Genomic DNA, 576,716 nt, shown 5'->3' with positions numbered 1-576,716 from the left:
AAATCGGCTCTAAAAGAACAAAGCCACACAGTCAGGTGTCTAGCAGCAATGCCACTCTCAGAACCAACTTTACTGTTACAGTCAGGTTTACATTGCTAGCAGAAATCACCTGACCAGCAACAGCTTTGGGGAAAAAACAGGGTCTATTTTGGCTTACAGACTCAAGGGGAAGCTCCATAATGGCAGTGGAAAACAATGGCATGAGTAGAGGGTGGACATCACCCTCTGGCCAAAAGAAGGTAGACAACAGCAGCAGGAGAGTATGCCAAACACTGGTAAAGGGACATTGGCTATAATACCATAAGCCTGCCCCCAACAATACATTGCCTCTAGGAGGCATTAGTTCCCAACTGCCATTAGCTCAGGAGACTGGCATTCAGAATTTCTAAGTTTATTGGGGATACCTAAATCAAACCACCACACCTCACAATCAAGCTGAGTGAAGAAAAGTGATTAACATGCATTAGGAAATGAGAGAAGATGATGAGACAGATGTAATTCAAAGTCACAAGTTAGAGGCTATGCAGATATAAACTCCATAAGGGATGTGGTACAGACCTGGATATTAAAATGGCTCAAAATTACAAATATTAATGGGTATATTGCACAGTATTTTCTCTGAGCTGTTCATCACAAAATTTTATTAGGATATATTCAATCCATCCTAAGATGTTGGGGGGTTGATAGGCCAAGCATTTATGTAACCATTCTTATTTAGAAGAATTAATTATTCTCTCCCCAAGCAAGAGTTGAATTACAAAGCTTCAGACTCAAATTGCACAATTTTTAACTGGAACCCAAACTCACTCTATTTCATGGAATAAATAAGACATGAATCAGCCCTTAGAAAGCAGAAGAAAAAAGGAAAAGAAAAACAGCTTTCTACATGGGATAAGTGTCCAGGGAAGGCAGGTAGATGGGAATGCTATATCAGCAGATGGATAGAGGTAGAAATAAGGAGGAAACTCTGGGAAGTATTGTATTTGAGTCAGGTAAAGGTGTTGCTATTTCCTGTGGGGTTTAATAAAGAAGTCAATGGGGGTGAGGTGGAGATATGGTTTGACAGTTAAAGATACTTATTTACAAAGCCTGTCATCCTGGGTTCAGTCTCCCAGGCCTCATGTAAAGCCAGATGCACAACATAGCACATGTGTCTGGAGTTTGTTTGCAGGGGCAAAAGGCCTTAGCATACCCATTCTCTCTCTCTTTCTCACACACATAAATAAATAAGTAAATAATAAGTCAGTGAGGGTTTGAACTAGATCCAGATAGTGGCTCCAAGAAAGATCAGTGTGATAGGGTTATGCAGGGAGGACTAGAAAGTGGGCCCAGAGACCAGCCGGTGTGGCTTTAAGGAAGACTAGAATAAGGTGGCAGAAGTTTGTATAAATTAGAAATAAACAGGTTTTCAGAAACACAACTAAAAGCAAGAAATAGTGTGTTAGCAGAGGGGATGAAGAAAGTAAAAAAAAAAAAATGACAGAATTCCAATTTCTTAAAATATTTTTTATTTGTTTATTTGCAAGGGGAGAAAGAATGAATGAATGAACAAATGGATGAATGAATACGGGTGCATCAGAGTCTTGCCATTGCCAATGAGCTCTGGATACATGCACTACTTTCTGCATCTGGCTTTATGTGGGTACTGGGGAGTTGAACCCAGCCTGTCAGGCTTTGCAAACAAGGGCCTTTAGCCACTGAACCATCTCTCTCCAGTCAGTGGGAATACCAATTTTTGAGTAGGTAATTATGGGTGTTCAGACAAATCATGGAGAATGTAAGGAAAGGAGAGAGAGGGCAACTCTATTACAGAAGCGAAACCTAGTGGGCATGTCGATTGGGTTAATTTATTGCACTAAATAATAAAGAAAGAATTTAAAAGTGACAAGAAAAAAAATTTCAATACATTATTTAAAATAGCAAAATAGGAAATATCTAAGTGCTGTACAACTAGGAATTAAATTATGAGTACTCTGTTGTATTTAGAATCACATTTGTAGAATGTGAACTCGTAAATTCTCATAACATAATGTTTGATGGGAAAGCACAAATGCATTGCCATTCAAATATTAGCAGTAGGTATGTGAACAGGGTAAAGGACTGATTAGAACTGGTTATCTCTGTCCTATGGTTACGTAACTAGTTTGTATCATCATTTTTGTATGTTTCTAGAACTTCCAAATTTTGTATCTTGAACCTTTATTTTGCCTCTATAATGAGAAAAAGTATGTAGGAAAAATGAAAAAATACTGAATCAGCTATTAGTGCTCAAAATCTTTAAATGTGTCGCATCTCTGATAACTACCTCAAAGTAAGCTTCCAATAATGCGTACAGAGGAACGGCCTCAGAGACACAGCAAAGGGGAAGAGACGGCCTTCATGGAAGAAATTCAGAACTGAGACTTTTAGCTAGAAAAGAATTGTCGTCCATTTTCAGAGTGCCCTTTGGGAGCTGCTTAGAGCTCAGATAAATATCAAGTCCTCTCTGGAAGGGGATAAGAACTCAGTTATGTCACAGTCACACACAGTGCCCGGCACTGTGCAAAACCCTCCGTGAGGTTTGCGCACCCCGCCTGGGGGAGGGCTTTGTCAGGGCCCCTCTTGGTTTCTCATTAGCAAAATGCTATCACTTGAAGCCCATTCTGCCAGCCATGAAACTCTCCTTGTCTCTGTTGAGAAGTTTTCATTTGTATTAACTAAACGTAATACGTCTAGGAAATAATATCCCACATATGCCCTTGAGGAAAGAAAGTAATAATTAAATGCCAAAAAATAACAACGTCACAGTACTGATGTTGAGTGATTAGGTTTCCTGCTTTTGTTCTTGGAGGACAGGAGACGGCACTAAAGTGCCATTGACGCAAGCTTTCTGCTGGGTGTTACGTCACATGACCTCGTCAATCTCAACTCAGAGTGCAGACTAGGGTCACTGTCTTTAACACCGAAGGTTCTGACACATGCTGCCTTTGTTCTGAGGCGGCTGTGACTTCATTCTGTGGTCACTTGCTACTCACTATTGCTTTTCTACCAAATATACACTACTCATGCTTAGGAAATGCTCTTCAAATATTTGTTTTTAAATAATTGGAAGACTTCCATTTATTTGTTTGCTAGTGTGTCTGTTTAGTTCACACGTGTGTGTGTGTGTGTGCGCGCGCGCATGCACATGCTATGGCACCTCTGTGTCTGAGGACAACTTTTGGGTAAGGGTAAGTCCTCCTCTCCCGCCTCAGTTTGACCCAGGGTCTTTTGTTGTGGTTCACTGCTCTCATTGTGAGCTTCTGGGAAATTCTACTGTCTCTGCCTTCCCACTTGCCGTAGGTGCATGGGATTACGGAGGTCTGCCGCGGTCTTTGGCTTTTACACAGGGTCTGGGGACCCGGACTCAGGTTCCCAAGGATTGCACGGCCAGGGCTTCATGCACTGAGGCCTCTCCCCAGCGCTCAGGTGCTTCTCTCCTCTCCACGGTTCTTCTAGCTTGACCCTTCACTCGTGGAGCTGCTCCGTGAGGCGCGTCTTCAGGAAATCTCACAATACCAAAGCTGAGAAGAGCCAAGGCGCACCGCTTTGTCTGATTTTCTTTAGGGTCTGCCTGTTGTCAGATTTTAGGCACACCTACCCGGATGGATTTCCTTGGCTATGTTCACTTTTTTTAAAAATAACATGAAGGAAAATAAATGAGTGTAGTGATTAGTGGAAGGAAGAACCTAGATTTCTCATTACCTGGTGTCTAGAAATCTTATCTGTTAGGTCTCAGGTGGACAGAACTGAGAGATGAAAAAATAAAGAAATTTTCTCAATTATGATCTTTTTTTTTTTTTTTTCATTGAATATTGTCAAAACAAACGAGGTAAGATTACCTGCTTTCCCTGCCTTTGTTTTGTGGCCAGCAGAAGTGTCCCTCACTGCACTTGTATTACCATAGAGGAGGCCAAAATTATTTGGAAATCCTGCATTCATACATTGACAGTATTGTCTTAAAAGATCCTCCCTGTTAGAGGATGTTTACATCTTTAAACTATCTAGGAGGAGGAGGAAAGAAAAGAGTGCTAGGAAGGAAGGGCAGAAAGTAATGTCAGAAAGAGAACAAGTTTGTATTGATCTATAGAAATAAAGCAATTAAGCTTAAAATGGAATTTTCTTCTTTCATGTAGTCCTTTAACTTGAATGACTGTCAAAATAAATCACCAGTTATCACACCCATCTGTAATCGGTGTGACATCTGGGCTTCCATGAGAGGCCACTGTGTCTCTGACTTTAGCTAACCAGTGCGCTTCTTGTAACATGCTTTGGGTAACTGTCAGAGCCAAGGGACCTGATTACCTCCAGCTGCTTTTAGAATCTCTCTCTAGCCAGGACAAGTGTCCTTTACCATAGTTACATCACTGCACTGGAAAAAGAAAAAAAAAAAAAAAAGTCCTCTCTTGCCAAGTCCACACAAGCGGAGGGCTAATAGGGTTAGCAGCATCTGTTTGAAGAAATTTCTAAATCATCTTGCAATTGATAATTTCTAACTTGCTCGTTACATGCACATGTCATAGCATTTTCTTGACACTTGGGCCAGGACCGTGTGCATTTCATCCATGACGTGGTGTGCAGGAAATGATGATGATGAAGACACTAATTTGAAGATTTTTGAGGAGGGGAGGGACTGCATTTTCAGCCTCATGTGGAACCTGCTGGAATAAGAAATCACTCACACCAGGCTACTTAACTGAATGCACATTACATTTTAAGTTTCAGACAAACCTGAAACCCCAAGAGGAATGAGTCGTCTCCCCAAGGAGCCGGCAGAAGCCCGGTAAGTCATTGCTTTGGGTTTAAACTCCTGCAGCAAGTCACTAGCAAGGACGTATTTTAGGAAGGATATGTTTGGGTCCTGAAAATTCTATCTTTTCACCATGTAGGATTGTGCAAAAAATAAAAATTCCCATGTGGTGGGAGAGGTGGCTCGTGACATTTGAGAAGCTGTTTGGGTGTAGGTTTTCCTTGTTCTTAACTTTACCAATCTCAACATACCCTAACATAAAAGCAAATTGCTGGGGGTAAAGCATTTCAGGGTTTATGAAGGTGACTGACCCAGAAATTATGCTTTTCTTTCAACATATTCTCAAATACTGACTGTAGGTGCATAAAGTTTTCAGGAGCATATGCTGATGGGGAATAGTTTTTATTAGAAATCACAAGTCTATCTTGATTTAGGAGCTCTAGTTATCCTAAAAAGATATAAAAGAAATTTTGCATTTTTGTCCTTTATCTAATAATACTAGTATTAAAGAGATGAAATTATAAGACAAGCATTAGGTTGATGACAAACAAATTAGTGTTTTTTTCAAAGAAAACTCGTAACTGATAAGTATGCTAGAATAGAATACTTATCATATATTTCAAAGCTGGTATTTAAATTTTAAGACACAGACTTAAAGAAAAAAATGTCTTTGTCTTTGTGCTTACTCATAATTCCCTTTAGTTTTATAACGAGACCCACTAAGTTATTTAATATCTCTCCAGCCTCTTCCTATGAATGCAGAATCATCTAAATATGAAACCATTGTAGTTTGTTAAGTGCCAAAGATAAATTTGTTAACCAGACACATCTAATACCCAGTCACCACACTTCGAAGTTGCTAGCCACAGGAAATGTCACTGTTCCCTTGGGAGAACCATGGGCAACCACACAAAATGTGGAAGTTTTTGAAGAATTAAGAAAAGTCACTCAAAAACCTACAACCTCTTGTTATGCCCATTTGTTCCTAAGGAGAGTAAATATTCCAATTCATGTGATGAATAATAATGACTCAACTGAAGTGTTTTGGAAACTGGAATGTAGACACAATGTCAGCGCAATTCCAAATCACAATGAGATCAACGGGCAGAGGCTAGTAGAGGGATTAACAAAACAAATGTGGGCCGACAGTGCTGGGGAGGGGAGATGGGAGGTTTGCGGTGAGGGGACCGCAGGGTCGTCAGGAGCTGTCCAATTCACTTAACGTGACATATTTAGTTCCTCGGGAAGAATTCTTCCAGTTCCGAGGTAGATATTTTTGCTGCTCTGCCCTGGAAATTTCATTTCCTTGAGATGGGGGAAGGGAGGAAGTGTTGCCAGCCTCTCCTGAGTGGTCTTTCTCTATGAAAAAAAAAAAAAAAAAAAAAAAAAAAAGGATTTAAAATTCCCAGGACAGGATCCCTGCTGACTCAAAGGAGCCCAAGAAGCCTCCAAGATTCTAGAGGCACGACCCTTGGGCTGGGCCAAGACAGCCTGGGAAGAGCAGTTTTGTGTAGAACTGATAGTTGAGGATGTCTGTGGCCGGGCGGGAGGGATTCTCCCGGTGGGGGAGAGACCAGAGTTTGAACTAAAACCAGGGGGTTGTTTACCCTCGTGTTTCAGGGTGTTCCTCAGCAGGGCAGCCCGACTCCAGACCTCTCTGCCTGGGCTATGTAATGGAGGGAGAGAGGACAAGGACTCCCTGCCCTTTGTAAACAGATACGTCAGCCAGGGAGATTTGAGAATGCTGTACTTGGATTAGTCTTGGCCATGTGGTGATTGAGCACCAGGGCCTTAAGGGAAACTGTGAGTTGTTGCGTGGGGGGGGGGGGGTGTTTGAATTGGTCAGATGAAAATGCAGGTGGAAAATCAGAATCTGGGCGCAACAAGATCATAGTAGGAAATCGTGGTGTGTCCGGATACCTAAGGGTGATAACAAGGAGGAAGGTTGGCTCCAGAAGAGAAATCAGTACTGAGAACATGAAAAGCAGGTAGAAAGTGGAGTCACCATGATTCTGAACTACTTCTGCCAACAGTACGTGCCAACATGCTGGCTGAGCAGGGCACAGCACACTGGCCAAAAGGTGCAGCATTAGATCAGTCAAAGCATTTTGCTGGTGTCACAGTTATTCAAGGCCTGGCTAAGATGTTATGTCATAGGCTACAAGTTACCCAAGAAATCTTCTATTACAACCCTCTCATTTCATATGTGTAAACAGTGAAGCCCAAATGTTGGCTCAAGATTCCACCCGCCGGGCACGGTAGCCCCCCAAGTCAGGACGCTTTAGCCCTGCTCTAGTCCACTGAGTGTCGCCACAGCGCCTTGAGATCTTCATGTCCGATGTGACTGTGCCCTTGACCCTTGTTTCTATCTGTGACCACAAGACGTCCAGTCCCTGGCTCACCATTGTCTTCTAGGGATATTCACCGTGCACTTCTGCGTATCTTTTGGCTCTCACCTTTCATGCCGCCCAGCTTCATGACTCCTCCTTCCATGTGCCGCTGACCTCCTGAGCCAGCAACCACTCATTTCCTCACATCCTCAAACTTTTCTTCGAAGTATTCTTTTCAGCATTTGACTAATACCTGGATCTCCTCTGGGGCCCCAGTTCTGTGGATCTCACGGAGTGGGGACACACACATTCTTTTCCTCCTCAGCACTCCGTTTCTGCCTCAGTCTACCATTTCCCAGATTTCATTCTCATACCATCACCTGAGCAATGAGGTCACCCACTTCCTCTCATATGGAAATCATCAACTTGGGCCGAGTACGTCCTAAGATTTGAAATTTAAAGTGCTGCTCCAACATCTGTAAGCCTTGTGGGACCTAAAAGGACTAAACACGAGTTCCCGGACTTGTTAGGCACGCCCTCTCTCCATCAGGAAAATTCCCAGCCAAATAGTTATCGTATCAGTCAGATCAGCTACCTGGTCCTCAACTGTTTGGGCTCCCCTTTCCTGCTGACCTGTGAAATCATTCAACAAGGCTGGTCACACCCTCCTGTGAGAACCAGGGACCCCTTCACCCTCTTGGTACTCAAAAGTCTGCCTCCCACTGACTGCCGAGTCACAGTATTCATGAGTGCAATACCCACAGGACACAGGCCAGAGCATGTGTGAGTTTGTCATTTTCTTTCTTTCTTTCTTTCTTTCTTTCTTTCTTTCTTTCTTTCTTTCTTTCTTTCTTCCTTTCTTTCTTTCTTTCTTTTCTTTTCTTTTTTTTTTTTTTTTTTTGCATGAACTGGGTGTTACTAATCGTGCTTCCCAATTGCATTGACGGAAGAAGATCTTCCAAAAGTTGTGTTGTACGTTTACCCATTTATAAGAAACACTCTTTTACATCGTTCCAGAGAATTTCTGAAAGTAATCCTCTTCATCACTTATAGCCTTTAATCCTACCAGCTCTTCTTTTCATCTAATTAAATTTGAGCTGCAAAGGTATGTATCCTTTTGGTCACCCAGGAAGCACATGTAATCTATAAATGGAAGGACTCTTTCTCAGGATCGCTCAGCCTTCTGAGTGCAGCTCTGGGTCCATTTGACTAAGTTCATAGCTTCTATATGTTTAGGTTCGAGTGCGTGGTAGCAGGAAGTGCAGGAAGGAAGGCTCTTGCAGAGGAATATGACGTTGTTTTCTGTTTCTGCAAGAGAGACTCCTCAGGAAAGGGGGCAAAAATCTGTTTTCTGTTGAAGAGCTTCCTAGAAAGTGAGAGGAGCACCAGTGATTCTGGGTGAGAGTCACAGGCCCACAGCCCAGTTCTCCTGCAAGGCAAGTCAGAGCAAGAGGCTTGCTTAGGAAGGGTTTGAAGCTGAAATGAAATGTTGCTACACTGTTAAAAATGTATGTCTACTGCATAGCCTGCCCTACCTTACTGTACCCCAGACTTGTCTATGTGGCCATCCCATTCCTTAAGTAAGTGCGACTTCAGAGCTGGGATGTGGAACTTGCTTTGCTTGCTCACCCGGTCCTTGGCCCAGGACTGGGACCTACGGGCAACCCAGGGAGGACCTGATGGGCAATAGCAATCAAATAAATTGGCCAACATTAGGAAAGCATTATCCATTATCAGTGAAGTGTGTCCTTCTGCCAGGAAGATGGAGGGGCGTTTTTGGATGGATTGCTATGTTATTTCTGTAACATAGCTTGTAGGGTGCTTCTGAACTTATGAGCGCTCACCGCATGGTGCCTAAGTTTACTTTATTTAATTTTTACTGATTTTTTTTTTAAAAAAAATACTTATTTTCAAACAGAGAGGTAGAGAAAGTATGGGCATGCCAGGGCCTTCATCCACGGCAAGCAAACCCAGACTCATGAGCCATTTTGTGCATCCGGCTTTATCTGGACACTGGAGAATCAAACCCAGGTTGTTAGGCTTAATACGCAACTTATTTAACCACTGAGAAATTTCTCCAGCCCTCTTTACTGATATTTTGACACCTCCTTGGCAAGTAAGGAAACTTGGACCCAGAGGTCTGCTGAGGGTCGCTTAATTAATGTGTGTTGGAGCCAGGCTTCTTCTCGAAGGTTCTGCAATCCCCCTCCCCACACACACGTCTGTGGGTCCACTGTGATGTCCAGACAAGACCACGAGGAACACATAGCATGCATCATGCATAAATGTAGGTGATACTCACTAGATCTGTGGTCATGAGTTACAAAACTTGTCTTTTGTGCCTTCTAGCTAGTTTTTATAACCTACTTACTGGCACCTTCGCCCTATCGTGAGTGCCCATGTAGTGTCCCATGGCTTTAAGTGTCCTGACCCTCGGCAGCTCTCCCATTATTCTATTTCCCTGAGCTTTTCATCTGCAAAATAGAAATGCCATATCCCTCCCTCGTGCATTGTTGCTGAGGATTAAGTAAGTAACAATTAAGTAAAGAACATATGTGGATTGCTTGTTATATTCTAACGTAGAGAATCGTCACAGGATTAATGTCTTTAATCTTCACAACTCCATGAGCAGGTATAAATACTGTAATTATGGTCACATAGAGAGTGAGGAAATGACTGTCAGATTAAGTGCCCTGTCCAAGGCTATCAGCTGGCTGAGCAATGACTCTAACATGGGATTCCTGGCTCCATGGGTCATTATTCCATTTAATTTATCTATAAAAACTACTTGTAATCTTAAACACAGCTTCTAAAATCATCATAATAAAGCTAACATTTGTTAAATGCCAACTTGTATAAGAAAATGTTCTTGTCACCAGTCTCATTGTAGGAGCCTGGTACCTTTTAAAGTAATTTACAGGTTAAATGACATGAAAAAGTACACACATATAACAGAAGATGAAAGAATTTTAAATCTGGTTTCTACCCAGAAGAGCCAGTATGAATATGTTTACTCAGAAACTTCTAGACATTTTTCTGTACCTATTTAAAATAAGGAAAAATAGGCTATTATTATTATATTCTTTTACATTCCAAAATATCATGAACACCTTTTCAGGACAATAGTCATCTATAGGAGAGAGAAGACTTTTTTTTCCACACAACTGAGGCCAATAAGTCCACTATTACTGTCAGTCTGTACTTTAAAAAGTCACTGCAAATGGCCATTTCTCAAGCTGTCTTATCTGGAATGTTCTAGAACAGATTTTCATTTGAAACATTGCATTGTCAGTGAGAAGAGCTTCCTTCCTCAAGTAAGATGATGACAATATACTATTGCATGCTTATTGTGTTAAGGGAACATTAAAAAAAGCTGAACTCAACTAATTCAAGCAGATAGCAACTTGGTTTTCTACTCATTCACTGTCTCTTCTCAAAACCTCACACGTTCTTGGGCGGCCCCTATCATGTTACCAGATGGTCTTACTCTTAGAAGACAGAAGTCTGTGATTAGTCTCATCAAGTCTCATTACTTTGACTAAATGTCCAATCTAGTAAATAAATCCACTCTCAGGTGTCACTTAGGGAGGCTTCTCCCTGGCCCAGGCCTATTTCATGCTGGGGTGGTGGGACTCTTCCTTTTGCAGGACACCCAAGATTTTGTATTAATCAGACATGTCAAGACATGCCAACGCAGATGACGGAGTGCGTTTCCAGTCACACTTCCCTAGAAGCAGGATACGGGGTGTGCCACACAGGTCCACAAGGGGAGGCGCCAAGGTGGGCTAGCAGGCACCCGGGGCAGAAAGGAAGGGTAAAAAAGTGCCTTCATTATGGTTGCCATGGGAATGGGGAAGGCAGATAATGTTTAGGTTCCACTTCTCTGGATAATTTGAACATGGTTCTACATTATAAAGGCTCTCTCTAATTTTTATGGTACCTGGCCCTGGAAGGCTTAGGAGAGAACAGCTTTCCCAGGAAACCTTCTGGAGCCTCAGTACATTTTGCTGGATTTCATGGGTGTTTCCTCTTTTCTCTTTAGCGGCTTTTATTCCAAATGGGCTATGAGGGTGTGGCTTGCTTTGTTTCAACTTTGCCTCAAAAGCAAAAGATTCCAGATCCTGTCAAACTCTAAAGACTACCTAGACAAGGGACTGAAGATAGAGGAGATGGCGATGTATTTTATAAAGCTGAGCTCATCAGCCAGGAAAGCTTAACCACTAAATAGTGAGTCAAACATTATTTTTGTGATTAAATAATAACTGTGCTTATATACTATTGTCTCAGGAGTTTAATACTATATGTGTGTGTGCATATATATATGTGTGTGTGTGTGTGTGTGTGTGTGTGTGTGTGTGTGTGTATGAACCTACTATTTTCTTTCCTGGTTACCACTTCAATCAAGGGGAGTGTTTGATGCTATTTTTTAAAATACATTTTACTTATTCATTTATTTATTTGAGAGAAAGAGGGGGAGAGCAAGAGAGAGAGACAGACAGAAAATAGGCACCACAGGGCCTCCAGCAACTGAAAAGGAACTCCAGATGCATGCACCACTTTGTACATCTGGTTTACATGGTCCTGGGGAGTTGAACGGGGATTCAGCTTTGCAGGCAAGCACCTTAACCGCTAAGCCATCTGTCCAGCCTGTTTCGTATGACATAACATAGTTGCTGGAGATTCTCTCCAGTGGCCCTGCTTTGGCCATTGTATGTACCAAGTAATAGAAATCAGGGTTTCCAAAACTTCCATGATCCATTTCTTTTCATATACATTTTATTGTCCTGTTAAGCCTGAAGGAAATTTCATAGAAAATGTTAAAAGAAATAATGCTTAAATAAATGGATTGTAATTAGTTAGTATCAATCCTTTTCATAAGTAGTTAGTAAATGTATGTTTATGTCTTTATTTAAATTAAAATTATTTAAATTAAAATATTTTGTAGAATGGAAATATAAGTTTAAAAAGGGGATTTCATATTCATTCATAGAATGATTTACACCCAGTGGCTTCTTTGAATTTTCCATTCAGAGCCAAGTCTTAAAACAACTGAAGATCTGAACAGCAGATCCAGTCTGATTCCTAGAGTGCGTTTGATGTGGAGGACTTTCTTGGTCCCCTCCCTCCTTCCTTCCTTCCTTCTTTCCCTCCCTCCTTCCCTCCTTCTTTCCTTCCCTCTCTCCCTCCCTTCTTCCCTTCTTCCTTCTCTCCCTCCCTCCCTCTCTCCCTTCCTTCTTTCTTTGCTTCTGTTCTTCCTCCTCTCTGTGCTTCTCTTCCTTCCTTCTTTTTTTTTTTTTATTTTGAGTTTTGTTTTTGTTTTTAAGATAGGGTCTCACTTTGGCCCAGGCTGACCTGGGATTGACTCTGTAGTCTCAAGGCGGCCTCGAACTCACTGCCATCCTCCTACCTCTGCCTCCCTAGTGCTGGAATTCAAGGCGTGTGTCACCACGCAGGGCTACTTTGAGTTTTTGAAACCGGGTCTCACTGTGAGGTCCTGATGACAATGGAAATCACAGCACTCCTTCCACCCCAGCCTTCCAAGTGCTGGAAATAGATATGATCCACTCTGCGGCTTTTCCTCAATCTTTCTGTTGTTATAACTAAATGCTTGAGAGTGGATAATTTTTAAGTAAAGTGAATTTACTTTTTGTACTTTGGGAGGCTGGGAAGTCCAAGAACATGGTGCTGACATCCGGTGAGAGCCTTCTTAGTGCCTTCCTGTGGCAGCAGAACATGAAAACATTGAGAAAATGTGCCAGAGAACACTGACTTTCATACCCAGCCATCACCATAACAAGTCATGAATCCATTAATCCACATCTGGACCTCCCAAAGGGCCCCCATCCCAATGTGGATATACTGGAAGCCTGGTTTCTTCATCACTTGAACCTTTGGAGCGACACATTAAAAATCATCACGATGATATTATATTCTTATTAAATGATTTTAGCAGTACTGTCTAGATTACTTTTATGGGAAAACCACCTCTAATTCATAAGTGTGCAATTCTTAACACTTAGTAAATATTAGCTAGTAAACTCGAACTTTATGTCTCAGTGTATCAGAGTACAAGGTAACCAGATTAAATTTAAAGTACAGGTAACGGGCATTAAATTAGCCAATAGTTCACTAGTTGTCAGAGTAAGGAGGTAACTTGCCAGGTAAAACAGTCAGCTTTCTGGACAAGCCAGATATTTCTGTATATGTATATGTAACATATACATCTTAGATCATTTCTGTTATTAAGGACTATGTCAAGGAGTGTTAGACTCACAAATACTAAATCTGAGTTCTTGTTAATTCAGAAAAACAAAAAGCATCGCTGAGGGCTTGAGTGTCATTGCCAAGTCTTTATCACATTCAGTTGGTGCAAGAGTTCAATACTTCTCCACTTTTAATGTAGTTTTAGAGTGATAGGCCGATTGCGTCTAGTGGCCCCACATTCAGAACCCCTTGACCTGGTGGCCACTTCTCCACTGCAATCCAGCCAATATTTTAGACACCTGTGAGTTCAAACTTTCTGTGAAGGCAAACATTTCAAACTTACTGTTTTGTGAAGGATCTTTGCCCTTGTCAAAGCAGTGTTGGCATGGTAAACTTATTTTCTCATTTCTAGTAAAACTCAAGCTTCTGGTGCCGATTGGGTTCTGCGCTGTATCGAGAGCAATTAGAGAGCAGGGTGTGTTACCCAGAATTTTCCCGACCTTCTTCATTTCCTAGCCTGCTGTGGTTGTCCCCTTGGCCTGGCAGACACGGGGGAGGGGTACCCATGCGGCATTTGAGGCGGCACTCGGCCAAGTGAGCAGGGCAGGGACATTGGGGGGGAGGTTACAATGGAGCTCTTCACCAGCTCTGGCGGAGATTCTAAAAACTGAAGGAAGTCATTGCCTGCCCTTGGGCTCCTGTAATCTTTGTCCTCCAAGAAAACCATTGAGATCATCACAGACTGTCTTCAGATCAATGGTCATGATCAGCTGTGATGTCTATTTCAGGCAAGAACGGGCCACTAAGTGTCACTTTCACCTGAATATCAACTTTTCATTAAGTTTTTTTAAAAAAAAAAATTATTTGAGAGTGACAGAGAGATAAAGGGGCAGATAGAGAGGGAGAATGAGCATGCCAGGGCCTCCAGCCACTACAAATGACCTCCAGATGCATGCACCCTCTTGCATATCTGGCTAATGTGGGTCCTGCGGAATTGAGCCTTGAACCGGGCTCCTTAGGCTTGACAGGCAAGCGCTTAACCACTAAGCCATCTCTCCACCCCTCACTTTTCATTTTAAAGTGCCATTTGACTCGAAGTAAAGCGATTAGAGGAAAAAGTTAATTGTTTCTCTCCCAAGCTTTGGTTCCTATGCTCTCATCATAAGCCCAGGTGATTCCCATTTTCCATCTCCAGGAGCCACATGTGCCCTCGGCAGGCAGGGTGGCCTCCAAGGGTACGCAGAGAGAAGCTGCTGTGATTTGAATGTGGAATTTCGCCATGGGCTCATGTGCTTGGTGGCGTTATTCTGGAAGGTGTAGAAACATCAGGAAACTGGAGGAAGTGAGTCACTGGGGAGGGACCCTGAGGTTTTAGACCTCAGCCTTATTTCCCCTCTGCTCTCTGCTTGCTGACCATGGAGGCAATGTGGTAAGTGGCCTCCGGGCCGCCACCGCGCAGACTGCATCCACCTGCTGCCTCCTCACTCCCTGCTGAGCGAACCCACTGGGATGACCGCGAAGATGAACCCTCCCCCTTACGTTGCTGCTTGTTGGGTATTGGGTCCCTAGTACAGGAGCCATGCGTTATCTTTACGCCTCAATTTCCCCTCTTGCATTTCAAAGCTATCATACATTTATCATTCTTTCTTCCTTCTGTCTCAAAGTAAAAGGAAGCCTTTCTTTTTTCTTAAAACTAATCTCTTCTTTCCCATCTTCTCTGAGATTTATTTCTTAAATGTTTCAACTCTGTTCCTCTCATTTATGTATCCTTTCCTCCCTGTCTATAATTATATATGCGTTATCCTGGCAAAAGAAGGAAGTGATTTTAAGTGACAACAGCATGTGTTCTATTAATGTGGGTCAGAACCCCAGAGGGCTTTTTATGAGGTCACGTAAAATCTTGGAGAAATTCTTGTTCTGGGCCCTTCCGATGAGCTCAGAATGAAGGCTGTGTTATAAGGTGTCTGGGTTCCCATGGGCCCAGGTCCTCTTTGGAGGACAGAGTTCCACACAGAGAGGAGTCATTGAGGGAGATGGTTTAAGGTACAAATACTGCATCTTTTATTTATTAAGTTGTGATACATATGACAAGGTATACAATAACTTCTATTTTTCCATAGCCCTAAGAAATGCCCAGTCAGTCACCCTGAGGAAGGCCCCTGGGCTATCTGGGTACGTTTCCACTGACTTCTCCCCAGTGAGATGACTCATTCATCCTGCGGTCTATGTGGAGACTTCAGTTTCTTGCCTAATTCTCACATCAGCAAACTAGTTCTTTTTCATCTTTTTGCTCATCACTTTTTTTTTCTGCTTCCTTCTTGTCCATGGGACTATTTGCCTAGAAACCATCAATAACCCCTAAAAATTGCACTTCTACTTCCTTCCAAAGAGGAAGGACAGATATGCGAATGCTTAACTGAAAGAGAGAAACTTCTTAAAGAAAAAAAAAAAAAATAAAACCTGAAATAAAATCTAAGCCCTTGCCCATCTCAGGAGCCTGAGGCAGAGGAGCAGAGCGCCATCAGGGACTCGCTGGAGAAATGTTGCGCTTCACGGGGCATAGCTTGCAGACCTTACTTCAGCGCTCATTAAAAGCTAAATGTACTCATTAATGTACTGTTTCTAGAGGACAGGAACATACTGACTAGAGAAGCTGTAATGGGCTTCTGGATTTTTTTTTCTTCACAGATTTGATTTTCAGAGGAATGGGAGCGTTCGATAATTTTCCAATGAGCATTTGTTTCCTGTATTTAGGGTGTAGGGAAGCTGTCTGAAGATTCTTCCCTTACTTTATTTTATTCCTTTGCATTTCTGGATAGTTTCAAGGGCATGTACACTCTGGATAAACCATGGCTCTAATTTAAAATGGAAGTGGTTTGAGTGGGAAGCAGTGGATCATGAGAGTGATATTATATTGTTTATTCTTTCCTTCGGTCTCCCAAACATTTGCATCCTTTTTATATATACAACCATTGTTTATTTCTCTGGGTTTAGTTTTGTTTCACATCTATTTTTCAAGTCAAGGCACTCAATAATTACTGTGGGAGTTTACATTACCTAGACCAGTCAGATGTCATGTGACATCTGAACGTACACAACACTTATCCTTAGGAATAATCTAGAATGTTAACAATGTTGACACAGCCCCTTTTGCCCCCCTCAGGATCTAACGTTACCTCAGACATTGAATTCTAAACAGTAGAGAATCTAGGCTTTCAGAGTTCTATTTTCAAATGGTCTAACCCCAAGATTTATGTTTTAGATGTTGGACGTGGCACTTTCAAAGTACTACTTCTTGCCGGGTGTGGTGGCACATGCCTTTAATCCCAGCTCTCTGGAGGCCTAGGTAGCAGGATCACTGTGAGTTCGAAGACAGCCTTAGACTACATAGTGAATTCCAAGTCAGCCTGGGCTAGAGCGAGACCCTACCTCAAAAACTTCCCCTCCCCCCCAAATCATATTCCATATTGCTGAAGAGCAGACCAAAAGAAGAAAAAAAATAAAGCAAGAATAATGACATATGGTGGTTGCATTTTCCTTATCCAGGTATAATCTTGCTGCAATTAGTAGTAAGTAATGAGTGTTTTGCTTGAACTTCACATTCTGTTGGAATTGCCTGGAAGGCTGGTTGAGGCGCAGGCTTCTGGGCTTTACCTCAGGAGTTTCCGATTCTATATACTGCATTCTGCTTCTGATACTGTAGGGAAGCCCAGTAATTTGCATTTTACAATCTTCCAGGTGCTACTGTTGCTGAGAGGAAGAGATTAAACGTTGAGGACCACTGTTCTAATTACAGCACATTATACTGCAATGATTACAAAGCTGATTTAAATCAGTTTCTATTTTCACTCCAGACTGCGCAAGTGAAACTAAAAGATTACTGTGAGAATTTACAATTTTGATGAAGAATGCATATTGAGAAAAATGTCATTTTATAGAATCTAATATCCTTCATTGTTGCAGTGAGGTTCACATTTTCTCAGAAAACACCCAATCAAGAGCAGCTTGTGGGGATTTAAAAAAAGGGGTTATTTTGGCTTTCAGACTTGAGGAGAAGCTCTGTGATGGCAGGGGAAGATGATGGCATGAGCAGATGGTGGACATCACCTCCTCGTCAACATCAGGTGGACAACAGCAACAGGAGAGTGTGTCAAACACTGGCAAGGAAGGGAAAGCCAGCTATAACGCCCATAAGCCAATTGCCAAAAATAAACCACCTCCAGGAGGCGCTAATTCCCAAATTGCCATCAGCTGGGGACATGGCATTCAGAACACCTAAGTTTATGGGGGACACCTGCATCAAACTACCACACTTGGCTTCAAAAATATAAATAGCACGTGTAAAAGAGCTGAGCCTAACAAGCCAAATTAACCATTGTTCAGAAACAGCTTGGCAGGAAACATATCTCTGGTTTTGCGTTGGCAAAAAAAGTCATGAAGTGTAGTGTTGGTATTAGGGGAAGGCAGTGCCTCTGGGCATGATGTCCCAACCTGTGGCTCTTACAGTCTTTCTCCTCCCCCTTGTGCAAAATTCCCTGAGCTGTGGTGGGTGTATTTTAAGTCAACTTCAGTGATGAGCTCTTAGGAGCCTCTGTATCTCTGCTTTGGGAGGTGTTGAGAAACCTCGGGGTCTGTCTCATTCACCCTAGCACTAATTATTGGGTTCACTATCGAAGCAGCACTCTTGCTCATCTCCCCAAGTCCTCTGTGCTTTCAGCTGTGGCTTGGCTGAAGTGCGAGGGGTAATTTATCTTCTTGGGTCTCACTCCCTTCTGAAAAAGAAAACCAGATTCTCCAATAGAGAGTGACGTCAGCATAGGTTAAGTGGGATAAGCAGTATCAATCAGGGAGAGTTTGATGGCTGTAGTCCTTCTTTTAGGCAAAGACTAGTAGGAGCTGAGACATTGGAGAGTATAATCTTTGTCTCAATAAGATCCCAGTATAGTTCCTATATCCAGACATGGGTTCCTTTCCACTGAGTGGATCTCTTAGCCAATCAGAAAGCTATTGGTTACCCACCAAGGCTGAGTGCCACTATTGCAGTTACATGTACATCTTCTCAGGGTGTTTGCTTCTGAGTAGCTCAGACCCCTGGTCGCTCACACAGTTGTGGGTCACTTTTCCCCAGTAGCTCACGTAGCACTTTCCAGCTAGAAGGGCTGACTGTCTGGGGTCTGGCTCTCTTCCAGATTCCAGCCAGGTCTCTCTGTGCTCTGTGCTGACAGTATGCGGTGTCCTCAGTGATAGGCTCTTACCTTTTACCTCAGGTGGCTAATCAGGCTTTGACAGAAGCCTGTCAGGTTTGGGGGACCTCGTAGGTCTCTCTGATCAACAGCTCATTGAGAATAGCAGCTGTTTATTGGCAGGTAGTAGGAGTTACAGGCAAGACCCAAGTGTGCATTTGTCTTGTTTTGTTTTATTTTATTTTAGGTTTTTTTTTTTGAGGTAGGGTCTCAATCTAGCCCAGGCTGACCTAGAATTTACTACATAATCTCAGAGTGGCCTCGAACTCATAGAGATCCTCCTACCTATCCCTCCCAAGTGCTGGGATTAAAGGTGTGCGCCACCATGCTCTGCTTATAGTTTTGTTTTTTTTTTTAATGGAGAAAGGGATTTATTGAAGCTTACACATCTGGGGGAAGGTCCAAGCAGAGAGAGAGAGAAGCATAAGCCAAAAACCAAAAAGTCAAAAACAAAAGCCACACCACACAGCACATTTCGGGAACTCCAGCGAGACACAGTGTGCATATCTTTAGACTGGAATCTCAAACCCGTCACCACATCTTAGGGCTGCGCCCTAAGATCCACTCAGTGACACCGCCCCCAGCCAGGTGGCTGCAGATCCAAACTACAAGCTAATGAAACACTGAATATATTGGGGGCCATCTATTCAAACTATCACATTCTGCCCCTGGCCCCCAATAGATTTAAAACCATCGTGTACACTGTAAGTTGTATTTAGTCCAATTTCAAAGATCCCCACATTCTTGACTAACAAGATAGTGAGTCCTATAAAATCCAACAAGTTAAAATCTTTCAAAATAGGTTTTGAAGTATCCTTTGTTGTCAGCCTTTTCTTTCTGTTTTCCCACATGTTTAAGCTATCTACAAAGCATCCAAAGATATGTGAGATGAAAGAGTGGGGACAAACAACTCAAACCTATGAAAAGAACATCATAATTGGGCCAGTGGGCATGGCTGTAGATGCCTGTCCATCAGCAACTGGGCCTGCGCACTGAGTAACAGAAAGATGAGTCACACGGGGCACACAAATGAAGAACCATCAGGAACTGTGACCTGTGTGTGTGTGTGTGTGTGTGTGTGTGTGTGTGTCTGCTGTGTGTATTGTGTGTTGTATGTGTGTGCTGTGTGTATTGTGTATGTTGTGTGTGTGTTGTGTGTGGTGTGTGTTCTGTGTGTGTGGTGTATGTGTGTGTATGTGTATTGTATGTGTTGTGTGTGCTATGTGTGTTCTGTGTGTGGTGTGTGTGTGTGTATGTGTGTTGTGTGTGTGCTTTGCTTTGCAGGGCTGTTGAAGAACATTGCAATTGGCTTGAATATTAAATACTCACAGCATGTAAAGTGCCTAAATATTTTTCTTCCTAAATTCTTGATGCCGCACAGCATCAAGTACACTCCCAAAGGGACTGTGGATTACAACTACCCAGACCAGAGTTTAGGGTAGCGTAGGACCCCAGTATTCAAGCTAGGAAAGGAAAATAAAATAAAGTGCTATTTCGTTCAGGTGGTCAGTCATTTTCTTTCTCTGCAGCCTCATTTGGTTTGCCCCTCTTGGATGTTCAAGGGGACGTTGGGCACAAAGATGACACTTGCCACTAGGGAAGAAGCAGGAAGCACCAGTGAGTCTTCTTAGCAATGGTTATTGGCAATTTCCAGAAGCATTAACAGTACGCCATGGTCACATTCACCTCCCACCAGCCTCCCTTTCCCCTCCCACATCCTCCTGCCTCTGAATCCTTCTTTGGAATATCAACTTTTTCTGTCTGCCTCTTTTTTGGCTTGTGTGTGGGTTTTCATGCATGAATATATGCGTGCTCATACGTTTGTGGGTGGACATGTATGTACAGGTACATGTGCACACATGAGCATACATGCTGGGGACCTGAACTCAGGTCAGCGTGTTTACATGGCAGGCTCTCTACCCGCTGTGCCGTCTGCCAGGCCCTCGTTAGCTCCTCTCCTGCCTTCCTTTCTTTACGGTTTGTTTTTGCCCTCTAACTCTCTTTTCATCATCACTTCCTTCTGACTATGAAATCACAGCCTTTTCAACCCTTATGTGAGGAACAACCCCATCACTTTATAGTATGGTTAGAATAGACCCATTCTTACTCACTCTCATTCCTTTTTTCTTTTTTCTTCTTCTTTTTTGAAATAAAAGTATTTCATTTATTTATTTGAGAGAGAAAGAGAAAATGGCTGCATCAGGACCTCTAGACACTGCAAACGAACTTCAGACACAATGGCAGCCTTTTGCATCTGGCTTATGTGGATACTGGGTAATTGAACTCAAGTCCTTAGGTCTTACAGGCAAATGCCTTAATAGCTAAGCCATCTCTCTGGCCCTTTCTTCCCTTTCTTCTTCTTCTTCTTCTTCTTCTTCTTCTTCTTCTTCTTCTTCTTCTTCTTCTTCTTCTTCTTCTTCTTCTCCTTCTTCTTCTCCTCCTCCTCCTCCTTTTTTTTTTTTTTTTTCTATCTCAAACGGGAGTCCCTATATTTCCAACAAACTCTCTGGTTTTTATCTTTTTTGCCCAACAATGTATGCTCAAATAATATAACTCTTACTCTAAAATACAGCAAATGACAAATGATCTATAGATATCACATACAAAAGTCAATAAATAATTGTGATTTTTCATATTGTTTTGGGTTATGTGGGACTATTTTTCATGATAGTAGTAAATATAGTGAGTGTGTCACCTCATATTTTTAGTAGGCAGTAAATTATTAACTATCCCTCTCTCCTGACAGGGTACTAACAGCGTATTTTCACACTTGTTCTCAACCCAGTGGTTTATATAACAAACCACATTATAATAAAATGTCTTGTGCTTGACAAAAGGGTAAATTATTTTTCCTTGCAAGCCCTTCAGGCTACAGTTTTACAGTTATTTAAAAATAACATCTTTTGGTGCTGCTGAGACTAAAGACTAGGCAGAAAGTCATGCTGAAAATAGAATGAACTCATCTAAGCTTTCCACAACCTATCAATGAATAGGCAATAGCCATAGCTCATGGGCTTGAAGTAGGAAAGACAGGGGAAAGAATTCTCTTTCTTTCTTAAGCAACTATATTTCAAACCAAATAGACATCTCCTAACACATTCAGATTTCCCCCACAATTTACAACTTTGTCCTGCCTTGTCATCACGTCTAAACAGTGACCCTGGAGAAGTAACTTCTCAGCAGAGAGAGTGGGCGGGCAGTTCCACCGTGCTCCGGAAATGAACCCGGCAAATACTGTAAGGTGAGAGGTTTCGCGAGAGACTTCATGCTAGGTGGCTGTGTGGTGACAATCTGACGCAGTTCACATGCAAGTCATGTGGTAAGGACATCTCTCATAGTTTTATTAGAAATGGGCTCTGACTTAGGCACAAAATTGCAGATTAGCATCTTCCAGAAAGATCCTACTAACCTTGGAGGCTCTGGAAGACGAGGGAAGGCCTAGTAGCACTTGGCTGTGATTTTATAGAAGATATATTGTGGAGAAGTAGTGTCAGGTGAGGATCCAGGTGCTGGGGTCCTGGGGGCTAGACTCCTCCAACCCTCCTGGCCCGACTTGGAAGAAACCTGCTTCATGTCGCCCTTTCCTCTGATGTGGTTGTGAACATCATGACTAATGCGTCAGCCATGTTTTCTATTAGAAAAAGGAGAGGAGCCTGAAATCATGAAAATTGTCTTTTTCTGTTTGGGAATAACACATAGAATCACTGAACAAGTCCACCTTGATTGACTCAAATGTGCATTATTATTTTTTTAATTTTTTTGTTTATTTTTATTTATTTATTTGAGAGTAACAGAAAAAGGCAGAGAGAGAGAGAGAGAGAGAGAGAGGGAGGAAGAGGAGAGTGGGCATGCCAGGGCTTCTAGCCACTGCAAGCAAACTCCAGACTCGTGTGCCCCCTTGCTAACATGGGTCCTGGGGAATCGAGCCTTGAACCAGGGTCCTTAGGCTTCACAGGCAAGCGCTTAACCACTAAGCCATCTCTCCAGCCCTAGTTTTTAAATTACTAAATATTTTATTTTTATTTATTTGAAAGAGAGAGGGGGGCAGATAGAGAGAATGGGCATGCCAGGGCTTCTGGCCACTGCAAATGAACTCCAAATGCATGTGCCCCTTTGTACGTTTGGCTTTACGTGTGCACAGGGGAATCAAACCTGGGTCCTTTGGCTTTGCAGGCAAGCACCTTAATTGCTAAGTCATCTCTCCAGCCCTCAAATGTACTTTCCAGTCCAGAAAATCATCTGTGCTCATGGGTTTGATGACACCTTCAGAAGGTAGACTTAGGAAACCCCTCATTTTTTTCCCTTTAGACATCAGAGCAGGCAGGGAGTGAGGGGCAGCCTGACCGGGTTGCATGGTAGCATCCAGACGAGAGAAGATCGCTCAATCCTTCCAAAAATTCCCCGGTTACTCTTGTGATAATGACTATGATATTGAGAAATCCCGAGGCTCAGAGGGAAAGAGCTAGTTGAATACACTCATAATCAGCGAGGGCCACGGACAGAGTTGCTTGGTATTCACCACAAGGTCACCGAACAAATGAAGCAGGGCCCGCCTGGTGACTACTGATAGCTCAGTTGGTGGGAGCACATTCTTCTGAACATTTTGTCTAATAGCTTTCTCTTAGGTTTCTGTGTGAACAATAATGTGCATGTGTGTGATTTATGGATTTTACTGAGCACTCTTCTTCAGTGAAATTGTTTCTGTGTGTATGTTATAAGCCTAGATGGGGAAAGTTCCCACAGATTGGTTTGGAATCTTCTCTTGCCAACTATGTGGTGGATTTCACGGGTCTGGGAACCATTTTTATGATTATTTCGCTATGCTTCCATAAACGCAGGGCTCTGCAGTGCAGAAGTAGAGTTGTATTTCTGATTGTGGGTGTTTCTTGTTTATTTGACTTTTACGTTGAAATCAGAACCATATCCAGAGACATGCCAGTTATAGTGTTTTTGTAGTCCTCCTTTCTAAGACCTTAGCTGTTCTCCACTTTATAAAACTTCTGTTTTGCAGGCAACTAAGACTATGCAAAAGATTGAGAACTTCTTGGAGCATTAAAATCTCTTTAAGCTACGTTGAGATTCAATGTCCCCCAGGGCCACCGGAGCCTGCAGGCTTTCTACTCTTCCCGAGACCTGTCTCACCACTGCTGCCACCTAGAGATGGTCTATTGCTTATTGTGATTGTTGCTAGGTGCTTGCTCGGTTATTTTATATGCTTGTGGGAGTGTTGGAGTCTGTTGAGTTCAAGCGTCATGTTGCTGAAAGCGGAGCTCTGACATTCAAGACAAAGAGCGACATCTAGTTAGGTGCTGTGAAGAGACCCAACGCAGAGGGTTTCCTAAAGACTCGGAATCTTTTCCACAAGATTTCCTGCACTGCACTCCCGGAACCAGCCAGACCAAGAGCCGTGTTCCAGGAATGCACCTCGTCATGCCCTGGCAGAATTGCTTTTCCTGGGTAGCAATTTGGTATGATATGCCCAGATGATAGAGGCAGATCTTCTAAGCAGTAACCCCACGACTCCTCCCTCTGGAAGGATTTTGGTGGAGTTTACGTTATCCTGTCCCTAAGCCACTGGATTGTCCTTAAGTTATGGAAACTCTGACTGAATAAGTCATGGTTTCATCTTTGCAGGGACTGCTGTAAAGCTTGGAGCTTTATTGGCACCAACTTTTAATATGAGTGGAGGGTCCTTGGCATGCATTACTGGATTATAACCCCACTCTTGACTCTCTTTGGGGACAGAAAATTAGCCATCCAACTAACTGCACAAGAAAATTAGAAATGCTGAAGAATAATGGGCACTATTAAATACCATGTATTTGGAGAATTTTTAAGGAAAATGATATGCGCACAACAAGACCAACCTATTTATGCAATGCTCATCTACAAGGTGATATACTCTAAGAGGTTGGTAATAGTTATTTCCTTTGGTAGGCTTCTGTTTTTCATTTCCATTTTTAAAAAATATTTTATTATTTACTTATTTTTGAGAGAGAGAGAGAAAGAGAAAGGGAGAGAGGCAGATAGATACAGAGGTATAACAGGGCCTCTAGCTGCTGAAAATGAACTCCAGACACTTATACCAACTTTTGCATCTGGCTTATGTGAGTCATGGAGAATTGAACCTGGGTCATTTGGTTTCACAGCAAGCTCCTTAACTGCTAAGTCATCTCTCCAGCTCCTATTTCCTTTATATGTGTTGTTTATTTACTAAAGTTTCCATAATAAATATATACAGTTGAACTTTCCTATTATAATAATCTCAAATATAATATTCAAAGAAACCTCAGACCTTTTGACAGCCTATATGATGTTATAAGTGAAAATTCCACATCTGACCTCAAGTGATGATTGGTCATAGTCAAAATTCACTTGCATTAGAAATTAGAAATTACCTTTGGGCTATGTGTACATATTAAACATAAACATTATTTATTTATTAGATACAGAGGAAGAAGGAGAGAGAGAATGGGCATTCCAGGGCCTCTAGCCACTGCAAACGAACTCCAAATGCATGGCCACAAAGTGCATCTGGCTAATGTGGGACCTGGAGAGTTGAAGCTGGGTCCTTAGGCTTTACAGGCAATCACCTTAACCACTAAGCTATCTCTCCAACCCCAAATACTCCTTTTTAAAAAATATTTATTTGTGAGCTGGGCGTGGTGGCGCATGTCTTTAATCCCAGCACTCGGGAGGCAGAGGTAGGAGGATTGCCATGAGTTTGAGTTCAAGGTCACCCTGAGATGACAGAGTTAATTCCAGGTCAGCCTGGACCAAAGTGAGGCCCTACCTCAAAAAAACAAAAAAAGAAAAAGAAAAAGAAATATTTATTTGTGAGAGAAAAATGAGAAAGAGAAATAATGAGAATGGGTTTACCAGGGCCTTTTGCCACCACAAAAGAGCTCCAGACATATGCACCATTGTGTGCATCTGGCTTTTATATGGGTGCTGGCGAATTTAACCTGGGCTGTAAGCTTTGCAAGCAAGTGCCTTTTAATCTAAAATTTGATATTTCTAGCTCCAAGCATTTCAAATAAGGGATCTTCATCCTGCATTTCTACTGTAATTAGAAATTAGAAGGAACAATGGATGATATGTAATTCAGAGTTCCCATACACACAACCTAGAAATTTCAAAGGAAGGCACTTGAATGATGGGACCCGCTAAGAGTATGCTGGGTTACAGGAACTGGTGCAGGTTCTTCACACTCCTAGAGAATAAGAACAAAGGAACCATCTAAGGGCAGCTAGAAGGTCAGGAAGGGAATAAATACAGTCGGAACCTGGACTTGAGGCTTCCCACTCTAAGAGATACTGTGCCGAAACAGAGAAGCCACGTGTTGTAGACACCTTCACATTCCTGGAGTGGACATCCAAACAGACACGTTTATGGGAAGAAGGGATTTATCTCAGGATAGTAGATCCAGGAGGGGTTCCATCTATGGTGGAAGAAGCTGCCTCCCATTCATAAATCCAAGCAGAGAGAGAAACCACCACAGCCAGAAACACTGAAAAGCAGCAAACACAAAACTGGAAGCAAGTAGCAGGGACGCCTCTCTAGAGCTCAAACCTCTTTGCACACCTTTGGACTGGAATTTTGTTCCAACCCCCAAACATACCTTTGGGCTGGATCCTAGGATCCACCCCCAAGTGACACCTCCTCCAGCCAGGACATAAGCTTTGCTTAAACACATGAGTGTATGGGGGATGCACATGCACACTACCACACCATGGAACAGAAGTTCTTTGGCCTGTCTCTCCTTTACCCTCTCTAGTAATGAATTTTGTGACCCTTGACAAGACTGTAAGGCTCCCAGATATTTGTGGAGGTGTTTTGGGGTGTAGTTAACACTTACATTGGTCACTGAGAAAAGCTGAATAAAACTCTTCCTGTATCAGTGGGCTTCGTCCAATCAGTTGGCTGTCTGAAAACAAAGACTGACCTTCCCTCCAAGTAAAAGAATGCTCTTACGTGACGGCTTTCAAACTGGGACTGAGTGTTTTTCTTTCTCACTTCTTACTTGGATGGAAGCATTACATGTTCCCAGCTTCTAACTTGAATCACTGCATTGGTCTCCATAATTATCTGAACCAATTCCATCCAAGTTGTGAGTTTCTTTGTGTTGGTGGGTGTTCTGAAGAATGACGACTCCATGCCCTCTGACCTCCTACTGGGACTTCCCACCCAGACACACCGCAGATGGCTGACAATTCTGACCAAGCAACAGAAAGGATGTAGGTTCACAGTCTCTAATAGTGCTGGAAACCTTTAAAGGAAAAGCAGACGGACTCTGCTGTAGGACTCAGGAGCAGTGCTTGGGACATCTGGGATTCTGACCAGGCTGACTGACTTCCAGATGGGATTGAGAAGAGTTTGGCCAATGGTAGACACAATGAGGCTCACTTATCTCTTACCATAGCAGGCATCACTAATGAACCATGACATTAGTCTCGTCCAAACCCTTTTCAACTCAGAGCTCTAGGCAGACACTGCTAATAAGTGCGTGTGGGCTTGCTAGATGAAAGTTGTCATTCCTCCTCTCATGTCTTTCTATTCAACTTGACATTCTTCATTATGTAGTATTAAGACTTAATTGGATTTCATAGGAAATTGAGCTCTTACTTGCAATGGCTGTATTTTAATTAGGGCTTCAAGTAATTGGACTCTTCGGGCAGTGGTCTTTGTGTTACTCCATGAATGAAGGTGTTTGCTCTCTGGTGAACTGGGCGAACAAACATTCACTCACCACAGAGCCTTCTCATCCAGAGAAGCAACAGTCGGCGTGTGGCTGAGCTTTTCTTTACCCCTTGGAAGAAACACAGAACTGTTACTCATGCCACTCGGTGAAAATATTGTTTTCTCAGCTCTGAGCAGTGGTATGACTTGCGTCTCCTTTGGGAGATTTCTGCAGCCTAATGGAGTTTCACAACAGTTGGCCCTAATTATCTTTTAGTTAATTTAATTCATTTGGTTTAATTTAGATTGTTTTCCAACAGGCTAAATTATTCACCTCTTTCCTTGAAAATGCATGTAGTGCTTACAGAAAGGCAGTTATAACATCCCTTCCCAAAGGGGACTAAAATGCTTCTGAGATTGTCACAACCAGTTTAAAATTATTTTTTCTGGGTTGATAGTACATCACCTCCTCTGATTATTTTTTATATTCATCCCAGAGTCATTTCCACACTATCTACATGGTGATAAATATGCTAGGCTAACCATGATGACATCATGAACTGTCATTGTTAATGGACAAAATTTGAACTGCTTCTTTTAAAAAATTTTTTTTTAGCTGGGCGTGGTGGCTCATGCCTTTAATCCCAGCACTTGGAAGGAGGATCACCAGGAATTCAAGGCAACCCTGAGACTACATAGTGAGTTCCAAGTCAGCCTAGGCTAGAGTGAGACCTTACCTTGAAAAAACAAAAATATGTATATATATATATATATATATATATATATATATATATATATATATTTAATTTAGTTAGTTGAGAGAGAGAATGGGTGTTCCAGGGCCTCTAGCCATTGCAGACAAACTCCAGACTCATGTGTCACCTTATCACCTTATGTATCTGGCTTAAGTGGGTCCTGGGGAATCAAACCTGGGTCCTTTGGCTTTGCAGGCAAGCAGCTTAACTGCTAAGCCGTTTCTCCATCCCCGAATTGGTTCTTGATTCTCAGTATTTGAAACTTGGAATTTGTCCTAATCATATCTGACGTTTCATGCTCGTCACCCACTCAGAGATGATTTATAATGTGAGGATGGGAGAAGAAGAGGAGCAGGGAGCTATTTAAGTACTTTTCTCGTTGCAGTGACCAAACATGTGACAGAAATAAGTTAAGGAAGGGGAGGCTTGTGGATTTAGGGCAGGAAGGTGTGGGGACCTTCGTAGCTCCCCCTGTGTTGGCGGGACCTTGCCGGATTGTTTTGTAACACATTAGCAGACCAGAGAGCAGAGGGCTACACTGCAAAGCAGACACCTGGTTATCACCTTTAAGGACCATGCCTTGCCACTCAGGCTTGCTAACAAAGCCACGGTCTCAGTCTCAAAGATTCCACAGCCTTTCAAAAGGGTTCTGTCATTTGGGGACCAAGGACATAAGTGCATGAGCCTGGAGGAACATTTACCATTCAAACCATGCCAGAGCATGACTGAGACAGACTTACCTATGAGAATGACTGGGAAAAAAACTAATCTCTAGATTAATGTGGGAAGACTGCCTGGGAGAAGGGGAGCCATGGAAAGGCCTGGCAACAGGCTTTCTTTCCTCTGATCAACATGCTTGAATGAGGGAGCAGTGAAAGATACCCACATACGGAGGCCAGAGGGTCTGGTAGAGCTTGCCTGGACCGGGACGGGAACTGAGGGACGTGGGCCATGGCCTGAAATGCTCGCTCGGGTTGACACGGGAGGAGCTCATAAAACGTGTACTTCAGAGCCCTTCATGCTCATAGTGCTCTTCCAAGACCCTGGGAATAGCCAGAGCAGTGAGTTTACATGGTCAGATGTCCTCATAAAATATGTTAAAATATTTATGAAATTTTAAGTACTTCTGGTCAAGGCCTCTGTCCCTATTCCCACTCCCCCATCCTTTTTGCCATACTAAGTGTGTCCAGGCTGTTTATGGGAATGTTAAGGGTCCACATTAAGGACATGTGGCTGGTCTAGTGGGTTATGGATGAGGTGCAGCCACTTGTATGTAGGGTTAAGATAATGGTAGCTATTCTGGTCCCAGTAGATTCCAGACATCCTCCCCGTCCATTACATTCCTGGTCCTCCCATGTTAGGATGAGACGGTGTCCAGCCAGAGGTCAATGCTGCCATGAGGATGTGTCCTCCAGACCAGTATTGTGGAGCTGGATGTTATAGGAGGAACTAGGATTTCACAATAGAAGCAAGAAACTTGTCTATGGAAAATTCTTGCTATTATGCAACATGTGAAATGATAAAGAATTCTGTCTTAAGTCACCTGGTCAGAATAGCCATATTGGCCTAGGGATATAACTCAGCAGTAGAGTGTTTGCCTAGAATGCAGAAGGCCTTAGGTTCAATCTCCAATTCTGAAAAAAAAGTCAATACATGGAAATGATTTTTTTTTTTTATCAATAACAGACTAAGTAAACCAGTGGATACAAATTAAAAAACAGAAAGAAAACACTGCACCATATCTTTGTGGCTGGTGACAGGAGGGGTGGATTGATCAGACTTCTTGTGTATGTTGGACACAGACCCGTCCCAGCACTGTAAACAGGGAATATGCCTGTGTGTGTAACCATATCCTTGATACACTTTCATGACTAGCACTGTGTCTCAGAATATCTTAAGATGTCAGATTGCAACAAAGTCTTGTAATTCTAGAGGAAACAACCTGGAGAATAGTCACTGACAGAAAGAGTCCAATCGTGAAATCGTCGAGGTCATGCACTAGAACGTCGTCAGCGTGTGCGGTGGTAGCAGGACTCGATCCCACGCTCAGTCTGTGCAGCACAATAACGTGGCGCCGCGATTACTGAAGAATCCACTTGAATTACTCTGGCGGAGAGCTGAACTTGAAATTAGTTTGATGTATGTCTTCGGTATTGTCCGTATGAAAATACCAATGCAGAAAGAAAGAAGTAATTCAATCTATATGCTGAAGGAAAGACCAGTAGAGCTTAAAGTATCCAAACTTTTCTTACATGTCACTGTAGAAAATTTAAAATATGCACTTGTATAAAATTAAAATGGAAAAGAAGAAATTAAAATGAATTATGGAGGTCATGACATTAAACAGGAAGGGAAAAATATTAATGTCAGAACAGTGGGACACATTTTACATGCACAAAACGCAAAGCCAACAGCAGCTGTGTTATGGACTCGCTCATAAATATTACGGGCTCTGTAGATTTTTCTGTAGATTTCTACATCTTTATACACTTCTAACTTGGAAGCAAAATATATTCATCAGGTGGTGATTATTGCTTATTACTGTCTTAAAAGAAAACCCCATGTGTGATTTTTAGTGCTTTTGCCAATTTGAAATCCAGCTAACTGTGACTTCACTTAATAAACTGAAGCCAGGGCTCAGTCATCGGACAACACGGTGATTTCGCAGGGAATAAAGGGCCACAGTGCTCTTCCAAAGCATGAATCATTGCCTCCCCGGTCTCTTCCAGGGAAAAGCTGGCTCCACAGACCTCAGCCATGGGACTCTGTGTGTTTCCTCCTCAGCTAGCACGTGTGTTTCTCAGGCTTATCTGGCACAACAGTCAAACCACACTAGTATTTTCTGATGCATGTGTGGGGTCAACACCTATGTGCAGGGCTATGACTCTTCCGTGTACTTGCAGGCGAAGGCCCGAGGACAGCAGTGAATATCGTTTCGGAGGCATCGTTTGCTGTGTTATTGTAGGACGTATCTCGCTGTCTTGGTTCTTACCAAACAGAGCTGGGCTGGTGGCCACCCAGCTCCAAGGAGCTGCCTTTCTGTGTCTCCCCAGAACTGGTGTTATAGAGACATGCCAACATGCTTGTCTCTTTCTCATCACGTGGCTTCTGGGGACCACCTCAGGTCCTCATGATCGCAGGGCAGAGCTTGTGCTGACTCAGCTACCTTCCCAGCCCCGCATTTTGTAAGCCGCTATATTCAAAGAAGGGGGAAAAAAGCAGTGGAAATTAATCTTAATTATATGCTTGGGTGATTAATAAAATATATTTGGAAAATATATTTGGATATGTAAATACTTAAATGTACAACATTTTAAATGAGAACTTTGAAATCCAGTGTGCACTTTCGTCCACAGCACGTCCATTCCCAGTAGCTACATTTGAAGTTCACAAAAGATGCCCTGGGAGGGGGTGGTGACCGCGCTGCACAGTGCAAGACCAGCAGAGTGTCCTAAACATGTACGCCCCCTCCCCCAAGCCGGGGTTTCTCTTTAATAGATGTGTATGCACTGAAAGAACTTCTCCGCTTTAATATTCTTTAAGCCTTGAGCCTGGAGTGTGTGAAGGAGTAGTTAACCTCCCTCTAAGGGCAGGTTACGTAAGGCCAAGTTCTGGGCCCAAACCTCTCCCAAGTTGTTTGAGGAGCCATAAGTGATGGAAATAAAAGAAAATTCTCACATCTCTAGAGCCTCACAGGAGTGGCAGGGCAAGACCAGCAATGGCAGAGGTTCCACGGGTAGCAGGATGGGGATGCCGGGCCCCAGGGTCTCAAAGGAAACATCCTACAGGAAGCTTGGAAACCTTTCAGGCAAACACCAGGGGCTCATAGGGCAAAGCACGAGAAGCAGGGGAGCGAGGAAGCCCAGCTTAGGTGTCCCTGTCACTCCTTGATAGATGATGCCAGGGAAGAGCAGCTAGGTGAGGAGTTGGTCTAACATCACACAGTCAGGCAGGAGCGGAAGCAGAATTTGAACACAGGTCTGCATTGCATCAGAGCCTCTACATTCCACACTGCTCCATAGCACCCCTTCCAGGGAAAATGGAACCCTAAAGACGGCACTTGGGACCTCAAGAATTTTTTAAATTTTTTTTTATATTTGTTTTTATTTGAGAGAGAGAGAGAGAAGCAGAGAGAGGGAGAATGAGCATGCCAGGGCCTACAGCCACTGCAAACAAACTCCAGATGTATGTGCCACCTTCTGCATCTGGTTTATGTGAGTCCTGGGGAATTGAACCCGAGGTCCTTTGGCTCTGCAGGCAAGTGCCTTAACCGCTAAGCCATCCCTCCAGCCCAAGAATTTTTTTGAGGCAAGTTCTCGCTCTATCCCAGGCTGACCTGGAATTCACTATGTAGTCCCAGGCTAGCCTTGAACTCAAGGCAATCCTCCTACCAGAGCCTTCCCAAGGAATGCACCACCACACCAGGCCCGGATCTGAGGGATTTGACACAAGAGCTACTCTCACACCAGAGTCACCATATCCCCAATTCTGGCACTGCCTAAAAATCTGAAGTTTTCTGACTTTGATTAGGAGTGGCCTGTGAAAATGAGAATTATCCACCAACCAGGTTCAAACAGTTGTGATAGCAGCTCTTTGCAAAGATTCTTCTTATTCTCTGGCTTCTAGAATGTGCTATCTTACACGTAAGCAGGGACCACCCAGATGGCTCAGCATTTCCAAATTTCATTTGAACTAGCACAGTTCTTGTTTCTGTTTCCCTCAGGCTTTAAATGGATGGAATTTTCTCTTTGTGTTCCCTTTATTCTTTCTCTGGTAGATAAGCTTTGGAAGGAATATTCTTAAATATTCTTCTACAAGAGGGGAGACTAAAATCATAGAGAATGAATCTCCATGAGAATGAACAGCTTCTACGTAACTCATAGATGATCATCTTCCATTTCTGAATATATTACATCAATATTGGCTTTCCTTATATTAGTCAATTTATATTAAAGCTGCCTAATCTATTTCCTACACAGCCTTCATCATTCTAATACATAATTTATCTTCCATAGGAGGCTACAATGGTTGTGTAAGTTTTGTATTGGTTTATTTATGTTTGTCTCTCAGTGTGTTGTGTGCATGCTTGTGTGTGTGTTTGTGTGTGCGTGGGCTTACGTGTGAGTGTGGGTACACGGATGTTCATGTAGAGGCCAGAGGACAACCTTAGGTCCCATCCTTAAAAATGCCGTCCAACTGTTCTTAAGATAAGGTCTCATGCCTGCCCCGAGATCACCAGCTAAGCTATGCTGGCTGGCCAGTGAGCTCCAGGAATCCTGCTGTCTCCACCTCCCTAGTGCTGCTGGGATTACAAGGGTTACAAGTGTGGGCACCAACCTTCCCACTTTAGTGGGTACTGGGGACCAATTTACGTTTTCATGCTTGCAGGGCAAGCATTTTACCAACTTAACTATCATCCCAACCTTTTATTTATCATTTGATTCTCAAATTGTGCATGACCAAACAACTTGCATCATTCTTTATTTTCCATTTATCTGATTTAGAAATTGAGTCAGCTTTAGTGAGGCCATTACGTGAGTGCTGGCTGGGACACTATTATCTGCACTGCCTGCAGAAGGACACAGGCCCAGAGGCCAGCTGCTTGCTCAAGGTCTCTCACTAACGGAGAGCATAGGCAAGAAGTGGCTTGGGTCTCTACTCAAGGCCCTTCCCTCCAGGGAGCCCTGCGGGTCCCAGAGCGCCAAGGGGCTGTGGGGTTGCAGGCAGCGTGAAGGCTACGGCGGATACCGATGGCGAGCGCTCTCCTGACACGCTGACCTGTCCTGAGCGCGCTCCGCGGTCACCAAGCACCAGTGATGCAGGGTCCCTGCTCGTGGCTTATGTCATCCCCTGAGGTAGGTGTCGTGTACCCCAAAATTTCCTCGCGAGACACTGTGGGAGAGTGAGGTTAAACACAGACTAAGGGGCACAAAACCAAATGAGACCTGGTTCTGTGGATGCCAGAGTTTTTAGTGCCAGGCCAGCAAGAGCTGGAGGCTGAAAATGCCACCTCCTGTCACCACATTGGCCATCTTAAACAAGAAGAAAGTTATTGATTTGAGGGAGGTCTCATCTTTAATGTCACTTTTATTTATTTATTTTTTGAGTGCACACGTGTGTGCACAGATGCGTGTGCTCCAGGCGGCTCCTTCGGTCTTCCGCTGGCTTCCGTGAGGTAGTCTCTCCCTGAACCTGTCTCCACTCCCTCAGGACTAGGGCTGAAGACCTCCGTGGTCACCTACATGTCCGTGTGTGGTGCTGGTGTTGAGCTCACACCTTCTCTGGCCCTTTCAGGCCCTCGCCCAGCAAACCCGGTGCTCTTACCCACTCAGTCATTTCCCCACCCCAATCCCACCTTTTCTCTTAAATTTTATTTTTGTTTACTTTTATTTATTTATTTAAGAGAGAAAGACAGAGAACGAGGGAAATAGAGAATGGGCGCACCAGGGCCTCCAGCCACTGCAAACGAACTCCAGACGCATGTGCCCCCTTGTGCACCTGGCCCACGTGGGTCCTGGGGAATCGAGCCTCAAACCAGGGTCCTTAGGCTTCACAGGCAATCTCTTAACCACTAAACCATCTCTCCAGCCCCAATCTCACCTTTTTTAAAGACCTGACCCTCAGTCAGACTTTTTCCCAGCAGGGGACATTCATGTTGGAGTGTCGTCATTTGGTATAAGAATGATCATGTGTTTCCTTTTTGTTATTGGTGTTTTGTGAGTATGTGTGTATACATGTTCATATGTACGTGGGTGCACACATGTATGTAGGCGTGTGTGTATGTATGTGCATGCGGCATGGAGGCGAGAGGTGTCTTCCTCTGTCTCACTTTACCTTAATTCTTCTGAGACATGGTCTTTCACTGAACCTAGAGCTCACCAAGTGGGCTAGACTAGCTAACTAGCGAACCCCAGGGGTCACCAGTCTCCAGCTTCCCAGGATTATGGATGTGCCCTGCCATGCCTGGATTTGAGATGGGTTCTAGGGGTCAGAACTCCTATCTCCATGGTCGCACAAGTGATTCGCCCACAGGGCCATCTCCCGGGCCCCTTTGTGTGTTTGTTAATTAACTAATATGTTGACTCTAGTGTTGAGAAGCCTGTTCTCAAAGATCAGCTCTGCCGCTTGTCAGCGATGCCAATCTGAGCATCTTTAGCTCCACTCTGAAGCCTGGTTTCTTGTAAAGACTTAATGCTATCCACTTCATAGGGGCTTCATAAGGATTAAATAACACAATGGGTAGAAATGTTTAGTTCATAGCTAGCACATAATAAAAGTTTTTAACAATTTACATAGCATTAGCAAGGAGATCTCTCACGTTCTCTGTGCAATGCATGTTGGATTCCATAGGGACGTCGGGTCAGAATATGTACAACTATCCAGGCAAAGCTCGGAGGAGTCCCAGTCTCAGGTGTCACCTGATCCTAGAGGGGTGAAGTCATGGCCACAGCCAGGATGGAGGCCAAGCAAGGACTCAGGTGACCCTGGCCTCATCTCACAGCCCCAGGCACGCATTCCTCCCCATATGTGCAGGACTAGGTCCACATTTCACTTGTGAAACTCGCTAAGGAAACTTCTCTGCATGTACCTACCCATGACTTCATAATGAACAGTTTTTATTGTTACTTTTAAGAACCTTCTATTAATATGAATGCAGGTTGAGTATCCCTTCTCTGACATATACTTGGGACCAATGAGAGTTCTTCATATGTCAGATGTTAGGGGATTTTGAAATATCTGCATACATATGAGATGCCTTTAGTGATGGGAACCCAAGTACAGAATGTGAAATTCGTTTCTGTCTCGTGTCTGTTTCATACACAGTCTTAGGGTAATCTCCTACACAGCTTCAGCATGCCCATGTGTTTCCTGTGACCTGTCACTTGAGGTCGGGGTGTGTGGGGGGTGGATTTCCTACTTGTGTCTCCTGTAAGTGTTCAGGAGGTTTTGGATTTGAGCTCATTTTGAGGTTCTGGTTTTCAGATTGGGGTCTGTGATGCCATATTTAGCACTGTAACTGTTGCTAACAGCAGAGGGCAGTGTTACTTGAGTAGAAATGCAGAAGGGCACCCTAAGAACCAGATGTTTGGGGCTTTGAGGCAAATTATCTCTCTGTCTGAAACAGGCCAGATTAGTGACTTGTGGTTATATCATTGCAAACATTCTTTCCCTCTGCATTACTGGAAAAGTTGCTTAAGCTTTCTGACTTTGCAGCTGCTTCTAATCAAGTTAACTGGAAATTTAAAAAATGGGCTCTGAAGTGAATCCAGCCCATCTACCAACAGTCTGTTCTTGCTCAAGCGGCCTCTGGCGTTGTATCTTCTTACCTGGTTGTGGTTTTACTCCCGAGGGACAGGGAAGCTATTAAGTGCTATTAATTGAGGTGATCTTCCTCTCCAGCCTCCGATCCTTTGCTAGAGGGATGTGTGCCCAACCCAGACATTTGGACCTGCCTGGTGTTTGAAATGCGCCAAATATGATAACCAAGGCCTCAGATGACATCAGCGGCTTGAATACCAGCCAAGCTGGGAAGTAGTTCAAACACTAAGTTAGAAAACATTTCTGCAAAAGCAAGCTGACGGCACTGTTACTTTTGACTAAAGATACAAACACTAATGCAAAAAGAGAGCAAAATGTATTATACTTTTACCTTAAATTTTTTATTTTTATTTTTTAGAGTGAGAGATAGGCAAAGGGAGAGCTACAGAGGGCCTCAGTCACTGCAATGGAACGCCAGACGCTTGTGCCACCTAGTGGGCATGTGCAACCTTGCACTTGCCTCACCTTTGTATGTCTGGCTTACGTGGGATCTAGACAGTTGAACATGGTTCCTTTGGCTTCACAGGCAAGTGCCTTAAGTGCTAAGCTATCTCTCCAGCCCCCAAATGTATTTTATATTACAGTAAAATAATAGAACAGTCATACTGTGGGAAGCAGGAGAATAGTTAGTAGGTGTGCAGGTTCTAACAAACAGAGTAAGAGCCCCTTCGACTCCCACAACCTAAGAGCCATGCTGCATTCTAAATTGCAGTTTTCCCTCCTCTATGATGGGAGTACTTCTTGGCTTTTTGAGTGCCTGGACTTCAATAACGAAGGGAGCAGAAGTAAGGGAGGGCCCCATGGGCAGAGGAGGGCAGGACCAGACCTCAATGTCACCTTCATGGAACTCAGAATTTGGACTCATTTACATCTAAGCTGTTATCTGACCAAGAGGCAAGTATAAAAGAACATGGACTACTTTTCCCAACTGAGAAAGAAAAAAAGTTTTATGTATACATATCATAATAGTCTAAACAAGTGAAGAAATGCCAAGAAAATTATAAAGGAAAATGAAGAGATTCAATCATGGACTTTTTTTTTAAACTTATTGTATAAAAAGTTTAAGAGATGGCACAAACTGATCAGAGGACTCACGATATGTATCAGCTAGCATTCTGTTTGTGAGATAGAATTTTACTGTATAGTTTAGGCTGGCCTTGAACTTGCCATCATTCTGCCTCAGCCTCTCAAATGCTGATACGACCGGCATATGATACACACCAGCTTGTGTGGATGGCCAATATAATTAGATCAGCAGATGTCTAGGATGAGTGAAGCACACTTATTGGTGTTTCTGTAAAGGCATTCCCAAGTGATAGAGTAATAGGGAGAAGACTCACCCCAGTCGTGGGTGGCACCATCCCGTAGTCCAGCAGCTGATGGAATCAAAGCAGGAAGTCAGTGGACTGCCAGCATGTCCTTCTCTCAGCATCCTACCCACCTAGAGGGGAAGACCAGTGCCTGTCAAATGCTCCTGCCACCATGACGTTCTTCCCAAATGTGTGGGACCAGGCAGCCAGGAACTGACCCTCTGAGTGTGTGAGTGAGTCTCCCGCATTGTTTCTGTCCGTCATTCTGACCCAGCACTGAGGAAAGTAACCAACACCACTGGTTAATACTCTAACATCAACAAATAAATCTCTGAAAAGATGAACATGCAAGACTAGAGAGAGAGGAGCAAGGCATGGTGGTGCACGCCTTTAATCCCAGCACTCGGGAGGCAGAGGTAGGAGGATCGCCATGAGTTCGAGGCCACCCTAAGACTACATAGTGAATTCCAGGTCAGCCTGGACTAGTGTGAGACCCAACCTTGAACGCCACCCCCCCGAAAAAAATAAACGCATTGGGCTGGAGGGATGGCTTAGTGGTTAAGCAGTTTGCCTGCAAAGCCAAAGGACCCAGGTTCAATTCCCCCGGACCCATATTAGCCAGATGCACAAAGTGGCGCAAGTGTCTGGAGTTCTTTTGCAGTGGCTAGAGGCCCTGGTGTGCCCATTCTCTCTCTCGCCCTCTTTATCTCTGTCAAATAAATAAATAAATAAAATTTTAATGAAAAAGACCAGAGAGATAGGTCTGTGGGTAAATTGCTTGCCCCGAAAGCATGAGACCCTGAGTTTAGGTCCCTGGCACCCACATAAAATACTGGGCGTGGCAGCATGTGCCTGTAATGCCAACACAGGGGAGCCAAAAACAGAGGATCCCCGGGGCTCACCTCCTCCCTTGCCTAGGTAAGCCGGTGAGTTCTGGGTTCAACAGGAGACCTCATTTCAAAGCGTAAGGTGGAGGGTGATTAAGGAAGGCGCCTCTGGCCTCCACAGGCATGTGCATACGAGCGCAAGCACATGCACATACATGAAGCCTTACACATACAAGCCTGTGCACACATGCACATACATGAAGCCTTACACATACAAGCCTGTGCACACATGCACATGCAAAAATTGAATATTCAAACAGGCAAAAATATGTGCATTCAAAATCATAAAATAATAATATGAACTACTAATGAATGTGTGGGAAAATATTGTAAGAAAAAAAATTACCTGGAACAGATGTTAGGTTAAGGGACGGCTGGCATTCCAAGAATCTTCGCTTAGCCCCTCTTTCCCTGTGAATCCCAGCATCCCCTGAGCCCTTAAGGGAACCCAGATTCTGCAAAATCCCAGCAACCTCTCCTGCCACTGCCTTTCAGATCAGGTGGCCTGGGTCACAGCGCACAGTGTGACACGAATGACATTCTAAGCATGAGCTCTCCTGTGTTGCCCGTGTGTGTGCCGCTCGGCCACATTTGCAGGCTGGACAGGGATCAGTGAACTAGGTTGCAAGTGAGCGAGCCTAACGCTGGCTCCACACCCCCAGTCACTGTGACGTTGTCCTCATAAAGCAATGAAACCTGCACTAAAGTGACCAGGAAGGAGATAAAGAAAGCAACATGGTGGTGGGTATTAAGTCAAAGATGTCTTAGAACGTTTAAGCTTTAGGTCAGAAGAAAGAAATCTTGGGTATAAAATGTGCCATTTTGCAGCAGCAGACGTAATGGTATTTCAAATAAAATATTCTAGTAGGTTTCAGACAACGTGTTAGGCAGTCCTTTCTCGAGTTAAGGAGATTGCCCTATTTGCTCCTGCCTGCTTGGGGTACTCCTAGGGGTGACGCTGGCTTCTGCTGCTCACACCTCTTGCTTTCCTTCTCCACCTCCACGGTGGATCCTCAATAGCACTTCCCCTGACCAGCCTGCTCTGCAGATGACAGCGTGGTCCCAATACACTAGGGACTCACTAAGTGCACTGTGCACATTAAGAGACAGACTCAAGAGCCAGGTAGCCTGGGTTCAGTCTTAATTGCGTGTCCTCGACTTGGTTATTTGGCCTCTCTGCATCTGTTTCCTCTTCTGCAAGACGAGAATAGTAATAGCGCCCCCTAGGAGGCTGGGGTACGCCACAAGTGAGTCATTGGAGCTAAAGTACACAGGACAGTGGTGGAAAGTCAGTCGGTTCTGTCATCCTGCTAAGAATACTTGTTTGCAGACAGTATAGATGCAAAGCAAGATTGAAAAACAAACTGTTGCCTTACTCGGTGGAAAAGAGAAATCATAATTCTTTAATTTCTTGACCTGGTTTATTTCTGGGCATCCTTGTGAGTGGACAAGGGCCCCTTCCGCTCTTCTTCCGTTGGGAAATAACGTCATGCAATTAATTCTAGCTTTGTAAAATGGGTGTGGCCCTGTGATGTAAACATCTATTAACAATGCCAAGTGTCTGGGATGGTTGCGATTTGTCTGCTGTCACTGCAGCCCCCGAGGTTCCGAGAGGGAGGTCAGATGGCCTGACTGGGGGGCAGACCTCAGAGTCCTTTCCCATCCTTGCGCCCTCACTGAGAGGAACCACCCTGCATCCCCCTGGGACGTCTTCTCCGGAACCTATATTCAGCTCTTTCCCAGGGGGAGAAGAAAAGGCTTCTTCCTACTGATTTGGTTCCCCTATTTCTCTCTCTCTCTCTCTCTCTCTCTCTCTCTCTTATAAATAAATAAAAACATTTTTTTAAAGAGTAGAATCCAACAGTGTGGCAGGTGGAAGGGACCCACACATTAGAGAGGGATCCCAATATTTTGTAGATGAGGAATTGGGGCTCTACACCCAGAGAGGTCCTGCCCAAGCCAAACGGGTGTTTTTAGTAACATAGGAGTAGCCCCTGGCCATTCCAAATAAATTCAGCTTTCTTTTATTATATATATATATATATATATATATATATATATATATATATATATATGTGTGTGTGTGTGTGTGTGTGTGTGTGTGTGTGTGTGTACACACATACATTTAAAGCAAGAAGTCTGTGGCTAGGGATGTTGTAATAGAAATGCTTCTTTGGTAGGGAATTCCATATGCTCCAGGCATATCTTCAAGGTAGAAAAGAATTAGTGTGTTTATTTTTCTTTTGGGTCTGGATGTTTCTGCCAGGTCTTAGAGATAGTACAACCTATGGAAAATTCATTTGGCTGTACGTTAACAAATGGAATGAACAGTTGTCTTCAAAAAAGAAGACATCCAGGCAAGAAGCCACACCTCTATTTTTTTTATGATGTATGGCTTTATTTGGAGCAGCCTGTGCCTTAGTGTGTAGTCTAACCACTAATGGCATAGACTTAGGTGGGCGGAAATATATCGGCCTACATTTTCCTATATTTAAACCTCAAGCCCACCATAAGCCTGCCTTTTTTTCCTGAAGATGGAAAAATATAGTCAGTTTCAAGGTGACCTATCAGTTCAAAAATTTTTCCAGACATGTAAGATTGCCCCTACCCCCTCCTTCCTCTCTGATGGATAATATAAATTCCAGAGGCCGTCCACCATCCCAGCCAGGGTGGGGCTGGTGTCTGGGGAAAGTGTGAGTTCTCAAGTTGCTCTCTGGCCTGCCTGGGCATCCAGGGAAGAGTCCCACCAAGGTCTTGGGCATGGATTTGCCCGGCTTCAAATGGAATGAATGCCTCCCCATCTTGTATTGGGCTGCCAAATGCCCACTTTTGTTTTCCTATGTTTCCAAGTCACACCACTGGTTTTCCTCTGAGTATACCATCCCATGTCTACTCATTCATATGTTCCTTCTACCTGGAAAGGGATTATCCATCCTGACAACCTAGTCTCAAAATATTATCTGTTTCTTAAGTACTGCTCATGATGGTTCTTAAGGCCTGGGTATTGATACTTCACCTGAGTCCCAACCGCCCTCTTTGGCGTACATGTCCAGATCCTGAGGAGACTTATGATTTGCATCCTAAACTACTGATTTTGACACTAGATTTTAAATTAACTCACCACCATAAGGCAAGAAGACAGGAGAAATATGAGGATTGCAATTATTATAAATAAAGCTAAGAGCAAGATGAGAATCAGGAGGCCTGTCTCCAAACCCCAGGTCGACACTAAAAGAGTTTGCGACTTTGAACGAATCTCCAGCTTCTCTGTGCCTTTGTCCCTGGGTGAAAGTAGGTTCTGTGAAGGTCCCATCCAATACTGAAATTAGATGAGACAGCTTTCTCCCCTCTGTGCTCTTCCCTTGCACAGAATTGTTGGTCTTTGCAGGATTTGATGTATCCAGTTGCCATAAGGAATCTCCTAGAAGGCCGCTATGGTCGCCACGATCCCATAAATGCCAACACACCTTTTGGTGAATGAATTCCCTTACCTTCACAAGCACTGCTGGCATGAGCCTGCCTTTCAAAAGAGAGCCATTATGGGCTGGAGAGATGGCTTAGTGGTTAAGGTGCCTGCTCGCACAGCATAAGGACCCATGTTTGAGTCCCCAGATCCCACATAAGCCAGATGCATGAGGTGACGCATGCACAAGGTCAGCCACGCAGGCACACAGGCGGCACATGCGCCTGCAGCTCACTTGCAGCGGCTAGATGCCCTGCCAAGCCAGTTCTCTTTCTCTTGCTCTCCCTTTCTCTCATATAAAAGAGAGATCCATTAGTGCAAACGGTTCACCTGGGCGGAGTGGCATCCACATTTAATCCCAGCATTCAGAGGCCGAACTAGGAGGACTGCCAGGAGTTTGAGGTCATCCTGGAACAACAGTGAGACCTAAGTCAGCAAAACGTTCACAGACAAATGAAAATCAGGGATATCAGATAACTATGCTACTGCTGAGCCTATGAAATTAACCATCCTATTAAATTCTTATATTTTATGCTGTATTATACCTATGTTTATAACAAATTACTTTTCATTAAATTGTTGGGATTTGTTTTCAAGCAATTATGAGTTTTCGTCCCTAAAAATACTACCTACAGAATAAAAAGATCAGGAGTAACACACACACACACACACACACACACACACACACACACACACACACGGGAATGCCCCATCCCAAGAAGCTCTGGTGATTTATATCATTGCTGAGGTATCATTCATATATCAATCTCACTAATCTAAGTTATATAACTTGGGAATTGTATGACCATCACTATTCTAACTTGAGAACGTTTTCTTTACCTGAGAAAGAAGTCGCATACTCATCAGCTGCCTTCCTATATTTACTACCCTTGAGTCTAGATAACCCCAAATCTACTTTCTATCCCTATAAATTTGTCTATTCTGGACATTGCACAAGATATATATATATGTATTTTTTTTTTCAAGCCTCATAGGGAGGTTAGGGGAAAGCAGTGGGGGAGGCAGACAAATGCTGGAAAAGCATAACCACCTATTTGTATGTAAATGCCTTAGTAAAAGCAAAATGAATGCCGTTACTTTGTGTGCTAACTTGAAAAATAAACAAAGAGAAGTATCCACGTTATAACATGCACCACCACTACGTAGGATAAAAGCTGAGTAATCCTCCATTGTAAGGACATACCACATTTTATTTATTCATGCCTCAGCGCATGTGTATGGGCTTGTCTGCATTTTTTGGTGTTTATGAATAATGCTCCTATGGACACTCATGTAGAAGATTTTGTTTGATTTCTCTCATGTTCCATGTGGTAGTAGAATTGCTGAGTCATACAGGATCACCAAACCAAGACAGGCTTCTGTCAAAGCACTTGATTACTACCCACCTGCGGCAAAAGGTAAAACCCTTTTGCTGAAGACAACATATGCTGCTGACACAGAGCATGGAGAGACCTGACTGGAATCCAGAAGAGAGCCAGTCCCCAGACACTTAGCCCATCTACTGCTGGAGGGCACTACATGAACTACTGGAGGAAAACTGCCAACAACAGTCTGAGCAAGCAGGGGGTCTGAGCTACTCAGAAGCAAGCACCCTGACAGGATGTACATGCCAGTGCAATAGTGGCACACAGCCTCAGTGGGTAACCAACAGCTTTCTGATTGGCTAAGAGATCTGCTCAATGTGAAGGAGCCCATATCTGGAATTGGGAACCAGATCAGAATCTTATGGAGACAAAGATTATGCTCTCCAGTGTCACATTCCCACTAGTCTTTGGCTAAAAGAGGGGTTACATACATGCAATTCTCCCTGAATTACCAATTCTTATCCCATCTTAAACTATGCTGACTTTACTCTGCCTTGGAGAATCCGTTCTTCTTTTTCAGAAAGTAGCGAGACATGAGGAAATAAACCACCCCTCACACCTCAGCCAAGCCACAGAGGAATTGGGGAGACGAGCAAGAGTGCTGCTTCCATGGTGAACCTGATAATCAGCACCAGGGTGAAGCAGAAAGACACTGACAGTACTCAACACTTATCAAACCAGAGATCCAGAGGCTCCTAAGAGCTCATCACTGAAGTAGACATAAAACACACCCACCACAGCTCAAGGAAATTGACAGAAGAGGGGCTGGAAAGATTGTAAGAGCTACAGGCTGAGACATCATGCCTACAGGCATTGCTTCCCCTCCCAAAAAACTGACTGCTGCTCCCACAACATATAACCCACAACCCCAAGGAGAATGCCTGCAACCCCACACAGGAGGGTACCCAGAAGAATGGGGGCAGGGACGAGGAAAAAGGGTTCCAGCTCATGATGGATCCATACAAAATACGTTGTTAATACTTTAAAAAAAAAGAAAGAAAGAATTGCTGGGTCATATCCATGTTTACATGCTCACTCCATGTTTAGCCCCTGTGAAGTTGTTTACCACAGCAATTCCATGTTTTACTCTCATAAGAGTTGCTTAGGACAGCCATTTCTCCACAGCCTTTCCAGCAGATGTTTTGACCTCTCTCTCTCTCTATTTTTTTTTTGGGGGGGGAGGGGTTTTGAGGTAGGGTCTCAGTCTACCTCAGGCTGACCTGAAATTCACTATGTAGTCTCAGGGTGGCCTCGAACTCATGGCGGTCCTCCTACCTCTGTCTCCTGTGTGCTGGGATTAAAGGCGTGCACCACCATGCCTGGCTCTTGACCTCTCTGCTTGAATCCAGGCATCTTAATGGCATCTCCTTGTCAGTTTGCCCTGGACCTCCCCAATGGCTAGGGTTGAGTCATTGAACTTATCTGACCATTTCCATAGCTTCTTTAGGGGAAGTTTCTGTTCAAAGACCTGTTCCTGTTAGTTAGGTTGTTTATTGCTGATCTGTTAGAGTTCTTTCTTCCTGGGTACAAGTTTGAGGTGGTTTGGATATAAAGTGTCCTCCATGGCCCCCGGTGCTTGTGATTGAACCTCAAAGTCAGTATCCACCTACAGGAGCCTTTGGGTGGCCTCGAGGGTTGTGAGTCCAGGCTTCTGGGTATTAAGAGCTTGCTTGTCCTTGCTGCCCTCTCTGTGACGGATTATGAAGACATGAACTGGTCTCTAAGCTTTCTCCACCAGAATGTAACTGTCCCTCAAAACCATAGGCATGAGAAGGTAATTGCTATGAAGTTATTATCTGATAAGTGCTTTGCAAATATTTTCTCTCATTCTGAGGGCTGACTTTTCCTTTTCTTTCTTTCTTTCTTTCTTTCTTTCTTTCTTTCTTTCTTTCTTTCTTTCTTTCTTTTTTTCTTCCTTCCTTCCTTCCTTCCTTCCTTTCTTTTTTTCTTAGCTATTTCATATATTTTTTTGAGGTAGAGACAGAGAAAGAGTGAGACACGGCAAACCGGGGCCTCCAGACACTGCCACTGAGCTCCAGATGCATGCACCACCTTCTGCCTTTGGCTATACATGGGTACTAGAGAATTGAACCTGAGTCCTTTGGCTTTGCTGTCAAGTGCCTTTACTGCTAAGCCACCTCTCTAGCCCTGTGTTTTCTTTTCTTGATGGCATGTATGAAGTTCTCCCACTTTGACCATGAAGCTTACTGTATATGCCATCACCTAGGTATTACTTCTTTAGAATAAATGCTGGGACAAGAGAGTGCTGAGAACTATCCTATATGCCTTTGTCCCCAAATCTTGACCTATCTGTTCAGTTTGACAGCATGAAAGGAGTTAAGTGAACCCTGACTGCACCCCCATAAAAACTGACAACTACACGCTTTCTGTTTGTACACTAGCCACACTGGGAAAGTCAATGTACGACGTGCCAACTCGGCTATGGTTTGAATAACAGCCTTTGGGTCAATGTCTCCTTGCTCACTCTCAGATGGTGCCCTTTCTACCCCAGCTGGGGTCTACCCAGCTTGCCAAAGCTTCTCAGATCAAAATAGAAGCATGACCATTTCTCTACTGGGCCACATCACCATGAGTTCTTTTGTGCTGTGTTAAGAAATTACTTAGCTGTTCACACTTACCCCCAGATAATCTAATTAGAGGAGGTTGGCAGGCTCCGTGTGTGTTGTATGGACTTTAAATCAAGGGTCTGTCTGCTCTGGAGTGGTTTCAGAAGTACAGAAGAAAGCCTCATTCTTTCCAACTAAGGCTCCATGACCAGCCTGTTCTTAGTCCTGGGATCTGAAATCTAAAGATATAAAGTGACCTAACTGAAAATGCCAAACTTGTCAACTTCCAAGTGTAAGTGTGCCTTTGTAAATCTTAAATCTTTTAAAAGCCCTTTGTTTCTGATATTCAAGAGGACTCTGGTTTGCAAAGCCCAATTTTAATTTCAGAAGTGTTTTAATGAGCAAAGAGAAGTACCTATGGAACAATTACAGGTCGGATGTTTTTAAATTCATCATGAAAATTGCCTCAAAGCACACAGAAAATAGGAGCAGTTTATGGGGTTCTCAGCTGTCGGTCTGGGGTGGGAAGAGCTACAAATACTTGTTTTCCCACTCTTGTAATTACGTGTGACAAGGCGGATTCCTTGGGATGGTATTGTCTTAGGGAGGTTTCTGAGAACAGGTCCTGAGGCCAAGAAAGGCTTATGGATGGGGTTTCAGGAGCTGCACCTATCAGGGGACGGGCAGCACAGGGGAGGGTTGGACTATGTTGCCAGTGCCACACACAATATAGAGAACTAGAAAGTTCTTTCAGAGTTGTCCTGAATGAGGCAAGAAGGCCTAGTCTTTCAACACAGCATTGACCAACGGATGTGGGCTTTCCCTGAGGTCAAGACTGGGCCTTGCATACACCAATAACTAGGTAGATTCTGGGTAATGACTTGATGGTGTTAGCTTGTAGCTAACAATCTGGGCAGCTGGAGAAGTGAGAACCTTGGTTATAAAGGAGCACTTGCATACCCTCCTCTGCCCATCACACCTCCATTTCCCCTCATACCGTAGGCCGCGTGGCCATAAATGGAATGGAACCATGCCTAGTTCCCCCACACAATTTAATTCCTCCCTGGACAAGCTGCTGTTGTGGAATTGCGAGGGCGTGCTGGAGCCGACCTGGCCGTGCCCCTGAAACCAGAGCTCGCTGCTTTTCCAGCGAGGTCCTCACTTATCTGGGGGTTCAGTGTTCTTGGGAGCCCTGCCGCTGTGACAGGTCCTGAGGCTGGACCTCTTCCTTCTAGATGATGCTTTTCCCATGCTGCAAGCTGGGCCTTGGGCTTCTATATTTGACTGTGAAATAGCTATAAATTGCTCTCTCAGTTTTCTTTCCCAAAATGCTATGATAGTTACGGTTTCCTACAAGCTCCCTGTTATGGCAAACTGCATTTTCTTCCACAAGATTGTCATTCTCATTTGGCCACAGGTGAAAGTTTAACAACTGGACATGTAAGAATTTCCTGGCAGAATCTCTTGGTGGCATAGATGACAGAAGATTGTGTGCTAAGTCTGGAGGTCACGGTCTGAAATCATGGTGTGGACAGGGCTAGGCTCTGCCTTCAGGCTCCAGGGGAGAATCCTTTCCTGTTTCTTTCTGCTTTTGGTGGCTCCAAGCACTGAACTCTGTTCATCCTTCCCATGGCCCTTTTTACTTCTCTTCATTGGACCTGAAGCTCACCCTAATTTCAGGATTATTTCGTCTCAGTGTCATTAATTCATGACATTCACATATTTTCAAATAAAGCCATGCTCTGAGTTTTTAGGTGAATATGAATTTTGGAGGAACTCTTTTTTATTTATTTGTGTTCCTCCTATTATTAGTGATGGCTAGAAATAAAGCCAATGAATAAATTTCAACACTCATGTTACCATTTCCATAACACTGCTGAAGTCATCCATCTTCTCCAGGAAGCAAATGTGGAGATGGGTTAGTCTATAGTATGTTTACATCTCTCTCTCTCTCTCTTTTTTTTCTTTTTTTAATTATTTATTTATTTATTTATTTGAGAGCGACAGACACAGAGAGAAAGACAGATAGAGGGAGAGAGAGAGAATGGGCATGCCAGGGCTTCGAGCCTCTGCAAACGAACTCCAGACGTGTGCGCCCCCTTGTGCATCTGGCTAACGTGGGACCTGGGGAACCGAGCCTCGAACCGGGGTCCTTAGGCTTCACAGGCAAGCGCTTAACCGCTAAGCCATCTCTCCAGCCCTCTCTCTCTCTTTTAATATTTTATTATTTGTTTGACAGAGAAAGAGGGAGAGAGAGAGAGAGAGAGAGAATGGGTGCACCAGGGTCTCCAGACACTAGCACCCCCTTGTGCATCTGGCTAATGTAGGTCCTGGGGAATTAAACCTGGGTCCTTTGGCTTTGCTGGCAAATGCCTTAACCACTAAGTCATCCCTCCAGCCCTATGTTTGCATCTCTTGATGCATACAGAAATGTTTAGAGGAGAGAAGATAAATGAAAGAGAAATAAGGGAGAGATAAAAAGAGGAAGGAAGGAAAGAAGTAAGACAGAGGGAGGGAGGGAGGGAGGGAGGAGAGAAAATTATTGCTTTTATGAATTATTGCTTTTTAGGCTGTGTTTATCAAGACCTGAGCTGGGGCAAGGAAAAGGAGGCATCTGAAGCATAATATTTAAGGAGATACTCTCAAGTACCAACCCCGTGCCTCCATGACCTTAACAGCGAAGACCTCCTTCAACTGCATGCCCTTGGCACCCACTTGACTCACCCAGATCCTGACCCCAGGCAAATAACATCACTGATTTCTGGCCAAATTGTTCCTCAACACATCTGAACCGAATTACAACCTCTTCAACAATGTCCGGGAGTCGCAAATACATCACACTCTTGTTAATTTATTTAAGAATTAAGGACATACTTAGTATGCATGTGTTGGTACCATCCTTTCCCTCATTGCTGCCCCATACCGCCAGGGGCCTCCTCAGTGGGGTTGCTGGCACTCCCCGTGGGCTTGTGGGTTATGTGTGGCGAAAGAAGCATGGGGGGGGCAGTGCCTCTGGGCATGATGTCCCAACCCGTGGTTCTTACAATCTCTCCGCCCCCTCTTCTGCAAAGTGCCCTGAGCCATGGTGGGCGAGTTTTACGTTTACTTCAGTAATGGGCTCTTAGGAGCCTCTGCATCTCTGCTCAGGTAGGTGTGGACATCCTGGGCGCCTGTCTCCTCCACTTTGGTGCTGGTTACAAGGTTCACCATGGAAGCTGCTCTCTCCCTCCTCTACCCACTTCCCCTGTGGTCTCAGCTGGACTTTGGCTGAAGTGTGAGGGGTGGTTTATCTCCTTGGTTCTTGCTACCTCCTGAAAAAGGAAAACAGATTTTCCAATGGAGAGTGATGTGAGCATAGGTTAAATGGGATAAGCATTATTGGTTTAGGGAGAATTTGATGGATGTGACCCTTCTTTTAGCCGAACAGTAGTAGGAGCTTGACCCTGGAGAACATAATGTTTGTCTCCCTCAGATTCTGACCTGGTTTCCAAATCCAGACATGGGTTCCTTTCCACCAAGTGGATCTCTTAGCCAATCAGAAAGCTATTGGTTACCCGCCAAGGCTGTGTGCCACTATTGCAGTTACTTGTACATCTTCTCAGGGTGTTTGCTTCTGAGTAGCTCAGACCCCTGGTCGCTCACACAGTTGTTGGTCACTTTTCCCCAGTAGCTCCTGTAGCAATTTCCAGCACTAGACAGGCTGACAGTCTGGGGACTGGCTCTCTTTCGGATTCCAGGGGATTCCATCCGGGTCTCTGTTCTGTATAGGCAGCATGTGGTGTCTTTAGCAATTGGGTCTTACCTTTTGCCTCAGGTGGGTAATCAAGTGCTTCCACAGAAGCCTATCTTGTTTTGGGGACCTCTTAGATCAATCTGATCAACAGCTCATTATAGGTAGCAACAAATTTCTAGTACTGGGAGTTAAAGGTCAGAGCCCTCCCACCCCCCAAAAAAAATTAAGGTTAGGCTTCATCCTACCCTCTTCAGGGCCCTTCTTTTCAGGTGCTGCCCCCATAGTACTATTGAAGGTTAAGTATTTTAGTCATCTTCAAGGACCAAGGTTTCTATGACACCAGTTCATTTGAAGTTTTGTTTTGCCTTTTCCCCCCACACCCCCTGCTTCCTCCCCCATGCCCTTCCATTCCTGTCTCGGACTTGAGTTGCTATTCAGCTATGTCACCAACATGAGCTGATCCTCGTTAGGAACTGCAGATGAGTGAGATCATGCAGCATGTGTCTTTCTGTGATTGTAGTCCATCCCTTTTCTTTTCTTTTTGTGGATTTTCGAGGTAAGGTCTCACTCTAGTCCAGACTGACCTGGAATTCACTATGTAGTCTCAGGCTGACCTTGAACTCATGGCAATCCTCTTACTTCTTGCCTCCTGAGTGCTGGGATTAAAGGTGTGTGCCACCATGCCTTGAGAGTCCATCCATTTCCCTACAAATTTCATTGCATCATTTTTTCATACTGCTGAGTAGAATTCCATTGCATATATATACCACATCTGCATTACCCATTCGTTCAGTGATGGGCACCGGGGTTGATTCCAGTTCCTAACTATAATGAATTGAGCAGCTATAAGCATAGTTGAGCAAATATTTCTGTAGCGAAGCATGGAATATTTAGGATAAATGCCCAGTAAGAGGATAACTGGGTAGCTCTATAGTCATCATTTTCAGGACTCCCCATATTGATTTCCACAGTGAATGTGCAAGTTTATATTCCCACAAACAGTGAATAAGGGATCCCTTTTTTCCACATCCTCACCAACATTTGTTGTCATTTGACTTTTTTTACTGATTGTCATCCTTACTTTAATAAGATGAAATCTCATGGTTGTTTTAATTTGCATTTCCTTGATGGTTAGAGATGTTTAACATTTTAAGTGTGTGTTAGCCTTTTGTACTTCCTCTGAGAACTCCCTGTTCAGTTCTCTGTCTCATTTTTTGAGTGGGTTGTTTGATTATTTTTTATTGTCTAGTTTTTTTTTAATTCTTTGTAGATTCTAGATATTAGGGCTTTGTCAGTGGTATAGCTGGTGAAATTTTTCTTCCGTTATGTAGGTAATCTATGGGCTCTGATTATGGTATGCTTGTCTGTGCAAAAGCTTTTTAGCTTCATTATACACTATTGGTTGAGTGATTGTTTAATTTCTTGGGCAACTGGCGCTTTGTTCAAGAAATCTTTCCCCACTCCTACATCATGGAGAGGTCCTCCTATTTTTTTCTTCCAATTGTAGAAGAGTTTCAGGTCTTATATGAAGGTCATTAATCCATGTAGAGTTTAGTTTTGTGCATGTATGAGTGTGTCTAGTTTCATTTTCCTGCATATGGTTATTCAATTTGTCCAGCTGCATTTGTGGAAGATGCTGTCTTTTTTTTTTTTTTTTTCCAGTCTACACTATTGGCACCTTTGTCAAAGGTCAAGTAGCTGCAGTTACTAGATCTACGGTCCGAGTCCTCAGTTCTGTCCCGCTGGCCTGTGTTTCTGTTTCTGTGACCACACGCTGTTTTCATCTCCCCGTCCTCTTCTCATCGCCCCACGCCTTCAGCCCTTCCCCACATACATGCACACAAACACACCACACTCCTACACATGCAGCAAAATAGAATTAAAAATGTTTTGCCTTTAAAAGCTTAAAACTGGGCTGGAGAGATGACTTAGTGGTTAAGCACTTGCCTGTGAAGTCTAAGGACCTGGTTCAAGGCTCCATTCCCCAGGACCCACATAAGCCAGATGCACAAGGGGGCGAATGTGTCTGGAGTTCATTTGCAGTGGCTGGAGGCCCTGGCATGCCCATTCTCTCTATCTCTCTCTCTCTCTCTCTCTCTCTCTCTCTATCTTTCTCTCTCTGTCACTGTCAGCTAAATAAATAAAAATAAATAAATATTTTTTTTAAAAGCTTAAAATTATTAAACATACTAAAAGGAGATATATGCTTACTGCCTCTTGTTGGCTGATGCCCTGTACCATTGTAGGGTTCTGCCAACAAGAAACTCATTACTAAATGCAGCCCCTTGACCTTCAACCACACCTGTGAGCTAAAATAACCCTATTTTCTTTATTAAAAAAACTTCACTGAAACAAATTTAACCGATGCTTATCTCCAGTTGTGTGCTGCCCGGTGTGGACAACCAGCTCCTTCAAGGACAGCAGTTGAGGCTCTTAGCACCTCCCTGATGTGTGTGGTTTCTGCCACTGCTCATTTCACACGAGCTCCTGAGCATCACCGAAAGGGGAGTCGGGAAAGAGATGTGCAGTTAGCTCTCCCCTGTGTTATCTGTGCAGAGCACGTTTGTGATTGCACTTAGCGACCAGTTCCAATTTAACATGTTGCATATTTCTTCATAAAAGAAAGAAAAAATTATGTATAGGTGTTGATGTTCTCTTCATTTTTCTTTGCAGATGCATGTGCTTACTGTCCTTCCCAGGAAACAGCTGCTGTCAAGAATCTGGTATGTCTTCTTCTGGATCATGTTTTTGTATTTTTACTACATTTACATGTATTTAGTATACTGTATAGGTATGCTTTGGGTATTTAAATTTTATCTTCAAAAACTCAACAGTTGGGGGCTGGAGATGGCTTAGCAGTTAAGGCATTTGCCTGCAAAGCCAAAGGACCCTGGTTCAACCTCCCAGGACCTGCATTAGCCAGATGCATAAGGGGGCACACACATCTGGAGTTCATTTGCAGTGGCTGGAAGCCCTGGCACACCATTCTCTTTCACTCTCTCTCCCTCTTTCTCTGTCAAATAAATAAAAATAAAATATTTTTTTAAAACTCAACAATTGGGGGCTGGAGAGATGGCTTAGTGGCTAAGGCACATGTTGCAAAGCCTAAGCACCCAGGTTCAATTTTCCAGGTCCCACGTAAGCCAGATGCACATGGTGGTGCATGCATCTGGAGTTTGTTTACAATCGCTAGAGGCCTTGGTTTGCCCATTCTCTCTCTCTCTCTCTCTCTCATTCTCTCCCTCTCTGTCTCTAACAAACAAATAAATAAATAAATAAAAATAAATTTTAAAAAATAACTCAACAATTGTGCCTAGAGAATTGGCTCAGTGAATACCATGCTTGCCACATAAGCAACAGGACCTGAGCTGGATTCCCCAGCATGCCCCTAAGAGCCAGGTGTAGTGGCACATGCCTGTGACCCCAGGCAGGGCTGAGGAGATGGGGAAAGGAGGACCTGAATTGGTAAACTCCAAGTTCAGGGGGAGATCCTGTCTCAAAACTAGAAGATAGACAACTTGGAAAGAAGAAGGAATTCAGTGGAGGGAGGATTTGGGGGGAGAAAAGAGAGGGTAATGGAAGGGGATTGTGATCATGATATATTGTCTACATTTATGGAAGTTATCAATGAAAATTTTAAAAAAATAAGGTGGGAAACAACCAACGAAGAACCATGATGTCAACCTCAGGACTCCACTGCCATGCACATACATATGAACCCACAGACATATGAACACACTTGCACACATGTGCACATATACACACACAAAATGAAAGTTTAAAATCTCAATAGATCCGCATAGAAATTTCTCAAAAACAGTTGTACAAATGGCCAAGAAGTACCTAAGAAATATTAAATACCATAAATCACCAGGGAATTATAAATGAAAATTAAAATGAGATGTCATCTCACTCTATTAAGAATGGCTATTCTTTTTTAAATTTTTTTAAATTTATTTGAGAGCAACAGACAGGAGAAAGAGGCAGAGAGAGAATGGGTGCACCAGGGCCTCCAGCCACTGCAAACGAACTCCAGACATGTGTGCCCCCTTGTACATCTGGCTAATGTGGGTTCTGGGGAATTGAGCCTTGAACCAGGGTTCTTAGGCTTTACAGGCAAGCACTTAACTGCTAAGCCATCTCTCCAGCCCAAGAGTGGCTATTCTTAAAAAGACTAATGATAATGAAAGTACTGGTAACCAGTGGAGAGGAAGGGAACCTTTGCATACTATTGTTTGGAATGTAAATTAGCCCAGCTATTATGGAAAACAATATGGAGATTCATTAAAACACTGAAAATAGAACCACCACATGATTCAGTAATCCCACTGCAGGATATATATAGCTAAAGGGAATGAAATCAATATGTCAGAGAGACAGCTGCCCTTCCGTGTTTTGGCCAGCACTGTTCATACTGGCCTAGGAGTGGAAACAGCCCAGTAGTCTGTCAAGTGATGAGTGGGTAACCAGACGTGGGGTACATGCACAGCAGAACACTAACCAGCTGTGCAAAGAGGGAAAGTTTCAGAATGATGGACAGAACCTCAGGTCATTAGATGGAACGAAATGAGTCAGCCACAGAAAGACAGAACTCCACACATGGTTGCCACCAGAATCTGGAGAAAGTCAGAGGAGGAAGGGGAGACTTGGATCAGGGACCACTAAGTTATAGCTAGATATCTTAGTCAGACCAAGAACTTCTGGTGTGCAACTGCACTGGATGGTAAGTGTAGATGACAATGGTATATTGTAAATTTCAAAAGGACACAAGAGAGGATTTTAAAAACTTTTACCATACAGATATGGAAGATATTTGAGGACATGCGTATGTTTATCATTTTGCTTTTATTTATTTGAGAGAGAGAGAAAAAAAAAGGTAGAAAGCGAGAGAGAAAGAATGAGAATGGGCATGCCAGGGCTTCTAACCATGGCAAACAAACTCCAGATGCATGCATTACCTTGTGCATGTGGCTTACATGGGTCCTAGGGAATTGAACCTAAGTCCTTTGGCTTTATAGGCAAGTGCCTTACAGCTCAGCCATCTCTCCAGCCTCTGTTTATCTTCTTTTTTTGTTTTTGTTTTTTTGAGGTAGGGTCTCACTCTAGCCCAGGCTGACTTGGAATTCCCTATTTAGCCTCAGGGCAGTCTCAAGCTCACAGTCACCTACCTATCTCTGCTCCTGAGTGCTGGGATTAAAGGTTTGTGTTGCCATGGCTGGCTTTTGTATCTTGATATAGCATTGCATGGTGTAGACTTGTAACAAAGCATTACACAGCCTCCACTAATATATGATTTCTATATACTTAAGTATTGATAATTTTAATTAATTTATTATTTTATTTATTTATTTTGCTTTTAGAAGTAGGTCTCACTCTAGCCCAGGCTGACCTGGAATTCACTATGTCATTTCAGAGTGGTCTCGAACTCATAGGGATCCTCCTACCTCTGCCTCCTAGTGCTGGGATTAAAGGCGTGCGCCACCACACCTGGCTTCTAGTTGTTTTAAATATTTATCTATTTGAGGAGAAAAAGGATAGAGAGAAGGAAAAGTGACGGAGGGGGATTGGGCACCCCAGGGCCTCTTGCTACTGCAGATGATCTGCAGACACAGGCACCGTCCTGTGCCCCTGGCTTTCCGTGGGTCCTGGGAGTCTAACCCTGGCTGTCATGCTCTACAGGCAAGTGCCCTTAACTACCGAGCCATCTCTTTTCAGTCCCCTGATTTTTAAAAAAAAATTTTTGTTAATTTTTATTTATTTATTTGAGAGCAACAGAGAGGGAGAGAGAGAGGGAGAATGGGCGCGCCAGGGCTTCCAGACACTGCAAACTAACTACAGGTGCATGCTCCCCCTTGTGCATCTGGCTGACGTGGGACCTGGGGAACCGAGCCTCGAACCAGGGTCCTTAGGCTTCACAGGCAAGCGCTTAACCGCTAAGCCATCTCTCCAGCCCAGTCCCCTGATTGTTTATGAGCTTTTATTTTCAACAGACCTGAAGCATTAGCAATTACCCGATATTTAGTGAGGTTATAGAGCTGTGTACCAATATAAAATTTTCAAGGAAAATACCTTACAAAGACAGAGGAGTTCAGAGAGAGTGACCCCCTTGTAGGCAAGCATGACAGAAGCTGCCCGGTATCTTTCATTGACATTTCCATGGCAAGAATGTAGCCCCATGGATGTCTGGACTCTTCCCTAGGGGGAGGCTGAGATGCACACCAGCTGGGTACCAATATGTCCAGGAAGAAGGGAAGGATGGGGGAGGGGCACTAGTATTCCTTTGCAAGAAGGGGATTGTGAGACTTTTGGGTTTCCTCTTCTCTGACTCATTTGATAAGCCCTTTTGCCCCCCTTTTAAAACTTTTGTTTGTCTTTTTCCTATTGACATATAAGGATAAATCCATGAATAATTGGTTATAGTCATGGCCTTCTGAAATAAAAAAAAATATTTTAAATTTTACTAATTACATGGTAAACTTGACCATTTCACAGGTACTAGTGTATATGCCTGAACAAAGCTATTTTAAAATATTCTTAAGGAAGCGGGGCGTGGTGGCGCACGCCTTTAATCCCAGCACTCGGGAAGTAGAGGTAGAAGGATCGCTGAGAGTTCAAGGCCACCCTGAGACTACATAGTTAATTCCAGGCCAGCCTGAATCACAGTGAGACCCTACCTTGAAAAACAAAACAAAAAAAATGCATATATATATATATATATATATATATATATATTCTTAAGGAGTTTGTTATTGAATCTATATCACATTATTGTAAATTCTGTTTCTTTTATACACTAAATAATTTACAGCTACTCTTTTATTCTATATTTTGGAAGATGAAATCTCACCTATTCAATTTATTAAAAATTAAACAGGCCTATATTTGATATCGACTTCTTAACAGTGTTAGTGCCGTGACAAGAATGCAGCTTCTGAGATACAGTTGCACCTAGGGAGAATCTGGCCACTTGAATGACATTGTGGTGATTTTCTTACATTCTTGGCTTCAACATTCTGTGCTGTGCCATTTATAGTGCCTATTATATGAGATTGTTATAAGGATTGAGCAGAATTATGTGACAGAAACACCATAGGTTGCAAGGTGTATCACTGTTAGGAATTAGAATTGCAAATAATATTTAAATAGCAAACAGTACATATCATATGGCATGCCTTAATCTTGTTTTCAATCCCTTGCTGTATTCAATATACTATTTTCATGAGTTTTGCAAACTCCACTTCAGGCTCTGGTACTTGGCAGTCACTGTTCTGTGTGTGTGTGTGTGTGTGTGTGTGTGTGTGTGTGTGTCTGTGTGTATGTGCACACGTGGGTGTGCACACACCCACGTGTGTGGGTGTGGTTGTAATAACAGCCATGTGGTCGACCACATTTCTGTGAGTCATGACTGTCCCGAGTCTGCCTCTGTTTTGAACTGCTTCATTCCTAATGGCAACGGGGACGGCTGGCTTTCCAGACCGTTTCCACGGAGCGCCCAGCAAAGCCTCATCAGTTCACGTTGTGCTTTAGTTTCTGTCACTGCTTCAGGCCAAACCACAGCGTCGCTCAGCAGCCTCTCCAGGATCACTCTCCTGCAATTTTGTGTCCTGCCTGTCCCCCACTGTTAACATCGGATTTAGTCCGGAGGAGCACGGGAGCATAGCTCTGTGATGTATGACATTAGCCTTATTAGAACTTCAATAATGTTCACGAGAAGTTACTTCTTTAAAGGAGATGGAGAAGTCTCTTTATTTACTTTATAAAATTGAATGTTAATTTTAAGAGTGAGAAGAGCAGTGTTCTTGAGAGAAAATGCAGGTGATTCCTAGCGGCCTGGCAGACCGCTAGGAATGTGCAATGGAGAAGAGGAAGTGAGCCCAAGTGAGCAAGGTGGGGGTGAGGGGAGTGTCAGGCTCTTTCCTTCCTCTCTTCCAGGGTGGGATTGACAGTCCTCCCTGTATTAAGTGGACGCCACTCCTGAATGCCGCCACGGAGATAGCCTGGATGCTGTGATGTGGCCGAAGCCAGGACAGTGAGGTTCTGCTCTCCCCGGAAGCTTCAATTGCCACGGTAGAGGAAGAGACAGACAAAGAGACTTATTAACAATTCAGTGACTAGGAATGTGTCAGTGGTGGTCAGTGCTATGAAAAGAGTGATGTGAAAACCAGTGGAGTCAGCCAAGGCCTTGCTGAAGACAGTACATGAGCTCGAATAAACTGGATGTTTGTGTCTCTTCCAAACTCCCAGTAGTACTGTTTTATTCAGGGCTGGGTTCATTGTCCCCCAGATCACACGATGAACACAGACAGTTGAAAGGCAAGTGCAGTTTGAGAGGAAAAGTAAAGGGAGGCTCCCTGTGAAGCAGGGCAGCCTGGACGAGTGGCTGGTCAGTGAGCATTTCGGGTGTGCGGCTTTTTTGCACTAAGGATGGGCCTGTCCGTGGCCTTTGTGGAAATCGGCCATCAAAGTGGAGTAAGCTTGACTGGTTAATCTGAAAGACTTTGGTGGGTTTGTGGGCCAGGGAGAAGTGTACAAACTCAGACAAAGCCTGCCAGCAGGGAAAAAAAAAACTAATAAAAATAAAAAAGCCCTCCAAAATTTTCCTAAAAGGAGGAAGAATAAGAATAAGGATGGCCGTCTTGGTGAGTCAGGCTCAGATGTGGACTGGAGTTGTCTTCTACTTTCGTCAGGACAGGATATTGTCACGTTCTTATGTGGCTGTGTTTCTAATCTACCTACACAGGCTACCTTGCTCCTAATCTCCACCACTATATTGAAAGATTAATCTTCAATGTGAATATGTTAGGGATGGGTTCTTTGGGGTGCTTATAAACCCTCATGAAATGGGGTTATTATAAAAGAGGACTCAGAGAGCTCCCTTACCTCTTTTGTCATGTGCCAGCCAGCGAGACTGTGGCCACCTATGAGGAAGTAGCTCTTCTCCTGATATCCAATATTCCGATAGCTTTATCGTAGAGTCCCCAGGCTCCAGAAGTATGAGGCATGAGTTCCTGTTGTTTATAATCTACCTGGTCTCTGGTGTTGTTTTTTTTTTTTTTTTTTCTATAGCAGCCAAAATTGAACTCAATATGTGAATAAGAAATAAGGCATCTGTATTAAGGAGTGAGAACAGACTTGGTAGAGGTCTCCGAAATAATCCAAAGACAGACAGGTACCCTGGGATGAGGAAGAGAGCCAGTGGAACTGAAGTGTGGCAGCTGAGAAGAGAGGACAAGGTGGTATCTGAAGTGGTGGAGCCCGATCACACAGAAACCCATCAGGCAGCGAGGGAGCCTAATTATAACACAGCATTTTAGTCCAGAATGGGATTCAAATTGATGTACGCTTGGGGGTGTTGAAAACGTCATGGTTCTCAGAATCGGGCAACTGACAGATCCAAGGAGTCTATCTGAGTTAGGCAAAGAACTGGTGTTTGGAAATAGAGAGTGAGCAGAGAGAAGATGGCAGCCATTACAGAACCAGAGTCCAACCCTGGAGAAATAGCCCAAAAGTGAAACTCTCTAACAGGTTGGAGGAGGCATGTATGTATTCTTGGTGAGGGGTGAATATGAATATCATGTCTCTGTTTAAAAAGGTCATGCGAGACTCTATTCAGCCCCATATCACAGCCTTGGCATAGCAAACCAGCTCCAGGACCCACAAGTTCACATGCAGGTAGCTCTAGATATACTACAAGGTCTGATTTCCACCAGCTTAAATCCTCACCACTGTGAGCTGGAGGACAGCAGGACATTATGAGGGACAGAACAAGCATACAGTACTGGAGCTGACTTGGAGTGAAAACTCAGATGGAAAGGATATTACTCTTGATAGCTAAAGATCCAATTCAGGGTAAGGTGCCTTTGGGTCTCACTCAAGTTAAATTGTTAACATTTATTTTGTGATTATAAAGTACCTGGTGGAGGAAGACAAGTAGAAGTTTGTTGTGAGAATTAATTGTACATTTCTCAGAAGAAATGCCCTGGATTAAATCAGCTAAAAACTAAAGTTTCTTGGCTTCTCAGGATAGCAGAAAGTGTCCCTGCAACAAAGATAGTGGCATATCTGTCTGCATGATACCTATTTTTTTCTGTAAGTAAAATACCTCTATATAACCCCAAAGCACACAGTCTTCTTACTATACTATCCTGTCTCTTGAGTAAACATGTGCTTAAATTTTTATTTGTTATGGTAAAATCAGGCCATAGTTATACAGGGTTGGAATGAGGCATCTTTTATGAAAATCTCAATAATATTAAGTAAAAATGTAGTACCTGGGCTGGAGAGATGGCTTAGCAGTTAAGGTGCTTGTCTGAGAAGCCTAAGGACACAGGTTTGATTCCCAGCATCTGCTTAAGCCAGATGCACAAGGTGGTGAATGCATCTGGAGTTCATGTGCAGTAGCTGGAGACCCTGGTGCACCCATTCTCTCTATCTGCCTCTTCTCTGTCTCCCTCCCTCTCTCAAATAAATGAATAAATACAATGTTTTTAAATGTATGTGCCTGTTTGACTTGTAACTGGGTAGATGATGGTAGATGGCCTCCAAATGGCATATGAAATACTTCCTTTATCACTGTAATGGCAAGGCCAGGATGGTTTTTGTGAGAAGTCCCTGTCTTTCTGGCTTACTGGGTTCCATGCACAATGCAGACACATTTACCTGACCTCATTTCCCTCCATCCTGCCTTTGTTTATGGGTAAAGGTAATACACTGAATGAGCTCTCAGGTTTCCAGAGAGTGGGTGTTCAGACCTCCAGCCACTGCAAATGAACTGCAACACTTTGTGTATCTGGCTTTACATGGGTACTGGGGAACTGAACCCATGGCATTGAGCTTTGTAGGCAAGTACCTTAATCACTGAGCCATCTCTTCAGCCCTAAAACTCATCTTTCTTGGATGGGTTTTCCAATGCTATAGTAATTAACATACCAGCTCATTTTAAAGCGGGTGCCTACGTATGTATGCATGCATGTACATATATGTATTTGTGTGTATATATGTGTATGTATGTATTAAGAGGGAATATGCTCTTAATGGGAGCTGAACCTGAGAATCAGTCATTCCTGACCCACCAATGCAGTTTACTAAAAGTCAGGAAAACAACTTATTTCACCACAAAAGCAGCCAGTCATAGAAAGACCTGAACAAACATAGTATGGACAGGGGTTTTAAGGCAGATGCTGGAGCCACATGAGAAGGAAGGGAAAATGGAATGTTTGAGAGAAGTGGTGGCATCTTTTGAAATGAAAAAGCAAAGATATAGATTAATAGACCAATGCTTAACAGCCACAGACACATAACCCCAACTACTTGGGAGAATGAGGCAAAAGGGTCATTTGAACCCAGGAATTTGGACCAGCCAAAGCAATATAGTGAAATCTCATCTTAAAAGTAATTTTTAAAAACCCCACCAAAGCATGATGCATATTTTCCCAGGCTGTGAAACTATTATGTCCCTAGTGAGGAGAGAGGGTCTCAAACCAGGTTCACTCTGGCATAATTGATTACTAAACGCACAGACTTAACTTGTGTTCAGTCACAATATTACACATGCTGTATCATGCTTATTGATTTATTCTTTTACGTCGTATTTACAAACATGGCTAAAGTTCAATGCCTTGGAGTTGGCAAGGAGGGGACAGGGTGAAGAAGTCCCAAGAATAAGCTGGATTCTGCAATGGGACTCACATAGCCAAAGACGGTCACAGGCTGGGCTCCGTACCATTTTGCACTTGTGAGGTGAGAGGGTGGCGCTGAGCTCAGATCTCATGGGGAGGTTCTGTCTACAGACGGAGGGTGTTGATGGGCTGATTCACGGAGTGAGTCAGACCCCACCTCACCCAGGAGCAAAGCCACAATGGAGCCTTTCAGAGCCTAGGTGTGAGTCACGGCAGGGCAGTAATCCCTGCCACACTGTGATGTCACTGCTCCAGACCAATGGTAGCGGCAAAAGAGGTCGCTGCCTTGGTGCACACTTGAACTCTGTGAAGTCACCCTTAGCAAGTCCGCATCTGCTACTTGATTCTTGGCCAGCTAGCTATCTTGGAAATGAGTGTGGATGGCTTTGTTGATGAGGCTTTGATAATGTACTATATCTAGGTCCTGATTCAACTTTATGCACCCTGTGTTTGTGGACACCAGAGTGTTTTACTGGGTTTCTCAGAGTTACCAACTCCATGTAAAAATTATAATGGCAAATACTCTTCTTAATAGCATCTTATGGTTAATGCTTATATGTGTTTATACAAAAAATTATTCACTGCAAGATGATTGCTAACATAATAAATTTCCACCAACAAATGCCCAACACTTAGATTATTTAAGTAGATTATAGTTTGCATGTTGGGATATTATAGAGCTATTGACAAGGAAAAGTGTACTGATATATATTAGGATATATGTTAGTATCACATGCTATTATTTTAAAACATAGTTAAGATATGTTAAATGAAAGTTATCTATATGAAGTAAATGGCTATATAGTAGGGTTCCATTTGTGTAAAAAATACCAATACAAATATGCAGGGAGGTGTTGACATTAGGGTTCGAGGAGGTGTGGACACATGGAGACAGGGTCTATCCTAGGGTTGCATTCAAGAGAGACTGATAGGCTGGTAAAAGTTGAGAGGTATTTGAAGGAAATTCTTGTTTGTTAAAGTTGGTTTCTTTAAAATATTTCAAGCAATAAAGAAAGCAATGTAAATGCATTCATTTTTTGGAGGCAAGGCAATCATCCCGAAATCACTGGCTGCTGAAAATATGCTTTTAAAAGAGTTCCAAGTTTCCATTAATAAGGATTCAAGTGCCCCAAAGCAATTTCATTGTTAATGATTTTGGACAGCCATGTTTTCTTCTTAGTGCCATTTTCAAGGAACTTGGGGCCATTCTCTTCCTCGATATTTCCTTTCCCAATCCAGACATGCATTGATCTAATCATAAAAGGAAGCTATTAGAGACTCTGTGTGCCAGATATTACTCATGCTTGATAAATTGCATGCCCAAGGGAATATGAAAAAGCACAACTACAAAAATAGACTTTAATTCACATTGATTAAAACAATATTTGTCACTGGGCTCTTTTATGAGAGAGGAGTAGCAACAGCTGTCAAGTCCCAACCACTGGACGCAGATGAGGATCCCTGCACATTTCAGTTACTCAGTGAACTTTCCTTGATGCTGTGCTTGGTGTCAGGCAGTGTGCTGAGGATTAATGGCAGCACGCTATGCTATAGGAACTAATAAGCTCACAGTTATAATAACCTTTCAAAGTGGTGGAGTAGAAGCTGAGAGAAAAATACATTTAAACAAGAAAAGAGGAGGTGGGGGCCTTGCGGCGAGCTTGTGCAGAATAGCATATAGTTTATGAATTAGGAGGTGTTCACGGGAAAGGCAAGACTGATCTTAGCCCTGGGTGTGAAGGACATGCATCTCAAGGTGCCTGCTCAACATATTCAATTTGGAATCTAATGTGCCTTTTGTGCCTAATACATAGCTTATCCTTCCAGTCCTCCCTCATGGACTCTTCCAATGATCTTTCTTTTTTTTTTTTTTTAATTTTTAATTTATTTATTTGAGAGCGACAGACACAGAGAGAAAGACAGATAGAGGGAGAGAGAGAGAGAATGGGCGCGCCAGGGCTTCCAGCCTCTGCAAATGAACTCCAGACGCGTGCGCCCCCTTGTGCATCTGGCTAACGTGGGACCTGGGGAACCGAGCCTGGAACCGGGGTCCTTAGGCTTCACAGGCAAGCGCTTAACCGCTAAGCCATCTCTCCAGCCCCCAATGATCTTTCTTGATAATTCATGGGAAAACCATCTTTCTTTGTTCATATCAAATGCCTAGAAGTCACTATTGATCCCTGTCTCTACCCCATCTCTAAGGTGTCAGCCAAGACTTCTGGATGTAGATCCTAATGTTTTGTCATCTCTGCAGTCTCCAGGTGGTCCAAGCACCGTCGTTTCTTGCAGGATTTCCCTTTTCCAGTCAATTCTTTGCACAGAAGGTAGTCACCATCTATACTACAACACAGACCATGTAGTTCTCTAGCTCCAAACCAACAGGACCCCCATTTCACCCTTGTTGCAGTCAGGTTCACATTGCTAGTAGAAATCACCCAACTAAGAGCAGCTTGTGGGGGAAAAAAAGTTTATTTTGGCTTACAGGCTCAAGAGGAAGCTCCATGATGACAGGGCAAAATGACGGCATGAGCAGAGGATGGACATCACCCCCTGGCCGACATAAGGTGGACAACAGTAACAGGAGAATGTGCCAAACACTGGCTATAACACCCATAAGCCGGCCCTCAACAATACACTACCTTCAGGAGGCATTAATTCCCAAATTTCCATCAGCTGGGAACCTAGTATTCAAAACACCTAAGTTTATGGGGGACACATGAATCAAACCACCACATTTTGCCCCTGGCCCCCAGAAACTGATATTCATATATTCATACATGATGTAAAATACAATGCATTCAGTCCAACTTTAAAAGCCTCCATAGTTTTTTATCAATCCCAATTATTTTCAAACATCCCCATAGCCCAAGATCTTTTATTTATTTATTTATTTATTTATTTATTTATTTATTTATTTATTTATTTATTTGAGAGTGACAGACACAGAGAGAAAGACAGATAGAGGGAGAGAGAGAGAATGGGCGCGCCAGGGCTTCCAGCCTCTGCAAACGAACTCCAGACGCGTGCGCCCCCTTGTGCATCTGGCTAATGTGGGACCTGGGGAACCGAGCCTCCAACCGGGGTCCTTAGGCTTCACAGGCAAGCGCTTAACCGCTAAGCCATCTCTCCAGCCCAAGCCCAAGATCTTTTAACTGAGCCATAATACCAAAAACATCCTCCCAAACCCCATAATGGCACAGGATAAACATTCACACTGCAGAAGATGGCACTGGGAATAGCAAAGAAACATTCAGTCAATACAAGATTTTAAACAACCAGAGCAAACATCAAACTCTGTAGCTTCAAGTCCAACAACTCTAGTTAGTGACAAATCTCCAAGTCCAATAATTCTAACCAGCATCAAGTCTCTGGCATTCCAATTTCACCCCTCCAGCTAAGCTACTCACACTCCTGGAAAACTTCATCGGGGCTGGCAGCTCCTTCGCAGCCATCTCATGGTCCCGGCATCTCCACTGGGTCTCCACTGCAACCCACAGTTCATCCTCACGGCCCCATTGGGTCTCCATGCAGGCAACCAGCAAACCTGCTTCACACTGCCCATGGCCATTTCCAAAACATAAGACCATGTTGCAAGCTCAATGGCCCTCTCTTTCCTGTATTTCTTATACTCCACGATACCAGGTATGGTGCCAATTTGTTAATCCAGGGGGGATTAAATTAGACTTTGAAGAACAGGACACTCCTTGAGCACTCAGGCCCCTTCAAAAGAGTCTACATTCTTCCTGTTGCCCCAGTGCAGGTCAGCTGGTTCAATCTCAAAGGTTATAATCTCTCATTTGCAGCTGAACAGGCAGAAATTTCAGCGTAAAAAATTCTTTCTGTGCCATATCTCTCTGCTCACACTAGTTCATTTCTATGCAGAGCAACCCTGCACAACATCTCAGGACACAGGCATAACAGCAAGTTTTTCACACAAATGCTATCCCAGTCCAAGCAAAGCTCTTTCTCACCCTCATAAGCCAAACCTCACTGTCTATAGTTCTTACTGCATTCAGGTCTTTCAACTCTGACCAGAATAGTCCATCAAGCTGTACTTACACCACCACAAAGTGTCTCTTAGGCCAAGGTTTCAATTCCTTCCACATTCCTCTTGAAAATCAGCTCCAAACGGCCAAAACCACACAGTCAGATATCTAGCAGCAATCCCACTCCTTGGTACCACTTTCTTGTTCTAGTCAGGTTCACATTGCTGGTAGAAATCACCCAACTAAGAGCAGCTTGTGGGGAAAGAAAAGGCTTGTTTTGGCTTACAGGCTTGAGGGGAAGCTCCATGATGGCAGGTAAAACGATGGCATGAGCGGAGGGTGGGCATCACCCCTGGCCGGCATAAGGTGGAACATGGCAACAGGAGAGCGTGCCAAACACTGGCATCAAGAAACTGGCATAACACCCTTGAGCCTTCTCCTAACAATACACTCCCCTTCAGGAGGCGTTCATTCCCAAATCTCCATCAGCTGGGGACCTAGCATTCAAAACACCTAAGTTTATGGGGGACACCTGAATCAAACAGCCACAACCCTGAATATAGCACTCTGTGTGCCCAGGTTCCTTTCCTCCTTCACCCACCACCTCCCCTCCTTTTCTGTGTCTCACCCCTTCTTCTGCACCCACCTTGGCCTCACTCTTTCTCTAATTTCCACCGCACACACACTTGTTATATCCCTTTCAATTTTTTTTTTTTTTTTACTTTTTATTTCATGTCTATTATAACAGTGTGGATTCTTTTGTCCCCTTACCACTGCTCTTGTTACCCTGGGGGTCCTCCTTAGTGGGGTCATAGGAGACACTGTGGGGTCATAAAGGCCTTAGCCAGCCCCTGTGGGGTAGTGGGAGGACTGTGCCTCAGGACATTCCTAACTGCTCTGTGGCTCTCAGAATCCTTTTGCCCCTCCTCCACAACGTTCCCTGAGCCATGACAGGCAGGTTGGCAGTCCAAGTTAGTGTGCACTTTTCTGGAACCTCTGGATTTCTGCTATGATAGTTTTGGTTGATCACCTCGTCGGTCACCGTTGCCCTGGAGCTGGTTGTCAGGGTAGCAGTAAGAGCAGAATTCATGTCACCACTTCCTCTGCAATGTCTCCTGGGTCGTGTGGCAGATGTGGTAGAGGGGGCGCATCTCATTGTGAGCAATTAGCTAATTTCTTGCGTTATCAATGGATCTTGGTTCTTTTCCATTTTCTCTGTCCTCTGTAAAAAAAAGCAGATTCTGTAACCACGACCAAGAGCAGCTTGGGTTAAAGGGGTTTGCAAAGTTATTTGAGAGGTTTTTTTTTTTTTTTTTTTTTTTTTTTTGGTGTGAAAGCCCACTCTTCTCCAGAGAGCAGTGAGGGCTTCTCGCTGATGTCTGAGTTTCCTGACCATGGGATTATGACTTGGCTTCCAGTACCAGGTATGAGTTCTTTCCCACTAAGCCGACTGCACATCCAGTCAGAGAACAGTTGGTTACCGGCAGAGGGCTCCTGCCTCTATTGCACAAGTGTGTGCTTCTTGTTTGCCTGGTTGATTTCACAGTCTGCAGGGTCCACTGCTTATTTGTGCTGTTGGTGACTTGTCCTCCAGCAGCTCCCTTACAGCTTTCCAGTAATAGGAAGACTATCTAGGAAGGAACTAGTTTCCCTTTCAGATCCAACATGGTGTTCCCATGGCCTGTGACCACAGCCTATGGGGTCTTCAGCAATAGATTCTCACTTTTTAGCTTTGGCAGGTAAACGAGTGTTTTGGCAATTGCCTACATTATTTTGGGGACCTCATGGATCATCCTCCCTGGCCCACAGCTTGCTGTGGGGGGACAACCTCATTCTGGGCCTGGAAGTTACTGGCCAGATTCTATGATTTTAAGTTGAAGCTTTTTCTCCCTTCCCTCTATCCCCCTCCCTCTTTCCTGGTGACTATACCTTATACAATGCTAGCCACAATGATTGTTTCTAAGGAACTGATTCATGTTGTCTTAACTTTTGTGTAACTTCCTCCCCACTTTCCCTACCTCCTACCCCTCCAAGCCCCTCCACCCCCAATAATCTGTCCCTTCCATTTCCTGTCAAGCAACTCCTCCTCTCCTCTCTCCCTATTTCTTGTCTCTTCTCTTCTCATCCTAATTTTAAGCCCATATCATATTCCAGGTGCCAACTGCCATTTGCACTCATGTTTAGTGGATCCCAGTTAGGAACCACAGATGAGAGAGTACACACAGTGTTTGTCTTTCTGTGTCTGAGTAACCTCACTTAGAATGATTTTTTTTCCAACTCTATCCATTTTTCTGCAAATTTCATTATTTCATTTTTCCTTACTGCCGAGTAGAATTCCATTGTATATATATATGCCACATTTTCATTATCCATTCTTCATTGGATGGACATCTGGGCTGATTCCAGTTCCTAGCTATTGTGCATAGAGTAGCAACAAATGTGGCTGAGCAAGTATGTGTGTAGTAGAATGAAGTCTCAAGGGTGTGTGCTCAGGAGTGGTATAGCTGAATCAAGTAGTAGATCTATCTTCATCTTCTTCAGGAGTTTCCATACTGATTTTCATGGTGATTGTACCAGTTTGTACCCCCCCCCCAACAGTGGGTAAAGTTCCATTTACTTTCCTCATAGCCTCACCAGCATTTGTTGTCACTCATTTTTTTTTAATATATAATAGCCATCATGACTGGAGTGAGATGATACCTCAGATTTGTTTTGATTTGCATTTCTCTGATGACTAAAGATGTCATCTCTTTAAGTGTGTAGTGGCTATTTGTATTCCTTCCTTTGAGAGTTCTCATTTCAATTATCTACCCCATTTTAAAATTTTTTTATTGTTTAGTTTTCTTTGAATTCTTTGTAGATTGTACATATTAGACCTTTTTCAGTGGTACCACTGGTAAGGACTTTCTCCCATTATGCGGGATGTCTCTGGACTCTGTTGATGATTTTTATGTACAGTAGATTTTTAGTCCCATGAGGTCCCAGTGGTTGAGTGTTGATTTGATTTCTTGAGTTATTGGGGTCTCATTTTGGAAGTCTTTCAATATGCCTATGTCATGGAGTGTTCTCTACACTCTTCTAGTTGTTTTAGAATTTCATGTATTACATTGAAGTCCTTAATACATTTAGAGATGACTTTTGTGTATGGTAAGAGAAGTGGGTCTAATTTCATTCTTCTAAATGTGTTTATCCATTTTTTCCACCATCATTTGTTGAAGATGTTATAATTTCTCCAGTGTATATTTTTGGACCCTCTGTCAAAGATCAGGTAGCTATAGTGGCTTGAATTTAGAGATGGGTCATCTATTCTTTTCCATTGATATCTCTGTGTGTGTGAGGGGGGTTTATATACCAGTACCATGCTGTTTCAGTTGCTAAGCCCCAGATCACACTAAATGGGGAAAATCTCAAAGTATTTCCATTATGATCATGATCAGGGACAAGACAAGGATACCAATTTTCACCATTGCTTTGCAACATAGTACTTGAAATCTTAGCTCCAGCAATAAGATAAGAAAAACAAATAAAAAGGATACAAATTGGTAAGGAAGAATTCAAATTAGTTATATTTCCAGATGACATGATTTTATCTGTTAGTGACTCAAAAGACTCCACTAAAAAATTTCTAAAGGTGATACATTCTTTCAGTAAAGTGGCAGAATAAAAAAACAATACACAAAAATCAAGAACCTTCTTATACACCAAAGATAAACATACAAAGAAAGAGATAAGTGATACTATCCCATTTTCAATAACCACACACAAAAAAATCAAATACGCTGGAATATCCTTAACCATGGAAGTGAAAGACCTATACAAAGAAAACATAAACACATTGAAGAAAGAAATTGAGGACATGAGAAGATGTAAAGACCTCCCTTGGTCATATGTTGGAAGAATTAATATTGTGAAAATGATCATTCCATCAGCAGCATTATACAGATTTAATGCAGTTCCAATGAAAATTCCAGAAATATTCTACACAGAGATAGAAAAAAATTCTTAAAATTCATGTGGAAGAAAAGAAGGCTTCAGACAGCCAAAACTATCCTCAACAAATGAAATACACCTGGAGGTATCATCATACCTGATGTCAAGATATACTACAAAGCCATAGTAACTAAAATAGCATGATACCTACCATTTCAATTTTGATTCACCTATCCTTCTTAGTAAGTTCTTATCACCCTCTTGCATCAAAAACAATCTCCCCTCTTCTACCTTTTACCCCCTCTCTTTTAATTTTCTCATATCCAGACCCATTGTGCATTTGACATGTTTATTATCTGATACCTGCAACTCATCCCCAGAATGTAGTCTCCAGAAGGGCAGGAAGGTTTTCCTGGTTTGCTCAATGCTGTATGACCACAGCCTACAGAAGCATTCAGAGTGTTGTAAGTGTTCAAGAAGTACTTGTCAAATACCCAAGTGGATGATGGGAGACTGTATAGGGTCCAAAATGATGAAAGCTCAAGTTGATAGGATATATGAAGATACAGCTTTTGAAGGAACCATGGTAAGAAGTTCAGATCTCATCAACAGAAAGCCAGGGTAAGAATATGTGTGTTTGCATACATGTATACATGTGTGTGTCTGCCTGTACATATGTATATGGTGTGTGTGTGCGACAATTCATTGGATGGGAAAGCAGAGAAAAAAGCTAAAGAATTATTGTAATTATATTTGACTATGAATGGGGAGATGCTATGCATTAGAATAAACTATACAGCTAATTAATGAGTACGGAAACAGAAGACCCAAGAGTAACTTGAGTTTCTAGTTTGGGTGTTTGAACATGAGTTGTTGTCATTAAATCAAGTTACAAAATGTTACCTTAGAGGAAGAAAACCAACAATGGTGTCTCTAAGAGGAAAAACAAATGGGCTGGCTTCTGGATTTTATAATTCATCTGATGCTGTGAATTCATTTTTAAGTCCAGAGTCACTTTGGTCCTTCATTCAGTTCCCCAATGGCTCCGTCTGCAGGCTGCTGAACAGCTGGGAGGAAATGAAGCCTTCAGCCTGTCCCTCATGTGTTTATGTGACAACACACATCTTGAGGTTGACTCAATTTTCCGCTGCCTATTGGGACATTTAATATTTCGGAAATGTTGCCATGGACTCATTAATGAGGCAACACTTAAGAAATGTAAAACTTACCACAAGTGTTAAGCATTTTAATATGGATTAAAATCTAGGGATTAAAATGTGCAGAAATAAAAAAAAAATAAGCAATTCATCCTCAAATTGGAGCCACTTGGAACTTAATAGATAATGCTTCAGAATTTCATGATAGAGTGCCCCAAGATCACAGAAAAATTTAATGAACATACAAACAATTTGCATACTGCTAATAAAAGGACAAGAAATAAATAATAGCTGAATGGATACTGTCATTGCACTTGCTGGCTTTGTATAGCATTAAGGATTGTAATTATCCAGGCTAGAGTGTTCTGTAAAGGCATCTTAGGACATATGATATATATATATATATATATATATATATATATATATATATATATATGTGTGTGTGTGTGTGTGTGTGTGTGTGTGTGTGTGTGTGTGTGTGTATAACATGTACATATATAATATATATATGCTAAATATAAATATTTGAATACTAAATATGTAATTTTCACAGCTTATGCCAAAAACAAAAATCAGTCCCTCCTGTTTATCTGCAGTTATGCGATCCTCTCAGTCTCATTCACTGTGCAGTCTCAGGATGGCCTTGAACTCATGGTGATCCTCCTACCTCTGCCTCTCGAATGCTGGGATTAAAAGCGTGCGCCACCACGCCTTTTGATAGAACTATGACTTCAATAAATGATTCATCTTCTTTCTTGCTGGATTATCAGAAAAACAATCAGCACGCTCAAACAGGAAGCTCCAGAAGACAAAGGCAGCTGCTTCCTAAGTAAATTACTGTCCTCATGATTCGACTTTCTAGATCTGGTGAGAACAGACAGAAATCCAGGGTTTCTTTTCTTCCTCCTCTTCCTCCTCCTCCTCCTCCTCCTCCTTCTTTTTGTTTGCTTTTTGAGGTAGGGCTTCACTGGAGCCTAGGGTGACCTGGAATTCACTATGTAGCCTCAGGGTGGCCTTGAACTCAGGGTGATCCTCCTACTTCTCCCTCCCCAGTGCTGGGATTAAAGGTGTGTGCCACCACACCCAGACTGAAATCCAGGTTTTTACATGAAATCTCCCTTGAGAATTGGTTAGCGAGTTTAAAACGCTAAAGCACTATGCATGCCAATAATATACACAAAATCTGAACCTGTCTGCTGGCTCCAGTGAAGGGTATAGCTCTGCTTCTGAGCTGACGAAAATCCTTCAAGTCATTTTGCTCACTGTACTTCATGGGGACCTGGTCAGAGGTTTTGCAGTCATTTCCTTTCCTTGCATGACACTGGCTCCAAGGGGATGAGACACTCTGAATATCCTTTCTGTTCTGTTTTTCTTTTCTTTTTTCTTTCTTTCTTTATTTTTGCCTCAGCATACGTGCTGTGTGTGTGTGTGTGTGTGTGTGTGCGCACTGGAGGCTAAGTGTTTAACACTGAGCATGCGGGGGAAGGGTGCAGTTCATGATACTTGGCACAATGGAAAATGTTTGGATTGCCAGATCAAAAAAATAAAAACTCGAGGTACTCAGTTATATTTGAATTTCATATAAACTTTTTTATATTAGAATAGCTTATGAAATATTTGAGTGTGCTATATTGAGCAAAAAAAAAAAAAAAACACCTCACTTATCTGACTCAAACTTAAGTGAGCCATACATAGGGCATCCACAATATAAATAGAATGGATAATAAATTTTATCAAAATTGCAAGAGAGATGTGAAAAGTTGTTTTCTTACATATTGGCGATGAATGATTGTAATTTTAAATTGAAAGCAAAGCAAGAATTTATATTCGTGCCATAAAGGAAAAACCTCTTATGGATAAATCTAATAAAGTATGTATTAAGCCGATATGAGGAACATGCTTCTAACAGAAGAAGTCAAAGAACTTCTGAACAAATGGAGAGACCGTCTATGATTCGGGATAGGATGAGTCAATGTCGTCACAGTGCCATTTCTTCCCATCACGTTCTATGGAGTCAGTGCTGCCCAATCAAAATCTCAGTCAGTTATTCTATGAATATTAACAAAACCATTCTAAAGGTTATATGGAGAGAGAGAAGACACAGAATAGCTACCACAATATTAAAGGACAATGACATGGAGAACTGATACTACTCAACTTCAAAACAGTGTGGCTTGGCAAAAGATTAGATAAATTCTTCAGTAGAACAGAACAGAGAGTCTGAAAATAGGCCCACATAAATCTAGCAAACTGATCTGTGACAAAGGAGCGCAGGCAATAGCAAAGAGAGTATCATCTTCTCCACAAATGCTATTGAGACAATTAGCCACATGCGACAAAGAAAAAGGAAATCTAGACACAGGCTTTACACTCTTCACAAAAACAGACTCCAATTGGATCCTAAGCCTACGTATAAACCACAAAAGTATAAAACTTTCACATAAGAGAAAATCAAAGTGACCTTGCATTTGGTGATGAAAATGAAAAAAACTTCTGCTCTGCAAATATAATGGGAATAATGTAAAACCAAGCTACAAACTCGGAAAAACATGAACCTTGTATCCAAATTACATGATGGAATCTTGCCGGCCCCCTCTCTTTTATTGGTGTGTGTGTGTGTGTGTGTGTGTGTGTGTGTGTGTGTATCGAGTATGTGTGGTGTGATGTATGGTATATGCATGTGCATGTGCAGATACACATGCCCCGTGATCATGTGTGCAGAGGACAAAGGAAAATGTAGGGTGTCCTTTTCTTTTTGTTTTTATTTTTGAGTCACTTGCACATGCACAAGCACACACATACACACACACACACACACAGAGTGAGAGAGAGAATGGGCACACCAGGGCCTTAGCCACTGTGAACAAACTCCAGACACATGAGCCCTTTTGTGCCCCCTAGGCAACATTGCACACTGGCATCACTGTGTGTCTGGCTATGTGGGACCTGGAGATTTGAACATGAGCTCTTTGGCTTTGCAAGCAAGCACTTTAACCACGAAGCCACCTCTCCAGCCCAGGTGTCCTTTTCTTATTATCATCTGCATATTTCCTTGAGAGGAGATTTCTCCCTTAACCCCGAGCTGCTGCTGCCTGTCAGCAAGCCCCAGTCCTTACCCGGTTTTCACCCTGCTGCAGACTGACTAAGGTTACAGCTGTGTGTTTATGCTCAGATATTTATGTGAGTTAAGGGGACCTGGACTTGGTGGCTACTGTTACCATGAGCCCTTCATGCTACAGTGGAAGCTCGCTTAGCTACTGGGCCATCTCCTCAGCCCTATACAATGACCTTTACAACTAACTAAAAAGGATTGGGGAAATTGCTAACTGGGCAAAAACACTTACTAGTCAAGCATGGCAACCAGAATTCAGATCCACAGGACTCACCTAAAAGCTAGACCTAATGTTATAAGTGTCTGTAGTCCCAAAACTTCTAGAGTGAGATGGGAGATCTAGTGTATGCAGCAAGGAACAAAAGACCTTGCCTCAAACAAGGTAGAAGGCAAAAACCAGACCAACGCTTGAAGTTGTTCTCTGATCTCCACAAATGTTTCATGGCCCGTGTGCACCCACGTCATCACACACAGACACATATATGAACACATCACAGACACATACACACACACATGCACACACACAATATGAAACTACTTAAAAAAAAACATTGAAAAGCAGGCTTAAAATGGTTTTAAAAGTTCAAGAAGTACTTATCCAAAGCAGTGCCCAGATGGCAAATAAGCAAATAATACTCAACATCATATATTATTAAGGAATTATTAATTAAACTCTACAGCCTTGAGAATGGTTAAAATTCAAAATAACTTGACAACCCCAGATCCTGTCAAGGATGTAATGAAAATAGCAGCATTCATTCATTGCTAGTAGGGAATACAAAATTGTACTGCCACTTGGGAAAACATTTCAGTTTTTTTTCTTTTTATTTTTTTGACATCTCATGACAAAAAAATATGGAACACTTCATGAATTTGCATGTCATCTTTGCACAGGGGCCTTGCTAATCTTCTCTGTATAGTTTCAATTTTAGTATATGTGCTGCCAAAGTGAGACAACATTTCAGTTTCTTACCAACTAAACACACACATGATCCTGAAGCATGCTCCTTGCTACCTTCCCAAATGTGTTCAAAATTATGTCCATAAATGTTCATAGCAGCTTTGCTCATACCTGCTGACACATGAAAGCAAGAATGACATGCTTCAGTAAATGAATGGACAGCCAACCAAGATGGCACATCCATACAATTGGACTACTATGTAGTGACAACAAGCTCTCAGGTCACAAAAAAATATGGATGGATTGAGTAACAGAAGCCAGTCCAGAAAGACTATATGCTGTGATTTCACCTGTGTGGAATTTTGGAAAAGGTGAAGTTATTGGGAGAATTAAACTATCAGCAGTGGTGAGAAGTAGATGGGGTCTGGGTAGGGGAAATATCAGGAGGTTTTGTGGCAGTTTTATGCTTCCTGCATGATGCTTACAAAAGTAAAGAGCCAATAAATACATAAATGATTCATTCACTAAAACTCAGAACTGTAAACATAAAGACTGACTCATAATATGAATTATGGACTTTCATCAATAATAATATATCAATCAGTATTGGTTCACAGTTGTAATATATGTACCACATTGATATAAGATGTTAACAGTAGAGAATATTTTGTGAGTATATGGAAACTTTTACTTCATGCTATTTTTTTGTAAACCACAAACTTCTATAAAAATCAGTCTATTAATTTTTAGTATCGTTTTTCTTGGAGCCACTCTCAGATCCAATGTTGCACAAACAGCAACAAGAATGTGGAGACAGGGAAACAGAGAGAAATTTAGGCTCCAGGTGGTCATCTAGAAGGAAAATAAGGCAGCTGTGCCCTAACTCTCAGAAAAGAACCTCAAGCTGACCTTCCACACACCCAACTAGGGGACATGCCCTGCAGTTCACACCACAGGAGATTTATCAGTGCCTTGGAGGATCTGAAGTGGTAGAGGCTCAGATCATAGCATCAACTTTTCTCGATTTTCAAGTCATGTCTCCACTGGCTTCATGCAGGTAAGGTGAAGAGGTTCTGGCTAGATTTGCATGCAGTGGCTCTGCAGAAGATTTGAAGGGCACAGGATACCTTCTGCCTCATGTGGACTGACCATCCTAGGGGTCTGAGCTGATAGTAGAGATGAGGTGCAGAAGCAAACAACTGATCATCTGACCAATACACAAGTAAAATAACCTCATATGGTTGTCTACAGAAAGCATTACATGTCTTCCAAGGAGGGAGGAAAACCTACGTTTTGTGCATGTGGGTGGGTGGGTGGGTGGGTGTATGCATGTGCAGGTGTGCATGTGGATGCATGTGTGGAGAAGGTACGTATGGAGACTATAAGACAATGTCAGGTATCATTCTCCAGGATCACCATTCATGAGTGTGTGTGTGTGTGAGTGTGTGCACATGTGCACACTTTTATGTACAAGTATGCACGTGAGGGCGCAGATAGAGACTACAGAAAAATCTCAGCTATCATTTCTCAGGAACACCTTCACCTGTGCGTGTACGGGGTGGTGTGTATGCACATGCTTACTAAACGCATACCACAGTGTGTCAGAGGACAATCTCGGGGATTTTAGTTGTTCCTCTTCAAAACATTTTTATTTATTTATTTGCAAGTGCAGAGGGAAAGAATGGGTGCGCCAGGGCCTCCAGCCACTGCAAACGAACTCCAGATGCGTGTGCCCCTTTGTGCACCTGGCTTTATGTGGGTACTTGGGAATTGAACCCTCCAGTTCATTAGGCTTTACAGGCCGTCACCTTAACCACTGAGCCATCGCTCCAGCCCCTGACCTCAGGGTTTTGGTCTTCGCCTTCCATCTTCTCTTTTGAGACAGGGTCTCTTGGTGTTTTGCTTCTGTGTGTGCCAGCCGGTCAGGACCCCTGAGCTTCTGGGACACTCCCGGCTCTGCCTCCCACTGTCCTGGTCATGCTGGCATTGCAGATTTGTGTGCCACTTTATGTTGGTACTGGGGAGGACCAAATTCAAGTCAGCACACTTGCAAGCATGTACCTCCAACTCTGAGACATCTCCCTAGACTTTCATCCACCACAGTTACACTCAGGTTAGAGCTGGATTGGTGGATGGAGGACTAAGGACAGAAGAGAAATGTAATTTGGGGCCATTGGCTGAGTCAGGAGAATGGTTGAGGCGGTGGAAAGCCTGCTTTGTGAGCTGTGGTATCCCACAGGCTGGCCCACATCCTTTATCTGAAATCGTGGAGTCAGATGTGTCTCAAAACTCCAAATGAGTTTTACTTAATGAACAGAAGCTATTTCAGATGTGTGTGTTATATTGACACTGTGACATTCTGCAGATCATCATATAATAGCTCATAACCAACGTCTTAAAACCAAGCCCATCACCTGTCCTGCAGTTTTGTTTGTGGACATCACGCTAGATAAAATACAGAGACTGAAAATGGGCTCACAGAAGTTCAAGTCAGGTTTTTGCCTCCAACTTTTGGGTTTAGGGCTTTTTGTTTAAACTATTGATGAAGGATTGTAACTTAAAGTCCAATTTAAGGCTGCCTCTTATTTCTCTGGATAGGAAAATCCTAGCCTGAGCTGTTGGTAGGAATTATTCTGCAGTGGGGACTTCTCTCTCCCTCCCTTTGGCCCTACAGAAGGGGGAACGAACCCAGGACAGCAGCAGCCAATGGGAGGCTGCCATCCAACAGTTTGTCCTGATAAGATATGGACTTGATATTCACACCTCCATATCCTTGCTAGGAATACTCCCAGGAGAGTTCTGTAATTACTGGTGGGTTTTGGTGAATCATGATGAATAGGTGAGTATCCAAGGCAATTATGCTAAAGACTTTTCCCCCTTATAATTAACTTTTACCTAAATTAGAAATATCATCTGTCTGAACATCCCAAATAATCAGATAAGTAAAGGAAAATTATTTCCAAGGGAACTTAAATGGGTGAGATATCTCTGTCATTTAGCATTCTGCCTTCTCTGTTCTCTCAGCCACTGTGCCCTGTGTCCCCAACCCAAAACCCACTTTGCTGACGCGCAGTAAATATTGTCAAAGTGAATAAAAAACATCCTTTTGTCTGTGAACTGTTTGCTTTTCAACGGTTTGATCTGTCAGACCTGTTTTCATCATCCCCATCTCAGTGAGGGAAAAGAGGGCTGGCTCTCAGTTAGGAAGATTGCCGTGTCACAAGTGTTGTTCAATAGAAATAGATGAGACAGGTTTAGCATTTCAATTTTAAAAAAACAGGTCAGATTTTTAAATTTTTGTTTACTATTATTAATTTATTTGAGAGCAACAGAAAGAGAGAGAAAGAGGGAGAGAGAGAGAGAGAAACAGCATACCAGGGCCTCCAGCCACTGCAACTGAACTGCAGATGCATGTGCCACCTTGTGCATCTGGCTTACGTGGGTCCTGGGGAATCAAGCCTTGAACCAGGGTCCTTAGGTTTCATAAGCAAGCACTTAACCCCTAATCCAGCTCTCCAGCCCCAGGTCAGACGTTTTAACAATGTGTTATAATTCAGCCAATATATCCAATTCCTGTATATCCTCAGAGGATTTCTACATGTCCTCAATGTAAAATATTTTACATTATTCAATATTTTTCATAGAAAATATTTAGCATCCAGAATGTATTTTTCACTCAGGGAACATTGCATTTTGCACTAGCTGCATTTCAAGTACTTAAGAGGCACATGTAGTGTTGGTTTTCATGTTGGATGGCACATTGAACAGGCTGTCCTTACCCAAAGCCCTCACAGACTTCTTGTTCTTGAAAAAGAATCTCCTACCTTCACGTTATATTTGCATTTATTCCACTATGTATTATAAACAAAAGATAAATACCATAATGTATTGAAATATTGTTTTAAAAATATTTTATTTATGAGAAAAAGAATGGGTGCATCAGGGCCTGTAGCCACTAAATGAACTCCAGACACATGTGTCATGTGCATCTGGCTTACTTGGGATCTGGGGAATTGAACCTGGGTCCTTAGGCTTCACAAGCAAGCACTTTAACTGCTAAGCCATGTCTCCAGCCCAAAAATAATTTTATTCTTAGCATTTCCATAAGCCAATGGAGAACACTGGATTCATACTGAGAATTGAGAATCATCTCTTGGCTAAGCAGAGTCCCAAAAGATGTAGTGACTTACAGGATTACATAGTTTGGAGAAAGTAGATTCAAATTTATACTCATCCTTTCAAAATTAACTTTTATGGTTAGCATACAAAGTAATGGATATCATTATAAATTTTTCATGCATATATGTAATGATATTTGCTCTTGTTTCCTTCATGCCCTCTGCTCCTCCCTATTCTTGTTGGTCCTCTTCCCTCCCCCAGCCAGGCCCCATTCTGCTAACATGCCACATGTATTCCTTTGCCCCCTCTTATCCCCTTCCCTCTCTACATGTCTCTTCCTCTTCTCTCATGGTTCCATTTCTACTTTTTTACTTAGGTGCTCATGAGGAATACGTAGGTATTATTATCATACTGGACAACACAGGGAATATGTAAAAATACATATATTCTCTCTCATGTGCAGAATCTGAATTTATATGTAAACAGATATAAATATATGTACAGTAAATATATTAATATATTTATTATACAAATATGTAAAGACACAGATTCTACATTATATGAATGTACACTATACACACACATATGTATTTATGCATGTAAATCTAGATTTCACATGAGAGAAAACACTTGGTATTTGTCTTTCTGTCTGGTATATTTTGCTTAACAAATTAGTCTCTGGATAAATCTATTTTACTGAAAATGCCATGATTCCATTCTCTTACATGGCTGAATAAAATTCCATTGTGTATGCATGCCACACTTACTTTATTCATTCATCTATTAATAGACATCTGGGCTATCTAGGTTCCATATCTTGGCTATTGTGAATAGTGCAACAATAAACATGGCTATGAATTATCTCTATAGTATGCTCACTTAGAGTCCTTTGGATATATACCCAGGAGAAATACAGCTGAACCATATGAATATATATGCTTATTGTTAAGAAAAATATACAGACAGAAAGACAAATATACATACATACAAATATACATATATATGTATGTATATATATATATATTATATATATATATTTTTTTTAATTTTTTGGAGGAAACTCCACACTAACTTCCATAATAGCTGCAAAAGTTTACATTCCCATCAGCAAGGTTTGTCTTTCCATACATCTTTGTTAACATCCCTTCATGATAAAAACTCTGAAGGAACTAGAAATGGATATGAAAATCTATAGCTAACATTATACTAAATGGGAAAAAAAAAAGCATTTCCTCTAAAGTCAAGCATGAGACATGGGTGCCCACTCAATCTGTTCTTATCCAAAATGGTGTTTGAAGTCTTATATATAGTAGGCAGTCAAGAAAAAGAAATAAAAGGGATACAAACAGTAAAGGAAAAAGTCAAAATGTCTATCTGCAAACAGTGTGATCCTATACTTAAAGACCCTAAAGACTCTACTATAAATTCTTAAATGTAGTAAAGTAAGAATCCTATAGTAGTAAGCACTAAGTAGCAGATGGAAAGTCAAAACATGAATGTCAGTATTTTCTATATACTGCTGATGAACATGCCAAGAAAGAAATTGTAGCGGGCAGAGAATCTCATTCATAATAGCTTCAAAAAGGTGCCTAGGCATAAGCTACAGCTGCAAAAGAACTAGCAATAACCTGAAACAAGGGACAATGGTCTCCGTAAACAAAATGTCAAACTACAGAAGAAATCATTTGAGGGCACCCTAGAGGATGGGACGATGACCCTGTTCATGGATTGGCAGAACCAATATTCTAACGATGGATGTGTTGCCAAAAGTGATCTGCAGATTCAAAGCAATGCCCATCAAAATGCCAGTGTCATTTTCACAGAATTATAAAAACAACCTTAAAATTCATATGGAAGCACCAAAGATTCCAGGGAGTCAAAGCATTCCTGAGCAGGACAAGCAAAGACGGAGGCATCACCATACCCGACCTCACGTGCTACAGAGCCGTAGAAACAGTAACAGCATGGAACTGAAACAAAAGTAGGCAGCAAGTTAATGGGACAGAACAGGAAATATAAACATATCCATCTACCCTTGGACAAAGGTGTCGAAAGCACATATTGAAGAAAGGATAGCCTCTTCAGAAAATGGTGGTAGAAAGATTTGATACTCACATATGGAAAAATAAAACTATATTCATATCTTCCCCTTGCACAAAAACTAATTCAAAATGTGTCGAAGACAAAAATATAAAACCTGAAAGGTGAAACTTCCAGAGGAAAACTTGGGGAAGATACGTAAAGACATGGGCATGGGGAAGGACCTTTGGAAAAGATATCTAATATCACAGCAAATAATCTCAAGAAATGACAAATGGAACTTCTTGAAATGAAAAACGTGTCTACAGAGCAAAGGATATAACCAACAAAGGTAAGGGACAGAGGATTAATAGAATATCTAAAAAGTTCCATAAATACACACAAACACACACATATATACAACCCCCCCAATCATCCAATCTATAAATCAGCTAATTAAGTGAACAGGCAGTCTCAAAGGAAGAAATACCAATGGTAAATAAATATTTTTAAAATGTTCAGCATCCTTAGTCATCAGGAAAATGCAAGTTAAAACTGCCTTGAGAGTCCATCTCACCCCACTTGGAATGGCTATATCAAGAAAACATATCTATGTAATAACCATTATATCTTCATACTTCACCCATATGCCTTCCAAGCTGAAATTAAAATAAAACAAGTATAAGCTTGTTTACTTTAAGTAGAAATCATAGTTATAAATATCATTAGTAATAATATTATTAATAGTAATGTTATTATTAATACAATTGTGTTTTATATTTAAATTACACACAGTTTGTCTTATGCTTTATAAAGAGAGATAAATTTGTAAATCATCCATTAATTTGTTCTTCTCAAAGTTCATCTATCAGTAAAATTTCCCTGATCATCCTAAGCACAATAGTAATCAGGTTTCTCAGTCTTTGGTGGTGCCAATCTTATTTACATGTTATGTACTATAAATTTGCTTACATATTTGTGTCCTGGCTTACCTCCTTCTACTATATGTAAGCTTCATGCAAGCAAGAACTTTTTTTTATTTTTAATATTCATAGCTCCAATAGAGTACTTAAAGTTTTTACTATTTTTTCATAAAAAATTTGTAATAATGTACTATTATTTTTGTGAATTCTAATAATGATTAATAACACAAAATAAAGTTAATAAATTAATAGATAACACAATGAATTTTAAATGCTTATTAATTCTAAAATAATAAATGTAGCATTTATGTACATAGATTTTGGAACAAGGTGCACTTACACTATGTTCACAAGGTCCTTTAACCATTTGTAAAAAAAAAAAAATAAACAGGTACCAAGAAACATCCTCACCTAAAATGCTGTTAGAAACACTGAAAAAAGATACCGCTTTGTAAAACTGCCATAGAGGCTGGTACAAGTGTTTGAGCACTGTTGACATTATTTTTTCATCTTTTATAAAGCTTATCTGTTAATTTACTACTTATCTGATAATTAAATAAAATATTAAATGCTGTTAGTTGCCAAATGAGTTCCAAGTTAAAGAGATATTTCTCCTGTCATGAAGCTTACTTTAAGACACTGCTGGGCTTAGAGAGAAGAAGGAGCTGTTCAGGGAGCCCGTTCCACACCCGCCACCTTCCCCTTCCAACTCCCGCTCACAAGCACAGCCAGGAGCCAGGGGCGGTGAGCAAATGGGAAATGCATGTTCCCTGACAGCAAAGGCCAAAATTATGCATTAAGAAGGAGCACAAATCTCAGGCCAGCACCAGGTGGATGAGCTGAAAAGTTGAAAATTCTTTCTGAAGAAATTTGCAGGAGTCTGTGGTTCAAGGCCAAAGCAATGTGAGTTCTCAAAACCCACCAGGCACACAAAGAACCATGTTGCAGTGGCAGAGAAAAGATTTAGACCATAAAGGACCGCAGAGTTAAAAATTATTAAAAGGCTACAAAATAAGATATTTCTATAAATAAAAGATGGGATCATAAACTTAGTTAAGACACAAAATGACAGACAGATTCATAAAAGAGTCCAGTAGGACTGTTTCAAGTGAAGAATACAATTGCTAAAGTAAAAACTCAATGGAGAATTTCAGTATTACACTGAGGGCAACTCGAGGGTTAACATCCGAGCCCAGACAGAAGACGGCAGAGGAAGATGAAGCACTAAGGAGGACAGAATGACGGAGTCATCCACATGTGCAACCCGAGTGCAGAGGGAGGAAATAGAAGGACGGGAGGACAAGCTTCTGGGGCAAAACAGACAGCTCAGTGGTTCTAAGCACTTGCTTGTGAAGCCTGACGGCCTGGGTTCAATTCTCCAGCACCCACATAAAGCCAGATTCACTAAGTGGCCCATGTATCTGGAGTTCATTTGCAGTGGCTAGAGGCCCTGGTGCACTCATACTCATTCTGTTTGCCTCTTTCCCTCTGTCTCAATCTCAAATAAGTAAAAACATTTTTTAAAGGAAAATATAAGTTTCTGATGAAGGATATGCATACATGGAAGAACTTGCCGAATGGGATAAATGAAAAGAAAACTACACGTTAATTCATAACAGTGAACCTATGAAACCTAAACAGAGAGGAGATTTGGAAGAGCCAAAGGGAAAACACAGATGACTCAGAGGTAGGACGATTAAACAACAGAAGACTTCTCGGCACAAAGAATGCCGAGCACTGTGGCATTGTGTCACCAAGAGCTAGATGCAAACACAGAAAAACTGCTTCACAAAGAGTGTGATAACAACTGTTTTAGATGATAGAAAGCCAGAAAGTTGCCACCACCCAGACCTCACTAAAGTTAACCTTCAGAAGAGGTACAAAGCAAATACAGGATTCCAGAAAGGGCGTGGGATGCAAGACAGAACGGTAAATAAGTAATTTATAAAGGTTACAATGTCTAGTGTGGGATGAAACACTTTAGAGTTTTTTTCCTTTTGTAGATTAGATATTGGCTATACCTGGGTTGTTTACTCAAACTTCAAAACCATAGAATAAAATAGTAAAAAAAAAAAAAAAAAAAAAAATTTAACTTTTAACCCAAAGGGAGAAATAAACCCAGGGAGGAATAAAAATAGATGAATAAACACATTGTTAATTTTTAAAGACAAGGAACAGAGGAAAGGCATAGGAAAGGTGGGACAGATGAAAATGACAAGGTATGCTTACATTTATGTGCTCGAGAGACTGAGGGCAGAAGGATTGCTAAATTGAAGGGCAGCCTTGGCTACATAGTAAGCTCTAGAGCAATCTGAGGTGTAGTGTGCGACTCTGCCTCAAAAATTAATTAATGTGGGGCTAGAGAGATGGCTTAGCAGTTAAGGCACTTCCCTGCAAAGTCCAAGGACCCAGGTTCGACTCTACAGTACCCAGGTAAAGCCACATCCACAAAGTGGCACATGCATCTAGAGTTTATTTGCAGCAACTAGAGGCCCTGGAGTGTCCATTCTCATTATCTCTCTTTCTCTCTCTCTCCTTTCTCATTCTCTCTTTCTCTCTCTCTCTCTTTGCAAACAAATACATAAACATTTTTAAAAATAATTAATGTGATTGATTAAACAAACAATAAAGTGACATAAACTAATCTAAATATATGAACAAACTTAATGTTTACAAATGGTTTTATAAGTTAAAAGCAAAGTATACCATAGATAAGAAAATTGTCGTTTTAGAGGGACACACTTAAAGCATAAAAAAACTAGAATGGTCAAGTAAAAAGACAAAAAGGGGCTGAAGGGATGGCTTAGTGGTTAAGGCACTTCCCTGCCAAGCCAAAGAACCCAGGTTTAATTCCCCAGGACCCGTGTAAGCCAGATGCACAAGGTATTGCATGTGTCTGAAGTTCGGTTGCAGTGGCCAGAGGAACTGGAGTGCCCATTTTCTCTCTCTCTCTCTAATAAAAGAATAAAAAGTTTTTTAAAAAGACAAAAAAGTAAATAAAAATTATGCTAAACAATTCTTTGTACAAAAGAAACAAAAAAACTTTCCCAAATCTTTGCCATGGTTATTTTCATCTTTATGAATTCCTTTACCTTTGTACCAAACTTTCTTATTTTTGCAACACTGTGTCTCAGTATGAATCACTTTTTAATCCTTTTTTTTCTTTAAATGTATAATTCAATCATTTCTTATTTTTAGGTATTTTACATAATAATTTGCTTGCTTATTATACATTTGACCTTTTAAAAATTCATTTTGTTGCACAACCATTTAAGTGATGAATGTTACAGGTTTATTACCGACTCTGAAATAAAAATTTATTTTATTTGACTTAACCTCTTACTCATGGACTTCAGCCTCCATTTCTCACCAGAATATGACTAGGTTTAGGGAGTGCCCTGGATTCGTTTTAGGCGTGCCACTTGGAGTTGGCAGCCAAAAACCACAGTGCCATCTGGTTTTCTCACAGGCTGTGTCCGCTTTATCCCATCTTCTCCTCACACCACCCATCTTTCCAGCCTGTGTCTCTTCCTCTTGTCCTGCTCTTCTAGAACAGAGTAGAAGGCAGCTGGCTGCTCAGCTGGTGGGGAGTTAGTTGGTGGGGGTAAAACACCTTTGAACAAAGCTTAGAGCAAGAGAACAGGATTGCCACCAAGGCCCTGAGAAACACCAAAGATAATCGTTGATGACATTCACATGGGACTTACCGTGTGACATGGATCATCTAATGCTACTACATAGGACAACACTTAATCACAAGCCCTTGACGCCCTTGCGTACTTGTTTCAATCTCTTCTTTCTCCCCTTTCTGTTATTTCCAAAGAGGTCACAGCTGAGTGATGGAGACTGAGGTGGCAGGTTGCCCATCTCATTGTAAAACTGTCATCAATACTTCATTCATCTGCTGCGCCTCTGTGAAGAGAGAGCACAGAGATGTGTTAACTTGGAGGCAGGAGGCCAAAACACAAAAGCCGAATAAGCAAACCACAAGGTCAAAGGTAGTAGGGTGGAGAACTGCTTGTGACTAACGCTCTCCAGGGTTTGGGGAACTTAATAAAATTAAGCAATGCCTCAGTGGCTGGCATCAGAGCACAGCTACATCATTATAATGCAGTCGGCACAGTGCATAGAGATGGCTTGTGTACATAAGTATAGATTGATGCATATTAATGAGCCAGATAACTCATCCTCAAGTGAGAAACTTGGCTTTTCTCTTGGGAATTAAAAACAAAACTGTGTCAGTGATTTATCTACTTCTGCTTATGGGATCATCACAGAGAAATCAAATGAGCTGCCTAACAAGAATTTAAATATCAGTGTTCTGTTGAGCTCGACCAAGAAGCACTAAAATGTTTGCTTCGCATTACATCTCAACACACTGGTGTCATTCTGAGTTTGTTTAATTCAAAATTGTGGGAAATTTTGCATAAGTCTAAATTCTAGTAAGGGCCCTGAGCCAATATGTTTTTTAATATTGTTCTTCAGAAGAATAACCATCAATGTGTGCAATCCAATCTTTAAAATCTATACTATCTGCCACAGAAAGCAATAGTCTCGGATACTCAGCCATTTAAATAAATCCTTTGGACAGGTCCTAACATATTGAGTAGTTTTTACCTGGCAGGCTAAGCATTTGACAACAGATGATGTTGTACTGAAAACCAAATTGGAATGAGAGGGGGAGGCTCATGCTGCTAGCTGGGTGGGTGGTGTAAATAGAGTCCTGGACGCCCCACTGTGCATCCTGACCACAGCCATGGCCGAAAAGACAACTGGTCAGGCCCAGGGCTGTGAAATGAGATGGTTGTAAGTAGGAAGTAAGTCATCTTGTTGCTTCCCCACCTGGTAATAAAATTGATGACAATGCAAAGTTGATGAAATAGGATGACAACGGAAGCCAAGCCACTGTGTAAAAGGTATTAAACCTTACCATGTGTAAAAACAGCCTGCTTCATGTGCTGAATATTAGTGTATTTTTTTCCTGCAGCTGATTTTAAAACTGGTGGCTTATGCAGTGAATGGCCTCCATTACCCTTGTAAGTGTCACCACCACCTACCACCTAGTATAGTCTGAGCCCTCATCATCCAAGAGATAGGTAACATTCCGTGTGTGTTTTTTTTTTTTTTTGGGGGGGGGTTGCTGTTGTTGCTTCTTTTTTCTGCCTTGTCTTATCTAAACTGTTCTTCAGAGACAAATCAATCTCCTTTTAGTCCTGCTTAGGGTGGTACCACACCTCAACTATACAACCTAGAGTGACCTGCAGTTGCCTACAAAATCAGGTTCAAGCTACTCAATTAGTTTTATAATCAGGCTTAGCTTTATTCCTTCATCTTTCCTTCCTCCTTCTTAACTATACCCTCCTTTTATTTTTTTTTTACTACTATAATACATACACACACAAAAAATGTATGTATCATAAACGTAAAGGTTAATGAATGTTCACTAGTAACACACTCAGATCTAAAGAAATCATTCTCATCCTAGAAATTATTATTCCTTTCTAGGTTCTACACAACACTAAAAAAAAAAAACCCCTAATGTGACTTCCAAGGGTAAAAATTAATTTGGACAGGCTTAGCTCTTGCTAAGTATGGTGGTTTGAATATGAAATGTCCTTCATAGCTTCATGTGTTTGTGATTAAGCCTCGTATTTGATATCCAGCTGATAGAACCTTGGGGACACGGAGCCTCGTTGGAGGAGGTGTGTCACTGGGGACAGACCTTGAGGTTCAGTAGTCTATCCCACTGGATATTCAGAGCTCACTCATTCATTCTTTTCCTTCCAGCTGATAGGACAAGATGTGATGCCCAGCCTTTGCTCTGCCATGCTTTCTTGCCATGATGAAACTTCCCCTTGAAATAAACCCTTTTCACATATAAGTTGCCTCTATCTGGAGGTTTTTGAACCAGTGGGGAGATGGTAACTATGGCACTAAGCTACTTCTACATGTAGGAATTAGGAGGAAGATCTGACTCGGGACGTGAGGATACCTTGGACACTCTAAACCTGGCACCCCATGATAGCAAGTCTGATTCAAGTCCATATAGCTGGGGCATCAGAGTGTCATTAGCTATCACTTGGGTCATAAGAATTCATGTAGAAACTGCCAGCTGGATGGTGCATCTACTGATGACATGGGTATAACACCACAGGCAATCTTATCTCCCTCCCAGTTCCCCCAGCTCTGTTCCTTAGTCATTTCTCCAGCTTCCTACGCAATGGCATTTTGATAAAGGTCTCACAAGAGGAGCCTTCAGCTGTAGCATTAGCCTATGCAGTCCCAAGCTAGTTTTCAGGGTCTTTTTATTACAAGTGGACCATCTCTAGTGAAAGGAGGCTGTTTGTTCTAAGGAGCACCCTTCCTGCACACCATAGACAGATGTGAAATTAGTTTCATGTGGGTCCCTGGATCCTTGGGGCCGCGGTTCCTAGAAGGCCTCCAGGCAACTGTGGAGAGCAGGGTCTTGAGTGGACGTGAACACAATGGGATGCACACCTGAGAGATGACTTGAGAGTTTATTCAATAGGGAAATGTGTTTATGAGCAGTTGAGAGTGAGAAGAGGGTTGTAAGGGGATTGGTGGGTTCAAAGGTTGCTAGCCAATGCCTAGGGACGTTCATTCCAGCACATAGGGAAAGAGTCAGGTGATCTACATAGTGGCAGAAAGAGGGTTGCAGGGAGATGGGCTGTGGGAAGGCTGCTGGCTTACACCATATAAGGAGTTTTCTAGGCAACTGGCCAAAGGTCACAGGGCTATGAGGGAAGCCTAAGTTCAGGTGTGCCAGGCTTAGAGAGGGAGTGGCCTCCTATAGCCTGGGGGTCCTTAGCCTTGCCTGGCAGCTCAGGCTGGTCTCCTGAAGGCTCCGGCCTGTGCCTGGCAGTGCCCAACAGTTTCTATCTGCATTTCTTAACAAAAACTAGATGACTGCTATCAGTTGTTGCCTTATAAAGCTGGGATTTTTCTAAGCACTTCTATTGAAAGCTAATGTTAAAAATAGTAAATTAGTTATTGAAGGAAAGTCAGAGCAGATTTCTCATAATTCCAACTCATTTCCACAAATACTGTGCCTTTAAGTTTTACATATTATATATCATGTAGTGTTGATATTGGCTCCAATATGTTTGCATGTGTATGTATGTGGTATGTGTGCATGTGAGTATGTGTATGTTTTATTGTGTGTAGATTCATGTACGTGGGCTGGTGTACCTGCATTTGCACAGGCCCGTGGAGGCCAGAAGTTCCCAATAGCCTCTACTTTGTTCTTTGAGACAGAGACTCTCATTGAACCTACAGTTAATCAATTTGGTTACATTAGCTGGCCGGCCTACCCCAGGAATCCTCCTGTCTCTGCCTTCTGAGCTCTGGGATTACAGACTTACCCATCATGCCCAGCATTTATTGTTTGCTCTGGAAAGGAATCCTAACTCAGGTCCTCCTGCTTACATGACAAACATTTTATAAACTGAACTATCTCCCCAGTCCCTTGCCCCAATTTTTAAACTATTGTTATGGAAGTTCATATTAAGAGAGCACTTTTTGTTGTTTTCTGTTTTTTTTTTAATATGTTTTATTTATTTCTTTGAGAGAAAAAGGGAGAGAGAGAGAGAGAGAGAGAGAGAGAGAGAGAGAGACAAAGAATTGGCACGCTAGGGCCTCTAGCCACTGCAAACAAACTCCAGATGCATGTGCCCCCTTGTTCATCTGGCTTATGTGGATCCTGGAGAGTTGAACTGGGATCTTTCATTTTTGTAAGAAAACGCCTTAAACACTAAGCCATCTCTCCAGCCCTGTTTTCATTCTTTGAGTCAAGTTCTCACTCTAGCCTGGGTTGGTCTGGAACACACTGTTCCTCCTATCTCAGTCTCCCAAGTTCTGGGATGATAGACTTGAGCCGCCGCACATGGACTCAGAAGGGTACTTCAACTGGCTTTTGTTTACATCATTTTGCAACTGGGAAATTTCAGTACAGGAGCATAAACTCTCACCTTGCTCGCCTGCAAGATGTCATCCTAGTGACATGTTCTAATACTGCTTTTCAAGGGAACTGCCTAGCAGTTATAAAACAAATGGCAAAAAATACCAATACAGAGGAGATCAGATTCTGCCTGGCTATGTTTTTTAGTATTTAAGTAAGCAAAAAGAAATGATTTACTTTAGGAATGAGGAGGTAGCACATTTACCTACCATGAGCAAGACTCTGGTTTCCACCCCCACAACTAGGCTGGGCAGGGAGAACAGCCACCTCAAGAATGTCTAAGACTAACATAGCCCAGATGATTTTTACCACCACCTGTAATATCCCAGATGTCAAGCTCTTGAACTAGCCCGTATCTTTGTAGTATGTGAGTCTTTGAGTATTTCTGCTTGGAGAGTCCTCCAGTATCTTCCTGACACCCTCTCAATGATCTTCCCACTAGCTTATCACCCATCAGTGTCTTTATAAATGCATTCCTCCTCGTCTTGCTTCAGCCTGGTATTCCATAATTCTGATCACTTTTTATACAAACAGTGAATTCTTTTATGTCTTATCCTTTTGAAAGAATTCAGCCTTTATTCTGAAACACCTGAGCACACCTTCAGAAAGTTATATCATTTCTTGTTTTGTAGATTCTTAAGTAGGCTTTGGTTGCACTCTGATCTGATTCCAGTGCTCCTTCAAGTGGGCTCAAGTTCCAGTGTCGCAGGACCGCCCTCTCCCTCTGTCCGAGATGAGTCTCAGCACGCGCTCACACTTGGGCATCTGCCCCTCGCGCCTCGAGCAGTGCTCGCCAGTGCAGCCCTTGTCCTTCTGATTGTCTGTTTGCTCCGGCTTGTGCTTCACAGTCAGGCCTCAGCCAGCCATGCTCCTTTGAGAGGCCCCATCTCACGGGGCATCTTTGCCCCTTCACTGCAGAGGTCCTAGCATCCTATCGCCATGGTCACCTGAGCTCACTGCTGCAATTCTCTCTGTCCCTGGATCTGACCACGTGCTTCTTCTATTTCTTCATAAAACTTCACATTTCAACCTCCCTCCAAGCTGTCTTTCCCTGAACAAGTTCCATTTTCCGTCCACGTACTCCAGGGTGTCAAATTCAGCGATCATTTCTGTGGTTGGCAACAGGGATAAGCTACGTCATGGCCCAGCCCCAACCCCAAGATGTCCACCTCATACTCTCTGGACCAGGGACTGCAGTACTTTTCACTCCCCACATTGCAAGTAGGGCCAATTCAAGAATTTCCCATGTGCTGTTGGCTCTGTTTAGAGACCCTGGACGCCCTTTGAAATAAGTCCTTTATTCCTTTCCTTCTCCATCACTACCCCTGTTGCTATCTCATGGCATTTAGGACAACTTATACATGTGACCCAGCTTGGTTTCTATTTTGTTGTTTCTTTTATGCACTGAACTGAAGGATCCACAAGACCTAGGAATAGACTCTTTATTTTCCAACATCGATCTGATGAGATGCTCAGAAAATAACAGGAGCAAGTACGTTGCACTAGCAAAGCATTATTGGTGTCACATAAAACTCAACCGTGAGAGACAAGACCATGGGGAGCAATAAATGTCAGCTGAGGAGTTAAGACTTTGTGAGAAATATAAAATATATTGAGTAAATAAAACTCACAAATTATTTGGATTTTTTTTATGTGAAAGAGAGAAAGAGAGATAACAAGCATGGCACGGCCTCTAGCCATTGAAAATGAACTCCAGATGAAGGTGCCTCCTTCTGCATCTGGCTTTACATGGGTCCTGGGGAATCAAACCTGGGTCCTTTGGCTTTGCAGGCATAGGCCTTAACCACTAAGCAATCTCTCCAGCCCTGGATCCATTTTATTGCAAATAATGCTAACATCAGTGCAAGGGATGGGTTAAAGTAAACAAAAAAAGAAAAAAATTGGGCCGGGTGTGGTGGCACACACATTTAATCCCAGCACTTGGGAGACAGAGGTAAGAAGATCATTGTGCGTTCGAGGCCACCCTGAGTCTACATAGTGAATTCCAGGTCAGCCTGCACTAGAATGAAACCTTCAAAAACCAAAAAATAAAATAAAATAGAATAAAATAAAATAAATAAATAAAAAGAACTGGAAGCAAAGCTGGTGGGGGTATAAAATGATTCAGTAAATGTTCTTTGAGAAGGAAAAAACGCCATATCAGTGTCTTAAATTATAGATAGTAATTGTTCACTTCATGAAGGATGAACAACCTTTTTTATTTGATCTCACAGCTAGGCCTACTGTTTGCCATATCCAAATTTTCATAATTTCTGAATGAATGTGCCAGATTATCTCATGCTATGTTTGTACTCACAGGCTATAAAATATTTATACTTTGTGGTTAAGGGGCTAATCAGGCCTGAAAGTTTATTTCCACACTATCTGGAAAAGCCTCCCATATTCAGCTGACTATTTTTAAACACAACCAGCCTCCCACCCTTCCCAAATCAGATTGCTATAAAGTGGGTGAGTGAGCTCTCTGTCAGACCATGTGTGCGCCAGCCCTGAGGTTCTGGGGCCCAGCTCTTTCAAACTATCTCGATTGAAATAGTGCCTGGAAAAAGTGATTACAGAATCTACAGTACTTGAAACTTTCAAAAGCAGCCATATGGATTTTAAAGATATGTTGAAAAACCAAAAAACAAAAAGAAAATCTAGTTCTTTCCAAAGTACCTGGGGAAAAAAGAAAGAGGCCAGGAAAAATAGTTTTTCTCTAAATAACAGAAGAAATAAAATAAAGAAAACATGCTAATAGGCTTTATTTTTCTGGCAAAGGGTTTAAACTACTTATTTTATTCAGACATTGGCTTGTATTCCAAACACTATGAGTAAAGCAAGCACTCTGGATGTGGTGGTAACGCATGAGGAGATCTGGTGGTGAAGGGAGTGATCTGCTAAAATTTTCCCATCTCAGCCACCTATTTTCTAGGTTCTGTAGGCCCATCTCAGTTTTCACCTACTGGGCACAGTGAGGACCCTGATAATATGCCACAGAGTGGACAGATGTGGAACTACTGAAAGGCAGTTGAATAAATCTATTTTCATTTTAATTATTGGACATATGGTATAATATTAATCTCTGAGTAGTTAGTTTGAGGATTAGATTGTTTCTTGTGAAGAAACAGTGTAGAAAACTGGAAGAATGTAAGATTCTACTAAAAGGAATTTCACAGATTAATGGCCACAGACATTCATGATGTGATCAAATGATATTATGATTTTATAAAAATGTGTTAGTTGCAAAAGTGCTTGGTACACAAACACAAATACCTGAGTTTGGATCCCCAGAACTCATGTGAGGGCTGGCGGTGGTGAAGGGAGCCTGTAATAACAGCACTGGGTTTCTAGAGACAGAAGGATCCTTGTGATTTCCTGACTAGCTAGTCTATCTGAATTGGTGATATCCAGGTTCAATGAGAGGCCCTGCCTCAAAAAATAGTGTGATTAAGGAAGACCCCATTTGGACCACTGGTCTCCATATGCATGTGCACAAATGCACACACATATGCACACACGTCCACATATAGCACACCAACACACACATACCACATACAAAAAAGCAAATGACGCATTAACAATGCATTGCATGTAATTAAGGTGGAATATAGAATAGACAATTGGAATCTTGGGTAGCAACATGTCATGGAGAGGAAGTCCTTCATCTGGGCACCAAGACCCTGGCATTATTAATTCACCAAACTGGGACTGGTACTCTAATTCAATTGTTTTGTCGTCGACATGGCTCAGGCATTCACTTCAGGAAGTTGGCCAACATCCTCGTAAGTAATAAGGGGAGCGTCTGTAGTCATGTGTGTGTTAGGGTGGAGTAGAGTGTCAGCCTCTAGCCTGGACTTCATCCTTGGTACACAGTTCATCCATGAAGGAGCAGAGGCAGGGGTCATGCGTGGAGGAGGCATGGTTGGGGGCTGTCTGTGCCAAGAATAGGGGAGATGAGGAATGCTGACGTAGCCACTGGGACAGTTACAAGCACAGGCAGGCAGTGAGCCTACAATGGCTCCTCGGGACTAGAACTGTGTCATGTCCCAGTGAAATGTCGACCATGGAGTATGAGAAGTGCAAGCGAGTGGGGTTCAGGAAAAGTTCCTGGCCACAGGTCCTGAAGAAACATGAAGAATACAACCCTTCTTGAAGATTTGGGGTGTTGGGCATCATGGTTTTGCATACCTGTAACAACTCCAGAATTCAGAGATAAGGGCAAGAGGATCACAAGTATGAGGTGAGCCTGGCTTACATAGGAAGGCCTCTTCTCAGCAAGCAAACACATAAAAACTCTGAGAAATCCTGCAGTTAAGAATCAGGTCTCACTGAGTAACTCACTGACTGCAGGATTTACTTGATGAAAGAAACTTTTAAAAATATGTTTATTAAAATTCCTCTGAACACAGTAGCTAAAAGGTTGTTCTAGGATATAAATGAAAGTTACCTAGGAGGGCATGCAATACCCTTCATGATTGAGGTCTTGTCCATGCCTGCCTCAAATTTTATGCTTCCTATTACGGAGACAAACCAGCTGGGCTTCTCTCTTCCTACTCCTGCCTCCCCACAGGTCCGCAGGTCCCAGCCTGCCCTGCAAACCGTAGGCCACATGGTTTCTTTGTACAGATGTCTTGCTTTAGCGAAACACATGGTTATCTCTCTTCCTTAAGTGCATAATTTTTGTTTATCCTCTAAGCTTTGAGTTAGTCAGAATCCTCTAGGAGGAGTCAATGGTCTGAGTTGTTTGATAACCTCAAATGAAGCTACTTATTAAGGAAAGTAACTCGTGTGACCCTTGCAAGGGCTGCTCTAGAAATTTCCTTCTTCTGTATTGTTGCTTAGTCTTTGCTTCAGTTTCCCAAAGCAGACGTTGTTACTGTCAACATTTTACAGGTAAGAAGACCACAACTTGCTTAAGATCACCCTATCACTAAATGGCAAATTTATTCTTTGCTTTTAGCAGTTACGTGACCCACTGGAAACAGAGGAGCCCAAAGCATTCAAGATGCTTCTTTGACAATAAATGATGAACTGCTTCTTCCTCCATCTCTTCCCTTAGCAGCATCTGTGCCAGCCCTTCAGATGAGCCTCTGTGGCCTAGAGAACCTATTTGCACCCTGTGCACAGTGCAGCCTCTCCAGCTGCTGCTCTTCTTGGGTTTCTGCTTGGCTAGCTGTTTTAAAGGGGCTTTCTTTCTCGCTGCTGCTCCCAAGAGTACCAAGACAAGAAGATGTTTCTTTTAGATGCAAATATTTCTAACAACAAGGAGCTGGGATGAATCAAGCTGGTGTGGAGCAGTTCTTTTTGATCTTTGTTTTCATATAATTGACTGTATGCTAAAGTCTGAAAAAAAACTAAAGGAAAATCCTCCAGCTGTGATTGTAAACACCGAGCGTGCCACTCTCCAGACGTTTGTGGCGTTCACCTGGGATAACTAGAGATGCTAAGGCGTGTCCCTGGACTTCCTGCTCCCCTCTTACCTCTCACCACCCTGACCCATCACAGGAGAGGCTGGTGCTGGACCATTTGTATGAAAGCGGCCTGAGATCACAACTTGCACCCAGATTTTAGAGGCACTGTGGCTGTTCCCCTCCCAGACTACAACACATATTTGAAATAATAAATTTATAGAGAGGAAAGGTTTATTCCTGCTTACAGTTTGGTCTTCTTGTTTTGAATTAATGGCAGGATAGTAGGTAGGAAAAACAACAACAACAACAACAACAACGCTCACACCATGGTCATGAAAGTGAAAGAGAGGGAAGGAAAGGGCTGGGGTCCGCTTATCCCTTCTACAGGCATAATCCCCATGACCTAGAGACTTCCCACCACCTCCATATAGTAGTGCCTTGGTGTAGACACAAAACTGTAAATATAGGAACCTTTGGATCTAGTCCAGATCTACACTACAGAGGAAACAGTGTTCATTAAATTAATGGTTTTAAAGGATAATACACCCCCCACTCCAAAAGCAAAGCTTTCCCTGGACAAATGAATCTGTAAGGGTAACTTGTTCTGCCGCATCTTCAGATTTCATCCTGGACAACGACCTTGTCCTCACCTGTTAACAAGGCCACCCTGACTCTAGGGGAGATAAAAATGCCACTAAGGTGAAGAAGAGGGTCTAATGCATATGTGCGTGTTAAATGGAACAAATAGTCACTCTCTGTCATTTAAACTGCCGGGCAACATCCCAGTTTGTAAACCATTGCACTGCAAGTGTGGCTTTCTGCCCCGTACCCCTTGTTCTTTTTCTTTTTTTAAGGGAAGGCCTCACTTTAGTCCAGGCTGACCTGGAACTGACTCTGTAGCAGAGACTGGTGTCAAACTCACTCTTGAGACCAAGTTGGCTTTGAACTCATAACACTCTCTTTTATCTCAGCCTCCCTAGTGCTGGGTTAAAGGCATGAGTGGCTACAAGCTGAATCCCTTGCTCTTCTTTTATTTTAACTTTTGGGTTAAAAGTTATTATTTTTTTTCACTATTTACTCTATGGTCTTTTAAGGTAAGATCTTTCTCCTATCTCAAGTTTTCTGATGGAAGGCAGAGAGGGCATGTACTAAATACACATGCTCATAGCCTGCCCTTGTTCCATCAAGGCTATCAGGACTGCTTATCTGCTAGACAGAAGTGAATGAGGTCTACGTGCCCGTGACTCTCTCCATGGGCTGCTCAGCGTGACTCACCCATCACGCCCGAGTGCTCCATGCTGGCCCTATCTTTTCCCAGCAAAAAGGACGCACTGTGTTTCACGGGAAGCATTTTGCTTCCTGAAGAAATAGAGCTGGCATGGGGTAGGGGATGGTATGGGAGTCTGGCCAAACTAAACCCAAGCCTCTAGCTTGGTCAGTGAGCCTCAGCGCTGCCGTTCACTCCTCTAACCCAGGGACACCACGGAATTCTGTGGGAACTGGTGAAGAGCTATGTGTAAAGCCCCAGAGCCAGGCGGGCTACAAGCAGAATGAAGGACCAGCCTTTAAAACGTACTTACCTATTTATTTGCTGTGTGTGTATGGGCATGTGCATGCCACAACACATGTGGAGGGCAGAGGACAATCTTGGGGTGTTGAACCTTGCCTTCCATCTTTTTTGAGACAGAATCTCTTTTGTTGTTTGCCATTGCAAACATCACACTAGCAGACCCACATGCTTAGGGATTCTCCCTGATTGTCACATGCATTTGGGATTACTGATGTGTGAACCACCAAGTATGGCTTTAGGTGAGTTCTGGGGATCTGAACTCCAGTCGTTAGGCTGTGCAGTGTGCACTTTTAACCACTGAGACACCTTTGCAGCCTCATTTTTGCTATGTACACAAGAAGAGTTTGTTGGGCCAAAGAAGTGAAATTTTGTACACCACCATCTTGTGTGGATTCGTCACTTCCTGGGTTAGCATCTCGATCCTGAAACAAACATATGTGATAAATCAACTTATATGGGTAAAAGGCTTATTTTGGGTAATAGCTTTGGATGTTTCTGTCCATGGTCATTTGATGTTGGGCCTATGGTGAAGCAGTATGTCACCATGGAAGCGGGTTTTAAAGCAAAGCTGTTCACCTCATGAAAATTAGTACAGGGATGAGATGGGAGGTGCCTAGGGTTCAAATCTCCCCTTCACAGGTGTGGTACTTTGAATGTATGCCCCCTCCCATAGACTCAGGTGTTTTGTTAAAATTGCAGTTTCAGCCCCCTAGCAGGCATCCCAGCAATGTGGCGCTGACTACAACAGAAATTGGGTACGAGAGAGTTGAATCTGTCTATGAATCTGATCCATGTGGAATTTTGGTCCTTTGGAATTTTTGTTATGGAGGAATGGACATGTACTTAGTACTTGCAACTAAATATGCCTTCCTGAGTGGTAAGCCAAGTTTTATTGGCTATTCTGGTAAGAGTTTGAGAATGATAAAGGAAGAGAGAATTATATCTGGAGGTTTTTCTTATGAACTTCCAAAGGGGAAGGAAAGACTTCAGAGAACTTCGTTGGAACTGGGTTACTGGCATAAAAGTCTGGCTGTGTTCTTCTGCCCATACCAGTTTAAGCAAGGTTAAATTTGAAAGTAATGACCTAATATGCTTGGCAGAAGATATAAAACTGAGACATACAAGATTTAAACCAGAGGCAGGTTTTAGGATATTGTTTAGAATAATCAACTGCTTTACATTGAAACAATGGAAAAGACATCTAAGGTAATTTCACCCAGAAAAGACTGAATGAATAGGAATGCAAATTCTTTTGAAAGATGACTGACAGATGACCTGCTTTGCAAAATCACAATTTATGATTTATTTCCTCAAGGTGGCTGTGTCATTATACAATTGTCATTGGTTTTGGAAACATGAAATCTACATGTAAGTGGGTCATGAATTGCACATGGTTCTAGGACCCACCGCTGAAACACAGCATATGATGCAGGGGGTGTTGTCCCTGATAGTCAGACCAGTGAGGCCATTGTCTGAAAAATAGGAACCTCTGCTGAGATGAGTCATGGGAAACAGGATATTCCTGGTTTTTTAAAATACTTTACATTCTATTTGTTTGAAAGAGAGGTAGAGAGATAACGAGAGAGAGATAGTTGTGTGCCAGGGCATTTAGCCACTGCAAACGAACTCCAGATGAGTGCACCACCTTGTGCATCTGGCTTACATCGGGTTCTAGGGAATTGAACCTGGGTCCTTTGGCTTGGCAGGCCAGTGCCTTAACCACTAAGCCATCTCTCCAGCCCCAGATATTCCTGGGTTAAAGGCTGGAGTTGAACATGGACCATGGTTTGCAATGGAGACCTAAGGCTATTTTAGATACACCGGGACTGTTCAATGGCAGCCATGGAGAATGTCATCTCGGGATGAACATTTTCCCCAGAAACTCTGCCCAGCTGGAGCCTGTTGTCACTGGTCAGTGGTTATGGATGTTGGACTTGAACTGCTGATGTTTGATGTGTACCTGGTTATTGATTTTCACATTGGGCCACTCTCTTTGTTATGCCTTATAGCAATGAACATGTTCACTCTGTGCCATTATGTGTTGAAAGTATGTAACTTGTTTTGATTTTACAGTACCCAAAGTTAAGAGTCTTACAGTTGGTGAAGCTTATGAGGCCTTTGGAATTGGACTGAATACAGTTTACAGTGTGAGATGGCCATGATTCTATTGGGGACCAGGGGCAAAATGTGTTAATTTGAATGTATGTCCTCTATAGACTCAGTTGTTTTATGACAATTGAGTTCATAGCTTCAGCCCTTAGCAAGCAGACTCCTGCTACAGGGTGCAGGGTTAGGGGTGGGGGTAAGTTACTAGGAACAGATCTGAGTTCCCACCTAAAGGTCTGCAGAGAGCTTCTGAGCTCTGGCTGTGCTGGCTTGTGGTGATGGCTGTCTGGTGGTATCTCTGCTTGGATTTATGAATGGGAGCCAGCTTCTGCCACCATATGATGGAAATTTCCTTACGTCTGTTAGCTTGGAATACATCCATCCCTTTCTTCCCTAAACTGTATATGGTTTGGACGGTCATCTCAGAAACTTGGAACTGAGTACAACAACCGGCATATTGGCAATGACACGACTTCCTCTCTGGGCCTCACTTCTGAAAGGCCGTATCATATCCCATTAGTGCCACAGGCCAGGTCTTCAATATATGGGCTTTTGAGGAACATTTTGGATCCAAACCACATTACCATCTTCTCAAAAGCCTTCCACACCTGCCCCACACTCCCTATTGCCCTGTCCTCGAGATGCTTATTAGGTACGTCAGCATCTCAGGCAGATTCAGGTTAGGAGCCACAGATGAGTGAGACCATGTGACGATTGTCTTTCTGTGACTGGGCATGTTTGCTGAGAATGATCCGTTCCAGGTTCGACCATTTTTCTTCAAATTTCAATTTGTAATTTTTCCTTACTGATGTGCAGTATTCCATCATGTAGCTATACCACATCTGGGTTACCCATTCGTCTAATGATAGACATCTGGGTTCATTCCAGCTTTTAGATATTATGAATTGAGCAGCGATAAACATCTCTCTGAACTGAGGCATGGAGCTTTTAGGGTAAATGCCCAGGAAGGAGATAACTGGGTCTGTTGGTAACTCTATAGTCAACCATTTTAGTAATCTCCAGATCACTTTCCATAGTGGCTGTCCCATCTTATGTTCCCACCAACAGTGAATGATATTCCCCTTGTATGACATGTGATGGACACCTCCTACCTTAGTCCCCCTCATGTTTTATGTGCTTTCCATCACTGGGATCCACACTCATTACATCAATTCTCATATAAGTGCTTTTTCTCTAGTTTCCTCAGACTTGAGTTTGTGACTCCATAATCTTGGCTGACTGAAATATTAACCCTCAAGGCTCTTCTAGGGCACTTTTCCCATGAAGCTTCTTTATTAACACCATCAAATTTAATCTCTTGCTTCCTGTACCTCTGTTCAATACTGATCATATTCTGGCTTGCACTTATGTTTTTCTGTCTTTTCCCATTAGGTTACAAGCTTATTAAATTGAGATTTTGCTCATTTATATATCATTTTTTGCCTTTATCAGATATTTATGGGGCCCCTACTATGGGTTAAAAAACTCTGTAGTCAGGGAATTGGCATAAATAAAGGGAAATAAGTTGCCTGGCCTTGTATTAGAAGAAACAGGCTTCAAGAAGTGAAGAGGCATTGAAGTGACGTGTGCCGGGTGATGTGACAGCCCCTTTGCTGAACGGTAGCATATGGACGTCACTATTCCTGAAGCACATTTACTTGCTCTGTCTCCACTCAGACTTGCCCAAAGAGTCAGAGCCCCAGTGGACTCTGCAGCTTTTTTGCGCTGACGCCGGCCCGTGCTCACTTCTGAAGACCCCAAAGTGCAATGCACACACAACACCTGTCACACACAGGTCTTCCATAGTTGCATGAAGAGTGAGCTTATGACCTTTGTTGTCCTGGGGGCAGTTGGGGATGGGGGGTAGTGCCTACAGTGCTTGGGGTAATTATAGACACTGGCTGGCCTCACTTTTCCTGTCTACGTGTGAGATGAGTGTTTCTTGCCTCCCAGGTGGAGAACAGGGTCCAAGTCCTTCCCCATGTTCCTAGGGCAGGTTGTGGATGCTCCTGTCACTACCAGGGGGACCAGAGGACTTAGGCTGGCCTTACCCATGGGCCTGGGCACAGGACAGGCTCTGGTTACCGGTTCCATGGAAGCATTTACTTGACCCCCTATGAGGCTGGTGTTTAACCTGCACAACTTCTTAGCTTGAGGAACACAGCCAGCATGTCGGATGTGAGAGCCTTTAACAAACTGCTCACTGGAAACTCGGGGCCCCCGGCAGCCAGTGACCTGGCACACCTTCATTATTTACTCTGTCCATCTACTGAATGAGAAACAGACTTCGAAGACTGTTTCATCTGTGTGTGGTTGCAGCAGCGTTTGTCCTTTCTCTACAATAACTTCTTTGTGTGTTGTCTTTTAAGGCAAGATCTTGAGATTCTCCTTGAATCATTCCCAGATAATTTTATCTCTTAAAGCCAAGAACGGCTGCAGGCATGGAACTTAAAGAACAAAAGGACCCTTTTTATAGTTAAAGGAGAGAACTGTTCCTAGGAACAGGATTGCATCTCACACAAATGCAGATCTTATAAGCGAGAACTCAGCAGACAGAGCTTTAGGAAGCTGTCCTATGAGGATGCATCTGGACCTCCTGGAGCTTTTATTCAGCTCCAAGAACATTGCTTTGGCTAGCTCAAGCCACAGTGTCATACCGAGGAGCAGATCTTAGATTTGCTTGTGCTGAAACAGTTCCTGAGCATTCTTCCCAGGGAACTACAGGCCTGCATGCAGGCACACCACCCAGAGTGAAGAGGAGGCTTGGTTGTGCTGGAGAACCTGGACAAGGAGCTTAATGAACCCCAAAGCAGGGCCAGGTCAATTCATGAAATGAGGACAGACTCCTGGATGAGCTGACCCACTTGAAAAAAGACACAGTTTGACCCAAAGCAGGCCCCATCAGAGCAGGACTCTGGGACTGGTGATAAATCCAAGGACAAGAATAAAGTGCCCTCCCAGAAGGAACATGTATCCATAGATATGAAAGTCCTTGGGGATATAAGCAACAGATTGACCAAACATATCCCTCTATATCCTGAATCCAAAGATGCTATTGAAAATGGGGGAGGGGGGATGGAATGGTGACCTAGGGAAGGAAGGCAGTATAAGTGTAAGGAACATGGAAAGAGCTACAGTGGTGGCTCAGAACTTACTAAGCTCTGAAGGGTTCGTATGGGGAGGAAACCCTCCAAATGTGGTGAGTGTGGGAAACCTCCATTCAATCCTCACATCTTGTTCAACCTTGTAGAGTGCACACTGGAGTGAAGCCCTGTAAGTGTAAAGAATGTGGGAGAGATTTCAGTGGGAACACAGGTCTTACTGAACATCAGAGACTCCACACAGGTGAAAAGCCTTACCATTGTGATGAGTATGGAAAATACTTCCATGTAAGTTCAACTCTCATCGAACACCGGAGGATTCCTATAACAAGTAAGCAATACTAACGACAGGATGAGGGGCTGGGAAGACGGCTTGGCAGCTAAGCATACTTGCCCCATGAGCATTAGGGCCCAATTCACCCTGAGTTCAATTTCCCATACAAATTGCTGAGCATGACCACATCTGCCTGTGACCCCAGTTCAATGGGTAACAGAGACTAAATTGCTGGGGTTCACTGGACAGCCAGTCTCACAGTACAGCAGCTCGGAGCTCAGGGACAAACCCTTTCTTAAGGAAACACTGATGAGCCAGGCATGGTGACGCATGCCTTTAATCCCAGTACTTGGGAGGCAGGGGTAGGAGGATTGCTGTGAGTTCGAAGCCACCCTGAGACTTTATAGTGAATTCCAGGTCAGCCTGAGCTAGAGTGAGACCATACATCAAAAAAAAAATAAAATAAAATAAATAAATACACTGATGAGTGCATAGAAGAGTGTGCCTGATGTTCGCCTGGTCTGTACACAAGACCACACACATACACATACTACATGCACACCAAGATAAGTAGGAAAAATTCTTTAGTTTAATAAAGGGGGCTGGAGAGGTGGCTTAGTGGTTAAGGCATTTGCGTACAAAGCGCTCAGGTTCAATTCCCAGGACCCATGTAAGCCAGATGCACAAGGTGGCGCATGCACCTAAAGTTTGTTTGCAGTGGCTGGAGATCCTGACATGCCAGTTCTCTCTGTCTCTTTCTCTCTCAAATAAATAAATGAAAAAAAAATTAAAAAAAAATAATGAACTTGTGAGATGTCTCAGCAGTTAAAGAACTTGCCTGCAAAACTTAACAACCCAGGTTTGATTCCCCAGTACCCACATAAAGCTGAATATACAAGATGGCATATGCATCTGGAGTTCATTTGTAGTAGCTAGAGGCCTTCATTTGCTCTTTCTTTCTCTTTCTGTCTCTCTCTCTCTATCTTTCTCTGCTTGTAAATAAGTAAATAAAATATTTAAAAATAGTGAGCTTGTGTTATCTTATTCCAGTGACAACTGCCCAACTACTGTGAGACACATCTATTGTTCTGTTGATTTGTTATCTTGAAAGAGAATAGCGAAGCACAAGTTCTCTCCTGTAGTCCTGACATGACAATCACTCTACCACTCTCTAAGCTAGGGGGGATGTTTTAATTTTTTATACACAATAGGTAGGTCTTATATATTGATACTGGTGAGGTGTGGGAACAGGACTCCTATAGAGTCTAAGGTAGAAAAGTGTCAGAATTCTTATAACCAGTGTGAGGAATCCATTTTGGAAGTGAGAATCCTAAATGCTATCATGCCTTATTAGATTTTAGGTTTCTCCTATTATTGTTGTTTCAACAGTGTCTTGCTAAGTAGACAAGACTGGTCTCAAACTTCGGATCTTCCCATCTGTTCCTCTCACCATGTCTAGATTCTTTTTGTTTTCTCAGGACCTGCAACACACATTTTCCTTGGGACAGTGAGGCTCTTGAATACCTTTACCCTTGCAGGAAATAAAGCCAATGATTCTCAAAAGGAGGTGAAGCTCACTGATTTAATGCTAGAGCATTCCAGCCAGGCCAATATTGTAGAACAGTTATCACAGGGTAAGAAGTGAGTGCTCAGTCCATTTGTGTTTAGTAATCGCTCTTACTTAAACCTGTTAACCCTCTTTCAGTTCTCTTGGAACACTGGGCCATTGTTTGAGGTAGCTTGCCAGACACAGTGTTCCAATCCTTCCGTTGAATATGTCATAGTAAGATAGTGTCTCGGTGAATGTTGTTATGTAGCAAATGTAAAAATGTGCAGTTCTAATCTGAGTGTGTACCTGAGCCAAATAGTTTACGAATGAGGGAAGATTTGCGCCATTGAAATATTTTGGAAAACTTCTGAGGCCAAGTCAGTTAGAACAAAAAGGTTTCTAAGTCTGACTTATTTCTGCTTTCTCTCTCCCCCCCCCCCCCCGTCTCTCATACACCATGGGGAATAATTTGTAGTTGGCATCAAAAAGAATGTTGCTGGCAGAAAGTATCAGAAAGGGGATGACTGGATGGTGCCATGGTGGCTGGCAAGTTTATAGAGGTGGCAGGATATGGCCAAGATGCAGAAGGCATTAGCTTTTAGCTTAGCTAGGGAGAAAGGAAGGGATTTGAGGCTGGAGCAATGGTCTGAGTGCAGGTTTTGCATTGTGGGTCTCATGGGGAATCACACGGGGGGTGGGGGAGAACAGTGGGGGAGATGTGAAGAAAGCAGGAAAGGCTCAGGAAAACATTGCCCTTAAACTTGGTCTTTATCAGACTCACTGATGCCTGCAGGGAGTCAGTGTGGACCAGATGGGGTCTTTAAGGACTGATAAAGCAGAAGCTATAAAAATCGATTAGATAAGCTGTGGTAAGGTGGGACAATGGGATGAAAAAGGGGACAAGCGTGAGCCTGACAATAGCAGTGGGCACCAGGTTCCAGCATAGACTTGGGACCAGACAGGCTCTGGTGCTGCCTTTGCCTCATGTTAGCAATGGTGAGCTAACTTGGGTCATCTCAAAGGCCTCAGTTTGTTCAGCCCTGTGGCCTCATAAGGAGTAAATTGAATAGCCAATGGTGTTTGGCTTGAAAAAGCACTAGATAAAATTGTAGCTATTACCAAATTGAAGAGAAAGGGGCCATTGTCTCCTCTGACTACTCGTAAAATGTGCTCGGAGAAGTATGCCCTATTTATCTGAGCAAGATTTTATGAAGGCTATTTCCAGGAAACTCACAACAATGTAAAATTACTTCACTGGGAAAAATCTAGAGACACTAGAGGTCCATGAAGGAGGTGGAGTCTGGGTGGCTGAGAGCATAACCACCTGAAACTTGACCCTCGCTCTCAAATCCTCACAGTCCAGCTTCCCTTTGTAAAGAGGGGTCACTCCTGCCTAGTTGTGGACACCCCTCCTGCTATAACCCAGCAACCCTTTCATGTAAAGGGCTCGGGAAACCATGACTGGAAGAATAGCCAGGACACAGAGTGGAATACTAAAACTGTCCTGTGCTCAGGGCTTGTGTCTGCTTCAGCCTTTTTCCATTTACTTCAAAGGCAGTTTGCCTGTGTGATCAGATGCCAGGGGATGTGTCAACCTAAGATACAAAGAGTCACTCAGAATGTGCCAATGTGTGTTTATGGTAAGGTGGGGAAGCGAAAAGGAAATAAAAGACTCTTTCTTAGATATTTCCTAAGCTTTCCTATCTGGTTCTTTCATAAGTGATCGTTGCAAGGAAACTATCAAACATAGCATTACATCCTATGACATGAGCTGGGGGCTTGCCCTTTGGAGAGTGGCAAAAAAAAAAAAAAAATCGTCACACAGAGGCAGTGTGAAGGAGTCATGGGGGCAGCGTTCCACAGGCACTGGAGAGCATGTGTGTGAAGAGGCTACATATTTCTCCTGTCCAGATCTCTCATTTCTATCTAGAAGACAGATATGAAGCTGGCTGCAATATGTAATCATCGGGAAGCAGTGTGGTCGATTGGAAACAAACAGCCTTTACAGCCTGACCGGCAGCCTCAGCTTAACTTCTATGTGACTTTGGGCAAGCAGTTTCCCTTCTGCACACTTCAGTGCCCATGACTCTGGGACACATGAAGTAATATTTACTGTTCCCTGAGCACAAAATGTAATCTATGTAAGCCTCATCACTGAGGTGGCAGACATAGAAGATAGGGTCTTGTGGGGGAGGGGGTGATTATGTAATGGAGCAGAGTCCTAATGAGTAGGGGAAAGGGGCTGGAGAGAGATCCGTCACCCTCCCCACCACATAAGGCGAGGCTTAAACGACACTGCTGTGAACCTGCTGGTGCCTTTACTTGGTCTTCTCAGCCTCCAGAAATGTGAAAAACAAGTTTTCATTGTTTCTGTTATCCAATCTATAGTATTCTTATAGCAGCCCAAGTGCAGTAGCTATACTTCCCACCACCATCATGTTGCACAACACCACACTGAGCTCCCTCATGCATGCACACCCTTACACTAGTGGAAGAAATGAATGATAGTCCTGAGCCAAAGTGGCCAGTAGATGAGGTTCCCTGGAGCAGCAAAGAGTCTGCTTGGTAAAGTGTGAGCCAGGAGTGGCTGGAACGCTGAGTTGTTGGTGGGCATGGCCAGTTATTTTTGGCTTTGATATCTTTCACTTTGGCACCACATTCACCTCGTCTTCTTCCTTCATTTCTTCATGTCTTTTCACTCAAGTTTTACCTCTACGAAAATTCCTCAATCCCCTACCCCCATCCCAATTTGCTTTGTCTCTCCTTTCTAGCAGGAGATCTGGTAATACCCACCCACCCCCAGGGGACACCAGCTTTGGCACAATGACTCAGAAGGCTCCAGTACAATTACCAATGACCCCAGACAGTACCTTCACCTCCTGAGGGATGAATGGAAACTTACGGCAGAATGGGGCTCCTTTGATGTGAAACTCTGAGTGGAATGTTTCCCCAAATCCTTGGGATCCCTGGACCTTGGTTAGACCATAATGCTTCTTTGAAATCACACCCTTTGGGTAGAATATTTATTTGTGTGTGTGTGTGTGTGTGTGTGTGTGTGTGTAGTGCATGCATGTGTATATACATATTCATATGTGTGTAGATGCATGAACACATATGTGTGCATGTGTGGAGGCCAGAGGACAACCCAGGGTGTCATCCTTAGGAATGCTATCAATCTCTTTTTGAGACATGATCTCTCACTCTGTAGTGGGCTGACCTTAGAAATGGCAAAGATCCCTGATCAGCAAAAGCAACCTGTGTGGCATAGTGAATCTTGCCTTTAGAGATGAGAAGAATAGGTTGGACACTGTTGGGTGAGGTCTGCTGGTCACAGTAAGGGGCACATGGGAATATCAGCTACTTCCCTCACTAACCATGTCAAGTTGTCCCATCTCTCTGTTCCTTTTCTGCATTCCCCAAAGGAGGGCCAAGCTGTCACAGGTCAGAGTGAGGGAAGAGAGTGCCCTGATAACTATTCCAGATGCTTCTATTCCTCCTCATCTGTGTCAAGATTTTAGGATGTTCTTTGCTTCTCTAAACTGATGAGAAGAAATCTTTTAAGCAAAGAAAAATTTAAAGTCCACATTGTTTACAGCCATTAGTTTGAGCATCTGGACATGGTGGTGTAAAAGTAGAAAGTCAACTTAGATCCTTTCAACACAAGGAAATCATGGGGCTTCAGATAAATAATATGCACTGCTTTAGTTTAGAATTATGAATTATATCATTGTAAGCCAAGTGTGGTATCACATGGGAAGATCAGGAGTTTAAGGCCAGCCCACTACAGAGTGAGTTCAAGACTAGTCTGGTCTACAAGAAACCTTGTCTGAAAATAACACACATATGTGTATATGCATGTTGTAAGTCATATATATATTTCACACCTTTAGGACCTAATATACACACATAAATGTGTTACCATGTGTTTAGTGCTGCATTTATGATCCTATTTGACCTGAAAAACTATTCTGTAAGATAAGAAGGGAAGAAATGTGTTTTTTGTTGTGTAAGTCCACTGAGATGCAGTGACTATGAGTCACAGTTAATTGATGGGTGTTTCAGAAGTCAAGCATATGTCTCCTGATCCCAGTTAATTAGTTAGCTCTTATCTTACTCATCTTTAGCTCACTCATCAGGCAGGAAGCATAAAAACCTGCAGGTGGTCATCCACTATAGGTGATTATATACACACATACACACATACATACATACATGTACACATACATTCTCTATACAGACATCCACATATAATGTGGGTGTGTGTATGTATATAAATGACATATGTGATATGTATGCATATATTATATTTATTTTTTTGGGAAACAAACGTCTTCAATGCCTCAGGTATGTCTGAGTAGACATCTGAGAATACCTAATACTTTGTGAGAACTTAGGATGTGCTGGGTACTATCTTGTATGAGCCCTTTATAGACGCTTTCCCTTAATCCTCACAAAAACAAACCTGTGAAATAAGTACGATTACCTAATCCTGGAGAAGTTTGTTCTTCAGAAAAGTGCAATAAATTTTTCAACCTCAAAATGCACGCTCTCAATCGCTGTGCTGTTTACATCATAGCAGGAACCTTGTTTCTCTGCAACTTATTACTCACACTCCTCATGCAAAACCCACGCTCCCTTAAAATGCCAGTTAGTATCCAGCGGTTTTCCAAGGAGGTGTCTTACGTCTGTCTTCCAGGTCAGCCTTCCTGTCAGTGATCCAGAGTCACCCGCCATTTCTCTGCACTTCTGTTCCAGCTCATACAAATAGTGAGCGACAGTCTCCCCTGTGATAGGCTCATGAGTGTAATGAAGGGAAAGGCTCCTGGACACAGCGCTACCATCACTAGGCTCCCTTCATACATCCCTTGATTTGGATGGTGGAAGCTTGAGCTCCCATGTAGAAAGAGGTAAGGGAGTTGTAAATCCTTTCATCTATCAGCTATTTCTTTTTTTATTTCTTTTTAATTTGTGTGCAAATGTATTTGTGGATGTGTGTGTGTGTGTGTGTGTGTGTGTGTTCCATGGTGTGTGTGGAGGTCCAAAGACAACTTTGGGCTGTTTGTCCTCTCCTTCCACCTTCTCTTTAAAACAGGTTCTCCCATTCTTTTGCCCCCTCATGCATACCAGTCTAGCTGGTCTGTGGATCTGCCTCTCATTGCTGTAGGCATACTGGAATCACAGACCTGTTCATGCCCCTTTCTGTCTTTACAAGGGTGCTGGAGAATCGAACATGGCCGGGCAGGCTTGCAAGCAAGTGCCTTCAACTCCTGAGCCATCTTCCCAGCTCCGTTCTGAGAGCTCTTTAGGGTGCTTCCTACTTGAGCCAGCGGAGAAAAAGGGCATCTAACCAGATCCTTGTATTCCTTAGCTGCACAATGGCCTACTTCATAGGACCGTGCTTTCGTGAATTACACAGTAATGACTAAAGCACCTGATACAGTGTCTGGGAGCTCTAGACGATAAGACAAAATGTACCCTTCTCACACCAATCCCTGGGGTCAGGAGAAGACGTGGTTCCTCCCGTTGTAGGGTGTTCACCTGTCACCAGACTCTGTTGAATGATAGCAATGCTCAAGCACGATCCTTCACAGACAAGGTATCAGTCACCAAGGTAGCTAATAAAGACTCGGATAATCAGGGGCTGGGAATGTAGCTCAGTCGGTAGAGCACGTGTCTGGCCCGTACTATCCCTAGCCTCACATAAAGCAGGCGTGGCGATGGCACAAACCTGGCTGCAATGCTATCAGTTAGGAGGTGAAGGCAGGAAGACTACAAGTCCAGGGTCATCCTCACCTGTCTAGTGAGTTTGAGGGAAGTGATAAACAAACAAATAATAGACAACGAGTTAGTGTATAATCAGAAGTCAGATCAGCGCATGCTTCTGTTTGGTTACTGAACATCATTTTGTTTTTACCAAACTTTCTCTGCACTACTGCCCCTGTGAAAGGGCTATGGTGGCCCCTCTAGCCCATGAGAGCAGAGCCCTTTTAAAGTTTGAGGGAAAAGCTGTGTGAAAATGTTGAAAGAGGAAAGTTGGCCTAGAGCCTCAAGCAGCCATGCTGAAACTTTCCAAAGGTTCTGCCTGAGCAGCCATGGCCAGCCAGGGCCAGGGCCTCTGATTGTTCTGTGGTGCTTCCAACGTGCAGGGACCTAAAGAGGAGGGAGGGGGAAGGACCCAGGCTCCACACCGAGCTCTGTGTGCAGCAGGAGTTTCTGAGCCCTGTGCCTGTTGGTTCTCGTTGAGCCAGCATATTTAAAAGCTGTCAAGACAGAGTCCCCCCCCGCCCCCCGTCCTTTATTTTCTTCTCCTGAACAAGGACACCACGGCTCAAAATGGCCCTTTCTCATATGAGTGATAGCAAGTCTACAGAGACACTAAACGTAAGTGAATCACTCAACTGAATTTATACATTATTTCCTGTTTTTTTTTCCTCTCCCTCTTGTCTTGCTTTTTTGTTCACCAAATTTCTCTGGATAAGTACGTTTTAATTATGTCTTTCACTATGTTAGAAAGACATGACCCTATTTGTTTAAAAAAAAAAAAAACCCACAGAACAGAAAAGGAGTATGCTAGTATGCTAATACATTAAAATGATCACAAAGCAAAGAACAAAAGAAAACATCCTTATTTATTACCTGTTTATATTTGTTTTTAAATATATGTTCCTTGTGTGAGTGTGAGAATATATGTTCATACATTTGGGCACATGTGTGTGAGGGTGTACATTCACCATGCATGTGGAGGCCCGGAGGTCAACATCAGATGTCTTACTCAATCACTCGCCATCTTACTTTGGTGAGATAGTCCTACACTGAGCCTAGATCTGACCAATTCATCTAGACTGACAAGCCAGCAATCCCTGGGGATCCTCATGTTTCCACCTCCACAGGCACAGGTATGTATGGGTGCTCCTGGCTGTTAGGTAGGTGTTGAAGATCCAAACTCAGGTCCTCATGCTTGCAAAGCAAGAATTTTATCCACTGAGCCACTCCCCAGTCATGGCAGACAGCTTCAGGTTCGCTGAGATGAACTTCCAGACCAGGCACAGTTATGGAGGAAGGGATTTATTGAAGCTTGCAGATCCAGGGGAAGTTCCATAACGGCCGAAGAAGCTGGCCTGCTCTTACAGAACCAAACAGAGAGACAGAAGCACAAGCCTAAAAGCCAAAAGCCACACAGCACAGCACACTTCAGGAACTCCAGCTAGGCACACTTTGCATATCTTTAGATTGAAATCTGAAATCCAGCACCACACCTTAAGATCTGCCCAGTGATACCTCCTCCAGCCAGGTGGCTGCAGATGCAAACTACAAACTAATTAAACACTGAATATATTGGGGGCCATCTATTCAAACTATCACACCAGTCCACCTATCTTCTATCTATCTATCTATCTACCTACCTACTGATTATCTCTCTCTCTATATATATATTTTTTTAATTTCTTAATTTTTTCCCTTTTTCTTTTCTCTTTTTCCCTCTTTATTTCTTCTTAAGTGATACCAAGTGCCTTAGTTTGGTTTCTTCTGCTATGCCAAAGTACCACAGACTAGGTAATTTATAAAGAACCAGAATGCTTTCTAAACATGCTGAAGGCACACAGTCCAAGATCAAGGCAGCAGTAGCTGGTGGAGCCCACACTGCATCTTTAACATGGCCAGAAGAGCAAGCTTTCTAGGGCTCATAAGGCATGCACACTGAAAGGAGCCTTGTGACATAGTCACCTCCCAGAGGCGCCTCCTCTCAATAACCTTACAATGCCTGAATATGGGAGGGGCTGCATTCACCTATAGCATGAAGGATTTTAATCTGTACCACAGGACTCTTTGCGAGGAGCCCTGAAGGAACTGTAGTCTTCAAAGTGAACTGCAGAAAACATTCAAATTGTTTATAACTGTCTGCTATATTTATTATAGTTTGTATACTATAAAGTTTACTAGACATATCACTTATAAACCATGGAGTGTCTCAGAGAACAGACTCCAAATCCTAGATATAGTTAATAGAATTTAAGGTTAAACAATGAAATGGACAGTGTTTTCACTTCAAATGTGAGGAAAGGGACAGTTAAGGGAAAAGGATTCCATTTTGACCCACAAAGTTGTGGGAGCCCAAGTGTCCTTGAAGGTACCATGTCCATCCCTCACTTACAGATCACTCTTCACCAATATATTTGTTTTTATAACTGCATTTTTAAGGCAGAGTCCACTTACACAGGCAAAACCATCCCTGACCCCTCTCCCTTAGAGACTCCCTTAGGTGTTGAAGGTGTGTCGTTTGTTTCCGCAGGCTGTGGTGAAACCATGGGTCTGAGTCACGGTGGCCTGAAGCTGCTGGTCTTTGCATCCCTGGGCACTGAGGTCTGAAACTCGATCCTGGCAAGGACCAGCCCTACCCCCTTGAAGGAAATGGCTGAGCAGGTTCAGCAACAGCAGATGAAAACTTCCTTCCTCTTCATCCAGCTGCAGCCCCCCGCTGCCCGAGCTATCCAAGTTCTCCCCGCCCAGTCTCCAGCTTCTGCAGCCTCAACAGCAGCCCCAAGGGGCCTGGAGGAGGGACACATTTTCTCAAGTCCCAGGACAGGCTTCTTGACTGGCCAGAATCTCAGAAGTGCACAGGGCTCAGCTCCTTCTCCTTGGAGCCTGCTGCCTGGGGAAGGCCCTGGGACACGGAGACCAGCTGCTTTCAATTGCTGTGCACTGAAGGGAAAGAAGGAAGGACAGGAAAAACCCCAGAACCCGGATGTCAGGAGAGGTGGTGCTTGTGGATCCCCACATGGTAGGTGTTGCCTGGCCACCGTCTCTAGGAAACTTGGCCCGGCTCACCTCCTGTCATGCCGACTCTCCAGCCCAGCTCCTGCCGTGAGTGTTGGAAGCAGCAGTCCTCCCATGGCCTGGGAGCCCTTGCCAGTCATCCCTGCCTCTCAGAACCTATGTGGCATGGATCCTCAGGCCAGGAATGTCTTTGAATGCTCAATTCCTCAAACCACCCTTGCACACGCTGCTGGCAGAGGAGAAGGAGCCGTGTTGACGAGAGGTGCTACATCCTATCAGGTACTCCCAAAGAACTTCGGAGAGGGCATAGGTACCGCATTGCCAGCAACAAGGGCACGACTCTGCAGATACTGCCCGACCATCCAGATCGGCCAGAGCTGCCCAGCTCCGCCTGCTGCTCTGCCTCTCAAGGTAAGGACTTGAACGCGCTCGAACCCCACCACTCCTGTGAGTGCCTCTGCAGAGCGGGTGGAGACAGAGCAGACGTGCCCACTGTGGCTTCTAATTCCAGCCTTGGGTTCCCCCCTCTCTTATGCATGGCCCGTACCTTGGTAGAAGAAGTGTCCACCAGCTTCAGTCTTCCAGTCTTCCCTGGCCTGGCCTTGACTCTTTTCCCATCATTCTGCTTGGAAAGAGACAATGAATATCCCCCAAGATTTCTTCAGAGCAAAAGTTGGGTAAGAAACTATATACCAGAGGGGAGAGCCAGAAGGTACACAGACATTTGGGTGATGCCAGCCACTATGTCAGGCATTTCTCACATCTATACGTTCTCCTAACCACTGTTAGAAACTGAGGCCCAAAGCCCTGATTTCAGAGAAAATCAAGACATGGTTTGGCAAAAGAAAAAAAAAAAAGTTCCTCCTCTGTCCCCACTTCCAAAAAGATCAGGGCAAAAAGGAAAACTTTTTTTTTTCCAGGGTGGCCTTAAGGACAAGGAGGGAAATTTCAGTGAGGTGTGAGGGCTTCTGAAACTGAGACACACCCTTGGGGGACTTGACTGCTCATCCACAAACACCTGACTCTGTAGGGCCCACATCTCCCTCTTGCATCTTCTCAGCACCAACTGTATCAGAAGTCCTGGAAATGCTCCTTTGTTTCCCGTCAGAATGGGGAAGGTGGCCCTGTATGGTCTCCAGGGACTCTCAGAGGCTCGGTGTCTGTTGGTGGCTGGGCTATGCTTTGCTAGGATTTTGTGTGGACCACGCTCCTCCATGATGCTAGTGACCCAGGTCCGCCCATTCCACTCACTCAGGTGCAGCCCTCACAAGATGGGTGGACAAGATTTAACGAGGTGCTTTCATTCTCCCTGTCCCAGCAGCATGGGCATCTTACAACACTGTCCATGTGGGCAATGAGTGTGGGGCTGGGCGCATATGCTAGAGTTGGTGGGATGTTCTGGAAAAAGGGGTGATGCATCCGGAAGGCTGGCACTAAAGGGGCTGTCTGGGAAGCCATGGATAATTGGAGGAAATCCAAATCAGCCTCCTAAGGGCCCGGAAGTGATACAGCTACATCTATAAACTAGAGCCTTGCCTGTCTTCTAGATATTTCTGTACACCATCCACCCTTCCATTTGTTCTTGTGAGCAGAAGGCCTGCAAAGCAGCAGTAAGAACCAGGGAGAAGTGAGTTCATGCTCTCTCCAGAGGGCAACTCAGAGAAAGCAATGCTATTATGGTCCCTCAAGAAATAGTTTACATTCCAGTCTTATTTTTGTATCTCTCATTTCCTACAGGGATTTCAATGGAATGACATACTTAAGTGTCAGGGTCCAGGCTTTAGATGGTGGAGTCATTCAGTAGTTGTCTGTGGACTTTGATGCCGTTTTATGTCTTTGAAAACTCCATCTTTCCCCTGCGTACTCTTGCGTCAAGACAACAGGCCAAAGCTTCAGCCCTATGGCCAGTTCCCTGAGGAGAAGAGCTTTGGGATTTGGGCCAAAAGTGTGGATCTCAGCACTGACAGCCTTAATTAGCCTAATGTGTGAATGGACCTGCAGACATCTATCCTGCCTAAACTAAAGGTGATAGAATTCCTGGGTGGAAAAAGTCAGATACTCGCAGTCTAAGTTCTAACCTTGAATCTCAGTCTTCTGCCTTGAAAACAATGGTGAGGAGACAGGCTGGTTCTCCTTGTTTACACTTAGTATGGGGATTTGTGTTCTCAAGGGTTGGGCTGGTGAAAGAGACCCACAGAAGTTCTCTTTTCTTTTCTTCTCTTCTTTACTTTTATTTTCTTCTTTCTTCTTTCCCTTCTTTCCTACCTCCTTCCCTCCCTCCCTCCCTCTCTCTCTCTTTCTTTCTTTTTTCTTTCTTTCTTTCCTTCTTCGGGGTCTTGTGGCACTAAGGATTGAACCCAGGGTCTTGTACATGCTAGATATTGCTGAATTATATCCCTCACAGTAGTGCTGTCTTGGAGGAGAAACGAACAGAAGCAAGACCATTGGGATGTAAGACCAGGGAAGCCATGGAGTCCCAGGAGGGTGCAGAGTAACTTTAGGATCTGATCAGGGGTCAGAGCTATAAGACCTTCTCTCTACCCTTGCTGTCCACAGGGAGAGTAGCAGCACTTGTGAGATTAGCTCCCTCGGATCCACTAGGGGACCCCTGTCTCATGCTAGGTATTAGAAAAAAATGGAGCAAAATCAACAGAGATGTTTTTTCCACGTGTCCAGCCCTGGGCAGCTTAAAGTACCTCCCCCATCCAAAAGATTGTGAGAAATATGTCATTCCTTCTAAATCCTTGTAGGAAATGAAAGCTATAAGAATGAGGGTGGAATGTAAATTATTTCATACCTTGGAATTTAGTTAGGAGCATAAAATGGCTGCTTAAAACATTTCCCTGTCAATCAACTATGAAAAGTGAGGCCCTTAATACCTCACAGTGAGATGTTACACTTGATGTAGCAGAGAAAACTATGATGATTACATGTAAGTACATTTAATTCCTATATGCAGATGGTAGAGTTGTGGTACTTGTGGTAACTTTCTCAGCATAAAAAGAATATTGACTATTAAGGATAAGCCTTCTTTGCAGAACCTCAAATGGCCAGACTTGTCCTCTCAATGTTCAAACTTCCTGGCCTCCACGGTGGAATTAGTTGACTTATGCCCTTCTAAATATCATAAGGAGGAGGTATAGTGAATTAAACCACTTGGCTCTTAATTTATACAATAATAGCATTAGTAAAAAAGAACTTAGCTATAGTATTCTATGTCCTAGAGGGTTTCTAGAATGCCATTTCCTCTTATTTGTACCTCAGAACTGTGGGGGTGGACTTTGTTGTCATCTATCATTCACTGAGGTGGAAGATAGTGGAGAATGGTCAGAAACTTGCCAAGGCTGAAGAGTAGGAGGCCGCAGCTAGGTCGGGATTGGTCCTCAAATCTACCCAGAGCCCAGGGCTCCCACGGCTCTCTCGCCCTGCCTTTCCAGCTGGGGAGGACTTCGCTGGAAGGTAACCTGACACTTCGCTGCGCCTGCACTGATACCGTACTCCTTATATCTCCGGTGGTCAGGATGGGTCAAGGACCCACAGGTTTAACTGTGGCCCGGCTTTGTGTGCATAAGCGCAGCTTTCTAGAAGCTTTGCAGGATGCGGAATGTCAGCTCCCGGATGCCAGCTGAGGTCTTTCACATTCTCAACTGTGATTAATCTGTCAGAGTGAATCAGAAAATGTTCCACGATCTGGGGCCAGAGCCTGCCCTAACCATGTCTTTGACCCCGTGTTCTGCTGCCCCTCTGTGGGAGCCCAAGGAAGTGTCAACATTTCACTTGACTTTGGGTCTAAAGTTATCAAAAGAACAGTCACAACTCAAGGGGGCGGGGGCAAATAAACCAAACCAAATGGCCTCAACAACTCAGCAGTCACTTTGGGAAATTTGTGCATTAAAAAAAAAAAAAAAAAATCTAGAGTTTTGTATGTTATACACTTCATGTCTTAAAATAACATTGACCTTTGATGTATAAATGCCATTAGTTAGTAGTGAATATATTTAAAAAATTTCTGTCCAAACACCACCTTTATAAGTCCTAACAATCATTCACCTATAGTTTTAAATTCGCCAGAAATTTGGCACCTCTGCTTTTTTATTCTTTTTTTTTTCCTTTCTTTCCTCACAATAAGTCATATATTTATATACCTGCTGAACCATCTCTCCAGCCCCATGCAGATTGATTTATTTATTTATTTATTTATTTTATTTTTGGTTTTTTGGGGTAGGGTTTTACTCTAGCTCAGGCTGACCTGGAATTCACTATGTAGTCTCTTGCTGGCCTAGAACGCACAGAGATCCTCCTACCTCTGCTTCCCAGGTGCGCATTGCGCCACCACACCTTGTTCAGAAAGTTTTTATTTGGAGAAAAATCATGTGAGCTAGGTTTTAAGAGAAGATAGAGAGATAATAAAGAGAGAGAGAGAAAGAAAGAGAGGTGGGAAGGAAAGAGAAAGGAATGGAAGAAGATAGAGGAAGAGTTGTCTGCTCTGACACAAATTAGCTCACCAAACTGGTGACTCCTTACAGGAAGCTAGCTCACTTCATTTGCTCCCTGCGGTCTCTGGTCTTGCTATTTTATGGTAACTATGAATCGATGGAGCCAGAGCAGCAGCAAAAGTGTGTTTTTTTTAATACTTTTTTTAAAATTTTTATTTATTTTTATTTATTTGAGAGTGACAGAGAGAGAGAGAGAGAGAGAAAGAGACAGATAGAAACAGACAATGGGCGTGCCAGGGCCTCCAGCCACTGCAAACGAACTCCAGACGCGTGTGCCCCCTTGTGTATCTGGCTAATGTGGGTCCTGGGGAATTGAGCCTCGAACTGGGGTCCTTAGGCATCACAGGCAAGTGCTTAACCTCTAAGCCATCTCTCCAGTCAAGCAAAAGTGTTTAATGAAATAAAAAGCTTCATACAATTTTACTTTATCTGCCTTGCTCTCTCTATAAGGATTCATTATCTTGTAAGGTGACTTTGCTGTAGAAAAGTCACCTACAAAGGGGTATAACTTTACTGGGGAGCACTAGTATTTCAGTGAGGTAGCAGAAATTTAAGGATGTGAAAGGGTGTCACCAACTGTAACACAAAATATTACGAGCAGTTTTGCAAGCTGTCTGCTCTCACACTGGCATTTCCTTTTCTGACCAGATTATATACTTTGAATGAATTTCCCCTCTGTGAATTGAACCCTAACCCTTGGTCCACATGACCCCTAGGAAGGGATAGTTTATCTCCTCTGGGAAATACTTATGCCTTTGCCAAGGTGGTTTTATTTTTCTGGCTCGTTGCATATTCAGAAACTATTCTACTCATTAAATGGTGCTCTAGATAATTCTGTGTTTATTTTAATCTACCTTAAGTAATGCCGACTTTTCTAAAAGAGATGAGAACAATACGTGCACACATGGACCTGTGGAAAGTTAAGACAGTGGCGCGGCTCCCTGTGCAGGGACGCATCCCTTTGAAAAGACTGATAGTTAGAAGGCAGTGCTGATTGGGTTGGGGGCCTGGCTTCAGTGCATGTTCTGCTGCACAGATTTTGATGCAGATGTCTTGACTTATTACTCAAATAATGGCTGAGATAACAAAATGGGTTTCAACTCTGTTTTTTTTTTTTTCATCATATAATTTGCCATGGTGTCTCTATGACAACATTCTCACTCCCCCTCTCTCCTTACCCCTTCCTTTGACATTCACACACAGTCCTGAGGATGGTTGTGTAGGTGCTCCTGTCAAGTAATGACACACACCTCAGAGCATGTAAGCCCACCTGCAGGAGGAACGTGGCAGAGATTACATGGACAGCTTTCTTGGTGTTTGTCTCTATGACACGGACTGAATAGCTAAGGGAGGGCAAATATCTTCACTCCAGCTTAATGGCACATCTCTTATATGCAAAGATCAAACTCTCTGATTTCTTTCCTTCCAATTCTATTCATCTAAGCCCATTCTTGTTCATGTACTTGAGCCTATATTTATGAATAGATGCTCAAAAGTAATACATTTGATAGCAAATCAAAAACATGGAAAGTCTCTCTGTGTTGTGAAGCTATTGGTAAAATTAGATGCCTCTGCCGCTCCCAATGGGAAACCGGAAGTACGATACATTTTTAAAACATTTTCTTTTTAACATATATCCAAGTTCCTATCTCAAACAGGTATGTCCTGAGAGTTTGGACACAAAGAACAAAGTTGAGTTTCTGATGGAGTGTCACTTTAGAGCACATGTGTGCAGTGCAGCTTGTGAAGAATGTAAAGAGAGATGCAGAGGGACCTCTGTCCCCCCAATCCTGAGACTGGGATGTGTTAAGATGCTGCCTCCATCTCTCCTCTCTGGGCCTCTGCCCCTCAATCCTGCAATACTGATGTGTTAAGACGCTGCCTCCATCTCTCCTCTCTGTTGTCTTCTGCCCTTCCACCCCATGTTATTGAGTCAATCTCCTTTTTACATCTACATATTCCAACTCATTACCCCACATGGAGAACTGTAGCCACCAAAATCCCTAGATCTACATACATCTTTTCCCCTTAGAAGACACTCAGATTAGGAGTTGGCTCTCTTACATCTGAGTCTTAATCCCCCAGAAGAGAACCTGGGTCCAGTGACAAGTGGGGACCCACCCAGTCTACTGTGGTGAGGACAGAGATGGGCGCAGCGCAGATGGTGCTCTCTGAGGTACTGAGGGTCTGCAGGTTGTTATGTGATGATTGAGGTTAAGTAATGAGATGATGCCTTGATTTCTTTCAGAGAATTGTCAACTAAAATGACAAACTGAATACTGTCTATAAATATCTCAGGTTTTAGATGCTATAGCTTTGGGGAAGATTAGAACCTCTTTGAATTAAGTAATATATTAGCATTAGGTATGGCGGCACATGCCTGTAATTCTAGTACTTGGGAGGTACTTGAGGCAGGAAGATTGCTGCATGTTCGAGGTTAGCCTGGGCTAGATAGTAACAAACCAGCATAGGATGCATAGAAATACCCTGCATCAAACAAACAAAAAATATTCAGGGGCTGGAGAGATGGCTTAGCCATTAAGGCACTTGCCTGAGAAGCCTAAGGACCCATGTTTCACTCTCTAGATCCCAGAGATGCACAAAAGTGGGGCAAATGCAGAGTCACACATGCCCACTATGTGGTGCAATCATCTGGCCTTTGATGGCAGTAGCTGAGGCCCTGGTGTGCCAATTCTCTCTCTCTCTCAAAATGAAAATAAGAATAAAGTATTTACATGAAATCCTTGTCATTTATAAATACATTTGTTTCCACAACTCGCTACTAGCAAGGATAAAATGAAATTTTCTCTTTAGGTGACTTTTTCCCTTATAGACTTTTAGAGAAGACAGAATACTTACTACAAGATACTATGTGAGTCCTTAGGTTAAAGTGAGCTGTCTAGCTGGCAGATTTTCATCATGACTTCTGCATGTGATCTCATCAGCATACTGGGATTCCTGACTCAGTATTTCCAAAGTCAGAACAAACAAACACAAAAGTGGGCAGAAGCCCCATCCCTAGAATTGAGTTTTCCTGATGCCTTGAGTTGAGCCATGTCACTGAAAGCCGCACAGTTGGGGGAAAAGAAAAAAAAAAGACAGTCTAGCAAGCTGGGCTACTGCAGGGATGCAGTTTTAGGAGTTTACTCTCCTTCACTTTTTCTTCCTCTCTGTTTAAAATAATTAGTCAATTAATTTGCAAGCACAGAAAGACAGACGCAGAGAGTCACAGACAGATGCAGAAAGAGAGAGACAGAGAATGGGCACTCCAGGGCCTCCAGCCATTGCAAATGAACTCCAGATGTATGTGTCACTTTGTACATCTGGCTTTACATGGGTACTGAGGGATTGAACTCCTGTCCTTAAGCTTTGCAGGCAAGTGCCTTAACCACCGAGCCATCTCCCCAGCCCTCTCCTTTTTTTTTGGTTTTCTTTTTTTTTCGAGGTAGGGTCTCGCTCTAGCCCAGGCTGACCTGGAATTCACTATGGAGTCTCAGGGTGACCTCGAACTCACGGCAATCCTCCTACCTCTGCCTCCCAAGTGCTGGGATTAAAGGTGTGCGCCACCACGCCTGGCTCCTTTTGTTTTTTTAAAGTCATCCAGAGCTGGGACTCTTCGGGTTGCCCTTCATGCTGTGCATACTTTATCAGTGAAGGACTTGATGGCTCTTCATTGGGTCCTCACGTTAGTTGCACGGTGAAGTGACACATCAACCCACTTGTCCCGTGTCAGGAGCAGAGGGGTCTCGGGAGAATTTGGTTATACATGCTCAGGTCTAAGTCTTTTTCCATCAAGATTTCTCAATGCCCTATATTAGCAGAAATAATAAATTAAACAGTATGCTAGAAGATAAACAGATAAATAGGATCAAATGTAGCTAAAATACAAGTCAATAGCAAGAACAGATTGGGTTGAGGTCAGGAACAAAAAGTGCATGATCTAAAGAGCTGTGGCGCATCATCTCTTCACAAGTCAGTCTCGGCTTAGAGCTTTTCTATCTTCCCAAACTGAAAGAGACACACGAGGAGCGTCGGAGTTCCAACTGTGAAAAGGAAGGAAGAAAGGGAGGAATAAAGGGAAGGTGTTCTTTTTAACGTGTTCAATAGAAATTAACTCTATCAGAAAACCAAAGTTTGCTCGCCCTTTAAAGTAACAAATAAATAAAATAATTTCAATTAAAAAAATTCCAAAGAGCACTTAATATGTACTTTTAATGCTTTCTTAGACCTTATCTATACAACACAATTTGCTAACACACGTAATCACTATAAGAGCTGATGTCGTTTGCTGATCCTTCCAGAACTAAAGGCTTAGTCACATCCGTGCTCAGTCCTTAAGCCCCATCTCCAGAGACTATTCTCACAGACGGTTTTGCCTTTTGATAACTTTTCCATTCCCTTTGTTCTGTACCATCTCTGCTGCCTGTCTTAGTATATTCACTACTAATTTTCACCTAAAAAGTCTACTACAGCCCAGAAAGCTAAATAGGCACAACCTATTTGTTCACATCATAAAGGAAGTCAGAAAACCGTGTAAGGATACAGTGGAAGGGTCTCTAAGAAGTGTGAAGCAGGCCTCACAGCGAGCCTCATGAGCTTATTAATATGAAGGTTTATGTTTTATGAAGTCTTATGATTGATGGGTGGTAATGACTTTACTGTCTAGGATTACTTTGGCATTCTCAGTGAGAAAAAGAAAAAGAAAACTACTGAAACAATGCCACAGCTTGGACTTGAAATTTGGTCGAAACTTATGTCCTCACACAGGCTCATGTCTTAAAGGCCTGGCCTCCAGCTTGGTGCTCGTGGGAAGTGGCAGAGCTCCGTAAGAGATGGAAGGCCTTTGGGTCACTGAGAACATGCCCTTTCATTTTACTTTCGTTCTTACTGTCGCTCCCTGGATGTGAGGGTCGTGGTTTTGCTCTGCTACATGCTTATGCCACGACGTGCTGATCCCACCGCCACAGCTAGAGACCTAAGAGAAACGTGACCACCTGATCACGAGTGAGGACCCCCAGAGCTGTGAGCCAGGGTAATCCTTTCGTGTTTCCGAGTTGATTGTCTCGGGTATCTGTTATACTAACACAAAACGAACTTGCGCATCACTTCTAGATTCAGTTAATAAACATTCACTGGCTGCCGTTGTATACCAGGCACTGGGCACCAGTCTAGGTTCTGGGAACACAGCAGTGAGTAGGACAAACTTGGTCTTTGGCCATAAAGCCAAGTGGGAACACAGAGTGACAAGCACGTTACACGAGGCATGAATGTAAGCACTTCAGAGCATAAGGAGTACCTGGGAGACTATAAACCAGAAGAAGCGTGGGAGAGAGGATACTAGAATGGACAGTTTGGTTTGTCCGATAAGAGGAGACCTCATGGAGAACGTGACGTCTGTGTGGAGACTTGTGTAACAGGAAGGAGTGGTGAATGGTGAGGTCATTCCCTCCCATGCCCAATGCTAAGGCCTTGAACAGAGAGACTATCCAGTGACTCATCAGGTGAGAGGGGGGCTGGTTTCTGGAGCATCCAGCAGTGGAATTTTATTGTTGATTATCTGCTAGTTACCTTATGCATGATTACATTTATTTATGAAATATTTCTCTAAATCCCATCATAAAATGGAATAAATCTCCAGGCTATCTTTGAGATCATAAATTTATCATGGTGGTGTTTTCATGAAAATGTATTTTTCTTGTGGTTTAGGCTTATGTTTAATGAGCACTTGAAGTGGGCCTATGGCCAAGGCATTACATTAATATTTCTCTTTGGCTGAGCTTGTTGACCTCGTTTTCTAAATCTACTTTGTGAGTAATCTGTGGGAATAGTATGGCCCCAGCAGCTGGATCTATTCTCCTAGAGAGTTGGCCTTACCCTGTGTTTTAAACATACTAAGAAGAAATGTGTTCAACTCAAATAAATCATTCCTACTTTTCATACCATTTGAGAAAGCTAATGGAAAATTCTTACCTTTCTTACTTATTATGTGTGTATTATTTTTTAAAAAAAAAAATTCTGCTGAGAATTAAAACCAGGGATTGATTTGTGCATGCTAGGCAAACACTCCAGCACTGAGCTAAATCCCCAACCTTACATTTTGTTTTTGAGACAGAGTCTCATGCTAGCCTTGAGCTCCTACTATAGACCAGGCAAGCTTTAAAGTTGCAGTCCTCCTACTTCAACCTGAAGCAGCTAAGGCCTCTCTGGCCAGGCTTGGCTACCTCCCTTAATCTTTTTGTAGTTAGCAAGTGTTTTTTGGATTTCTCTCCGAACTGTTCTACCATCTTCTCATATTCTTTGGTGAGCCACTCATCTGTCTTGTTTATTCATTGTACTGTCTTATTTGAAGCCTCTAGACTTCTTTGTTGAAAACACATTACATAAATAAAATTAAAATGTGAATGTTGAAAGCGAATATAGGGGGCTGAAGAGATGACTCCATGGATAAAATGCTTTCCCACACAAGCATGAAGACCTGTGTTTAGATTGTTGATTAGCTATAAGTTGTGTGTTATTCACTTCTTTTATTGAATGTTTCTCTAAGTCCATTATAAAGAATAAAACAGTGACAGAGGGTTCTTTCCCTGCTTTCTGTAACATAAGATGCAGGGCAGATGAACGTGTATGCATTGTTAAGACACACACAGTGAGCGGTTAAGGTGCTTGCCTACACAGCCAAAGGACCCAGGTTTGATTCCCGAGGATCCATGTAAGTCAGATACACAAAGTGGCACATGTGTCTGGAGTTTGCAGTAGCTGGAGGCCCTGGCATGCTCATTCTCTCTCTCTCTCTATCTATGTTCCCTCTTCTCTCTCTCTTAAATAAATGAATAATATTTTTAAAGAGACGTACAAAGGGAAACATCAGTAGCATTAGCATAAAGTTTCCTCACTTGGTGTGGCGATCAGTGTAAGCAGACACTAGGGTAGTTGCTGCAGATAAAATGCCTACAAGAAACTGTCTGCAGCAATTGATGATTTGGGGGAAAACACACGCTTTTTATTCCATTTATTCCAAGGAAGATTTCAGAAGCAGATTTTGAGGCATATGAAGGAAGGGAAAATGGGGTGAATTAAAAGACTGTAAAGAGCATTCAGGTTTGGGGCATCACTTGAGTTCCCATGTGACATTCATAACTCACTATGAAGGAGTGTGACAATTATATGATCATGTACACATAAAGCAAATTTTTTTTCCAGCCTGAAAATTAAATTTCCTGGCTTGTACATTGTATGATTTATCCAAAGATACAAAAAAAAAAAATTAAGAAGCAAGCTATGTACATGGAAAACAATAAAATGCCATTAAGGAAGCACACACATATATTACTTACTTTCTAATAAAACACTGGATAATTTTAAATTGGGATCACACAATTTGGTTGTACTTTGGCATGTGTACACTTTTGGCATGTGTGGCAGTGACCCGCTGCACCTAGAATGTTCATCCTCTGAAAGATTCTGAAAGATTTTGTTTCCCAGGTGGCAGGCAGTGATGGCAAGGAGTGATGGCAGCCTGCAAGATGGTTGCTAAGAGATGGCAGAAACACAGGAATGGGCCCGTTCTACTTAGTGCAAGTCAGTGGGTCTGGTGTTGCTTGGGGAGAGCACACAGAGAAGAGCATCGGGGTTGAGTCTGTGAGGCTTCTTTGAATGAGGCTCTCTGGGAAAGGGCTGTGATTCTGGTGTTTGAACTGCACGTCCAAGCAGGCGATCTACTTTGTGATCCCTGTCCCCAAAGATGTTAAGAAATTTGTAAAAAAAAAAAAAAAAGAAAAGAAATTTGCGATAGCCTTGACTAGCCCTGACAATATGTCATTCCACAGTGGTAATAGTCAGATGCATTCCTCCCATCCCTCTCAGGTTAAATAAATGTCAAGACTTCTCATGCCTGTCTTTAGCATAAACACTGGATAAAGATTCCCAGACAAAGAATTTATAGAGTTAATTTCCCTTCCTTTATTGGCTTGTCTGGTCATTGCTGCAGATTGAAACACTCTTTCCTTATGTAAAAAAAAAAAAGAAAGAAAGAAAGATATCTTATTCTCTTGAGAACAGGAAAAAAAAAAAGTCAAAACGAGTTATTCATGAATACTGAGTATAGAAATCTGTCAACATACTCAGAGAAAGATGCAGCTCATTATTTTATCAAAATCACATTGAAATCTAGCTCCCAATCCCATCTTACTTGAGTAGCAAGGAACTCAGCCTTCACTATTCTCAGAGCTCCCTGTCCTCTAACGCTGGCCACCAGCCAGCTATCCATAAAGGCGAGGCGTCCTTGCGGGCACTTGCTGCTCAGCCCATGGGCAGCCGAGCGCAGTATGGAGCCCTGGAGAAGCCAGGCCTGAATGCTTTCTCCATCTCTTCCGTCTGGGTATTCTTGGGTAAATTAATTTCTCTCTGCCTGTAAGGTAGAAGAGATCAAAGTGCTTACTGGGCCACAAATAAGAATTCGATGTGCTGCAATCTATAAAGGCCTTTGAAGCATTCTGGCGTGGAGTTTGCAGGCTTGAGGATCCTTCCCCTCTGTTCTGCAAACCTCCACCTGCCCCAACTGTGGCTAAGCTCTTTGCCCCCTGGATCTCGGGCTCCACGGCTCTGCATTCCTTTTCTGGCTGGGTTTGAGCAGCTTGAAACACAGGACCTAGGTCTCCCTCCTCAGAAGGTCTGAATAGAGATCTTTTTTGTTTGTCCACCTCCTGTCATGAAATGTAAAGATCAAGGTTATTATTTGTTTTGTTGAATCCTAAATGCTGTCACATGGACCTATGTTCTAATTCTTTATGAATTTGCTATTCACAGTTCAGAACTAAATAGATCTTAAGAAGAGCACTACTGAGGCTTACTTAAAAGTATTCAGAAAAGGGGCTGGAGAGGTGGCTTAGCAGTTAAGCGCTTGCCTGTGAAGTCTAAGGACCCCCGTTCGAGGCTCAATTCCCCAGGACCCACGCTAGTCTGATGCACAAGGACGCACATGCATCTGGAGTTCATTTGCAGTGGCTGGAAGCCCTGGTGCACCCATTCTCACTCTCTCTCTCTCTTTGCCTCTTTCTCTCTGTGTCTGTAACTCTCAAATAAATAAATAAATAAATATAAACAAAAAAAATATTCAGAAAAAATATAAGAGCTCTCTATAGTTGGAAGAATAAAGTAGTTTGTCCCCCATCCTCCTACAAGGTTCTGAAGTAGGAGCTAAGAACATGAAAGCCTTGAGTAACTGAGTGAAAACCATCTGTAGATGTAACTGGTCCGGTTTCATTGCCGCCACTCACCCGATCAAACTCAACGCTGGACCCTCACCTCTGGGTTCCCTAGGGTTCTTTGCCTAATCTTTTCGAGTATCAAGCCAATGACTTTTCCCCACAGGTTTCTACTTCTCCCCTGCCACGCACAACAGCCCCTATATTCTCTTTGGGGTTATTTCCACTAGGGAATTATTTTTTATTAGTTAACATACAAAGTAATGAACTTTATTGTGACATTTTTATGAACCTACCAAACTTTGCTCTTATTTAACTCCTCAGTGCTTTCCCCTGTCTCCATTCCCTCTTGCTGGCTCCCATGTTCCCCAGGTTGTCCTCCTTTCTACGTTTATGTCACATGGGTTACATTGCCCTCTCCTCTCCCCTCTCACTTAAGATCTCTTCCCTCCCTCTTATTGTCCCCTTTCTACTGTCATGCAAATGCAAATTTAAATCTAGATTCTGCATAGGAGAGAAAACATGTAGTATCTGTTTTTGTGAGTCTGGCTTACTTCGGTTAAGTTAATGATTTCTAATTCCATCCATTTTCCTGAAAGTATCATTTTCATTCTTCTTTATGGATGAGTAAACTTCCATTGTGTACAGGATGGACCTTCTGCTCTGGGCTCAAAATTTCCCCATGGCCCTGGGCAACAAAGGACTTACCTTCATGGGATGCTTGGGAAAAAAATTAGGAGAAAGAATATACATGCTTTCTAAAAAATTATTCTGCTACTCAAGAATGAATTGGAAGTTTTAAAAGGAAAACAAATAAATTACTAAGCCAGGCCTGCTTAGCCCAAGTAAAGGAAAGAATTAAAGAACATTGAGATTTTACAAAACTGTGCTAATAAAACTAACATGATTCTCCCTGACTGAACTCTGCTTGGTTAATGATGAGTTTCAGAGACCTGAAAACTTAGTGAGAGAGCTATTACCACGCAGGGTGGAAATGGCATGCACATACAATCTGTTAGGCACACGGAAATGGAAAACACATTGTTTCACAATTTTATGCCTCATCTTTCTAATTTTACTTTTGTGTAAAAACACATGACAGGGTTAGGGTGTGGATCAGTGGTAAATTTTGTGCATCACATGTGCAAGGCCCTAGGATCAATCACCAGTGTGCACATGCACACGTGTGCACACCCGCACGTGTACACACACACACACACACACACACACAAATTTAAAAATAAAACAGGTACAAGGAGGTTTCTCAGTGGGTAAAGAAGCAAGAAGACCTGAGTTCAGATCCCAAGCACTCACAAAGCAAGGCAATCACAATAGCAAGCACCTATAATCCCAATATTCTTATGGCAAGATGGGAGACAGAGACAAGAGAACCCTTGGACATGGGTGGGCCAGCTACCCTGACAAAGATACTGCCTCAAGCAAGGTGGGGGCAAGGTCAGACACACATGGTTGTCGCTGACCTCCACACTTGTGCTGTGGTATCTACACACCTGCATGTTCACACGCACATCATACACACACAAAACAAAGTGCGTATGATGTTATAATACGATAATAATGATACACAGTCATAAGTTCCTGCGTGTCTGTGCATGTATGTACGTATGCATGCATGCATGTATCTTACTAGGTGAAGATGGTTTCTCCTTTGTTCTCTCTTTTTTTTTTTTTTTTTTTTGGAAGAAAAGAATTCATCCTAGAGACATAAACAAAGCAAAAGTTCACTGGGCTTGAGAGATGGCTCAGCAATTAAGGTATTTACCTGCAAAGCCTATGGATCCAGGTTTGATTCCCCAGTACCCATGTAAAGCCAGATGCACAAGGAGGCATATGTGTCTGGGATTTGTTTATGGTGGCTAGAGTCCCTTGTGTGCCTATTCTCTCTCTCTCTCTCTTTATTTATCTGCTTCATTCTTTCTCTCTCTCCCTTGCTCCTCTCAAATAAATAAATAAATAAATAAAATATTTTTAAAACCTCATTAAGCAAGCATATAATCAAAAGATAGTTTGGAATGAGCTTTCCTGAAGGGGTTAGCAACACCTTGAATTTTGCACTGTGGACTTTTAGGCAGTCTGTTCATGAGGTGTACAGCATATTCATGAGATCAGGCGACCCTTTTCCCCTTCCTAAATCATGGTGGATCAAATTTCCCTTGTAGTGTATTTCTTCTCACAATCCTTCAGAATAGCCCATAAGGGCCGGGTCAAAACTATAAAATGAATGAAATAAGGTGCCCTGGTCTTTTGAAGATTCAGACTCTTCATCAGTGTGTGAGGCAACCGGAAAAGTGCCTCACAGGGTGGTTTTTAACATAAGTGGAAGAACCTAGCTGAAGTTTCAAGGATATTAATCACAGAGGTGCATTCTGGCCACCAGGAGACGCAGCTACCAGCACACCTGTGTTACCTGTATCTAAAGCCTTGTTTGCCACGTGTTTGTTGGTTTGCAGTACTAGAGGCCCCCAGCGCCTTGCACATACCACACAGGTGTTCCTTCCCTGAGCTACCCCCCAGCCCACCAGAGCAAATGCTTGGATATTTTTGCTGACAGGATAGCAGAATAAAAAGTTCAAACATTGCTAGGCGAATCACACTAATTCCTCCTGGCATGACAGTTTTGTCCAAGTCGTGTCTCTTGTAGTTGTAACAATTCTGAAGAAAGATTGGAGTGTCTAAAACTATGAAAAACAAACTATTCCATGACACTCCTGGCCTGATGACTTTCTGAGTCCTGAATTCTCATGCTACTCAGGAATGGCTCGTTATTGTGAGATCTAGACTAGAGTTGCCGCATTTAACATGTGTGTAGGACAGGGCTTTCACTAAAAGAAAGCCATCTGCCATCTGAAATTCAGATTTAGCTAGCATCCTGGGTTTACCTGACAACCTTAGTTTGGAGGTAGCTTTGGCGGTAAACTCCAGCTGGCTAGATGATCCTGGACAAAGCCCTTCGCTAGCCTCCTGTCTTTGTACTCCCCAGGCATCGTGAGAATTCTCTGGTGGCAGAGGTAATCATGATGATGACTGCCACGTTCAACACAGCCTCCAATATTTATTTGCAAACCTTACGTCCTTTACTGGAAGATGTAATCCCCACCTGTGCAGATGTGCACACAGCAGATGGATGCATGGTTTACTTGGTTTTTCACTAAGTGCAGCTTCTGCTCTGTACTTCTGCTGAGCCTGGCTTACTGGCTGTCTGGCCAGGCATGTCCCTCCTTCTTCCTGCTTTCCTCTGCCCCGCTTGGAAAAATGAGGTCTTGTTCTTAAATTAGTTCAAGTAGGTTAGGCCCTTACAGAGGCCCTCTCAAGCTCTTATAGGCCAGACATCCACACCATGTCTAAAATTCATCACTCATATTAAATGGAAAAGCTCCCCTGTGTCATTCTTTGAACCTACAGATGAGAATGAATGCCAGGCAGTAGAAATGCTGTGCAGATTTAATGACATTTGCATTCAAGCATCTGAAAGTAAGTAATAAATCCGACGCTGGGTGGCTATTCCATGACGCGCTACTGAGTTTGACAGTTGAAAGCAGCCTGCCCTGTGTCAGCTTGATGCGAAGTCAGGGTGTGTGAGCAGTTTCCATCAAAGTGGTGGTGCACGCCTTTAATCCCAGCACTCAGGAGGCAGAGGTAGGAAGAGCACTGTGAGCCTGAGGCCACCCTGAGACTACATAGTGAATTCCAGGTCAGCCTGGCCTAGAGGGAAACCCTACTTCAAAAAACCAGAAGAAAAAAAAAAAAAAAAGCTGTGAGCTAGAGATGAGGGGCACTTTGATTTTTCTATAAAATTATGAAGTGTAACAAAAATTGGGGGAAGCTCAGGAATGCTGGTGAGGAATAAGGAGGGACTTTCTGAACCATGTACCTTCCCACATCTCTTGAGAGGAGAAAATGCATTGCGGTTACATGACAAATGTCCTCCTCATGGAAAGGTGTAAACAACTACTGAGAGCTTTTTTTTTTTTTAAATATTTTTTGTTCATTTTTTATTTATTTATTTGAGAGTGACAGACAGAGAGAAAGACAGATAGAGGGAGAGAGAGAGAATGGGCGCGCCAGGGCTTCCAGCCTCTGCAAACGAACTCCAGACGCGTGCGCCCCCTTGTGCATCTGGCTAACGTGGGACCTGGGGAACCGAGCCTCGAACCGGGGTCCTTAGGCTTCACAGGCAAGTACTTAACCGCTAAGCCATCTCTCCAGCCCTACTGAGAGCTTTATCAAAAGCAGCTGAGTAACTCATGAGAGAAGGCATGGGGACAGTCTCCAGACCCCCACTGAGATTCAGGTGGCCCCTGCGTAGGCTGTCTGCAAAATGCACAAGGTCTTGTGGCCTCAGGGGAGATAGAATTTATAGAGGGCAAAAGATAAAGGCACAGTGAGTTCCATCGAGGTGGTATCTTTGGAGTCTCTAAGTAAGACTTCACCCAGAGGCTGAGGGAGGACCATCCACAGGGATAATCCCAGTACAGGGAGCTCCTCTGAAGTGCTGCGCTGTGGTCCCACGCTCCTGGGCAGGGTCAAGGAACGTCTAGAAGTGGCTGAGGGAAGTTGTCATTCAGAGAGGATGAGATTTCTCGACGGTGCAGCGGCTCTGGGAGGTGCCCATGCTCTGTAAGCAAGCCTTCATCCCTAGGCTGACAGAGGAGCATCTGATGAGTATTTTAAAAAAGAAATACATATTCTGTCTTATTTATTTATCTCAGAGAGAAACAGGCAGAGAGGAAGAAAGAGAGAAAGGGAGGGAGCACCAGGGCCTGCAGCTGCTGCAAATGAACTCCAGATGCATGCTGCACCTTGGGTATCTATTTGGCTTACATGGGTCCTGGAATTTTGAGTCTGAGCATCCATGGAACCTTTGTCCTTTGGCTTTGCAGGCAAGCACCTTAACCACTAAGTCATTTCCCCAGCTCTGGTGAGTAATTTTGACACAGGAAGCCCCGTCTTTGGGCTGCTTTGTGGGTACCACTTTTCTATGAGCAATCCCTCTTCATGCTCTGTAAGTGGCCCCAAATAACCTCATTAGTCCACCAAACTGGTAATGGTGCAATCATACTTTGGACTGCCATCTGATCCCCATTTGGGGTGAAGATGTGTGTCTGGTCTGCATCTCCCCAGGGGGAAGTTTCCCACGACACTGGCAAAGAGTGACCCTATTATTGTAGTCACAGCAAGCGCACCTCCAGACAGACAGCCTGCTCTCTCCGACTTGTCGCTGGCCTGCCATGTCACGTTCTTTGTCCTACATCTACTTTCTGTGAGGAGCAAATATTGCTATGAGAAGCAGAGGTCATTTGAGCCTGGCTTTCTGTTTCATTTGGTCTGGGTGTGCATTATGTCTGCGTGTTCACTGGGCACAGCATACTGTGGGGATCTGAGCTCAGATACCTCCACCTGTGCAGTAAGCATGTTATCCACGGAGCCATGTCCCAGACTGAGACTTCATTTAAAACAAAGAAAGGATCCATCACTTCAACTCCACTGTTACTAACTAACCCACGGGGCTGCCCACCATGCTTTTCGGATGTTCTGAGGGTGCTGGCAAGTATCCCGCTATGCAGACCGCAGAGGAGCCAGCATCAGGACACTGTGCAATGAACACTATGGGTCTGGCATGTAAGCATGAACCCGAATTAAGGAACTAGACTGAACTCTTGGACACGTGGAAAGTCACCGTCCACCTCATCAGAAAACCTTTCCTATATGCCAGGCTGCCGGCGGGACTGTCCTTCAGCCCCTCACTCAGGTGTTCCGTGTTGGGCAGCTCAAGGGAGCTGCTGTCAGCAGAACAGAGCACACAGAGACATGCCAGGAATGTTTCTTGCACCCTGCCAGAGGGTGGGGTCTGATCAGCCTCGCGGTCACCCTGTCTGGCTCAGCGGGGAGGAAATGAGGGGCAGTGGCCGTGGGCCTCTTGGGAACAGCTCCAGCCTTCTTCTCCAACTGCCCCCATGCAGTTCGCTTGGGTTCCTCAATAACAGCCCCCGTCCTTGGGCCCCGCCTGCAGGCCCCTGGCTCCTCACACCTGTAGAGCTTCTGCCATCCAACGGTGACTCCTTTGAGGCCTGCCCACACCTTCACAAAGGATGACCCACCCTTTCGCCAGCTATTTGAATGGTGCCCAGGAGAGTCACGATTCAGGTTTTTGGATTAAAAAACAAACAAACAAACACGTGGTCAGACTTCAAGGATTATTTCTTTCTTTCTTTTTGTTATTCTTTGGTGGAAGGTGCTTCAAAGGATGCAGTGACTCTTGTTGCAACAGTGACTCGTAGTGCCTCATATAGTTGGCTGAGAAGATGTTTCTGGCATTTCTTCCAATTCTCTTGGTGAGCCTGAGCTGAAATAATAGTAATTAACATACTTTAAGCTGTAAGAGGATCATGGGGACTTCAAGTGACCCTTTGGTGGTGATATTTCCTCTGCGCTATCTCACAAACTGCCACAGAACAGTACTGTTTCCCCAAAGTCTTGATACAAATCTGATCACTTTTTTTTTTTTTTTTTTGCTTTGCTTTTTCGAAGTAGGGTCTCACTCTGGTCCAGGCTGACCTGGAATTAACTATGTAGCCTCAGGGTGGCCTCGAACTCTCAACGATCCCCCAACCTCTGCCTCCTGATTGCTGGGATGAAAGGTGTGTGCCACCACGCCAGGCCTTACAAATCTGATCACTTTTTAAAGGATATTTGAGTGCCTATCCCAAGAACTCAACAGTTGTGATGATTTTAATGAAAACTGCACCCCTCCCCCATATAGGCTCATGTGTTTGGATACTAAAGACCCAGCAGGTGGCACTGGTTAAGGTTACAGAACATTTAGGAGGTGGGGCCTTGCTGGAGGAAGTGTGTCACTGGGGGTGCGTTGGTGGCTTAGGCTGACCTTACTTCCGGTTTTCCTCACTGCGTTCAGCCTGCAAAGGGGCACAGGCTCTCCGCTCTGGCCTGCCATGCCTTCCCTGCCGTGTTGCAACTTTCCAGAACTATAAGATGAACTAAGCCCTTTTTCTTTCCTAAACTGCTTTTCGTTGGCTGTTCGTAGCATTGAGATAATTACTGATACACATGACAAAGTTTTAGCAACGAGGCTTTTGCTCGTTGAACAAATAATAATGTCCAGGCTCTGTTAGACAATAAAATTATAAATGTTAATAATTTTAAATAGAATACGTATCCTTGAGGTGTTTATAATATAACTGAGAAGATGGGCACTTAAGTAATGAGAATTGTGAGGAGAGCCACCAAAAAAAACCATTAGTTATGGAAATGAGCAATGGATGTGGCCAGCATGGCGTGTGTGACCAGTTAGGTAAAGCTTCCCTGCCAGGAGCAACTAACAAGGTTAGTGATGAGAGCTGAGGTTCACAGACAGTCAGATTATGGGCCTTGTTTTATAAGAACCCCACCCTGGGGGAATGGTATTATTTCTACTTCATAGACCAAAGGCACGCCCCAGTCTCGCAGCTTGAGACACCTAGCCCCAGTGCTGGCAGAAGCACAGCAGGCTCTCTGCGGGTGGGAGGGAAGCTGGGTGAGGCTAGGAACAAAGACTGGGTTAGACTCTGAGGACCTGATGCACTGTGGGTAACGATAGTGGGGGAAGCCTGAAGCGACTATGCTTGGGAAGCGGCGGTTTCCTTCGTGTCTTCTCCTCACGGTAGCAGTCCCCTCTGTGGTAGAAAGAACAAGCAGCTTTCTCATTTAGAAGACAGGGAGGCTAGATGATGATGGACAGCTAGGGCTATGAGTGTTCAAATTTGTTAAAATATTCTATGGACGGACATGGATGGCATAATCCAATTTTCTAACAAACCTTGAGCAATGATTCTGTAATGAATATAATGAAACTATACTTGCTGTCTATCAAGTGTGTGAAGAACTGAACTACAACATTTCAACAAATTGATTCATAAATCAGATCACATTCAATTGAAATTTTTAGAAAGGTGCTAAGCAGAGGAAATGAATCTTATAGGGAAAAAGAAGGCAAAACAAACAAACAAACAAACAAAAAAACAAAAACAAAGAACAAAAACCAGATTGGCTATTAAAAGTTATGTTCCTTATAAGGTTCGAGGACTTCCTTATGCATGCTAGGGTAGACCGGGTCCCTTCCTACTGGGTTCTAGGAAATTGTTTGTTTGTTTGTTTTCTCCTGGGAAAACTAGCCCATTGAAAAGTTCAGTTTGCCTATGAAGCACCTAGCATGAATGACCCCATTCAGGTTCGGTCTGTTGAAGCCTAGGGCAGGATCTCAGTCCAAGACAATGATCTCCTATAAACTTGATTGTGCATGTGTGTGGTGTATGCAGTGGCGTGTGTGTGAAGGTCAAAGGACAACTTCTGATGTAAATTCTCACCTTCTGCTTTATTTCTTAAACTATTTTATTGACAATTTTCAAACATATACATAATTAATTTTGATCATAATTCCCTCCCACCACCGTCCATTATCCCTTCTCCACCCTCTTCTCCATTGAACACTTTCATCTTTCCAACTAGTCTTCTATTTTGCTGTCTTTTTTTTTTTTTAACATCCTCCATCACCCGTGACATTATGTTGATGGACCCAACACTATACAGGTAAGAACAGCCACCGGGAAGGTCATGAAGGAACCACCACTTTGTGTCTGGGAGGCAGCATTCCAAAGCACTCTTCCTCATACTATGGCTCTTACATTCTTTCCACTACCTCTTCCACAATGGCCCTTGAGACTTGCAAGTTGTGATAGATGTGTTTCGTTTAGTGCTTAACGCGCAACTGTCACTTTTCCTCAGTTCACTGATGAGTTTTGAGTCTCCCAAGTGGTTACTGCCATCTGAAAAAGGGAAGCTTTCTCTAACCCCAAGTGAGAAGGGCACTCACTAGATACGGGCATCCTTCCACCTTTTTTGAGGCAGGTCCCCTTTGTGCTGTTCACTACTCCATCCGCCAGGACAGCTGGCCTGGGAACTTCCGGACTTCTCTTGTCTCCACCTCTCATCTTGCCACACAAGACTGGGATTACAGATGCTCAGATGCTCACAGCTGCATCCGGTTTGATGGGGGTTCTGTAGATCTGAACTGCAGTCATTTTGGTTGTGCAGCAAACATATTTACCTGCTGAGTCATATCCAAGATTCTACCTATAGACTAATTTAATACAACCGTAATAGATTAGATGTTAACCATATAAAATCAAATTAATGGGGCTGGAGTGATGGCTCAGTGGCTAAGCGCTTGCCTATGAAGCCTAATGACTCCAGTTCGAGGCTCGATTCCCCAGGACCCACGTTAGCCAGATGCACAAGGGGGCACATGCGCCTGTAGTTCGTTTGCAGTGTCTGGAAGCCCTGGTGTGCCCATTTTCTCTCTCTCTCTCCTCTCTGTCTGTCACTCTCAAATAAAAATAAACAACAAAAATTAAAAATAAATAAATAAAATAAAGTTAATGTCACTGAGGCACTGATTCTAGTTGAGTTCTTTTTCTCAGTCCTGGGAATTGCATGTTTAGAGCAAATGTAATAATAATGAATACATAGAAGAATATCAAAATGGAATAATTTCATCCTTATTATTTTTAGCAGAACCCCAAGTGGCTAGTTCTCAGGACTACATGGAAGATTCCGTGTCTTGGGATGATCTCAGGACAATCATAAGATGAGTTGTCAGGAAAGCATTTAGATTCTCAGTATTACTAGACTGTTTCCACCTTAACATGGGCATTTAAGCATGCTCCTGTCTGACTGTTCTTTGTAGGCTCACTTCAAAGGCATCTTCAAATTAGGAATTATATGTTAGTCAGGCTTCATTAACTTAGAATTTAGCTTCCGTAGTTCTTTGTCAAGTAGAATTTCTTTTTGTACTAAAGCTGGAGGACAATTGCCAAGTTTAAAATACTAAAAAACCAAAAAAAAAAATCTTAAATTGTGTTTTAAGACTTAGGAATGCCATTCTGACTCCACACCTTCGTACCAGGATTCTGTGTCCTCCAGTTCTCCACTGTTTCCTCCAATTCTACCACAGCCCCAGGATGAAGAGCCAGTAGTTGGAATTCTGGGGAGGACTTCTCATCATATTTAGGGCTTGACTATAGGAAAATTATTGATTTATTTATTGTTAACAGTAAATTTAGATAGGAGATGAGACATGAGCCTGAGAAAGAATAAACTAAAATGAAAGTTAATAAGAGGAACATTTGAGATGGTTTAGTCCTACGTGTAAAAGTTTGTTACAATATTTAATTTAACAAGATCACTAGCAAACAATCAAATCAGTAATTCTTACTGGACCCCCAGTACAGTTAATTATTTGCGTGCTAACATCCTTGCAGGTAGTCATTTTATTAGTAAGTGTGTTCTGTCTTGTGGCCAATTGTTAAATTATTAACTATGCAGGTTTTTTTTTTAATTTCCCCAAATATTCTTACTTGGTTTGTTTTGCTTGTTTTGTAAAAGTGATGTGAGTGTGTGTTTGTGTAAGTGTGTGTATTTAAGGAGTTGCCAACTATGAGCTCGCATACTTCTTTTTGAAAGAATTCCTATGTTGTTATTCCAAAAAAGGAAGGAGTGAGGATAAATGAGGCAGAATTACACACCCTTGCTGGAGGCTGGCACCTGGTTGATGCCTGTGCCACTTGCCAAGGCCATGAAGAAAATTTTGACTAGTGAATGTGTCCACTGTTATTTGTGGATGACTTAAAGGGGCCAAAGAAAGTGCCACTCAGAGTAGGTAGATACCAGCAGCCTCAACAAGAGGGCTGTTGTTGCCCGCTGTTGTTGCCCTGCCAGTGGAGATATCTAGATAACCAGGGGTGGGCACCTTCTGAGCCACTTCCATTATTAAACCTCATACCTTGCAAGCTGCTTGCTCCCACGTGTCATCTTTCACTTCCTTCTTTCTTTCCTGCTTCAGTTTAATTTGTAACTGAGAAACTTGTAAAGAATAGAATAAGAGTAGGATTGATTAGGCTTCATGGAAACATACTAAATAATACCAAGATCGAATGATGCATAGTAATGTGTTTATATTGTGTTCCATAGGTCAGCTCCAGTTACAGATTGGAGGAAATCATTAGTCCTCTATAGAGAGCTATAGATATCCATGTATTTGTTAATAAATAGTTGATGTTGACAGCAAAACCTCCATGCAGAGCTTCCTAAAACTGCTTTTGGAAACTGAAGCCAGTTTCATAGTGATTGCTTTTTTTTTTTTTTTTTTTTTTACTACTCCCTGTGCAATTTTGATTACAGAACTTGAGAAATTCAATTTGTTCATCTCATTCTATTCCTGAGTAAGACCCTATCTCAGCAAGAGCTTAGGATTTCCACGAGTTAGGACCCTCTGAACATCACAGTACAGATAAACCAGGTTGTCCTTTGACAGGTCACTGACGCTTTTGACCGGCCTTGCTTCACACACTCTCACCTAAAACTTACCAAGGCAGTATCTGAAGGCCTCCTGGTCCATTGGCTCTCGTGCGCCATTGCTTGGGGTACAGCTGTGGGCCTAGAGCAGTTAGGAGTTCCCACCGTTGCAGGAGACGGAAGTCTACCAAGTGCCCTGGAAACAAGGCTGGCCAGTGAGTGAGAGCTGAAGGAGATGGGGGCAGGCTGGTGGGGGGAGGGGAGGGAAGGGGATGCTGGGGGGAGGGAATGGGATGCTGGGGGGGGGCAAAAATTGATTCAAGAGACAGAAAGGCCTTTTACTTTCTGTGCATTTTATGTCTTTATTATCCTTTTATCATCTGCATAGTCTGCTTCATGTCCCCCTTTTTCACTTGTGGGAGGAATTGAAGTGATTAGCCTCATGCTGTAAAAGCAGGATTCTAGTTTGTGAATTACTGGTAACAGAATGCCTGGTTGGGAGTTGGGGGAGGGGGGTGGGAATCTGCTCCTTCCTGAAGGCGTCTCAGTCCCATCTTATGTTGGTTTAAGCCTTGAACTTTGTGAAGCGTTTCAAGCTTCCCCCTCCTGTTTAGACTCATTCTTGCACTTTCAGGAGCAGCTGTGACTGCCACTCTGGGTACAGCACATTGCAGGACAGTGTGCTCCGCTCCCTGAGGCACTGACTTGCTCAGTGAGCTTCTCTCCCCTCCCCCGTGGGTTATTTCCTTTGCAGACTAGCAGTGTTACTGGAGGTCAGAAGCCCTAGCATAGTCACTCTCGGACAGCTTCCTAAAACTCTGGTGGGCACACTCAGCCACAAGGGGGTATTATTTGGGTGAAGAGAGGTATCCATGGATTAGATATCCCTAGTCCAGGTTTCCATGGCAGCTGCTGAATGAATGTGGAGTGTCTCCCAAGACCCCACATGTTATTTAGAGGAACTTTCATGAGGCAGGACCTAGCAGAGGGAAGTTATCTAAGTTACAAGGTAACCGCGAGGAGAATTTGAGACCCCAGTCTCTTCCTCTCTCCCCCTCTATTTGCCACCTACTTTTTTTTTTTTAACATTTAAAAGAGAGAAAATGGACACACCAGGGCCTCTAAGCCACAGCAAATGAACTCCAGACACATGCACCACCTGGTGCATCTGGCTTTACGTGGGGCATGGGGGCTCAAACCTGGGTCCTTAGGCTGCACAGGCAAGCACCTTAACTGTTAAGCCACTTCCAGCCCTGCCTCCCTCTCTTCAGTTCTTGGCTACGTGAAGCGAGCAGAGAAACCTTTGACCCACACTCCTGCCGTGATGTACTGCCCTGCCAACACAGGTCCAAGCCACTGGGCAGGTGACCGTAGACTGAAAACCTCCGAAATGAGAAACCAAAATAAGCCTTTCCCTTTTTAAGTTGTACATCTCGAGTTATGTTGGAAAGAGTGACAGAAAACTAACCCAGTGGTCTGTTTCATGTGCAGCATTTAACTTCAACACTGCTAACCAGCCTCAAAGACTACCTGGGAACAGTCAAATGTGACAGACAGCATAATGTGCCCCTCCAGGATAAAAAAGCAGCCAGTGTCTATGACACCTGAGGCCAGCTGAGGAACGGGAGCCAGCGCTGTAAGATATAAGCCTGTACCACCAAACCACCACTAGAGTCAGGAAACACAATCGTGCACCACTGCAAAGGCGTGTATGCCCACCCGTGTAGTCACTGGTTACTGAGGAGCTGTACGTCACGTTACAGTTTCGTCCCTTAAGAAAGGTCCTTAATATTGAATCATAAAGAGTTACCTTTTGAAAACACTTTTTGCATATGCGTGCAGTGTGTGATGCAGTGCATGTATGGTGTACACTCGTGCGTAGATGCATGTGCCCGGTGTCCACACATGCGGAGGTCAGGGGAGAATCCTGGGTGTCCTCCACTGCTCTTCTGCACAGTTTCCTGGTGACAGAGTTTCTCACTGAACCTGGAACTGCAATTTATTTTAGTTATACTAGTTGTTGAGTGAGCACTAGGGATTTTTCAGTCTTTATCTCCTAAGGGACTAGCATTACAGATATGTGTGGACATACCTGGCTTTTTAAAATAATTTATTTTTATTTGACAGAGAAGGGGCTCGAGAGAGAATGAATGGGCGCACCAGGGTTTCCAGCCACCGCATACGAACTCACTCCAGACGCATGTGCTACCCTGGTGTATCTGGCTAAAGTGGGTCCTGGGGAATCAAACCTGGGTCCTTTAGCTCTGCAGGCAAATACCTTAACCACTAAGCCATCCCTCCAGCCCCATACCTGGCTTTTTACATGGGTGCTAGTCATTGACCTCAGACCCTCTCAGGCCTCTATGCTGCCTGCAAGTGCTCTTACCTGCTGAGCCATCTCCCCTGCCCCAAATGTTACCTTCTGAGACTTGCTTTTTTTTGCCTTAAAATTCAATGATTTTTTTTTTTCTTCAACAAAGCTATTTCTTAGATCAACAGTCTCTCTTGCTTGCTGAATTATCTACTTCCGGTTGTAGCACAGTTTGCTTATCCATTCTGCTTTTGAAAGACAAGTAGGTTGATTCCAAGCTCAGGTTTATGTAAATATAAGCTCTCATTTCTTTACCAGGAGATGTCTGGACCATGCCATCCACGTATGTTTCACTTTGTAAGAAACTTCACAAATCATTTATAGAGTGGCTTTAGAAATCATTTTGCATTGCCACCAACAATGTGTGGGAAAACCATCTTCTTGACATCCTTGCAAGTCTCTGGCATTTCCACTTTCATTTGCTTTTGCTGTCTTGTAAATGTGTGGTCGTATTCATCATGGGTTTATCTTGAACATTGAAATATGATCATATTGCAAATCAGTTGTATTCCCATCCCACTATCCTCTTGTGTCTCCTCTCTCCTGCCCGCATTCCGCTGAGGGCTCTCCTCGGTGAGGGTTTCTGTAATCATGGAGTCACCTTTACAGTGAAGTAATTGTTCAAGAAGTCTGCCGTTGGTTTTCCTTATTCATTTATTATGCATAATTTATTCCTTTTTCCTTATATATTCAGCACATAAATCCTTTTCCTGATATGTGACTCAGTTTATCCCCATCTGAAATCTGTCTTTTAATTTTTTAACACTGTCTTTCACAGAATATAAGTTGTTTCAATAAAGGCCAGTTTGTAACTTTTTTCTTTTGTAGTTCATGTATTATGCCTAAGAATGTTTTTACCTAACACTTGATCATAAAGACATTTCACCCAATAACTCCTAAAAGTTTTATGTCCACAGATGTTACATTAAAATCTGTGAGCCAATATAGTGAACTTTTGCATACATGGAAGGTATACGGTAAGTTACACATTTTTTGCATATAGATAACTTAATGTTCCAACATCATTTATGAAAAAGATGACACTTGCACCATTGAATTGTTTTGTGTCATTATTAAAAACAAGATACACAAACATATATGGACCTATGTTTACATTCAATTCAGTTTCCCTAGTCTAAGCATGATTCTTCACTAATAACGCGCTGTGTTCTTACTGGCACTTAACATCTTTAAATCGTTTACTGCAGTCCTTCTCAACTTTCTTCAACTTCCCCCAACTGTCTCAGTGACACTTGTTGCTTTGTCCTTCCATACAGGTTTCAGAATCAGCTTGTCTGCATCTTTTTTTAAAACAACTGGTTGGAATGGAATTGGTATTGCATCACGCTGACTAATGGAAGCCCATTATGACTGTGCTGAGTCATCCAATTAACAGACACGCCTGCTGTCGCCTTTGTTTTAGTCTTCATTGACTGTTTTGAATAAATAATTTATAGGTTTTGGATCCTATAGCTCCGAGACATTATTTTAGACTTGCACCTAAAAATCTGAATTTTAGAAGCCTTTGTGAAATATTTTTTTTTCTGGTGTTAGCACTTTGTTTTATTTATTTTTTGATAAGGATGAAATTTATTGAGAGAGACCAAAGTGTTAGGACAAGCATGCTTAGGACTTCAGCCAATATTCCAAGAAGAGCCAGCAAGAGAAAGAGGAAGGCTTACACTTGTTGAGTTAGAACTCAGGAAAGTGGGCACGTCTAGCCACGAGGGACTACAAGCAGCTGCCTGTGGGAGGGATCTTGTGTGCATATTAGCACTTCTCACTTCTTTACTGGTGTGTGTGAGTGTGGGTGCACACATGCCACAACACAGCACCTGTCTGGAGGTCAGAGGACAACTTCCGGGTCAGTTTGTCTGCTTCACTTGAGGCCGGGTTTCTCACTCTGCCCTTGGCTGCTTTTACAATGAACTTCTTGGCAATTCTGTGATCACTTCCCATCTCACTGTCGGCATCAGCAAGCTAGGGTTGTAGAAGCCTGCCATGGCTGCAAGCCGTTTCCATGGGGTGTGAGGATGAACTCAGGCACTCCAGCTTCCTCTACTAAGCCATCTCCCCAACCCAGATTACCTTATGGAGGGGTAATTATTCCTTGCCTGTCCTTAGCATGTTTTTACGTGAATCAGCCTTCATGATTCCTGAGGGATGGTCTCTTGGAGAGGTAACTGACAAGCTCAGTTGGATTAACTTTTTAAAAAAAGTTTTTATTGATATCCTCTCTCTCTCTCTCTCCATGATCATAATTGTGATAAAATATACATTGCATAAAATTTATCATTTTAAACTATACAATTCAGTAACAGCAAGTAGCATTCACTATGTCATACAACCAATATCACAAACTAGTTCCAGAACTTTTATCAGTCTAAAAGTAAATGGCATTTCTTTAAATTTCAGTTTCCAATTGTACATAATGAGTGTAAGAAATTATGACTCTTGTGTATGTACCTTGTTTCCTGTGACCGTCTGATGCTCTCTTTTCTATGTCGTATTACATATTGCTTGGTTTTCTGCATAGGTAATCATGCAGCCTATGACAGGGATGGTTTTATTTATCTCCTTTTAAATCTATAGATTTATAATTTACAAGAGTATATTTTTTCACTTTCAAAGTCGTCATTTGCTTCTATATATCTTTTATGCTTTTGCTGAAATTTTAAATTTAATGTTTCTTTCAAGAATATTTCTGTTATATAAATATTATTATAATAACTATTTCAAAATATTTGTTAGCTAATTATAGCATCTCTGTTATCTGTTTTTGTTGCTTTCCACAAGAATTAGGTTTTTGTAAACCAAGTAATTTTGGATTGGATTCTGGACATTGTGAATAGTACTTAAAGAAATTTGTAGTTATTTAAGTAGCATGAAGAATATGTTTTGTTTCCACAGATATACTGGTTTAACTCAGGGTACATGTCTCAGTCATCTAAAAAACTATATTGACAAATATATATGTATATATATGCATGCCATGTATTTTAGCCATAATCCCCTCCCATTACTTTCTCTTGGTTCCCACCCCCAAGCCACCATGCACAGAACCCTTTCAACTTCCCAACTAGTCCCTCTTTTTTCTTATGTGCCTGTGTGTGTGTGTGTGTGTGTGTGTGTGTGTGTGTGTGTGTGTGAAAGAGAGAGAGAGAGGGAGGGAGGGAGGGAGGGAGGGAGGGAGGGAGGGAGGGAGGGAGGGAGGGAGGGAGAGAAACAGGGGCGGAGGATAGAGAGGATGGGAGAGACATAGCGAATTTAGTTAAGGTTGCCTGCATGAGTTTGGGTAGGGATTACTTACCAAAGTACATATGACCCGCCAGTGGTTACACCACTGCAGAAAGCCATGAACTGTTAGTAACTCCTCGGGGAAGGATGAGGCCCTCATTCTTTCCTCCACTGTCCGTTATGGAATGTGGATGAGTCCATTGTGGTGCAGGTAACCACAGCTGCTGTGACATCCAGGATGAAACTGGTACTCCATGACTGTGGCTCTTACATTCTTTCTTTCCCTTCTTCTACAATGTTCCCTGAGCCTTGGAGGGGGTGATATCGATGTTTCATTTAGAGCTAAGCTGACCATAGTCACTTGTCCTCAGCACTTTGGTGAGTTTGGAGTCTTTTCAGTTGTCGCTGTTATCCACAAAATAGAAGGTTTCTCTAACTAAAGATGAGAACAACACTAATCCATGAACATAGACATACATACATAGAAAGAAATTTGATGGGTACATCATACCTCTTTTTTTTAAAAATTTTTTTTATTATTTATTTATTTATTTGAGAGCGACAGGCACAGAGAGAAGGACAGATAGAGGGAGAGAGAGAGAATGGGCGCGCCAGGGCTTCCAGCCTCTGCAAACGAACTCCAGACGCGTGCGCCCCCTTGTGCATCTGGCTAACGTGGGACCTGAGGAACTGAGCCTCGAACCGGGGTTCTTAGGCTTCACAGGCAAGCGCTTAACCGCTAAGCCATCACTCCAGCCCCATCATACCTCTTTTAGCCACACCCCCCCAAAATAGTAGTAGCTTCTCTACTAGGGCCCATGACCCCCCAGCACGGGCTGCCACTCCAGTGTCAGTCTGATTTTCAGTTTTTATTCTGTAACCAGGCTTTGTCCCACACATACACCACTCACTGGTCATAGGGATCTGAATGCAGGGAGGTCTATGCATTAACTGAGTTCTAAAAGCCTTTGGTATGTTAAATAGGATCAGGATCAGGATCAGGTCCATGCATAGACGTTTGAGGCTTAAGCCCAGGAATCTACACACAGTGCTATGCAATTACTTTCCCAAAATATTTCCTCTTCACCATCTCCCTGCTATTTTCTAACTCACTGTCTCCTTTTGGTGCTAAGAGCAGCCACATACTAGAAAAACAGAGAAAATAGGGCTGGATAGGTGGCTTAGTGGTTAAGGTACTTGCCTGCAAAGCCCAAGGACCCATATTCCACTCTGCAGGTCCCATGCAAGCCAGATGTAAGGTGCACTTGGTGGCACACATATCTAGAATTCCATCACAATGGCTAGAGGCCCCATATGCCAATTCTCTCTCTCTCATAAACACACACACACACACACACACACACACACACACACACACAAACACACACACACACACACGCTAGAAAGCCATGGAGTTTGGTCCCATTTCTTAGAGCTACAACTATGCAGGGCACAAGAAAGTTCTTTCCCTTTTGAATTTTGTTTTTTTTCTTCACTGTGTTGTGAAGACAACTCCTATCCCTGATGCCCCAGGATTTCCTGTAGACTAGGACTTGCAAGAGTGGAGAAAGTAGAAAATAAGATGGTGATTTCTTCCGCTTCTTTTAGATTTTGCATATTCCCCTCACTCCTTCTTAAGTCAGAAATAGAATGGGTCTCCTGATCGTTTTCTCTTTGTTCTTCAAGTTTCCTTAATTTTCTCTATGCACCACAGCTCTCACATCAGTATTTCTACAACACCAAGTTCAATTTGAAGGAAAATGAGAGGAAAAGGAAATTGGAACACACCGATTTACTTCTTTGAGTTCTGGCATTGATCTCTTAATCCTCCTGTTAGTATAGGTTTACTTTTCGGGGGTCTTCCAATATCTGAAGAATGCTTATCGCCTGGTTTTCTAGGTTCATTCTGCCTGCTGCGGGTTTACTCAGTGAGAGTGTGTGCTCACTGAAGCCTTCTAGAACCACAGTTCCTGACAGCTACTTGCTTGACTTCTCTTTTCAACCAGATCAGTTTTGTCTTGAACATCTGTTGCTAATGACGCATCATTAACTGAAAAAAATGGATTACTACATCTATACTACCTCCCTTAACATTCTCATCTGTAAAATGAGGGTAATTATATCTTCCTTTTTAGAGTTATGAAATTTCAATGATGTTACGCATGTGAGTCACTGAGCTTTGAAGATGAACATAATTCTATAAGAATTTGTTCTTGGGCTGGAGAGATGGCTTAGTGGTTAAGGTGCTTGCATGCAAAGCCTAAGGACCCAGGTTTGACTCCCCAGGCTTCATGTAAGCCAGATGCACAAGGTGGCACATGAGCTCGGGGGCACACGTGTCTGGAGGTCTTTGGTGTGCCAATTCAAGAAGAATTTGCTCTCATCATTGTGTGACACTAATCAGAAAGATATAGTTTTGTAAGAAGTGACCAACTTTGGATATTTGGAGCATATATGCAATGAGTCATAAAAGAACAAATACAACCTTACAAACATCAAGCTATTGCACAGAAAATAGAAAAGAAATCAACTGAACATCTAGTTTCCACATATGTGTGAAAATTAACCAAGCAAAACAATACAACATACATGGGAAGTTAAGTAATTACATTTTCATGGAAATTGTAGTGTTTGTTTTTTTTTTAAATTTTTGGTACTTTGCCATAAAATTCCTCCTATCTCTGCCTCCCAAGTGCTGGTATTAAAAGTATGCAACACCACCACGCCTGGCCCCTGTTTTCATTTATTTATTTACTATTTTTTATTTTAGAGGGAGACGGAGAGAGAGTCGGGGGGGTTGGGGAGAGAGATAGAGGGAGAATTGGGGCCAGTTCCTCAGCCACTGCAATCAAACTGCTGAGGCTTGCACCACCTAGTGGGCATGTGTGACCTTGCGCTTGCCTCACCTTTGTGTGTCTGGCTAACATGGGATCCGGAGAATCTAACACATCATTAGGTTTTGCAGGCAAGTACCTTAAGCACTAATCCATCTCTCCAGCCCCTGATTTCCCTTTTGAGTGAGCTTCAGAGTGCCAGATCCCTGAGAAAAATCAACCTTCATGGTGGGATGTGGGAAGATGTGGGTATAGTTGCTGAATTTGGAAAGACCTTGATAAATTCAGCATTTAGCAGAAAGCAAACATGATGGGAATCCCAGAACAAAAGTAAGAATTTGCATCAAGGACCCTTTTATGTATTTGGTTCATTCCAAGTGCCATGGGAAGTTGCTGGAGACTATGAAACAGCAGGATGCTATCACGGGAAGTGTATTTTTAGAATTTTCTGATCAGTGGGGATAAGAGAATGGATACAGGCAAGAATGGAAACAAGAAGCAGTTTCGAGGCTGTTCAGTGGGGAAAGACAGAGAGGGAGAAGAGAGAAAATATTAGAGATGCCCTTTTGAGGCAGAACTGAGGGAACAGGAAAGGGAATGTGGATTTTGTGAAGACAGAGGAGAAATCTTAAGAAACATGGCCATGGAAAAGACTACACACAGACAAATTGATGTTGCTGTGGTGTCGGGACGTGTATGTAAGACCTTGGTTAGGATGTGTGAAGTTTGAAATGTCTGCCAACTATGCAAGCATCCTCTCTTGGGAAATTAGCTTAAAGTAGAACTCCCACTCTTCTATGGTTTTGCTTTCTGTGGTTTTACTTAACCTCAATAAATCACATGATCCAAAGATCTCAAAAGAAAAAATTCCAGAAATAAAAATAATTCATATATTTTAAATAATTTGTTATAATACATGTGGTGGGTTGATTCAGGTGTCCCCATAAACTTAAGCATTCTGAATGCTAGGTTCCCTGATGATGGAGATTTGGGGATTAATGACTCTTGGAGGCAGTGTATTGTTGGGGGTGGGCTTACGGGTATTATAGCCACTTTCTCCTTGCAAGGGGGTGATGTCCACCTTCTGCTTATACCCACATTTTCCCCTGCCATCATGGAGCTTTCCCTCAAGTCTGTAAGCCAAAATAAACCTTTTTGCCCAAAAGCTGCTCTTGGTTGGGTGATTTCTGTCAGCAATGTGAACCTGACTACAATAGTACTTTATTATAATTGTTCCTTTGTTATTGATTATTCCTATTGATCTCTTACTGTCCTCAATTTATTAATCAAACTCTATTATAGCTTTATTGGTATATAGAAAAAGCTAGTATATATATATGGGTTTCAGCATGATTTGAGGGTTGTGGGACATAACTCAGCAGATGAGGTAAAGTATCAGAAGAGTCTTGAGATATGGGAAAATCATGGGTCAAAGATAAGTTTAGAAATCACTAGCATATTGAAGATATATAAGTTCACAGATATAGGTGATGTTAAACAGAGAAAACATGCACAGAGTAAGGAGCAGTCATTCAGGACAAAGCACTGGGCCTGTAAGACTTCTAGAATCTAGGTAGCAGAGGAACCCGAGGGTTCACAAGTGTCAGGCACAAATACTGGTAAACAAATTTATGTCAGTGGCCTCCTAACCTTGGACATCGCTAACTCTTCCTTTGCTGTCTGGAAAGAGTGTTTAGTAAGAATTGGAGGTGTGGCCAGGACAATAGGAGGGCTGGGGCAATGGAGGCTGGGAATATTAGCTATTTACAACTGGAATGAAACCTTTCAACACAGTCATATTCTGCATGATAGCTCAATCATTTCAGTATCATAACATACCATGTTACTATGTGTTTCGGGTGACAATGGTTTAAACAAGTCTACTGCACTCTTAAAAGTAGCATAAAAGTATAGTACATTGCAGTTAATGTGGTACATAGTATTTGATAATGATAGCAAAGTAGTTACTATCTTGCACACTAACTATCATTATTTTAGACTACATTCTTTATACATTATGGTGTTTTGGATGAAATGTTGTCCCCCACCCTGCTCCAGGCTCATGGGTTTTGAATAATTGGTCTCGAGCTGGTGGCAATTTGGAAAAGTTGCAAAGCCTTTGGGAAATGAAGCCTTGCTGAGGCAGCTGTGCTACTGGGGACAAAGCTGAGGTTTACTAGCCCAGCCTACCAGGTGTATAGAGGTGGCTCATTCTTCTTCTCGCTGAGGCAGAGATGTGACTTAGGCCTCCTCCTTGGGTCTACTATGTTATCCCTACCATGATAAAATGACCCCCCCCCCACACACAAAAAAATTAAAGCTGTAAGTTGAATAAACTCTTTCCTCCTATGAGCAGCTTCTGGCTTGGTGTTTTGTTCCAGCAACTAGAAGTAAACTGAAAACATACATACATATATACATACATACATACATACATATATACATGCCCCTTACTAGAACTTACTACAAAATAACTAGCCATGTTACATCAGCAGCCTCATCTCATATTCACCACATGTTTTGGCTGCATCAAGAGGCTACCTTAAGTGACTGGCCTATACCTTCTAAGTTTGGTAACTGCCTTCTGATGGTCACACAAGGGTAAAATCACCTACTCATCCATTTCTCATAATTTATCCTAAGTGCTTAAACAATGCCTAATTGTATTCTAACTGATACAGGTAAATTAGTACAGACCAGGGTTGGAGAGATGGCTCAGAGGTTAAGGTGCTTGCCTTCAAAGCCTAAGAACCTGGGTTTGATTCCCCAGTCCATCTGGAATTTTTTTTTTTCAGTGGCTAGAGGCTAGAGGTGTGCCCACTCTTTCACTCTCTCTCTCTTCTCTGTCTCTCTCTGACTGAAAATTAATTAATTAAAAAATTAGTACAGACCAGTTGAGTATCAGCCCTGAATCTGAAAAGAAACCCAGAATATATGACTGGAGCTAGGACAGGGGTAGGCAGAGGATTTTAATGGGAGCTTTAAGAATTAATTGTGTCTCATGCTGCTGAAATGAGGCAATGTGGAGATGGTAAGAAATTTGACTAGGGATTATAGTAAAGAAATGGCACAGTACATAGAGTCATATGTACAGGAATTTTATTAGTTACCTTTCTCATTGTTTATTTCAGTTTACAGGACCAGGTTACAGTCCACCATGGTAGGACAGGCATAGAGACAGGAGTTTCAAGCAACTGGTCACATTCAGCCTACAGTCAGGAATCAGAGAGCAATGAATTCTGGTGCTCAGCCAGCTCCCTCTCTCCTTTTCGGGTAGTCCAGGATGTTGGCCTGTGTTCCAGTGCTGCCCAAACCCACTGTTAAGTGGGTCTTGCTACTTCAATTAGTTTAGTTAAGATCATCCCTCACAGATGGGCCCAGAGGCTAACCTAATCTAGAAAATTCCTCAAGGAGTCTCGAGGTTCTGTCAAGTCAGCAATCAGTATGAAAGGCATCACTGTGTGTGTCGGAGCAATTCGGGGGAGCCCTGTGACACAGAGATCAGCGGTAACCAGGAGGGCCCAGCTTGAAGACAGAGCAATAAAGTGGCATTAAGAGCTAATTAGAAGCTAACTAGTTTGGAGGCGAATGCAGAGGGGGGCTGGCATGTGATAGCAAGATGAAAGGCCTCAGCTGCCCAAGAGTTCCTGTTTTCTTAATGAAGTGCCAACGAAGGTCATTGCCAACAGCGCAGGTTCTACCTAGCCTTGTTTTGTGGAGTTTTGCACAGAGATATCTTTTACTAGTTTTTTTTTCTATCTTTCTTTTTGCTCATTTATATTTGAACCCAGGCAACTAAGGAAGGCATTAGCAAAGCTTAGTCAGGCATATTTGTACCAGAGATCACCAGTGTTTACTTAGCTTCTGAATGTGGAAAGCAATCAGGGGACAGCTATTGAGGGAGATAGAGTGATCATGATAATGAAAAAGGTTCAGAGGCGCGAAATGTACCCAGGAGCCTGCATGAAATGTTTACTGCTTGTTGAAATTTGAAAGTGATGGGAACCACTGTGTTGATATTGTCTCTATTTAGATGTAACTTGGTTTGCCCCTGCAGTTTCCCAGGCTAGTTAGAGTGCCCATGTGGAATTTTCCATTCTTTTCATTGGGATCTTCTTTTTACCTTTGCAATGGGTCAAGATTGTAACTTCTCCTCAACTAAGAGGAACAGATCCAAGAAGCATTTGAGGTTGAATCAAAACACTCAAATGTCCAGATTCAAACTGCCCGCTTCAGTTTGGATACAGGGTAGTTGAGTTTATTTTCAAAGATAGAACATCACAGATTGCCAATGAACAAGATGGGTTTTCTTTGTGGCTCCTATGTTTTAGATTTGATACTGAAATAGTATCTTTTGTCTACCTGTGTTTGAAAAAGATGAAAGGGAAGGAAGTTATCCTAAGAAAAGTTACTGGAAAGGATCCCACTTAAATGAGATTAAAACAATGAATAGCCAAAAAGGGTACAATACTTACGATCAGTGAGAAAATATGTCAGAACCAAATGCAGAGATTTTCAAAATATTAAGTGAACACTACAAGCACAAGGCATCTTTATTATGACATGTAGCGACATGTTTTAAGCAAATAATTTGGGGAAGCAGTGTCTCTTGTCACGTGCATCGGTATTGCTAAACTCTGGAATGCACTAAATTCTGTGTCTGTCTGTGTTTGGTGAAATGGCTTTTCAGTGAAGCTTAATGTAATCTGGATACAGGAAAAGGAACCACTGTGGAGATTAAATCTCTGTGGCCACAGGTCACAGAACGAAGTGGGAATTCAACTGTGGTGTCAGTGTACTAGCTCTTAGTGTATAACTGGCCATTGTCAGTGACCACTCAACCTGTCTAAGCCTTATGTCTGTTCTTGTTATTTTGAGACTGAAAAACATGGTTGAACTCTTTCATCCCTCGATTAGTGATGTTGATGCATAGAAATCTTCAGGTTATCTAGGAAGTAAGTGAGTTTCACTAAGTTTGAACTATTTTTTTTCTCCAGCAACCTTTCCCATTTAAACAAGGCTAAGATAGTCCTTGACCACTGTCTACCCTTGAATTCCGTGGATAAGAGTATCAAAGGTCTGTTTCTTGCTCTTGCTAATCATGGAAATCTACCAAAGAATCTCATTATGCATCTCTTTCCCTCACACTAAGGAGGACCAGGAATGATGCACTTTCTACCTAGAAGGGTACTGAACATATTTGCTGTGGGTCCAGGAAGAAAAAGTACAAACAGGGTATAGTGAACTAGTTGAAGCTATATCACAAATTCCCTTTCTGCTGGCAACATACGTATGACTATAATTTACATAACATCCCTGTTTTCTAAATAATTCAGTTCAAAATTCTCCTAGCCTACAAATATAAGTATGTAAAGATTGAACATGGTGCTATTAGGTGTGATTAGGGGAAAATTCACTGTCATAATTCTGTTTGAGAGTTGTTTCAACCCATTTTTATAAAATAGTTTGAGTCATTTAATTAACTCACAGGTATTATTAAATCAAGTTTATCAAAACCAAGAATTCTCTGAGCTACCTTTGGCAGATATCAAAGTGAAGATTCCTAGCCGCATTGACACAAAAGTAGGGGAGGTGAGAGGAAGAAAAGGCAGACCTTTGGGTGTAGAATTCAACCCTTGGTGAGGTGACTACACAGCTCTGGAGACGTCATTTCACTTTCTCTTTCCCTCTCTCTTTCTCTTCTTTCCTTTGACATGCATGACTCAACCTGCACATGCTCAGTGTGTACTGTACATTGCCAGCCACTGAGGAAAGGACCATCAATAAGGTAGTTGTCCCTGTATTTGTGTAACACCAGATGCTACTACAGATAAACTCCTAAATCTCAAGGGTTTAACACACTAAGTTACTTTTAATTTCTGTACAGTCCAAAATGTATCTGAACAGTGAGTTCAGGATCTTAGTGACTCGGATCCAGGATCCCTCATTTATATGACTCCACCAGTTTCACCTGTGGTTTCCAAAAGATTTATTTATATAAGCCAACAGACGGGAAAGCTCCTAGGAGTATCCTCTTGGAGACTTCCGTAGAACTGGCCTAGCAATATTCAAGTTAGGTCAGCATAGAAGATACTTAATGGGCCAGAGAGAGACAAGACAAAAACGTCCCTCTTCTCATTGAAATTTTTGTTCATTCCTTTGTTCAATAAATACCATTTTTTACATTGTATTTTTATTTATTTGATAAAGAAAGAGAGAGAATAGGCACACCAGGGCCTACAGCCACTGCAAACGAACTCCAGATGCATGTGCCACCATGTACATCTGGTTTACATGGGTTCTGGGAAATTGAACTTGCATCCTTAGGCTTTGCAGGCAAATGCCTTAACCATTGAGAATTCTCTCCAGCCCCAATAAATAACCTTTGATATTTTCCTTTCCAGGTGATTTTCTAGGTATCAGGGAGTATAGTGAACAAAACCACATAAAATTCATTTCTTATAGAACTAATGGTGAAGTTTAAAATATCGTTAGAGGAAGCTGGGCAGGATAGTACACATCTTTATTCCCAGCACCGGGAAGGCTGAGATAAGAGTTTGAGGTCAGCCTGGGGCTAAAGAGTGAGTTTCAGGTTAGTCTGGGCTAGAGTGAGACCTTGCCTGGGCTTCATAGTGAGCTCAGGGAATGACAGAGGTACATAGCAAAACCAATTTGGAAAAAGAAATTAAAAAACAAAAAGACATGGAGAAAGAGAAAAACAAGAGGAAGGAAGGGAGAGAAGGAGGAATAGTGTTCTCACAAACACAGTATTGAATATTATGTTTAAGAAAATTAAAAAAAAATACACCGTCACACGTTTGTTGCTTTAGGAATGTAGTGCATGCGCTGGGACTTTGCAGAACCAGGTTATCTATTCTCCTTGCAATATTTGTCTTTTATTTGAACAGTTGCCAAATCCTGAGTCACCTTGATCCGACAGGCTAATTCTTGTATCAGCAAAGCAGTTTTCAGTGTACAGGTTTAGTTCTCTGATCACTATCATACTAGTGTGTTCAGTAGAGAGCCAACGATGATATGAGCACAATTAGGAGAATAGAGGCAAATGTGTGGGCTAAAATGCCTGTCTCTCAGCTCCAGTGCTGAGCACAGAAACCTAGAGTACACCAAGGCGGTCTTGTTCAAGGTGATTCTCTGCAGCACAGTGTCCTCAAAGGTTATATTTTCTCTGGGTTGTACTGTGGGTATTTTCCACTTTATCACCAATCTCTTTATCTCCTCATTTCATCTCCTCATTTTATAAAGAACTTGGCTTTATCTAAGTCAATGTTACAGTGTGTTCTGTCATAGGACCTTCTGTCCTCCTGTGTTTTCTTATAGGAGGTATGTGTGTGTGTGTGTGTGTACTAATATATGTATGCATACATGTGTATGTTATGCATGTATATGTATATATGTGTCTGTGTGCCTGAGTAGAGGTGAGAGATAATTCTTTCTTAGCACCAGTTCTAGAAGCATCATGGATATTCACATTTTCTTATAACTTGCCACACACTATCCCAGCCATCTTCCTTGCTTCTTCCCTTCATTTTCACCTTCCCAATGGGACTGTGCTACTGAGCTTGTGCTTTCCTTTTTCTTAAGAGTACAGCCCTAAGTTGAGAGCCCTTGTGTTGAGAGCCTGCCAATAGGCTTGTTGCTCCAAGATGGTGACCCTCCTAATTACTTACCTTTGTGGGAACTACCCCTGAATTCACATGTGTGGCAGGAGCCCTGGCTCAAGATCAGTTATTTCCAGCCTGATCTTTCTCACTGTACATAGTAAGAATGTAATTCCCAATAGGATCTAACATTCACCAATACAATATGGAAGTCTGGCTGTAGTCTGTCTTCCTAATTACACTCAAGTCTATACCTAAACAATACCCACTTTTCCTCATAGGGACTAGTTTCTAAGACCTGCTTTATTTCTAAGTCCCAGAGCATTCAATAGACCTACTCACAGCTTTCTGGGATCAAGTCCTGACTTTCAGCCATTATCACCTTCCCAGAAATTGGAGTCCTCCCACTTTGCCTGGACAATCTGTCTCCTGTTTGGATCACAAGTCCTTCCCCAGCCAGAGTCCTTCATTTAGATGTATTAACACACAGCTTCTGCTTCACTCTGGATTTGGGTAGCAAAGCACAGTTGGAGACATTCTAAGAAATACATTTATGTCAAACCAATTCACAACTCTTGACATTTGCTTTTATAAATTCCTGTATATTTAATGAACTTCTAGCTTTCTTACCAAATTGGCTATTTGGAACCAACTCTCTACTTTCTTCTAAACTTGATTTTTTTTTTATTATTATTATTAGTTTTTCAAGGTAGAGTCTCACTCTAGCCCAGGCTGACCTGGAATTCACTATGTACTCTCAGGGTGGCCTTGAACTCACGGCAATCCTCCTACCTTTGCCTTGCAAGTGCTGGGATTAAAGGCATGCACCACCACGCCTGGCTTTAAACTTGAATATTTTTAAGATAGCTTCTCTCTTTTTAGCTGAGGCTGTCCTCAAACTCACTGTGTAGCCCAAACTGGCATTAAACACACAGCAATCGTGCTTTAGCCTCCTGATTGCTGGGCTTGCAGTCATGAGTCATCAAATTCCATTGTTTTTTTTCTTCCTTCTATTTATCTCCTACCTGAACACCTTGCCATGGAAAGACTGAAGCTGAACAAACTGTGGGTTACCTGGTACAGATATCCTCCTTACCATTCACTATGCCCTTTATTTATTTTTATTTCACCATCTGTTCTTCCTTACTCTGTTGCAGTATCAGAGGTAAAGTCCTCCTGTTCCTAGTTAGAGGTAATAATATGTCCAGCTGTGCTATAATTACTTTTAGTTCTGAGCTAAGACAGATCTTTTAAGTATAGCCTGTTATTTTTGGTTATCTTTCTTCCCTACCCCCTCAGTAAGTGTGTAAATTCTTATACTGTGCTAGGTACCATGGGTATGGTTGTGAATAAAATAGAGCCCTTATTCTTAGTCTATTAGGGAAAGATGGTAACATGATATTCACTTGCCTGTGTTATAAATCAGCATGACATGACAAATATTTCTTTGGGCCTTCATAGGAAGGAGCAATTACTCTGATTGAAAATTTCTATTTCCTGTACTGATCCTGAGCCAATTTCCCCATCCCAGCAGCAGAATAAATAGAAAGGGATATAACGTATGAAAGTACTCTCATTTTCTTAATCTACTCATCCATTCAGGAAATATATATTTGAGTGATAGCTGCATGCCAGCACTGTGTGGGGTGTGGGGACAACCTTTAATGAGCAAAATCACCTGTGCAGTGTGTGGACGACGGCAATGACAAGCCCTCATCAAACAAATACGTATACATAGTGACGGGAAGGGGCAATCACGGCCCCTGTGAGAGTGTGTAATGGGCATGGAGTTTAACCCCAAAAGGCAGGGACATCTTACCTCAATTTGGGACAGTGGAACAAAGAACTGAAAATAAGTGCTTGCTATCAGTTCAAAGTTGGGAAGGGAATAGTAACCTAGAGGAAGTGCTTTCCCGGGGATGGGTGGCCTATACTGAGTCCTTATGGGCGAAGCCTGACCAGCACATGGACCTGGCAGAAGGGACAGATGGCACAGAAGGGTGAATGGCTGCATGTCAGGTGGAGCCATGCCAGACAGGAAGGTATGTGGACCAGCATAATGAGGTGTCTATATTCTAAAAGACATGGAGGCACTGAGGATTCAAGAAAAGGATGCGTGAACACATAGGTGTATTCAAAAGTCCTTCTTGGGTTAGAGAGATGGTTTAGCGGTTAAGGCGCTTGCCTGCAAGACCTAAGGATGCAGGTTTGAGTCCACAGATCCCATGTAAGCCAGATGCACATGGTGGCACATGCATCTGGAGTTCATTTGCAGTGGCTATTATATAATGCCCATTATCTCTCTGTGTTTCTCATAAATAAATAATAAAATAAAAAATACAAAAATTCACCTGGCTGTAGTGTGAGGAATAGTTTGAATCAACTTTGATGAAATAGGAAGAGTCCTGACCTCAGAATTGGGAGTCACAAAAAAAAAAAAAAAAGTTAAAACTTTAAGTCTTGCAGGACCAAAGAACTTGGGCAAATTCCCTTTGTTCCTAGAGATCTACGTCTTCAGATTATTTGTAACAAGCCTATGGTTCACAGGAATCTGCTATATCTTTTTCAGTTTTTCTAAGACTGACGGCCATTATTTTTCTTGTAGGTGGATATGTGAGTGACATATCTACACTGTAGAGCCCATCACCTTTTATTGCTAGAGGAGACATTTGGGCAAACTTCACAGTCCCAGAAGCAGTGGTGTCCCTTAAATTAGAATACCATATTTCTTCTCATTTGCAAATGGTGATTCTCATAGAATAACTTAGCAGAAGTAACACAGCTCCTTGACGTACATTATAAGCAACGAACTCCTGAACTACAAATTAGTACAGTCACTGTCATGAGTAGATTGGCTTGTTGGAACAAAAGTACTGTTTTCAAAGTCCTGGCTCATGACAGACGTTCATCTTGTTGTTGGGTGCTGGCTCTAACTAAGGAATTTAACTGCTCCATTTCTTTCCCTGTGAGTGACTTATTATTGAGTTAGTCAATTGACACATTAAACTAACATGTGCTACAGATGGGATCCAAATACACGGAGTTTGACTTTATAGTCTATGTTTTGCCATGCTACTCTGCAATACCACTAATCAATACAGACTCAGAGAACTGACCCAGAGAGGGGATCTCCAGGATTTCACATTTTATTTGAGGAGAAAATAAAGATATCTTTACAATAATCCTCTCTCAAGGATCTTAGAAGTTCATAAAGCTTCAGAAGCAAAGGCAGTTCACCCTTCCGGTTAGGGGTCCCTGGAATCCTGCTGGTATGTGCAATGGTGGGTGATAAATTCCTCTCTCCTCGCCTTTATTTGGAGCCTGTTAGGAAATGAACTGTGTCCTTCTCCAGATTCTTATGTTGATGTCTTAAACCACAGCACCTGAAATTACGGTTGTGTTTGAAGGTAAAGGTCTTTATAGAAGTAAGATGAACTAAGATCATTAGGGAAAGGACTAATGCACTAGGACTGGTATCCTTATAAGCTGGGCGCAGTGACACACATCTGTGACGCCAGCAGTCAGGAGGCTGTGGGGAAGATTAAGAGTTTGTGGGTGGCCTAGGCTATATGATGAGTTAGTTCCAGGCCAGCTGGAGAGAAGAGAGATGAGATTCAGTAAGACAGAGAGGCCAGCGGTGACCCTAATGTCACACAAGAGTACAGTCCACTCCCGTTTGCAACCCAAGGAAAGATGCCCAAGAGATTAAGCTGGCTAACACCTTGTTCTTGGACACACGGCCTCCAGAACCATGAGAAAATGAACTGCTGTTGGCAGTCAGTCTGTAGCGCCTTATTGCAGTGTCTCCAAGAATGTACAGACTCTAACATAGCCTCCTCAACTTTATACAGAACGAGAAGACCTGATGGTGTGTCCTTGTTCCTTGTTCATGTAGAATAAACATTACTCTCAGCAGAGACAGCTTTCCCTATTTTGTGAATAAGACTACTCACAGATTCACAGGCAAATTGTATCTCAGCTGTTTGCAGCGCTGTATTTCACAGTGCCCTCACTTATTGGCTATTTCCTGATTTGGAGTCTGCTTCTCCCATTCTTCATTCTCATTTCTCTTCTTTGGACCCATAAGCTAATATTTTGGCAGTTAAATCACTTAGAGCATATAAACTATTAATTCAGCAACTGAGCACCTTTTATTCTTGTAGCCATATATCTTTTCAAGCTAAATAGTTTTTCACCATGCTCAAGGCTATAAGCCATTTCTCCAGGAATCTGACTTTCAAAGGTGTGGGCTTTAAGTGGAGAGATAAAGTACATTCTGCCCTCATAAAAGGATCCCATAAAATGTCTCTAGCTGCCCTTATGTTCCAGGCAATAGATCTGCCAGGGCTCTGTAGCCTGTAGGAGAGGGTGGACCCATGTCTCTTTGAAGAGCTGGAAAGGTTGGCTTTATTGGCTCCTTGGCATTCAGGCTCCTTTCAGTCCCAGAGGGCAACCAACAACCCCATTGGTCTCACCCTGGAAGCCACTTCTGGAAGAGACTTTGGAAGTAAGGATCAGAGGCTGTCTGCCCTGGTGCTGTGAAGTGTTACCATGTGTACATACAGCCTGTTTCTAGGTTCTGGCAAGCTAGGACTATTCCATAACCAAGGATAGAAAGCAATTGTTCATTTTTAACAGTCTACTAAAAAGTTATTAAATAGGTAGAATTCGCTGTGAATATCACACCAATTGACATCAGAAACTTCGGCCCAGGAAGCCCTCCTGCCCCAAGGAGTCAGCTACAGGATAGGGTGTGCCAACTTCTTCCAGGACCACAAGTACTGCAGAATCCTATTCCTGTTGTGAAGGAGGGGAACAACAGATCCTGTTTGTCAATTCATACTGTTTAACACCTTCCTCTTGAGTGCCTAGGTGTTACACAAGGTATTGGAGAACAGCAGTAAGTAGACAGCTTGCTCTTGGCCTTAGTTCAGTTGAGAAGGAAGCCTAGATGTTTTCTCCGCTCCTCTACTCACATTGTTTAGCTCTCTCATCTTTGTCCATTTTTCTGTCCTTTGTACATTCCTACATTCCAGAGGTTTGCATCAGAGGAGGAAGGCATCAGGAACAGAGTAATGCTTACTCTACATCATGAATCCCTTGCAGAGGAATTCCAGCCTGTGACGGGGAGATGTTTGGTGATAAATGAATGTCCTGTAGCCTTTCCCTTTCAGGGATCCTGCATGCTCTGGAATGAAATCTGCCCTAGGCACCCATACTGCTGTAGTCTGAAGACCTACCTGCTCACAGAGAGCAGCCACATTAGAGCAGGAGGGCCAGGCTTGCAAATCAGCATTGGATTTTGTCATTAGCTAATCAGAATTTGACTGGCGCTACATTTCTCTGCCTAAACTCTTAAGTACTTTGTCTACTCAAGCACCTAGCTTAGTTGCTGCTTCCTGCAGAGATTTATGTCCCTATATTTCTAACAATAAGAGTCCTGCTGGCAGTGAGCCCCAGAGAGGCAGTGGGGTTTGCAGAGAACGTTGACAAATGTAATTGCTGGCAGCTGTTGGTCCCAGGGCTGCTAGCCATAAGATTTAACCCTTAATTATCTAGGTATTATATTAGGTAGAGACTTCTCTTGATCTAAGACAAGTGTTCACGAAAGACTGGTAGTTGAGAGCTTTATATCTGTCACTACCTAATTTAATGAATTTAATGGCGTTGCTCCTTTTGCAGGACTAACCATTTCACTTGTTAAGACTTGAATGATGGTAGACTCCATTATTAAGTCCTACTCAGCACTTCTTTGAAACTTTTGTTAGCTTTAACAAAACCTCATCAAGCTCTCACTGAAGGGATTGGCATCTTGTGGCATTCAGCATTGCGTTAATCTTGGAAGGAAAAATAGAGTTTAGCTTGCATTGGAATTTTAAGGCAAGGTTGTACTGTACTTGGGCATTTCAAGAGGCAGAACAGAAGGCTAAGGGGCACAGTGCCAAGGTGGAATAAGGAGTACCAATGGCCCTTTGTTGAGCCTCACCTCAGCCAGGTGCATAGTGCTGGGAACATATTAGTTCAATGAATAAGTGAGGGCCCAAGAAAGGAAATTGCTCAATGCCACAATGGTGAATAAATCAGGTTACCACAAAGTCTAAGACTATAAAGTCTAGATACTTCATCCTTGTTCAGTAGAGCATTCTCTGGCTTTCTATTGGGTAATCCTAGTCACAGTTTACTTTAAAAAAGTAAAAACTAAACCTCACATTCATTTCAACTATTCCTGGAAACCATCTGTTAGGGACAAGGCATAAGAAATGATGCTTATGGTTAAAAGATATTTAAAAGGAAATACTGAGAGTCTAGTAATGATTAAATGAAGGCTAGTTCTGAATTACACTGGGGATAAAAACACCTGCCCAGCAGGTTTTTGTGAGAATGCCAGATCATGTGGACACAGCACCCGCCCCCAACACATGTTCACAGCCCCCATGTGCCCTCCTTGCCCTAGCTGACTGTCCGGCAGAGACATTAGCTGAATTCTTTTACTTTGTTCCATCTCTAGGATTTCCTTCCCCTCTAATGGAGCGGGTGTTACTCAACCCATGGGGGTCCTTACTTTTCTCTCTTTCTGTAAAGAGACCTGATGACCAGCAGGACAGAGTTCTCTAACCACTTGTATTTCTGTAGATCAATCCTGGAAGCAGCCCTGAGAACTGCTAATTTCAAGAGCTCTGTTTTGTTGTTTAGATGCTTCTTGCTTGCCCAGGGGAAAAAAAAATAAAACCACATGGCTGACTTCAAAGTTGCTCAGCTACCTTCCTTCTCAAGTGCCATAATACTCCTGATGAGTTATCAGTAAGGGATATGTGAGAGGGATTTCCATTGTGCTATGAATCTAAGTTTTATATATTCTGGTTCTTAAAATCTTCTCCTTATTGCCTGTAAGAAATTTTTGTAAAAGTCTCTTTCTAATGACACCCAAAGCCTTATACATCTCAAGCCTTTTTTTCCATAAGTCTTATCTTCTCTCAAGCCTTCACATCTGTCTATATCACATAACCTTCCCCATTCCTCTCCTACCAAACTCCTGTTAGAACTTGAAGAATCACTTCTGTGAAGCTTCATGTTCACTGAGATCTCATGATACATTCCTAGTTCTTTTATTATCACAATTTAATTATTTTGTTTTCTCTGCCTCTGTTTTACTAGATTGCAAAATTTTAGGAACTAAGACCTGGGCTTAATTAAGCATTTTACTGACTATGTTACGGATGATGAACTAAGTTGATATACAATTGTAAATACAGTAAAAAAGTACAGAACATAATTTACATCATTAATAGCTGCTATGTATTGGATACTGTTCTAGAAATACTTCTAGAATCCAATTGATAAAATCTTATTTAATCTGTTTAACAACTGTGGGAGGATTAACACATTTATAAATTAGCAAACTTGCTCAACCTAATTAAAGTTGAGCTTTAGATCTGAGTCACCAGTGATGCTCCAAACCCTAGGCTCTTAGCAAAACATCAGGCAGTTCTGGAGAGGGGAAGTGATACAATCCAAGCTATGGGTTGGCATTGAGCAAGGCATAGTCATGACACAGACTCCTCCAACACAACCACTCTGAGCCCTGCTTCTGGAGCTCTGAGCCTGGGACATGTTGAATAAGAATAAAAAAAAATGGATGCAAGTCCCACAGAAAAGTCAAATATGGTTAGACCTTATTTAAGATAGGATCAATATGTGCCTATGGCATTCCCGACTATGAACTAAAAAGTAACCTGCTGATATAGCAGCTTACATTCCAACATGTTGGTCTCTTTCCAACCTGTTGGCTTCTTTTCTAGTCATAACCTATGAAGTGTATTGGGATATTGACAGCCGTACACCATGAGTCCTCAACACCACAACAGAGATGAAGACGGTTTGTGCACTCTCTGTCTGAAATCATATTTCATGGACATTCTTGATTCTGAACTACCACTAATACTGTTTCAGAATGTTTATACAGCATTATTCCACATATATAAATTTTTTAAAAGTTATTTATTTGCATGTGTTTGGGAGTCTGAGTATATGCCAGAGCATCTTGCCACTGCACATAAGCACCTGGTGCTTGTATACTTTTTTACAAAGGATTTAAGAGGTTGCTTGGGAATTGAACCTAGGCTTGCAGGCTTTGCAAGCAACCTTTAACTTCTAAGCCATTTTCCAAGACCCAAGATACATAAGTTTTTACCACAATCATTTTGGCCAAATATTTTATTTGACAGTTTATAATGTTTGCAAATTTGTGTTTGATGCTGAACATCACATTGATCTTCTAGTTAATTTTGATTAATCTCTAAATGTACTTGACTTACGTTCTGCTTGTCTTTTTTTTTTTTTTTTTTTTTTTGAGGTAGGGTCTTACTCTAGCTCAGGCTGACCTGTAGTCTCAGGGTGGCCTCAAACTCATGGTGATCCTCCTACCTCTGCCTCCCAAGTGCTGGGATTAAAGGCGTGCACCACCACTCCCGGCTTCTGCTTGTCTTTTTTTTTTTTTTTTTTAATGGACTGTGTTTCTGTTCTATCAAGTAAAGTAGTTGATGTGCAATCAGTTTATTAGAGAGGTAGGACAAAGTTAGCATTATTTCCTTTTTGTCCTTCCTCCTTATTTATATTACTACAACCCATTATTAGAATATTCCCTATTTTTTTTCAACCTTATCATGATGGAAACTGTATTTAACTGGATGTAGGAGCAATTACTCTTCTCTTGTAAAGTTGCACATTCCTTTTAGGGAGCATAATTTTTCCAGTAGCACTTAATTCAACCAAAAAAGAATTGAAGATTGGCAGCAGACTCAAGTATTACGAATGAAGTCAGAGTGCCCAAATCTATGTTTGAGAGCACTGTGTGGATTTATGCTACTCTTTTGAGTTCCTCATGCATGTAGTTATTTTGAGTTTCAGTGACCAATGCAACAAAGTACTTCTGTGAAATGCCTTTTATTTATATCTCAGATTAAAAAAAAAAGAAAAGAAAAGAAAAAGGAAAAAGAAAAAGAAAGAAAACTGCAGGGATTCCACTGGTGCCCAGACATGGTCAACTTAATAGCTGCCTACTTTGCCAATACTGACTTTAACTTTCTGATATTTCAATCAGTAGTGTTTTGCTATTACATGTAATGGATCTATATTTGTCAGATCTGAAAGTAGGGTTCCATTTGTGGGTCTGGATTTGCTTGAAGAACATGTTGGAGACTTACATTCATATGGAAGCCATAATGCCACATCTCACTGAGCATATGGAAGGGGATATTTTTTGCAGAATGTAATTCTAGAAGCAAGGTCTGCTAGGAAATCACTTTGGAATTAAATAGAGGAGACACACATATACAAACACACACACACACACACACACACACACACACACACACACACCCCAGAAAGAGAGAGTGTATATAGAGACTATCATATGTGCAATATAGAAATCTGAAACTTTTCCTTCTCTTACATTATGTAAGTTTTTAAAACCACATGTTCATTCAGTTGTTTCTCATTAGTTTTGTTTTTTCCCACATAAACATATACACAAAAAGCTGAGCAATTTTAATGAATGGAAATGTTGATTTTTCTCTTACAGTTTCTTTGATGATGGGCTTCATGGAAATCTCTGAATTACAAAACTGTACAAGTGGAGAATTCTCTCTAGAATTTAAAACAAAATGAAGTTCTGATCATCCCTTTTCTGCCATCTCTCTTTTCATGTATGCCCTTCATTCTTTTAACCCTCCTATTAAACCACATAAAAAAAACCCAATCTTGAAGTAATAATAGAAATCAAGGCTTCTGAATTCTAACAAGGTAAGATAATTCAACCGAAAATGTTTGCTGACAAAATCAAATGGACAAGGAGGCGGGTGTTCAGAACATGTGGTACCAGATTCTTATTCTTGTCTCATCCCTCATGAAGCTATCTAGACATAGTCCTCAGTATTTTTCTGATACATATCGACTTGTAGCTTTGAACAGTCTTTGTGTATAACATTGGTAAGTTTAAGAGATATGGTAATTCCAGTAGTTAGCTTTTCAAGATGAAATGGCACATTAGTGTTTCATTGTACATTTTACATTGATTTTATATAAAGTAAATTAACTCTGAATTCTATAGAACTTTATTACTTTATGATTTTTCCCATGTATTCTCTCTTATCCTTTCCAAATTTGTATCTGTTTTATTTATCATGAATTAAAACTCAGCAAATTCTGATCTATGCCAGATCATGGTTCAGAACTGGCATAGTTCAGAAATGAAGGCTACACGATGAGAAACATTCCCTACTGCAGTAACACCCTACCACATTAGGATCACATGAACAAATGCAGGTGGAAATTAGCTAGATTGGCTCCAACCAGTTTGGTAAATCCTTGAGGCCATGCATTTCTTATGTTGTTTCAGACTTATGGGAGGTACTGGGCTGTATAGAAGCCTTATCTAGAGCAGATTTTACTAAAATGAGATCAAGTCTGACAGTATAAAGAGTTTCAGAGAAAGATACCTGAACCTACTAGTGGTCCAATCATGATTCTTTAACTGCATCCCCAATCTTCATCCTTCTTTGTGGATACCATCAATAACAAGGGTGTTTCACAAGTTATCTCCTTCATTACTTATATCATCAGTATTATTCTGCACCATGTCTCCATCGTCTCTTCACTTTTAATCTTTACAGTTCCTGTTACCACTCTTCTCTCTCTCTAACACTCATGATATGTTCTCTACATAGAAACAAGGGAGCTTTTGAAATGTTTATCATGCAAGGTATTCTTGGGCTTAAAACTCTCTTTTTTTTTTTTAATTTATTTATTTGAGAGCGACAGACACAGAGAGAAAGACAGATAGAGGGAGAGAGAGAGAATGGGCGCGCCAGGGCTTCCAGCCTCTGCAAACGAACTCCAGACACGTGCGCCCCCTTGTGCATCTGGCTAACGTGGGACCTGGGGAACCGAGCCTTGAACCGGGGTCCATAGGCTTCACAGGCAAGCGCTTAACCGCTAAGCCATCTCTCCAGCCCTTAAAACTCTCTTAGGTAAGGTATTCCGCTACACTTAAATTCTAGATCCATTTGGTCCTGTAGCTGTTACCTTCTCATTTGCTGAGACAAAACACCCAATCAGAAACAGCATGTGAAAGTGGATTCCAGCTTATAGTTTCCAAAAGTTTCATCATGGTGGAGAAAGCATGACACAACGGATAGCAGCTTACATCTTCATATCAACAGCAAGAAGGAATTAGCAAGAGTGAACTCAGGAGCTGGAGAGATGGCTTAGCGGTTAAGCGCTTGCCTGTGAAGCCTAAGGACCTCAGTTCAAGGTTCAACTCCCCAGGACCCATGTTAGCCAGATGCACAAGAGGGCGCACGCGTCTGGAATTCATTTGCAATGGCTGAAGGCCCTGGGGCGCCCATTCTCTCTCCCTCTCTCTATCTGCCTCTTTCTCTGTCTGTCGCTCTCAAATAAATAAATAAAAATATTTTAAAAAATTATTTAAAAAAAAAGAGTGAACTCACTATGAACACTCAGTGGGGCTAAACTAAGAAACCTCACATGTGTGTGGGAAGGACAGAGAGAATATATGTTGGCTCGTATGATTATGGAAGCAAGCAGTCATGCATGTGTTATCTGTGAGCTAGAATGGTGGGCTTCAGCCTCAGTCTCAACATCTGAGAACCAGAAGAACCTATAGCATAAATTTTGTTTTGAGTCTTATGGCCCAAAAATCAGGACTGCCATGGACCTATGGTAGGAGAAGATGGATGTTTCAGATCAAGCAAAAAGATGGAATTTGTCCATCCTCTAACTTTTAAAAAAAAATATTTATTTATTTATTTGAGAGAGAGAGAGGGAGAGAGAGAGAGAGAGAGAGAGAGAGAGAGAGAGAGAGAGAGAGAGAGAGAGAATGGGTGTTTCAGGGCCACCAGCCACTGCAAATGAACTCCAGATGCATGAACTCCACCTGTGCATCTGGCTCATGTTGGTCCTGGGGAATCAAACCTGGGTCCTTTGGCTTTGTAGACAAATGCCTTAACTGCTAAGCCATCTCTCCAGCCACATCCTGTAATTTTTATTATATTAAGGATGTTACTGGTTGAATGGTATCCACCTCACTTAGAGAGCATGATCTTTTCCCAAGGTTCAAATGCTAGTTTTACAGGGAGATTCTTACAGATGCACCTGGAATTATCTTATCAGCTATCTGATCATCCTTTAGCCAAATAAACTTGATAAATAAAACTAAACATTTCAAATCCCTCCAGCTTTTATGACAATTGCCACAAGCTTCTTATTCTATACAATAAGAAAGCCCTTTCAAATTGCCATTGCGATATCGTTCTATACCATAATTTTAGAATCCCAGGACTGAAGGTATAGGAGAGGCCACTTAGCCCAGTGTCACCTGAATTCCAGCAGGCCGTTTCACATCAGCTGCATTTGGATGTGTTTTTTAATGAATTTAGGTTTACAGTTTCAATGCTAGCAGCTGAAATGTTCTCTTCTAGTCGTCTGGGCTACTCTTTAGACAATAGCTCGGTACAGTTCCAATTTGGGGCTAGAAGTCAACAATGGAAGGCAAATGAACTTCACCTTGTTCTTCTATTCCTTAGAGTACCCTGTGTCTTTGTGCTTCAAGTCCCCAGGACTGAACCCCCCCCCCCCACCCCCAGCAGTGCTTGACACCCTCTGTTCTCCCTGTCTCAGCCCTTTCTCCTATGGCACATTACTTTAACCTGGCCTTAAAGCCATCCTATATGACCTCAGCTACGTCAGACATGGTGGATCGTGCTTATAAATGCCAGCACTGGGAAAGCTGAGGCAGTAGAATTGCCATGTGGTTGAAGCCAGTCTCCGTTGCCTACTGAATTCCAGGCCAGCTGGAGTTACATATTAAAGCTCTTTCCGCAAATAAACAGACCATCCAGAGGCTTGTGATATGGTATAAGTAAGGATAGCTGGAGGTATTCACAGTCTGCCAGTAAGACGTTCAACCTGACCACGGAAACACACTACAGTCCAGATGGAACCCAGCCCAATTCTGTCAAACCCCAGGACTTTCAGTCTAGCTAACCGCAGTGCGCTGTTTTTCCTCACCTGTGAATACATTACTTGTTAGGATGAAGGGGTTCTGGCCTAGAAGATCTCTGGTAAGGTTTTGTACTTCTGAATTCCGTAACTGTTTACCTGCAAGATTTCCCTGAAGGCTCAAGAGGTCATGCAGGAGGCAGGTTGAAAAGGAGCACTGGAAGTTCCACAATGTCCACCGAGGACAGATGGGGAGGCAATCTGCCGAGAGGGCATGCTGGGGAGCTTGCCACTGCCAATATGTGTGGCAAGTAGCTGTTTCCACTTCCACGACATATCACTGGGGGAGCTGGGGAGGGTAACATACTTTGAAAGATTCTAACACTTCCCACAAGCCATCCTTTGTGCCGTTTTTGGTAGACATTCCTAGAGGTTAGCATGGTTTACTCCTTGGGCTCTGTGTCCCTGGCAATCTCCACACTTTCTTTAACCCTTGTGAAACTAAAGGGCTCTGCCTCGGTATTTGAACAGTGCGATGTTTATGAGGTAGTATTCCTTTTGCCTTGTTGGAGCTCCTTAATGGTGAAGGTCTTTTCTAGCATGTGTGAAGCTCCAGGTTCAAGCTCCACGACTGTCAATGTTTCATTAAGAAACTTAATTAGGGTGGGAAAGATAGCTTAGCGGTGAAGGCTCATGACTACGAAGCCTAAGGACCCTGGTTCGATTCTCCAGGTCCCACATAAGCCAGATGTACAGGGTGGCGCATTCGTCTGGAACTCATTTGCAGTGGCTAGAGCCCTGGAGCACCCATTCTCACACACTCTCTATCTCTGTACCTCTCTCTGTCTCTAATAAATAAATAAATAAAAATAAAAATGTCTAACAAGTCTGGTTCAATCCCCCCCAAAAGAAAGAAAACTTAATTATCACTATCTTATTAATGTGTTCTTCTATTTGAGCATATGATATTAAGTTTTCATCATGAAAGCATAAAAATGAAACTAGATGTTTGTGTTTGTTTAGAGATGGGATCTATGTTGCCTAGGCTGGTATTTACTTAGAGATGGGATCTCCCCATGTTGCCTAAGCTAGCCTTGAACCCTAGAGCATAAGAATTTTCCCATATTAGCCTTCTCAGTTTCTGGACCTTCAAGCATACATCACTGCCAACTTATTTATTTCAATTTTCTGCAAATTTTATAGTACAAGTTTATTTTATATACTCTTCATAATGCAAAGGTGCGATTACTACTATTAATGAAAAATAAAATTGTCTATTCTGACCATAAACACCACCATTAAAGTTAATCACATGAGAAGACTAAACATTATGTATCTATTAATAGTTGCTTTACCAATAACTAATTAAACAAATCTATTGTAGTTGGTTGCCATGGTAGTAAATAGAGATATGCCTAAATGTTTGTATTCATCAACTTTCTTCTTAGCTTTATAAGGATATATAAATACACTAGAATTGAGTATTGATGATGGCAACTTTTTTGTTTGCTTCGTATAAAAGATTTTTCTTTACTCCATCTGAAGGCTCAAAATGAAAAGTTCATCTGTCCTTATTACTCTGCTTATATTTCATCTGTTGTGCTTGGTCCTTGCCATTTATTCACCTTGAGAAGAGGATCATCAGAATGAAAGAAGCCTTAACATATTCAGCAGAGTAGTTTGTTAAGATGTATCCAGTGAGGACAGGAGTTGTAGAAGGGCCGGGAGATGATGCAGTAGCTGTCTTGCAGTATCTGAAGGACTGCGGGGCTGGCAGAGGAGAGTCCGGCTTTTCCTCCAGGTTCCAGACCAGAATGAGCCTGGAGACAAGTGTAAGTCTGTGTATCAGGAGCTCTTAACATAGTTCTCGCCATGGGTTGCCAGGACTCAGGACCTGGGCTGGCATTCAGCCTCTTTCCTTCGCATAGATCCAGGCTACCCCAGTACTCTAAGGGACAGGACTGCTGCACAGGACCCCGTGAGGAGTAACACAGAAGCACAGTGTCAAGTGGAGACGCCCAGTGTGCCGCAAGCAGGGCTTACCTTCCTTAATGCAGCATCTGTCTTCACAATGGAACCACGGCTCTGAAGACAGTGACTTACCTCTCTGTCATCAGAAGTAACTGAAGCGCAACCTGGATACCCACCTGCTTGAAAACACTGCATTGCTTCCTCCTGTAAAATGAAGATAAAAGTGATGACTTCCAAGTCCATATAGTGCTATGGATTTTACAGGGGAAAAGTAAAACTTCTCTTTCAATCCTTCAACCTTCTCCATGCTGGATTCTTGCTATAATGTCACAGCTGAGGAACATTTTTTGTGATATAACAGTGTTGACCAAATGGTGCTATATGGTTCAGATGTTCTTTTTTCTGACTTTTGCCCTGAACTAGCTTTGAATCTGGGGGAAATGCCTGATAATCATGACTGTCCAACTTCTGCCAGGTTTTCTTCAGAGACATTTCTTCTTAGACATTTTTCAAGTAGAGATTTTTTTCTAAGTCTGTGGTTCACTGTGTTCTAAAATTAAAAATTGTTTCCCGGGCTGGGGAGACGGCTAGTGGTTAAGCACTTGCCTGTGAAGTCTAAGGACCCGGGTTTGAGGCTCGATTCCTCAGGACCCACGTTAGCCAAATGCACAAGGGGGCGCATGCATCTGGAGTTCGTTTGCAGTGGCTGGAGGCCCTGGCACGCCCATTCTCTCTCTCTCTGTCTCTCTGCTTCTTTCTCTCTCCATCTGTTGCTCTCAAATAAATAAGCCAAAAAAATTTTTAAAAAATTGTTTCCCTTAATATAGTTAGATGGACTGAAGAGAAGGCTTAGTGGTTAAGGCGCTTGCCTGTGAGGTCTAAGAACCAAAGTTTGTTTTCCCAGTAACTACATAGGTCAGATGCACATGGTGGCACATGCATCTGGAGTTTGTTTGCAGTGGCTAGAGGTTCTGGCATGCCCATTCTCTCTCTCTCTGCCTCTCTTTCTCTCTCTCAAATAAGTAAGTGAAAAGTATAATAAAAATTAAAAATATACATATATATGTATATATATACATATATATATGTATGTATATATATATATATATACATATGTTCACAATGTTCTCTTTCCATAATCATATCTCCCTAAATGTTTACCTTGCCATTTAATCACTCTAACAATGAACAGGTAAGAATAAACTTAAGTTTTAGGCAATATAGCATTCCTTCTAATAATTTTTCACATTTTCAGTATTTTTTCTATAACAATAGTCTATGAAACCCAGCTCTTGCCCAGCTGCTAAATATCTGCACAGAAATTGGTGAAATCTCTATGGATCTGTTTGTGGGACTGTGGTTTTAGTTCTAGTCCAGCTACTTACTTGATTCCACTATTGAGAGTACTGCTGTCCCTATGGAAATTCGCTTCAGTGACATGAAGTGAGCTGCGCACAGCCAAGGGAAACGGAAATGTAAAAATGGATACTGAGGAAGTAACCAAGGTAAGAGTTCAGGACTCTGGAGATAGTACAGGGTGAGGGAGGAAACTGACTTAGGAAGAGAAGAAAGAAAACAAGTCTATAAAGCAAGAAGGAAAGAAGAGATGTAACATTGTCTGGATTTTTAACAGTAAACCTATGTACTACTTTTTAGAGAGAATGCAAATTATGCTTTGAAAATTTTAAAATGGCAGCAGAAGAAAAAAGAAAAATATTCTTGTCCAGATTGCCATTCTAGAATCAATCATTTACTAGAAGCACCTTAACAGCATAGGCAGTATAAACCAGTATGGCTGCTATGGCACTTTCCATAACAGTCACAGCCTGGTAGGGGAAAATAGGAAGAAAACAATTTCATATTTTTTTTAAGAAAACTTGGTTGTGTCACTTTCTATAGTAAGACAACATTTTAAAATCTATTTTTTCAAACAAAATGGATTTGGAGATATATTTTTCTCCTTCCTCCTTCTCTCCTTTCCTTTCCTTCTCTCTCTTTTCTCCTCTCTTTCTCCCTCTCCTTCAATGCTGGGAATTGAACACAAAACAAGTGGTCTACTACTGAGCTACCAAAACATTTTTTTTTTTTGGTAACATTTATATGGAATTTTCCTAGTACAGTCTAATATACATGTTGTTAATAGAATTTCATCCTAAGTTTCCTTATTAGAGATATTTTTAGTTCTTTTCTTTAGGGAACTTCCTCATCTGGGTGCGTGTTTAATAATTTTCAGACTGTTCTTCACTTCATTGAAAAGAAAAACCACACAAAGATCAACAAAGCAGAGTGGATAACAGGAATATTTTAAATTTATTTCATTACTTCTATGTTCCATACAATGATTTTTCTGCAAATAGTAATATAGAACATGACAGTAAACTGTTAGCCATTTTTCAGCATACTTAATCCACATATCTTTGGACAACATAATCATTTTATGGCTTTCACAAGATATAATAGTGTGATTATTGGAACTTGATCACTGTAGTTTTAGTGAGTCAAGAACAGTAGTGTTGCTTCTGTAATAGAAATCCTCATGTTTCAGCAGTGGAAGGTCGGTTGTTTCTTACTTCCTGGGATGTGTGTTGTCACATGTCCAGGTTGCTCTAGGCTCTGACAATACTAGTGGACCAAGAAGGGAGACAGAGGATATCTTGATGATTGTGGGTACAGGCCTTTGAATGTGGTGTAGTACTTCCAGTGGCAGCCCTTTGACCAGAACCAGTAATGAGCTGGACCTGAATACCGCTGGCTCAGGAAATGCACCCTTTCTTTTTGCATTGGAGGTAACTGCCCTGGTTTGCTAAACACACAGGTTGTTTTAGCCTGCTCGTCTTGAGCAAGGACTCCAAGTGAAAGAAGTTCAAGGTGAGAAAAAAAGACTTCACAGGAAAGCTAGCTCATCTACATGCATTTCCTATACCTCAAATCAGTGTGGTCCTCACAGGCTGTGACAACAACCATGCTTAAAGAAGCAAACTTGTCAACACTATGTTAGGCAAAGCTTTCTCAGGATGAGAACATACACAAGAAGAACAAAATGGTAACTTAGACTTTATTTAAATAATAAGTTTTGCTATTTACAAACTCAAGAAAATGAAAAGACAAGAAAAAACAAATGCTAAACAAAATGCATGACCATTATAGATATGTTTATATTATATTTATATATCAAGGTTATGTAAAGAATTCTTAAGGGCTGGAGATGCAGGGATAGAGCACTTGCTTAGCATGCTCAAGGCCCAAGATTCGATTCTTACAACTCAATAGTAAGACAAAGTCCATTGTTTTTTAAATGGGTAAAGAACTGAAGTACTTGGCAAAAAAAACAAAAAACAAAAAACAAAAAAAAACCAATAGAAATATAAATTGAGAGATTGGGAGTAAGCTCATGAAAGCTTATTAAATTACAAAGACACTCTTACACACTGAATGACTAAAGTTTTTTTTTTTTTTAATTTGACAGTACCAAATATTGACAGCAATGAAGAACACTAGCACATATATGAAATAGGACATGTAGGAAGGCTACTTTGTAAAGTGAAAAGATTAAAAACACCCCACAGTATTAGATATATGATCCAGCAATATCACTATAGAGTACTGATCCAAGAAAAATCATGTACACATCCAAAAAATGAATTTGGTGTGCATAGAAATAATCATAGCATAAAGCTGGATGCAATCCAAATATCCACCAACAGGTAAACAGATAAATTATATCTCAACACAATGAAACACTATCCAACATGAAGGAATGAGCTGAGAGCCACATACAAGACATGGATACATTTGAAAGGCAGTATTCTACGTGAAAGGAGACAGACACCAAAGATCTCATGTTGTATAGATTCTAGTTGTATGGAATTCTTAAAAGACAAAACTACAGTGAGAAGAAGTGGGTGGGTGAGTAGTGTTACACTCTAGCACACTAAAGGAGGGGATTTATTTCAAAGGTGCATTTTAAAAAAATTAATCAATTTATTTATTTTTATTGACAACTTCCATGATTGTAAACAATATCCCATGGTAATTCCTTCCCTCCCTCTACTTTCCCCTTTGAAACTCCACTCTCCATCATATCCTCTCCCCCTCTCAATCAGTCTCTCTTTTATTTTGATGTCATGATCTTTTCCTCCTATCATGATGATCTTGTGTGGGTAGTGTCAGGTACCGTGAGTGCAAGTAGAAAAACAGGTTAATGGGAGTGAAAAGGCCTAAGCGAGGTCAGGGGAAGAGATTGAATAAAGAAAAGGTGGAGGGAGGGCTAATCAAAATCTAAGAGGATATAAATAAGTCATATGGAAACCTACTTATTTGGACAATGGAACACACAGAAGCCATAGATTGTAACTAGAAAATTTTCAGTGCCAGGCATGTGATACCTTCCAGTGAGTTGTTGGCCAGGGAGGTCCCTGATGCCCCCCAAAACATTACAGGCTCAGGGTTGTTTGTTTTTTGGTGCAGGGAAGTGAGGCAAAATATCTTGCTTGGGATGATATGGACATCTAAACATTTCCAAAGTTCATTACATTAAACACTGTTATTAAGTTTTACTGCATCTAAAACCTCAATAAAGCTCATTTTGAAAGGAAGGGGAAAAAACAATTTTCCTAGAATTTCCTATGGATTAATATGCATCAAAGCACAAATGGTTGTTCTCATACTAGTGAATTAACTCAAAAAGAGTCAGAATTCAGTCACAGGCATGTGTTTTAGTTAATCCAGAATGAGATTTTAAGTGCAAAAGTTGATAACATGTGTGATTTCTTTCTTTTTTTAAAAAAATATTTTATTTATTTGAGAGAAAGAGGCAGAGAGAGAGAGAGAGAGAGAGAGAGAGAGAGAGAGAGAGAGAATATGGACGTGGCAGGGCTACCAGCCACTGCAAAGGAACTCCAGATGCATGTGTCCCCTTGTGCATCTGGCTTTCATGGGTCCTGGAGAGTTGAACCAGGATCATTTGGTTTTACAGGTCAACACCTTAACCGCTAAACCATCTCTTCAGCCTTCTTTTTTTTATTTAAATAGATTTAGGAGTTGTGTTTTTTTAATTAATTAATTTATTTATTTATGTGTGAGAGACAGATAGAGAAAGAAAGGCAGAATAGGCACACCAAGCCCTTTAGCCACTGCAAACGCACTCCAAACGCATGTGCTACCTTGTGCATCTGGCTTATATGGGTCCTGGGGTATTGAACTTTCATCCTTTGGTTTTGCAGGCAAACGCTTTAATCGCATTTTCTTATGACAATTCTATGTAAAGTTTTTATCTACTTTGACAGCCTTAACCAAGCTCTCTCTCTTCAAGAACACTTCAACTATAGGAATTCTTAAACAACATTCAGTTTGTCTAAAGTATGGAGAAAATTCATTTGTGGAGTGATCATTTGTTGAGCACTTTCTACATAGTAGTAGACAGTGCTGGGGATACAAAGCATTAGTAAATAAATCAAGTGTACTTTCTATAGCGGGTCAGAGTTGTGGGTGGTGAAAGTCAGCTGAGAGTAGTTAAAGGTAAGTTTATGAGTACACCACAAGGGGTGGTGGGCAGGGCAGGGCAGGGCATGACATAAGGACTGTAGTTATTTTTACATGAGAATCCTCCTCCTTCTGTTTCCCACCATGCAAATGAAGTGTTTCCATAGGACAGTTCTGACTGATCAATGTTTGATTATGGGCAGGAGCTGGGTTTATTGGTCAGCAGCTGTGTGGTCCAAGGAAGTTTTAATTTTGATTGGTGAAGAACTAAGACAAGCCATTCCAGACATTGTTCATCATGCCACTGCCCACCATGCCCCTCAGAGTGTTTGTTCCCACACCATTTGTACATTCTGGAGAGCCCTGTCTAGTCTCAGTTTCTTGGGAAACATAATTCTGAACATTTAGAGTCAACTTCACTGGCACTAAAGATTTGCCAAAAAATTATGCATAGTGTGAAAATAATGATGGCTTTTAGTCTAAAGCTTTAGATCTCAGGATACTGGAGTTTGGCAAGCAAGAAAGCCTATATTTCTCATTCATAGAAAAGGAAATAAAGGCCTAAGAACATGGAAATGCTTTGGCAGATGAAAAATGTTTCTCTGTACACACAACACTTCTGACACTTAAATGTGTGGATTTTTTTTTTTTCCACACAAAATGATTCTCCAGTTATTTGAGTTCACCACATTGGTGGCCTACAATCCACTTCAAAACTAACTACCTGGAACTAGTGTCTTGTCTCACAAGTTAAACTGCTTGGCCTGCCCCCATTTTAAATGTTGACAGCAAATCCCAGTTTCAAACTTATTTTGCTGACCAACCAAATTATAAATCAGTTTTCATAATTTGTTAAAATCGTCAGAGAAACTCAGAAATGCATGCAATTTAGTTGATTGTATTATTATAAAAGACTAAATGGAAGAGATGCATCTGTGAAGGTGGTGGTGCACAGGGTTTCCATGCCCTCCCCCACTCAGTCTGTTTAACCGTTTGGTTCATCAAATCTCTTCCTTCAAGAGTTTTTATAGAGCTTAATCTATAGTACTTCCTTGTCTTCCTCAAGGTCAGTTCCAACCCTCTAATCACTTGTTTTTTTCTGAGAACCAGCTCCAATCTGAAGCAATGTAGGGACCACCCTAAATTACCCCATTAGTAAAAACTCAGCTTAATCAAAAGGGGCTCCTTCATGAATAACAAAGGCGCTCCTATCTCTCAGGATGGCTTTTAAGAGGCCTGTTCAGGATGCAAGACAAAGACCAAATGTGTTTTTTTAAGGCATTTTCCCCAGATGAATAATTAGTGAACGGTGGCCCTCTCTGCACTCTGACTCTGATTTAGCAGCATGTGGCCTTCATTAATGTCCCCTTATCTACCATTCACTGCAGAGCAGCTGCCTTGCTATCCTGTGCCACCTTGCCATCTTCTAGAAAACATTCCATGGTATTTTCATAATCTGACTGCTCACAGGCATAGGTGATTTCCATAGGCCATTTCTACCCTGGCAGAAAACTTAAGTGAAATGTTAAATTCAGCAAAGAAATGTTTTCTTTGGAATCCCCCTTCAATACTAATACTGCTTTTGAAACTATTTTTCTTCATTTTTTGAATAATTCTGGAAAAGTGATTTGTGGTTGCAAGGAAACAGGGACTTTTTTCTTCAGTGTTTTCAGCAATTGTTTTGATGGTAAAACATTATCTAGGTGGAATGGGAAGATGCAGATACATTTTCAAGGGGGGAAAAAAGGAGAAGCTACAACTATGTTGTTACCTGTATAAAGATTTGCTTTTTGTTTTTACCAATCAATCCGTAGCACCAATGATCCTCAATTGACTATGGAGTTACAGTCTAACCCTAAGTTAAGAATGTCCCATGTCACTGGGTGTGGTGGTACATATCTGTAGTCCCAGTTACTGTGAAGGCTGGTGGGGGGGATCACTTGAGTTCATACATTTCAGATTAACCCAGGCAACAGTGAGTCTCAATCTCTCTCTCCTCGCTCTGTCTCTCTCTCTCTCTCCTTCTCTCACACGTGCATTGAATATACCAAGCTTACTAACCATCTTAACAACATAGTACATTATAACGTAGATGTTATCTATCTTGTTTGTCAGTGTATTTCAAGGCAGGGTCTCATTTAGCCCAGGTTGGCCTTGAACTTGCGACGTAGATCAAGCAGGCCATGAGATCCTGATCCTACTGGCTTCCACCTTCCTAGTGATGACAGATATAAGCTACCACATTCAGCCCTTTTTTCTGTACCTCGTCCTGATCCTGTGACGGACTGGGAGAGAAAGCCTGATTCTGCCATTCGGCAGTGTAAGAAAATAATGTCACGTCAAGATAACCAAGGGAGAGATCCAAATCATAAATTAGTATGACAACAGAGAGACACTGTATCAGTGGTTTCTATGCAGTTGGTCTGATTCATAAAGCATCCTATCTATGCAATGAAGCATGTGTACAAGGCCTTCTAAAAGAAAATACTGTGAAGGTCAAAGTTGTTTTGGATTTGAAACCTAACTTCCTTTTCTTTAAGTACATCTTCTGAGAGTCTTATGTTTATTTAAGCAGCCAAAAAATAAAGAGGATGAATCATAGACCATTATAGAAAAAAATTCTATTCTTTTCACATGAGATAATTCACATTTATAAAATGACAAATCCTTAACAGACATGAACAAAACTAAATTAATGAGCTGTGCCTAAAGACTTGTTGGGGGTTCACGTCTTTTCAATCATTCTTTGTCTTTTAGTTTTTGTTGTGCTTTTCTTTTTTCAGACCAAGTAAGTTTCCTTGGTTTTCACTGAAGTAGGATAAGAAAATTGCCTTCTGACTCTTATAGGGCAATAAGGTATCTATGGGCTTTGACATTCATATGTTAGATATTCAGACTTGTTTCAAGAAAGAACATTTTGGATTAGCACTTCTAATATTAATTTGAACATCTCCCTTGATTAAAAAAATCTTATGGTCTCTCTCTCTCTCTCTCTGCCTCTTTCTTTCTTTCTGTCTGTCACTCTCAAATAAATAAATAAAAATAAAAACAACAAAAAAATTTAAAAAATCTTATGGCTTTTAACATTTTTTAAAAAAATTATTTGTGAGAGGGAGAGAGAGAATAAAAGAGAGAGGGAGGGAGAGAGAGGGAGAGAGAGTGGGCATGCCAGGGTTTCCAGCCATTGCAAATGAACTCCAGATGCATGCACCACCTTGTGCATCTGGCTTACATAGATACTGGGGTACAGAACCTAGGTCCTTAGGCTTCACAGGTAAGTGCCTTAACCACTAAGCTATCTCTTATTGATGTAAAATTTACAAGCAGGGCAATGGACAGCTCTTATGTGTAAAATTAGTTTTGAATCATATGACATTTGCATTCTGTTAGAAAGTTTTCCTACTTTTCATTAAAAAGAAAGAACATTTACGATTAATCACTGCATACAAAATATTCAAAAGCCTGTGGCTTCTGGAATTAGAGAGTTCTTCTAAACTGACAACATACAAATATACATATTATTATAAATAGTGGATATGAAGATGGAACTTTTCCTAAAATATCACTAATAAAAAAATAAAATTGGGGGCTAGAGGGATGGCTTAGCCATTAAGGCATTTGCCTACAAAGCCAAAGGACCCAGATTTGATTCCCCAGGACTCACATTAGCCAGATATACAAGCGGTCACATGCATCTGGAATTTGTTTGCAGTGGCTGGAGGCCCTCTCGTGCCCATTTTCGCTCTCCTTTCTCTGTCAAACAAATAAATAAATAAAAATAAAATTGGAACAGTAGAGCTATAAAAAAGTTTGGGCTTTCTATTTTACCTACAGAAAATTCTAGAAAAAAAAAACATTCTAGTGGGAGACTATAGTTAAAATCCCAGGCATAAACCCATGCCATTGAGCATATGGAGAAATTAGGCCCCCTCACATTGCTGGTGGGAATGTAAAATGTAGGCAGAATAGAAAACAGTTTAGGAGTAAAGCTGACAAAAAGAGCTACAATGTGACCTACAAATTTTAGTATAAGAATCTTTGAAAAAGGAAATTAGAATGTAACATCTATACAAAAACTTATACACAAATAGTTAATAAAACCCAAAAGTAGAAACAACATTAACTGATCAATAAAATATCCTTTGGCGATCAAATATCCTTTGACTATAAAAAGAAGGTAAAGTTAATGCATGCCACAACATAGATGAGCACTGACAACATGTTAAGTGAAAGAATCCAGTCACAAAAGATGCATATTTCATAATTCCATTTAAACAACATGGCCAGAACAGGCAAATGTATTGAGACAGAGGCAGATTAGTGGTCATCAGTGGCTGAGGTATTGGAAGGGTAAAGAAAAGTAACTTATGAGCATAGAGTTTGCTTTGGGGAAAGTTTTTCTTTCTAAAATTGACTGTGATTGATTCCATATCTCCATTAATCAGCTAAAAATATTGAATTGTGCAGTTTAAATAGGCAACTTGTGTGACATCTGAATTATGCCTCAATAATTTCAATGAGGCAATAAAAAGTATGCAGGTAAATCAACAGGAAAAGTATTATAAAATATTTTTAAATGTTTTATCTATTTGAGATGGGGGGATAGGTAGAGAGAATGGGCATGTCAGGGCTTCTAGCCACTGCACATGAACTCCAGGCACATGTGCCACCTTGTGCATCTGGCTTATGTGGGTACTGGGGAATCAAACCTGGGTCATTAGGCTTCACAGCCAAGTGTCTTAACTCCTAAACCATTTCTCCAGTCCCTTATTAAAATATTTAGAAAATTTATTAGCAGTGGTATTGTGTAGTTATTTGACTAAAATACCTGCTTTTAGTTCTGGATCTAGTGATTTTGTCAATTTTTGTAAATTTGTATTTGAGATTCATTTTTAATTCTAAATATATATTAATTTTTGTACCCAAAATACTTTTCAGTGGTATTCAAACATAGTGAAGCTTAAATATATGTATTAATACAACATGGTTGAATTCAATCCACTTTCCCATTTTGCCTTTTGAGCTCAGTAACCTTAAGTCTTCCATGAAGTATGGTTTCTTTGTCCTTCCACACCACATGAAGTAGGGCTCATGGTCCCAGTTAGTGTCACAACCCAAGCACTCCTTTCTTGCTTATTTATTTATTTATTTTTACAAAGGTGTTTGGTGTTTGCTTACGTATTGATACTGGATTTTAATACAATTGCAATCCTTTGATCTGGTCTCCTGGGTTATATGGAAACTAGTCAGTCCCAAGTCCTTTAACTAGTAAATTTATGTTAAATTAGGTCCACCTTTCTTTCTACAGGAAGTTAAGTCTGGAGTTATGCATTGCTTGCTAATTTTCCAGGCAGAAGACATGAGACCAGGGGCTATAACCTAGGGTGTCAACTATCTATGGTATTTGTCTTACTCAAGACTTTTTGTATACTGCCCATGCCCAGAGAATCAAGGAGGCAGGAACCAGCATAAAAAAATGTTTTCAAGTAAAGCTAAACATAGACTTTACAACATGACCCATGTATTCTACCTAGTTAGAACTGAGAAATGAAATTAAAATGTAAATCTATACAAAACCCTGTACATGAGTAAATTAATCAAAGCCGAAAAGTAGAAACAACTGAAGTGCTATCATCTAATGACACAAGGAAGTATGTTTGTGAGCTTTTTGTATGGGTGAAGAGAAGATCAACATATGAGAAACATGCCCAAGTAACTGGGATGCTTCACAACCCACACATCTGCCCCTACTGCTGGTCTGGCACAGGGAACATGGACCATGGTCAGTTTTCAGAAGTTGGAATGGATGTCTCCCAGTGTACACTTCCATATTTTGGTTCCTCTGGTGGGTCCTATAGGCTGACATTTGACAAAGAAAAGTGGGTGGTTCATATAGCTTCACTGTTTGCTTCCTCAGTGGCTAGACAACAGTTAAGCTTAGGGTCAGTATACCCTGACCTGGTGGGCTGACTCCTTGAGCCACCAGGAACCCTGACCTCTACCCCCAACTCTAAATTTGGCCATGTTAGCCACTTTCCTCTCTTTGGGGCATCTACCAGTCATGGAAACAAGACTACAAAAGTGCAACAGCTAGCAGCAATGTGCGCTTCAGCCTGCTTGTGTGTGGATCTGGCAAGCACCAGGGTACTCTTTACTTGGACCAACCCTTCCAGATTGAAAGGAGCTGGTTGTAAGGTCTTCCTGTCCCTATCCCAGAAGAGCATGCATTTCCAGTAGCAAAGGGCAAATGGAAAAGCAAAATGAAACAAAATTAAACTCATTGGCTCACCAAGAAAAAAAAAAAGTATTTTTGATTGAAACAGAGCTTAGTGACATTTCATGGGTGCGAAGGTCCTGAGCCAATGTTACGGTGGTGGACCTGCGCACTCATCTGCCAGCGAGACCTCGTTCCATTGGGGAATGTCCCTTCAAGCAGGTAGGCGGGTCTGGTTGGGACTCGGGAGCATGGTGGGCGGGTGCCTTCAGACAGGCCAGAACCACAAGCGTCCAAGGTCCAGCAACCTGGACGGGGGGGACACTAACAGGAAATGACCCTCGCAGTATGACCCTGACAGCACAACTCGGATTCTGAGGAGGGGAAGATGACCCTGAGGGAATAACAAACTTGAGCGCGACAAAGCTGAGGGGACAAACCTGAGGGGACAATCCTGAGGGGACAATCCTGAGGGGACAATCCTGAGGGGACAATCCTGAGGGATCAAAGCTGAGGGGACAATCCTGAGGGACAATCCTGAGGGGACAATCCTGAGGGGACAATCCTGAGGGGACAAACCTGAGGGGACAAACCTGAGGGGACAATCCTGAGGGACAATCCTGAGGGGACAATCCTGAGGGGACAATCCTGAGGGACAATCCTGAGGGGACAATCCTGAGGGGACAATCCTGAGGGGACAAACCTGAGGGGAGAATCCTGAGGGGACAATCCTGAGGGACAATCCTGAGGGGACAATCCTGAGGGGACAATCCTGAGGAGACAATCCTGAGGGGACAATCCTGAGGGGACAATCCTGAGGGACAAACCTGAGGGGACAATCCTGAGGGGACAATCCTGAGGGGACAAAGCTGAGGGGACAAACCTGAGGGGACAATCCTGAGGGATCAAAGCTGAGGGGACAATCCTGAGGGACAATCCTGAGGGGACAATCCTGAGGGGACAAACCTGAGGGGACAAACCTGAGGGGACAATCCTGAGGGACAATCCTGAGGGGACAATCCTGAGGGACAATCCTGAGGGGACAATCCTGAGGGGACAATCCTGAGGGACAATCCTGAGGGGACAATCCTGAGGGGACAATCCTGAGGGGACAATCCTGAGGGGACAAACCTGAGGGGACAATCCTGAGGGACAATCCTGAGGGGACAATCCTGAGGGACAATCCTGAGGGGACAAAGCTGAGGGGACAATCCTGAGGGGACAAACCTGAGGGGACAAAGCTGAAGGGACAAAGCTGAGGGACAATCCTGAGGGACAATCCTGAGGGGACAATCCTGAGGGGACAAACCTGAGGGGACAATCCTGAGGGGACAATCCTGAGGAGACAATCCTGAGGGGACAAACCTGAGGGGACAATCCTGAGGGGACAATCCTGAGGGGACAAAGCTGAGGGGACAAACCTGAGGGGACAATCCTGAGGGATCAAAGCTGAGGGGACAATCCTGAGGGACAATCCTGAGGGGACAATCCTGAGGGGACAAACCTGAGGGGACAAACCTGAGGGGACAATCCTGAGGGACAATCCTGAGGGGACAATCCTGAGGGACAATCCTGAGGGGACAATCCTGAGGGGACAATCCTGAGGGACAATCCTGAGGGGACAATCCTGAGGGGACAATCCTGAGGGGACAATCCTGAGGGGACAAACCTGAGGGGACAATCCTGAGGGACAATCCTGAGGGGACAATCCTGAGGGACAATCCTGAGGGGACAAAGCTGAGGGGACAATCCTGAGGGGACAAACCTGAGGGGACAAAGCTGAAGGGACAAAGCTGAGGGACAATCCTGAGGGACAAACCTGAGGGGACAATCCTGAGGGACAATCCTGAGGGGACAATCCTGAGGGGACAATCCTGAGGGGACAATCCTGAGGGGACAAAGCTGAGGGGACAAAGCTGAGGGGACAAACCTGAGGGACAATCCTGAGGGGACAATCCTGAGGGGACAAAGCTGAGGGGACAAACCTGAGGGGACAATCCTGAGGGGACAAAGCTGAGGGGACAAAGCTGAGGGGACAATCCTGAGGGGACAAAGCTGAGGGGACAAACCTGAGGGACAAACCTGAGGGGACAATCCTGAGGGACAATCCTGAGGGGACAATCCTGAGGGGACAAAGCTGAGGGGACAATCCTGAGGGACAATCCTGAGGGACAATCCTGAGGGGACAATCCTGAGGGGACAAAGCTGAGGGGACAAAGCTGAGGGGACAATCCTGAGGGGACAAAGCTGAGGGGACAAAGCTGAGGGGACAATCCTGAGGGGACAAAGCTGAGGGTACAAACCTGAGGGGACAATCCTGAGGGACAAAGCTGAGGGGACAAAGCTGAGGGGACAATCCTGAGGGGACAATCCTGAGGGAACAATCCTGAGGGACAATCCTGAGGGGACAAACCTGAGGGGACAAACCTGAGGGGACAATCCTGAGGGACAAAGCTGAGGGGACAAAGCTGAGGGGACAATCCTGAGGGGACAATCCTGAGGGACAAACCTGAGGGGACAAACCTGAGGGACAAACCTGAGGGGACAAACCTGAGGGGACAATCCTGAGGGACAAAGCTGAGGGGACAAACCTGAGGGGACAAACCTGAGGGGACAATCCTGAGGGACAAAGCTGAGGGGACAAACCTGAGGGGACAATCCTGAGGGGACAATCCTGAGGGACAAACCTGAGGGGACAAACCTGAGGGACAAACCTGAGGGGACAATCCTGAGGGGACAAAGCTGAGGGGACAATCCTGAGGGACAAACCTGAGGGGACAAACCTGAGGGACAAACCTGAGGGGACAAACCTGAGGGGACAATCCTGAGGGACAATCCTGAGGGGACAAACCTGAGGGGACAAACCTGAGGGGACAATCCTGAGGGACAAAGCTGAGGGGACAAACCTGAGGGGACAATCCTGAGGGGACAATCCTGAGGGACAAACCTGAGGGGACAAACCTGAGGGACAAACCTGAGGGGACAATCCTGAGGGGACAAAGCTGAGGGGACAATCCTGAGGGGACAATCCTGAGGGACAAACCTGAGGGGACAAACCTGAGGGGACAATCCTGAGGGGACAATCCTGAGGGACAAACCTGAGGGGACAAACCTGAGGGACAAACCTGAGGGGACAATCCTGAGGGGACAATCCTGAGGGACAAACCTGAGGGGACAAACCTGAGGGACAAACTTGAGGGGACAATCCTGAGAAGACAATCCTGAGGGGACAATCCTGAGGGACAATCCTGAGGGGACAAACCTGAGGGACAATCCTGAGGGACAAACCTGAGGGGACAAACCTGAGGGACAAACCTGAGGGGACAATCCTGAGGGAACAATCCTGAGGGACAAACCTGAGGGGACAATCCTGAGGGGACAAACCTGAGGGGACAAACCTGAGGGACAAACCTGAGGGGACAATCCTGAGGAGACAATCCTGAGGGGACAATCCTGAGGGACAATCCTGAGGGGACAAACCTGAGGGACAATCCTGAGGGGACAAACCTGAGGGGACAATCCTGAGGGACAATCCTGAGGGGACAATCCTGAGGGACAATCCTGAGGGGACAATCCTGAGGGGAGAATCCTGAGGGGACAATTCTGAGGGGACACACCTGAGGGGACAATCCTGAGGGACAATCCTGAGGGACAAACCTGAGGGGACAATCCTGAGGGATCAAACCTGAGGGGACAATCCTGAGGGACAAACCTGAGGGGACAAACCTGAGGGGACAAACCTGAGGGGACAATCCTGAGGGGACAATCCTGAGGGGACAATCCTGAGGGACAAACCTGAGGGGACAATCCTGAGGGGACAATCCTGAGGGACAAACCTGAGGGGACAAACCTGAGGGACAAACTTGAGGGGACAATCCTGAGAAGACAATCCTGAGGGGACAATCCTGAGGGACAATCCTGAGGGGACAAACCTGAGGGACAATCCTGAGGGACAAACCTGAGGGGACAAACCTGAGGGACAAACCTGAGGGGACAATCCTGAGGGAACAATCCTGAGGGACAAACCTGAGGGGACAATCCTGAGGGGACAAACCTGAGGGGACAAACCTGAGGGACAAACCTGAGGGGACAATCCTGAGGAGACAATCCTGAGGGGACAATCCTGAGGGACAATCCTGAGGGGACAAACCTGAGGGGACAATCCTGAGGGACAAAGCTGAGGGGACAAAGCTGAGGGGACAATCCTGAGGGGACAATCCTGAGGGACAAACCTGAGGGGACAAACCTGAGGGACAAACCTGAGGGGACAAACCTGAGGGGACAAACCTGAGGGGACAATCCTGAGGGGACAATCCTGAGGGACAAACCTGAGGGGACAAACCTGAGGGACAAACCTGAGGGGACAATCCTGAGGGGACAAAGCTGAGGGGACAATCCTGAGGGGACAATCCTGAGGGACAAACCTGAGGGGACAAACCTGAGGGGACAATCCTGAGGGGACAATCCTGAGGGACAAACCTGAGGGGACAAACCTGAGGGACAAACCTGAGGGGACAATCCTGAGGGGACAATCCTGAGGGACAAACCTGAGGGGACAAACCTGAGGGACAAACTTGAGGGGACAATCCTGAGAAGACAATCCTGAGGGGACAATCCTGAGGGACAATCCTGAGGGGACAAACCTGAGGGACAATCCTGAGGGACAAACCTGAGGGGACAAACCTGAGGGACAAACCTGAGGGGACAATCCTGAGGGAACAATCCTGAGGGACAAACCTGAGGGGACAATCCTGAGGGGACAAACCTGAGGGGACAAACCTGAGGGACAAACCTGAGGGGACAATCCTGAGGAGACAATCCTGAGGGGACAATCCTGAGGGACAATCCTGAGGGGACAAACCTGAGGGACAATCCTGAGGGGACAAACCTGAGGGGACAATCCTGAGGGACAATCCTGAGGGGACAATCCTGAGGGACAATCCTGAGGGGACAATCCTGAGGGGAGAATCCTGAGGGGACAATTCTGAGGGGACACACCTGAGGGGACAATCCTGAGGGACAAACCTGAGGGGACAATCCTGAGGGATCAAACCTGAGGGGACAATCCTGAGGGACAAACCTGAGGGGACAAACCTGAGGGGACAAACCTGAGGGGACAATCCTGAGGGGACAATCCTGAGGGGACAAACCTGAGGGACAAACCTGAGGGGACAATCCTGAGGGGACAATCCTGAGGGACAAACCTGAGGGGACAAACCTGAGGGACAAACTTGAGGGGACAATCCTGAGAAGACAATCCTGAGGGGACAATCCTGAGGGACAATCCTGAGGGGACAAACCTGAGGGACAATCCTGAGGGACAAACCTGAGGGGACAAACCTGAGGGACAAACCTGAGGGGACAATCCTGAGGGAACAATCCTGAGGGACAAACCTGAGGGGACAATCCTGAGGGGACAAACCTGAGGGGACAAACCTGAGGGACAAACCTGAGGGGACAATCCTGAGGAGACAATCCTGAGGGGACAATCCTGAGGGACAATCCTGAGGGGACAAACCTGAGGGGACAATCCTGAGGGACAAACCTGAGGGGACAATCCTGAGGGACAATCCTGAGGGGACAATCCTGAGGGGAGAATCCTGAGGGGACAATTCTGAGGGGACACACCTGAGGGGACAATCCTGAGGGACAATCCTGAGGGACAAACCTGAGGGGACAATCCTGAGGGATCAAACCTGAGGGGACAATCCTGAGGGACAAACCTGAGGGGACAATCCTGAGGGGACAATCCTGAGGGGACAATCCTGAGGGGACAATCCTGAGGGGACAATCCTGAGGGGACAGTCTGAGTCGAGCGGCCGGGGCCACCCTGAGGGGGCGCTCGCGGGACGTGGCGGACGGCGGCCAGCTCGCGGCTCCCTTCGCGCGGCCCTTTCTGACAGGAAACGCGGGCGCGGGCGCCCCTCACTCTCCTCGGGGTGGGAAAGTGTGGCGGAAGGAGACAAAGCAACAGGCAGGTCTGGGCGGCGCGGCCGGGCGCTGCCGAGGCGCGGGTCCGGCGGTCGTCGAGGCGGGCCTCCGCCCGCTGCCCCTGCCGCTCAGCCCGGGGCGCCGTCCCCGCCGTCGCCGCCCGCGCCCCGCCTGGACGTTGCTGGGGGCCGCCTCCTCCTCCTCCTCCTCCTCCTCCTTCTCCTCCTCCTCCGCCGCCGCCGCCGCCGCCAGGGTGCGCGCTGCCGCCGCGGGCTCCTCGGCCGCCCGCCGCCGCCCGGCCGTCCCCCGCCTGCCAACAAAGAGCCCCGGCGCCCGCCCCCGTCGCCCGAGCGCCCCGAGCGAGCGGCCCGCAGCGCGGAGCGGGCTGTGCGCGGGATGGAAGATGGACGGCGGAGACGCCGCGGTGAGCGTGCGGAACCCCGGGGCGGGCGGCGCGGGGCCGCGGGGCGCCTCACCTGGCCTGGCCGCCTCCCGACCTGCGGCCGCCCGGGCTCAGCTCGGCGCCGCGCGCCTCGGCCGCCGGGTCGGTGCCCTCCGGTCAGGCTCTGCTAACTGTTTCCCCCTCTCCCCTTTCTTTCTTTCTTTCTTTCTTTCTTTCTTTCTTTCTTTCTTTCTTTCTTTCTTTCTTTCTTTCTTTCTTTCTTTCTTTCTTTCGCGCTTTCTTGCTCTTTTATTTATTTATTTATTTTTTTTGGGGGGGGGTGCCCAGGAGGGTCAACTTTTTGGTGCTCAGGGTTTCATGGAAAAGTCCTATGACTTTGTTCTTGCTTAATGGTAAGGGAAGGAAAGCATTAGAGAACCCAGTGCGACGATTTTTTAACTCTGCCAGGTCGGCTCTCATTATTTATGGACTGATCACGTTTCTCTGTCGGAAAGAAAGAAAAAAGGAAAAGAAAAAAAAAAAAACTTGGACTGAACGAGGAAACCGAGAAAGATTGTTCGGGGTGCTATTCTCAGGAGCTGTGGGAGACGTTTGTGTCCTTAGGTGTTGCACGGGGCGTTCGGGCTGGGTCGCAGATGCAGCCCGAAGTCCTGCCAAATGATGTTCGGAGATTTTTCTTGTTTTTTTGAACAATCTCACAGAGATTGTGCGTTTACAGTGCTGTCAGTTTCTTCAGTAAGTGTTTACTTTTGCCATTCCTGTCCATGTAGAAGGATGGGAAACACCCACTAGGCAGAGGATACCATTCAAATTTTATTTTCCGGAGTCTGGCTCTCTGAACGGTGGGACCCAGGATTTTCATTCCGGAATTATTCTTCAGGGAGTCCAGGTGTAGGAAGGGAGATGTGGAACGACGGGCTGTAAGGGGGACTCTGGCGGTGAGCGGTGCAAAGTCGTTACTTCCAAACGAGCATATGTACACAGGACGTTGCCAAGCCCAGTGGCCAGATGAGTAAGACAAGATTTCTGTGTTTAAGGAGCTTGCTTTCTCGTGCAAGAGGCTTCTCTGTAGGTTCAGGATCACAGTGGAAGGAAAGAGTGTCTCTTACAGGTTTGGATGTAGGAGAAGGGATGTATACTCTTCTGAGAAATGCTTTTCCATTGTTTCTTAACAAATCTTCTCTAGAAATTCTGGAGTGATTTGCTGTGCATTATTCACAAGTTAGACACCATTGTGGTAGTGGGTTAATCCTGATCTTGGTTTAGTAAGAGGTGATGGATGAGGTAAAGCCGTGTGAACATTAAAATGTGTCTATGCTTTGGCTTCAGAATTGGCTTGTTTGAGGTTTACTTGGGTAATGTTATTTGGTAATTATGACAAAAGAGTGGATCTTTGGGTTTGGGCTACATTAAGAAGTGAGTAATTTGGGCTGGAGAGATGGCTTAGCGGTTAAGCGCTTACCTGTGAAGCCTAAGGACCCTGGTTCAAGGCTCGATTCCCACGTTAGCCAGATGCACAAGGGGGCCCATGCGTCTGGAGTTTTGCAATGGCTGGAAGCCCTGGTGCGCCCATTCTCTTTCTATCTGCCTCTCTCTCTGTCACTCTCAAATAAATGAATAAAAATGAACAAAAAATATTAAAAAAAGAAGTGAGTAATAAATGGGGATCATTGCCAGTTTTGCCTACAGTGAATTCAGACTTGATTGAGGTCTAGGTCAACTGAAAAATAATCTGGTGATGAAATGTGGATCAGGTTACAGAAGGCTAGGGTCTAGTCTGACCCTGAATCACGGCTGTCATGAGTGTTCTCCGCATTGGAGAGTTCTTCCTGCACTGTCTGAGCCATGCATGCATGTCCTTTCCTCTGACTTTTTACCGTTGTTGCTGTTATTGTCACTGTTATTATTTTACAGTGCTAAAGAATGAACCCAGGGTCTGATGCATGCTGAGCATATGGTCTACCACTCAGCCATCCCTCTAGCCACCTCTTTTTCCAGTTGTACTCCCCTAAAATAAATCTAGGATGGTTTAAGATCCATGTGAAATTCCCCAAAGCATTCATTCTCAGCACTCAGGTCTTGACAAGCTTGTTATTTATGATACTGTATGCAGACTCAGATAAAGTGGTGCATTTCCCTTCATACCTTTCTGCTTCTGAAATAATTGACAATCTTGCAAAGCCAGTTGTCAGAGATCCAAAGGAATAGTGTTAGTTGCAGTGACTATTTATTTTTAGCATGTAGTTAACAAATTACCATGCCTCATTGTAAAGTAAGGTGTAACTCAGCATTAATAATGAATCTTTGCCTGTGCTGTCTTATTTACACAAAATGGCACATGTCCTTGCAGTCCTTGTTTGCCCTAGCAAAGGAACAATGTTTTTTTTTTTTTTTTTTTTTTTTTTACTGTGCCCAGAAGGTCAACAAATGAGCCTAGTTGGTGGTGCCAAACGGACAAGGACGTTGTTGATACTCTAGGGCCCAGAGGTGGAGGAGAACTCTCTTCTGGTGACGCCTGTGGTGTGAGGAAGCTGCCAGTTCTCCCCTACCTCCATGGCAGAGCCAGGCTGTGGCCAGGGCTGACCACTCCTTTGGGTTTGCTTAGCAGTAAACAACTATTGGGTTTCAAACTCCCTATTTCCTGACCATAAGTCAGTGAGATAAATCAAAGCATACATGCTATTGGGTCTCTTTAAGGCATTATTTTTGGAGTTAAGCATCCCATTTTTACCTGAGTCTGAGGCTTATTTCTTCCATAGTATATTTTTTCAAGGTAGGGTCTTGCTGTAGCTTAGGCTGACCTGGAATTCATTCTGTAGTCTCAGGGTTGCCTCAAACACATGGTGATCCTCCTACCATTGCCTCCAGAGTACTGGGATTAAAGATGTGTGCCACCAAACCCGGATAGCACCAAACCTGGATAGTTACATAGTAGTTTTTAAAATTTTATTTATTTATTTGAGAGTGACAGACAGAGATAGAGGGAGGGAGATAGATAGATAGATAGATAGATAGAGAGAGAGAGAGAGAGAGAGAGAATGCACCCGCCAGGGCCTCCAGCCACCGCAAATGAACTCCAGATGCGTGTACACCCCTGTGCATCTGGCTAACGTGGGTCCTGGGGAAACGAGCCTCAAACCAGGGTCCTTAGGCTTCACAGGCAAGCGCTTAACCGCTAAGCCATGTCTCCATACCGAGTTACGTAGTATTTTTATGCGGGTTGGCTGAGAAGCAGTCTTGCCTTTAAGTTTGTTATCAAGTCTTAAATTTAGGAAAATGTACACTTTATAGTGATGTGTGTAGTGATGTGTTATAGGCACAAGACAGTGGTAGACCGCAGCCAGTATTTATTAACATCTGACTTGGATTATCTCCTCCTGTCCCTATGACACCCATGAGTTCAGTACTGCTGTCATTTCCATTCTGAATCATGAGAAGGTAAGTAGTTACCAAGGATCCCACAGCTAATAAGAACATTTAACTCAGGCAGTCCAATTTGTATCATCTTCATGATTTTCTGTTCCCAGAGGTAGCATTGTGTTGAGTTCTGAGTCTAATATTTAGATTACTTGGATCTTAGAATCTGAAAGCTGGATGAGTACTTCATTAGTGATTTCCTTTTTAAAGATCTGCGGATGATATCAGCATTGTTGTGTGGCTCAAGAGATGGAAATTACAATTTATTAGTTGAAATTCAAAATGAAATAGATTAACAAGTTAAAGGGTGTAAGTTAATTTCTAATTATAACATCTCAGAGAAGTATCTAAATATTTCTACCACAGCAGTGTTGCTAGAGTGAAGTCTGATTTTCCGTATTATTTCTTCCCAGGAGCTAGGGCTTAGAGTTTGTTGAGAAAGAGACTTAACAGTAATGAGGAGGATAGGGAATGAGTGCAGGGTATTAATGAGAAGACTGGGTGACAGCTGCTCCCTGTCTGCCTGGCCTTCTGTTCTTGGACCTTAGCAGTGAAAAGTGAATGATAGAAAAGGAGCAGCTTGGCTGTTCCGGTGACCATTGGTCAGTGTACGTGGGAAGTAGAAAATGTTAAAAAGCAGCTGTAGCTGCTTTGGTTTGGCCTCCAGGGGGTTGTTGGTGAAGAACCAATAGAATGCTTTTCTGATTGCAAAGACCTACATGCGTTTTTGGAATTTATGTTTTCAAAAATTTACTTTTCAAGAAGCTGATAGGCAAGGTTGATTGAGTTATAAGACTGAGGAAAGGGATATGTAGGTCTGAATGTATGGCACTGACTGCAATTAGATGCTTGCTGTGTTTGTGATTGTATTATTTGTGAGCAAATTTATAATGGAAAAATGTGTGAAATTGGCAGCAGGCCGTGTGATCTATCAGAGCATCTCCCATGACCTTCTCTTCATGTCTTTCAAAGCTAGGTGTAGTGGGTGTTTGAAGAGGCATGATGCTTCCTTGGGTCTGAAGCTCTTTGAGTAGTCCACAGATTTTTTGTTTGTTTTACAGATTTATTTCCAGTGACTCCAAATGGTCCGCAAGCTCTGACTGGTCTGCTAACACTTATTTATTCATATAAAATATCATGAATTAAAAAACAAAATCTCATTTATTTCTGTGTGCTAATTCTTACAACCAGGGCAGAAGTTGAAGTGTATACATTATGCTATTCATGCATTTATTCATTCAACAAATACTAGGTGTTAAGCTCTAGGTTAAGCCCCCCCAAAGCCTCTGACTTCAGAGTACCAGTTAGGAATATTCAGGGACTCCAGTCATCCTTCTGAGAGTCAGACTTGTCACTTGGAAACTATTGAAACTGCTAGATCAATCCTGTGGACTTTCACGGAATCAGTGAAGTTACTCTCTGAATCAGCTGTCTTCAGTGTGACTTCTGGTAATGATGGAAATATTCTATATCCACCTTGTCCACTAAAGTAGCCTATATGTGGCTACTGAGCACCTGAAATGTGACTAATGATAATTAATAACTGAATTTTTGGATTGGAACGATCACTCAGTTAGTAACGTGTTTGCCTTGTAAGCATAATTATCTGACATTGATGCCCAGCATACATGTAAAATTTTGGTTGTGATGGCTTATGACTTGTAATCCCAGTGCTGGAGAAGCAGAGACAAGAGCACTCCTGGGGCATGCTGGCCAGCTAGATTAGCCTGACTGGTGAGCTCCAGGCTACTGAAAATCCTGTGTCAAGAAAGAATGAGCCATGTTCCTGAGGACGACTCCTGAGGTTGCTCTTTGGCCTCCATATGTGTGCACACATACACGTTTGCATGCACATACATACATAAACATGACTGAATTTTTAGTTTTTTTTTTAAATTTCATTGAACTTAAACAGCCCCAGAGAGCCAGTAGCTATTATGTTTCACAGTCCAAAGTTTAAGTAAAGGGGCTTTAATAAATGGCATTGTCTGTCCTGGGCTATTTCCCTATTGTTTACTGTCAGGGCTTTGAGTAACTGTAAGCATTGTGTATATTTTGTACTTACCATGTCTGATAAAAGTGATGAGAGAGTATTGAAGTGTGAGATTGTATGAAATGAAAGTAGATACATTGGTTAAAAATGATGAAAGAAAAGGGTAAACTGGCAATAGGAATTATTCTGAGAAAAACATGAACAAATGTAACTGGTGGAATGTAATTGAAAATCTTCAGGAAAACTCTTGATAAAGTGGTAAAACTTTTGAGACTAGCCTGGCTGCAAGAGAATGCTTGTATTTTTAAGAAAAATTTTATGCCAATGGTAATAAATTTCAGTTAACTACTTCATCTTTTCTTTTCTTCTTCATTCTCCCCTTTCTCCTCTTCTGCTCTCTCCTCTAATCCCTTTCCTCTTCCTCCCCTTCTCTCTTTTTTTTTCTGTACCAATGTCTGATGCCCTAATTTCGTGAATCTTCATTGTATAATCTTGAGTATTCAGGTGGGTAGTAATGGGTATTAAGACTGCTGAAATTCTTTCAACAAAGAATTGTCTTGGGGTTCAGTAGATTTTTCAAAGTACACAAAGCTGGCAGGAAAAATGTGTGGGTGACATACATATTGAAAAGGAGAGTATGCTGGCTTTAAAGTGTACTGAAGTGAAGGTATGTTCAGACCATGGTTGAAATAGAGAAGACCAATAAAACAATGGAATAGAGAAGAAAAAAATCTCTGATTTTTCCCAGCAGCTGCTTTGTGTGATAGGTCTGGAAGGTAAAAGCCACATTTGCAGGCCTCGGTGTGTGTGTGTGTGTGTGTGTGTGTGTGTGTGTGTGTGTGTTTAATAGGAATTTTCTTTGTTGTTTGATATTGTTTTTACATCTTCTCATACATATGTTTCAAGCTTGGGTATTGCTAACTTCATCTCATAGTTTAAACATGGTTTTAAAAAGAGACATGGTAACTAAGAACATAAGACACAGTCAAGCTAGTGCTAAAGCCAGGTATGGAGCACACACCTGTAATCCCAGCACTCTGGCCCAGTGTTTCTCCACAGTACGTTATAAGTGAGTGGCCTTGAGTGCAGCATGTGTGACAGCATGAGAGAATTCTCATGGTTAGGTTTCTGTTGAAATACATGCCAATTTTCAGTTTTGAAACTGGTGGTGAAAGTCTATTGGTCAAAACAATAGAAAAATATAGGGGTAAGAAGAGAAATAAGAATGAAATCTGGGGCTGGAGTGATTGCTTAGTGGTTAAGGTGCTTGTCTGTTCAAAGGACCCAGGTTCTATTCCCTAGGACCCATGTAAGCCAGATACACAAGGTGGCACAAGCATCTGGAGTTCGATGCAGTGGCTGGAGGCCCTGGTGTGCCCTTTCTTCTTGTCTCTGTCTCTCCATCTTTCTCTCTCAAATAAATAAATAAGTAAAAATAATGCAATCTACTCAATAATTCTTAAGGGGCAGATACTATGTAAAGTAGCATGTATGTGTTTGTATGTGTACTTGTTTGTATTTATACAGTAGTTCCTGTTTATCCACAGTTGACTTTCTGCATCTTCATTTACTTGTGGGCAGTAGCTTTCTGTTGCTGTGGCAAAACACATCAGATAAATCAGCTTAAAAGGAAGAGAGATTCTTTTGTATTATGATTTCAAGGTTTCACTCCATGGTCACTTGGCTCCATCACTTTTGGTCCTGTGGTAAGATGATACATGATGGCAAGGAGTGCATGGCGGAACAAGCCTCCTAGTTTGTGGGTAGGGAGCAAAAAATGAGAAGACAAATTGGTGTCCCAGTCCTGGTATGCCCTTAAAGGGCATGTTCCTGATGACCCCCTTCCATTGAGAAACACTTACTAAAAGTTCCACCACTTCCCAATAGTGTCATCAGCTGAGGATCAAATCCTTAAGCTATTATAAGTTATTGAGGATCATTTAAGCTCTAAAACACAATAGACACTGACATACCAGGTTTTTCATAGAGATGGGTGGATAATGAAAAACTACTGAATATTTATGAAATATTAAAATAATCTTAATTTATAGGGAATGAAATTGAGGCTAATGGAAACTACAGACTCATAGCATTTGTATAGTATTCTCTTTGTTTGTTTTGATTTTTTTGAGCTAGGATTTTGCTTTTAGCCCCAGCTGGCCATAAACTATATATATTTTTGCTTCAGTCTCCCTGTTCCTGCCACCATCAAAGATAAAATTAATTAATCTCTGTACTATCATGCCCAGTTGAGATATGTGTGTGTGTGTGGTGGATGTGTGTATATACAAGTGCACACATATCATGTGTTTGAAGTCAGAGGACAACTTCCTGATTTTTGTCTTTGTCTTCTATTTTGTTTAAGACATGCTTTTTCTTTTGCCACTGAGAAGTTGGCCTGCTGTGAGCTTCAGGATTCTTCTTTGTCTACCTCCCATGACATAGGTACATGTGGGATTACAGATGCTGTGCTGTTTGTTCCCAGGCTTATGTGGATTTTGGAGATCTGAACTCCATTCTGGAGACCTTAACTCCATCCGTCAGGCTTGTACAGCAAAAGCTTTTGATTACTAAACCATCTATATAACTACAAAACAACAATATTGAAACTTACGTACTTCATCAAATTAGATACTTTATAAAGATAACATGTCCATATATCACTCATTTAAGCTGACATTCAAATCAGACATGGCGATTCATGTCTGTAATCCCAGTATTCAGTAGGATTGCCATGAATTCAGGGAGCTTGGATGTGGGTATCTTCCTTGATTGTTCTCCACTTTATTTACAAAGTCAGAGTCTCTCAACTGAATCTAGAGTTCACCAATTGACTAGTCTAACTAGCTATCTTGCCCCCAGGATCTTGAGTGCTGGGCTTATAGGTAGGCCACCATGTGTACCCGGAGTTTACATGGAAGTGACAGGTCTGAACTTAGGTCTTTATGCTTATATAGCAAGAGCCATTTTCCCAGAAGTGGAGTCTTTCTCTGGAGACTTCGATGTATAACCTAGTGTTTTCCTGGATCAGAAAGAGAGAGAGAGAGACCAGAGTGGAGGAGGATACTACATCGAGTCCCTATCTTGTTCTTTATAAGCAATGTAATTTGTACTTGAGTCCAAAGTAGGTTACACTCATATTTTATATATCATTAAAACATAAAGTGCTTATATCACATATCATAATTCCCCTTTCATCTGAAGAAATTAAGGCCCATCACATTGGCCTGGCCACTTTTACTTGCTTTTAGGAAGTGTGTATATGGATCTATCTAAATAGACTTTGTGAAGCAGAAGTTAGGGTTTTGAAAAAGGCTGGCATCTTTAGAATGTTCTGGAGCATCTGAGTTTAGCGAGCTATTGCTTTATAATAGGTCATTTTATATGAAGTTAATTTCATAATAAAACTTCTGATAGAACTGAATATGTACATGCATACAATATAGCCTATTTAAAATGTAGTTTTAAAATATTACAGTTAAACTATAATAGATTATATGCAGCTGTATATCACTGTCATGTTTCCTTCATTTGTACATTTCATTCACCAGATATCTTTTGGGTGCCTCTATATCAGCATTATCTTAGATATTGGAGTTACAGTGGCCAAGAAAATAAGCAGACTCTTGCATTTGAAGTGTGACACAGACCCTGTGTGTGTGTGTGCACGCATGTGAGGTTTCTCAGGGTAAAGTAGAGCATAGGTGGGTAATAAGAATTGAAATAGCAGTTATAAAAGCATGGCCAAGGATTGTCTTGCTGATGACTGATCTGAAACGGCAGAGGAGAGGGCAGCAAGTGCAGAGCCCCTGACCGTCATGCTCCAGGAGCTGCACGGAGTGAGCAGGGAGGAGAGCAGATACCGTCAGCAGTCCCTGTAGTACTCTGTAGTAGTCAGGGGCGTTGGCTTGCTAACAGAGAAGCTGGTGAGAGGCTGTCCACAAAGTGTGGCACTCTATGACCTGTGTTTTTAATCCACATTACAGCTGTGTTTCATGTGAGTGTGCTGAAGTGGGGCAGGCAGACATGGACAGAACAGTAAAGGGGCTATCTGTGAGGAATGGTGGTGGTTTGATCACAGATTTTTTTTTTTTTTTTGAGAGTTCAATCTGTAGACCAGCAAGCCTCAAACTTGTGACAGTCCTGCCCCAGCCGCCTGGGTGCTGGAATTCCAAGCATGAGCCACTGTGCTTGGCATGGAGCTTTTTTTGGAGATTGCTTATCTGGATTTCAGAAAAGAGTTCCAGGCTAGAGATTAATATTGGGGAGCTGTTAGAATATTTAGACTGGATGAGATCCAGGAAGAAGTAAATTTCAGCAGAAAAGAGGCTCAGAACCAAGAACTTGGGCTACTTGCACTTGATGTTGGAGAGATGAGAAAGAACTGACTGATGAAATCCAGTGAGGAAAAACAGCTAATGAGGAAAATCTAGAGTGGCTATCCTGGGAGGGGTCAAGTGAATACGCTTAAGGGGTAATGAGCCAACTACTCCTTAAAAGCTAAGTGAAATGAGAGTCAAGTGAGAATTGACTCAGAATTTAGCCATGGAATGAACATGGATAAGCCTTTTTGACAACAATTTTGGTGGAGCTTTGGGAAATAAAAATTGATCAGTGAAGGTGTAAGAGAGTGGGAGTAGTGAAAAGGAAACATCAGATGTCTACAGCGATTTCAAAGATTTTTGCTATAAAGAGAAAGTGGGAAAAGTAGCAGAAAGAAGTGGAGTTGAGAGATATTTTTAGATGGGGAAAATAACAGCATGTATGAATACTAGCAGGGATGACAGCTCAGAGGGAAAAACAAATGATGCTGAGTATAGTATCACAATTTCCATTCAAAAGAACTTTTGTTTAAAACAACCGGGATCTTGTAAAAAGCTTGCTTTTATCGACACTAATTTTTGCTAATGCAGTCAGTTTCTTCACAATTCACAGTTCTTATGTTTGTATCTGTGTAAAAACTCAAAAAAAGCACTTCTTTTGTCTAAGCCTTAAAATAGTGTTTTTTTTTTTTTTTTTTTTTTTTAGTATGGATCATTTCTTCTCATCTTACTCTGGACACTCCCAAAGGCAAATATACATGAGTCTGAGGTGCACCCTGTGCACAGCCAGTTGTAACTGTTGAGTTTATTGTCACCTCAAAGTCACCACTGTCCTTTAAGCATGCATGGAATCTCATTTTCTTTTTTATAACATATTTATTTATTTATAAGCAGAGAGAGACACAGAGAGAGACACATAGATCAACAGAGAATGGGCACATATCTACCATATTTCATGTGCTAAATGGGCCTATGTGGCTGCCATATTGGACAGTGCAGATATAGATGAGAGTAGTTACAAGTATTAGAAGCACAATTTTGTTTCCGCTTTTATTTTGTAATTACTGTTTACTGTTATTATTTATTTTGTTACTCTTCATAATGTCAGCATATGATTTGCTATAGTGATGACACAGGGCTAGGAAAATGTTGATAGATAAAATTTTAAATCTTAAAATCTCTCCTAAAAATGAGTGGATGTATAAAAATAGATAATTATAAATATGCACAATACTAAACTATGGGATGACTTGCAATAGCTAACAGAGGTATAGGCTTACATCAATTAAAAATGGCCAGTGTTGGGCTGGAGAGATGGCTTAGCAGTTATGCGCTTGCCCATGAAGCCTAAGGACCCCAGTTCGAGGCTTGATTCTCCAGAACCCACGTTAGCCAGATGCACAAGGGGCACGTGTCTGGAGTTCAGTTGCAGTGGCAGAAGGCCCTGACATGCCCATCCTCTGTCTCTCTCTCTGCCTCTTTCTCTCTCTGTCTGTCATTCTCAAGTAAATAAATAAATAAATAAACAAATTAAAAACAATTTTAAATGGCCAGTGTTTAGGTACTATGTGTTAGCAGTGTTATTTATGTTGCTTTATTTCTTATGAATACTCCTGAGTATCATCATGGTAACCTAATGGTAACATCACTGAGCTGTTGATACATGAGTGAACTGTGACACAGACACTTACTCTCCACTGTTGTTTGATTCCCTTATTCCACATAAAGTAGGGAGGTAGAATGGTTTACATTCTATAATGGGGAGCTGAGGATAAAGAGATTAAATGGTGAACAAATGGTCAATGGAGGATTTGAACTCTGGACAGTCTGGTACCAGAATTCCATTAGATTCCATCACATGGCTTCCTTAGTACATCCAAGTGATACATGCCTTTATTTTATCTTTAAGCTGTGATCAAACTGAAGTATTCTTTAGTTTATGTTTGACTGGTATTGTCCATTTGTTCTGGAAACTTGAGTATAAATTAACTCTTCAAGTGAATTATATCATGTTTTCCATTAATTTAAATATTAATCTCAGAGTTGCTTAAGAATCTTGGTTTCTGATTGATTTTGATTTACATTTAGCTCCAGCACCATTTCTTTCTGCCCACTATATCTTGTGGGAAAAACAGCTGTTAATATAGAAGGTGAATTTTCAGTGTTAGAGAGAACTAGAACATACATCTTGGTTGCAAAGGTAGGCTCCAACATTACTGAGACAATATAAGTTACTAATAGCATTCATAGTAAATCACACTGGGCAGTTAATCTGTGGTGGGCCATATCCTATGCCTTTGCATTGATCTTATTTGATAATTTAGAACAGGGCTATAAGGTTGTTTTTATCTTGTTTTTGAAAAGTATTTATTTATGAGAGGAAGGATGGTTGTGCTATTGTGAATGAACTCTAGATGCACACATCACTTTGTGTATCTGGCTTTACGGGGTACTGGAGAATCAAACCCTGGCTGTAAGGCTATGCAAGCAAGGGCCTTTAACTACTGCGCCTTATCTCTAGCCCTGGTTGTATCTTTATCAATAATTAGGTGTCAAAAGCAGTGCCATCAGAATTATTTTGTAAGGTTCTGCTGTCCATATTTTGTTCATTTATTTATTTATTTGGCATTTTTTACTAGAATCTTATTATGTTGCCCAGGCTGGCCTTGAACTTGTGATCTTCCTATCTACTCCTCCCAAGTGCTGTAATTATAGATGTACAACATCAAGGCTGGCTGTGACTCTGGTTTCCATTCTAAGATAGACATAAGCAATGAAAAGGTAGCTTAGTGGTCAGAAGATCATGTGATAGGAGGAGCTTGAAGATACCATTATTTAATAATGAAGAGAAGGCTTAGAAGAAAAGTCAATATAAAATTGCTTTTAGGTGTTTGGAGCCTATATTGGCGGTGCCCTACTTTCTCTGGGCTTTGGTTGGCATCTTCTTCTACCCCAGTTGCACCTCATTTCCCGAGGGCATGGGTACCATTGTACCCAAGTTGATAAATTTATCAGAGTTAGTGGAAAAGCATTAGAGGACCATGTGGACATTTTGATTGTCATTGGGAACAGTGCTTTGCTCCCCCATCAGTTATGTGAAAGCACTTTAGCAGGGGCTGAGATCACTGTGCTACTGTGGCAGTGCAACATTGCATCATTCTTTTTAGCTGATCCATTAGTGAATGTTATCACCATGGGAATTACAGACCACAGGTAAAACATGTGCACGGAGGGCCTAACTTTCATGGCCATATGCAAATTTTTCTTTGATTGTGTATTGAATTAAACAATTCAATTTTAAAGTAATTTTAATTTAAGGCTTTTTTTCTGATTACAAATGTCCTGGTAATTGTAGATAGTTTGGGATATCCAGAAATACTTAAGAAGGAAAACAAAAAAAATCAGCTGTAATTGTTCTAAAGCTCAGTATTTTTTCCTTTGATTCTGAGTATTATACATAGTCTTATATCATATTTTACTTCACTGAACATATTATGGACATATAGTGAACATTTCCCATGTCATTAAAATTATTTGTAGTTATTTTTTAATGAATGCAATTAATCTTATGGCTCTTCCATACTTCATTTAGTTTGTTGTTGTTGTACATTTAAGCTGGTTCAGATTTTTAATTTCTATTTAAAATATTACTATGTAATGACAAATGTTTGTATGTATATAAATTTTCATTTACATCTCTGGTTATTGTCATAGGATATTTTTCTAAAATTGAGTTATAACTGAAGATATGGACCTCGTTTTTCACGTGTTATGTGATGTGCATGCATGATGCAGATGTGTGTGAGTGAGCATTCACATGTGTGTGTGCATGTGGAGGCTAGAGACTGATGTTGGGTGTCTTCCTCATTCGCTCTACTACTCTACTTTCTTTTTTTTAAATTTTATCATTTTTTATTAACAACTTTCATGATTGTAAACAATATCCCATGGTAATGCCCTCCCTTCCCCCACTTTCTCCTTTGAAACTCCACTCTCCATCATATCCACTCCCCCTCTCAATCAGTCTCTCTTTTATTTTGATGTCATGATCTTTTCCTTCTATTATGATGGTCTTGTGTAGGTGGTGTCAGGCACTGTGAGGAAAATGGATATCCAGGCCATTTTGTGTCTGGAGGAGCACGTTGTAAGGAGTCCTACCCTTCCTTTGGCTCTTACATTCTTTCTGCCAACTCTTCTGCAATGGACCCTGAGCTTTGGAAGGTGTGATAGAGATATTGCAGTGCTGAGCACTCCTCTGTCACTTCTTCCCAGCACCATGAGGCCTTCTGAGTCATCCCAAGGTCACTGCCTTCTGAAAAGAGAAGGTTCTCTACCAAAAGTGAGAGTAGCATTAATATATGGGTGTGAAAATTAAGAGAAGTGCTCACTGGGCAGCTTGATGAGCATAGTATATACATTTAGCCAGACAGCAGCAGATGTTACTCCCCTAGGGCTCATGATTACCCCTGTTTTAGGTTTTTAGTATCAGAGATGTATTCCTTCCCATGGAGCAGGCCTCCAATGCAATTAGAGAGCAGTTGGTTTCCACCATAACAGACGTGCCGCTATTGCACCCGTTGGCTCATTTGGCCTGGCTGGCAAAATATAAGGCTTGCAGTATCCACTGTTAAGTATCTTCACTGGTGATTTCTCTCTTCATTGAACTGCATTCAGCATAGCTTTTTCCAGCTTTCTGTCAGCTGGTCTACATGGAAAAGGTTATCACTCAGTTCCAGTAGGATTTCTCAGTGGCCTTGCAGCCCAAGCATGTGCAGTCTTCAGCAATAGGGCCTTAGCATCTATTCCTTGTGGGAAACCAAGGGCCTCGGCAATGGCCTGTAATGTTTTAGGGTCATCAGAGACCTCCCTGGCCAACAACTCACTGGAAGGTATCCCATCCCTGGCACTGAAAATTTTCTAGTGACAATCTACAACTCCTGAATGTTCCATTGTCCAAAAAAGTTGGTTCCCATATAATTTATTTATATCATCTTAGATTTTGATTAGCCCTCCCTCCACCTTTCCTTTACTCAATCTCTTCCCCTGACCTCAGTTGGGCCTTTTCACCCCCATTAATCTATTCTTCTACTTACATATATACAATACCATTCTATTTGATTAACTAGACAGTGAGCTGTTGGTATCTGCCTGTCATGATGGATGTAGCCTTCAAAGGCCCATTCCTAATGAACTACTTCCCCTAAGTAGTGTCTACCTCCTAAAGGCTCCATGTCCTATAAGAACATAACCACTTACAAGCATTCAAAACATGACCCTTTGGGGGAACATTTCAGATTCAAACCATAGCAGGATTTTCATATTGATTTGTGGTACTGAGTTCCTTATACTTGAATTTTAGGCTTCAGAGCAAAGATTGGGTGGCACTGCCCCTTTGTCCAGCATTGGGTCTAGCGTAGTGTGCATATAGTGCATAATTAATGCATAGTGTAGGCACTTGGTTAGATCTCAAGTAATTAGGTGAGTAGTTGATCCCCACCCCAGCTCCCGTGTGAACCTTGAGAGGAGGCTTACTGGAGAAAAAGACCTGTTTGGAAAGGCATTTGTTCTTTCTGTTTTTTTTTTTTTTTAATTTGTTTAGGATCATATGTTAAGTAAGCATGAGATATAACTAAGGAAATTTTCCTTAATTTTTCAGTAGAGCTAGGATATTTTCTAGTTATTAGTGATCTCATTAAATCATTTTACCTATTCTGATCTTGTGGGTACCTTTTTATCACCCTAGCATTGTTTTCTTTGCTAGTCTTCTACATGCTAAAGATAAAACAAAATCCCAGTTAACTCATTTTGGGGGAAATTTACTGTATCTTTGATGCTTTTATGTGCTTAGTTTCCTCTGATCTCATTTTTTTTTTTTGTTAGTAGTAATCTCATTGTGAAGCACCCATGAAAAGAGATTAAAACCAGAAGCTGTCAGTCAGGGACCCAACAGTACCTCCATGGGGTGAGATAACAGCAAACCATGCCTCACGCCTCATCAGCACACTGGCCTCCCAGAACAGCACAGAACCCTTAGTGAACAGCAGACGCTCCCTTGTTCCTTAAGCTCAGCCCACTCTTTTGTTTCTACTTTTTATTTCTTCCCAAGGAACATTTCAAACAGGAGCAACTGAATAGAGGCAGTCTTAAAAACCATGCCTTAAAGAAGCCTTAGCCAGAGTCCTGCTTGTGGAGGACACAGTGACAGTCATGTGATGTTCTTGGCCATGACCCTGGCATGCTGTCAGGTTGGAAGCTCCCCTATCTGGAACAGCAAACTCTCCTCTGTGAAGCACTCACAGTCTGTGGCACAAACATGATTTTGCTGTGTCATTTTCCCATAGTTATTATTTTAAAAATGATGAATTTCAGAAATCAAAGGTGGTTTGTGTATTTCTAAAGAAATATTAGAACATATATTTCTGTTCCTTATGTTTGTAAGGAAAACAGTCCCTAAATTTTGGGTTCTCTTCAGTGTCCCCAAATCAACACTTGCTTTGACATGTGTTCTTGGAAATCTGGCTTAAGTTGTGTGGTTGGTAGTAGAGCTGAGGAGGGACTTGGCATGGGAGTTAAGCTAACAGTTTCAAGTTGGGTAATTAGTCAGCTACAACCATGTGGAACGGATCTGATGATTAGACTAATTAGATAAGCCATTTCATAAGTGCCGTGATGGACCCCTGGGTAATGGCCCAGAAATGCTGCCTTTCCTGGTTTGTTTGATTGATGAAAAGCAGGTGTCACACATGGGAGTTACTTAGTTTTTCAGTCAGAGTTATTTGTCTGGTTTTCATCTGTGTCTTTTATTTCTTTGATCATAGAGAGGCAGACATGTCTTTCTTTGTGGTTGTGGGATAGGACTTCCCTGCTTTTGTTTCTCTCCCCTTCACTATACCGGCGTAGTGGAGTCGATTAAATAGGGCACCTTTACTCAGGTCTTTGCAAACATTCCTGAGTGTTTTGTTTAATCGGTTTAGAAGCTACTTTGCTAGTAGTAGACCCTTTTTCTGGCCATTTAAAAATATTTTATTTTATTTATTTAAGAGAGAGAAAGACGCATATAGAAAGAGACAGAATGGGCATGCCAGGGCCTCTAGCCCTGCAAACAAACTCCACATGCATGCACCACCTTGTACATTTGGCTTATGTGGCTCCTGGGGAATCAAACCTGGGTCCTTTGGCCATTTCTGAACACTTAAATTCTTCATGTTATCTCTATAACATTTCTTGGTGCCCACTATTTGCCAGGAGCTATAAGGCATCCAAAGACAATGTAACCTTGTAGGGATGTGTTTTGTTTAGTTTTATTCTTCCACCTACTAGTCTGGTGTTTTGCACCTGGCAGGTGCTATGTAAATATCGGTTGAAAGAATCTGTTAATTGGTTTATCACCTCTGCCATGTTTTTGAAGCAGGGTTTCACTTGAGTCCAGTCTGAATTGGAACTCACTTTGCAGTCTAGGTTGGCCTTGAACTCATGGTGATATCCCCACCTCAGACTCCCAAGTGTTGGGATTAAAGGCATGAGCCATCAAACCCAACTTTTTTTTGTTTTTGAGGTAGGGTCTCACTCTAGCCCAGGCTGACCTGGAATTCACTCTGTATTCTCAGGGTGGCCTCGAACTCATGGCAATCCTCTTACCTCTGCCTCCCCAGTGCTGGGATTAAAGGCATGTTGCTACCACGCCTGGCTCTAACTTTTGACTCTTGTTTTTCATTTTGTGTTTATAGTCACATTTAGTTCATGCAGTGATAGCTTATTTCATAAAACAGATTTGTCTTTTTAAATAAACAAACTCTTATATAACCAGTCTCATTTGTTTCATGGTAATTTTTATATTAAAGTTAGACCTTTTAAAAGATTTTAAAAAATTTAAAAAATAACACATAATATCAGAACTGTTGTCAATCTTTTAAAAATAAAACATAGAATGCTGGAGAGATGGCTTAGCAGTTAAGGAGCTTACCTATGAAGCCAAAGGACTAGGTTTGACTCCCCAAGACCCACCTAAGCCAGATGCACAAGGTAGCAATGTATCTGGACTTTGTTTGCAGTGGCTGGAGGCCCTGGTGTGCCCATCTTTCTCTTTGTCTCTTAGTGTGCCTGTTTCTCTCTCTCTCAAGTAAATAACTAAAAAAACAGAAAACAAAATAAAACAAAACAACCCCCCCAAAAATCCCAAACCAGAGTCGGGTGTGGTGGCACATGCCTTTAATCCCAGAACTTGGGAGGCAGAGGTAGGAGGATCACTGTGAGTTCAAGGCCACTTTGAGACTACATAGTGAATTCCAGGTCAGCCTGGTCTACTGAAACTCTACCTTAAAAAAAAAAAAATATATATATATATATATATTGCCAAGTTGTGCTATAATGCTAAATGGAGGCTATAAGGTATTTTCATGCTCCTTCATACCTGTGTCAGTCTCATTATGGTGAGCAAGTGTGAGGCCAACCTAGACCCTCACTTTTCAGTCTTGTTCTTCATCTGTCCCACACATGCTAATCTCTTAAAAGGTGGCCCTGTTTTGTTACCTAGTTTGCAAATGGATAGATTAGGCCTACTGGCCTCACAGTTCTTTAGGGATATTTAGCAATACATGAAGAATTTAACTCTCCAAAAACATCACTAGTCATTTATCTGAGAACTAATAAGTAAAATAGAACCCCATTAGATTTTGTACTTACCATAGTGGCCTGATGAAAATGCACATTGAGATAGTCAAACATACTTTTTCAGATTTTTTGATTGCTGTGTGTATTTTCTGATTAAAAAATACATAAAATAAAGATGATAATGTCAAACTTGCAAGAGTGTTTTGGGGATTGAGATAAATGTCTTCATTGTGATATTATATGAATGAGCTATTTAGTACTTGATAGCAGAAATGAAATACATCAGACAAAAATGAATAACTAAACACCTAAATGAGGGATTGCTTTCAGGTACCTTTGAGAATAATCTTACACAAAAGGCTGAAAAGCAATTGGAAATTTTGTAATTGAAGTTACAGTTACAGAAAGTTTTATCGAGTCTGTAATCCATTTTCTCTGAGGATCTCTAACCCAATTTCAGTTATTTTTTTGTATGTGGAAGTATCATATACTTTTTAAGAAATGAATATCCTGAATTCATTATCACCCCCCCCACAATTAATTTAAGTAAATGAGTTTTATTACATCATTATCCAGTTGGTATTTAAGGTCCTATTGCTATACTACCCTAAATTTTATGTTTTAGGAATTTTAGAAAAAAAACTGGAGAGGTGGATCAGTGGTTAAAGGCACTAGCTTGCCAAACCTGACAACCTGGGTTTGATTCCCCAGTACTCACATAAGGCCATAATGCACACAGTGGTCTGTGTCTGGACTTTGGTCTGGTATGCTTGTACTTTCTTGCTGTCTCTCCTTGCAACTACCTAACTAAAAATAAATAAACAATTATGAATGAATATACTTCAGAACAAAACAAAAATTCCTAAAGTCTTGGTCTCTATTTATTTTTGAGATAAGGTCTTACTGTGTTGTCCAAATTGGTCTTGAACTCTTGGGCTCAACTGACCCTTTCACTTCTGCCTCCTGAAAAGCTGGGACCATAGAAAGGTGCTATGTGTCAGACTGAATCTTAGTGTTTAAGTAGAACTTTGGGGGAAGTAGACTATTTTCAGGAATATTGGTAATATGATTATAACATAGTAATATTAATTTACAATAAAAATATTAATCAAAAAATACTAACTAGAAAATATTTAATGAGCTGGGAGTAAAATGAAACACATTAATTAACATTTTAATATTTGGGAATAAAAACCTCCAAAACAAATTTTTGTCTGTTTTATGAGGTATTAGTGAATAATTATTGTTATTATTACAGTAATATGATATTTTTAGGTAATTTTGGAAATTAAAAAAGCATTACTTTTATACCTACAATGAATTTAAAAATCAGTAAGAGCATAAAATTCATATTATTATTGTATCATTTGAAAACTGAAAAGTTGTTCCTTCAGACATTCAAATGGTCCCTTTAGATTGTGTTTTTTTTTGTTGTTCTTTTTTTCCTGTATGGGTGGTGCTGGCTATTTAATCTAGGGCAGGACACATGCTAAATACATATGCTCAATTACAGTACAGTACCATTATTTTTTAAGTTTATCCTATAAAATATGTTATTTCCCCCTTTATATCTTTCCTATATTCTTAATTCATGTACTTAATTGTTTAACTTTTTTTTTTTTGAGGATTGTGGTTGTTAGTTTCCCAGTTTTGAGATGTGGTGATATTGCCCCCATGGGCTATAAATCTGTGCCAAATGACATGTTATTGAAATAACTGTAGTTTATGAATGGCTGTGCTATAAAAGTGATGTGTTAAGAGTTGTGCAATTATCCTGACTATCACTAGTCATTATTGTTAGCTGTGTACAGAATATTAGCAGAAATTATTCTGAGCACTTAAAAATATTAGTTTATTTATTCTTGATATTAACCTGACGGTGTTATTTTATGGCTATGTCCATTTTCGTACCTCTCAAGGAGGTAAACTGTGATCCAAGAGAACCTACTAGTAAGTGTAGAATTTGGATTTGAATTCATTCAGTCTTACTTCCGAGCCCTCACTCTTAAATTATTATGATAGTCTTTCTGCTTTTATGAGTGGACTTTGTTACCCATTTTTGATGATCTGAAGAATTTCTTGTTTTGTTCATAATTTTTGTTTGGGTTGAAACTATTTTAGTCATTAATTCATTTGTTAACAATTAGTTATTAAACACCCATTACATGGTTCTGAGAACTTATTGGTCAGTTAGATATACCCTTATATGTTTAGCTTTGTGTGTCCAACAGGTTTTGACTCCTGCAGCTTAATGTGTAGGAGAGAAGAGATACAGCAAGGAGAAACTCATTGTGGCGTCACAGAGAACTCCATGAGAAACTAGGGCATGAGAGCTGAGCAATATTTAGTCAGACTTGGAAGAGGTTTGAGCAGAACTGGAGTGGCATTCCAAGTAGGGGAAGGAACCAAGTTCAAGGATTAGGGGTATGAGACTGTATAGCATGCAGAGAGTTGTGCTTAAGTTCACTGTATCTGAAACTCAGTGTTTTTTAGTTAGGAATTGGGCTGGCTAAAGGTGTAGTGTTAAAATAATCCTAAGATTAGGCAGAAGAAGAATAAATGAATTTATCGTACATTAGTAAGTTGAATGCACTATTTAAAAATAACAAACAAGAAATGACAAGAGATAACCATGATCTATCGCATCATACCTCCTCCTCCTTTCCCTACCCTGGAAGTCACCACATTCTTGAGAAGGGCTATGGGGAAGGTACAGTGGAGGTCTTGGCTTCCTCACCAACTTGTTAGGAATTTTATGGCAGAGTTGGGATAGTGTTCATATCCTGGTGTAGTCTGCACTGTTGTCATAGAGTAGGTCCATATAATATATTTATTATATGTATACATTTGATTTCCATGTGAGATTGTAAACTCTTTTCATGGAAGTGCCTTGTTACACAGTGATTTTGGCTTTTACGTAATATCTGTGAAAATGTAGATAATTGTACATTATTTTTATTAAGTCAAGATTAAATCTAATTTTATTGCATATATATCATTCTACCTTTCAATGCTTGGGGAATTTGTTTCCAAACTTATTTATGCAAGAAAGGGCCTTATATCCTAGTTTTGAATAGATGCATCTTTACCATGTGAAAGCATGATTTATTAAATATTAAAATAATGTTTCACTCACAAAAACCATAATATGATTTAGAAGTAAATAAAATATTTTGAGAAAAAAAATATGGAGCAGACAATCTTAAAAGCAGCAAGAGCTATCATTTTTAGTGAAGAAACTATTAATTCAAATGGCAAAAGTTCTCTTATTGAATATGAATGTGTTTTCTTAAGATAAACTTGGAATTGACTTTATGTAACAGCTGCTCTTTATGAATAGGAGTAATTATAATTCAAATTTAAATACAAGATACTGTACATTAAATTAGTATAATAATTAAAACGTGAGCCCAGTGTCTCCTTGGATATATTTCTTGGTAGTGGACATTTGGTTGTCGTCTAAGGAGAATTAAAGATGGCTCCATGTGGCCTTCCCACAGTGCAGTAGTGTTTCTCCAGCTCACTGACGTCACTTAGATGTGGTAGAAGCACAGAGTTTCAAGGAGGAAAACAATCTCAGAAGCTCTTTATACTCCTTTATCTTCCAGATAAGAAAAAAAAAAAAATAATGGGACTGACTACCCTGAGCTCCTTGGCCCCCAGTCTAGAAGGACATAAACATTTGGATATCTTTCAGGTTCACATTCTTTGAGTCCTTGGAGCCCTTTGCAGCCGGGTCCTTCTGGGGTTGTGGCCTCTGGCTTCTTAGTGTAGAGGTAAGGGTGGGCAGAGGGAGGGGAATGGAGGTGGGTAGGAGGTTGCCAAAATCTAAAGTCAGCCTGCTTTGTTCTCTCTTGGATTTAGTCCTAGGAAAATCTGATCTGAACAGAGTCTGGTGCATTAGTGAGGCCTGAATATGGATGCCAGGAGCATCCCAAGCCTTCTGTGTCCTGCTCCCTATTGCTGACATCTATATCTCTCCTGAGGTGACTGAGGCTGTTGGTTTATAGATTGGCTGACTCTGGTGCAGTCTAGGCAGTAGATACTGCCTCATGGCATGTAGGGATGCTGGAGGGTAAGAAGCAAGTTAGAATTTGTGTGGTCATTTGTCAGGTTTTAGATTTCTTAAATCTTAGAAAAAGAATTTCTCAAACAAAACTTCACATTTCCTTTTTGACTTTCAAATCCACACAAAATCCGAGCTCCTTGCTTTTCAGGGCTTGACATTTTAAGAGGAGTCAAAGTGTAAACTCATGGACACAGAACAGGTTACATGCTTTGGTTATTTCCTCATGGTTCACTCAGGGTCGCTTATTGATTTGTTGCTGTGAAACAAGTTTTAAACCCAACAGCATGTGGGTGTGTTCTGCTGCCTAACCTTGCCCATGGTGCTCTCTGAACTTTGAGCAGGCTTCAGCTCCATGCCATGTGCCCTGTGTTGGCTTCTGTGACCTTTTCATGGGGCCAGACTCTAGTTCCTAAATCCCAGCTCACCTCTCCTGAGTCCGGTAGGAACTGGTCCTGTGGGAACTCAGGCTTAGCTACTGATGAGCAATTACTGTTGTCCTTGTTTTTATCATAGTCTAACCTACTGTTCTCAGACAAATATGCATTGTTCAGATGTTTTTACTCTAAAGTCCATCACTGGTTATACCACTGAAGATCTCTATTTAACCTCTTCCTTTATAGCTTCTATGGTTGTCAATAATCTATAGCAGTTGAGATTTAGTACATAAGTAATGCATGTTTTATGAAAATCAGAAAATAAATGTAACTAAAATGAAAATATAATATGTTAAATTTGTGTACCTAGGTGGGAGTAAATGTGGGTAATGGTCAGGAAACTGGAAAGGGCAAAGGCGACTGGAGGAGGCTTTAAGGGAAGGGGGGTGGAAGACAGTAAAACAAATAAGATATTAAAGGGGACTGGGGAATACTATGGGCAAAAGGATACAGCAGGGAGCTAGGGGTTGGGGGAAAATCAGCCAAAACAATATATGTATGAAAATGCCATATGGAAATGTTACTTTGTAAGGCAATTTAAACAAAAATAAAGAATAAGAAATTTACAAATGATCTGTAACCTACAGATTACAGAGAAACCACTGATGACATTTTAGTGCATAGCTAAAATTTTTAATGTGTTTTGTTCACATAGCACTAAATATAGTTTAATAAAAATGAGTTCAGTCAGGCGTGGTGGTGCATGCCTTTAATGAACTCTGTAAAATAAGGAAGTTAGCCTTTAAATTTTGTTATGCATTGCAAATATTTTTTCCAGCACAAAAGTTTTTAATAACTATGCTTTTTATTATAAGGAGATACTAAAAACTTATTTGAATGGTAGAGCTTTTACTTTTAGGCTTTCATTATGATTGTGTTAAGAAAATCTACTTGCTGTTTTCTTAGGAAATTTCTTAAACATGTAAATGGTGGGCAGAAGAAGATATGTATTTTTATTTTTATAAATTCATTTATACATTTTATTTTTATAAGTATCTTATATTTCCCTCCAGAAAGATCATAAGTACACTGATCAGCGGGGCATGACAGAATGCCTTCTTTCCAATAACTAATGATACTACTTGACATTACTTAAAAAAAAGTCTTAGCCATCTTGTGTATTTCTTTGAATATGAGTTAAGATTGAAATAGCTCCTATATTTATTTGTAGTTAGTATTTCTTCTTCCTTAAATTGTCTTCTTAATGTGTTAAGAATTTGGCTTTATGTAAAACCTTTTAAAATCCACTGAGTGGAATGAACAGCTCTGCCTTCTCGTTGCTAATGACGTGAGACATTAGAAGATGCTGGAACTGCTTATTGAAGGGAATGAGTGGATATTAGCTTGCTGTGATAAGTCAGTCATAATGCTTTTTATCTGTTTGTTTATTCATTTATTTTGTTTTTGGAGGCCTGGTTTGGCTGTAGTCCAGGCTGACCTGGAATTCACTATTTAGTCTCAGGCTGGCTATCCTCCTACCTCAGCCTTGAGTGCTGAGGTTAAAGATGTGTTCCACCAAGCCTTTTTTTTTTTTTTCAATCCGTTTTAATCTTTGGTTCAATCTTACAGATAAAGAAAGAGAGGCTTGAGTTGGTCACTTAACCTATCCTAAGTAGTTGTACATGTCAGAAATAAACCACTGCTTAAGCATACAGCATACCTTCCTTCCTCCTCCACCACATACCATTTTACTTCAGGGCCATTCCCTTTTTAGTATGCAATATAGATATATGCAATATAGATATATTAGGTGGCTAGTTAGCTGGTTGAAATGAAAGCTAATTTTGGTGAAGAGGATGAAAATTTCAGAAAATAGCTACTGAGTAATATTGTAATGGGATATGGAGTATTGCAGAAACTTGCTCTCTTTTATTTTTCTTTTTCTACTGATTTAATTATATATCCTGGTAGATCCAGGACATAGAAAATGGCTTAGAGATTAGCCAGAAACCTTTTACATAATAACCAAGATCTCTTTCTCTTCGTTACACTTCCATCATTTGCTGCTTTTGTAAGCTTTGCTGGCTGCCTGGTGCTGAGCCCCAGGAGGGAAATCCGTGCTGGCCCCTGTCTTCTCATTGATACCTTTTTCTTCCTACCCTGGTTCTTGAAATGCTGCATTCTCTAGTACCCTAGTGCCATGGCAACAGCACATGGTGACTGCTTTTCTTGCATTTAAGAAAAAGACTTCTAACTATACTTTCCCTTTTGCCTGTTTGCCCTTAGCACTGTGATCTACCCTTTCCCCTAGTAAAAGGCAAGACAGTTCTGATCTGTAGTCAAGACTACAGGATCTGTTGAAAGCAGTAACTAGCAGGCCAGATGCACTATTGTCCTGGTTTAAACCCAGTTTCTGTCCATTTTCTAAAATAATACCCATTGCATTCGCTCCTCTGTTTGTCTGACACTTTATACTATCTTTTTTTCTTCCTTCCTTTGTTTTTAACTTGACATGTGCCATAGTTGAGAGAGTATTTGGAATTTGATTGCTCATTCTCCCCTCACTAGAATGCAGTGTGTCTAGATGAGTGGGATTCCCTTTTGCTCACTGTTTTCCATGTTCCCTTGCCCAAGGACTTGCAAAGCTTGATTTTCTCAGGACTTGTGCTCCTTGCATTTCTTTTCCTCTTCAAGGCAAGATTTGGATTATATTTGATCTATTCAAATCTGTGACAGTTGCTCAGTTCCAGTGCATTTGAAGTCCATCAGATCCCAGGGTCTGAGCCATGTGAGAACCCAGTAGGAATGGATTATAGTTGACTCCAAAAATACACATTTGAAATCACTCAGAGTTTGGTTTGAATCCTGGTGCCTATGTGTTTTTAGACACTGAGTTTGGAGAAGGCTTTCTGAGCCTGTTCTCTCATATATGCCATTTACTTCCTTAGCTTCCCATGTAGGTTAACTCTATGGCATAGAAACAACTTGAAGATAGGAAGAAGAAGAGATGATGTGGTAATGTGGATGTTAAAGTTTTACTTTTCTTTTGATTTTTTTATTGGAAATGGGTGTTGACTATAATAGTAAGCTGGGTTGGGTGGCTGTGACATTTGATTGCTTGGCATCCTTTCCTGGTACTTAACAGCATTGTGACACTGGGCAAGAGCCAGCCCCCATTTATAAATAACAGTAAATGGTTACAAGAGTACTGTTAACCTCAGGTTAGATATAGAGATTAAGTGAAGTACACATTAGCACAAAGTTTGGTCCTCTAGTGGTTCAAAGCTGTTCAGACACCATCTAGTCCATCTCTTCTACTTCTGCTCTGTTTCCTACTCTGCCTTACAGAGTAATACATAACCAAACAGTATCATTTTCAGTGGACATATATTCAAGATTGTTTCTGTTGTGAACTGAATATTTTTTCCTAAAATTTGAAATCCCAACTCCCAATATTATGACCATATTTGGAGATAATTAAGGTTAAATGAGGTCATAAGGGTGAGGCTAATTCAGTAGAATTGTTGGTATCCTTATAAGAGGAGAAAAGACACCAGAAATGTGAGCACACAGAGAAAAGGCCATGTGAGACATAGTGGGATGGCTGCTCTGTGCAGGTCAGGAAGAGAACCCTCACTAGAAACCAGCTTAGAAGGCTCTCATGGTCCTGGACTTCAAACCTTTTGCGCTATGGGAACATGTCAATTGCATCAGCCCCCAGTGGTAGCAGTCTAAGTAGGCTAATATATATAGATCCTTCTTTTTCATTTCATCTTAGATCTCTTCTTGTGAGTGGTTTCAAATGCCTCTGCACCCTGTTCATCAGTATCTAGATTTCTTCAACTATACCAGCATCATTTTTCAAAGTGGAATGCTCAGCGTTATCTTAGGAGACCCAGGTGGTCTGAGCAATTTAAGTTCTGGATTCTATTCTTCTAAATAAAATCACAAGTTGTGTTACAGGGTCCACTGAGGTTATTTGGTCTAGTGTTTTAATCCATATAGAAAAAATTGCTTTTAGATCCATTGTTGGGGAAGACCTTTAGAAGTCTGGATCAACTTTCCAGCCAAGCAACTCAGTTCTTGTGTTTTCTGTGCTTGGTGTATTAGTTCATGGTGCTTGAGGTAGTTTGAATGTATGTTTCCATAAACTCAGGTGTTTTATTAAAACTTGTGACTTGGATCTCCAGCCACTTGGCTGGAAGAGTGTCACTGGGGGAGGATCCTGCAGTCCAGTCCTAAGGTTGTCACTGGGGACTACATTCCAGTCCCAAGGTATGTAGAGAAGTCTGAGCTCTGAGAGTCTTGCTTGCTGCAGGGTTGTGCTTCCTGCTTTTGGTGTTTGCTGGCTGTTTGGTTGTTTCTGTCTGCTTGGACATACGGAAGCGGCTTCTTCCACCATTGATGGAACTTCCTTTTGGTTCCACAGCTTGAAATAAACCCCTTCCTCCCATAAACTTGATCTGGTTTGGATGTTCATCTTAGCAGTGTGGAGCTGTCTACAACAGTGCTGTAAAAAATAACCATCAAATGATTAATTGTTTCTCATAGTTCCAGAGGCTGGAAGTCGAGGTCAGGTGCCAATGTGGTCTGGTGTTTGGTGAGGGTACTTCCTGGTTCATCTGTGTCCTTACATGGTGCATAAAGAGCTACCTAGTTCTCTGACCTATTCCTGTGAGAGTATTGATCTTATTCACTCTCACGATTTAGTTACCCACTGAAGGTCCCATCCCTGAATATCATCACATTTATGACATGGAAAATATTTTAGAGATGGAAGGCTATGTCTGGTTGGTTAGTAGAAAGATTATAATCTAAGTAGGCATTATACAGCTTTTACAGAGTTTCATGAAAGAACATTAATTATATGAAAAAGTGTTGGTTTGTGAGTGTTTAGGTAGTTATACTTTGTTTTCATTTTTACCTTTCCTACCATATATTTTTCACTCATAGGGCCAGTTTGTTAATACACAATCAATTAAAGGTTATTTTACAAGCAAGTACCTTTAACCACTGAGCAATCTCCTAAGCCTCAAAGGTCATTTTAGAATAAGAGATTCAAATGATTTGTTCATCTTTCAAAACACTAATGGCCTCCTAGGTTAACTATTGAAGTGAAGACATATGTTTAGATACATACACCTGTTTTGAAAATGAGCTTAAACTTTTATTGCAATAATATTTTGCAAAGTTTTTCTTAGTTGCAGAGTACCTTTACTAGTCACAGTTGATTTGGGAGTAGTTTCCTGCATTGAGAATAATAGTTAATGGGAGGAACTAAAGGGTGGCCTTCACTGAGGCCAGTGGCTACCCAAAATAAGTCTATGGGCATTATCTGGAGCAGCCTGAATGTGGATACATTTCTTTTTCTTTAATCTTTTTTATTGACAGCTTCTATACTTACAGACAATAAACTATGATATTTCCCTCCCCTCCCCCAATTTCCTCTTCACAGTGCTGCTCTCCATCATATCCTCTCCCTCTGACCATTAGTCTTTTTTTTAAATTGATAACATCATCTTTTTCTCCTATTATGAGAGCCTTATGTATGTAGTGTTAGGCATTGTAAGGTCATGGATGTCAAGGCCAATTTCTTTCTGGACAATTGCATTGTAAGCAGTCCTGCCCTTACTTTGGCTCTTACATACTTTCTGCTACCTCTTCTGCAATGGACCCTGAATATTGGAGGGTGTGATAGAGATGTTTCTGTGCTGGACGCCCCTCTGTCCCTTCTCAGCAGTATGTTAATAGCCTTTTGGGTCATCTGAAAAGAGAAACTTCTTTAACTAAAAGTGAAAGTAGCATTAATATATGAATGTGAACATTAAGTGTAGTGCTTTAAGGGAAGTTTGGTGAGAATGATATATACATTTATCTAGACAAGAGCAGACTTTAAACTCCTAGAGCTCATGACCTCCCCTGCCATAGGATTCTGATTAAGTTTTCAGTTCACAAATAAACAATTTAATGCTTCACCTTAAGGCCTTGGAAAAAGAAGAACAAGGCAAACCAAAAATCAGCAGATGGGAAGGAATAATAAAGATTAGGTAGAAATTAATGCAATAGAAGCCAAAGGAAACAATCCAAAGAATTAATGAAACAAGTTGATTCTTTGAAAAGATAAACAAGATTGCTAGCAAATCTGGCCAGAAGAAAGAGAAAAGATTTGCTTTGTCTTAATATATGGTCTATTTTAGAGAATGTTCCATGTGCTGCTGAGAAAAAAAATGTATATTCTGCAGTATTTGGATATCTGTTAGGTACATTTGCTCCATGACATCATCATTTAATCCAGATGTCTGTGTTTACTTTTTGCCGGGATGACCTGTCAGTTGATGAGAGTGGGATATTGAAGTCACCTACTACAATTGTGTTTGGTATTATCTGTGATCTTAAGTCTAATAGTGTTTATTTGATGAAATTGGGAGCCCTCATGTTAGGTTGCACATACATTTAAGATTGTAATGTCCTCCTGTTGGAGCATTCCTTTAATGAGTATAAAGAGACCTGCTTTATCTTTCCTCACTAATGTTGGTTTTGAAGTCTATCCTGTCAGATATTAAGGATAGCAACCTCTGCTTGTTTCCTAGGCCTATTTGCTTGAAATACTTTTTTCCATCCTTTGACCCTAAGATAGTGTCTATTTTTTATTGAGAGATGAGTTTCCTGTGGAGGCAAAAACAGAAGGATCCTGCCTTTTCATCCAGTCTGTAAGCCTGAGTCTTTTGGTTGGGGCATTGAGGCCACTGATATTAAGAGTTATTATTAAAAGATATGTGTTTATTCTTACCATTCTTCTTGTTTTGTAGTGCTTCCTGTTTCCCTTTACTTTCTCTCTCTCCTTTTTAAAAAAACTGTTGAGTATGGTTTATTTTTTCCCTGTTTTCTCATGTGTGTGCTTTGATTTTTCTTCAGTTGTGACGGATTCCTTCAAGTATTTTCTGTAGAGTGGCTTAGTTATCATAAATACCTTTAGCCTGTTTTGTCATGGAATTTCCTTATTTCTCCTTCAATTTTCAGGATAGAGTATTTTTGGTTGACACTTGTTATCTTTCAGAATTTGGAATATATCACTCTAAACCCTTTTGGCTTTTATGTTTGGGTTGAGTAATCTGCTGCGATCCTGATGGGCTTGCCGTTTTAGGTGACTTGCTTTTTCTCTCTAACTGCTTTGAATATATTTTCTTTGGTTTGTGTGTTTAGTAGTTTATAACATGGCAAGGAAAAGTTCTTGCCAGGTTTTGTCTGCTTGTGTTCTAATAGTTTCTTGTATCTGCATTGGCATTTCTTTTTCCAACTTGGGGAAGATTTTCTTCTATGATTTTCTTGAAAATGCTTACTATGCCTCTGTATTGAAATTCTTCTCCTTCTACAATCCCTGAATTCTTATGTTTGATCTTTTCATAGTGTCCTGCACATCTTGAAATTCCCCTTCATACCTTCCTATTAGCTTGTCTTTCTCTTTGTTGGACTGTAGTAGATCTGCCACTTGGTCTTCTAGTTTAGATATCCTGTTTTCTCCATCCTCCATTCTACTGCTGAGACTTTCCACAGAGTTTTTCATATGACTGACTATGTTTTTCAGTGCTAGTATTTCTGCCTAGTTTTCTTTAGTATTTCTATTTCCATGCTCATAACTTCTAGTGATCATCTTATTTCATTAAGCTGGTTTTCTGTCTTCTCCTGGAATTTTTTCAGGCGTTTGTTTTCTCCTTTAATTCCTTTGTTTGATTCCTTTGGATATAGGTAAAATCTGTTTTTAAAAAAATGTTTGTCAGGCATTTCATCTAAAACTGTCTCATTTGGGGTTCCCTTTCTCATGAATTTATAATTTTTGTTGGGATTGTATTGTCATGATTCTTTGTGTTTCTTGTATTATAATGTAGCAGTTTTTGTGTCCCAAATTGATTTGATGCTTGGGTTTTCTAGATACCTGCAGTGCTTTTAGACTTGGAAATACAACTTTATATAACTTTACAGTAGGAGGAGTTTAATGTGCCATGTGAATCTCTTGCACTCTAATCCAACCACAGAAGAAGTTTGCCTGCTATTCAAGTATTCTAGTGGGTTGGGTGAAGCTCTTTGCTGGCAAATTCTAAAATTCAACTGAGCAATATACGCATTCAGTAGAAACCAGAACAGAGTTTGCAAGTGTGAGGATTGAAACAGACAGATAACCTAATAAAGCAAAAATCCCTAAGGGTTTGTGTTGTTCTACACCCTTAATCCTGTCAGCCGGGAGGTTGAGATTTCTGTTCTGAAATGGGTTCCAGGTCAGTCTGGGTCTGAATCAGACCCTGCCCATGATAATGAGAGGAGAAAAAGACTAAGGCCCTATGAATATGAAAGCATTAAAGGTAATATGAGACAACCCCCAAATACAGCTTAATGGAGAATAGTAAAGCCAACCACAAATATGTAACCCATAACATGCCCTGACATGGAAAGAGAGATTAGCACTTCCAGTGCGGGGTTATGCACCTACTTTTTTGTTAGTCAGCCTTGTTACCTTTTGGGTGGCTTCACATCTCACCAATGCTGAGTGCCCACCTCGATCCCTCTGTATTTGCTGTAAATCTGATATTCTGCTCAGCTGTACTGGCTGCCCTGCTGCTGGGAGCTGAATGCATTCTCTGGAGGGTCTCAGTGCTTTCGGTTGGGGGATGGGAGATCCCCTTCAGCAGCTCCTCAGCTTATCTCTGCTATTTCCCCTTCAGGTTTCTTGACTTTGCAAGGAGGCTGATGAGGTTGGAAAATCCCCTTGTTTGATTTCTGCTCCTGCAGATGGGCAGCGGGCTGGCATGCAGATCCACACAGATCGGGTTCTTGTTCGCAAGTGCCTTGGTTTGGTTCTGGCCAGTTTCTTCCTTTCTGAAAGATTTTAGTCTCTCCTGTGGCTGTTAAAAAACCTATATGTGGGCTGGAGAGATGGCTTAGTGGTTAAACACTTGCTTGTGAAGCCTAAGGACCCTGGTTCGAGGCTTGACTCCCCAGGACCCACGTTAGCCAGATGCACAAGGGGGTGCATGTGTCTGGAGTTTGTTTGCAGTGGCTGGAGGGCCTGGCGTGCCCATTCTCTATCTATCTCTGTCTCCTTCTTTCTCTTGCTGTCTGTCTGTCACTCTCAAATAAGTAATTAAAAAAAAAACTGTATGTCTTCACTTTTCGGATGAAGAGTGTATTTTGCTGTGGGTTTGCTTAAATCCCTCCCTAGGCTGGATTGGTGTAACTCCTGTGCAGCCATCTTCCAGCAGCTTGTTTTTGCATCACTTTTCTGTTGTTCCACCTATCCTGGTCTATTGGATATGATGCCATATTTAGAGTGGGTCTTTCTCCCTCAGTTACTGTTCCACTAGTCATTTATATCTGGAAACAGCTTCAAAGACATACCCAGAAGTGCGATTTACTAGTCTAGGCATCTATAGTTGTAATCAGGTCAAGTTGACAGTAAGATTAACTATCCCAGGAAGAATAGATTTTTAAAAGCCATGTTGGCAGTCTAGTATAGACTGTGAAGACTGAGAAGTTGAATGGCAATCTGGATGGAAAGCATATAGTGAATTTTTGCTTTCTTGAGAAATCCATCATGTTTTAGTGAGCAGCAACTAGCTCCTAGACTGTACGTTTCATTGCCAGCCATAATACTAGGAAAAGTTATGCAGCACAGTTTTTCCATCTTATAAAGAGAGATTAGACTACTTGCTGCCTACTCCATTCATTGGGTATTGTAAGGATTAATGAGATCACACTAGTAATGTGTTTTAAGCAATGGAAGGAATGGGCATGGTGAACACAAGGTGTTACATTGTCAGGAGTTAAACTCAGGCAAGGCTTTTACTCTGCTATTAAGCTTTCATTTATTTTGTTCACATGTTGCTTTTCAAATAACAAAGTAAAGCACTATATTAAACTTGAGGCTAGTCTCATGGGTGTGATAATATTCAGGTGTCAAAATGAAAATTGGACATGGAAGCTTTAACTTTCATCTATCTCAAAAATCCCCTTAGTTTGAATATGGAAAGTAGGGTCGGATATTGTTTTGGTAGATGGATTTCTGCATTTTGCAGCTTTTGGTCTATCCAACTTCTTTAATAACTCTTGCTGTAAGTTTTTAGACCATAATGTATATAAATAACATGCCGTTAATTAAGTAGTAAATTGAGGTGTGTGTGTGTGTGTGTGTGTGTGTGTGTGTGTGTGTGTGTGTGTGCGCGCGCGCGCGCATACTGGCATATGCACTGAGAGGAGTGTTGGGATACAGAGAACAAGGCCTTTCCAGGAGAGCCTGTGGTCCCTTTGTGAATGGCCCAGTAAAGATGTTGGTCTCTGAAGAACCCAGCCTGCCTTCCATTGGCAGAACTTGCTTGTTTCATTTGGAGCTGCTTTTCTCATGTTTTGGTATGGTGTATGTGCACATTGTCAAGTAGTAAAAACCAGATTTGTATGTATGAGTGAGTGTCACTACTACATTGAAATACTTGAGACATCCTACTTACAAAGAGGAAATGTTTATGTACCTCACAGTTTGGAATTTGGTGAGGGTCTTATGTGATGGCCCATCATGACGGGAATAGTTAGGCTTGTAAAAGGAGGGTTGGTGAAGCTTATAATGTCTTTTAAAAGTACATTCCTATGACCTAAGGGAGCTTTCTCCTGAAGGTTCTACCAGTTCCCAGTAGTGCTGTCCTGGACCCCAAGCCTTCAACACAAGCCTCTGCAGGACCATTCAGCATTGCAGTTGCAGCACCAGCTGAGCGTAAGCCACGCTGCAGTGTTCAGAAAGACGTTATTTCTGAATGACCCATGAATGAAGCTGCTGTAATAAAAAACAGCAAAGTTTAAAATAATGTTGATATTCAGGATGGCAGAATTGGGGGAGGAGGAAATGAAATGGGTGAAATATAAACTTTTTTTTTGTTCAACTGTAGTATAAAGTCTGATTTGTTTGAACATCCTAAGCAATGAGTTAGGCACGTTTAAAAATAGCATTTTAGCATGAATGAAACTTTGCATGAGCTGAGCCTCAAGGGAGAATAAAGGGGGTCAGGAAAATTACATTTTAGTAGTATCTTTTAAACATTTTAGACTTGAGATTTTAGTAAACATCTGAGTACTGTAAAAGCAAAAAAAAAAAAAATTATCTAAAAGCCACACAAGTGATTAAAATTCTGAATGTATGAATATACCCTGTGAAACAGTCTTTGTTACCTTATTTATAATGTTATGCTTTCTTTGAATTTCAAAATATGCAAAAGGGGTGGTTTGGATATCAAATGGAAACCACTGATTCAAAGTCCCTGTAGAAACAAGAATCTTTTGTGCCTCTCAGCAGGAAAAAAAAATAAATAAATAAATAAAAAAAAAGGAAATTCAACCCTGACACTCCAGCAGCTTTGGAGATCAAGGGAGGCCTTGCATAGAAGTCAAAAGTAGCTGGTTGCTTGGGTAACTGTTTAAGGAAATAATCATGGCCTGTTCTATGAATTGGTTCTGAGATAGCCCAGTCTTTGAATAAAATAATAAGGTTCCAGAAAAAGGTACAGGATAAGCAAGTCAGAATTAGAGACCAGAATTTCTTATAACAGGGAAGTATAGCTAGAACTGTATGTACATGTATTTCCTGCTTAGGAAGATATTAGTTTTTCCTTGCTACTTGAAGACAGTGTGTCTATTGAGAACAAATCACCTGAAGCAGGGACTGTCTTCTACAAGTGGTGGCAAGCAGAGTGTAGTTTGGAATATGGAGGAATAACAATACAAGCAATGTGAGGCAGAGGGGCAAATTTATATTTTTTCCTTTTGCTATTGCTTCAGGTTGCAATAAGGTAGACTTTATGAGTTTTTCATAATTTTATTTCTTTATTTGCAAAGATAGATGGGAGAGAGGGAGGGAGGGAGGAACAGAAAGATAGAGAGAGAGAGAGACACAGAGAGAGAGAGAGGGAAAGAGAGAGACTGGTACTAGGTATGCCAGGGCCTCTTGCTGCTGCCAGTGAACTCCAGGCTCATGTGCCACTTTGGGCATCTGGCTTTGCATGGGTACTGGGGAGTTGAACCCAGGCCATCAGATTATGCAAGCAGGTACATTAAGCTGTGAGCCATCTCTGGAGCTCCTCTATATTTTATTTTTATTTTTAATATTTTATTTATATGAGAAAGAGAGACAAAAAGGGGGGAGAAGGGGAGAGAGAGAGAGAGAGAGAGAGAGAGAGAGAGAGGGAGGAAGGGAGGGAGGGAGGGAGGGAGGGAATGGGTGTACCAGGACCTCTCCAGACAAACTCTAGACACACGTGCTTCTATGTGTATCTGACTTACAGGGGTAGTAGGGATTCAAATCCGGGTCCTTAGGTGTTATAGCCAAGCACCTTAACTGCTAAGCCATCTCTCCAGCCCTATTTTTTTTTTTTATTTTATGATGAGAGAGAGGGGGGGGGGGAGGGGAGGGAGGGAGGGGGAGAGAGAAAGAAAGACAGAGAGAGGGAGAGAGAGAGATTGAGAGAGAGAGAGAGAGAGAGAGAATTGGCATGTCAGGGCCTCTAGACACTGAAATTTAACTCCAGACACATGCGCAACCTTTGTGTATATATGTGACCTTGTGTGCATGTGTCACCTTGTGTGTATGGCTTATGTGGGTTTTGGGGAGTTGAACCTGGGTTCTTAGGCTTCACAGACAAGCACCTTAACTGCTAAGTCCTGTTCTAACCTACCCTTTATATTTTAACTAGAAGAAAAGTTTTAAAAATTTTGTCATTTTATAAATTCGGCATACTATTAATACATTATTTATACCTGAAAATTTGATGATTCATCTTCCTTAGTCCCTATTTCTTACTTTCTCTCAGAGCTGTGTGTGGTATAGGAGAAATTACTGTGTAAGATATAAGTGGTTCTGTATCTTAAGTGATTTTATGGACTTTATTTGCTGTTGAATAATTTTCAGATATGTTGGTGATGAGTTTTGCTTAATTATTTCTAATCAGCTATGTATAGTGTTATTTATTTACTTATTATTTCTTAGGGAGAGGGAGAGAGAATTGACATGCCAGGGACTCAACCACTGCAATCGAACTCCAGACACTTGTGTCACCTAGTGGGCATATGCGACCTTGTGTTTGCCTCACCTTTGTGCATCTGACTTATGTGTGATCTAGAGGGTCAAACATGGTTCCTTAGGCTTTGTGGGCAAGTTCCTTAACCACTAAGCCTTCTCTCCAGCCCTGTATAACATTTTTTTAAACAAGAAAAAAAAAAACAGTATGTTCATAAATGGGAATCTCTCACATACAGAATCTCAAGGTAGTGTGGTATGTACACGAGAAAAGTCTTGAGAGAAATTGTAATTTTGAAGCACAAATTAAAGACACAGGTTCTCTGTGATAGAAGAGAGGTCTATACTTGATGTCTCTTTTAATGATCATAGCATATCTTGGTTTTACCATTTGATGTGACTTTTAACCTGTCAGTACCTCTTTATCTATGAGATTGGATTGGTAGCAGAACCTAGATTTTCAGAGGTTGCAAGGATTAATTTAGTAGTAAAGTTAGCACAGTGCCTGACCCATAGTATGTAATCATGGATAACTTCTTTTAAAGAAAATATTTTAAACCAACAAGAGCTGTCAGGACAGAGTCAATCCCTCAGCAGCTAGAGGAACTCCAGGCAACTTGCTGTACAGGGAATGGAAGTGAAAGGTTGATAAATTGCTTGGAACAATGCCAAGTGCCCTTTCAAGGTTTGTTAGTCTGTGAAAGAAAACAATACAGTAATCATATAATTTACCTTTTTTTTTTCCAAACAAGACCATGTTTGTATTGTTATATATTCCCACCTTTGAAGTGAACCAAAGATTTCTAGCATTTTTTTTTTTGTATTAAGACACAATCCTTTATTTATTTTTTTAAGACAGTGTCATGTATCCCAGTCTGGCCTTGAACTTACTATGTGGCTGGGGATGACCTTGAACTTCAGATCCTCCTGCTTTTTTTAATGTTTAAATTTTTTAATTTTTATTAACATTTTCCATGATTATAAAATATATCCCATGGTAATTCCCTCCCTCCCCACCCCCACACTTTCCCATTTGAAATTCCATTCTCCATCATATTACCTCCCCATTACAATCATTGTAATTACATATATACCATATCAACCTATTAAGTATCCTCCTCCCTTCCTTTCTCTTCCCTTTATGTCTCCTTTTGAACTTACTGGCCTCTGCTACTAAGTATTTTCATTCTCACGCAGAAGCCCAATTAGGATCCACATATGAGAGAGAACATGTGGTGCTTGGCTTTCTGGGCCTGGGTTACCTCACTTAGTATAATCCTTTACAGGTCCATCCATTTTTCTGCAAATTTCATAACTTCATTTTTCTTTACCGCTGAGTAGAACTCCATTGTATAAATGTGCCACATCTTCATTATCCACTCATCAGTTGAGGGACATCTAGGCTGGTTCCATTTCCCAGCTATTATAAATTGAGCAGCAATAAACATGGTTGAGCACGTACTTCTAAGGAAATGAGATGAGTCCTTTGGATATATGCCTAGGAGTGTTATAGCTGGGTCATATGGTAGATCAATCTTTAGCTGTTTTAGGAACCTCCACACTGTTTTCCACAATGGCTGGACCAGATTGCATTCCCACCAGCAGTGTAGAAGGGTTCCTTTTTTTCCACATCCCCGCCAACATTTATGATCATTTGTTTTCATGATGGTGGCCAATCTGACAGGAGTGAGATTTCTAGCATTTTTAATGTGAAAACCTTTTTAATGTGATATTCTCATTATTAATGACAAGTTTTAAGAACCACAGCTGACCTATTTTCATATAATTATAGATTGTTTACACAGTGGATATGAATATCATATATTTATCTACAAATGTTTTTTACATACACACACACATACATACAATTCTTTTTGTTATTTTTGTCTTGGCTTTTAGAAAGCTTGAATTATAACCTCTATATGTACTGCTTCTTTTCCCTATAGTTAATTCTTGGAGTTTTAAAATTTACACGCAAGGAGAGAGAGGAGAGATGGAAGGAGGGGGAGAGAAATAAAGATAATGGACATGCCAGGCCCTCTTGCCACTGCATACGACTTCAAGAAGCATGCACCATTTTGTATATCTGTATTTACATGAGTGCTGGGGAATTGAACCCAAGTAACTGCTGAGCATATCCCCAGCCCAAATAACTTGATTTTTGAGTATCAAGTGGACTGATTACAGAAGATAGCATTGTTTACATAGTTGATTCAGGTAAATCTTTTCAGATTTATGTAAAATTTCTCTGTTGCTGAATTTCTTTATATTTTATTATAGTTATAAAATGCCCAGTGTCAGTCTTCTTGCTCTTTAAGCTTTAGTTTAATAAACTATTTTAATATTTTAAATTTTGTTTTATATTTCCCCAGGCCTCCCTTCCAATAGAAGCTTCATTTTCAGTTTACCTTAGTTTTGTTATTGTTTTAAGTTAGGCTTGGAACTCTAATAAGTATCTAATTGGGATCGATTGGGTTTTTTATAGAAAGTGTAAAAATCATTCCCTGTATTCCTTTATTCTTTTTGCTTATGCTGGATATTGAACCTAGGTCCTTCTCTGTGCTAGACAAGTACTGTCACTGAGTGCTGTGGTTTGAATGTGAAATATCCCCCATAGCCTCATGTGTTTGTGACTAGCCTCATACTTAATCCCTAGCTGGTGGAGCCTTTAGGAGATGGATCCTTGCTGGAGGAGGTGTGTCGCGGGTGTAGGCCTTAGAGTTTGGTAGCCTAGTCTCACCTGCTGCTTCCCACTTACCTATCTTTATTTTCTCCCTCCTGCTATGGAAATGAGATACCCAAGTAAGGGTTTGTTCCCGCCATGCCTTACTTGCTGTGATGAAAGTGCACCTTAAAGCTATAAGCTGGAAATAAACCTTTTCCTTTTAATAAGCTGCTTCTGGTTGGGTTTGTTTTCCCAGTAATGGGAAAGTAGCTGCTATATTGAGCTATATCTATAGCCTCATATCTGATTTTTAATAGGCTTATTATGTGAAGTATATCACTAAATCTTAGTTTAATTTCAGCCAGTGACCTGTAGTGTACCTTTGATTATTTGTGGATTTTCTGAACTATTTTTATTCATTTGCTCTTTGTGAAAAAGCTTTCCATTATTTTATGTTTGCTTTAATTTAATACTCTGACACTCAAAAGAACCCTGTCTCAAATCACTTCTAAGTAGTTTTTATCTCTTACTGCTTCTTTGATCTTGTCTCTGTTTCTTTTTATTTTGAATTCTAGTCAGATAATACATTGATTCTAACTGTTATAAAACATGTCTTTGATCATGTTTTCTATTAATTAAGATTCCCTCTTACCTGTCTAGGACCACAGTCCACATTGTGACATTGATAACTTTTCAAAGTCAAATGTTAGTTGAGAGACATCTGTATTCAAAGCATGCATTTGAGGACTGAGCATTCAAAGAGAGTACCTAGGATTAGGGGATTTATCCTCTAACGTGATAGAGAGGCTATGTATCAGTACAAGAGACATTATAGTAAATATTCAATGGAAAGAGCAGGACACATTTCACACTCTAGAGTATTCTAAGGAATGGGCAAGGTGATAATTGTCTGGGATGAGATAGTTTTGGACTTAGGTCTTGGTCTTCTACTATTCCTTGAAGAGAAGTGTTGTCACATGCCTATAATCCCAGTACTTAGAAGGAAGATTCAGGAGCATAAGGCATTTGAAAACTGTCTGGGCTACCTCCTAAATTCAAGTTCAAGGCTAACTTAGAATTCTCATTCCAAAAATCTGCAAAAAATTGTTTACTCATAGTGACTGAGTAGCCTCCCAAGCTTATGTTCTAGGTGGAGGACTATAGTACATAGAGGACTATAGTACATAGAGGAGCAGTTTACCATGAGGTGAGTGTCGAAGTGACTAAATCCTCAGCCACGTGGAGTTCACTGGCTCTTTCTTCTTATGTTATTCACAGCTTTCTCTGCCTCTCATAGACATATTGAGCCAGGTGGGATGGTCTCAGGTTGTGTAGTTGCCAGTGACTGGCTGGGACTTCTGGCAACTTCTTGTGCCAGGTCTGTATTCATTTTCACCCTGGTCTGCTTTTCCCAGTAATATTGTAATGTATTGACTTAGTTGTATGTGAACTAAGGGAAGGTTAAAAAGATAAATTTGCCATATATATATATTATAGAAAAGTGGCAGAAAAAACTTGTAGTATAAGTTGCTAAGATATGGCTCAGTGGTAGACTTCATGTCTTATGCCTCACATACTAAAAAATATAAAAATTAAAGAGATATTTCATGTTGGAGACAGACTATGTAGATGTAGTACAATATTCATTTGAGAGCTCATTGAAGGCTTAAATGCCTTGACAATAGATTTCAGTGTGTTTGTTTGTTTGTTTTCCTTAAAGTGTTACTTACAGACTTCTTTACCCAGAACTTTATAATTTCTGACTTTTGGGTGTTTACTGAAATTAAATCTACTGAAATTATATGCAAGGTTTATTTATTACCTTTGTGTGTTATATATGCATGTATGTGTGTGTGTGTGGGAGGGAGCACATGTGCCATAGGACACATATGGAGGTCAGAGGATAACCTTGGGGTGTTGGTCCTTTCCTTCCACTTTGTGCCTGGGCCTCTCCTGTTTGCTGCTGTGGAAGCCAGACTGGCTGGTTATGAGGTTAGGGTTCCAAACCATGGTGGTCAGGCTTATGGAGCAACCACCTTACCCATGTCCTCAGCTCCTCTAAGAAATTTTAAAGGAATCATTCAAAGATGGTTTAAGAGCCATCACTAAACACATTTGTGTTCTGATTTCTGATAAGATATATAGGAAGGTAATTTCACTAGTAAGTATGTTTACTGTATATTGTTTTGCTTTTGTAGCACTGGGGATTAAACTCAGGGCAAGTAGTCTTATTACAGAGTACCAGCCCCACTAAGACTTTTTAAGGTTTTAATCAGATTATAGAAATTCTGTACCTAGTTTTCTAAAGCTTTTTTCATAACAATAAGCTGATGTTGAATTTTATCAAAAAATTTCCTCAATGTGTTCTGATGATCATGGGTTTTTCTTCTATCAGTGTGATAAATTTTATTCATGGTGTTCTAAAATTGTTTAAGAGATATAAAGATAGATAGAGAGAAAGAGAGAATGAATGAATATGAATGGGTGCACCAGGGCCCCCTGCAACTGAATATGAAATGCAGACACATACACCATTTTGTGTATCTGGCTTTACATGGGTACTGCGGGAGTTGAAACCTGGCTGGCAGGCTTTTAAGAAAGCAACTTTGAGCACTAAACAATTTTCCAAGCCCTAAAATTAAAATTAAAACAACATGGTATTCTTGGCATGAAGCCAATTTAGTCATAATGCATTTTTATATGTGTTGTTGAATTAACTATGCTAATGTTTTATTTAAAATTTTTAAATTTCCTGTTATAAGTGACCTGCAGTTTTCCTTTATAGGAAAATATAAATGTTTCCTGAACTACTGAGAAAAACCCGTGTATACAAAAGGAATATTTTATAAAAGTAAATGAAAAAAGTAATAGTACATATGTATTGTAAATAAATGAGATAAAATTAAAGGCAAAGTTGGCCTTTCTTTAATCTTAGAAACTGTTTGCTTAAGGCAATCTCTGTTATGAGTGTAATCTGCGTGTGTGCGCCTGTTGTGTACATCCAGAAACTTGCATATCTAATATGTAATGTACATTGTTATATTTATTTACTGTATCTTGGAGGTAAATGTAGTTATTATAGCACACAGGTCTTAGTAATGCTTTTCTTAATATTTATATTTCATTTCCTTCCAATATGGTAACCAGACTCTTAGTAGTAATTAAAGTTGTTGCTGATGTTTTTCTTAAATGAATACCACTGTATGCTTCTGTGACATATATTCTATAATACATTACTAAAGTTGACTTGTATGAAGGCAATACACTTTTCAAATGTGGATAGAAATTATTAGATTAACTTCTGAGTAGATTATGTCTATTATACCTCAAGGATACATCACGGAAAAGACTCATCACCAGACAGGGCATTTGGGTTTGCTTTATACTGTCTGCATCCATTTCACCCCACATTTGAGTTCACCATGAACTTGTTGATCTCATGAACTTTGGCAGCAGTGCTTTCTGCTTAGGGAGCCTCCTGAGAAGCTTGGGAGCTGCTATGTTCTGGAGGAATGGGGACAAGAGAATGTTGGCAAAATGCCCAACTGCCCTTGGCCTACCTAAATTACTTCTGTCTTTCCTTTCTAAATTATCTGTCCTATCCATGCCATAATGTAATAGCTGAAAGAGTTCCAGAAAATATTGGCTTCTATCTGCCAGCATTCCAACACTCACCATGATTTGAGGGGTCAGAGATGGATGTCTAACACAGAATTAGCTCTTGGTGATTTGCCTAGGCTAGTATTACTTTTGTCTGCATTTCCTTGAGTTGGATTCATTTTTCACACTTTATATAGCCACCTTTCTTTCCTTTGTGGTTGTTTGCTCTTGATGTTAGGCATGCTGAGCTGATATATGCTCCAAGAAGTGGTATTCATCACTTACTGAATTTAAATGAGGCAGGTTTAATCTGGAGGATAGGAAGTAACCCTTGGCTGGCCCTATGTCATTTTTATGACAAGATCCTCAACTGGGCCTCTGGTTGCCATGAAACCATAAAACAGCACTCAGGAGCTTTGGGTTATGGTTTTAGCTGAAGGGGCTGGAAGAGATGAGGTAGGAAGTAGGAAAAAATAAGTAAATTCTTAATCCATTTGTTTGTATTTGCTAATTATTTCTTCTATTGTTAGTCATTTTAGACCAGAAAGGTAAGTATGTATGTATACACACACACATATATAATTTATTTCCAAAATAACATCAAGATTTTATATGATATTAACTAAAACAGAAAATATAAAAATGACAAAATGAAATAAATGCTCATTTAAGAAAGACTCGGTAATGTGGCATAGACTTTTCTTAGTTTTGGGGCCAGGAGTGTTGGTACATGCCTTTAATCCCAGTACTTGGAAGGCCAAGGTAGGATTGCCGTGAGTTCAAGGCCACCCTGAGGCTACTACTTAGTGCATTCCAGGCCAGCCTGGGATAGAGTGAGACTGTTCCTTGAAAAACCCCAAAATAACAAAAAACGGATTTTCTTAGTTTTTTATTTTTTTCTTTAAGTGATTGTCTCTCATCCATAAACCTCTCCCAAACTCCCTACTTTCATTGTATCAAAGTCCGAACTCTTTGGCATGCCATCTGAAACTCATTAGTGGTACCCACTTCTTTAGTATAATCATCTGTTTTTTTTTTTTTTTTTTCACTATTTGAAGTGTGTTCCATGGAGCAGCAACATCACTTTTGCTGGAAGTTTTGTTTTTAGTCCTCCCTCAGATCCCACCTCAGATCTTTTGAAATAATTTCACAAGGATTCTCAAGTATATCATATGCTCACTGAAGTTTGAGAAGCTCTAATCTAGTTGATTTTTCTCAACATCCTTCTCTATGACCAAACTAACCAAGCCATAGTTTTCTGATATTGTTTTATACTTCTCCAAGTGCCCTGCCTTTCCTTGAATCATATGTTTTCTCCAGAAATGGACTTCTGTGTTGACTGTCTTCCCTCATTCCTGTCAGGTGTCTAAAATGTGCCAACTACTGTGATTTGGCTAGAGAATTAAGCATGATTAAAGACAGTCTCTGCCCATTATTGGTCTCTCTGGAGGATAATTTGAATACAGTATTAAAAGTCTTACACATATGTTCTCTTTAATTCTGTCTATTGCAGAGAGATTTTCTTAAACTAATACTTAAACAGAATGTATAAGATTGGCCACTGTGACATTACTTGCATAGTAAAAATTTAATATATTTAAGTCAAGAAAGTAAGATATAAATGCATTTATGACATGAAAATATGTCAACAATAAAAGTTATGTCATTAATATTCATATAATTCCTGTGTTTCATGGGTACTTGAGTAAGAGAAATATAAAAATCAAGCAATTTAGAAATGCAAGAACAGCTGTAACAGCAGCAGCCAGTATCTGCTAAATATTTTTAATGTTCTAGGCTCAGTTCTAAGTATCTTGCATTTGTTATCATCCTTTATCCTTAAAAAAAAATCTCCAAATCCAGACTATTTTTATTTCTAGATGAGTAAATTTAAGCAAAGAGAGGTTAAGGAACTTTTATTAGATTGCATATCTTATGAATAGTAAAACTATGATCAAATAAAGACATTTAGGGTAGAGTGAAAGCATATAGCTTGGAGGTGGTTACTATCAGTGGAGGCTTCACAGAAAGTATTCTTGAAGAACGAAAAGTTTCTCACATGACTAAGACAGAGCGGAAGGAAATTCTAGAACAAGGAAGATTATATATAATTGTGTGAGAAGCAAGAAAAGAGCAGAGAGAATTTGGGATCTGAAAAAGGATGGAGAGACAGGTAGTATATAAGGATTCAGGGTGAGTATGGGATGGAAGTGGCTACATGCTGTGATAATGAGAGGAGCTCCTCATTCTGTAAGTAGGCCCAGTTGGACATTTTAATGTAAAAATGACTTCATTAAAAATGTTCATGTATGGGAAAAAACTGTGGAAAAAAAGATAAGTTAAAAATTCTGTCAGTGATTTGGGTGAGAAATGAGGGATCATGATCCATGGCAGTGGGGATAGATGGGGAAGGCTGCAATCATCACTGTGACAGCCTGAGTCTTAAGTTGTGCTGGAAACTGTGCTGGATAATTACTACAGAAAGCAAGGGCAGTTGTTCCTATACTGAGGGACTATACTAGAGCAATATCCGAGTGACAGAAAGGTAAGGTAGAAGATCAGTTGGGTATAGGAGAGAAGACAGTATCAGGGTAACTTCTAGACTGGCTTGTTTGCTGTGTCAGTATTTGTGCCATGCCACGCTGTAGGTAAAGAAAGTCCAGTAGCCTCCCCTTATCTGCAGTTTTACTTTCTACCGTTTCAGTCAACTACGGTCAACCACAGCCTGAAATAATTAAATGGAAAATTCCAGAAATAAAGTGTTCATAAGTTTAAAAATATATGCTGTTCTGAGTTGCCTGGTGAAATCTTATGTCATGCTCCTCCATCCTGTCTGGGATGCAAGAATATTCACAGTGGCTTCTGTGCCAGGGCATCTAGTCATACCCCCAAAGAAATGCACTGGGCTGGGCATCAAGATTGGTTTCTTCTCAGTTCAGCTTTGCCATCTAGGAATATATGGTATTGTGTGGTTGGGCTCTGACACTTACTATGAAATCCATGACCACACAATGGCTGCTGCTTCAGCCCAGGTTGCAGAATGAAAGCTGATGGGCAGCCTGCTTGCACCTAAAGCAAAGCCACAGTTGTCTGCAGCAGCCATGGTATCGGTGAGAAGCAAACCTTCCCTGAAAGCTACTAAGGTTGTTAACTGCTGCAGCTGCATCTAGTGATCAAGGCAGCTACATCTCTTCATTCTCTCAGTGTCTGCATGTTCCTTGAGGGTCTGTGTTACTTTTCTGTCATTTGTCCATCATAGCCTGATGTCATCTATAAAACTGACACAGTTCATTTCATTTGAGGCAAATTAGAAAGCTTTAATTAAAAGCAATATTTTCTCAATGTGTGATCCTTGAGCTATCTATATCAGAATCTTTATGGCACTTGGCAAAAATATAGATTATTGAATTGCACTGTAGGCCTGCTAAAACAGGGCAATAGGGATGAGGGCCAAAGCAGTTCTTTGAAGCACGTAAGTCTGAAGACTGCTGGACTCAAAACTTGACAAATACTTCATCAGAATTTTACTTTATTCCCTACAATTGAGATGAAACAATTTTTTTTTTTATTTTTCACTTTTTCCCAAACCACAAACCTTGGATGGATAGGTAGATGTGTACTTGTACCATTCTGCTTACTTCAGGACCATGAATTGATCATTTACTAGTGAAAAACTTCGAACCACATTTGTTTTAGGAATTTTATAAGATGGGTTGTATAAGAAAGAACCAGTGCTTCCACCAACATCCTTTCCCCATTCTGCTATCCTTCAAGGTTTTGTTCTTAGAAAAAGTACATTTTAATTACATAATTGTTACATGAGTATATTTTGTTAAATGTTTAACATATTACTGATAAATCAGATTATCCTTTAAATCTCCTTCTAAATCTTCTTCTCGTACTATCTGCTTTTGGAATTTTTTTTTCAGATTTTTTTTTCTGTACACACATGTGTACATGCACACACACAATGTATGTACGCAACATATGAAATCTTATGAGTTAGTAAATAACTACATGTAATAACTAAAATAGTCCATATGTCAGAGCCCCTGAGGCTCTCCAGAAAGAATTATAAGATATTTGTTTGCTTACCTATTTCTGTGGGTTGGGTGATGCACTTTCTCATGGCACCAGGGAACAACTTGACAGTCCCAAAGAGGTAATTGAACAAATGGGACCTAAAAGTCTAAAAGTCCTGAAAGAATTATACTAAAAAGTATTTTTTATTGTAAATTGACAAATTATAATTGAATATGTTCTGTTAATATTCTCTGTCTTATCTGAATGTTTTATAAAATGTTTTTACTGGTAAACTTATCTATCTATCTATCTATCTATCTATCTATCTATCTATCTATCTATCTAATCTATCTTAGCATAGACTATGTATATACATGTATAATATATAATATTTATCTTTCTGTGTCCTATTTAGTTAAAATAAATTTGATGGAAAATTTGGACAATTACTGTTACTGGCCTTAGAAGTGACTTCGAACTTTTTGCTGAGCAAATACTTTTCAGAGCCAGTATTTCTTTTGGAGTCCCTCTTGGCCTCCACTGTGTAGATGCTGTTTTATGTAATTTTGTACAATGTTAATGGGCATCTGTCAATAGCCTCGAGCTGGAAGGTAGGCCAATAGTATCATCTGCTCATGTCCTTCACACAGAACCAAATGCTTTCTTTCCATCAGTGCACATAAATCTTCTCATTTTCCTTGTGATTCCAAGTTATGGCCATTTGGCGGTGTTCACAAGAGACCCTGTGTTTTATGGCAACTCTGTTTTGGTGAAATTTAGGTGGGATAGATATTTTCTTATAGAAATCAATGTAATGTGTATGTGATTCTTCATATCTAGTGCACTACTTTTGCTTAACTGATGACATGCATTTTCTTAGTTTCTAAATTTTTACATTTGCCTGCCAGCTATTTTTTTTCTCCATGTGTGCAGATTGACTAAGTGGATAATACTGTGTAAGGAGAAAGGAATGTTGCAGTAGCTTACTTGACCACGTGCATAACTCCTAGGAAGAGAAAAAAAATATGGCTGGGTTCTTACTTCATTGAAGTCATTAGCATGTTTGATTTGCAAGCTGCAGTCCTCAGTATCAGTACTAATAGTTTGTTGATCACCTGGTCACCACACAGACCGAGGACACATAGATCAAGTGAATGAGGGTGAGATGGCACGTGCTTCTCATGATTCCCACCTTGAGTTCAAATTAGCACTTGTTTTTATCAAGTGTCAAGTGACACTTTCATTAAAAATTTATAATGGATTTGATGTAGTTTCAGTAGTTAGTAGAACCTTTGCTGTAATTGAGACCACTGTGATATTTTTGTGGAACAATTTTAGATTTTAATTTATGTTTTCTTTGTATGGTATCTGACAAAGTTTTAAAATTTTTATGAAGTTGCTGAGTTTATACAGATTCAGCAAAAAAAAAGTTCATTCATCCCTTTATTTATTTTATGACAGGGTCTGGTTATATTGCTCAGTCTGGCCTTGAGCATCCGTGCTCAGGTGTAGCTGGGATCGTGCTGCCGTGGTGTGCTACGTGCTGGCGGCAGGAACGCTTACAGAGCACCTGCGCTCAGGCCTGTGCTTCTGCTCTATGTGCGTGCTGCTGTTACCGCCTACTTCTGTTTAGGAAGAATACACAGAGGAGCTCTTTAAGTGCTGTTTACTCAGAGTCTGCTCTGTTCCTCACAGGGATCCTTTTTATTCTGCACTGACTTGGAAACGTCTCTGTTCATGTGACCGGCTTAGGTTCAGAAGTGCCATCTGCACGTGGTGTGTATGGCTGTAGAATTCTGACTGGCAACCTGGAGTCTGTGGCAAGTGAAACACATGTGTTGAGAGTCATAGCAATTTGTTTTCATTTAAAAAATGTGAATTTTTATTTCATCTGCTTCACTTATCAATTTTAAACATTAGAAATACTCAGATCCAGAGTCCCAGGAAAGAAAAAAAGCAAGAATAAATCAAAGGTCAGTTTTAGGCAGAAGGAAAAAGGAAAGGTGAAATTCAGACTTGAATTACTGGGCTTGCTCATTTGCTGACCAGGGACTCACCCATCTGTCATGATGAATGGTGAAGTGGTGGGAAAGGTGCAGGAAGGTATATTGCTGAAAAATAATTGCTTGTTGATTTTCTTTTAAATTCTTTCTTTGAAGCTTTAAAGCTCTTTAGTTAACTTACTATATTAGTGAAAGAACTACAAGGAAAATGTGATCCCAGTTTCTTTAATTTCTGACAGGAAGCTTTATTACAAATGAATGTTTAGTATCCTAGCTTCTTAGCTCTCAACATTCTAATCAAACTTAAGGGGAGGGGGACAGGTGACACCCATTTATAAAAGGTCTAATGTCTTGTGAGTTTAGAACAGTACCAAGGCTCAGCACAGACCCTTGAAGGAGAGCTATGACTGCTCCATTAAGTCAAAGACAACTAAAGCACGTTATCAGTGAATGACTTGGTCTGTGAAAGGCTTAATTTCATATTCTTTCTAGTGGTTTTTGATGCATATTGAGGGAAGGAAGCATGGTGATGTGATGGCTCGGTGGGGGAGCCCCTCTTTCCTACCCCCCAGTTAGTCTACCAGCTCCACCTTCTCCCTACCTTGTGGAGCAGCAGCATGCCCATTTGCCCTTGTCCCAGGGGACCTGTTTTCAGAAAATGGGCAGTGTGATTAGACAGCAGCTGGCAGGAAAATGAGAATGGACCTCTAGGGGCATTTAGAAAGGCTGTGGACTCAGCTCTTGTCTCTTCTGCTCACACAATTTAATGTAGGCTGTCAGTGGTGCAGAGCATGGCTAGGTGAAGACTAACTCTCGGTTTTTGCCTGTTGTCTCCCTAGCTTTGTGGTTCTTTACTTCCTTTGACTTTGACTTTGGAATTCTTTCTGACCTTCAGAAATCAAAAGATTTGGCCATTTAGTTACCCCATTTGTCTTTTAACTGTTTTCAGCATCTCTATGCTCTTGAGAGAATTTCTGTCCCAATTTTACTTGATGTTACTGACTTTTGGAATATCTGTGTGACCAGCCTGTTCATGGAACAGGGGCTGCGTGTAGAGTACTTAGGCCACCTGCTCTACCCGGCCATCAGTGATTTTCCCACTGTTTCCTGTGAGACACATGAGAAGCATATTTTAAGAGGAAATAAACATGTGAGAATATGAATCTCCGTCTTTGTATCTAGAAAAACTGAAAGATGAATGGCTTTGTTTTAGGTAATAGAAATTTCTTAATTATAATGTGAAGTTTTAATTATAGTGGAAGAACAAAGTATATGTGGATGAGCTGTGCTAACAAATAGCATCAAACAACATAGGGTAACAAGTACATTGCTAGTCTTGTGATCATTTCATTAACAAGTCATTGGTACTTGGAATCAGCAGAAGTATATTTCCAGAAAGTAAACATTAACTCACTGCTTTTTATGAGCTAGATATATAAGTACATGTAGATACAGAAGTGCAGACTTGTATGCATACTTCTGTTCCTGCCTTCAGTTTGGGTGACTGCTGTAACAAACTTAGTCTCAAAGAGCAGAAGTATATTTTCTTACAGTTTTGGAGATATTGTAGGGTCTCAGTGGGCCAGGAGGACCATGAAACCCCTGGGAACTCTAGAGGATCATGTGTTTTGCCATTTCCAGATTCAGTCCTCTGTTCTAGGTCTCTTTCTCCACTTCAAAATCAATGACATCAGCATCTTTCCTCTGAACTTGTTTTTGTTTATTTGAGGTATATCACACAACTTTCCAATGTTTCAGATTTCCCTTTCCTTCCTCATGAACCTATGATTGCAGTCAGGGCCCACTTGGATAATCCACAAGAGTCCTGCAATTTAAGTTAGCCGTAACTTTCCTGTATTTCAGGAGCTACCAAGTTTTCCCTGCCCATCTCCTTTCCTTGGCCTGAGGATGAGCTGAACTGGTTCTTAGCTTTTTTTCATATTTGTTTTGAGGGTTGGGGTGGATTTCTCTGTTGGTTACCCTTAGATCATTTGCTTAAAAGATGTTGTCACTTTTCTTCTACTTAATGACTTTGGACAGCAAGACAGTAAATGTAGCTGATTCAGTTCATTTTGCTATCTTATCCATAAGTAAGCAAGTGATCTCTCTCTTGTGTGCTCTCCTTTCTTTCACTCGTTTCCACAGCCCTCAGTTTTCATTGGAAACATGTGCTCCCAATAAGCCTGGCACAGAGCCTGAATGTACAAAGAGAGATGAACTATTATAGCTGAACAGGTAGAGTGAAATTACAGCAATGAAATCTTTCTGTCTGTCTCCCTGAGCTTTTGTTTCCAGCTACTGCATCACTGGTTCCAGTTGGAATGCAATGATTCACCACCTTTTCAACTTCCCATCTCTTCACACCCTCACTGCTCCCTGTGGATTACCCTTATCCTTCTCCTGGTTAAGAGGATATACTTAGAGCTTAAGATATCTATCACCCTAAACAACTTTTATTTTACCTGTGATTATTTTAGGTTTCCCCAATGTGTTAGTTTGCAAGGCTGCTAGAATAATGTACCATAGGCTGATTGTCACAAATACTGAAATCAATTTTCTCGTAGTTCTGGAGACCAGGAGTCTAGTTAGATTCTGGTGTATGTAGTTATTCTGATAAGGACATCTCTCCTTGGCCTCAGATGGCCACCTTCTCCCTGTGTCTTCAAGTGCTCTTTGTGTCGATTGATATTCTAATTTCTTCTTAGGAGGACCCTAGTCACACTGAGTTAGGGCCCTTTCTTTAAAAGACCTCCCCATCTTCAAATATAGTCATATATGAAGTATGGGGGTTAGAGCTGCAACATATGAATTAAGGACACAATTCAGCATTGACACCCCTCACTGCTGCCTTTTGTAGCAACCACCCCAAACTTCTGGTTCCTGCCTGCATTGGTTGGTGTGTGAAGTGCCCTGTTTCTATGCTCGTGACTGCTCTTGGGGAATGGAGGCAGATGGGGTGCAGCAGGATCAAATATGGAGTGCCAATGTTGAAATTAAATGTTCATTTGGAATGTGTTGTGAAATATTATTTTTATAGTCTTAGCTTTTAATCTCTTCTGGCTCATGGCACTTTATAATACTCAACTGACTGATTTAGAGGCTTTCAAATCCTCCAGTCATCATATTAAAGTTGAGATAATTTGGAAACAATAGAGCATGACGCCTGCCTCAAGCCCTGCTCTCAATTTCGGTCTGCTCTGCTCCCAACATTTCCTTGCCACATCACCAGAAATTACTTTTGCTTCTGAAATTTGCTTGCAGTTTTCTCCTTTGTCTTCTTGCTATTTTATGTGTACCTATACAACGGAGTCGTTTTGTTCCTAAATGTACTTACTTTCTTGTTTAAAACTGGTAATTATAATCAATGGTATGTTGCAGTTTGGACAATGTAAGTGGAAATTTTTGTAAATTTGCAAAGATGACAAATTAAAGGTTTTGTCCATTCTTTTAATTTTGGGCATGTATCTGTTTGCAGAAGTGGTGGTGCATGTTGCTGACCATGTCATTATAATTTTCTACAAGCAAGAGATTTGTGTGTTGTTCCTTCAGGAATCTTTATGCAGGTGGTTCAGAAGTGAAGAGTCACTGTGCTTCAGAGTTAAGAAGAGGCCTGGCACATCTATTCAAGTGCAGGCATAGTTTCTTTTCCTGAAATTCTTGGAATTATAAGTATTAAGTTTTTTTTAAATATGACAGTATTTGTCTATATATTATGAGATATTTATGTTTATATTCACCTAGTACATGTAGACTGAAGGTACTTTCATACAAAATTTTCACAGTGCCTGCCCTCTCTGTCACAATGAATATTTTGGTTGTGTTTTAGACAGTGTCTTACTCTGCAGACCAGGATGACCCTCCAGTCTCAGCTTCCTGCGTTCTGGGATAACAGGCATGTGTCACTGCCATGTTTAGCTTCTATAGTACTTTTTATTGTGCATGTGTAATTTTGAGTGTGTGTGTGTGTGTGTGTGTGTGTGAAAGAGGGAGAGAAAATCTACTGTCAAGGTGTGTGACACAGTTTCGAGAACCACTTGAAAATGTTGATTTTTTGCCTTCCACCTTGCTTTTAAGGCAGAGTGTCCCTTGTCACCGTTGCATTTGCCACAATAACTGGTCCATAAGCTTAGGGATTCTCCTGTTTCCATCTCTCTTCTTGTTGAAGGCATGCAGGAATTACAGGCGCTTACACTATGTATCCAGATTTTGATCAAAACTCAGGTTATTACAGGGAATCTGAAGTCCAAACATATGTGTAAGATTTAAGGGGTAATGGCAGAGATAGATTTTGGTGGAGGGCATTAACCTGAGATTTAAGTCCAGATTAGTCCATGTGCTAATGATGCTTACCTTGTTTTCTTTTGTTTTGGTGTTAACTATTGAACTCCGGCTGTCATTCATGGCCAAACATATATTGCTGCTATTGAGCAATATCACCAGGCTTTATTCTATGCTTCCTAATACAGTTTATATTCTTAAAATGACTGCAATAAAAAAAGAATATATTTTATTGAATTAATAATACAGAATGAAAAAAGTAGTGTTAATAACGTGGCATCTTTCATCAAGCTGAGTGTTTCAAAGACCTGCGGCAATGATGGTTGAAGAGTTGAAAGGGATGGAAAGAGGGATATTGGAAGTCACATCCTTAAGAATAACTGATGTAAGAATAATTAATTTTCCTTCATTTAGCAGGGTGGAGGCACTGATTCTTGATTTGGGTGAGATTGTTGTCTAGTAGAAACCCCACATTTGCCAGAATGTGATTTCCTTTGCTGGGTTAGATCCCTTTCATGCTTGCTACTTCCACATGGAGAAGACCTTCAGAAAATGTTTCTGTCATGTAAGATTCTCTGAGGGCTGAGAGCACTGCTTCACTGTCCAGACTTACATCCTGAGGGTCTAACCATTCAGAGTATGACATGTAGGAGAAGCAGTGTACATTTCCGGAATCTGAGCCTTTAGCTCCATCTTGGACCAGCTCAGATGACAGCAAATCAAGATTTCCTGCTTATTCTTCCATAAAATAAGCATAAGCATTATCTGGAGCATTGTTAGAAAATGAACATTACCAGGCCCTGCACTTGACAAGCTGAATCTGAAGCTCTGAGGTACACTTCAGAGCATGCGTTTTAATGCATGCCTTTAGTTTTGTCAACTCAGGCGAAGTTGCACAACCACCAAGATCAATGTGTATCAGTTTTGGTCATGATCAATATAGAGAGATATCTTTAAATTATGACCCAGTACAAACACACACACACACGCACACGCACACACACCAACACATGATTTAGAAGTTTTAGAAAATGGTGTTTCCCTTACTATATGCTGCTTATTCTGATAATTTCTGTTCTATTCCTTGATTCTGTTCTGTTCTAGTCTAGTCTAGTCTAGTCTATTCCATTCCTCCTGTTCTGTTCTGTTCTGTTCTTTTCTTTTCTTTTCTTTTCTTTTCTTTTCTTTTCTTTTCTTTTCTTTTCTTTTCTTTTCTGTTCTGTTCTTTTCTTTTCTGTTCTCTTCTGTTCTGCTCTATTCTATTCTATTCTATTCTATTCTATTCTATTCTATTCTATTCTATTCTATTCTATTCTATTTATTCTATTCTTATTCCATCCCCTCCCAATTTTCTCTCTCTCACTTGCATTCTCTCTCTCTCTCTCTCTCTCTTTCTCCCTATGTGTGTGTTATGTGTGTGTGTGTGTGTGTGTGTGTGTGTGTGTGTGTGTGTAAAAGTCTATTCATATACAAATGTAGTCTTGATTAACCAAATTGATGCTACATAGTTTGGGAACAGTACCCTAAAGCAGAGCCTATAGTCCTTTTGTACTATGGCTTCTTTTAGCAGTTTTTTAGATTGTTGGATCTATTCAGAGGAGTGCTTTTTAAATGCATGAAAATTACATGCATGTGCGTGCACGCACGCACACACACACATATATGAAAGAGAGTGTGTGTTTGTGTTACAGAGGAAACTATTCGTCTTTCAGTGGGGAATTGATTTCAGGGTCCCTGAAGATATATACATAAATTTATAAATAAAATAGTTATTAACAAGTATCACAAATGAAACGTTTTCATAATTACTCTATTCTTGGTCTTCTGTACCTGAAGGTTCTGAGTCCACAGGTGCAATCAACTATGGTTCAAAAATATTGAACAATTCTTCTGTATGCTTTAAGATTTTTATACTTAAAATGTCAACTTAATGCAAATAGTTGCTATACTTGTGTGTGTGTAGAGTATATGTGTGGTGGTGTTTGTATATGGTGTGTGGTCTCTGCATGTGTGTATGCAGAAGCACATGCACATGCCCCATGTGTGTGCATGTGGAGGCCAGAGGAGAATGTCAGGTGTGTCTCTTACTGCATATCCACATATTGCTTTAGATAGGGTCTCTCTCTCTCTCAACCCAGAGCTGTTGTCCAACAGGAAGCCTCAGAGATTCTGCAATTCCCCAGTCTCTGCCTCCTTCATGTCCCTTCCTGCTCTCTTTGCATAAGTTGGGGTTATAGATGTGTTAGAACATGCCCGTCTTTTATGTGAGTTCTGGGGAGTTGAGCTTGGCAGTATGGCCTGAAAGGCTCTCATACTTAAGCTGCAAGTGCTCTAACTGCTAAGCCCTCTTCCCAGCCCAGATTGGCTATACTCTTAGGGCTATAATAATAACAAAATATACACAGATGTAATTTTATTACTTTTTACAATATTTTTGAAACATAGCTGATTGCACCTGTGGACTCAGAACCTGTAGGTACAAAAGACCACAAATATAGTAACTATGAAAACATTTCATTTGTGATACTTATTAATATAACTATTTTATAATAATTTATTGATAGTTGTTACTACTTTGTTGATAGTAACTAGTGTCATTTTAAAGTGGGGATGACTATGATATCTGCTACAATGCTACCTGATTTAAAAATGTTGGTGATAAAGTTACAATTGTGTCTAATACTGTGGTTTTTTATACTATTAATATGTTTAGTTTGTGTGTATCTTTGTATATGGCCATGTGTGGGAGTACTGGTAAATGTATGCCAGTGCATGCCTGGGGAGGTCTGAAGACAATTTCAAATAATTGTCCTTGTCTTCCACTGGGTTTGAAACAGGATCTCTCTTCTTGTTCAGTGTTGCATTTGCCCGGCTGCGTGGCCCACAAATGTCTGGTCTCTGCTACTGTCTCACTCTCCTCCTTGCCATAGGTGTAGGCATTCTGGGATTACTGATGTTTGACACAGAATTTCGATTTCTTTTTTTAAAGGGCAGAGGGGTTCATTTCAGGTTACAGTTTGTCATGTGGGAAAGGCATGACAGCAGGAGTGTCAGGTTATGTTCAGTCCACAGAGGTGGGAAACGCGCACTGGTGCTCATCCAGCTCTCTCCTTTTCATGTCTAGGACCTCTGCTCATGGCATGGCAGCATTTGGACGTTCACTTTCGTGTTCTGGTGACCTGACTTGTGTACTCAGGCTTGTGTACCAGGGCTTCATCCGTGCAGTCATGTTGGCTAGCCTAATGTTCTTTTTTTTTTTTGAGGTAGGATCTTGCTCTGGCCCAGGCTGACCTGGAATTCACTATGTAGTCTCAGTTGGTGTTGAACTCATGGTGATCCTCCTACCTCTGCCTCCCGAGTGCTGGGATTAAGGGTGTATGCCACTGTGTTTAGCTCTGTTCAGTTTTTTTTAAGAAATACTAATTTTAATATTACTTGAGATTAAGGGTGTATTTTTCCCCTTAGTTTGGACTTCCAGAGTTCTATTGATAAACTCTCCATGGACCAGAAGTTAAAGTTGTTGCTCAAGTGGAACCTTCCTTTAAAGAACAATTCTCAATCTTTGAGACTAACCCAAAAAGTATCTTCCTAAAATTTCTAGAAGCTTTTGTTTGAAGATGGCACCCTTTATATTTCCTAGCACCTTAGTAATGGGTCTCCTTTTTTTTTAAAAAAAAAAAGTTCTGTTCTGGCATTTTAGTGAGGCCTTGCAAGGTTAATTGGTCACCCAAGTCCAGTCTATTGGTAATGTTCCTTCTTCCCCAATTTTAACCCATACAGCAGATGCTGAAGCCTGGTCCTGGGAGTCATTCTCTGAGTTATGAGTTCTGTAACTGGACTATATGGATCCAAATCTGGGCCCACAGTTTAGGGTCCATATAACTTTGGACAAATTATATACGTGCTTAATAAATTCCTTTCTCCCCCTGTGAGATGGGGCAATAAGTGCTCATCTCAAAGGATTGTTCTGAGCGTTAAATGACATTCATGTGTTGCGCTATGTGGGCGTCTGGCCGGGAAGATATGTTATATATCATCCATTAAAATTACGTTTGAGGGGTCGGAGAAACAGCTCAACAGTAGGGCGCTTTCCTGCAAAGCCTAATGACTTGGGTTAGATTCCTTAGTATCTGTGTAAGCCCATGTACACAGTGGTACATGCATCTGGTGTTCCTTTGTAGGGGTTAAAGGCCTTGCTATGCCTGTATGCTCATTCTCTCTCTCTGTCTCGCACTCTACTTGCAAGTAAATAAATAAAATATTTTTAACTCCTTGATTTCTTTTTTCCCCCTCATTCCTTGAATCTGGCTGATTAGAAAATCATTTAGAATTTCCTCCCAAAAAATTGTTTTAAGTTTTGACACTCTGGCCTATTACCATCAACTTATTATGAGCTATACTCCCTCTGTTGGATTAACTCCTTTTTCCAGTTCATTTTATGTATGACAGCCCTGTGATCTTGCAAAACTTGAAACAATAATCTTTAAAAATATAAACCACTTACCTGTCAGTGGCTTTCTGTCAACGCTTGGTTAAAATGTTCTTTCCTCTTCCATAGTTGCACACCCTGAGTGTGTAGGCCGCCTCTGTGAGCAGTGCTGCTCTCCCTGACAGTCTCTCAACCATCCCTGTCACCTCCTCTTCTGTTCACACTGATGTGCTCTCATTATTGGTGTAGGCTAGTAGATTGCTTCATGCAAATTGCCTTCTTTCCACCTAGTGGGGCATTGCTGTCCTTCCCCAGCCTCTCATCTTCATTTTTCCAGATAATACATCCTCAGAAAGAGCCTTCCATGAACATCTCAAATTAGGGCACCTTCTATGGGAGCCCCTTGGCAAGTTCCTTTTTTACCAGCCTGAAACACTCCAAAAACATCCAGTATTTCCTCTCTTTTGGGGAAAAAAGGTAATTATCCTGGAATCATCAAGCACATTATTTTAGGAAGAATGTACAGCATTTCCAGAAAGATATATTTTGTGCTTTTTGAACATTAATGAGTTCAGAGCTATTTTAAGAAGTTACTACCTCAAAGGTTTGCAAAAAGTATGCAAACATAGCTTGTTGATAGTGCTGCTTAGGACCAAAGGGTTGTGGAACTGTTTAAGAACTTGCCTGTAATGAGATGATGGACTTGTAATTGGTCCTTCTACTATTGTCAGTCATTTCTGCACCAAAGGCTGCAATAGAAGTCTTAATAGTTTGTTCTTTGAAGTACTTATTTGGTGGTTCTTAGAACCCTTGATGCTACTGTCCCCAGAGGAAATGGTCAGTTGCTGGTCAGACATGAGAACAGATATCTCATAATCAGGGTAGAAACCACCATGGTTAATGTCCAGATCCTGTTAAAATTTCAGTTCATGGTAGAGGTAGGAGTATGATTCCCTGGTGGGTCTAGGTCAAATTCTCTCTTGTTACTTCTTTTTAATTAGTCCTAGTTCAGGGAAGGGAACCATTATTGAGTTTTGGCAGTTTCCTAAAGCAGTGAGGAACGAGATCTTAGGAATTCAAAATCCTGATATGAACACTTGTAGTTTTCCCTTCAAATAGGAGCCTTTCAGGAATCAGAGGATACAGATGCTCAAATCTGAGACAGTCAGTATAAATGGGATACCTGGTAGTTTATGCCCTATTTTGCTGAATGGCATTTCTTATGTACAAATTTGATTACTTTTGGAGAAAGACTACTTTCTTGTTGGTGTTCCTCAACAGAACACAGGCAGAAATATTTTTGACTCGGTAATGGTAATTATATAGAAGATGATATGTTTATAAGAAAAATACAGTTTTCTAGTTACTGAATTGTAACATGTATTTAAAATTTATTTACCATAGATGTGCCCCACCAAGTGCTTCATCATTGAGGCAAACTGTGTATGTGTGTATCTCCATGTAGACTTCATGTTCTGGCATCATTTTTTCTGTACTTATATAGACATAATTTTGTGCCATTTTCCTGTCTTATTTTGAATGATTAAATAGTCTTTCTAGCATCAAGTCATGATTGCTTACTCATTTCCTCGCTGTATAGTTTTATTTGTAATTATTTATTTCACTTTGTGTGTGTGGGGGTCTGTGTAGATGTGAACATGGGCACAGAGGGGCCAGAGGAGGACGTGTCATATCACTCGTTTTCTTATCACTCATTGCCTCATTGCCTCGAAATAGGGTCTCTCTCTCTGAATCTTTGGTTCACACCATTTGCTTTGACTGGATGATTAGTTAAGCCACAATAGTATTTCTGCCTCTGCCTCCTAGTGCTGGGATTATAGGCTTGTGGGCTATCTTCAGCCTTTTAAGTGGGTGTTGGGAATTGAATTTTTGTCTTCCTGATTGTGCAACAAGTGCTTTGACCCACTGGGCCATCATTCTAGCTGCATATGATTATTGTTATGATGCATTTGTTTTGTTCTTATTTTGCAGGCAGAGACATTTGTTTGGGTTAACAATGCATCTGCACATTCCCAGAGTGTTGCCAAGGCAAAGTACGAGTTCCTATTTGGCAAACCGGAAGAGAAAACTCCAGATTCTGGTGTTTCCCAACATCCTCCTGCAGGTAAAAGAGATGTAGCACTATGGTCTCTTAGTCTTCGTCCCCTGTTTGCGTTACTTCCTTCTCTGCAACCTGTGTGCGCTAAGTGTTCATTAGCGCAGTCTTGTGTGGACGTTAACTAATAGCTTGTTCTTGGTAATTTCAAGACATGCCCTTTGAAGGAATTTTAGCTTCTGACACTTAAAAATGTCAGGAATTAACTATAGCTCATTAGATTTTTTTCTGCATTTACTATTGTGTATATGTGCACTTTACTTTTGGTATTTAACTAAATCCTGATCTAACCCTGATTTTTTTTTGGGGGGGGTTATGAGGAATCTTAATATAATATGGTTGCTGATTGATTGAAAAAAATTATGACTCTATACTTTAGATTTGTATGTTAGTTGGGATCATATAATAACTTCCTAAAATTTGAAGACACCCAGAAGGTATGCATAATCATACAATTTTTGTTGAATTAAAAATATTTATTCATGGGGCTGGAAACATGGCTTAGCACTTAAGGTGCTTGCCTACAGTTCCTAATGACTGACTCAGGTTTGGTTTCCCAGGACCCACATAAAGACAGATACAATAACTGGTGCATGTATCTGGAGTTCGCTTGTAGTGGTTAGAGGCCCTGGTGTAACTATTCTTTTTCTCTCTCTGTCCTTCTTGCAAATAAATAAAACGTTACACACACACACCTATTCATATTTTAACATATTGAAATTTTTACATACATAAAAAATTATTTTAAAAATAATCTGACTTGTCATAGTTTCTCAACTTATAATCAATACAAGATTGTTTGAACCTCTTGGTTAGCCTTACTTTTAAAGGTCACATTGTGTTTTTATGCTATTTGATAAAACATAATTTTAGGCATATAGATGATATAAATTGCTTGTCTATTTCTTGTAACTTATTTATGAGTTTGACTCTTCCTTACTCATAGGTTTTGAGTAGTTTCTATTGCATTACCAGCCTAAATATACTAAGGCATCCCAAAATGAAAACTTTAACTTTGAGTAATTTGTTTTGATAAAAATGGCTGGTGCTATTATTTCTGGTGTGGTGGTGTTCTCATCTGTAAAGTAAATGTTCATTTACAATTACACAGTTAACAAGTGGGAACTATGTGCTAGGCACTGACTCCTCACCTCATACCCAAGGACAGTCACTTTTCACTGGACTTCACATAAGAAGGTAGAAGTTTGTGATCTTAAAGATGACGAATGTCTGAGAGAGGGCATTTCACATGGGCAGAGTGGCATGCACAAGGATGCAGTAAAACTAAAACTAAAACTAAAACTAAAACAAAACAAAACAAAACAAAACAAAAAAAAACATTTGAGCAGCTGAAGGGAGACTGGTGTGTTTATGTGCATCATTATCCCCAGGAGACAAGTTCAGAAGAATTACTGCTTTGAAAGGAGCCCTGTCACAATGGTCTTCTCAGCTGCTGGCTTGGGTTTCATCTAGGGAGGTAGAAAGGAAATGACTGGAAGAGTGTGTGAAATAGATAAATCAAGAGGGATTCGTGTGGAAACTGGAACAGGGACAGCTAACGCTATTGCTTACTGCAAGAGTAGTGTCAACATGCAAGTTCATGCTTACTTCTAGAAAGTGCTCACGTCTTTACAAATAAATGATGATAACTTCTGTCATTTCAAAAGGTGTCTTGTGTTCTTTTGTATGGAGCATATGTCTGTCATCAAAACACTTTTCCAACTCAGGTGACCACAGGCCGAAAAAAAAAAAAAAGGAGAATAGGACAGTGTGACTGATCAACATACCTTTTCCTAACATAGGTTTTTTTTTTTTTTTAAAAAAATTTATTATTATGAACTTTTCAATATGAGCATATTGCTAACAACCTAATGGGAATATGACCAATATGCCATATGCAGTTCCACCCAGGGACCTCCTCACTGGTGGTGTTGGTATTAACATGAAAGCACAAGTCAGTTTCAGTGGGGGAATAGGGAATTCTGGGGATACACTTTCCCACCCTGTGGCTCTTAGAATCTTTCTGCGCCTTCTTCCACAATGTTCTCTGAGCCTTGAGAGGCATGTTATAAGTCTCCGTCACTGTCGAGTACACTCTGTCCTCTGAATTTCTGCTCTGATTAGTTTTGAGCCGCTTCAGTATGCCACCATTTTCCTGTAGGAGGAGGTCAGGCTAACCGTGAGAGCAGCAGTCTGTTTAAATGGCCACTTCCTCCCTCTGTGCTGTCGCCTGGGCTGGGCAGATTTGACAGTGATGACTTGTCTCATGCTAGGCAGTTGGCTATCTTTTCTTGTCTTATTGATGGATCTTGATTCTCCCCAGCATTCACTGCTATCTGGGCCCTGGTCACCTAGGGCTACCCACTTTTCCAGATGGGAGTGAGATTAGCTTTGGAATTCTTTCCAATGGTAGCAGCAAGTCTGGGGGTGTTAGCATAGGTTTTTTTTTTTTAATGGGACAAATAACAACTGGAAGCTGTTATGAGTCTATTCACATTTTCTGCAGGCTTTTAGTCAGCTACAATCCTTATGTTCTTTCTTGACAGTGATTTCAACAGCTTTAGTGCTCCAGAAACAGGGCTGGAGGGATGGCTTAGCAATTAAGGCACATGCCTGTGAAGCCTAAGGACCTAGGTTTGATTCTCCAGGTCTCACATAAGCCAGATGCACATGGTGGCACAAGCATCCAAAGTTTTCAATGGCTAGAGGCCCTGGTGCACCAATTCTTACTCATTCTCTCTCTCTCTCTCTCTCTGTCTCTAATAAATAGAAATAAATCTCAAAGTGCTCCAGAAATAGCCTGCTGAGGAAATAGAAATGCTGATAGTCATTTTCAAATGCAACCCCAAGGATGTTGTGCAGGCTGCAGCTAAGATTTGAAAGCCTTGTAATGGCCTGGTTAGGTCAGGGCCAGGGGAGGTTAGTTGGTTTTATTCCCAGGGACATTCAAGGCAATGACTGCCCCGCTGGGCTTGCAGGGAGTTCTGTATAAGTTTTGGGTGAGAGGCTGTAGGGAAAACAGTTCAGGATTATTCACAAGCTGTTTCCCAGTCCAGGGCTTTTGAATCCGTTACAAGAGCTTAGTGTATGTCAAGGCACAAGAGAATATGTGATGAGACACAATGGAAAGACAAGAATAGTTAAGGGGATATGGAAACATAAAGAAGCCTCTCACTCTGGAATTTGATGGGGAGTCAGAAACCTTAAAAATATGATAAAGCAAATTATCTACAGAGACAATATTTTCCTTTGCAAGAGATATCTCCAACATCTTAACACTTGTTAAAAATAACAAATGAACTATGCTTACTTAGAGCCAGAATATTTATCAACTTGAGTTGTACCAGATTAACATTCCTCTTTAATCCGTAAATCTAACAATAGACCTTATAATTTTCATTTATATAAGGAAATTCTTTAAGATACATAACCCAGATATTATTTTTACTTAATTTTAAAATATTGCTTAATTTTTTGAACCTTGATTTGTCTTCATACCTTGTTGGGATTTTATTAGTTTATTTTAAATAATTTTATTCATTTAATTGCAAGCTGAGAGAGACAAAGAGGAGAGAAGAGAGAGAGAGAGAGAGAGAGAAAGAGAGAGAGAGAGAGAGAGAGAGAGAATATGAATGGGCATGGGCATGGGCATGGGCATGCAAGGGCCTCCAGCCATTGCAAAACACCTCCAGATGCATGTGCCACTTTGTACATCTGGCTTTAGATTGGTACTGGGGCAGGGGAGTCAAACCCACATTGTTAGGCTTTGCAGCAAGCACCTTAACTACTAAGCTATCTCCCTAGCCCTGTTTATTTATTCTAGAGGGGGGAGCGCGTGAACGCACAAAAGGGCCTGCAACCAGTGCTAACGAACTCCAGGCATGTGTGCACCCTTGTGCACTTGTGTGACATTGTGCTCTTTTGTATCACTGTGTGTCTATCTGTGTGGGACCTGGAGATTCTAACATGAGTTCTTAGTTTTCACAGGCAAGCACTTTAACCACTAAGCCACCTCTTCTGCCCAGTTAATTTATTTTTGAGAGACAGGTGGACAGAATTGACATGCCAGGGCATCTGGCCACTGCAGACGATCTCCAGATGCATGCCTCACTGCATGGGTACTGAGGAATCAAACCCAGGTCCTTAGGCATTGCAGGCAAGCACCTTAACTGCTGTGCCATCTCTCCAATGCAAAATCGTGTAATATGTAACTTTAAAAAATATAGAATCATATGTGTGTCTATGTGTATATAGCCATTTTAATGACACTTAAGTATCTCTCTTGGACTGAATGTCTGCAGTTAAATCTAAAACATATGCGTTCTCTACTTAAACCCAGTAACTTTTCTTCCTTCCAACTAATCCTAAAAATTATTTTCTGTGGTGTAGTTAAGAATCTGGCTGTACCTTTAAGGAGGTCCCCATGGAGATAACTCCTGTCTACTGGTGGTAGTGTTGGATAGCATCTCCCACTGACATGATCAGTGGGAAGAGTCCCTTAGCTGGAAATGAAGACTTGCATTTTCATAATTTGTGTATCAGTGTAATGAAGAGGAAAGCCATAGACATGTTTCTCGAGTTTGTGTTCCTTGTTACTTTATGGCAGGTGGTCCAGGCTTTAGGAGCTGTTCAGCAGCTAGAGTTGGCAATTGTTGAGAGGCCCTGGGCTATAGGTGTGACAGCAGTTACAATATGACTTTAGTGAGGAGACAATGAGTCACTAGAGGTAGGTGATTAAACTGGGGCTGGTCAAGCCAACATTCATTTGAGATTGGGTGACAGTGCCACCACTAGACATCCTACTCCATACCATTCCTCTCTGATTTTCTGTGCTTATATAACTGGCATAATTTTTCCAAGTAGTCAGATAAGAGTATACTTTAGCATGAAGTTTTTAAAGAATCCCTAAGGTAGCATCTAAGGGCCCAAGTTGTTGTCTGTCTTTCCCCACCTCATTTAATATAATATTTTCCTTCCATTTCATTCATTTTTCCCTGCAGATTTCATTTCTCTATATACATGCTAAATTTTATTTGGGGAGTAGAGATTGAAATCCTAACAAAACATCACTGTACATCCATTAGGATGGCTAAATTTAATTTTGCATTAGTCCTGGTGGTGTTGGGAAGAAAGTAGAGACAATAAAATTCTTACACAGTAGTGGTAGGAGTGTAAATGTTTGACTAACAGTTATGTTAAGTATATACCTTGTATACCATGCCACCATTTTATTCCTCAATATTTACCCAAGAGAAATGAAAACTTATCTCATGCAAAGACTTGGATATGAATGTTCCTAGCCTGCTCTTATGGCTCTTCCTTTGGAAAAGCAAGCAGAATAGGTTTCTGAGGTTATACTTTCTTCATCAAAAGAGTAGATGATTAAATGAGGACATGAATAGCACAGGGGGTATAGACTTTGTGTGATACATTTCAACACTTATATTTTCTTTTTTAACTTTAATTGTTTTATTTTGTTAAACTAGAGTCTCACTGTAATTGGAATCTTTTCTGCAGTCCAGACTGACCTTGAACTCACAGTGATTCTCTTACCTTAGTCTCTCAAGTACTGGGATTGGCATTTAGAATGAAGTATATATTGGATTCATTTCTCAGAGAAAGACGACTTTGAGATCTGGTCTTGTAACCAACAAAACTGAGTGTTTGTGAGGAAAGAAACGAGAATGCACTCCACAAGTCCTTGGCTCCTAATCATGTTTGATGTTTTTATTGCTGTTAATAGTTCATCATTGTTAAAAGTTTTTTTGATGAGGATTATGTTAATGCAATATGAACAATATGAATGAAAATTTAAACAGTAGAAGCAAAGAATAAGGAAAGGAGAATATAAAATGCAGTTATACATGCTGAAGACAGTATCAGTTCAAGACCAATGTTTTATAAGTCCTTGGAATTTACATATATGTGTATATATATGATATTATAATTTAAATATATTATAGATATACTTACAAGCAAAGAAATTTTAGAAACATATCTTGAGTATGTTGATAAAATATGAGGATCTTTTTCCTATTGAGCCTAATTAAATGATTGAATGTTATTTTTATGTTTTAAGTCCACTATCTTGTCCCTCTTGTTTTTCACATTTATTATTTTTGGGAAGTGTACCCAAACTAACAGTTCTCTTACACAGTTGAGTTAATAGTATAACCAAGTATAAAAGGTTTTTTTTTTTTAAATTTTATTTATTTGAGAGCGACAGACACAGAGAGAAAGACAGATAGAGGAAGAGAGAGAGAATGGGCGCGCCAGGGCTTCCAGCCTCTGCAAACGAACTCCAGACGCATGCGCCCCTTGTGCATCTGGGTAACGTGGGACCTGGGGAACCGAGCCTCGAACCGGGGTCGTTAGGCTTCACAGGCAAGCCCTTAACTGCTAAGCTATCTCTCCAGCCCATAAAAGGTTTTTAACATAAACTAGTTTCCAATAAACTCCCTTTAAAACGTGAATGTTGAGTATCTTTAGAGACTTTTTGCAACATGGTATATTGAGCTGATAGGAGCAGGAGAAAACAGCAACAGACCCCAAGTAATGTAGATAGGAGAACTTGAAAGAAAGGAGGTTTCTGATTCTATACAAAAAAACCTCAAACTCGGAGAGTAAAGCAAAAATACACTCATGAGTGGATCACAGGGAAGACGTTTTGCACCAACGAGAATAATTCAGGTGGTCACCAGCCTCACAAAACAGAAATCTGGCATGGAGTTTATATAATATTGGGCACTTTTTAAAAAGTTGTAGCTAGAAAAATTTTACATGGTTTAAAAACTTTCAGGTTTTGGGCAGGGTTCCTAAGTGTGCTGTCATGCAATGTCTAGACATGGATAAGAAACTTTTTGAAGCTTTACAAACCGTGGCTGGATTAAATACGAAGCTGCCATAGAGGACACTTTCACAGTTAAGGACATGTTAATAAGTAAAATATCCCAAAATGACGAGCTCACAATAAGTCCTGCCAGCTGCATAATGGAGAGAGCTTCCTCAGGAGGGAGAGTCAGCAGACACAACAGAGAAATCAGTGCCCAAAGAACCAGAGACCACTGAAGACTCTGGACCGAAAATGGTCTTATGTAAGGATAAAATTGGGAAAAGAAACCAATATGATAAAACAGGAGAGTATGAAGAAGGGATATGCATACTTAAGAAAGAGCCAGTATCACTTGTAGAAAATATAAAACACAGTTAGTGAAGTAGAAAGATGTCATTAGACATGTTACGTCTCCACATTGCTGGGTTTGTATTTGTTTTTTGAAGTAGAGATTGATGAACTCCTCTTTTGATCCCCCTTTTCCTCTTTCTTATCAGATGCTTTCTGTAGGCAAGTTAAAAGGAAGAAACAAAAGAAAACCTTGAATTCCAAGTACTATGGTTTCATTTTGGTAGTTGACTTCTGGGGTCTTTTCTGTTTTCCCATTAAAAGGGCACGCCTATTTCTCCAGTGCTTACTAATGGGGGACTGTTGCCTACTTAGCGCCAGGCATTATTTTAGGCCATAGTAATAACTTTGTTCTCTATTTTGTATTTATTTATTTGTTGCATTATTTATTTGGATTTTTTTAAGATAGGGTTGTGTTGTGTACCCAGGCTCACTGCTAACTCACAGTCCTCTTGTTGCCCCCTCCTAAGTATTGGGATAATGGACATGCCCCACCCAGCCCAGCAGGGTTGTTTTCAGATTTAAGTAAGATGAAAATTCCAATTTAGCAAATTACTTAACATAAAGATTTTTCTGTTTTTCTCTACAATCTGTGGATGGTATAGCTTACACTCTCTTTATTTAGCATTGCTTATCTTAAACCCTGTACTAAATATAATAGAAAAAAATGGGTTGATTAGCTTTTATTTCTCAAGATGTAGACATTTTCATTTTGTTGTATGAGTATATGTGTGTAGTGTATTTGTGTGTGTGTTTACACATATATGTGTATGCATGTGGATGCCAGAACTTGATGTCTTCCTCAGCTACCCTCTAACTTACTTTTATAGACAGGATCTCTCACAGAATCTAGAATTCACCCATTTGGTTAAACTAGATAGCCGGCAATCACTAGTGCCTCCATCCCCCAAGCTCTGGGGCAACAGACCCACACTCTTCTACCCAGCTTTTATGTGGGTACTTGGGATCTAAACTCAGTTCCTCATGCTTACATAACACTTTCCTTTCTGAGCCATCTCCCAGCCCCTAATTTTACTTCAAAATAAATGCTATTTAAAACTGTAAATTTTAGTTATTACCAAAATAATATGTGCGTACAGTCTGAGAAACGCAACCTTTACTGAAGACGGATGGCCCTCTCTTGCCCCTCCCCATCGCATTTCCTAGGGCTCCACTATTAACAGTTTTTTCTCTAAACCGTTTTCTCTTCACATACTCACAAACGCTGACTCTTAACTCCTAATCAAGACGCCATGCCACCAGTTCTACTTAAGTTCTGTCTGTTTCTAGTTACAGTGAGTTATGACTGTTGCTATTTCCTCATTTTTTACATTTTCTTTATTTTGTTTTTGTAAGTTTTCTGATAATTGCCTCATAGATAATATGCTAAATAATTCTTCTAAAATACTTTTATTTACTTGTAATCAGAGTTGGGGGGTTATGCAATCAGGGCCTTCCAGCATTGAAACCAACCTCCAGATGTGTCACTCTGTGCTTTATGTGGGCCCTGTGGAATTGAACCTGGGCCATCAGGCCTTACCAGCAAGTACCCTTAACCTCAGAGATATCTCCCTAGCCCTATTAATTTTTTAAAATAAATAAATGAAGAATGTGGCTCACTCCTTTCATCCAAATAGTTGTGCTTTTCTTTCATTGTAGTTTGCTTGTTGCTTGGTTACATTTTGGTTTTAAATATTAGTACATGAATCTCCATTTCTTTGGCTGGTTCTATTCTAAGCAGTCATCTAATGGAAGATGAGGATGAATGGTCTCTGTACTTACCTTTGCTTTTCCACGAGCTGCTTATGACTCTTGTGTTCTGTCTCATAACCATAACACACTCTCTTATACTTTTACTACAACAAGAGACATAGAGCCTGTGTGCACAGCCTCTACTGCTCATGGACACGACTCGTTATAACAAAGGAGGAAGGAGCTGGGAAGGGGCCCAGAAAACTGTTAGACTCTACTGATAGACTGTTATAGTTTACTACGTTATTTGTAAGATGAATCCATTTCTTCTTCTCATATACTTCTCATCTTAACCTTCTGACAGTTTCATTTAATTTGTGCCAACAATTTTCTAGGCCTTTACACAGCTTGCTCTCTCAGACGTAAGCAGGGTTCTTTCTTGCACTCCTTGTTAGACGCAGTGTTTCTTGGTTGGATTGTACACCTCATTCTTGGATTCCTCTTTTGGCTTAAGTACCTCTTTGGTAATCTTTATAAGGTCTGAAATTGGTAAAATTCCTAAAGCTTTACATGTTTGAAAATTTTGTTCCTGTGCTACATTTTCCTGATCCCTTTGCTCCTCTGCAGGCCTGGCTTTACTGCCTATTGGCATCCCTGGGTACTGATGCCACTCTGATATCTAGTCTTTCTCTCTGAACGCTGTCCAGACATTCTTCATGTTGCCCTCCTGTGTGTCCAGAGGGTGAGTCTTGTTCCTAAGGGACTCTTGTGGAGCCCTGTCTTCTCTCAGTGTTTGAAATACTTGTTCTATCTACCATCACTCTATTATTCCCCCTTTCCTTGCTTCTTGGTGTTTACTTCTGAAATTCTCATTTGCTGGCTATTGCTTCTCTCGGATTTGATTTGTCTTCCTTGTATTTATTGGATTTTATTTATTTAAAAATATCATCTGACATTCTTTCATATGAAATCTGTTTTGATAATTGTTTTTAATTTTAATCTCTTTCCCATTTAACTTTTCATTGTTCTTTTGTGGACACATCAATATCAAAAGACTTAATTGGAATTCATTTTCTAATATTACCTTCTGTTTCCTGAAGTTATACTTTCTCCTGTGTCAGTTCTGTTTCAGTCAATCTCAGAACTTTTCGTGAAAACTCTTTTTATTTCTGTTCATTTTTATTTATTTATTTAAGAGTGACAGAGAGAGAGAAGCAGGTAAAGAGGGAGAGAGAGAATGGGCACACCAGGGCTCCCAACCACTGAAAACAAACTTCAGATGCATGCACCCTTTTGTGCATCTGGCTTACGTGGGTCCTGGGGAATTGAGCCTCGAACCGGGGTCCTTAGGCTTCACAAGCAAGCACTTAATTGAAAGGCATCTCTCCAGCTCACAACTGCTCTTTTTCCTCAAGTGTTAGTGGATTTTATTTTTCTACTAGTAGATGTGATTGAAGATTTGTATTTCCGACTACAGATGAGGGTTTCTGATATGTCTGAAAAACGTGTTGCCACCAGGCATTTCCTGTCAGTACAGCAGGGCAGAGCTTTTGGACAAGCATAGGCAACATGCTGGATACATACTAGTGAAAGGTGCCTGGTGGAAACCACCTCTGCGTAGCAGAACGGGGGAGTATGGCTATTGTGGGAAGATGTTTTGTCAGTTATTTGTCAGTTATTTAATCAGCGTGAAACCTGTTCTTTACATGCCAGGTATAAATACCTGCCAACCGTAGCTTCTGTGGTCCTCCTTTTAGAACAACTCTGGCCTTCTAGGTTTATTTGGGGTTGTGACTTTTGCCGTATTTTGTCTGTTATAGTCCTCTTTTTCTTTCACTGTAGTGAATTTATGCTTCTTTGATACTTGTTCCCTTTTTATTTTAATTTTTGTTTGTTTAATGTGTGTGGGTACACGTGCGGTTGTGCATGCCTGTGTGCATATGTGCAGGTAGAGGCTAGAGGAAAACCTCACATGTAGTCTTTAACTCACGGCAGTCCCCCCACCTCTGCCTCCCAAGTGCTGGGATTAAATGCGTGTTATGCCGCACCTGGCACAATACTTTACTTTTACTTCACATACCCTTTGTAAAAAATATGCTATTTAAGAGAGAGAAAGAAAGAGGCAGATAAAGAGAGAGAGAATGAGAATAGGTGTACCGGGGCCTCTAATCACTGCAAACAAAGTGTAGATGCATGTGCCACCTTGTGCATCTGGCTTATGTGGATACTGAGGAATAGAACCTGGGTCTTTAGACTTAGCAGGTAAGCACCTTAACTGTTAAGCCATCTCTCCAGCCCTACACACTCTTTTTCGTGTTTTCTTTCTTGACCATATCATTTGTATCACACAGTTTTTTTTTTAATCTTAATGAAGTAAGTTTATCAATTTATTATTTTGTTGCTTATGGTTTTGATATTTTAGCTAAGAGACTACTACCTAACTCAAGGTTAAAAAATTTGATACCTATGTTTTCTTCCAGGTTTTTTAGTTTTAATTCTTATTTTTAGGTCTGTGATCCTCTTTGATTTAGCTTTTGTTCATGGTGTAAAAAAACTATCTAATTAAAAAAATATGTTATTTATTTATTTGCAAGCAGAGAGAGAAAGAAAGAAGAGAGAGAGAAGGGAGAAGAGAGAGAGAGAAAAAATGGGCACATCAGGGTCTCCAGCCACTGCAAACGAACTCAGTCCTTTGGCTTTGCCAGCAAGTACCTTAACCGTGAAACCATCTCTCTAGTCTCCAAACTATCCAATGCTTGCTGACAGTTAGAGCATGTGAGGTAAATGTAGAACACCCTGCTGATTTCAGTGAACCCTTCTCCATATATACAGCTCTTGAAGAGCAGGATGCAAAACAAACCCAGTCACAACAAAAAGAAAACAAAAACAGTAAACAAAGTGGTGCTACTATAACCCTATTCTAATCTTTCCATGTAGCTGCAAGAATTAGGAAATCTAGAGTCATTGGTTTAAGAAAAACATGAGTTGGCATAGAAAACCACAGATATACAAAGGAATGAATGATAAACCCACTAATTATAAGGTCTTCTGTTGACTTGTTTTCTTGTCTCCACCACAGAAACAAGTCACTTCATAATTTTATGGTTAACCCTTTAGAAAATGTATCTTTGGCTCAGCTCATTTAGATTGCTTCTTTCTTTCCACTTCAGGACTCCTTCATACCCATTACAGAAGGCAGAACAATGATTTTATAGCATGATATACAATTATTGTTTAGACATGCTTTATTCATAAACTTTGCCTTTGGTTAGAGATTTTAGGGTAATACGTTCATCTCATCCACAAGGGTCCATGATTCTGCAGAGTGGGGTGTAGACTTCCACTACCTCACTGGGACTTTGTGGTGTTTTCATATTTGGAGATAACTTAGGAGTATTGCAGGCATAATGTGGAGAACACACAGAAAGCTTAAAATTTATTGCTACTGCCTCCTTAGTATAATATTTTTTCTTTTGCTTAGTAGATCCAGTATTTTAGACTGGGGCTCATTATTGTATTTATTTATTTTTGTATTTGTCTGGTGCTTGGAATGGAACACAGGGCCTTGGGCATGCTGGGAAAGTGCTCTAACCACTGATTCCTCCCTGGCTCTCTACCTTATGCTTTCCCTTCTCCCTTCCCTTAACCCTGCTTTCTTTTTGTAATTTTTTTTTTGGCAAGTTCTCACTATGTAGATTCGGCTGGCTTAAACTCAAAATTCTCTTGCTTCAGCCTCTGAGTGCTCGGACTGCAGGAGTACACAACCACACCAGGCTGCCATTTTCCCCCTGCCTTTTCTTTTTAAAAGCAGGTATTGAAAAGGTGTGGATCCAGGGATGGCAAGATCCATGTGTGGTCAAGATGCTCAAGACTCTGAGGCAAGAGGTTCACATGAGCCCAGGAGTTTGAAGCCAGTCTGAGAAACTTGTATGGAATAATTCCTATGCATTGAAAGCAGTAAACAATTTTGCCAGCCTTATCAAAAGCAGGTGGGGCAACTCACAAGAGAAGTTGTGGGACGTATCGTCAGACCCAGCCCCTACCCCCGCCTCCGAGATCTCAGGTGCCCCTGTGCCAGCTGTAAACAGTCAACCCTGAGATCTCATGACTATATAGAGGGAAAATGGTCAGGACACAGTAAACTCCATCTAAGCTGGTTCTTTGAACTCTCCATGGTCTCTAGGTGAGCCTCACCCCCAGGCTGAGAGAGGAGTATCTGCAGGGTGATCCCTCCATGGTGAGCTCCATTGAAGGGCTGATCTGTGGCCTCCTACTCCTGGACGGGGACAGGAAGTATCTGGGCCCGGGGAAGTCCTCATTCAGGATGGGATGACAGTTCTCAGGTATGGCTGCTATGAGGTGCTCATGCTCTTGAAGTAAGCCCTTAACCCCAAGAGTTAGGGAGGAACATCCAAGGAGTCATCTTAGTATAGGGAGCACCATTGAAGTGGCTGCTTTGGGGGCTCCATGTTCCTGTAAAGAGACCGCTGTCCATGCTCTGTAAGAGACCACAACAATCTCACTGGTTCACCAAACTGGTACTGGTGCAGTTGTACTTGGCTGTGCCATCTCAGTCGTACTGGGGGTGAAGACATGTATATGTGTCTCCCCAGGGGAAAAATTTACTGTAAAGGCCAAATATGAGACTATTTTCAAAAAAGTAAATAAAAATTTAAAAGCTAATGCACAGATTTTGACTGTTGTTGATTTTTCTAGGGTCTTGCTCTAGCCCAGGCGTACCTGGAATTCACTCTGTATAAGTCTTAGGGTGGCCTTGAACTCACAGTGATCCTTCTTCCTAGGCTTCCCAAGTGCTGGGATTAAAGGTGTGTGTCACCACGCCAGGCAGGATCTGACTTTTCTTAAGAGTGGGATCAGATTAACTTTGAAGTGTTTTTGACTTTGAGCACTGTAATATCACATTAATAAGAAATTACAATGTTTTATCTTCTGAATCACTCATGTATATATTAGCCATTTGTGATTCATTTTAAAGGATGAATATCTGTATTGTTCTGTGTTTTATATTGAAGACCTCATCTCTCACTGACTTAAAGAACTCTTTGGATGCCCATAGAATGCCTAAGAAAAAAGGTGTCCTTGAGGTATAGTAAAATCTCACAGATTTACTGAGAATTGACTAAAATCCAAGATTTATTTTTATTGTCAGGTATACAACCTGTTTCACAAAGGGTGTTTTTGCAGTGTTTTCCTGTACTGTTCCTTAATAAGATATCTAATCTTAACTTTCCTTTTATTTTTACGCAGGGAACAACTTTCCCCTTTTATTTTGTAAAGTGAAGAATACATATTGACATTTTTTAACTTATTCTTTGTTTGGTCTATGAGATAATAAAAACGGGAGATTTTATGCACAACTCCAGCGCATAAGCTCCTGGTGACAAGGCTGAGACTATGGGGCACTGAGCTGCATCACCATTGTGCTGTTGCCCGTGAAGTAGAGGTGCCCAGTCAGTCACCCTCCATAGCAGTCTTATGTCTTCCACTGTATCCACGCACGCTTCCTCCTAAAGTACATGACCATTTGGCTGCGTGACTTTAAGTTTTTGCCCATGTTTTCTGTTTGTGATTACTGATATGTCACACACTGCAATCCCAAATTGTAGCCAATGTGTGAGACTTCAAAGTCAGTAAGGAACAAATTTTTCTTCTTTTTTCTTAAAGAACTTCCTATCTCCCCAAATTCCAAAGGCTTCGGGACTACATAATTAGATCTGTTCTTTATTGTCTTTAATTTGTAGTGGGCAAGGCTGCTATATATGGGATGTCACTGGGAAGAATTGTTTCATATGCTGTGTGACTTTGAATGTATTAAATATTTCATGTGGTGTGGGACAATATGGTTGTAATTATTTGGGCTTAAGATTTATTATATAAACATTTCTGAATGATTATAAACCTTGTATTTTTTTTAAACTATAACTACCATATAACTCAAGGGAAGATTACACTTTGGTTTTTGTTTTCAGAGACTTACTAAAACTTGGTCATTGTTTCAAAATCTCAGTAAGTACACTGGGGTCACTCTCTAGTTCTACCTTCCTTTCCAGGGTGGTCTTGCCATCAGAGACAAATAGCTCTCTAACTTTAACATTTATGTCATGAATATACTATGTACATTTTCTTTGTCCTTTGTGGTGACTTGAGTGTGAAATGTCCCCCATAGTCTCATGTGTTTGTGATTAAGCTGCAAACCTGACCCTTAGCTGGTGGAGCTTTGGGGAGGCAAAGGCTTCCTGCAGAAGTGTCATAGGGGCTGACCTTGAGGTTTAGTAGTCCAGTTGTCCAACTGTACTGAGTGTAGTTAGGTAGCCCAGTCTCTTTTGCTCCTTGTTCATAGGTGACAGCATGAGTCAGCTTTCTTCTGTACCATGCTTTGCCACTGTGATGAAGGTTCCCCAGTAGACTAAGCTGACATAAACCCTTTCCTCCTCTGAGCTGCTTCTGGTTGGGTGTTTTGTCCCAGTATTGAGAAGGTAACTCTATCAGATATTTAGGATATTCTGTATGTTATTTTAAATTTTATGTTTAAGCAGTTTGTATTGTTTATGAGTTTTAATTCAGGATAGTAAAAGAACATTCAAATCATTTATTATATAAAAGGCACTTTTTGGTCTTCTGAAAATCGTGGATTTTTATTTTATTTTATTTTTTTGGTTTTCTGAGGTAGGGTTTCACTATAGCTCAGGCTGAGTTGGCATTCACTATGTGATCTCAGGGTGGCCTCGAACTCTCAGCGATCCTCCTACCTCTGGCTCCCGAGTGCTGGGATTAAAGGCATGCACCACCAAGCCCTGCGGAAATTGTGGATTTTTAACATGGGGTGAGTACACATTATATTGACCTCTCCAAGTACATTGTATTCAGTAGTTCTCTAGGAGCTCTGGGAACTCTGGGAGCTTTGCACTTAGTACAGGCAGCTGCTTCAGGTTGCATGAGTTTCTGGGACTTCTGGCTTGCCCTAGCCTTGCCATGAGATACCTTGTAAGCAGAGGGGCTACTGACACCTTGGAAGCTTGTCATGCTTGTTAAACATTCAGGTTCTTGAGTGTCTCTTCACTAACTCTAATTCTTGTTTCCGACCCAGAAATCTAGTTGAGCTCCTCAGATAATGAAGAGCCAGGAGTTCTTGGGTCTCGCTCTGAATAGTTCTGCTATAATGGGGAGGTGCAGTAACTGGTATCCAAGAGAACAAGGTAAAGCCGGGTCCCTTTCTAAGGTCATGGGAGGTAATGACTAGAGATTTCTGAGGTAAAGCAGAGACATGAAACTCCTGCCTGGTTGGGCTTTCTCTGTCTGTGTGCCCAAATGCTGTATTGAGATGGCAGAACAAACACTGCTAGAAGTCAAAAAGAGATCACCTGTTCCTTTTACAGATCTAAGCTCTGAGGACTGTGTCAAAAGGAAGCCTAGGACATTTGCAGATAAATTACAGATTCACTCTTAAGTGTTTCTTGAAAGTCATGAAGAAAGGGACAAATAATAAATGAGAGAGTCAAATCTTCCATTTGTTAGAAAGAACAATTAAGGAAATTGTAGTGACTTAAGTCGCCTGTAATCTTCAGCCTCTTAGTAGCAGATTACTAAAAGTATTGGGGGAATAAGGAGTCGTCTTCAGGTGGCATTGAGGTATGATGAATGCTGGGGACCAGATAAGGGGGCTGGGATAAGGTAGACTCTTCCAGATAAAAGGAGCCCCATGGGTGAGTGGAGGACTTTGAGGCTGAATGAATTTGCTAGGCTAGTTAAACTGAAAGCTGTGGAATATGGCTGGAAACTCACACTTTTTGAACATGATTATCATTCCCTGAATCAGTGTTATCTGGACATGTAGAAATGCTGATTTGGGGCAGATAATTAAATGGCCCAAGTTTTCATTTATGTGAGGTATCAGATGCCAAAAATGTCCTTCTAGACAAGTTAAGGCTCCCCTGAGGGAGTTTCCATATTCACCATGCAGTGAATAGCTACTTGCACTTGCTAAGCTGGAGACAGAGAAGTGACGTTGTTTGTGGTCCCTTACAGGAGTCCTGTGATGATCCTACCACATATAATTCCTGCTGGGGCATACACAAGAACAGAGACTTTGGGACACTATTTAAGTCAAATGTCAGTAAGACAGGAAGGAGGGCTTCCTGGAAGAGGAAACTATCCAAGCTATAATTTTGAGGATATGCTGGAAAGGGAGGAAAACTATTTTGATAGAGGCAGAAGCATGCAAACAGCTGTGGTGCTCTGCAAAGCATTTTTTGTTCAGAGCACTTAGTATCAATAGAAGATGGATGAGTGAAAAGAGTTGGGACAGGAGAGGACCCGGTTTTCTATCATGCTGAGGCACGCTGAAGTGTTTGTTTTTTAAATTAAAAATCATGAATTTATTCTTCACATCCTTCTATTGGGACTTATGAAATCAATGGAGAAGTGGATAAGAGGTTGGGAAATGTCCTCAGAGATATCACCCATGCACACAGATGCTCCTGGATACTTTGGGCTGATTGGTTTGCCATTTGTTAAGAATTTCTCACCTGATGTGTCTTCTTGAACACTGCATATTTCTGAGAGTAAGAAGAAGAAAGAGGTGAACTGTAAGGAAAAGGGGGAACACAGTAGCTATAATTTTAAGGTAGATGGGAGAAATTGCCCTAGAACACTTCTAATTACAGCTCACTCTTCACATGTGGTACCATGACCATATTGAAGATGAAGAGAAAACTGAAAATGTAGCTTATGGTGTTAAACCATGTATATCATGGCCTGACAGTTGGGAAGGCAGGGAAGAGATTCATGATGGATTCATGATGGATACATGAACTGTGACAGTGGGGATGGGGAGGAGAGACACCACAGAGAGATCATCATGCTGAGATTGGCAACAGAACTGATTTGGGGAGAGAGGGGGGGCCACTGAGAGTGGTTTCTACTTTGCAAGTGGAGGTGGTGCATTTCAACATATAGAGGGTTGAGGAAGGAAAAGGTCAGAGGTGATGAGGAACAGAGATGTCATTTTGCCAGTTATTTATTAATATACAATTGACTATACATATATGACATCATTGTGATGTTTTGTTAAACGCATATATTATAAAATGATTAAATGAAGCAAGCTGTCATACTTGTCACCTACATACGCCCTTTTATTGTGGTGGTAACATTTAAGATCTCTTAGCACTTTTCAAGAGTAAACTATATTATTATTAACTGTAATATAACAAATCCTCATAATATATTTATCCCATGTAACTTGTTATGTCTTTTCACTAGCATCTTACTATTCTCCTTCTCTTCTCCTACAATTCCAATATTTGCTTTGCTTTTGTAATAAGTTCAACTTCTTTTAAATTCTAAATCTAAGGGAGATCATGCAGTATTTGTTGTTCTGGTCTGACTTATTTCACTTATTTGATTGGTGTTTCAGAGAGAGAGAGAGAGAGAGAGAGCACGCGCGCATGAGCGAGCGAATGAGCGTGTTTGTGTGTGTGTGTGTGCACGCACGCATGTGTTTATGGTTTAGGGTTTATGGGTGCATTTATCTCACATTTTTTTATCCATTCATCCTTCTAGAGATAAATATGTTCTGCTGGTGTTTTGAGTAATAGTGAAAAAACCAATAAGAGTGTAGATTTTCTTTAACTGACTGACTATCTTGTGGTTATATACTCAGAAATGGATTGTTAGATCATGTGTTCTATTTTTAGGTTTGTAGGAACCTCCATAATATTTTCTGTAAGGTGTGTTAATTCACCTTATGGAAATAGTGTACTCAGAAACAGTATACAGGCTGCTCTCTCCACATCCTCCCCAACACATCTTACCTTTTTGATAATAGCCTTTCTAGTGGATATAATGCAGTATCTCATTGTGTTTTTGGATTGTTTGTCCAAAACTGTTAATGATGTTGAATGTCTTCTCATTTTGGCATTATTGTCTTCTCTTGCAACACGAATATTTAGATCCTTGGCCCTATTTTTACCTAAGTTACTTTTCCTTTTTGTTGAATTGTTTGATATATATATGTGTGTGTGTGTGTTTATATCTATAATATTTTCATGAATATATATATTATATTTATAACATATAATATATATATAATACACACACTCTGTATGTTGCCTTTACTCTATTAAGTGATATTTTTCATCTTTAGAAGCTTTTTGGTATGATATGATCCTATCTGTTTTTTTCATGGCTTTTGGTGTTCTGTTATGAAAAGCTTTTGCTATCCTTAAAAACAAACAAACAAAACAAATTTTGTGTATAGCAATGTTAAGGTATTTTCTCTTTTTTTAAATACTAGCTTTATAATCTGGGTTGATAATTAAGTCTTTAATCTTTTTGTTTGAGTTAAGGCAAAGTGCTTTTTCACTGTTAATAAGACTGTTTCATGAGTTCTGGAGATGGGTGCTGTCTCCCTGAAGTGACTGTGGAGTATGAGCTCTACCCACCCTTGCCGCTTACTGCCCACTTTGGGCTTTTGGCAGTGACAGGATGGCAATTATCTCTTCCAGGCTAAAATTTGGGATATATTCACTAATAAATGATTTTTCTTAATTGTGTATCTGTGTGTGTGTGACTATGGGTACATTAGTGCCATAGCATGGAGGTCAGAAAACAACATCAAGTGTCAACCCTTGAATCCCCTTGTTTTGAGGCCAGATCATTTGCTGATCACTGCTTTATATACCTGGGCAACAGGCCTGTAAGACACTGGGGAATTTCCTGTCTGTACCTTCCGTCTTGCCATAGGACACTGGGATTACTGGTGTGTGCTGCCATGTCTGGCTTTGCATGTTTTCTGGGAATCCAAACTCAGGTAATCCTGCTTGCATAGCAAGAGCTTTTACTCACTAAAAAATCTTTGCAGCCCAAAATGAGTTTATGGGGGGGGGTGGGCAGACATTTAACACAGGGGCTATAATGAATGGCTTGCTAGCAGTCTGAAACAGTAGGGTCCATCTCCCCTGATTCCCTGCTTTCACTGAACTCTGGCAGCAGAATCTCAGTAGGATAGTGATGCTGGTGGAGGCTGAAGTGGCACTTTTCAAGGTGTAGAACTGTCACATGGAGTGAGGGTCTTCTCTGCTTTTGGGGGTAATGCTTCTTGCCAGGCCTAGTGGCATGGTAAGTCCATAAGCACTGGTGATTTTGAGCAGTGTTCCACGGTGTCTTTGTGACCTGCTTATAGATAGCTAGTAAAAATGTTCATGGTTACTTAAATGTTCATGGTTCCTTCAAAGAATATGATTTATAATTACTTTTTTATAGAAACTCAGAAACTTAGAAAGTACTGCTCTTGGTCATGCTGGGTTCTCTCACTAGTTAGGCAACACTACCCCCTGGTGGGTGCAGATGGATAGGACTTGAGTAGCATTTCTTAAATTGTCAGGTGCTGTGTGATTTTTCTGCTAGCTTATCTCTTTCGATTTGTTTGCACTCAGCTGATGTACTTTGCTTTTTCTGTTTAATTTAACCTGGAGGATTACTACAATGCCAGCCATTTACAAGTTTACTCCATTTTATCCTAACTGGAAATCAGAAAATAAAGATTTAGAAGTTTTATGACAAAAACATTTAGGTTTGAAAAAAATAAACATGTTAGGACTGAAGAGATGGCTCTGTAGTTGAAGGTGCTTGCTTGCAAGCCTACCAGACAAATTGTTTTCAGCACCCACATAAAGCCTAATACAACGTGGTGCACTAGTCTGCAAACCCAAAAGACTTACAGCAGTGGGCAGCACCAGGAGTATCGGGAAACTTGCCAGCCAGCTGGATTGGCACATGGTAAATGGCGATAAGAAAACAGCAACAAAGTAGAAGGAGACAAAAACACCCTGAAGCTGTCCTCAGGCCCCCATACCTTCACTACGGCATACGTGGACTCCTACACTTAGACCTATCTGCACATCCACACGGATTTAGTACACATAATATAGTACATTAATGATCTTTGCTCTGTTTCACCCCTTGGTAGGTCACTGAGAATAACTATTTCAGTACCAGGTGAATGAAGGCTATATATATGAAACATGGTTTGTAGTATAACTTAGCTTGTCATAGTAAATCTTTGAAGAACTTCTGAAGAAATTAGAACAGTTGGTTATGTTGTGGTTCAAAGGTTATTGTTGAAGTTTCCAAATTGACTGTTAATTGCTAATATTTATTTATTTATTCATTTATTTATTTGAGAGCATCAGATAGAAAGAGGCAGATAGGTAGGTAGATAGATAGATAGATAGATAGAGAGAGAGAGAGAGAGAGAGAGAGAGAGAGAAAGAATGGGCATGCCAGGGCCTTCAGCCACTGCTGCAAATGAACTCCAGATGTGTACACCCCCTTGTGCATCTGGCTAAAGTAGATCCTGGGGAATCGAGCCTTGAACTGGGTTCCTTAGGCTTCACAGGCAAGTGCTTAACCACTAAGCCATCTCTCCAGCCCCTAATTGGTAATATTTTTGTTATTGTTTTGCTTTCCTGTACATTCAATTATATGTACTGACAAAATGAGTAAGTTTTTCTTAGTTTTTTGATTTAATCCTCAGTGTTCCTTTTGACTAAAGATTTATTTGAACATATCTACACCTAGGATACGACTTTTTAAAGATGCAAAAGTAAAGCTTTCATCTTTTGTGTTATTAGACCAAGTAAGCAAAAATGACTGTATTCATAGTCATCATGTAAGAAATCCTCTGTGGTTCTTTCTTGTTAGCTATTCTTTCACATTTAGAGCAATTCTGTTGCCAACCTGTTAACTTTACCTGAACGTGGCCTGTTCTTCTACCCTTATAATTAACTGGTGGTATGATATTGAATTAACTATTTAACTTCTCTGGGTCCACTTAAAAATATGCTCTGAAGGTTGAGGAATGAGGAGATGGTTTGAGTCTTTGATTCTATGTCTTATCAAACCAAACCACCACTACTTTTACGTGCATGGCTCATTGGACTTCTGTATCAAACACTGATTGACCCTCTGGACTCTGACTTGCTAGGTTCCATCTAGCTGATCACTTTCTTATGTATATTGACACTACACAGAGGTTTTTTGCATTTTTCCTTCAGGAAAAAAAGCAGTCGTAGATGGCCATGGGTCATCAGATTACTTGGAACAGGTTAATATCAATTTGTAGCCTTCCAGAGTTGATGACAGGACCCTTAAAGAAGACGGGGGTGAACCGGGCATGGTGGCGCATGCCTTTAATCCCACCACTTGAGAGGCAGAGGTAGGAGGATCACCAAGAGAGTTCAAGGCCGACCTGAGACTATATAGTGAATTCCAGGTCAGCCTGAGCTAGAGTGAGGCCCTACTTCAAAAAAAAAAAGGGGGGAGGGCTGGAGAGATGGCTTAGCGGTTAAGCACTTGCCTGTGAAGCCTAGGACCCCAGTTTGAGGCTCCATTCCTCCAGGACCCATGTAAGCCAGATGCACAAGGGGGTGCATGCGTCTGGAGTTCGTTTGCAGTGGTTGGAGGCCCTGGTGCTCCTATTCTCTCTCTCTCTCTCTACTTCTCTATCTGCCTCTTTCTCTCTCGGTCACTCTCAAATAAATAAATATAAATAAACAGAAAAAGAAAAGAAAAGGCAGGGGTGGAAACTCTGTTGTGGATGTCTCTGGAGACTGAAGTATCTCTTATGATTGGAGGGCCCAGCCTGCCACTCTTCCTTGTAATGCAACTTCCAGCATCCTACGTTAAAGTCCCGATGTCCAAACTGGACAGAAATTAGAATGATAGCAATGTGATAGTGAAAAATATCCCACACACCAAAACATGTTAAAATACCCATTTTTTTTACAATGTTGTAGAATTAGAGGAAAGATTTCTTGAAAAGTTCAAAATAACAATGAAGTAAAACCAAGCAACCATCTACCCACTGCCAGGTACTCTGTGTCTTTGTGGTTGCTGTTTCTCTGTGCTGCTCACTTTTTGAAGCCCTAGAGAAAGCTGATTCATTTATTAACACAGTGGTGTTAATGAGGGCAGGGCCAAATCTCAAGTTAGAGATTAATTTGAATACAGAAAGAACTTGGCAAACCATTATACACAAGTATTTCTTTTGTTTAAAATGGAGATTTAGGATATGAGTAGAGGCAGCTGGATGCAAGAGGAAACAAAATTGCTCAAATTGGTTTTTTCGAGGTAGGATCTCACTCTAGCCCAGGCTGACCTGGAATTCACTATGTAGTCTCAGGCTTACCTTAAACTCACAGTGATCCTCCTACTTCAGTCTCCCAAGTGCTGGGATTAAAGGCGTGCACCACCATGCCTACACCTCAAATTTTGAAAAGTATAGGGAATGTCAAAATTGTTTTATGTCCAAATATCTACAGATGTCTTTGTAAGTTAACATCGATTTTTTGCCAAACTCAGTGTGGTGTGCACATGCATGTGTATACATGAGTTGGCCTGTGTGTATCATGGAGACCAGAGGACAACGTCAGGTGCTCTCAGCAGGCATACCATCAGACTCTTTTTCAGGTGGAGTCTCTCACTGGCCTAGAGCTCACCAGTTAGGTGAGGCTGTCTGGCAGATGAACTTCGGTATCCTCCTGTCAACCTCCCCAATATAGGCATTCAAGGTGTGTGCCACCACATTCACCATCTCTATGGGGACTAGGATGAAACCCGTGCTTACAAGGCATGCACCTTTTTGACTGAGCTATTTCCATAGCACCAACACCCTTGTCCTAATTTTAAAAAAGAATTACGGGGTTGGGGTGGTGGCTCAGCTGGTAAGAGCGCTTGCTGAACAAACATCAAAATCTGAATTTGATGTCCAGCGCCCACATATAAAGCTGGGTATGGGGCTGGAGAGATTGCTTAGTGGTTAAGGCACTTGTCTGCAAAGCCAAAGTACCCAGATTCAATTCCTCAGTACCCACATAAGCCAGATGCACAAGGTGACATATATGTCTAGGCTTCATTTGCAGTGACTGAAGTCCCTAGATCACCCATTCTCTTTTTATCTTCCCCTCTCTCAAATAAATAAGTAAACAAATAAAAATATTTTTAAAAATCCGGATGGGGGCACACATGCCTGTGACTCTAGTGGAGATAGGAGAATTGCTGGGGTGCTCTGATCAGCCAGTCTGCCTAAAACAACAGCAACTCTAGGTTCAGTGAAAGACTGTATCTCAAAGAAATTATGAAGAGAGAGAGAATGACCTTCTCCTCTGGCCCCTACATACATGTGCATGGGGAGCATGAATCTTCCCACAACATACATAAACCATATGCATAATTCTAACATGAGATATAGTGAGTTATGGTTTTGCTTCAGAATGCTATTTATGTATTTCCAGAGTTTAAAGGAAGGAGAGGTCACTGAGCTGGGGTGGGGCAGGGAGGGCTCAGTGAGAGGTCATTAAGTAGGATGTAGTTGGAAATGGGGGTCTAGCTTTGAATAAAAAAGTGACCATATAGCTGGGCATATGCCTTTACAGCACTTGGGAGGCAGAGGTAAGAGGATTGCTGTGAGTTCAAGGCCACCATGAGACTACATAGTGAATTCCAGGTTAGCCTGGGCTAGACCCTAACTTAAAAAAAACAACAAAAAATTGATCATGTTACTCACAGGGTGTCTTGCTTTAACAGTGGAGATGCAGCGTTGAGTTTGGTTAACATGAATTCTTTATTCTTCCTTCTAGTGCTGGTTAGAAGTTACTCAACCCCTCTGTGTTTGGTACCTTTCTTACAGTGTTCATCATCTTATATACTGTTTATTATACTGAGGAGCTGCAGTAAAAGGTGCTTGCTTGTACACCCTGACAGATTGGGTTCAATTCCTAGTACCCATGTAAAACCACATGTACAGGGGCTGAAGAGTTGGCTTAGCGGTTAAGCGCTTGCCTGTGAAGCTTAAGGACCCCGGCTCGAGGCTCGATTTCCCAGGACCCATGTAAGCCAGATGCACAAGGTGACACATGCTCTGGAGTTTGTTTGCAGTGGCTGGAGGCCCTGGTGCGCCCATTCTCTCTCTGTCTCTCTCTCTGCTTCTTTCTCTGTCTGTCACTCTCAAATAAATAAAAATAAACATACAATTAAAAAAACCCAGATGTACAAAGTGATATGTACATTTGAAGTTTGCAGTGAATGGCAAGAGGCCCTGGTACTCCCATTTTGTCTCTTACACTTCTTCCCTTCTCTCTCCCTCCATCCCTCCCTCTCCAAATAAGTAAATTAAATAAATAAAATATGTTTTCAAAAGGAAAACTGAATGCACAGTGCATCAAACTGTAGGAGAGTGAATGGCCAGATGGTTAAAAGCCTCTAGGGGTAAATTTAAGTGTGATTGGCAGACTATGGCCTTTGGGCCAAATTCTTCTCCCCCCTGTATTTTCAGACAATGTTTTATTAGAATATAGCCTTCTGGGGGCTGGAGGGATGGCTTAGCAGTTACGATGCTTGCCTGCAAAGCCAAAGGACCCAGATTCAATTCCCCAGTACCCACGTAAGCCAGATATACAAGGTGGCATATGCATCTGGAGTTCATTTGCAGTGGCTGGATGCCCTGGTGTACCCATTCTCTATCTCCTCTCTCTCTGTCTCTCTGCTTGCAAATAAATAAATAAAATAAGAATTTCAAAAAATGTTTATTTAAAATAAAAGAATATAGCCTTCTGTTATTTTACTGCTATCTCTGTCTGGATTTGCTAAATTGGCTGAGTTGTATATTTGCATAGAAACCACAAGCATAAAGTATTAATTAATAATGTTTTATGACCACAAAGTATAAACTATTACTTATCAGGCAAGGTTTTTGCTTCTATTCACTTACTGTTTTAAGCTAGGCTCTTGATATGGTGCTGGCTGAGCTGGCACTACGCAGCCTGGGCTGGTGCTGGATATGGAGCAGTCCTCCTGCTTCAGTTCCCCTATGCCCAGGTGTAGGTATGTGCCACTGTGCTTGGCATTCATCTGGCCTTTTAAGAAAACACTTGTTGATCGCTGAGTTAAAACCTTGAAGCTTTAATATCCATATGTTGGGAATCGATTTAATGTTTCTGTTGTTTCATTTGGGAGGAGAAAACGCAGTAAGTAGAAGTGGTGGCAGCATTGCCCCCAGAAATGCTTCACAGCTGGGTGGGGCAGCTCAGAGGCAGAGTGTGTGCCGAGTGTGCCTGTTGTCTTGGGATTGATACCCCACCACCTCCTCCCACAATAAAACAGAAAGAAAGCTGTTTTACTGTGGTCTGTAGGGCTTGAATTTGGAAGACGGTAGCAGCACTCTGGATAGAAGAGAAGTAGTGGCAGAGGGGAAGAGAGTGCAGAGATGCCTGGGATTGCATGTTATGGTGACAGTCCTGGTGATAAGACATACACTGAGGCATGACAACTCAGAAGTGTGGCAGTGGAGTGACAGATGTTAATGGCGAATCTGAAACAGGCATTCTCTATCAAGATCTGGTGTTCAGGGGAGAATCACTGCAGTGTTGACCTGTTGAATGTGTGACATGGGAATGCTTCTGTCTGTCTACTAGTTAGGAATTGACCCTGCATCTTTTCACAGAGTCCGTGTTTCAGGGAAGAGCAGGAATGGGGAAATGAATCAAGGTAGGCTGCCCTAGTTACTCAGACAGCATGAAAATGAAAGTCTGTCCTAAGTCAGGGTTTCCTACTTTTGGTGGCACCTGTGGAAGACAGACACAGTGTTTTGGAGTGGTGGATTGCTATCAATGTAACATACAGTTATTACTGGAAACATAGTTACTACTGTCTGGGGTGGGGGGCATGGGGCAATGTGTCAAACACTCCTATGAGTATGTAGACATACGTTGACCCTGCATGCATGCACACTCTTCTCTTCCATTTATGACATGAGACCTGTGTCTTGTCTATGTGCCATCTTAGACCTCTGTGCAGGTGAGCTAACTTCTGTGTGAGTTGCCTCTAGTTACTGCCCACTTTGTGTTTTTCTCATTGTAATGTCATTACCATAATGTGGTCTTTACCCCATGAGCAAGCAATGATGCTTTGCTTTTCTATCCTTTTATCTTCACTGAAAAAAATTGAGATTATGTAGCAAAGACTGACCCCAAAGTCACTATGTACCCCACGTTAGACTTATGGAGTCCCCATGCCTGAGCCTTCTGAGTATTGGAATACTGAAATTAGCAATAGTTAATACAATTAGTAACTCCAGACAATATGTGTCATCTCACATGGCTGTTTTTTTTTTTTCTGGTGATTTTATGTCTTTTTAAATTTTTTATTTTATTTTATGTCAATTTTTTATTAACATTTTCCATGACTATAAAAAATAACCCATGGTAATACCCTCCATCTCCCGTCCTTCCCCTTTGAAATTCCATTCTCCATCATATCCCCTCCCCATCTCAATAAGTCTCTCTTTTATTTTGATGTCATGATCTTTTCCTCCACTTATGATGGTTTTGTGTAGGTAGTGTCAGGCACGGTGAGGTCATGGATATCCAGGGAGCATGTTGTAAGGAGTCCTACCCTTCCTTTGGCTCTTACATTCTTTCCGCCACCTCTTCCGCATTAAACCCTGAGCTTTGGAAGGTGTGATGGAGATGTTACTCAGTACTCCAGTCACTTCTTTCCAGCACTATGATATCTTCTGAGTCGTCCCAAGGTCACTGCCATCTGAAAAGAGAAGATTCTCTACCCAAAGTGAGAGTAGCATTAATATGAGGGTATGAATATTAAGAGACGTCCTTACTGGGTAGTTTGATAAGCATATATGCATTTAGCCAGACAGTAGCAGATGTTACACCCCTAGGACTCATAACTACCCCTGTTTTAAGTTCTCAGTATCAGGGATGTATTCCCTTCCATGGAGCGAGCCTCCAGTCCAATTGGAGGTCAGTTGGTTTTCACCATGACAGATGTGCCACTATTGCACCCGTTGGCTCATTTGGCATGGCTGGCCAATTATAAGGCTTGTAGTGTCCACTGTTAAGTATCTTCACTGGTGGTATCTCTCTCTCCCATTGAACTGCATGCAGATGGCTTCTTCCAGCTTTCTGTCAGCTGGTCTACATGAGGGAGGTTATCAGCAGGATTTCTCAGTCGCCTTGCAGCCCAAGTATGTGGAGTCTTCAACAATAGGGTCTTACCATCTATTCCTGGTGAGAAACCAATGGCCCCCACAATGGCCTATATTGTTTTGGGGGCATCAAGGACCTACCTGGCCAGCAACTCACTGGAAGGTATCCCATCCCTGGCACTGAAAATTTTCTAGCAATGATCTATGGCTCCTGAGTGTTCCATTGCCCAAAACCAGAGGATTCCATATGATTTATTTATATACTCTTAGATTTTGATTAGCCCTCCCTCCACCTTTCCTTCACTCAATATCTTCCCATGACCTCACTTTGGGCCTTTTCACCCCTGTTAATCTACTCTTCTACTTACATATATACAATACCAACCTATTAAGTTCACAAGGCTGTTTTAAGAGTAAAGTAATAGATGCCACATGTGACATTACATGGAATCCATGAAATGGCATTATAATGCAGAATTCTACTGAAATTGTGTGGCTCCACGCTGCAGACTTCAGGTGTTCAGAACTGACCACTCTCCAGAGTTTCAGTCTACATGTACATCTACATCATCCTTCTGTTTACTGACTTCATTACATGGAGACTCTTACATAATCACAGCACTTGGAAGAAAAAGCCAGGAGAATCTCAAGTTCAAGGGCTTTCTAGACTATGTAGAGATCCTGTCCCCCAAAGAAGTAATATGAAAAATGATAACTATTGATAATAAGGGTAATAACAATATTGAACTTTGGTTAGATGTAGTTTGGGTTCTGTGTGTTCTTTCTATTTGTATGCATGGGTTATTTAATCATCAGGACAGTGCTATTATTTTTCCTTTTTTGCAGTGATGAATATGAAAACCAAAGAGATTAAGTAACTTGCTTAAGGTGACATATGGAAAATAAAACTGTAATAATTAAGCCATTTGTCCAAGACAATACCAGCCCTGAACAGTAAAGTCCAAAGTGGGTTCTCCTTCCATTGCCTGGTCTATTGTCTCTTGGTATACCTTTAACCTTCATCTGCTATGTTTGGGATAGTTTTTTGGAGAAGTGGGCATTTGGTTTGCTGGAATTTTCAATTCTGAAAACTGTATTCTTCTTTAGAATTCTGCTTAGGCAAAGAAATCTGTGTGTGTTTCATAGTGGGGCTGGTTTGAGCCATGAGGCCAGATATGACTCATAAGCTTCTCTTGTGCTTTAGTGTCTCATCCATAACCTGTGTGAATGATGTCAACTGTCTAAGGAGTCAGGGAGGAATAGAGGGGGTCATTCAATACAGCTGCGTAGTTCATTTAACTTGTGACTGAACTGTGTTCTGATTAGATTAACAAAAATGGAAACTCTAGGGTTGAATAAGTGGATTAGTGGTTAAGGCATTTTCCTGCAAAGCCTAAGGACACAGGTTCAATTCCCTAGTACCCAAGTAAGCCAGATGCATAAAGTGGCATGTGTGTCTAGAGTTTGTTTGCAGTGGCTGGAGGCCTTTCTGTGCCTATTCTCTTTCTCCATCTGCCTCTCTATCTCTTTCTCAAGTAAATAAATTTATAAAAATATTCTTAAGCGGATGGTCTAAATGACCCTTAACATGTTTTCTGACACCTAGTTGATGGTTATTAGATGTGTGGGATGAAGGAAAATAACCTTGAAATGCTTTGTAGAATTGTGCTTCTCATGCTGGCTGGAATATTAATGGTAGGGAAGATCGGTTATTTACTTTTATGTCACTTTGTCTTTTATTTTGTAGTTCTAGGTTCGAACCCGGGGCCTCACAGTACTATGTGAGCTCTCTACCACTGAGCTGTGCTCCCAGCCTACTGAGTTGTTTTTAATGTTCGTATCAAGCACCGTTATCAGGAGTAAGGGACAACATATTGCTACTGAACCTGAGTTAGTGTTCATCACTCTTTTATTTATAAAATTACTAGTTTTCATGCTTAGTATTTTTCCTAAGATTGTGTTGTGAAGTATTGCATACATCCAAGGTCCTATTGGTGATGTAAAAGTTTACATCATTTAAAGATAGATGTTAATGACTATGAATCTTTTCATGCCGTGTTTCCAAGTGCTATCAATTACCTATTAAATATGCATTTGATCACAGGAACGCTAATGTAATCATCAGTAAGATGACTTTACATGGCAGTGGCACTTACCAGTGAGATAAGGACTAGCAGCATAGGATTTATATCAGCCTAGCAGCTTTGAGCAGTGTTTGTGTGAGAATTAAACCCTTTTAAAGGGAACCTGCCCATCTCCGTTCATGTGTGTCATTCCTGCATCAGAGAAAAAGCTGCGTAATACTAGGATGACAGCCCCACCTCTGATGTCACCCAGGATGGTATGATCCTCGCAGAGCCTTTGCCGGCTTCCTGCTGCTGCACTGGGGAAATGGTTACATTACGCTAACTCCCGGCATCTCAGTTATCAGCTTGGAAGTAGTTTTCACAATTATAGAAAAGCCCTACCGTGGCTGTTTTCGGTAAGCTACCAAGGTAGAGAGCATCTGAGGCGGAGCAGCAGGAGAGCAGGCTGCGTCCCCTTCGTAGGGCTGAGGCAGCAGCTCCTGGGCTCGGCTGGCTGGCTCGTGTTCCCACTGCTCAAAGTGCTTCCATTTACATCCCCGTGTGCAGTGCAGGGCAAAAAGGGCCGCCAGGAAATTTGAAACTAATTTGCTTCCAGTTGACTAGAACAGCAGATTTTGCATTAGCTTGTTTCTTTTTTAGCTAACTTTTCTCACGCGTTAAACTGATGAACTGGGCATTTTCTATGATCAATGGGTAACTGCTGGAGCTACAGTAATATCTGTGAGTAACCTCTCTTTGTAGGTCTATGCAGGCGAATACATTTTTATTTATCTATCTCTTGTGAATGCTGCTGTGACATTTTCTGTCTCTTATTTACTGCTTTTGCTTACTAGTCCTGTCTTTCGACCATCCCAGTAGGAGAATCCTGGGGTCTAGCCCAGTTCTGAATCCTGCTGTAGGAAAGAGCAGACCGTGTTAATTGTGGGTAGCCCTGCCAACTAGTCTTTGATTTCCCGGTCCTCAGAAGTAAGCCGCCCCTCCCTGGTATCTCACCAGGCTTTAACCTGGAATGTATATTTTAGTCTGACACCAACTTTTCCAAATTCTTTATTTTTAAATACAAAGTAGAATATTATTCTTACCTGTAATCTCATTTTCTTTATTATTTTTTTCCAAGCAGTTTTCCTGGGAACACAGAATTCACTCGCCCTATTCTGATCCGTTTCTGTGATGTATTATATAGGCAGAAAGAGGGAAAAAAGCTACTTCTGCAGCTTCAGAAAGACATCATATTATGGTGCTGGATGGGATAGGGGAGGAGTTTCTCTTAAAGAAACCCAATTCCTTTTCATTTGCATGCCTGAAGCATGGCCCTCGGGTCTGGATTACCCTAGAGGGTTAACAAAGGATAGCTACAGAAAGAGCACCAAAAATGCCCTCACTGAAGTGGAGGCTAAGGTTGTCTCCCCCAACAGTTCCTTGCAGCCATTTCATGATTCTTCAGTGTGTCTTTGCTGTCTGTCAGAAGCATGACTTTTGTAGTAATTTAACATTAATTTCTGTCTTTAGGGAAACTAACTTTCAACTTTCTGCCATGTTTACAGTTGGATTGTTCTTGATATGTAGCCAGAATCCTGAGTTTAAGCCATAGCTAGGTTTCTTACTGAGCATTGAAACCACAGAATTCCAGTGTGGACCAGTGGAGGCTTGCTCCCAGGGTGCTTAGGGGCTAAGGGAGGTTGCTTATTGACCCTGATACCTGTCTCAGGAGGTAGAAATTAAAAGAGAGTGCCCGCCTGTAAGTCCTTACTGCTAGGAAATCCAGCTGCTTGGCAATCATATGTTATTTTAAAGAGCTACGTGGTTTGTTGAAATATCATTTTACTTTCTTCAATGTTAACTACTTTATAAAATACATAAAAATTTATACTAATATTACCCCATTCATGTTAATTAACTCTAGCAGAAGAGAGCATGCTATGAGTGATATTTTGGAGTAAGAGTTTAGTATGAACTTTTTCAATTTTAGAAACAATTAAAAACTAACTTTGTTTGGTAGGGGGGGGGATTCTAGCACTGAATTTTTTTTTGTTGTTCTTGCTGTTGTTTTGAGGTTTTGTCTCACTCTAGCTTAGGCTGACCTGGCATTCACTATGTAATCTCAGGGTGGCCTCAAACTCATGGCAATCTTCCTACCTCTGCTTCCTAAAGCACTGAATTTTTTACAGTGTACATTTATAAATAGGAAGTAGAAGATGTATAGAATTGATGAAATCAGAGGTATAATTTATTAAGAATTAAGGACTCAATCAGAAATGGAGAATGTAGAAATAAAAGCAAAAAATATGAGTAGATGAGAGAGACAGGCAAAACTGGGGAATCATTCTGCTTCAATTAATGAATCCAACTTTAAAATACAGTGATTATAAAAGGAAAGCTCAAATTCTGCTTCTTTCCACTTGGTAGAATTTGTTTTCTATGAGAGCTAACAGTGCAGGTACAAGTACAGAGAATTTCCTCAAAATTAATAGGCTATCTTTCATTTCATTCTTCTGACCTTTTGAATGCTGCTTGCGTGCTGTCACAGTGCTGCCTCTGAGACTGGCTGGCACGGTAAGCTTCTGTCATTCCTCTAGGGATTAGGACTGAATGAGAAAAATTGGGTTTGGAATCATTAGTCTGTGAAATACAGTTTGTGGTAAGCACAGCTGTAACTACTGATCACACGGGGAAGTCCCGTTATTGGAACACTGGGTCCATGTGCACATGCTGCAAGCTTATGTGGTGCAGTGGTTGCCAGGTCTTTTCCTGGCTTTTGTGGCAAATAAAAGTTTAAGTATGCATGCTTTTAAGGAGTCAACATTATCCATACAATAGTCAGCATCTTCCACTGTGTATTTTCTCCAAAATGTCACTTTTGTTAGGTGAAGAGTATGTTCCCAGATGCAGCACACTTGGATTACTCACTTGGTAAAGTCTCATTACTCTCACTTATTTTCTGATATTGTTATCATACCAAATATATTTTCTGCTTCAGGGGAAAGGGATTATATTTTCCCTGTCCTTTGTTTTGATGCAGTTAATTTTTTTTCTTTTTTATTCTTAATATTGGATGTAAAGTCATCACTATTGAACCAAAGAATGACAGTGTGTTATGTATGAATACAATTGTGAAAGTGTGGGGATGTGTCCAGATATAGTTGACTGAAGTTGGTACAGGGTGAATAGTACCCAATGGGATTTCAAATATTCCAGCATGGAAATTGATGCATTTTTTTTCTTTTTTAAAAATTATTTTTTGTTGATGAGAGAGAGAGAGAGAGAGAGAGAGAGAGAGAGAGAGAGAGAGAGGGAGAGAGAGGGAGAGGGAGAGAGAATGAGAATATGAATGGATGTGCCAGGGCCTTCAGCTACTGTAAACAAATGCTAGATGCATGCACCACCTTGTGCATCTGGCTTACGTGGGTCCTGGGGAATCAAACCTGGGTCCTTTGGCTTTGTAGGCAAACACCTTAACCACTAAGCCATCTCACTAGCCCTGTTGCAGTTTTTTCTATTGCTTTGAGAGTGTGACCCTTGTATTGCAGTGTGACTGGAGATATTAATGATTTTTGTTTTTCATAGTTAAAGATTATAGTTTATAGTGACTTGTTGGTGAAATGCATTTGAAAGCTTTTACCTCTGCAAGGCTTGGCTTGTTTTTTTATTTTTATTTTTCTCTTTGGTTTTTCAGGGTAAGATCTGGCTCTAACCAGGCTGACCTGGAATTCACTATGTATTATCAGGATGGCCTTGAGGTGCTCACCCCCACCTTGATCCTCCTACCTCTGCCTCCTTAGTGCTGGGATTAAAGGTGTGCACCAACATACCTAGCCAAGGCTTGATTTTTGTACTTGGTTCATAAATGGGCATTTGTCTTACAATCTTGTATTGATTAACAGCGTTTCAGACTGAAGGGTTAAAATTGTATTTGGGATCCACTTCCTTCTGGACAAGTCGCAAATGGATTTTTGGTGGCTTGGTAAAATCTGATGACTTGTACTATACTAATAGAATATAGATCATAGGCATTGGAGCATGCTCACTGGTCCCTCTTCAGACTGCTCTTGCCCATGAATTTTATCTTAGACACAGTCTACCCCAAAGCAGGAAGTGTAATCTCTGGGAAAATACTCCTGTTTGTTGAAAAACTTCACCTTTCTCTCAGCTCTTTGTGTTAATCTCCACTGGAATTTTCTTAAAGCTAGGTGGCTATTAATGTGCAAATTTTACTAATGGTCAAGTTTACATGTGTAGTTATTACATAAGTATAGTCACAGACCTTTCATTTGAGCAACATTGAAAATAAAACAAAGGAAGAAGGTGATGTTCCAGCAAAGGTGGTTCTTTTCCTTGAAAAAGAACTCAGGGTACTTGGCAATTTGAGGGCAAACCCAGATAGAATGGCCACGACTTTCATGTGGGAGGAATGAGAGACTAGAACTTCTGGGAACTTGCTTTGGTCACTGTGTCATTTAACAGTTGGATCTTTTAGCTAAGAGGTAGGAGCTTGCGATTATCTTTGGAATAAAATGTAGCCGTTGAAATGATGACATGTCATTAGAGTGACTTCTCAATGATGTAGTCTTCCGAAGCAGTTGTCTCGTACTTCACTGTGTATGTATCATCTGCCTTCATGCTGAAAACCGTCAGGATTCTGTGTAGGAAGCACTGGGTAGTACCTGAGATCTACATTTGGAGCAGGCCTCCTCGATGATATTTCTGCTGCTGTCTGAAGGCCATGCTGAGTACCAGGCACTTTCAGATCATTCTCTGGCAGTACAGGAAATGTTCTTCCTGTATAGTGTAACACAATAGCCATTAGCAGCATAAAGTATGGAGGAATGAGTGACTGGATTTTCAAGGTTATTTAAATTTAATTGTTTAAGTGGCTATGTGGAGTTGGAGCTGTTGTATTGGACAGTGTTTACAGAAGGGTCACTTATGTCTACTCTGTATGCTTAATTGTAACAACCCAGATAGAATCACACTGAATTCTACAACAGTGGCCAAGGATGTTTCCATTGAACCTCGTCAGTCTGTAAACTTGGTTTGCTGACAGTCTGCTCAGAAGGATTTGTTGGGTTGTGAGCTCCTTGATCAAAGGGACTCCTGATGGACTGGAGGTATGCAAAGCCAAAGGACCTTGGTTCGATTCCCCAGTACCCACGTGAGCCAGATGCACAAGGGGACACATGGGAGTTTGTTTGCAGTGGCTGGAGGCTCATTCTCTCTCTCTCTTTCTCTGTGTGCCTCTTTCCATCTCTTACTCTCTCAAATAAATAATTTTTTTTAAAGGGACTCCTGATCTTCTGTGTTTTCTCCTCAGTGCCTGACACAGACTTGGTATACAATAGATACTGGTTACCAGGATGGAAGAATGAGCTTGCTCCCCAGCTGGGTGGCTCTCTTGTGCCTCTAGCATTCTATGAGCCCTCACTTGGAAGCAGGAGCTAGAACGTGGGTGGCACTTACAAGTCTTGATTTGCTTGTGTGTTAGGAGGCATCTTGATTTTATTTTTGTATTGAAGTTTTTTGAATTGATATCTTGTTGGTTGGTGGACTTTCTATTTCATTGATTCAACAAAAAATGTCCGGTTTGCTGGGTATTAGTACTCCAGGCTCTGTGGACACAGTGTTAGAGAAAGCAAAATTTATGCTGTGCAGTACTTTGTATTCTAATGGAAATAGAGCAAAACAGACCAAAAAAACCTCCTCCTGAAAGTGAATGAGCCTAGGTGCTAGGAAGCATACATGTGTACAGTACAGCTCATGATTGTGGTCCTGCAAGATCTATGCTTGCACATGCAGCCATTCCATCTTGGGAAACATAACTTGTCCTAAAAACCACTCAAGACAAGCTGTTTTATTTTAGTTGGAGATAGAGAGAGAGAGAGTGAGGGAGTGAGAGGGAATTGATTTGCCAGGGCGTCCAACCACCTGAATCGAACTGCAGATATGTGCACCTTCTTGTATACATGTGCAACCCTGTGCACTTGTGTGTCTGGCTTAGGTGGGATCTAGAGAGTCAAGTATGAATCCTTGGGTTTCACAGGTAAACACCTTAATCATTAAACCATTTCTCCAGCTCAAGCTGTTTGGTTTTTTCCAGATATGTTTCCAATGACAAGTATGTGGTCAATGTGCCAAGTGGTCCTGGTTATTTTGTTTTTCTGGAACCAATTTTTTAAAGGAATTTTCTAGCCAGAGCATAGAAAAATGATGTGCATGTACTGTTTCTCAAACAAGATTATTCTTAAGGAAGGCCATAGTTTATCTCTGTAAGTAGGCTCATTTCCTCATCATTAGAACAAGTTATTTTTCTATTCCATCATGTTATTGCAATCCTGTCCCTGGGTTGTAGAAACAGATGGCTATTTAATAGACAGCACAAAGCAGCCATAAAATTGATCTTGTTAACATTCAAAAGTATCCCATTTATTTTTCAGAATATTAATTGAAATGAAAAAAACTTTAAAAATAAATATGTTTGTAGTTCATGGGAAATACCTTTACCAAATTCCAGGAGTCATATATTTTTGGGAATATGATCAAACATACCAAGTGGAAAATAAGATTCCTAACAGAAAATGACAACTCTTAATGGAACCTAAATAAGTATTCCCATTGTAGATATATTTTCACAAAAGTGTAAGAACTCTTCTCCCTCATTCCTACATACTTTATTTTTATTTTCGTAAGGGGAAAAAGCAGTGAAATTGAGATATGAAGTCTTTATTTATTCTTTTGAGAGAGAGATTATTTATTTGAGAGAGAGGGGGAGAAAGAGAGAGAGAGCACACTAGGACCTCAAGCTATTGCAAAGAACTCTAGACGCATAGGCCACCTTGTACATCTGGCTTACATGGGTCCTGTGGTGTTGAACTTCCATACTTGGGCTTTGCAGGCAAGAGCCTTAACTGCTAAGCCATCTTACCAGCCCATTAAGATTTTTACTAGTACTTGATTTATATTTAGCTCAGTGCTAAAGTTTTTTTAAAAGTATATTTAGTAAATCCTTTTGTCAAATTTGTGCAGGACTAATTCAATAAGGCTTTCTGGAAAGAAATGTTGGAGTGTTTTATTTGTTCCAGATATTTTGACAGAAAGGCAAGGAACGCATTTTAACAAGTCAGGGGTGAGAACCCACAGCAGTTGGATAAGGGGACCAAGCAGGGGCTTTAGGGACACTGTGGTCAAATTAGCAAGGGATGGAGTGGAGTGAGGTGATGATGGGATTGGACAGTGGCTGAAGTAAAGCATCCTGGGAGATAGAGTAACGCTGTATCTTAGCTCCAGTCTAGTTCTTTCTGCTTCTGTTCTGGCTCATCTGAGTTCACCTCTATTCTTATCAACTTTCCCTGGTTATGTCCGTGTGTGGCTTTTGCAGTCAGGTTTGCATTGCTGGCAGAAATCACTTGACCAAGAGCAGCTTTTGGGGGCAAAGGGTTTATTTTGGCTTACAGACTAGAGGGGAAGCTCCGTGATGGCAGGGGAAAATGATGGCATGAGCAGAGAGTGAACATTACCCCCTGGCCAACATCAGGTAGACAATAGAAACAGTAGAGTGTGCCAAACCCACTCCCAACAATACACTCCCTCCGGTTGGCGTTAATCCCCAAATCTCTATCAGCTGGGAACCTAGCATTCAAAACACCTGAATTCCGGGGGACACCTGAATCAAACCCCCAGAGTGCTCGTGCCCTTGCTCTTGCACCTCCTCGCTTGCCATGATTGTGCTCAGGTTGAATGTGCCCATACCTTTCTCTACACCACCTCCTTTGCTATCCAGGTGGTCTTTCTATCATGCTACACATGTGTCATGCTATTCTCAATCCCTCTTGCTCACTATACTAAGTAAGCAATAGGTGTTTGCTACATGGTGGAAACAGTGGGCCTTCCTGTTTTAAAAGAGAATAGATGAAGAAAAGTGACAAAAAATTCCTGTTTTACTTCAATTAAAAAAAAACAAAACACTCCGCATAAGGATTTCCATAAGAGCTATTTCTAAGGGATAAATCAGACACTCTACCTGCATAAAAAGGTTAGGATTTACATTTTGCAAAATTTTGTTTGCTCTTAAACACACACACACACACACACACACACCCTCAAAAGGAACTGCTCCTGTGGTACGATAGCAAAGAGAAGCTTATTGAAAAGAAACATTTGCCTTGATGCTGCGTCCTGAGACATGGCCTCAGAAGGAGGGGGTGGGATCATTAAAACTGTGAGTACAAGATGTAGCTAGAAGACATTTTGTTCTTTATTTTTTTTTAAATCACTGCTGCTATAAATTTATTCCTAAGTGAAGACAGGCCAGAAATCTAATCTAAACTTTAGTTCTGGTATAGTGTTTTCTTGAATACCATTTTATTTACCTTGGTTAGGTTCTCTGGCTTTTCAGAACTCTTATTGGCCCTATTTATCTGTGTCAGTCCTTACTTCAATTAAAAGCAGATGAAACTTGTTTAGCAATACAGTAAATCTAGAACAAGATTGCTTACTGTACAGTAAAGCCCTGTGTGTGTCAGGTAGAGCCTTGCTTGCTTACCTGACCTCATATGCTTAGGCCAGTAGCCATGTGGTTATGTCAGACATCACAAGCATTTGCCCACAACAGTTTGCTGTTTCTTTCTGAGGATTTCACTTAAAAGTACTAAAAAAATGAAGAGATTCTCAGATTTTTTAAATTAAGTACATGTGTGGTAGTGTGCATGTGGCATATTTGTGTATGTTTGCACATATGGGTGCACCCATGCACACGTGTGCGGAAGCGGGAGGATACTGTTGGGTGTCCTCTTCTATTTCTCTTCTCTCTTATTTTTGTAAGACAGGGCCTCTCAAAGAACCTAGAACTTGCCATGTTTTAGCTAGATTGGCCGATCAGCAGTTCCTACCAACCCTCCTGTTTCTGTCCCAGTCAGTGCTGGGGTCACAGGTGTGCATAGCAACACCAGCTTTTTATACAGTGCTGGACCCAAAAATAGGACCTCATATTTGAACACCCACTTACACCCACTGAACTATACCACCAATGTACTGGATTTCTTGGACTTCCCTGTCTTAATTTCTTTTTGTTTACTACTTTGTGGGCTAGTATTTATTTTCATGGCTATTTTATATATGTGAAATTAAAATTAAAAAATTAAATTAAACTGTTAGGACAAAGTGAGTTCACAAATGATGAAGTTTAGTATTTCCCTCTGTGCTGAATGGATTTCACTGTAGTAAGTTAAGTGTGGGTTCTTTGTCACTGTGGATGATTTTCTTAGAACACTTGGGGAGTGTTCAAAGTTACAGCCCTTTGAAACTTTAAAATGTAAACTAACATTCTACTGATCGATTTCATGTGTGTGCACTCAGCTAAACATGCAAGTAACGATCTAATGAAGAAAAGTACTTTCTTTCATGAGCTGGTGATTAAAGAAGGCTGAAGTGGATGTAGTTGGAGTTAAGTCTAGATTGAAAAAAGTTTGATCTTTTGAGATGGTAAGAAATATGTGAAGTACAAAAAAAGCAGTTGAGCAAAGACAAAGGATTTTATACAAAGGTCACAGCATCCATATGGTTAACTTTGTTTCCAGTTTATTTATGTCAGAGCTAGAACCTTTTCTAGGTATGCATGTAATTTCAGTATAGAAGCAATAGTGTAATATAATTTGAAGAAACTATAATTTGGGATTGGAAAGGAATAAGAAAACATGTCTATTCCCATAGATGACATAGCCTTGTGTATAGAAAATCCAATGGAATATACAGAAAATACTGTGGGATCTAAAACACAAGTTCAGCAAGGTAGAAGAGCAATAAACAGCAAACATTTATTTTTCTGTATATTGAGGATGACCTAGAAGTAAATTATTTTGGGGGTGGGTGGGAATTTGAGGTAGAGTCTCACTCTAGGATGATCTGGAATTCACTTTGTATTCTCAAGGTGGCCTCAAACTCATGGTTATCCTCCTACCTCTGCCTCCCAAGTACTGGGACTAAAGACATGTGCCACCATGCCTGGCTCTAGAAGTGAAACTTTAAGGAAATCCACTGTTCAAAACAGTAAAAGGGGAATACATCTAAAACATTCAAAACTTACATACAATGCTACAAAATACAGTTGAAGTAAATAAGTTGAAATAAATGGAAAGACAGCCCGTGTAAAGGTAATAGGGCTCAGAATGCAATATTCTGTTTGTTAATTTCATTCCCTGTAAGAATCATACAGAAAATGCAAGGGATTTAGTAGCCAAAGCAATCTGAGAATGGAAAGACAAAGTTGGTGGAGCCTCTCACTTTTAGATTGTACTTAGTGCTGGCATAAAGATAGATAATTAGCTCAATGGGGTAGAATCAGGAGTACTAAAAAAAACCTTTAGATTTATGGTCAATTGATTTTTTTAAGTATGTCAAGGTAATTCAATGGTCAACGAGAATAGTCTTTGCCAATGAATAGTGCTGAGAAAACTGAAGATCCACATACAATAAAATGAACTTGAATTTCTATTTTATGCCATGTATAAGAAGTAACTCAAAGTTAATCATACCTAATTGCAAGAGCTAGCATTCTTAGAAGAGAACAGAAACATGCAAGCTACATGTATAGAATCTAAAGTTGTCCAACATCTAGACGAAGAGACTAGAATGGTGGCCATAAGATCAGAGGGATGATTGTGAAGGTGGTGCCTAAAAGTTATACATTTTCAGTTAAAAGAAATTCAAGAGGTTTGTTGTGCAAGATAATGACTACAGTTAATAATGTGTACTTGAAAGTTACTAAAAGAATAGATTCATGTGTCTTTATCACCAGAAACTATAAACCAAGTCTGTGAAGTACTAGATATAATAATTTTCCTGGTTAAGCCATTCTGTAATATTTACACATTCATCAAATTGTCACGTTTTTCTGGGCATGAAGATGCACACCTTTAATCCCAACACTTGGGAGGCAGAGGTAGGAGGATTGCTGTGAGTTTGAGGCCACCCTGAGACTACATAGTGAATTCCAGGTCAGCCTGGGCTAGAGCGAAATCCTACTTCAAAAATCAAAGAAACGAACAAAAATGATGTTTTATACCATATATATGATGCAAATTACATATATATGTATATGTGTGTGTGTGTGTGTGTGTGTGTGTGTGAAACTTCATTATCAATTAATAAAGTAAATAAAATTTTATGCATTTGGGATCTTGGAAATCTTTTTGTACACTGTTACCTCTTGCATTTTGAATTCACCCTCATTCTTCAGAGAAGTTTTAAAAGTATTTATTGCTCACAGAAATCTTTCCAGATAGGTAGATTTTGGTCTTTTCTGAGGCTCAGTCTTAGAGATCACAAATTTGATATTATGCTCCATATAAATACTTACTTCAGTAGTGAAATTTGAATGGTAATATCTTTATTTAATCTTTTAGCATATGCAGTAACTGACTTGCTGTGTTTTCATTTCTGGAATTTCATGAGAATTGGGGTTAAATATAGCATACCTCCTTCTATGTGGAAAACTGTAGTAACATACATGCAGGCTGAGGTTGTAAGCATGCTTCACAGGGTGTTGGTTGTAAGAAGATAGTGGAAAAGTCAGATAAATATTGAAGTGTATCTAGTATGTGCATTTTTCACCCACACTGGAGCCTAATTTGCAAATGAGTTATATTTTATTGTCCTTACTCCTAGGTAATCATGGAGGAAGCACCTTGCTCCCGCCCCATGTCACAAATGAATTCCCAGAATATGGGGCCACGGAGGAAGGCAGAGAAGGCCTACCAGCATCTCTGGAGTTTGAGGTAGAGTCTCTGCCATGTCGCCCACCAGGGCATCAGGTAGTTCACCTTCTTGCTGGCCAAGACTGTGGGCTCAGCAGTGTTACAGAAGGACAAAATGATGTCATAGAGGGCTCCCCACAAAATCGCCTCAAGGAACAAAGTTTACAGTCCATTGACTCTTTGATTTCATCTCTGAAAGCCACAGAAGCCAGAATAGCTTCAGGAACCTTACAGACTACAAAAGTACTGGTTAAAAATGCTAGTTTTCCAGTTCAGCATGTGGAAAAAGGGCTAAGCACTGCCAACCATAAGACACAGAGAGTCCACAAACCATTCCCTGCTGGCCCAGGAAAATCACCAGATAGCCCTCTTTCAGCAGAATTACTAACTGAGGAAACTTTTTATTTGAACATTCAGGAGGATCTGACTGCACTGTTACCTGAAGGAGCTCAGGCGGAGCTTTCCCATGTAACCAGTGATAGGAGACCAGGGCCTATTCATGAGCATGAGCCAGTGTGTCCTGCATCTTCCCTGCAGAGCTCAGTGACGGCCCATAATTCTTCTGGCAGTGCTGGATGCTTGAAAGATCAGAAATCTGACCATGACAGAGAGTATCCAAGGGGATGTGATCGAGGTGGCTCCGTGGGACGCCAAGGTCGGATCAAACATGTGGAGTTTCAAGGTGTAGAGGTATTGTGGACAGGAAGAGAGAAGAGAGAGTCCCAACATTCTGTAGGCTTTGAGACACCACCAGAAAGGACAGCCTCTACTGTGAGCCAAGAGGTTGCGCCAAGCCATTGCATCTCAGCTCTTGGCTTGTGTGATTCCATCAGTGTAACTGGGAGTGTTTGGGATGAACCCTGGAAAGCTTCACAACGGCCTGGCACTAGCTCAGGGATGTTGTCCCCTGTGCCTTTTGCTGAAAGTGGTGAGGATGAAGTCTTCCTCAAGGAAAGCAAAGACCACCTTGAGAAGATCTCTGAACTAGAGGGAGATAAGGAAAGGTGAGCTTACAGAATAGTCTTGCTGTTTATGAGGCCTGGAATATGTCACAGAAAACCACTGTCCTGTGCTTGATGTGGGATCAACTTACCAGCACTTAAGACCTGCCTTCCTGGTCTTTTGCTCCCTACCTGTGGTCAACCATGAAGCTCAAAAATACTACATGGAGAATTTCTGAAATGCTTCATAGGTTTTGAATAACATTTTATTACAGTATAGTTACAAGTGTTATATGTCATTTTTAATTCTTGTTATTATTTTACTGTGCCTACTACATAAATTAAGCTTTATTATAGGTATAGGAAAGCATTAGGTTTAAGGATTATTATTATCTTTAGTTTCAAGTAACCACTGAAGGTGTTGTAATAACACCTTGTGCAGAGAACAAAGGACTTTTTATTGTCATGGAATGGAGGGAAAGTTACTGCATGGTAGATTCTTTTTAAAATTTTAGTTTCTAAGACATAACAGTGATCTTGTAATAAAGTTATACATTAGGAAAGGACCAGAGGAACATTGCTGAAGAGACATTCAACTTTGCGAATCGAACCTGGATCCATAGGCTTTGCAGGCAGGCACCTTAACTACTAAGCTATTTCTGTAGCTCCCACAGTTGCTTTTAATAATATGAAAACATTAAGAATCTTGGCCTTTCCTCTGACTTCAAGACCAATGGTTGTAATGTAGCATATGTTAAGCCTAGGCAGCTGGCTTTTATGTATGGACACAGAGGTCTCAGGATGGCACCCGCTCAGTATTATTTGCTTAGACAGATTAACTCCGGTCAGAAGCACATTCCAATTCATTTATTCCATGATATTCCAAAGGGAATCCCATGTTCTTTCTTTTTTTAAGTATGTATGTGTGTATATGTATGTATGTATGTGTTTTAAAGAGGGGAAGGAGGAGAAGAGGGAGAGGGAGGGAAGGAGGAGGAAGAGAGAGAGAGAGAGTATGAGGTGTGCCAGAGCCTCTTGACACTGCAAAGGAACTCCAAACAAGTGTGCTGTTTTGCATATCTAACTTTATGTATATATTGGAGAATTGGACCCGGGCTGACAGGCTTTGCAAACAAGGCCTTTAACCTTTGAGCCATCCCTTTCAAATCCAGGAATCCCTTTTTATTAAAGTAGCCTGGAGAAGTAAATTTGACATTCTATATTTTCTGGTCTTTGTTTACAATTCTGATATTCATACCAGTTTAGTGTAGATAAGTGGAAGACAGGTTCTTATATAAAGACACATATCAAAGTTGCTTTTGAGAGAAGTATGGAGATTTTTGAATTGTTTATTTTGTCATTGACTGTTAGAGGCTGGGTATAAAGGGCAGTATTAGGACCTCTGTCATGGACCTTACTGCTAAAGATAAATGTTGATCACATAAACACAGTTTAGGTACTGTGAAAGAAGAGAGACATCTTGGAAAGAACAATTTGAATATAAGGGAAGAGACTAATGCAGTTGGTGGCTTGGGCAAGGCTTTTCTGTGGAAATGCTAATTAAAGCTAAAACTGGAAGAATGAAGAAATTGGCCAGGCAGAAAATTGGGAAAGATATCTGCATAGGGTCTCTCCTTATTCTGAAGGGCAGTGGGATGTCTTTAAAAGCAGAAGCCCAGAAGAGTATCTTGCACATTTTGAATCCTTAATAATTGGCACACCTGAAATTTGGCTTCAGATTTTTCTCGCTCTTACCTGCTCTGACTACTGATCTAGCTTTCAAGTTATATGAATACTTATTTTTAATACTTGAAGAAAATTCTGCATTATTTATTTTTCACATTTATGTGCCATGATTAACAACCCGCCTCTGAATATTAACTTACAGGTTATTTTTTAGATTTGCATTTAGCCCTCTGTTGTCTTTTTTACTTCATTTATTCCATCAAGTTTTGACATGAATTCTTTGCAGTACTGCTTTGTGTCAGCAGAGGGCAAGCACTGGCTTCTGGTGCAGCCTTCCCCCAGGGCATTTGGTCTCCCTTGAATCAGAAAGTATCAATAGCAGATGAAAGTTTAGTGCGTTTTTTACTGAATGCGTACAATAGTATATTTATCTACTTCTGTTATAATTAAGAATATGGGGCTGATGAGATAACTTAGTCATTTGAAATACTTGCCATACAAGCATGAGGACTTGAGTAGAGATCCCCAATCCCCCCCCCCTCCGGGGGGGAGGTTCTGGGGTCTGGAGAGATGCCTCAGCCGTTAAAGGAACTTGTTTACAAAACCTGACATCCTGGCTTCGATTCTTCAGTAACAATGTAAAGCTATGTAGGCATAGTGGTCCGTGTGCACCGGCAAGAGGCACTAGAGTGTATGTGCTTCCACCCCTCGCCCCCTCACAAACGGAAAGGTAAAATATTTTTTAAAAGCTGTGCCCAGTAGAGCTATAATCCCAGAGCCAGAGTAGGTACAGGAGGGTCTCTGGGGCTCACTGGCTAGCAAGTCACCTGAATCAATGGGCTGTCATTTCAGTGAGAGGCCATGTCCCCAAACTTAAGGTGGTTAGGAGTTCAGGAATACACTTGATGTCAACCTCTGACTCCATGTATATGCTTGCATATGAGCATATATACATACAGACACAGAGAGGGAAAAATGAGAAGAATTTGTGGAACATAGCTGGTTAGAATGAGAATGTATTATTTTATTCAAACATCCACTAGACTAGATATAGGAAACCAGTTTAAAACCTTATTATTAAATTTCTTATAGGATAGTAGTTCATTTACATTAAGATTTTATCTAGATTTAAAATCTTTCTACATATGCTATGAAGTCATAAGTTTGGTGAATATGATTTACATCTATATGGAACTATCATTTATATATGTAGTGGAAGGGGAGAAAACATAAGGGAAAAATAACCTATCATTTAAATTCTCTATCATACTTCCTCTTCAGGATCCTTGAACAAGAGGAGCACTTTAAGGGAGCTGACGATGATACCCTTGGGCCTGGATACACAGAGGACTCCACTGATGTGTACAGCTCTCAGTTTGAAACCATTTTGGACAACACTTCTTTATACTACAGTGCAGAGTCCCTGGAGACACTATACTCAGAGCCTGACAGCTATTTTAGCTTTGAAATGCCCCTTACTCCAATGATCCAACAGCGCATCAAAGAAGGTGGTCAGTTCTTGGAGAGGACTTCTGTGGGAGGACATCAGGATGTCCTGAGTGTGTCAACAGATGGTGGAATAATAATGGGCTATTCCAGCGGAATCACCAATGGGCTGAATGATTCTGGCAACTCCATCTACACAAAAGATCCTCAAGAGATTGCTTTTTGGGGAAGGTACTGATCCCATTCTCATTAATATCAGGGTGGTGTTTTGGGAGTGTATTGTCTTTGGAAAATCTAAATGTGGAATATTTGGCCAGCTTCAGTGGCATAAGTACATGATATTAATAAATAGTAAGTTGAGATTTAAGAGAAAGGAAAGCACACCTTAGTGATTTGCCATATTGGCAAGCTGTGAGAACTCTAGTCTATTGTATTTTTTGAGTGATCATGTGAATGGGTCCTAGACAAATATTTGTGATAAGTTGACATTCACTTTGATGATGGGTCAGCACTGGTGTCAGTGACATACGTGGTGCTGAGAAAGAATGTTAGCCTGCTACTGGTAGTGGTTGGTGATGTGGGGCAGATTGTTTAATTAGCACAGAGATTCCTGGATTGTCAGTGGAGGGTGTCGAGTTAGCTGGCCACTGTTCTTTGGGTGCCCTTGTTCGCAGAGATGCTGTTCTGTGCTGCTGTGATGGAAGTAATGTTTTTCAGGGCTGTATTTATTTCTCTATTTTAGTATTTCTGTTCATCTTGTGGATAAAAACGAGAAATTACATTGCTTACATGCTCCATTCCCATCACTGAGGATTTGTCTATTTATGGATTATCTAACATTTTACCTCTTTTTGCTGGTCTTGTCGTCTCAGGTCATCTGCCTGTCATTTAGGTGCCTATTAATGGGCAGCGTACTGATCTTTCTAAGATTTATGAATGTAGTTTTGATGTGTTCTTTCTGTGTGTTGTGGAGATGGAGTTTAAATGAGGATCTACTATTTTGAAACTATGTGAAAATATCACCATTTTTTTTTAAGTCAGTGTTCATATTAAAAGTTTCCTTTAAAACTCACTTTGAACAGTCACCCTGAGGTTGCCATATTTTATAACCATTGTAGGGTTATCATACTTTGAGAAAAGTCCACAGTATCACATTGCAGCATTGTAGCTGTGTGCTTCCATGTGAAATGGGTGTGGATAGTGGTTGATTTGTTGGGTCATAATGAGATAGTGAAAACAGCACAAAGTCTCAAAATCACAAGATTTTTTGGTGTCTTACACCAGAACTCATTTGATTTTTGTTGTAGCAAAATAGCCATACTGACATACTGTGTGCCGTGTGGCCCTGGGAATTAAATGATTAATGTTTAAAGTGCCTAGAACAGAGTCTTGTAGATAAATCTATATTTAGATTTCCTGTATCTCATAGGGTATTATTTCTAAGAAGAAAGTGCCAATGAGAGGACGATGTCCCCAAGGCTGTGTCTCTGAGAGAAGATTGCCCCTTAAGAAATGGTGTTCCTGAAATGAACCAGTCTTGATACATGATCATGCCTGGTAGCATGGATCTTATATGCATCTCTGACTGGGGCATCCATGAGTGGGTAGCGGTAGTCCTTTTGATTCGTCATTATCACTGGGGGGCTGTAAATTGTAATAGCATGCTTTTTCAGAGAAGTATTCAGAAAAGGTCAATGCACTCCTAATTCAACTTTCTGAGGCAAATAAATGAAATACTGTGCATTACAGGCTGAAGTAGGTCAGGGGCTGAGGTGATTGGGCTGTGAAGTCATGACCCAGAAGCTATGGGAGGGAGGCCAGTGAAGGGTAGCATATGGAAGGATGGGGTGAAAGGGTGGTTCTTGAGTACCTAGGATAGGAACTAGTGATCGGCATTTAGCAGTGAGGGTGCTGGTGGATGGTGTGGACATGGTTCAGCATAGGGCTGGAGAGTACTGCAGAGGACCGGCAAGCCCCGAGAATGCTCCCGCTGGCCGCTTCCCAGCTCCAGGATTCCAAGTGTGCCACACCATGATTGGCTTTCACATGGGTGCTGGGGATTTGAGCTCAGGTCTTCATGTTTGCATGACAAGCACTCTCCCCACTGAGCGGTCTCTCCAGCAACGATCCTACGAAACTTTCTAGTTTTCTTTACGTTCTTGCACATTTTTTTTTTAACAGAAAGTTTTTAGTTTTTAATGAACTTGTAAACACAAAGCTCCCATTTCAAAATAAAACAAAATCCTAGATCATATAGATGTTTACAGTGATAACATTTATCTAGGCAACATACATAAATGTTCAGTTGTAAGATGTTAACTAAATTTGTGACAAATATGCTTTTCTTTAAATATCAAGAACATTATAGAGTTAATGCAGAGTCCTTAGAATAATCTAGTAGTCACTATGTTTTTCTTAATTCTTCACTTTAGACGCCGTTATTTCTAGCACAGGTAAGCAGGCAGTCTTTCACATGCTCTAACACTGGAATCTTTGGTTGCTACCACATCAGCTAGCTTGCAACAAAAGACAACCAATTAAAGAATGTTTTAAGTGAACAACTTGCAAACCCCAGGGATGGAACAACCCTAAGAAGACACAATTGTGAGCATTTACAACCACACAACTGTGGCTGAAGACTGTTCATGCCATTCTCTGAAATGAGATCTCAAAGCAGTATAGTTCAAATAAAATAGTTAACAAAAATTAGCATGTGCACAATTTCCCCACCAATCTGTGTGTCAACCATTTAGGTAACTTTTCCATTTGAAAAAATGCAGTAGAAAACCATGTTTCACTATCTCAGTTAATATTCACAATTACAGACGTTCTTGCACAGTTTTTATGCTTGGAGAAGTTTCAGTCCTAGAAGAATTGTGGTAGGAGTTGGGTTGAAGAAATATGACTTAGATGGCTTTGAAGGGTACTTAGATAACCTTACTTTACAAGCAAACAACCATGCCTTAGTTTGGAAGGACTTTGTGATGTGAGGCTATACCTTAGTTCAAATTGCCTAACTTCTATACTGGGTCATGTCCCTTTTCTATAGTACCTGGTCTTTCACATTATTTTTCTTTCTTCTGTTCTGCCTCTCTTCATGCCACACATCCATACATTCAGAAGTCTTAGTTGCTCTGTTTTCAGGAAACTTAGTTCTAAATATTGAGCTGGTTGTGTTTTTTGGTGGGGTGGGTGTATGTGTGTGTGTATTACTGAGTCTGAGGGAAAATTTACCAAGTCCTCTTTAATAAACATATCTATAAAAATTTAAAGCAATCAGCGAGTAGATTAGCCTTTTAGACCTCACTTTGCACTGGCATGCTCTCTGCAGGGGTGAGGAAGTAGACGGAGTTACGGAGCTGTTCAGAACCAGGTTGGTGGTGTGTAATCTTCAGCATAGTTGACTCCCTCAGCTAAGCAGACTACAAAGGTTGGGATTCAAGGAAAAAGATTTTTTTTTTCCAACTTCATAAGTACACATGATATACACAAAAGAAGAGTGATTGGCAAAGTTAGCACACAGGCCTCACATCCCATCTCTGCTCACTGGCTTTTCCTGTTTCCTTGATTACTGGGGGGCAGGGCTGACCCATTGACTAATGTGAACTCTGAGGAAGGCACAAAAGAGAGGACAAGACTGAATTTTCTCCTGATAGTGTTCCTTTGACATTTTGATGAAGAAATTAATCCAATCTCCATTGAAGTATTGGTTTTATTTTTATCATGTAAATTGTTAATAGCTGTTTGAAAATATGCTGATTAACTTTGGCTAGTTTCTAAATTCATGTTTATGTCTGATGTAACCTTGGCAAAACCTTAGGTTTTGCTTATTTTGTAATAGCATAATACTTAATAAACTGGGAGGGAAGAAAGCAGCTATTGTTCTCATTTTTCAGATGAGGAAACTGAGGTACAGAGAGATTAAACAACTTACTCAAGTTGGTAAGGTTCTAGAGTTCATGCTCTTGATCAGCTCTAGATGGTTTCAACCATGTGTAACAGTGATTAGTGATTTCACTGTTCTAGAATAGGAGCAAATATTGTGAACTAAACAAAAATGTAATTGCTGTGATGATACATAGATATATTTAAAACTCTTTCCAATTTCAAAATGTATCTTTACCTTGTCATTAAGAATTTTTCAATGGTGGTGTTAATGGTGATTTCTTTTGAGCACAGATTACACAGTTTGTTTTCTGTTTCAGTGCCTCTCAAAAAGGAGGAAAGTGGCCGGGCGTGGTGGCGCACGCCTTTAATCCCAGCACTCGGGAGGCAGAGGTAGGAGGATCGCCGTGAGTTCAAGGCCACCCTGAGACTACAGAGTTAATTCCAGGTCAGCCTGGACCAGAGTAAGACCCTACCTCGAAAAACCAAAAAAAAAAAAGGAGAAAAGTGGTTGTGAGAAGTGGTCAGGACACTATAGTACATTAACGAGTCTTCCTTTTTTCTCTTCGTCCTGCACTTAGCTATGCTTTGCTGGCCAGTAGGTGACAGCTGTTCCCAGCTATGCCTCTACCTAACTCAAAGAAGAAACTCCCCCAGATCTGTAACATTCTAGTATCTGGTTGGAAAGCCTATTTTTCCAGTACTTTTCATACTATATTTCTTTTAGAGAATTATAAACAGGAAAAGAAGCCTGTTGAAATCTTGGATTTAATCTGGGCTGGAATAGTTAAATTCTTCCAGGTGTTCCCATAGACTGCTAACATGGACCAGGGAGCTGCCTGTTGGCCAGGAAATAGCTCACTCTGCTGAGTAACACAATATTTTAATGAAGGAGCCAAGAGCAGCATCCCTCCCCGGTGGTCCAGCTCCAGAGCGCTCAGGCCCCCAGGAGGTCAGCGGTGCTGTGTGAAGTCCAGTCACATGGCTCCAAAATTAGAAAGGATAATTAGAGACTTACAGTTATACATGTTCCAATGGGTTCCTTTGTGTCTGGGTGCTTCTCTCTTGCCGGACTATCCGCTGATGATCACAACTCCAATCAGTAAGTTCTGACTTGAAAACTGCAAGTCACAAATGTTGTTGTCGCCAATAACCATGCTGAATATTGTCCATTTCTATTGATCTTGGACTTGAACAGAGGAAAAGAGAGAGTGCAAGTCCAGGAATATGGCAGCAACTTGTCTTCTGGATCTCAGAATTACAAGAAACTGCTTATTCTTATTTTTATTTCATTTTTTTTAAGTTTAGTAGATGTATTTGATATCTGAGCTTCTTAGATTTTTCTATCAGATATTGCTCAGGACAGGGGGAGTTCGGCAGAAGTGGTGAATTGCATCTGTGTGCAGCTGATATGCCTGAGGGAAGCACTTCAGTTTTCAGTCCACCCTGAATTTGGTATTTGTGGTTTTCTGTCTTCCTTTTGCCTCTGCTCTTATAGAATGCCAGTGTTCAGAACAGTCCATCTTCTTCTTCATTTTTTTTCCCTTAGTTTCTTTCTGCTTGGGGAGATAAAACTTGAAATAGAATGATAGAGAAATTAATTGAAGTGTGGTTTCAGAATAATTCCCAGCTTAAAACTTGAGAGGCATTTAAAAATATGTAAATATTAAGCTGTATCAAAATAATATGGTGATAGTTGAATTGGTGACAGAGTGAAGTATTTTGGATTTGGGAAAGTATCTGTAGAGATCGGGCTGCCAATGACACTTGACTGTTTTTTTTTTTTGTCATTATGGGGGAAGATGCTCTGCTAAGGCTGTGGCTTCACTGATCTTTCTTTCTTTCTGTTTATCTTTTACAGTTTAAAATTCGTTCTGTGAAAAATAAGGCTCTCAATTTTCTCTAACTGGTTTCCTAAAGTGTAGTGGTGAAGTTTGGTTTTGTACCACTGGGAGTTATTGCTCAGGGTAGGACCTCCTAGGGACTTCAGCCAGTCATACCTGATTTTGAATCCTATCTTACTTAAGTAACTGTGGGTACCTATATAAATCCTGGGGCTCTCCAAGTAGAAAATGGAATTAATCATACCTATTGCAAAGGGACAGATGAGATTAAGCAAGTGAAAAATATCCAAAAAAAAAAAAAAAAAAGAAACTTGCCACGTGTGATGACACACCTTTAATCCCAGTACTTGGGAGGGAGAGGTAGGAGGATCACTGTGTGTTCGAGGCCACCCTGAGACTACATAGTGAATTCCAGGTTAGCCTGGGCTAGAGTGAAACCCTACCTTGAAAAACCAAAGAAAAAAAAAAAAGTGGCCTAATAATGCTGGGTATATAGCAGGAGATAATTAACTGTGGGTACCAAAAAGAGTAGAAGTCACAAAGCTAAAATGCTGCTCCATCAGGCACACCAGCTGTCACCAGCCAGTCTTTTCAGCTGACTTCCGGAGAGATCATTTCCTATTAGAAGTTCCGTGCACTGTGGTGGAGTGCAATAAATACAGGAATTGCTGGCAGCGGGTTGTTTCATTTGTGGAAACTCCTTAACTCGTTATTGGTAAAATAGATATAACCTTCCAACCAATTCGAAGTTTGGCTATAAGAATTAGCTGAGGGCTGGAGAGATGGCTTAGCGGTTAAGCGCTTGCCTGTGAAGCCTAAGGACCCCGGTTTGAGGCTCGGTTCCCCAGGTCCCACATTAGCCAGATGCACAAGGGGGCGCACGCGTCTGGAGTTCATTTGCAGAGGCTGGAAGCCGTGGCGCGCCCATTCTCTCTCTCCCCCTCTATCTGTCTTTCTCTCTGTGTCTGTCGCTCTCAAATAAATAAATAAAAAATGAAAAAAAATTTAAAAAAAAAAGAATTAGCTGAGCTCTAGTTTATGCACATTCACTTAAATCTGATCATTGCTTTTGTAGTGGTCTGAATAATAAAATAAAAAGAGACAAGAAAAAAACCAGGTTAAAAAAGAAGAAAAGCACACAAAAATTTGGTCAGTGAATGATAGCTTAGTAGGGTTAAGTTAAACTGACTGAGATTTTTAAGGGTGGATAACTTATGAAATAAGAAACAGTCAAAAGGAGTTGTAGAAAGAAGCTGGGTTTGTAAGACCACAAAACACCTAGCAAGGTCAGCTTTAGGTTAATTTAAGGAGAATTAAGAATTAGCTATTAAAGAAGGACTGGTGGCCATTGAGGATTGAAGGTCACAGAAGACACAACATTGGAGTTAACACTGAGAAATTTACACTCTCTAAAGGTAAAGGGGTAGCTTGAAGATGGACTGTGATGTTACTCACAAATGCAACCTGGGTGCTTGTTCTGTAACTTTCTGTCTTTGTAGAAAATATGCCATGTAAGATCAGTTTCTCAGAAGATTTTCTGTTCTTGTTTCTCTTCCTTATGGTGGACTAATCCTCGGGAGCCCAGTGCTAGAGGCTGGATGCTGTGCTTGGTTTTTGTTACCTCGATGCCTTTCATAGCACACTGTGCTCCAGCAGTGGTCCATAGACCATCTTTGAGTAGTACAGCTACCCTATGCATTGGGTGCCTCATATATAAATTTATAAGTGATCTTGAATTTAAAGTAGATATTTCCAGAGTGATGTTGAAATTCCTTCCCAATTCTGATTTTCCTGAGATTCTGGAATCTTACCAGCCTAGGAAGACACTGGGACATTCATAGCTTCCCAGGTGATCCTCAAGTGTAGCCTAGGTTGTCAGCTTCTTGCTCCTATCAGGTTTGGTCTTCAGACTAGCTTCATAGATATCAGTTTGGGTCTTCTTAGAAGTATGTATTTCAGATCTTACCCCTTTGCATTATGGTAAATTCCCACAGGATTCATAAACACTGTAAAGTTTTAGAAGCACTTATGAGGCTCCAATTAGAGGCAGAATATAAAGCTGAGCAGGAGACAGTCCCTGTTCGCGGTGGGCCTGTTCAGAGTAGCTGCTTGTGGTAAGAAATGCTTCCTGACTGAGCTGAGGTTTGGGCTTTGAATCTACAAAGGACTTCTAGTGTCTAAGATGGGACTCTTCATTGCGCTTCTCTACTGCAATGCAAGTGTTGGTTCGGATCCTAAGTGTTCTCCAGAGTCTGTCTTGAAGGCAGGTTTTCAGCCTGCAGTGCTGTAGGGAGGCAGAGGTTGGGCCTAGTTGCAGGGAGTGAAGTCATGGGTAGAACCTGCCCTTGAAGGGAATATTAGGACTCAAGTCCTTCTTCTCTCTGCTTCCCAGCTGTTGTGAGCTGAGCAGTGTTGTTTAGGCTCATGTACCCTGTCATGCCATGGTGCCCTGCCTGGCACAGTCCTAAAACTCTCGAGCCTGGTGACTATGAGCTGAATCTGCAAGTCAAAGTAAATGTTTCTTGTTTTAAAATTGTCTAGTTCAGGCCTTTTGTCAGTAATAAAAGCTGACTAGTAGTGAAGTGAAGGGGATCTGAAGTTCACATTTAGTAAATTCTCTTTCTTAGTCTCAAACTCTTTTTTTTTTTTTTTTTTTTTTTTTTGAGGTAGGGTCGCTGTCTAGCTTAGGCTGACCTGGAATTCACTATGGAGTCTCAGGGTGGCCTTGAACTCACAGTGATCCTCCTACCTCTGCCTCCAGAGTGCTGGGATTAAAGGCGTGCTCAAACTCTTTATCTGAGAGAAGGGATAACAAGATACCAGTACTTCCTGAGTTCTCAATAAACATTGTTATCACTCCCAATAATAATAGTACTTGGATTATTATCTGTGAAATGTCTTCAGAGTTACCTGGTATGAGATGGATTTAAGATACTGTACATAGGTAATAATAATTACAAGACCCTTAGATGGCTTGAGGCGAGGCAATATAATGATAGTTTTTTATTTATTATCTTTGCAATTATTCTATTTAGTAACCTCACCTCAACACAAAATGACTTTTTTTTTTGCCAAGAGTAATATTATAGTGTGTAGTATAAAGAAAAGAAGAGGTGTTAGTGTTAATTATATTGTGAAACAAAGTAATAAAATTTTATTATTTATACTTTGTATTAATTTAACAACTATTTTAGGGGCTATCATTAAACTTTATTTTAGCACAGGTCTGTCTTAGTAGAGGACCTCTCTGGTCTTGGTTTGGGGGCTCAGGGAGCCTTTGGTATAGCAGCTGGAATATGCTGGACGTGTGGTTTTATTGAGCAGCTGCTCTGTACTAGAGAGCCTCCAGAGGGAGACCAGCAGCGGCCCAGCGTCGGCACAGACAGGCAGAGCCAGGCTGAAAGGCTGCCAGGGGAGTTTCCTGCACCTTGGATAGAATGGAGACTCTTCTAGAAGTGTTGCTTTTTGAGGTGGGCTTGGAAGGGGGAGGTGGGTATGTGTAAACAGTTGTCAGGGTATGGGGCAGGGCAGTTTTTCAAAAAGAACACCAAACTATGGCAGAATCAGTAGCAGTCTGCTTTGATTTGGGTAATTTGGAGTTAGGAATTAAGGTTATTAAGCTGTTTGCTTATTGCTTTGTTAATCTTCCATTCTGAGCAGGTTCAGCCTCACTCAAAAATGCAGCCACTATGCAGCTGACCCTTTCGAACTTTGGGAACATTTTAGACATTCCAACAGATGCATAAAATAATAAACAGGTGTCAGCTCCCTTTTCACTTAGGAGAGAAAACATTACAGACGATTTACAAACTCTAGCGATCATCTCTGGTCCCATCCCTCTTTCCCTCTGCAGGTCAGGGTAAGTGTGGTCTGTCTGTTGATGCCTGCCATTCCTGTGTAGACAAGTGGCTGTGGACATGAGTTCGAGTCCTAGCCTGTGGTTTTAAACGGTACAGAAATGCTTTCCCCTGTTTGCTTTTGTGTCTTTTTTCCTTTGCTCAACATTTAAAACTTTCTCCTTTAAAATCCCTAGTTTAGGGCTGGAGAGATGGCGTAGCGGTTAAGCGCTTGCCTGTGAAGCCTAAGGACCCCGGTTCGAGGCTCGGTTCCCCAGGTCCCACGTTAGCCAGATGCACAAGGGGGCGCACGCGTCTGGAGTTCGTTTGCAGAGGCTGGAAGCCCTGGCGCGCCCATTCTCTCTCTCTGCCTCTATCTGTCTTTCTCTCTGTGTCTGTCGCTCTCAAATAAATAAATAAAAATTTAAAAAAATCCCTAGTTTATCAGCTTGTTACAGAGAATTCACTATGAATATATTATAACTTAACATTTCCATTTTCCTTATTTATGAACATTTTGGGTTGTGACTACAATTTTTTGCTATCTCAAGCAGTATAACAGTGTACACATATTCTGAGAGTTCCACAAAGGTAGGTATATATTTAGTAATAAAATTGATGTGTGTTAAGTGTAATCATTTTCTGGTACCTGAGCATTCTTGAAAGGGCATATTATACTTTCTTTGAGTGTATATAATCTTATGCACTGCTTTTTTTGGTAACTTTTGGTTCTTTTTCCTCTTGATCCATGCCATTCTTGTACCCAAACAAATACAGCAAGAGTCAAAGGGGAAGTATGGCAAAGGAAATCCTGCTTTCAGCCAGGTTCTGTCTCTTTAGGGGCACTGATGGAGACTCTGCAATCTATTAGTTGGGTCTGGCGGCTGTGCCTGTATTAGATCGCCCAGTTCCTCTGGCTGGGGTTCTCTCTTAGATGCATCTGTGGCAATTGTTGCCTGACTCTGACAGCTGTGAGTGAGCTTGCCACTTCTGTTTGTCTGAAGCAGGATTTGAATGACAGTACAATAAATATTATCACAAGACCAAATGCAGAAAACCAGAAACAAAAAATCGGAGAGAAAATGGAAAAGTACAAATCATCAAAGTGTGCATTTAACATGACTAAACTTGGTATCATAGGAATCAACTAAATGTATTTTGCGGCTGTTTCAGATACATTTTATAGGATGAGAATGTATGTGTACTGAAAATTCTATTCTTTAACTTACTACTTCTAAAACCTTAGTACTCTTAAAGAAAAACAATGTTGGCGTATCTTTCTTACTTTCTTCTTTTTTCCTTCTTTCTTTTTTTGAGTGGCATTGAGCAAATGTCTTCTTTTTCCCCTCTTAAATGGTGACCAATCTGATTGTGCCATTTCTGTCTGCCGTCTGCTCTCTGGTTTTTGAAGAGTTAAATGGGATGTTTGTGAGGTCATGTGTGACTTCACTGGGTCTGGACTTTTGAAGCAGGTCTGTTGGAGGGAAGCTGCCTGTCCAGAGGGGAGGCTGGGAAGAAGGGGCAGGGCTCCTTCAACTGCTTTCAAGTTCTTATCCCAAAACCCCTGAGGGAAACAGTGGCATTCTGGGAGAATGTCACTGCTGAGTCCTTGTGGAGCAGCTCGTGTTCGCCACAGAAGCATCTCCCGAAGTACATTAAAAGAGCCCTTGCCGAGGGGCAAAGTTTGCTGAGCAGATGGAATGGGAAAATGCTCATTGTACTGCTGACAGATCTGTGGACAGACAGTTTGCTGATGGAGGTAACTGGTATTTGTTGGATTGTCTTTGTCTGGTCTTAGACTATATTATGTATAAATGTAGTTACAGAAAAGTCTCCGGATTTGAGAACATTTCATTTCAAATGAAATGCATTTTAGGGAAGGCTTAGGGACAAACTGTATGTGTGTGTGTGTGTGTGTGTGTGTGTGTGTGTATGTGTGTGTGTGTATACACACACATACACACATAATGTTGCAAATATGGTAGACAGGACTGGAAAGAGTGTACTTCAGGGTGTGCAGTGCTTGGGGAAGGTGAGCTAGTCTCCCTTCATGGAGCTGTGCTGTTCTTAACCACTGTTTGGTGCTCTTAGGCTCTGTAGACACTTTTAGGACCTCTGTACAGTTTGAATTCATCAGCAGGGTACCAAATAACTAGAGTTTGGTCTTTCAGTGGGATACATTCTGACTGCTGCACAAGGCTAACATTTCACTGTGTGACTGCTCTGAAGGGAAACATTGCTTCACTCCTAGGACTCTGCTAGGACTGAAAGATGATTTATCTTAGAATTCAAGATTAGGCTTGCAGCTTCAAAAGCTTAACCACTTATCAAATGAAAAAAGTATATTTTACCCCAAAGAAGTGAGGGAATTTTAGCTCCACAGTTAATCTGTGGGAAGATGGTCTCTATCTGTTTTCATATTGAGTAGGCACAGAAAAATGCTGGGCACAGGTGAGGTCAGCAGTGTTAAAGAATGGCATGTGGTTGAACCTGGCCCATTGATACTGACCCTGTCCTCAAGGTGCTTGGGATGAGAGGCCTTCACTCACTCCCAAGGCTCAGCTACAGCCCCTTATACAGCAGGCATGTCTCTGTGAGTATCATTGGCATCTCTTGACTTGAATATAGATTTTGGGTTCTTATTCTAGTACTTGATAATGCCATGTGTTTTGCTGGCCCATCAGTATATATTTTCGGCTTTCTCTTTGAGGATATTTGGTTTCATAGATTTTATTAATAACATAGAGAATACTTAAGAAAGGGCACCAAATCTGTTTTTTGAGATCTGTGTACAGTGGTTAGTAGAGATAGGCTCATAGCTTTAAGTGTTTCCCCTATGTCATAAAGTTTAGCTACTTGAAGCTATATATTTTTTAAAAAGTTAAAAAAACTATTTATTTATTTATTTATTTATTTATTTATTTATTTATTTGACAGAGAAAAAGGGGGGGGCAGGAAGAGAGTCTGGGCATACCTCCATCCACTGCAAACGAACTTTAGGTGCATGCGCCCCCTTGTGCATCTGGCTAACGTGGGTCTTGGGGAATCAAACCTGGGTCCTTTGGCTTTGCAGGCAAATGCCTTAACAGCTAAGCTGTCCCTCCAGCCCAGAAGGTATATTTTTTAAACATGTGGAGTAAGGATGCAAATAGTACCTAACATGTGAGATTGTTGCTGTGAGGACTTTTAATTGAAGTGTGGTGTGTGGAAGCCTTTCATGGTCTCTGCACTAGGGTCGCTCAGTGCTCAGTGCACTTAAAGGTGTGGCTCCTTGTGGCAGGGATTGGAGAGGACTTGTTTAGAGAACTCGGCTGCGGATGTGCTCTTGCTGTCGAGTGTCGGGGCTTCTTTCTGGGTCAGCTCTGGATCGGTTCTGGGTAGCTAGCCCCTCTTGTCCCCATCCCTAGTCAGTCACCTCTTCAGGGTGGCCTTCTGTGCAAGGAGGGCCAGAAAAGGAAACCAGTGACAGTCCATCAATATTTTGTCACAATTTGTCTGGCTTGTGTCCTGTTAGTGGCACATTGTCTTTCAGCTTTGGATTTGGAGAATAACACTGTATGCTCAGAGACCTAAGAGGTTGCTTGGGGGCCACATATGGTTTTTGTAAGAATGTGGGATGCTGGGTTCTGTTCCTGTGTTCTTTCTTTAGGTCCTGTCCCCTTTGCCATGCAGTGGCAGCTGTTTTTATAGGCTTATCTGTAGCTGCAGCTTTGCCCTTTAGATCTTGATACTCCAGAAATTGGTAGCTGTGCAACTGCTTTTTTTCATTTTTTTTTTTTGGTCTATTACTGTGGATAATAGTATGTTTTCTTTTATTCAGATTAAATGGAATATGAGTACCTAGCAAACAGTAGTAAACACATTTTTACTCCTCCAAAAATTGCTCTACTTCTCCTGTTACAGTCAAGGGAAAGCTTCATATAAAACTTTGTAAATAAGTCTCTTACCCTGTAGTGTTTTATAACACTCTCATGTCTAGACAGTGTTTCTGAAACTTTTGCTTTCTTGAGCCAGATATGGTGGCATGTGCCTGTAACTGGAGAGGTTAAGTCAAGAGGATTAGGAACTCAAGGCCAGCTTCAGCTACACAGTGGGTTTCAGGCCTGTCTGAAGTGCAAGAAACCCTGTCTCTAAAACGAAATTGTTACTAGTTTACATAATTGTCAGTTTTTGTTTTACCTTCATAACAATACAGTGCATGATATAATCTTTGTAGATGATAAATGGAATTTTAATCAGTTTTATAAAATAGTATGAAAACAATATTTTGCTAGTGGTAAAAATTCAGATTGAAGTTCCTTTGGTCCCACTTGGCTTCCCACAGGAACCTCCATTGGCAGTATCCAGTGTTATCATCACAAGGCGAAGTCTGTGCATTTCTTGGAACTTTATTTGAAAGTACCTTGCTGGTATAAAAATACAAACGTGTTATGGAAAGTTCTGTCAGATCTGCCAGCTCCCAGCACAGCCCAGTCCCTCCCTTCAGTTCCACAGGGTTTGGAATGCTTGGGAGCGCCCTTGAAAAGCAACTGCCTGCACAGCTGGGTTGTGTCCCCCAGAGCCTCATGTACTTGACAGGTCCAGCTCTGCCCACTGGTGTAGGTCATTTGATCAGCTCCCAGTTCCTGGAAGATAGTCAGGGGTCAGCCTGCTCTGGAAAGTCTTCAGTCCTGAAGTTCTGGGTTCCAGCAGGGACAGCAGTCATTGTTTAACAGGCTTGAGGGTGTGGTTCCATCAGCCCTGGTCCACTGTTAGGTTTGGCTTCTTGTCATCAACAACTTTGGGTGGGGAGAGTGTAGAAGAAGTTACACTGAACATGGGGTCACAGGATTGGCTCAGCTTCCAGACATGCTGTTTACCAGCTGTGGTCTAAGCCAAGATGCCTTTGGTCCTCAATTTCTTAATTGCAAAAAATGGAACAATTATAAGAAGGAAATAAAATATTGCATGCAAAAGTGCCAGATAGTGTAGAGTGCTTTGTGGGTTTGTTGGCTTTAGTTCATAGGACAGTGGCTTATTGCCCTTGTCTGGCTTACATAGCCTTTGAAGAAAGAACAAATGTAATTGTCTGGTGTCCTTACATGCTGTCTCACTTCTTTGTGGAGGGCTTTTGTCCCATCTACACTTAAATGTTAATAAAAATGCTCAGGAACCTGTTCTCAGAAGATACAACAATGCAGTGTAAGATGTGTACCCAGAATATTCTCAACCTTTTTTGTTGAGGTCCTGGTTATTTTTACTTACTTATTTATGAGAGAGAGAATTGGTGCTTTAGGGTCTTCAGCCACTGAAAATGAACCCCAGATGTGTGTGCCACCTTGTGCATCTGGCTTAAATGGGTCCTGGGGTCTTGAACTTGGGTCCTTTGGCTTTGCAGACAAGCGCCTTGACGACTAAGCCATCTCTTCAGCCGAAGGTCCTGGTTTTCATTAGGAGAAGCCCTGAGAAATTAAATGGTCCCTGTTTTGCTAGTGATTATAAGGCCTGGGAAGTAACTTTTTTTACTTTTTCATCTCTCAGTTCCACATTTGCAAATGGCACAACCACAAGTCCTATTGTGTGTGGGGGTGGTGGCGGTAATGCTGACTATCTTATCTTCAATACCTTCCCTTGCTATATTTATCATTTTATAAGACAATTATGCATCCCCCCTTTAAAAAACTTAGCATAGCTAAATAATAATTTAGGATAACAAGTGAGCATTGGACAAAACATCAAGCAAGGATGATATTCAATTCTGAGATTTAAATATCTTAAGTGTAACAAAAACCTTTTATGAATGTCAGGGTGTTAAGGGTAAATTTCTTGTTACCATGCCTATAGCCCACTGGTCTTGCTTGATATTGCTTTGCTGCTGTCACTCAGGGATGTTCATCTTTGATCTGGGCTTTATAGTCTCTCCATTGCTATGGGAGCTCCTGAAGAGAGACAGAATGTGTGTGGAGAGAGGGGGGTGTCATGGCACCTGGTAGCTGAAATGTGCCATGTGAGGAAAGGAAGAGTGAACAATCTTAGTCTGAGACCGTGTTTCCTTGAAGCCTTTTGCAAGTCTATGTGGAAATGTTTGCATTACTGTGGTTCCTGTTCCCAGACCTGGTTAACCATCTTGCTTGTTTTTCTTTTTAAATTCAAGCTTTATATCTAAATCTTGTTGAATAGAACACATGCATCATGTATGAACAATTCAGTCTAGCTTTTCTAGAACATGACTACATTTCTACATGATAGAAAAATAGGGAAAATGTATCTCTTTCATTATTTTATCTCTAAAATGTGAGAATAAAAAAACAAGATAAGAGCTGGGTGTGGTTGCACATGCCTTTAATCCCTGCACTCGGGAGGCAGAGGTAGGAGGATCTCTGTGAGTTCAAGGCCACGCTGAGAGGGCAGAGTGAATTCCAGGTCAGCCTGGGCTAGAGTGAGACCCTACCTTGAAAAAAAAAATCAAACCAAAACAAATAAACAAACCAACAAAACAAAAACAAGGTAAGGATATGAGCTTGCTAACCATAAGGCTCTTATAGAGCTGTAGCTGTGGGAGACACAGTCACTGGACCTTGTGTGTCTAGAGAGATCTTAAAGGGACTCTCCAGATTAATCAAGTTTTAGAGGCCCATAGAAAATGTCCTATATTCACCTAAATAGTTACAGAAACCACCTGACACAGATTTCTGTGTGCTTGACTAAGCAGCCCAAATGTACCAGCATCAGTTATTGGATTTATATTTGTTGTAAATACTATTCTTTTTTAATACTTTACTTATTTATTTATTTGAGAGAAAGAGGCATAAATAAATTTATTTATTATTTGAGAGAAAAAGAGAGAATGGGTGCGCCAAGGCCTTTAACCAGTGTAAACGAACTCCAGACACATGCACCCCCTTGTGCATCTGGCTTATGTGGGTCCTGGGGAATCAAACTGGAGTCCTTAATTTTTGCAGGCAAACACTTTAACTGCTAAGCCATTTCAACAGCCCCTTTTCTTTGCAACATATATGGACATTGTGTTAATAAGTATTAGGCACTTATTATTCAATCTATTTATCTTGAACACAAATTTTAACCAGTAGCTCAATATTTACTTAAATGATAAATAGATTGGAGGAAGTAGACTCTAAGGAGTTATTTGATACATTTTTGAGCCTTTTGACCTTGGAAAACTGGTGTGTTCTGTCTTCTGCTATGAGTTTGAATTAAATATTGACTGACATCACTGACAGAATTATATAGCTGAGCATTTTGTCTTCAAAATGAGAAACCTTCAAAGTATTGACCTGTAATACAGCCAAAAATGCCAGTCTGCACATGTTTATACAGCAGTAAAGTGCCTAGGCCTTAATCAATGTGTGGCCTGTGGGTCACGTGCTTCTGTGAGTCTGCCCAAACTCAGGGTGAGTCCATTGGCCATTCTGGGACTCTTCCAGTGGTCCACAACATGAGTGTTCACAATCTTGTCTTGTGAAAGTAACATGTTTTTATAAAGAGAAAAGTGTTAATAACAAAATTTTGATTTAGGCACTTACCACTACATACAAATTTTAAAAAAAGAAAAAAAGAAATGATTTTTGTATGGTGCTGAATTCCATTTTATGAAAACATCTGAGTTCTGCATGATGTTCCTGTCCATCAGCTGGGCTACATATGCACTGGGTGTGTCCGTAGGGATTGGGTGACCAGTGGCTCTCTCGGTACAGCTCTAATGCTGTGCTCTGAAACACAGTAGTCTGCCTTTGACATTGTCTCTGTGTGTCATGCTGACAAATGTTCTACCCCCTGCTTTCCTTCCTATGCCTTTCTTGTCTTGTTTTCCGAGTTGTCCACCTTGGCATAGGCCCCTTTCCTGAACTCTTGCTGATTTTTCCTGCTATCATTTCTCCAGTCCATCTAGTTTGAGTTGCTCTGCTGTGTCATCCTTTACACAGCCAAGTCCGCTGTCACTCTGAAGATCCTAGAGATCCTCTCCAGGCTCTGTGGAAGGTGGCCATCTGTAGCAGCTTGTGCTGGTTGTGGGAAGGGCATTGTTCTGGGAGGCAGGAAGGAGGCTCTGGCCATGGCTCCGCTTCTGTCATGTCAGTATCTGAGTTCTAAACTATTGCTTTCTGAAGCTTTCATATACTAGATTGATGAAATGATTTAAGTAGTATAGTCGATTGTGTGAAGTAGTATTTAGCTCCTTAAATTAGCTTTTTGTGACCAAGTTGGCTCTAATTTACAGAACTAGCTGAAAAAACAGAGTTGCAGTGGAACACACTACACATTAACCATTCTGCTAGCAGTTTGCCCAGCCCTTAGGATGCCTAGAGGTCGGAGGGAGAAGCACCTTTTATTCTTGCAGTGATGTTCAGGCTGTCTGTGCTAGGGGACTTCTGTTTGTCTTTCATGGAAGCAGCATTTACTGATGACCTTACTTCAATATGAGTTGACTATTAGGAAATGCTACCTTGCACCCATTCTTGAGAGGAGAGCACAGGGTGGGGAAGGTTGTAGACTTTGTCTCATTGCTGAGGGTGACTGACTGATGGCTGTGTCTTCAGCCCTATTCTGAGAGTCCTTGTTCTCCTGTGGAAGCAGAAGTCTGAGTCAGAGCAGGTGTACTTACCAGGATGTTGGAGGCTAAATACCATGATAATTCTCTTGGTATTCTTAAGTTACCTAAGCAGGCCCTCTGTTTAGGGGAAAAAAAAAAAAAAAAAAAAAAAAGCTTTTTCTCCCTTTAGAATTGAAGAAGACCACATAGGGTTGGCACTATGAAGCAAGGGTTTTCTTCTATTTCAAGTTAGCACTGTGGTTAGGGCATGCCACCCATTTCCAAGGTCTCATCTTTAAAATGATATTATTGCAAGGCTAGGTAGCACTTAAGGTGATTGTTGAGCCAGCCATGAGCGTATGATTTCCTCTTCCTTAGTAAGACTAAGAGAGGAGAGGCAGGAAAAGAAAGGAAAAAGTAGGTTGCAGTCTGCTTATGCATTCTCTGAAGCCTGTCACCTTTCTAAAGGAATGGACTACATTTCAGTGTTTGGACAGCATGAATTCCATGCTACCACAGAATGTTTTAATGTTGAGTATCCTTTTTGGTCAGCATACTGATTTTGACATTTATTTACCAAAGTGTCAGCAGTCTGCAGCTCTGCACTGAGCATAATCACCCAGAAACATTTGTGGTTCTCAGCCCGACTTCCCTGTCTTAGCAGAAATTTTGAATCATCTGTACCTTCGCAAGGAAGAGATTCCCTCTCGAGCTGTGGAGACCTTTCTCCCAATCTCCTTTCTGTTTATTTCTGCTTCAATTGAGTTTCAAGGACATTCATCGTCCCATGACCTATGTTAATGCGCCTGTTGGTCTTTACCCTGAAGGGTCTGCTTAGCACTTGGGCCTTGACATGAAGGTTAGCAGAGAACATTAATATCTTTCCAGGGAATGATTTGGGTTTTGATGTTTAGATAGTGACAGTACCAATCACAACAGTTGTATTTCTGTTTGTAAGGTTCAGCATGTATTACATTACTGAATGAGGGTATTTCTGGTCTTGAGGGAATCTGAAAATCCCTCTTCCTTTCCTTTTTCTCATTCTACAAGGCAACTTATTCTTGGACAACCTTTTTTTTAAAAAAATAAAGACTAGAGTAAATGGATTCAATATTAATGGATATTATTACAAATCCATTTAATTATTTGTGCTGTTAATCAGCAGAAATTCAAAGTGTGTGTATGTGTGTATAGAACCCGTGGATAGAACTCAGGGACCTGCCTGGGTTAGGCACGCACTATATCCCCAGCAGGATTTCATTTATCAAGCTTATTTTCTTCACAACAGTAGTTTCCTTATATGCCTGTGTTAAATTCTTATTGGCTTTGATGAGCTGTTGATACATTGCACTTTTACTTGACCTAGTCATGAGACCTGGGGATCTTTACCTCTGGGCACCCAGGAGGGAGAAGAGGAATCCATTTGCCCGTCCTCTCACCTGTGTGTGGCATAATCTAACAGGGTGTTGATATGGTTCCCAGGAACCCTCACTTTGGAAGTGTGTATCTGCCAAACCTTTTGATGGACCCTAGTGTGATGACTGAGGAGTGGAGCGCACTGCCGCCCTGCCTCTGTCATTAAATCAAGAAACACCAACGGGATATATCAGTGGGATGGTGCCGCTGCAGAGGCTCAGGGGATGCTGTCTACTCCAAGAGATTGTAGGGTTTCTCCAGCTTGCTACTGATGTCTCTGTTCCTTCAGAATACATTTACACTTGAAACTTCATTTAATTAAGATTTTTTGAAAATATGGACCAGTTTGTGAACTTATGACATGCCTTAAGCCACTCATGACTGTACATTCCTAGATTTGAGTGCAAAGCCTTTCCCACTAGCTGAATGAACTGGTCATTGTAACTAGCTTTGTATGGATCAGTTGTTTCAGATCCCAACCCTGAAATGACATCATTTTCCTTATGTCCAAAGTAACTGCTATACAGACAAGCTTATTCTAGAATTTGACTATACTGTTTTTTTCCTGATTAAAATCTTCTGAAGCAAAGCATTGCTGCAGTGAGCAGATTCCCTTATAAGTTACTGAGTTTGTACTTCAAAGTTTTCTGGTAATCCTGTTTTTCCCAGTGAAAGCAGTCCATCCTATTTCAGGAGAAGTAGGAGTTGTGGTTGAAATTGCAAATAAGCCCAGTATTTTCATTTTTCCAGCTTCAGAGTGCTCTTAGTGGAAGTGATTCAATTTCAATGTGGTTTGTGTTGAAGGACATTGAAAAGAAATACTATAAATATGTTAGATAAGAGGAAGTTTACATTAGCCAAGATAAAGTACACTTTATGTTGTTTACACTTAAAGCCTTAAACTGAAGAGAGGAAAGGCATAAGGTCCTTTAGAATCAATAAAGTTTCCCATTGTTATGAAAATTTTTACTCAAATCGATGATATGTGTGCTACCCCACATTAATTACTTCAAATGAACTAGAACACTGAAAAGATTACCTTGTAGAAAATTTTATCCTCCTTGTATCCCCTGAGAATTCTAAAAGAGATGGGGAACCCCTTATTTTCTTTCAGTGATATCATCATATTGAAGAATTAAGAGACCTCCTGTGTTTTCCCCCAAGGAACATATGGTGCTTAGATAATTATGGATAGTTTATATGAGTTTAAGAGTATTAATGGAAGTCTTCACACTGTTGGAATCTTGTCAACCTAACTTCTTATAGGAACAGACTATGTATCAGGTAGAATTTTTACAGGGTTTTAAATATTTGCCTTCATAGCCTAAGGTTACTGTTTCTTGGCAGTATTGCCTCAGGTAAAAATCCTTTCATCCCCTGTAATATAGTGACAGTAATACCTGTTTCCCAAAGGCGTGAGGGTCAATCTAGATAATGCTTAGGAAGTGCTTTACACTGTGCTTAGATCTAGTAAGTGCAACAGTAAATTCCCCCATCACCATCATTTGAGTACACTTTCATTTTTATATAACTGTCCCATAACCACAAAGCTCAGAGTAGCAGGAAAGGACAGAACTGCATGCTCATTCATTTTCCACTTCTCCTCTGTAGTTAGTACCTTTCTAGGTCTTCGGGGGCTGGGGTTTATAGAAGAGGAATGAAATCATATCTTTGAGCTCTTTTTAGAAGAGGAGAAAACACTACAGCATACATAGTTTCTGGAGTATCTTTTAAGGACAGATTTTTTAAATAGCTCTAATGCTTTTTGTAATGTGAAAGTAGTGGAAAACTAGAGAAAAATAATGTTGATCCTCTGGCTCAGGTTATTAAATATGGTGATTCTAATTCCTCCTGCTGCAACTTGTCTCTCTAGAACAGTGCTTGTTAATAAATCCCTGTGGCCCTTATGGTGGCTTTGTTTATTAATAGCTGTACCAGACACACCATCTTCTTGAGTAGTACATTGTGGAGGAACAACATAAAAACAAAATGTTTCCTTATAAAAACTAGAGTAAAACTTTTATAAGTCTGTGCTCAAGAAAAATATGCCTGATTCTACATGTTCTGGCTAAGGGGGAATTGAAGGGAAAACATCTGTTACTTAACATCTAGTTAGGAGACTTCATTCAGTTATTGTACACATACATTGCTTGATAACTGAGTTTTACTTTAGTATTAGGGTTCATTTTAAAGAAAAGATTGTGTTATGTTGTCCAAAATTGGCCCCCAACTTAAGGATATCTTATGCCTTAACTTCCAGAGTAGCTGTGAATATGCATTTATGCCACCACACCCAGATTCTTCTCTAATTTAAATCTATTTAAATTAAAAACTTTTTTTCAGAGAGTGTTCCTTGAATAAATATTGATAAAATCAGTAAATTAGTAAAGGTATAGAATTGTTTTTCAGATAGAATCTCATTATGTAGCCCAGTTTGGCTTTAATTTAAGATCAGGTTTGCAGTACTACTGTTATGCCTGGCTAAAACTATATAATTTTTTGAGAATTAGTTTTAAAAATTTTGAAAGGAAAATAACCTGATCATTTGAGAGAACCAGCCCCACTAAGCAACAGATGTAAATATTTTTATGTCAAACTAATCTATCTCTGTCTATACATATTTCTTTATGAGTAGCCTCTGTAAGATGGAAGTGTTTATATAATGGAACATAAGCTTTGGAAGAGTATGGTTGGGAGCTGTGTTGCATTTGTGGAGATTCACATAATGGTGCTGTATAAAGTACCCATGGTTTTAATCCAGGCTGCAGTAGTGTGAGCTCCTTATCTGTGCTTTGATATTGGCTAGCTGGTGTGAGCCTTAGCACGGACTCTCAAGTCTCACTCTGCATCTGGCAGCAGTCACTGGGTACTCCTTCCTTCTGCATATTCTAAGATACTACAAATACTAATGAACATAGCAGCAGGGTGGTGGTCTTATAGGATTGTTGGCCTTAGAAACAGTAGAACATTCTTTTACTGTCTTCCTGCTATAACTGGTGGGTAGAGTTTCTCTCAGCCTTCTTTACTTATGTCTTTAGTAGTGTGGAGTATGCCATTTAGAAACAGAAGTTTTAATTAACCACAGGGCGGGATCAGAGACTCTTGCAAGTCCACACATCTAAATTTGTTACCTTCTATTCTCAGTAGGTCATAGTTTCTCCCTTAGGTGATGTGGTTCCGTATAGGAAATGTATCTCGCTCTTCTGAAGCTTCTAGAGGTGGTTCATTCTGACAAGCAGTGGATGAGGGTCTCTCTAAACACTGAGAATTCTGACTCTCTTTATCATAGCTGAGTCACCCTGGCATGACTGGGTAATAATAGCTGGGTACAATCCAGAAGAGCTCACCTACTCTGGCAGCTTTCCTGTTACCCAGTTCAAACAATGCCTGCACTTCCTGTCTACTATACAGAGAGCCCTTCTCCTACAAGTAATAACCTTTGTGGTGTTTGGTTTTAAAACACACTGTGTGTGTGTATTAAATGCACTCATGTGCAGCACACTTCTAGATAAGCAGGAACTCCTCGATTTATCAGCTTGTTAAAAGCTGAACAGCTTTATCAGAAGCTTGAATGGGGAGTTCTGAACTCAATGGGTCACCCTAGCATTCCCAGGGTGCTGTTACATGTCCTGACTGAGAATACACATAGTTCTCTGTGGTCGTGCTGTGTGAACAAGCATGCATGTAGTGTGTGCACTAGCAGGCTTTGACAAGTATAGCAGTCTGCCAACTCAGCCACGTAATTAGCGCAGCTACTGCCTAAGTGCCTCAGGCATTTCTCACTGCTGGCCACAGGTTTACCAGGAAGTTTGGGTTGTAAACTGATTTCCACCCAACAGAAATCATTTTTATCTTTTCATTTTGCTTTTTATCCTCTACTTAGGTTCTTGTTTTGGACTTCTAAAACAGAGCATAGTATTCTAATGACCTTAGCTATTGTAGCAGATTATAGTAGAATTTTAGAAGTGGAGGGGCATTTATTTGGTCACTACTCACACAGCACATATGAATGTTCTGAGGCACAAGAAATGAGGATCCTCACTCAAAATCATACAGAAAATGAAATGAACAAAATCTCAGCTCTCTTCATATGTATCTTACTCTTCCAGAAGATCAGGAGGTCATTGCCACGCAGTCCCCCATCTGGCCACTGTGTGAATCTGCCGCAACACACTGGCACTACACACCTCTTCCAGAAAGGCGCCACAGCAGATTTTAGGCATAAAATCAGACTGTCTAGACATACATCAGAGTCCTCTCCCACTGCTGAGATGTCTGTCATTTTCCCTGTCTGTCTGCTGAAACAATCCATAGGATTCTGGTGATGATTTAATATGTATAAAAGTCACATGCAGGATAAGGAGTATTGAGAGTGCTTAAAACATGTAGAGTATTTGTTTGGTCTGAATAGTTTGAATAGCAGTAGAGGAAATTTAATAGAGTCCTTTATGGATCCCATTGAAATGTTTGGGTTAGCCTGAGTACAATTAGAGTTCATTTGAGGGTACAGAATATACATCTGTCTAGCTATCCATCCAACCACTGGTCCGTCCATCTATCCATCTTTCATGTCAACCTTCGTAGGTTCTCTTGGGGAGGGCGGTTATGTGCCATCATGTCTTGTTGAGGTGTTTCAGTCCTCTACCCCGAACAACCGCTGAGAGGGGTTGAGAGCGTCACGTGCTAAGAATGAGGTGGTGGGCTCTTCTGTCTTATTTGTGATCACATTCCTTTGAAATATAGCAGAGTAATTTTGTTCAGTCACCAAGGACAAATGGGTTGGCAGTGGGATCCTTAAAGTCCAATAGAATAACTACTTTCTACGAAGCACGAGCCAATATTTTGCTCCCCCATGTAATAATGTAAATTATTATGTGCAGCTACAGCATGTGGGAGGAGAGAAAAGTTTTAGTGGAATGATGGCACTGCATTGTCTGTCTCTGTGAATGATGTGGGAGAGATAACCACAAAGTGTTACCATATAAATACCACGTCAGTCAGTCCACTGCCATTGGCTGTGTGGGAGGTGGGGAAGGTACAGTGTGAATGGGGATTGTGTCATCACTCTGTCATGGGAGAGCTACTGCCAAGCTCAAGTCTTGCCTTGTGTGATGAGTAAGGCCCTTGGAAGATAAGCTTGTCTGCACTTACATTCAGTGTTGAGCTGACTTTTGGTGTGTAAGTGGTAAGGAGTGTGTTCCAAGATTATTGCTCCATGGAACCATCTCAGGAAACTACGTGTCTTTACATGGGTGAGTAAACCTTGTTTGCATTTCAGAATTATTCCTTCTGAAATAGGCCTCTTTGGCTGGGCAGAACCTGTTACTCCCCTTCATTTTGCTGTAGCAGAATTCACCTTACAGGGCCAAAGGACTTGTGGGAAGAAAAGCCATGAGGAGCCAGTAGTGAAATATTTTAGATTGGAAGGAAAAGCTAGAGAAATCTCTTTTGGATCTGTTAAGGGGAAAACTTTGCCTTACTGCTAATGTTGAATTTCCTGTTCCCTGCCTAAGAAAGTATCTTACAGTATAGAGACATTCAGTGTTCAATGGAGAAAATGTGTTGTTGGACTAGGGATGTCTCTTTTGTCACAGCTGTGACACAGTAAAAATGCCAGAAAGTGGTGAGTAACTCCCCAGAACACTTGTAAGTGTAGTGCTTTCTCTCTCAAGTTGGGATGCCCATAGTTCTCTGGCTGTCTGGGATAGAGCTAAACACAGGAAGTAGTATTTTGAAAAATAGTTCCTCTTTCAAAGGCCTCTCCCATTTGCTTGTTGACAAGTTAGTTTTGAAATAGATGGTCAGCCACTGAAGACTTATTTTTGTTTTATTGAACATTGTTATTTTGTAAATGAATAGTGGCTTTTATATATTTAAAAATGTTTCCCCACCTCCACGTGCGTTTTTTAAAAGAAAGAATAGGATGCAATGAATAATTATATTTGGATTTAGAAATCATAGAAATGCTCTTGGAAAGCAGAAGATATAAACAAGGAAGGATTAGACCATTTCCTTTGAAGGAAATCTATGTTTATTGAATGCTAAGTGTTCTAAGGCAATGATAACCTGTAGGAAATTTTTCATACTTAGTGTTTTTCAGTCACATCACAAAGTTGTAATTTTCTATGTATTATGGGTGGAGCTTTTTTTTTTTTTTTGAATCAGAGTCCATCTCAAGGCTGTAAGCAAACTCTAGGGTGAGATGTCAGGGGACATTAGGATATCACTCTCATATTAGCTAGGTAAGTGATTTGATAAATGAGATAACTTAGGCCCATTCCTAATTATGCTCTTTACTAGAGAGACTGTATCTGACAGGTATTTAAAGCAGTCCTCTATCATTTCATCCCTACATGACACTCCCCTTACTCAGCTATCTCCTAAAGTACACAGCACGATGCTACACATATAAAACCAAAGTAAAGACTTTTCTTGTTCTCAGGCATGGTTGAGAATTACTTGAAAATCTTAGAGGGGACCTGAGTGCTTTTAGAGTATTTTTTTCATTCCATTTACTTTATGCATTTATGATTCTTTGCCAGTTGGTGATAAGCGTCACTAACCAAATGTTGTGACCCAAAAAACTCTACTTATTCTTGTTTACATATGAGAATTACTTATTGGACAGAGAGGAGCAGCGTAATCAATTACCTTTAGAGCCCATATTCTGATCTTCACAGAGCTTGCTTTTAATCTCCTCTTGAGCTCCTTTTGTACATGTGGCTGAGATTTTACCTGGCTAATATTTTTCATGACATTTACATGGAAACTTTTGAGTGGCTTGGAAAGATAGTGTTATGGTATTGCCAAGTCTGCTTAACAAAAACCAGTGAAGTCGCAGTAAGAGTTTGCTCCTGGGTCAATCAGTGATGAAGGTCATGGCCATAGCTGTTTCAGGATGTTTCACATTTAATGTGTGTCTTTTACTTTCTGGGTCTGTGTTTTTGGGGGGGGGGTGTGTTTGTAATATGCCTTCCATTGAATATATTAAGATAATACGTGCTCCATGTGTCACTACCATCTGCAGGATTCTGTAGTAGGTCTCTGTCCTACATCCTTTGTTTTTAGATATTTCTGGTAGTATAGTTAAAGCCTTGTTATAGAACAAAGAAGAAGCAAAGAATATAATTTGAAAGAGATATGCATGTGTATTAAAGACAGTAGGAATTTTTAAATTTTTTTTTGTTATTTTTATTTGTTTATTTGAGAGTAACACACAGAGAGAGAAAGAGGCAGATAGAGAGAGGGAGAGAGAATGGGCATGCCAGGGCTTCCAGCCACTGCAAACGAACTCCAGTTGCATGCGCCACCTTGTGCATCTGGCTAACGTGGGTCCTGGGGAATTGAGCCTCGAACCGGGGTCCTTAGGCTTCACAGGCTAGTGCTTAACCACTAAGCAACCTCTCCAGCCCAAGACAGTAGGAATTTGATTAATGGAATTGAAGGAATATTTGTTGAAGACAAATTGAAAAACTTAAAGACAGTTTTAAAACATGAAGTAAAACCTATTATACTGTCAAGAAAATAATATATCTACCACTTTAGTATGTACATTTACAAGTTCCATTGTGTACAGACATATAAAATCTACTTAAGGTTAATTGTAGACAATACATGAAGGAATACACTTGATTTTAGTGGCTACTTATTTTAATATATATTATAAAACTGTAACTAGCACATGAAACATACTGTTTCATACGTACTGTAATTTTTGAATGCCTTTAATTGTTGGGAGACTCCAGCCTCTAATTTATAATTGCTTATATAAATTATAAAATTTATAATTTTATAATTTCACTAGATCTGCAGTAGCCAACCATTAACAAGTATGGTCGACTTCAAAATGCACCGAAATTATTCAAGTAAGTCATTTACCACTCCAAGTGTTATGGTAATCTAAGTTACCATGGTTTATTACATTGTGTTTTTTTAAAAAATATTTTTATTTACTTATTTTAGAGAGAGAAGGAAGACAGAGAGAATCAGGGCACCAGGGCCTCTAGCCGCTGCGGACGAACTCCAGATGCATGCACCCCTTGTACATCTGCCTTATATGGGTCCTGAGGAATTGAACTGGGTCCTTTGGCTTTGCAGGCAAAGGCCTTAACTGCAGAGCCATCTCTTCAGTCCCACACTGTCTATTATATTATGTCCTTGCACCATCTTTTCTCATTTGACATGATCAGTATGCCTGCCTGTGCCTTCTGTGAACTCATCTCTTCCCACTGCTTCTCACTCTGCTCTGTTTGGCCCATTTGCTTGTCTTTGAACACACCAGGTAGGCCGCCAGTTCAGGACTGCTTTTCTGTCTTCATGGAGTGTTCATTCCTAAGTAGTCCCATGGCCTGCTCCCCGGGTTCTGATTTTTAAAGATTCCTTTCTGGTAAACATTTGCTCCTCTAAAATTAGAACTATTCATCTCACATTCCTCTCACCTGCTTTATTTTTATTTTTAGCCATGTTGCTACCATGCCATGTACCTTGCTTCTCTGTTTATCCTCTGAAAAATAAGCATCTTGAGGGCAGGCATTTTTATCCATTTTTGTCTGTACTGAATCTCTAGCACCTAGACAAGGTCTATCACATAGCAGCTCTATTACATAGTAGGTGTGCAGTAAGTACAGAAATACATGTTAAATGATGAACTGACTTAAAAATGATTGAATAACTCATTCCATAAAGTGCAGGTATACATAAGTCATGAAGGTGATAAATGTTTGAAAAACTGATAAATCTTTTTTGCATATGTGTAGAATGTATCATGTGTTGTGTATGTAGTATGGGGTGGATGCACGTGTATGAGCTAGTGCGATGTCCCGTGCACTTCCCTGTAGTGTCCGCTTGGCTCGCTTGCAGCCACCCAGAGAAGAACCTAAGGTCTTCCCCTCCATTGCCAATTGCAACAAGCTATGTTACTGACTCTGGAGCTTGCTGTTTGTGAGCAGTAGCAATTCTCTGGTCTCTTTTCACCTCCCCTATGGAACTCTGTTAAAAATGAACAGGAAGTGCACTTAACTCCCATTGATAAGCAGTCTTTAATTTTGTTTTGAGGGGTCTTATTAGAAACATCATTACAGTAAATACCCCTAGATAATTTTGGTGTACTATATTTATCCGGTTTTCTTACATGCTTAGAAGCATCGCTGGTTCTTGGAATATGCACATATTAATTTATTAAAGCTGGCACATGTTTACATTTCTGTTCCCAGTCTCAGTGCCTGTGCTACTATACTGTGCATTATCTAAACATCTTTATCTTTGCCAGTTTCATAGTGGAGAACAACAACCAAATGCTCAAATTGAACTTCTTTTATACAGATGAACATCTTTTCAATGTGCCTCATACTTACCTATCTTTTCCTTTATTTCTTGCATACATTTGTTTTTGGACTAGGTTGTAGATGTACTGGAATGACAGTGCGCTTGAATTGGTTTTGTTGGATGGATGTTGATATCTAAGGACAGTCTGCAAAGGACAGTCACGCCTCCCTTTCCTGCTTTTCTTTGCACACTGTATCACAGCATCTTTGCTCTTCTATAACTCTATCTGACATTGTTGTGTCTTTCTAGAGTGTGGTGGTGGCTCATGTCTGTGTTCCAGAACTCTAAGAGTAGGATGGCCATGACTTTGAGTTATAGGCTACATATTAAGCTCTTGGCCAGCCTGCTCTATGGGGTGAATCCTTAAAAAAGCAACAGAAAAATAAAATATATTTTAAAAATCATCTCTTTGGGCCATTCAAATATAACCTCAAAGTACAATGCTGGAGAATCATGTCTGACATATAACTAGTTACGCAGTAGACAGTTTCTAAATTTATGGTTAAGAAGGGGTGGAGAACCACCTGATATGTTATTAGTGAATTTGAGGGTTAGCAGAAGCAAGGGTGGAAGCCTAATGAGTTTTTAAGGGACAATATGTAGTCATGGCTGAAGCCTCTGTTTCCCCTCTACTTGAACCTATGAAGAGCTGAAGAGAGTTCTGTTCACTCTTTTCCATCTTCTGTTTACTAGAATTGAGCAGAGTTTTGACAGCTTAGAAAGCAGTTTCATACATAGATGAACTCTGCAACCTTGGACATGAAGAGAGTATAACCCTATACTTTATGTTTTCATCCTTTAATTTCCTTGCTCTTCAAGGTTGCAGTAATGGATGCACTGAGATTTTACAACACCAAAAGTGCCAGTCTGGCTCATAAAGTTCAGGAACTCCACCTATAATGAAGACAATGTTTAAAAAGCTTGTGAGGGAAAGGCAGTGGGGGTGGGGTGGGAGGAGTGTATATGAAAAGTATTGCTGCTGTTTTGTTGGCAAAAGAAAGTTTCCTTTTGTGAGCATATATAGCACTATTTAAAAATATGTTCAGAAATGAATAAAACAATGTAGTTTCAAAGTGTCTATATTTCTATTTTGATATGTTATTTTTAATTTTAAACTAGAAAATCAAAACTGGATATGAATAGAGAGATTAAGTAGTATTTTGTTTATTTTCTATATTGCCTTTATTCTTAATATGTCTTCATGAGGAAAATGAACTTTCCATAATGTGAAATTAAACTTGGAGAATTTAAGGCACTGGAGTGACTAGGCTAATTTCATTTGAAAATACTGTGTTGCTACTTGTGTTGCTAATAAAACTGTATATGTTGAGGCTCCTAATTCTGGCAGATTGGGTTGATGTGCTATTATATTTAAGTTTAGAATAGTTCTAAAAATTCATAAGAGCTAAAATTTAGTCCTTTCACTTTGTGAATTAAGAAGCTGAGATGTTTTGACCAGCTCAGAATTATGTAGCTTTTTAGCTTCAGAGCCAGACTAATAATAACTGTATTGTTGTAAACACATAAGTCAGGTACAACTCTTATCTTGTTTTACAGACAAGCAGACTGAGACACAGAGTGGTCAGACTTGCCCTCCAGTTTTTCACAGCTAGCAAGTGTCAGAGTCAGCATTTGAATCAAGGTGCTCGTGGGTCCCAAGTCTTTCTTTTTAACTGCCAAATTGCTTTTATTTTACCAAGCTGTCTTGTCTGGCTACCCAATACTCTCTGCTTTTAACAATGTTATTGAAGCCGGGTGAGGGAGTGGCACACTCCTTTAATCCCAGCACTCAGGAGGCAGAGTTAGGAGGATGACCTTGAGTTCAGGGCCACCCTGCAACTACAAAGTGAATTCCAGGTCAGCCAGGGATAGAGTGAGACCCTACCTCGAAAAAATATAATAAAACAATGTTATTACCTTCCTGCATGCCTTTCTCCAATAAATGGCTCTTGCAGATGTTTTCTGGACTTAACACCCGAGGGTAGCTTTCTCCAAAAGTGTCATGCTGGATCCTCAGAGATGGTTGGTTTAGGTCAGAAGACACTAAAATGTGATGAAGGAACCTGAAAATGGGAAAGAAAACTACATGCTAATCGGCAGTGGGAAGAGAGGACAGTGCCACCTTTTGAAGGGACAGGTTTTGCATTATGCATTATACTGTCATCCTTTTATCTCCTTTCTCTCCCAGGTAGTTGTTTAGTTAAGTCGTGTGTGTGTGTGTGTGTGTGTGTGTGTGTGTGTGTGTGTGTGTGTAGACGGCAGCTTTTTATACAATGGGGCATTCTCAAAGGATGAGAGTAGGCAATGACCAAAGCGACCATTGCAGGGGAAACATTGTTAGGGTGTGAAGATGGACACCAGCCAGAGAGATGATTGCGCCACTTTACATTTTCAGATTTGTTTATGCTATTTCTGGAACAGAGAACTTTCAGGGGACATTTTCCTATCTAAGTGATTAATAGAGCTATTTGTATTAACTCTCAAGGTAGGGGACTATGGTAAGTCCTTGTTTTGTTCCAGAGAGCCTCCCATTAGATAGTAATCTTATGATCATTTTTTTTTTTCTTGTGATCTTTTGGGCCGAACAGGATGTTATGTCTTTATGTAGGGCCAGAGTACCATTTTTTTGCCAATCATATTCCTGCAGTTTCAATTCCTTGCTTTAGGAGCTACTAATTTGAGGGAGGGGTCCATCTTCACTTATCTTTAAGCCCAGTACTATCTGACTAGCTACCTAACATTCCCACCTCAAGAGATGAGATGGCAAAATCATTTAGAAGATGGGCTTCAAGTTGATCTGTGTACTTCTCGCGAAAAGGGGTAGTGCCTAGCCTTGATTCATTGACCTTGAGTCCTTAGAGAATAATCAATGGAGCACAGATGGAGTTTTGACTTGCAGGACTTCAAATGAAATGACATAAAATTAGGACAGCAGTTATGCACAAAAGTCCAATGATTTACAGGATCACTAGGATTATATAGGTATAGTCCTATTCTAGCATGGCAATCCAGAGATCTAATTCCAAAGCTCTTAGCCGAAAGGGACAGTTCTATCATACATGATTTGAATCTGATTTTGCAGTTCATGTAAAGCAGATGAGACATTAGCAGAAGTATTTGAAAAATACATACAACATTCAACTTTGATAATAGCACAATAGCTTCCCTGAGTATATGTGAGGCTGTCCACAACCATGTAATTTTATATAATTGCTTTTTCATCATTTGGACTTCAGAATTAAGAAAATAAATTCCCTGGTCTTTGCAAGTTAGAGCCTTCTGAGTGTAGTCAGTTTTCAGTAATTGTTCAGTATGCCAGCTGCCATCCTGTAGTTCATAAGTAAACTCACGGAATAAAAATGGAAACTGGATGGTTATACCAATGGAAAACACTAAGGTTCAGTGATGTCATCAGATAGGCAAATTAGCAGGGTGGTTATAAGGCAGATATAAAGGGCTTGCCAGAACCAAAGGCAGACAACAAGCCATACTTTTTAATGAGGAAAAAGCAAGTAGTATAACTTTTATTTATCTGCTCTTCTGAACAGATGTGTAAGGTCATTTATATGTGTTCACTTTCAGGAGGACTTGTGGTAGGTGTTCCCCTGGCTGGGAGCAGGGGGGGTGGGGAAGCAGAAACCTAGTCACAGGGTTTAACTAAAGAATGATGAAAATAGTTGGCAAATACTTGGACTGTGGTGGCTATGGGAGAAGACGGAAGTATAGGAAAAAGGCCTTTCTAAAGAGGGGTTAACTATTGGCCCTGAGGATCCTCTCTCTAAGTCTTAATTAACCTCTGTTCTTCCAGATGAAAAGACATTTATCTTATTTGCCTGATGGATTAGGCAGTCTGTGCTTTTAGCCCATGTTCATGAATATCTTGAATCTAGAGGCAAACTGGCTTAAAGATCTGGCTTCTTACCCAGTAGCAGATCTGAGTGTAGTAAGGTACATCCAGAAAGCACCTCAAAAGTTCCCTTAGGTTGGGAACTGAATGAGGGCTTGTATGTGTGGACTCTAAGGAGTGCCTTCCAGGTAAGATAAGTCTCCTAGCAATGCTCTTTAATGGATACTTTTAGAGTCTGATCAGCATGTTCCACTTTGGACTGAGGTCCCAAGAGGCATGACTATAATACCCAATTTCCAGAGATTTAGCTACAGATTGAATGATCTGGGAGTGGGCAGGGGAAAGGCAAGGCTACAGTCATGTTGAAGAGATCAGGAAGCTGTATCAAGGAATAATTTTGATGGCCAGCATTAACATATTACAGGGTGACTGGCAGAGTGTAAAAAGTTCATAAGGGAGGAATCTACTAAATTAGCAAAGGAAACCCTGGTTTTCAGCTTCAGACTGGAGAAAATACTGTTGGCAGTTAGAAAACATATGAGTCCTTTATCTGATTAGAACTGGGCTGGCTGTGATTGCCCTATATGGCATGTCAGTAACCCATATTTGGGGATTAATGTAGAGACCTGAATTCTTGTCTCTGTGGGAGTGTAATCTTGGCCATTGTCGTGGGATTTTATACATGGATGGAGACAATTTGGTTGTTGATTTTTGTTAGTAAGTATCTTTCCAATAAAGGAAAAGGACATTCAGGCATTATTGGAAAAGTATGGGTAAAGAACAAATTATTCCATAGATCACATAATGCAAAAGTGAAACATTATGTGCCTGCCTGTGTGTATGTGTGTGTGTGTGTATGTATGTATGTATGTATGTATGTATGTATGTATGTATCTGCCTGCCTACCTACCTACCTACTTATCTACCTACTTGTCTGTCATCTGACTACCTATCTGTCCTTTATCTATCTGCCTTTTATCTTTCTATCTTATCAATCTATCATCTATCTGCCTATTTATCAATCATCTATCTGTCATCTGTATATCTGTGTATCTGCCTGCCTACCTGCATATCATCTATTTATCGTCTATTATCAATCTGCATTAATAATCTATCATGAGATTTATTGTAATTGGTTCTCATGATTATGGAGGCTGAGGAGTCAGTTTAAGATGGAGACCCTGGAAGGGTCATTTGTAGGACTGTAGTGAACCCCCAAACCTGGGGACCAGATAGACAAACTGTTCACGGTGGGAGGAGATGATGAGTATCTCAGGAAGAGACCGAGTTTACACTTCTTCCACCTTTGAGTTTTACTTAAGTCCTTGCAGTTTTGGATTGTGCCACCCACAGTGGAGAGGACCATATGCTTTCCTCATTTCCCAAATTCACATGCTGTTCTCTCATGGAAACATCTTTATAGAGATAGCAAGAAATAGTGCTTAACCAGATATCCTGTGGTCTACTCAGTTTGACACAATGAAACATGACAATGCCTATTGCTATGAGGAGAGACAGGAAAACCTGAGAAGCTGATCAGACAAATAAAATATAGGGTGGCTAAGAAGAGGACCCTTGAAGCCAATAGACATTGATCTTTCAGTTATTCCTTATGTATTTGCAAGTCTCCAACTAGATTGTACCCTGGAGCCTATGAGTCTGGACTCTGCATTTTCCCGACAACTTCCCAGGGGATACCCACATACAATGAAGGTTGAGAACCATGTGTCATTAAAAATAGCTGGCAACTCTAAAGCTATTGTGTGACAGTTTTCTAGATTGGGTACTTTTTGAATAATATAAGTAGTCTTTTGGCTACTGAGGTTTAGTTTGATAAGGGGCTATAAAGTTGACTATACAATAAATGAGCATATGATAGTATTGCAGTCAAGAAGGGGATTCCCAGTTATTTTCTGGGTGTTTGAATAGTTGTTATTAACACACAAAGTATTTTTATTCTATTAAGTTTGAGACCTAACGAAAAAGGCACATGTACTGGGCATGGTGCTGCATGACTTTAATCCCAGCACTTAGCATTTGGAGGCAGAGGTAGGAGGATCACCATGAGTCCAAGGCCACCCTAAGACTACAGAGTGAATTCCAGGTCAGTCTGGGCTAGAGTGAGACCCTACCTTGAAAAACCAAAATAAAACAAAACCAAAAAAAAAAGTGCATGATTGTGGTGAGTGTATTTCAGGGTATTTTAATAGTGTTTCCTTGCTTGTTCAAATATGTGACTCAAAGTGTGACCTTGGACTTGCATTTTCTGTGGCACATTGGGCTTCAGTGCTATGTGGGGTTGGTGCTTTTACCAGGGATGTAGCCTTGTCTCTTAATTCTCCACATTGCAGTCAAGTAGTAAAGAGAGCATATTGGTGTGTAGTTTAACTGCTGTCCCAAACAGTACACATTTCCTTGTACCATTTACTATAGAGTGTACTGCGTGCTTTAAGCCTTGAGAGATGGTCTTTGGATCTACTTAGTGGAGTTGTGGGGAATTTTCACCCCCATTTCTAGTTTGTAAAATTACAAATTCAAAGTAAAACCTGTTAACATCTTTTTCCCCTTTATTTGAGATGTGTGGCCCCCTTGTGCATATGAGTGACATTGCACACTTGTATCACTGTATGTTTGGTTTACCTGGGACCTGGAGATTCGAACATGAGTTCTTAGGCTTTGCAGGCAAGCGCCTTAACCACTAAGCAATCTCTCCAGCCAAGCCCCCATTAGCATCTTTTAAAACCTTTATTTTGGTGACTAACTTTAATTCTCCTTGTAACCTTTCAAGCCAGGTATTTTGACCTTTGTTTCTTAACAATGAAGGAATCAATGAAGGAATCTTAGGCTTGGGATGAGGGCACAGTTTGAAGATCTGTTTAAACTCCTAAATTTATAATACTCTCTCTTATCCAGTCATTTTTTTCTTTCTTCCCATTTTATTTAAGGTCTGCATTATGGCATAAATTTTTAATATGAAAATGTTCTAGGACCGAAGATAGGTAAGTGAGGGTCACTTCCAGCTTTGTGTCTTGGAAGCTTGAATTTGAAGAAAATTGCATTACTTCTCTAAATCTTACTTTTTTCTTCCATTAAGCTTAAGTTTGGTTTAAGTGGAATTAATAGGGTCTACCTCTGTGACAATTTGCTGGCTATGAAGTTACTACCATATGACAACATTGTGACAAAATGTTAAAGAGTCTCCTCTTGGGTGACATGGACCTAGCGTTGTTGCATTGCATTCCACTGTAGAATTTCAGATCTCCTGTGCCAATCTTATCCCCAGTAGGACAAACTTCCAACACCTCTAGAGAGAAGTGCAGGCTGAACTCACACCTTTGCTATTATTATTATTACCACCTGACCTGTACTTCTTTTTAAGTGACTGCAGTGAAACTCCTGTGGTAGGGCTTGTGAGAATTGATTTACAAAATCTTTTATCAACTCACCTCCACCAATACCAATTCAGAATGTAAAACCAAGACTCTCTGAATGATTTGTTTATAGTTGAAGGAGACATTAGAAATGAGTTTTAAGAATGAAGCTAAAGTGGATGCTGTTATCTACTGGCCCCAACGGAAGGAGTGTTTCCTCCAGCTTCAGGTCCCATACTGGTATGTTTGTCTTGAATTTTGGTTGTTGTTCCAGATATTCATGTGGTCATTTTTTGTTTTTTTCTTTCTTCCTTCCTTTATAAAACCAGAGTGCTATTTCTTATGTGTTCCATAGCTAAAATTGAAAAATAAAGCTTAAGTAAAAGCCCTGTGGGGCTGACTTCTTGGAGATCATTCCCAAGTGGGTAGATGTGCTAGGATAGGAATGTTAAAGCAGTACAAGGGACAGAATGGCATAGAAAATGTATTTATGTTTGTAAACTGGAAAACATGCAAACTTGGTCATGCATTTTTTTTTCACTGGTGAGGTACATACTAGCAAGGTCAGTATTTATGTTGAATTATATGCCAGATGTCTATGTTCTCTGAAGGTCACAAAACTTGAATGTGAGCTATTCTGTGGCTTTATGTCCTTGGTGGTTTGGTTCAGGTGTCCCCCATAAATTTAGGTGTTCTGAATGCTAGGTTCCCAGCTAATGGAGATTGGGGAATTAGCACCTCCTGGAGGCAGTGTGTTGTGGGGGCAGACTTATGGGTGTCATAGTCAGTTTCCCGTTGCCAATGTTTGGCACTTCTGTTTCTTTTGTCCACCTTATGTTGGGCAGGGGTGATGTCCACCCCCTGCTCATGCCATCGTTTTCCCATGCCATTGTGGAGCTTCCCCCTTGAGCCTATAAGCCAAAATAAATGCCCCTTTCCCACAAGCTGTTCTTGGTTGGGTGATTTCTACCAGCAGTGTGAACCTGACTCCAATAATATCTGATGCACAGCTTCTTGCTGTAGATAGGCATTTGCTAAGTGGCTCAAGTCCACACCTTGCAGCATCTAGCTCAGCAAGCAGGTACTGTCACTAGGAACATAGTACTATAGGGAGAAAGTTTGACCTAGGACATCACAACAGTGCCCAGACTTGCCATTTTAAAAAGATGAGTTAGCTGTGTTTTAAGGTCTTACATCAAGGTAAGAATGCTGCTCTGAAGAGAGTCTGTGTCCAGCTGGGATATGGTGAAGGGACATTGAGAGCTCACTCCAGGGCTGAGTTGTTAGACTGCAAACCACACAGGCCTGTTCTGCTCTTGAGTGATGTCTGAGAGATGTCCTTGGGGTGCAGGAACTGGAGCAGGAGAGGGCAGATTCTGTATGGTGCTCAGTGTGAGATTTCCTTTTAAGGAAGCAAATGTATGACACACATTTTCCTTTTATTTGCATTTTCTTTTTGAGGGGAAGAGGTCTAAAGTCTAATGGTCCTACAGCATAGGCCAGTTTTTGGAGTAATTTCACCTCATAAACCAAAATTCCTGTAATCCACAAAGTACCTTCCTGTGTACATCTAATAGCCTAGCCAAAGTCGGAATGGTTGTGTGCCATGTAGAACAGACTGGAAGTAAGTGGCTAGTAAACAAAACACCCTTTCCCAGGTTTCATCAGTGCTGGCAGAGAGAACCTCCTTTCTTTCAGATGCACTGCTGTGTCCTCAAGGTCTATGCTTGGAATGCTGACGTGTATCAGCGTTCTAAGAATAGGGTTGAGAAGCTAAAGAAAATTCAGAAAGCATACTTACTGTTCTTAAAAATTTGAGTATGTGGAAATTATATGTCTTTTAGTATACTTTTTGTTTTGTTCATCTTTCCATATAAAGCGTGTAGTGGTAGACTAGATTATGAGTGAAAATAGTATTTGAAGCCATACATGTGGAATTCATATGCTACATGGAGTTGGCACTCTGCTACTGTGCATGTGCTTGTGTGTGAGCTAAAATTTTTGGACTTAAAGTGACACAGTTCCTTATGGTTAATTGTAGCAATATTTAGTTTAGCTGGTGAAATATTCTTTTTTTTTTTTTTTTACAACAGACACTCTTTAGGAATAAGTAAACAATGTTTATTTTACTAGGAAAGACAAGGATTTTTGAATTTTATTATGTTCTGTTTGTAATTATTGATCTTGAGGTATATATACAAGTAAAATGGATTTAATTAATTTTTCTCATGAAGAATGATTGCCCATGATCTTTGAGGTTTAGCATTTTGGAATTTGGTAGATTATTTTTTTTGAATGGGGAAATCAAAATTTAATGTTAATTATCTAAAACTTACTCTTGGAGTTCTAAGAGCAAGAACAAGACTTTATCCTGATTTCATACACTGAAAAGTATTATTTTAAAAGACACTGATTGACTAGCCAGAACTGTTGTCATATTTTGACTGGCAGTATTTGAAGAATTTGCCAAACTGGTAGAATTAAATATTGAGAAACAGAATATCTAGTATCATGTGTTGCCCTAAATAGAGAGGAATTGCAAACAAAGAATATTGTGTCATCATTATTTGACTAACTTGACCTATTAATGCATGAAGGAAAAGAATAAAATATTCTTAAAATTCAAAGTTATGGATTTTAAGGCAATTGTGTATTAGTGAAAACAAATCAGTGTAGCAAGTTTTTAATCTAAGATGCTACTAACTAGGAGACAAATTTTAAGTACTACCAGATAACAGCATATAACCAGTTAACTATGACAGAATGCTTTCTAAGACTTAAAATTTTTAAAGAATGTTATTTTTGACAACTTCCTACAAATATATTTTGATAATATAGACCCACTATTACTCTACCTTAATCCCATCCCACACCCACTGAACTCCCTCTTCCTCCTACCTCTTACCAGTGGATATAACACTGAATAGAATGAGTCCCCTCCCCCAGCAACAACTACCATTGGCTCCTCAGAGAAAGGTAGGGGTTCTCTTGAGCTCCTCCTCCATCCACGAGGGGATGCCCGTCTTGTGCAAGTCTACTGCTTGTAACCACAGCTGCTGTGGTTTTATGAGTAAAATTGCTGAGACCTGGAGTTTCTATGAATAATTCTTAGCCTTATAGATTTTTACATAAGAATAATTTTTGTTGCTTGTTATTGAAGCTTTTGTGCATGCACAGTACTTTTGTGTCAATACCAACTCATAACAAGATCTTTTTGAAGACATTTTAAACATCAAGTACAGTATGATTTTGTTTCATGCACAGCTAAGGAGCATCACGGTCACTTGGCTGACATGTCTTGGACTATCTATTGCATGGGGAACCATCCTAATTTCAAAGATCTTAAAATGTGAAAAAACTATGTAAGGGCATTGATGAAATATGATACATATTTGTATTTATATAACTTTGCTATATGTAGGAGCCAGTTTTGCCTCCTATTTCTTATTAAAAGTGGGGTAAAAAGTTGGGAGCAGACTTTGGTATTCAGAGCATCTCTGGCACTCCTGGTCACCTGTCCACCCTTTGTAGAAAGGCTCAGAAGCTGGTTCTGAAGGTCACCCTGGGGGCAAGTTGGTTTGCAGACCCTCTGATATCATCCATTTCTCTTTGTCGTTGACATTTCACCATTCTACCCTGACCAGACTTCCCATATCCTTTTCAGTTTGCTTGAGAAATAGCTGCTGAAGTTGTTATTGAGAATGAGCCCACCCTTTGAGAAGGCTGGCTTGTCACTACATATGTACCTCATACCCCTGGTCTGGTTAGTGGTGTCATGGATAGAAACAGCTGGAGCTTGAGTCAGGAGCCTGCTCTGGCATTTGTTTTTAAGCTTTGTTTTGTTCACGTGATGGTGAATTGCTAGATGATTCTTGCTTGAAAGTTTTGCACTTTGCTTTCTTAAGGCAGTGCAAACTGAAGAGAGATGATTGTCTTAATTACAACAGGATTTCTCTGGACTGACTCAGAGTGTCTAATGTAAAAAGTACAGATATGACCTGAATTCTGCTCTGTCCAGCCCTGAGACCTGCAAAGGGCTCCTTTTCTAAAACATGTATTATAGGGATGCTCTTTTAAATTCATCTTTCCAGAGAGATAGATTTTTGAAATTTCTTATGAAGAAACTAGGTTAGGAGTTTCTGATTGGTTAAAATGAGATAATATGTAAAGGGTAATTTGTGTTAGAAAGCCAGAATATGTGATATCTCTATCTCTCTCTTTTTTAAATTTTTTATTAAAAGACCTACTGACCCTAATTTTCTGCTTGTTTTCTTTTTTTCCTCATCCCCCTACTTCACCCCTACTTCTCTTTTCCATTTTGTGTGGGAGCTAAAGCAGTGCTAAGTACTTTCTTAGCATATTCACGGAGTAGACTGTCCAGTCTGTGTCCAGTGACCAATTGTCCCCACTCAAGACAAAATACTTTCGAACAATGCTACTCGTGGTTAACAAAACAACTCTCATCTACATTAAAGAACAGAGGCCTTCTTCCCTTCCACTGCTGATGGTTTATTTATTGGTTTATTTATTTAGGATTGTTCAAGGTAGGGTCTCTGACTAGCCTAGGCTGACTGGAACTCACTCTATAGTTCCAGGCTGGCCTCAAACTCACAGCAGTCCTCCTCCCTCTGCCTCCTGAATGCTGGGATAAAAGGCGTGCACCACCACTCCTGGCCAGACGGTTTAATTTTTAAGAAGTGATTGTTTGAAATGAATGGTCAAACTACATAGCATGTAGTTCACTGAAAATTGGTATCGATTATAAACTGTAAAAGGTGGTTAAAGGAAGAATTTGTTTTTTAAAGAAATGCTTAGAACAGTAAAAAAATTGTTCATAGGCAATGGCTAAGGCCCTGGTGTGCTAATTCTCTCCCACCCTCTCTCTCTCTCTCTCTCTCTCATCAAAAGGCCAGTCTGTTGAGCTTGCCTCAAAACAAAAACAAATAAATAAAATCTTTAAAAAATCTAGGTAAAGCTCATTGACTTTATTAGCAGATTCTTTCCACTGGTCAGCATAATGAGTGTACTATTAAAGTTAACATCATCTGAAACTTTCAGCTTTTTATGTAGGTTCAAGAGAAGAGACATCCTAGTAATATGTTTAGATATCTTCCACTAATGTTGATCAGTGTGTTGAAATTAGCACATGGTAAGCTTCATAATGTGATACAGAATTTTTATGGATTACTTGCTAAGAGAAAACCATAGTCCAAGGTACTGTAATAAAAAATTATGATGAATACATTCAGATATGGATGAAGTGCTAAAAGATCAGCCCTCGAAGGACGGCACCGGAGAGATGCTGTGGGGCTTTCTGCTGGGGACTGACAGTGTTTGGGCTCTTCTGTAATACTGAGATCATGGAAGAGCTTTGCAGAAGTAGCAAAGAGACTAAAGCTAAGGTGTGCCTACGGCACATGGTACTATATTAACCATATGGACATTGCTCTGTCTTTTCTGATCATGGATTTTGAATATTGACAGTTGACTTGAGCTTTGGAATAACTTTTGGAGTTTTAAGTAAATTTAGCTTCCTTATATTTCATCTGCTTAATTTGCTCACTTTAGAGCCGAATAGGATTTTGAACATGTGAAACATAATCCTGTGCAAGCTTTTGTAGTTTCTTGAAGTACTTTTCCTGGACACCTTGCAAGGTGGTAGCCTTCTTTTCCTTTACTTTTCTCTTCAAATGGCAACCACCTACTCTCTCTGAATCCTATCGGAACTATAGCTCTAATTCACTTATCATTTCCTTCTGTCTGTCCCTGCTTTATTATGTAGGAACACTCATATACAAAGGTGTATGAATCATAGCACACACTGGCCTCTTACTGTCTTGGTGAATATTTTTTTTTAATTTTTTTTATTTATTTTTTTTTTATTTGAGAGCGACAGACACAGAGAGAAAGACAGATAGAGGGAGAGAGAGAGAATGGGCGCGCCAGGGCTTCCAGCCTCTGCAAACGAACTCCAGACGTGTGCGACCCCTTGTGCATCTGGCTAACGTGGGACCTGGGGAACCGAGCCTCGAACCGGGGTCCTTAGGCTTCACAGGCAAGTGCTTAACCGCTAAGCCATCTCTCCAGCCCTTGGTGAATATTTGTATCATCAGATTTTGGCGTTCATAATACAGGACTGAGACAGTTACTTGAGGCTACGATTTTATTTTTTTAAATTTTTAAAAATTTATTTGAGAGAATGAGAGAGAGACAGAGAGAAAGAGAGAGAGGCAGATAGAGAATGAGCATGCTAGGGCCTCTAGCCACTGCAAATGAGCTCCAAATGCATGCACCACCTTGTGCATCTGGCTTATGTGGTCTCTAGGGAATCGAACATGGGTCCTTTAGCTTTGCAGGCAAGCACCTTAACCACCAAGCCATCTTTGCAGTCCCCAAGATTTTATTTAATGACAGGAGAGACTGGTGGGATCAGAAGGAAAAGGAAAGGAAGTCTGTAAATTCTGAGGAAGGAGTGAAAGAATATTTTTAAGGGCTTTCACAAAGGAGACTGGGAAATCTTACTGTGAGGGAAGAGGGTTGAGTACCCCTGAATCAAAGGTGATTCAAGCTTACATGCTGGGGCATTCCTTTTCTGGATCTAGATTTTATGCATTTCTGGAATTCCTATCCAAACTCCTTTAGGAATTTGATATTAGATTGCCACATCCCTACCCAGGCCAGCGTGATAGCTGGGGAATTTCATTCCTCACCCAAGCCGTAGGGCAGTAAGGTTTTGGCCAACTTCGTTTATAGTAGGTAGGGATTATCTGGTCCTTAGGAACACCTGTTGGGAGAGTGTGGTTTGAAGAGGTAGATTTCTTGAAATCTAATAGGTCCTCTTCCCTGAAGGTGCCCAAATCTGAGGGCAGTTGAGACCCTTACATAATATAGTGTGGAACTTGCACAATGTGTATAATTTTCCTTTACCTTTCATATCACCTCCAGATTAATCATAGTAAGTAATACAATGCAAATACCATGTAAATTATTTTGTAGTGCACTGTTTAGAAATAAGTACAAGAAAAAAATGCCTGATTATTTTCAGTACAGATGCAGTTTTTCTTCCAGAATATTTCAAGTGAAGTTGGTTAAATATATGGATGCTGAACCTTCAGACACTCAGAGCAAACTCTCCAGCAAATATCTGGGAAATGAGGATGTGAAGGAAGACCTTTGACTTGGTGTACTCTTCTTATTAGGGCTGCACAGTCAGCATGAAGAAGTATACCTTCCACATAGTAGGTGATTTAATAAATACAGGAAGAGAATTTGTGCACATTTGTGTGTGTGTATTTGTAACCATACCAGTTAATTTTGTAATTGTACCAGTTGTATTGCATCATAAGGATAGACTTTGTTTCCATATACCCGTGATGAAGTGTAACTGATAATAGCAATAGGCCACAGATGGCAAATGGTAAAGAATGGACTTGGCAACTTCAGCATGAACTCCAGTCCTAGCTAAGGAGATTGAGTTAATGTGAAGTGCTTAGAACAGTGTTGAAAGCATAGTAAACTATCTAGAAGTGTTTATAAACTACACTAATACCAAAATATTTGTGAATGGGTTTGGAACCTCAGTTTCAAGGACTGTAATGAGTAAAAAAAATGCTATATTATTCTTGTACAGTTTGGGAGTGACCAAGACCCCAGAGACCACTCTGAGATTACAGACAGTGGGATATATAGAGCTCTTCACTTGGGGGAAGGTGAGGAACGGAAAGAACTCCTTTGTGCTCTACATCAGCCATTTCACATAGCTGAGGTGTGAGACCAGAACAGTTGCCAGGTAGGAGGTAAGTGGGCAGGAAACCTAAACCTGGGTCATTGTCTGGCAAGGTAGGGATAATGGCTGGGCAGTTTTTTAAGGAATGTGGATGATACACTTCTGTGTGTTTCTGTCGCCCTCCTGCTGTCCTCTATTACTCCATTTTGGGATCCTATCTTGTCCTTACAATTCCAAATGAGAATCTGCCTTCAGATGTGTCTGCAGATGAGCTGGAGTCGTGTAAAGCAGCATTTCATAAATGCTGTCCACTTACAACTTTTCTTCACACAAGAAACTTTTATGTTATGTAGTATAAAGCTATATGCCATAGCTATACAAAAATACTCACTGATAATGATTCATAAGGAAGTTGTTTTAAAGCAATTATTTGATACAAAAATAATTTCACTATTTATTAAAGAAGATAGCAAAAATTCCATACTGATGAGATGGATGTGCTTTTATATTTTTACATAAAATATTAAATGTTGGCTGAAAATTTGATGTTGCCAGATACAGAACATTTTTAATGCTTTTGGCTTTGATCAGCTGAACATTATTCAGGACAAAATGACATAAGGATGTTTAGGGCCATTTTAGATATTGTTGGATATTATGTCCTAATCCCAAGCCAAAATTCTCTTAGCATTTGTATCATGCATTTGTGTGTATGAGAGTCAAAGGGCAACTTTGTAAGCTGCTCATAGGGAAAGCTTTCAAATGAAGCATTCTCTAAGTTACTTTTCTCATTGCTGTAACTTAATACCCAACAAAAAGTGACAGTAGGGAGGAAGGGCTTACAGTTCCAGGGTACCCTGTCCATTATGGCAGGGAAGGCATCATGGCAGAGTTGACATTTACTGGTCATGTTGAGTCCACAGTCTGTGCTGGTGCTTAGCTGCACTTCTCCTCATGGAGTCTAGGACCTCAGCCCATGGAATGGTTCTGTAGACAGTTCAGATGCTGTTGTGGCTTGAATGTTAGCTCTCTTATAAGTTTATGTGTGTGAACACTTGGTGCCCAGGAAGTGGCACTATTTGGGAAGGTTGTGGGACCTTTAGGAGGTGGTGCCTTGTTGGAGGAAGTGGACCATTGGGGTGGACCTTGAGGCTTTATAGCCCAGCCCACCTCTTGAGTATACTCTGCTCTCTGCCCGTGACTCTACTGTGACCAACTTTTTTCCTGTTGCTATGCTTTTGCCACCATGATGAAATGTGTCCTCTCAAACTTTAAGGCAGAATAAAGCCTTTTTCCTTCCGTAAGTTGCTTTTGGTCAGATATTTGGTTTTCAGTAATGAGAAAGCAACTAATATAGGTGAGTTTTCCCAACTTAATTAACCTAATTTGGAAAAACTCCCTCACAGACATCTCTAGAGATTTGTTTCCATGGCAATTCTAAATTCCATCAAGTTGATAATCAAGATTAACTATCACAAGGACTTTAACAATACAATCCAAATACATACTAATTTGAGACTTTCATGCTGAGGAATAACAGTAGGAGAGTATTAAGGCTTTGTTTTTCATAATTATCCCAAATTGACATGAATGGAAGCTTTGTAAAGTAATAATACTGCGGCTCAGTGTATATAGCAGTTTCACATCTGAACAAGGACTCTGGGGAGGTGTCCACTGGGGAGGTGTCCATGGTGAGGATGGCACTCAAGACACAAAACCCATATGCGTTGTGTTCAGATCCAAGTCTGTGACACATGTGACATGGGCAATGCCAAAAATACCCCATTTCTTTATATGTAATTTTTAATTATTATTATTCTTTTGGTCCTTGCTAGTTCAAAACTTTTTACTATTACCAGTTTTTTTGTAACCCAATTTATTTATTTCTGTAGATACAGGCTTGCCACCCACAGTTTAAGAAGCTGACATTTAAAGAGAAGAAAGCAGGAAGGGACAGAGCTCAGGTTTTATTTCCTAAAGGGATCAACTTAGTGCTTATTCTCTTACCAGAGTGTTAATTCTTTCTCTAAAATTGCACACAAGAGCTCATTGGTAGAGTGCCTGCGGAGCATGTGTGGGGCCTTGGGTTTAATTCCCAGTACTGGAAAAACATGCACAGGAAACCTGTTAAGTGAATACGAGAAGCCGTACATTTATCAAACACAGATGCTTTTAGGGTAGGCACAAAAAGAAAGGAGAAAGAAACAGCACAGAGGAGACTCCACATGGGAGGATGAGTAGAGATCCGCTGTGGTGGCTGAAACTGTGGAGTGTGCCGAATGCAGAGCTGTTTACCACGTGCAACCATTTAGCCTTGGAGCAATGGTCAGCCAGCTCTGAGTGCATTCAAGAGAAGTACGGCAAGGGAGGTGGTGCATGGCACAGAGGAAGCTTTCGTAAATGTTGGAACAGGGCAGAAAGCACTAATGGAGATGGTTAAACTTGTGCAGCATACCACCAGAGAACATACTGTTGAGGTCTTGACCCTCGGGCCTAGATTAGATGAGAACAGGACAGGAAGTAGGAGTGGAGCAGCGCTTGCTTCCCTAGTTGACTCTGGCAGATCATACCGTTTATTACCTTGACCAGAAAGGACTTATTTGCGTAAACTTAAGGTTGCTTTTACAAATACTCTTGTTTTCTTGAGATAGGTCTTGTTATACAGCAGAGTGGCCTTTTACTCATGGTCCTCTCAGCCCTTATGTGCTAACATTACATTTGCAAGTGTACTTATGAATGGTTGTAATATTTATTTTAGAGATAGAATTCTGATATTTAGTGTTTGTTTTTCCTTAAATGGATATTATTCTTAAGAAAAATTGAAAATTGTATTAGAAAGTTCTAAGTAAAGACTCCTAACAGGCATGGATCATCTTTAAAATGCTACATAAATAAAAACTTCATCTTGAATATGGATTTATCGAATATTTTTGCCCCTACTTACAATGCAGAGAAAGGTTGTCCTGGTGGACTTTCGTGTGGCTTTTACCTATGTGGCAGGAAGAGCTGGTTTTTAGGTACCCCAGTTATAAAGTAAGGATTGTAGTCACTATGCGTCTAAGGATTGCCTGCTGTGTGAGGTTTCCACCAACAGTTTCATGGCAAAGTGCCTGTGTGCTTTTGCTGGACCCTTCAGGAACCCTTCTTTCCAGCCTCCTCGTTCCTCCATGTGGTGCTCAGCTCTGAGTCCAGTGTGTTACCTCGGGCTTACTCAGCTAACAGACGTGTGACATCCTGAGAGCATTCCAGGAAAATGAGTCAAACTCCTCTGTTCTCAGCCACTGAAATTAAGGTTCACTGTTCTTTTCTGAGTATATATCATATAGGTGTTTCTGCACGCTCACTGAACATGTAGTTACAAATTATTCAATTTTTTATTTCAAAATATTGTGGTATGGTTTTATTAAAGTTAATATTGCAGTTACTATCATTTGGGAGTTGACTCAGAAGAGCTTTAACCTAGAATTGAAAAAAAAAAAAATCCCAAGTGCAAGAAGTTGAAAATGCATAGCAATTGGATTACATTTTTAGATCAGCATGAATCGCTCCATATAAGGGAGACAAGTGCAATTATTTATTGGAAATTAGTATTTTAGAAGCAGCCAGACACTATTTACTTGGTGAGTTCTAACAGTCTGTGAAACACTGCTTGCACACTGGCACCCTCAAGTGGAATTCTCAGTGCACAACTGAATAAAATGGGTTTTAAAAGGAACCCTGGGGAAGGGGGTGCTGAGTCTTTATTGATAATTATTGAACTCTTTATGGTAAAGATGAAATTTTGCATCTTTTTTGAATAAGTCTTCAGGAGCATTAGGTTTTTTTTCTGTCAATATTTTTTAATGTTTATTTTTATTTATTTCAGAGTGACAGGGAGATAGTGAAAGAGGCAGAGAGAGAGAGAGAGAGGGAGAAAGAAAGGGAATGGGCATGCCAGGGCCTCCAGCCACTGCAAATGAACTCCAGATATGTGTGCATCCCCTTGTGCATCTGGCTTATTAGGCTTCACAGGCAAGTGCTTAATCCCTAAGCCATCTCTCCATAAATCGAAAGATGCAGTCTCCTGTAGAAAACACATTCTGTGTAAATGTCAAGCACTGGCTCATTTGAGGCCGTTGTCCTTGTAAAAGTAAATTACTAATTGCTACTGAATGACAACTGATGTTTGCATAGGTGTCTATATTAATAAACTACTTTCATTTGTGTCATGCCTTGAGATCATTGAAAGAACAAAGTCATAACCTTAATGCTGAAAGTGGCAGCAGTGAGGAAAATGGTTCTGATCTTGTAGCTGTCATTGGTTATTTTGTGCCAAGTATTATGGGCCTTCTCACTTAACTGACAAAGCATCCTATGAAATTGGTACTGCTATCTGCATTTTATAGCTGAAAAAAGTAAGTCTCTGAGAAACCAGTGACCCTAATTGCCCAAGGATCCACATTGGCCACCAGTGGAACTACTGTTGAAACTTTGGCTGGAGCTCTTTGGGAAGTACTTGCTTTTATTATCTTCTGAAGCAATAATTGCTACTTTTCTATCCTAGTGAGCATGTAGAATTTCCTTAACATATGAAAGAGGGTTTCCTTGCCCTTTGGCTGGAATGGAACTGTTTTGAAATGAAAATGCTAAATGTGTTTCTGTGTAGGCATGTTTTAGAGTTCCTTGTCATGTTCCCATTTCAGCCTTTTGCCAGGTAATTCGGTCCTTATGTTGGGATGCCTACTGGACCTCCATGGACATAGATAGGTGTCTGGATAAGCCGTGGCACCTAACACACAGGAGGTTTTTGAACCAAGGTCATGGCTCTTTCTTTCTGTTTCTTCCTGTAGGCACGTGCTGTCGCACACGCTTTCTTCCTCTTGTACTCATCCTCTACATTGTTGGCCTCATGTCACTGAGCTTCTACATCAGGATCGGTCCCCTTCCCGCCATGCACACCGTCCCTGCTCACATGCCATGACTCAGTGTTTCATTGCTCAGCATTTTCTTTCCTCAGTGTCTTTCGTAACAGGCTTCCGCTGTGTGTGCAGTCTGCTCGCAGTCCAAGCGCTCATCTCATGACCATGCCATTTTGTCTTTACCTTTCTTAGCTCATTTCATTGCCTTCAGCTTTATCCCCATGAAGCGTTCAGTCTGTATTACATGCAAACAGGATCCTTCCAAAACCTATGATCATTACTCTTTTCCTGCTTAAGACCTGTAGTGGTTACACATGGGTCAGAGTCGGTGACTCAGATCCTGACACAACATCACTATCATTTTGGGTACATTACAAAGGAAAACCCAGATTTCCCCTGAGGCCTGGTGATTGAGACCTCCCCAGAGTAAGGTGGCTGCTCCTCTTTCCTGAATGCTTCACACATGCCACACCCACAGGCTCTGTGGTAAACTGATAGACATCTCAAAGTTAAGGATAAAGGGAAACTTCTTTGCCCCAAAACTTGTGTCAACTTTGTCTTTTGGCTGATGGCAAGTCTATCCTTCAGGTTGCTCTGGCCTGTGATGTCACGTTTTCTATTCTCATACCTCAGAACTGGACTAGTTAGCAGATCAATCATTACATTAGTTCTACCTGGAACCATTCCCTGGAGTGTTAATGATATCTCTACTTTGTCCTGTAGAGTCCCATTTCAAAAAAAAAAAAAAAAAAGAGGCACCCTTTAAAACTATAAATTCAATCTTAAATAACTGCCCAGAATCGTTCAGTATTATCCACTTCACTAAGCATAAAACTCAAAGCCGCATGGGAGCTTGCAATGCCTGTAACCCTGTCCTGGTTCTAGGAGATACGCCGGGTCTCTTTTGTGAACTCCACAAGGGTCCTGCAGGTTATTTGCACTTTCAGGCGAAACAATTCTTAGGGCAGACCTTGTCTGTCAAACACCATGCAACTGCTAGTCAAAGCAGAATCATGCCGTGCTTCATGAAGGATATGTCCCAAGAATGCATTATTAGGAGACTTCAGTGTAGGAACATCATGGCATACACTCACCACAGCCAAGGTGACATGGCTCACCGTCCCCTAGTTGTGCAGTATAGACTCTGTCTGTGTCGTCTATTGTTGACTGGTGTCATTATGCAGCACAAGCTGCTGTTTCAACTTGACATTGTTCTATAATCCTTTTGATGACAGAACTTCATGAAGCTGGTTTTTCACCTCAATGAGGTTTCCATGACCAACCATCCTATATAAAAACATATCCACCCCTAATGCCAGCCTGTGCTTCTTTATATCTCTTGCTTCATTTATTATCATAGCAAATAATGCCTTAAAGTATATACAATTTGTTTGTTTATGTGCATTTCACTTTGCTGAAATATCTTCCAAGAATCTAAATCATTGCCTGATATAGAAGATTTGATAAATATTTGTTTAATCAGTAGACATGTGCACCAGAGGATGGCAGAATGATTAGCAGTGGAGCAATGAAAACTTGGGTGTTGGAGTCATCATTCGTGTCAGCCCTCTGCCTAAGCTTCCCTGTCTGTAAAATGGGTTACTCTACACTGACTTGTCTCATAAATCTGTCAAGCCAGTCCTGAGAGAGCCCTGAGCCCAGTGTTTTGCACAGTAAGTGCTGAAACTGTGCTAGATTTTGTCAGGCAAATGGTACTCTGCTGCCTTTGCCAGTTTATACATCAAAATGAGAAGGGCAATTGTTCTTTTCTACATGTAACTCAGGGTGGGGGAATTTGACACTTTAGCCTAGGGTGTGTTCTACGTTTATTACTACAGTTAAATAAAAAGTTAATAAAAATGTTAAGTTCTAAGTAAATAGGAAGAAGGACAATATATCTTTACTCCCTGCTTATGACAACTTATTCAGAACTTTCTAGGACTAGCCTTATGAATTAGAAAGTAAGTGGCACATGTCTGTTGGTAAAGAGCATATATGACCATGGAAGAAGGGCCGTGTCAGATTCCTCTGGGTCTTGTTCCCTTTTGCAGTCACTTCAACCTATCCTTGTGGTACTGGTGCAAAGCGGAAGGGTATCAGAAGCCAGCGGGAAAGCCGAGATTCGGAGGCAGCACTGAGATACAGGGATGGAGCAGGCTGGCAACAAGGCTCAGGAATGTTCGCCAGGGCTCTGCAGGGTCAGAAAGTATTTGCAGAGCTTCCTACAGTGGCTTAGGAAAAGAAGACAGTGCAAAAGAAACAGCATATGGAAAAGGTGTGAGACACAGCTTATATGTGTATGTAGTCCCAATGTGAGGGGTACGGTAGGTGATAACTCTGAAAGGGAAGTTACTGCCTGCTTATATTGGATGCTGCACAGTATTCCACAAGGTACACATTTTCATCTGAGGATTTGGTCAAGTAGGAATATCACATTAGTGGTGGCATTAGGCCGAGTGTGAAGGCAAAATGAAAATGGACAGAAGAACAGGTTGTCCATTTGGATTTAGAGGGCATCATAAGAATCGGTTCATTGTAGGTAACGTAAAGTCTTGATAAAACTATAGGAAAATAGTATAAATACAAAATTAATCATAGAAGAAAGTCAAAACAAATCGACTGTGAAGTGGTTGACAGGGAATGCCATTATAGCATTCCTTTAAGTTTAGAACAAATATTTTAGGAGATAACATTGCCAGATGAAATGTAGGATGCCCGGTTCAACTTGAATTTCAGATAAACAGTGAATAATTCTATTAGTATAAATGTTTTAGGCAATATTTAGTATGTATACATACACTAACCACTATTTTTTTTTGTTTTTCTGAAATTCAGAGATCAGAGGGTTGTATAAGTTTTGTTTGGACAAATCTGGTAATCTGATATGATAAAAGGTTATGAGAAGGCATGGTGACTAGACTTTGTGATTCTTCACAGACAAGGGAAGGTTTTGAGGTGGGGAGTAGAAGCTCCAGTAAAACATTCCCTGGAACACAGAGGACCTGTTAGCAGTCCCTCTACATTTAAGTGACAAGTCAGGATTTGACCTTATAAGACTGTAAAGAAGGGGGATAAAGCTGAACTAAAGAATAGCCATCTAAGCGACTGAAAGCATCTAATACTCAACAGACTAGAGGGATGATGCCCTGTGTACTCGGGGAAACAGAATGGGGTGTTATCGCTGCTGAGAAGGCCCATCCAGTTGGCTTTATCAAGTGTGAATAAGGCAGGGCTGTATTGTTTTTTATTCCCTGTATATACAGTGGGCCTTGTGTTCTGGCTCTTGTTCTTACTGGGATTGTAAAAACATTTCAAAAACCAAACAATAAACACTGCTGAGAATGTGAGGTCATAGTAACATGACCTCACAAGGAGCCAGATCTTTGGAAGGCTGGGTGGATAAGTAGAACCTGGAGTTGTGGGGCAAAGAATACTGGGAAGGAGAGCACTTAGAAAAGCTTGGCCCAGGCGTGCACTAGTGCTTATTATGGGAGCTAGTTGGTGTCTGTATTATTGCTGGTAAGTTTGAGTTGGCATAATATTGTGAGGATTTCTGTTTTGTCCAACTAATATTACAGGTTGTGAAATAGAGCTGAATGAAGACATCTCATAAAGATTCCTTACGTTTATTTATTTTCTGCTTTTATTTATTTGTTTTAATTGTATTAGTTCTTGTATTTAATTTAATATGTTTTTAAAGATCCATAGCTGTCTGCTGAACATAGCTTCTAAAACATCTTACTGCTTCATATTGGTTCTAAAACAACATCTTTTTGGTACATGTGAGGAAAATAACTGGGCTGAACAAAAGAGCAGAAGAGGAAAAAGCAGGATTTGAACTGGGAAAAAATAGGCATGACTTTGAGTAGCAGACATTTCAAATATATGCTTGTCAGGATAAGCTTCTTGTACCTGAATAAGTTTTGTCCATTACTATATTGTGAAATAATTACATTATTGTGACTAAATATAGGCCAAGAATATACCTGAGTAATTAACTAATTAGTGTTTTAATTGTGAAGAAAATTCTTTCTTTGACAAGTTGTTTTTATTCTATTGTAGCTGTTTATGCATAGTGGCAGTGAAAGTGTGGCACTCTTGGAGGGAAGGAGTGAGCGAGCAGGAGGAGGAGAAAAGGAGAAAGAAGAGGGAAAGAAAGAAAATCAATGAGAGAGTATTCATAAAACATATTGCATTCTAGCTAACATAGTTCTCCGAGTTAATACTTTACATTCTACCACTGTACCTCTGATTTGGATAACAACAAAATAGCCATGAATTTCCCTTAAAATTAAATTTCTTCTGTGAATTTATGTAGGTATGCTATGAATAATAAATACATCTTGAATTTTTCACAAAACTGTATTGAAATGCTAACTTTATAGATAGTTTCAATATGAAAACATATTAAAATACTTCATTCTCATGAAGATAATTAGGCTCTTTATTGTAATCAGTAGGCATTTTATACTGGAAAAGAGGAAGGTAGCTTACTGCTTATGGAGGGTTCCGATGCATCTTGGTCTTTCTGGGACATTTCTGTTGTGGCTGGTTGGTTGTCATTGACTATGGTTTATATTTGACTTGAAGATTTTAAGAAATGAAGTATTACTATGAGTAGTTGTAGAAAAACAGTCATTGTGGGTTTGGTACATGCATTTTGTATTCTGAGCTCTTTCATGGGAATGAATGAGTTCATATGCACAATGAAGAAAATTTTCACAAGGTTGTTCCTAAAGTGCAATCTGGGACAGCCCATCCCTTTTTTCCCTATTCCTAGAGCCCCTGTCCAGGGCAGCTGTGGGAGTTCTTGTTAATGCTGGGCGCATGGGGAGGAGTTCTAGGGGCAGTCAGCTCCTCAGTCTATAGTAGTGTGGGACGTGGTGGCATTTGTAGCTACTTGGTATCTCTGGTGGTTTGATTCAGGTGTTTCCTATAGACTTAGGAGTGCTGAGTACTAGGTTCCCAGCTGATGGAGATTTGGAAATTAATGTCCCCTGGAGGCAGTGCTATTGTTGGAGGTGGGTTTATGGTCATTATAGCCAGTGTCCCCTTCCCAGTGTTTGGCACACTCTCCTGTTCCTGTTGTCCACCTTATGTGGGCCAGGGGGTGATGTCCACCTTCAGCTTGTGCCATCATTTTCCCTGCCATCCTGGAGCTTCCCCTAGAACCTGTAAGCCAAAATTTTTTGTCCCACAAGCTGCTCTTGGTTGGGTGATTTCTACGAGCAATGTGGACCTGACTGGAACAGTATCCAGTTTGGCTGTGGAGTGGCCCTTGCTGCATGGCCTTTGGCCCGAGAGCTGCCAGGCCAGGCCACACACAAGTAGATGGTGGAGAATGGGAAACTGTCAACTAGAAGTATGTCACTGAGCATTTTGGCTTAAAATGGCATTTGTTCCTGCTAGGATGGTTATGAGCTGTCAGTTTACAAGTACAATTTTCAGATGATATTTTTAAATTGAGTTTTCATTAAAATATCAGTGATTTTAGTACAGTGGCAGCTATTTAACATCACTACTATATATATCACTATTTTTATCACTTCAGATGAAACTGTGTACTGACTAGTGGTATAATCTTATTTGATAATACTTTTTCAAAGTTTTATAACAACTATAATTGCCCATTTGATTTCTTCATTCCTTGTTGCTTTTTGAGAATTTTGGAAAGTAAAAGGTAGCTTGATAATGCAGGCCCAATTAGAGAATTATGAGCTGGTACAAGGTTATGTAAACTGTCATTTATCAACTCAATTTTGCCTGCCCTGGCATTTATGTCTTTAAAGATTGTAACAAGGCTATTTGTGTAACAGTGACTTCATGTAGCCTGCAAATTTAAAATATTTACTACTTGGTTCATTACTGAAAATTTTTGACTGTCTCTGGGGTAGAGAATGTGATGAGTGTTGTAAGCCACTTAAATTCAGTATTTTATCATGAATTTGTCTTTTTTAAACTAAGTTAAAAATAATGACGATTTAAGAATTGCTATGTCCTTCTTGGTTTTAGTGGTAAACGTTTGCAGCTTGTAATAGGCACTAGCCTGTGGTCCTTGTCTGGAGCAAGATTCCTAAGTCTCCCCTGTTGTAGGGCTGCTTTTTCTTCAGAGGGTTTGCATGATCAGTTACTTCATTTGTAGTCCCATCTTTATTTTCCTTTTCTCTATGTTGATGTTGTGGAGTACAAAAGCAATAGTGGGTGAAAGGTAGAGATCAAAGCAGTGGCCAAGAGTAGTAATATGTCTGTTCTAGTCAATGTTTTACTCTTGGTGACCATCCACTCAGAATAAAAATGAAAGACATTTTGGTCTGGAGAGATGGCTTAGCGGTTAAGCCCTTGCCTGTGAAGCCTGAGGACCCTGGTTCGAGGCTTGATTCCCCAGGACCCACTTTAGCCAGATGCACAAGGGGGCGCACGTGTCTGGAGTTTGTTTGCAGTGGCTGGAGGCCCTGGCACGTCCATTCTCTCTCTCTCTCTGTCTGTTTCTCTCTCTGCCTGTCGCTCTCAAACAAATAAATAAAAATATTTTAAAAATGAAAGACATTTTCACCTGTGTTTTTGCTGAAGACAGCACAAAGTAATTTTATGACTTTTGATATATGAACTCATCTCTTTCTAATTTCACATGCAATGAGACGGGAATGAATTATTACTGTTTTCTGATGGTTTTCCTTAGGAAAAGTGCATTTATGCCATTTGAATTGAGATTATAAATTCAGGTTTATAAACTGATTAAAATCATCTTTTTCTTAAAGTGTAATTTTTATTTGAGAGACTAACTGATAAACTGTGGCCACTGGCTGCTATTTTCTCAAACACATAGAGTGTAAAATCTATTAAGGAAAACAGCTGACATTGTTAGACTGTGTATAAATTTGAGCTTAAGACCAAAAATTAAAATTTTGGGAAACTTACAACTTCCACCCTGGTTTTTAACAGATTCCTAGTTCCTTAAGACTCTTCTGAGGATGGTGGTGATATTAATTAAAGTGACTTTTCTACCACTGTCTAATGAATATATTTGAAAATACCTTATAGAAGACCAAACCACAGGTAAAAAAAAAAAAAAAAAAAAAAAAAAAAAAAAAACCATGGATAAAAGAGCCATTCAAAATAGGGGATGGATAAGAAACATGAGGCAGGATTTAATTTAATGTAAGTACAAAATACATTGATAAAACTTTAACTATTATATTGAAACTTTTAAGACGCCATCATTTGACTTATTTTTATGTTATATTTCAAAAAAGAGAATTCACAACTTTCCCCAAAGTGAGATTTGAAAACATTTCTTCGTTCTAGCTCAGTATCTTTGCGAGGACAGATTTTTTTAATGTGCTTCACGGAGTACAGTGAATTCATAAGAACTGGATGCAGACGTGGCTCTGAGCACCCTGATGTTCCTTTTAATGCCTGCCAGGAATGACTGCATCCGAAATGTAAACTGCTGTCATTTAGCTCACTAATTGTTTTGTGGTTTTCTTTTTAAGAAAATCATTACTTTAATAAATTACTGTATTTCTATTACATGAAATGGATTATTTTTAAATGCTTTTTTAAAGGCATTGCACTTTTTAAAAATTAGGAAAATGCTACATATTGATAGATCTAACAGGTATAAATTGAAGCTTTTTGGAATCCTCAACACTTTAAAAAATGTAAAGTTTCTGAGGCCAAAACATTTGAGAACCATGTGCTTAGGGCTTAGGCAGTCATTTCTTGAGTCTTTAGAAATGTAGTACCTGGGTATGTTTTTGGAGTAGTAATGAAATCTTATTTATTTGGGTTCTGTCATGATAATTTCATCAGATATTTCTTTTCTTGCCATACCAAGAAACAGTAATTCTATTTTTTTTTCCTTTTTAACTCATTTTTCATAGCAATGCTGAGGTGAAATCAACACGGCTAGAAGCTCATTCTGAAATGGGGAGCACGGAAATTCTGGAAAAGGAGACTGCAGGTAGTCTCAGTAACGGTACCAATGGCAACGTGGAAGCAGCCAAAAGACTGGCCAAACGTCTGTATCAACTAGACAGATTCAAAAGATCGGATGTTGCGAAACATCTAGGCAAGAAGTATGTTTTAAGGCCAGTCTGAGCTCATACTGCGTGTGTCTGTGCTTCAGCTTTGATTTCAGTAACCAAGTCTGTTCTTTTTTTTTTTTTTTTTCTAGCAATGAATTTAGCAAACTAGTTGCAGAAGAATATCTGAAGTTTTTTGATTTTACAGGAATGACTCTAGATCAGTCTCTCAGGTACGAATAAATGTTGAATGTCATTTCTGGTCTTCATAACCACCTCAGAAGAGTGTAATTGAAATGTGATTTCATTTTTTAATTCACTCCATTGGCTGCTTTGTGGACACAAATTGTATTGTGGATCCTATGTAGAACGTAAAAACAATGTGATGAAAAATGTACAGAAGATAGTAGCAGATAATAAGTAAAAAAGTTGTTTTCATAAAGCAAACAGGAACTGATACTCTGCATCTAGTGGTAAGCACAAGCTTAGACAGCAAAGACATATGCCGTCTTAATCATTTTAGATGTTCTGCCATTGATATTAAGTACATTCCTAATGATGTATAAGTATGACCCACATTCGTTCTGTTACTCTGTTGGTCCTGTGGAACTGTAATTCTGTAGCCATTAAATAGCAGCTGCCCTGTTCCCATTCCCCAGTCCTTAGGAAACTTGTTTTAATTGTGTAATTTGGAGTAGAATTGTACAGTATTGTTGTGCCCAATATTTATTATTTTACTTGTCAATCATAATGATCTGAAGGTTCATCAGTACTGAAGAATTCTCTTCCTTTTTGAAGTAGTGATATTCTACTACATAGACTTAACCACTCTTTTATTATCCATTTATCCATTAGTAGATACCCAGGGTGTTTCCACTTTTTATCTATTGTGATTAGTGCTGCGATGAGCAAAAGTGTACTACTATCTCTCTAAGGCCCTGCATTCAGTACTTTTGAATATAAGGAGTTTGGGTTTTAGTCATTTAAAGGAAACACAATGTACAGGTCATAAAATTAGGGATTTTCCCTGAAGTATTTGCTTATAGTAGTAGAGACAAAATCTTTAAATTTTTTAAAGTATTTTATTTTTATTTATTTATTTGAGAGAGAGAGAGAGAGAGAGAGAATGGGCGTGCCAGGACCTCTAGCCACTGCAAATGAACTCCAGACACATGCGCCACCTTATGCATCTGGTTTACATGGGTCCTGGGGAATCAAACCATGGTCCTTTGGCTTTGCAAGCAGTGCCTTAACCACTAAGCCATCTCTCCAGCCCCACAAAATCTATTAAGATAATATTTTTGAATTTGTTTTTAAAATAATTTTTAAATATTTTATTTTCTTTTGGAAGAGAGAGAGTGCGCATATGGGCAAGCTAGGGTCTCTACGGTAAATGAACTCCAGATGCATATGCTACCCTATGCATCTGGCTTTGCATAGATACTGGGTAATTGAACCTAGGTCCTTTGGCTCTATGGGCAAATACCTTAATTGCTAAGCTATCTCTACAGCCTTTCTAAAAATACCTTTAAAAACATATTTATTTATTCTAAAGAGAGATTGGCCAATGGAGAATTTAAATACTTTTTAAATTTATTTGAGAGAGAGAGGAATTCTTGAATGGAATAAAAATAACTATCAACACAATCTACCGATTGATTTGCTAATCTTCCACATGAAGGTATTTAAATCACACTGATAGAAAGTTTTCATATCTGAGCTGCTAAAGGTAGTATTTAATCTTATAGGCTTGTATTTTGAAAAGAAAGTAGCCAGGAACAAGTGAATGAATGTTCTATACTTTTGCTTTTTTGTTTTCTCTGATATGTTTGTGTGAAAAGATATGAAAAATTACTGATCATTGTTATTTATGATAACAAATTACAAATCTCTGGTAAGAAAGAAGGCAGAAGTTTTGCTGAAATTAGGTTTATTATATGCTCTCTGCTATAGCTAAATTTAAAAGAACATTTTAATTGATATCTTCCCCTTTCTGTCCCATATTTAGGAAAAAGCTCCACATTGTCAGTGAGGTTTTAGGGGCTCAATCAACAATAAATTACTTACTGTCTTTGGTTAATATTTGTGTGAGGCTCTGGGTATATTTCCTATATTTCAAAGAAGTTTCCATGTAACATATTTCTTGATAAAAGAAGTCATGTAGGACTGTATATGTTTCTTCCACATACAACAAATAGTGATGATAACAGTCAAAATAAAGTTAATGGAAATGTGCTGTGAAAAAGCCAAAGTGAGTATAATTTTAACAGTGGATCAGTGGAGATTACAGTCATGTTGGAACATGACCGAAGGACCCTGTGTAGAGTGTTTCCAAACACAGCCTCTATGATTATGCATTGAATATCAATTATTTTTAATATGACTGATTTTTTTAAACTGACTACTTTACAGTCACAGTGGGAAAATTATATGCCTTTTCTAGGAATTTTTGACAGACACATTCTCTTACTACACTACCACTTTTTATGTTGGTATTTCTTAGAATTTAAGTATCAATATATTTAGTGACCATCAAGCAAGTGATTTATTTGGAGATAATTATATAGCTTTGTATAATTAGTACTTAGATTAATCTAAATTAACATTGTCAATGTTAAGAGTATGATAAATTTTCTAAAATGTCCCCCCTTTTGTTATTGTTTTTAGGTATTTTTTTAAAGCATTTTCCCTTGGGGGAGAAACCCAGGAACGAGAAAGAGTTTTAATACACTTCTCCAATAGATATTTTTATTGTAATCCAGATACTTTTGCTTCACAAGGTAATCTGATGGAAATACAATAGTTATTTTACTTAAAAGTAACATTTCATTGTGGGAATGTATAACAACTATAGAAGAAACAATGAAGGTAATCTAGGTATCTTTAGTTCTCTAGAGTTAACTGTTACTAACACTCCCTTTTTGTTTGTTTATATATCTATTATCAATTAGGAATCATTAGCATTTCCCTACCATCTTTCCCTTCTTTTTATTTTTTATGCCATTACTCATTGAAGGGGTGTTCCGGCTTGGGATATGCGCTGCCTGCGTTCTGTTCTCTTGGGACCACGCACCTTCTTTGTTTTCTCTCTGTGCTCACCTTTGCCACCACGGTTGATGTGCGCAGTATGTTGTAGTAAACTGCTGCTTTCATAGTTCTTCTTCTGATCTCTACCCTTCTTGACAAAAATGCATGGATACTTAGCTTTGTAGTTTTGGAAATACTTCTAAGTCTCATTGGAAGTTTTGGTGCTTGTGTTGGATAGTATTATAACACTGAAAGCAACTTTCACTTGTGACTTTTATGGACTGTGAGCTTATAGTAACTGTACTGCTTTTACAAAATAATATTAACTACTTATAGGGACATAGTATTGCCATTAAAAAACCCAAACAAAGCAAAATTTTCAGTTTAAAGTCAAGCATATTCACTTGGATTAATTTATTGCATTTTTATAATCCGTAAAGGATAACTGTTTTTTTTTTATATAAAGCCCCAGTAGAATTGCTGTGCTAAAGGGCAGTGTTTCAAGGCTTCATATTTGTAACATCAGATTATCCTCCAGAAATGTAGTACAGTTCACGACACTAATAGACATGTACATCTTCGTCCTTTGAAATGCTTTTTATAAAAACTTACTAAAAAAAAAGCTTTTAAAAAAATTCAGACAAATAGAATTAGTTGTCTAGCACAATATTATGCTACTTTAATGATACAGAGGAGCAATCTAAGAATGACTAATGAGCCTGCATTGTCTGTGCATCTTTCCTCAGATGGAGTCCACTGCCTCACCTGTGCAATGATGCTTCTGAACACTGATCTACATGGCCATGTAAGTGGAGGCTTGTGATGATGCCTCAAAGAATTCCAAAACCTAATGCTTCTCTTTGCATTCACATCCATGAGCATTTGTTCTTTGTCTCCCTTTATCTTATTTCATATATGATTCACATGGAAAGCAGATTAATATAAATATTTAAATAAATACCCTTTATTTTGTGTGCTAGCACAGAGGATAATTTTAACTGCAAACTATCCTGTGTAGGTTCCTGGAGTAGCTGTAACGTGTGCAGTCTGTATCTTCTTTCTCCACCAGGTGGCACACAGAACTTTTACTTCGTTTGGTTTTATGTTCTGTTTTGCTTATCTTTTAATTAGGTATTCTGGTGGTTGATAGACAGTATGAGAAAGAGAATATAAGTTTATTCTGAGGTTGTCAATTTTATTTTCACTAAATGTATTACTGAGTTTAAGAATACAGCCATTTCTGCATTCTTTAACTCACTAGTTTTTGCACTAGTTACAATATGAATAAAAAATGAACTAAAATATCAGAGCAGATAAATTACCTTCTCTTCTTCAGTTTAAAGTGGATATGCATCATAAATTTATAGTTATAAACCATCGCCTTTAATAGGAGTGAGTTCAAAGTGATTTACTTGACGACCTCACATTAGAGAAAATGAAAACTTTTCAATTCATTGACTATGGTTTTATTCTTATTTTTAATTTTATTTATTTATTTGCAAGAGAGAGAGAGGAGAGACAGAGAGAGAATGGACATGTAAGGGCCTCCAGCCACTGCAAAAGAACTCCAGATGCATGACCCCCTTGTGTATCTGGCTTATGTGGGTCCTGGGGAATTGAACCTGGGTCCTTTGGCTTCACAAGCAAATGCCTGAACCACTAAACCATCTCTCCATCTCTATAAGTTTTATTTATTTAGAACTGAGTTCTAGGTCCATCCATTGATTTTTGAAGAAAGTAATCAAATGTACTGTACCCTTTTAGAAGCTACTTTAAAAGAACTAATATTTAGATATATGTTCTATTGTTCCAAAAAGTGACAATTGCCTTACTTGAAGCTATAGCACTCTTTCACAAAAAAAAGTAAATGTATGGGACCATTAAGTTGGAATAGCTATTATAAGACAGCTTGGAGGAGAGAAAGGGTTCCCCTAGAACCAAAGGGGGATTTAGTGTTTGAATCAACTCTCCCAAGTACTCAGAAGGTGTTTTTTGAAAATTAATAAGACTGAGTTTAGAGTAAGTTAGTGGGTTGGGGACATATGTAGCATGTGCCCAGAAACTACATACATCTAAGACTCTAGATGTTTTCATGGAATGTTCTTGGGTAACAGAATGTAATATATCACGTGAAATGAAAGTAATGGGATTCCTGCAGTGTGAGCCTTGTTACACATAAACCTAAACTTTTCTGGCCCATGACTAGTCTGTGTACTGTCAGCCATGTTTTTACTTAAACATCTCACATTAGAAAAAATGGGACCTTTTTACTTAAATATAAATTATAATTTAGAAAACATTATTGTTTATGCATTTTTGTGAAGAAAGCTACACCATAGTCCTTTCCCTTCTACTTCCCAATTCTTTCCCTAACTTTGTGGCCACAAGTAAATATATGAGTCTTTTTCTTTGATTCAGACTGCTCACCAGCTAAGCTGTGAGAGCCCTGGTGTCTGTGGCCCAAAGGTTCAGAATCACAGATTTTGGCTGTTTGCTCTTCACAGGAACTGAAAGAGGATGGGCATGATGGTACTTCTGTAATTCTCAGCACTTAGGAAGATAATGCACTGAGTATGGAGACTTTGAAGCCCTTAGGCTACATAGTGAAACACTGTCTTAAGTAAATAGACAAACTGTCACATTGTAATACTTGGAGTGAAAGAGATGGCATATGTAAATGAATATTTTATATTTTCTTGAGTTATATCAATTAAGGTAATTGACAATTTGCAATAGTAGCACAGTTACTGATATGAAGGGAGGAATTTATAAATAACAATCTCTCTGGATTATACTTTTGGTGATAATTAGTTCTCAGCTTTTTAGATTTTAAAAGTTTGTGCTACATTCTTAGAATTGTCTAGAATTTAGGTTTTATGTAATTACTTCCTTATTTTAAATGCATAGTGTTTTATCTGTTGAACTAACCACTTGAAACTATGTTTTTTTTTTTTTATCATTCCCTCTGGATTAACTTTAAAATGCTTTCATTCTAGGTGGTAAGTGTTTATATACAATTCTGGATGTAGCTTCACTTGCATCATGATTGCCTGAATTATTGTTCTAGTTTGTATGTGACTCATTAGCATGGCCAGCACAAAGCTGAGTCTTTCTGAAGATAAAGTGAGTCATTTCTAAAGTAGGATGCTTTCCCTTCTTCCTGCGGAAACGCCTAGGCCACCCCGTCTGCTACTTGGTCCAGTGTCAGGATTGTTCAGAATGTCATTCCTTTTGTCTTCTTCACCATCACGTCATCCCAGCAACACGACAGCATGAGTTTCCTAAGAATTGATAAGACCAGCTTATCCTCTTGCTTTCTGCAGGAGAAGACTAATGGGAGATTAACATGTATTTGGCTGTTTTTTTCTCCTTCCTTTAATTAATAATGACATAAAAATGCATTGGCTGGGCTGGGGAGATGGCTTAGCGGTTAAGCGCTTGCCTGTGAAGCCTCAGGACCCAGGTTCAAGTCTCTATTCCCTGGGGCCCACGTGAGCCAGATGCACAAGGGGGTGCACGCGTCTGGAGTCCGTTTGCAGTGGCTGGAGGCCCTGGCACACCCATTCTCTCTCTCTCTCTCTCTCTCTCTCTCTCTCTTTCTGTACCTTCTCCTTGTCTGTCGCTGTCAAATAAATAAGTAAATAAAATGAATTGGCCTGGCATGCTAACATTTTTACTAATAAAATGTTGGAATGTATACTAATATAGGAATTCTAATATATAGCTCCATGATACATGTTGGAATGCTTGTATATATTATTCTAAAGTATTTTTTCATTCACCAAACTCTTAATAGTGCTCCTACACTGTTCCAAGTTCTAAGCCACTTGAGGAAGGATCAAAAATGAATGAGATGTGTTCTTGGAAGTCAAAGCTTTGGTGTAAAACTGGTGACTATGTGGGACTTCATTAGTCACATTTATTTTAAGATTGGTTTAGCAAGTAACTGTGGTGGAAAAAGACTAGTGAGGTGTATTTTTGTATTCTTATTTATTTTTAGATGGCATACAGAGATTTTGGTATCATTCATTCTGGCACTTTCAAATACAGGTTGTTTTAATGATTCTTGTGCTAACTCCTATTCCCATTCCCCTTAATTCCCCCATTTCCCCTCCTTTCAGTATCCCCCCCCCATTCTGTTTACATGTCACATGTTTCCTTTTTCCTTTCTCTCACTCCTCTTCCAACTCATCTCTTTATATTCACTTTTGGTCATGGTTCTACCTTTAAAGATTTTATCCACATTTGCACCACATTCATTCTAACACACACACACACACACACACACACACACACACACACACACACACACAATGGTTACAAGCTAATATATCAGAGAGAATATGTGGTTTTGATCTTTCTGTAAATAAGTCACTTCACTTAATTCTTTCAAGGTGCATTCATTTCCCTGAAAATTTCATAATTTTATTTTCCAAGTCATTGAATAGAATTGCATTGAATATGCATAATACATTTTATATTCATTATCCATTCATCTGGACATCTTGGCTGATTCCAATCTTAGCTATAGTAAATAGTGCCACAATACATAGGAATATACACTTATCTCTGTAATAGAATGTGAAGTCCTTGGTGCATGTGACCAGAAGTGACATGCCAGCAAGGTTTTAGATTTCACATTGAGTTATAGTTAAATATTAATAATTAGGCTAGAAAAAATGACCAAAAGATCATAGATCATTCTACATACATAGCTTTATATATATGTTTATGTGTGTATATATGTGTGTGTGTATATATGTGTGTGTGTGTGTATATATATATATATATATATATATATAAGATATTATATATATATATCTTATATATATAAGATATATATAAGATATATATATATATATATATCTTTAAAAATGTAATCATAGATCCATGTGTGGTGGCACATGCCTTTAATCCCAGCACTTGAAAGGCAGAGGTAGGAGAATCGCCGTGAGTTCGAGGCCACCCTGAGACTACATAGTGATTTCCAGGTCTGCCTTGCTAGAGTGAGACCCTACCTCAAAAAAATAACAAAAAAAGAAAAAATATGTATATGCATACGTACATACATACATACATACACACACATATATAATCATATGTTTCTTTTTATATCTTTACCATATATATATGTATACACACACACACACACACACACACACACACACATATATATATATACACACACACACATACACATATACATACATATATATCTTTTATGAGAGCACTTCATTGATACCCTTCAGTACCTTTATTAAAGATATATGAATGGTGCTGGAGAAGGACTCAGGTCCAATTCCCCAGGACCCATGTAAGCCAGATGCACAAGGGGGCCCATGCATCTGGAGTTTATTTGCAGTGACAGGATGCCCTGGCACACCCATAACTGTCTCTTTCTCTGTTTCTGCCTCTTTCCCCCCTCAAATAAATAAATAAACATAAAATATTTTTAAAAAGATATATGAACAGTTTACAATATCTTAGTAATAGTATTGATCTGCTTTAGCATGTCTACAAATTGTTTACTTTTAGATTAGAATAATTTTGGTCACATGGCTAATTTGCTTGGTAATCTCTTATTTTTAAAATGCTTTTTCATCTATAAAATGTATATCTATAATGCATATCAATGCATGCAAATACCTTTCTATTAAAACAGTTTGTTGCATATAATATATTTTTATTTATATTTACCTTGTTGAACACAAAATATATCTAAAATTGTTTCAAATATCACAGAAGTAAAAGTTAAAAGTTTTAATTTCAACTTTATATTTTATTAAAAATATAAAAATGTTTTCTTAAAATGTTGTGAGTATTATGATTTGACATGTCAGGGTAAGCTTAGATGTTCCTTTTCTGGACTAAGCTTCAAGTGTGTTCTGTGCTATTTTCTGGTACCTGATGATAGTCATAACTCAACTACCCTCTCATGATTATTACCCAGATAGCAGGTGAGCGCTTTGCAGAAGTACTGGCATTTCCAGGGGATAGGACATTTTAGACATAAAAAGTAGTTGCATGAAGACAGCTACTGAACATAGTTGTCTGGCCATTTTCCTGAGTAGTAACTTTGAAGAGCTACAACTCCTGGCATGATTATGGTTAGAAGCAGTATCCATCTGAATTACTTTTAATCAAAAATTGAGACAGAAGACACATTTTACATTGTGCTCTAATGTTTTTTAAATATTTCATTTTTGTTTATTTTGAGAGAGGAGAGGGAGAGAGGATGACACACTAAGGCCTCTAGCCACTGCAAACCACTGTGTGCATCTGGCTTATGTGGGTTCTGGGAATACAACCTGGGTCCTTAGGCTTCGCAGGCAAGCACCTTAACCACTAAGCAATCTCTCTAACCCTCCAAGCTGTTTAGTAACAATTTTATCCAGTGCTGCTCTTTACCCTACATAGGCGCTAGCCCACCATGGGTAGGGTGGGAGAGGTGGGCATGCAGCTTCTCTGGAGAAGTGAGTCTTGGAACCTCCAGCGAGATTCCTGGAGATGTGTTGTCTTGCGGCACTTGGGGGGTATATGGAATGTCGTACTCCTCTTCATGGATAGAGTCTAACATATAGAGTGTGACATGAACTTGGTTTTTGCTGTGGGCCTATAATTTTGATAAAGGTAGAATCTCTTTAATATATCATTCTGGTAGGGAGAATAAAGAAGGAATCATGTGTAGGTTTTGTAATGGATTAATTTTAGAACATAGCATAGTTTAGCTAGAGATAGTCATAGAAATTGGTTTCATTTCTAGTCTGTAATGTGGATTCATATGTTGGCTTTGTGGGACTTTAAATGATGAATAAGTATTTGGTTTACTTTTAGTACTGGAAGGTGAGTGCTATAAAATTTTAATTAAAGCAGTGTCTTCACTTCATCTTGTTTTCTGTTACATTTCTATATGCAAAGGTAGCATGACCTTCCATGAGGCTGATGAACCGCATGTACTATCCTCTGGAGGTCTCTGAAGTGGTATAGTTATATCTGGCAGCCACCTTTTTCTGGTTTTCCTCACAGAATCCTGCCTTCCTGTCTGTGCTGCCTTATGTCTTTGTGTCCTGTGCTGTCACATCTGTCTCTTCTCTGAGTTTCCTTTTCCCCCTTGAGGCCTGGTCTGCTGTGGTGTCTGCTCAGCCAGCACTTCTCCTGCACTTCCCTTCTCCAGCTCTGTGACATCTTGTCTTCACTGTCCTGGGGCTGGGAGCTCTCAGCCACAGTAGCTTCCACACAATTGCTTCTCAGTAATACTGAATGTTAACAGAAGCATCAGGTCTGTCTCATAGGTTCTGATGAGGCATAGTATTCATTTTCATCATTAAGTTTTATTAAGAGAATGAGTGTGCATCAGATACTTAAAGAATCTAGCCACCAGGTATGAAATGGTTTTAGAGAAAACCATGATTTGACACCCCCATCACCAGAGCGCATACCTACCTCTCTGTGCACACCTTTGGCTGGAATTCAGATTTGCCCCCAGTTACATACCCCATGTAGTAGGAACTACAAACTCTAATTTTTAATAATCACCTGAATCTATAGGGTCTACCACACCAGTTTAAAATCAGTTTTCCTCTTCCTTCTTCCTATACGTGGCTTGGGAGGAGAGGAACAAAATGAGAAAACTGTATATGATCTGAAGAGCAACCAGAGAATGTGAGAGAATGAAGAGGATAATTGAGAGCTGGTTCTACTCCCCTTACAGCTACCAAGTTAAAAGTAAACTTTAGTCCTGTATTTTGATGGCATATTTCATTTCTTCAAAATTTAAAGGAAATTCATTTTATTACTGATTGAATGTATGCTTAGTATTTCTTACACTTTGGTCTAAGAATTTATCCATCATCTTACAATGTCTGAGGAACCCCAATTTTTTTTCCTGTGTGTATAGTGATGCATACCACATTACCAAATAATGTAATTAAATTTTAAAATCCTTATTAGGACTGGGAAAATGGCTATGTGTGTAAGGTGCTTGCCTTTCAAGCACATGAGAACCTGAGCTTGGACCCGCAGAACCCATGTAAAATGCTGGGTGTCTTGTCATGTGCCTATAACCCAAGCACTGGAGAAGCAGAAACAGGCAGATCCCTAGAGCTTGCCTGCTAGTTTTTCTAGCTGAATTGATAAGCTGTATGTTCAACGAGAAACCCCGTATCAAAAACTATAGGCTTGGGAGATGGTTCAGCAGTAAAAAGCACTTGCTTGCAATGCGTGCTAGCTTAGGTTCAGTCCGTTTTCTTTTTCATTTTTATTTATTTATTTAAGAGTGATAAAGGAAGAGAAAGAGGCAGATAGAGAGAGAGAGAGAGATTGGGTGCGCCAGGGCCTCCAGCCATGGCAAACGAACTCCAGACGTGTACGCCCCCTTCTGCATCTGGCTAACGTGGGTCCTGGGGAATCTAGCCTCGAACCAGGATCCTTAGGCTTCACAGGCAAGCGCTTAACCATTAAGCCGTCTCTTCAGCCCTAGGTTCAGTTCTTTAGTACTCAGTAAATCCAATTGTAAAAGTGGCTCATGCATCTGGATGGAGTTTGCATGGCAAGAGTCCCTGGAACACGTTTGTTCATATTCTCTCCCTCCCTCCCTCCCTCCCTCCCTCTCTCAGCTTTTCCTCCCTCCTTCACTCCCCCCTTTCTCTCTTCTCCAGTAAACAAACAAAACATTTTAAAAATAAAGAGCTCTTCAGCAAGATGCTAAATATCACCTCTTCACCTGTATCTATGCACTTGTGCTTCCTCACATACGCATGAGTGTACATCAGATACGCTTGCACATATGCATGAGTGTACATGAGATACACCTACACAAGACACTGGAAATCCCTATTAGATTATTAAAGCACACAAGTTGAAGAACATTGTTTTTATCATCAAGAATTATACTTTCCAGGGTGGGAAGATGGCTTTGTCACACAAGTATGAGAATCTGAGTTAATACCTCTAGCACCCATATAAAGCTTGGTGGGCATTGTGGTCCACCGGTAACCCCTCTGCTCAAGAGGCAGTATGCCCCTGGGTAAGCTTGCTAGGCAGACTAACCATTAAGCTGTAAATCTGTGAACTACTATTTTATATATAATATATAAGATACACACATACGTATCATGTCATTTTACCACTTTCTGTTTCTTTTCAAATGGCAGTGTATTACACAAGAAGTGGAGAAATCCCACTTGTATTATAGATATTTCTAAATGTTGAACTTTAATCCACTTTAATTCAGTGATTGAACTTTTTGAAAGAATGCATGTAGCATTGCAGTTTCCTTTTCTGAAAATTTTCAAAGGCTCCTGATCTGCCCACCAGTAGTATATGTAAACAGATGGACGCCTGAGGGCAGCATAACACAGTCACACTTCCCTAATAGGCAACAGAACAAAAGCAAAACAGGAGCTTTTAGCAGAGCTGCATAGGCGAAGCAATTATCAAACCAGTAGTGTGCTTTTTCATTATTCATTGTAACATGTTGGAGGAGGTGGGATTGTCATGTGGGAGGGTATGCCTGCTGTGTTTTTAATATCCCAAGATTGATGGAGCCAGATTTTACCAATAGATGATGAGACAGTTTTTAGTTTCTCCGAAAGCATGTTTTCCACAAAGCTTCCATATCCTCATTACTAAAAAATTAAAAATTTCAGGGCCACTCCATTAATCTTCAACCCCTAAGTGTGGTGGTCTACTTTCTTAACATACCTAATTGACCAGACCTCCAAAACTGAGATTAACTTAATTTATATTTGGAGTTTATAGAAGGTTCCATTCTTTGCTATGGAAGACATGTCCAGACTTTTACTGAGATTTAGAACATTGCTTGTATCATTTCTAGATGTCCCTTCTATGAACAAAAGTCTCCATTTTCTCCTTTTGCTCAAATTATATAACAGTTGAAAAATGCTTCCCTAACAGGGTTGGGGGAAATGCATTAACAAACGGCAAACCTGAAATTCAGAGACAAGATTTATCAGGATACTGAATCTGTTTGCATGCTAGCATATTAGACTAAGGGTGAGCAAAGTGTTAGCTCATAGGCAAGATCCATCTGTGCCCTGCCTTTGTAAATATACTTTTATTGAACATATCTACACCATTTATTTAGCTTTTCACACAAAAACAATGTTGAGCCAGTACAACAAGGAACATGTGGTCTGCAAAGCCTGAAATACTAACTCACACTTTATAGAACCTTACAGATTTTGTGTTAAACTTTTGCCTTTAGTCCATTAAACTATTACAAATTGGGTGTGTCTTTCATAAACATGAGATTTAGAATAATCTCTTCATTTAGAATTCAAACTAGTGATGTTCTAGAACATATCAAAATTCATTATTAAGAAATAATAATCAAAAGAATTTCCCCAAAAGGCACTTAGTTTATATTTTAAATATAATAGAAATAAAAGCTCTTTTCTATTATAAAAAATAAATTTATTAAGTTAGCACTTTGATTAGCTAAACATCTAAGATTTGTTCTTACCTAACATTTGAGGGTTTCAGATAGAATTCTTAATTTTTGTAGATTTCCCATTTTGTGTATCATCTCTCTTTCTAGGTTTTGATTAAAATGCTTCCTGATTTTCAAGGTAATGACCCAGAGAAGTCTGTCATTAGCATCTCAGATTTGATTGCAGACATATGCGCCACCTAGTGGGTTGTGTGTCCTAGCATTTGCCTCACCTTTGTATATCTGGCTAAAATGGGATCTCTTTCTCTCTCACTCACTTGCTCTCTCTAAAATTAAAAACAAAAATAAAGTTTAATTGCTAAAAATGCTTATGGCCATCTGACCTTTCAGCCACTCATAACCCTCTGCTGGTGTTGGGTCTTGTCTCTTCAGTGAATGTCTAATGATCAGGGTGGTGGTTGCTGAAAGTTGGAGGGCCTGCAGCAGTTCCATACAATAAACTGATACTGAACTTTGCCTCATAGGCTAGCTCTTTTCTTCCTGTGAGATTTCTCTGTGGCATACAGTGCTGTTTGATAGTCTTACCTATAGCAGGACTTCTTTAAGATTGAGAAGCCATCTTCTCATCCTCTGCCAGTGGCTCTTCATGATGTCCTAGTCTGTGTTGTTTGAGTATGTTACACAGCGTTGGTGCCACAGTAGACTTACTCTGAAACCACTCTGTTCATCACGCTTTACCCTGTCATAGCAAGTCAGTCTCTGCTGTAGGCTGCATAATTCTTGTTTTCTGGCTGTTCCTACCACGTCCACAGGAAAATGTCATCATGGAAATGTTAATGTCATAGAGGCCTCCAAACTTCTTCCAAACTTCTATTAAGTTTGATGCTTTTTTTTTTTAACCTAACCTATAAATCAAAAATTTTCTTAGTGATGAGCTCTTACCAAATAGTTTTCAACTTATTTTGCCCTGATCCACTGGAGAACCACATTTTATGTCATTCATTTCTTCTTGTATTTCTAATTTTTAGTGTATTTTTCTGTAAAATTTCACTTATGAGTTAAGCTTTTACACTTGGAACTTTTTCAATTATAATGCAGATCTTATTTGTAATAAAAACTTTTATTTATATTTGATTATTATGTAGGTAAATATAACATATTAGTTATGTAGCATGTATTATAGATAAAATTATTAATAATTGATTAAAAACAAATACTGTCATATGTAATCAAATTTCTCATATCAAAATATTTTGGTGATTAATGCCTCAATGATATCACTTTTATTTTTTTAAAACAACAAATAACTAGGGAAGAATTTTTCTTCCACTGATTTTGCATCTTCTCAAGTCCTTGGAACTTATCTAAAAATGCCACAGAATAAAAATCAGTAGATTATGAGGCACCTTGTTTGACTTGATAACATCTGGAAAGGATTATAAAGACTAAGTCTTTGTCTTTTCCAAAGCACTCTGTAAAACACTATTTTCCATTAAATTTCCTGTCTGTGCTTCAAGTCATAATTTATCAAAACTTAAGAAATGCAGACTTAATTTATGGGAAATATCTACTGTACACGTTTATTGGCAAAGCTGGTTCTTTCTTAGTGTCTAACCATTTACCCACTTTTTTGTATGAAATTTGTACCTACTTGCTGATGGAAGATGGAAGATTTTTTACACAAAAAAATAGCACTTTTACTCCAAATATTTAGATAGCCTGGATGGGAAGGGCTGTTTTATTTTTGTAAAATAGGAGAAAGGCAGCTGTGAAGAAAGAGGAAGGTGTGAAGCAAACTCCTCTGGAGACAAAGGTGTGTTCTCAGGCAGCCCTGCATGTTTGAGGTGAGCTTCCTTACGTGCATTGTGCTAAAATTATCATGAGTGTGCTCTAATATGTTGATGTCTAGGGATGTGCTGCCTTAGTTGCCATTTCAAGTATTATTATTCATGTCTAGTCTTAGTCATTGATGAATAAATAAAATATAGCCCTAGCTGCATACCTTCATTTTAAAGAATATTGGGTAAAGGTCTATGAATATATTAGTCCATTTCCTTTTCTCTTGTTCTTTGTATTATCAGAGATGCTATTGCCTGTGTCACCCTCTGAGATTTGCATCCCTCCTTAAGCATGACAGAGTCCTTGTGGTATCACATTAAATCTGAGGGCTTCATGGCTGGTAACTTATGCTAGTCAATTGCGGTTGGCAGAGATGATCCTCTTTGGTGGCAAATTCATGTATTCTTGGTCCTTAGGCTCATACCTTATTTTCTTTTATTTTGCTGCTTTGGTTTTCTAATTATGTTTTATTTATTTGGGTCTTTTGGTCTTTTGATGTTTTGCAAATTTACAAGCAGAACCTTTGGTTTCCTTGGTGTTAAATCTTTTCAAGATTATTTCTCGTGTGATCATATTTGAAAGAGAAAGGAAATACAGAGCCAAGGTTAGGTTTCCTGTTGCCTTGGAAAGTGTTGGTAGCACAATTGATGTAGGCGCAGACTTCTGGTATGAAAGACTGCATGGAAGATTGGACCCTAGGAACCAGCTTTTTGGTCAGTATCTTCAGTGGATATATTCCCTCTGGATTGAAGGTGGACATACTGATGTCCATTACTAAAACTGAAGCTTGCAGGGCTTCCAGCAGGAAGCATTTGCCCCGAGGCAAGGGGCTGCAGGAAATGGGGCCAGGATAGTTGCTTCAAAACAATGTTCATTTTCTGGCTGTTCCTCTTTATTATAATTCTCTGTGTCTTTCACTCAGGAGTCATTTCCTCTGCCAGCATCCATGGCATGCTAACTGCTGGCTTGAAAGTAAGGTAAATCTTAGATCCTCCATGGTTCTGACAATGTGTCGGAAATGCAAGTAAATATCAAGAGCTCAGCTCAGAAATGCTGTTTTTAGTTTGTAACTAAAAATTATTATATATCGCTTACATAAGAGCAGCAACAGTTTTTCAGATCTTTGGGTTAAAATAAAGGTTTGCTATTTATACTGAATAGCAGTTTTAAAAGCATAATAAGCCATATGTCTTTCATATGCATTAAAATTGTATTTATGTATATATACACATGAGTATACTTTTATGTGAGTATATATCTCCATGTTTTCAAATGCCTAATCAACTACTATTCTGCTTATTCACATTTTAAAAAGTTAATCTTAATTCTTTAAATGTCATTGTGATGTATTGTTTTTATTTCAGAATATTGGAAAGAAGATGACTTGCCAAGAGTTCATTGCTAACCTCCAAGGGGTAAATGAAGGTGTTGATTTCTCCAAGGATCTGCTGAAAGTAAGCATTAGACTATTAGTTTTCAAAGCAGACTTATGTTTGTGTTTATTCCTTTCTTCTTGATTCAAAATAAGCTAAGAACCATGGAGTTAATTTTGCTTTTTTGCTTTAGGTTTTATTATTACTTTTTTGGCCTTCTAAAAAATATTTATTTTTAGAGAGAGAGAGAGAGAAGGGGAGGGACACAGCTAGAGAATGGATGCACCAAGTCTTCTAGTCACTGCAAAGGAACTGCAGCACATGCCCCGCTGTGTGTGTCTGGTGCTTATGTAGGTTCTGGTGAATTGAACCTGGGTTCTTTGGCTTTGCTGGCAAGTGCCTTAACCACTAAGCAATTCCTTGTTTATTTTCAAGCCTTCGAAGTTCCCCAAGTTAATCATCTCTCTCAATCCACACTGCAATCTGTAATACTGAGATAATAAGGGGCTCTAGAATAGTTGGCACTACTACTCCTTAGTGGTCAGTTTTTGATTTGTTTGTAACAAGACTGTCAACTTGAGAAAGGTTGCAAATACATGTTCATATTGGAAACAGAAAGGTTTCTATAGATGCCATTGTTCAGTTTCTCATCATAGTGCCACTCAGGTGCCTCTAGAAATAGATTAAATTAAATACCAAGTAATTATATAGTGGTTGAATTATTTGCAAATGGATTTTTGATTGGTGACAGTCAGCATGGTTTTTCATGAGTGTGTGTTCCAGGAGACAATAAAGTCAACTTTGAAATTCATGGATTATACAGCACAATAAATGAGATGTTTACTTAATGAAATAATGAGGACTGATTTTTTTTGTTTTTTTTTTGTTTTTGTTTTTGTTTTTTGAGGCAAGGTCTTACTCTAGTCCAGGCTGACCTGGAATTCACTATGTAGTCATAGGGTGGCCTCAAACTCATGGTGATTCTCCTCTACCTCTGCCTCCCGAGTGCTTGGATTAAAGGCGTGCACCACCATGCCCAGCTTAGGACTGAATATTTTTAAAATAAGATAAGACGTATATTCATGATGTGATTTTTATAGATCTCTATTTGATTCTAGTCTTCTCTTTAAAACTTAGTTCATATATAACTTTCTTTGGGAATCCGTCACTTTGAGTGAAATTCACAAAAAATGTTAGCACATTTGAATAATGCTCTGTATTGGAAAGGTACTTATTGAAAGATATATTCCTTATTATATTTAATGTAACTTTTATTTGTTATTTTCATGGTGCCTTTGGAGCTAAGTTTCTACTGCTGAGCTATACCAGTAGTCCTATGTAACTGTTAAGTTACAGAGTTCTGACAGATTTGGAAAGACATAGAAAATGAAAGAAGATACTAAATTTAGTGTTATTAGATTCTAAGTCTTACCAGTTTTAATTTAGCTAACTAGAAAAGTTTCTTATGAAAAACACAGGAAGAAAAGTAGCTTCAGTGTATTATATAAGAAGATTTTTTTTAGGCTGTTACCTTATTGAGCAAATACTACCATTCCTAAAGCTACAGTTTTCAATGAGAATGGGAAATCAGAAGTGTCAGATTTGCTTCAATCTGATGGTTTTAGGAAGGAAAATACTAGAGCCTCTCCAAGAGAGGATTGGTGAAGCTTTTGTCAACTTCTTTAAGAAATGAAAATTGACAAGAAAAATTTTATGGTGGATTGTTTAGAGTTAGATGTAGGTTTAAGGAGTCCTGGTTAGCTATGTGAAAATTACTGGGTAGGTTGAAAACTTGTCTGATGAAACTGTTTGGAAATAGGTATAGTTACTATACAGTACAGGGGTTACTGTCAATTATGAATAACACATATTTTACTTACCTACCCATCAGGAGTTTGCCTAATGATTTATTTTGGCTATGCCATTGAAACTATACTTCTGAATGCCTGGTCTAGGGGAGACATGAATATCACTCTGTTCTTTCTTTACTATGAAAAGAGTCCAACGACTCTGAAAATGGTATTTGGTGACATTTGGTGTGGATCTTGTCACATGGAATATTAATATTGATTCCATTTCAGAGTAATTCTCAGCCACTTATCTACCCAGGTTAACTTTTTCATTTTAGTGTGAATGAAGTTTATGATGAATTTCAAGTAGAGTTATTAGGTATTTGCCTGCGTCTTGTGTTTTATACCACAGGGAAAGGTCTAAGTCTGAAGGTTCCAAACCAGGAATTGTTAGTTATTTAATTGTTAGTTAGTTAATTATTGCCAGGGGAGTTTAGCAGGCTCTTTTCAGTGGGGTAGGGACCTCTTCACCATCTCCATAGGAACCAGTACCAGGAAGTTGTGACATGTGGACTTGACATCATGTTTCTGAGGTTTTTAGCTTGATGAATAATCTTGGAAAATTCCTAATAGATAGGAATCAGCCTAAATTTAACTCAGATAAATGTATAAATAAATTCTTGGTGTATAGAAATAATAGAATACTATGTTTTTTTAAAACAAATCTTATAATTTGTATAAAGAGTGTTTTTTGCTGAGTTATACAAGGTAGAAAGAAAAGGTCGCATGCTATATAACCTCATTTGTATGTAGAGTCTGAATGTGTTAAAGTCACATAATCAGAGAATAGAAAGGACATTACCAGAGGCTGGTAATGCTGGCCAAGGAAAACCACGTCAGTAAGATAGTATGAGTGAGTCTGGAGCTCTGGTGTACAGCATGGTGGCTGTAGTTCATGTTGTATACCTTAAAATTGTTGAGAGTAGATTGTACAGGTTTGCATTACAAAAATGTAAGTTAAGTGTCTTACTTAGCTTGGTTTAATTTTACAAGCATAACATTGTGGATGAGGATGAAAGTAATGGGACATCAAAACAGAAGATGGACTCTTGGAAAAAGGATACTCAGTAGAAGGGCGTGGAGGAGGGGGACAGAAAGGGGTAATGGAAGGGAAATATCATCAAATTACAGTCTGAGTATGTTCATATAGTAAACTTAACAGTAAAATGAAATGTTGCATGTCATGTACATATATAAATATTTATCAATAAAAAATAAAATTTGGGGGGTTGGGGATTTAGCTCAGTGGATGAGCGCTTGCCTAGCAAGTGCAAGGTTCTGGGTTCGGTCCTTCCACCGGAAAAAAAAAATGGCGGGGCTGGAGAGATGGCTTGGCAGTTAAGCACTTTCCTGTGAAGCCTAAGGACCCCAGATCAAAGCTCAATTCCCCAGGACCCACATAAGTAAGCCAGATGCACAAGGGGGCACATGCGTCTGGAATCTGTTTGCAGTGGCTGTAAGCCCTGGCGTGCCCATTCTGTCTCTCTCTCTCTCTCTCTCTCTCTCTCTCTCTCTCTGCCTTTTTCTTTCTCTGCCTGTGACTCTCATATAAATAAGTAAATAAAAATAAAAAAATAAGATTTTCATTAATTATCATCTATGTCAAGCTCAAAATTAGTACCTTACATCTTTGACTTTCTGTTTCCTAATTTATTTCTTCTGAGTTGCATAGGAAATCTTTGTTTCATAGGAAAACATTGTATTTGTATCAGCAGTCAAACTACATTCTGGTGGCCAAAATATCTACATTTCTTATTGCATACCAGCTGGATGAGGACTGTGGGTGATGGTCACCAGTTACTTAAATGCTAGTGGATGGATTGCCCATTTAAAATATATACATGAATGAAAGGGGGAAAAGCAGCAAAGAAAGGGAAATCCTGGAAACTGCCATAGGGAATAGTTAGCATAGAAGGCCACTTATTGGCTGGACAATAATTTCATTTTAAGGAGACATCTAGACTGAAAAATTTTAACAAAGAATTAATTATGGATCTATAATAATTTTTATTACAGCTTTTCTGTTTCCTTCTATGGTAGTTTGAATAGATGTCCCCTAGTAGACACAGGAGCTCTACTCACACTTGTAACTCAGACCTGCAGCCTCTCCCTGGAGAAGGTGTCACTGTGGGTGGATCCTAGGATCCAGCCCCAAGGTGTGTCTGGGGACAGATGTTTCCAGACAAAGGCATGCAGAGTGCTGGAGTTCTGCCTTCGTGGGGTCCCTGTGGTGTGTTTGCTGATGGGGATGGTGGTGGTTTTTCTCTCTGAATGGACCTGTGGAGCAGGCCAGCTTCTTCTGTCCTGATAGAACTTCTCCTCCATCTGTAAGCTATGATAAACCCCTCATAACTGTGCTTGGGTTGAAAGTTCATCCCAGCAGTGTGAAGCTGACCACTACATCTTCTACTGTTCCATTGCAAATAATGGTCAGTATCTTATCCTACTCATAGTTAAATCTTTAATTTCTGTGTTTGTTTCCTCTTGAGTAGCAGTTGAATTCATTAGTTAACATAGGGAAATAGAAAAAGAATTAGCTGAAATACTCTCTTCAAGAATTTTTAAAAATCAGTTCATTAATGTACAGGACAGAAGTAACAAAACCAGGAAGCCCCTCTCCCCAAATTTAATTCTAATATAAATAATTAAAAGGCAAAATTAATCACAATGGGCAGCATCTTAGATATATGTATTAATGTAAGTGTGCTTAAATAATGCAAGCAACTGCAAAATAGTTTCTGTTATCAGCAATACAACTAGAAATCCTTGAATAGCTAAGTACAGACATTCTACTTGGGTGAGTCAGTGTGATACCCTACTTTGCTATGTAGATATTTAGAAATTTAATTTTTTATTTGGGAGAACTTATATATTTATTTTCCTTGTTCTTGGAAATTTAGCAACTTTGAAAATAACTTGTATCTTTTAAGGGAACACCAAAATTTATTTTACTCTGTGATTTGTAGTTATTAGTGAAGTTTGTGCCTGGATATTATGGAGTGGCTGTTAAATAGAAATAAGGTGAATAATAAATCAGTGCACACAGCCTAAGGGAATTCAAATTCTTCATTATTAGAATGGAAAATAACATACTGAAATAAAATTAAATTATTATATATTCAGTTGCTTAGAATCTCACTAAAATTCCATATTCAAATGCATTTTTGTGTTTTCTCTTCCCTTTTCCCCACTCTGTGTGTATGTGTCTGTGTTATGTGTTTGTGTGCATGTGGTTGCGTAAACCAGACAGTGATAAGAATTTTCCTCAATCAGTTTTTCCCTTATTTTTGAGACAGGGTCTCTTACTGAACCTTGAGCTTACTGACTTGATTAGGTTACGTGGTCAGCAAACCCATGGGTATCCTCTGATCTCTATGTCCCCAGCACTGGGATTACAGATGTACATGCACTTGGGTTTTTATGTGTATACTAGAGATCCAAAGTACCATCCTCATGCTTGCATGACAAGCACTTTGTCAACTTATCCATCTCCTCAGCCTCCTGACTTTTTTAAAGGACAAAGTTTAGGCATAATCCTCTTAAAATAATTTCCTAAAATATATAAGTTTTCTGCATCTATCCATTCCTTAACGTGTTATATTGGAAGTGCTGCATGCGTATATTTTGTTTTAAATATAATTTTCCCTTGGTATTGTTCAGGCAAAATTCGTAGAAATTATAGAGAAGTTAGGCAAAAAGTTAGCAGACCTTAAATAACCTTGAAAGATCAATAAGAAAAAATGGAATTTAAATAAAGATTAATATATTTTGTTGAGCAAGGAAGAAACATTTACTTTTGTATTTAGGAAATACAAAATTGTGTGATGCAAGTTCAATAACCATTTAGCCCTTTAATAAGCTATGGCTTCATGTAAGGATTAAAACCAGAAACTGAAATATCAGACTGTGGAATTAGAGATAAATCATTTTTATAAGTTTGAACCACAAGGACCCATGACAGCAGAGCTGTAGAGTTTTTTTACAAAAGAAAGAGCAAAGCCACCCTTGCTCACCTCCCTATTCTCATCTATCCTTTCAATTTGACCTTTTTAGGTAGGGAGAAGACTGAAAACAACACTAACAATTGTCCTACTTTCCTATATTTTGTACCAAAAGCTTGACCTCAAACAATATGGGGTCTTTTTTTCTTCTTCCCTTCTCACCCTGTCCACACTTCTGTTCTCTTACCTTTCACATTTGCTTCCATGATTATTAGCAAATACAACAGCAGGAATCTGATGAGATCACATTATGCTATTATTTTACTAATGTTAGCATTGCAGGAGACCACATAAGGAAGGAATCCAATATATCTTACAATTGAGTGTGCAAGCAGCGCATTATTTCTTACATGTTTATGTGATTTTATAAGTATCTCAAATCTCCCAATGGGAAATATTGATGAAGTCCAATTTAAAATAATGAATACCAAAATCTAGAATAAAAAATGATCAAATGGGGAGATTTAAACTTATTAAAATTAGCTTAGTGAAATTATACTATTCTTTGTAATGCTTTCAAAGTAGTGATGCATAGTTCAGATATGGGTATCAATATTAAAAACAACAATGTATTAAAACAGGGTGAATTGTAGTAGTTAAATCTGTTATCAACAACAGAATCAAGTAACAGGCTTTTGGGGGACTTTTCCAGGAGGGATTGATATAGTTAGAAAGACATTCCGCCACAGTGGGTGCTACTCTGGACATGCATACATACATATGAGATTCAAGAGAACACAAAGCCTTTTTCCTGGTTGCCATTGCATTTCCCCAGTTGCTACTAACCTTCACAGACATTAGAACCCATCTTATTCAGCCAGCATACCAGCACCGTCTGATGACCATCAGCTCTCCTGGAATCCTCCAGACCTTCATCACAAAATTTACACAGGCATTGTTGGCCTGCCCAGTTCATAGTCAGTAAATTAATCCAATAAATTCCCCTTAAAATACACATTCATTCTATCATGTCTGCTCCTCTAGAGAACCCTGACTAATAGAGGAATTATTTTGAAGAATTGACAGCTACAAAGTGATATGAACCTCTTATTACCTTCCTGGTTATAATTATTATTATTTAAGGTTTTATGGAGAACTGTTTGGAAGAAGAGTGGAGGGGGGAACAAACAGCACAAGGCACCTGAGAAGGATGTAGTGTGTCAAATTGGGTTGAGTTTGTTATTGGAGTTTCTGTTACTGGATTGCTTGCTCAGAGTCCCTGAACCTTCCTCTTTTCACTTTTCTAACCTGCATAGAATAAAAGAAAAAAAAAGGGGGGGGGAGTTAAGTTCAGCTTTTCCAGTAAATGCTACTTATCTGTCAATCTGAATGTATCAGAAGGCTTTGAGCTAGAGTGAAATGAGCAGTGTCAGATTTGGAGAGCAAAACTAAAATGTCAATGTTTTACCAGGGGCAGACTCCTTAACTACTCAGCTTCTCATGCATAACATGGGATGATAGTATCCTCCCCTAGTAGTGGGTAAGAGGGTTACAGGAAAATGAGGTGTGTTGTCCATCCTATATGTACATGATTATGGAAATCCCTGGAACCTAAGTCTGAGATTTGATAGTAGGCAAATAATGATGGAGTCTCAGGTTGAGCAATGGTCATTTGACACGCCTCCAGTTCTTTATTTGTAAGATAAACTATCTGGCCTGGGTCCACAGTTTTTATTTCCATTTAGACTCATGAAACTCCCAGTGCCCAGTGCCCAACCACTCCTTCTTTCCCCTCCCACCTAAACCAGAAGTGTTTGCTCTGTTTCCCCATTGTGCTTAGATTTCCTCATGTGCTGTCTTAAAAGCAAAGTATTGGCATAAAAGAAGCTGGAAACCCTCATTAGACAGTCTTTAGAGATCCTTTTCTTTCTTTCTTTCTTTCTTTCTTTCTTTCTTTCTTTCTTTCTTTCTTTCTTTATTTATTTATTTTTTATTTATTTGAGAGAGAGAGAGAGAGAGAGAGAGAGAGAGAGAGAGAGAGAGATGAAGGAGGAGGAGGAGGAGAAGGAGGAGGAGAAGGAAGGAAGGAAGGAAGGAAGGAAGGAAGGAAGGAAGGAAGGAAGGAAGGAGGCAGGCAGGCAGAGAGAATGGACGGGCTTCCAGCCACTGCAAATGAACTCCAGACGCATGCATCCCCTTGTGCATCTGGCTAACATGGGTCCTGGGGAATCGAGCCTCGAACCGGGGTCCTTAGGCTTTATAGGCAAGCGCTTAACCGCTAAGCCGTCTCTCCAGCCCATTAAGGATCCTTTTAAACTAATTTATTTGCAAGGAGAGAGAGAGAGAGAGAGAGTGTGTGTGTGTGTGTGTGTGTGTGTGTGTGTAAATGGGTGTGCCAGTACCTCCTGCCACTGCAAAGAAACTCCAGATACATGTACCATCCTATGCATCTGGCTTTATATGAACATGTACTGTCAGGCTTTGAAAGCAAACACCCTTAACTGCTAAGCAATCTTTCTGGCTCCTGTGGATCCTTTTGATATAAGACCTGGGGTTTTCATTACATCATTGTTTCTTTTTAGGCTCAAGTTATATCACTTACATTTTATTTTCTTATTATATTACCAGTTTAGACATAGAAACCTGTACTTATAGTAAAGACCAGCAAATGGTTAGATTTAAAATCCAAGAAAATTGCTTTTCTTATAGCACCATTCTCAAAAGATTATTCCCAAAGGACTGTAAAAGAGGAAGAAGCAGACCTCAGTCTGAAAGAAATCTAAACTTTTTACAAATGAAAAGCCTGAAATGAATTCTCAAAAATACTTGATCCAAGTTATATTCGGAGTATAGAGTTGAAAATAGGAACTTATGGGTGGTATTTAAGTGCAGCTATAAAAAGAACATCAACTGTTGCCTACAGTAGGTGAGCACACTCTAAGAGAAGGTCATAGAAACCTGGTAGCAACCGTCTCTATGGAGGAAAGGGCTTGGATGCTTATGCTAGTATAAGGGGGAGAGCCTTTGAAGAGAAAAGCCATGTTACCAAGCTTTTAAACAGAAAAGCTTTAAGGTTGTGGCTCAAAATATGGACTCTGGCTGCCTTTTCTCTCAGTAAAGCAAATCAAGCTGAGTTAAGTGATGAAAGGCGCACGGTGTGTTTCTGCTTCGCTGTTCCATGGCAGTCTGGAGGCTTGCTATTGCTTTCAAGCATGAGACCATCGTGGACAGGGCAGTGATGCTGCTGTGCTTCCAACCTTGAATGAGAGTTGGTCATGATAATGAGAGCAGCACTTTGAAGTAGCTGAAGATCCACAAATCATGTTCTGCTTTATATAAAAAAAAAATCTCTGAAAGAAGTCTGCTAGAGCTGCTTGACAGAACAGATGCTGCTTGAAGAGTACAAGCAGATTTTTAACCAAAAAGCAAAAAAAAAGTTTGGTTGGGGGTGGTAGTAATCGTTAAGAGTACTGTAATGGAATATTAATGATTCTAAGGCAGTCTCTATTTTTAGTTTGGTCATGAAGAAGTGCTACAGGATTTCATGATTCAATGCCTACATAGAACTTTATGTCTGTATGTTTGGAGCATTCTTAAAACATCATAACACAGTCCGCCAAGGTTACTACACATGATAGTCAGGCACGAGCATGTATGAAAACTACGAAACTAATTGGTCAGTTCATGAATTTAAACCATTCACCCTCCTTTACTTGTGATATATTAGAGAGAATTCAGAAGGTTGCTCATGGATGGCAGAGTTCTGTCCTCAGTCCTACAATCCAAAGAAAATGAGTAAAGCTTTAGGTCCTAAGTGTGGTGCTTCCCTGTTAAAGGAACAGTGGAACACATCTGAACTGAAAAAAGCTCATAGCTGCACAGTACAGATAGCTTACAAAGGAAAATTATCTGTTTTGTGGTTCTAGCACTGCCTGTCTGCTATAGGCAGTTGTGTTGAAAAGTCTCAGAAAGGTAACAAGCAAAAAATTAAAATTAAATTGACAGCAATAGGTGGGTGTTAGAGTCTTAGTAACATCTCACAGATTTTATTTAGACCCTCACTTAAAGTCATAGTTTTCATAATAATTTTTACTTCAAAAAATTTTGCCTCCTCTTCTTTTTTTCCCATTATTGGATGTTGAACTCAGGACCTTGTACATGACAGGCAAGCACGCTACTACTATTTAGCTACATCCCCAGCCCTTACTTAACGTCTTTCTTCCTGTATCAAGCACATGAATATTTAAACATAGGTAGGTACAAGCAATTGAAAGGAAAGAGTGATATAGGCACACTGGCTGTCTCTGAGCCACATCTTCACTAATAAGATGATAGCCATAACTGATTACCTTTTTCTAAAATGAAATAAATCCAACATTTACTTGATTATTTAAATTTTGATTTGAGTTTATTTTGAAGAAGCATTTTATGGACGCGTTATATCACTGCATAGCTCAGGGTGGCTTCAAATGCTCTTTGTATCCTAGATGACCTTGAGCTCAAATCTCCCTCAGCCTACAGACAAGCCACCATGCCAGGTCATTAATAAACAATTATTTTCTGTTTGTCCATGAGGTAGAGAATGAAGTTGGAGGAAGTACTATGAATCAGATATATTTTAGTAGCAAGAAGTGATTTGATGATATGGGAAAAGAAACTCGCAGAGTAGTGGGTCTTGGCACAGAACCGCTGGAGTTCTAAGTCGCTTCTCAGAGAGTGGCTGTGTTCTAGCACTACGAAGTAATAGATGACTTAATGAGTCATCGAGAATGTTCCCTTGTGTTTACTTAGTTTGATTAGAAGACAGGGAGTGTAAAATAGATTTGGAAAGATTGCAACAAAATGATTTCATAAAGGTTTTGGCATTTAAAAAATACAGCTTCAATCAAAGAATCAACTAATACAGAATAATTCATTTTGCTATCCCAAATCATTATTGAACTCTATTCTCTGTCAATGTGGGATTTCTTTTGTTATTACAGTCAGCCTTGCACATTCATAGAATCAGTCAACCATGGATTAAAATATTTAGGGGAAAATTGAATCTGCACTGAAATTATACAGAATTTTTATGGCATTCTCTCAAAATTATAACAACTATTTAGATACCCCTTATATTAGGTAAAATATACTTTGTAGAGATGACTTAAACTATGCAAGTGTATATTTGGAGTTTATGGGCAAATACTATCCTATGATATGCAGAGGACTAGAGTATCCACAGATTTTTGGTGTCTTTGGGTGGAGTGGTTTCCTGGAACTAATACCCTGTGGATACTGAGGACTGACTATATTCAGATGTTTTTATTTGCTTGTTTTAGTTATTTATTTTTCCCTGTAGGTAGGGGATTTTTCCCACCTGAAATGTTACTTTCTTAGAAATTCCGAAAGCCATACCTTTGAAGGAAATATCTGGGGATGATGCAGGTATATGGATCTACTCTTTTGCGGTGGGCCATCTGTCAAATGTAGACATCTCTCCCCTGAAAAACAAACAAACAAACAAACAAACAAGCAAGCTAAAGAACACTCTTGTATTAGTGAAAAGAATTCACAATTTTTTTTCCCAGAAAAATGAAAGTATGCTGTATCTTTGGACACTACCACCATTTAGAGAATGCTATAAAGAAAGTCAGTTCATTATATATAGCTGGGGCAAATCATTTCAGCTAGAGGTTACCTCTAGACGTACTTATTCTTCAGCATGCAATATAAATAATTATTAGTACCCTTGAAGCTCATTTCCAGAAATACAAACTCATGTGTACTCAAAATGTAAAGGGCTCGGGCTGGAGGGATGTCTCAGCAGTTAAGGTGCTTGCCTGCAAAGCCAAAGGACCCAGGTTCAGTTCCCCAGGACTTACGTAAACCATATGCACATAGTGACATATGCTTCTGGAGTTTGTTTAGAGCTGCTGAATACCCTGGCATGCCCATTCTTCCTCTCTCTTTCAAATATAATAAATTTAAAAAAGGATTAAGGGCTTATTTATATTGCAGATTGTTAGCCATATACTGTTGACTTAGACAAAAATATGAAAAGTTAATCTGAGAAGACTTTGAGGCCATACTCATATTGATTAGAAGATAGTATTTCCTGTCACTTTGTTTAGAGTTTCCCTTTGCCCCTCTTCAGGTCCCAAGATTTGGGGAGGGAATGCCAGACAGTTCGGACATGATTTACCTCTGGCTCTTCTCAAGGACACAAGTGTTTTTAACCTTTGGGCTGTTTTTTGTTCTCTTTTTCCCTATTGTGGGGTCAAGGGACAATTCTACACTATCTCTAAGGACACTTTGAGTCTTTAAGCATGCTTGAGTGTGAGACAAGGGGTCCACCTCATTCCCAAGGCAGGCTCTCAACAAGCTTAAATAGTACAGGACAAATTAGCACTGTAACTTATATTACACATGATTATGCTTTGGCAACACCACGTGAACAGTGTGGCATTACAGTCAAAGAATGTGTATATTTCTATGAGAGAGTATGGAAATCTGTAACTTTAAACAATGTTTTAAATTTCATTTATTTGTGAGAAGAGAGAGTGAGTGTGAGCACGGTGGGCCATCTTGGTGCTGCAAATGAACTCCAGATGCATAAGCCACTTTGTGTGGCCCAGGCCATCAGGCTTTGCAGGCAGGTATCTTTGACTGCTGAGCAATCTCTCCAGCCTTTAAAACAAAATTTCAGTGATCTTTATTCCCTCAATATTAAGCAAGAAGCCAAAAATCCTTATTCAAATACTAATCTATTAAAATAGTACATGTTAGAGAAAGACCTGTCACTTTGATATAAAGCTAGGCATGCCCATGTTTAGTTGTTTCAGTTCAAGACAAATGAAAGCATATATTGCAAGAATGGTCATAGCAGTTTATTAGTACGAGCCCCAAATTGAAAACGATTCAGATGTTCATTCATAGATGAATGGATAAACAAAGTGTGGTATACTCCTGCAATAGAGACCTGCTCAGCCTTGAAGAGGAATGGATTGTTGACGCATGGTTCATGAATGAAAGCTATTTTACAGCAGAATGCTACACATTGATTTGGTTTGCGAAATTTTTGGGTAGACAACCAATGAGTGATAGAAAAATTAATAATGATTTATTCCAGAGAAGCAAGAGTGAGAATTTCCCTGGAATAGGTATGCATATCTTTAAGGGATGGTGGTAATGCTAATAAAAACTAAGGGAGCTTTCACTTGGATACATAAAACCAAAGAGTTGATGCTATATGTCTTGCAAACATGGGCCTTGCATTCATGACCTCCCAATAACTGTCATTACCAGCACAGCACTTACATAATATCGGGTCCATAAACATTCCATCATGTTTGATAGAGGAAGGTTAAGCTCCTGCCCCTTCCTCTCTCCTCTACGTCTTTATTTGTCTTTCTCATACATAAATAAAAAAATTAAAAATACATCATATACATATATAAAAATTGTCAGTAAAATATTAAAAAGGGAAACAAAACAAATCCTGATGCTTATGACCTATTAATCGTCCATGCTCACTGACTGCAAATCTCTAACATGTATCTTCAAAAAGATACTCGGGTAATTGGGGCTACTAAGTAGGAAAAACACTGTCATTCTCCATGGCCATTCTAGCAAGTCATTACAATTGTGGTGTCTTGAAACACAGTGGGCATGCCATGTCATGCTGCAGGTAGCAGACGGGACTTGGCAGGCTAGCTCGGCTGTACTGGGGTTCCCAGCACTAACAGGCAGAGCTGTATTTCTCATCTCCGTGTAGAAGCTCAGAAGATGATCCACTTCACTTCCACGTTCGCTAAGGTCTTTTCTTAATTGAGGTCCATGTGCTTATAGGATTAAGTTTCCAATTTCTTTGCCACTTGTTAGCAAGGAGTCTGCTTAGCTGCTAGAGTTGCCTGTTTTCGTTGACCTCTGGTCTTTTTCCTCCATCTTGGAAGCCAACAATAAGGATCTGAGTGTTTCCTGCATGCAAGACTGTCTGCTTGCTTCCACCCCTGCCCACCTGCCTTTTGCTTCATTTCTCCACTGTCTAAAATTCCCACCAGAAGCATCTTAAGAAAGGAAAAGGTTTATGTTCAGTATAGGTTTGAGATGAAGTCCATCATTTCAAAGGAGGCATGGCAGATGAACAGGGAGGAAGTTTGAGAGCCATGAATGCTGTTGGTCAGTCAGCTCTTGACTTTTCATATAATTCAGGATCCCAAGGAATGTTGCTGCCCAGAGTTAAGGTGGGTCTTTATGCCTCATTATAATCAAGAAAGTCATTCATAGACAGGATTAGAGATCTGTGTTCATGGTGATACTAAGTCTGCTATAGAACTGGGGTTACAGGCATGTGTGGCCATGCCTAGCTGTTCATGTGGGTCCTGGAGCAACAGACTCATAGCGAATTAGGCTGTCTCAACTATAGCAAGTGTACCTGCCGCAGCCTCTAGATAAGTATTTGATTAAATGATTAGCAGGAAGGAACTCTGGTGTGTGTGTGGGGGGGGGCATCTATAATATCTATGCCTCGGCAGTGAATGTATACTTGCATATAAGATGCTTAGGCCTTTCAGAATGAAGAGATACAACTTGGGATGGGGGGTTCGTCCAGGAAACCACCTTCTGTCAACATTTGTTTGTCTTTGACAGGCAGTTCTGATGGATGCTGTGGTGCCAGACAGGAGTGAGGGGCACTGCTTTAAATGCCAGTGTGGACAGAGGAAGGGTGACAGTGTGATACTTTCAGAACAGCGTTTACACATGAGGTGCTATTTGCTAATTATTATTTACACTGACCTTATTTATGCCAGTATAGTATGAAGTCAGATCTATTTAGTTCAAAGTAGAAAAACAGGAATGCCAAAAAGTTTTTGATAATTAGTGGTCAGTACTAATTTTAAGAGGGATACAGCAGTATTTTTTTTTTTGCATTTTTAGTCCCATTCTCTCAGTGAACTCTGTAAATTATGCAAGTCTTAAAAGCTACTTCCAAATTTCTGATTTTCCATAACTACTTATACAAACCAAGGAATGTGATGATAAATAAAATTATACAACTCTGACCTTATATTGCCCTGTAAGATTTTATCTCTGGCCATGGCTAGTGGACTCATACCCTTCTGTAGGAAGCAGCAACATTAATAGAACAGGGACTGTGCAGTGGGCAGGTTGCATCTCTTTGGTATCTACCTGAAAGTTTCAACAATATCACATTTGATTGATTGGAGAAAATATGCATAAGGAAAGACCCTTCTTATGGGCTTACTCTGTGCCTCTTATCTTTTCGTTTATGTAATTTATACTTTTCAAAAGAGTGTGTATAATTTTTTTTCTTTTGTAAGACATGTACAAACAGATGTAGGGTACTTCCTTTTAAAATACAAAGCAAGCTGTGTACAGGTACCTTTATTCAGCCTTCTACAGGGTGCATATATCAGATCTAAAATATTGAAACCACATAGCTCCTAATACTATTTAGAAGCTAGATATGAGAAAGAGGAGGAAAAAGGGAGGATATGGTAGCAGGAAGCCAAAGGGGCTTTTACTGGGTTCTAGTAATTTTGCTTTTCTTTGGTGATTCACATTTACTTTTAAAATATCAGACACTTCATTTTACTCTTCCTGAGTCCTTCCTCTCTCTCACCAGTGATTTGTTTCTTGCTCTCTTTTACTTCCCACCATCCACCCAAGCCTGAAACATGGGTCATGGTGATCACTGACCCATGTAGGAAACCCCCGTTTTTCCCTCTGGCTCTTTTTCATAACTTTGAGAAGAGAATAACTCTTTCTTAGAGTAGCCTTCTGAGTAAGTATTAGTACTACATCATTCCTACAGGAATTAAATGGTTTCTTCAGCACCTAAAAGGAAGCCCTGCTCTTCACAATGGGTGACATTCTCTTCCCTGTCACCATCCTGCTTCCTCCTGTGCTGGCATGTCAGTGTAAGCTTTGTGCTTTCACATTTCAAATGCATTGGGACCTGTCTCTGAGACCTTTTCCATTTGTTTTCTGGTTTAGAATGCTATGATGTATGTTATGGTAGCTTTAAAATACTGCTGTTGCTTTCTTATATTTTCTGATTTCCACAACATTTCTGATTTTGACAATATGTTTCTTTGCCCATCCACTATTTCAGTTCCTTGTGCTTGTGGTTCCTTTTCTGTAAGGAAAATTGGTTGTTAAAAATGAAACCAGTAAGGGCTTTTAAATAATTTCTCCATATTCTTGTATTTCAATTTTCCTTTGTACATATTAATTCTAAGCCTACCCTCCCTGTTACATTCTATTAAGTATTGTCAACACCTATGCTGGTATCCTGACATATTTTTATAAAAGACCAAACTCTAACTTATAGTATGTTTCAAAATATAAATAAATAACAGCGATTTGGGCACATGTTTGTGTTTGAAAGGTCTTTTTAGCCTTGAAAAATCAATAGATTTCTAAGTTTTTTCTTTCTTTTGAACCATAGCACTTGGAAGTATTGGTTGGTTCTAGTCTTGAGGCAAAAGAAATGCAAGATGAGGCAGGATGTTTTGTACTGCCAGAGGCTAGTGAAATGCGTAAAATCGAGGGAGGACTGCCAGAAGCACAACCTAGAGGTGCTGCTGATGGTCAAGACTGGAACATTTTGGGCAAGAAAATTACAGTATTGGATTATGTCCATTGAATTAGTTAGTACTCATGGGGGGAAAAATGGTAGACTTGGGGCATCTCAAAACTGTAGCTACACACGTGACGCACAAGTACATGCATGTGCATGTAGTGGTAGGTATTCATCTCACGTAGGTGGCATGATCCTGCTCTGCCTCGCCTGTGTCTTGACTTGTTTGCTAGATTTAAGTCTCAGCTCTATTGACTGGCTGTACTAAGATATGGGTTAACAGTTTACACCAATCAGGATTTTTGGGGGAGGGAGTTCAAAATGAAAATATAAAGGAACAAATAAACTTGTGTTGTAGATATAGTAATTTGTAACTACAATGAAGAGGATGGGAAAACAAAGAGCTATGAATGAAGCATAAAAAATAGTATTTTTATTTGATGCTGTATAGCTGAAGACAAGAAGGGCAACATAGAATCACCATACTTCATCTAGCAAATTTATTGCTCTTAGGGGCATGAACTGGCAATTTAGAAAGTATGACTAGATGCTCCACACTAAGATTGAACAATAAACAGATATACTTGAGATGATGAGATCCGTGTCTCTGTGTAGAACAGAGGGCTGAAATGAATCATGTAATGACAAATTGTAGCATGCTTTTCAATGTATAGATACAGAAATATAGATGGCTTCATAAGCATGGAATATTGTCCGTTACATATGTTTACTACCTTTCCCTGCTAAGGGGTTCTAGGAGCAGTGATCCTCAACAGCAGTGAGGAAGATGAAATTCGGTCCTCTATTTCTAATCACTACTCACCAAAAAGGAGCCATGCTACCTTGGAGTCATGGTTGATTCTAGTCCAGCAAGCGTAAGGCATCCTGTACTGCCAAAAAAGAAGGAAGCACTCAAAAAGAAGAGAGAGGATTGCCAAGAGGAGCTCCCAATGGCCAAAGTTGGAATGATTTGAGCAAGAGAGTTATTGAATTTTACCCATAGAATTAAGCAAGTAGCCATGGAAAAATAGTGGATTTGCAACAGCCTTTTAGTATATTAAGAAATGTAAAAGGAAAACGAAAAAAATCAAAACCACTATTAGGCATACATCACATGATTATTTGTTATGTGCAAGTCCTATTGATGGGTGGCACAATTAGTGAGTAGGAGTTGGAAGAAAAACAGAATATTTGCTTAATCTCTTAAAATCATTATTAATTATGAGGGGAAAAATTCTAACTTTACAATGTAGACACCTACCAGGTACCTTCTTGAGGGAGTCATTAAAGTGAGCATCACCACTAGTAAGACACGTGACAATCACGATGCCCCTGAAGCAGTAAGAAGGGCGCATCCATTCTCTGTCCCCTTTCTCAAGTGCCTGACTTCACTGCGAGCATGCGAAAGCCATCCAAACTTTGAGAGAGTGAGTGATGCTCTGCAGAGCAACTCCTTTAGAAATGTCAGCACCCTTAAACAGAAAAGGGACAGTAGTAGAGGAACTGGTGTAATTTGAATAAGAGCTATAGTTTAACTAATATTACTGTGCCAATGCTAATGTTCAGGGTTGATAATTACAGCATGGTTATGTAAGATATTTAGGGGAGGCTGGCTGAATGGTGTACAGGAACTGTTTGTACTATTGATACAGCTGTTTTGAAATTCAGAAATTGTTTTAAAAGAAATGAAAAGATGCTTGGTAGTTAAATGCATAAAGATTATGTACAGGAACTTTAATTTTCAGCAGTATTTATAAGAGCAGAACATTAGTAATACCACATGTCCATCAATAAAAGATGGTGCATGTTATAGTTTTATTCAGATAATTAATTAAATAATGTATCTGTAAAAAACAAAAGATCATGTGCTAGAGAGAGATGGCTTAGCAGTTAAGGTGTTTGCCTGCAAAGCCTAAGGACCCAGGTTCAATTCCCAATATCATTGTTAGCTGGATGCACAGCATGGTACCTATGTCTGGAGTTCGTTTGCTGTGGCTAGAGACCCTAGAGCGCTCATTCTCTCTCTCAAATAAACAAATAAAGACTTTATTTAAAAATAAACAAAAATAGTCATTTGTACTAAAATGTCTTAAGGAAAAAGGCTTAAAGGTATATGGTCTCTATTCAGGGTTGTAGGTATTCTAACTCCACTACTGATACTTCAGACTAATTCTGTGACCTTGGGCAATTGATTTCTCTTCTCTCTGTCCATTAGTTTCTTCATCTGCAAGTTAAGAATAATAAGAGTCTTTATTTAAAGGGTGATTTTTAGGACTTAGGTGAAAATTTATGTGAAATACTTAGTATAATACTTAACACCTGACAAATGCTTGATAAACTAATATAGTAATTTTTCTTTTAAAAGAAAAAGCAGAAGGAAAAACTCCATTAAATGTGAAATGATGCCATAATGTGTTAGTAGTGGTGGTATGGGAAATGCAGCATACTAGGTGATTCCTACTTTTTTTTAGTATTTATAAATTACTTTATTAGTTTCTTTAACCAAATCAAGATAGATAGAAGGATAAGCATTTAATATAGAACATTATCCCAGTTCAAACAGAAAAGTGTATGTTTACATTTCTAGAGCAATATGGCTATTCATTTCTGTGAAAGGTCAGCTCAACACAACAGACTGAAATAAATATTTTCTAGTTGACAGCACGTCTAGTTTCCCAAAATTCAAATGTAAATTTGACTCTCTAACTTAAACATTTAAAATTTTATTTTCCCAAAAGTATGTAGCTAGAGAAATTTGCATAGCCACTTTTTGTAAAGTCTATCAGTGATATTTATTAAATAAAAATTAATAATGTAAGCTATATTTCTAAGGTAAAGACTTTTAAGAACTCTCCGAGGTCATTGACTTGTGTTTATCACAGTGAAAAGCACAATAGGCCTCATTCAGTCCCCAGCTACTTAAAGCAAGTGGATATCCACAATTATGCTGAACATTAGACTAATTTGGAAAATTAAATTAATGCTCATGGTGGTTTGAATGTAAAATGCCCCTTAATCGCTTCGTGTGTTTGAATGAAGTCTTGATCCTCATGTGCTGGCACTGTGCATGAGGGTTGTGGAACCTTTAGGAGGTGAAGCCTTGTGGGAGCAAGTGTGTGACTGCAGGCAGGCCTGTTCTGCAGCCCAGCTCCTCCATTTTCTCTCTAGTCTTCCTTTGCTGATCCTTCCTGCTGTTCACTCCAGCCATGCAGACACCACTGTATACTACAAAGTGAAAATAAACCATTCCTTCCGTAAGCTGCTTCTCATTGGGTATTTTGTCCCAACAATGAGAAAGTAATTGATAACATAACATACTAACATTGGATTGTAGGCTATGAAGGGCTAGTGTGAGCATGAGTGAGAACAGCTCTTTGTATGACAAATAAACTGAGAGGCCCAAATTTTAGAATTTATCCAGAAATAAATAATACCTGTAATTCCCATTATGATGAGATGATTAACACTAGAGAAAAATATCAACATGGTAGTATAATTTCCAAGTCAGAATATCATTTCCATACGTGTGTGTGTATGTGTATGTGCCTACTATGTGGTGCTTCTCCTTGAGTTGAGTCTAGGAATGAGAATTTGTTAATATTTCAACAAAAACTAGATATATAGTTGTTAGAGATTTGAGGAAGAATAATATTTGTTATTCCAAAGAATATGCTTATTTTTTTTTTCTTTTTAAAAAATATTTTTATTTATTTATTTCAGATAAATAATGTAGAATGAAAGAGACAGACACAGAGAGAAAATGGATGTGACAGGGCCTCCAGCTATTGTAAACAAACTACAAATGCATGTGCCACCTTGTGTATCTGGCTTATGTGGGTCCTGGGGAATCAGACCTTGGTCCTTGGGCTTTGCAGGCAAGCACCTTAACCACTAAGCCATCTCTCCAGCCCAACAAAATGTTTTTTAAAATAACAATGAGGGAACCTTTAATAATTATAAAATTTTGATGGCTCTCTTCCTGTCCCATGCTTGTGTCAGTGCCTCTTATTTTGAGGTTCTGTGTAATGTTAGAGCTTTGTGCCTGGACCTTCAGGTCTACTGGTTGATTTATTTGCAGCTCCATGAAGCAACTTAAACCATATCCACGTCTGATTTTTGGCTATATTTAGAGTTATTTTTGGAAAGAATTTTTTTTATTTTTTATTTGACAGTAATAATTACTCACGGTAGCATTGGTGTTTTGATCTCTATATGTTATGCTCAAATCAGGATTACTGGATTTCTAAAAAAGACTACAGTGTGGAACTAGAAGAAAATGTCAGGAATAAATAAGGGTAAAGAGTACAAGAAATGGGAGGAAAAGGTAAATTATTCTTCTATTTGCTTTGATTTTTAAGCTCTTTTCCTAGATTACTTGCTGCTTCAAAGTTGAATCACTGGAACTTTCCAAGGGAAAAAAAAAATGAGAATTTTGAAACCATTATTTTCCTCATTTGATTCTCAGTAGTGTTTATGTATATATTTTATACTGATTCCTTAAACTATTGGCTAAATATACCGTATTTCTTAAACCACCATTTAACAATTATTTAAATCTTATTTAAGTTCTACTGTTTTTCTCAGGACTCAGAATGGTGAGATTTTATGTTTGGTCTATTTTGTTTTTCTGCTTGCCAGTTTGCAGCAATTTCTTCTGTTGGTGACGTAATGGCAGTGTACTTTTTAAAAATTAAAATGATATTTAATGCACACAGAGCATACTGTTGCTTTATAATCACTGGATAACTTAAAGTAAATCTGGTGGGGAGAACATCCCATAATGCAACATGGTACTGATAGTATTGAACAGTTGGTGCAGGGTTGAGTTTATATTCCTATGTGTCACATGTACATATAGTTGGTGCCAAATACAAGAGTAGAATAGTCCATGAATAGCACAACTACAGTGTTTGTGGAACTTACTTACTCAATCCACAGAGACTTTGGTTTCTTAAATTGTAGGAATTTGCTGTCAGATCATGAACCATCATACTAACCCAAGTGTGTGTTTGGTATCAAGTTCACTGAGAAGATCATAGTAACAAACTCTAGGAGAGAACAAGGGACTCTGGGAGTCATATCATCTTGGTTAATGGTCTGACCTGCCTCATACTGGCTTTTTGATAAAAGGTTAACTAATAACATCCCTATAACAGTGGTTATATGGATCAAGTGAGATTTAGGTCAAATATTCACACATATTCTGGCCTCATAATTAGTACCCATAAGTGCCTTGAGCCCTCTTGTTTTATGTCTTGCTCAGTGTTTTTCTATCTAAGATTTAATAAAAAATAGGAAACATAGCTCAGTACCTCCATAAATTGATGAGAAAATCTCAAAATCTCAACAAGTTTTCAATCTTGATCTCATTGCTTTATTTCACATTGACCGTATTGCCAGGTGTCTCTTGAGTGGAGACCTTCCACCTTTGGAAGATACCCAAGTGAATTCTCACTTAGAGATTTACAGGAGATCCCAGGAGAGCCTTGAGATGGGATTGCTGAACCTGGGGTGGCTGGGGGTGTGCAAGGGTAAACAGACAGCTTCTCAGAAGACCTATTACATGAAGTTAGAAGGAATAGGACATTGTGATGGTGGGGAAAAGAGGGCATTTGGAAGAGAGGATAAGTGAAAGGAAGATGTATGGATGGTGGCTTGGATTACATGCCAACTATGACCATTTTACTGATATTAGGAGTATGTGAATCATTTTATCAGAAATGAAGGTAATCTTACAAAAAACATATACATATATGGGTATTCCTACATTTTTAGATAAGGTGACTGAAGAATTATCAAGAATAGGCTAATAGAGGAGTTGAGACATTTTCTAGGTCACTCAGCCTCTTTCTGCTATGATCACTTCACTGCTGGAAAGGCCCTTCCATTCAAGAAAAGGATTGATGGGAGGATGCATTCTACTTGACCATTTTATAAATGCAACAGCAAAATGTTCTTGTCTCTGTAGCTAAAGAAGTTCACTACATGCTGTCATAATTGACAAGGAAAAGTGAAATGGAATAAACAAGGATAGAGCTGAGGTCAGATTCTGAGGAGAGAGGGGATAGGTTGCCAAAGCTTAGTGCTGGTAAAAGCATTGTGGGGGTGATCCAGGTTGTGGTAACTTAGCAGGAGCTGTCAACATGGAGCCACTGTAGTCACTTTGGTGACCATTTGGTGATCAACACTAGGAACAGAAGACAGAGAACAAAGCCAGGCTTCATGGAGTTGGAGGTGGCCCAGGGATGCTGTGGATAACAGCTGTTGTGCTGGCCCAGGGACCTGTCTCCAAGAGGCATCTTCCTCCCTTTTCATGTGGGCTCACAAGTCACACCTTGCAGTGAGTCTGCATGCCTCTGTTGGTGAACTTTTTGTTAACAAGGAAGTCACCAGCATTTGTCCTTACATTGTTGTATCTTGAAATTTCTTTTGAAAATGATTTATTTTCTAAAGGTCACTAGCAATGCCATTTTCATCGAATTTCTTAGATTGTGTAAAAATACTTGGTTTTTAACTATGCACAGATTCTACCAGAAAGTTTAAAAATAACCTTTTTATAACAATATATTTCATTGGCTTGAGTTACTTATTTCACATCATGACATATTGATTCCCACATAAATACAAATATGTAATTTTAAATTGATAAATAAAAATTTGATTTATATTTTTATACCAAAGCCAGCTAGTGTTCTAGAACCATGTTTATTAATAAAGATATACATATTCCATTATCTGAAGGCCATTAGATACTTACAACAAAGGGAATTAAAAAATAGATCTAAATAAAGAATATATTCCTCTTATTCATTCTCCATCCTATAATAAAGCACAGATGTTCGAGGTTACTTTATGGTTCAATACACTCAAAAATACACTGTATTTACATTTGATCTTTTCCAGGTTTGCCCAGCCCTTTGTTTCTTTAAATACTCTTGGTATTTTAACAAGTCTATAACTTGTAATTAAGCACAGGAACAAACTTTGTTTTCTCTTGTAAATCCTACTCTTTTTTTTTTTCTTTTACAAAGATTTGTTTATCACCTCAAGTCTTTATATTGCTTAGTAGAATCATATGCTTTCTTGTTACCAATTATAGCAAAGAAGAGTTTCTAGTCTAAATTAATTCCTTAATTGTTTAATCTTCCTTCTTTCTTAAAGATACTTCGGAAATTTTCATCCATCTGAAATTTTCCTAGGTTCTCCTTAAGCCATATAAAATGATTGTTGAGCTACAAACATGGGTATTAATTAAATCAATAGGAACAGTCATCTTTGGGTCCTCATTGTTCCTAACAGTCTTTAATACCTAAGTGTCTAATGTTTGTCTTAGGAGTAAGAATGTTCTTAAAGGTAGTTTTTGACTTAAATATATTGTCAGATTAAATTTTAGAAAAGAAACCAGTTGACGTGGCACACACCTTTAATCCCAGCACTCAGGAGGCAGTGGTAGGAGGATCACTGTGAGGTCGAGGCCACCCTGAGACCACATAGTAAAGTCTAGGCCAGCCTGAGCTAGAGTGAGACCCTGGATTTTTATACAGAGTGTTTTTGGAGAAGGAGAAAGGTTTGAGAAACTTTACATTTTTCTGTGTAGCTGGCTTCTGTCTTTTTAAAATTATTATTGTTGCTGGGTTTTTGTTGTTGTTGTTGTTTAATTTTATTTACTTTGTGTTTATGTGTGCCTGGTTTGCCAGGGTCTCCTGCTGATGCAAATGAATGTCATATACATGAGCCACTTGGGGTCTTGCTGTATGTGGATACTGATGATACAGATTAGGAACAAAATAGCCTCTTTTTTTTTTTCTGGTAAATTGTGAGCTAGAGATTGGCCCACAGAAACCTAGATGCTTGTCTGCCCTAGCACTGGAACTTATGTCTGATTCATTCTCTTCCAAGATGGCTACAAGTAACAACTCCCAGCAGCAGCTTACTGCTTGATCCTTAGCTTTCCCTGGTGTTGCAGTCCAGTTCACCTTGCTGGTCGAAATCACCCAACCAAGAGCAGTTTCTAGGAAAAAGATTTTTTTTGGCTTATAGGCTCAAGGGGATGCTCCACGATGGCAGGGGAAAACGATGGCATGAGCAGAGAGTGGACATCACCCCCTGGCCAACATAAGGTGGACAATAGCAACAGGAGAGTGCGCCAAGCACTGGCATGGGGAAACTGGCTATAACACCCATAAGCCCGCCCCCAACAATACACTCCCTCGAGGAGGAATTAATTCCCAAATATCCATCAGCTGGGAACCTAACATTCAGAACACCTAAGTTTATGGGAGACACCTGAATCAAACCACCACACCTAGTGTGCCACGATTGTAGGATGGCCCTTCCCACATCAGCCTCTTAAACCCACCAGCCAATCAGATCCCTCCCTTACATACCTGATGATGGTAGCTAATTGTTTTTCTTTTTTAATATTTTTACAAATGTTACAGCTAGAGAGATTGGGCACCCCCAGGACCTCCAACTACTGCAAAGGAACTCCAGATGCATGTGCCACCCTGTGTATCTGGCTTACATGGATACGGGGGAATAGAACCTAGGTCCTTAGGCTTTGTAGACATGTGCCTTAACCACTAAGACCTCTCTTCAACAAGATGGTGGCTCATTCTAATCTGATATGTGACTTATATAAATGGGCATGAGCCACATGTTTGAGCCTTCTACAGACTGATTGTTTTCTAGAAATGCTAATTTTGACTCCAATTGTTATGAAAAAGAAAAGAAAAGAAAAACAAAGAGTTGGGCAGATGGCTTAGAAATTAAAGGCATTTATTTGTAAAGCCTGCTAACCTGGGTTTGAATGCAAATGATGTAGAATTGGAGTCCTGGGAGGAATTAAATCTCCATAAAAATGTAGGAGATGCCAAGCACAGGAACTCTTAACTTCTGGTCCTTGTCCACGGTATCAAAGAATCAAAACTGCAAACTCAGAGAAGGATAAAAAATGAATTGTGAGATTTTAGGGAGAGTGAGGATTAAGAGATAAGGCAAGCAGGAAAGCCCAAACCAAAAGAAATCATCTTTTTGTTAGCAAGGCTGTGAAAGAGAGGGGAGATAGAAAGGATTTTCCTCATACAGATAAGGAGATAAGCTGGGAAGAGCCAGGGGGCCACAAGAGGTCATAGGAGCCAAAAGAGGGTCAAGCTCTTCATGAATATTATATCTTATTCCCTATCTGATACATTCTCAGTGTAAGGCTTACAGCACTTGAAGTCCCAATATAAGTGTAGGGAGATGGGGCTTGTAGAAATAGCCCCCTCTGGTTGACTTCATCTTCAGATATTTGTGGGCCTAATAAAGAGTAGAGGAGATGAAGGCTGAGGACGTGGTTCTGGCCACTATGAACCTACTTGCATGTGTCTGCATTCCACTCTTCTGCTCAGTGCATTATTCTGAACTAGTGCTCTTAATTGCCCAGCCATTGGTGCTGACTATATGTAAGGCTTGGGTGGTTCTGTCTGTGTATGACAATGTCATACTCTGGACTGGAGAGTATGAAGAAGAGTCTTTGATGTGAGCCTCTGCTTTTCCTTCTATATCACAGATTTCCCTTTAACAGTAAACCTAAGTATTTTTGTCTCGGGTGAGGATGGTTGTTTTGTAGTACAGAAACCCTTTGTTTCAGTGTTGCTATTCATTGGAAGCTTTTGATTTCAGTTTTAGAAAGAATGATTCAACATAGAAAACATAAGCATGGCCGGGCGTGGTGGCACACACCTTTAATCCCAGCACTTGGGAGGCAGAGGTAGGAGGATTGCTGTGAGTTCAAGGCCACCCTGAGAGTCCATAGTGAATTCCAGGTCAGCCTGGGCCAGAGTGAGACCCTACCTCGAAAAACCAAAAAAAAAAAAAAAAAAAAAAAAAGAAATAAAACATAAGCATGGAAAATTGTGACCTTCCTTTTGGTTTACACGTATATTCACAGGCATAGACTCATAGCCTTAAATCTAGAGGGGCCTTTGAAGACCCTCTAGCTCAGTCAATTCATTTTATAGGAGCACACGTAGGAACTTCACATTTGTTCCTTTTAAGTCTTCTCATGACACATTAAGCTCTATGTAGCTGGAACTCATGGGTTTACCATGGTGTCTGCTAGTGCCCCAGAGGTGCCTCGCAAATGTACCATATAACCACCGCGGAAGAGACTTACCCCAACGGTCTTTCCAGTCAGTAGCAAAATCGGACTTAGAAGTGCTGCTTCTCACTACAGAATGTCTACCTTCTCTATAGCCAAAGCAGTGGGCATTTACTTGGGAACCTTAATATGTATAAAGTATGGCTTATATTTATTGGTATGATTATTTGGGCTCATGAACTAATTGCTGAATAAATACAAGTCTTTGAAAGTATTTTGTCTATATTTTCATAGTGGAAATAAGCAGGGCTTTGAATGATTAAGTAGCTTTACTGAGTCTTGTACAGATAGAACCAAGATTCCATCTGTTTACTTTGCCTCTGGGTTTAGTGACCGATCCTTCTACCTTTCTCTTCTACATTGAGAGTAGTGCTGGCCAATATGAAGAATTACCTAGACCTTTCAGTAACAGTGATTATTTTGCTTCCACCTTATACTTTACCAACCTTCCTGCCTGTAGGTCTGTTAAATGTTAACTTAGCTCTAGGGGTCTGTATTTAAAAGACAGAAAGAAAAAAAAAATAGCTTCCCTGTTCCTTTCTTTTTCAGCTTGGGCCTCCTGTGTGGTCTCTCTTGGCTTCCTATGTGGTTTTGTTTGAAGAACTTTTTGCTCTTTTTTCTCATTTTTTCCCCATAATTGTGCTTGGAGTTTCTCATTTTGTCTTAAATGACTTACTGGCTTTAAAGCCCTCCCACTAAGTTGGAAATACTGCTGGGATGTAATGACATTGAAATTTAGTCAAGGATTAACATCTATTGCTGGGTGAAAAATATCATTTGGCAAAGAGGAGGGGTTTTAAGGGTAGTGGGGGAGGTATGATGGACAACCAGGAACTGAATGGAAGCCACCCTCACATGGCACATTCATTCACATTCAGTGTGATGGGCTTCCTTTTATCCAGTGACTTTTTTATTCGGGTTCAATGGGGCTAGTTTCTTAGGACTCAGAATACTCTATCACATCTCTACTCCGCTCTGTAAACCCATCTGTCTACCATTCTTTGGCAAAGGTCAAGCATGAGTAATACCACTATTTTCTCTACCCGAAGCACAGGATTTCAAAACAGGGCAGCTTTCTGCAGCATCACACTTCCCAGGAGGGAGAAGGTTGCCTCTCCATAAGATTTGTGATCTTACCATCTTCCATTTATTTTTCAACTGTGGCTATTCCAGTATTTATTCTAATAGAAAAATGTTAGAAACACTGACCTTTAAAAAACATGACCCCAAGAACATAGTTGTTAATAGTTTTAACAAGTACGTTGTGTTTTTCTTTATCAATCTCTATATTCTTTATGTGGCATGCATTTTACACAAAAAAATACATTATAAAGATCAATTACCAAGTATCCTTTTGTGTAAAACACACGTTGAGGCAGAAGCAGTGGGGAACTTGGTGGGGGTTTCTTTCTCCATGGGATGGAATCCTGATACCTTAATCATGGATGCATCTGCCATCTGCATGCTGTCTGTCCTCCATTCTATGTAATGGGGAATTCAATGGGTTCTATTTTCAAGAAAAGTTGTTAGAACTTGCCTAGTTATTTTTTTTTTCCTTCATATTTTCACATATATTACGGTGCTTCTATTTCTGGGGTTCATGGTAGATAATCTGCAAGGATGCAGTTTTTTCTGTGCTGTATTCCTATGCTGATGTACCCATCAGTTGTGTGGATTCTATCTCACCTCCCCTTGAACTTTGGGCAGCTCTTGTGATAAGACATGACAGAAGTGGCACTGTGTTAATTGCAGGTCTTCACAGGCCAAGTAGGTTTTGTGTCACTAGGATTGAAAGAAGTCTGAGCTATCCTGCTAGACATGGAAACAACGCATACTACCTAATATCCTGCACCATATTCAGACATAGGACTGGGGTGTCTTGATTGTCCAAATGTAGGAGTCCAGCCAGTATCATGTGGGGCCAAGACAAACTGTCTTCATGGAGTTCAGCCCCATGACTTCAAATTCACATAGAAAATAAAAAGCTGATTATATCAAGCCACTGACCTTCATGGTAGCATGCTACACAGATTAAAATGGACTTTGAGCTGGGTTTATATCCAACAAATCATTTCTCATGTCTTTTCTCATACCTGTTCATTGCCCAAGTGTTTCCCTGACTCTGTGTTGCTAAGGGACCTGCCACACTGTTGAGTACTATGTTGGTTGTAGTAAAGCTGTGTTAAGCATTCCTCAACAGCTGCCTGGTGGCTAGTGGTCTTCTTTACCAGCCTTACATTTGTCCTCACTCAAAGAAGGTGTCTGCTGAGATGAACTTGAGAGAATGTTCTACCATGGGACACACAGGCACTAATTTCTTGTAGTTGCATACTCTTCTGTCTTTAAAAAATGTGAAAAATAGTGCTTTGTTATAAAGAGTACTTCCTGGCACCCCATTAAGCCCAAACTCACCTCTCAGACTCCCTCAGTAACTGTATATCTTACTTACTAATGGACAAGAACAGCACAGAAAGATCTAGGATAAAAAAGATTAAAAAGCAAAGACAGTCCAGGAGAAGGCATAATATAAATCTTTTGACCTTCAAATTATGTGCTCCAAGGAAAACTTGGAAGATAGTTATTTAGTTTTATTTTAAACTTTCTGGAAGGATCTACAACATTTTTTAAAAAATTCAACTTTTACTTTCATAAGTACAATGAATACTTGCCCTGAGGTCCCTGTAGTAGCATACAAAAGCAGTTTTCTTGGGAAGTTTAAGGTAGTACTTTTCTCATTGTGTTGTCAGTGCTTTGTACTTAAATTAATGATTTACCAGTGTGTGTGTGTGTGTGTGTGTGTGTGTGTGTGTGTGTGTATGCATGTGTGTGCATGTGTTCTGCCTAGCAATGTCTGTCTTCAAACCATCCTACACGGTTGATTAAGAAGGAATTACTGAGATCATGGTGATGCAAAGCAGCAAGACATAAGTACGGACTGAAGAAAAGGGAAAGGCTTTAGAGGGCCCAGTTGCCTTTCTGAGTTCACAGAATGGGTTTTATTATGCACACCTTAACATCGTCTTGTGGCTTTTCATCCATCAGTCATATTTACAAACACTGACCCAAAAGCATACTATTTATGGAAGGAACATGACTGTTGGGCATCAGTATTCTAGAGAGAACATTTATTCTAGAAAAATGTTCTAGAAGAACATTTAGGGAAAGATATTTTAAGTGAATATTGTAGGTGCTTATAAGTTGCTTTTTGGCTGCTGGTTTACCAACTCTATAGTATTATCTCAGGCTAGTCTTCCCTAGTGTTCTAGTGGCTAAGACTTGGTACTCTCTGGACAGGTCCATATTTTATTTTTTATGTATTTTCAGTATATCTTTTATTTCAATGTTTTTGATTCCTGAAAATTGATAGCTATATACTCAGCCTCTGACACTGTAGTCCCCCTGGGACATATGGAACTCTTTGCACATACAAGGTGGTTTTACCTGAGCACATAGCTGCTACACATATTTTAGTAAGAAGAGGCCCAATGCTGGTTAGCACGCTGCAGGGCACAGTATCTGAAATACAGAGAGTGGCCAATTAGGGACTTTTCAGTGAATGGGCAAGAGGTCAGTAAGGGTAACAAGTATACATCTACTTTTACTTTGAAGATTAGGATAGTTGACTTTGTTAAGGATCACATTATGTTTTCCAGTATAGCGCATTGTCTTCCTAATATTAATGTATACAGGTTTTTAAAAATTCTTTGAATTAGAAGAGATCAGTTAGATAATATTTGTTTATTTTAGAGTGCACTTGCCACTTGCTAGTTGAAGAGAAAGATTTAGATTTATTAGCACATTAGTAGATGACCACTAAGGTCTGGGTTGATGAATATGCATGGTGCCTTCAGTCCCCTCAATGTCATGTCCTCATTTTCTTGTATGGTTATAGAATGAGCACAGATCTTCAGATGTGTTCCATGTTAAGGTTATATATGAAGAACATCTTGAAAGAAATGGTATATCAAGAAAATACATAGTGATTGCAATTTGAAAGATACTACACTTCAGTTAATATGTTACTTGCTTTTGGAAGTTAAAAGCTAGTATGCCACATAATGGCCCTGATTAATAAGTGGAAAGGCTCTTTTGCTTTGGGTTGCTTGCTTTTCTAGCTTCTGGAGTTTAAGCTTTGCTGTTTTAATGAAAGAAAAATAAGCAAATGCAACTAATAAATTTTTCTGAGTAGTAACATTGTTTAGTACATTGTAGCCACATGACTAAGAAAAGTAGAATTCACAACTTCCTCGGCAGAATGTTCAGTCTGGGGAACTATTTCCTCCTCCTGTGTAGTAGGGTAGAGACCAGGGTGTGCATGACATTCTCCCAAAATGGCACTTAACATCTTTTCAAAGTGGCCTCATTTTATACATGGTCGGGAGTGAGTCCAGGGTGTTTAGAGAAGAGAAATGTTTGAAGGTTCTATATGCAATACAAGCTGTATAGCTTCTTTTAAATAAAAAAATACTAAGATTGTACAGGAAAAAATCTATGACAGTTTCAAAACTGTATCTGTCTTATTTTCCTTTGTCTTTTATATGTTAGGAAGTTTGGATTTAATTGCTGTATACCTCTTTACTGTGATGTTGTTAGGTATACCACGATAATTCTGAATTCATCTCTATTCATCTTGAAATAACTTAAGTTGAAATACTCTTACACAGTATCACTTGGACTAGAGCTTGATTTTAAATATTGATATATATTTGTAACTGCTGTGGGTTAAAGGACCCACTTAATTTGATTCAAAAGACAAGGGGAAATCAGAACCAGTTTGAGCCATTTCTTTAGTCTGTTACTCCAGTTTTTACTAAATACATAATAGCTATGAGAATTAATTAGATTATAGATTCTTACAGAAGTTTGGCTCACTAACAGAAACTTCAGTGCTCAAAGGCAACAGAAAAAGGTGATTTAAAGACCACATAGTTGGTGAAATCATCTAGATTTAAAATTGCTGGTAGAAGTTAGAGAAATGTCTCAGTGCATAAAGCACTTGCCATGCAGATATGAATTTCTGAGTTCAGTTCTTCAGAACTCATGGACATTTACACACCCGAGTAGGCATCTGTACATGAGGTGGGCATCAGGAAAATTTTCTTGGAAGCTTGCAGACCACCTAATTTGGTACACAAAGCATTAAACAACAAAAAGACTCTTCCTGGAATGAGGTACCAGATGAGAACTGACACTGTGAGATTGTCCTCTGATCTCCCTTCACTATGGCTTATAGGCCTGCATGCACACACACACATACATTGCTTTTTAGTCTTTGTTCAGTTAGAGTTATTCAATTTTATTTAGATGGGAAAATAATATTTTAAAAAATCACAATTTTCTTTTTCTGAAGTAGGGTCTCACTCTAGCCCAGGCTAACCTAGAATTCATTCCATAGACTCAGGGTAGCCTCAAACTCACAGAGATCCTCCTACCTCTGCCTCCCTAGTACTGGGATTAAAGGTGTGCGCCACCACACCCAGCTATAAATATCACAATTTTCAGTCAACATTTATGTTTCAATCAGGTATGGGTCTTTAGCCAGGTGTGGTGGCACATGCCATTTTAATCCCAGCACTTGGGAGGCAGAGGTAGAAGGATCACCATGAGTTCAAGGCTACCCTAAGACTACAGAGTGAATTCCAGGTCAGCCTGGACTAGAGTAAGACCCTACCTTGGGAAAGAAAAAAAGAAAAAGAAAAAAAAATTGGGTCTTTATTTCTTTATTTTCTTTACAATGAAAAATTTCTCTGCACTGAATCTGCCATGTAAGATTTCTTCTTTTATCCTTTCAGCTTTGCTTTAGTATTTGTCTTGAGGGAACATGCCTTTTATAAAAACAATAGTTAATTGGTGCATAAAATTTTATATATTTATCATAGATGCTGTGTGTATTTGTATGTGTACATTGTGGAGTGGGTCAGTCAAGTGCTTTAGCATATGCATGGCTTTTATACTTCCTTTTTTTTTCATACTCCTTGAATGACCTCTTGGTCTTAAAGCCTTGGGTGCTTTCCACATCCTGAAGCTTCAGATCTTTCCTAAGCACTCTGTTCCAGGCCACAGAGCGCAGCTCTTACAGCACCTGAACATTATTTTGCCCATTGCCTCTATGCCATCCCTTTTGTCCCACTCGTCCATCGGTCTGCTAACTCCCGCTCGTGCATCCAGTCACTCCTCAGATATGCCTTCCCTGAGGAGCTGCCCCTGTTGTCCAGACCCACATTACATGTCCTCTGTCGACCTCAGCAGCTAGCTTCTCATGGCTGTGTGTGTGTGTGTGTGTGTGTGTGTGTGTGTGTGTGTGTGTGTGCGCGCGCGCGCGCGTGCTAGGAGAAGATGGAGACCACGTCTGTTGTGTTCTAACAGATTCCTCTGCTTTTCTTGGTTTTATTGTAATTTGTTCATTCAGAAAATGGATACTTTAATTTTGATTCTTGGTATACTTCAAGCATCTTCTTACGCACTGAAGAGATAACGGTGGCATGTGCCGCAGGGTACACCTTTGAATGTTTTCCTTTAGCACGTAGGGTTACTTTGGAGAGGTTGGAGATGAAGGATAACAGAGCTCATGAGCAAAGGAGACATTTTATTTCATTTTATTTCTTTAACCTGTCCTTGGCATGCAGAAACTGAAAGTTGATGTCACCTACACAAGATTACCCAAATAATGGTGAGGCATATGATATTGGCAGAGAGGGTAGATGGTGTGACATGTATGTGTTTGGATCTTTCTCTGTCTGTGTGTCTGTGTGTGTATTTGCTTTACGTGTGCATGTGTGTTTTTATGTCTTTTTCTCCATATATGTTCTAAAGAAAATTTCTCAGTGTGATATGTAGGCCAAATAGCTTGGATGTATTAAAACTGTAGAGTCCAAAATAGTGATGCAGGTCAAAGAAAGTCAGGGGAAGTTGCTTTGATTTGGTTGGATTGAAAATGTTTTCTTCGTGTTGAATCTGAGACTTCATCAGACTTAGTTTTATTGTTTATGCTCAGTAAGCATCTTTCTAGGGCCAAAGCGGTGCATAAGAAGAGACCCAGCCTCTGCTCTCATACTGTTGGTATAACAGCCGCTGCGTAGAGCAGAGGGTGGAATCACAGAACAGTGTTGAGAATGTTGTGTGGCATGTACAATTTGTAGTCATGAAACTAGATGGTGATATGGATCTAAGTCTAGGTAGCAGATAATCTTGTAATGCATTTGATATTTTATATCTATATTTTGATAATATAGTGATTATAACCAGCTATATAGCAGTTAAGATGAAAATGAGAGAGAGGAGAAAGGGAATTATACTGGATCTTTCAATCAGCCATATGTTCTATATGTGAAAGAAAAAAGTATTTCTTTGTCTTTCAAGTCTAAGCTGTCATTTTATAAAGTTCAGTATCTTATGTCTCGGGCTACTCATTACGTGATAATGATGTCAGTGGCTTATTGATGTCAGTGTGGGCTGGTCTCCAGCAAATACATGAAAAAGATGGAAGCCAGTGACTGATTGATAGGCTCCTTAAACAGATTGGCACAAGGATGCCTTTCTGCGTTTAGGGAAGCAGTACACAGTGCATAAAGAATCACAGCTCTTAGAAGTAGCTTCGGGCTCCTGCTTTCTGCTGTGTAACTTGGGGACTGGCTCTGACTCAGACTTCCCCCAAGGAAGCCTGGATCTTTAAGGAAATATCACTAGTTGTTAATAGATGGCCCTGAGCTGACACGTGGCCCCTGTGAGGTATTTGGTGTGTTTCCCAGGGGTAACCCTGACAGTGCTCAATAGCCCCAACTGGGTTCAAACTTCAAAATTCAAGAAATTGTTAAGTTTCAATTTCTCTTTATGTAATCTACTTGCAACTAAAGCTCGTGGACTTCGAACCACACAGTTTGAGCGAGGGCACAAGCCTGGTGTGGCGCCTATACTCACCGAGCATGCTGCCTGTGTTTATTGACTGACCAGGGGGCTGTCTATGTCTTTCCTAGAACAGAGTAGCCATCAAACTTAGATACTTATATTGCCAAAAAAGAAAAATGAGTGGTAACCTGTTAACAGTTATAGCTTGGGTGTTTCAAATAACACGTCATCATGCATCCTCAGTGCCCCTTTTGTCTGCTGATGGCCAAGTTCATAAAGTTCCTTTAAAGAAATGGGAAAATGTTGGGTTTTCTTTTCAGCTTTTCAGTTTAATAGTCATGTCATCTTGGTTACCAGCCTTCCAGGCTTATCTCCATGGCTGTAAACTCTCCTGGCCCCTGCCTGGAAGCCACATAGCTTCACAAATGGGGTTCAAAAGTGTTCCTGATTGATGGAGCACAGGCTCTGACCAAGTGAAACAAATGGCTTGGTACACAAGAGGATCAGGGGCCCTTGTGGAAGGAGTTGTGGGGAGCCCCTGAGGCAGTAATGGGGAGTGCAGGTACCCTCAGATGCCTGCCTCTGAACCTACATCAATGACCAGTGTAAGGACACCTTTCCCTGAGGAATGCTGCATGCTTGCCAGCCTCTCTCTCATCCATCTGGAATGGCCACCCAGGAGGTGCAGGGATCGGCCTCCGTCTCTGCTTCCCATACAGTTTTCCTCACCTTAGGAATGTTCTGTGGAACCCAAGCCATTGTGGATACTAACACTGGTGGCTCTGGATTGATGTACAGCTAGCATGTTGATGTTTCCTTCTGACAGTGAAATTTAGTTTGCCAGTTGGGATTTTTCTAAAGTTTGTAAGTTTCCTTATCAGAGGCATAGTTCATCAACATGCACAATTTCACCTATACATACTTTAAAGAAACTGCTCATGGAAGAATGGCTAAGTGTTATAAAGTCATACATACCAAGTTGCAACATGGGCAGGATTTTGGGGGGGGGTCTTGAATCAATGGCATTGTTATTCTCAAACATATTTATCCTTTTCCTCTCACCAAAAGGTATGCTTTATCGTTTCTTGAGAGTGAAATAGTCCTTAGGAAAAGAAAACTGCTACACTGTGTAATTTAAAGTATTTTGCTATTCGAAAACAAATTATAAGAAAGGTATTAACCTTTAATAGTAAATTGGCTTGTTTGTGAGGAAGATTTGGGAAAATAAATGTTCTAGTATGGTACATAAAAGAAAGAACCATAGCTCTTACTTTTCTGTTGTCTTTGTCTTCTTTCTGTCATGAAAGGCCATGAACTGAGAGGTTAGTGTCTTGGCTAAAAGATAAGCTTGGTTTGGCACTGATTCTTCTGTTTTTACCTCAAGCTGTTTTTTCTGTCCTCAGAACACACTCTCAGTGGGGGTGGAAGTGGGCGGGACATGAAGCAGTGGTTTACATTGCATTGCCTGGCTACAGCTTGGCATTTCTTTCTTTTTGCTTTTTCTTTGCGTCATTGGTATTGGTGTCACTAATTTTACTTCCCCCTCTACCCTTTTATAGCTTGTTTCTTAAGGAGTTGCTCAGTATCTTAGCATTATATTTTCTTTGTCATTAAAGTAGTCTCATAGAACCACCTGAGAGGCATTGTCTAGTCCATTTTATAGGGTTGATATTAGAATGATACACAATGTAAAGAAAAAGGAAAAAGAAAACTCCCTCTTAGTAGGTCTTCTGGACGTTCCCTCTGGCTGTCTCATACCACATGTTTCAGTCCCTCAAAAAGGTGGGAAATGAAGCAGAAGGTGGAGGGCAGCCTCATTGCTTGTAGTGATTCCAGAAATCAAAAATTAACCTAAGCTGGGTTAACCTTATCCTAGTACTTAGGAGGCAAAGGTAGGAGGATTGGTAAGAGTTCAAGGCCACTCTGAGACTACAGAGTCAATTCCAGGCCAGCCTGAGCTAGAGCAAGACCCTGGATCGAAAAAAATAAAGAAAAGAAAAGAAAAGTTAGCCTACTTGCTAGACGTATAAAGGATTTTTACCTCTACAGGACAGAGTGTGATTGAAATACCTTGGTTTCATCTTTCTTCTCACCCCAACCAAGGAAATCTATAATAGTAGTTTCTTCTAAGTCTCTAATCCTACTTACATCTCCTCCTTCAGATATTTCATTCCCTTGTCTGTTCTCGAAACTCACTGCAAAAGTAAAGGAAGGGCACTGTATAAGATGACACTTCTTGGAGATTGTATTCAGTTAGACCTTAAAGGATAGATACAACTGGATGTGGTTGGAGTGGAGGCTTTTTTCCAAGCTTGACGTACAAGGGGTGAATCTTGACTAGGTGCCAGTAAATAGAATACCTCCACTGCACTGAATATGGGATATGAGGTTATTGGGAAGAAAGAAATTAGGAAATTAGATCTGTTCAATATTATCTGACATGAGAAAATTCAGTTCACTTTCACAGACTGTCCTTTTACCTGCAATTTCTTCTCTCTTTCCTTCTCTCCCTTTTTCCCTCTCTCCCTTCTGTATTCTCCTCCTTTCTGCTATTTCTCCTTCTATGCCAGTGTCTTGACAAGCTTTGAATTCACTAAGCATTCCAGGCTGGCCTTGATCTCATGGTCTTCCTGCCTCTACCCCTACAGTGCAGGATTATAGGTGTGTGCCACCATGCTAGGGTTGAAGTTTCTAATTTCATAGGTTGATAACTTTGCTAAGCCAATCTGCCTATTCCACATCTTCCTATTGAGTTGTTAGAATTATGGTTTTACCCACTTATGCCCATAAACACTTTGTTCCCAGAGATTCATGCTGTTAATTAATTATATCAATTATTTCTTTATTCTTATTGCAGTCATTCATTTATTGATTTCTCCATACATAACTTCATTTTTTCTAGTTTGTTCAGCAATATTTGTCTTTCTCATATTAATACTGGCATGCCAACATTGATTCTTGCTATAACTACAAAAAGAAGTATGTTTCCTGCTAGTAGACCGTGGTCACAGTCTTGGTAATAGGCCTGTCTCTCTGGACTTGGACCACATCAAAGCCTTCCACGCCACATCATTTTACCCTCAACTGCCTCTATAGAATCCATAATTTATCTCTTTTTTAGTATTTCAGTTCATTTTATGTCTACTACTCTTAACTCCCAGTACAATATTTTGTCTGTAAGTTTAGAAGTCTCACACTCATATGACTCTGCCTAGCATTTTCAGAATGCTGGAAAGCTTCTACAGGGTTTCTGATATGTATGCATGCAGAAGTTGCCATCAAGTTGATTTCTCCCTCAGGGAACACAAGAGGAGATTTCAGATGAAAAAATGGCTCCTCAGTGACAGTGTGTGGGAGAATCAAGTTTCCTCTAGAAAATCAAATCAGAAGAAAAGCCACATGCTTTTATGGACTTGTCTTGCATGTGACTTAAGAAGGCTACTGTACTTGCTGTGCCCATGCTTACAAGCACCATTATTCTATAAACAGTGCAGCGCCCAGTAACTCTTGAGCTGTGACTGTAAGCACGCCCTGGGAGAGAGTCTAGTGAAGATACAGAAGGAGCATGCTTTTTGTTCCAGTCCTCAAAATAGAAAGGGAACTCTGTCATCTGTCTGTATTTCAGCAGGTTGCAAATGCCCATGGAACTAACTTGGATTGCATTAAAATAGCTACTGAGGACCTTCTTAATGTTTGCTATAAAATGAGAAAGCGAACTGGATAATGAAATCTAAAAATGCAAGAAAGATTACATCCATATATGCACAAAGGCATTTGATGAATCTGCATGACAGCTCATGCCTGAGCATTACTTGTGGCACTTATCTTTCTGAGACAATGAATACCGGCAATGGTAATATTGATGATTTTATCTTCTCAGCTCAGAGGAGAGCAGCACCCGTGTAATTTGCAACCATCTATCTTTTGCTTGCTTCTAGGCTCATGAACAGCTGAGGAAAAAAAATATCATGGGTCACTCCCAAGAGGCATGAGTGTCACTGTTAACTCAGTGGAATACATACATATATACTTTCTCTGAAGCACCTTTTGTTCATATGCATATCAGCCTGATGGCAAACATTTTTTAAAGTATGAGTTTGGAAGCCTACGCTCAATCCCACTATGATAATGGAGAAAACAGAACATTTATGAAGCAACTATAAAAGAACACAGGCATCCGTGATGGATGCTCACTATCAGAATCATACAATAAATGCTTCATACTTCAGACAGTGAGTTTGTCTATGCAAGAAACCTTTGTGGGGCTGATGGGATGTGGATGGGCCTTACAGGCAGGATATAGACAACAGATAGTGAAGGATGAATGTTTGGAAGAGAAAAGAACTAGAGTAGAGCAAGATTTGGGAGGAAGTGTGGGCATGTGGTTGGAGTGGTGAACATCAGTGGAGGTGGTGGACCTGGGTTCAGATTGTACTGTTGTTCTGACAAGAACAGGGATGGCCAGAGGAGCGGGAGAGGGTCCTGGGGCTGAGACAGCACATGCCTTTCTTACCCCATCCACAGTGCTTACCTCCTCCTCTTTGGCTTCAGCTTTTTGAAAATGAAACCATATGTGTCTGTATGAATTAAATAATGGACAGTTTATATGTATTTTTAAACTTTTTATTGACAGCTTCCATAATTATAGACAATAAACCATTTTAATTCCCTCCCCACCCCCACCTTCCCCTATTTTTAAAAGATAAGTTTATTCTTAGCATGGATTATATATTTCCCAGATGAGAGGAAAACTTTACAAGACCGTATAGGAACAATAAATCTGAGATAACTAACTGTGATTAGGATTTTCAACTGTTCTAGAAGCAGGACATGTTCATTTTTAGGTTGTGATAGAACTCATTTTTTCTATTTGTCGGCTCAGAGAAGCAGACCAAGCAAAGGTAGGGTGAGTGTTCCTTCTTTAAGAGAGGGAACAGCCTGCTCCTTGTGGAGTTAGGGGAACTCTAAGACTCTGTCACATACATTTTAGTCCCACTGACATATTACTCCCACATCCTTGTGGGTAGTAAAGTTAAATTTTAAAAAATGTTCTTTGATCTTCCGCCCACTGATCTAGTAGACATTTAAGTTCAATACTGCATCTGGAGAAAAGGGAGTTGAAATAATTTATACTGCTTAAAAAGTACCATAAAATCACAGTTTCTGCATCTGTACTAGTTTTGAGATTGTAATAATAAATTGGCTTCCATTCTAAAATGTGTTGTTAGTCATCACACTTTACACAGCGTTACTATTTGTGACCTACTTAAAGTGATTGTCCTTTCAGTGGGAACAATATGTATGCAGCCGTTGGTTGACTTACAGACTTTTTTAAAAAGCAGACTTAATTGTGACGCATTTGGAACATCAATGGGTTGAGTATTGTGATTCTCAATGGACTGGTTCCATAGGGTGAAGAAACATGATGAGTGTCTGTTTAGAGGATCTGTTAGTAAAGAGTTGCTCTGACAAACTGAAGGTCTCCCTCTTGCTCTCTATATAAAGGCAGGGCACATCTCCCAGTGTTGTTACCTGTTAGGCAGTGATTCCTGAGGCAGTAATAAGAAGACTGGGCAATTCTTGGCCTTTCCTGTTGCTTTTTCTTGGGCCTTGGGCATGCTACCTGACCTCACATGGCTTCATTTCCTTCATGTATAATGTATAATGGTCCATTAATATCTATCTGTATGTCAAACTTGTTAAGTCCTGAGGTTTTTATAGCCCAGGATATGTTGCAGAATATGAAGGGGTAATTAGTAGCCTGTAAGTGGCTCAAACCCCTGGTTCTAGTCACACAGGCCCTCAGTACGTTACCCAGATTGACACTTCGAAAGGAGTCTTAACTCAGATGTTCCCCCTGTGCTTTTCTTTCCCTTTGGAACTTCGGTTAGAGTTTGATAGATTTGTTCAGAGGTATTTGACCTTTAAGAGAAAACACTGGGATGGAATTGTATCAGAGATTATATGCTCCTTGTTTTGCCAGCTAGAAGTGAGATGGTATGGAGGAGTGTCCTGGGAGACAGATGGCACTCGCCTGGGGTCCTCAGAGCGCGTGGGATTTTCCTCCCAGTGTCACATGGACAGAAAGCTTGGCTCCTAGCTTCCTCTCCTGAGAGAATCACTGGAATGCTTGTAATTGAATACTCTTTTCACAATACCATTCCCCTCTGTATATTTTCATCTCATTATTTTACAAATATAGAATTATTTTTTTTTTCCCCAAATCTGGGATTTCTAGAAGAGCCATATAGAATTACATAGAATTATAAAAATTAAAGCCTTTGGAATGTAACTAACAATAATAAGTCACTGCTTTTGAAAGTGACCTTTTAACCATATTTTCTGTTCCCATTGATATGGAGTGGCTGTCATCATGTGCATTAAAAACACCCTGAAGCCCTGCCCTGCAGCCACTGAGGCTCCTGTGCTGTCTGCAGAGCTCTGAGTGGGTGGCCAGGCAGGGGGAGGGTTTATAGCAAAGACTGCCTTTTTTTATTTTTTAAATTTTGCTGGGAAACTCAAGGTGTGCTTCTTTCAGCATATTTTACTTTGATTTCTCCTTTGGGTCATTTTGTATGTGACACATTCTGTATCTCTATGTCACTCAACATCTAATTATTGCCAGTTGTTAACTACTGTAAACACATATGATTGCAGGTAGTTCAAGAATTGGGGTAGAAGTTATTGTTTTATTCCTTATATTTATTTTCCTTTATTTAATAAATTTATACAATTTCTCCAGAAATTTACTGAAATATGTTGTCGACTGGGGTCTTCCTCGGAAGCTCACAGGATGCAGTTCTGCCAAAATGTGTAATCCAGCAGGAGTGTCTAGTGGTTCCTCTTGTTAGGGGTGGTGGGAGTATATCAAGCTAACTAAATATGCTTAGTTTTGTATCCAAAGTTATGTGCTTACTTTGAATCTTCCAAACTCCATTCTTCTTGCAGAGTCTCTGCATTTGCAAGTTCCGTATGCACTGGGTATGGCATTAGTTCTTAATGGTATGGCTCAAAATGGGACTGTTGTAATGACCTGTCCTTTCATACTTTGGGGTATTTGGGATGGGGCAAAAAGGACAGATATCATTTTCTGTATTATAATGGTAAAACCCTTTTGTCTCTACAATAAGAGATAAGATTTCTATTGATCCTTGTTGGTCATAGCATTCAAAATAGTTAAAAATTTTGACAAAGCAAAATCTATGGTACTGAATTTTGCTATATATTTTTGTGTGCATACACACACAGATGCACATGTGCGCACACACACACACATGCACACACCTCTAAAGAGCTATTGGGTTAAATAAATGAAACTAACTATACTGCTAACATGGATAATTTTTAGGGTTAAAAATAAATATTCAGAACAAGCAAATCTGACTCCCTCAACACTGGACATATGCTATCCTGATCTTCAACTATAGACAGTTAATAGGGGATGTTAAACAAGAGTCTGAGCTAAAACAGTCTTGGATTACTACATTTTAAAATCTTGTCTAAGTGAGATATTTTTGGTATATTTTTAAGGTTTGATTTAAATGTGAATGTTTTAAAATAAGAACATTATTAGCTGGACATGGTGGTGCACATCTTTAATCCCTGCTCTTAGGAGGCAGAGGTAGGAGGATTACCGTGAGTTTGAGGCCACCATGAGACTACATAGTTAATTCCAGGTCAGCCTGTGCTAGAGTGAGACCCTACCTCAAAAAACCAAAAAATTAAAAAAAGAACATTATTGTTCAAAATAAAGATGTATTTTGACAGTCTTACTGTTTCTCCCAAGTTTCTTGTATAACTTGAAAATAATTTTGCTCTGAAGCCCCCTAAAATGTACAATAAATTTTGGGATTAGTAGCTCAACTTCAGATTAAAACAAGTTTCATAAACAATCAAAGTCAGGTGCTGAAGAGATGGCTCAACAGTTAAGACATTTGCCTGCAAAGCCTAAAGACCCAGGTTCATTTCGCCAGTACCCTCATAAAGCCAGATGCACAAGGTGGCACATGCATCTGGAGGTCATTTACAGTGGTTAGTATCCCCTGTGTGCCCATTCTCCCTCCCTGCCTCCTTCTCCCTCTCTCCCTCTTCTTCTCTTTCTGCCTCTTTCTCTCACAGTCTTTCAAATAAACAATAAATAAGTAAAAAAAGTATTTTAAAAATAATCAAAGTCAAATCCAGGATTGCTAGGCAAAACTTTATATATGTCACACATGAAACATTTCATCTAGATAGTCTCAGAGGAACCCACTTCTGTCTTCCATGGCACCTTCTAGAAAGTCTTTTGTCTGGCAGAGTGGAGTGGAGAATCTCTCCTGCTGGCTTTCAGAAGTCAAGCCACATAATTTCCAATGTCTTTCTTGGCTCTTTGATTTGGTCTAGTCCTCCTGGTGCAGGATAAGTCAGTGATCACTTCCTTTCTTTAATTCTTTCTTTTCATAAGATATTCCCATCAGCTGCTTGGCAGTTCTATAGGAATTGTAGCAGTCAGGTAAATCTGGAGTCCCAGTGTCTGTTGTGAATGGTGTATAGGCCTTTGTGTTAAACTCTGCTCTCCCCATTTGCCTTCTTTATTAAAAAGACACAAAAATCTGATTCACTCAGTTTACTTGTTCTCCTTTGCATGAAAATCGTTTAATTTTAAGCTCGTTTTATTCCTGATTAGAAAATTTCCCTGACCTGCTACTTCTTTTATCACTTCCTGTTTTTCTCATGCTGTATGCCATCTCCTAAAGATTCTCAGGGTTTTAGCTTCAGATTATGTGACATTTCAGGCCTTAGAAGAGCATAAGCTCAAGAGCTCAGGTAGTACATGGACATGTGATAATAGTGCTTTCTTTGTCTTTCATATTTTCTTTTAAATGTATTAAGCATTATTCTAGATAAATATTTAAAATATTAGCAATGTATCAGTATTCTTTCAGCCCACAGATAGTTTCTGATGATTTCTTTCTCATTCTTTTTAATGTATAATACCAACATACCAACTATCGTTCCCTCTCTCTCTCTTTCTCTCTCTCTCTCTCTCTCCTCTCTCTCTTACTCTCTCTAAAATTTGAAATCTTTTATTATCCCTTATAGTGGAATAATGTTAATCTGTCCATGCAATGAATAGCATGAGAAAAATAGGTAAATATTGCTCAATGATTCAAGATAGGTGAATGTGAATAAAAAGAAAACCAAAACTATGATAAAAAGACATTTATCATAACCTCATAAGAGGGCTGCTTGAGTAAATTATGGGATGGGCTTGTGGTAGCTGCAATGGCAGGAGGTAAGATAAATCACAGTGTTATAAGTCAGGAGAATATGAAGGAAATTAATATGCAAATACATAAAATGTAGACCACAGCAAATGTTTGAAAATCTAATTCCCTTTCTTTAGTCCCTTGAACAACCTGAGCAAAGTAAGCTTGGGCTTAAAAGCTTAAAATATCAGTGTAAAAAGAATGACAAATTAGCATATTCAGAGTACAGTTATAGTGAATGACCTCACAGCAGTAACACTGCGCCTAACAGAATCACAACAGTTACTCAGTGAGGCCTATACTTATGGAGAGTCCCCTCTGCACTCATTCTAGAACACTTAACACAGACACTTCCCTTTAACTTGCCCCACTGCTTGTGAAAGTGGTCCCAATGCTAAGGAAATGCAAGAAGCAAATGTTTCTGTCTCATAAAATAAAAGAAACTTAGTTTGGTAATTTTTTACTATTATATCTTAAGGTCTTGGATTTTAATTTTATATTGGAGAAAAGACTTACCTACCCAAGCCATTACACTGGCCTGTGACCTTGCCTATGTTCCTTATAATAACTTGAAGCAACTTGGGAGGATGACTGTGTTTGCCTATGGGCTGCCTCCCTCACAGAAAATCTATTTTCCTGCTGGGAAGATGCTTTGCATTCTTGCCATCATGCCTTGTCCTACCTAGTGCAATGTCAGACATAGAATGCAGCCTTAGTGAATATTTGCTAAATTAACTTATGTGCCAACTTGAGTTTCCTGTTAGTCAATATAGAAAGAAAGAGGGCTGGAGAAATAGCTCAGCAGGTAAGTTGCTCGCTTTCAAAAGCCTAGTGACCTGAGTTCAATTCCCCAGTACCCATATAAAACCAGATGCACAAGGTAACGCTTGTATCTGGAGTTCACTTGCAGCACGTGTCTATTCTCTCTGCCTGCTAGGTGTGGTAGCACATGTCTTTAATCCCAGCACTCAGGAGTCCAAGGAAGGAGAATCACTGTGAGTTCAAGGCCAGCTGGACTAGAGTGAGAGACAACCTCAGAACAAAAAAAGATGGGAAGAAAGGGAAGAATAATTGGGCTGAGCAGAGTAAGTACTGCTACCAGTAGGAGCTGTTAAGCAGCTGGACTGTAGGACTGTTCTCCCTGTCAGAGATTATATCAGCCAAGACAAGCATTCACACCTTGGTTTGGGAAAAAAAAAAAAAATAAGTTGTATTCCTTTTCAAAACAAGGAAGCTAGTTAATATAGATTTTGTAAAGACTTACCATTTTCTTATATGTTTGTGGGGGGCCGGATTAACATGGCCTATCTTAGGTAGCACTACCACATCCATCCTACTTAATCTTTCTGAAGAGTGTTATAATTTTTTAAATCTATTTTGTTTTACTTTTCTAATGAGCAAGAGCTAAGCAGCATGGGCTTGAAATGCACCTGTGCCCCTTCTGACCTCAGCAGTGCCATTAATGATCTGGACATTGCTTTCTCCTCAGGAACATGGAAGTGATGGTACTATCTATCTCTCAGTTCTTTTGTTTTTATGACCCAATTCAGGAAAAAGTGCTTAGAACTCTGCCTGGCAAGAGCAGTAAGTGTGTTTGCTGTGGGGCTGCCAACCAGTAAACTCACACCTCCTGGATGCCAAGATAAACAGGATAAACTCTGCCTGCACTCTGCCAGATGCACTTGTCAGAAATTAATTCCACACTTATTTTTCGAGGATATACTGCTCACCTCATGCTCTGGGAGATTTGGGAGGAGATTTCAAGGGATCTCATTACCCTGCAGGAAGGTCAGCTGCATGTGACATACACGGCCAGTGCCAAAAGCGAGCTGAAGAGCAGGAGGAGGCTGAGCTTTGAGGTGTATTTTAAAGGATGAGTAGGATATGCAAAGGGAAATTTGGAAAAGATGCAATAAAATGAGAAAACAAGCATAAGATGAGTATGTGGGGGGTGTAGGATGTGTACATGTGTGGGGGTGGTAACTGAAAGGAATTAAACATGGAGAGTAGTTCTAATTAGATGAAATAAGTTACAGAAAAAGCTAAATTTCTGAATAAGAGCATAAGATTTAAGAAGATCTTTATAGATCCTTTCACTTATCTCTCTCTTCAAAATATAATCTTAATTCCGGTTTATTAAATTTTTTTAGGCTGATTGAACTAGAACATTCTTTTGCAATAGATAAAATACTAAGAAGCCATGGACTACTCCAAAGGTTTTTTAGCTGGTGAGGCAATACAAACAAAGGGCATCAAAGGAGTTGATTGGTTTATGTCATTAACCTCATCCACTTTCAATGGGGATGAGTTTACCAGTGTATTGTAATCCTGAGTTTTGTTAGTTACAGCTTCCTTAGCAATCTCCATAGCAGAAAGAACATGGCTGGGCTAACAGTATGTCAAAGTTCACTAACTGGGGTTTGCCAGATCCTCACTGAGGAATTTGTTCCTTCTGTTTTCTTTTCCTCTTTCTTTTAAATAAACTTTGTTTAAAAAAAAATAGTGGTTAAGGCATTTGCCTATAAAGCCTAAAGATACAGGTTTGATTCCCCAGTACCTACGTAAGCCAGATGCAGAAGGTGGAGCATGAGTCTGAAGTTTGTTGGCAGTGGCTAGAGGCCCTGGTGCCTCCATTCTCCCTCTCTCTCTCAAAAAAATTTAAGAAAATATTTTTAAAAAGGCCTACTAGCTAAGATTGTTTCTTCCTTGGACTGTGTTTGAATGGGCAATGCTAATACTCTCTTGTACTCTTTGCCATATTCTTTGTGTGATAGCTAATGGTGGTGATATAATGTATTTAGTCACATTACAGTCATTTTTTTTCTTTAGTTATCATTTATTTTTAAAGACTGTGAAGTTAATAAGTATATAACCAAGAGAAAAAGTCTCCTCAATGGCAGTTTTTAAGAACAACATTTTATTGTCTTTAGTAACCCATTCTTTGGTAACAATAAACATTCAAAAGTCAATAGTATCAACAAGGTATGCAGGACGCTGTTCATTTACCTGGTGGTGGCCATGGGAGTCCATCATGAAGGAACACCCTCTCTGGACGGGCTCCTGCTTGTAGTAGAGATGAACCAGCAGGCTGAACCCAGCCCCACAGTGTTCTTGAAAGCTTCTGCTGCATGTGACATGGTCCACATTTGCTCAGAGTAAACAGACCAGAGAACGTTACTTGACAGTGGCCAGCTTCAATAGAGTAGAGATTTTCCTTACAAACCTAGGAAGTAGGCTGTGCAATAGATATTTTTGAACATTACAGCAATATGGTTTATGATAACCTGGCTCAAAAATACTCTTTGGTCCACATGGAAAATACCTTTGTATATATGTAGTAACCACGTTCAACTTTCTTGGTCATGAACACCCCTTCCCAAGGAAGAGTCATCCAAACATAGCATATGCTATATTTTTTTTTTCAGTTTCTCATGATAGCGATAGATAAAGACACATTCACCTATAAATGTTTGTGATTCTACTTTCCCTAATTAGCATATTAAAAACATCTTTACATATCAATATGTAACTTAACAGAATTTTCATGATTGTTTTGTGTTTCATTGTTTAGGCTATAAACTGCTTAGCCAATCCCCAACCCCCAAGACATTTTCATCTTTCATTTTATTTAAATTGGGATGCTAATTTTATTTTCTAATTGAGCTCTCTTCATCTTTACATACTGTTATTTCATTCTGTTATGCTTATGCTTTGTAGTTTATCTGTATTTTAATTTTGTATAAGCAAAGGCAATGTAAATAGTACAAATACAAAGGTATAATGACTAGAAAGAAAACAACAGAAGCAGTAAAACTAGCTGGCAGGTACCTCAGCACACAGTAGGGCTAAGGTGGACACATGAAGGAAGAGCAGAAAACCTCAGCCTTCCCTAATTTTCATTTACATGCAGTATTGGAACCATTCAGTATTGAAGCCAGTCTTTCCACAATTGGTCTTTGGTCAAGGAAGCTCTTCAGTCGGGGTCTAGTAAGAACAGATGCTTATCAGAAAGTAACCCTTTCAGTGGCAGCACAAGTGTTGATGGAAATATCTGGAAGTCATGTCATTTGGTTACCTTTCTCTGGTCACATTATCTTGGAAGCACTTGAAAAATTGTTTAAAGAGAGGCCATCCATTTGCTTTTGGTACAGTTTGCATTGCTTTGGTTTATGACTTTGTATCTTTTGGCATAGATTTTTAGGTATCATCTGCCAGTTCCCTTTTTTTTATTGATAAATTAGTTCCTTTGTGAAATCAGTGCCACTGGTTAGAACCAAATCAGCAAGGGTGCACTATTTCCAGGGATAAAAGCACTTTGATTAATATGAAATTTTCTTTCTTTTTTGTATATGTCAGGCCAAATTCTGAAAATGATAGATTTGAGGTTCAGCTGTTTTCAGTTCTGTTTATATAGTTTTTAAATACTAAGTTTGCTGACGAACTCTTAGACCTAGTGTTATATAGCCTCATTAGAACCATACTTGTGTTATTTTACTTTTTATAAAGACAACTGAAAGCTAGCAAGTGTAATCAGGTAGTCTTATTTAACTAAGACTGGAACATTTTCCATAAGGCCTCTCTTTGTTGAAGGTATTTATTTACATTCGCAGAATAGTTCCATTTTAGATATTTGTGTTCTTGGAAGTTTGTATTAAACTTTCCCATACATTATCTCTCCAAAGTTTACATTGCGTGGTGCTAATGAAGAATTAAAGGAAATTTATTTCATTTCAGCCATATGGAAGTACTTAATTACAGTCTTTAAGTACCTTGGTGGAAGCACCAATTTCCTCTCAGTAGTCCCTTCCTGAGCTTGATTGGTTCAGCAGATGAAGGCTAATTTGCATTTTAATCCCTAAGCAAAACTATCTTTTTTTATAGGCACCAAATGCTCTAGAAGGCAACTTCATAGTGTTTCCTAGACTGTGCGCTGACTAAGGGGTCTAGGGCCATGTAACAGAGAGCCAGGCAGTAAAGAGTGAGTTACATTAGATTTAATGAAATCTAAGCATCAAAGAATGAAGGGATACTTCACCCAGCTTTGGATTCTTCTAGCAAGTATTTCTTATAGCTCTTGGTTCACAAAAAGACCAAAGTTATGACAACATAGGAAAGGAGATGGGGAAAGACTTTTAGAAGAATGTGAAAATGGCCCACTCAGGAGTACAGGAAGTAATAAAGTGCCATTTAAAGTATTCAAGTTTTCCACATAAAGTGAAATGCTTTGTGGTTTTCATCTTGAAATTCTCAAATCAATCTATGAGGTAGATTGGATACATATGCATGTGCATATGTAATAAACACCACATGCCCCCATGCTGTCATTCTTTATTTTTAAAAATTTCATTACTGAGAATTATGTATAATGATGGGCTTCATAAAGACATTTTCTTTTTACATACTACTCTGACTGCATTAGTCTCTTGTTCCTTCCTCATTCTCCACCTCATTTCTCACACTCAACACTTTTTCTTCAGTCATTACTTGTACTTTCCTGTCGTGTGTGTGTGTTTTATTTCATATAAATGTGCAGAATATAGGGTCCAAATAAGAGAAAACATGAATTATATGTGTATTTTTGTCTTAGTTATTTTACTTAATATGATTCAGTTGTATCCATTTTCCTACAAATGACATTATATTATTCTTTATGTCTAAATAAAACCATATTGGGCATGTGCACATGCACATGTGTGTACAAAGATTGCATTTTTTATCTATTCATCTTTTGATAGGCACCTAGGCTGATTCCATATGTGGACTATTGTGGATAGTGCCACATGGATGTCCTGGTACTTCTGTAATTTACTTAGAGTCCTTTGAGCATATACTTAAGTGTGATATAGATGGGCCCTATGGTATTTCACTCTTTTTTTGTGTGCTTTGATTTTTGGCTTTTAAAATTTTGTTTATTTATTTTGAGAGATAACGGTCACTGCAGGGCCTCCAGCCATTGCAAATGAACTCCAGTATATGCGCCACCTTGAACATATGGCTTACATGGGTTCTGAGAAATCAAACCTAGGTCCTTAGCCTCACAGGCAAATTTCCTCAACTGCTAAGCCATCTCTCCAGCCCTTTCAATTGTTTTTGTTTTTTAATTGGCATTTCATTTTTAATGACCATTATGTATTGTGCAGTATAGTTTATTTAATTAATCAGATCCTGTTTTGACATTATCAAAGAAAATGTGAGCCTGAGAGAGTTGTAAACAGTTCCATTTATTTCAAATGATCTTAAATGTGTAGATAGAATGGTTGTTACAAATGGTTCCTTCCAGCCTTTCTCTACAGATGGATGTTATCAGTATCCTACCTGGCATCAGTAAATGTCAGTCAGAATATTTGAAGTTATCCCACTGATTCCAGGAAGCAGCCTGCCTTAAGAAGTGAAATGTTAGAACAAGTGGAATCTTAAGGGAAATTGTTGATTTGCTTTTCTCTTAAATTCTTTCACATAATGGTGCATAATTTTCTCATAATATTTAGGCAAAAGTCACCAGAGACATACATAGTCTTGTGAACATAGTATTTCACACCAGTGACATTTTCATAATTTATTGTCAAGTTGAAAAGGCTGTGATGAAATATTATTCATAAATCTACATTGTATGTAAGTGTTTACACCCATGGGAAAGATGGTGCATGCAATTCTAAAGATCTTTACAGTTGGTAAATATTTGTGTCCTCAGTCCTATATCCACTTAAAGTCAAGTTCCAAACATTACTGGATAAGCTCAGTATGTTTGAAAAATTTGATATCAAAACTTCTTTTTTGTACACTATAGGAAACAGTGATGGTTTTTCTTTCAAAAGAAGTATTTCTCTTATGAAATCAGCACATATGCATTTGTGTTAACTGTAATAGATATGATCAAATGGTACTCTGCTAAGGATCAATATTGTTCTATGTTAGTATGCTTAGGAGTTTCCTTGACATATGACAAATTATATTCACAAAGTAGCTTGTGAAAACAGTTCGCTGTGTATGAGTTTGAAATTTGTAGTAGGATGAATGAAACTCAAATGTATTGATACTAAAATTATTTGTACAAGCTCAGGATATTTGACATTTCTTGTACCCACCATTAAGTAAGTTTTTAATTATAACATTTAACATAAAGTATTATTTCATGAAATTGTAGACTTTACATTTCCAAAGACTTCAGTGATAATCCTTTCAGTACAGACAAGTAAACTGAAGCCTGGAGATTTGAAGTGATTCTTGCAAAGTTGAACAACAGAATGCTGACATTACCTCATCTTTAGTCAGATGTTCTGAATCTCAGTTCAGCATCCTTTTTGTTCTACTCCCCTTTTTCCTTAGAACTCTACAGGGAAAAAAAAAAAGGCAAAAAAAAAAAGGACAAAAAAAAATCCACAAAGAAAATGAGGTTGCAGTATTCTGTGTGTGGGTCTTTAATGAGATGTTGGCAATATATAATGACTTGGAGTATAGATCGAAAAGGCTTATGTGCTGTTGCTGCTTTGTTCTTGCTTTTGAAGTTTTGGGTAAAAATTTTAGTCCTTTGAACTCATTAGCCTCTTAAATAAATAAATAAATAACTGGCTTTTCTGCATTGTTTTATGTAGATGACCTGCCTTTCTTGTCAGGTTTTAATGCAAAAGTGCCTCTTAAGCATTTTTTTTATAAAATGAAATTTTCTTAAAATTTAATTTCCTAGATGTGACATACTTATAAATAGATAATTGATAATAAAGTTATAAGTAGAACTATGATGCCCTAAACAGATGTCTAGAAACTGTTATTCCATCATGCAGTCTACAGAAGGCTTGTAAGTAATAACATTATGCTCATTCTGAGCTCCCAAAGCAAATTGTTGACTTTTTCAAATATAGTTTTCAGATTGTTAGAATTACAGAAGATGTATGATGACAGGAATGGGATGCAACTTTTAACCACTGTTTTCACTAAATATAATTTTTTCATTTTAAATAGGTGTGTGGGGGAATTGGCACACCAGGACCTCAGCCACTGTAATTGAGCTCCAGGCACTTGCACTACCTAGTGGGCACGTGTGACCTTGTGCTTGCCTCATCTTTTGGGCACCTGGCTTACATGGGTTCTGGAGAGTCAAACATGGCTCTTAGGCTTTGCTGGCAAGCACCTTAACTGCTAAGCCATCTCTCCAGCACCAAATAGTACATCATTAAACACTTGATACAGGGGTAGTAAAGTATCTCTTTGAATAAAATGCTAAGTAACCTAGCAAGCATAAGGACCTGAATTAAATACCAAGAAACCATTGGCAAGTACCTGATGTGATGTGGTGCACTTATGATCTCAGCACTGAACAAATGTGGATAGGTGGATTCCTGATGTGATGCAGTGCACTTGTGTTTGCAGCACTGGGGCATGTAGAAAGGAGGATTCCTGATGTGATGCAGTACACATGAGACCTCAGCTCTGGAAGAATGTGGAAAGGTGGATTCCTGATGTGATGCAGTGCACATGGGACCTCAGCACTGGGGGATGGGCATATGAAGATTCCTGTTGCTCAATGGACATCCATTCTAGCTTAATATTGATATTTAGGCCAGAGAGAGAGAGAGACCCTGTTATTCACAATGACCGAGTGGTTTTTTGTGGAGAAACATGGCATGCTCTCCATGTCATACCTTCAACATACCCAGATTTACCCTAAATTTTCTGTATCTGGCTTATAAAGGGAGGTTTGGAGAAGGAATACTGATTCCTGAAAAATCTTGTTTTGAAAATAGTCTGTGTTCCTTCCACTAACAATAGATTAGCAGGAATCTAGCTTCAAGTGACAATGAAAAACAGAAGTTTCCAGAAATAACCCTATACCATGGGGAAGGAAGAGCTGTTCTTTGATGTAATGGTATCTGTTTACCTTCCAAAGAAATCTTTTCAATCATTTAGTGATTGAACAGGGTTTTATTGGGCCTTCAAATGCTTCCAGAATCAGTGATATTATAATGGGTTTATTATTTATTATTATTATTATTCAGCTACCATTTCAAGTGACAGTATTTTTTATGTTCCCTAGAAAAAGCTAATCCTTTCTTTAAGATATGGCACTTCTCTCACATCCTATGTGCTCATATATAAAAGCTACACAAAACCTACCAAAGCTAGTGAAACCAGTGCAACTACCTTTATTTATTAAGAGGCTAGCCATATGGCCAGACCAGCTCTAGGGTGATGCCTGTGTTATGTCTAAATATATGAGTTTTCAGTCACTGGTATATTAAATTTCCATTCAGTTACTATCTTAAAACATTGCAAAATTGTAATTGCTTACAGTTCTTAGGATCCCAAGTCCAAAATGGGTCAGCAGGGTTATGTTTCTCTAAGTAGTTCTAAGGATAATCTGTTGGGATGTCTTTCCTTGCTTGGGAAACTGTTAATGTCCCTTGCTCAGTGCTCCTTTCCCATCTTCAGAGCTAGAAGTATGCCAGCTGCATGCCTCTTGCTGACCACTGCTTCTGTCATTACATCTCCTCTGAATCTGACCTTTCCTACTTCTCTCATACTAGAAACTTGGGATCCCACTTTGCCCTCCACGATAACACAGGGTAATCTCACTTGAAAAATCCTATAGTTAATCATATATGCGGTTTCCTTTTCCTTGAAAGATAAGATATTCACAAAATAACACCAAATAATTTTATAATTCATGTACTAGGACATAAAGGTTTTAACTCAGTAGATGTCAGAGGATGGGTACGTTTTTCTGAAAAGAAAGGAACAAGAACCAGATGAGTGTTTGCTGCTCAGAAATCAATATGCAGATCATACTCTGACTTGTGGTCAGGCAGTGTTGACTCCAGCAGGAACTGCAGAGGTTATCTGGACCAGCAATGACATTTCATAGATGGTAAGTCCAGAGTCGCTAAAAGACTTGGAGAGATTTGTCCAGAGGGAGTCAGGTCAATCACAGGCAGAGCTTTGTGGCCTTCTGGGGTTTGTAAGGTGAAGGTGACAGACACTGTCTTGTTTTTTTCTTAAAATTTCATTTAAGGTGGTAGATTCTCATCCTCTTTCCTTTTCTCAATACCTCCAGTCCTCCAGAGTACAAGATCTTTCCAAATCAACATAGAGAGCAAATCATGTTTTGTCATCCAGAAACATCAGACTTAATACTACAAGTAAAAGAAGCACTTTACTGTGGTGTTCTGTAAGCTGGTCTTGTTTGGATAGAATATCAAGGAGACAAGGTACATATTGGAAGGAATTTTTTTAATATATCTGACCAGTTGTTGGGTACAGAAAGTTCTCCAGTCTCATTCCTGATGTTAGCTCTTTGTTTTCTCTGTTCTCGCTTTATGGTTTTATTGAAGCTACAGGCACCATGTGGCCATGGAGCATGCGGTAGTTGGCTGTCAAAACTGAGATGTTCATTGGGCTGGAGAGATGGCTTAGCGGTTAAGCGCTTGCCTATGAAGCCTAAGGACCCCGGTTCGAGGCTCGGTTCCCCAGGTCCCACGTTAGCCAGATGCACAAGGGGGCGCACGCGTCTGGAGTTCGTTTGCAGAAGCTGGAAGCCCTGGCGCACCCATTCTCTCTCTCTCCCTATATCTGTCTTTCTCTCTGTGTCTGTCGCTCTCAAACAAATAAATTAAAAAATTTAAAAAAAAAAACAAAAAAAACTGAGATGTTCATGTGTATAAAAATGTATACCAAATTTCTAAGGCTTCATCCAAAAATAAGAATTTAAAATGACTCACTAAATTTTATATTGATTACTTGAGATGAAAACCGTTTGGATATATAGGATGAATAATATTATTAAAGTTAATTTCACTTGTTTTACATATCTTAATGAGTCTACTTGGAAATTTTTATACACACACACACACACACATATGTGTATATATATGTATATGTATATTCATGCACTTATTTTGGACAGACCTTCCCTGTCCTACTTCTACTTTTTTCACAGGATGCATGGTAGTCTGATTTCTTGCACATCCTGGCTAGAAAGTAAAATTGGTGCATTTGGCTTTCTCTGAGCTACCTCAATAAAAATTAAGCACTAACTTTCACAAGCTAGTAAACACTTCTAAACTGATGACTGATATTGTTACACTATGCTACTATTAATGATATTATAAAACTAATTTTGGGGGAAATTATTTCAAGCCATATCTAAACTAAAGATAAGCACTTCACTTTATCTAGGAAATTAGTATAAAAGAAGATGAGCAAAGTGCTACTTAGTAAGGCAGGCTGCAGAGGAAGACCATGGTCTAGGATCTAGTAGATCCTGTGTTGAATCCACATTACTGTCTTAAGGTGAGGCAGTTCAGTTGCCTTCTCTGAACCCTATCTGTGACAAACAGTTAATGTTCTAATGCAGCTGACCATAGAATTACGCAGGCGAAGCATCTGCTATAGGAAATCTCCTGAGAAAGTTGCCGAGTCACATGGGTTGGGAAAGAAGCAAACTGCTTAGGTAGACTGTGATACCATCTCACCAAAGACCTCTGGGACTCTTGCAAGCTGTGAAGTCAAAATAGCTCTTCACACTTGTCCTGGAGTGTGGTGGCAGAGCAAGACAGATGTTGAGTCACCCTTAGATGCAGGTTGTCTCATCTCTGCCAAGGGATAGTGAACTTGGACCAGACAGAGGAAGTCTGAGAGGGAGGCACAGACACGGCAGCACATGGTCTTCACTCCAGAAAGGGCCCCTTGGCAGTGCCCAGCTAGTAGTCCTCTCCCTCCCTCTCCCACCTGGCACAAAGCTAGCTTCACAAAGGGAAGAGTCTACTACCATGTATGAAGAACCATCATTTAGTTAGGCATTGGAGTTGTTTCCTCCTCTTTCCTTTCACAAACAATGACATTATTAACTCCTTTTCTAGAGCGTATGTGATGGCAGAAGACCTGTGAGTTCATAAAGTAGGTGCTCAATTTTTAAGTCATGTGAGCACCAAAGAAGACAAAATGGTTGAGATTGACCCTAAGAAATTTTAGCTCTGATGGCTACATTCTGTTTGACATTTGAGGTGGCATATGAAGGGTTTTAATTATTTGAATATCTTCCATAAACATTGTATGAGTTATGTTATATGTATAAGTCATTACATCATAAAACCCCTTTGAAGTCATTCATAGGCCTATAAAATTCATTAGAGGTATTCTAAAGTACATGGGAAAAGTCTAATAGTTTGTTTCTAAAATATAACCTGCTTTCCCTAGCCATGGATTCCATGCTCGTGTCTTTAACCAATGATGGAGAGAAAATACTTTAAAAAATTATGTTTGCATTGACCATATGGTGATATTTTTGTAATTACACTCTGCATAATGCAGAATAAGGAACTGTTTACTTAACTTTTTTTTAAATATATTTTTTAAAATTATTTATTTATTTATTTGAGAGCGACAGACACAGAGAGAAAGACAGATACAGGGAGAGAGAGAGAATGGGCATGCCAGGGCTTCCAGCCTCTGCAAACGAACTCCAGACGCATGCGCCCCCTTGTGCATCTGGCTAACGTGGGACCTGGGGAACCAAGCCTCGAACAGGGGTCCTTAGGCTTCACAGGCAAGCGCTTAACCGCTAAGCCATCTCTCCAGCCCTTTACTTAACTTTTTATTGTGTTAGATATTGTAAGAAATCTAGAGATGCTTTCAAGTATACAGGCAACTGTGTGCAGATGACATGAAGTCCTTGGCCTTTTTATATTAGGAACTTGAATACCTACGGATTAGGACTGTCCTGTGTTTTAGCTCCTGGAACTGATCCCTTCAGATCCCCAGGGATACTGTGTTTGATACATTGCCCAGTTTTATTTCTAAAATATGACAGGAGGCATGAAAAATGCAGATTTCCTGTTACGGCACACTTGCCCTTTCCTGTTTCAGGGCTCATTTAGCGTTGTCAGGTATCAATGTCTGTTGTACCTGTAACATCTTCCAAGAGAGTAAGATTTAATTTACATTGTCAGCATTCACCAGCTCTCACTTTTGCTGTAAAATTAATTCTCCCCTGTCCTTTATTGTTGCTGTTTAGTTTGTTTGTTTTTAAAGATAGTTTTTCCTATTTTTAGAGCTCTTTGGTCATAGGGTATTCTAATTAAGGGCCCTTGCACACTCTGTGTCTTAGCTTTTATCTCATCCTTTCTTTTTCTTTTCCATTACTATTATCTTCTCACATTAAAGTGTTACATTGGATATTTCTTATTAATTAAGACTATTACATTGGGGGGGGGGAGTGCTATGACTTTCTACCACTCATTTGGTCAACTTCTGACCATTTCACACATCAGAATAATTTCACTAAGTACAGATAAGAAAAGAAACTTTCACCTAGAGAAGTAGCCTGGCTGGCTGGCGCTCTGTAGAATGTCTCTCCCAGCACTGTGAGGAGCAGCATGGTGGTGGTTGCACGTAAAGAAGATAGGCTAGGAGGCCACGGGTTGGGAGACAGGTAGGTAGATTTTAAGTCACTGGGAACAGGAAAGGTTCTTGATGAGTCTCAGGCTTACATCTGTGCCATGCCATCTTAACCTTGTTAAGTGAAAGCAAGCTCTGGTTTGGAGATCCTGTAGATGTTTATTTATTTTATTTATTTATTTTTAAATTTCATGAGACTTGGCTGGGGTATATTCAGATATCACTTTCCTGAATCTTTCAGAGCATTTGGCATTCAGTCTTACAATGTACCACAGATATCCCAGGTGCATGGTGATGTGCTAAACGTTTCATTTCTGCTGTCTGTCTACTGGTCTTTATTATCAGGTGTAACAGCCAAAATTCCTGGCTGCAAAAAAAAAGAAATGGAACTGGACCTTGGATAAATTATGGGTGAAAGGAATGTACAGAAAGTTATCAGTGAGTTCACAGAGTAGAGACTATGCTGAGAATCCTGTGTGGAAAATGGACTTGAACCAAGGAGGGCAGACAGCTGCCACCACAGCTGATGCAGAATTGCTCTGTCATCAGTCTGTGTCCCCATTCCACCCCTTTTAGTGCATCAAGTGACCAAGCTTAATTCGCATGCTTATTTATACCTTTTCTTACAACCTGCAGGGACAGAAACTCTCTGCTCCCCCAGCTTCTGCCACACATCTTCTAAAGTAGAAGGTTGCTTCCAGGGAGTAGCCAGAAATCATTGAGTATTCAATGTAAAATATGTTTCCCCTGGTTTTAAATGAAATTGAGAGATTCTGAGTATCTTTCTTGAAGTCACTGATTAGGCCAGTATGTGAACACCGGTATGTTTGGCTCATAACCACAGCACTTTCCTGCCACATACTATGTTACTAAGCTTGGAGAAGCCACCTCCATGGTCTTCGCTACATGGAAATTTGGATGATGCAGAGACTAACTAGTAAATCTGGTTTTGTTGTTTACTCCTTTGATTTGAAGTTGTACATTTCTAGCAGGTTCAGGTTCCATGGGAACTCATTAGATATTGTGAGGACTGTTCAGGTGGTGAGGAAGGTAGACACTGTATCATCCAAGGCATTGGGAATAATGTTTTGAAATAGCCCCAAAATACCAAAAACTTAGTTAAGTCAGCCTAAGTTTTATCCCCGTGTTGTGTAGAGCTTGGTCTTTACCTATTTCAGAATGAACTAGATTCCTTCCAAGTCTGCTGCATGGTATTTCTGCGCTCTTCAGGAACGTACTTGAGCACAAGCTGGTGCCAGTCGAAACTCCTACCCAGACCTTCTATTCCTGGAGGTGAACTTCTGAAGCCCCAAAGCACAGCTTTGTGATTAAAATTAGAATTTTATTTTTCCTCAGTCTTCTATATTACATTCTTTTAATTGAGATTCTGGAGAGAACTTACTGATTAAGGTGTTAAAATCACATCTGTGCAGAATAGGCAGTTTGGTTTATTGTGCTTTTGAGAACAAAAGCCAAGGACATGGATGCAGAAAATGTTCTCCAAAGTAAGAATGCTTTGCAGGTTTGGGGGTTACAATTTCATACCTGCTGCTGTATTATTACAACTACTTGTTATTGTTGTGTTGCTGTGAGTTAGTGAAATGTAAGAACCACAGTGGCACAGCACAGCCATCGTATTAACTCTGCATTGCCGTAGACCGGCGCTGGTCTGTTGGAAGCAACAGCATCCCAGTCTGTGGGGGAAAGACAGTTGACCTGGCACAGGAACTCATCAGTCATAGCAAAGGACTAATACCCTCAGAATTCCAGGCAGACTCTGTTAGTGCTTTTGTGCCTGTGTGATGGTCTCTCGTCATCCTTAAGGTAGCCCTCTCCATTTTGACCTCCGCACTGTGTGTCAGGTCGTGCGGCTTTCCTCCACCCTCCACCGTTTGGACTTGGCACAATCTGCCGGTGCCTCTCTTTTCCTGTATGCTCTCAAGATCCTGATGTCTTCAAGAAGCCTTCCAGCTTTCCTCCTGAGAAAGACAGTCAAAATCCTCCCGAGTGTCTTCATCTCGCTTTTGACAGAGACTGGTTTCTAGTTGTTTTCAGGGACTGATTATGTATTATCAGTGATGATGTGATTGTCTTTCTTGGTGGGAGATGGAGATAGCCCAGCTTTGCATTCTGCTCTCTTCCTGTTCCCTGGAAGGTAAATGGAGGAAGTCAAAACATTAAGTAGAATGAAGCGGATACTTGGTCACTTGCATTATACACTTACTGTCTTTCTTATATAACATCAAGCGGGAACTGTTTGGGTGAAATTAAACAGGGTTCAAAACTTACATTTTAGGGCTGGAGGGATGGCTTAGCGGTTAAGGCCTTTGCCTGCAAAGCCAAAGAACCCTGGTTTGATTCTCCAGAACCCACGTTAGCCAGATGCACAAGGGGTGTACGAGTCTGGAGTTCATTTGCAGTGGCTGGAGCCCTGGTACACCTATTCTCTCTTTCTCTCTCTCCCTCTTTCTCTGTCAAATAAGTAAATAAAAATATTTTTTAAAGTTACATTTTAATTAGTGTTCAAAGCAGCAAGTTTTTCTAGGACATTTTTATAAGACTTAGTTTGGTGGTTCCCCCCCACACACACACATAACCATTCATCTCTGTCATTGCCCTCCCCACTCCCTGCTTGCCCCTCCAGTCCTTTTCCACTTACATATCATATGTTATTTTTCCTACCCACTTCCTTAAGGCTTCTCTTTTCCTTATGGGTCCCTTTCTGGATTGCCGACCCCTTACACTCATACCCACATAAATGTTCTATATAAAAATTAAAAGCTAGGATCTACATATGAAAGAAAACACATGGCAATTGCCTTTCTAAGTCTTGGTTACCTCATTTAATATAATATTTTCCAGTTTCATCCTTTTTCATGAACATTGCATAATATTTTTTCCTTATGGCTGAGTTCTATTGTGTGTGTATTCTGTGTTTTCATTACCCACCCATCGGTTGATGGGCATCTAGGATGACTTGATCTACTTGCTTTTGTGGGTAGAGTAGGACTAAAGAAAGATGTGCAAGTATCTGTGCTAGGATGTAAAGTCCTCCAGTTGTAAAGCCAGGAGTGGATGTCTGGGTGACATGGGAATTTCATTTCTAGCCTTTTGAGAAACTTCTGCACTGATTTCCATAGTGGCTGCACAAGCTTACACGCCTACTGACAGTGAGTAATGGTTCATCTTTCCTCACTTCCTCGCTGGTTGTAATTTTTCTTGATGATAGCCATTTTGAGATGGTATCTCAAAGTAGCTTTAATTTGTGTTTCTCTGATAGCTTAGTATGCTAAACACCCTTAAATATATCTAGTGGCTTGTATTTCATCTGAGAACTGTTTGTTCCATTCATTAGCCTATTTATTGATGGGCAGTTTGATGGGATTTCCAGTGTTTAGTTTTTACAGTCCTTTATATATAGAATAAATATTAAGTCCCTGTCTGAAGTATAGCTGGCAATGAGTTGCTCCCATTTTGTAGGCTGTTCGTTCACTCTGCCATTTTTATTTATTTATTTAACTATGCAGAAGCCTTGTAATTTCATAATCTCACTTGCCAGTCTTCAGTGTTATTTCCTGAACTGTTGTGGTTCTATTCAGAAAGAACTGGCCTATACCTATAATATTGATGCATATTCCTTATGTTTACCTATATCAGTTTCAGTGTTTTGGGTTTTAAATTAAGGTATTTGCTCTAATTTGAATAGATTTATGTTTAGGGTGACAGACCTGCATCTAAATTCATTCTTTAGCTGGTGGTTATCCAGTTTTGCCAGAACCACTCATTGAATAGTTTGTGCTTTTTGTTCCAGTGTTTGTTTATGATGCCTTTGTTAAAATAGGTATCCATTACTACGTGAGTTTATTTATGGGTCTTCTATTATGATCTATTTGGTCTACATATCTGATTATCATGATGCCTTTGTAGCTATGGCTCTGTAGTATAGTTTAAAGTCAGGCAATGTGATACTTCTAGCTGTGTTTTTTTCTGCCTAGGATTGCTCTGGCTATAGGTAGTCTTTTGTGTTTCCATATAAATTTTAGGACTTTTTTTTCTGTGCACATGAGTGTGTGTGTGTGTGTGTGTGTGTGTGTGTGTGTGTAGGTCCGAGGACAACCTTGGAGTGTTGGTCTTGTTTTACCTTTTTTGAGGCAGGATTTCTCTTGTTTGTAGATGGGAAGGCTAGACTATGTGGTTCATAAGCTTTTTGGATTCTCCTACTTCTCATTGCATAGGCATGTTGGGATTACAGATACATGAGCCACTTTGCACCTGGCTTTATGTGTGTGCTAGAAATTGAACTTTGGTTGGCAGACTCACAGAGAAAATGCCTTTAACTACTGAGCCAGCTCCCTGTCCCCTTGGATTGTTTTTCTGCTTCTGTGAAGAATGTCTGATAGAGATTGCTTTGAATCTATAGATTACTTTCGGTAGTATTGCCATTTTCACAATATCAATTCTGCCACACCAGGAACATGGAAGGTTGTTGTATCCTATATATGGGGCCTTATGGTGGGTGGTTATTTTCATTTTCTACTTGATTATTTTAATGATTGGATATGTCTGTGAGGGCAGTTTCAGAGAAAATTAATGGAGGAAGGAATGCTTGTTGTGAATGTGGGTGGCATCATCCCATGGTCTGGGTCAGAGGCTGAGTAAAAAGGAAAAAAGGACAAAGCCAAATGTCCTCATTTCTTTCCATTATGATCTGCCCTGACTTGGCAAGCTTCTACTCTCACACCTGAGAGCGGCTCCTGCTGTCCTGCCTTTTCACCTGTGATGTCCCGTATTCCGTAAGTCATGAGCCCAAATGTATCTTTGCTCCTTTAAATTGCTTCACCATGCTATCTTTTTACAGGGAAGAGAAAAGGAACAATACAAGCTTGAAATTATTGATTGATAGAAACTACTGAATGACCCAAATAAACAAATATGCTAATCAAAGAATTGAAAGTGAAATATTGGCAGTCTTAGAGGACTTTCTGATATATGAAAGTGAGATAGGAAAAAGTCGTGTTTCTTTGATCAAATGTTTTAGGAAAAATACAAATAGAACTATATATCTTGATTGGCACTGTTTCTGTCGTAGAAAGTAATCTATATCATAAAGCATCATGAGGGTAAGGTCTCTAATTTTTTCATTTCCTCAGAGACACTGCCTGGTATCTATTGGGCAGTTGGGAGAGTGTTTAGTGAATCACATTTGATGGTGGAATGATGCTTCTGGGTGAGTTTATTGGAATAGCTCTGGAACAGAATATATTCTGAGCATTTACAATCTCATACACAATTATTAGCTTACTCACCTGGAAGAACAGCTTTGTGGGCTTGGAAATGCCATTTCTGTGTTTACCTATTGCATTGATTTTGCAGCTGAGTAAAAAGTCCCTTCTTATAGCACACAAAGGAGAGTTCCTATCATTTGTAGTGTATAGCATGGCTTGCTTTTGCTCCCCTTCAGAATGCCTAGTAGCTCTAAGATAAGGGTCTATGTTTCTTCACCCTTTTTCGGACAGACCTGAAGCACATTTGATAGTGTCAGCTATGAAGAGCTGTGTCATAGATGCAGGCCTCCCTATGCATGTCCCTGTTATCCTAAATAGCAAAGTTAATGCATGTCTGTGATCTAAAACATCTTAATGTGACCGGCTTGGTTCAAGTGGGAAAAATGACATTTTCTTGTGTTTGGTACTATTTCAGGCGTACAGTGTGTTTACCTTCCCTCAAGCATATCATTTAGTTTTCAACGTAAGAAGGTTCTATTTACAGGATTTCCCTCACCCTGCTGCTTTGGATGCTTGAGGAACAGATGGAGCTGCAGGCAAGATTGAGGGTTGCTGGAATGCGACAGTGTGTCCTTAGGTTGGGCAAATCATAGGACTTCTGGCTTCTGCTTGGTTACTATAGAATATGATTGTTCTTAAAGTAGTTCAGTTTACATTCACGATGACTGTTAACAAAGGAGATATGTAGCCACACGGCAAAGCAAAACTTTTCAATTTAGTGTCTGAGATGTGTAAAGTTAAAAGGATGTACCTCTGAAGCTTCTTGCTCAGCAGGCTTTGGGACCAGAGAAGAAAGGTAGCTAAGCAGTGTAGGCCACATATCTATTCTGAGAGAAATTGCCTGAATCCTATTTTAGGAAGTGAGGGTGTGTCCATCAAAGTGGTTGATTACTGGTCTGTGGCAAGTTGGTTCAGTACAGGCTCTAATACACCTGTCAAAGGCAGGAGAGCCTATGTCAAACCTTTTGTAGCTTTCAGTTCCCAATCATAAGGTCAGGCTTTTTGTTTAGAATCTCAGCAGATGTGGCAGTCTAACTTATTTTAGCACTCTGCACCCCAATCTGCTGAGATTCTAAATGATTCTCATGTGTCAGGTGGAATAACCTGGAAGAAGATAGAAGAAATAAAGCAGAAAGGAATTTTTACATCCAATTTCTTTGGGATTTTAAATTAAGTTTCTTCTTGTATACATGTATTGTCCTAGACGGACTTAGGCACACTTAATGTTGAAATTCTAGACAAGTTACTGCATATTTTCCGTGTCTCAGGAATCTTCATCTATAAAATGAAGAGATTTAAAGTAATTTTTCTGAGTCTCCTTCCAGCTCTGATTGTGAGATTAAGTCCAACAGGCTTTAAGGCTGAAAGAAGAGTCATTCCTTAGCACCTTTGTGGCAGCAGCCACTTGAAGTGTCCATCTACGTGACAGACATGGCCAGAAAAACTCAGCCAGCATGTGCCCTCTGACTCTGGGTCTGTGTCCCATCACTGCATTCTGTCTGAGCCCTGTCACCTGAGTAGGAAATGCCCGGGAGCCTTATGCTTAGGGGAAGTTAGCACTCATATTCTGGGCTGAGAGTACAGGGAGCTGGGCTGCTCTGATCCTCAGACTTCCCTCCCCCCTCCCATTTTAGCTTTCCAGATGATTGCTACTTGTAGTTTATTTCCAGCTTGTGTTCTCTTCAGAGTTCATAATAGAATTTTTATTTTGAGGTAGGGTCTCACTGTAGCTCAGGCTAACTTGGAATGTACTGTGTAGCTTTAGGGTGGTCTCAAACTCATGGAGGTCCTCCTACCTCTGCTTCCCAAGTGCTGGGTTTAAAGGCATATGCCACCATGCCTGGGTCATAATAGAATCTTTGGATTGTTTTTTTTCCTTTCTCCCTCCTCTCCTCCCTCCCCTTTTGTGAAATGTCTTAAATAGGGAAGAATCTGCCTGAACACCATTGTTGCTCATCTGAATATTTTATGTGGGGGCTGTGGGCCTGGATGGGGCCAGTGTATTTACCATTGTCAAAGTGGCAACATTACCTTCCCTATTCTTTCTACCTTCCATCCTCCGATGAACATGAGTGTTTAAAGTTAGGTGTGCTTGGTACCTGCTAGGGCCACGATAAAGATGTATTAAATGGAATTTGCTTCTCTGGGACCCTGTCTGTAGTGATGTTAGGAGAGTTTTCCTACTGATTACTAATAAGGGCCTTTTAAAGAATCTTTTAGGGCTTATGTACCAAATGGTGTCCTTTGTCAGGAAAAGCATCAAAAGGTGAAGGACCAATGCCCAGACCTCTGGCTAATGAGCTTGCCTTCTTAATTTTGTCCTACAACTTGGTTCTGATAGGGGAGTCACCTTAGAGTACTGCTGAAGCTTTCATGGAAAGTTATGTTGTCCTTTACACAGCTGGTGCTCTCTAGGAGGACTGCCTTTGTTTTATTGGAAGCAGGTTTTTTATTTATTTGATTTGATTTGATTCTTTTTGCACGGGCTGGCCAATGTGTAGAAACAGGTAAGGCTTCAGAGTAAACTAGTACAGGGCTGAGCCATCTGACATGTCTGTGATTCTTTCACACTCAGTTAGTTATGAATCCCATGAATACCTAATAACAAGACTATGACAGAAAGTGCAAGAGGAGCTATGACATGTTCAGAAAACTATTGGCATGCTGTTTCGTTCAAATGTGATACATTGCAGATATGTTCACTGCATCATTATAAAAAACTCAATAATATGACATGATAAGCCACAATAGATTCCACAATAAATTACAGTTATTAATGTATGAGGTAGCTTTATGGGTGCCTCTTGAGAGCATGCCCACAATGTTGGAGCCACCATCTTCTTTTGCTGGAGGCAGTACAGTTAGGCTCTTCACCACCCAGATAAAGGTTTGTGCTCTGGAACAGTGAGCATAGGGCAGGGGCAAAGGAAGGCTTTTCTCTCCTGACTCAGAAAGACTCATTACCTATGTAGTATGGGGGAAAAGGTGCTTGCGTGTAGAGCATAATGTGAGGATCTGGGTCCTGGCCGGGTCTTAAACTTATAGAGGTACTGTATGTAATTCCACCTCAGCCACCTGACAGAAGTCTCAAGTTGTCACTTAAAGTGAGACATGAGATTACTTCTCTAAAGGTTTAGGTGTTGTACAGATGAAAGTGGTTATTAGTAATTACAGTCCAGAGTTAATTCCAATTGGTCAGTCACTGGGTAAAAAAATAGTACATTCTGGGCTAGAGAGATGGCTTAGCAGTTAAGGCATTTGCAGGCTAAGCCAGAGGACCTAGGTTCAGTTACTCCCAGTACTCACGTAAGCCAGATGCCCAAAGTAGTGCATACATCTGAGTTCATTTGCAGTGGTGTACCCATTCTGATTCTTATCTGCCTCCCTCCTTCTCTCTCTCTCTCTCTCAAATAAATAAATATATAAAATAGAGAAAGCATTAAAAAATACACTCTTATACCTCTTTAAAATAAAGGTAGATATCAGATTACATTTTTGTTCATGACAGATTGTAGCTTTCATTCTCTTTTAATACAATTATTTTTGTGGACAAAAGAAAGTTAACTTCGTCAGAAGCATATTTGGCTCCTCCCATGGTGACTGGTAAATAGCCACTGGTTACGATGTCATCCTCTGTGCTGTGAATCATATGAACTGGCTCCGCCTTACTTACTTTGGCTAAATAGAGAGATTTGTCCAGAGAAATACTATATGGTTGGCTAAATTATATATATTCTAAATGGCCATTATACTTGTAGAGTATGACATTTGTATGCATTTGCAACATGTTTCATATGATATGAAGTCATTATATTCCCAATCAATTTGGAAAGAGAGGAGAGCATACTTCAAAGCAAACAGAATGATGTATGTCATCGACTGTGAACCCCATTCAGTCCTAAAGAGCAGGAGAGCCCAAGAACTTCCAAAGCCTATTTTCTACCATGATTTTAGACAAACTTCTACCCAAATCAGTGTTTACCTTGTTTATGGAACAGCTGGAGCACTAAGTGCTTTAAAGACAGGATGGAAAACCGGGCGTGGTGGCACACGCCTTTAATCCCAGCACTCGGGAGGCAGAGGTAGGAGGATTGCCATGAGCTCAAGGCCACCCTGAGATGACAGAGTTAATTCCAGGTCAGCCTGGACCAGAGTGAGACCCTACCTCGAAAAACCAAAAAAAAAAAAAAAAAAAAAAAAGACAGGATGGAGAGGGGAAGAGAAGGAGTCTCTATATGAAGGGAAGGGAAGGCATCTCTAAGGGAAGGGAAGGACCGAGGTCTGTGAAAGAGGAAGACAACAGGTAGTGTCCAGGAACATCAGTCTGAGGCTACACATTGCTGAGTTTGCAATTGTGAATTATCAAGAAGGATGTCTTTAAGGGGTGTTGGAGGTCGAGGCACCCGCTTCTTCTCAGAATGGCTTCTTTAAACCACTTTTAAGGTCTGTTATCTATGTTACCCCAATCCTCCTTCGACTGGAAGCCATGGCTTAGGTGGCTAACCCTTTACCCACCCTGGAATGGCACACAAGTCAGCCATTATACTCTTTACTGTTACAAGAAAGACTGTCTTCATGTGCAATGAACTGAAATTGTTTTCTGGTAGTTCCCAACTTGCAATTCTTGCTCAGAAATGGGCATGCGCTGTGTACATGGACAGAGAACTCATGCCTTTGGAGAAAGTGTTTACACTTCACTGCTCTGAGCTAGCTTTGTTCGTCTCCATCTGAGCCATACTTCACGTGGTCATGTGCTCACCCCCAGTCATTTTTCAACTTTGCAGTATGATACCAAAGTAGCTCACATCTTTCTTCTGTATTTGCTAAGCAATCTGGCAGTTCCCACTTAAATATCTTGCTGTTGTATTCTAAGTTCACAGGGCACATTTAATTACTCAGAATAGCAATGAACTTTGGAATGCTGTTATAACAGTATGTGGCCTGATACAGAAATAAGGGAAATTTATTGATCTCTGTGATGCCTTAGTGACTATGATCCTGTCACAAATCTGTAATTGATTGAGCCTGTTCACACCCATCCATATTTCTTTTCCTCTTTTGGAGATGCAGCTCCGTCCTTTTCTTCCCCATGTGGTGCTTTGAAGAATACTTGTGACTTTTATGTGTGGTATCTCTCTCTTATTGTTGACATTAATGAGCTTACTGCACAATACCACAAGAGAAATGGTGTTGCTATTTGGAATGTTAATGAATTGCTTGTCTGGCCAATTGCCATTTGTTCCAGTGTGTGAATATGGTGTGTGTGTGTTTGTGTGTGTGTGTGTATGTGTGCGTGCGCGAGTGTGCATGCGCATGTGTGTGTGTGCGTGCACACACTTGTAAAAGAGAGCCGAGTAGCAGGGGTGGGATTGCATTTTTTTTTTCCTCTTTGCAGTCAGTGACGTGAGCAGTGCCTGGAACAATCAGACTCGCTGCAAACAGGGTAGTTGAAGACGCTGGGGGAGGCAGCCTGGTGCGTCCTAAGCTAAGGCAGATCACGGAGCTGCTCTGAGCTGCTGGAGTATAGCCGGCAGATTTCCTCCAGCATTAGAGCCTGTAAAGGGTGGAAAGTGCCTTTGTGTTTCTCTAAGCCCCTTCCCTAATAGGCCTTCAAAATGATTGGCGTGAATAGTGTTCAGAGTGCCAGCAAGGTACGGGTGAGGACCTCAGGTTCTGTGAAATACTCCCGGGAGGATTCTATCCGGCGGCAGTCCCACCGGTCAAAGTCTATGAAAATTTCCAACTCCTCTGAGTTTTCTGCTAAGGAGACCAAGGTAAAGCAATGCTGTGTTAAACATGACTGCTGATTGTATGCTGGGATAACAGGTTGTGATATATAGTCTCTGCCAACGCCTCATGTGCAGTGCCAGGCTGAGAAACTAACTGGGAGCATAAAATGGCTTTAACATTATCAGGTGAGACTGGGGCTCCGGATGCTACCTGAACTCCAGATAGTAGGATTGCTGGGCTGTGGGCACAGAGAGCCAGTTTGTGAATGAGAGAGACTGAATCTGTTCTCAAACTGAGATGATTGTGTAAACTGGTAGCTGGCACAGTGATCTTGTTTTTAGTCTAAGAAAGATTGTCTTGACAAATGCTTTTCAGTGCGGTGTACTGTTAGACGTCAGGAATGTAGAGATGTCCTGTATGATTTTATCTTTCAGTGAGTTTCTTTTCCCATCCCTCCCCCACCCAGTGTCTCCGTCTCCCTCAGTATGAGGAACTGTACACAAGTGGTTGGGTCCTGTTACACTACATTCATGCCATGTTCAGCCACTTGTCTGTGTAATTAGGAGAAATTCCTCCTTTTGTGTTGATTACACATATGTGTGCTGATGCCTTGCTGCCATCAAAGCACTGGTGCTCAGTGGCTGGCTGTGATATGGTTTCGTCTTGGTTCCTGTGGAATGGGAAGGAGATTACGTCGTGAAGTGGGCATTTACTACATGCTACATAGTCTTGAGATTCTTCCCACCACCATCTGTGTGAGCAGGGCATTCAGAATCACTCCCACTCCACAGGTTTAAAAATGGAATGATGGCATCATAGGCTCACAGCAGTCTGGGGCTGGAGATGTGTATGATTAGAACAAGATTCGCAGGCTGGAGTGTGCACAGAAAGCTCCAGGTGGTGGGTTCAGTGTCATCTCAGCTTTTTCATGGGCTCTGTCCAGACCCACTGAGAGTGACATTAGGCTTGTGCCCTCTCTGCTCTCTCCACTACTGCTCCTTTCCAGGCCCTATAGTCAGTGGCATTACCTTATTGAAAGACTTTGGTCATAGAAGGTTCCCCTCAAAATATGGCAAGGGAGGGATGGCAAAATAACTTCATTATGACTTTAAGAAATGTACTGGTTTTCCATCTACCACTTTACATTATGACACAGTAGAGTCCAGCCCCATCTATCATTAGCAAATTGTTCAGTTCCAGTAGGTGATCAGAAGTGGCTTTTCCTACTCAGCAGTTTTCTAAGCTGAAGGTTTGGGAAGAAACATAGGTCTTTTGGCAGTGTTTTTATGTGACTGAATGGAGATGCCTTGGTACAAAGATACTGCAACAGTTATGACACACATGGTGTGATAGCTAGGCTCCTGCTAACATGGACCCCCAGAGGTTTATTACAATGTTAAGTAAATGAGTGGACAGAGACATGTATGTTGTTGTTACCATGGCTGTCAAGTTTGCTTCTTACCACAGCCTAATCAGTATCTCTGGCTTTGGTTTTACATGTCTTAATGTACATAACATGCAACCAGAGGCCCTGACAAAAAGAAGTAACCATCGTGAATACTGTTGTATCCATAGCTCCCATCCTGATGATAGTTCAAGTGTTTTAATACAAACGGTTTTGCCAGAATTAGTGTCATGTTGAAGCTGATAGAGATGTGAAATCAGCAAATTGTCTACTCACCTTCTCCATTTGTCACCCAGTTATAGCTACTTGTATTTTATGGACATCTGCATAGTGCCAGAGGGTGTTACAGACCTTGCAGGTGGTTGTACAGGGTGAGCACAGTGCATTAAATATATAAGTTCTCGTCTACGTGGGTTTGATGACAGAAGCTGATAAATTCTCTAATCCTGAAAAAAATAGTACAAAAGGTTCCAGGTAGAATTATAATTAAGAGACCATGACAGGATACTTTGGAGATTATAATAAGTATTTTAAGGCATATGTGGTCTCTTGTGTGCTGAAGTATTTACTTAAGAATGTATCTCACAAAAGATTTTCATTTAGAATTATGTAATCTTCTACAGTGGCAAACCAGAAATGCCTAATGTAAAATCACTAGAACTGGAAAAGAGATAGATTGAATTTACTAATTTGTGATTAATTTTTAATTCCTGAATGGATTAACTGAGTTACATTACAGACGTATAATATGTTCTTTTTCACAGTGTATACATCTTACTCCACATGTTAATAATCAACGTGCCCATTCACCTCACTTGTATCTACATGTACATTTTTAGTAGTTAAAAGCAAATCAGTGTTTTTTTTCCTTGTAAATCATATAAATAGCACTTTTTGATTATTTGACTCTTCATCAAAAAATGATGCTGTCTAATATAATGATTAGAAATTTTACTCCCTCCACCCCGTCATGCCATTCCTTCCCCATTAAAAGAGAATGGTAAGGTGCCATTAAGTAGCTCAGAATATCCTTCTAAATTGTAATTTTTTTCTACAACTCTTCTTGGTTCTTTCTAGAATGGGTGTAATAATCGTTTCTTACTTTCAGAGATTGAAATTGTCAAATGGTTTATATTCTTTGAAAACTTTAATCTTTGATATTTCTAGCTTCTGTTTTGCTGGCCATTCACTCAACACTGCTTATTTAAAAATTAATCTGTGTGCAGCCCCACTTTTAATCTGATTATTCATCTTGTTCTTAATTTGAACAAAGTACTAAATTAGGATTTCTAAAAAGGATTGGATACTTCTTGCCTTAGACTTTTATAGAATATCTTAAAAGCTTTTCTTGAACTAACCATTTTAAATGAAGAAATTTGAATTTTCTAATCTATACTGACATTGTCTAAAACATTTTATTTAAGCTCCTAAAACACAGCTTCTCATGCTCTTTTTTTTTTTATTTTTATTTTTTTTTTTTAGAACTTGTTTCTTTTTGTAGATACTCTTGTCCCTCCATCCCACAAAATGATTGTAATCATTCTCCATTTGAAAATTTGGCTTTGTCCTTTTCTGGATAATAGTGCCCATATAAAATTCTGAATTAGACAGACATGATACAAATACTAATGTGTCTTAAAAGTCCTTTATACATTTTGTGGGCCTAACATTCATCATTAAAATAGTTAAGCCTGACTTTGCATTAGGACAGATTTGTCTCTTCAGTATCTGGTACTACAAGTTACTGGTGAGTCTCTTGGCCATGAGAGGGCAGTACAGACCTTCCTGCTGTCAAGTCCTGCTGGCTGGTGCCTTTTATAAGTAACAATTTGCAATCTATTTGGGTGTGCAGTATAAGAAATGTTGACTTTTAAATGGCTTTATTTGTTTGTGTGTGTGTGTATGTATGTATGTGTTTAATTATGGCGCTGGATATCAAACCCAAGATTTCAGACATGCTTGGCAAGTGTTGTTACCATTGAGCTACATCCCCACCTAGAACATGTTGATTTAAGCTTGAGGGCTTCAAGGAATCCCACCTGTTATCTCTGCATCTAGGTATAGTTCAAATACAAATTATTTTGCTATTTCTTAGTTTTAATATGAGTAAGAGTAACATCATTAATCTGTGAGAATTGGTGTGGATACTTGTTTTTTTGTTCATGTCTCTCTTTAATGAAACTACATTGTATGTTTACATGGGGAGGGGGGAATTTCAAACCTACAGTTTTTGCTTCATATTTTCTGTTGAATATAAAAACGGCATGCACAGTTGAATCTTTAGGCATTTTGTTGGGGGATAATATAAGGCCTAAATTAATTTAAGAGTTTTCTCTCTTAATGACTGGTTGAATTCAAATGAATTGTTTAAATAAGTTATGTGATATTATAGCAAAGAAATTAATTTCTGGGAAAGTTAAACTCAGGAAAAGATCTGGTACTTGGAGTGGTACACAGTGAAAATATTGGCCATCTGCTTTCTGGACCAGGCTTAGGCTGGGTTCATTACTTAGCATTGTGAGCATTAGTCAATCACTTCTCCCTGAGACTTACCCATAAATTGCAGGAATTGATAAAATATCTTTGTTCTGAACAATTTTAATTTTGGTGGAATTGTTATTTTTCTGTTTAAAAACACACTTAAAAACAAAGCTGGATGCAAAAAAAAAGGAGCCTTTAGTACTATTTTTAATACACATCTATGCTAGATGATGTTAACCATTAATTAAAAAAAAATGGAAATGCGTTTCTCCAAAATCCTGCTTTGGGAATGCCTTAATACACTGCTATGTGAAACATGTGGTGGAAATATTGAAAGGCACCACCAACTCTATTATTGTCATTCTGCAAAGGCTTGGCTTGCTAGATTAATGCCAAATCCTTCTCCTGGTGAGCAAAACAGGTGGGCTCTAAGAGGGTCTAAACAACTGCATTTGCAGAGAGAAGACTTCTGTAGGCTTAAGTACATTATCACATTAAAGGAATAACTATTCCTCCCCATTCCTTAGCATGTCTGTAGGTGAGGGTTGGTCTCTTTTCCAGGTGAGTGATTGGCAGGCCCCATCCGAGACCAGAAGAATTTGTTCCTCTGACCTGGAGGAAGTGGCTCTTCCCTATGGAGAATGAGTGATTGAGATGTTTTCCTTTCTAATGTTAAGCAGGGAATCAGGAATTGGGGGCCATCCTTCAGTGACTTCCAAGGATAGTCTGCTTACCTACAGTATTTCTAATTCTGAAATTGAAGCAGGACATCTTTTAAACCCATTAATCCCTTGTTGAAAGCTTTCAAAGAGACAGATAAGAGAATACCAATTAGGTCAGAGTATCAAGAACATCAGGGCCACTAGTTAAAACATTGGCATTGTGAGAGAGCAGGAGAGAATATGTCTTTTACAAAGTTAATCTGGGAGCACAAAGATAAAGACAGTTTTCTCTCCAGAGCTCTAGTTTTCTTATGTCAGCTCAACTATATTTGTACCACACTCCCTGTTTCCCAGGAAGTTATGTTTTCCCTATAGGTGTGATTCCACCAGACACAAAGTGGTATCTTTTGGTTTAGCATGAGGAAGTCTATGAAGATACAAGACTCCCTCCTTCTGGAAGTTAGTTCTACAGACTGTGCCATCATCAGTAGCTATGCACCCCCTCAAGACATGAGTCAGACTTGGCACAGAATAAACAATTTTGCTGCCTTTGGTTTTAATCTTGAGTTCCCAAAGCTAGCAAAGTGGCTAGGGTTTTATTGTTGGGTATTTTGGGGCAAGGGGTGGAGGGCTTCTTCCTCAACTCCTATGTCCTTCCTACCTAGCTTGCTGTATAAATCTCTTAGATCTTGCAGGACCTTTGTGTATGTGACTATCTCTTCTTTCAGGATGCATAAATTCTAAGTAGGAGTAAGTGCTAAACATACCATGCTATTGACTGGGTGATTCCTGGTGACTCTGAGTATAACCAAACAAAGACTGTCCGTCCTCATAACACTCACTCATTATCACTTGAATAAGTGCAGGTGCGATGTGTTTGCTTCTATCAGCTCTAAAGTAATTCTCAAAACCAACCTATTCGTGCTCTGCTGCCCTTCAGAGCAGGCTGTGTGTGCCTTCTTGTAGGCTTCCATGCAAAATTTGGACGTTGTAAAAACAAATGCTGGACCGTGCCATCATACTTGAAACCTATTATTCCTATTCCTGTGAGAATCAAGGGAAGGGAAAAAGAAAAATTTATGGTAGGAATAAATGGAGAAAATAATACTTGTATTTTAAAGATAATCATTGTTGAAAATCAGGGAGATTAGAGAGCATGAGAACTAGTAGGTCACATTTTCAATCATAATTCCTTTCCTTTGTACAACCAATTACTAGATCAAAGATTATGTTTCTTAGATTCCTAGACTTCTTTAGAAAATATACTTTATTCTCTCATTTGTAGTGATACAAAGACTATGAACAGCTGAATGAGATCTCTTACCCCTCATCAGTTATGATGCAGTTATTGTATTATCTTTAATTTTAATTAAGATTTTTGAGTTTTGCATTTTTGTTATCAAGTAGATCACTTTTTCATTACTTTCTTAAAATTCAGCCTGCCATGTCCTTGTGAATCTCTTTCCACATACAGATACCATCCCATTTCCGTGGAATTTGTTTTGGCAGGTGGTCTCTTTATAATGCTTCATGTCAGAAGTTGTATGAAGGGTACTGACTGAGGTCCTCTTTTCCTAGCCCAGTTGTTCTCCTGATATGCTTTTGATTGTACCTTGCAATTAAGATTTTGAAAATTAAATACTGCCCAAAGCACTAGCAATGTCAATATACTCATTGTTGCCAGATGCAGGGGCGATGAACCGTCCATGCTGATAGTGATGGTATTAATGGAAAGATTGGAAAAGGGGAGAAATATGTACTACAGGGGGGTTGGGTAGATTGCTTAGTGGTTAAGGTGCTTACTTGCAAAGCCTAAGGACCAATGTTCAACTCTCCAGATCCCACATTAGACACACAAAGATGAGGCAAGCTCAAAGTCACACATGCCCAGTAGGTGACACAAGTATCTGGAGTTTGATTACAGTTTTTTTTTTTTCTCTCTCTAAAATAAACAATAGAAAACAAGAAGTACTGTAAGGGTGTATGTATGTGTGTGTAGGCTTTCATCTTTCAGAGTTGCACAGATATAAGTCAGTAGCTCATATCAAAAAATAGAAAAAAATAGTTAATGTTACTGTTAGGACACAGAATCAGAGGTAAAGTTTAGATATTATTATTATAGACATTTTAGTCACTTTTAATTATGTAGGTGACATAGCTGTTGCCTTGAGAAGATTTCTAAAATGATTAGAAATGGCAAATATGAATGCATATAAGACTTGAATAATTTCCAGCAACTAGAATGGTTTATGTATCTTAATTCAGTTCATGTTAGAAAAATAAGTAACCAAGACCTTGTTAGGAAAAAAGTCATATATTTTTCTTTTATTTATTTATTTATCTTTATAGTTATTGTTATTAACAATATATTTTGTATGGATACATCATGTGTTGGTATCCTCTGTTCCCTCATCCCTGCCCCCAACTCTGCTGGGAGCCCTCCTCAGTGGGGTTGCAGGTCTCTAAGACACATTTTTGAACAGTTACTAGACCATACTCCACTGCTAGTTGCTGTCAGATTTCAACTATAGGGAAGGGCTAGTGAAAGATTGGCTATTTTTTTTTTCTAATTCAAAAGAAATTTTCCCTGCTACTTGTTTTTATTTTTGATGGTGGTAGCAATTAGTGTTATATTCTTTTAACAAAATTTTTCCATCCTAGAAAAGAGAAAACAGTGAAAATTCTGTGTAGTTCCCCTGAATTTTCTTGTCTATGATATCTGAAAACCTTGTATCTATTATTTTGGATTATTTAATTTGGCTGCATTGATTACTTTGGGTGAAATCTATTTCTATTTCCATTTTGATTTGTTGTCATTGCTTTGTCCAGGGCATGGAAATGACAGGGAATAAATGCTAAGCTTGTACTTTCTAAATATTGACGTCTACTAGGGATTTTGTTTTATAAGTCATTTTTAAAAATATTTTATTTTCATTTATTTATTTGAGAGAGAAAGAGAGAAATAGGCAGAGATAGACAAAAGAGAGAGATGGGGATACCACGGCCTCCAGCCACAGCAACCAAACTCCATATGCGTGTGCCTCTTGTTCATCTGGCTTTCATGGGTCCTGGGGAATTGAATCTGGGTCCTTTGACTTTGCAGGCAAGTGCCTTAACCGCTAAGCCATTTCTCCAGCCCTTGAAAATCATTTTTTAAAATATATTAATTTTTTTATTTATTTAAGAGAGAGAAAGAGGGAGGGAGGGAGGGGAGAGAGAGAGAGAGAATGGGCACACCAGGGCATCTAGCCATTGTAAATGAACTCCAGATGCAAGTGCCCCTTGTGCATCTGGTTTACATGGGTCCTAGAGAATCGAACTGGGATCTTTTGGCTTTGCAGGCAAACACCTTAATGGCTAAGCCATCCCTTCACCCCATAAGTCATTTTGAAAGGACTCAGCTTATTACTCGACAAACAGGTTTTTTTTGACTATGCACATTAACTTTTTCCTCATATCCATAATCATTAAATATAATGGATCATTTTATAATGTAGTTAAAAATACTGCATGTAATTTACCAGGTCATTTGGAATTTATGTTTTCCTTATGTTTCAGATTATAAAGCATTCTTTCTTATGGCCTATGCCTACTATTTCTCACCAGCTGAGGCATATCAAAGAGAAGGATAGGATGACAGATCATTGCAAGTACAATCCAGAATCATCTTTCAGGGCTGGCGACATGGCTCAGTCTTCTTTGAAAATACAGGTTGTAGTTATATTTTTCAAGCAAGGATTAGCTATTTAAGTATAGATAAGTGTTTGTTTGATCGATATCCATCCTATAGGATCATGGAATAAGCACCAGAGGGGAATCAGGAACGATCTTTGGTCACAGTGAATTTGGGCTCCATGACGCTTACACAAGTTGGACTAGTTATATGTGCTGCCACATATTTTGGAAAATTAGCTTTTCACTCACATATGGGAGACTGTTCATCACTGTGTCTTTAATGGCGTAAATGTTTTCTAGGTTTTTATCCTGTTATAGTTTCCACACTGCATCGTTTTGGCACAATATTTTGAGGTACTGTTTACCATGTATACTGAGTTAAAGAAGAGGACAGTCCTTTGATAATATGTTAATGTCTTTCCACCTTTATTTCAGTTAATTCAAAGAGAATTCTTGTTTCCTTGGGATACATATGCTCTTCTGGAGAAGATGTTGACCGAGTCCAGTTGGAGAAAGATAGGAAGAATGTGTATGCCACTGAATCTAAAACTACAGATTATAGTTTTTCTATGTCTAATGTAAAATTAGGAACACATTTATAATAAAGAAATTATTATTTATGTGAAGTTCAAATTTAACTGGACATCCTTCATTTAATCTGGAAAACCACAGTTGTCAGCATGCCCCAGTGTATCTGTCTTCCATCCAGTGTCTAGAGTGAAGTAGAGTGAGTAACCACACGAATTTCACAGACTATGGAGGCAGGTTGGGATCCACGCTTGCTGATAATTACGGTGTTAGTGGCCTCCCACCATGATTATTACATCTAGCATCATTATCATTGAGTGCCTTATTTCACCAAGAAGATTTTTTATTCCTTGGTTTTTCAAGGTAGGTCTCACTTTAGCCCAGCCTGACCTGGAATTCACTATGAAGTCTCAGGGTGGCCTCGAACTCATGGCAATCCTCCTACCTCTGCATCCAAGTGCTGGGATTAAAGGCATGTGCCACCATGCCCAGCAAGAAGAATTATTATTAAACACATGGTGTGGTCAAGATAATTCGTGAAGCATTGCTGAGACTAAAGATAGGCAAAGACCACATTTACATATCGAGTATAAAATTTGGTATCAGCTATATATTAAGTAATTAATATGTACATGGTAATGTACACATTCAAAGAGTACGTTCTTTCATCTGTCCTGTTTGCCCACTCATTGTCTCTAAGGGTAGTCATTGGCAGTGTGTTGGGGTTTTATATTGTTGTTTTTGTTGTGTGTGTGCATATACCCTTTAGAAACATTTTTCAACTGACTGAAAAATGTACACATTTTTCATCATCAGATGGAAATATTCTGTAGGCATTTTTTAGTTTTTTTTTTTTTTTTTTGAGGTGAGGCAAGCCCAACAGACTGGCATAGAAAGACTTGGCCTGAAAGGGCCTGCAGCCACTGCAGTCAAACTCCTGACATGTGCAACACCTTCTGCGTGCGTGAAACCTTACATACTTATGCCATCTTGTGTGTCTGGCTTATGTGGGACCTGGAGAGACAAACATATCTTTACACTTTGCAGGCAAGTGCCTTACCACTAAGCCATTTCTGCAGCCCTGTTTCTTATTTTTTAATGTTGTTTTTAATGCATTTGTTTCTACCTTAGCTAAATTATTTTAACTATTGATATACAACATTCTGTCTCTGGAGCTGCTACTGAAACTGTTGCCTTACCCTCCCTTTCCACTTTTGTTGAGATGTGTGGAAATGGTGCCTTTCTCCCACAATGAAGAAAGTAACTTGACTTCCCCATTCTGCCATTGCTGTCATCCCAGCCCAAGTCACGTGTCTTACCTGGATCCTAGAGGTCTCTGCTATTTCCTGTGCTAGGGAAACTTTAAATCATGAGTTACAGCAAGCCACTCCCCTGCTTGAAATAATCTTGTGGTTCCACAAAACAAACCCTTCATTGTTTTCTGATTTAAAAATCCTACAAACCTGCCTGCATATCTGCATGAATGTGCACCCCGCCCGCACCCCACACCCAAGGCATTCCTTACACCTTGTGTTACCTCCTTGGTCCTTGTCAGTGCCGCTGCGCTGACGCTGCTCATTCTTCCTCTAGGCCTTTGCACTCCTCCCTGTGGCCCTAGTGGCTCCAGTTTATCTTTCCTTGCAGAAAGGCTTCCAGTGACCATCTAGTCTAAAACTGCTTCTTGGAGTTATATTATTTTCACCCTCTTAGAATAATTAACTGATAACTTACTATAAAATGTCAAAATTATATTTTTCCCAGTTTTTCATTCATTTATGTTCTGTTCTAACTTTACTGTGATTCTTCAGTCAGATTCAGAGAATGTAAAGCTTTTAGCCCCATTTCCTACATAGTGCAGCCTCTTTGATGTTTATGTTATTGGCTATGGTGAAATGACTAGAACTACATCAAGTCAGAAATGTCATCTGGTGAAGCTTCAGTACTCAAAAGTTCAGCTCTCTAAATCATAAGGTAGAAAATTTTCTCTGCTCAGTAATGCTTACTGATTTGTCTAATCACATCTATCTATGAAAAAGTGGGTGTCCTATTGGATGTGTTCATACGGTGCACAGTGGCTTTTTGTTGTTGTTATTCTTTCTATAGTCACACTGGAGCGGTTGCTGGCTTTGAAATGTAATTGGTACACTTTGGCTTCTAGCTACTTCTGGAAAGGAGTGGTGCTGCACCCCTACCTGTTTGAGACCCAGGCTGCAGCTGAGAGCTGGCCCTCTGCTTGAGTCTGCTCCACTGCCTTACTGTATCTCCACACACTGCTTGTGCCTTTATGGTGCATGCCTACCTCTGTAGATAGTTGAGTTATAACTCCTAGTCTTTTTATTTTTTTTTTTTAATGTTTAACTGACATTTGGCCCTTATATGAAACTAATTCATGAACATATGTTTAAAGTTTTAACAAAGGGTTTGATTGAAAAAGAACATGAGAGAACTTTCTATAATTGATTGGTATGTTCCACAGTTTAAGTGGGATTAGTAGTATGTAGATATTTGTGCTTATCAGAGTTTCTTTATAGGTGCACTTAATGTTCATACCAATTAAATCTGAAAAAAAATCTTGTCAGCAAACATGGAGTTAAAGTTAACATAGTACTAAAGTGTTTAGAAGTGACATTCTAATGTCTGCCATAATTTATGCATTTATTGATTTATTTATTGATTGATTGATCAACCGATTATTGAAACAAGGTTACATGAAGCCCTACCTAACCTTAAGTTTCTGATCCTCCTGTTTTCATCTCCCAAGTGCTGAAACTATATACATCTTCTACTACATGTGGCTATTATATACTTTTAAATGCATCAAGAAATAAGATGGAAAAAATAAATGGGCATGTCAAAGTTAGGTGATAAATCAAACAAAACAAAATGTTCATTGTAAGCATTGGTGATGGGTGTATCAGTATAAAATTAGACTTACTTTTTCTTGTTTTGTTTATTTATATTTATTTGAGAGCAACAGACACAGAGAGAAAGAAGCAGGTATACATAGAGAGAAAGTGAGAATGGGCACACTAGGGCCTTCGGCCACTGCAAACAAACTCCAGACACATGCGCTCCCTTGCGCATCTAGCTAACGTGGGTCCTGGGTAATCAAGCCTTGAACCAGGGTCCTTCGGCTTCACAGGCAAGTGCTTAACAGCTAAGCCAACTTTCCAGCCCTAAAATTACACTTTGTTGAACTGAATTGTATATCTGAAAATTTCTGTAACCAAAGTATAGCAGAGTGCACACATATGCTTCAACTCAGATATTTTGCTAATAGGAGTCTACCCCATAGTCATCTGTAAATAATTTAGTAGATAGCATGCATTCCTTTATGTTTGTGAGTAGTGCTGGTGTAGATTTATAAGATAGGGGAAAAAAACCTAAAAGCTGGTGAGAAGTACCTGTTTAAGGGTATACAGGGACTAAGGAAAGAACTATTGTGGGTGTGTGATTTCAGGGGGTTTCCAAGTAGAAACAGAGACTAGTAGATCTGGAAGGGTCAAGAGAAAAAAACTTTCCCAAGCCTTCATTATTGCATGTATAGAAAATAAAGGTCAGGTTATTAATTAGCTTTTCCATTAATTAGTTTTTGTAACCAAACTACCAGAGCAAACATCCTAAGGGGGAAAATATTTGGCTCACCAGTTTAGAGGGTTCATTTGATGGTTGCCTGGCCCCTCATGCTGATGCAGTACATCATGGTTGCAGGAGCAAATGGCGGAGAATCTTTTCCACATCAAGAAGACAAAAAGCAGAAAAAGGGAACATAGGAAGGGGACGGAGCAGTACATAACCCATGGTCAGTTGCCCCCAGGGTTCCTCTTCCTCCAACTAAGCCCCACCTTCTACTTTTGACCACTTCCCAGTAATGCCATAATTATGTCAAAGCCCAGTTGTCTTAACTGTATCTGTAAACATCCTGACAGACATACCCAGAAATGTGTTTCACCAGTCTCTTAGGTGATTTTTAATAAAGTCAAGTTGAAAATCAGAGTTAGCCATCATGACAGGTAAATTAACTTTCGTTCAGTGCCCCAGACAGGGGCAGGTGTACTCCCACCACTTCTCTCAGCCCCGAGCTTCTGCAGGTTAGACTTTATTCCAGTCTCTGTTTTCTTTGAAAATGTGGTGTATAGGTAAAATATGTGTCTCACATTAAATTCTTTGTAGGAAATATGTTTTACAAATCATATGTAGAAACGAATAAGTTAATTGATTTATGTGACTACTACTCAGCTATAAGACTCAGCCATGCATTTTGTATCTATTATGTAAAAAGCCCTTGCAGACAGGATTCATTTGCATGCAACAAAGACCCTCCCCCCTCAAGCACATTCAGACACGTATTCTATGATGAATTGTGCATCTTAATTATCCTTCACATTATTACTTTCCATTTACTTTTTTTCCATTTCTGTTGTGGAATGTGAAGATGTGTCCATTTGTAGTTGGATAGCCTTGTGGCTGCTTATCTGTGTTTGTACTTACACTACAACACAAGGTTACGGAAGTTGTTTTCCTCATGGCTTAGACCAAAAATGCATTTGATTGTAGATGTGAAAAAATGCAAACCACATTTATGCATGTCTGTTACCTTGAGTTAGAGCAAAGGAAACACTGTCCCCAGGATGTCTTATGATTACATCTCCTTTCAGGTAGTGCCCTTTTTCATTTGGGTGCATGAAAAGTCTGGCTAGCTCTGTCTTTTTCTTACATCCTCTTTATCTAACATCACTTCCAGAACAGAGCATGGGTAATCTTGTACTGAAAATGCATCTTCCTCTAAATATCACATGAGCCAGTGATGTAGGATTTGGGGACTCGGAAGGGATCTCCCAGAATTTTTGAACCCCAAATTTTGAGTTCTGCCCTACCTTTAATAAAGAATTAATAAAGACAGACTAATGAAGGATAAATTATAAATTATAAAGTTTATTTAGGGGAAATCACAAACTGTGGTTGAACTTGAGGGCTAGGAAGGGAGGCTAAACATGTGGGGAGTACTGAAGCATACCCTCACGTACAAATAACATAGCTCATGGGATCCATTTAAGAGAGCTGAAAAGGCGAATGGTGACTAAAGGAAGGATAACAGAGAGAAAACATCAAAGCGTAAGGGAAGTTGAGTTTTGCTTTGTTTTTTTTTTTTTTTTTAAACTGGAGCAGAAGTACATAAATAATAGAACTTAGATGTATGTGTAGAGAGACTCAGGTGGAACACTCATGGCGTCTGCTTTCCTGAAGAGGGAAACTCTCAAAGCAGAGACCAAGACATTCAGAGGAGGAGTGAGTGGTACACTCGTGGTTGCCCCACCTTTAGAGTAACTATACAGGTCTAGAGTTGCTGAGAGCACCCACTAGTAGATTTGGAGACCAGAGGGAAATCGTGTATGCAATCAAAGTAAGAAGTTACCCCAAACTTAAAGCAGAGGCAAGCAGAAAATTTTAGATCAAGAAACAGTGGGGCTGGAGAAATGGCTTAGTGGTTAAGCGCTTGCCTGTGAAGCCTAAGGACCCCGGTTCGAGGCTCGGTTCCCCAGGTCCCACGTTAGCCAGATGCACAAGGGGGCGCATGCGTCTGGAGTTCGTTTGCAGAGGCTGGAAAGCTCTGGCACGCCCATTCTCTCTCTCTCCCTCTAACTGTCTTTCTCTGTGTGTCTGTCACTCTCAAATAAATAAATAAAAAAATAATAAAAAAAATTAAAAAAAAAAAAGAAACAGTGCTGTGCTCTCCCACCTGCACCCAGCCAGTCTGGGTAGGGGTGGAGACAGATTCTCATGTGACTGAGCAGCACAGGGAAGAGCACAAGAGACCCACACACACCTGGTGTCATGGCAAAGAAGACGGAAAAGGGCTGAAGGCTGCAGCCTTTACAGCATCAGGTTCCGGTATGTAAGAGAAGACCTGATAGGCTAGTAAATTTGGAGAAGGAACCTGAGCATTAGCCCATTGGGGGCAGCCCACCAGGGTAGTGCAGCAGACTATGGGCAGCAGGGAGCGCTGTAGATAGGTCTCGATGAGTCATGAGTTCCATTTTTGTCAAGACTTTTGTTCTTGTTCCAGGTGGCATGTGGAGGGGAATCTCATGGTTCTCTGTAAGTCTCGTGCCCTAGCTGAAACTGCTTTTCTCCTATCCTTCACAGTGTCACATTTGAAAAGGAGAGCCATGGGCATGTTTATGGGTGTCATAACTCTTTAAGTACAAAGTCTGCTACGGTCCTTGTCAGTTTCACTGAAAATGGAAGCTATGTAATTAATACTTTCCACACTTTACACAATGACTCAAGGACCAAAGAAGGAAAATTCATGATTTGAATTTAGAGATGATTTATCTAAAACGTAGTTCTATCAGCTATTAAAAAAAAAAGTGCTTCTGGAGAGACAGCGAGACTCCTGGTTACATAATGTCATGGAGAAAAATCTCAGAGCCTTGTGTGAGCTGTCAGTGAGGTGCTAAGATTTGAATAAAATGGCATTTTATCATCTTTGAGAAGCAATCAAAAGTAAGGAACAAAAAAAAACCTTAAAAGTAAATGTAGACCAAAATATCTTGATCTCTGTAATTTAGGCAATTTGCTTTGCTTTCTCATTCTTGAAAATGATCATCTTCAAGTTTGAAGAACCGTTCTCTCCTGTTCACTATTTGTAGAGGTGAAAGATTGTTCTCCAGCTACTGACTTAAGTTGCAGAAATGTCACTTAGGAACTAGATTGAGAAACTCAGAAAGCAGTGACTTTTAACCAGGGCTTTATGTCAGTATCCCATGTAAACTGTATGGAGATAATTCACTTAGGTGCTTCACCCAGAAAACTGGCTCTTGTAGAACTGACCAGCACATTCCTGCTTTTCAGATGGTGTTCCTACAGTAAAAGACTGTTTTAGCTAGGAACTGACCTGGAAATATTCCTGAAAATCTATGTGTGTTGACATTATCGTTCGTTGTTCAGATATCTGCTCTTCATTTATACCCTGGTACATTAGTATCCTATGGCTGCTGCAACAAACTGCCACAGAGTGTTATCTGAAAAGAGCAGGAATATGTTCTTTCACAATTTTAAAACTATTTATTTATTTATTTGCAAGCAGAGAGAGAGAGAGAGAGAGAGAGAGAGAGAGAGAGAGAGAGAGAGAATGGGCACACCAGGGCCTCTAGCCACTGCAAATATACTCCAGATACATGTGCCACTTTGTGCATTAGGATTTTATGTGGGTACTGGGGAACTGAACCTGGGTCATTAGGCTTTGAAGGCAAGGGCCTTAACTGCTGAGCTATATCACCAGCCCTCACAATTTTTGACCTAGAAGTTTGAAGTTCAGTGATTATGGGTCTACTTCCTACCGGCCGGGAAGAATCTGCTTCTGGCCTGTTCTAGCTTCAGAAGGTTGCCTGTGCCTTGCCTGGTGTCTGTCATTCTACCCTCTTTCTTCCCCTTCCATTTGTCTCCTCTTCCACTTCTCAAACCTGCCTTAAGCCTTCTTCCTACAAAGAGACATGTGATAGTATTTAGAGCCTATCCTCAGAGTCTTCCCAAATCAATCTCTTAACTCAAGCACATCTAAAATGTCTGTTTTTCTTTTCATTTATAAGGAACTATTCAGAGGTTCCAGGCAGTAGGATAGACATTCTTCAGGGGTGCACCAGGCACTCTCCAGAGCAGGTATCAACTTACTGCATGCATCCACTTGGGCTGCCATGGTGCCTTGCTCCATTTTAGCCCAGGGACTGCCCACAGCCAAGGGCAAATTGACATCCACCAGAGCAGTGTTGAGCCGCACACCTTGCCTCCTTGGCTAGACTAGCTGACTTATCTCTAGCTATGTGAGGAGGGTTATTTTCTCCATTCCGGGCCTCCTAAGTGTACTGACAGAGCAGGGTCAGTACAGCAAGCTCATCCTTACTGACAGAGGTGCTGCAGGCATGTGTCCTAGCTTCTGTGACTCTTTGGAGAAGCTCATGTTTTAAGAATGATCCCTAGAATGCCCAACAGTACTTGAATCTATTCAAAAAGAGGTGCAGGTCTGTTACTTTTGCCCCTGAGCCTTGACTTAGGACAGAAATGTTCAGTGCTGTTAAGGTTGGTCTCCATAGAAGGGAATGTAATTAGGTAATAATGAAGAGGAAGAGAGGAGGCAGTGAAAGATACAGCTAGAAAGGCCCCAAATTCAATTCCCAGCATGAAGAGGAAAAGAAAAGTAAAAGAGGAAGAATATTCTTGATCTCTGTATATATCTGAGGATTACTTTGAACTCCTGATTTTCTAATCCTCCTGTCTCCACCTACCCAGTAGTAAGATCAGAGGTGTGCGCCACCATGCCTGGTTTTATGTGGTGCTGGGGATTGAACTCAGAACTTCGTAAATGTGAGTCCAGCACTCTACCCTGTCCAGGAATGCTGTTTCTAGATTAAGTTTGTGAAAAATGTCCACAGGATCTGGAAAGACATCACTGCATATTGGGCTTCACCTTCCATATTTATTAAAGGAGTGTTTGCCCCTTTCTCTAACATTCCACTGAGGCATTTCTTCCCATACTACCAAGAAGGGGAAAGGACTGTCACCTACCTTTTGAGTTTGGCATGCAATGATAAGGAACCTATTTTATGTTACATAGCAGGGTGAGGACTTACCCTACACTATGATAAGTCTGTTGAATTAGACAAGATGCTTTAAGCATATTTTTTGTTATGAGATATCTTACTGAGTAGCAAAACTGTTCCTTCTCCTTAAGCAGGTATAATTAAGAGCAAAACAATTTGATAAAGAACTACCATTGGGCTGAATGATGTATTTGAAAATTTTAAATGCCTACATATCATTATGAACATTTTTTTTAATTAGGCTGGAGAGATGGCTTAACGGTTAAGGTGCTTGCCTGAGAAGCGTAAGGACCCAGATTCAATTATCCAGGTCCCACGTAAACCAGATGCACCCAAGGAGGTGCACGTGTCTGGAGTTCTTTTGCCATGGCTTGAGGCCCTGACATGCCCATTCTCTCCTCTCCTCCCCTCTCCTCTCCTCTCCTCTCCTCTCCTCTCCTCTCCTCTCCTCTCCTCTCCTCTCCTCTCCTCTCCTCTCCTCACCTCTCCTCTCCTCTCTCTCCTCTCCCTTCCCCTCCCCTCCCCTCCCCTCCCTTCCCCTCTTCTCTCTCTCTCTCTCTCTCTCTCCCTCCCCCTTCCTCTCTCTGTCTCAAACAAAAATAAAATAAAACAAGTAAAAAGATCATTGCCACATTGTGAATGTTTTCAGTAATATTGAGCATGATGTTATTGTAACAGACCTTGACTGATCTGTCTCCTTTCAATTGCACTTCTCAGTCCTCTGTGATAAATTCAAAAGCCATCCAGCAAGTTGTCTCGAGATTATCTGCAGTTTTTTTAAGGCATCAGCTACAGTGTAGATTATTGGAGTTCTTTAAAAAATATAAGGTCAGGCTATAGAGGTGGCTCATCAGTTAAAGGAACTTGCTTACAAAGCCTGAATGGCCCACATTCAATTCTCCAGTACCCACGTCATCCAGTGCAGTATGTGGCACATTTATCAGAGTTCATTTGCACTGGCAAGATGCACAAGAATGTCCATGCTTGCTTTCTCTGCTCCTTCTCTCTTTTTCTCTCTCTTTCTCTGCTTGCAAATAAATAATTTTTTTTTAATGAGTTCTTCATAAATAATATCCAGACTAGTCCAGCATGGTGGATAACACCTGTAACCTACTACTCAGGTCTTAGTCAGGAAGGTGATGTCACCAGCAGTTTGAGGCCAGCTCGCAGTGCAGAGTTCCAGGTCAACCTGTGCTGGAGCACGACCTTACATCAAAAACCAGAAAATCCAGTGATTTATACCATCATTTTTTATGCTTCAACATCATCTTCATTTTAATTTTATATTCTCAAAAGTTTTTGAGGACACATACTTACTCATGTACTGATGAGGATACAGTATGTCGTGATTTGCTTTTGTGATTATAAGGTAAACTGACTATACTGGAGAGCATACATGTAGTTTGTCAAGATAATGCCAATAAGGTGTTGAATTTTAGGTGACATAAACCTGTAATTTCAATATGTTTGCATTAATTCTAGAAGCATTTTTATGCATAGGAAATTCACTGTTGGACTGCAGTCTTTTTTCATACATGTGAACACTTGAACAACTTCCTGAAACTCAACTTTTCTTACTTCATGACTGGCTGGGTGATATCTGATACCCCCATTTACTGCCTTAAAAGAAATAAAGTGTCTCCTTCATATTAATATGCTAATAGGTTCAAGTATTTCTTGGAGAAAAATTCCAACATCACCATACAATTAACAGTTACTCATATTATTTTCCTTAGGTTCAATATAATTTCTGCTGTCATTTGATATCTTAGAGATACAGGTTTTCTTTATTTCATCTTATTTTTTTTAATATTTTATTTTAATTTATTTACTTACTTGACAGAGAAAGGGGGAAAGAGGGGGGGGGAGGGAGGGAGAGGGAGAGGGAGAGAGAATGGGCACGCCAGGGCCTCCAGCCACTTCAAACAAACTCCTGATGTATGTGCCACCTTGTGCATCTGGCTAACGTGGGCCCTGGGGAATCAAACCTAGGTCCTTTTGCTTTGTAGGAAAACGCCTTAACTGCTAAGCCATCCCTCCAGCCCTGTTTCGTCTTATTCTACATTTAAACTATAGAAGTCTGTCTTATGCTTATATGATTATTCCTGTTGTTCTAGAATCCCGAGAGGCTTTCTGTCCTCTTTACCACTGCTGCACACGCATACTAAGATAGCACTTATTTAACTATAAGTCCAACTGTAATGCCAGGGTAATAAAAACTGCTTAAGCCATTGGCTTAGGATGTCTCTAAAAGTATTCTTAGATGCTATTCTATGTGTGGCTTCAGTTTTCCTGCCATGTGTCTTACACATTCAGTTTCCATGAAAACAGTTGTATTTCTTTCATTATTGAGATGTATTATTAGGCTTATGTCCAAATTGATGAAACTTTAAGACCCCATCTTAAAGGAAAGAAATGGGATTTTCATGTAAGTTTAGCCATGTCCTCACTTCACTGTGATGAGATACAGCATACTACATTGCTTCTTATGTTTAGAAGACAGTGCAGACTTTGTGTTTTATAATTCACTCATACCCTACTCATTGCCTCCCTTGTGAACTCTAAGCTTCCTAGGGGCCTAGTGCTGGATCAGTGGTTTTAGGAGCACCCAGTTAGGATGTTCTTACTGTGAGAAAGTGAGAATGATCCCTGAAGATCAGTGTGAAGCCTTTGGCTTTGGTCATTTACTGAATTCAGTATATGGAACAGGATGAAGAGAATAATTCAACCCTCTTTCCTCTGTTTACAGGCTCTGTACAACTCAATCAAGAATGAGAAGCTTGAATGGGCGGTGTAAGTACGCTGTATATCAGCTTTTTAATGTTGTGCTACTCCCTTTGTTTCTTACTGCCTTTCTGTATGCCTTGGAGGTGATTTCAGGTTAAATTTGTATTGCTGGCTCTCATTCTATATTGAGTTTCTTGGATTTCTCACATGCATTATGTAAAACCTAAGTAAATCCCAAGTCTCCCTTGTTGTGAGTTGTTAGATTTTTCATAGTGCCCAGATTGCTTCCATTCTGCATTTACTGTCATGAAAGTAGGCAATTGATTACATTTTTATTCATCCTTTAAAAAATAACATTCTAAAAGAAAATCTGATTAAATTGCTTTTGTTCTAAAAATGCAATATTCAGTATTTTGGTACCATCCACTTATTTTAATTTTCTTCTTTCTGCCATTGCAGATCCCATCTTGACAATTTTATTTACTATAATACTGATTATATTAGGATATCCAATGAAACTAATGAAAAAAGAAAAAAGGTTCTGTTAATAGATAAGATTGAGAAATGATACATTAAATTAAGCCATTTTATATGTGTAATGTGCGTGCATGCATGCATGTTTATGTGTATGGGCACACCTGTGTGCAGATAGGTGTTTTCATGTATGTGTGAGCATATGCAGAACAGATGTTGATATTTTTCTTAATCTCTTCTTTATTTACTGAGTGGGAGAGTCTTTCATTTGAAACCAAAGTTCCCTAGTTGGGGTAGACTAGCTGGCTAGCTTGCCTCTTGCAGCCTCTGTCTACTTCAGAGTCCAAGGATTGTAGGCAGGCCTCCCTAGGATCATTTTATAGAGTTATTTTATGAAGCAAATAAATATGCTTCTGAGAAATTATTTTAAAAAATCTATATTTTAGTGCATTCAGTTTGTTTTGATTTTTATGTATATTTATGTGTGGCTGAAATTTGGTTAAGTGTGCAACTCAAGCATTTGTCAGGTAGGAGAATCTACCATGCACCAGATTCTTCTGTAGCCCTCTTGTCAAGTCAACAGAACATCCTGGTCAGGAACACATACTCCAGAGTTGGATCATAGTCTGAGTTCCAGCTCTACGGTGTCCATGCTGAGTCTCTAGGCCAAGTTCTGTGCCTCAGTTTCACCTTATGTAACATAGAACCTCTAATCCATTAATGTCGGTACCTTCCCAAGTTCAATACTCTAAATTATTTTCATCCAATATCGTCTTTCAGTAATGTTTTTTTCTTCAGATTTTGCCAGCCATCACTACAAATATTCTTTCTATGTAGGAACACAGCTCTGACTTCTTCCTCAAGTTTTTTTTTTTTCAGCATCTTCACTGTTATAGAGGACTTTCCTATCAGCTCATACATTACCCTCTGTGTATAGCTCTTGGTGTGTTCATTCTTCTTAATTAACATCAGTATTTCCCTGTGTAGCTGGGTTTTGGCATCTGCGTAACTTTTGATTCTACCTCTGCTTTCTTCCCCAGAAATGGTCCCAATTAGAGACCTCTCTGTAACTACTGCTGTCATTCATATTTTTTAAGCATTCATACTTTTTGTCTCTGAACAAATATCTCTAGTTTCGTTCTCTACTTCCACCAATTTAAAGCATTCCTATACTATAAAACCTCAAGTAGGTCCTGAACGTTCTTCCTGTCTTCCGTTTCAGTGCTCACTGTTGTCTTTACATAGTCCTCACCTTCCTCGAGGCGCATTTCCAGGTGTTTATCCAATGTTGTAGCTTCCTGCCTTTTTATGTTCATTTTGCTACAGTGACCTTGTACTTGCAGCATTCTCCCATTATCCATTATAGCCAAACTTCTATAACATTCGTCCCCTCAAGTTTTCCTGATCTTGCCAACTAGAACCATCTGCATTTTACTTTATCTGGCAGCACCATCACCCCCACTCCCTGTTAGTTATTTGCTATAAGTTATCACTGGACTGTAAGCTCCTTAAGGAAATGACACATGTCAGGGTTAGTCTCCATATCCTCCTCTGCTCATTGCAGTGTTTGTACATAATGACAACTCTGTAAAAGGCTATAGGAAAATTGGTGTGTAACTCAATGGTAAAGCATGTGCTTAGCATGTGCTGATTCAATCCCTCACACTAGGAGGCAAAAAGCAACAAAATGCTGTAGAAAGAATATTAATGTTATGCAAGGAACTGCTTTCTTGAACAATGAGCCTACAATTGTATAGTTCAGAGCAGTTTCAAGAAAGATCCACTGTGGTAAAATTTGTAGAATAGTGTAAGCTTGCATAGAAAGCTCCTGATACTGATTTCAGATCCTTAGAGGAAACACAGGTGTGGAGTCATGGACTGTTACAATTAGAGGGATCCCAGGTGTTTTAAATGCATTGATTTTCTAACCAGGTTCCATGAAGTCTTAGGGTTCTGAGAAGATATCTCAGGAGCATCCCTGGCAGTATGTGAGGAGGACGGGGGAGGAAGACGGGAGCCAGGTTCTTCCTACACACATCAAACCTACTTCAGCTGACCAAAAACATGATTTGAGTTTCATAAAATATTTCTGTTGTATGTGTACTTATAATTTTGAGGGAATGTATTGATATGGCATGCTGCCTTCATTTCATTTGTGAGGAAAACTGAAATGAATACACATTCATCTACAGATCCAAAAACATTTAACTAGTATAGTGGAAAATTCTTCCATAAGCTAGTGTCATACCTGACTTCTCTGTAGGCACATATTCCCATCCAGTCAGTTTGGAGAGCAGATGCCATGTCTACATGTTCTCGTAGCAGCCTTTGAGAGTTTTGTATCAATGCATGAGTCTCATCAAATGCTCATAGAGTTACCAGTGTTTCCTTCCCCTGGACAAGTTAAGTAGTGAGGATCATATTTTAATCTGTTCTGTGTCTTTAAGCTCTTTTGCTGTGTCTGGCCCAGTTCAGAGCTAAAACATAATATTGAGTATGGCACAGGTCTGTTCTTAATGAGAACACAATATGAAAGGAGGGAGAGGTCAGTATAAACACAAAAATAGAAGGTTGTCGTGAAGAGTGGAGTTAATAAGGCTAGCTAGTGGGAGGCCTCTTCTGCCTCAGATACAACAGTTACCATTTCTCTTCCATGTTTCTTTGCTCAGTTGTTTATTATTTATAAAGAATCTATTTGTTGAGCCACATTATAGTATGTTAGGAATTTGGGAAAAAAACAAAAATATGTAAAGCAGTGAGGTCTTTTTCTTGGCCTTAAGACATCCCAATTTGAAGAAAAAAACAAATGAATAATTATTGTCTCTCAATTGTGATGGGGAAGATTAAACAAGAAAATAGAAGCTTATAACCATTGTTTAAAATAAAGCTGCATAAGGATCTTCAGAGGATACAATAGCTAACAAAATGGGAAAATACAATGACTGCAATATTATTTAACCACAAAAGATTTTTTTTCTTCCTACATTAGTGCTTAGAAATCACAGTCTTCCTTACCACAGTATCCAAACAATGGTGATAAAAATGTTTTATTCAGTCTCACTTTGAGGTGCAGTATAACTAGTAACTAGTAGTCACATGTACATGCCTGTGCTCTCAGTGTTTTGGTGTCCACCTTCCCAGCACTACATTATAAAAGCAAATCACCACACCCAGCTTTTTCTTTACTCTTATTTTTTAAAATTTATTTTTTATCAGACTAGATTCTTTTAGTACCTCTCCCCTGTTCCTGTTTCCTTGGGGCCCTCCTCTGTGGGGTTGTGGGATTTAATGTGGGGTCAAGAAAGCCTTAATCATTGTAAGTGGGGGACCATGGCTCGGCATTCCCTCCACTCTGTGTCTCTCACAGTCTTTCTGTCCCCTCTTCCATAATGTTCCCTAAGCCATGGCAGGTCTTTGGTGGTCTTAGTGTTGAGTTCTGTTGGCCTCTGGGTTTCTGCTTTTATAGGTTGTGTTTGACCACCATGTCTTCCACCATGACCCTGGTAATCAAGTTAACAGTTAAGAGTGGTGTTCGCGGCACCACTTCAACTGCAAGTTGTCCTGGACCCCTGCAGATATGGAAGAGGTGGCAGGTCTTTAGTGGACGGTCTGTTATCTTCTATCAGTGTCTCCTGGCTCAGGCATTTAGAAAACTGGAGAGATTTACTACCTAGTTCTTCATTTTAAAAGAGAAATTTAAAAAAAATATGACACAACATCTGCTGTAGTGTATCATCTGCCGATGATGAGGTTGTGTTCTCTTAGATCCTGATACAGAGAAAGAGAAATGACTGAGTCTAGCCTAGTCTAGATGTTCTGCCTGCCTCTGGGGATGAAGGGTGACCACTGAAAACACATGTGAATTTGATGCTTCGCAGAGCCTGAGACCTAATCAGAAGACCCTAAAATGTTCCCCTCACATATACGTCTTGCCCACTACATTATCCAATGTCTATTTAACAGAGTTACTTTTGCATAAAAGGTGTTTCCAGCTCTGAGAACAAGGTACAACAAAAACAGTGCTTACTCTCTTAGCATTTAATGTATAAAAGAAATGTATATACATACTTACTTAGCATTAAATGTATATAAGAAATAAATTAATAACTTAAGTTTCTACATATGCAAACCAGGTAAAGAGTAATTTAAGCCCAAAGTAAGTACAAAGGAAGAAAAAATTAAAATTAGGACAAAATCAATAAAATTGAAGAAAGGGAAATAAATGAGTTAACAAAAGCTAGTTTCTTGGAAAGATAAATAAAATTGATAAGGCAAAGCCATGTTAGCTAAAATAAAGACCAAATTCCACTTATTAAATATGAAAAAGGAAAGGTGATAGAACTTCCAAGCATGTGGCATTCAAGCGATAATAAAGAGATATAACAGTCAGCTGTGTGTCCATAGATTTGATTGGAGCAACTTCATTAAATGCCCTCCAAAGCTCACATAAAAACAAATAGAAGATTTCATTGTTCTGTATCTAATCAAACATTTGATTCACCAAAAAAAGACCAAAAAAACAAACAAACAAACAAACAAAAAAAACAACTGGTTGTTGTGACTCATGCTGTCCAACATTTATGGGACAAATTTTACAAGTTCTTTGTTTAATACTCTGTACCAGTTCTTTTTTTAATACTCTGTACCAAGATACAGAAGATGCATAGAACATGCCATAACTCACTTTAACTTGCCACAATTACTATAATTATAAATTAGATAGTTATTAAACGTATATAGTCTATAATGTCAAAATCTTCAATAAAATTTACAAATCAAACCCAATAAATAAAAATTATACACAATAGCCAGATAAGATTTATTCAATTATTCAGGGCTTATTCAACATTGAAAATCAGTTAGTGTATCTATCACACCAACTGGTGTCTTATGAGAATTTTTCCCTTCTGAGATGTGAACACATGTTTGTTCATACTAGATGGGGCACAGACCAAAGCAAAATTACAACAAAACCAGGTTTGGTGAACCAGTGAGTTTATTGGGGTTACTTACAGGATAGGGTGAGGGGCTTTTTACAGGAATATGGATGCATTACTGAAAAACTCACCCCAACATAGGTGACCTCAAACACAGTGGAAGGTGAGGAACAATGCCAGAAGTTGTACTCTGACCTCCACACAGGCCCCTTGGTATATGTACATACGTACACACACACACACAGTGAACATACAAACACATACATGTCATATATATGCAACACAGAATTTTTTTAATTGATGAGTAATCATTTAGGCTACAATGTATTAATGTAAGTTAACTGATTATAGAAAATGTACCATTCTGGTATATATTTTGAAAGTAGATATAAAGGGGGAAGGATATATGATGCATGTATATATGTATGTATTACCTAATTTTTCTGTGAACCTAAAATTACTATAAAGTCTATTTTAACATATAGGAAAATGTGAAAACCCACATGAAATGAGAATAAACAAAAACTTGATCATCTGAAAACATGAGAGAAATATGAATATTCATAATTAGTATCAGTAGAATAATTTCATAGCTACCGGTGGCTAGGATTGGGAAAGGAAGGAATTATAAGTTATTATTTAATGGGTACAGATTTTCAATTTTATATGATGAAAACTTCTATAATTTTTAGTGATAATTGCACCTCAGTGAGATTAGCTAGAATGTAACATAAGTGTACACTGAAAAAATAGTTCAAATGAAACATAGAAGAGAACACATTATAAATGTGAGAGCTGGGAATGGCCTTTCCCTGCTTGGTAAACGTGACTTTATCCTTGACTGCCCAATTTCAATGTTAAATTCTATATTTCCTGTTTTGCAAGAAATTTATTTATTTATTTGCAAGAAGTAAGAGACAGAGAGGGAAAGAGAGAAGAGAGAATGAGCTCACCAGGGACTCCAACTGCTGCAAACAAACTTCAGATGCATGGGCAACTTTGTGCATCTGGCTTTATATGGGTCCTGGGGAATTGAACTCAGGTCGTTAGCCTGTGCAAGCAAGCAACTTATCTGCTAAGCTTTCTCTCCAGCCCTCTATTTCCTCTTGAGTCTAGTTCTAGACAATGATTTTGTTATTTTCAGTATTAGTCAGCACACACATACATATGCCAGTGCACACAAATGACCCACACATTTATATTTGATTTAAGCATTTGTATTCCATATAACTAATCACAACATATTTTGAGTGTGGTGCCCATGTAACACTCTGGAGAGAGCTGAATCCCCTTTGTGAGACTAAAATGGGATTATTCCTAAATCTGCTTTCTTAATGAGTCAATCCAAGGATGCCTAAAAATCAAAGGACAAGTCATAAATAGCATAGAACTTAAGAAATTTATATGTATTGCCCTTAAGAAAGGACAGAAGTAACAAGGTTTTCTGCTGTGGGGACTAGATCTTTAGTCACTAGATGAGAGTAGCATCGGGCCGTCCTGGGCTTGGACTAATCTAAGTCATGCACATACCACTGATGGAATAGACTGCCAGGAAAATGTGCTGGGGCTTTCCTAGGCTATACGGTCTTGAGATGATTGGAATCTCAGAACTACTCTCCTAGAAATCTCTCTGAGTATTTTTGTATGTACAGAATATTCATGTATGCATCATTATTTTCATAAGCAATGCAAGATAACTGTACTGCATCTCCCCCTTTTACATTAATGAAATTGTTTGCATCATCCATAAGGTGTCTCAATTGCTTAGTAAGTACAGGAAAATTCTAGTTAGGTCAGCTGTTTTTTATAGACATGAGTGAGCTTTATTACACCATTCCTTGTTTGTATTTCACTGGCATATCTGCACTTATATACAATGGAAGCAACCTCCAGCACATACACCTGTGATGTATGTTAAAGTAAATAAAATTGTGGCATGATGGAGCATGCCTTTAATCCCAACACTATCTGGAAGCAGAGGTAGGAGCATCAGTAAGACTTCAAGACCACTCTGAGAGTACATGAGTACAGTAGTGAATTCCAGGTTAGCCTGGGCTAGAGAGAGACCCTACCTTGAAAAAAGGGGGAAAAAAAGAAGAGTAAATCAACAAAGTTCTGAAGTCAAGTAGCCAGTATGAGGTAACTGGTCCCTGTCTTGTGACCTCCATGTTCAAGTAAGTGCTACTGTGGGTTCTTCTCTGGAATTCTGGCATTTAGAGAAATTGTGGGGAAGGCAAGCCTTAGTGCAGTACATGGTTGGTATGGAAAGAATCATTATGAGTACAAGTTTTATTACAGTAATATTACAAGCATCATTTCTGTCGTGTAGATGACAGTCATCAGAGACTCATGTACCATATATATGTGTGTGTGTGTGTGTGTGTATATACATACACACACACACACACACACACACACACACACACACATACGATCAAAAGACAGCCACCACCAGATGAAGCTGGGAGCAGACTGGATTTTTACCCTTAGAGCCCTACAAGGTCATACATTCACCTTCACAACATCAAAAATACATACTTTACATGATGGAATAGTTTGAAACTTCCATTATCAGGATTTCATTGTAATATACTCTGTTTCTCTAATTACTGTTTTCCTAGTAGAATGTCTCTTAATTGTTGTAATACACAAGTGTGAAGATATGCACCTGACTATAACATTAATCCTAACCAAAAGAAGGATAACAGTTGTTATATAATTTAAATTTTTAGTGGCCATATTGTAAAGGAAAAAGAGCTAGGTATATTTTTTTTTATAAATTTGAACTTCTGTCCATCTTTTTTTTTTCTTAAATTTTTATTTATTTATTTGAGAGCGACAGACATAGAGAGAAAGAGAGAAAGACAGATAGAGGGAGAGAGAGAGAATGGGCGCGCCAGGGCTTCCAGCCTCTGCAAACGAACTCCAGACGCGTGCACCCCCTTGTGCATCTGGCTAACGTGGGACCTGGGGAACCGAGCCTCGAACCGGGGTCCTTCGGCTTCACAGGCAAGCGCTTAACCGCTAAGCCATCTCTCCAGCCCAGAGCTAGGTATATTTTAAGAGCATCTTTACTTGAATCTCTTTGTTCACATTTTCATCTTAATATGTAATCATTTAATTGTTATGTTACTTTACTTTTTGTACTAAATCTTTAGAAATTAAACTTTGGGTCAGTTTGGTTGTATCCCATTTTTAGTTCTCAACAGCCATGCATAGATATCAGATATTGGCTATGAAATTGGATAGTACAGCACTATAAGCTTCTCATGACTGATACTGTGTAGAACATTCATACTCATCTCCTGAAGCTCAGAATACTGGTTTAAGCAAGAAGCTGTGTGGAGAAAGTCTCTGATGCCTCACAAATGCAGTGATTGGAGCATCGATCTTGTACACAATCATTTTGAAAAGTATGATCAGAGTTAAGAAAGACCTTTGTTGGGCCAGGCTGGGACAGTACTGGGGAGGAGCTGTGTCACATTATACAAGCATAATCATGATTTTGTGATATAAGAGTTATGTTTTAGGACTGGGAAAATGAGTTGCACATGCATATGGGATTTGTCTCTGTTCATTGAATATTGTGGCAAGTTCTTGGCTCAGCCTTTGTGTTTTCTCCTTTTCAGAGATGACGATGAGAAAAAAAAGTCCCCTTCAGAAGGTACTGATGAGAAGGCTAATGGGACACATCCAAAGACCATCAGTCGGATTGGGAGCACGACTAACCCATTTTTGGACATTCCTCATGATCCTAATGCTGCTGTGTACAAAAGTGGGTTCTTGGCTCGCAAAATCCATGCAGATATGGATGGAAAGAAAAGTAAGCATCACCCATGTTCATGTGTTTTCTATTTCATTTAGGCTCAGATTTTAAACCCTCTCTAAACTAAAGTCAAGGGTAAAGAAAAAAATATGTTCATGTAAAGAAATATTTTTGCATTTTGAGACAGCATCTATCTTTAAATCAGAGACATATTATGGTGCCTAATCTTCTCTGATTAGGATTAAAGAACTCTAGCCATGGAAGGCTTCTCATAGATCAGTCATTTCCGAGCCTCCTGTTCATTCATTTATATATGGTTACAACATGTAACACACACTATTACTACATAGTAGTGAATAGGCTGGAAACTATTGCTGTCTGTGGAGTTGACATTTCTGATGGTAGCGGCAAGGTTGGATTTGTAATATATACAGTAATCAGTGATGGAGTATGGTCCCAGAGGCAAAGGGGAAGGAAGGGAATTCATATCCAAAGCATATGTGGAGTGGTTGACCTCTGACAAGATGGACAGGTGATATGGAGGAAATATAATATCATTAAAATATATTAAAATATAATGTCATTAGTATCAGGAACTTGGAAGAATCCTTCCACTGGATTCAAGGTCTGTGTTGTATGAAACATGAATACCTTTCCAGAGATCATGGTATGTGAAATTTGAAAGGAAGAGACGATGAGTCAATCTTCACAGGATTGAAATAACAATTTGACGCAGTTGAATAGGCTAGGACTACAAGACACATAGAATCAATATGGGTGGCTTTTTCCCTGCGGTGTCCTGCCCTCCTACAGACACAGATATGGCTTGAAGGGGTAGCAGCACCACCGCGTTTGTCTGTGGATGAGCACTCTCAAGGTGCGCACAGTCAGCCAGTTTTCAGGCAGGAGAAGCCTTGTGATTGAGTGACTCTGACACTGCCCAAAAATGTGGAGCAGGCTCCCTCATGTTCCAAGTTCTCCAGGATTTCTTCCACCATACACAGGGATAGACATAATATTTTTTTGGCAGTATTATCAGATTCCTTTAGTTGCTGGTGACACCAATCCAAACCATGGGAAAAGGACACAGGTCAAGATGAAGTCTTACTCTCCATTTTGCCCCTGCTTAGTTTTGTATGTAAGTTCTGTTATTGGGAATGTTCTGAATACCTGCCTGGGTACACCGGGTGTTCAGTTGTCACACAAAAGTACATTCTAATTCTCCCTAGCTCTACTCTAATCCATTCCAGGGCAACGCTCAGTTTACACTCCAGAAAGTATGCATCCTGTGACAGCACATTCGTGCTTTCAGTAGCAAAAGGAAAGTCCCCTTTGAAGGGTACAGGTCTCACAGACAAAGGGAGCTCTTGGCGGACATGTCCGTGAGTTAACAACTCCAATGTTAACTCCAGTGCACACACACATTGTTCTCCACACACTGACTTTGAACAGAGCGTTAGCCAAACATGGTATAAATTTTCATTTACAACCACAGATAGGTTGTAGTCTGTACCGTGCCCTGTCCACTGTAGCTTCCATCTCCAAGACTAAGATGTAAAAGTTGTAACCATTACCTCCAGTCAGGTATGAATACAGTTTCACTCTATAGGCTAAATGAAAAATAAATATCTGATACAGGCAGTACACATAAAGTAAAGGAAGCTTTGAAAAAAGCAAAGTAAATAAAGTTTAAAATCCCTGTTCAAGAAAAAAAAAAAAAAAGCAGAACAGTCATGCAAGCCTGTAATTTTAGCACTTAGTTCCAGAGGCAGGAGAATTGCACGTTGATGACCTACCTGGCTGTATGTTCACAGCCAGTCCCAGCTACACAGTAAGACTGTTCTAATTAAAAACAAAAGCAGAAGTTCAAAAGGGTATCAAAATAGTCCCCACTGAATCCAGTTGTATAAATATCATTAGACCATCCATGGGCCATCTTCTCATTGATTCTAGAGCTCCAGTACATATTCCAAAGTGTCCTTAGCCTCTGTCCCTTGTTTCCTTGGGCCATGTCTGAGGAGAGGAAGAGAGGATTCTGCTGTTGGAGGCACTGTTCCCTAGGTGGTATATGGAAGATAGACAGTCTGAGGATTGAGATCAGTTGAGCCGTCCCAGACCTTTCAATCAGGCTAGAAGTTCCACAGCATTCCCTCTTAGGCCTGGGTTAAGTACTTTAAGAATTTCTGGTTATTTAGGAGATTTTAGGTGTCACAGGGCCTCTATTTTAGCGACCTAAGTTTTGCTTGCTTTGCACAGGAACCTGCCTCTGCCCTGTTTCTGTCTCTCCCCCTGCCTCAGAACGCTGGTGAGTTATAGAGATAGAATGAGACAGCGCTCGCTGAGCCCCAGTTTCCAGGCTTCGTTCCTATCAATTGCTTTGTCCCTGGGGAAATTTTCACCTCTTTTCTTTTCAACATGTAGCCTTGAACTCCTGGTTCTCCTGCCTCTGCCTCGTCAGCAATATCCTACCAGCGTGTGCCACCACAGCCAGCTTCACCTCTTTTTTGAGGGAAGTACTGAGAGGAAGCTAGAAATTTTGTAAAGCCTTTCTTAATTTCTCAGCCTTTTCTTTGCTAACCCCATTCAAATTTACCATGGTTTGCAACTCACTCTAGTATAGATAGACAATTTAGCTTCTCAACTTAAATGTGTATAGTTTGAGTTTTGAAAGATATGTACAGTTATATAGCCACTATCTCAATTGAGATAAAATTTCTATTTCCAGAAAAGGTTCCTTTGCACTTACTGAATTAAGCTTTCTTTAGGCCCATGGCAGTGAGTTTTCTGTCTTGAGATGCTGTACTTCTTCCTTTTGTAGAACTGCAACAAATGGAATCATAAGTCGTGTCTTCTTCCTGCTCTTTCGGGTAGCATTGTCCTTTGCACATTTATCTAGTATTATATATTGTGTGAACTAACATCTTATCTCCTTTTACTACTGAGAAGTATTCTGTTTGGATAGCCCATAGCTTAGTTATTTACCTGCAACACAATTGAGTTGTTTCCAGTTTGGGTCTATAATAAATATTTATGTGCAAGTCTTTGTGTCTAAGATTTCTTTTCTTTTCAGAAGTTATCAAGGAGTGAAGGAGTAAGATTACTATGCCATATGCCAAGCTTATGCTGAACCTTGTAAGAAATTGCTGAAATATCATGACCACTTTACCATCCTGTGGGCAGTGAATATATGTCCTCTTGTGAATTGATCCTTTCGTCGTCATGAAATGAGCCTTTGCCTGCTCACAATTCTGTTTGACTTGGTTTTTGTTGTTGTTGATTGGTTTGCTTTTTTCCTTTTCTTATTTTTCTTTGTCAGTGCTAGAGATTGAGCCCAGGGCCACACATGTGCTGGGCCAGTGTTCTGTCAGTGAGCTACATCCCCAACCCCCTTCTAGTGACATTCCTTAATTTGAGCATTGCTTTGTCTAATGTAGAAACTTGACATTTTTTTGCATTTTTCATGCTTTAAAACACTCATCCTCCATCTTTTTGTTATTTTTAATATACGATTTCATCTTTTAAGGAGTTTATACAGTATATTGGTACAGCATCCCTTATCCCAGATCACAGTCTTTTATTTTTCACATAGTTTTAGACCATTTGCATTTATAGTAACTGTTGATATGATTCACTTTAACTCTGCCTTCTTAATACTTGATTTTTATTTACTCTATTTCTTGTTTTCCTTCCTTCTCATTGAAGATATTTGTATGTATGCATGTTTTATATTTTTATCATTCTTTAAGCTATTAGCTTCACTTCTTGTTCACTGGTGGCTTTGTATTAGGGTTTATATACTGTATATTATGGTAGACAAACCACTTCCTTTATTTTGTAAGACACTTTTAATGCGTCATTTATAATTCAGTCTTCCTAGCCTTTGTGCTAATGTCATCAACTTAGTATATGTTATAAAACCTGCAGTAGTACATTATAATATTTTTCTTTAAATACATGTTTTTGTTTCCCTTTTACCCATATGCTGCTAACAATAAATGTTTTATTAGTCTCAAACCTGAATTTTACCTTAACTTTAGGAATTTATGGTCAGTGGGTTTAAAATTTCTGGGACATCCTCCCAATCCCTGTTTCATTCAGTACATTATAAATGCTGTTCCTTATTCTCTGCCCAGCATGACTGACGCTAAGCAGTATAATTTTATTCTCACTTTTGTTGCTCTGTTGCTAATATGGTTTTGCCCCTTCTAGATATATTCCAGATATTTTATTTGTCTCTATCTTTCAGTAATTTTATTATGAGGTGCTTTATTATGATTTCTATTTGGTTTGTTGAGATTCTTTTAGATTTATATTTAGCACTCAATTTTTTTTGTGAGTGCTAAATGTAAAGGTTTCATGTTTCATTTAGATCCTAGATTTAGCTGTATTGGATTTTTCTTGTGGTGTGTAGATAAGTAACTTGTACATTGACTGATCCTTTAGAAGCTTTCCTAAGTCTTTTGTTACCCGGTATGAGAGCAACCTTTCTTCTTGGATGCCCTGAGTATCAAGGCATTATTCCTCATCTTCAGTCTGCTCAGAGCCTGTGTAGAGCCTGTCTGCTTAGGCTGATGAAAGCACACAGTTCTGATCCCCATGGGAGCTGGCTGTTCCTCCCACTACTTTCTGATGCCGTGGCTCTCTCCCTTTCATTGTGCTCAGTCAGACATGTGTCCATATAGGACCTGAGATTTCTCTTCAGGTCTCCAGAACAAGTCTTCTGGTAAGGTCTCCCCTCTCTTTCACTCTAAAAATTTTAGCTCCCTCTGTCTCAGAAGACTCCTTCATGTCCTCAAGTCAACTTGACTTCAAAGCTCTGGTTAGATGCCCTCTTTCACTGCTGGCACTAAAACCTTTCTTCAGGAGGTAGCAGGTTTTGATCTCATTTCTGCCATCTTGAGAATCATCAGGCCAGTGCTGTTGTCATGTGATGTTTAAGCCCTTGACCTGTGTGTTATGTTCTTGAATATACTTGTATACTCCTTTTCTGTAGTTGCTTTTATGGCAGGACATTTTCTGCAGCACCACCTGTTCCCTTCAAAATGTGGTATCATTTACATTTTAATTGCTTTAAAGAGTCTTAATTTTCAGATTGCATGCATGATTTTTCATATAAACATATTTTAAACCTTTGAGGTTATCATATTTTTCCTTTTGCCTTAAAAATATTCTGAAAAATTGTACTACCAGAAGACATATCATAATTAAAATCAAATTCTATCTCTGCAATATATTCTCATACATAATGCTGTATTTATATTTTATTGGTAGAGTGATTACCAGATTCATTAAATCTGACATTAAGGGGAAAGCTTTAAAAAGTCAAACTGGAAAGCAAAATGTATCTTTGGGATTTTGTCCAATACAATGAAAACATTTGATAAAGTCTTGCCTTAGCAATCTTGGGTGCTTGTTTCTAGAACATATTTATTAACTCATAGTCTAAATGATCATTAAATAGTGATCATTAAATTCCTGCTTAATATTGGGACTTTATCCTAAGCATTTGGTGTATATACTCATTTAATATTTGTCCTGTCAAGAAATACTCTCGATTAATAGATGAGGATAATGGTTTTATCCCAAGCAACATACAGAACAGAAAAGCAGTTTATATAGAGGGGCCATATCTGCTTACAGCAAACTAACTGTAGCTTATTGTTAAAAACAACTTCCTTTAGAAAATATGCTTAGGAATATTTAAGTTCTGTATTTGTTAGGGTGGAGGCAGCATATCACTTTGTGGCATTCATCTGAACGACTAGAGGTCCAAAGATAGGAACAGTGGTGTCTGGATAGTTCTTTTCCTTGACCAACACAGTTCTTTTTACAAATCAAAGTGTGTGAATTTAGTTAGTCATTCCCTGGTTAACCATAGTTTCCAAATGTTCTTTTACCCTCATGCTAGACCTCCTCAAAAGTGGTGCTGTGTTTTGGCCCCAAAATCATTTGAGATCATGACTCCTTCCATTTCACTGGCATACCATGTAAGAGAGGCAGCATGATTGAGAAGACCATATATGGTGCTGTATTTGTATCTTATTACAAAGCTTATGTAAGCTAAGGTACAAGTAATAAATTTGTGTTTCTTACATGAATTAAGTGTTCCCCGGTAACCCAAGGCGATATATATGCATGATTTTTCATATAAACATATTTTAAACCTTTGAGGTTATCATATTATATATATATATATACATAAAATGACATTTTAAATATGAGCTCTGTCGCTAAAGAACTTAAATATGGATGTACCATGTAGAAAGTAGTTACAATTTGTAGTTAGTGAAGGCAAACTTTTTTTGGGGGGGGGGTTCCAAAGTAGGGTCTCACTCTAGCTTGGGCTGACCTGGAACTTACTATGTAGTCTCAGGGTGGCTGCAAACTCATGACAATCCTCCTACCTCTGCTTCCTGAGTGCTGGGATTAAAGGTGTGAACCACCGTGCCTGGTTTAGTTCAAACTTGTAAATACTACAATATTAGGGTAAAAGAATTTTTACTAAAACAAAATTAATAGTATGTTCCTGTAAATTCCAGAGATCATCTGTAGAAAGACAAATAGAGTTGAAAGATGAAATGTTGGTTATGTTTATTAAATTATCTTCGGTTTTAACCAGCAGCCAATAGAGAATGTGTATAGCTTGCTATGCCAACATGGTTCAGGATGTCATGTGAGTTAGCTACCAGGAAAAATAGCTTCTATGCTAAAAAAAAAAAAAAAAAAAAAGGAAAAGAGCCTGGAGAAGTTAGAAGAAAGAAGAACTAAGTCAAGAGACATCACTTGTAATATTTTCACATTTCAATCACACTGTTACTTTTCTAGTCTGGGATCTTCATTGATATTATTTACCTACTATTTCTGTTTTCTTTGACATACTATTACATTATTTGCTTTTGTGGTGCTCATTATAAGTGTCTGTCTCAGCACCTTGAGCATGAGGGCAGTTGGGTAGCTAACAGGAAGCTGAAGAGCCTCACTCACGTTAGAAGGTTTGAAAATTTAGTCCTACACGTCAAATGTGAGAAAGTGGATGTTATCTTGAGTAACAGAGATTGAAAATAGAGAATATAATGGCAATGCAGGCACAATTCTTTCTTATTGTGTCACATTGGGAACAGCAACACTATAATTAAGAGATAGAAGTGGATTTTTTTCCCCATAAGGTAGTTGTCTCCTTCTGTTACAGAGCAAGTTTTAAGTGAAGACAAAGCAAAGCAATGGTCTTAAAATGAGGCTCTGGTGTCCTTCCCCTGTCCCCTCTGTTGGTCCGTGGCAGCAGATGATGCAGAGATGGTCACTGTCCACACCGCTCCAAGAGCAGCCCAGCCTGGCCAGCCTGGGCGTGTCAAGTAGTCATTGTCACAGGGCAGTCAAGGATGGTGCTCTATCTGCTTTAGAGGAAGAATCACCCCTTCACAATCCTGTGCTCATACTGAGTACAGTTTTGTTTTGAAGTCTCATTTCAATCGCTTGTGTCTTTTTTGCACCTTTTTTTCTGCAGTAAAGTTAGTGAAAAGATGCCACCCACTATTCTCCCCAGAAGCAATGCTTTTGTCAAGGAAGAATAGGAATGTAAACTGCCAATCTTTTAGCACCAAAAAAAGTCTGGGCGCAGAGTCTCTGACGTATATTCTTGCTGGAAGAGGAATGCATAGTTTGCACTGCATCTGATTTTTAGAAGTTCTTCTATTTTTACTGTTTACCCTTTAGGTTTAGTTAACATTTGAGAGAGGAAGAAAATAAGTTTCATATCTCTGCTATGGTAATTTAATGCAGTGTATTGGATTCTTCAATATTTAATGTTGAAATTTAAAATGCATTTTAGGGGCATGTAGGTATAGCTCATTGGTCGTACATGGGCTTGCAAGAGGCACTGGATCAGCTCTAGCACTAATGAGCAATAGTAATGCAGTATAGTAGTCCCCTTATTCCAAGAAGATACATTTGGAGATATCTACTGTATACCTGAAATTATGGACAGGAGTAAACACTGTAAGCTAACACCTTTTCATCTTACTTAAACACTCATCATGTACTAATGCTATAACTTGAATTTTGAAGTACTACAGTAAAGTAACATGCAATTAAATTTCTTCTAATTTCATGGATAAAAGATGTTTTTACCAAAGATCTAGCAAACATAGTGATAATTCTTTTTTTCTTTGTTTCTTTCTTAAAGCATGTATAGCTTCTCTTTAACACTCACACTGCCCATCAGCAATAATGCTGACTAAGATATGATTGTAGCTGTTTCCCTTTGCTTTGACACTGGCTGTGGAGGTTGGAGCACAGACATCCCTTCCTACCTGCAGATTATTGTTTCTAGGACTGCAGGCATGCTCAGCCAGTGTTGGTATAGAATCCATGAACATCACTTCTCCTGTGCTTTGGGGCTATTAGTAATTAAAAACGGATCACTTGAATATAGCGCTCAGAAACCACAAAACCATGACCGTGAATCAGATGACTACTGGGGGCCCTAATTTATGTCAACATTGGACCTGTTGCACAAATAGATGATAAAGGCCCTGAGCTGAATGGAACCAGATGACTTTGGGTTTGCATCACGCTACTCAGAATAGCAGGCAATTTAAAATTTATGAATTGCTTATTTCTGGAACTTTCTGACTACTGTTAACCATAGTTAGTTGCCTAAAGGAATCAAGATTGTAAAAATTTATGCACATAATTATTAACTCTAGAGATCATCAATTTAAAAATTGAAGCTAAATAGGTCATTTTATTAGTTTTTAAAAATATTACCTAGCACCAGCTTTGTTCCAGAAATAGTCATTCTTGGTGGATGGGTGGGAAGACCCCAGTTCATCTGAGTAGGTGTCATTTAATTGAGCACAGTGTTGAATTGCAAGGGAAAGAAAGTCATGAAGCCTTTGGTAAGAGGTTCTGAATAAGAATATTCCAACCAAGCAGACATACAGTGCGGAAGCTGGAAACCATCAGGGAGGCTAATGCTCTTTGTGCTGAGAGCAGTGGCAGGCTCAGACTAGGACTGAGCTGCTATTTCATCATCTCTCCAAAAAGAAAAAAGAAAGAAAAGTATTTTAAGTAAAGGATTAATGGTAGAACAACACAATGCCATCCTTTTATTTACTTTTTACAGAAATATTTTTATTTATGTATTTACAAGCAGGGGTCTGGGAGAGATGGGCACCCCAGGACCTCCTGCCACTCTGCAGATGAACTCCAGATGTATGTGCCACTTTGCACATTTGGTTTTACATGGATAACGGAGCATCACACCTGGTCCATCAGGCTTTGCAGTTAAGCACTTTTACTCAGTGGACCATCTTACCAGCACTGCAAACATTTTTAAATGATGTGCATAAATATATGTTTATAAACAAGTATATCAGTACAATTTGTATAGCAAATGTATACATCAGAAAATGATTAGACATTTGTACATCACATTACTGAGAGTAATTGTCTCTAAGTAGAACAGCAATTTTATGTTTGTTGGAAGGGGCACTGTATTTCTCTTTTTTAATTTATATTTTTATTTATGTCATTGACACTAGACAAATATAATGGATTCCATGGCAAAATCAAAGTTTTGTGTTAACATTTTTCGTTACATGACATTAGCATAAAGAACCTTAAAATATTAGTCATAAAATATTTGAAAGCTAATGACATAAATAAAAAAGTAAAATACTTTACCTGTATGTTTATCAATGAAAAACAATAATGACTAAGATATGATTATAGGTATATTCTCCTTTTTAAACATGAATGTTAATAGTGGCTGGAGAACAGACATCCCTTGCTATCCACAGAGCATTGGTTCCAAAAGTATAGGCATGCTGAGGCACATGTACCCCATGAACATCTTCCCCTGCACTGTAAGTCATCTTTGTATAAGATAAGCACTGTCTAAGTAGATGCTCTTCTTTATTACTTGGCAGTTAGAGAGACTACATGTTTATTTCAGATACAACCCATGCAGAACTCACTAAATAGTACACAGAGCAGAAGTCAGGGAAAGGATGTTCAAACAATGAGTACCAGTCTGGGCATGTGGGAAGAGGCAGGTGACGACAGCAAGGTTCATTCTTAGGAACTCAACATAGTGCCTAGTATGCAGCAAATTCACATTTTGCTTTTTAGAACACTTTGGGAGAAATTAATAACTGTAGTTTGACTAGTATGTAGGGAACCCACAGTACAAACGGCTGCACAATAAACAACTTTGGGGTGTAGGGTGATTGGTTAGTTGATAGTATTTTAGCTGGCACCACTTAGTAACTTGTAGAAAGGAAAATTTGCTATTTAATTGCTCTTGAGATTGTACTCCTGTCACCCCTTAATGGAAAGGTGGGAATCACGTAAGAGAACAGAAGTCTGATAAGTGGAAGAACCTTGTCCTGAGTTGGGCAAAACCAGGAGGGAAACATAGAAGAGCATCACTTAGCATGAAATCTGTAGCAGTCATCTTCCACACTGGTGCCTGGGAGTGATGTCCACCTTGTTTCAGAAGACACTGAAGGCTGTCCTAGAGCTTCTAAGTCTGGGAGACACAGTGAGACTGAGTCACTTTCCCTGGAGGGACTGATCCTGTCAAGGGGCTGCTCATCCTTGCCACTGTGAATTATTCTTACTGACCTGCAGCAGCTTTTGCCCAGAGGCATTTCAAAGGTGTTACTGTGCCCTGGGCTACTTTACAACTGCAGTACCGTATTTGAAATGCTATTTGTAGAGGTGCCTGCTCAGCAAGGTCTCTGACCACCATTCCCTGGTGCGTCATAGGGTGCTCATGATGTTGAGAACCTGGTTTGCTGACAATGATAAACCACCTTCTCTCACTTCTCAGATAGACTGTAAGGGTCTAACCTTCTAGTTTAGCACTTAGCTTTTTGAAAAAGCTCTAGAAATATCTCAAGAAATGATAAGAAGTCATTAGTACACTGTGTCTTCTTGGAGTTGGGTATTCTGAGATTTCATATGAATGAAGTTACTGGACTTTCTTGACATTTGGCTGTGCTCAACTTTTTAAGCTTAAGACATTTCTCCAGCATCTTTTTACAAGCAGACCTACTTTATAAGAGTTTTCAGATGACATCTGTTTTTAGCAGGCAATATCCCTTGGCTTTAAGAAATAAAACTTTATAAGGTTTCAAATATATGATCTCACTTGATTTTTAAAATTACTGAAGGAAGCAGATACTGATGATATTGTTCCTTTTAAAGAACAAGGAAATGAAGCCAGAACAGTTGGGTGAAGCCAGCCAGGGTTGAAAGCCATATTCTCTGGCTCCAGATTTTATTCTCAAGAATTTTAAAAATATATATAATTTGAAATGTGAGAATTTATCAATTGGAATCTACATTTATGTTTACTAAATTATGTTATAGAAAAGTTCATAAAAATTGATTTTTGTTCCTTCAAGTTTCTGCTTTAAAACTAACCTCTGCATCCACTCCTAATTAGAAGTATTTTCTTCCTCATTTTATCTACTTAAAACTATTGCCTGCTGTTAGTATTATGCTGCCATTTGGTTTAAAGAGTTGTCTTGCTTATTAGCTTCATTGTTCATGTCACCTCTTCTAGATAGGAACTCTTTAGGGGTATACTAGGTGCCCTGATCTCATTTCTGTGCCTGGAGCACATGAACAACACTTTGTCAAGTAATTAAGAAACTTGTAACAGATTCATATTAAAGACAGAGATGTGGGAGGGAGGTATATCTACACTCAGAGAAATAGTAGGCATTGGAGTACAAATAAAATCTAAGTGCCTGGCACCCAGTTGAGAGAACATTAGGAAGATATCCAGGGGCCTGTGGACTAGAGTATCCTTTTATTCTCTCTTGTTCATGTTCTTTTCTCTGTCAATACTATAAACCCATTCTTATATAAAAGAAGGAAACAGGTTTATAACAGAGTGGTAAAATACAATACTAATGTTACAGTATTGTATTTCTAAATCATTTCCCTTTGAAGCACTTAAGGCAATGTACACATGTGAAAATTCTTGTACCTTTTCTCTTTAAGATAGGGAGATGCTGTTACTGCTGTTTTATAGGTGAAAAACTGAAGCACCCTCAACGAACTTGAAATACAATATATACCTATTAGTTTCCTAGTCCTCTTGACTAGTACCTTGTTTACTTTATTTCTCCCTGTCTTACAACTCTGTGTCTCTAGTGTCCTGATCCAAATAACTTTTCTTAGATTAAAAAGCTTATGAATGAAAATATTTTAAAAACTAAAGGAAAATGGTCTATTTTTCATAAGAAGACCTGCAGATTCCAAACTCTCACAATGTAAAACATCTAAAAGTAATAAAGACACCATTTTTAAACATACTTTAAATAAATGGTTGAACTTATAATAACCAAAGGGAAATCGAAGTGACACTTTAAGTAAAGTATGAGTCCAAATTCATGGTTGAACTTATAATAACCAAAGGGAAATCGAAGTGACACTTTAAGTAAAGTATGAGCCCAAATTCAGGGAGGTGAGCTCACCCAGGAGTGCAAGCCTGCCACCGCTGATGGCCAAAGAGATTGGCTGTTGAAGGAGTAGTGAGCCCTCGAGGGAAAGTGAGGACTCCGAATGGAGTGTTAGGTGGCTGTGGTGTTGGAAACAGTAGAGGACAAGATAATAATTACATGTCTTTCAAAATGATACACTAAGGTGTTAAACTAAAACCCAACCTCAGAAAAAACTTTTGAGATTGAGGGTAGACATTCCTACAATGGAGAGATCCAGAGATAATGAAAACATACCTACATAGGAGTATTGAACTGAAAAAAAAAAAAAGAGCAAAATAGAAAAAGTTTCACCACTGAAAGACCCTTACTAATGGAACTTCTAAGGATAGGCTTCAAGAAGCACTTGAAAACACTTCTGAGGAATGATCAGATATGAAAAGAAGTGAACAAAGGTCCAGAAAATGTGAGGATAAATCTGAACAGTAACAGATGGAAAAATAGTGGCATCTATTGTATTGTTAAGCTAAACTCATAGACACTGGTATCATGTAAGTTTGGCAGATGACTAGAATCTAATGACACTGTAAGGCCCCTGTATTTTCAGGAAACAAAACAATTGTCTGTGAGGCATTAGAAGTACTGCCCTGAAAGCATCATCACATGGTATCATTTGATTAAGTTTGGCAAATATTCTCACACAAGAATTATATATGTATACTAATTCCCTTCTTCCTTGGAGTTACCACCTTTCACTCAAATCGGTTGGGCTTGCATGACTGGCCGTCTTCCCTGCCCCTCTCTTGGGTTTGTCATATAATGCAGTTCCCCAGCCACATGTACTGAACGGGACACGTGCAGTTCATTCTGCCAAGCAGTGGTCTTCATCCCTAGTGTCCTAGGAAGAGCCTCACTGTGCGCAGCCACAATAGTAGCACTGTGTGGTGATTGGAAGCTGAGCAGCTGAGCCTGACCCTGAAGAGCTTCCCAGCCAGTTTTGATGTACGTTTGGCCCTCCTTTCTCCTGAACTCTACTTCTTTGCACCCATACTCCCCTGTGTAAAATGGGCATAGTAATAGTTCCTTGAACTTAATATTGTGATGTGATTAAGTGAATTAGAAGGCAGCATAGCACGTAGGGGTCTGCACATGGTAGCACACTGCCTGTACCCTGGAAAGCACGGGCTTCCAGGTGGTCTTGTTGGAAGGCCTGCAACTTGCCTTCTTAATGACTTGAACAACTGGACTCTAATTGACCAAAGACAAGATTAATAAGTCTCACACTTCTGTGGTAGAGACTGCAGTAGAGGGTGACAGCGTTTGTCCTCGGGTGCTATTCCCGTTCATATTTCACATGTGCTGCTCTTGAGAAAGTGTTTCTAGTAGATTTAATACAGTGATGATAGAATATTTACATGTGCTCTTAAACAGATTTTCACTTAACTTATTCTTAAACTTATTTTCACAGCAAATAAATTTGTAGATCTTAGAAATGAAGGGATCTCAAGATCCTACTAAACTAACTTTACAGCTTCAAGGAAAGCCTTTAAATGCCAGAACCTATGAACATTTTATAGAAAATGAAAGGATTTTCTCTGAGTTTCTTGTTTTCAAGTCAATCTTTAGCTAGTCCTTTGCCAAGCAGAATTGTGACTTGTCAGTTTTCCAGTGATAGAGTAGGTGAGAGATTGGGTCTAAGGTGAGTTCTAGTACCATTGGCCCAGTTTTCTTTTAGACCCCGTCTGCAGTGGCTCCTGCAGCCCAGGACCACTTCTGTGTGCACGCTGCTCACATGGGCAGAACCAGAACGGATCACCTGCTGTATACTGCAGAGAATATTTATTACATTTATAATAGTTTTTTCTCTTTACAAAAGAACTATGGCATGCCTTCTTATATACTTTTCAACACATGTGTTTAAAGTTCACCTAGCACAAACAGAAGGGATGGATGGTACTTTCTGTTTCCCTGGAAACCCGCAGAGCGGATGTTTGGAGGCCTTTCTTGCCAGGTGGAGATCTCAGTGTGGCGCTGGCAGGAGCAGTTGGGCTCTGTGGGGCGATAGTTACCTCATTTCCAAACCACATATTCTGAGTAGTCAGTGAAACAAGATGTAGAGGATTTGCATAAGAAGAATACTTTTCTAAAATTAATTAGGAGTCCAACTTAAAGAAAGGCAAATGTTTGTTAAATGAATATGAGTAAATGCTTCTGTCTGTCACATGTTTAGAAAAGTAACATTCAGGTGATAACATGCCAATTACAAATTTTAATTTTATTAGGATAAAGAATAAATAGTAAATTTTCTGATCTATGCTTTTGCTAGGTTAACTTAAGACTTTATTAAGTGAATATAGAAGTTCTACTTTATACTAGTGAAAAATGTAAGCAAAGAAATCTGGGGATGTAGCTCAGTTGGTAGAGTGCTTGTATAGCACATGACGACCTGGATGTGATCCCCAAAATCACACAGAGAGCACATGGTGGCACAGTCTGTGACCCCAGCACTCAGGATATAGTGACAAGAGGTTATTTTTGGCTACATGGTGAGTTTGAGGCTAGCCTGTGACACATGAGACCCTATCTGAACCGGGGGGGGCGGGGAGCAAAGAGAAAGAAAAAAGCAGTATTTAACTTCTGAAAGAAGTAATCTGGAGGACCTTTGAGACAATACCTAATATATGCTGGTACTGCATTGAGTTCTGTGTGTTCTAAAGGTGAAGGGTCTCTATTCTTAAGTCATTTTGTGTCTGGTGATAGAGACGTTTAAGGAAAACCACAGCAAGATCTGTAGCAAATCTTCCCATGTTGTCATAGGAATGCTAGCAAAGCTGTGCTGTGGTTCATGAGGTATGAAAGAGATGCCAAGAGTGATTCTTTCATTATCTAGCCTGTGAGGCTTCTCAGGCTAACATATATCTCAGTCTGCCTTCTTTGTTTGCCCAGCCTGGACGTCGTTTATGCTGAAGGGTGGGAGGCAGGGCTATGCTATCTGGGTTTTGTTTCCAGCTTTTCCTTGTCCCACTTGTGTGATCATGAGCAAGTTATTTCTCTGTACTTGTACTTCAGTTTTATGAAGAGAAAAGTCATAGAACCTGCTTACGGGCCAGTGGGTGGTGATATGTTAGAGTAAATGCTGCTGGAATACCTGGTATCATAGGAAGCTAAATAAATTTCAGTACTCATTAATCACTGATGGCTAATAAAATAGGAATGTTGAAAAACATTGTGAATGTTTAGATTCTCCTTCTAAAATGCTGATTTTATGCAAATAAGATTTTACTTTTTTTTTCCTCCTCTAGCTCCAAGAGGAAAGCGAGGATGGAAAACCTTTTATGCTGTCCTGAAGGGAACAGTTCTCTACTTGCAAAAGGTAAAAATACAATGGATTACATAACCCACTGTTGTGAGGTGTCTATGTTGGAAACATAAACCAGACACATTTATGCCTTACCATGTCAGAATTACTGTCTATAAAACAAGGTATATTTGGTTTTTGGTTGTAATTCACCAAGTGATCCTAATTTTGATTGATAATATAGCTGTTGGTAATCAGAAGTTCTTTTATTCCAATCTAAATATGAATTATAACTTTCACATCACAAATTCTCTCTCCCATACTAAAATGGCAGTATAAAGATGGAAAAGCTGCAGAGTTCAAAGAGGCCTTGCTGAAGGCAGAGGCAGAAAACAAGTACAGACGGTTAGATAAGTAGAGCTGTGGGAAGTGATGCAAGGTATATCTGGTACAAGCCCAGGTCCAAGAAAATGACGTTTTGGCAATTAGGATAGAAGAGACAAGCAGGGAGATCCATGCTGAGCTGAACCTGAACAGTTGAGAACTAGTCACTTGCCGACCCTATGATGTCTGCACTTGCTAGTATGAAGACAGGTGGGTGGGTCCCGCTGTGCCCCAGTTAGGTGTCCCTCTTTCTGTGTGACTCAAGGTAAGGGGTTCTATCCTTTGTTGCTCTGGTGTGTTCAATCAGTTCAATGGCCTGGCCTTTCTGATAAGATTTTTTATGTCCATGTGCCCATACCTTTCTGTTCTACTTCAGTAAGTCCATAGGTGGTAGTTCTTTATTTGCATGAATGAGTTATTTGTGCCCATGGTTACCACTGGGCAGGTGGTAGTTTTTCATTGCACAAATAAGATGTAGTCATTCTTTCTCAGCATTTCCTCTCAGAGTGGCTCCAAGTGCTGCTTTGTGTGATGGAGTCACTTGGGCAAGGCAGACTCTGAAATCGCCTGTTCCACACAACATAGACTGGGCATTAACTTAGAGTAGGTCACAGTCTGACTCCACACCCACAAAACTTTATGCTGCACTAACTAAGCATTTTATGTTTAGCTTGTACAGAAAACAGTCGCATCAGACACCAACAAGACTGTATGTGTGTGTTTAATCTCTGCATAATACACTCACATAACTACAGAAGTAGATGGGCTATTCTAATAATGCAGTAAGTAGTGAATCTAAGTTGGTTAGCTAGACTTCATATAGTCTGCAGGTATAGATCTAGAAGTATGTTTCCATAGGTATTTATACCATAGGTTGGTTATATCCTTCTCCATATATTGTTACTTAACTGTCTCAATTTTAGTTCCACCTACAGGTACATGTGCATATGTCCACACAAGTCCTGAAACATTTATACTCAACAATGCAAATGTATTTCAAACTATAGGGGGTATATTCCCTTTGGAGATCCTTTATTCCAGTCTTTGAATCTGTGAATCTGCTTGGGATTCATTTCATAAGTTCTGGCTTAATGAAGGAATGCCCTATAGCTTTTCCTAGCTAGCTGTGTGTGGGTGGAGATGGGAAAATGGCTGGGAAGGGTCATCACTTAGGATTTTAGCACCTTGTATGAAAGGGCAGGACCTGAATTTGGACTGAATAGAAGAAAGATAGACAGGTAGAAACACTGACCACAGTGGTGTCTGACAGGCTTTTGTGTGTTTGTTTTTAATTATGGCACAAGGCATGTAACAAGCTCTCTGTCTTCTTGAACTGTAAGTGGGTGCGCTCAGCAGGTGAGTGAGCTTCCCATCTTGTGCGGCTGAGACTCTCCTCTCACTGCCCAGCCCTTCTTCACTTTCCCCACCCCAGTCCCGGACACACACTCTTCTGCCTTGTTCTGTGAGTATGACTGGTTTACATAACTTAAGTAATAAGCCATGTAGAGGCTCTCCTGCTGTGACTACCTTATCTCAGCTAATAAAGTGTCCTTAAAAGTCATCCATGTCATCTCATGTTTCAGAATTTCTGTCCTTTTTCTGCTGTATGATGTTGTTTTAGGTGTACCACATTCTATTCATGTGTACATTCATGGGGGTTTGGGTGATGCCCACCCCTTTGGCTTTGTGAATAATGCTGCTGTGAACATGAGGCATAGATGTCTCTTTAAGTCCCTAATTTTAGATTTCTTTTGGATAAGACCCTAGTAATGGCATTACTGGATAGCATATTCTTTGTTAGTGATGAATGCCCATAGTGTTTCCAAGTGACTGCACCATTTGAAATTCCACCAATAATATACAAGGGTAGCAGTTGCCCCACATTCCTCTTTATCAACTCTTCATTTTAATAGCCATCTTAACAGATGTGAAGTTATGAGTTTGATTTATTATTAGAAATAAGAAAAAATCAAACCTCTTCCCACTCTGTACTCTTGTACTCAATGCAAAATGCTGTAGTAGACCCCAGCTAGGTTTTCTCTCCTTCAATTTTGACACTTATCAACATTGAGACCAGAACCACTGCAGATGCCAGGGCAAGTGGTCCATTATCTCCTGTATTAATTTGATTCTTTGGGGGGTGGATGTGTGTGTGTGTGTGTGTGTGTGTGTGTTCATTTGGTTATTCAGGTGCTATAATGATTGTGGGACTGTCCAACTTTTGGATCAGTCCTCACCTTCTTCCTCATTTTGAGGCAGGACCTCTGGTTCATGATTCTGATACAAACTTCCTGGAAATGATCTTGTCTCCACCTGCCTTCTTGCCCTAGGCACAAATGGGATTATAGAAGCTCCCAACTTATTTACATGAGGCCTGAGGATCCAAACTGAGGTACTCAGAGTTGCACAACAAACTCTTTATCCACTAGGCCATCTCCTAACTGGCCAGTTGTCTATGAATCAAGGGTTCCATGACAATCTCCTCAGGTTCGGTTATAAAAGAGTGCTCATGGAACTAAGAGAAACACCAACCCAGCTATTATCATGAGATTACAAAGGCTAGTGCTGAGTTAGTGTGTTGTGATTTGTCTCATACATATTGCTTGCTTCATTATTTCTGATAGAATTTGATAGAACCTTTAGGCTTTCTATCTGTATGAGTATATCTCAGATTGGGTAAAGCTCTAGGTTTTTTAATGTTCTGATCATCAAAGGAAATTGAATATTATCAAGTGTGTATCAAGTGTGTGCACTGGATTTATTAAGAAATAGAACTATAAGTAACGTAAATATAAATCTTTATATGACATTATTGTCCTTTTTATAGTTATCACAGTGTATTACTTTGGTTGAACTTCAAATGATGAACTACGCTCTATCTTTCATGGAAAAATACTTCTTGGTTCTGGTGTATATACTTTTAATACTGTTGAAGTCAGTTTTCTAGGATTTCAGTTAGGATTTTATATCTGTGTACCAGGGATATTGACTGGTAATTTCCTTTACTCATAATGTTTTTATGGTTTGTTATCAGGATCATGCTGGCCTTATGAAATGATTTTGGATGTGTTCCCTCAGTTTTTTGGACATGCTTGAGAGGGGCTGGCATTAAATCTTAACTGCTTGGTAGGACTAATTCACTGGTGACACCATCTGGTAGTAAGTGTATCTTTGCTGGGGAGTTTTTTATTATGTAATCCATCTTTAACTTGTTAGTGATCTGTTCAGATAGTCGTCTTTTCTCTGAGTCAGTCTTGATAGGGTCTATGCTTCAGTCATTCATCCATTTTTGCTACGTTGTAATTGTTCATTGTAGTTTCTCATGATCCTTTGATTCCAGTGGCATCAGTTACAGGATTTCCTCTTTTACTTCTGATCTTATTTGAGTCTTCCTTGGTTTAGCTAAAGGTTTGTCATCTTCTTTTGAAAGAAAAAAAAACCATTCTTAGTTTCACAGACTTTTTTCTATGTTTTCTGTAGTCTTACTTTTGCTCTAACCTGAATTCTGAATTATTTTGCTTTACTTTGTTCCTCATTATCTGCTTCCTTTAGTTGTAAAATGAAGATATTTGGTATCTTACCTTATGTGTGTTTACTGTGATAAACTTTCCTACTAGTTCTGCTGGTGCTACATTCCATAAGTTCTGATACATTGTGAATCTGTTTGTACTTGTCTCAAGATAATATTCTGCACAAAATTGGGTCCTTCAACATTTTATCAAGTTTGGGGAAGAGGTTCATGAGGTTCCCTCCCCCACAATCCTGAGGATATATTGGTACTGATAGATACTGGGAGAAAGGCAAAGACATTTTCTTCATTGGTATCAAGGGTATAGCCACTGGTAAATTGACCATGCTCCAAAAGATAACCCCTCACCTATGTTCATGCAAGCAATCTTAATTAAACATAGGGGTCATCTGAAAATAAATGAATAAAAAGGCATGAAAGTGGGTCCGGAGACTAATTGAAGGTTTTAGTGGTGATGGAAAGAGGACAAGAAAAGTGATGAACATGATCAAAATGAATTTGTATTATGTATGAAATTGTCAAAAAAAATCATTAAAGCTTGGGCTGGAGAGGTGGCTTAGCAGTTAAGCGCTTGCCTGTGAAGCCTAAGGACCCCAGTTCAAGGCTGGGTTCCCCAGGTCCCACATTAGCCAGATGCACAAGGGGGCGCACACGTCTGGAGTTCGTTTGCAGAGGCTGGAAGCCCTGGCGCGCCCATTCTCTCTCTCTCCCTCTATCTGTCTTTCTCTCTGTGTCTGTTGCTCTCAAATAAATTAAAAAAAAAATCATTAAAGCTCTTAACTATGAAAAAATACTTCCAGGACTGGTGAGATGGCTCATTGATTAAGGCAGTTACCTGCAAAGCTTAATGATGTGCGTTTGAGCCCCCAATATCCAATTAAAGGCAGATACAAAAAGTGGCACAAGCATCTGGAGTTTGTTTGCACTAGCTAGAGGCCATGGCATGCCTATTCTGTCTCTCTTCTCTCTATCTCTATCTGCTTGTAAATAATAATAATATTTTTTAAATTCTAAAATTCTCTTTTAGTTTCCTCTTTGATCCATTTGTAGCAAAAGAATGCACTTAATTTCCATATATTTTTGCAATCATTAGCTTTTCATCTGTCGTTTTCATTTTATTTGTACTTATAAGATATTAGTCATATGATTTCAGTTGTTTTAAATTTGTTAAGATTTGTTTTGAGATATAAACTGTAACCTATTTGCAGAGAATGTCTTATATACATTTAAGAAAGTGTGTACTTCTGTTACATGGAACGTTCTGAACATGTCTACTAGGAACATTTCCTTTGTGGCATCTTCTGGTCTTGTTTCCTTAGTAGTCTGCCTGCCATTCTGCTATCTATTATTGAAGTGGAATATGGAAATCTGTTGTGTTTGCCAACTTTTTTCTTCACTTCTGTCCATGTTTGGTACATATGTTTGGGTGATCAAACACTGAAGATACTGTTTTATGTTGCTAGTGACTTGTCTCTCCTCAATAGGGTTGATGGTATTCACTGTCAGAAATGGGCCATGAGTTGTAAGAGCAGCAGTCAGTCATCGTAGTGGGGCGAGGGGTGAGGGCACTGCCTCTAGATACTCCTTCCTACCCTGTGGCTCTTAGTCTTTCCACCCCCATTTCCACAAAATTTCCTGACCCTTGGTGGGTGTGTTTTAAGTCTACCTTGATGTTGAGCTGTCGGCGACTTCTGGATTTCTGCTTGGTGTCTGTCACCATCGCCCTGGCGCAGGTTGTCAGGCCCACCTTGAGAGTAGCACTTTTGCTTACCTTGCCAATTCCTCTGTGGTTCCACCTGGACCCTGACTGGAATGCAAGAGGTTGTTCTTCTCCTAGCAGGGAGTCAGCTATCTTTTCTTGTCATGTGGAAAGATTTTGGTTGTCCCTCAGGCTGTCTTCCATAAAAGAAAAACAGATTCTCTCAAGCAGAGAGTGAGAACAGCATAGATTTTGATGGGAGTAGCCTCTCTTTGAGCCCCTGAGCCAAAGACTAATGAGAGCTTCTCACTGGAATCCATCGCCCTTCATCTCCATAGGATTCTGACTTGTTTCTCAGTACCAGCTATGGGTTTCTTTCCAATGAGTGGGTCTCTTAGCAAATCAGAGAGCCACTGGTTGTTCACCTAGGCTGGCTGCCACTGTTGCACAAGTGTGTACATCTTGTCTGGCCCTTGATTTCATATAGCAGTGTCCCCTGCTTATTCATGGTATTTGTGGTCATTTTTCTCCCGCAGCTCATGCAGTGCTTTCCAACACTGGACAGGCTAGCCACCTCGGAGCTGGCCTCCTTCCACACTGCAGCCAGATCTCTTGATCAGGCAGTATTTGTGCTTTTTTATGTCTGTTAATGTAACTCTGTCATCTTGCATAGGATTTCTATCATGGTTTTAAAATATTCTGTTATTTACATGTTCCACTTTCTTCATCCACTTATTCATCAATAGATACTTTGGTTTCTTCCATATTTTGGATATTGTGAATAAAGCTCCACTGAAGGGCTGAAGAGATGGCTCAGCAGTTACGGCTCTTATCTGCAAAGCCTAACAACCTAGGTTCAATTCCCCAGTACCCACGTACAGCCAGATGCACAAAGTGGCACATATATCTGGAATTTGTTTGCAGTGACTGGAGGCCTCTGTCTGTCTCTCTTCTATCTCTTTCTGCTTGCAAATAAATAAAATTATTTGTTTTTTTTTTTAAAAAAAAAGGTCCACTGAATATGGAAATATACTTACCTCTTGTACATGCTGATATTGTATTTGCTATTGTATGCTGATATTGATACTGGTGGATTGCTGGGTTATATAGTACTTTTTTACTTTCATTTTTTTAGACTTTATCTCTAACAGATTAAACTCTTTTGTCCTCTTCCCCTGACTCCAGTTACCTTAGAGACCCTCCTTAGTGAGTATGGTATTCTCTGTGGGGTCATAAAGGCCTCAGTCATTCCCAATTAGGTAGCGGGAAAACCATGCCTCAGGGTATTCCCACCTACTCTGTGGCTCTTACAATATTTCCACCCCTTCTTCTACAGTGTTTCCTGAGCCATGACAAGCCTGTTGGCAGTCAGCTTAGTTTGAATTCTTTGTAGTCTCCAGATTTCTGCTTTGATAGGTTTTGGTTAAACATCGTGTCTGTCACTATTACCCTAGGGCTGTTGGGCTAGCAGTAAGAGTAGCATAGCAGTCATGACTTAGTTTCCTCTGCGTTGTCTCCTGGGCCCTGACAATGCAGTGCAGGTGACAAATCTCATGGTGGGCAGTGGCTGCTGCTTGTCTTATCCATGGATCCATGTTACCCTCAGCTTTCTCTGTCATCTGTAAAATAAAACAGATGCTCCAACCAAGCATGAGAGCAGTTGGGGTTAAAAGGGTATGAAAAGTGATTTGAGGGATTTTTGGTGTTGCAAGGCCACTCTTCTCCAGAGAACAGAGGGGCCTCCTCTCTGGAGTTTGGGTTTCTGACCATGTGATTTTGACTTGGTTTCCAGAACTCATACCAGATAGGAATTCTTTCCCACTGAACAGGCCTCATGTCCAGTCACAGAACAGCTGGTTACCTATAGAGCCTGCATGCCACTATTGCAAGAGAGTGAACTTCTTGTCCAACTGTTGTCCAACTGTTGATTTTGTAGTCTGCAGGGTGCCCTGCTTATTGATGTTGTTGGTGACCGTTGTCCCCTAGCAGCTCCAGGCAGGCTCTCAAGCACTGTGAGGAACCCAGCTGTTTGAGCATGAAGAATCTCACTTCTATGTAAGGGGCTCTGCCCCTCAGCTTTCATCTGGACAATCTTTATCTTCCTTTCAGTTTTGAAAAATGCTTTTGACAAATTCTGTGACAATTTTTTGTGTTGTTGAGCATTCAAAATGTCACAGTTCTTTCTGTCCTTGAATTGTTTCTGTTAAGAAATCCATTGGTAGTCCTATAACCATTCTTTAGTATATGATGAGCCATTTGCTCTCTGCCCTCAGCTAAATATTTCACTTTTGGTATTATATTTGTCAATTTAAAATTTTCTGTTTGGTTCTTTAAATAGTGTTTAGTTTTTATTCTTTTATTTATCATTTTCTCAAGTTTATTGAGTTTTATTCTGGTTTTTAAGTTTTTGTCAGGAAATACATGTGCCTTCATTTCCTTAGACTTGATTTCTGGAGATTAATTTTGTGCCATTGAAATATTTCTTTCTGCCTTTTATAATTTTCTTTTGTGATCTGCCTACTTGAATAAATCATCATTTTTCCCGCTTTCTGACCGCCTTTCTGTAGGGGAAGACGCTTACCATTCATCCCGCTGAAAGATTCTCAGTTGCAGAGGTTTGCTAGTTGCTTTTACAGAGGTTCACTATCCTTGCACCTCTGATGTCTCCCTTTGCACTGCAGGCTGACTAGTTTCACAGCTGCAAACTTCCAGCTCCATCTTTTCTGAACAGCCACCAGGTGCCCTGAATCAGGCAACTCAGATTCCATTCTCCCAGTCCTCTGAAAAGCCAGAACACTGGGTGCATAGTCCTCTCCCTCAAGGGAGGAATCTTGAATTGTGTAGTTCCTCCTCATTGCACAAAGCAATGCCACTTCCCCCCAGCTATTGTCACTCTCTTTTGTTCCTAACAGCTCCCAGGCACCCAAGCTATGCCAGTTCTGTTAGCATTCTAAATGAGCTGAGGCAAAGATTGAGTCCCTCAGCTAGTCCTCTAGGGGGCTAGAATATTGGCCACATGCTCTCTCCATCCTTATCCCTCCTGAGAGAGAAACCTTAAGGCTGAGTGCCTTTCTTCTAGTTGAACTAAGCTGTGCTGGCTATTGCAAGCCACCCACCACTTTCTTTTGTTCTGAATACTCCCCAGGCATCCAGAATATGCCAGTTCCATCAGTGCTTGTCCAAAGCCAAGATAAACACATTCCTTGGGTAGCCTTCTGAAAAGCCAGAACACTTGTAGCATGCTCTACTCTTCCTTTCTCCTGAGGGAGAGGCTGTGTGCTGAAATACTCTCCTCTGTGCCAGTGTGAGGGTGGGATTTGCATGAGCACAGTGAAGTATAGCTAGTTAGCTGATTCAGTGTGGCTTTCTCAGCTTTGTGCTCTCCTGGAGCACTGAAGACGTAACTAAATTCTAGCACTCTCTTAATAGGTATTTTGCTCCACATAACTGTTAAATCAGCACTTCCACGGGGGAAAGGAGAAATGAGGTAGGGAGCTTATTCTGCAGTGAAAATGAGCCAAGAACTTCATATTCTGCTACTTTGATACTACCTTTCCTAGGGAAAGATTTGTAAAAGTCTGTTAGGACTGATATGCTAAGAGAGTCTCCACATCTTATCCTTTCCACTCTCAACTTATCATAAACACTTGCACTTTCTCAATATACTTTTTCACAAGCATTTTTTTGTTATCTGGAGACTGAAATAATATGTCATTACAGCATTATTTTTCCTGCTTGCAACATTTTCAGTTAAATAATTTAACTTTTTTCCAAATTTTCAGGCATATATTTTTTTCAACTTTTCATAGTTACAATAATGGTATATATGTTTGTTTCCTTTAAATAGATTCCCCAGGTTGTCACGGGTCATAAGGTAGAGCTATTTACACTTCTTGAGATATCTTTCTAAATTTTGTATAGAAAGAGTACACTGTCTATAGCAGTTGGTAACAATGTCCGCTTCACAGCAACATGTCCTCAACACATTATGGATATTCAAAAAAGAGGATTTTGTTTATTTTGAGCTTTCTGCTTTTTTCTTCTGGCTAAAAGCACATGACCTTACACAATTACACACTACTGTAGCTACCTTGCCACATTGTGCTTTTCCAAGAAACAGGCCTTTCCTTTGAAACAGCATCTGAAGTTCTGAATCAGATGGCATCCCCCACATGACAGCATACATACATGTACCCTGAGGTAATTGCACTGCTTTAGAATGGAGATACAACTACTGGCAAAATATTTGACTTATTGCTATTTTAAACATTTTTAAATGTTATCATATTCCCATCTGTAGGAAGGTTGAAAGATTTTTTTTTTTAACTAGCCTTCCTTAGTCACACAAATACATGGAAGCAATTGTAAATGTTCAAATATTCAGAAATAAGCCATGCTCTTATATGGCTAAATACCTTGTATAGTCTTTATTTTCCCACTGGATCCAACCCAGCTTCTAATTTTTAAGTCCACTTCTGTGGCTTTTACCAAATTAGCATGTGTATACATGTTGGCCTCACACTGTTTTTTTCAGTTGACTTTGTCTCTGTAGGGAACAATCCTTTCAAATTAAATTTCATATATCACAGCTGTTTCCCCTATCAAAATCCCATCTCTTGATTCACTTTCATTTTCTCTAAAATCTCTGTAAGGGGCATATATGTCTTTTGCAAAAACCCTTTCTTTGAGTACCTAACTGTACTCCACCCACTCCATCTCATGGTGGGACTGGGAAGAGGAAAACAAGCTTGCATTAAACATTTGGAAGAAGTGATGCAAAGATTGGTACTATTTCCAAGTCACCAATGTTGTCCAGCCTTTTGTCTCTTTCTTAGAAGTGCATTGCTATAACCTTAAGTCATTCAATTAGAGGAGGAGAGAATAAATACTGACAAGGGAACAACATTGAAAATATAGCAACTTCTGTGTTAGTCTGTATTAGCACTCCAGAAAGATTTCTTCTCTACACTTATGATACCTCTGGAATGAAGTATATATGCATTTTGGGAGAAATGGGTGAAATTCCTTCTATAAAAAGTAAAATCAGACTGGAGAGATGACTTAGCTCTAAGGTACTTGCCTGCAAAGCCTAAGGACCCATGTTCAACTCTCCAGATCCCACATAAGTCAGACACAAAAAGGTGAGGCAAGTGCAAGGTCACACATGCCCACTAGGTGCCATTAGCATCTGGAGTTAGATTGCAGTGACTGAAGCCCTGGCCTGCCAATACGCTCTCTCTCTCTCTGTCTCTCTCTCTCTCTCCCCGCTTCTCTTCTCTAAAAATAAATAAATAAGTAAAACCAGGATGGAGAGATGGGTTAGTGGTTAAAGCACTTGCCTGGCAAGACTATGTTTTGAAATCTCCTTTCCCTATTCTCAGTGGAAATCAATATTATTTCAGTTTAAACAATGATTTAATTGTGCATAGCAATTTGAACTGCTTAACAAGGAATTATAATAAATGGAATCAAAGCATGTTTTTAATTGATGTTGATGAATTTCAATTGAAATTTGGTCACTTTGCAAATTGTTCTTTGTAATCATCTGAGTATACATATCTTCAGAGTTGGTGACAATCATTTGTGTACATATAGCTTCACAAGAGATTTAATTAACAAACATCCTAGGGGGGGCGGAAAAGCTCTTCATCTCATGCCTTGGATGAATTTTAAATAAATAGCATTGTGAAGTCACATTCTTAGTGCTTATTACAACAGTGGAGTGCTGCAGTGAGTCATTCTAGATAAAACAATGCAGATTACAGGGAACACAGGACAGAGTTACATTTGCAGGCATCATTTTTGCCTTCAATTGTTGTGAGAAAATGGACAGTAATTAGATGTCATGGAGCATTTTCTTTTCTGATAGAAAATTTCTTGATTGGATTTGTCGTCTTGTTTCTCATTTTGTTCCCACAGCAAATAATCTTAGGTTTGAAATGGCTTGATTACAGTAATTTAAGTTTTACTCCTTACTTTCCAGCCCCACTATTTAAATACCATCTTCTAGTTTACATAGAAAAAGAAATAAACTGTTAGGATGAACTCTGTAGGATAAGTCATTTTTTCATGCCTGCCTCTTGATCTGAGTGCTTCCCCTCTCTCCTGAGTTTTGCCCATCTTTTGTGGATTTGGGGCTTCATTTTCTATTAGGAATTCAAATAGTTGAATGTATTTATTTTCCTCTTTGTATTTTTATTTTAAGATAAGGAGAACATGGTTTTACTTCTAAGAAACAAGAGCTTATTAGAATGACAATTCGTGAGCTTCAGTTTAGTTCTAATTAAATAGAACCTGTCTCCATTCATTGCCCTGTGGAAGGTTTTCCTTCCAATGTAAAGTTACATTGGACCTTGATTCTAAAATTCTGACAGCAGCTGCCTGTTAGCAAAATGAAAGATATTTGAGAAGAATTAGAGTATATTGCCCCATGAAGAAAATATTTAAAAGATTAAAAGGATAACTAGAGAGATATCAAGATGAAAAAGGAAGTAAGGCAGGTGAGCAATGAAACACGGACACAATTAAATCTAAAAGACTAAGAACAGACTTGGGTAACGTAAAAATGCATAATAAAAAATAAAGATAATGTTAGAAAGACTTCAAACAAAGCCTGTTGAACTATTGCATGAAATTTAGATATAGTGAGAACAAGAAAGTTCAGCTGAAAATGATTTAAAAGTCTTACCATGTTAAAAAATGTAGGGAGTAAAGACGTGATTGTATTTTGTAGAAGATTTTTTTTTTAATTTCCAACTTCCATGACTAAACACTAAGGAAAGAAATAATATTTTAATTTTAAATAATCCACACAGTTATAAGTTAACACTTACAAATCTAAATACACGAACCAATGTAGTATAATGTGTAAAACGAAACCTTTTAGATATGGAAGTAGAATTGCACTAAAGCAACATTATAATAGAAAGGACTCCTATGCTTTTTCAAAGAGTGAACTGCTTGAAAAAATTTTAAGGACAGAGAGGAGCTAAATAATAACTTTGAATATAAAAATATACTTATCCCTCAAATAACAGGCTATTGTGGGTAAAAAGGAAGTCCAAGAAGCATCAGCAAAAATTAAGCATGTAGCACATATAAGAATGCCTTTGGGCTGGAGAGATGGCTTAGTGGTTAAGGCACTTGTCTGAAAAGCCTAAGAACACTTGTTTGAATCTCCAGGTCCCACATCCAGACACAAAAGTGATGCAACCGTGCAATGTCACACATACGCACAAAGGGGCACATGCATTTGGAGTTTGTTCACAGCAAAAGACCCTAGTATGCCTATTCTTCCCCCTCCCCCTTCTTCCTCTCTCTGTCTCTATCTCAAAAATAAAAAATAAAGAATGTCTTTCATAAGTTTGGGAAAATTAAATTTTAGAGTCCACATTCCCTGGTCTTAGCCACCAAAATTAAAAATATTTATAATTTAAGGGGCCTGGAGAGATGACTTAGCAGTTAAGCACTTGCCTGTGAAGCCTAAGAACCCTGGTTTGAACCTCGATTCCCCAGGACCTACATTAGCCAGATGCACAAGGGGGCGCACACATCTGGAGTTCGTTTACACTGGCTAGAAGCCCTAGTGCATGCGCTCGCGCGCTCTCTCTCTCTCTTTCTCCCTCCCTCCCTCCCTCCCTCTCTCCCTCATTCTCTCTCTGCCTGTCATTCTCAAATAAATAAATTTTTTTAAGTAGAAAAAAGAGAAATGGCTCAACAGTTAAAGGCATGTGCTTGCAAAGTCTACTGGCCCAGGTTCAATTCCCCAGTATCCACATAAAGCCAGATGCACAAAGTTGCCACATGTATCTGGAACTCATTTGCAAAGGCAAGACGCTCTGGTGCACCCATTCATATTTCTTTCCACTCTCTCTCTCTTTTTCTCTCTTCCCTCTCTTCCACTTCCCTCCCCTCAAAAATAATCAATAAGGGTTTTGTTGTTGTTGGGTTTTTTGTTTGTTTGGTTGGTTTTTGGTTTTTAGAGGTAGGGTTTCACTCTACCTCAGGCTGACCTGGAATGCACTATGTAGTCTCAAGGTGTCCTTGAACCCATGGAGATCCTCCTGTCTCTGCCTCCTGGGTGCTGAGATTAAAGACATACACTACCACACCGGCTATAAGTATTGTTCTGTGAAAGATAAAACTACAGACTACCTAGAAAGCCAATAAAAATTATTTTTTTCCCTGACTGTATTACCCATAAAGCAATAGTTATAACCTTAAATTCTTCCTTAATTAACAAAAATAATACCAAGTCTGAAGTGGTGGTACATGCCTGTAAATCATAGCACTTGGGAGGCAGAACCAGGAGGATCACCATAAAATGGAAACCAGAATGATCTACATAGCGAACTACAGGCTAGCCAGAGCCATGTAAGCATGACCTTATCTGAAAATACCAAGAAAAAGAAATATGAGAAGCAAAGTAATTTATCATTTTCAGAAGTCCATACATCAACAAATAATAAAACAACAACAACAAAAAAAAAAAAACTAGGGAAGAATTCAGCTTCAAACCAAGTCATGGCTCTAGAACATCAAAAAGGTACACATGTGTTCCAACCAATCTCAACAGATACCAGGTGTGTTGGGAGATCACATGTGAGATAATGAAGGTCGCATGTAAATTCTGCGTAATTTCACTGTCGCTTGTTTCCGTCCCTTCTTTTATTTATCTTCCTCAGATTCCTGTGTATAAACTAAAAGGTTACATAGGATATAAGCAGGGTTCTGCTGCACCATGGTTCCAAGGCTGGAGGGGATTTTGTATTCATGCCACCTCTACTTGAAACTCACTCATCAAAGTTCCCTGGAAAGAGACTCATAAATCTACAGAGTCCTGAATTACTGAAGGAAAAACAATGTCTCTTTCTATAAGGACAAGAAAGGCCTCAAAGCATATCAGGATTATAGTTGAATGAATTAATGGGAATCACACAGGAGCTGATGCATGCAAGTCTGTTGTGTCTCTTTATTCTCCTTTGTACATCCTGCCTCTCCGGAAGACTGTCAACAAGCAGCCCATAGTCTCTGAGGTTTAATAAGCTGAGACTTCTTACCAACCCAATGCAGAAATGTTGTCAATTAGTATTATACGTGTGGTAACTATTTATATTGATACTGATAGTTACTTCATGCTTTAGAGGGAAATCCTTTGCTTCTCAGGACTGACACCAGCAGTGGTTGTCAGAGACCAACAGCTAGTGGCAAACATTAGTGCATTTGTGTTGCTTTAATAGACACCCTTGGTGGGAAAGAGAGGTGATCCAGGGAAATTAATTGTTTCTCTGAAAAATTGGAAAAGGCTGAAACAAGAGAATAAGTCTTCCCTTTTAGGCTTTTTCTACTAATTAGAAAATCATAGGAGAGAAAGAGTGTTTTATATGTTTGTCTATTATGTGTTTTATACTGGAGATGCTAAATTTATTTAACCTCTTATCTTGTATAGGATGAAATATGAATAAAGTGAGTGAATGGACCTTAAACTAGAAAACATGATATAGGTTGTACTATACGCAGTATACAGATATCGTGTATATGTTGATTTCAGGCCTTTGTTTATTGTGACAAGCATAGGAACTAGTGGAACTAGTTATCTTGTTTTATATTCTAATCATTTCACTAGTGAAAATTTGTGTTGTGATCATTGCCATGTTTTTAAGGGTAGCCATAGAGAGGAACTTTTTCTAGCACTGAATTATATAGTTGATGTCCAAAGAGAAAATTGTGTATATACTTGGCACTTTCTTTCTTACATAATTTACCTAGTTTCAAAAAGAGAACAAAGCTTTTCTCTTGTTTCTTAAGTTGATTTTCTTCTTTCCTTTCAGCAGAAAGCCTCAGGATTTTCTTTAACTGTTCATTTTCCTTTTGATAATATTAGCCTCAAAAGAAAATATAGGCCTTTAGAGCAAAGAACACAATGGCATTTTTTCCACCTTTGTATCATTCTTTTGATGGACAGCCACAAACTTTTGAATGTATTCAGATCATAATATGTGTTGGACCTAGCCACTGTTTAAGATGCAGTAAAATATGTACGATGAATAGTTCTATCTTTTGGCCTTTCTTAGCAGCCTGCCTTAGTGATCACGTATTGATGTTACATTAAAATGTATTCCTGTTGTCTCATTCCCAGAACATGCTTTAAAAGTGTGATCTTCTGTGTTGTTCATAAAGTTGCAAAGTTTTCACTTCCTGCTCATTTCACTTTTTCCATGCATGTTCATGGATTTTCTAAAAGGTTTACTTTAGGTTTTCAAAAGAAATATTGCGATGTGACCATACTGTTGTGTGTGTTTGCTTTAAAGGATGAATATAAGGCAGAGAAGGCGTTGTCCGGGGAGGACTTGAAGCGTGCAGTGAGTGTGCACCACGCACTAGCGTCCGAGGCCGCCGACTATGAGAAGAAGCCGAACGTGTTCAAGCTGAAAACCGCAGACTGGAGAGTGTTGCTCCTTCAGACCCAGTGTGTTCTGTTCATTGAGTTCCTGTCTATTTCTGACCTCTTGTGTGCTTACTACCACCTTGTACTGCAGAATAGAACCAGGCTCTGTTGGGGAAGTGCTTGACTTAAGAGTCACAAACTAGTTATATTTCAGGAGCAAATATCTAAAAAGACTAACAACAATAAAAGTCAGAAAATACAGATGACTTGCTATCTTTTTGTCCCCTGGGAACCAGCCCTGTTATTTCAGTCAGCTACTGTTTCTGGTACTATCTTCCTCATTAAAGAGTTTTAATAGGAAAATCCTGCCACAACATGAATGAAATAGACCTAGGTCAGAAGCCTCATTTTCTAGCTCCCTCCTTCCACATGATTTCTCCATGTCTTCTGAACCTTGGCCTTTTACTCTGTAGATAATAACATTAGCCTCACTAGGTTTGGGTGAGGATTGAATGAGGTAAGTGTACATAGTGCCTCACACAGTGTTTGTGTAGAGATTTTGTTTAGCAAGAGATTTTTCCCCTTAATTCTCATTTCATTTTCCTTATGGGCTCCAATAAACTTTAAAAATCACATGGTGAAGAAGGAAATGGGGTAAATCGCCTGTTTAATAAGAGATCCTGTGACAGATTTGAGAAATTTTGGATCTGTAAAGTAAGAAGGTCTGGGTTTTTAGTATGCAGACTCTGAAGGCAACTTTAATAGTGGCTGCACACAGCATCAGTCTGTAGCAGACAGTATTAGTCATCCATGGTCTGAGCTTGGCTTCAGAATCACCCATAACAGCACTCCCAGGGCCCCAGTTGACACTGGAATTAACATTTGACATCATGGTAGTAAATGCAAGTATCTGTATGCCTGTTGATCAAAGAAATGTGGGATACAGAAAGTGAAAATGAGCTGCTACTCTAGAGAACTTATAGATTCTGAAATTTTAAAGGAATAAAATTGCTTATACCAGGTGATATAAAATTAGGACAGTTATCTACTCATTTATAAATTCATATAAATAGTAATTGAATACTGTTAGTGCTGAAAATAATGACACATGATTAAAATTATGTTCATTGAGCTGGCGAGATGGCTTAGAGGTTAAGGTACTTGTCTGTGAAGCCTAAGGACCCAGGTTCAATTCTCCAGAACCCATGTAAGCCAGATGCACATGGTGGCACATACATCTGGAGTTCATTTGCAGTGGCTAGAGGCCCTGGTGTGTCCGTTCTCTCCCTCTCCCTCCCTCCCCCCCCCTCCCAAAAATAAATGGAAATAAAAAATAAATAAAAATATGTTCATGATACCAGATGATGACACCCACTTTCTCACAAATGGATTTAATAATAGTCTTATGAAGTTGTACCTTAAAAACTATAAAAATCTCACCTGTTCAATCATATATTTGAATTATTTTTAGCAATTTTACATAACCATGCAGTCATTGCCACAGTTCAGTTTTAGAACACTTCATTTCAGAAAGATCTTCCAGCCCATTTGCATTAGTCCCCCACTTCCAAGGTCCAGACACCCACTGATCTGCTCTGTCTCTATAATATAATATGTACCTTTTCTAGACATCTCCTGTAAGTGAAATCATAGATGTGATTTTTTGTGTTTGACTTTTGCCAATGTGTGCATACATACATGTCCATGTTGTGTTGTTGGGAACTAATTGAACCCAAGGCCTTGTGCATGCTAGGCAAGCACCTCTCCCATTGAGCCACACCCTCGGTTTTCTTTTTCCTTTTAATTTGAAACAGGGTCTCACTATGTTGCCAAGCTTGGCCTTGCATTGCCATCACTCTAGCCCAGACTGTTCTCCTGCCTCAGATTCTCAAGTAGATGAGATTACAGGCTTGTGCCACCAGGCCCATCTTGCTAACTGGTTGCTTTCATCCCCTGTAATGTGTAATGGTTTGTCCATGTGATATTACATACTTTTATTAAAACATATTTGATTGTATGGACTTACCCAATTCATTTAACCATTCAGTAGTTGACAGAAACTTGAATTATTTACCCTCTTTAATACATAGAAATAAACATGCAATAAATATTACTATGGAAATCTTTACATAGTTGTGTTCTTATTTCTCTTATGAACCTACCTAACATTAGAGTTACTATGTTCTATAATAAATTTATAATTTTCTTTTAAGGAAACTATCAAACACTTCTTCATAGAAGGTATACCCTTTCGTATTCTCTGTAGCTATGTATGTCTCAGATTTTAAAATGAAATTATGAATTTAAAAGAGTTGACTTGCCAGCCGTGGTGGTGCACACCTTTAATCCCAGCACTTGGGAGACAGAGGTAGTAGAATCACTGTGAGTTCTAGGCCATCTTGAAACCGCATTGTGAATTCCAGGTCAGCCTGGGCTAGAGTAAAACCCTACCTCAAAAAACAGACCAAAAAAAAAAAAAAAAAGAGTTGACTTGATTTTCAGTCTAGTACAAACAGAAAGTAGAGGTTTGGTAAGTACCTTTCTCCTCTTTCTGTTTTCTAGAGAAAAACCACACTTTTACACTGTGAAAACCAGTTTCCAGAGCCTTGACTCCATGGAGATCCCTGTTGAAAATGTGACTCTTCAGTGTAGTTCTGTTAAGAATTAGTTATACAAGGAGGATAAATTATTATATACCATTTTAAAGTAGTAATGAAAAAGCCAATATACACTTAGGTACAGAAATATCCTAATATAAATATATCTGTTTCTCCTAGGAGTCCAGAGGAAATGCAAGGGTGGATAAACAAAATTAATTGTGTTGCAGCTGTATTTTCTGCACCACCATTCCCAGCAGCTATTGGCTCTCAGAAGAAGTTTAGTCGCCCACTTTTGCCAGCCACTACAACAAAATTATCTCAGGTAAGCCTTTTTGATTGTGCTTTGTACTTAGGAAAAAGTACTTATTAATTTTATTAATATTTAAAATTATCCATACTTTGAGGACCAATGAGAATCCTTCCCATGTAAGGGAATATTGTACAAATAGGAGAAAATGCAGTATGCCTTAGACATGCTTGTCTTCTTTTTAAGAAAAAATTACAATTTTTGATAGCTGGCTAAGGTTAGAGTAATATCATGGTTTGGTATGAAGCTTTTTATGATTAGTTCATTTGATTGAATGTCTACTGTATGTGGTACTAAGAATATAAAAATATTTCCATGGATTCAATACTCATAGAAAAATAAAACTCTTGGATAATTTCAATTTAAGTTTGCTTCCCCTTTGGGAAGATGTGAATGGAACATTTAGGTTTTTATAAGCTAATAAAAGTATGGTACCAGAACTCTTGTTCCAAATGGATTTGTACAAACTTCCCTTCTATTGTCAGATTCATCTTTCTAAAGATTACCATAGCTCTCTCCTTTAATCTCTCTTCTAAAACCCTACAAATATTAAAACTGTCTGCATTCTCCTCCATGCATTGACTAGTTAAGGATTTTGGAAGCTATTTGACACCACTGTTAAATTCTTATTTTTACAGTAGAAATAGTTTATCTGATGTGATCAACCAGGTTTCAGTATTGAGTAGCGGGTACTTGTAATACAATTTGATAGACTTAAGGGAGGATAAATCCAGAATGCAATGTGGATACAAGGAAGGCTCCACAAGCCTGTGCTAGAGATAGAGGCACTGTGAGATCTAATATGAAGCTTAAAGGATAAGTTTGGGATAAGATACTATAATGATGTAGCAGAGGAGCAGAGGCCCAGGGAAAAAGAGTACTGGGGTGGAGGAATCACACCCAAGTTACTAAATGTAATCTGAGCACAGTCTTGCAGAAAATCAGGAAGTATAGCTCTGCAAAGGTAAACAAAGGCCAAATCCTGAAAGACCTTTCTCTCAATTTGCTATGTTATATCAGGATATGACAAAATAGTTAGCTCATAAAGAAAAAAGTAATCATTCTTACACGTTGGTGTCAGAGAGGCCTAATGTCAAATGCTGCACTGTGACATTGTGAAGGGCATCACCAGGCAAGGGACCACATCAGGGAGCAAAAGAGAGCTGAGGATGTTAAACTTGGATTTATGCTAACTTGATAGCCACCCCACTGGCATGTTGATGGCATTAATACACACATGAGCATGAGTGCTGCATGACCTAATCTCCTTCTCATGGTCCTACCTCCATACTGTCATAATGAAAATTAAATTTCCTCATGAGTGTTTGAGGGGCATTCAAACATTTGTCCCATGTAGGATTTAGGGTGGTTGATAAATCCCTAGTGTCTTTCAGGATAATAGCTATAAACAAGAGAGTAATGTGATCCGATTAGACATTTTAAAAGTATTCTTGTTGGGCTGGAGAGTGGCTTATCAGTTAAGCCCTTGCCTGTGAAGCCTAAGGACCCGGTTCAAGGCTCAATTCCCCAGGACCCACGTTAACCAGATGCACAAGGGGGCACATGCGTCTGGAGTTCGTTTGCAGTGGCTGAAGGCCTGGTGTGCCCATTCTCTCTCTCTTCCCGCCTCCCCCTCCCTCCCTCTCTCTCTCCCTCTCTCTCTCTCTCTCTCTCTCTCTCTCTCTCTCTCTCTCTCTCTCTCCCTCCCTCCCTCTGTCACTTTCAAATAAATAAACATAAAAAATTTAGCCGGGCGTGGTGGTGCACGCCTTTAATCCCAGCACTTGGGAGGCAGAGGTAGGAGGATCGCCGTGAGTTCGAGGCCACCCTGAGACTACATAGTGAATTCCAGGTCAGCCTGAGCCAGAGTGAGACCCTGCCTTGAAAAACCAAAAAAAAAAAAAAAAATTAAAAAAATTATTCTTGTTATAATGCAAATGTTAAAAGAAGATACTAATAGAAGCAGAAAACTTTTGATGGAACCTCCGTTAATCCACAGGAGAGTAAATTCAGTGGGTAGATGTGAAAGTACTTAATGGATCTTGAGTGTGAAGAATGGATAGTTCCAGTAGCTGGTTGAGGTGGGAAGAAGATGGGGCAGCTAGGAGCTGTGCATGTGACATTTGGAGCCTTCCTCACCTCCTGGTTTCCTCACTGTCGCTTCTTCACAGTCCTTTCCTAGATCTTTTCTTTCTTTTTTTTTTTTAATGAGAGAGAAAAAATGGTGTGCCAGGGCCTCTAGCCACTGCATTCAGAGCTCAGTCATGTGTGCCACCTGGTGCACATGTGTCATCTTGTGCATCTGGCTTACATGGGTTCTAGTGAGATAAACCTGGGTCCTTAGGCCTGTCAGGCAAGCACCTTAACTGCTAAGCCGTCTTTCCAACCCTGTCCTGGGCCTTTGTCTTGGGTCTTTCTTCTCCTGATGCTGCAGTGCCCAAACATGAAGCAGACCGAGGTGCTTCAGAGATAATTTCTATAAAATATTTAGGTAGAACTAACCAAATGTGGAATGAACATCTATGGTAAGAAAAGTAGTCAAAGAGTTAGGAAGATTAAGACAAAGAAAAAAAATAACTCTACTATTAGATAGCAGGGAAGTCAGCAGGTAAACTTGGAGTGATTGGGACAAGGAATTTGATAAGGAGATGGGAAGGAAAGGAGCTTACACAAATCTTACCACAATTTATTTAAAAAAATAAATAAACAGACATAAAGCAGAAAGAGCATTAGTAAGAAAAGAAGAAGTATGGCTCCAGAAAAGATTGTTTTGGTTTATTTGTTCACTTATGATTTATATTGGCTATATTGGATATTCACTACATAACCATTACTATCACTGTGTAGGTCATATACAACTAAGAATCTATTACAAGTAGAACAATCCAACTTAGGAGGAGTGACATTTAATTTTCCAAGATAATAAATGTATAAAGTGGGATGTTACCATATGTCCTCTGGGGTCAGAGTCCACCCCATTCCTGCTGAGAACCACTGGTTTTCCTCAGTGACTCCGAATCTGTGAGCTGGGCCAGCCATCCTTTCTCCGTGCACCCTCAACCTGACCATGACACTTTTCAGTGGCAGCGTCTCTTCGTAATTTCAATTTGTAAAATACAAATCAAATATGTGAGCACCCTGCTGGAAAAAAAAAAAAAAAAAAAAAGCTAAACAGCAATGGGAAAAAGTAAAGGTTCAATTGAAAGACTATTTGGTACTTTTAAGACACACTGTTCATCACCCTGTCATTTGAGAGCTCTTCTTTAATTTGTTCTTGTCTTCTGGCCAAAACATATTAGCCTGAATTATTAAAAGGGATGACTGCAGTGCCTTGCTTCTGCCTGAGCAGCTCTGCCGTGTGGGAGTCACCTTCTCTGTTGTTTGCAAGGCAGTATTGCCAGGACACATTTTTCTTCTTGTGGGGCGTGTAGAGAGACTACTTTGAAAATTCAAGTTTTTTCACCCTCCTTCGGGCTTAGCTTCCCAAACTTAGCCTGTGTCTGTTGGTCCCCTTCAAGATCTGTTAAAGATTGTCATATATGCCCTCCAAAGCAGTTGTTTTCAAACTTGGATGTGTACAGAATTTTATGGAAACCTGTATCATATGCCTAGCTCCCAGCTCTGCCCAGTGCTTCAGAGGACAGATGAACTAGGAATTGTATGTGTCTCATGTACCCAGTGGACTGGCCAGAAAGGGCTGAAGGTGGTACCTAGACCCACTGCAGTTAATAACTTCACCTGTATTGGGTCTGTCACCACTTCTCTGGAAACTTGTATCTTGTGATGTCACCATTTCTCCTATTTAATCTTATTTTCGTCTTTGATTCCCAGCCTGTTTTCTTATAAAAGTTTGAAATGTTGATTGTCATTAAAGATCGAATAGTAGGTGTGAAGAGCTTGAGGCCAGACCACACAGTAGATGAACACTGAACCTTTATCTCCTTCCCTCAGAGAAGCAGCCACCCTTTGGTCAGTGCTGGGCCTTGAACCCAGGACCTCTTATATGCCAGACAAGCCCGCCCCATGGAGCTGCATCCCTCGTCCACTCTTACTTTAGCCCATGGTTGACTGCAGGTGGTGGTGCTAAGGCACAGATAGATGAGGGAAGAATAATTGGAGTGTACATATATGTGGCATTGTCTACACGGTTCCCTTTGACCCTAGGTATGTACATTATCACACAGGAGATGACTACTGTCATCCACAGCCTAACAGTAAAGTTTTAGGTTGTCCTGACATAGTCAAAACCACCTCAGTCTGATGGGAAAGCTTCTTCAGGTTCCTTCTGGTAACCGTGGGACCGTCCCGGTCTGCAGCAGGAACAGAGGGCTGGGCACAATTATTTGAGTTTGGGCAGCCATGAGATCATTTTTATGAACATAAAAAATTTTAAAGTAATGCTAATAGCATGTAGTTGAGTCATTCATGACTTTATTCTTATTCATGGGTGACCCTCATTGGCCTTATTCCCCTCTCCTTTTGTATAAATAACGTGTTAACATAAATATGTATATGATGTGTGCTTTTTGTTCTAAAATATGTCTTTTTAAATTGAAAAAAATACCTAATATTCTTAATTTTATTTCTTTATATTGAATGGCCTCTTTATTATTATTTCTATTATCATTATTATTGTTATCATTTAGAATTTAAAAAGAAAATGCAGGAAGCTGTATTTTACAGAAAGTACAACAATTATAAGTATAAACACAATACAATACATGGTTTGTTAATAAATCCATATTACTTAATTTGTTAAAGACTTAAATCATAATATAGGTTTAGAAGATAACTTTAAAATTGTAGTAAGCATAAACAAATATTAAGTCAAAACTATAGAGATGAATTATTTTAAGTATATTGTAAGCCTGATTTTAGAAATTTAGTATTATTTTAGTGTTTATCCATATACTTTTTGAACTTCAATGACCATATGTTTACTTACACATAAAGACAAACTACATGAAATAGAAACACAAAAACAACAGAATAGTAAGTGGCTAGTCATAAAGAACATAGTTGATGTTTCATTTATATCTGTACTCACTTATGAGTCAATGTTATTGTATCAGTAATATAGACAGTAAATATCACCTTTAGCCACATAAGCCAAATAAATCCTATAGTTTTTAAATTTTTATTTGTCAGTTTTAAATCAAATAACTATTTAATTATATTTTTATAACACTAAGTAATCTTAGGGCAACAGCTATGAGAAGTTAGAAGTGACATATTTTTGTTTGTCTTTAGGAAAACTATGACACTGAGGGAGGACAATGGAAGGGAACAGTTGCAACTCAGTTGTCTTGGGATCCTCACTTCTCCATCCATTATGGAGTGTTAATAGCTGTATTGCTGTTACTATTACTGTAGGCCTTGTATCACTGTACTGTTTTGTGTTAAAGTTCCAGTAGCTACCTGACCAAGGTATTTTTTGTCACAAAATGGCTTTATGTTATATAGAGAGAAAAAAATAAAATGTCATACAATACCGCTCCCCAAGGTGAAGGCATTTGTCCATGAGAAAAAGGATAAAATCTTGAAACAGAAACCATTATGTACTGAGGGCCAGTCTAAGCAATTAAGACTTTTTGTGAAATTAGAATTGAGACAGTAATTTACAGAATAAAATCTTAATTAAGATTGATTATAGTTACTGTGTAAAATTTTTAATTACGTGAACTTTTAAAAGGAATTTGGACTAAGCAACTTTAAGTGTATGGCTGTTTACTTTAAAAAATAAACAAGAAATCAGACTTCCCATATAAATCAACTCTTGTTATTGGACAATAGTTTGTTAACTGGAAAACATTATGGATACATTTCCATAATCCTTGTTTTAAAATATTGGTGCAACCTTGTATATTGTATGTAGATAGTTTTATAAAGCCATTGATTATTATAGCAGGTAATTTGATGTAAAGATTGTATTTAATATATGAAAGTCCAATAAACCTAAACATTTAAATTAAACTAATTGTTAATGAAAAACTTACCAACACATAATTTGTAAAAAAATCTATATTCATGGTAGTAAAAAAATCTTAAATTAAGGCACAAATGCAGTATAAACCCCATTGAAATTATTTTAAGATAATTTATATTTTAAATAATGTATATTTCTTTTTATGTTTGTTAATATAATGTCTGCCATTGAAAAATCACAAAGAAATGCATTATAGAACTACTGAAATAATGTACCTCACAAAATGTTTTCTTTTTTTGTTGTTTGTTTGTTTTTGTTTTTGTTTTTGTTTTTTGAGGTAGGGTCTCGCTTTAGCCGAGGCTGACCTGAAATTCACTATGGAGTCTCAGGGTACCTCAAACTCACGGAGATCCTCCTCTTGTAGGGATTAAAGCCTGTGCTAGAACATATTATATATCTGGCTATTTTTTGATCTTTAATCTTAAATCTATACCGTAGACAGATATGACTGAGCAGACAATAAAACAGAAAAGTTAGACCACATACAAAAGTTTTAAAGAAATGTACAGATAAACAGGCAATAATTTTTATATATTAATGTTACATTGTAAGTTAAAATTAATCTGTAAAAGTTAAGACATTAACTTAAGACTTAACAAAAAAAGCCATTTTGTACATATCAATAGGTTTACCCAGATTTTTAATGTCATTGTCCTCTAGAATTATATCTTCTATATCCCCACTGAGAAAATGAATAACATTTTAAAAAGCACATAAAATGAAATTTTACATTTGGTACTTGCATATGCATCATGAAAAAGAAATCCAATGTAATCAATCTAATTAAAGCACCTTTAGTATAGATTTCCAAGTATTTTTGTTACCTGTGATCATTAAAAAATGAAATATGAGCCGGGCGTGTTGGCGCACGCCTTTAATCCCAGCACTCGGGAGGCAGAGGTAGGAGGATCTTTGAGAGTTCGAGGCCACCCTGAGATTACATAGTGAATTCCAGGTCAGCCTGAGCCAGAGTGAGACCCTACCTCAAAAAACCAAAAAAAAAAAAAAAAGAAATATAATTGTTGTAATAGCTGTTTTGGAAAGAAATTATCATCAAAATTTATGCATCAATTTTAATATCTATAGCTTAAACAAACTTTTGTCTCATGATTCCAATGAATATTACATTGCTCAAAAAGTAGCACTTATGGTTTTATAAAGCATTCAGTAATTTCAAAAATAGCATTTTTATAGATTTTTAAGAAATTAAGTTTATAAATTCATACTTATAAATTCTTTTACTATATCACCAAAACATTCACATTCAAACACATTCACACTTAAATTAGTATACCTAAAATATATTAAAAACAAAATTAAGAATAATAAAAAGTTGAGCTGGAGAGATGACTTAGCAGTTAAGGTGCTTGCCTGCAAAGCCTAAGAACTCATGTTCATATCTCCAGGTCCCACATAGCCAGACACAGTGACACAAGTGTGCAATGTTGCACATGCGCACAAGGGGGCACATGTGTCTTGAGTTCATTTGCAGCATGCTGAAGGTCCTAGTGTGCCCATTCTCTCTCTCAAAAATAAAACAAAAAATTTTAAAATTAAAAAATAAAAGGTTTAGGAGGCAGGCATGGTGGTGCACACCTTGCTCCCAGCACTCGGGAGGCAGAGGTGGGAGAATCACTGTGAGTTCAAGGCCACCCTGAGACTACCTAGTTAATTCCTGGTCAGCCTGAGCTAGATTTAGACCCTACCTCAGGAAACCAAAAAACAAGTTTTAAATAAAAGAATAAGAAATTGAAGCTGCCACAAGTTTTATGTATTTTGAATATTACATTATTCTCCTTTCTTTTGACATGCCAACATACTAAAACAAACATAAAAACATCATGGGCACACATGAAAAATACATAAACCCTAGATGTATCTTAAGAAAATTAAATTACAACTTTATGTCTTTTGACATAACATAACAATAATATAACATAATAGATCACAATAACATAACATAATAACAATAACATAATAGATCACTGGTACTGGTACGTATGTAGATCTACAGCAGATAATTATCCATTTGTTTTTGAGTGCTAAACAGCAAAGAAAAACTTTGCACTGGGGCACACAGTGGGATATTGCCATTCATTTATAAGGAGGCATGTAATCTTGTCATTTTTAGCAACATAAATGGACTTGCAATGCACTATTATATTAAATGAAATAAGGCAGGCACAGAAAAACAAGGATCATATGTGTCACATGTGGAAATTTTAAAAAGCTTATCTAAATGTAAAATAGTGATTACCCAAGATTAGAAAAGTACTGGTAGATAGATGGAAGCTGGATTTGATCATTGTGTGTATATTTAATCCTATCAATGTACACAACCAATACATATTAATCAAAATTTAAATTTTAAATCAGGTGCTCTGAAATTTATTTATAATCTAAGCTACTTGGGAGGCAAAGTCAGGAGAACTACTTATGCCTAGGGGTTCAAGGTCAACCTAGGCAATATAGCAAACCCCATATAAAAGATAAATTATTTAATAGATTTTAAAAAATAAAATATAAAATAAAAATTAAATCTCATTTGAAACTTTATGTGGACAATAATTATATATATTTATGACACAGTGTATTTATTTATTTATTTTTATTTGAGAGAGAGAGTCAGAGAGAGAAAGAATGGGTGTGCCAGGGCCTCCAGCCACTGCAAACAAACTCCAGCCACATCTGCCACCTTGTGTATCTGGCCTACATGGGTCCTGGGGAATCAAACAAAGGTCCCTTGACTTTGCAGGCAAGCACCTTAACCACTAAGCAACCTCTCCAGCCCCTAGAGTATATTTTTGATGCAAGGTTTTGGGGACAGGAGGGGTTCCCCAAGTTTATGAACCCCAACTTTGAGCCCTGTTGTATTTTAAATAAATAATTGATAAAATGAACTAAAGCAGGATAAATTATGAATTATTGAGTTTATTTAGGGAGAAATTACAATTTATGGGTTTTTTTTTAAGGGAAATTGGGATCTAGAAAGAAGGCTAGAGCAGAGTCATGAGCACATGGGACGTGGATTGCACACTTATGGAAAACAAAGCACAGTCCATGAGATTCACTTAAGAGAAAATGAGGCTTTTAGGAGATTAACATATGGAAGAATTTAGATGCTTGTGCAGGGAGATTTAGAAGGAACACCCTAAGCCTTCACCCTGAGTTTCCTCATGGAGGAAAGAAAAAGGACACATGGTGGTGACTTAAGGAAGAATAGTGGAGAGAAAATAATTCTGATCTGTAATAAGTAGTAAAGATTGTTATACCCATGGTTACCCCAAGTTTAGAGCAACTATACAGGTAACAGGCCTAGTAGAGAAAGCACCCATGTGTTAGATCTGGAGTGTAAGGAAAATATACATGTAGATTCAGAGACCAGAGAAAAATTATGCATGAAATTAAAGTGAAAAGTTACCCCACACTAGAAATCAGAAGCAAGCAGAAAAGCCATCCAGACCAAGAAGTAGCATACGGTTCCCACCCCAGCCCCACTGCCTGCACAGCCAAGGCTGGGTGACAGGGGAAGCCACTCTCATGTACCCAAGCAGAGATGAGAGGGAATCTAGAGAGTGACTGGACGAAGGCCACAGCCTTGATAGTATAGGAAGTGTATTCTTTCCTTAGCTTCAAGTATGTAAGGGGACCCTAATTAGTTTGTAGATTTGGAGGGTGGACCCTAGGGCCAACCCACCTGGGCTGTCCATGTAGGTAGAATGTTAGCCTGTGGGCAGCAGGGGGAACTGGAGATCAGTCTTGATCAAACACAAGTTCCATGCCTGCCAAGAGTTCCATTCTTGTGCCATGGCAAGGTAGCATGTGGGGTGGCATCTCTTGGTTCTCTCTGGGCCTTAATTTCTAACTGAAACTGTCTAAAAGAGCTAGCTTTCTCCTATTCACCTTCAGTGTTCATATATGTACATGTTGTGAAGTGATTAAACCAAGTGATTAATGTATATTCCAGTTTACATAATCATTTTTTTGTGTGTGTGTTGGAAACACTTGAAGTCTCTTTTAACAAGTTTTAAATGTTGAAAAGATCATTAATAATTATAATTACCATGATGTACCACAGAATTCTGGAACTTATTCTTCCTGCCTGAAGTCTTACGTTCTTTTACCAGCATCTCCCCAGTGTCTCTGACCCCCAACCTCTATAGCTACTACTGCACTGTCTGGTGTAATGAGCTCATCTTTGCTGTGTCTCACACAGTTGAAATCATTTGTCTTTCTGTCCTAACCTTCTTTTACTTAACACAGTGTCCTTCAAGTCCACTCATGTGTCCGTGCTGTAGCGTATGATCAGAATTTCCTTAAAGCTGAATAGTACTCTAATGAGCACATACAACATGTTTTCCTTATCCACATCTTTTTTGTTGCAAACTTAGGATATGTCCATATATTGGTGATTATGAATAATTCTACAGTAATCACTGGTAGAGCAATATTTTTGAGATGATTTCATTTGCTTTTATGTATACACAGAGAATTGGGGTGACTGAAATATATGGTAATTTTATTTTTATTTTTTCAAGGAACTCCCATTCAGTTTTCCATAATGTTTGTCCCGATTCATATTCACATATCTGAAGCCTGGAAATCCAATATCAGAGTGCCATATCTGTCTCTGAAATAGTACTCTTCCCCGAACACACACACACACACACACACACTTTGGTCTATATCGAGGCATCAGGCCCAACTCAGGCCCAACCCTAATGATCTCATTAAACTTAATTCCTTTCATATGGGCTCCATATTTAAGTACAGCTACATGGGGGTTAGGGATTCAACATACGAGTCTTAGAAAAACATATTCATCTTTAACAATATCTAATATCCTAGGAAAACATAATAGATGAATGAAAACCTATAAAGAAATCTTCCTGAAAACTTTTGTTGATGTTCAAACATTATTAGGCAATAGGTATGACAATGTATAGCCCTTTTATTTCATCCTTATTTATTCTGAGTAGTTAGCTATAGCTGGCATTTTAACAGATGAATAGTGTCATCGTCCACTCACTCATTCCACATGTTCCTGCTATCTCTTTGTTCATTTTGCACTCATGGAATCCACTTGGTTTTCTACTTGTTCTTGTTTAGTTTTTAAGATGTGCACTATTACAGGAATCCCTAAGATATATGGGAATCTTACATTTTCTGAATGTCTTTTTAAAATTTAAAATGCTAATTATGCTATATAATCTTAATTTGGTATCAAATATTATTATTTTCCTGGTTGTTTTTAAAATTACTCCATTTCCCTATAAATATTTTATATTTGAAAATTAGGCTTGTGTTACACAAAGCATATTTATTACTCATTTTGATCAGTTCCTCTTCATTTGCCATCCATTTATTTTGCCTTGCACATGTGAAATTTATGCTTCATTTGCATAATTTGCATGGGAAAGTAGAATAGTAAGTAGTTATAGAATAGTAAGAATGTAAAATTCCAGTATCTTTGTTCCAAGAATGTTTAAAGCTACTGAGTTTAGTATTACCTGCTTGCAGCCCCAGCATTCAATAGGTGGAGGCAAGAAGATCGAGAATGAGTTCGAAGCCTTGTACATAATAAGACCTTGTCTAAAAACACAAAAGGGAAAAACAAAAAGAATGGATGCTTAAATATGCAGTGACAAGGGGTTCAGTAGATATCGTTTTAGGTACAGTGTTGCTAAGGTGGCATAAATGGTCCCTAGAATAAAAATGCTGTGACCTAAGACCAGCCATATTGCACTGGTATGTGGAGTATTAGTCCTGCATGGGCACTAGTCACTAAGTGTTGAGTTGAATGACTACTTGGGTCAATGAAGTGGAAAGAAGTGAGAGTCTCTACTACCTGGGAGGGAAAAGCAGAGCTGGTTGCATATTGGAAATTTCATCTGATAGGTTTCAGAGTACTTTTTGTGACTCTCTTCATCTCAAACAGGAAAGCATCATGTACATAGAAGCTCATTATGATAGAAACTGACATCTTTGCTGAGTGGGCATGGAATGAAAAACCAAGTTGTATGACTCTCAGGATAGGTACTAAGTTTCCCAGCTCCTGACTTGCCTGTGAGGGCTTCTCTTAACAAACCTGTCCCCCACACGGTGACAGTTACAGCTGATCAAGAGCTTACAAGCCATCTGATTTTGTAGCAAGGCACTAAGTAGGGAAGCTGGCCTCCATTGCCATCCTTAGAAGGAATATGCCAACACGGGCATGAGAAAGTTGGAAAGACTAGGGCCAGAAGCACACTGGACTATTTTGAAAAGGTCATTCAACAAAGAATTTTAAACTACTCTATAGTTTCATGACGATTTTCACAGTAAACTATTTACTAAATAATTTGCACACTTAATTATTTCCTGCAGGAGGAACAGCTGAAATCTCATGAAAGCAAGCTAAAGCAGATCACCACTGAGCTGGCTGAGCATCGCTCATATCCCCCCGACAAGAAGGTCAAAGCCAAGGACATTGATGAATATAAGCTCAAAGATCATTATTTGGAGTTTGAGGTATGCCAAAATGTGAACATGTACTTATCTCATGGCTTGCCCATAAGACAAACAGCTCTTAATACTTATTATAATGGTGGAAAGCTTGCCTTGTCCTGGCTCCAACTTAGGACCTCCTAGCAAGGCACTGGTTCTAGTGTTCCCTCTTGCTTGTGATCCTATTTAAGCCCCAAACATCAAAGACCAATTGTCAAGTTTATGCACTTCAAACAAATAGCCTCCTGGTTGGACCAGTTTGTACCTGTTGTGAGGTTTAAAAAAAGAACAGCAAGAGAGGGCTGTGCCAGGGCGGACAGCAGCTTCCTATGTCTCTGACACCTGTCAAAACAAGTACAGTGCAGGAGATGAACTACAGAATGACAGGAGGCACCATCATTGTCCTGTACCCTCATGTTGTTAGTGACAACCACCACCACTAACTGCCTTGCCCTTCAGAAGGGGATGGATAAACGAACGATGGCACATCCGTATTTGACTGTGAAAGTGAGAATTAGAAAGAATGTTGAGGATCCAAGAGCTGTGGTATGGAAAGGCAGCAGAAAAAAAAAAAAGTCAAGAGCAATATATTATCCCCCTGTTTGCTTTGTTAAGGTTTCTCCCAAATTAATGCCAGGGTCTTCCAACTCTTTTTTTTAGCCATCACATTCAGATCTTTAAAATGTCTTTCTCAAACAAAAAGAAAGGAAAGGGGAGAGGAGGGGAGGGGAAGGGAAGGGAAGGGAAGGGAAGGGAAGGGAAGGGAAGGGAAGGGAAGGGAAGGGAAGGGAAGGGAAGGGAAGGGAAGGGAAGGGAAGGGAAGGGAAGGGAAGGGAAGGGAAGGGAAGGGAAGGGAAGGGAAGGGAAGGGAAGGGAAGGGAAGGGAAGGGAAGGAAAGGGCAAGGTCCAAAGAGTATCCATTTTTAACATTATGATTTTCCATTATCTTTGGTTAAGGCTTCTAGAGCTATTCTGCCTTTCATGTCCTTCATTCTCCTCCTACCGTCCTGTTTCCCCATGATATTAGCACTCAAATCCCAGCTTGCCTCTGCAGTGTCTTCTCTTACCATAGTCAGTGCACATGTGCATTCTCCCTCGTATCTCACACCTGTCTTTTCCCCTTACCACACCAGTGCACATGTGTGTTCTCCCTCGTGTCTCACACCTGTCTTCTCTCACCACGGCCAGTGCAGGGGTGCCCACTTCGTCGTGTGGCACACCTGTCTTCTGCTCTTACCACAGCCAGTGCAGGGGTGCCCTCTCCATGTCCCTCAGGGCTGCCTTCCTCATGTCTCACTTAAAACTGAATGTTGATTCCTGCTTTCTGTCTTCCTTTGATATCCTTTGCTCTTGTTTTTCTGAGGCTTAGCCTAAATGAAGGCTTTGTCCTATTCAAAAATTGTCCTATGTTCCCTTACTGCCCCCCCACCACCACCAATTTGCCTTGTCAGTAAAGTCCCAGGCCTCAGTCCAATAGGATTCACCTACCTTTCCTGTCCACACAGATCATCTCCACAACTCTCCTATCTTCCACTATCAGATATTTGTTCCCTGTCCCTACACACTTGTATTCCTTGGTTGATGTTCATGTACTTTCTTCTGCCTTAAATGCTCTTTCTGTCTTGTTTATTTCCTTAAAATCCTGCTCCCTTTTCAAATTACCAATCAAATTTCTTCTATGAAAAGCCCGGTCTAAACTTCCCAGCATACGTGTGTAGTCTCTCTCCCCTTTTGTTCTCCCCTCTTGTTTGTGATAATATTTAAGCACCCTCCCATCCTCTCTTCTCCCTCTCTCATTGCACCAAACTTCCCTAATAAAGCTGTAATCTAAAGGTCTTCTCAACTGTTTCTCATTGAACCACCCTGTTCTCACACTCCTCTTTCTTCCCTCTCTTTCTTACTCTTTCCCTCTCTCTCTCTTTCTTCCTCTCTAGCTCTGTTAAAAGTAATCTTCATTAGCAGTGTGGCATTAGATTTAAATAGAGTCCTTGCACTGCAGGTCCATACTGTATTCTTCTCCATGGTCAAGCAAATCCTTGCTTTGCTCAGATGACTGTTCCAGAAAGACCTCTTTTATTAAAGGTAAAATTTTGCTGACAAAACTACAGAAGATGCTTCAGCTAGAATAATACCAAGAAAATCACAAAATCAGCAGTTAGTCTTTGGCCGGCCTTGTTCAGTCCTGGGAAATGGGAGTTGTCAAAAAGCAATTGTGATTCCTCACACTTCTGAAGGAGCTTTAAGCCATAGGCTGCTTTTGTTTCACACATTCTAATTAAATTCCCCAACACCTCCCTCCCCTGCTTCTGCCACTCAGCCCACACTTTGAACCCTTGACTCTTGAGGGAAAGAACCTGTCACCAGGAAGTGAGGCAGGGTCAAGTTCATAGCAAGGTTTTCACTTCTGGACAAAGGCCTTGCTTATGGGTCTTCTATGGGGCCCAATTCCTGAAAGTGGAGCACAGCAAGAGCAAGCATTTTCATTTCCTGACACAAGTGAGACCAGCTTCGGGGAAATTAAGTCTTGCTCTTATCAAATTGTCTCCTCAAGAAGCTTGAAGATTACATTTCAGGTCTCTCAGCTCATTAAAGTCAGACTCACACTAATCCATCAGGTGTGTTGGATTATCTGTCAGGCCGAATGCACCTGTGAGCAGAAAGGTAAAACAGGGCATCACTGGTGTGGATGTCATCTAAAAAGGAATGCTTTTGACAAGTGAGTATTGTGTTTCACCAACTCAAAGACAATGCAAGTAGGGCATCACAGAGAGTCTACTTTACTACGAGTTCAGCCACGTTAATCGGTCTCCTGGGAATGCTTGTGGAGGTCTGGCATAGCATCTTTTACTTTATAGCATCAGTCTCTGAGTGAGTCACGTCATTCCCTGAATAGAAGGCAGAGAGCTATTGGCCAGTGTGTGTATTTGTTTACAGCTCTGTCCTCAGACCTGTGAATGTTGACTATTCCTTTAATACTCAGTTGAGTAGCTCAATGAAATGTTACATTTTGTATAAAAGACACCATCCGAGATAGTGATTCTCTAAGGAAGCATAATGTGCATTCTTCTCCGGGGGCAGAAGCTCACATGACAGCAAATCAGATAGGCAGGTGGAGGAGGGCACCCGGAGGGGGGGCTCTCAGCCAGCCAGCGAGGGGCGGAGGGAGCTCACGCCAGCTGTGTTCGCACACATGGGAACTGCAGGCAGCCTGGTGCTCTCGCCTGCTGGCCATCAATGAGAAGCCTCCCTTGGCTGCAGAGCAATTCTTGTCATTTTCACAAGTCTCTAGGCAGAATGAAATTAAGTTGTTGGTGATAGCACTAGGAATGTTCCTACAGTTATGCATTTCATTTGGTTTTATCCCAAGTTGCTTTGAATACAAACAATTCTTCATGGTGAGCCAAATTCACAGCTCTTTCTATGCCTAAGGAATCCTCCAAATCCTCATTTATAGCAAATAATTAGAAATTAAAAAAAAAAAAAAGGTAGCCTCAAGGACTTAAAAAAGAAATCTATAGGAAGTAAGGAAACTATTAGAAAAGGATTCATTTTTACATAAAGCACCACAGTTCATTCAGAATGGGCTATAATTAACTAAATATAATTAAATATAACTAAATAACTAACAACTAAATATAATTAACTAAACCTGCAATTCTCTTGATGGGAAGGGTCCCATCACACTATGACAATTTTCCTAGATGAGTTTGCCTAGAAAATTCACCTTTGAAAGAAGGTGATCACACACCACAAATTTGCTCTGAGAGAAGCTTGCTTATTTCCCAGTTTCATAAAGTAAATACTAGCAATAGCTTCATAATCTTATAATGAACTGGTTTCTACTTTATTTATGTCCACTTATTTTAAAGTATTTACATTAATTTCCAAGCTTTTGGTACATTTGGGACTTAATCAGCATCTTTAATAGATGGATTACTTGTTGCTGACTTAAAAACGTATTAAGCCCCACCCAGCCAGTTGAGACAGAACAGGTTGAGCTATATGGGAAAGTGCCTGAAGGAAAAGCACCCCTAAAGAATTTCGAAGGCGTCACCCTTTGCCTCAGTATTTTGGCTTTGTTTCTTCATCCATGAAAACCAACAAAAATTATAAAGTGAGGATGTTCTTTATTCCAAGATATTTCTTAGGAAACACTTAAGACGTTCACTATAGATCAAGTACTCATCCTTACATAGAACTGAGTAGAGAGAGGAGGAAGAGAGCAGTGTGACCATCTTAAAGGTGGCTGGGCTGAGAGACTTTTAACTGAAGAGGGTTTTAAGGAGGTCAGATTGACCCCAGACTTCCAAGAGTCATTGTAGAGCACCTGCAAAATTGTGGCCAACACATGTGCCTTAATCATTAGTGCCAGCAGACCTGATATGAGTGTGTTTTCTTTGAATATCACTGGTTGTATTTGCTTTGTTTGAAATTTGAGTTCATTTTGACAAGTCTATCTTCTCTTTCCAGCACTGTTCTCTATCATATCATATCATATCAGGTAACTGTATTAATGGCCTGGCCCCTGAATTTGCATATAAAAACCTGTATTCTTCATTCAAGGAGGACATGAATTTTGGAATGTTGTCATTTGAAGGAGGCCCCCAAAGTTTCTGGGTTGAACACTTAATTCCCTTTGTAGTAATGTTGTGAGTGGGACCTAATAAGATCTAATTTGGTTATGGAGGGCTCTGCTGTCACAAGTGGAGTAATGACATGATCTAGAGAGCAGGTTAGTTACCATGAGAATGAGTTCCTTCATCTTTGCTCTCTTGTGCCCTTTTCACTTTCTGCCATCAGATAAAAGGAGAAGATGGCCCTTGGCCAATGCCAGGACCATGCTCTTAGATTTCCCAGCCTCTAGCAGAACCATAAGTCAAAGTAATTACTGTTCTTTAAAAGTTACCCACTTTTGAGTATTCGGTTTAAAGCAGCACACAATGGATGAAAACATATTCCTTTATGGTTAAAAGGAGGATATTTGAAGGTTTATGTGTTTTCAAAGTCTAATCAAGGAGGTAAAAGAAAGTCAAATTTCCTTGTGAGTGACACAAACACGGAGAAGCTTCCTTGACTTAGGTTCAGCTAAGTGCCCACTCCAAAATTGTGACCCAGAGTAGTGTGTGCTTATGACTTAACTCAGAGCGCCCACACTGGCCACATGCCAAGAAAGTCAATTTTAGAAACATCATACATCTACTATAACAAGGCAGAGCAATGTCTTAAGTCAGAATATTTTAGATCTGAAAATCTGGGATAGTCTTGAAGCAAGATATATCACTTTCTGCATGTCTTGCTTTCATTGGCAATTAAAATGACATTGAGGCTTCTTGCTCTGAAGTATTTGAGGAAAAGAATACATTGCATAAACTCATTAGGGAATCATAAAACAGCTCATATGTGAAAGCGCACATAATATAAACTGCAATGTGACTGTTGGATATTTAATTGCATAGTGTTTGGTGAGTAATTATTTGATACTTCCTTTGAGAAATTCTGATTACTTCCTCAGATTGTTTACTTTTCACTTGTCAACACTGCGTTAGTAATTTTCACACAGCGGTCATGTGTTGGACCACCTTTCCTTTCACAGAGTAGTCCGAGGCATAGCTCAGTGTCCTGCCAGTTGTCACAAGGCAAACCTAACTTTTGAAACAAAATTATATAATTATGATGCTATTAGTGGCCTTGGTCACAGAAGTACAAAGGTCGGAGCTATTTTCCTCTTTCTTCTTGATGGAAACAGAGAGAAATCCCATTAGCGTTTTAAATAAGACTGCAGGAAGAAGCACAGACTAAGCAAGCACATCAAGGCAGAAACCGACTGCTGTCTCCTTAGTAGACAGTGTCGTGAATGTGGTGGTACATGTTTGGATCTGAGGAGCAAAAAATAGTACAGGTTAATAGAATTCTTTAGAAAATTTACATTGTCTATTTCATTGTAACGCTGTGTTATGAGTCAAAAGGTAGAGACATGAGATCAGCAGCTGTCTAGATGCATATTTCAGTTAACAATAGAAACACAATTCTGGCATCATCGTTTGGAATCTCATTCTGTATTACGTGATAAAAGAGGACTAAGAAGCTTTGAATTTTAATCTTTAAATAAAGAGAAGCCTTGAAGTTCGATGCTCTTTTGAAGTGGATGATTATAAGTAGAGCCATATCTGAGATGGCAGACCAAGCATCCAGTCACTTTACTTGATATGACCTGTGCTCCTAAGCTCTTCCTTGATCAGCTATTGATATGTACCTGAAATGTCTTCTCTGATGAGGGTCATTTCTTTCAGTTAAGGTATTGCTTGAAGAAAAAAGGACAAATATGCTCAGAGAGTTAAAAAGTAAAATTAGGAAAAGCACCAGACTAGGAGTCAGAAGACCACTGTAGTGTTAGCATTGATATGTTTATTATACAGTTTCTCTCTCTGCTCCCATTTTCATGGTTATAAAAATGAGGTGGGATTAGGCAAACTTCACAATAAAGTTTCCTCCCACTTTTTTGTGTTTGATAATATCACTTTGTCAACAATCTTATAAGATTAGTTAATTTTCACAAATATCCCTAAGACTATTAAATGGTTTGAGGATGTCAGAGGACTTAAACCAACACTGAAGTTATAGTATAGTATTTTAACTATTCTTACAGGTACAGTTAAAAATTCATATAAACAAGTAACTAAATTAAGTGTTTTTTCCTTAAACAAAAACAAGACAAGGAAAAAAAACCAAAGCCCTTAATTGACAAAATCAAAAAGAGAAGACATGGTAACTAGATACATACAGCCTAACACAACTGAATATGAGTAGAGAATCCTAACAGACCATATAAGACAGGTTGAAGCAGCAATGAGTAAACTTTCATAAAAGAAAATGTCAGGATTGGTATCAGTCATTCTTAAGGTTTTCTCCCCAAGTCAAAAGGGATCACTATTAAACTTTTTTTTTATAAGGCTAGCACTATTATTCTGTAACTAAAGCTAGACAAGAAGAGTTTTACAAAAGTGAATCATATCCTTGACAAAAATTGATTCAGGAATGGTCATCACCAAATTCAACCAAACATCAGAAGGATTGTTCATGGTGATCCCACGGGATGTATCCCTAGCATGCAAAAATAGTTCAGTATATGATAAAACACTTTAACAGCATGACATACAAAAGGTATAGTATCATCTTGATAGATGATATAAGAGCATTTCATAAAATCCAACATAATTTTATCACAGAAACACTTAAAAGTTTAGATGCACAAGAGTGAACTCTTAACACCCTGTGAGCTATAAATCTCAAGCTCACAGCTAAGACTATGATGAAAAGTGAAAGGCTGAAAAATTTTCCTCCAAAACCAGTTACAAAACAAAGATGCCAACTCTTGCCACTTCTCTTTGAGATGGTAGAAGTGAATAAAAGTACTTAATTTTATCCAGCCTTCAAGAAAAATAAAATGCCACAGTTTGCAATAATCTGGTTGAACATGGGAGACATTGTTTTAAGTGAAATAACCCACAAACAGAAACCCAGATACTTCATATGACTATAAAATTCAATGCACAGAAACAGAGTAAAGCGCTGTTTACCAGGTGTCAGGCTATAGGAGAAGAAAGATATTGAACAAAAATGTTATGGGAAACTGAGTCAGCCTTGTCTACGGTCATGGAGCACAACAGTGTTTCCCAGCACAATGCACCAAAAATGTTATGGGAAACTGAGTCATACAGCAGTGGCACCAGAGAGAGTGGAGAATCAGAAAATGTATTCATGTTGACGTGGACTCTGAGGAATAACTTCCAAAGCCTGAGTACAGGGCTCTGATTGCTCAGCGGTTTATATACAGTATGGCAAGCAGTCTGACATCATCTTGAATTCCTTACACGATTGATGGGTTACTAGTTTCTAAGGTTACATGATTTGGTGGCTAAAATTGTTTAGCAATCAGCCAATGATAAGAAAGTACAACTGTATAACAGAAAGCTGTTTGTTCACGGGTGTATTAACCCATGATTGGTCATGTGCATTGTCTGACTGATCACATATTGGACTCAGTCACACAGTTTCGTTGGTTTATGATAAAAATAGGACAAGGTTATTTCTATTTTTTTCATCTTAGAATCTGAAGTGTTTGTAAAACATGGATCAGCATAGAAAAGGGGGTAGAGGGGCTATACTTTGATTGAAATCCCCACCACAGAATAAATAATACAAACTTGTAATTATCAGATAAATCAATTCCAGTGACCTAATATACAGTGTGGGAATAGAGTTAATAGTTTATTACATATTTAAAATTTGCTAAGTGCCAGGGTATAGGAGACAGACCCCAAAGATACTCAACACCTACCAAAGCAGAGATCCAGAGGCTTCTAAAAGCTCATCAATGAAGTCGACTTAAAACTCAGAATTTTGCAAGAGGGGGAAAAAATCGTAAGAGCCACAGGTTGAGATATTATGCCCAGAGGTATTGCCTCCTCCTCCCTCCCCCCAAAAATAACTGACTACTGCTTTGACAATGCATAAGTCACAACCCCAGGAATACCTGCAACCCAACTAAGGAGCATCCCCAGAGGAATAGGGGCAGGGACAAGGGAAAAGAGAGTACCAACACATGTGTCCATACGAAACATCTTGTTAATAATAAATATTTAAAATATAATAAATTTTTAAAAGTAAGGAACTAAGTGTGGTAGTTTGATTTAGATGTTCCCCATAAACTTAGATGTTCTGAATGTCATGTCCCCAGCTGATGGCAGTTTGGGAACTAAACCCTCCTGGAAGTAGTATATTGTTTAGACGGGCTTATGGGTGTTATAACCAGCTTACGTTTGCCAGTGTTTGACACACTCTCCTCTTGTTGTTGTCCATCTGATGTTGCCTAAGAAGTGATGTCCACCCTCTGCTCATGCCATCATTTTCCCCTGCCATCATGGTGCTTCCCCCCGAGTCTATAAGTCAAACATTTTCCCACAAAAAAAAAAAAAATGCTGAGAATAGAACATAAATTCTGTCAAATGAATTTAAAGTGAAACAGAATATTAATTAAGGTAAGATGTTTCTGTATACATAATCCATTATTTTCTTATTGCTGAGACAACATATCTGACAAAATGACAAAAATCAGTTTAAAGGAGGAAGGCTTTATTTCCATTTACAGTCCATCACAGCAGGAAAGGCATGATGGCAGGAGCTTGAGATAGCTGATTGGTCACATTGCATCCAGTCAGCAAGCCAAGAGCAGTGAATGGTGGTACTCGGCCAGCTCTCTCCTGCAACCTAGAACTCTGGATAATGGAGTGGTGCTGCCACAGTTAAGGTGGGTCTTCCCACAATCCTCCTGATCACAGGCATATGCAGAGGGTAAGCTAATCTGTATAATCACTTGCAATTGATTCTAGGCCCTTTCAAGTGGGAAATCAATAATATAGACTATCACGTATAGTATACCCACCTATCATCATAACATATACTTAACTATTATAACGATTTCTGGGTGCATGTGCATTTCCGTGTGTGAGAGCAGGAATATGCATGCCATCCTTTGTGTGGAGGTCAGTTGACAATGTGGGACTTCACCTTCCACTTGTTCCATTGTTTCTCACTTACTGCTCTGTATGTCCAGGCTGGCTGGCCACACCATTCTGGGCAGTTTTCTTTTCCCTGACTCGCTTCTCCCCATAAGCCTACTGTGAGTCAAGATCCTCATGCTATGGAATCAGGGTTTATGGGGGTTGTAAGGATCCAAAGTCAAGTACTCAGGCTTGCCAAATAAGTACTTTGTCCACTAATGGTCATCTCTCTTGCTCGAAGAGAGATATTTTACATTGTTTACTCATACTAGGTCTTCAAAGATCTCATGTGCATTTTATACCTGTATCATGTGTCAGTGCAGAGTACCTCAATTGCACATGTCCTGTAGCTGCATGGAGAAAGGGGCTACTGTGTTAGCATATTATGCCATGCGATCTGCTTAGAGTCAGGACATGATAACCAATCTAGGCCAGTTATATGCCTGAAAATAAGGAAACAGAGCTGTTACACTACCACTACTGTAATGCACATATAAGGCTTTTCCATGGTTGGTTAACAGTATTAGTCAGGGTTTTCTAGAACAACAGAATGAGTAGAATGAATCTGAGCAGTCCTGTAGCTGTTTGCAGGCTGAAGAGTCAGAGAGCCTGGTGGCTGCTCAGGCCACAAGGCTGGATGCCTCAGCAGTTCCAATCTGGCACTGAAGGCCTGGAGGACTGCTGTAGAATCATGGCCTTTAGTCCACATTGGAAGAATGAGGAAACCAGGGTTCCAGTGTCCACAAAGGACCGCAGCAGCAGGGTGGGTGCCTGGACCAGTAAGAAGCATGGGCAGTCAGGTGAGGGTGTGTCCTCCCGGATCCACCACCTGAAGGGCTGGACACTCTGGGAAGAGGTCTTCCTCCGTTAATTTTTCCTGGAAATGCCCTCACAGACCTTACCCAAGAGAGACATCTCTTGATTCCTTATCTGATCAAGTTGACAATAAAATCTGTTGTCACAGTATCCATTCCTAATATAACAGTCCCAGTTCTCTACTGTTTTGATGACTTCTCTTGGGTGGTGACACAGTAAGTAGACCTTAGATCTGCTTTATAATATCAGTGCCTAGTGAGATATGAGCAACCTACATACACTTTCTATGAAAAGAAACTCCCTACCACTTACACAAGTTTAGAAAGTGGCTCTGTCCCCACATCCTGTCTTAACATGGATGTGAGACAGAGCTATGTCTGGTTGCTCAAGGTATTGACTCCATATTTTATAAGATGCTTTACCAAGACAGGCTCCAAGCTAGTAAGATAGTTCCTTATGGAACTTCCCACTTAGAAGATCATTTTTGAACTGACATATCACAGCTGTAAAATGGCTTTACTTGTTGCTAATAATATCATAATAATATCAAGTTATAAAGAACACAGATTTATTTTGGTTCATGGCTCTGGTTTAAAGTTGAAGGAACACCTCTGGGGCTACTTTGTTGGCTAATTACCAAATCAAGCACAGGATTTGGCAAAAGATAGCATGTGTACAAAGGATCTAGGCAAGCTGATATCTGTATCAGACCCCTCTGGAAATAACCTGTCAATCCACATTAACCCATTATTACATTTATAACAGGACTTCTAATCACCTCTTAAAGTTCCCACCTGGCCCCTCCTTAAAGTCTCATCATTGGAATTTAATTTTAACATGAGTTTCTGTGGAGTTATCCCATATTCAAATCACAGCATGCTTCAAGCTCAAAGGAAATAGTCCACTGTGGAGATGAAGTGTCATGAGAGATCAGCAGAGAAAACGGTTTAGAACCAAGTACCTTCCATTGTTGCTCCAGTCACTCTTTAAGGATTTCACAGAAATACTGATCCTACCCCACATGACTGACACTGACATTTTTGCTACTGTGCATTTGTGGCAAGCACACTATAGTGAAGAATGCTGGGAAAGTGCTTTGAGGGATACCGGGCATGGCTTCAGCTAATTCCACTATAACCAGAAGCATAAGCAAAATATAAACAGAAGGATTAAGAGCATGGCCTATGTTAAAATGTTGACATGAGGAGCTACTAGATAAAGGAGAAATAGTAGTATTCCTCAACCTCAAATAGCTTTTCTTAGGCACGTAGAAGCTTAACCTTATATTCTTGTGGTTTGAGGGACAACTTTTTTTCCCATTTTGCTGAACTGCAAACTCTTAAATCCCAATAGTCCATCAATCAGTCAAGGTGACTATACTCATTATAATTAAAATCTTTATACAAGGCTGAGGTAGGCAATGCCAGTGGGAATGAGCAAAATCAGAACCCTCATGGCCAGCGTTTCCCTGTTTGAGGGTTGGAAGTAGACATTCATTTCTTGAGTTTCCCCAGTACGTGGGCAGCACTGCTGTGTGCTGGTGTCTGACATGGGAGTAAAATAGGGAAACACTCTTCTACCTGGTGCTGCTTTCTGAAGTAAGGGCGTAGAATTGAGTGGGCCAAGTAAAGGTAACTGCAGCTTAGTTGTGCCTCACCATGACCCCAGTAACTGTAGACGTGAACAAGTAAGTGGTCTGTACGGGAAGAAGCTCTTACTCCAGCAACTTTGTTTTGTTTGATTCTTGGCTTATTTCGTATTGTCTAATGCAGAGATCTAAAAACAAGGTGCACTTTGCTATGTACGTGACATTTTTAGTTGTCTGCTCATTTCATCTAAAGATGGCCTTTTTACCACCTGCATGAGGAAACAAAATGTCAGAAGGAAATGTATTCAGGATTTGATTGCTGGAGCTGAGTGTTGAATGGAAAAGGGGTAGTCAGTTAAAATTGTGGAGCAGTTTCATTCAGGTTGTTACTATTGTTTCCCTGTATCAGAGGTGAAAAGGAGATGTTACTCTATTAAAGAAAATGTGAAATGATATGCAGGGCTCAGGACAAAAGAAACTGTTGGATACATGGAAGTTTATTTGTGGAAGTGATTACATTTCTTTTCAAAGAAAAATGGTGATGTCTCTTTTCCCAGGAATAATCAACATTCAACCCAAGTAGCAGTTTGCATGCCCTTAGACACAGTGTTTTATTTCTCATTCAAATCTAGTGGGCATTGCTGCTATTTTTCCTACACATTTCAGAAAGACTTTTTACAGGCAGTTAAACAGAAACTTAATATTGCTCCCCAAAAAAGTGGGGGTAAAGTTATACACTAGAGATGGTATTTTAAAAAAGAAGCCTCTAATTATTTGAGTTATCTTTGGGTAACTCTAGGAGGTTATAGAAGGCTTCGGGAAAATAATGCTAATGTTACTAAAGACATTAATGGAGTTTGCTGAATGGGCCATGTCCAAGTAAACAGTCCTCAGATGCTTGTGGGCAGAGAGTAGTCATCACTCTTAGAATTGATAACAGTCCCTTCCCAAGTTGTTTTCGGATAGTGGTATTATGTCACGCAGTTAGACTGCTAGATATTTATTTATACTGTTGGCATGTTCCTGAGAAGGAAGCTGTGCATGCAGCTCAGAAATTATTTAGAATTTATCTGAGAATGGATTTTCAGAAACTAATGCAGAGTATTTAATAACATCACCAGAGGTAACAAAGTGTCCCTGTGGCATACCTTCTTTTTCACAAAGTCTCTCTATCCTTTCTAACGAAAGATACGTCCTTGAAGGGGCTACATGATAAACACTAATGATTAAGGCCAAACTTACTAGTTAGTGACATTGTCAACAGTAGGCTACCTTACTGAAAGACTGTATTTCAACTGCCTCTGTACTCTCCATGGACTTTAAGATAGCCCATCTCATTTTTTTTTTTTTTTTTAGTTTTTTTTGTTGTTGTTGTTAACATTTTCCATGATTACAAAATATATTCCATGGGCCCATCTCATTTTTGATGTATGCTATCAGAGACTGTACTAATTTTAGTGTAGTTATGACTTTGTGAGATGATATTAAATTAAAAGTCTCCTTCATGTTTAATTTTTTACATGCTTCCTTTTCTACTATCTGGTTATAAAAAAATTTCAGAGCAGGGCTGGAGAGATGTCGTAGTGGCATTTGCCTGCAAAGCCAAAGGATCCTGGTTTAGTTCTCCAGGACCCAGATACACAAGGTGGAACATGCATATGGACTTTGTTTGCAGTGGATGGAGGCCCTGGCGGGCCTATTCTCTCTCCTCCCCACTCTCTCTCCCACTCTCTCTCCCCTCTTCCTCCCTCCATCCCTCCCTCCCTCTCTCTCTCTCTCTCTCTCTCCCCTCTCTCTCCCTCTTTTCTCTCTCTCCCCAATAAATAAATAAAAAAATATTTTTAAAGAATTGTCAGAATAATGCTTCAGTAGTGTTTTGTTTTTTATATAGCACTGATTCCTTTTGAATCTAATATTCAATGGCCCAGGGGCCTTAAGATTCTTGGGTTGGTAGCCAGATATGTGTCCAATCATAAATACAGTCCTGACACATTACCTATAAACTAGACATGAGAAAGACCAGAGAGGTTGAGCTTAAATCTAGATATAGATATGAACAACCCTTGCAAACCTGTACCTTTCTGTTAGTAAACTCAGCTTCTCTCTGATGAGGAAGCTCCAAAGTCCATCCACAGCTGTCCAATTTCTCACTTTGTTTTTAAGCTTAAAATGGACAATAAAATCTGTCCATTTACTGCTCCATAAGAGACACTCATAAAATAGGCCTGTGTTTTATGGTCCTGTGTTTTATGAGAAGAGAGTGGCTCAGTCTCAGCCAGATCACTTGCATTTACTGCCCTGCAGAGGATTTGCCACATGTGAGGTCTCTACAGCCAAGGTCACATGGCTGTGGAGAGAGAGAGGATAAACCAGCCACGATTGCATGGCTTATGAGCCTTGGAATTGATAGGATCAGATATTAATGATTTGTGGAAAATATGTGAGTACTGAAACACTATTCTTTCCAGCGGTTCCTGAATTAGGTGTTCATTTAGGCTTCCATGTTATGTTCATTGTTGTAGAAGTTGACATACTCTACGTATTATATATTCAGAATATATTTTCTTTTTTTAATTGTTTAAAATTTATTTATTTGAGGGAAAGAGGCAGAGAGAGAGAGAGAGAGAATATGAATGTGTCAGCGCCATAACCACTGCACACAAACTCTAGACACATGTGCCACTTTGTGCATCTGGCTTATGTGGGGCCTGGGGAATTGATCCTGGGTCCTTAGACTTCACAGGCAAGCACCCTACCTGCTACAGCATCTCTTCAGCCCCAGAACATGTTTTGTACTAGACTTGTACATTTATTTTCTTTTACCTGTTCTCACTTCCTATTCATGCATCTCACAAATATGTATGCTACTAGAGCTCATAAGAAACTCCTTGGTGAAAATATCTAGCATTTGAGGGAAAGGCAGAAATAACCACAGTTTTCTTAAAGGTAAAAAGTTAGGCTATTAAATGGGGAGAAGGGGTAAGGCAGAAATAAACAGTGAAAGAAGTAGAGTAGGAGTGGCATGTTTTTTATTCGGAAGGTGAGCCAGTTGGGATAGGATGTCTCTCATAGCCTCATGTCTTGGTGTTTGGTCTCCAGCTGTTGGCCATTTTGGAGATAAAGCCTTGCTAGAGGTGATGTGTTGATGAAGGAGGCTGTGAGGTATGATAGCCCAGATTCCCCTCGCCACAGCTCAGCTCACTTGCTGCTTTCTGCCAGCCGCCATGCAAGATGTGCTGTCCAACCTCTGCTCTCCCTTCTTCCCCTGATGCTGAAACTTGACCTCCAGACTAAGCCAAAATAAACCCTTTCTTTCTATCAGCTGGTTTTGGTAGTGTGTCCCCCTCCCCCCCAGCCCCCAGCAGCGAGGCACTGATTACAACTCTAAAGAGACTAGCTGTAAAGGTGATGTTTGAATAAAGTCTGAAAGTGATAAAGGACAACAGCGGGAGATCCCTGTAGATCTCTGTGGTCAGAGCATGGGGATGGTACAGAGGAAGTACCAGGTGCAAAAGGTCATAAAGAAGAAATGTGTCTGTCATGTTCAAGGACAGCTCGGAGACAGACCTGCTGGTTCTCAAGTCCATAGCTCTAAAAGTAAAGTAGAGATGGAGGGCATCAGGTGAATAACAGTAGGAAAAGATTAGAGGCTTCTATGACATTTTAAGAATTTGGGAGTAAGAAGGAGTTTTTAAGTATGAGAAAGCACTGTATTTTAAACAAAGTTAACATGCTCCATCTTAAGTTTCAACATATCACTGTTGTTTTTAATGTTTAAATTTTGTCATTTTTGACATTTTCATACGTGAATATAATGTAATTTGATCTTATTTCTGCAGATTACTCTTGCATCCCCTGTTCATTAACAGCCTCATTGTCCATTACTTCCCATATGTCATGCTTTTTTTTTTTAAACCCACTGAGTTAAAGTAGGAATTCTTGCATAATCACAGGTAGAAAGATTTTTCTGTGGTACAGGTAACTGACCAGTGGCCACACCACTAATAAAGCTGGCTTCCCTCTCTCAGCAGTCATTGGCTGACATTAGATACTTGTTGTGTCCAGAAGATAGTATTTCGTAGCCCTCCTTCCCTATTCCTCTGCTTCTGCCCCTCTTCGGAAAGGACCCCTGAGCCTTGGAGTGGGTGGTTTAGATGTCCACTTTGAGGCTGAGCACACAGTAGTAACTTATTCTCAGAAATGCTGCTACTAAGCACCTCTGCTTTAACCTCTTCCCACTGTGGTAAGAATCTTCTGTGCAGGTCACTCACTGTGTTGGAAGAAAAGAGCACATGGAGAGGATGAAGGAAGCAAAGAGACCAGCTACGTTACATGACTGCTGTCATAATGGAGGCCTGGGAGGAGGGTGCTGGCTTTAGATGAGAAGAGACAGCATCAGTGGGAGGGGGTGTCATTCTGAATATATGACAGAGACAGAGAAACCAGGCTTGTTCACAGAATGAATGTTGAATACTGGAGAAAATTAAGTCCAGCATAAGTTTTATTTTATTTGCAAATTTCCTTCATGACTAAAAGTTATCTGTAGCTTGCTGTCTGAAATCTAAAGTGTACTAATCAGTTTTCAACTGTTGTAGAACTTTCAGGTTTTAGTTAACTCTTCGCATCTCTTAGAAACTCCTAGGTATCCCACATGTGGTGAACTCACATAGGAAGTCTAGTCACAGAGATAAAGTAAATGGCACAAAATTATCAATGGAAATAATCGACATTGATCTAATGTTCATTATATAACCACAGTGTTGTCAGCAGCAAAATAATGTCTACCGATAATTCATTGAATATTCAGAGAAAATCCTAACAAGGCTATATCACATCATTATCCATTAATCAAATAACTTTTTCTTAAATAAAATAAAGACAGAATCTGCATCTCATCTCAGTTGGGATGTTTTTCTGAGGTAGAATTTCACTCTGTCCCAGGCTGACTTGGAATTCACTATGTAATCTCAGGGTGGCCTTGAACTCATGATGATCCTCCTACCTCTGCCTCCCAAGTGCACCACCATGCCTGGCTGGGGTTTTTTTTTTTTCTTTTCAATGATTAAGCCCAGCTGAGTGCTGACTATTTTCCTAGTCAGAAATGTTTTCGGCTACAGTAGTAGAAAAATTGACCAAATGTTTAAGCAGTAAAAATTTTCTTAAATCTCATCTATGAAAAGTTTAAGTGGGTGATAAATCCTATCATTGTGGATGTACAGTCTTCCTAAACTTCTAATTGTTTTTATAAACACATTGTGAGTTTACTTTTAATTTCATGACTATTTCATGGTTTCAGAATGACAAACATAGCTCCAATATTTGGCTTGTCACCTGTTATCGGAATAGCATAATTGCTTTCACAGAAGTGCCCTAGCATAATTCTGTTTACATGTCACTGGCTAAGGGCAGGCCACATGGTAATATGAGAGACTAGGAAAGGGGCAAAGTTACTATGTCTGGTTATCCTTACTAACCTTGTCATACTGACGTCTTGGATCTCCAACACAATTCATTCTCATGAACGTGAATGAAGTGGTGGTAAGGGAAGCAGCAGTGACTATCAGAATGTCATTTGTTAGGATCTTTGGTCACAGTTGATCATTTGAACATTGGTCAAGTACAATGTCTTAGTCTGATTTACCAGATCTTTAAGAAGTGATTAATAAAAATTGTAGAGGAAACAACTTCAGGACATTGGTCTTGACAATGCTATTTTAACTGACTTCAGAAACCCTCCTAACAAAGATGAAAATGAACAAGGGAGAGAGAGAATAAAGAAAATTCTTATGGAATTAGGGAACGTATTTGCAAACCATATGTCCAGCATGTGTGTGGAACTTCAAAGCAAAAATCAAGAGGAAAGAAAAGTCAGATAAGAGAATGAATACTAGGTGTGAGTATGGAGGAAAGGGAATGGGATAAGAGAAGGGAAGGAAAGGTGGAGGAGGGAAATTGGCAACTGACCCTACTAGACATTTCTTAAAAGAATGTATCCAAATTGTTTGTTTGTTTGTTTGTTTTTCTTTTTCTTTCTTTTTTTTTTTTTTTTTTTTTGGTTTTCTAAGGTAGGGTCTCACTCTAGCTCAGGCTGACCTGGAATTCACTATGTATTCTCAGGGTGGCCTCGAACTCTCAGCGATCCTCCTACCTCTGCCTCCCGAGTGCTGGGATTAAAGGCGTGCACCACCACGCCTGGCTCTGTTTTTCTTTTTAAAGCAGTGTTACTGGGGTCCATGGCTTCTGTCCCTGTAAACCATTTAATCAGAAGTGGAGTATAGCATTTACAAATTCACAAACCCACAGACATTTCTTTTCATTTCATTTAACAGTAGTGTAGTCCTTGTTTTCTCTGGTTCCTTTTCACCCTTCCCTCTCTGTGATCCTTTATTCTGATCTGATGACTCATACAGTCATGTGTCTGTCCTGTGTCCTTTATTTGTTGATTCACAAATTGATATAATTTATATGTGACAAAGGCTTTGTGGTGGAGCTGTGGAATCATTGATGAAATGATTTCCCTTATGTTTTATTTCAAATGAATTGTTAAAGAATAAAAGCTTTTTCAGACTAGTAGAAAACTAACCCTACAGCCTTTTCTCCTTCTGTCCCCTCCAAACACTGCCCTTCGTACCCCTTCATTGTGTAAACGTTTCAGCCTCATGAAATAGGGTGCCTCACTCTGGCTTCATGAGCCTATTTTTAAGTTACCTATAGATCATTTTACTGAATCTTATTCTCACTGGGAATAGTTCTTTCCTACATTTTAATCTTGCCACCAAAGCAGTTCAGAGAGAGAGAAGTAATAAATTCTTAGAATGAATAGGATTTCAGAACCGACATGTCTTTTGGATTTCATCTAGTTTCATCTTCAGATTTTGGATACATATATAAAAGTGTGATACTGATGACATTTTTTATTAGCAAATGGCTTCCCCGAGTTCTCACATGGCATTCTGAGGTAATGTTTAGGTGTTTTACTTTATTACTTCTGTATTAAATTTGAACATGTATCAATTAGTAATACTTTCAGCTACAAATAGCAATCACTGAGCTGGAGAGATGGCTTATTGGTTAAGGTACTTGCCTACAAATCCCAAGGACCTAGGTTTGATTCTCCAGGACCCATGTAAGCCAGATGCACAAAGTAGCGCATCTGTCTAGTTTGTTTACAGTAGCCAGAAACCCTGGCACCCCCATATTCATTCATTCATTCTCTGTCTTTCCCCCTCTCCTCCTGCCTTTTTTCCCTCGCAAATAAGTAATGAAAAAAATCATTGATTAATTATGACTTCAGGCGTAAGGAAATTTAAGACCCATCCTGAAGAATCCAGGGTTTTAGGAAGTCTTAGATTTGGGTCTACCTTGTTATGTTAAGAAATTAGAGCCAGGCATGGTGGCACACGCCTTTAATCCCGGCGTGCAGGAGGCAAAGGTAAGAGGACCACTGTGAGTTTGAGGCTACCCTGAGACTATACAGTGAATGCCAGATCATCCTAGACATAGAACAAGACCCTACCTTTGAAAAGAAAAGAAACTGGGCTTTTTTTTTTTTTTTTTTTTTGCCTTTGTATTATACCTGGTCCTAGCATTATTTCCTTTTGTCTCTATGCCTCCTGTCCCACATCACAGGGATCATGCTTATGTCAACAATGGAACAAGAGTTATGGCAATTTCTAGTGTCTTCTCCAGAGCTTTGTCCCATCCATCAGAAAGTAAACACTCCCAGAACCTCCTAATAATTTCTCCTTATATCTTCTTGGTGAGATTTTTATGGCCCAACTTAGCTGCTAGAGGGTCAATAGAAACTGCTGTCTTGTGTTTTATCAGTCTCTGTGCTGGGAAGGTCATAGAATAGGGAGTTGAGAATGGCTTTTGATTGGTCAGCCAAATGTATCTGTAACAAATCTTCCTAAGGCATACATTCATCTACATGTTTATATCTAGACAAGAAATGTAGGTTTGAGAATGGATTTTGGTCACATTGCTTAGTTTAAAATCACAGATATATTTGCTTACATATTCTCATATGAATTTCTCTACCTTTATTTCCTTACTTATAAACCAGGGTTGATAATATTACTGGCTGTATATGACTTATACCAATAATCTGATGTTAGCCTATGGACACTCAGTAAATGCCATCAACTGGAGCTCAGCACCCTACTTGGATGCAAAGCCAACTTCATGATTAGCAGCTCCTCCTACTTGTTAGCAAAATACCATAGAAAGGTGGTTCTTTATACTTTTCATTTAACATTGATGTACACAAATCCCAAATCTGATGAGAAAACTCCTGAAGAGCTAACAGTCTTAGCAGAGTGTGCCCACCTTATTTGGCAACCGATAGCTGGCATGCTCGGGCTTTCTGTTTAGAAATAAAACACTGTAGGCCTTGTACAAATTCCAGGGGTGTCGAGGCAACCTGGTACAATGCATTAAGTCAGAAATCAGAGACCTTTTTCTATAACTTGCTGTATGTACATACAGCAGTTCTAGATGAGTGGCTTGGATAGAATCAACAAAAACAGTACCCACTAGGCCTGGGGACGTAGAGGTGAGGAGTCTCTGCAGTGTTCTCAACTATTGGAAAAGATATCAAAACACAGGAGAGACAGGGAACAAAGAGGCTGTTTGAAAACTGCAGGTACTCAGTAACTAACAGATGATGAAAGTTTTGTTGAGTGAGGAAAACATCAGAAAATGATCAGAAGCTCATATTGGTCCTGGTAGCTACTCTGCACAGTAGCCTTTGACTGAGAAGCGGATGGTCCTAGAAGAAGAGCAATGGAGGGAAGACCAGAACAGCCTTTAAACAGTGTTGTCTTGTTGGGGACGGGCCCTGGGGTGTCATTCAGCGTGGAAACATTGATTCCAACTGTGTCTTTGCAGAGTTACAGAGAGTAGACTAGGCTCAAGCCGAGTTCACATGCAGCCTGGGTCACAGGGAGGAGGCTCCAGAGATAACAGCTCATGCAGCCTAGAACTTCTCGGGCCTGTGTGTCCCAGATATGTGATCCCATCATCTAATACATTGGCCTTACTTCAGAATCCAGAAGAAATGATCATATCTAGCTTCAGTTTTTTTCTGAATAGCGTCAGTAGTAGATCATTCGTCTATAACTGCTCCTTCTGGTATGCCCAGAAAGCACCCAAGTAATTTGTCAGTATGGGAAATAAAGCCAAGTGTTAATAGCCACTCACTTTCTCTAGTTAAATCAGCAAGATAGGCATGACATATGCATGCAGTTGTGAACAATGGACTGACCACCATTCTTCTTGGGTTTTGCCTTTAGAAAACACGCTATGAAATTTACGTCAACATTCTGAAAGAAGGCGGCAAGGAGCTCCTGAGCAGTGATGAAGGCGAGGGTGCAGGGCTGAAGAAGTCACACTCGAGTCCTTCACTGAACCCAGATTCTTCTCCCATCACTGCCAAGGTCAAGCGTAATGTATCAGAGAGGAAGGATCATCGACCTGAAACACCGAGCATTAAGCAAAAAGTTACTTAGGATCTGTCTGTGGCCAGGAAATGCTGGTCATGGAACAAAATAGGGTTTTTCAAGATCTTTCTGGTAATCCGTGAATCTATTAAAAAAAATAGTCTGTGACTAAATGGTGCATTAGTAACTTTTTATATTATATTATTTTTGTTAGTTTCTGTACAGATGTCTTTGTTCTTGATTTCTTTGCTTTGATGATGTCTGCAACTTTATAACTAATGCACCTTTTTGTGAGGGGCAGAGGACCGTGATTTCAGGATGAATTACGGATCCCTTCTCCATTGATTTGTTTTTTCTCTTATTTGCACTCTGCTCAGTTGTTTCATGTATTTTCAATCAACTGTTACACTTTTTTTAAGGTTAAAAACTTTAAGTCATTGTGAAACACTTAACTGGACAAACATTGTGGCTTAGTATATCCTAGCCAGAGTTAACGTCAGCCTTTTTATGTGGAATCTCTCCCAGTCACAGAAGTGGAGTTGAGTGCTTATGATGCTCAAGTAAGAATGACAGTGCCGGGGTCGAGGCATCCCACTGTGATGCCTCTGTGAGCATCCTGGCTCCCTGAGTTGAGTTCCGACCCTGCTGGAAGCAGGAGAAAGGAGGCATGAAGATCACAGGATGGAGAACATAGGGAGGCATGCCAGCTTGCCTTCCAGCCAAGCATGGAAATGAGGATGTGGGGTCGTTTTGCCAATTGAAGGCTGAGAACCTGAAGAGGGACTGATACCAGGTCTTTCTTGCTTTCTGCAAAGATAGTGGCAAGCAGCAGCTCTTCACAAGCCACAGCAGTCGGTGGCATATTGTTCTGCCAGACAGTGTCGCATCACTCCCACAGGGTCTAGACTAGGAATCCAGAACCATCTCTTATCACTGGTCCCTGTCTGTCTAGGAATGGTTTATTTTTACTCTAGACAAATATATAGGCATGAAGCCATGTCCTGGTTGTAACAATATAAATTTGAAAATGGAACCCCTTTTGTTCTTTCAAGGAGAAGTAAGGGAGCAAAAAGCACCAGTCATTCTTCAGCAGTGGAAAGTGATCCTTTAGACTAAATTTCTAATTTTCTGAATGAATTGTGACTGAAGATGGAGGAACCTGACAATTGCATATGCAGTCTCTTCAACTACAGTTCCTTCAGACTCTGATAATCACTTCACTCTCACTAGTCAAGTTGGCCCTAAAAGTTCTTTTTCTATTTAAATCTTACTGCTTTCTATATACTATTTGCCTTGTTGTTATGGCAGTCCCTTTGAAATTGCAGCAGGACATTGTTTTTAGAGGATGAGCAAGGAATGAAACCTGAGCTTCCACTACGACCGTCAGGTTTCAAACTTCAAAATTCTGCACTCCTCAAAACAGTCTTATTCCCAAACACTGTGTCTTTGGAACTAACAGGATCCCACTGAACATTCTCTTCCTCCCTTGGACATGTTCTCTACTCCTCCTTAGCTTCTTTGTTGATGGTACTATGACCAAAGAATCAGCTGCTGTGCATGCTAGCATGGTTCCAGTGAATCAGAGAAAACCTGCTAGAAATCTATGGTTGCTTTTAGAAATACAGTGTTAGAATGTGCTAGCATTTAGTTACAGGATTATTTATTAACATTTCCTTTCCCCATATACATATCCATATTGCTGGTGCCCAGAGAAGAGTAACCCCTCTCCAAGGCTGTAGTTGCTTCCTGGGTGGTGTTTTGCTGCACATTTGGAAACTCCCTTTAGCCCGTATCTTACTTAGGCAAAGGCAATGACTAAATGTATCTTTCAGAACCGTGAAACAAGCATGTTAGATACACCAGTGTGGTCCATGTACCTCAGATATTCTTGTAGCTTCCTATTGAATCTAAGGATTCTAAGAGCTAATTGCCTTTATTCCTAGAAGTTGAGTTATTATGGCTTGTTTCCTACATAAAATATTTGTACTCACTGAAGTGAGATAGGTGCCCATGCCGGTTATCTTTGAATTTCATTCAGTAGCTGAAGGACATTTAACATGTTTGAACATGCCTGCTCACCATGTGTGTTTGTGCACATACAGTGTTGGTGTGTGCTTTGATGACTGGGAGAATCTCCTGTGCCGTGCCGCAGTGTTTCTGACACGCAGAGCGCTGTGGAAAGACTCCTGCACCAGCACCACAGCACGGGTCCTGCCATGGGACTCAGAGTGGTGCTCCAGGGAAACACTCAGACATTCGCACGACAAAGACACTTGTCAAGCACCAGAATACAGTGTCTGCATCGTTTTATCTTGAAACAACTTCACACTTCTATGAGTCAGGATCTTTAGTGCAATGCTGCCCATCTTCAGGGGAGGGGCTAAAAATACCTCTTCCTGGGGCCCCCAAAAGGTTTTTTTCTTCTGTCAGTGTGATGTGCAGGCCAAGATTTTATCTGATGGGAAGAAACAGCCTCCAATCTGATTGGATATTGAGTCTGGTCCATAGCCAACCTCCTTTTCCTTTGTGACAAGTTGTTCCCTGAAGTATTGGGTCAAAAGAAATGGAAGGTATTCCCTTTCAGGGTTAGTCCACGCCTGTTGTCAAATTTATGGTACAGGGAGCTGTCCTCCCTGCCTTTCTTCCAAGGTACTTCCCTTCCCTCTGCTCTATGTCTGCTTCTCACCCCTACCTCAGTGCCCTAGAGTCCTAGAGTTCCACTCCATGTGGTAAAACATTATTTTGCTTTACATGCATACCCTTCATAGTGATTTCTAGTTGTAAGAGCTCTTGACAAGTTACCCAAAGTCCTTGGTAATAGTCTTGACACAAAATTGACTACGGAAGCGCCCCACGTATAAGATTCATGAGTGTTTCAGGGTTTCGCTCCTATATCACATGCTGGCTTCTGCAAAGTAGTGTCAGAGTCAGTGTTTGCAATGAAAATCTAACTACCACCATAAAGAGACCCTGTTTTATTGGCATTTCATACACATTTCTGAAATGTACTTTTCAAAAATAACATTTACCCAACTTGTAGCCATGTGTAAACTAAGCCAAGTGTTACTTTTATGCCACTTAATTAACCTTGGTAGAGCCATCATGTGGGAGAGTCCTCTGATAGAAAGTTCTGATATGTATGTAACGCCTTCAGTGTCTTGGGTGAAGAGGATTAAGGCATTTTCTCAGGCAGTGGTATTTTGAGGTCCACATGACCCTCTGTGCTGTTCCAGCTATTGCCCTCATCCTAAAAATTAGTGCTGTTGCCCTCATCCTAGAAATTAGTGCTGTTGCCCTCATCCTAAAAATTAGTGCTGTTTTCTAGGCAAAAGTAACATGAGGAAATTCACTGTGGAAGAGGAAAATCTGGCTGGCTTTCCAAAGTTCAGCTAGTTTTGTGTTTCACCTTGAAGCCATACCACAGAACTTGGAAAGTTAGAGAGAAAGCTGCCAAGCCAGCAGGAAGAAAGTCCCTTTGCTCCCTCAGCACTAAGTCACTGTCTCTTCCTGTACCATAGAAGGGGCAAAGGCAGTGCTCTGAGATAAGGCAGGACTGCTAGTCCTGTGGTGCACATCTTTTCTGCCTGTTTGAAGTTTGGGGAAAAACAGTTCCCTTATGAAAGTCATTTTCTCCACTCTGCCCAATCAAGACCTTAGATGCTGTTAGTTGTCCTTGGTATTTGACTTCTTTGGAGTTTTTTGTTTTTGTTTTTTTTTATAGTAATCAGTCTAGCTTATTTCATTCTCACTTGACAGTAAGTTCCTTAGCTTGATACATCCTAATCTCTGTAGTTTGGCTCTTCTGGACTGACTTTAGCAGGTCAGTAACCACTTCCCTGATACTAATAGAGTCATTCCTTCTTCCAATAACAGGATTTCTTTCCCCCACTTGGAAAGCTAGCACTGAAAACCCAAGAACCAAAGTAGCATCCTGGAACAGATTTAAAGGAGAGTCTAGCTCAAAGATAACAGTGCAACATTAGGTTTAAATGGGATTTGCTATTGTTCCAGAGCTTCTTTATTGCTCAGACAGAAATACATTGGTCCGTTTCATAGGCAGACGAGCTCCCTGGACTACCTTGCTCCAAAGCTTTCGGCCTTTTCATTCACCCACACCAGGTTACTGGTTGGTCTGATGGTCAGCAGATCTCTTTCCATCTACTTTTGACATCTAACATCATCAGGCTAACCAGGAGATCTATACAAAACAATCCGGATCAGTCACTGATGGTGGTACAGAGGTAGTCACTGCCTATCTCTTTTCTTCAACTTCTTTTCCATCCCTCAAACCTAAAAGAAGGACTCAATTTGAAAGTCATTCTTCTTTTACACCTACAGTATCCCAAGTGGGCACCCTTCAACTGAGGACAAAAAAAATGGCCTGTTGCATGCAGAGAGAATGTCAGTCAGTACTTGAATCTGCATGATGGTTTCTTGACTTGAATGCAAGAACAAGGAAATATTGCAAGTTATCTGTATATACAGCAGGTTTCCTTAGGTCTTGTGGGCACAGCCTTTGTAATCTGTGTGTATCTGTTGTAGTGCAGGCGTTTGGAGAGTATTCATGTAGATAGTATGTCATATGTCAAACACTGTGTTCTGTAACCTGACAATGTTGTATTTGTGGGTATTTATAGTTGTATGTACATGTATTAATGTGTAGATTGTGTATTAGTATGTGGCATATGTACATTGAAATTACTTTTGTCCTTAGCCAGTATAATATGAAAAGCAAGTAAAAAACAAAACCTCATAGGATTAATTGTATAGTACAGTTGTTGAGAGTATATATAGTGGCATTGTTTTATTAAATGTAAATTCAAATAATATTTTGATTAAAAGTATAAATAAGACTTTATTCTAGAAAATTCCATCTTTAAGATTTTAATGACCAGGGCAAAAATGACTGAACTAAACTTGTGATTCTATTGAGGTGTACAGTGTGCAATAAAACAGGAGTAATTCATTACAGTTTGGGAACTACAGAAAGAAGTGGGGTAGGGGAGCCAACCTGTGCATCCTAGCAACCTTAATATCAATAGCACTTAAACGTAAAGTTGAACCGGTAATTTTGGGCTTATTACAAGATGTGATCTTTAAAACTCACGTTCTTTATTGCTGTAATTAGTCCAGAAAAATAAACATAGCTTTCAGAAGAACAGATAAGTACCCAGCTTAACCTTTTGTACCAGTGTGCACTTTAGAGTAAACCCATCATTCTCCCGGTGCCACACCCTCACCCACTTTCCTTTTAAGGAGTATCACAGGTACTGAAGTATATCAGGGCATCCCAAGATTGGGTACTGTATTCCAGGTTCAGTTGCACAAATTAGCAGCTAGTATGACAGGTACAAAGGACTTTAGGACTAGGTTAAAACTTTATTTGATATTTTTATACTTAGATCTCTCTTTCCTGCCTCTCCCCAAAGAAGAGCCACTGGCCTTAGTTATTTAACCTTATTGCTTATATTATAGAGTGTAAATAGATAACTAGAGACTAGAGTTTTATTAACCAGCATGTTTGGTGTATTTAAAGCGGCGACTGAGTGTGTTTTGAGTGAGTGGTTGGGTGCAGAGTATCTTGTTTGAACACACTGCCTCCTGTCTTTGTGTCTGATTCAGAGAATTGGAACCGTGGGGTTAGAGACAAATTTCTATCCCCAGGCTGTAGTAGTGTGTTGGTAGTTACACTTGAGGTTTTGTTTTTATTAACTCTACAGTCTCAAACTAATTTTTACATATATAAAATATCTCCTAATTTATTCTCAACGTGCAGTGGACTGGCTCTGCAACTGATTTGCAGGGTCTTAATTCTGCAAGAGTCTGTCCTTTTAAGAATTCATTATGAAACTTGCAGAAAACAGTCATTTAATTTAGAATTTACTTAGAAAAGGAGTAATAGAAATAAAGTTTATTTTTGGATGTAGTCATTGAAATGTTTTGACTTTAATATAAAGCCATGGAGGTTGTAGAGCCAAGTAACCCTTGACATGGATGATAATATCCACTCTATAGAGTATATATGCACATTGACTTTTGATGCCATTGGGATACATTATCAGGCTATAGGAACAAGAGTAGAAACAATTGAAGTAGAGGGGTGAGCTGGCTGCATTCTGTTTTGGATAGCCATGCATGTGTCCAGTCTTCTGTTCCTAAGAGATTCAGGACCAGTTTATTGTCCCCTTACGTGTTTAAGGGGAGAGTTGATATGTCTGGGACCTCATTTGTGTACACTTACTTGCACACATGCACACAGTGAATGTCTTAAGCCATAAAAACATATGACCTTAAGACACAAAGTATTCTAAAGATGTGATGAGCAGAGGTTGGAAACTCCATCGTAGATGTTTTCCAAGGACCAGGGAGGAATTAGATGGAGTGCTAGTGTCTGACTTTGAGAGGCTTTGTTTTTATAACCAAGTGAGTGAGAGCATGCCACATCCTTGCTGGTGGAACACCAACTAGGAGGCTGTCTTGTAACTCATAAGCAGCAGCTCTCCAGCATCCCCTAGTAGCCCAGGTGAAGTCCCACCAAGCCGGTGTGTACCACTTTCCAGAGTGGCTAGATGTTCCTTTGAGAAAGGAGTGCAGTGGAGAACCTATGTTACTACAGAAGCTCCAGATAGGGAGTGTCCACCTTCCCTTCTCAGCAGAACTGGAGAGAGGGAGCTCACGGTGGAGGACACTGGACTGTTGCACACTTTTCCAGCAGCAAGGACCCGGAGGATGGAGGTGGAAAGGTAACTCAAGAAAACAGATGTCCCTTTGCAGGATGGAGAACTAAGCTCTCACTGGGAGTGTTATAAAATTTAGCACCTTCACTTCAATTCCTGAAAATGTTGTTGAATGGAGAGAATTTTGGAGTTTCACTTAGCACTTCCCCTTAAGTCTGTGTACAATTCTGGAAACCCCTAGAAGAGTCCCAGCCACGAGGCTCAATAAAGGACCACACCGCAGGTTTGAGGCTCACTGCTCTGAGCCCTGAACTCCAGGGCACTGCAGCGGGAGGTGATCTCTGTTCTCTGGAGCTCCTCCCTGGCCTTCTACTCCATTTGGACTCCTACTGAGCCAGGGTTCCAGATTCCTTAGGAATCCAACTGTCCAAGTGGATTGACCCTACTGAGGCAAGATATCAGCTCTGAGAGTGACCAAAGTCACTTAACAGTCATGATAATTAGTCTGTTCCTGAAGCTAAGACCACTTGTTTTCCATTTGGAAGAAATAGTCACACTGAGTTCTGTCCAGGATCAGATGATATCTTTGCCTTGGCCCCCAAGTTTCCAGAAATGGAAAACATTCTGTTTCTGTGGGAAGGGTCAAGGAACATAAACTCGCTCAACAATTTGCTCAGTCCACATGAGAGCTGATGAGCAAAGGCCTATATGCCTCCCTGCATTCTCTTCTACCTCAAGTTTTAGGAACCCACTTCTAGAACAGAGATTACACAGTAGACAGCCTTGGTTATTGTGGGATTGAAATACAAGAAATTAGATTTTCCAGCCTCGTAACTGGGTTATATATTCACTATGGCTCAAACTCGTTGGCAGTGTGCAACATTCCTTTACCTTCAAAGTTTTCTCCACCAATCATTTCACTTTTACTGCAGTCTCGGTGCCATATGTCCCCTGCAAATTGTGAAAGTAGTGACAGAATAGCAGCCAATTCCTTTTCAGCAGCCAAACTTTCAGCATTTGCGGATCTAGCTAAGCTCGTGGTACTGTACGATGGACTAGAAACTCATTATCACCCACTGGACCCAAGTAATGCCATCTCAAAAACCATGATATTTAGGGTGGTAATCCTTTGAACAGAAGAGTAATTTATGTGGATATTGTTAAAGTGTTTTAAAGAATATTTTGAAAATTAAGTTTACATTTTACAATTGCTTTATTTTTTATTAAAATAGTTGTATATACATATATATATTACCCTATTCCATCATTATTAAAGTAAACCTGAGTTTTGTAGGCAAGTGAGTCATCTGGTATGTATAGAAGCTGTGGTATATATAGCACATTTCCCTATTGTGTAAACGTTCATGAATATAATAACTGTTCCTGTGTTTTTATAAGTTGAGGGTATTTTTGTTGTTTCATAACAACAAAATTTATTGCATTGAAAATGGTTTTTATGTAATACAAATCATGCAAATAGTGAAGGATTACAATATGTATATGGTCTATGTAAATGTACAAACTTTAGAAATAAATCCAACAACTTTCAATCATTTTGGCAGAATGTTTTTTTTTTTCCTTATTGATGCAAGTAAAATAATACTTTTAGCAGTGAATAGCACAGCACTTTGCACCCCTACATAAAAAGGCAACCATGAACCCTCAAGTGAAAGATTTGTCCTCTGAAGTTGACTGAGGCAATAAGACATCAAAATTGTTAATACTGACTCACCTCCTTGGGCTATTTGAAAATCTGTGTCTGCATGAAGATGGTAGATCTGTGAGAGACCTGAGAGCCTGTTACCTTCATGAAGAATTTGAGAGGAGGACTGGAAAGATGGCTCTGCATTTAAGGTGCTTGCCTGCAAAGCCTAACAACCTGTGTTTGACTCCCCAGTACCCAGTAAAGCCATCTGCACATAGTGGTGCATGCATCTTGAGTTCACTTGCAGCAGCTGGAGGCCCTGGCACAGCCTTTCTTTTTGTCCTCTTTCTCTCCTTGCAAATAAATAAATAAAAATATTTTACAAAAGAAATTGAGAAGAGAGGAACAGACTAACTTTTTGGAGTAATTTCAAGAATCATCTGCATTCCTGTGGATTTCTCATCAAAATGGGTGACTATGGAGTTAAATGACCTCAAGTGTAAATCAGTAGTATACTGTTTCCCTGTAGCCAGCATGTTCCTTGTGTTCTCTGAAGAAAACTTCGTGTTACAATTAACGTCTGTTGACCTAGAAACTGAAAGATGAAATCCCACCTCAACTTCTGAATATTGGAAATGATGTTTTATATGTGAGTTTTGGGGGGTGGGTGTCTGGGCCTTTTGACTTTTTGACATAAGGTTGCTGGGTTGGCCTCTTAAAAATACATAAAAACTGCATGCATGGGAGAGTCCTAAGTTGCTTTATGTAAATTAAAAAAAAATTATAGGGAGTTGGGAGCACATAAGCCCTTCAGCACCTCGTGGGTTCTGTTTAAAGTCCATATTTGGGATGAAAAATTTAAACCTGAATCATCCATTTGCTTTGTCCTCTGGGGGTGGTTGGTGTATCGTGTCATACTCTCTGTGTTGCACAACTAATAAAGTTAGGATGAGAGGGCTTTTGAAGATCAACTCTAAGGAGGAACACTCATTAAGAGGAAACTAAAACCCAGGGCTAATTAAGACAAGCAAATAGCAGCTTGATTGGCCTCTTTAGATTAATTCTGCATGATAGTGTTGGGAGATGACCATTAAGATAGTTGAATCATTCTCACATCATATTGAATTTTTTTTAGCAACTGAGAACAAAATCAACCTAGTTGAGAATAAAAGTAGTTATCTAAAACTGTTTAGGACTGCAAGCCAAAAAAAACAAAAAAAAAAAAAAAACAAGATTCAAGTAAATTTGCTCCAACGTTTTTTTTGAAATTGTGGCTACACTTAGCATTTGTGACTGCAAGAGGTTTAGAAATTATTAGGTCACTTGAAAGTTAGGAATTAAGACTGATGTGGCAAAAGCTCGCTGTTTTGTAAGGAAAGGATTAGATTTGGGCTTTAATCTCTAAAAGGTTGGAAGAGGTTGACAGTGTGGGAGTGGACATGTCTGAAGTTATTCAAAGCTAAACCTGCAAAGTTGTCCAAACTCCATTTTAAGAGTACCCTGCTCCAATGCTACCCCATTTTGATTTTCTTAATGGTAAGTATAGGAAATTGGAGACAGATGTGTAAGTATCTTTTCTCAGGGATGGAGGAATGACTCAGCATTTAAAGATGCTTGCTCTCAAGATGTCTGGTCTGAGTTCACTTCCCCAGCTCCCACATAAAACCAGATGCAGAGGGATGCATCTGTGTGTACGTAGAACCGAAGCAGTGTCAACGGAGGCTGCTACCCAGCAAGGTGAGGAGAGAACAAACATCTCCAAGTTGTCCTCAGACCTCCACACATATCCACAGATTCACACATTCTTTTTTAAAAAACGTACCTTTTCTATGCAGTGCACTAGCAAGCTTGATCTTAACTCTGAGCATATTTTTAGAGTGAAGGGAAACAATTACCCAAAGCCAGCAGTGGTTTTGAAGAAGAAACTATATCAGACTCCATTTTCTATTTTCTCTAAGACTAGAAGTATGCATGATATAAAATGTCTTTGTCTCACATGGTCTTCAGTCGACTAATCCTGGGCAAAGTGAACATGGATGACCTTGAAGTTCATACAGCGAGTGGGCAAGCAGCCATTTAAGCAGCCCTAATTGAAGGACATGCCCCTTTGTGGCAGAGCATGCCCAGTGTCCTGCTTGCAACAAAGCTTGCCTTTGGCCCCAGCTGTTCAACATTTTAATTAGTAACGTGATTGAAGCTCGAGAAGGAAAGTTTATGAAAAATGGGCGTGTCATGAAGCGGGGAGAAAATAATGATATTCAGTGACAGAACTGGGTTTCAAAAAAAATCCTATCAGGCAGAGAAATGTGACAAATTAGCAATGTGGTGTACAAGAGAATTCAATCTTACATTTCGTTTGAAAAATACAATTTCATATAGGGCCTTCAGTTGCACATGAATAGTGACCCTGTATGGAAAAGGGAGCTCCAACTTGAAGCTTCAAAAAACTTAAAGTCAACAAAATTATGAGGTCACCAAAAAATACTGCGACAGTCTGGGGAGATGGCTCAGCAGTTACAGGGAATAATTTGCAAAGTCTAGCCCTGGGTTCAATTCTGCAACTCCCATACAAGGCTAAACTCAAGGTGGTAAAAGTATCTGGAGTTTGTTTCCAAAAGCAAGGGACCTTGACATAAGCATAGCTGTGTACATGCATGTACACACACACACACACACACACACACACACACACACACACACACACAATTTTTTAAAAATATTTAAGAGAGAGAAAGGCAGATGAGAGAGAGAGTATGGGCATGACAGGGCCTCCAGCCACTACAAATGAACTCCAGGTGCATGCCCTACCTTGTGTATCTGGCTTACATAGGTCCTGGGGAATCAAACCATGGTCCCTTGGCTTTGCAGGCAAACACTGTAACTGCTAGGCCATCTCGCCAGCACCCCCCTACACACACACACATAAATTTTAACTGTCACCTCAGGCTATGTGAATGACAATTTGGTTTCTAAAGCAGGGAAGTTGAGTTATACTGCTCTGGTCACCAATAAAACTAAACAGAAGCAATGGCCAGATATCAACACCTGTGAACAGTGAAATGAGAGGAGCCTGGAGAGTTTATGAACTGAGGATAGCCAGCCCAATGCAGGATGAGAAGGCTGGTCTTAAACGTGCCTTACTTGAGAAGGAAATGAAGACAGAGCTGTGGTGAGGTAACTAGGGTTGGTCAGTGAGTGGAAACTACAAGAAATGAGAAGGGAGATTTTTCAGTATTCAAGACTCCACCACAGACAGGTCAATGGAGGAGTTGTGTTTGGTGGGGCATTTCTATGGTGGGAAGTGAGACAATTGATGATGATGGTATTTAAAGTACTGAACTCTTCTATGTCAAATACAATTACCTTCTTGTTGCTGAGCCAAACACCCAACAAGAAGCAGCTTATGGGAGGAAAGGGTTTATTTTGGCATACAGACTCCAGGAGAAGAAGCTCCATGAAGGCAGGAGAAAATGTGGCATGAGCATGGGTGGGACATCACCTCCTGGCCAACGTTAGATGGACAACAGTAACAAGAGACTGTGCAAAACACTGACAAGGGGGGACTGGTTATAACACCCCCAGGTCTGCCTCCAATGGCACACTTCCTCCAGCTAGGCTCCAATTCCCAAATTGCCGTCAGCTGGGGACCTAGCATTTAGAACACATGAGTTTATGGGAGACACCTGAATCAAACCACCACACCTATAACACATAGATTCTTTTGCATGATCTTTTTTCAGAAATGATATGATGTGGCTAAATTATTTCCCCTATATTAGCAGTAAGGGGACACTTGTATTAGCTTCCTCTCCTCTGACATGCTGCAATAACTTAACACCTGAATACATGCTATTTTGAAAACTACAGAAGTGAGAGTTCTGAACAGTAACTTTCTTAGCTAAGAGGAGACAGAGATTCCAGTCACCACTATGAGAACATGTGTGTGTCATTCAGGGAGACCTGGCAGTGAAGGGACAGTAAAAATAGCTCCTTTACTCAACATTGGAATAGTGGATTAAAATGTCCTATGCCTAGGCCACTGGAGTGTGTGTGTGTGTGTGTGTGTGTGTGTGTGTGTGTGAGAGAGAGAGAGAGAGAGAGAGAGAGAGAGAGGGAGAGAGAGAGAGTTGCTGAGAAGGATAATAACTCCCTGTGTGATCATAGTGTGCAACAGGGCTTGAAAAACCACTTCCTCTGAACTCAGCAGTACAAGGTCCTCTTGTCACATCTCATGGGAGCTTGTGAGAAACGTAGGCGCATGGGCCCCTTCCTAGACCCACTGAATCAGGCAGATTCTGCATTGCCGCCAGATCCTCGGGCGGTCTGTAGGTGTGAAAGCTTCAGCTTGAGTGCGCTCCCTGGGGCAGCAGTGGTGGCCTTGCCCAAGTGGTTAGACACACAATACTGGGTCTACTTCTGAATCGCCAACTCTGCAGTTGGAACACAGTCAGGTATGCTCTGAGAAGCCCTCCAGGAGCTCTCGAAGCCAGTGAAGATCCAGCAGTCCAGGCGCTCACAAAACAGCAACAGGGAGGGGAATTATTGCCATGCCTTACTGCCCATTGCTGCTTACACCTCTTGGCTGTCCCCACAACTCCCGAGACAAGAGACTCAGGCTGATCCTCCGAAAAACCCCGCTCCTTCCACTGCTTCTGGTAGGTAGCAAGTTCCTCCAGATTGAAACATCCCTTTCTTGAGGGAGTCTGAGGTGCATAAGACTTGGGAGGTAGCAAGTCTGGACGAGCTAAAACTTCTAAGAACCTCAATGCCCCTCCTCAAGGAAGTAGAACCACGAGAGAGGGACAAATGACCTGCTTATAAGTCAAGTCCTGAAGGTGAGCTCCAGAGATGCAGTTTCTGTAAGTTGTCGTCTATGCTGCACTGAGCTTTGGGGTGACAGGGTTGCCTCTGGGTCATCTGTACTCCTGTAAATGACCCTTCACCCGTACTCTCTGAGGAATCCCAATAAACACGTGTGCTCACCAAGCTACACTGTGCGCTTGTTGTCAGTGTCCTATCTGGGGTAAAAAGATATCAGGGGGGCTGGAGAGATGGCTGATGGGTTAATGTGCTTTCCTGTGAAGCCTAAGGACCCCGGTTCGAGGCTCGGTTCCCCAGGTCCCACGTTAGCCAGATGCACAAGGGGGCGCACGCGTCTGGAGTTCGTTTGCAGAGGCTGGAAGCCCTGGCACGCCCATTCTCTCTCTCTCTCCTTCTATCTGTCTTTCTCTCTGTCTCTGTCGCTCTCAAATAAATAAATAAAATATTTTTTAAAAAAAAAGATATCAGGGTATGAGAGATGGCTGATGGGTTAATGTGCTTTCCTGTGAAGCCTAAGGACCCAGGTTCGATTCCCCAGTACCCACATAAACCAGATGCACAAGGGACACTTGGGTTTGGAGTTCGTTTGCGGTGGCTGGAGGCCCTGGTGCACCCATTCTCTATCTGCCTCCCCCTCTCTCTCAAATGAATAAATGAAAACATTTTTTAAATGTCTGCTCTCCGTTGTCAGTGGCACCTCACTGTTTTCCGTTGTCAGTGGCTCAGTAGAACACTGGTCAAGAACAGAGATGCTAGAGACCACAGACACTGCCTCCATCTTCCTACAGCTAGATGGCCTTGAACCATTATTTGTATCTGCACCTGTCCCCACACTTAAAATGTGAATAATAATAATAATAATAATTCTGCTTTCAAGCGTGTCACAGGACTGCCTGAGATTGTTGGGGATCAGAGTACAAAGTAGGGTTCTTTGAGCAGAAGGACTCTGGAAGAACCCCAGAAACCAAGCCTCTTTCTGCCCACCTGCTCTTCTTTTCTGTGAAAGCCATAGCAAGTAGAAAATTGTTTTCTGACGTGTGTGTGTGTGTGTGCCCAGTGTTCAGTGCATGCACTGGCCTGGGCAGGGTGTGCTCACCTGCTATAGGCAGAGTGGAACTTCTGCCCCGTTGCTTTTCTGCTCATCCTTGCTTAAGTTGGAGTCTCCTAGTGATAGTAGTGCCTGCCCTTTGTTATCTTAATTTGTGAGCTTTGAGGATTCTTTGGTCTCTGCTCCCCTACAAGGTTACAGGCATTCAAGGTCATGCCCAGCTGTCTATGTGGGTCCTACGGATGGGACTTGAGTGACCTCTCAGGCCCTTGTGCTTACATGGGAAGTGCTCTTAACCACTGAGCCATCCCTCCAGCCTCTGGAACTTTTTGTGTCTAGGATAGGCCATGGAAATTAGAATTCAAGTCCCCTAAAGCAAACCATTGACCTGGAAATATTACCTAAACTTCTCTTGTATTTCTGTTTATGAACAGTATTTCCAGAAATCCCAGGGCCCGCATTGTCTCCTAGGAGGTCTCGAGTCCCTGTTCCACAGGGGCCTGTGACCAGGAGGAAGGAGTCCCGCTGACCAGCATTGCTAGGTTTCCCTTTTCCATCTGCTATCATCGCGTCGCATGCCTGTTGCTTGGTAACCTTTCCTCGCCGTATCTACATCATTATCTCCTTCTCAGCAGGGCTGGAGGCTTACGACTTCTCTATAATCAGAAGCCAACACTCATAATTTTCTCTGTCTGTGATTGGAGCTGCTGCAGTACCTGTGGCGTATTGGCTCTCTATGACCATGTGGTCGTTTCCTCTTTCCTGAAGGAGGGCGCGTTGTCAAGCATCAGTGCATGCGCCCAGGGGGCCGTTTTATCTCTGCTTTGGAGAAATTTCTACTCGGACTTTTCTGTGCGTAGGTGTTGTGTTGTTCTGTGAGTTCCTCATTCTGGATAGTAAACCTTTACTAGGTAGGAAGTGTGCAAAAATCCATTTCTTCCATTTTGTGAGCTGTCTTTTCCACTTTTCTCAATAATGTTTATTTATTCTGATGTTTATTGAACTTTTTCTTTATTTTAATACTGCCCTGTATAAACATTGTCCTCTCTTCCTTATTTTTCTTATTTTGTTATAGTCTATTTGATTTACTAGCCTTAGCTTATCTTTTTACTCAATTCCATGCATAGTAGTCATGAAATTTAATTTACATTTCTTATTTCTCAGCTTCTTTAAAGGTTTTATTTGCCTCATAAAGTAATTTTATATTATTCCTCATCTCATTACTCCATACTCATTTTTGTCTTTAAATACAAAGAAATCTGGTACCTAGTAAGAGATTTTTTTGTCAAAGTTTTTCTAGTTACATCTTGATTAGATGAAGTCCATGTTTAAGTGAATTTCTTAAGTAAAGCCATAGACATTTTTATAATTACAGACTTTACATTTTTAAACATTTTTGTACCTTTGATATTAGAAGTACACTTTGAATTATATAAAATTCTTGGATCACATTTTTTTTAATTTTTAAAATTCTAGCTTTACTTTTATTTTGTATGTTTCTGTCAAGAAGCCTGTTAAACTTATTTCTTCTCATTTATCACAGCCCAGACTGTTACCTTACAGAGTAAAAGATTTCCAGCCTGTTTCAGTTTCTTTAAAGTCCTATTACTGTACTAAGGAATTTCTCACTGTTGGTTGTCCTGTTTCCAGTATTTTTAGGTATGCAATAGATCATTCTGAAAAGTATAGATTTTTATTTAAAAAATATTTGGATTATAGTTTTTAAATATTAGTTCTGGTCTTTCTTTGTTAGGTCTTATTTGATACCTTTTTATAAAGCTAACTTAATCACTTTTTAATCACTTTAGTTCATGCATATTGTTGAGGTATATTTATTTCTCTCTTTAGTGATCCTTACATTTTTTTTTGCTTGTTTTTTTTTTTTTTTTTTTGGAAGTAGGGTTTCACTGTAGCCCAGGCTGACCGGGAATTCACTATGTACTCTCAAGCTGGCCTGGAATTCACAATGATCCTCCTACCTCTGTCTCCCTAGTACTGGGATTAAAGGTGTGTGCCACCACACCTGGCCCCAATCCTTCCATTTTCAATCAATGTTTTCTCTTTCACCTTTTAGAGTTTACACTTGAGTCTTAAGGTAAGCTTCAATTCTTTCCTGACTTGGTACTTTCTTCTTTCATGATTTCCTGGTTTAGAAGTTCTTGTAACATTTTGAGATGTCTGTCTCTTCAAGTGTTCACTCACTAATAGTTATGATATTTGCTATTAGTTGCAAAGGAAGAAGCTCAGCACCAGGGGCCACTTGCAGGTTTCTGAGGTTTCTAAGCAGTGTATGATGGGATCACCCTGGCAAAGTTTTGTTGAAAATGTGTTAACTTCACTTGTTACATCCCAATGGTCCTTGCTAGGGCCTTCTTAGTGTATGTAGAAATCTCCAAGAATTGGTCTATAAAGACAGATAATGTTTCAATCATAATACTGTTTAAGTCAGATACCAGCAAATAAAATACTTTTCTTTTGAAAATAAAAAGTGAAAGGAAGAAAGAAAGAAAGAAAGGAAGGAAGAAAGAAAGGAAGAAAGAAAGAAAGGAAAAAGAAAAGTTTCTGATACTCTTTTTGTGGGAGGAAGAGGGAGGCATGAAAATTTTAAATCAAGTTCTCATGTCGTATTGCTTTGTGTTATAGTTTATTGTGTATCGTAGATATCTTTCTCATCGCTATGACTTTGGCTCATGGTTTGAGGGGATACCCACCACGGTGGAGCAAGAGCAGCTAGTGTCCGTGGCAGTGAGAGGAGGAAGCGGCGGTTGCATTGTGCCAGCAGCCAGGAAGCAGAGTTTCAGTGAAGAACTTGGGCGAGGCTGTAAATCCACCCCTCGGTGGCCCCTGTCTTCTTTCAGCTACCCAAAGAGCTCAGATATCTGGGAACCCTGCGTTAAAGATGGAACTTGGTTTTTTTTGTTGTTGTTGTTGTTTGTTTGTTTGTTTGTTTTTTGTTTATTGAGGTAGGGTCTCACTCTGGCTCAGGCTGACCTGGAATTCACTATGTACTCTCAGGGTGGCCTCGAACTCACGGCAATCCTCCTACTTCTGCCTCCCAAGTACTGGGATTAAAGGCGTGCACCACCATGCAGAGCAAGATGGAACATATTACATCCAAACCATTACATTCCACTCCCGATCCCCACAGTCTCATGTCATCTCACATTACAAATTGCATTCAGTTTAATTTTCAAAGTCCCAATTATCTTACAGTTCCAACATTGTTCTGAAGTTCAAGTTTCTTCTGAGACTCAGGGCAATGTCTTACCTGTGAGTGCCTGTAACACCAAATCACAAGTTGCATATTCAGCACACAATGGTACAGGATAAACATTCTCATTCAAAAAGCTAGGCACTGGCTGAGCCTGAGAAAACACTTCCCTGGGAAGCTGATTCTCAGAAGTATACCCTGAAGGATCTCACTTTTCAGATGCTGTCTCTCAGATGAATTTGCGTTGTTGTACCCTGGAGCTCTTGGTGTGCAGGTTGCCTCTTGACCCATCCAATTTTCCTAGTGCAAAATGTCCAAGATTCTTCCTATTGCAGTCAGGTTCGTATTGCTGGTAGAAATCACCCAACAAGAGAAGCTTGTGGGATAAAGACGTTTATTTTGGCTTACACGCTCGAGGGGAAGCTCCACAATGGCAGGGGGAAATGATGGCATGAACAGAGGGTAGACATCACCCCCTGGCTGTTATCAGGTGGACAACAGGAACAGGAGAGTGTGCCAAACACTGGCAAAGGGAAACCTGACTATAATAGCCATAAGCCTGCCCCCTAAAATACACTCCCTCCAAAAAGCATTAATTCCCAAATCCCCATCAGCTGGGAATGTAGCATTCAAAACACACCTAAGTTTATGGGGAACACCTGGATCAAACCACCACCCCTCCTCAACGGCACTAATTCCTACAATGACAGCCACTTTGTCTACACTCATGCTGTCCTCAACTTACCTGGGCTCAAGGTCATTTCCTGGGCAAACTGATCATGGTTTATATCTTTCTGCTCCACCTTCTACTGTTTCATACTATAAATCTAGTAAATGCAATAAGCAATAATCATATGTAAATGTGCTCGCCTGAAATTTCCTCTGCCAACCAGTCCATTATTTTTGGATAAGCATCACTCAACTTTTCAAGGGTAACGCACAGAGATTTCTTTTTTAATTTACTTTTATTTATTTGAGAGAGAGGGGACAGATAGAGTATGAGTGTGCAAGGGCCTTCAGCCACCCAGATGAACTCTGGACACATGTACCACCTTGTCCATCTGGCTTATGTGGGTACTGGAGGATCGAACCTGTGTCCTTATGCTTCACAGGCAAATGCCTTAACAACTTAGCCATGGCTCCAGTCCCAGAATTTTATTTTCCTTTTTTTGGCAGAATATAACGTGAATTACCCCTAACCTAGCTCCCTATTTCCCTCTTTAACCTTAGGCATACAGTTCTTACTGTTTGAATTTCAGTCAGTTCTCCAGGCTTCCATTTGTGCACCCATGTCTCCCATTAGCTTTATGTGCTTTGTTGAGGGTCTCTTCTAGCTCACAACTCAAAACTCCTCAACACTCCTGAGAGAAGGCCTAAGAACCTGGTACTGTCTGTATTGTTACTTTCTCTTCACTGCCACTGAATACCTGACAAGAAGCAACTAAAGGAGAAACGGTTCATTTTGGCTCACAGTTTGAGGGCACGCAGTCCATCGCAGCAGAAAAAGCTTGGTGGCTGTGCTGTGGTAGCAAAAAACTGAGGTGCATGTCAGCGGTAAGGAGTCAGAGACAGTGGTGGGACGGGGAGCCAGCTGTAAACCTCATGCCCTACTTGCCCATTGTTATGTGAGTTTTGGGTTTCCTTGCCAATGCCAATGTGACAATAAATTTAGGGCAACCCCAATTCTTGTCTTATGAATTTAAAGAATTAAATCTATAGATCAGAGGATAAGCCTTAAAAAGAGTTTATTTAAGAATATAAAACTACAGAGAGCTCTGACCACAGGAAAGGCAAGAAAGGCTGGAGAGCTCACATGGGAGCCCAGCAGAGCCAAGATGACCAGGGCTTACCACAGCAGGGACCTGGAAGTTCAGAAGTGGTGGAAAGGCACAAAGAGACCTGCCCACCCAGTAAGGATCAATTTACAATCTTGTTGTGAGCTTACCCCTTAAACTGAGAGGAAGAACTGATTGATCTAGGCTACTAGGGACTGGCTCAGGAGTAGGGGGCAAGAGAGCTGATTGGTTGGGGTTGGATCTGGTGTAGGGGGCAAGAGATGATTGGATAGGCTGGGTCAGACACTGAACTCTGGTATTGTTGAAGAAGACAGGCATTGTTGTCCCTCTTTGGGCCATCTCCCCGAGTTCAAGGCCACCTGAGACTGCATAGTTAATTCCAGGTCAGTCTGGGCCAGAGTAAGACTCTACATTGAAAAACAAAAACAAAAAAGTTAAAACAGCAATCAAATATGTAGGGTACAAAGACCAACAGATTAACTATGAAGATTATTATAGGTATAATTTGAGATCCACTCCCAGAACTGTCCACCAAATGGCACGCTGGTGTCTGATGCCATCTGAACCTGTTCGGAAAGGAGTTATGAGGCAGATGAGGCATTGACAGAGTTTTCAGGAACATATACGCAACATTTAACCTTGATAATGGCACATGGGCAACCCTGGGTTGCTGTGATGATGTCTAAAGTCATGTGATTTTTGTCCATTTGCCTTTCTGCTCATTTGAACCTCAGAAATAAGGGAAATTCTCTCATTTGTGTCATTTAAAGCCTTTTGGTTATATTTAGTGAGAGTTTCTATGTGCCATATGACATCTATTCTAAGCCAATAGATGGAATAAAAACAGACTAGATGATCATACCAGCAAAAAACACTCAGAGTCTATCACCATTTTAAAGCAGGTAAATTGACTGGGTGCCCTAAGGAAATCCCAGAGTGCACCTTCCAGTCCATCCTGGGGACAGCCAAGGCCACTGGGTGCCATTAAAGGCTACCCAGTATACCTCTGGTCTCAGGACCCATTCATAGCAAACCATTGTGATCATTGGAGGGGAATGATATTTTGGCATAAATCTGAAGGGACTCATCCTAGGTAAAGAAGGCTACCTGGATATTTTGAGGAAGTATTTGTTCCCAGAATAAGGAAGCCTTCTGACTTAGGCAACCTTTGGTCAGAGTCATCCACATATATGTATCCCAGATTTGTCAATAACCGCCCTGATATCTTCGAGTGTTCGCCCTTATGACGGAGCTAAAACTATTAGAGAGGGGGTAAACCACCTTAGTGGAGCCCTCTCAGCCTCCTCTTTTCAAAAGCTCTTCCTGTGTCCCTGTCCATTCTTGATAGACTTCACAGGCTACCCCTGTAGTATTTTGAGGTATCCCATTGTTTTTGTTTTTGTTTTTTGGTTTTTCAAAGTAGGGTCTCACTCTAGCCAAAACTGACCTGGAATTCATTATGTTGTCTCAGGGTGGCCTTGAACTCTCGGTGACCCTCCTACTCTGCCTTCCAAGTGCTGGGATTAAAGGCGTGTGCCACCACGCCTGGTTTATCCCTTTGTTTTTGATTATACTATTCTGAGTGTGGTCCAGCTGCCTCATCCTTGAAAGAGGCAGGATTAGTGTGAGCCATCACATTCAGCAGGATCCTGTCACTGTCCTAATCCCCTAATATAACTGGTGTCCACAGTAAAGGTGAGCTGCCACACCTGGGTGAATTCTGTTGTTCTCAATAATCCTCTAAGCAGCTGGAAGTATTTAAACCTGAAATATGAACTCAGTAATGTTAAATCCATATATATCATAAATCAAGGTTACCTGTTTATATAAAGTCCTAGTTCTCCCAGAGCTTTAATTAAATGTAGCTTGTTTTGACTTTTTTTATGTTTCTTTTTCTTTTACCTCACAGCACCTGAGAACTGTATTTTATTAAAGCTTTAGTAACTTTGAACTAGAGAAAAATAAAAGGAAACCAAAATTACATATTGTCATTTTTGCCTTAAGATCTGCAAGATGGTATATAAGGTTTATGTGGCAACAGCAAGTCCCCAAGGACCTCAAGATCATTCCCTTAGCCAGGCACCCATGTGGGTCCCATGGCAACCAAGGTGACAGAGTAAAGACAGCCTACACATAGGGATTTTAAAATATTTGCTATGTAGGGTCTATGATTGATCTCGTCCACACACTTAGCCTTAAACCATGTCTTCACCTGAAGCAGTACTGACCAAATGAATAAGTAAATAAGAAGAAGAAGGAGGGCTGGAGAGATGGCTTAGCGGTTAAGCGCTTGCCTGTGAAGCCTAAGGACCCCGGTTCGAGGCTCGGTTCCCCAGGTCCCACGTTAGCCAGATGCACAAGGGGGCGCACGCGTCTGGAGTTCGTTTGCAGAGGCTGGAAGCCCTGGCGCGCCCATTCTTTCTCTCTCCCTCTATCTGTCTTTCCCTCTGTGTCTGTCGCTCTCAAATAAATAAATAAATAATTTAAAAAAAAAAAAGAAGAAGAAGAAGGAAAGGAAAAAGGAGAAGAGAAGGAGGAGGAGGAAGAAAAAAACTGAAATTAAATTAAATTCCAGCAAAATCTTTTGGGATGAATTATGATGGAACATTCCCCAGCTAAAATCTGTTGGACTGTTTAGATAGAAAGCCAAATTGTAATTTACCACATGTAATATGGACACCAAAAGGTGTCTATACACATTTAATTTTTCTAAATCCAAAATCAAACCAGGGAATACCAGATACAGTCAGTAATAAGTGTCTGTAACCAGTTGGCAATCAAACCAGAAAACATCAAGCAAAATTATGCACTCGTTTTTATGAAGGAATTTATAGCCACGTGGGGTCAGGCTGTCACCTGGACAGGTATGTTGCAGCTCTGCAGGGTCAAGGTGCCAAACGAAGCCTTCCTCTGTTGCCCAGGTCTGTCCATGTGTGCCCCATTCCCCACAAGGCTTTCTCAGCCGAGTATGCCATAGTGTTCTGGTCTTCCCTGGAGTCTCCCTGTGCCCACCCTGTTTCTGGTCACTGGCTGTCCACATAATGCTGGACTTGCTGAGAGCTATGAGCTGTTTGGGGTTTTACCCATGTGTGTCCCCATTGCGAGCCAGAGCCGGAGCCGGAGCCGTCACTGAAACCTCTGCATCCTAAGGGGCTGTGGGAGTCTCCCCAGATCCTGAAGCACCCACTTGGTGAGAAGGCTAAGGGCTAAGTCAGCCCTTCCAGGCACCACCTGGGCCCTTGATGCCAGCCTTATTCATTTTAGTTTTACTGGGGCCAGAAGGGGCTGCCTCTTCTCGCTTGTTTTGTTGTTGTTGTTGTCTTTGTTGTTTTTTTGTTTTGTTTTTCGAAGTAGGGTCTCACTCTAGCCCAGGCTGACCTGGAATTCACTATGGAGTCTCAGGGTGGCCTCGAACTCATGGCAATCCTCCTCCCTCTGCCTGGGATTAAAGGCGTGTGCCAACACGCCTGGTGCCTCTTCTCTTTTTATGTCCCCCATAGCAACCAGGAGAGCATCCTTCTGCCTCCTTGGCAACGGGCCTACAGGCCCAGGGCTGTGGCAGGTGACTGCCTCCTCCTCCCCCTCGGCCCCACCCCGCACCGTGCAGCGGGGCCAGGCTGGCTCTGTCTCTCCCGGGAAGGCCTAGCTGCAGCCGCTGGGACAATCCACCGCTTCCGGCTCAAGTCTTTGCTGCCATCAGCCCCCCAGAGTGTCCAACCTGATGAACATCCCTTCCTTTCCCCTTCACTCCAGCGCAGGTTTGTCCACATGTTCTCCAAGCAGAAAGAAAAAGAAAGTTGTAGAGAAGAAAAAGATTTACCCACTCAACTCTGGGTCTGGGAGCCATATGTTAAGGGAGTTTTGAGGCACCTTGCAATACCAATGAACCAATAAATTTAGGGTACCCCAGATCCTTGTCTTACGAATTCTGAAGAATTAAATCCCTGGACCAGAGGGTAAAACATAGAAAGACTTTACTAGATTAAGAGTAGAAAATTACAGAGAGCTCCTGCCTGTAGAAGGTAGGAGGGGGTAGAGGTGCATCTGGGAATAGAGGGTCCCCCCTATCTCAGCCCAGCAGGGCAGAGGTGAAGGGGACCAGAGCAGGGCCTGGAAGTTCAGGAAAGGTGATAAGCCAAAAGGAGGCCTGCCCTCCCACATTAGGATCTGTGTTTATCAGAGTGGGATTTTCCCTCCACGCAGGTGAGTCTGAGAGAGAGAGCTGATTGGCTGGCTCTGGAGTGGGGTGAGGGAGCTGATTGGATGGGCTGGGCCAGCCCTGAACCCTGGTTCTGTGGTCGCAGGCCCTCCCTCCTGGCTGGTTACCCGATTCTCCCTCACCTCGACCCTTTCTCTCCAGCTACAGCTCAACTCCCAGAGCTTCCGCACCCTCCCGAAGCAGAACTGCCAACTTGAGTTTGGGACAAAATTCAAACATTAGTCTGTGGAGACTTTGCACACTTCTAACACGCAACAGCACTGGATGAACGCCCCATTGCAAAGTAGAGGAAGAGGAGGAGAGAAAAATCTGACCAAAGCATTCATTTGAAGGGGATGTTTCACATCCAAATCATAACATTATGCATAGCAACTATCATATTCTGGTTTTTGAAATCATATATTATTTTTCAAGACCAACAATAATAGGTGATTTACTTTAAGGCAGTAGTGAGTTTATAAGGTGCATTGGTTTCCCTAATTCAAATATTTGCTTTCTTCGTATGGTAAGGTATAATTTCTTTAATAAATTCTGTCTGGCAGAATGGAGTGTTCACTGATTGTGATTTCCTTTTATTTCTATGGGTTCCTAGGTTTCCACCACCACCTATTCCTTTCCACTCACAGCCAAGCCTTATGCTGTGAAGCCGCAGGTCTTTGCTGGAAGTGATGCTTTCCCAAGATTGTCATTTTGAATTAGGAGCATTTTTCAGAACTTTTTTATTTATTTATTTTTTATTTTTGGTTTTTCGAGGTAGGATTTCACTCTAGCCCAGGACGACCTGGAATTCACTCTGTTGTCTCAGGGGTGGCCTCAAATTTACAGCGATACTCTGCCTCCTACCTCTGCCTCCCAAGTGTTGAGATTAAAGGCATACACCACGGTGCCTGGCTTGTCAGACCCTTTCTTACCATTCCCACTTAAAAAAAAAAAAATTATTTGAGAGAAAGACGATAGAGAGAGGAAGAAAGAAAGAAGAAAAAGGAAAGGAGAGAGAATGGGTCTATCAGTGCTTCCTGCCACTGTGAACAATCTCCAGATGCATGTGTCAGTTTGTGCAACTGGCTTTATGTGGGTATTGGGAATCAAATTTGGGCCATCAGGCTTTGTGACAAACACCTTTAGCTGCTGAGCCATTTCTGCAGCCCCACCAACCTCATTTTCACCAGCGCTCGGCACCACCAGACTTCACAATATTTTAATAATTTCTGCAATTTTCAATAATGGTGGGATTCCACTTCTCCAAGGTTTTTGTTTTGTTTTTTGAGGTAGCCTCTCACTATAACCCAGGCTGACCTGGAATTCAGTATGTACTCTCAGGGTGGCCTCAGATTCAGAGAGATCCTCCTACTTCTGCCTCTGGGAAGAGTGCTGGGATTAAAGGTTTGCACCACCACACCTGTCTTCCAGAGTAATTTATTTATTTTTTTATTAATTATGTGTACAGTGTGTATACAGCCGTGTTGGTACCATCATTAGCCTCCTCCCTGTCCTCCCTCCTCTGAAGGGACCCTCCTTGTTGGGGAATGTGGGTCATCTTATTTTATCTGTGTTTCACACAATTAATCTTCCATTATTCACTTTTATTTGTTTTTTAATTTTCTCTCAGATTACTACTATATCAGTTACTTTCTTGTTACTAGGGCAAAATGCCCAACCAGAAAGAGTAAGGAAAGGGAATCACTCTGTCTTACAGTTTCAGGGCAGATTTCTTCATGTGGGGGAAGCAGGCAGGAGCAGACCCTGACTCACATCAGCACATCAGCACACCAGCAGGAAGAAGGAACACAAGCATGCCGTGCAGAGCACCCTGTGACACACGTCCTCCAGCAGGGCTCTGCCTCCCGAGGATTCCAAAACCTTCCCGAACAGCATCACCAGCTGAGGTTTAAGGATTCCAACATTAGTCTGCAGGGGACATTTTACATACAAACTGCCACACCTACTTACATACAAATACATACAAATAAAGCTTCAGTACTATTTTTTCCTACACACATACACACACACTACACATTTCTAATGGCCACTTTCCTAGTGATCTGTGTGGTTAGGATGGGATGGACACATATATTTCCAACTTAGGCTGTTACTATCATCCCATGAGGACCAGGACATTTCTGTCTCTCACTCACATCCTTTTTTTTTTTAAGGCAAAAATGTGGAGAACTTATATCTCAGAATAATTTTCAAAATCAAGTAATATGATGGGAACTCCTAGCATGTATTAAGTGCCCAGCCAATTTTATTTATAGTTATTTTGATTTACAGTGCAGGGATCTCCCACACTGAGTCCTGCCATGAGAGCCTCATGTATCATGCGTCTCTAGAGAGGGAAATTATGAGTTTTATCTCTATATCTTCTCTGAATAACACATATCTCAGCCCTACTTTACTATCCAATTCAAGTTTGACTAGCAGTCTTTTCTTGCTGTTTCTAAAATATCTATTTCTTAATATTTTGATAGTTTCCCGCTGGGGAAAAGCCTTCTTCAAAAGCAATTAATCATGGAGCAGATGGAGTTATGCTGAGCACACAGGTCCAGTGGGTCCCAGCAGCAGCCCTGGGACGCTGGCTGCACCTCAGCCTGCCTGTGGTTGCTGGTGTTTCAAAAGTCACCTTCCCTTCCCTCTCCTCTATTTCCTGTTTCCCCTCCCTTTGCTTTTTATTCTTTCTCTTGTTTGTTGGAGGTAGGGTTTCACTCTAGCCCAGGCTGTCCTGGAATTCATATGTAGTCTCAGGGTGGCCTCGAACTCATGGTCATCCTCCTACCTTTGCCTCCCAAGTTCTGGGATTAAAGGTGTGAGCCACCATACCTGGCACTTTCTCTTCCCTTTTCTAATATCCCATCCTTCTGTAATATGTTCTCTCTGTTGTTAACATCTACCTTCTCCACCAGGGGCCACAAATAGGTGATTAGACTGCAGTATGTCATCTGATCTCTTAGCTTCTAATTACAGTGTGCCTCTTTCCAGGTGAGACTTAGCATAAGCCCTGTCATTCAGCTTCCAATTCTTCCATCTCTCCTTACTAAATGATTGCTGTCTCAGGCATGAATCACAACACGTAATGACACATGTAATGCATTCTAACCAAGTAAGTCACGTATGAGGGGAAGAAGTTGCCTTTTGGAACTCATGCCTTTAATGAATAATGTTGATTTTTCTATCACTGTTCATACAAAATGTCAGATGCATGGTGGTTTGAATGTATGTTCCCTATAGACTCAGGTGTTTTATTAAAGCTTATAACTTGGATCTCCAGCCACCTGGAGGGGAGGGGTAGGTCCTGGGCTGTAGCCCTAAGGAGTGTTTGGGGGCCAAACTAAATTGCAGCCCAAAGGTTTAAGAGAGCAGTGTGAGCTTGCTGCACATTTGTGTTTGTTGCTTTTGGTGGTTTCTCTCTGCTTGGACGTATGGAAGTGGCTTCTTCTGCCATTGGTGGAATGTCCCCCTGTATCTGTGAGCTGAAATAAACCCCTTCCTCCCCTAAACGGTGGCTGGTTTGGACGTTCAGCCCAGCACTGTGAAGCTGTCTATAACCATGTGCAAGAGGCAATTGTGATAGCACAGAAAACTAAGCATTGTCCAATATCCTTGCTCAAGACGAGAGAGAGATCACTGCAGTCCCACCTACCCCCCTTCAATAGGAGCCGCTCTGCATCTTTCTATTTCTCTGTTTCTCACGAGCCCCTGGCATGTATAGTTTTCTTGGAAAATAAGGTAAGCTATAAAAGCATGCCCTCACCTAAGACATCCAGATCCTAATCCCTCTATTCCATTAATGTTTCCTTACATGCCAGCTTCTTTGCAGATCTAAGTTGGGGATATTACAAATTAAAAGTTATTCTGAGTCAGGCGTGATGGTGCACGCCTTTAATCCCAGCACTTAGAAGGCAGAAGTAAGAGGATCACTGTGAGTTTGAGGCAACCCTGAAACTACATAGTGAATTCCAGGTCAGCCTGGCCTAGAACAAAACCCTTCCTCAAAAGAAAAAAAAAAAAAAAACAAAAAGAAAGAAAAAAAAAAAAAACGATTCTGGTTGATCTAGAGAACCCACTATAAATTAAGGGATCCTCTACACTGAACACATGTAAGTAAATTTAAAAATATATTTTTGTTTTTGTTTTGTTTTTCAAGATAGGGTCTCTCTCTAGTCCAGGCTGACCTGGGATTCACTATGTAGTCTTCTCAACCTGGCTTCAAATTCACAGTGATCCTCCTAACTCTGCCTCCTGAGTGCTGGGATTAAAGGCGAGTGCCACCACACCTGGAAAAAAGTAATTACAAAGTACAAATTCAGGGATCCTTAGAAGAAGTAAGGATATGTGATGAGAGTTTGGAGTGACATGAGGAAAGAAAGGACCATGACCTATGCGGTACAGGAGGCTTCCAGCAGCTAACAAAGGCAAGTACTACATTCTTGCAGGTGCCCCCCTCAGGTCCATTTCTTTAGCCCATTGAAATCAGTCTGAAATTCAAGTCTCCAAGCCCATAGGCCAATGACTCTATCTTATCTTAACCCAATATATCGATGGGAATTTTACAGCAGTCATAAGAAACAAATAAGGGTAGCATTTGTTGCCATTTACAACATTCACCTAGCATTAAGACGTTCCAGAATCCACAGTGGCAGTTATAGACCAAGCATTGATTAGGGTGATCAGATGTATTGTGGCTATTTGAATAAAGAAGAGGCCCCCCATAGTCTCACGAGTTTGAGTAATTAATCCCCAACTGGTGCTGCTTTGGGGGAGGTTGTGGAGCCTTTGGGAGGCAGAGCCTTGCTGGGAAGCTGTGTGAGTAGCGGTGGGACTTGGGGGTGTTGCATCTCAGCCCCTCGTGGCCCTGTGCCCACCCTCTCCTTTCTCCCCGGCGATGTGGGGACGTGACAGCAGCTGCTGGATTCTGCTGGGCTTGCCCTGCCACCGTGACGCCTCCCCTCTGCACTGCCAGCTGTGGTAGGTCCTTCCCTTCCATAAACTACTCCTGGTTGGGCATTTTGTTCCAGCAACAAGAAATTAACTACTACATGTATCCCTTGGCTTTTCTTGCATAGTAAATAATCAAGATTGCAGTCCTTTAAGGCAATAGAAATCTGTTTATCTCAGAATTCTAAGTAATTGCATGGATCTTCAGTATGCACAAGGCTCCCCTCAGAGGTTGTTCAGATGTTGGTTAGGCTCTTCCCGGACTCTGCAGTCAGCTGCCCGGTCACTAGGGATGGTGTGGTGTATGAGGGGCACAGTTGGTGAGATTTGTCCGTGAGAAAGTCCGAGCAGGATTACTCATGGCATTTGGGCAGAATTGCAAGAGAAGCGGTGATAATGAGTAATGTCATATCATTGACTTGGAGCCGGTCTTGTGTTTTACCAGCTAAAGTCAAGTCATAGGTGAATTTTCTTTTTCCTTTCTCTTCTTTTTTTGGGGTGTGTGTGTGTGTGTTATATGTAGTGTTTGTGTGTGTGTTGTATGCATGTGTCTGCAGATGTACACACCTAGTGGACACATGAGTAGAGGCCAGAGAAGGACTCTGGGTTTCCTCGTTATCATTCTCAGCCTGATTTCCTTAAGACGGCGTCTCTCGGCGCGCCTGGAGCTGCGTCTCTCTTGTGAGATGGTCTGAACGGTGAAGCCCAGTGATCCTGTCTCTCACCCACTCAGCACTGCGGGCGTAGGCACAAGTGGAAACACTGCCTTTTGATGTGGGAGTTGAGCTCAGTTGAGCTACCTCCCCAGCCTCTAGATCTCACTTGTTTTTGTAATTTAATATAATTGTATATATAATTGTATATATTATATATATTATATATAATATATAATATATTATATAATTGTAAGTTTTAAAACTTTTTTTTTGAGACAAGTCTCACTAACCCAGGCTAACTAGAAACTCACTCTGTGGCCAAGGCTGTCCTTGATTTCATGGCAAATCTCCCAGGTGAGCTCCTGGAGTGCATGAGCTTCCAGAACCAGCCACATTCTGACTTCTTCTTCCTCTTCTTCTTCTTCTCATTATTATTTAGAAACTTTGTGTATACACATCATGTGTCAGCACCATCATTTTCCACCTCCTTGCTTCCACTCCACTGAGGGCTCTCTTCAGTGAGAACCTATGTCCCAAAGTCAGCATTACATTGAAGCTTACCTGTATGCAATTTACCTCTGTGGTTCTAAACCTTGTCACAGATTGGTGTTGACCTCAGCTGTAAGGACTCTGGCCTCCTTTACTAGTCTTGCCAAGCCTTCCAAAAGTATCTTTCAAAAGATCAGTTTATAGCTTGGTTTATAAAAAGTCCCATTTTTCTTTCAGACTGTATAGCATTTTTTGAGACAGAATTCCTCCATCAATTTTAGAACCTTTGTACTGAGTTTGAAGTCATAAACTGGGGTGTTTGGAGACAATTTTAGAAACCTAGAAATCCTAATGTCATGCGGTGTTTTTTTTAATAATGGCCTCCAGGCAAGCAGAGGCCGTTTTCTCTATTCTTAGAACATTCAGCTCAGAGTGGCTGGTTTATCTGGTCTACAACTGCCATCTTGACATTCTTAACTCAGATTTCCAGCTAGCTAGCTTGGACACTTTTCAGATACGCATTAGCTCCATGTCCAGCCTTGTGCTTATTCCTCTGAGATACGCTATCTGCCAGTGCACCGGCGAAGGCTCTCCGTCTGTGCAGCATATGCGATTGAAACACAGAACACAAACAGAAGAATAGAGGTGACAATAATTGAAGAGACAGTGACAATCCATCTCTGGGTGAGATGAGGTTGATAGTGTGAGTCTTCGTTCAAAGTACCAAGCCATGCTCTTCAGTAAGGAAGGACCTCAGCTTCCCCAGCCTCTCTGAGCATGTGCACTAACCTTCCCAAATGTTGTCACTACCATGAAAAACTGATTTGGTTCCTTAGCTCTCTCCTTACTTCTCTCTTCTTTATCTCTACCTCACCCTTTTCTTATACCAAAAACTGGGTGGGTTTGTCCCACCCATTCCATAAACTCTAATCTTTGTGCCCTTTATATGTATCTTGTAAGCATACACCCCAGTAAAGTTTAGGAGCAGAATCCTCTCTGGCAAACAGCACCACAAAGACGAATGAAAGACAGATATTGCCAGTGTACTGCAAAGATCCCGAACTAAGAATTTTCTTCTGCCGGGCATGGTGGTGCACGCCTTTAATCCCAGCTCTTGGGAGGCAGAGGGAGGAGGATTGCCATGAGTTCGAGTCCACCCTGAGACTACATAGTGAGTTCCAGGTCAGCCTGAGCTACAGTAAGACCCTACCTCAAAAAAAAAAAAAAAATTCCTTCCTTGCTCTGGTGGCTTACCTTCAAAGGAAGTTACTGTGTCAACACTATGATTAGTTTTGACTATTTTAGAATCTTAAGATGGTAAATCATACAGGACCTCTCCTCTTTTGTGTCTGGATTCTTTTGCTCGATATGCCTTAGACCCGAACATGTTGTTATACATATTGCAAACTGTTCCCTTTGTTGTTACACATCTGCTTTTGTTCATTGGCACAACTCATCTATTTTCTGTTCTGAGAGTTTCACACATTTTTTTTTCCAGAATGTTGTGGACATAGAATCATATACTATGTAGCCTTTGTGCCTGGCACTTTTCTCTTAACATGTATTTGAGATGCTTCCATATCATTTTGTTGCTGTTCACTCCTGGTTGCTTTGTGGTTAGAGTGTGTGTGTGTGCACGTGCTCACTCACATGTAGGTGTGTATACACTGGGGAGTGGACACAGGACCCCATGTGTTCATACTTTTTAATTGCTGAATACTCTGCCATATACACCAGAAAAGTTGAGTTAGTTTTTTTCCCTCCCCACACCCCAAATCCTATTCACTGAGTCCTTTCTCCAGTCCCCCTTTCCCTCCCTCTTGGTTCACTTTCTATACATGGGCTGTGGCCCTATAATTAAGGCATTTTTCCCATGACTTCCTCCCGGGTCCTCATCTTCACATGCACCCCTAAGCATCTCCTGCCTCAGCAGCTGGACCACTCAGTGGTCCTCTCTGCCAGTCCCATGTCTTGGGACCTCTGAATTTCCTCTAGTCCCATAAACCTGGTGCCCAGATCTAGTTCGTGGCCCTCTATTCACCCTGGATTTCCATGTTCAAATTCTTACCATGTGCGCGCTGCCCCTTGCCCAGCCCACCAGGTTCTGCCTCCTGGGACTTCAGCCCTTGTCACTTAGTGCACGCCCAGAGCTGGGCTGCGATTGCCGGTGCCCCATCTCCCTAAGCTCCAGAGGAAAGCCTCCCAAATGGCTGTGCCGACAACATGCTCCTCAACATCATTACTGTTTCCATGCTCTGTAATTAAAGGTAGCTTCAAATGCTACTCCCAAAACATCAGTAAACCTCATCAGAGCTTATTTTTAAAAAAATCGGACCAATTAAACTGCTTTGCTCACTTGCAATTCCATCTTCCCCTGGGAACTGGTAATGACTTTGGCACTCTGAGCTTTCATTTTCCTTTCTTTGGGGTTGAAATGGGGACAGTGAGCTCAGCTAGGGACGGGAGTGGGACGGAGCAGGCCCTTCCTCTCTTGTTACCTCTTTTTTGTGATATAGAGCATTTCTTTGTAAAATATTGTCTATTTATTTGAGAGGGAGGAAGAAAGGAGAGAGAGGAGAGAGATAGAGTGAGTATGGGCACGTCTGGGCCTCCTGCTACTTCAAATGAACACCAGAGGCATGAGCCACTAGGTGCATCTGGCTTTACGTGGGTCCTGGGGAACTGAACCTGCACTGCCAGGCTTTGCCAGCAAGTAACTTTAACCACTGAGAAATCTCTTCAGCCTATGGTATAGAGCATTTCTGAAAAACAGCCTAAGGACAGTTTTGAACAGTCTAGAAGTATATTGCTGGTCCAGACTCTTAGGAGTGAGTTATGGTCAGCAAATCTTAACAGGAAACGCCGTAGTAAAAGTGACTGAATGGGCTGGAGAGATGGCCTAGAGGTTAAGACACTTGCCTGTGAAGCCTAATGACCCATGTTCCGTTCCCCAGGTCCCACGTAAGGTAGATGCACAATGATGCAAGCATGCGCGGTCTCCATGTGCACAAGCGGGGTGGGGGCGCATGTCTGGAGTTCACTTGCAGTGGCTGAAGTCCTGGGTGCGCCAATCCTCTCCCTCCTTCCCTCCCTTACTCTCTCACAATTTAAAAACAAAGGCCAGTCTGGCTTGCTTCGTAAACAAGTGATCATAGAAGCCAGGGTGCCTTGCAGGGCCACCTCTTAAAGATTAGAAGTGGAGCCAGGCGTGGTGGCGCATGCCTTTAATCCCAGCACTCAGGAGGCATAGGTAGAAGGATCGCCATGAGTTCGAGGCCACCCTGAGACTCCATAGTGAATCCCAGGTCAGCCTGGGCTAGAGTGAGACCCTACCTTGAACCCCCCCACACACACCAAAAAAAAAAAACAACAAAGAATAGTGGCCCAGGAGTGGTGATGCACACTTGTAATGCTGGCACCAGAGAAACTGTCAGGAGAATTGCATGTTCCAGACTCCTTGGAGGACGTCATGAGATTCTGTCTCAATCAATCAATCAATCAATAAAGTTGAAAACAATCTGTCTTGCATATCCTTTTCACCCTTCCCATCTCCAGTTCTTAGAACTCTTATTTTTTTGAGGTAGCCACGCCCAACTCAGTTTTTAGAACTCCTAAACTTGATTGAACTTGACTCCTGGTGAGCTCTTCTCAACAAGTCATGCGTGAGCAACAGCGTAGCAGTTTACAGTCAGCGTGGGCCCTGGTGCTCTGGGCTTCTACCTGAAATACCTTACACGCTTTGGATAAGAGAGCATGGTGGGCTTCAACTTTTATGGTGCCTGATATAGTTGGGAGTCTTCTGCCTGTGATTGTAGCAGTATGTACCTTAGTATTGGCACCCATCATGATGATGGTGGTTAGGAAGATGATAACAATGATGATGACCACACAGATCAGAGGGTCTACTGAGTGGAACTAGAGGGCACATTGCTATGTTCAACCTTTTCAGCTTAAGACCCTGCTAAGAGGGGATGTGTCCCAAGTTTCCTCCGTGTTGAGAAGGCTGTACTGGGTTTCACAGGTGATTCCTGTGCAATTGTTAGTATCCATTGTGTGATGTCGTTTAATACTTGAGACATATCACCACTCTACTAGCCAGATGGCACAGTGTGGGGAGGCTCTCAGGACTCCCAAATTCTTTCCTCGCCTTGCTAAGAAAACTTGAGCAACCCTTACCATTTTTTCTTTCCTTTTAGATTTTATTTATTTTTCCTCTTGCTATGCAAATTCCTGTTGAAGAGGAGATTAAGGGATAAAGATGACATATCTTTAATTTATAGAGTCAGTACACTAAGCAAATAAAAGGTCAAAAAGCAAAGATGCCTGGAGAGCTTGAGAGAGTGGACTTTCCTATGCAGAGTGGGATGTCTGCTTTTTAGTGAACTGCAAAGTTCACTTCTCTGGATGAGCTAAAGTGTATGTGCAGAATGGCAAGAAGGTGGGAGAGGAGTGTCTCTGTGTGGAACCTGAGTTCCCAGGTCTTTCTTCAAGCGCTCCTGCTAGGCTGCAGCTCAGGATCAGGAGTGCAAGCTCCCTGTGGAGTCAAGACCTGCATGGCCCAAGGAGCACAAGAGCGGGGCTGGTCTGCTGCTTCATGGTCAAGAAGGATGGAGATGAATGATGTCCTGGTCTATCTTCTGTCACCTTCCTCTTGCACCATTTCATCTTCTCATCTGTCTTTTCAGTTTGACTTGGGTAAAAATAACATCTTGCATCATGCTTAGGGTTGAACCCATGGCGTTTTATTTACATGATAGACGAGAGTTCTACAACTGAGTTACAGCCCAGGATCTTGGTTTTTTTACACAGGGTCTCACTATGTACTTTAGGCTGGCCTGCAACTAGCAATGTAGCCCAAGCTGATCTTGAACTCACAACTCTCTTGCCTGTACCTCTGAAGGGCTGTGATTACAACCATGTACCATCATGTTTGACTTGACAAAAAAATTAAATTGTGTTTTGTTAAAATTTTCTCTTTTTCATGTGAAGTTTTTAGTTAAAAATATCTTTGTGTATATGTCTTATATGTATGTGATATGCCTGTCACATGTGCCATGGTGTGTGTGTGTGTGTAGACCAAAAGGATAACTCCAAGTGTTGGTGCTGATTTTCTGCCTTGTTTGTGGTAGACATTCTTGGTTGTTCTCTGCTGCGGATGCCAGGCTAGGTGGCCCATGAGCTTTCTAGATTCTGTAGTCTCCATCTTCCACTTCACCATAGGAGGTATGGGAATACCAATGCTTGGATTTATGCAGGGTCTGAGGATCTGGGCTTGTATAGCAAGCGTTTTACCCTCTGAGCCATCTCCCCAAAGGCTCATATGCAGTTTTGAAAACAAATATTGTTGTATAATCAGCCATCACAATCAGGTTAGAAGAAAAGTCCCTTGGCTCTGGAAATCATGCATTTTATTTCTTATGCCTATGACGTAGCCTTTCCAGAATGATCTCAGAGTGGAATCCCGTGGGATCTAGCCCTTCATTTCATTCATGTACAGTGCTAACTGGTATTAGGGTATATATAGATGCAATGCATTTTGTTTATCCATTCACTGTGTGTAGGCGGTTATTTTTTGTTTTGTTTTGAGCTATTATGAGAAAAAGTACTATAAATATTTGTGTGCAGGTTTTGTGTGAGCAAAACTTTTCATTTTCCTTGAGTAAATATTCAGAGCAAAGTGGTTGGGTCATATGCTAAGTAGAACGGGATCCTTTTATATTAGTTTTGAAAATACCACATGCAAGACGGGCATAATCCTCTTTCCAGTTTGGTGACAATTCACTTTGAAAAGTCATTTCTATGAAGAATGCATCTTCGGGCTGGAGAGATGGCTTAGTGGTTAAGCGCTTGCCTGAAAAGCCTAAGGACCCCAGTTCGAGGCTCAGTTCCCTAGGTCCCACATTAGCCAGATGCACAAGGGGGCGCACGCGTCTGGAGTTCATTTGCAGAGGCTGGAAGCCCTGGCGCGCCCATTCTCTCTCTCTCCCTCTATCTGTCTTTCTCTCTGTGTCTGTCGCTCTCAAATAAATACATAAATTAATTAATTAAAAAAAAGAATGCATCTTCACAAAACTTCAGGCTAAATGTTCTTTGTGTGTGGGTGTGCTGTGGTAAACATGTGTGTGCATGCTCATCTGTATGTGTATGAGCACTCATGTACAGATGTGTGTGCATGTGTGTGTGTGTGTGTAGGCCAGAGGATGATGTTCATTATCTTCCTCCCTTGTTTAATTTTTTGAGTCAGGTTTTCTCACTGAGCGTGGAGCTAGTTCATGGATTTGACTAGTCTAGCCAGCCAGAAAGCCCAGGGGTCCTCCTGTCTCCACGTCCCTGTCCCTAGCTCTGCTCAGGTGGCTGCTGGACCTCACATTTACCTAGGTCCTGGAAACCCCAACACGGGTGCTCCTGCTGCCATGGTGAGCCCTTTACCAACTTTGCCAAGGGAGCCATCTCCCCGGCGCTGAAGCTACATTTTCTGAAAACACATTATCAATATGCATCCATGTTCTTGGGCAGGAGCCAGAATTTTGTCCGTGTTCACCAACCCCTTAAGTAGTCTTGATTAGTGCCCAGCACATATTTAGGCCTCACAGTATGTGTGTGTGTGTGTGTGTGTGTGTGTGTGTGTGTGTGTGTGTATTTTTTCTGAGTATTTTTTACTGATAATTTTATATATGAATGCACTTTAATCATAATCCCTTCCAATTACTTTCATTAACCTCTGCTTCCCCTGCCTAATTCTAATAAACCCACACCTCTATTTTGATGTCTCATTCTTTTTTTTTTCAATTTCATCCATCCTCTGTGTCAAAAGGTTGATAGTCTCAATATTGTTCAGGGGGTAGCGACCTCCATTGTGAGGCATGAATGCACTGATCCCTTCAAACTTAAAACTCTTAAAAAAGAAACTTCTTAAAACTCACCATAGTGTTTATTTTTGAACATATGAATTTATTAGTACTTTTTTTCCTGCTTTAATGTTTGGGTAGGTAGGGTCTCTCTCTCCAGCAAGGCTGACCTGGAATTCACTATGTCATCTCGGGGGACCTTGAACTCCTACCTCTGCTTTTGCTCTTATTTTTCAATCTGAATTTGTGCATGATTTTATCTTTAATTTATGCTTCTTTGATATATGATCGCTCTAGGAGTTTATTCTCCCCAATTAGAAGATCATTGTATTTTTAAAAGGGAAGTTCATAGTCAATTTACCAGCATCTTTAAACAAATGATTTGGTTTGCCCTTCATCCATTTGCTTTCTCAATCTCCCTTTCTTTTGCAGAATTTGAGCTTCTACAAATCAAATGCACAACATGTTATATTAGCCTCCACCCTAACCAAACACTTTCCTTGCAACAGCTTTGCCACTTTGACAGTATGGCCAATCCTTTTTGTGGGATGTTGAAATTCCAATGTATTTCATCCCTCCTGAACAAAACATACATTGAAAAGTAGTTTATGGCAGTGATCTTTAAAAACCTATTTGTCTCTAGTGATGTGCAGTCAGTATGTCCCAACAGTGCTAGGATGGGGATTTTCTTCCTCCCTGAGGCTCTTGACTTCTCTGGCACTGGGGTCCGGGTTCCTGGGAGCACCTCTGCACAGCCTCCTACATCCACAGAACCTCGTCCCTCAGACCAGACTTCCACGGATACAGTGCCCTTCTGCGTATTCCTTCTGGACCCTCAGAATCCTTACGTATGGGCTTCTAATGTGAGAGAGCAGACAAGCTTTTGCTGCCCCCTCAAAGTGCTGCCTGAGATAACGTGGCGTAATCAATGGTGTTTCATTCTTGTTTTCCCAGCAATGCCCCTAATCTATGCTATGATGGGAAACTTGCCAGTCTCTGATGATTTATAATTAGAACCCCTTCCTAGAATTTGTAAAAATATTATCTTAGTTTTTATTGCTGTAATAGTTCCTTTTCTCATTTGTCTCTACATACTCTAAAAATGCAAATGCTGATGGCATTCCATGTCATCCAGGTCTCATTTTAAAGCTGATGCCTTGTTGTGGTCCTGGTGGTAAACGAATTAAGAACAGGGTGAGTCCTACTTGTAACCCTTAATGTTTTCAGTTTCGCCAGGCGCGGTGGCGCACGCCTTTAATCCCAGCACTTGGGAGGCAGAGGTAGGAGGATTGCCATGAGTTCGAGGCCACCCTGAGACTACATAGTTAATTCCAGGCCAGCCTCGACCACAGTGAGACCCTACCTTGAAAAACCAAAAAACAAACAAACAAACAAAAAAGTTTTCAGTTTCTTGCTTATAGTACAGAAACTGTTATTAAAAGGCAGTCTTATCTAAAGCCATTCCACACTAGGGTCCCAAACTACAATAGAAACACAAAACTCCAACATTAGTTTTATAAAAATGCCTATATAAAAATATTACACTAAGTGCTTTTACATGCCTTATTTAATTAATATCTCCATTAACTCCATGGTATTATTATTTTCTGCAATTGTAACTGATAGTAATGAAACATGGAGTGATTACTCACTCAATGTCATCCAGTAATGTATTGTCCCCTTGAGGTTTAATTTATATATTAAAATTTAAAACTTTTAATGTATACATCTTAGGCTTCTGCATAAAACTGGCTAATATGCAGGTCTTGTTATTTAACATTGCATTCCTAAATCATTGCATCACTTTGTACACCATAAACATACTCAACTCTATGTCCATTTATAATAAAGAATAAAAATTAATTTAGAATATTAAAAGGAAATAGGTTTTTAAAGTAGGAAAATGGCATGCAAGATTCAAGGGAGCCATGATATCCCCCCTTTGTTGGAGAGTTTATATTAGTCTCAGTCTGCAAGAGCCTGTTTTAAAAGTCATTGAATTTATCTCCCTGCTTATCCTTGTGGAAGTCTCGCTCCCCTCTCCTGAGGTCTGCGCTGTACCCTGGGCCTGGCAACTCTCCCAAGCTTTCCTTAATTCTTCCTATTCAATTCAGTTCGCACGTTCACTGAATCCTCTCTGGGCCTTTCTCATCAGCGGGGTGCACAGGTGACAGAGGACAGTCCTTGCTGGGGGATGTGATGTGCATCCTAAGAAGCACCTGGGAGACCAGGCTATGCTGATCATCCCCTGGGACTGAGAAACGGGATCAGCGGAGAAGAGTGGGGGCTCTGGAACTGGCCACCTCGGTGCTAAATTAGCCACTCCTGGCAGCTTCTCCTCCCGTGTGACCACGTGGATGTCACCTGACCTGACGTACAGCGGTTGAGAGGAAAACCGGAATTGTGATGGGAGAGGTCAGCCGAGAGCCCAGAACAGTGAAACCTCGGTGAGTGCCAGAATTTACAATGACAAGAGTGAGTTTTTCCATTTTAGCTAAGCTGCAAACCTGAGTGACAGCGATGCCTGACAGAGCCCCTCCAGAGACAAAACCTTCTCTATTGCCTGTGAGTCACCTCGTCAGTTTGGTTTCTCACACAGTCATGCTTTATAATGTGTTGCTGCTTTTGGCCAAGGGACCACACATGTGACCCATAACAGACCACACACGTGACTCACATAGCTCGGTGCATGGCAGACTGGACCATGCAGGGCTGTGATGTCACATAGCAATGAGCTCACCCAAGAACACACTGCTCAGTGCCGTGGTTTGAGTGTGCAATGCCCTCCTATTAGGCGTGCGTGTTTGAACACTTGGCTCCCAGATGGAGGCGCTATTTGGGAAGGTTCTTGAGCCTCTTAAATGCTCCGCGTGATTCATCTGATCAGTCCGTTTTCTGTTCACCCTCTCCTTCCTGACTGTGGATGCAGTTTGACCAGCCGGCTTCTGCCATGCCTTCTCCACCATGAAAGTTTGTACCTCCCGCAACTGGAGGGTGGAATAAACCCTTCCTTCCTCAAGCTGCTTCTTGCCAGGTATTTAATCACAGCAATACAGAAAAGTAACTAATACACTCAGGATGTGTCCTTGCTGCCAAGTGGCACCTGTCTGCATAAAACCCAGCTCTTTATTTCTTCTACTTCTGAATCTCACCATCTGCACCTACCGCCCATTCCCAATCTCTTCTTTCATTTAGTACTTCCAAAGGAAAGATCTGTTAATGTCTCAGTATTCCACCAACACGTACCTATAGAAACACAGGAACAAACCATTTTGTTCTTATCTCTGCCCAGGCAAGGAGATAATATTATACTCTGTACCAGGAAATTCCTAAAAGGCATGAGGAAAAATGTGAGGTTAATGAAGCCAGCAGACATTGAGTATGTGGCAGGGGCATGCCATTGCTGTCTGGCATCCTGCAATGGCAGGAGAGAAAGTGAGTTTCAGTGTTGCACATTACCTAGTAAAACTGACTTGTCTGGGTATAAGGGCCTCTTATAGCTGTCTGACGGCGTTACCATCCCATTAAGTGAGACCCCCAAGTACCTCACCCAGACATTGCTATGACTATGGTGACAATGTTGTAGCCACATTCTGTTGCCTAGAAACAAAAACTTCTACCATGATGTTAAAGCCTAACCATTTATAGCTTCAAATTCTATTGGTAGCAATTGCCACCTGGCACACAGACCCTGTTTTCACATACTACCTTCTTGAACACATGGGAAGCTACAAATAGCTCAGTGTGTTCCTATCAGATGCTTTTCGTGTATAAGTGGTAGGAGAGATTAGGGCTAAGTTGAATACCAATTCAAAGAAAAAATAATCAGTCACTTAGAACTTGGCAACCCGTGTTGTTTGAAGTATCGAGTATAATTTTCTTCTTCTTAAAATCTTTATGTATATAGCAGTGGTGACATATATTAAATAGTCTCATATTTTGAGGTAGCTTGTTAAACTTGAATTCTAATTATTTTTTATAATTGTTTTTGTTTATTTTCATTTATTTATTTGAGAGCAACAGAGAGAGAGAGAGAAGCAGAGAGAGAGAGAGAATCGGCATGCCAGGGCCTCCAGCCACTGCAAACGAACTCCAGATGCGTGCGCCCCCTTGTGCATCTGGCTAATGCAGGTCCTGGGGAATGGAGCCTCGAACCAGGGTCCTCATGTTTCACAGGCAAGAGTTTAACTGCTAAGTCATCTCGTCAGCCCGGCTCTAATTATTTTCATGCTACAATTGTACATAGAAATGAAAAGTTGGTATTCAAGGGGAAGGGATGCTTCATTTTAGAAATATTTCTTTGTATATTTCTTTTAATATGAACGTAAGACAAATCTTTCCTGGATTAAATATTCTATTTAAGAAATTACTTTGAGGGCTGGAGAGATGGCTTAGTGGTTAAGTTCTTGCCTGTGAAGACTAAGGATCCCAGTTTGAGGCTTGATTCCCCAGGACCCACGTTAGCCAGATGCACAAGGTGGCGCATGAGTCTGGAGTTCATTTGCAGTGGCTGGAAGCTCTGGTGTGCCATTTTCTCTCTCTTTCTCTCTGCCTCTTTCTCTCTCTCTCTGTCTCTTGCTCTCAAATAAATAAATAAAAAATAAACAAAAAATTGAAAAAAAAATTACTTTGAAAGCTGGGCGTGGTGGCACACGCCTTTAATCCCAGCACTCAGGAGGCAGAGGTAGGAGGATCGCCGTGAGTTCAAGGCCACCCTGAGACTACATAGTGAATTCCAGGTCAGCCTGGACTAGAGCGAGACCCTACCTTGAAAAACCAAAAAGAGAAAAAAAGAAATTACTTTGTTACCAATCGAGTGCTCTCTTTCTCTCTTTCTCTTTCTCTCTCAGTATTGTAAGGTTCTTGGGTTCTTGAAGAATTGAAGAAAGTGCACAAAATTACTTAAAGCAGCAGCAAAGGGCTTTATTAAGAGCAAGCAATGATCACAGTTTGAACACAGAGCCAAAGCAGGCCCCTCGGGAGGAGAGAAACCAAGGGCCCCGGGAATGGCCTGGGTCTCCTCACAGGGTGTTCATGGAAGGACGAACTGGCGTATGGAGTAGAGTTTATATGATTCCCTTGTTTGATTGACAGGTTGGGTCACATAACATTTTCTTGATTGTGCACATCCCTTCCCGTGATGCATAGGATTTTAATTGTATGTACACCTAGTTATGCATAGGCATAAGATGGTAAATAGGGGTTTCTCCCAAAAAGTTCTCCTAGAGGACACAGTTTGTCTTACTATGCATGTGCCCAAGACCATCCCAGGCTGGATAGCCCCATGTTGCTTTTGTCCTGGATCTATCTAAGAATATATTTGAGTGGATACAGATCACAAAAGAGCAGTAATGGAAAAGAGGAGAAAACTACTTTATTGCTTAGAGAGGGGGTGTATGTGCAGTTTGGGGCAGCTGGGGCCCCAGGTTCTCAATAGGCTGCCAGCTACATTGTATCGGAGAAGGTGTTTCCACTGCTCAAGCCAAGCCGCATCCCAGATGCCTAAAACATTCCTTACGTTTACCTGTCTTAGCTTCATGCCTAAAATACATTCTTCTAGAGCTGAACAAAATGTGCATTTGAGGACTGAGCTCTGCAGTTAAGAGCACTTTCTGTGCAAGCATGAGGGCATGGGGGGGCCTGAGACCCACGGAGTTTCAATCTCTGGAAGCCACGTTAAATAGATAGGCATGGGCGCACCATCTGCAAGGGCCTCCGTGAGAGAAAGGGACCAGTAAGATATTCTGGTTCAAATATGAACAGGCAGAAGGAGGATGTAGGTGGACAGCTGCCGTTTCCTCTGACTAGGGTTGATTGCAGGTGAGCGCATAGAGCACTGCACGGGCACATGCATGTATACGTGTATCTTACCCACCACACACACACACACACACACACACACACACACACTCACATACAGATGTGCACACACACAACACACACACATTATACCCAAGCACAAAGAAAGTATTGCAATTTTGCTCATCAAACAAAAATTGGGACTCAAGAAAGAATAAAAATATTCAGCTATAAATTAATCTTATAGGCTCCATGCTAGAATGAATTTTGTTTTGCTTTTGTTTTAGATTGAATCAGGGTCTCCTGTGTAGCCAACGCTTTCCTCAAACTGTCCTAGATCTCATTCCGTAGTCGCAGGCTGGCCTTGAACTCATGGCCGTTCTCCTACCACTGCCTCCCTAGTGCTGGATTAAAAGTGTGCACCACTACACCCAGCTAAGACTCTATAATAATGCTGGGATAACAAGCAAGTACCATTATGCCCTCCTCAGAAGAAATTTCAATTATTATCTTATTATTTTATGATTTGTTGTCAAAAGCAAAATACATCTTCTAGGAAGGTAGGTTGAGACTGGCAGACAGCTCTAGGATCAGCAAGGTCAGAGTTAAAGAGATGTCTCTTGTTCCTTCCCAGAAATATTTGACCATTGTCATATCATGACCTTGTAAAGATGCAGGTTAAGATTGTTACAGAGTTTCCTTTAATGTCCAAGGGAACTTACCCAGGTCAACAGATGACATGTTTGAAAACAATCCCCTAACTGTGAGGTACATTATGCATGTAAACATTTATTTTCTAAATTCAATCTCATTATGTTTTCGCAGATCACATAAAGAGATTGGGAGATGGTTTAGGAGGGGAAGAGAAAATGCTGAGAGGAACTGGCTGACATGGGGGCGGTCCGCCTGCTTGCCCTTTCAGGCATGCTTTGACTGTTTCTGGAGCGTTCAGATGGAACACAGGTAGGAGATGAACAGCAGGGAAATAATCCTGGAAGGCTCTGTGAGGACTCGCATCTCTAGCCTCATTTTCCTATTTTGCTAACCATTTCTGACAAACATGGTCTCAAGGATTATAAATATATGTGTAATCTCATTTTTTTCTGATATTTTAGGAAACTGTTGGTGTGGTGGGAAGTGGGCATGTTTGACTACCTCATCATGATTTCTGAACCTTAATCAGTGGAAATGATTGATTGTCTTGACAGCTGACTGTCTCTTCAGGCTATTTGGATCTGCAGGGCTGGTGTTCTGGAAGGTACTGTAGAGGTGTTGGCACTATTAGTTAGGTAGCTACTACCAGAGCTGCCTGAAGCATGGGCTTGTGACCTGAACAAGCCAGCTGTGACTTTTAGATCTGAACCATCTTTGTAATAATTAAAGAAATCTCAAATCTCACATACACAGAAATATCTATATTGTGAGAGAGCAGAAGCAGGTTTTACGGAACTCACAGAGCTAGGTTTGAATCCCAGCCTTGTGTCTGGCCACTGATCAAACCTTGCAATTTGATCTTGAGCCAATTATGAATGTCCTGGAGCTAGTCTCTATATTCATCAAAACCGAATGATAACAACTACACAACAGACTTGGTAAAGATTCCATGAAATGAGTTTTTTAACATCACACCAAACCTTTTTTTTTTTTTGAGGCAGGGTCTCACATAGTCCAGTGTGCAATGCTTCATATGTAATTGTTATAATTACTCTAGCAGAGAGTTTTATTACAGTTAAGAACCTATTTGTTTCGCACACTAACCTGCTCAATTGTTCTTTTCCCCCAAGATGACAACTCTGACAGCTGTGTTCTACTCAGCAACAGCTCTTGGAACTTTCCAGTAGATAGTTTTGCCTATGGCTTGCCTATATCTTCGGAATGTGTATATATTTTTTCAAACCCAATAAACATTTCTCCTTCTTCAAGGATAACAGTAATGAGGTAGAAAAGAAGAGTTGAATTTGGGAAAAAGCATTCAGGTTGAAGAAAAGGAGAATCGTCCTGAAAATCGATGGCAGAACCTGAAGAAACTATTTGCCATAAAATACAGGAATGCATGAGTTCTGAAGAACAATTTCTGGGCTAAGATAAATACAACAGGATGAGACTACATATAAAATTGGCAAGATTTTGTTTAATAAACTCTTTAAAAGGGTTTATAACTCTAAAGTCCTCAGAAAAGACGGAAGAGGAGAAAACTTGCATAGCAATACAAAGGGAAAGGAAAAAAATCATTAAAATGACAGAAATAATGGCAAGTTAGGAGGCTATGTATGACAAAGCAATATTCAATGTAGAGGTAGGAGGCTACTGTTTATCTGATCTCTGAACTTTTTTTGTTTGTTTAGTTTCTTTCTTTTTTTTTTTTGAGTCAGGTTCTTTTAGTATAACCTGGGCTATCTTTATTTCCATTATATAGTTCAGATTGACCTTAACTTCGCAGTAACATTCCTGCCTCAGCCTTCCAAATGATGGGATTACAACTGTGTGCCACCACACTGGGCCACCATTGAACTTTTGAACTGGGCTACAGACATATCAACTCCTAGATGCAAACTGATCTTTGAACTGTATCAAACTATAGATTCCTAAGACCTGTGTATCGACCTCTGCTGACCTCAGACTACCCTGAGAGTTGTTCACATCCTTTTCACACAAGACTAACTTAATATTTGTGAGACAATTCCTGGGTAACAGGTGATGATTACATAGGAACCTCTTTGTGACTTCTTTCTTTGGTGTGGCCATGCATTCATTTTATTTATCACCTGCCATGGTTGTCACAGTCACCCTCCAAGGACCCTTTCCTGACTCTTCCACCCTCATGTACTTCTTTAACTCGCATAAACATCGAAGTCACTTCCCAATTAGTCGTTTAACATGCAGAATTTTTCAGAAGTGCTATTCTGCTCTTGTGGATTCATGGCTCATCTCACCTCATGACCTCAGTTGCTTCCAGGATCCTTGACCTGCGGGTTGTTTTGAATGTGAAATGTCCCCCATAGCCTCATGGGTTTGCCATTAAGACTCTTACTCAACCCCAGCTGGTGGAGCCTCTGGGAGATGGAGCCTTGCTGGAGGAGGCACGTCACTAGGGTGGACCTTGGGATTTTTGTTGTTGTTGTTGTTGTTTTCGAGGTAGGGTCGCACTCTAGCCAAGGCTGACCTGGAATTCACTGGGTACTCTCAGGGTGGCCTTGAACACATAGTGATTCTCCTACCTCTGCCTTCCAAGTGCTGGGATTAAAGACGTGCACCACCACACCCAGCTGACCTTGGTATTTAAAAAAAATTTTTTGTTTATTTATTTATTTGAGAGCCACAGAGAGAGAGAGAGAGAAAAAGGGAAAGAGAGAGAGAATGGGTGTACCAGGGCCTCCAGCCACTGCAAACAAACTCCAGATGGATGCTCTAACTTGTTCATCTGGCTAACATGGGTCCTGGGGAACTGAGCCTTGAACTGGGATCCCTAGGCTTCGCAGGCAAGTGCTTAACCACTAAGCCATCTCTCCAGTCCCTGACCTTGGGATTTTTATAGCCTGACCCAGCTTGCCAGTCACAGCCAGTTCACTCTTGCTGCTTCCTCCAAGTTGATGTGACAAGATGTGATGCTGGGTTATCTGTTCTTGACATACTTTTCTTGCCATGATGAAACTTTCCCTCAAGACTGGAAGCCAAAATAAACAGCCTTCTCCTTTTAGCTGCTTTTCTCAGGTGTTTTGTCCTAGAAATAAGAAGGTAATTGCTACAGCATGGCGTCTAGTTTCCCTTAAATTGACCCCACAGGAACCCACTTTGTTGCCTCGGCTCCCTCTCTTTCCTGTCAACACACTGAACCTCTCTTAGCAGATGCTTCTTGAATACTTGCCCACATTTTAAGTCTTAGCTGAACTATCACCATGTGCATGAAATCTCTCCAATCTGGGCAGATGCAAGTAATTTCTTTGGAGTTATTTATTGTTGTGGTTTCATAATACTTTGCATCTACTTCATGACTCTTGCTATGTTCTACAGTAATATCTTAAACATTTTCTAGATTAAATGCTTTCTATATTCAGGTAATATATATCTTCTTCTTTTTCTTTGTAAGCTCTGAAAATTTTTGAGTTGAATTTATATAATTCTATTTTCTTTCCTTTGAGCATGGACAAATTAATTAATATTTTTGTGCACATCCACCCACCCCAAGAGTCTTCATAAATGGAAAAAGAAATCATTAAAGCCTTCTCATGAAGATATAATAAAGGAATGCAACTTCACCCATGGAACTTCTTAAAAGAAAAGATAATTGTATTTAAATGACCAC

At 40.4% G+C, this 576,716-nt stretch overlaps 1 protein-coding gene and 1 non-coding gene across 3 annotated transcripts; one reads left to right on the top strand and one right to left on the bottom strand.

Annotated features, from left to right (window-relative positions):
- Nucleotides 1-74,355: 74,355 nt before the first annotated feature.
- LOC123453834 lies at nt 74,356-74,461 on the bottom strand. The gene has a single exon (XR_006633012.1). It is a non-coding gene; the product is annotated as a U6 spliceosomal RNA (small nuclear RNA).
- A 111,886-nt stretch (nt 74,462-186,347) lies between these two features.
- On the top strand, nt 186,348-538,502 carry Psd3 (pleckstrin and Sec7 domain containing 3). 2 transcript variants are annotated; one of them, XM_045131244.1, is made up of 16 exons: nt 186,348-186,397; nt 245,200-245,332; nt 286,956-288,048; nt 290,953-291,348; nt 347,675-347,869; nt 347,968-348,048; nt 350,483-350,595; nt 351,589-351,647; nt 364,457-364,546; nt 452,583-452,626; nt 461,601-461,794; nt 477,495-477,565; nt 493,413-493,570; nt 496,267-496,411; nt 508,749-508,892; nt 530,126-538,502. In XM_045131244.1, exons 1-16 carry the CDS (start codon nt 186,377-186,379, stop codon nt 530,339-530,341), a joined length of 3,153 nt encoding a protein of 1,050 aa, XP_044987179.1. In that variant the 5' UTR covers nt 186,348-186,376; the 3' UTR covers nt 530,342-538,502. The 2 variants fall into 2 exon arrangements, with proteins under 2 accessions (XP_044987179.1, XP_004669753.1); XM_004669696.2 differs by lacking the exons at nt 186,348-186,397; nt 245,200-245,332; nt 286,956-288,048; ... (4 more) ...; nt 351,589-351,647; nt 364,457-364,546 and adding an exon at nt 432,180-432,526.
- The last annotated feature ends 38,214 nt before the right edge of the window (nt 538,503-576,716 follow it).

This window comes from Jaculus jaculus, chromosome 12 (genome assembly GCF_020740685.1).
Source record: "Jaculus jaculus isolate mJacJac1 chromosome 12, mJacJac1.mat.Y.cur, whole genome shotgun sequence".
In the NCBI taxonomy this organism is placed as follows: domain Eukaryota; kingdom Metazoa; phylum Chordata; class Mammalia; order Rodentia; family Dipodidae; genus Jaculus; species Jaculus jaculus.
This window is presented reverse-complemented; position numbering and strand designations above follow the sequence as displayed.

Bases quoted from the DNA above. Each gene is read 5' to 3' on its own strand.
- Psd3 (XM_045131244.1), top strand. From the start codon at position 186,377: ATGGACGGCGGAGACGCCGCG. The intron at 351,648-364,456 runs GTAAGTGGAGGC...TTTTTATTTCAG, and splicing joins ACACTGATCTACATGGCCAT to AATATTGGAAAGAAGATGAC. The intron at 364,547-452,582 runs GTAAGCATTAGA...CTCTGTTTACAG, and splicing joins TCTCCAAGGATCTGCTGAAA to GCTCTGTACAACTCAATCAA.